Genomic DNA, 576,716 nt, shown 5'->3' with positions numbered 1-576,716 from the left:
TCTGGTCTTTTGACCAGGCCCGCCATCCTGGTGAATGTATCGTTGGTTTCATCCATGTGTACGTCTTCGAGGGTCCCAGGACCACACTATCTATGAGTCTCAGAGTCAGCCCCTGGGCTCTCACAGTTCCCTGTCTGACTTCATGATTCCTTTCAACCCAGACTCTCTTTTGGGCCCCAATTTAGAAGGAATTTGAGTACTCTGTGAAATGCCCTCTGGAGCGCTGCCTGGCTCACACGTGCATGGTCTAAGCTCCATGTTTCCTTTGCTGCCCACACGTGTCCATGGCAATGAGGGTGTCCTACCTCTGAGAGCTTACATCACCTGGCGGCCTTACTACTTTCTCTCTGCTTTTCTTTCTGCCCACCGATCCATTCTGTCCTGGTCCATTCTTCTCACTTCTTTTGGGGAAAAAGCTCATTAGGTATCGGAGGCCAACTATGGGGATGCGTGTTAATAACCTCCACTGGCCTCTGAACATTGATCTCCAGTTTCCGAGCGCACTCCGATTTCTCTCCCCGGAATTAGATGCTCAGCGATTTGCCAGGGGACCTCCGACCAGACAGGATCTGATTTGAACTATCTATGGGGTTCTCATCAAGCTGTTAGAGCTGACTAACAACCCCATTGCTCATGTGCCACTCCACTCTTGGCGAAGGCTGGGGTTCTTGCCAACCAATCAAACCAATATCTCCATTGTCGAAGAATAATGTCTTTTTGCTTAGATCCTTGAGGGGGAAAAATAGCTCATGTGCCGTTCTCCTTCATAAGGTCCTCTGTGCGGTAAGTGGCGGGAATTAAATTATACAACCACTTCATCTATCTGTTCCAAAGCCTGTCATTCTTGGGGCTGCCTCTCCCATCGTGTCCCTTTCACAGAGGGCTTGATACTTTGAGATGTGGGGAAGGGAGCATTATGAGGCCGGGTAATATAATTCGAAATACCATCAAGGCCATAAAATGAGAAGTAAGTGATAAATAATTTATATTTATCAGAAAGACTGAATCTTATTACAAGTTCAGCAATATGATATCCTCCCGTACAGCACAGACAGGGAAGGGGAGACAGAGCAGAATTTCAATACTTTGCTAGGATTGGATTGAATTCCTGCTTAAAGCCTGTGAACCTGGTATGAACCTGAGATTTCCGCCTCCCCCTTTTGGTCACCAGACCCTGGAAAGGAAGAGAGTTTGTCTTATCAAGGGGGAAAAAGCGAGGCGTAGCAAAAGATTTTTAACCAGGTGTATTCATTAGTCCCTGCACTGGGAAAAGTTAGGATTCTCTTTTTTTTTGAGTAGCACGGCTCAACTGGGTCAGCCTCAGATGGGCTTGGGGAAGTAGAACTGCAGCTTCCAGAAGGAATGGGAGAGGCTGAACCCTGGCAGAGGCCCTCACCAGACAGCTACATAATAATTACATGTAGACAAAGGGAGAAATGTACGTGAAAATACAGACCTGCTTAGAGCAGCCTGGGAAGAAAAATCGAAATGCCAAACCTCTCGTTTCCCATGCCTATGTGTGTGTGTGTGTGTGTGTGTGTGTGTGTGTGTGTGTGTGTGTGTGTCTTCATCCTTCCAGGCTAGATCCGGAGCTGCGACCCCATAACAACTTTCATGCGGCTGTTACTGGGCTGAAAGGGTCCAAACCTGCTTTCATGGCTCAGCCAGTGTAACCAGAGGAAAGATAACTGTCTCGCTGCCGTGTAGACCGTCCACTCTCCCTGGCATGGGGCAGTTGTCTGTGTAAGCACACGTGGGACGGACAAGAGACACACACCCCTTTATTTTTTGAGTAGAGGAGAGGCTCCTTAATGGGGCTCAGTAAGCTCTATTAATTGCTGGTAAATACCAGATAACCTGTTCCACTCAAAATATCCAGCCTCCTTTTTTCACTTTTATTCTTGGGACCTCCAAAGTGGTGCACAGAAGGAAGGCCTCGGCCTCTGCCAGTGACTCCTGGCCAGCGGTTCAATGCAAAGGCAGAGGACACAGTGCTGGTTGGCCCTGGGGTGCCTGGGATCGCCAGCGCCACCCCGGCGGTGCCCAGAGCCTCCACGCCATGCCCAGGGGACCATGTGGAGCTGGAGATCGGGCCCGGGCCGGTTACGCTTGAGCGCACCTTAAGCCCGCTACAATCTCCCACCCACCCACTGACCTCTTTCCTTCCCACCCGAGGAGCAGAGGTCTGGCTTTGTCTTGGCGCCCACCCCCACCCCCACCCCAGCACCCGCTGGATTTTCGGCTTGACTGACAATAGGCTCCAGAGTTGATTTTCAGGATCCCAGAGTATTTATCGCCCAAATGAACACAAAACCCAGAATGTACTCCCCCCCGCCGCCCCCATCACTCCCCTGCCCTTGATCGGAGAACACACTTGGGAGATGACCAAGAAGGGCAGAGGGAGCGCTGGCTGCCCATGAGAAGGGCGCTGGCTGGCTCTTTCTCTCCTGCCATCAGACCTTGGGGTCCTGCGCAGAGGAGAAAAGCAAGCCCCACTTTCGCACCGCATCCCCTCACCCTTGCCCGTCTCCCCTCCCCACCTGCCTACCCCCCTCTCTGCCTAAGTGTCCCACTCCAGCCACTCCAGCAAGCCCCACGCCACTAAATCCACAAACACCCTTACCTGCCGCCCACACCACACGCTCTAGTGCCCCGAGTCTCTGTCTGCAAGACTCAGAGTGCCGAAATGGCCTTTCTCCTCCCAACGTTCTGTCTCCACAACACTAACTCCTGTTCAAGAGACAGCCTAGGAATCGCTCAGCCTTGGTTCCTCTGTACCCAGTTCTGTCAGAGGAACTCCTGACTTCTGTTGGCCCGGGGACCATAAGTGGGGTAACTTCAGACAAAAGGACTATTATCTTCCGCCCCTGGAGGTCATGCATTGGCTAAAATCATGAGTCAGCAGGCCTGTCTTCCTCCCGAGCCCGTGGAGAACTGGCTTCTTCACCCACTCCCTCTCTCGGAGGCTGTTGGAACTTCTAACTTCCAGCTGAAGGCCTCCATCCCCTCCTCCTCCTCTTCTCCAGCTCTGTTTTCTCACCAACATTGGGCCCACAGCTCTCGGGCCACCTGCTTTGGTAGATAAAGTTTTATTGGGATACTACTGTGCCCATTTGTGGACAAATTGGCTGGGGCAGCCACTGTGTGGCAGTGGTAGCACTGCAGAGGGCTGAACTTACACCAGCGCCTGCGATTCTGTCCTGGCTCCCTTTGCTCCATCTGATTTGCAGACTGATGTTCTTTTACAGTCATGAAATTAGAAAGCTGGGCAATCGACTTTTTTTGCTATCTTAATGAAAATGAGATAAGAGAGGCCATAGAGATAATACAGCAGGCAAGGCACTTGCTTGGCATGCAGCCAAACGGGGTTCCATCCCTGGCACCCCAGCTGATCCCCTGAGCACCACCATATGTGGCCCCAAACCAAAAACAAACAAAACACTGAAATAAGACAGTAGGGTGGCCAACTTCTTACAAAATGATCACACTTCAGATTTCCTAGCGCCTTCCTCTTGTCTGTGCTTGAGTAGCGCCCTGGGAAAATGATTTCATCTTTCAAGATGTCTCATTGCTACTTGCTAATTGTCTTTCCTGAATGTGTCCACAGACAACTAGGAGAAATAGCCAGTTATCTATTTGAAAAAAAATTAACTTATTTCTAAGAGGAAATCAAATTATGGTGAGGATAAACCTAGAAAGCATTTCAAAAAAATTTCTCCTGGCAGGGAAATAGCTCAAAGGACGGTAGTGCAGGCATTGCGTGGGGGAGCCCTTGGTTTGATCCCTTGTACCACACAGTTCCTTAAGTCCCTTGAAATTAACCCTTGTCCCTAGCACCAAGTCACAAGTAGCCTTCAGGCACCATTGAGTAAGCCTCCCCCTCCTTCCCACCCCCTGCAAAAAAAAAAATTCCTAAAATAAAATCTTTTAACAAAGCTCTCTTTGCACTTGGAAAAATTAATAAAATAAAAAGAAAAAGTTACTACTTGAGGTGTTTATCTGAAGTTAGAACTTTGAGAATTTTTGGCCCCTAGGGGCAAGAGCAATAGTACAGGGGGTAGGACACTTGCCTTGCACTCTGCAGCTTCCCGGGGGCTTGATCCGAAGCCCTGCCAGGAGCGATTCCTGAGTACAGAGCCAGGAGCAAGTCCTGAGCACTGCCGGGTGCAACCCAACACCAACAGAAAAAAGAATTTGGAGCCTCTGAGAAAACACTGATCAATCATGTCATTTTCTCTTTGCTATATCTCTTCAAACAGTGAATGCCCTTTTGCATTAAAGTTAAAGTACGATGAGCTGGGGAGGTAGTGGAGGGGAAGGCACCGGCCTTGCAGGTGGCTGGCCCTGGCCAGACTGCCGCCACTGCATGTTCCGCTGCATTGAGCCGATCGCCAGCAGGAAGGCACCCTGAGCACAGAGCTTGGCCTAAGCCCTGAGCCCCACCAGGTGTGGCCCAAACCCTCTCTCTCCCCACAAATAAGACTGAATACTAGAAAATTCCACTGTTGAACTATAACTTGTTTTTCTTTTTGAGCCACACTCAGCAATGCTCAGAGGTTACTCCTGGTTCTACACTCAGGAATTACTCCTGGCGATGCTTGGGGGACCATATAGGATGCCGGGGATCGAACCCCAGTTGGCCATGTGCAAAGGCAAATGCTCTATTCGCTGTATTTTCTTTCCAGGCCCTGAACTATTTAATCTGAATTTAATCTGAATTTGGGGGATTGTTGCTATTTGGGTCCATGTCCGACAATGCTCAAGTGTTGCTCCTAGCTCAGCACTCAGGGATGCATCCTTGGTTGCTTGGGGGACAATGTGGGATTGAACCCCGGTTGGCTGCATGCAAGACAAACGCCCTGCCTGCTGTATTATCTGTCCATTTAATCTGATTTAATCTGTACTATCCCCATTTAATCTGATTTCTGATTCTTAGTAATAAAACTTAAGAGCCCTGTCTGGGTCATAATTCCAGATTTGCCACTTCCTATCTTCAATTTCCACAGATACAAAATTATTGTAACACTGTCCTTGCCTAATTCATAGCACCGCTCTTCAGGGAAAAAAAATGAAGTATTTGTTTGTGAACGTGTGCAAACACTATACAAGTGAAAGCCATTATTACTTTCTGATTATTCTTCACATCGTCCCAAATTGTCTGTGGCATTAAAAACGTTACGGCCATAAACATCGAAAACAATGCTCCATCACAAACTATGAAATTCTCCTTGCAAGCTTCATAGTTTAGGTTTTATTTTGCTGTAATAAACGAGCATAATTAACTTTTATTGCACGCATTATTCGTGGGAATGTTTTAGCACGTTAAGTATAGCCATCCATCTCAGCATTACACAAGGCTTACCAAACCGAGAAGAGCTATCTTTAAAAATGGCATGATTTCATTTGGAGATCTGAGTTTGGTTTTTATTGCTGAGATTAATAAAATGTTGCTGTTTAAAGTGAAACTGTTTTCTCTCCAGTACTTCATATTTTTGCTTGGTTAAAGAAACAGCAGTAACATGATTAGATGTCTGTAATTAAATATCTTGGTACAGCAGTATCTTAATAGCATATTTTTAGAACACAGCCATACCCCAAACATTCAATTACATAGATACAATTTTAATATTTAACAGCTTGTTTCTTGACTACCAACCTTCTGGTAAGCTGATGTTGACAATGTATAAAGAACAGCAAGAAGCTTCGTGTCAAATTAAAAGAAGTGGGATATATTAGAGCAGTGCTTTTCATGTTTTGCCATTCTCACATTCCACCGAGTATTTAGATTTTATTTAATGCTTTAACTATCAGTTTCGATTTCTCTCTCTTATTTTTTAGCAACGTAAGTCTTGATTCCCCCTAATCAAAACAAAGGTTTGTTCAATGACCAAAGGAGAAATAAAAGTCACTTCTGTTAGGTCTCATGGGAAAACAAACAGGTGTTGAAGGCAGTCAGCATTAACCAAGCAAAGAAAATCCTAAAGCTAAAATGCCAAACCACTAAAAAGCTATCAGCTGCCTCTCTCGTAAGAACGGGAGGAACAAGGAATCCAGGCTCTAGAGAAATCCTCTGTGTGCCTTTAGGGCTTAATGCCAATAAACAGAATTATCCCTTATTTACTTAGGGTGCACTTTTGTTTCTGAAAAGCACTTAGCACTTACCCCTAAATTTCACTATGCTCCTTAGAGATTTCTTCACTCTAAGACTCCACTACTTCTCCTTTCCTTGCTTATCCCCAGAAGTGACCAGGTGCCAGTCTGAGGTAGAGTAGATTGCTGGGGACCACAGCTGGTACCTGGGTAGACCTTGGGGACTCCTTTCCGGAGATGTGCTCCTAAGAAGAGATGTGAACTTGTGACTTAACAAGCCAGGCAGGCACTCTGAGGTCAAAGCTATTTCTCCAGGCCAAAGGTTAGTTCTTTTTCCTGCAAGAGGAAGCAGTATCTAGTCAGGGGTGCTTCGAAAGTCCTTGGAGGTGGAATCTTGGTCCAGAGTTTCTTGGGTCCCTGGAGAAACTGGCCAGAATGGTTCTGAAAGCAAGCTGGCCACCAAATCCGGATCCATCTTTCTGGCGGCAGTAGATGGACCGAGTCACTGGATCAGAGAGAGCAGAGACAAGTGAATTTAAGCCCCAAAGATTCTATTTAGTGCCACAAAGCAGTCCCTGACAAGGTCTTGTGCACATTTTTGCAAACTACCCAAATTACAGTCTCTTTAGTCAAAAGAGCACAAACACTAGGAACTTTCTGGAAAGGTGAGAATGGTTGGGTCTCTTCTGCAATTAGTGCTCCATAAGCAGATGAAAAACCAGGGGGGTGTTTGGTATAAAAAGCAGGCAAAGGGGGAATCTCTGCCGGAAACTGGGAGAGGGCTTGTTTTAATTCGAGTGAATCTTTGGGGAAACTGGGGGCTGGGGTGGCGGGTTGGAGTGGGTAGGGAGAAAGCCTTCCTGACACGCAGACTGAATCAGCTGCTGCCTGCTCACTTTGCATGCGGAGAACGGGGTGCAATCCCCATCACCCTGGATTCTAAGTAAGCCCCAGATAAGCATTTGCTGAATAGCTGGTCGTCCAGATACACCTGTAGCTACTCCGCCCCACTATCTGATACGGACCCAGGGGAGGGCAGATAGGAATCACACTTCACTTTCAGCAAACTAAGATACAGGGCAGCCCAGTGGCAGGTCACCGGGTGACTGGGCTTTGTACAGACACGCTATGGATGTGTTAGAGGCAGAACGAGCGAGGTGACCAGGGACCCGTCCCCCTCGGACTTTCTGCTCTACGAACTATCTCCATCTGAGATCATAATCAATATTCTTTCACAACGGTCGGCCTATCCATGGCTGAGACACTGCGGCGGGGGGGGGGGATTGAAAATACCTTATTTCTGATTCGTCTTTCAAGAACCTCCAGAGAAGGGGATTTTGATAAAGAAGAACGTCAACAGCCTGCACGCTCTGAAGCTGGAGGAGGACAAACACGGGCCAGCTGCAGTCTGTTACTTCGGAGGGGGACTAAAGCTCTTTTGCAGAAGCAATATTTCTGTGAAATCCACCCCGATCATTTCCACTAGGGTCTGTGGGGCTTAAAAGCCAGGCTGTTTAAAAAGAAAGCAGAGGCAGTGCTGCTCTGAATAACGTGAAGGAGGGCTAGAGATAGCATTCAATGCCTTTTCATCATATTCAACACCAGAGAAACCTTATCTTCTCCCCCAAAGAAGTCTGATGAATAGATGAACTGCTAAGACTCTGAGATATCCAAGATTCCATCTTGGAGTGATTTCATTGTGGTGTTTTGGGAAAAGAAAAAAGACACTCTTCCAGAGTGAGGAGGGAGTATCTCCACTTAAAGATGGGTTCCTGAGGAGGGGTTCATTCTAACTTGTCTTCTGTCCCAGATTTCTGTAGGCTTCTTTCGACATGGTGGGGGTGGGGGTTGTGGTTCAGGTTTTGAGAAGTGCCCAGAAAGCAAAAGGCACTTCTTAAAACAGAAACAATGCTTCCTCCATCACTGAGTGCATTCCAGTGTTTAAATGGATAGTTTCACTAAGACATTGGAGACACAGAACGTGGAGGGGAGAGAGATAGCTAATCACTCTGTACCTTTTACCCCACATGGAATCAGTTATGAAAACTTCCTTCACAACTCAAGCCTAACGGGGTTTTACTTCATTTGAAAAATCATTCAAACCCAAATCATGAGAGGCTATGAGTGGGTCCAGCCAAGAAAAATCCGTGAAATAAGATGGCCCATAGTGGAGCAATATTCCCATTCTGGTACTTCCAAATCTCCTAGGGCTTTTCACTATTGACAGTGGGCTATGTGATTCTTTACAAGGACTCTCTGGTGCTTATTTTATACCTGATTTCTAACTACTATGTGTTATTAGCACCATCCCCTCTCCCAACCTCAACCAAACATGGCATGGCCAAATGTTCTCGCTCAAGGGAAGATAAAATCACCCCCAGTTAAGATGAATTATCCCAAACGTATCTTGCTTTTCACTGATTTCATCAACCAAGACACATGCCATGAGATTCACCTGAGTCTCAGCCTCCTCTTGAAACCTGATGGCCCGTCCTCTCTTAGCTTTCCCTCAGACTTGCCTCTTTTTCCAACAGATCATTCTGTTTCCACTGACACTGGGCTGACCTGCCACCATACTGTTTTCAATCTCACAGAGCACATGGCCCAGAGAGAAAAGGAACGCTTGCAGACAACTCACTCGTTTGCTCCTGGAGTGTCATCCTGCCTCTGCCACTTCAAAGCAGCAGATCATCATGATCATGATCAGCAGCAGCAGCAGCAGCAGCAGCAGCAGCAGCAGCTCCTTGATCGTCTAATTTCTCGAGTGGTCTCACTCAGTAACGTCTCCATTCGTCCTAGCCCTGAGATTTTAGAAACCTCTCTTTACTCGTCCTTCCCAACAATGCCGCATTGGAGGCTCTTTCAGGGTCAGAAGAATGAGACCCGGCATTATTACTGGTTTTGGCATATGAATACTCCATGGGGAGTTTGTGAGGCTCTCCCATGGGGGCAGGAATCTCTCGGTAGCGTTCCAGGTTCTCCCAGAGGGAGAAGTAGTCTATAAGATGTTGTGTGCGGCCTCACGTTTCCAGGAGCTTGGTTTTAAGTTTCTGGATGTTAGCCATTGGTGGGCCAGGGACCGCCAGGGGCAGTCCCTGGGTGTGACCGCCTAGCTACTGGAAAATGGGGAATCTGGGCGGAAGAGGCCCAGTCCCTAACTGAGCAGGCTTGGAGGTCTCAGCCCCGGGTCCCACACACCTGGTTTCCTCTGCCAATACCTTCATGCATGAGGCTCATCCGAATGTGTGGAGAGGGGCCTTGAGCATGGCTGTGGCTAGGGTCCGGAGGTCTTCAGCCGAGGGAGCTCTGCTTGGGGCAGGGAGGGAAGCTGGAGCCCACACCCTCTGAGGGGCCCCGGGGAAGACAGCCAGGCCGGCAGGCAAGAGACTCTCTGCTCAAAGCAGCAGATACTTGAGGAAAATCATTTTCTTGTTTGAGTTGTGGCTTCTTTAATGCAGGATAGTGTAGGTTAAACCCTGACTGGTATCTGTAGATATGTATTTCATGATTGCTTATAAAATTGGAAATAGAGAGAAGCAATTTGAGGGTAATGACCAAATTGAAACCAGTTGAAGCTGAATAGTATCAGGTCACCTAGGCTAGGACTCAAGATCAGCAGTTCTGGGAATGTAGGAGTGACCAGGAAGCCCAGGCAGGAACCCAGGTGAGGAGAGCCAGGCCGTGGGAAGCAATTTATTGACCCCGATGGTCAGTGCCAGCAAATATCAAATTCCTCTGTGCAGAGACAGAAATAAAAATAGCTAGGATTGAGAGAAAGCACTAGGGTGCCTAAAATAGAGCCATGAGTCAGAGGGTAAATTGGTAATCAATTTTTCTTGTTTCACTGAGTTTCACTAGCCAACCATTTTCAGCTCATTGATTTTCTTGCTAATTCTGGAGGGAAGGGGGTTGAGACCTGTTTGTCCAAGAATTCCCCATTTTTTCTAGATGAATTCTGACCTCTTCCGTGTTTCTCTCTGATGGATGTGTCACTTCAGAATCAAAGCTCATTATTAATAAAGTGGGCACATTGCTAGAAAGCCTATTTCTGAGACACATGCTTTTTGAAAGATGCTTGAAATTGTCTTCATCCCCTGTACTGTCATCCAAGTCGAAGGAAAAGAAGGATGAAACACCCAACTTGTTTAAAGAATTAGATTTTAGAGAAACAATATGGAACTGTGTGGCATTGTTAAACCCATTTGGGAAGCAGATTTCTTTATGCCTACAGTAGTTCAGCAGCGATAATTAGAGAGAAATTTAAGATAAATGTACTTACAATCTTCCCTTCAAATCCAATGTTAACATGAAATTTTCTTGTTGTTCCTGTAGGAACTGAGCTGGTAGGGCAATCTACCCTTTCACCCTAACAATAATCAGAGAGAAATTATTGCATAGTATCAAAATAATAAAGCAGCAGCCAACAATTGTATTTTCCTATCCCATGTATTCCTAATAGCTCTACACTAACACTATTAGACCCAGTCTCCGTGAGGAGCAGCAGGAAAATTAAAACAGACAGTCACCTCTTTAAGGCACTTGGTACAATTTAGTCTGACTTAATAGGCTCTTTGTCTGGGAGTCTGAATAGAAGAACAAGCAGTCGCACCCACAATTCCAGATCTTATTTGTGTTAGCAATGTCAGATGCTTTTGATCATGCGCATCACGGGGCCCTTTAATTTGACTTGGACCGACATTTGGGCTCCGACATATTATCTTGTTTCACTACACTTTGCTTCTCTGCTTCCCTTTTAGTTTAAACAAATGCACAACTGGCAATAACTTACTAAATCAGGGGGTCCTTTAAGTCAGTATTCTGGGTGCCTCTTTTCTGGCCTGTCTTTATAGTCACCACGTATGTTCTTCTCCGGATCCATTTTTAGGTGTCATGCATGTTATCTTGGCTATATCTAGTTTTATCACTCTATTTTCCAACTGCTACAAAGGAGATCTTGCTGCTATAAAAAAGACAACTCACTTCCCATCTTAATATTGAGGAAAGCCTATTGATTTAATATCAAACACTACCTTGTTTTAAATGTTTGGAACAATGAATTCCACTTTTATTGCCTGTCTATTCCATTTTTGAAAACAGGGTTGGCAGTTTCTAGTGCATAGCCAGACTGTGAAACTTTCCATAGCAACAAGATATAAGAAAGGGTATGGCTTTCGTTTGCATTTTCCAGGATAAATGGCTGTGTGCTACTTTGATTTTTTTCCTTCTTCAATGCATTCCAGTAACATTCCCGGCAAAGACAAACTCAAAATCTATTGTATATGCCTTCAAACCAATTGAGTACATTATTTCTATTTTTTAACTACATTTTAAATTATGATGAGTGTTTAGGCACTGAATATCAGGGAAGTAAATTCTTTTACTATGGTATTCATGTGAGATACAACATTATTTTCTTTTTTAGAGAAAGGGAAGTTGGATGAGTATTTAGGAAAGCTGACTCTCTCTCTCTCGCTCTCTCTCTCTCTCTCTCTCACACACACACACACACACACACACACACACACACACACACACACACACCCCTATTTAACTTCCAGGATCTGAATTATAGCTGAGATTTAGTGGAGTTAAACAGTCTATTTTTATGCTTATATGTTATATGATGGCCATTCTTTTTTTAAATAAAATTCATTTATTTAATTCATTTTTAAAATTTTATTGATTCACGCGAGATATAGTTACAAGCTTTCATGTCTGAGTTACAATCACACAATGATCAAACACCCATCCCTCCACCAGAGCACATTCCCCATCACCAATATCCCCAGTATATCCCCACCTTTCCCACCCTCCCCTTGCCTTCATGGCAGACAATATTTCCCATATTCTCTCTCTACTTTGGGGCATTATGGTTTGCAATGCAGACACTGAGAGGTTATCATGTTTGGTCCATTATCTACTTTCAGCACACCTCTCCCACCCCGACCAATTCCTCCAACTATTATTTTCCTAGTGATCCCTTCTCTATTCCAGCTGTCCTCTCCCTGCCCGCTTATGAGGCAGGCTTCCAACTATGGAACAATATTCCTGACCCTTCTATCTGCTGTCCTTGGGTTTTGGTCTTGTGTTATGTTATTTTATACTCCACGAATGAGTGAAGTCCTTCTATATCTGTCCCTCTCTTTCTGACTCATTTCACATAACATGATGGCAACTAAAATATTCTTTTTTTAAAATTTTTTATTAGTGAATCACCGTGAGATAAAATTACAGACTTACAAACTTTCATGCTTGCATTTCAGTCATACAATGATCGAGTACCCATCCCTCCACCAGTGCCCATTTTACACCACCAGTGGTCCCAGCATTCCTCCCACCACCCTCACCCTGTCCCCTCCACCCCACCCCTCCTCTGTGGCAGGGAATTCCTTTTGGGTGTTGTGGTTTGCTATCATCATTATCCCATTGATCGTCGATTTTCTCGAGCGGTCTCAGTAACATTTCCATTCGCCCTAGCCCTGAGATTTTAGAAGCCTCTTTTTACTCATCCTTCCCAATGGTGTCACATTGCAGGCTCTTTCAGGGTCAGGGGAATGAGACCCATCATTGTTACTGGTTTTGGCATATGAATATGCCACAGGAAGTTTGCCAGGCTCTCCCATGCAGGCAAGAAACTCTCAGTAGCTTGCCAGGTTCTCAGAGAAGGAGAACTAGGCTATAAGATGTCTAGGCTTCCAGGAGCTTGGTTTTATATCCCGTCAACGACCAACATCCAGAGATGTTGGCCGTTGATGGGATTAAATGGTGCTGGGGGCAGTTTCTGGGTGTGACCGCCTAGGTACTGGAAATGGAGGATCTGAGCGGAAGAGGCCCAGTCCCAATCTGAGCAGGCTTGGAGATTTCAGCCCTGGGTCCCACATACCTGGGTTCCTCTGACGATTCCTTCATGCATGAGGCTCGTCCAAACGTGTGGAGAGGAGCCTTGAGCATGGTTGTGGCTGGGTGCTGGAAGTCTTTGGCTACAGGGCCTCTGCTCGGGTGGAGGAGGGAAACAACCCACCCTCTCCGAGGGGCCCCAGTGAAGACAGACAGGTGCTAGGGCAAAAAACTCTGGGGCAGGGCATTCCCTTTTGCTCTCTCTCCTTTTGGGTGTTGTGGTTTGCTATAGAGGTATTGAGTAGGCATCATGTTCGGTCTATAGTCTATTTTCAGCTCATATCTCCCATCCCTAGCGGGCCCACCTAGCACCTTTTGCTTGGTGGTCCCTTCTATATCTGAGCTTCCTTTTCCTCCAGCATGTGGGGCCAGTTTCCAAGCTGTGGGGTAATCCTCCTGGTGCTTATCTCTATATTCTTGGGTGTTAGTCTCCCACTTTGTTACTTTATATTTCACAAATGAGTGCAATCTTTTTATGTCTGTCCCTCTCTTTCTGACTCATTTCGCTTAACATGATACTTTCCATGTTGATCCACCTATAAGCAAATTTCATGACTTCATCTATTTTAACAGCTGCATAGTATTCTACTGTGTAGATGTACCAATGTTTCTTTAACCAGTCATCTGTTCTTGGGCACTTGGGTTTTTTTCCAAATTCTGGCTATTGTAAACAGTGCTGCAATGAACATATAGGTGCAGATGTCACTTTTACTATACTTTTTTGCATCTCCGGGATATATTTCCAGAAGTGGTATTGCTGGGTCAAATGGGAGCTCAATTTCTAATTTTTTGAGAATGGTCTAAACTGTTTTCCAAAAGGGCTGATCCAGTCGGCATTCCCACTAGCAGTGAAGGAGAGTTCCTATCGCCCCACATCCGAGCTTGATTTATTCCTTTCCTATCTGGATTCCCTAAATGTCTTTTTCTTGCCTAATCACTATTGCAAGTACTTCCAGTACTATACTGAACAGAAGTGGTGAGAGTGGCATCCTTGTCTTGTCCCTGATCTTAGAGGGAAGGCTCTTAGTTTTTCCCCACTGAGGATAATGCTTGCTATAGGCTTGTGGTAGATGACTTTGACTATATTGAGGAAGTTCCCTTCTATACTCATTTTGGTGAGAGTTTTTGTCATGAACAGTGCTGGATCTTGTCAAATGCTTTCTCTGCATCTATTGATATGATCATATGGCTTTTGTCTTTTCTTTTGTTGATATGGTGGATTATGTTGATTGACTTCTGAATGTTGAACCACCCTTGCATCCCTGAGATGATTCCCACTTGGTCGTGGTATATGATCTTTTTGATGAGTTGTTGGATTCTATTCACTAATATTTTGTTGAGAATCTTCACATCCATATTCATCAGAGATTTCAGTCTGTAGGGTTTTTTGTGGTGTCTCTGTTTGCTTTTGATATTAGGGTGATATGTGCCTCATAGAAACTGTTTGGGAGTGTTTCTGTTTCCTCAATTTCCTGGAAAAGCTTGAAAAAAATTGGCAATAGGTCCTCTTTAAGTGTTTGGAAGAATTTGCCAGTGAATCCATCTGGACCTGAACTTTTGTTTCTGGGGAGACTTTTGATTACAGTTTCAATTTCCTTGATAGTAATGGGTCTATTCAGATATTCCAAATCATCTTGGTTCAGCCTTGGGAGGTTATAGGAATCCAGGAATTTATCCATTTCTTCTAGATTCTCTTGTTTTGTGGTGTACAGACTTTCAAAGTAGTCTCTGATGATATTTTAATTTCTTTGGTTTCTGTTGTGATATCCCCCTTTTCATTTGTAATTTGGTTTATTTGAGTTCTCTCTCTCTTTCTTTGTGAGTCTTGCTAGTGGCTTATCAATCTATTTATTTTCTCAAAGAACAAGCTCCTAGATTCATTGACCTTTCCGATTTTTTTTTGGGTTTCCATGTCATTGATTTCTGCTCTAAGTTTTATTATTTCTTTCCTTCTGCCTGGTTTGGGCTCCTTTTGTTGGTGCTTTTCTAAGTCTTGAGCTGTGAGGTCAGGTTATTTGTGGGGCCCTTTCTTCCTTCCTGAGAAATGCTTGCAGAGCTATAAATTTTCCCCTTAACACAGCTTTAGCTGCATACCACAGGTTCTGGTAGCTCGTGTCTTCATTCTCACTTGTTTCCAGGTACCTTTTGATTTCTTCCTGATTTCCTCCCTGACCCACTCATTGTTCAACATTGACTTGTTTAATTTCCAGGTGTATGATTTGGTTCTCTGCATCTGTGCATGATTAACTTCTATCTTCAGTGCATCATGGTCTGAGGAGATAGTTGATACAATTTCTATCTTCCTGATTCTATTGAGGTATGCTTTGTGGCCCAGTGCATGATCTATTTTGGAGAATGTTCCATGTGCACTGGAAAATAATGTGTATTCTTTTTTATGGGGATTTAAAGCCCTATATAGATCTATTAGCCCTCTCCTATTTCTTCCTTCAAGGCCAGTGTTTCCTTGCTGAGTTTTGATCTTGTTGATCTATCCAGAGGTGATAAGTTGGTGTTGAAGTCTCCAACTACTATTGTGTTGCTAGCAATGTCCCTAAGATCTGTTAGAAGTTGTTTTAAGTATTTATCTGGACCCTCATTAGAAGCATATATGTTTAGGACTGTGAGTTCTTCTTGCTGTACATATCCCTTGATTAGTAAAAATTCTCCTTCGCTGTCCCTTCTAATCTTTTTCAACCTGAAATCTGTTTTCCAATACTAGTATGGCCACCCCAGCTTTTTTTGAGAAAGTTGTTTGCTTGAAGGATTGTTTTCCACCCTTTGACTTTGAGTCTGTGTTTGCTCTGATCATTCAGATGTGTTTCTTGTAGGTAGCAGAATTCTGAGTTCAGTTTCTGAATCCATTTTGCCAATCTTTGTCTCTTGATGGGTGCATTTACACCATTGACATGGAGTTTTGTGCCATCTTTCTATAGGGTTTTGTTGTGGTTGTAGGGGTTTTTCTTATCTTACAGGAGCCCCTTTAGTCCTTCTTTAAGTTTGGTTTTGAGTCTATGAAGTTCCTGTGCTGTTGTTTATCCATGAATTATGTATGGTTCCTTCGAATTTGAGTGAGAGTTTAGCCAGATAGAGTATTCTTGATGAGACGTTCATTTCATTGAGCTTACTTACTATATCCCACCATTGTCTTCTAGTTTGGGGGGTGTCCTCTGATAAATCTGCTGTGAATCTGAGGGGTGCTCCTTTGTATGTGATTTCCTTTTTTGACCTTGCTGCTTGCAGTATTGTGCCCTATCTGTGGCATCCATCATTCTGACTATGATATTCCTTGGAGTCTTTTTATTAGGGTCTCTTCTAGCTGCACCCTTTGAGCTCCTAGGATCTAGATGTCTGCATTCTCCAGCTCCGGGAACTTTTCATCAATGATTTCTTTAACTGTGGCTTTTTCATTAGAGTTGTCTCTCTGTCCTTCCGGTACTCCGTTGATTCTAATGTTATTTCTCTTGGAATCATCCCCTAGGTCTCTGATTCGCCCTAGAATTATTTTGAGGTCTTTTCCCATTGTTTGTTGTAGCCTGTGAGCTTTCTGCTGCTCATCTTCAAGCTCACTGATTCTATCTTCAGCTGTAGCCATTCTACTGTTGAGGGCACCCACTGTGTTTTTTATTTTGTCTACCGAGTCTTTTATTTGTGATGTTTCTGAATGTAGCTTTCCTATTTCTGCTCTCATTTCTTCCCATATTTTCTTCTCTGACTGCTTCACTGTTTCTTTAAGTTTGTTGAACATTCTCAGCATTTCTTCTCTGAATTATTTATCAGAGAGATCATATTTGTGGGTAACCCCTGCTGTGGCTTCTGGACTCTTTTTTTCATCCTCTCCTCACGGTGGGAATTCGCGCTGTTCCTTCATGTTGTTGCAGTTGTATAGAGGTGGGACCTTCCAGTTCACTAGCGCTGTTGTCTCTTTGTGAGGTTTCTGGTGTTCGGAGGGTGTGTTGTTTTTACATTGGGCTTGTATAACTTCTTGTGCTCACTGGTATTTTGGTGTAGCTGGAAAGGATTTGTGCTCACCGTTATTTTGGTGCAATTGAAATAGCCTAGTGGCCTATTTGCCTTTTTTGTTTGAAAATGGTAGCCGGAAGTTCTCTACAGAGTCAGGTAATGGGGATTGAGATTGTCTCTCCAGTATACTGGAAGAGAGGGAATTAACTGGCTGCTTAAGCAGCCGCCACCCAGAAACCACATCCCCTGCAGCAGAGGCCACGCCCACTGCTGCAGAGGCCACGCCCCTTTCTGGCCCCTGTATGAGGGGGACTGGTGTACCTGGATAAAGAAACAAGAAGCGGGGGCTGGAGCAATAGCACAGCGGGTAGGGCATTTGCCTTGCATACGGCCGACCCGGGTTCAATTCCCAGCATCCCATATGGTCCCCTGAGCACCGCCAGGGGTAATTTCTGAGTGCAGAGCCAGGAGTGACCCCTGTGTATCGCCGGTGTGACCCAAAAAGCAAAAAAAAAAAAAAAAAGGTTTTGTGATTGGTTTTCAGTCATACAGTGTTCTAATCCTCATCCCTTCACCAGTGTACATTTCCCACCACTAATATTCCCCATATCCCCTGCTGCCACCACCCCCCAACTTGTCTCTCTGGCAAGCACTTTTCTCATTGTCTCTCTGTACTTTGGGCATTATGGTTTACAATACAGATACTGAGAGGCCATCTTGTTTGTTCCTTTACCTGCTTTCAGCACACACCTCCCATACAGAGCAATCACCTCCCATACAGAGCAATCACCTCCCATACAGAGCAATCACCTCCCATACAGAGCAATCCCTTCCGACCATCATTGTCATAACGGTCCCTAGCCACATCAACTGCCCTCTCTTCCACCCCTTGAGGCAGGCTTCCAATTGTAGAACAATTCTCCCGCCTTTATTTCTACTCTCCTTAGGTATTAGTCTCATATTATGCTTTTTCATATCTCACAAATAAGTGCAGTCATTCTGTCTATCACTCTCCTTCTGACTTATTCACTCAGCATGATATCTCCATGTCCATCCATTTATAAGAAAATTCCATAACTTCATTCTTATCCTAGTAGCTGTATAGTATTCCACTGGGTAGATACCATAGTTTCTTTAGCCTGTCATCTGTTCTCAGGCATTCAGATTGTTTCCCATTTCCTCTGCCTACTGTGAATAGTGCTGCAGTAAACACAGAAGTGCAGATAGCATTTCTGCTGTAGGTTTTGCACCCCTGGAATATATTACCAGAAGTGCTATTGCTGGGTCATAGGGAAGCTCAATTTCTCATATCTTTTTGAGGGGTGCCCATATTGTTTTATAAAAAGGCTGTACCATTACAAAACTGGTGGCCATGGTGGCCATTCTTAATGTGTTTAGATTGGACTCCAAGCTCCTGTTTTCCTTATGTCATTAGATTTTTCATCTCTCAAAATCTGAGAAGCCTGACTGTAGGAAGGGAGGTGTCATGCCTTGGGTATTATTCTCAAAACCTCAAGCCCCTTGAGCCACTGGTCTTCTGGAAGAATTCCTCTGGATTCAATGAGGCATTTCAGACTCAGTCTTCATAGAACCTGGTGGCCCTTTGTGGGGAAGTTATTGCAAAGCAGTGCTAGATAGAATTATATTGTGGACTACATAGTCACACTTGAATCAAGGAGATGGGGATGAATTGGACCTAATTTTTAATATTGAGAATCTAAGGAACTGGCATTATTCTAATGTAAAGGCCTAATAATAGCATTTGAGGGTGATGCTTTGGAAATCTGGCACCAGATTTCTGTTTGCAGAGGCACATTCCTCACACAATTCATGTTTATGTATCTCACTTTACCTGCTTTAGTAAAGGTACCTAGTACATATTTGTTGATGTTCTCTTACCTTGTGTTGTTGATGCTGTTTTTGTTTTCACACAAAAAATTACCAAGGTACAAGGCTCTGTTTCATATTTCTTATGAAACCTATTTACTTCAACACAGAAGCCAACACAGATCTGGAAAAAGACACAGAGACACATATACACCAGGGAAAATGTTGCTCTACCCCATGAATGCTCTACACCATTCTTCCTGCACTAACATACGCCTCAAAGACCTGGGCCCTACGAAAACAGGATGAGAACGCTATTCAGGTCTCCCAAAGAGGAATTGAAAGAGCTATGCTTGGAGTATCATGTTTCACTCAAATGAGAGAAGGAATAGGGAGTTCCAACCTCTGTCAACGATCCAGGATCAGGAACGCTGCCTCATTTGCCAAGGCGTCGAAAATGAGATGGGCCGGACATGTAATGCGGTTTGGAGATGACCGCTGGACTAAAGCCATTACTGACTGGATTCCATAGGATGTCAAAAGAACACCTGGCCACCCACCTATGAGATGGTCAGACATCTTCGTCAAGACCCTGAATGGAACGGTTTGATGTTCTTCATGTTCCTGGAGGGAGCAGACACCACTGGGCTACACCAGCAGATGACAGGGATGAATGGAAATGTTACTGGCATCTGCTCAAGCAAATCAATAAGCAACAGGATGACAAGTGATACAAGTGATACCTCATGATACACATGCTCTCCACTCATCCTTTTATCATGATTATTGAAAATGGACAGAATACTTAGAACAAGCATGCAAAGGCGAGAAATTAGGATAAAATTGAGAAAGCCATCTACTTAGAGTAAGAACATGTGTCTGACATAGATTTCAGGTGGAAAAAGGTTAGAAGGGATAGTGAAGGCCATTTTTATTAATTAAGGGATACGTACAGAAGGAGGAAATCACAATACTAAACGTGTATGCACCCAATGAGGGACCAGCTAAATACCTACAACAACTGCTAACAGACCTTAAGAAGGACATTGTGAACAACACAATAGTAGTTGGAGATTTCAACACCGCCCTATCACCTCTGGATAGATCAAGAAGATTAAAACTCACCAAGGAAATAGTGGCTTTGAAGGAAGAAATAGAAGAGAGAGGGCTAATAGATTTATATAGGGCGTTATATCCCCCCAAAAAGGAGTACACATTCTTTTCCACTGCACATGGAACATTTTCCAGAATAGACCATGTGCTGGGCCACACAACATATCTCAACAGAATCAGGAAGGTAGACATTGTATCAGCTATCTTTTCAGACCATGATGCACTGAAAATAGAAGTGAATCATGTACAGATGCAGAAAACCAAATATACACCTGGAAATTAAACAACTCGATATTGAACAATGAGTGGGTCAGGAAGAAATCAAGGAAGAAATCAAAAGGTACTTGGAAACAAATGATAATGAAGACACGAGCTACCAGAACATGTGAAACACAGCTAAAGCCATGTTAAGGGGAAAATTTATAGCTCTGCAAGCATTTCTCAGGAAGGAAGAAAGGGCCCACATAAGTAACTTGACTTCACAGCTTAAGATTTTAGAAAAGGACAAAAAAAGGAGCCCAAACCAGGCAGAAGGAAAAAGATAATAAAACTTAGAGCAGAAATCAACAACATGGAAACCCAGAAAACAATCCGAAAGATCAATGAAACCAAGAGCTGGTTCTTCAAGAAAATAAATAAGATTGATAAACCACTAGCAAAACTCACAAAGAAAGAGAGAGAACCCTTATTAACCGAATCAGAAATGAAAAGGGGGATATCACAACAGAAACCAAAGAAATTCAAAGATCATCAGAGACTACTTTGAAAATCTGTACACTACCAAACAAGAGAATCTAGAAGAAATGGATAAATTCCTGGATTCATATAATCTCCCAAGGCTGAATCAAGAAGACCTGGAATACCTGAACAGTCCTATTAATATCAAGGAAATTGAAATGGTAATCAAAAGTCTTCCCAAAAACAAAAGCCCAGGTCCAGATGGATTCACTAGCGAATTCTTCCAAACATTTAAAGAGGACCTATTGCCAGTTCTCTTCAAGCTTTTCCAGGAAATTAAAGAAACAGAAACCCTCCCAAACAGTTTCTATGAGGCTCATATCTCCCTAATACCAAAAGCAAACAAAGACACCACAAAAAAGAAAACTACAGGCCGTGTTAGTCCCTGATTAACACGGATGCAAATATTCTCAACAAAATATTAGCAAACAGAATTCAACAACTCATCAAAAAGATCATACACCACGATCAAGTGGGATTCAGTCTGGGGATGCAAGGATGGTTTAACATTCAGAAATCAATCAACATAATCCATCATATCAACAAAAGAAAAGACAAGAACCATATGATCATATCAATAGATGCAGAGAAAGCATTTGACAAGATCCAGCACCCATTTATGATGAAATCTCGGGCCAAAATGGGTATAGAAGGGACCTTCCTCAATATAGTCAAAGCCATCTACCACAAGCCTATGGCAAGCTTCATCCTCAATGGGGATAAACTAAGAGACTTCCCTCTAAGAACAGGGGTGAGACAAGGATGCCCATGCTCTCCACTTCTGTTCAACATAGTACTGGGAGTACTTGAGATAGCGGTTAGGCAAGAAAAAGATATTAAGGGCATTCAAGTAGGAAAGGAAAAAATCAAGCTCTCACTATTTGCAGATGATATGATACTATACTTAGAGAACCCTAAAACCTCTACCAAGAAACTTCTAGAAACAATAGACTCATATAGTAAAGTTGCAGGCTATAAAATCAATACCCCAAAGTCCATGGCTTTCCTCTATGCAAATAACGAGAGAGAAGAAAGTGACATGAAAAAAGCAATCCTGTTCACAATGGCGCCTCAGAAAATCAAGTATCTTGGAATCAGCTAACTAAGGAGATAAAGGACTTGTACAAAGAAAAACTACAAAACGTTACTTCAAGAAATTATAGAGGACACAAGGAAATGGAAAGATATCCCTTGCTCATGGATTGGGAGAAATAACATTGTCAAGATGGCAATACTCCCCAAAGCATTGTACACATTCAATGTGATACCTATAAGGATACCCATGACATTCTTCAAAGAAATGGAGCGAACATTTCTGAAATTCATATGGAACAATAAGCCCCCACGAATAGCTAAAGCAACTTTTAGGAAAAAGAATATGGGAGGAATCACCCTCCCCAACCTCAATTTATACTACAAAGTGGTAATAATTAAAACAGCATGGTACTGGAACAAAGGCAGAGCCACAGACCAATGGAACAGGGTTGAATATCCTGACACACACCCTCAAATATATGATCATCTAATCTTTGATAAGGGAGCAAAAAATGTGAATTGGAATAAGGAAAGTCTCTTCAACAAATGGTGCTGGCAAAACTGGACAGCAACATGCAAACAAAATGGGCTTAGATCTCTACTTAATGCCACGTACAAAAGTCAGGTCGAAGTGGATTAAAGATCTCAACATCAGACCAGAATCCATAAGGTACATGGAAAACAAAGTTGGCAAAACCCTCCACAACAGGTATTTTCAAAGATAACACACCACTGGCCAAGCAACTGAAAACAGAGATAAACAAATGGGACTACCTTATACTAAGAAGCTTCTGCACCTCAAGAGAAACAGTGACCAAAATACAAAGACAGTCTACAGAATGGGAAAGGATATTCACCCAATACACATCTGATAAGGGGTTGATATCAAGGATATACAAGGCACTGATTGAACTCTACAAGAAGAAAACTCCCAACCCCATCGAAAAAATGGGAGATGGAAATTAACAGAAATTTTCTCAAAGAAGAAATTTGAATGGTTAAAAGACACACGAGAAAATGCTCTACGTCACTAATCATCAGGGAGATGCAGATTAAAACAACAATGAGATATCATTTCACGCCACAGAGACTGGCCCACATCCAAAAGAACAAAAGCAACCGCTGTTGGTGTTGATGTGGGGAGAAAGGGACTCTCCTTCACTGCTGGTGGGAATGCTGGCTCGTTCAGCCCTTTTGGAAAACAATATGGACGATTCTCAAAAAATTAGAAATTGAGCTCCCATTTGATCCAGCAATACCACTCCTAGGAATATATCCTGGTGAGGCAAAAAGGTTAGTAGAAATGACATCTGCATTTCTATGTTCATTACAGCACTGTTTACAATAGCCAAAATCTGGAAAAAAACCTGAGTGCCCAAAAACAGATGACTGGTTAAAGAAACTTTGGTACATATACACAATGGAATACTATGCAGCTCTTAGAAAAGATGAAGTCATGAAATTTGTATATAAGTGGATCTACATGGAAAGTATCATGTTAAGTGAAATGAGTCAGAAAGAGAGGGACAGACATAGAAAGTTTGCACTCATCTGTGGAATATAAAATAACATAGTGGGAGACTAACACCCAAGAGTTGTAGAGATAAGGACCAGGAGGTCTTCCCCACAGCTTAGAAACTGGCCTCACATGCTGGGGGAAAAGGCAGCTCAGATAGAAAAGGGAACACCAAGTAGAGGATGTCGGGAGGACCCATTTGGGTTGGAAGATGCGAGCTGAAAGTAGTCTATAGACAACATGATGGCCACTCAATACCTCTATTGCAAACTATAACACCCAAAAGGAGAGAGAACAAAGGGAGGGTAGGGTGGGGGGGGATGGGGTGGGGGTGGTTAGAGGGATACTGGGATCATTGGTGGAGGTGAATGGGCACTGGATGGGTAAACAATCACTGTATGAGTAAAATGCAAACACAAAAGTCCCTAAGTTTGTAACTGTACATCACTGTGGTTCTCTAATAAAAAAAATGTCAAAAAAAAGAACATGTATCTGGAACTGTTAGGGGAACCTTAGTGCCCCTCCCTGGTGTCTTCATCTCTTCCCTAGAAGAACTCTCTGCTCTGAATTCTGGGATTCCATTTTTGCTTTTCTTGGTATGAGAGAGCGCATGTTGATAGCTCCCACCAATGTGTAGTTTAGTCTTGAAAGCTTTAAGTTGCTCTAAATAAAACCACTGAGTTACAATCCCAACCAATATTAATTTCCTGAGAGCCATCCAACTTGATGTGGATAGCTATATTTTAGTTATTTTCACTGCTATGTGGTATTGTTGCATTTGGATTTTAAAAACGAGAGAAGGAACATTGACAGTAAAACTAAAACTACATCTTCGTCATTTGTAGTTTAGGAACAATTCTACCTTTGTTTCCAGTTTGATCTTTGACTCAACTTTATGCTTCTCCATAAACACACACATTATCTTATATATTTATACTCAAAGAGAACACAGAGTTGGTTTTTCATTTGTTTTTGCTAAAATATCTCACCTTATGGATGAGATACTTTAAAAAAAAAGACATTGTGATTTATAAAGCTGTTGATAACAGTTTAAGACACTCAATATTCTAACTCCAAACACTCCCACTGGTGTCAGCATCTTAACACCAGTGACCAAGACTGCCTCTCTCTCCCCACCTTACCGCAGAGCAAACTTGGATAAGGTACCTTAATCCAGGTCCATGGTTTTGTATTTGTATGTTTCACTAAGCTGGAGAGTTTTCTTTCTTATAACTTTATTACTTATAACTTTCCCCTGAAAAACATTTTGAATGATAAAAATGATGATTAGATTTGCTTAGTATTTTTAAATACATTTGCCTTGTTATCACCCTTAACTCTGTCATTCAATGGCTCTTTTCACAGAGACAAACACAGAGACCCAGCAGAAATTGTGGGTGTTTTCAGTTTCTTGAAGAGTGCATGTTTTTGTGTTTAGATATTTTTTAGTTTGTTTTTGTTTCTTAATTGAAGCACTGTGAGATACACAGCTACAAAGCTGTTTATGGTCATATTTCACTCATACAATGTTGCAACACCTATCAAAAGCTGTACTTTGTGATATCAAGTTTTTTTCTCAAATCATCTCTTATTAGACATATTTGAAACTTTGAAGCAATCTTTCTTCAAATCACAGGAAGGCTAAGAAAATAGAGACAAATAGAACTTTTATATTCTTTAGCATCAGTCATTAAGAGTCGTGTGTGTGTGTGTGTGTGTGTGTTTTTGTGTGTGTGTGTGTTGGGGCTGGAGAGATAGTACAGAGGGTAGGGTTCTTGTCTTGCATGCACTCATCCTGGGTTCAATCTCGAAATGCACACAATCCCCTGAGCCATGCCATGTATGAACCAGGAGTATAGAACCAGGAGTAATCCCTGAGCACCGCCAGGTATGGCCTCCAATCAAAAGAGTTTAATGTGTGTCTTTGTTTCTGCATCTTGTTTTTTTAAATTTATCTTAATCTGGGTTGGCTTTTCGACAATATTATCTTCCCCCATAAATCCTCAAATAATGTTCAACTGAAGTTCTATGTGATAGTCAAATCTCCCTTTCTCCAGTAAATTATTATAGGATTACGTCCCATGTGGGATTACTTTATAAAGCAGTGGCTACACCTTAGTTCACGCTAGAAATTACACGTCCTGCAGAGGTTTAACTGATAAGCCTTTATGCCTTGATCAATGTTGCTCTTTCCAAGCTTCTTCCCAGGTCACTGACAGAGCATTCAATGACTGATGTCATCTCCCACATAGTCCAGATCCCTCAGGTGATGAAAACCTTCAGGGTAAAGCTTTGCAGTGTACTGCAGACAGAGTGGCTGCAAGGAGAAAAGCGGGTGCCAAGTTAAAAGTGCTCGTGCCCTCGATCAGCCGCGAGCACAAGGTGGGTGGTGATTTTCTTCACAGTCTCATAGCTCCAGTCCAACTCCAAACTGTGCAAAGGAATGGTTCCAAATAAGCCCACACACCCCGGGAAGATTCTGCTCATAAAGCCACCCTGAAGCCCAGGTGCGGACAGTGAGGAGGGGTTCAGATGCGGAGGGAACGTGGGAACACTGGTGGAGGGAATTTGACACTGATGGTGGGATTGGTGTTGAAATATATGTATGTAAAACACAACCATCAATAACGTTGTGAATCATAGTTCTTTAATAATAATCATAAAAGATAAAGGGGGAAAAAAGCACCATCTTTGAGAAGTCTCACGACTTCTCCCACCTCACTGAGGCCTGGTAGGGAAGCAAACTGTCTGTCTCAGCTCCCGGATCAGAGCAAGCAACAGGGTCTGACTTGGTAAACATCAAGAGATCAAGGCAGTGAGCCTCGATATCAGAGTCTCTTCTCAAGGAGAAGGAAACGGGTAATGCTGGGCGAGGAGCAAGATGAAGTCTTTCACACTCCCTCAGCTTCCAGGAGCTGCCGGCAAGGGCAGGGTAGTTCTTTAAAAAAGTAAAATTAAATTGAATCAGGTTGGAGCAATAGCACAGCGGGTAGGGTGTTTGCCTTGCACATGGCCAACCCGGGTTCGATTCCTCTGCCCCTCTCGGAGAGCCCGGAAAGCTACCAAGAGTATCTCGCCCTCACAGCAGAGCTTAGCAAGCTACCCGTGGCATATTCGATGTGCCAAAAACAGTAACAACAAGTCTCACAATGGAGAAGTTACTGGTGCCCCCTCGAGCAAATCGATGAGCAACGGTGTGACAATGACACAGTGATAAATTGAATCACTATGAAATACACAATCAAGAAGCTGCTCATGAACGGGTTTCAGTCATACCATGTTCAAACACCCATCCCTCCACCCGTGTACATTTCCCACCACCAATGTCCCCAGTTTCCCAGTTTCCCTCCTGCCTCTGCCCTCCCCCACCCACAACCTTATAACAGGCAACAGGCACTTCTCTCTCTCTCTCTCTTTCTCTCTCTCTCTGAGAGGCCATCATCATCATGTTTGTTCCTTTACCTACTTTCAGCACACAATTCTTATCCAGAGGGATCATTTCCAACTATCATTGTCATAGTGCTCCCTTCTCTATCCCAACTGCCTTCTCCCGCAGCACTTGAGGCAGGCTTCCAACCATGGACCAATCCTCCCAGTCCTTGTTTCTACTGTCCTTGGGTATTAGTCTCATACTATGTTTTTTTCATATTCCTCAAATGAATGCAATCATTCTGTCTGTCCTCCTTCTGACTCATTTCACTCAGCATAGTACTCTTCATGTCCATCAATATATATCAGCAAATTTCATAACCTCAATTTTTTTCTAACAGCTGTATAGTATTCCACTGGGTATATGTACCATAGTTTCTTTAACCAGTTGTCTGTTCCTGGGCACACGGGTTATTTCAAGATTCTGGGTACTGTTAATAGTACTGCAATGAACACAGAAGTGCAGATAGCACTTCTGCTGTGTATTTTTGCACCTCTGGGGTATATTCTCAGAGGTGGTATTGCTGGGTCATAGGGACGCTCAATTTCTAGTTTTTTGGGGAATGTCCATATTGTTTTCCAAAAAAAGGCTAGACTGGTCAATATTCCCACCAACAATGAATAAGATCCCTCTTTCCCTGCATCTGTGAAGGATGTGGTGGTTCTATGAGTACAGATGGTTTGCTGGGATAAACTTCAAGCCAGAATTTGTTCATCATCTAAGGACAACTGAAGAAGAGAGTGTGCTCTTCATAGAGGGAAAGACAGCTATCCACACCATGTGACTCTAGTAGAATTTAAAGAAAAAAGAGGAAAGGTGAATTCCAAAATGTTCACCCACCACGCCACCAAAATGTGTGGAATTCAGACCATCCACAAATCATTAGCTTTCTCCTCCTTCCCTTGGAGAAGGACTGGAGTGATAGCACAGCGGGTAGGGCATTTGCCTTGCACGTGGCCAACCTGGGTTTGATTCCTCCGTCCCTCTCAGAGAGCCCAGAAAGTTATTGAGAGTATCCCGCCCTCACTGCAGAGCCTGGCAAGCTACCCGTGGCATATTTGACATGCCAAACACAGGAACAAGTCTCACAAAGGAGACGTTACTGGTGCCCACTCAAGCAAATCGATGAACAACGGGATGACAGTGCTACAGTGCTCCCTTTGAGATGCTGTTGTTGTTATGGCGACAGAAGATCACAGAAGAGTTTGGTGGTGGTACTCATACATTCAGCCACAGTGCTCTCTGGGGAGTGAACACTTTTTAGGAGGAGCTTGCCCATGTGCTCAGGGAGGAGCACACTAAATTAATGAGCAAGTTCCAGTTGTGGTTTTCACCAAGGTTGCTTGGATGTTCACATGATGCTTCTCGGGGTCACATAGTTTAGTTGAGGTGTTCACACGGGCCTGGCTGGACGCTGGAGATGGCACTCTGCCTTGGCACCACACGGGAGTGTTTGCGGGCCTGCACTCAGCACATGTTGACGGCACTGGGATTCAACTTGCAACCTCAAGCCTGCAAGGCAGATGCTTTTAGTCATGAAACCACCTCCCAGATCCTCCCAGATCACTACTTTTAGTTTGTTTGGGGGCCATACCTGGGAGTGCGCAGGTATACTCCCAGATCAGTGCTCAGAGGTTGCTCTTGCTTGGAGAAACATGTTTCCAGCAAAGCAAACACTCCAGCCCTGTGGAGTCTCCCACCCCACTATTTTTGATTATGAAAATGTATCTTTAAATCTGTTTTCCACAGAGCATTAATTAATTTGGAACTATAACAAATGGTGATTATTACTGCAAAACTTACCTGGGATTGAAAAAAACCCTAGGTGTTAAGAAACACTAATAATGAGCTATAAATAGGCAGGATTATCCAAACTCAAGTGACCACGGGGCACTCTTTTTCACTTATGTTTCTTATTAGAAGGGTTTTTCTTCCTGCTTCTATCCCAGTCAATCCCTAAGATAATGCAAATATCTTACATGGATGAACATAAGCATGAACCCAAGATCACTTAGGAATACAAAGGCATGGTTTTTGTTCTATTCCATCAAAATAGCTTTCCTCAGAGAAGAGAAATTTGCAGCAACAAGCAATTCACGCTTAGGCGTAAAGCAGCATCAGCTAGGGGTGCTGGGGTGAGTGGGGAGTGTTTCTTCATAGGCAATGTTGGGTGAGCACTAGCCCAGGAGGAGAGACCTCAGAGTGAGGAGACAGTTATTTAGAAAATGTCCGGAGAGCATGAACGAGAATCAGCAAAAAAGACAAATAGGAACAAAAAGGAGAAAGTGGTGGCAGGCATTAAAGCAAGTTTTGTACCTGGAAATCTCTTCCCCAGTCTGCTCTTCCCAGAAACACAAATTTAACTATTTCCTATTTCAGAGTCATCGTTAGCACCCTTCCTGCTTCTGAGTCTGTCTCTGATTCTTTCCGGGGTCAGATATGAGTGTATAAGAGAATGGAAATCTTTCAGAATACAAAGTTAGTGCCCAATTTTTCATCAGCTGCTGCTAGGTGGAACTGAGAATCCCGCTGACCACATCCAAAGTCAGCCCATCTTTGAAAAAAGTGTTCATTTCACGATGGAAAACTTTTTACCCCAAATCGTACTATTTTACATGCTGTGTTTGGAACTGAGGATGATAAGCATTTCAGATTCATCTCTTAGGTAGAAGCAGTCCAGGATATTAATTTCTACACCAAAATAAAATTTTAGTGAAGGCACAGAATTAATATGCAAATGCCACTTGGAGGTTAAAGTGAAATGTCGCTGAGATTTTAAAGGATTCAGTTGAAATCTAAAAGTCTAAAAGTCACTTTTCTGCGTTGGCTATCTGGAGCACTGGGGAAGGTTCGAATGGGGGTGTGATGGAGATTTTTATCTGGGGAGATGGCGTATCACATTGGCTCCATCATTCAAGAGATGCTACATATATTCAGTTGCTTCATACCACATCCTTTTCCAATGGAAGGAAAAATGTCTTCCTATGGCAAGAGGGTTACCCGGACCCCTCCCCAATTCCCACCTAAATTTAGGTTTTTTCTACCTTCCCACTCACATTCAATAAAATATTTTAGTGTGAGGTTTTTCTCCTGCCTGTCAAAAGGCGTGTAGAGATTTGTACCTTATCAACTGCTAATTAGCGTGACAGTTGGCAATGGTGTTTTTTTGTTTTTTCAGCTTCCTGCAGTTCTGGGTGTCTTGGTTTAGGTTAAAAGTGCAGGCTGACATAACTGGTCTCTTTCACACTTCCACTCTGCACGTTGACAGAAATATTTTTGTATGCTGATAAGTCAGGCTGTCCTGTTATCTGAAAGAGAAAAGAAGACAAGCAAAAGAAAGAAAGAAGTTCTAGAAATGGATATTTCCATGGCTTCACCTACCATGAAAGGAAAATCAAGCAACCCAGTTCTGAGTGGGTGCTTAGACTTCATGACTTAAGATACTGAATGTGCCTGGTTTTAAAGAGAACAATGACATTCTTCCATCACAAAAATAAACGGTTCTGAAAGTAGATAAAGAACCAAACGTGATAGCCTCTCAGTATCTCTATTGCAAATCATAGCACTGTAGCACTGTTGTCCCATTTTTCATCAATTTACTCGAACGGGCACCAGTAATGTCTCTATTGTAAGACTTGTTGTTATCGTCTTTTGGCACATCGAATATGCCACAGCTAGCTTGCCAGGCTCTGCTGTGCGGGTGGGATACTCTCTGTAGCTTGCCAGACTCTCCAAGAGGGATGGAGGAATCGAACCCAGGTCAGCCGCATGCAAGGCAAACGCCTTACCCGCTGTGCTATTGCTCCAGTCCATTGCAAACCACAGTGCCCAAAAGTAGAGAGTATTGGGGAAACTGTCTGCCACAGAAGCAGGGGGAGGGCTGCAAAGTGAGGTGTATACTGGGGGGTTTGGTGGTGGAGAATGTGCACTGGTAGAGGGATGAGTGTTCAATCATTGTATGGCTGAAACTCAAACATGAAAAACTGTATCTCATGGTGATTCAATTAAAAAATAATGATAAAATTTTAAAAAGGTTGAGGTAGTCTGCCACTTTAAATAAATCAAAGCTCGTCTCTTCCACCTTTCCCCTTCATTGCCATTCTATGTCCCCTAACTATTACAAAATCATCTTCCAGTACGGGTGCTTCAGGACCTCAGCTCTGAGCAGAACTGCCCGCATTGCTCTGGGCAGGCTGACGTAACTGCTGCCTTTCAGGCTTACTCTCTGCCTCTGCAAGACCAGGGCTTGCACACGTGCATGCACAAGCAACCCAGCTTCTCATGCAATTCACAGGCAAGAACCGACTTCCGGTCAGGCAAAGGAACTTGACCTAATCTGCAGGTAGAGAAATTTTATACCACATTCCCAACAGCGCAGGGTCCTCTAAACAACATTCCTCAGAAACAACTGTTAGAGCTGCGCATATTCACTACCAGCATCTTCACTCTGAAAGACGAGCCCCTGTTTACACTGCAACAGAACCAACAAATGCCCATCAAAGGTATCTGTAACATACCAAAACATACTGTGAAATAAGACAACCATCTTCCAGACCATTCAGGCCAAATTGTTGCTCCCAAACAACAAATAGGCTGTTCAATATAATTTTCTCTATTCTTTGCCTTTGTTTTTGAAGGGTTGGGATGGCAAGACACAGAGGCAACACTTATTTGATTTGCACTGGTCCCTTCTCCATTCTCATTTCACTCTCTTGACAAAGTTCTAGGTTGGCTTGCCGTAAATTATCATTAGTGTGGAAGGAGGATGCCTTGGTTCCTGACTGTGTTGAATAACCCTGATAAGAAGGTTTAGATGGGGGAGCCCAGTGGGACTTGCGGAAGCTCCGTCCATCATGGTGTTCCCTCATTCCATCATGGCGCCCTGAGATTCACAGAGGCCCAGTCATACCTGGAGATGGAGTGTGACATCTTTCCTGGAGGCTCCCAGTGATTTCTTCTGCTGTTTGTTTCCTACTGAGGATGTCACCCAACTCCACTGACTCATCCATGCAAGGCATGAACTTTACCACTGAGTCACAGCCCTGGCCCTTCCACCCACTTCTTATCTTCCCTGAAAATCTTGCTCAACCCACACCACACCTATTTCAAGCAAGTCTTCATGTGTGTTACACATGAAACATGATGTTTTGCTAGGAAGAACATGGGATCTCTGGTTTAAGGAATAGTAAGCTCCTAGAGTTTCTTTTGCCCTCATACAAAATCTGCTCCATAAAAATCAGTCTTTATGGCAAATTTTTATTTTAGTGACTCTATGAAAGCCCTGAACATTCATGCCTGAAAGGGAGAGAATGTTCAGTCTACTGAGTGAAATGAGTTTTTGCAATATGGAAACACTACAGATACCATCCATTTGGGAATTATAATCCCTGTAAAGCTGAGTCCACATCAACTTCATTCACTGGTTATAAAATTTAGCTCGCAACCTATGTGCTTGATGCTGTGTTTGAGGGGCGTTGTGAGTCAACTTCTGCCTTATTTTCTAAGTCTGTGAAAAATAGCATCCCAAGCTAATTTAAAGTTAAACTCACACAAAAGCGTGCAAAGAACAATGGAATTGATTTGCAGTTAACAACTCTGATACATGGCAGGAATATTTTCCGACTTTTTGAAATCTATCAGATGGAAGTAACAGTGGTGGGTGCCTAAAATTAAAGTATCTCTGAGACACACAAGAGAAAAATAAAGATAAAATTGGGGACAGTTTCAGTCCCTGACAGGAAGGGGCACTGAGATCAGAGAAGAACATTTAGGGTGCCAGGGGTATTAGCGATGCAAGGTGGTGAATTCACAGACCATTACTTTATACATTACATATTGGATATTGAATATATTCCTCTGCACCAATTTAAAATACCATGGACCAGCCCGGGGAGATGGTTTGCATTTAGAAGCCCTGGGTTTGATTCCCGGATCCCCATGTTTCCTCAAGCACAGCATTGGGTGCAGTCTCTGAGCACTAATGGGTGTGGCCCCAACAACAAAATAATCAAGTAAAATAAAATGAAACCCCGTGTGCCTGAACTGCAAATAAGACTGACGAGGCTTCCACACATTTATGTAACTGATATGAAAGAAGACCATCCTGCGTTAAAATGGACATGCCAGCATCGTCCCGGCTGACTCCCAGGCAAACATGGAGAAATGAAATGGTTTATTTGAGGGGAAGTCAGGGAAAAGAACGAAAGCGCGTCACATTCCTGTGACATCTGAGCTCACGCGCATGGGGCTGGGGATAATGCGACACTCGCTTTGCTTCTGCAACGTGAAAACCTTTCTCGGGGACGCGGGGTCTTTGAGCTAAAAGCCCTTTTGAGTTTGCTCATTTCTCTGCAGTTGGCAATTTGATCAAATCCCAGCGAATGTCCTTTGCCTCTTTCTAAGAGTAGAGGGTTGGACTCTCGATTGGTTTAAAGACCTTTTCCTGGCTCTGAAAACCTCTGATTCTGTGACAATCAAGCTAAGTGTTCGCTTGTGTAACTTCCCTGGTCTCAAAGCAACCAGGCAGCTGAAGAGAGAATTCTTGGAATCAGGGATGGCTTTGCTCTCTGATTCCTTGCAGCTGACCTCTCCTCTGTGACTCAAATTTGCTTGCTCACCAGCTGACCATCCCCTCTGTCCTTTCCCTCCCCTGCTGGCTCACTCTCTGCCACTGTCTCTCCCTGTCTCTCTGTTTCCATAGGTAGATAAATCCAGAACTTTCAACAAAGTTCTTCTATAACTTCCCTTACTCTGTGCCGCATGCATATTTTCTTCCTGTGTTTAAACAGTTAACGGCTTGACAGCTACTCATCTCTTTGCTGGGTCCCTGGGTTTGGCCACCTGAAGTGCTACTTTGCAAGTCTGTGTTGTGGAATCAGTTAGTCTTAGCAGTTGCACATCATCTTAGTCATTTATTAGCTAGGAGACCTAGGGAGAAAAAACCTTCATGTCTCTCCCTTTGCCTCAGTTTCCATCTGTGTAAAAAGGGATTTATGTGAATAGAAAAGCTGAAAACAAAAGCTGACAGAGGGTTACTTGCCAGGCACTGCAATAGTCAGAGACTTTTCGTTGTTGCTTATTTTAAGTGCTGACAGTATTTTTACCCTGGGCAACATCTTTCCTGCTCGGTGAAACATCAGCTTTGCTCCTTTGCCAAGGGTTCTCTCTGGCCCTTGACTTTTCAGACCCCAGAGGGGTGGGGGAGTTGAACCCCTACTTCTAATCCTCTGTGAATGTACATCCACACCTGATGCTCCTGACGGGGTGACGCCTCAGGATGTGTCCCTCCCCCTTGACTCCTTAGCTCTATGGGCTGGAGAGATAGTACAATGGACAAGGCTCTTGCTTGCATGTGGTTGACCCACATTCAACCCCTGGCACCCCTACAGGCTCCCCTGAGCCCTGCCAGAAGTGATCCCTGAGCACAGAGCCAGGAGTCTGCCCGATCCTATGAGGTGTGGCCCCCAAACAAGCAATAAGAGTATATTATCTCCTTTGTTCTGTGGCTGGCACTTACTTCTCGCCACGTACCTCCTCATCACAGCTCCTGTCTACACCATGTCCCAGAATCATCCTGACGTGTCCATGGAGGCTATTATCTGACCCTCACACAGACCCTGGATGTAACAGCACTTGGGCGGCCACCACAGGGAACACTGTGTCTGCGGTCCAATCTGCAAAGTCATGTGCAAGGGAGGCTGTGAAGTGTGACTTCTTGGTTTCACTTAAGACCCTTGCTAAGTTATTCCAGAGAGCATAAAGGAGCCGGGGGTTGAGGATGCCCAGCAACTACCAGAGAGAGGGATAGCCTTTGATTATGTAGGAGGGTGCCCTGGTCTGTGGAAAATTGGGGTCCCCCAGCAAGGAATTTTATGTCTGGGCCCGAGGCTCCTTCACAAGGCTCAGGTGATTCCTGTCTAGCTCTCCTTGTTCACGAGATGGTACCTGCCTCCACGGGCCACCTGCCTCTCCTCCCTGGAGCAAAGAGTGTGGCTATTTTATCTCAGTAAGGCGCTTTTCTTTGGAGGGGGCACCCCTGGTGGTGCTCAGGGCTTACTCCTGACTCTGTGTTCGGGTATCACTTCTCCTGGCAGGGTTCGGGAGACCATCTGAGGTGTGCCCAGGATGGAATCCGTTTCAGCCGAGTGCAGGCAAGCGCCCTACCCACTGGCTTATCTCCCTGACCCTAACCAAGGCTCTCATACCCACTAGCACTCCTCTTAACAATACTGACTAAGCAAGTGATACAATTTTGCCAACTACTCCTGGGGCCTGTGTTCTCCACACAGTACAAAATATTTTTTTGTTTCTAGATCTGAATAGAAACTTAAACATAGGCATTCCATGGCAAGAGCACACAACTTAAAAAGAGCCTGAAATGGAAACCAAGAAAGGATCCATACCACTTACCAAAAAAACTCCAGGAATTATACATTCAAGCCATCCTTTCGACTGTTTGGCTCAAACACACAGTGTTTTGTTTCTGGGGCCGCTGAGAAAACGACCATGTGGTATTCTTCACAGACACATACGCTTGGACTTCCTGTCCACGAAACGCTTCCACGAAACGCTTCCCCGCTGAGGTGCTGGGGTTTGCCTTCAGACTGCTGGGTCCAGCACTCCTTGTACTACAGATCAGAGGACACTAGTGCTATGACAACATGCTCCACAATATACTCAGCACATCGTTCTCCCAAGGACTTGGGGGCCACTGGGAAAGCCAATTCATAAAGACTGCAGAAAGGAGAGTGGAACCACCTCACCAGGATGAAGACTGAACTAATCCCCATAGCTCAGGGGTTTCAGACCGTCAAGGTACTCACTCACGTTTTCATGCAGTTTGAACGAACAGACTTTGGTCAGTAGCACTTTCTTTTCCCCTTTGGCTCCATTTCTAGATTTCAGAAATCTAGCTTTTTAGGTTTTGGAATTCTAAGATTTTCAGGTTCCAGCACACGAGGGTCTAGATCCTAGAATGCCTAGGTTCTAGAATTCCAGGTTCTGGGCTCTAGGAATTCTGTTTTCTAGACTTGTGGGTTCTAGAATTCTACATTTTTGTTCTAGGAATTCTTTTTGTCCAGACTGTGGAGAGGGAACAGGAGTGGATAATGAGGGAGTTGTGGATGGGCTAGTTTGTAAAGACTTCTGTCACTCCCGTCACATCCCACTGGGTCCCAGTTCTCTGACCACACTGGCTGCAAAGGAGACTATGTCCAGGAGGCCGAGGCAATGGATTTGTTAGAAAACTCGCCTCTCCAGGTTATGGGGATTCTTCTCTAAATGTCAAAAGAGATTCTGTGTGTCTGAATGTGTGTGTGCACACGCTATACACACACTACAGCAATTTAATAAAATTTGTTAAAAAGTAGTAATGATATGATTGGATATTATTCGACTCACCAGCAAATACTCATGAGTCACAGCTATTTTCAGTTCAAATCCATTTTTTATAAGTTTATTTACAGTTGCCTATAGTCAACATATCTTATCACAATTTATTTAAAACAAAAAACTGACCATTTAAACCATTTGAGGAGCAGTTTCCTAGGATTAAGAACTAACCTGGTTGTACAATGATCGCCCCTGCCTATCTCCGCAACTCTTTTATCACTTCCAACTCCAACTCTATACCTATAGCACAATATTTCCCATTGCCTCTCCCTCCAACCCCAGTAATTCCTAATCTACTTTGTCTTTGTGAACTTGATTAACGTGCTTTACATATGTGAAATTATACAGTATTTGTTCATTTGTGTTTAGTTTTTTCTTTCTTACTTAGTCTACTGTCTCCAAGGTTACTAGAACTTCATTCCTTTGTTAGCACTAAGTAATATTCCACTGAATGTTACCACCTTCTGTAAATGTATTTACTTCTCAATGTCTCAATGTCTTCTCAATTTCACCTTTAGGCTGTTATGTATAATGCCACTGTGAACTTGAGTGTATAAAGTTTTGATTGAACTTGAGTATATAAAGTTTTGATTGACCCTTTTCTTTCACTTCCTTTGGACATAAATCTGGGAGAAGAGTTGCTGAATTACTTGGTAAAATTCTGTTTCACTTTTTGAAGATCCATTCCACTGTAAAGCCACTTGTCATGGGTTGGTTGGACACAAGATGTTGCAATGACTCTCGATCAAATTATAGCCCCCATGAAAATATTCCTTGAACTGGGAGATTTGGTGTTTTCACTGAACTCTTGGAAAGTAGAATAGCCTTAATGTCATTGTCCTTTGGCCCTGTGCAAAGTAACATAATTTGTTTAGTGGTGAGCTTCATTCTTTGGGAGGAATAAAATCTAGGAATTTGAAATGAAGATGTATTTTTCAAGTTCTATGCAAGTCTACTTAGAACCCCAGGACCTAACATGCTTTGCCACAGCTAGAAATTAAACCATGAAAGTCTCCCCAGCACAGTCAAATCTGTCTTACAATGAAAAATTTGAATTTAAGAGCAGCGGCATTGTATGAGAGGATAATCAGACTGTGCTTTCTTTCTGCTGCTCATCTGATATCTGGACCATTGCCTAGTTTGACCTCTCCAGATCTTTCTTGGAGATGACTTTGGTGTAAATATTGAAAACAACTAAGTGGAGTGATGAGCACTCATGCACTTTCTAGAAGGTGGAGTGAAGAGTTTGATGTTTGCTTTTGATTTCATTCTCTGCTAACTTTGTTTCTGAGTATAGGGACAATGAAAATTCAAAGACACGATGAAAAAGAAAAGCAGCTGAGGAAATGAGAGTACATTTGTACTAAACCTTTTACCGAGAGCTTGATATGGAACCCTTTGGTTCCTCGGTAATGTGATTTTTAACTTGGCATTTTCATCATAGGGTATGGATAGTCTAGGTTTCAAAAAGTATCCCTTAGTTTAGCTCTAGGAAGAAAGGCTGGAAAATGGAGTTGGGTAAAAGGGCTGATAGCAGATTGTCATTTTGATAAGGCAGAACATTACAAAAGGTGCAGTTTTCATCTTCTTGTCTGCCTCAGGGCTAGTAGATTTGGGGGCCCTCCAGAAGAATATTTATTTTTGCTATTTTAAAATAGAAGAGCATTTGCTGTTCACGAAGAGTTCTGCTTAAATCACTGCTGGTGAGAAGTAGCATCACAAGACAGACTCATACTCTACCTTACAAAGGGTTTTCACTGGATTTGCACCCATGTTCAGATGTACAGGCTCACAGTAGTTTGACAAAGGTCTCCAAATGAAACTTCTACATGTTAATTTGAAGTTTCTTTGAAGTTATTCTTTCAATGGTGAATGCCCTGTAGCTATCCTATTCTTTTAAAATTATTACTATTCTTTTTGTTTGGGGGGACACACATGGTGGTGTTTGGTGCTAATGGGTCACCACAGAGGTAATCTGGGGACCATGTGGTACCTGGGACCAAACCCATGGGTCCCCACTTAGGAAACAAGAGCTCTAATACTTGGAGCCATCTCCCAGGACTCAACACTATCTTTTTAAGGCGTAAAGTCCCAGAAATAAGGACTTGTCTGTGAAATCCATCACAAATCCTGCACAAAGGGTGCAGCACAGGCAGAGAATTTAGTAACTCCCATAAACCAAAGTTATTTTTTAAAACATGAATCTTGTGTATAACTTTAGGTCTGGCAGTATGGCCTAGTAAAATACATGACATTATAAATAATGGACTTTAGGGCTCTCTTTAACAACCATTGTCAGGTATATATTTATATGGCTTCATGGTTACAGGGCAAATTAAAGTGTTAGCCAGCACTGAAGTCGTTCTGCAAGCCGTCCCCATCCTCTGCATTATACAGTCTCAACATGAACCCCAGTCATTCGTAAGAATATTTAACCCTTTCAATATCCGGCTCTCTGGAGTTCTTTTATTTATTTATTTATTTATTTACTTTTCATAAAGTTGTTCACAGTAATTGATTACATTCAATATTTCAACACCAACCCCACCACCATTACACCCTCCCACCACCGTTATTTAGAATTTTACCACCACCACCCAAGCCTGCCCGAAGGCAGATGCTAAATAATTTATTTTTTATTGCTCGTTATGAATAATCTACTAAAAATTATCTAAAAAGTCTTCCTTAAAGTCTCTGGAGTTCTTAACTTCTCCATTTATTTCCACCCTTGGGTACTCTCTTTATCCACTTCCCTGTCCCTGGGATTTAAGCCAGCACCTATTCCTTTAAATGCCTCTGTTTTCAGTATTTTCTTCCTACCTCTCCCTTACTCCTACCTCTCTCCATAACTTCTCATTTACAAACAGAATATGTTCTTTCTTCCTTGTGTTCTAAGTTAGATATGTTAATTGATTTCCTAAGCCTCCTATCAAAGTGTCCTGCTCTTTACTTGGAAACTGTGATGCTGGAACATCAATTAAACTGCCTTCTAGTCTTGCCAAGGCACTAGACTCTCAAAGCCAACTTCCTTCCTCCCCTTCCTTCCTTCCTTCCTTCCTTCCTTCCTTCCTTCCTTCCTTCCTTCTTTCCTCCCTCCCTCCCTTCCTTCCTTCCTCCCTCTCTCTTCCTTCATCATTACTTCCTTCTCTCCTCGCTTTTTTTTCTTTCTTCCTTTCTTTCTTTCTTCCTTCCTTCCTTCCTTCCTTCCTTCCTTCCTTCCTTTCCTTCTTTCTTTCTTTCTTTCTTTCTTTCTTTCTTTCTTTCTTTCTTTCTTTCTTTCTTTCTTCTCTTTCTTTCTTTCTTCTCTCCTTTCTTTCTTCTTTCTTTCTTTCTTTCTTTCTTTCTTTCTTTCTTTCTTTCTTTCTTTCTTTCTTTCTTTCTCTCTTTCTCTCTTTCCTCTATAATTGAAATAGAAGTAGACCCAAAATTAAGCAAGATAATATACAGACCACTTCTTATGAAGCCGGGCTGAGTGGGCCTCAGTAAACATCATTCAATAATAAACCATTATTATCACTATCAATACTCTTCTTCTTCTTAAATATCAACCTTTTATATTTATATTTATTTATACATATTTTATGTATATCTGAGTGCTCAGTAAATCGATGAGCAACGGGATGACAGTGATACAGTGATACAGTGATCTGAGTGCTCATTTTCTTTTGCTTGGGATTCAGGATAAAAATTAATCTAAACTAGTGAATTACTTCACAGCATACTGCTTTGTGGCAGCTGCTTCCAGCATGTTCTGTAGACAGACATATTCATTTATGAAGCTTATTTCAATCCCAGGAGTTTCTCAGGCCAATGGACATGAATCAACGGAAGGACAAACCCAGAAGTCTGGAGGGACCCAAATCCTGTTCAGACCCCGAATTCCCAGTGCACCAGCTCTGATTTCTCCTTGGAGACAGAAGTTTCTTAGACTGGGCAAAGTGCAGCTGCTGCCTTCGGGGTGAGGGGTGGGGAGGGTGGACTCTGGAGCCTGACCTTTTCCACCCGGCCAAACGACTGAGAGATGAGACGCTCCTTAGGCCTGGACATTTGGGGGGTGGGGGGCATCCTTAACAGACTCCAACAGAGAGGAAGGGGGCTCTGAGCCCAGCCACTGAGCAGAATCTGCAGCTGGGGACTTGTTTCCTCCTCCAGGCCTGAGGCCTGGCTGGAGCCAGGGGAGCGAGCCCTTCCCCAAAGTCCGGGCTGACGCCCGCCGTGAATGTTCTAGACCCCGCACTGGGCGTGCCCTGGGCACGAAGTCCGGGCGGAAGCCTAGGGTCAAGCTAGGGCTGGACAGGAAACGCGCGTGTTCCAGGCCCAGGGGGCGGGGCCGGAGCCCTGTGGGCGTGTCCTAGGCTGCAGGACCGGGGCAGGAACCTAACGGGGCAGGGAAGGCAGTGGGCGTGTCCTAGCCCCGGGGGGGCGGGCCCTAAACCCACGGGTGTGTCTTAGCCCCGAAAAGAGCCTTCTAGGCGTGCTATAGGCTCAGAGAGAGCCGGGGAGGAGCCGCTGGGCGTGTCTTTGGCAGATTCCCGGGCCGCGGGATTAAAGGCCAGGGGCTTTGTGCCCGGGCGGGGCGTGGCCGGGGCCGGGTTGGATCCCCTGGGAGCAGTGGGAGGGGAGTGGGGAGCCCTCAGAGACCTAGTGGGTGGCCCTGCAGAGGGGAACTCGTGAGCGGCGCGAAGGAGCGGGGAGCCGGAGCCGGAGTGGGCGCAGGAGCTGTGGGCCCGGTAGGAAGCGTGGGGTCCTGCTCACTCGCGCGAGTCAGATCTTGCAGGGAACCCGTGGGGCCGGGGAGGGGCGGGAGCGGGGTGGGGACGCCGCCCGCGCTCGGGCCTGCAGCCGCTTTCGCCCCAGGGTGGGGGTGCAAAGCTGCAGAGCAGGTGATGCACGAGGCTGGGAGTCGCGGGGTGACTGGAGCCCCCCCTGCGAAGCTACGCGGAACCTCGAGGCCCCTACCTAGGACAAGTCCTGCAAAAGCTGCACGAACCCCGAGGCCCCCACCTTGGACAAGTCCTGCGAAGCTGCAGAAACCCGAGGCCCAGATTTCCGCACAGGCTCCAGGGGAAACTGCCCGGGGTGGTGGTCGGCCCGCAAGGGTGCTGGTGGGGGGTGGGGGGTGGGGGGTGGCGATCCTCTCCTGGAGGCCGGTTCGCTTTTAATAGGTGTCGAAATCCTGCCTCTGAGCCGAGCCCTCGGCAGGCCCTGGGTTTTACCTTCTGGTTTTTTGGTTTTTTTTCTTTTTTGTATTTTGTTCCCCCACGCCCACCCCCAGCACAGAGTGGTTTCCACAGCCGCGATGCCGCGTTGTTTGTGAAATCGCCTCAAGTCATTGACACGCGGAGGGGGGCCCGGGGTCCTGCCTTGTGGGAACCCGGGAGCCCGTTCCTCCATAAATCACCCCTTGCGAAGCAAACTGACAAGCATTAGCTGCCATCCCACGGCCGCGAGCAGTCCCCAAAGAACGGGCGCCAGGAAGCCTGTCCCTTCGCACCTACCTACACGTCACCGGCACTGACAGCGGGCGCGTGCGATTAATGCTGCGCTTCCAGAAATAACCCCCTGCACAAGGAAGTCTCTGCACACGCTCCACGAGGGGGCTTACTGCTGACTGCAAAAGCAGCTAAATCCCCGCCCCCCTCCTCTGCCCCCCTTCAAGGTGCTGGAGATCAGACCGAGGGTCTCCCGTGCAAGGCAAGTTTCTAGAACTGAATCCCTGCCTGGGCCTGGCACTTCGTAACAGCAGAGGGCTAACATAACACGAGGGCTACTCAAAGGCACGTCTTCACTTACGAAGCCCGTATGTGTGGCTTTACTGTTATAAAAGTTACTAGAATACATGCATTGTGGAGTTGGGGGATGAAAGAGCAAAATAGTGCCTTCCCATGGGGTAATGGCTAGCATGATGGACTATGGAAGAACAAAACAGATTTCATTTCCATGCCTTGATCTTAGAATCCTCCAAGGAAGGTCCAGGTCTGTTTGAAGTTGAAAATAAATGAATGAATAAATTCCCAGAGGTGTGACCTGAGCTCTGAGCAGCCTAATTTCACATCACCACAACCCTATAAGGGGTTTGCCTGTTATAGAGGGAAAGTAAAGTATGGAAGGGAAGAAAGTCATGTAGCAGGAAGTGAAGAAAATCTATGTTTTCCTGACTCCAAAACCACTTGTTCTCTGTCCCATCACCGCCCTGACTGGCTTTTGTCTTGCTTTGCACAGCAGTGGGTAGGACCTAAGAGGAGATTTAAAGAACCCTCATTGTGGTTCTGTGTCCAGCTTTGAGCATCCAAGTTAGGTACCATCTATTCATGTATGGAAATAAGAGTCTGTTTTGATTGTCTTATATTTGGTGTCACGTGGTCAGTTGGTTTAGCCACTCAACAAGTATGTATTGTATACCCAGATTTACAAGAGGCAGCAGGATAAACAGGACTTTAGCCTCTTGGACAGATTGTTGGCAGGCTGGAACTAGAAGAGTTTGAGGAAACATAGCACCAGCAAAAAAGTTCATTAAAATTCTCAAAGGTTCATTTGTGGAATATAAAATAACATAATATGAGACTGACACCCCAGGACAGTAAACACAAGGGCCAGAAATATTGCTCCATAGTTGGAAGCCTGCCTCATGAACTGGGGGAGAAGGCATCTGGAATAGAAAAGGGGTCACTAAGTCAGTGATGGTTGGAGGGATTGTTCAGGATGGGAGATGTGTGCTGAAAGTAGATAGAGGACCAAACGTGATGGCCTCTCAGTATCTATATTGCAAACCATAATGCCCCAAAGTAGAGAGAGAGTATGGGGGAAATTGTTTGTCATAGAGGCAGGAGGAAGGCTGGGATGGGGGCGGGGCTATATGGGGATATTGGTGGTGGAAAATGTGCACTGGTGGAGGGATGGGTGTTTGATAATTGTATGACTGAAATCAAACATGAAAGCTTTGTAACTGTATCTCATGGTGATTCAATAAAAAAATATTGTCAAAGGTGGGGGCAGGCTGTGACCCTGGAAAATGGTGAGGGGGAAGTTTGGGGATGAGTTGGGCTTCCGTCTTAGAGGGACTAAGGGATGTGCCTGTCCTGGGACCTGCAAGGCCAAGGAGGTGTGTAAGAACTGGGGGAGAAGGCATCTGGAATAGAAAAGGGGTCACTAAGTCAGTGATGGTTGGAGGGATTGTTCAGGATGGGAGATGTGTGCTGAAAGTAGATATGTTCTAAAAATAGCCAGAAGGTCTTTGCCTGTACATGCAGCTTCAGTGATGGGTTCCAGATGAAGCAGGAGATATGGGAGGGTGGGGACAGGCCTTCCACGGTTCTGCACACCCCCCACGTCTCCCAAGAGATGGAGACTGTCATCTAAAAACAAAGGGAGAAACAGTTGGGTTGCAGACAGGGCAGAGACAGGAAATGCCAACAAAGGCCATGGCTGGTTCAGGCAAGTGAAGAGGACTGAGTAGGAAACTGCCAAATGCCATCAAAGCTTGTAACCCTGTAACAAATACAGCGCTACCAGCCCTCAAATGCTCTGGCACTCACTCCCCATTCTCTTAGTCACATCAGCTCTCCTCCATACAATTATGGTTAATTATTTATTAATCATTAGCAATATATCATAATTAATTATTAGTGAACCCTGGCGACTGGCTATAGATTTTACATGTCATGTCAGTTGTTGTTTATCCTTCTTGCATGAGAAAGAAACCTTTGTTTGCTTAGCTCTGTAAGTAGCGGCCCTGTTTGTTTTGGCAGCATTCCTTCACCCGTCCTGACCAATGCACTCAGGTGAGTTGGAGTACATATGCAGCTCATAATTATTCAGGGTCACTGGCTTCCGGCTTGGCAGATTCCTCAATTGCCAATCAGAAGGTGCTACAGAAGCTTGTATTCTTGCTTGTGTGTTTGTTTGTCGGGGGGAGGGGCGTCTCCAAGTAATGTTCAGTGGTTTACTGAGAGCTGCTCCCAGCAATACTCAGCCAACTGGGTCACCTGGGTCAGTAACCCAGGAACAACACGGTGTCAGAGGTGGAACTCTGGTCTTTGTGTGGACAAGGCACCACCCCTTACCCCAAGCTCTCTCTGCAGCCCTGCACTTGCTGTTCTAACACGCCCCTTGCTGCTGGGGAGGTGGGCTTGCTGCCAGAGTGCTGGGCTCGTCTTCATGATTTTAATCAGAAGTGGTGAAACCACGTTGAGATGTTTGATTATATTCTGTAAGGACAGTTGGTGCTCAAGTCTGAAATACAGGAAGACTCAGAACTAGAGGGATAGAAATAGGGGTTTATGTTTATTTTGGAAACGTTTGGTTGGTTGGTTTGGGGGCCACATCCAGTGATGCTCAGTGATGCTCAGCCAGTTTACTCCTGGCTCTGCACTCAGGGATGACTCCTGGGGGTGCTCAGGGGACCCTATGCAATGTTGGGAATGGAACCCGCCTCACCACATGCAAGGCAAGAGCCCTACCCTACCCTTCTGTCCCATCTCTCTGACCTCATGGGTTTATTGTTAAGAAACCATTCTTCCCAAATGTAATTAGCATTAAATACACTTTGGAATGAATTTTGTCAGTCAAATGCATTTGAAATGGAATTGTTTGCACTCAGCACTTTTAAAAATTAGCATTTTTAAAAGTAGAGTCAAAGAGTATTTTATTTATTTATTTATTTTTTGCTTTTTGGGGTCACACCCGGCGTTGCATAGGAGTTACTCCTGGCAGTGCTTGGGGGACCATATGGGATGCTGGGAATAGAACCCTGGTCAGTCGCATGCAAGGCAAACGCTGTGCTATTGCTCCAGCCCCAAAGAGTATTTTAAATCTGATTCACTGCTATTCTTGTTTCAGCTCTAAGTAGATGACACCGAGGCTTTACTGTCAACATCCTGAGACAGGGTGTTCACTCTGTGACTTTGACTTAAACCTTAGAGAAGCAGGAGTCCGTGCCTTGGGCAGAGCCCGGCTGCGTGCTTAGGGCCGTGGCTATAAATTGTTTCTCCCTAGAGGTTAGCAATCAAAGTCCTCCCTCTCCCTCCCACTCAGACTAGTGATATGATGATGATGGATGGTTTGGCTATGACTGCCCCAAGCACTAGTGTGATGAATTATGTTGTTCAGGGCACGACCAAAGATTCTCCATTGTCAGTCTGTAACACTGAATATTGGCAAGTATTCATATCTAGCTGTCTGCCAATTCTGGTCTCTGCTCTGCATATTGAATTCTCTGTCTTTGCAGGTCATGGTTCTTAGTTCTTAATCATCTTTGTCTTCCCCTGAATTCATCTTAGCTCATCAACCTTTTGTGTGTTTTTTTTTTATTATTATTATTCTCTCCACTGACTGAAAAGGTGGAGTGTTCTCACAGTTGTATTTAGTAAACATTGAGTCTTTCTCTGCGGAAACTGTTAAAATAGTAATTATTGTCCTTTTCACTAAATCCAGAGTAATAACAGCTTATCTTGCAATGGCTTAATTGGGTAATTATTTAGTGTTTGAAAAGCACTATGAAGAGAATATTGGTAAATATTGTACATTTAATGTTCTTTTCTGTAACAGCCCCTTACAACCAGGAAATCCTTATCATTATTGGGGACTAACAAAACGTCTTGCTCTTGCCTTCTGTGTTTGAAGCAATATATTGATTTCTTAATGTTCGCCATCTTTTCATCAACTGTCCAAGTGATGGTGTTCAGACCAGCTCTCATCAACCATATTCCTTACACATCTGAAAAGTTCAGCATGCTGAGTCTTGTGCTCCCCAGGTCTCTCCCGCCAGCTCCCACTCAGGAGCCCCTGCACATCTCACAACTTTGACCGTTGTCGCTTGTGCTACTTGCAACAAGCTCTTATAGGAGGCCCTGGCCAGGAAGTGACATCGCGTCTTACTTCACTTTGAGTTCCGGTCACTGCCTGCCTGTCATCGAACTGTGTTTGAAAGGCTTTGTTTGAACTGCACATGCCTTGCCAGCCCCCTTGTTCAAGTTTTCTACTCACATTCTTGGCCCAGAGCCCCTCAATGTGGTTAAAAGGCCACATCAGTGTTGTGGGCTGGTCCACCCCATGTTTTCTGGCTGGGGCTGGATGACTCAGGCTACAGAAGTGGCCTTACTTCTTTCTTTCTTTCTTTCTTTCTTTCTTTCTTTCTTTCTTTCTTTCTTTCTTTCTTTCTTTCTTTCTTTCTTTCTTTCTTTCTTTCTTTCTTTCTCTCTTTCTTTCTCTCTTTCTTTCTCTCTTTCTTTCTCTCTTTCTTTCTCTCTTTCTTTCTCTCTTTCTTTCTCTCTTTCTTTCTCTCTTTCTTTCTCTCTTTCTTTCTCTCTTTCTTTCTCTCTTTCTTTCTCTCTTTCTTTCTCTCTTTCTTTCTCTCTTTCTTTCTCTCTTTCTTTCTCTCTCTCTTTCTTTCTTTCTTTCTTTCTTTCTTTCTTTCTTTCTTTCTTTCTTTCTTTCTTTCTTTCTTTCTTTCTTTCTTTCTTTCTTTCTTTCTTTCTTTCTTTCTTTCTTACTTCTTAAGTGCCAGAGGTTGGAAGTCTCAAATCAAGGCACAGAGGCTGGACGGGGAGTGCTGTGGGTGAGGTTCTTGCCTTGCAGGTGGGATCCCTGGCACCACAGGCATATGGCCCCCACCATCCTACCAGGAGTGAACCTGAGCACAGAGGCGGAATAAGTCCTGAGCACTGCCGGGCATGACTCCCAAACTAAACTAACCAGATCGGGGGCAGATCTGGTTTCTGAAGAGGCTTGCGGATGGTGGTCTTCTCCCTGTGCGCTCACCTGGTCTTCCTTTGGGTGTGCCGGCCCTGACCTGCTCTGAAAGCCACTGGATATGGTCATGTGATTTTAGAAGCCACATAACAAGCCCCTGATCACAAAATGGGCTACCACACAGCAGAGTTAGAGGAGTCCAGCCAGCCCAGCTCACTGCCCCACAATAAGACTCTGGAGATTGCCAGGGGTTGGGGGAGGGTGTTTCCTTAGACTGTTGAATCTGAGCAACCAAATGATGACAGCAAATCTTTGGTGGGGATCCTTAGTTCTTCATGTCACGTGGACGGGGAGCTTGTGTTTTACAACACTGAAGTCATTTGATTAGACACTCAAGCAAGTTATTAAAAGCATCCTCTATAGTTTATAAAGCTACTGGCCATACCAGGACTTAATCCCTAGAACTTGCTACGCCAACTGTGCCCATTCAAATATTTATGGTAACAAGCTGCAGGTACTTTTACCCAGAATTTCCTCTCGGAATCACAAACTTACTTAGAATAGTCCCATCCACACCTACCCAGTTAGAGCTCAGCAGCCTTTGGGTGCCTTTGGGCGACGCCGTGCCTCCCTGTTATTGGTTTCCTGTTATTTATTTTTAGCAGGGGAGTCACACCCAGCAGTGCTCAGGGCTTACTCCTGTCACTGTGCTCAGATATCAGTCCTGGAGGGCTCAGGGGACCACAAGGGAGAGAAGAATCTCTGTTAGGCGTGACGAGCTCAGAAGGTAGAAAGCCCTCCCATCTGAAGAGATTTCGGGCTGTGCAAACAGAGCGAGCTTGGTGTGACATCTCAATGTGGACATTCCCTGTCCAATCTCATAGGCACACCACTGATCCTTCTGAAAAGCTGAAGAGCAGAATGCTGAATTAAAAAAAAAAAAATCAAACCCCAGAGCATCTTCTCTGCTATATTCCTAGCCAGAAATATTTAGAGGATTATGTGGACAGATGAGAGTATGTCACTAATGTTGAGATAATTGGTTGTGTGGAATAAGCAGCAAAACATTGTTTTCCCCCTTTTAATTGGAATTTCTTGTTGAAGTCAAATGATGGATGTGCAGGGGCATATACACTATGTTTCTCTACGACTGTGAACTTTAGAAAACGTCCTTATGAAAAAGTTGAAATGAAATATGTATTTAATTTAATTGTTTTGTCACTTTCGGACCACACTTGGCTGCACTCAGGCTGACTCCTAGCTTTACCTGGGGGCCAACATGCAGTGCCAGGGGTTGGATCCTGCTGGCTGCATGCAGGGCAAGCACCTTGCAGGCTGGTCTATCTCTCCAGCCCCTAACATGCATTTAATAAAGAAATAAATGGGAATTCGACAGATCAAAGGGCGGAGTACACAGGACCTGGGTTCGATTCCCAGCACCATATGTTACTGTACATCACTGGGAGCAAATCTAGCGCAGGACGGGAAATAGTCCCCTGCACTGCCTGATGTGCGCCCTACAGAGAAAGAGAGAAAGAGAGAAAGAAGAAAGAAAGAAAGAAAGAAAGAAAGAAAGAAAGAAAGAAAGAAAGAAAGAAAGAAAGAAAGAAAGAAAGAAAGAAAGAAAGAAAGAAAGAAAGAAAGAAGGAAAGGCAAAATAGAAAGAAAAAGGAGAAAAGGGAGATTGAAAGAGGGAGAGAGGGAGGGAGGGGAAGGAAGGCTAAGGAGGAGGGGGAGAGAGGGAAAAAGAAAGAAAGAAAGAAAGAAAGAAAGAAAGAAAGAAAGAAAGAAAGAAAGAAAGAAAGAAAGAAAGAAAGAAAGAAAGAAAGGAAGAGAAAAGGTAAAAAGAAGCAAGAGAAAGAAGAAAGAAGAAAGCGAGAGAAAGATGAGAGGAAGGAAGGAAGGAAGGAAGGAAGGAAGGAAGGAAGGAAGGAAGGAAGGAAGGAAGGAAGGAAGGAAGGAAGGAAGGAAGGAAGGAAGGAAGGAAAAAAGAGAAAGAAAGAGAAGGAAAGAAGAAAGAGCAGAAGAAAGAAGAGAGATAACGAGCAAAAGATGGAGCGATAGAAATAAAGTTAAAGAGAAAGAAGAGGGAAGGAAAGGGGAGGGGAGGGGAGAGAAGGAGAGGGGAGGGGAGGGGAGGGGAGTCACATCCCTGGGGGGGTGCAGGGACGTGTCTCTGCAGTGAAGCGCCCGCCTTATGCATGCGAAGCCCTGCCTTTGCTTTCCAGAACGGGGAGTTGGAGGCGGAGCGAACGAGACACGGGCTCTCTGCGACGCTCCTGGGCGCGACCACGTTTGAGACGAGGCAGAAGCGCCGCTGCGGGACGCCCGTGCAGGGCGCGCCCAGCGCCGTCGGGCGGGCCCAGCCCTCGCGCGTGCCCGTGCGCGCGGGCGTCCGCGCCAGCCCTGACCCAGATGACGCCGACGCCGTATCTCCCGCTCCCGGGCATCTGGCGCGTCTGTCACTTCGTGAGTCAGTGCCTTTCCCTCGCTGCAGAGCCTCCCGCTGCTCGGGCTCCGGAAACGCCCCGTGGCGGCCCACCCCGCCAGCACGCGCGCTCGTGCCCCGCGCCCGGCACGGCGTCCGCCCAGCCGCCCCTGCACGCCAGAGCCGCCCTTCCAGACCCACCTGAGGCAGGAAAACGTCTAGGGGGGCACTTTGGGGGCTTTGCACTTTTTCCTTCCCCTCTCTCCAGTGCCCGTGCACACGTTCCCCTAGGTGGAAGGTGAGGAACGGTTCCAGTCCCCCAGAACAGTTCTGCAAAAGGCTAAGGCCTGAAAGGTCTCAGCGCGGCTTTGGGCCTGCCCCACCGTCATTCAGGAAAGCCCATCTTCAAGGGGCTCCTCTTCCTCTCATGCAACTGAGAGGCTCAGAAGTGCAGTCTTTGTGGTGAGCACTGCTGAGCGAGTCCTCAGCCCTCCAGCCACATTTCATCTGGCTCCTGACATGCAAGGAGAAGTGTGTGTATGTGTGTGTGTGTGTGGGGGGGGTGCTCACTTTTTCATTCCTCCCGATCAATGTCTTTCTCTGCTTTTGTTTACTGGTGATAGGACATCGAGAGCTCAAAATACTTTTATTTTTCTCATTGTCATTTTAAAAAATTGATGCGGGTTCTGTAGCTCACAATACTACTAATGTTTCTCATGCACTGTCACTGTCATCCCGTTGCTCATCGATTTGCTCGAGCAGGCACCAGTAACATCTCCATTGTGAAACTTGTTGTTACTGTTTTTGGCATATCGAATATGCCACGGGTAGCTTGCCAGGCTTTGCCGTGTGGGCGAGATACTCTCAGTAGCTTGCCGGGCTCCCTGAGTGGGGCAGAGGAATCGAACCTGGTCAGCCACATGCAAGGCAAACATCCTACCTACTGCGCTATCGCTCACAGCCCTTCTCGTGCACAAGATATGGAAATAACCCAGATGCCCAACTAGGGATGAATGGATTGAGAAGTTGTGGTATATGTACACAGTGGAGTACTACACAGCTCTGATAAAGAACAAAACCATGCCATTGCAGGAGCATGGATAAAACTAGAGGGGGCATGCTTGAGTGAAGTTAGAAAGAAAGGGATAGATACAAAAGATTTTGGTCGAGTGAAGTGAAGACTTTACATAGTTCTTTAATGTCTTGTCTTCTGAGTCTCCCTGGTTAGTTTCATAGAACATAAAAACAGTTTCTAGCAGCAAGGAGAGTTTACAGACCTTTGCTACTGCTTTTTCTGTAGTGAAGTTAGCCTAGAATGGAAAGCTTATTAAGAAGCTGTATTATGTCTGGCCATGTGTCCATCTAGAGTCTTCACACCATATATGTGGATAGATTATTTTTGGAAGAAAAATGTATTTTTAATTTTTTATTAAAAAATTTTAAAAATGGATCTTAAGACATTTTTAAAATGTCTTTAAAATTCACTTATTTATTTTTAGTGGCAGTGCTCACTGGGAATTGTACCCTCCCCCCTGTTGTTGTTTTTGGCAGTGTTCACATACACTTGGTTGTCCTGTGACCAGAAATGGCTTAGAGTGCTTGCAGACAGGCTCAAACAAGCAGGATCATTCTTTATTTATTTGTTTATGTTTGGGGGCTTTTGGGGTCACACCCAGCAATGCACAGGGGTTACTCCTGGCTCTGCACTCAGGAATTACCCCTGGCGGTGCTCAGGGGACCAGATGAGATGCTGGGAATCAAACCTGGGTCAACTGCATGCAAGGCAAACGTCCTACCCGCTGTGCTATTGCTCCAGCCCCAAAGCAGGATCATTCTTGTGGCATGTGGGACACCAGGGATTTGAACTCATGACCGTAAACTTGCAAGACAGGTGTGCTACGCCTCATGCTCTATTCCTCTGAGCCCAGATTTATAGTTTCAAATCAATATCATTTAAAATAAGAATGTTTGCCATTATAAGTCCAGCGAGAAGGTTTGGGAGTTAAAATACAACAATAGTCTTTTTCTGTCTAACTAGAAGTTAAGATTACATGTCTATGGGTTGTGGGATAAAGTTGCCCCATTAGAGAACTTAGTTCTTTAGTAAGACAGAGAAAATAAATATGTTACAAGACATCGCACAGATGTTAGATGCCTTTTAGTCCTCACAGAGTCTAACTAACATTCATCAGAGTGAATAGACTCATCATTAGTCAGTATCCATTTAGTTTATCAAAACTGATTCATTTTAAGCTCAGGGTGTTTGCTATGTCTGTGCACTGCATTTTGCATTGTTTTCTGTTTTGCTTCAGACGAGCTCACTATTGAACTTCAGTCTCATTCTAGGCAAAAGTACCTCTGATAGTACAGACTTTCAAACCTTATTCCTCTTTTCAAAGCACTTACAAACACATAAATTCCTGCCTAAAACAAGTTTTAGTGGCCATGAAGCGATAGCACAGCGGGTAGGGTGTTTGCCTTGCACGCTGGCCGACTCGGGTTCCATTTCTCCGCTCCTTTCAGAGAACCTGGAAAGCTACCGAGAGTATCTCACCCACACTGTAGAGCCTGACAAGCTACCCATGGCGTATTCAATATGTCAAAAACAGTAACAACTGCATAGTATTCCATTGTATAGATGTACCAGAGTTTCTTCAACCAGTCATCTGTTCTAGGGCACTCGTTTGCATATAAGTGGATCAACATGGAAAGTATCATGCTAAGTGAAATGAGTCAGAAAGAGAGAGACAGACATAGAAAGATTGCACTCATCTGTGGAATATAGAATAATAGACTATAAGACGAACGCCCAAGAATAGTAGAAATAAGTACCAGGAGGTTGTCACCATGGCTTGGAGGCTGTTCTCTCATTCTGGGCAACTCAGAGAAGGGAACAGCAAGTAAAATGTGGTTGTTGGTCATGTGGGGGAAAGATGATGTGGGCCAAATATAGACTAGAGACTGAACACAATGGCCACTCAACACCTTTATTGCAAACCACAACACCTAATCAGAGAGAGAGAACAAAAGGGAATACCCTGCCATAGTGGCAGTGTGGGGTGGGGGGAGACGGAACTGGGGAGGGGGGGTGGGATGTTGGGTTTACTGGTGGTGGAGAATGGGCACTGGTGAAGGGATGGGTTATCAAACTTTGTAAGGGAGAAACATGAGCACAAAAATGTATAAATCTGTAACTGTACCCTCACGTTGACTCACTAATTAAAAATAAACTATAAAAAAAAACAGTAACAATAAGTCTCACAATGGAGACGTTACTGGTGCCCGCTCGAGCAAATTGATGAGCAATGGGATGACAGTGACAGTGACATGTGTTACCTATAATAGACTTGAACCATCAGTGGAATATGTAAAATGCAAACAAGTAGATCACCAACATTTAGAGATATCTCACCTTGATCTAAAACAATAGTACCGCAGGTAGGGTGTTTGCCTTGCATGCAGCCAACCAAGGTTCGATCAGTGGCATCCCATAGAGTCCCCTGAGCACTGCCAGGAGTAATTCCTGAGTGTAGACCTAGGAGTGAAAAAATAAACAAACAAACAAAAATCCTGCCACCATTCACTAAAGGAATAAAAATAACTATCATTATTATTATTTCCAGCTGGAAAGCGGGCATAAAACAACCTTCAAAAATTCTGTACCTGTATGGTAGTAGTTAGGAAATAAGGGATTGTATCTGTATAAATGTCTATATCTTTACATGCAGTTGACCTTGCATAGACAATGAATCTTTCCCACCGTTATTGGTGAACCAGCTTTCAGCTGCCTGGACAGTCAGCATCACTCACTGTGATTTGGGATGAGTGCCTCTGTTTGACTCTGAGTCATAAGCAGGCTAAAGAGTGAAGGAAGGATCTGGAACTCTGGGGTCATGCAGTACTTTGTACTTCAGTTGTTTGTTAGTGGCCGCGTGGTTTCCAGTGAACACGGCTGGTTGAGAACGGAGTCAGAAGAGAGGAGAGCGAGCGACTACAGGCTCACGGCATGTTCTGCTCGCTTTCTGTTCCTCCTATTTCCCCGTTCGTTTCATGTCTGAGGGAGGCACGTGCGTGAAAGGCTGGTGTTGTCACTGAGGGCCCTTACCTCCTCTTCATATGAATTCATAGAATCTGTGATGTTGAAGGAATTTAAACATCACTTTTAATTCCCTTATTTCATTTTATTTACTTTGGATTTTTGTTGGGGGGGCCACACAGTTGGTGCACAGGGCTTACTCTTGGCTCTGCGCTCAGGGTTGACACTTGGCAGTGCTCAGGGGACCATATGGGGTGCCAGAGATCAAACTCGGGTAAGCTTCATGCAAGACAAGTGTCATTCTTGTTGCACTATTTCTCCTAACTCTTGATTTCATTAACGAGAGACTGGAGGTCCACAGACTCTCTGAGTGATTTTCCCCAAAGACATAGTTGTTTTTTAAAAAAAATATATTTTTTAAATGAATCACAGTGAGATACAGTTACAGACTTACAAACTTTCATGCTTACATTTCAGTCATACCATGATCGAGTACCCATCCCTCCACCAGTGCCCATTCTCCACCACCAATGTTCCCAGTATCCCTCCCACCTCCCCACCCCACCCCCTGTCCCCCCACCCCCGCCTCTGTGGCGGGTGGATTTCCTTTCACTCTCTCTGTCCTTTAGGGTGTTGTGGTCTACAATGCAGGTATTAAATGGCCATCATGTTCAGTTTATAGTCTACTTTGGGTACACATCTCCCATCCCAAGGGGGTCCTCCAAGAATCCTTTATTGGTGGTCCTTTCTCTATCTGAGCTGCCTTTTCCCTCAGCATGTGAGGCCAGCTTCCAAGCCGTGGAGTAATCCTCCTGGTTCTTATCTCTACTATTTCAAAGACACAGTTTGAACCCAAGTTTTGGCTAATTTTCATGCACTTGGTAAAGCTCTGGTGTTTCTAACTCTTGGAGAAGCCATGATGTCAGTGTTATAAGAGCATCACCCTATCCCATCTGGTGCAGCTTCTATTGCTGAAATATAGTATTGTGTCACTTATTAGTATTGACGTTGCTTATTAGTACTTAAGATCATTAGAATTTACAACATTAGTAAATATATTGCTTTATGGTACATGAGACTTTTTATTTTTATTTTTTTGCTACCAACCATAGCCATAGCCAATAGGATGAATCTATTGAATATTACTGGGAATAAGGTCTCTTTTTTTAAGTGAAACAGATTTTATTTGGAGGTTTTGAAGGGGAAGAGGAAGAGAAAGTGGGAGAGAGTGGAGAGTAATGGCCCAAGAGAGAACCCAGGCTTCTCCAAGGGCGGAGAGAGCCCTACACACCCCAGCATTAGACGGGGAAGCATGAAAGTCCACCTCTCAAGGGGGGAGATGCGGGCGACACATGTGCTCAGCCACCACCTGTGCTCGGCCTCATGGGCACAAGCAGCACACGGCCCGGGCAGCACACGCTGCGCGCCCTTCCTTTGTTCGAGGTGGCCTGTACAGGGTTTCTCTGCAAGGTCAGGGCTATTACTTCCCAGGGAGTTCACTGCCGTTGCCTTGGCAGGGGCCTTCCCTTTCTTCCTGCCTGCCTACAGCAGTAGGGGGCCCGTGACCTGTGGCTTTGGGCAGGATTCCCCGAAGGTTGCTGGGGTGGTGGTGGCGTGTGGGTTCAGGGTCCACCTGAACGGTTCTGTGAATAAAATCCGGTGGGACACCACTCTTTCGGAGAGCCTGACTGGTCTCTGGTGCTCTCTGCAGCCTTAACTATTTACTCCGGGTCATGAAATAAAAAATGACCACTCCCTCCATTTAGAACCTCTAACCTCCATCCTCTTCCCTCTTTGTTCCTTTGGCAAAATTTTTGCACCGTCTTGTGAAGATGTTTCAGGAGAGAATGAATGTCTCCAGGTGTGTCCTTGTAAAGAGGTTTGAACTCTTTAGGCCAAGGGCAGGGGGTGGCAGCGGGGGGACTGTGAAATCATCCCTATCGTATGGATGAGGAGGCTGAGGCTGAGTGGGAGGCTGGCCAAAGGGAGGCAGATGTGGGAATAGAAGCAGAATCAAGGCCGGAGGCTGTCACTCAGCAGATGTCAGTGAGTTACAGGTCCCAGCATACAAGCAGCGAATGCTCAGTCCTGGAATAAGGTCTCTTGACATTTGTACATTGCATTGAAAGAAGACTGGATTTTTTCTTTATAAGTATCAAGGTAGGGGCCAGAGAGAGAGTGTGCAGTGGGCAGGGTTCAGTTACCAGCACTGCATAGGGTCCTCTGGGTACCACCAGGAGTCAGCCCTGAGCACTGCTGGGCCCACTCCCCACCCCCAAGGGTGTGAAGCTGTATCTTACACGGCTAATAACATTTCAGTTCTTCGGGAGACTTAGATTCAAGACTTAGGACTAGGATGCAGACAGCCAAGTTCTTGATTTTTGCTTCTGTATGTTGAACAAGAAAAGCAAATAATAATAAAACTGATCATCAAATGTAATAAAAAGTAAATTAGGTAGGGGAGGAACACAGAATGCACAAAAAAAAAAAAACCCAAAACCAAAATAACACAAGAGCTGAGTTACTGGGAGGATCCCTGGCTGGCAGGGCGAATTTTCTCGGTGGCCAGATAGGAAAGCGAGCAGGAGCTGGCTGACCAGTGCCGTGGACTTTACCTGGGAAATTAAAAATAACTTCTCCGGGAAGGGCAGCAATTCTGTTTATGTAACCCGTTTATATTGCTCCTCCGCTCACTGCTGCAAGTCCTGTGAGCACTTAGCAGATCTTTATCTTCATTGTGTGCTCATTAAGCCAGCGTTATTACTTCTTTTTGGAAACTGAGCCACAGAGTCATTCTGGGATCTCCGCAGCCACACAGCTTGGAGATGGGGAAATGAGCGAAGCCGTCCCCCTAGGAGCCTCCAGTGGCAGCCAGCCAGAGGGCCAGCTCAGCCTTTCCTACTGGGGACACTGCCGGGGACACGCTGCTGTCCATGGTGATGCCTGGCACTAGGCAAACCTGCCGTGTGTTCACAGACCGGACACCGTGCCCACGTGGCAGTCCTCAGCTCTCCAAGGATGCCATGGATACTGTGTGCCACACTCCACGACCTTCTCCCTTAAATACCAGGCAAAGAGTGTACTGTGAATGCTTTGGCCCTCCCCGCAATGGGTGGCAGAGGAGTAGAGACCCAGCAGACGGGGCAGCGGACCCATCTCCGTGGCTCTGTGCCATCTGTCATTGACACAACGCAGAAGTCCTTTTGCACAGTAGACTCAAACCACGACAAGCGGGGCTGGGCAGTGCTCTCCAAGCAGCAGCTTCACTTTCTGGCCTCTGAGAGGATGCAGAGAGAGAAAGTCCTGCTTGAGCTCTGGCGTGATGAGCAACAGCTCCCGTGTGCACTGGACGCGTCCAGAGGCCAATGTGCCTTCCCATTTCTGGTCTGCGTTCACCGTCCTGTGGGCGAGGGCTGGAGCTGTGTGCCCAAAGCTACTGTCGTGGGTAATTTCTTTCTCGCAGAGTGGGTACCTGAAAAGATGCTGCCAGGCTGTTAGGGACCCTCGGTACCAATGCGCATTCCTCTTGCCCCTCCTTTAAGGACCCAGCATCTTCCCTTTAGCTTGCGGGCTGCGCACTCCTGGGGGGAACACATTTCTTTCAAAGTCCTTTATCATGGGAGTGAAAATTTCCTTTACCTACACAGTGGCCCTTGTTTGTTTTACAACTGTGAACCCTTTTAAGACAGGGGCCGGGTTGGCTGCGTCTTTCTCCTGCCGCGGAAAGAGGCTGCCTTCGTTGAAGATTGTTTGTCCTACGCAAGTAAAGAAACAAGCAAGCCCAGACAAAGAACTGGCATCTTGCAAAGGAGCCTCCTTGAGTGAACTGCTGTCGGACTCACCGCCCAGCCCAATGCTCTGACCTTTAAGAAGGGCCTTTATTGTTGAACGTCAATTTTTTTTTTTAAGGCTTGCATGTCACAACAACATGACTCGGCCACAATTAATCTTAGATGGTAATGCAGTGCCAATGAGATGATTTCTCTGGAGAATCTATGCTAATACTATTAAAATGCTCTTACAATGTCAAAATGATTGCAGTGGAAGCAAGTGGGGACTGTGCTGATGTGATTATGATATTATAGTGATGGGCGATTACCATAGGAAACTACTAATTCAACTCTGCAGGGACCTGCATTATGAAGCCATTATAACATGAGATTATAATGACACAATAACTTGGATGCACATCCGTGAAGCGAAAGTGAAAAGCTAATTTGAATGCAAGTAGTATTTCCATTAAATTGTAATTAAAGACTGAAGGCAATGCTTGTTTAAATGGAAGACAAAGATACATAATCATGGAATGAAAATGGGTAGGAAGGAGGCACGGCACGTCCATACTTTCGGGAGAGTTGGGAGCCATCTATAACTCAGCCCTTTGGTATTTTCTAGCTGTGAAAACCCAATACTCCACAGGCAAACCTGGACTCGGTCCCTATTTCTGGCCAGTAACCAAAAATCATCAGGGGCTGCCCAGCTTCCCTTTCTATCACTCCTACCTCTAAATATCTCACGTCTTTTTCCTTCATGTTTGAAGTGAGCCTGTGTTGCCTTCACTCCCTCCAGACAAGAGAGGAGAGAAATTAATTTTTTCCCTTGAGAAGTAAACTTTTGAGAAATAAAAAAAAACAACAAAATGAATCCTTGCTTAAAATCAGACAAAAGAGATGAGCACAATTAAAAAAAAACTCTACAAACTACTTCACCCCTATAAATGATCTATATTAGTGTGTCTGAGTATTTCTCTTGAGACTGTTCTTAATACACTGTCTGAATATCTTTCTTCAAAAATTTTACTATATAAATTCATTATAATTACTCATTCATTTCTCCCATCCCACCCCCTTGTAAGATCTATTTCTTATCCAAGAGAATCCAGTTGATACGTTTGTGCTCTTTGTTTAAAGGTCAGCTTGAGCTGGATGATTTTATTTATCACCCCACAAGTCATATTTCACTATTAAGCTCTAGATTTTGGCAGAGCTTATATTCTGCATAAATTAGTTACTAGATGGTTCTATTGATTCTTTGGATCCTATCAGCAACGCTATGGCTACTTCATTAACATTTCTTTCTGTTTAAGAATGAATGGTGAATTTGAGAAATCAGAGTTTGAATTTGTTCTCAATTTCTAATGCCTCTATGGCTTATGCTAACATAGATTGTGAGTAAATAGGAAAATTTCTGATCTACTGAGCTTGTTAGATATAGTCTCATGTTAGCTTGTTCAGATGTTAGAAAGGACAGGAAAAAGTGAATATACTCTCCTAGTTATGACTCAAAGTGGTTATGACTCCTTAGTTATTAAGTATTTAGTTGGCTCTTGGATGTGCTATATGCTTAAGAGATATTTTTATTGCCACTTCTTGTAACAACCAATTTCAGTAGGTAAGTCTAAATTACTTGGGTCCTGATTTTGATAATTAGGAAAAGGAAAGCACAGTGCAATTAAAACACTCACTTTGAGTCCTTCCATCCACGATGCTCTGGGATTCTGGGGTTGAGTCCCTCCCTGGCCCTGCTTCCCACCCCGCAACTCCCCGGTGTTGTGGCCAGGCCTCGAAGTACTAAGGTGACTGAGCAGTGTCAGGGATTGGACTTCTGGCATCCTGCTTGCAAAGCCTGTGCCTCAGCCTTGAGATCTCTCCTGGGATTTAATGTTCTGGTCCTAGATTTCTTTTTCCTGAGGTAGAGTGACACTTCTTCTGACTAGTTTTCCCATACAGATAAATACCAGGATGAATGGTAATGTGATTCAGATTTAGATATCTCCACAGTCAAGTAAGAGACTACAAGAAAAATAAGTATGTGGGGGGTGGGAGGGGTGATGGGGCTGGAGCGATAGCACAGAGGGTAGGGCGTTTGCCTTGCACTCGGCCAACCTGGGTTCAATTCCCAGCATCCCATATGGTCCCCTGAGCACCGCCAGGAGTAATTCCTGAATGCATGAGCCAGGAGTAACCCCTGTGCATCACTGGGTGTGACCCAAAAAGCAAAGCAAAAAAAAAAAAAAAACCCAAAACAACAACAACAACAACAACAACAAAATGTAGGGGGTGGGGGGTGGGGTTCAAGTCTCAGCTTTCCCACTTTAAAATGGGAATATCAGGAACCCAGTCCCTAAATTCTGAAATCAAGCAGCATTTCACTTGAATTAAAATTTAGATATTTTTCAATACAATATCATGTATTTTAATATTTAATACATATGTATTTGTTTTGTCTGCCTTTAATTCATTCATCTAAAACCAGAATTAGGCCTCACTGAGATGCATTTAATAGTATGATGTGTTTTAGCAGATTTGTAACTTGACTGAAAAAATGTGTTTTTTTAAAAAAAATTTAGGAGATGTATTAAAATGAAAAAGTTTGCAAATAAAATTCTCATTCCCCCAAAGAGATGAAAACCAGGGCCCTCTGGCACCCCTGCAATGTTATTAAAGTATAATTAAAACTATAACGAAAGAAAGAAATTTGTGCTTGCATAATTATATATTGATAATCATACTGAATAATATTTCAAATGTAATGTTCTGTAAATTCTTATAAAGCAGGTGATAGCAACAATTGAGGTACCAAATTAAAATAGCGTGTTAAGGCTGGAGTGCTAGTACAGCAGGGAGGGCGTTTACCTTGCACCTGGCCAACCTGCGTTCTATCCCAGTTGATATGGTCCCCTGAGTCCATCAGGAGTGATGTACAGAGCCAGGCGTAAGCTCTGAGCACTGCTGGGTGTGGCTTAAAAATAAAGCAAAATGAAAAACAATTGAAGTATAAAAAAAATAGTGTTAGTCATGGCCGAGGAGGGAGCTCAATCTTGCCCAGCAGATTTTGGTCCTGAGTTTAATCCCTAACACCAGTGGATATAATCCTGGTGGCCCCTGGGCATTACTGTGTGTGGTCCCTAAGCACAGTCAGAGGGTTAGAGAGAGCTAGTACAGGGTAAGGCGCTTGCCTTGTACATGGCCCACTTGGGTTCAATCCCGACACCACGCAAGGTTCCCTGAACACCACCAGGACTGACCCCTGAGCACAGAGCCAGGAGCAGTCCCTGAGCACCGGCCCAAACTGCCCCTCTCCCCAAAACAGAAATATAATATATAGTGCCTGACAAATCATTCTACATATTTTAGGACCTTTGTTTTTATGGGGGAGGAGGGGGTGCATATATAAGGAGTTACATCCCCTTTACATTTCAATGTATGTTGGTGATGAGGGTTTAGTTCATTAAATTTTTGTTAGTTGGCTGCAGGCAAATATCTTAATTTTGAGAGACTTTTTATCTAGAGACTTTAGAATTTCATTAGAGTACATTTTTCTGCCATTTCAAAGACTGGGAAAGAAAAATTACTGCTCGCTGACACATGAAGTGATTACAGATTTGCCCTTGATCCTACTGTTACTGAATCACATTTCAGGAGCTAAAATAACTTCCTGAAAAAAAGTTTATATTTTTACATATAAAACATTTTCTGTTTAATATTTATATTTTAAATATATATTTAAAGAATATGCATATATAGTATATAAACTATATGTGCATTGTTCATATTTATATATTGTATATAAGTTTCTGTCTTAGGTGCCATTCTCTTAGAACTCAGCTAAAACATGTTTTGTTTTGTCTGTTTTTCTAGGAAAGGGCTCTCTCTAAACCTTTCTTTTTTTAACATATCAAACTTGAGATTCTGCAAAGTCTCAAAAGAAAATTTCTTTTGAGTGGGATTTTTTCATTTTCACAATAATCGAAGCCGTTTCAAGTATGTTCCACATCAGCAGAACCACCAACAGCCACACACCACCCAGGCATCCACAGAGAGAGTCTGTCCATTTCCTTTCTGGATGTCATGAATATGAAATGATTACCCTCCACCACAGCACTTTGCTTCTTCATGGAAAAGCCCCCTCCACCCCCCCCCCCCCACCTTAGAATCTTGTCATTCTTGAGATCTGTGTTTGTCTTTTCTAGGACATCAGGAGGTGGTTCAAGGACAAGAGGGTGACTCACTCTGACGGGGCAGTTGGGCTCCTTGATGCCTGTGTTAGCTGTGGAGTTGGTTCCGAAGGTGCATCCTACAGAGTGTTCACGCATTTGTTCCTCAGAGCCCAGTTTAGAATCCATGTCACTGATCCAAAGGGTAGAACCGAGAGTTCTGTTTACTGCATATCCTAGTCTTTCCTTTTTTCCTCTCTGGTACTGTGTCTTCCAAGTTACCTCTTTCAATCAATATTACCTCCTTATTAATTGAGAGCTAAATACTAGTATTGAGAACTAAGTACTATTATCTCTCATAATACCTCCTGAGCAGTACCCAGCCACCTCTATTTGGCTGAGGAAAATCAGGGGTACCCGAGGCAGGAACTTTTCAGTGAATTAAGACAATCAGGGGTGGGAGAGATTTACCATCTTTTTTTTTTTTTTTTTTTTTTGCTTTTTGGGTCACACCTGGCGATGCACAGGGGTTACTCCTGGCTCTGCACTCAGGAATTACCCCTGGCTGTGCTCAGGGGACCATATGGGATGCTGGGATTTGAACCCGGGTCGGCCACGTGCAAGGCAAACGCCCTACCCGCTCTGCTATCTCTCCAGCCCCAGATTTACCATCTTGATAAATCGGAACTCTCACCCTGTGCTCCGTTGTGTAAAAGGGGTGTTGTAGGCTTCCTTTGTGCGCATTTGCAGTGCTCATAGTAAGTGGTAGTTGGATCTCAGAGGAGGAACTTCAGAGGTCGAGGATTTGATACTATTTTTAAGGCCTCCCTGAGTACAAACAGGACAGAGCTCATCATCCCCGTCTGGCTGATAACCCCACCTGTTGGTCAGCGAAATGGGAAAGTAATAATCATGGGAGATTTCACCTGAATCTAGGGCCTCTGGTCCAGTCTTCTCGTTCAGGTATTTTTCTAGGGCTCACCTCTGTTGAGCCCTTGCCTACTTCCCAGGGACATTAGGAGATTTAATTAAAATGTGCAAGGTGCCTTAAGCTCTTCAGAGGAACACACACAGCATTATGATGGTAGCTGATACTTTTGATACTCCATAATCTCCTGAAGGTAATGAAACCGGCAAGGTGGAAGCTGGCATGCCGGTACAGCGTGAGCTTTGTGAAGACGCATTTCCTGCCGCGTCATCGATATTCATCACAGTGATGATTGTGGGTTTGGGAAACCAGAGCCCGATGACTCTGCAAAGTCTGATGGTTCTAAGTAGTTTGGTTCAGTTCGGCCCCCTGCACCCCAACCATAAATACCAGAGAGGCAAATACATACTCAGGTTCTCTGTGGGGGTATCAAATTTAAAGACCTTCCCGTGTGTTTTCTAACTCTAGTTGCGGAAAGGGTTCAGTGCCCACTGGAAAGCTTTAGGGGCTGGGGGACTGTGGGGGGCAAAGAGCTCCCACCTGGGCTTCCTGGCCCCTGAAACAGAATCCTGCTGAGAACATCAATCCCCAGAGAACAAGGAGGCACTGCTTTTATTTCAGATCCTGGTTTCTGGCTACTTAGCATCCAACACTTTTGAACCCTGTACATTTCAGTTCTACAAGGCCATGCCCAGGGGTTGGTGTTTCTCTGCCCTACAGCCTGTGCATGAGCTGGGACAGATGGCTCAGACACCCTAAAGCATAAGCTCACTGCTCATGCCGACAGAATGCCTCCTTGTAAAAGTGCTCTGAAGGTTCTGCAACCATGCCTAAATGCCCCCTCATTCAGGAAGCCCTCCCAGACTTTCCAGTACTGGGAAATATTGCCCCCTTACCCAAATATCTCCTCACAGTACTTGCTCTGTATCCCTTTTCTAATATTTACTGAACTTCTGCTTTCTTCTTGTCCCAATATACAGAACTTTGTCAATATACAGAACTTCTCATTTGGACCTGTCACTGTTAGGGGCTCTCTGAGCTCTCCAGGACCTGCAGTTTTTGTTTTTTTGTTTTTCATGATTCTTGATTTTTTAAATTATTTTTAAAAATCTATTATAACACTGTGATTTATCAAGTTGTTCATAATACAGTTCTTTGTGGCATTAAATGTTCCAACACCAATCCTGCCTCCTTCCTTCCACCATGTCCCCAGATTCCCACCCACCACCCCAACCTGCCCCCTTGCAGGCGCAAACAAATTTACTTCATGTTGTTTGTAACAGCACAAAGGAAAATGGAATTATCACAACTTGCATCAATACAAATCAATTGGTAATAATTGCCATATCTCATAATGGTGTTATTACTAAAGTCATTGACTGGAGCAATAGCACAGCGGGTAGGGCGTTTGCCTTGCACGCGGCTGACATGGGTTCGGTTCCTCTGTCCCTGTCAGAGAGCCCGGCAAGCTACTGAGAGTATCCTGCCCACACAGCAGAGCCTGGCAAGCTCCCCGTGGCATATTCGATATGCCAAAAACAGTAACAACAAGTCTCACAATGGAGACGTTACTGGTGCCCGCTCAAGCAAATCGATGAACAATGGGACGACAGTGCTACTAAAGTCATTGCAGATCTAGTGAGCTGGTTGGTGCTCTGAGCCTTCCGTTCAGGCTCACTGAGCTCGGTGGGCTTCTATGCAACTTTCCCGTCAGATTTGCTGTGATCCCCCTGGGCTGACAGTACTGTGAAGTTTGGAGGTGTCACACAGCTGCGTATGTGACTGCATGGTCCAGGAGCTATGGAGTTGGAACAATCTGGTGGTGTGGCAGTTGAGGAGGTTCACTTGTGGAGCTGGGCCATTTCCATGGCGGAGGGCCTCAGGTGTTTCGTGGGCTGCTGTGCCTTCCGGCAGAAAGGGGACTGCCTGTTCTCACTCTGAGAAGGTCCCAGAATCGTCAGCCCTGACCCAGCGCCCCTGGGAAGACGCAGTGGCACCATGTTCTCTTCGAGATGAGTTGTGGAGCTGTCATCATGATTCTTTCTGTCCCCAAGTCCCCTCCTCGGGACAGGCAGCTCCTTAGTACACACTGGAATGTGTGCAGATGGAACTTGTGAGTGCCTGGAACCAGTCCCCTCTCTGGCAGTCCTGTGCTCTGAGCAGCCTGGTGCCAGCCCTCTCCTCCAGACAATGAATCACAGCAGCTTCCTTAATATTTCAAGAGGAGGACCAAGTTCTGGTCACAAGCCTATCAAGAGGCCAAGATGCTAATGTTTTCATCAGATTGTTTCTGGCCAAAATGACCTTCCTCCCATCAGTGGGCTTGAATTGCAGGGAGAAGTCAGTGTTCATTGGCGGAACGGGCTGTTTCGGACCGCTGCTTCTTGCCAGTGGCCAATACGGCTCCCGATTGCGTGCGGAAAGGGAATGAAAGTGATTATTGAAACAAAAGCTTTTGATACATGCGACTCTTTTTCATCAGTCCTGGCGGCACGTTGTGTTAAGGAAGTCACCTTTAACCCCTGCTGGCATGATTCTCAGACGCTTTTGTGCATGGCTTTTTATTTTCCGCACCAAATGGGCTATGCCTGGAAATCTCAACCTTGTACAGGACACCAGTTCTCTTCACCTTTTCAACTTTGAATCACTAAAGCAAAGTAGCAAAGCCGAGAGTTTAGGGTGTGGCTTTCAGATATGGTGTGTGCCGATTTCGTGGGAAATACATTTTGGAGATATTCATATCTGTACAATTGGAAGTTTGTATGATTAAAGAAACATGGTTTTGGTTTTTTGCCTTTGTTTTATCTTTTCTTGTTTCAGTTTTGTTCTGTTTTGGGTTCTTTTGGCAGCGGGGAGGCACATCCAACAAGACTCAGGGCTTATGCTGGCTCGGCTCTGCACTCAGGGATCACCCCTGGTGCTTGGGGATCGAGTCCAGCTGGTCACACGCAAGGCACACACCCTACTCTTTGTTCCAGCACTCCAGCCCCTGTTTCTGAATGAAACTGCCTGAAAAAGAAACGAACGTGGAGGAGGTCTATATATTGCTGATTAGCCCATAAGCCACTGGCCAGTTTACTCCTCAAAAAGGCATGTATGATCGTGGGGACTAAGAATTTTCAATTTTCTGGTTTAGAAAGAGTGTCTTCCTCAGTTCAGATAGGAAATGTCCTGGGAGACAAAGTCTCTGGCTGTTCTAGCTGCTTATGAGCCTTGCTCTGATTTAGGAAAGGAAAGGCAGAAGCATATAACATGTTCCCAGGAAGTCTTGTGGAGTAAGAATGTGTTCCCAGCACTGCTGGGTGTTCCTGGGGATGCTCGGGGCCTGTGACGCTCAGGGGGGACCAGTGCTGCTGGGAGTCAAATGCAGGTCGGATTTTGCCCAAACTACCATCCCATCTCCCATGTTTATCTCATTCTTTAAATTGGTTATCCGCTTGTTGGCCAGAAGTCATTCAAGTCTCCTTACAAAGGGATTCCCTCTGCCCCCCTCCCCGGGGGCTGAGAGATGGTACAGCTGTCGGGGTGCACAGATGGAGCAGGTTTGAGTCCTGGCACCATATGGACCTCCGGGAGCAGCCCTGGAGTCCCCCTGGCACAGTGGGGTTCCCACAGCACTGCCTCCTCAGGCCCCTGCAGGGAGCCACCAGCCCAGCTGACCAGGTGTGTGTGAGAGGTGTAAGAGGGTGGGGTCTCTGTACCACTTGGGAACCCCCAATCTAAAGAAAATTCTTTTCAAGGATCTTGTCATAAGACGTGTGGCATAGTGGGCAGGACCGTTGCCTTGCATGTGGCCAACCGGGTTTGATTCCTCCGTCTCTCTCGGAGAGCCCGGCAAGCTACCGAGGGTATCTCGCCCGCACTGCAGAGCCTGGCAAACTACCCGTGGCACATAAATATGCCAAAAACAGTAACAACAAGCTCACAATGGAGACGTTACTGGTGCCCACTCGGGCAAATCGATGAGCAACGGGATGACAGTGACAGTGATACAGTGATATCTTTCTTTCTCAGTTATAAATATATGATCACCCCCACCCCACCCCGCACGCGCCATGATTTCTGACACTTTCCTATGAGGTGACAGCTGCCACCTCACTCTGCGCCCCACCCCTCCCCCAGCTCTGTAAGCGCCTGCTCAACTGGGGGCTGCGGCCTTGGGTGACTGCCCCTGGACCTTTCCCAAATTTTTAGGGGGCACAGGATCAGTTTCTCGAGGATTGCAGATAGAGACAGCTAAGCTGCTTTTCATAAAAGGTGGTGAGACGTTTTGCTGGCGTGGTCTAGCAGAAGGACCACTGGATCACCACACTCTATTCTTGCTGAGTTTTCACAAGCCAGTTTATGTCCTGGGCTGCACTGGTCTTTGCTCTCTCTCAGTGATGCTTTTGAGTGGAGTCCACCATCTGGCCAATTCTGATAACTTCAAGCTGCTGTTCGTGATGGGTAGCTTTCCCCCAGAAGCGAGACACTACATTTCTATGAGTAACGATCAAAACCAAAAAATTTCAAATGGTTATTTGCTGTTTTGTGTGTCGAAAGTGTTGTGATTCCTCCCAGTATGGTCCATACTTGAGCTGTTTGGGTTTTGTGGCACTATTGACCCCAATTGAAATCAAGGCTCCCTTTCCGGCAGCAGGAATTCCCAGCAAATATTTTAGCTATTTGAACTTTTTCGACAACAATTTGAAATGTGCAGTTTCCCATTATGTTGCATCAGCTGGAAACTATTTTTTAAAAAATATATATAGCATGATAGAGGGTTTGTTTGTAGGTGTGAGAGTTTTTACGATGGATGTAATCACTGCTCTCATCATTTCTCACCCCAAGGGCATCATTTAAACTAGTCAGTCACAATCTTGTGTGTGAGAGACAGAATCACTATTCGACCTACTTCAACTCACTGAAATTTGAGATACAGTTCTACCCTACCCAAGATGTGCCCATTCCACTTGCCAATTCCAACAAAAAGAGACCTATTTTTAATATTGTCAAAAGTTTAGAGTTCAGGTAAAATTTTTCCTATTCCTTTAAGAAAGAATTTGGGGCCCTTTCATGTGGCTACTTAAGAAACTAATTACTGTCTTTCTTCTCAGTCCAGGTCAGGTTCTCAGATGCAAAGCAAATGACAGACACTACTTGAATATTGGTTAGTGATAGACCCAGTATGCAAGCACAAACAGACACACACACAGCACATAGTCAAAAGGATACAAATTTGTACACAAATCAATTCAGCACCACAAATAACTCTCTTGAATCTGATTATGAGACAAACCCACTTATGAGCCCCCTGTGAACAAATGATATAGGTAACCACATTTACGTACTAACCATTGGTTAGGAACTAACCATTCCAAAATGACTTTCCTTGCCAGTGTTCCTATTTCCTTGATACTTATTCCCATTCCTGCACAGAATATCAGCATACATCCATTAATTCCTCAGTATCAAAGAATGCAAATAGATTCTCAAAATAAAGCTTAAAAAAAACCTTAGAAAAAGATGCAGTTTCTCATGATGATGATGATGAAGGTGATATTGGAAATGGTGGAATTCCACACAAAGCCAAATCAGAAAGTGTCTGATTTAGACCCAGAGTTGGAGTTGTTCACCCAAGAGAAGAGATTGGCCTCAGTAGGATCAGCCTAAGTGCTTCAAAAGTGAAGTTGCAAGGAAGGTCTTGGTTTTAAAAAAAAAAAAGTGGTTAGGTAGATAGTACCAGGATCAGGTTGTTCTACCTCGGTCTGACCTCTGGCACCACTCGGCCTCCTGAGCATCTCCAGATACGCCCTCGAGGGCCCCAACAGCAGCACAGTGCCCTTTGGCTCCTCCCACCCCCGGGCCCATGGAGTGGCCCAAGGCCCCCCGCAACGACCCACCAGCAAAGATAGAAGCTTCAGAAGCATATTTTCCAAAATTTTTTTTTCACTACTGGGGTATAAAAGTCATGAAGAGGAAGTAGAAGTCATGTAAAGAAAGCTATAACACAAATTTATCCCAAAAAAAGCCACTTTGTTCCCAAACCAATATTCAGCCGATTTGTCATTTTAAAAATTAAAACCTGTTTGTGATCGGGTCTTATTTCAGGTTATCTTTGTTCTTCATTTTCCTATTTGGAATCTTGAGCCCTTTAAGCTTGCCTTCTCCCCCAGCACTAGTCTCTGTTAGGTGAGTCTACTGCTGAGTTACAAAGCAACCAAGAGGCCAGATTTCAAACAATAGTCATTATTTCCCAGAATTCCATGCCTGAGTGGCATTTAGCTGGGTGGGGTATAGAGGGGTCTGCAGGTGTGTGGGGTCTTGCCCTGAGTCGGAATGTTCATGTAACTCTCAGGTCTGGGACCTTAGAGGGACGTCTGCAAGGATGAACTCAAGGGGACATTAGGAGATGGGTGTGTGTGTGTGTGTGTGTGTGTGTGTGGTGGGGGAGTCAGGGTAGCTCTCTCTCTATCCATGTACATCAGGGTCTCTTCCTATAACGGAGCTCAAGCTGCTCCAAGGCACAAAAAGTGGTAGCCACTTCCAAAGATGTGGGTCCCTAGTGACTATCGGCAAAGCAAGTCACAGGCTGGCTGGGCTCATGGTGGTCTGAGCTGGCCGTGGCGTGAAGGTTGGAAAACACAGGTGACCAGGAGCCACTCAGGGGCCACATTCAGCACATTCATGGAAAAAACATCCCTGTTCTCGGGGACCTCCTTTCACTGCAGGTAAGCCGGGGAGTCATCGCCCCCATGGAATAAACTGGGGCATCAATCTGCCTTCAACAACCCAGGCCTCCTAGGAAGGAATCCTGGGCCAAGACGCTTCTCTGTCTTGCTGCTAGTTTGTTTTCCCTTTCATGCTCCAGCAAGGGTTCATCTGCCTACAGCTACTTAGCAAATACTTGGAGGCCCTTCAGAGGCTGGTGTGCGGTCCTCAACTACAACGCTGCATGTGCTGCAGGATTCAGGAGGACCGTCTTCGTGGCTCTTCACTTGAAGTCATAGGTCTGTAGTTCAGGCGGGCAGTATGATCATTCTCGTTCCAAGGAACTTTCTGCAGGGTTGCTCTTTTCCCATAGCAATGTGTATGGCCAAGAAGCATTAGTACCGACATTCAGAATTTTGTTGTTTGTTTTGGGGCCACACCTGGTGGTGCTCAGGGCTTATTCATGGCTCTATGTTCAGGAATCTGGTGGGGTTCAGGGGACTATATGGGGTGCTGGGGATCAAACCCACTTGGTTGTGTCGAGGCCAAGCACCCTCTTCTCTGTACAATCTCTCTGACCCAATGTTCAGGATTCTTTTGCCCTGCCTGAAATTCTTTTTTAATGTCAGAAGGATCTGAAACTAAAACTAATGCAGACTGTCTGTGATGGCGTGCGTATATTCATGTGTACGTAATTTTATGCACATTTTAAATATAGCCTTCACTGATAGTACATTCTCTCATTGTGTGTGAATATATGTAGGCATGCTCTTATTTACATTCTTAAAAAGCTGTTCTTTATATTTTTAATAAAATTGAGGGGCAGGTATTCAGGAGGCAGAGAGGCCCCTCCAGTGATTCCTGGCCAGCCAGACGAACAGCTCCATGCAAGGGCCTGGACATTCAGTACTTCTTGGGCTCTAGAGTGCTGGGAACACTGGGGTAACCCAGATGCTGCTTAGGGGTCACCAGAATTGTATGTCATGGTACTCAGGGCCTCCAAGGCTAGACTTGGCAATACATGAGGAGCATCACATGAGCCAAAGATCCAACTGGGGCTGGGTACATGCCTTGCCTGATCCCTAATACCTGTGCTATCTTTCTGACCCTGACAATTTCATCCCAAGGCCTAGCCTTCACCAAAAATGATAGATAGAAAGCAAATCAGATCTATCTCAAGTGGAGGAATATCACAGAAGCACAGGTGTCACTTAATCAAGCCCTTCATTATACAGGGGGCAAAGAGGCTCAGGGTGGCTAAATCACAGAGCGAGGAGGTGGATAAGCCAGGGATTCTTACCTCCACGCCTCCTTCTCTTCCCACTAAAGCAAGCCACCTCAGAACCACCTCCAAACACTTTGTGAGAGGGATCTATCTTACCCATTTAAAACATTAATATGCGATTGGCCAGCAATTGAAAGTCAGAAGAAACGGAAACTCTTTAATGGCTAAATAGAGGGTGGGACCAGCTGTGCAATGTGCCCAAAATATTGCTGTTTCCAGGCGACCACCAGGTCCTGGGAATCTGAGGATGAGAAAATTCCCTCTATAAAAAGCCGAGAACACACTTCCACAGTGGAGAGACAGTGAGCACTTGACACAGTGAAACAACTCAGAACGGCAGACCTGGCAGTAGCTCAGAACCTGCCGTCCCTCCTGGGCCGCACGTCAGCTGCAAATGCAGACCGTTGGCATGAGACATTCCTGCAGCACTGGGCGTGCGACGGGGCACAAGCTAGATCTTCATTTCCCAAAAGCATTTCTGACAACGTGGGACTGGTCCCCACTCTCAGCTGCAGTGCTGAGGAGCTGTGAGCGACAGCAATGATAGTCGGATCCGAGTAGACGCTGGGTTCTCGATTCCTGCTCCTTCTCTTCACCTGCCCCGTTTCTCCTTCTCTCCCTCTTTTCCTTTTTTAATGGAGAATATGATTTCAGCTGTTGGCAGAATACGCAACCAAGGCCAGGCACCAGTTGCCAGCATGGCAGGAGGAGAGGGCTTGAGGGCTGACCGGCCATGAGGCGGGGAAGCTCAGTGGGCAGAGCAGTTGGTATGATGTTGAACTTCTCTAACCACTGGCTAACCAGACTGAAGTGCTGAGGTGCAGCGTGCTCAGCCAGGAGCCCAGACTGGACCAAGCTGAGGCAAGGCCATTCTCGGAAGACCCATCCGTCCATGTCTGTGTTCTGGGGTCACATCTTGGGCCATTTCTGCACCATCCTTTTCCTATTAACTATGTCAAATTTGGAAATAGGGCTGGGCGATCTCTCCTTCTTCCTTAGGCAAGTGCCAATCAAGCAACCAACCCCGACACAAGAGCTGCCCTTTCCCTGGGACTCCAAGCTCCAGTACGCGTCCAGAGCTCTGCTCAGCCTAGTTTGCATGCAAATCTTGGATGATTGGGCTGTGCACGGGACACAGCTCTGTATACTCAGATGCTTTCCATTTCTCCCTTCCAGACGGGGTGATTGAATTGGGGGGCGGGGAGGGGGGCATGCTTAGGTTTAACCACACATCTCTGGGCCTGGGGACACCTGTCATGAAGCGGGAAGAGGAGATTGTGTGTGGCAGGTGGGCCTCCATCCCTAGATTGTCGAGAAGGCATGCCCCAGGCTCGACCCTGCACCCAAGGGAAGTATGCAGACAAGTTTTAAGAAACATGAGGCTCACCCATGAGTGAGCCTTCTGTACAATAGTATTCCAAATTTTAGAATTCCTGGAGAGCATGGCTGCAAATCATACTCTACACCACTGATGTACCAAGATTTGAAGGGCATGATTTGAGATTTGGAGTGGAAACATTCAAACATGGTAGTGGGAAGGTGCAATGGTGGTAGGATTAGTGATTGAATATTAAATGTAATGAATTATTGTGAACAACATTATCAAAATAAAATTAAAAATAGGGAAAAAAAGAAATAAAAGAAACATGAGGCTGTATTCGGTCACCATAGTGGAAGGCGGTGCTTGCCGAGAGCCCGTGTCACCCGTAATGACACAGAGTGCTGATGGATTTGGCTCAGGTGGCACATTTTGTTTCAGGAGATAAATGATTTGGGGGATGCATTTTAACACCAGCAAGTCCAGCTGTAAACTCCTATCTCCTGTACCTGCTGCTACCATTACCCCATCCCCACGGGTGGCATCTCCGAGCAAGCTGCCACCAGATTTGGTGCCTATCCCAGCAGCGCCCTGCTGTCTCCCTGTGGGCAATCAGCCTCCTGAGCTGCCAGGTTATTCCTCCATCTTTTCTCCTTCATCATTCCTCTCTTCTCCCGTATTAAAATCTCAATTGCCTTCCATTAGAAAGAAAATCAGCAAGGGATTGAATCAGAGAAGGAACATGACTCCAGGTGAAATGGAGCAGGGGATTTATTACAGGGGTTAGAAGTGATGCAGTGGTTAGGGAAGCGAACTGGAATCAGTGGGATCAATTCCTCAAACGTCAACTAGCCAGCTTAGTGCTTTGAAAGCTGTCAATCAACCAGTTCTCAGAGCTCCTCGGCAGAGGGAGGGACGAGATTGGCATATGTCTATCCATTTGAGGGGTGGGTATTGGCATATTCTATCACTAAGAGGGGCAGGAATTGACATATGTCTATCACCTAGAGGGGCAGGAGATTGGCATATGACAATCAGTGAGAGAGGTATGGATTGGCATAAGCCTATCAATGAGAGGGAGAGGAATTGGCAGATGTCTGTCACCTAGAAGGACAGAGATTGGCATATGTCTATCAATGAGATGGGATAGATCAGAAGACTGGCATGTAATCTGTCCTATAGGGATGACACACCTCAGGGACTGGCAAATGTCTATAACCGAGAGGAGGGGATTGGCAGATGCCAACTAGAGAGAAGGGTGGACTGCGTTCAGAGAAATGCCACTCGTTTATATGGGGACTAATGAGAGTTTAGAAGTTTCCATGTTGTGAAATGTGAAATAAGGCTGAAATGGACAAGTTGCCTTGGGAGGATGGAAACATCCTACAGTGGCCAGGGTGAACGGGGGAAACTCAACTGAAATTGCCCCCCACCACCACTCCCATCAGTGAGCCAACTTGATCTCTGCATGACGGTTAATTGATGCCAATATTCTCAAACCCAGCATACTCTCTCCGGCTTCCTGGTCAGGCTAACATACTGAGTCTCATCATTTTCTCCTGTCCTTTTCCCTCTCCCTTTAAAAATCCTATTTGGGGAACCAGAAAGATAAAGTGCTTGTCTTGCATGCACTCAACCTTGATTTGGTCCCCAGGATCCCATGGTCCCTCTGAGCACTGCCTAGAGTGACCCCCACCCCTAAAAAGCCTTGTAATGGAAGAATTTGACATACCTAATTATTTACTTATTTGATTTGGGGGCCACACCTGGCGGTCAGTGCTCAGAGAGCACCTCTGGTGATGCCCAGAGGATATGGGGTGCTGGGGATTGAACCCAGGCTGGCCATGTGCAAGGCAAATGCCTAATCCCTGTACTATCTCTCCAGCCCCACATACTTATTTAATTGAACTAAAATACATATTCTGACTTAAACCAACGGGGCTACAATTTACTCTTTCATCTTTTCTTATCCTTTTAAGTGCAGGCTACATTGCATGTGCTCGTCAGAGCACCAACTAGTTCTGCCTGAGAGGGTCAGCGGAATCTCCCAGAAGAGATGACATTTCTTAAGCAATCTTTTTTCTTTCCCATAAAGATTCACAGCTTGTGAGCTTGAAACTTACCAACAAGTGCCTCTTCAAAGATATCAATTAAATCTACAGTCTGCTCCTATTCTAGTAAAAGGGACAGTGTTTGGTTTTGTTTTCCATCACGTTATCCCAGTGTCTGGCCCCCAGAGAATATTTAGACACACAGTGACAAGGACCTTATCCAGAAAAGAAGGAAGAGCATCCTAGCCTAGGGAAAGTTGAATTTATTATGGAGAGCTGTGATTTGATACAATGGAATAGTTTGAAAATCTTGGCAAGAAATCAGTATGTAAGTAGTATGCTTGTAGGGCATTTGCCTTGCACGCAGCCGACCCGGGGTTCGATTCCTCCCTCCCTCTCAGAGAGCCTGGCAAACTACCAAGAGTATCCCGCCCGTACAGAAGAGCCTGGCAAGCTACCCATGGCATATTTGATATGCCAAAACAGTAACAACAAGTCTCACAATGGAGACGTTACTGGTGCCTGCTCGAGCAAATCAATGAACAACAGGACAACAGTGATTTCATCCACAGTCTTGGAATGAGAGCTCGTTAAAGAGGCAGGTGGCGCATTCACCTTGCATGTGTGAGGCCCTGGCTTCCACCCCCGGCACCATCAGAAACTAAATGGTCAATTCCTAGATGTGATCCATGAAAAATAGGTGACCAGCAGTGACCTGGAGCGTCTCTCTACGGATGCTGGCTTTCCTCAAGGCAGGTATATTTCGGAAGTCTGGCTTGTAAAAGACCATCTGGGCTGGAACCATAGTACAGTGGGGAGGGCATTTGCCTTGCACACCCACGACCTGGGTTCAATCCCTGGCACCCCATATGGTCCTCTGAACACTGCCAGGAGTGATCCCTGAATATAGAGCCAGGAGTGAACCCTGAGCACAGCCGGACATGGTCCAATAACAAAAACAAAATAAAAAAAAAGAAGAAGGCCATCTATCATAAATGTCAGGCGAGTCACAAACCCTAAATTTGGTTCCCTGTCAAACCGCCTCTCACTAGTTTTGCATTGTGGGATAATATCTATAAAATGCCTAATTGTGAGGTCATGGGGAGAGCTTGATACATAAATTGACTATCACTTGGTATTCCCTCCCCAGCAGGCCGAGCTGGACTCCAGCTTGTACTTAGGCCAGGTCTGTACCCAGAGCAAGTCTGCCCTCTCTTCACTGCACTCCAAAGGATTGCTCTAATCAGCTATTGGTTATGAAACAAACAGTAAAAAGCCAGAGAAAATATATCATAGTTTCCCAGACTTGCTCTGCCAAGTTGGACACACGTACCACAAATGCGACTTGCAAGTGACTTTGCTGGTGGTGTGAGTCTCGTTCCTCTGACAGTCTGTGAACTGTCCACTGATGCTCGGGGTGGAGTTCCTCAAAGGGAGGCAGGCGTCGGAATGTCTTGTGGAGCAGCCATTTGAAAGCTTCCCAAGAGCCTTCGTTGCTCAGCTCCAGTTTGCTCCCTCCCCCCCCCCCCCCGGCTGTGTACTGGGTGTTCTGTGTGGGACGCGGCTCCTGGCTGTGTGTTGCTCTTGGCCATGAAGGCGCGTCTCTGCCATCTGTGGTCACACCTTCTTCTTTCCAAGCGACATCCCTTCCTTTAGGAGAGGTACTTTCAGATGCAAGCGCGGGGCTGGGGTTCTTGCTGCCTCTGATGGAAACTTGGGGAATACTTGATTGGTGTTACAAATGCAAGGAAGCAGAGGATACTGCTCTTTTTCAGAGAGAACAGGTTTCAATAAATCATGCCACTTAAAAAAAACAGATCAGAGCAACTTATACTAAAGCTAAGAATTTCATGGGACTGGAGTGGGCACAGCGGGCAGGGCATTCACCCTGCCAGCGGCCCACCCAAAATTGACTCCCAGCATCCCATATGGTCCCCTAAGCCCCACCAGGAATGATTCTCGAGCACAAACCCAGGAATAAACCCTAGAACCTAAACACTAATAAACCCTAAGATTGTGGGGTATGACCCACAATCCCCCGACCCCCACTACCTCCCAAAAAAATAAAAGACTAAGAACTTTGAGGCAGGAGGGAAAGTAATAAAACTATTTTTAGACAACATGTCTGAACTGAGTTTACCAACATTCAAAGTACTAGCATTTTTTAAGTAGCTTAGCAAGTTTATCAAATAAATGATTCATAGAGTAGTGTAATCAGTAATATCATGTACTCACTTCTCTAACCCAGGAGTTGAAATATTGGAATAGCCACTAATAACCAGTAACCTAATCTGGTCTATGTGGTGGTTCTTTTTTAAATCTTTCTCAAGGCCCTGTGGCTGGCAATACTGTTACAGTGGTTTCATGCCTACGTTATTCCAATAGCACACCCGCCACCTGAGTGCCCACTTCCCTCCACAGTGTGTCAAAAGCCCTCCCCTTCAACACCCCCTCCCACCCTGAAAGCTCAGTCTGTGGGCCAGCTCTCTGGTCCTCTTGCCTTCGGTCATTCGTTGCTTCCTTACTACATCTTTTTAAATCCCACCCAGGAGAGAGACACCCTTTGCTTTTGAGCATTTTTTGAAATCTACTTCTGAAAACTAGACCAGTGGTTTTCAACTTTTCCACACCAGAAGACCAGCGGTGGTCCAGCTGTGGACCTTGTGGCTGAAAACAACCCCTCCCCACCCCCCACAACCCAGACCCAAAGTAAGACATTTAAAGTGGGGAAGCTTGTTTGTTATTAGATGAGGTATTCTCCACCCTACCCTATCCAGTTGTCTTGATATGGGAATAATCTGTGAAATCATCCAGGTCAAAGATTTTGTCTTGTCCCTTGTACAGATCCAATTTCTGGATCGTCCCGTAGAAGTTTATCTCCACGGGGAATCAATGATTTGGGACTGACCTCTGTACCTTTCATTCAGCTAAAATATGACAAAAGAAGCATCTGCTATCGGACTGGCTTTGATATATGTTATTGATTAGGAAGGCTTTTTTTCCCCAATGGAATTATTGTTGATTTAGCCAAGAAAGCAGAACTCTGACTAATGAGAGAAAATTAAGTGCGAGAAAAATGTGAGCCAAATATCAAGAAATATATCCAGTAAATGAGAGTGGGATTCACTCAGGCGGAAGAGCCCCCCGGGGGTAGGACTCGGCAGCACTTCACAGCGTGCCTGTCACTTAGCACGGCGGCTGGTGAGCACCAGCAATCTGCAGGGCCCTGCGTGAGCGGTGCTGGTGCAGAGTGAGCCTACCTCTGGCCCCGGCAGCCCTCTCTGGTGTTTGTTTGTTTGTTTTGGTCTGGGCCACACCCTGAGATGCTCAGGGCTACTCCTGCTTCTGCACTCAGGAGTTGTTCCTGGCGGTGCTTGTGGGATAATGAAGGATGCTGAGGCTCGAACCCAGGTCAACTACATGGCAGGCAAATGCCCTACCTGCTGTACTATCACTCCAGGCTGATTCTCTTTCTTAACCCAACAGGCTGTCCAAACCTCACAACTCCTACAGACGGGATTTCCATGTGCATCCCACCATCTCCCCTCTCCTCTCCTGTCCTATCCTTACCATCACTCTTCTGCATTCCTTCCCTTCTCCTCTCCCTCCCTCTCCCTCCCCTCCCCCTCCTCTTCCCTTCCCTTCCCTTCCCTTCCCTCCCCTCTCCTCTCCTGTCCTATCCTTACCATCACTCTCCTGCATACCCTTCCTTCTCCTCTCCCTCCCTCTCCCTCCCCTCCCCCTCCTCTTCCCTTCCCTTCCCTCCCCTCTCCTCTCCTGTCCTATCCTTACTATCACTCTTCTGCATTCCTTCCCTTCTCCTCTCCCTCCCTCTCCCTCCCCTCCCCCTCCTCTTCCCTTCCCTCCCCTCTACTCTCCTGTTTTTGAACTTTACCATCTCTACTTACTGCTGAGCTCTGGCTCTGCAGTCAGGGATCACTCCTGTGGTTCTTCAGGGACCACATGTGGTGCACAAGATTAAACTGGTCCAACTGTGTTCGAGGCAAGTGCCCTACCCATTGTACAACCTCTCCAGCCCCTAAATCTCTTTCTAGCTCTAAATAGACAGTCACAACCTCACAATTCCTATGAGCAGGATACAGGTGTCTATCCAATTTTTTTTTGTTTTGTTGGTTGGGCCACAGCTGGCAGTGTTCTTGACTTACTCCTTACTTTATGCTCTGGAATCACTCCTGGCAGTGCTTAGGGGACCATAGAAGTGCTGGGGGAATCTGTGAACTGGAATCTGTTGTGTGCAAGGTAAGTGCCTTAGCTATTGTACTGTCTCCCTGGCCTTGCCAATTTTCTGATTATAGTTTGTTTGTCAGGTTATCGTTTGCTTTGCTTTTTGTGTCACATCTGGTGACACTCAGGAACTACTCCTGGCCCTTGCTCAGGAATTACTCCGGGAAGTGCTCAGGGAACCATATGGGGTGCCAGGGATTGAACCTGGGTCAGACGCATGCAGGGCAAACACCTACCCGCTGTACCATGCTCCAGCCCCTGACTATAGTTCTTATTTCCTTCCAGGAAGCCCTCATTGTTAGAGTCTCTCCACACGCCCTCACAATGTCTTCCTTAAGCGGCAAAGTTCAAACCGTTCTAGGCCTGGTGGAGCCGAGTCAACTGGGCCGCACGCTGACCCATGAACATCTGACCATGACGTTCGATTTCTGCTACCACCCCCCTCCACCGTGCCAGGAAGCTGTCTCGAAGGAACCCTTCATGCTGAAGAATTTGTTTTGGATTCAGAAAAACCCTTACTCCCATAAAGAGAATCTCCGGCTCAATCAGGAGACAGAGGCCGTCAGGGAAGAACTGTTGCGCTTCAAAGCCAGCGGTGGGGGGACGGTGGTGGAGAACACCACGGCGGGCATCAGCCGGGATGTGCAGACTCTGAAGAGGCTGGCCCAAGAGACGGGGGTCCACATCGTGGCCGGAGCTGGGTTCTATGTGGATGCAACTCACTCTCCACAGACAAGAGCCATGTCCGTGGAACGGGTAAGAACTAGCCCCTGGATCATTCTATGGAGAAATCCACGAGAGCCAGAAGAGCAGATCTGGGACCATCTCCATGTGGCATCTCCACTGGGAAATGTCACTGGCCCCAAGGTGGCTGCACGGGCACAAAAATTCACCAGCTAGCAGAAACATCTGCCGCCGGGATCTGCCTTTTAGATGTCGCCTTTCAGAATGAAAGGACATGGGGCAGGGTGGTCACGGGGCCCTGTCTCTCCATCTCCTCGGGTGTTAGGACCGGATGTGGATACACGAGCCAGTCTCCTGTGGCGTGTGTCTGTACACCCCATTTTGTACCACGAGCTTCAGTTATGCAACCTCGCTTTTTTCCCCTGGATTTTTCTAATAACTAGCAATAAAAATTCACTGTAGGGTGAAACTTGGCAGGCAGAAGCTTGGCACTGCCGTGGATATGGTTCCTTCTTCTTTCACAAAATAGAACGGGTGGAAGGAAAACCAGATGCCAGAAGTCGCCCTTTTAGGGTACAAAAGGAAATAATAAGCTACAGAGCTGTGTGTATATAGTCTATCTACAACATATTTATAAATATATGTGCTTATGTACATAAACATGGACATATTCCTATGACCTTTCAGACTACTCTCTACTTTCATAGCCTGACTGAGAAGCATAGAATGTCTACTCCAGGTTCTGGGGTTTTTTGCTTTTTGTCTTTGTGTTGCACACCAGTGCTCAGGGATCATTCCTCACAGTGCTGGGGGGACCATCTTTGGTGCTGGGGCAAGATCCAGCGTCAGCTGCATGCAAGCCCCTGTCCTCTCTCCAGCTCTGAACCACAGGGTTGGGTTTTTTTTTTTTTGCAAAGAATCAATCTCTAAATATTTTTTTTTGTTTTTTGGGGGGTCACACCTGGCGATGCACAGGGGTTACTCCTGGCTCTTCACTCAGAAATTACCCCTGGCGGTGCTCAGGGGACCATATGGGATGCTGGGATTAGAACCCGGGTCGGCCGCATGCAAGGCAAACATCCTACCCGCTGTGCTACCGCTCCAGCCCCCACAATCTCTAAATATTTTTAAAAATTACTTGCATTATTTTCCAATCAGTTTTCTCTTCTTATACATTTCTGTTAAGACTGGGCTAGTAGCAGGATTGCACATTCTTCCAATCAAACAATAAATATAATGTATGAACCAAAAATATAACATAAGGCCTAAATGTATACTATCAGCACTGAGTGCTTTAAATTGTCTATGCTCTAGAAAGAATAGACTAGACTATAAAATGAAGAATTAAATTGTTATATAATAGAGTTGATACAGATTTAAGGGAAAGCTTTCTATGTCTAGATAATCTTCAGGTCAAATTATAAATTTTCTTTTTCCTCCATATATTCAATAGTTCTTTCTCCTTTAGCTTCCCCAAGCCATGGATTTCTTGTTGCCTAATCACAGGAAGATATTATGAAATCTTTGTCTTCGAAAGACTTGTTGATCTTGGCATGCTTTATCGTTTGTTCGAGCTCCTTATGCATCCTCAACAATTCCTCTCTAAATGCCCTATCAGTGAGGTTATCTGGCTCATTGTTGCTGGTTGTGTCATCCAGGCTAGCATCTTGACTCACTAAGTCTGGTGGGTTTCTGCATTGCTTTTGCCATTGTGATCTTTGCAATGCAATTTGAAGTTGTTTCTTGTGTGTTGTTGTGTGGTTAGGTGCCTGTAGCTAAGATGTCTTTGTAAGTTTATGGTGAGTTATGGGAAGGTGAAAAAATATACAGCGGGTGCAGGGGAGTGGGTGGTGGTTCCTGACTGGGAGGGCAAAGTGACAATCCTGAGTAAAAGGTAGGACCCCTGACACCTGGGCTTCCTCAGCTTCCTGACTGGTTGACCTTGAGATTGGGCCAGCCCAAATGCCTCTCTTTTGATCAATATTAGCTGAGTGAACATTATACATATATATATATATATATGTGTGTGTGTGTGTGTGTGTGTGTGTGTGTTGTGTGTGTGTGCATGTGTGTGTGCATGTGTGCATGCATGTTGTGTGGGTGTGTGTGTGTTTGTCTGGTTTAGGACCACACTCTGTGGTGCTTGGGAACTACTCTCTACTGAGTACTTGGGGGGCACTCCTGGCAGTGTTTGGGGGACCATGCAGCATGAGGGATCACACACAGAGTCCGAACTCCAGCCCTTTAAGCCGTCTCTGGAACATGTTTCAGATGTTGCAAAAAGAATGAATAACTAGGTGGTACCTTGGCCACGAGAGATCCCACACCTATGATATGTTTTCCATCTTACTCTTGCTCAGCTAACCGACGTGCTCATGAAAGAAATTCTCCATGGGGCAGATGGGACCAGCATCAAGTGTGGCATCATTGGAGAAATCGGCTGCTCGTGGCCTCTCACTGAGAGCGAAAAAAGGGTTCTCCAGGCAACTGCGCAAGCCCAGGCCCAGCTCGACTGCCCCGTGATCATCCACCCGGGCAGGAACTCCCGCGCGCCCTTTCAGATCATCCGCGTCTTGCAGGAAGCAGGCGCAGACGTCTCCAAGACTGTCATGTCACACCTCGACAGGTAAGCGGACTGCCTGCCTAGGGGTGCAAGGCACCAGATGTTTAATAAGTGACCAATTAAATATATGACTGGACCCGTGAAAAAATGCTCATTACCTAGAGAGAACCATGGCCTCCTGCAGGAGTACAGACTTAACAATGAATGGTTTACTCGACTTGGGATACTTTTGGCTCTAGGATAGTGTGACCATGATACATGTTTAGTTGCAGCCTCCATTGGAACCTATTCCTGGGCTAGTAATAGATGGTAGGGCACCACCATCGCAGGAGTAACATGTGATCTCGGCGTAAACCACCAATACATTCACTGGCTATTTTTCACGCTAACATACTCAATAAATTATATGATATTCAAGTTGACACTACAGAATAGTCTTTGAATTAGATTATTTTGTTTAACTGAAGGTGTGTGTGTGTGTGTGTGTGTGTGTGAGATGAGTACATTTAATGTAGGCTAAGCTGTGATATCTGGTTAGGTGTGCTAAATACATTTTTAGTTGAACCCAATATATCAATTTATGATGGGTTTATCAGGACACAACCTCATTTTAAGTGGAGCAAGATTTGTATTTATAAGGTTTACAGAAGGCATGAATAAAAGTCAACTTTTCCATCTTTGTGTCCTTACAGTATCAGCTGACACCCTATGTATTTAATGTAATTTGGAAAAAAAAAGTATTTAACCTTTCAGCATCCTTCACAGGAGAGGTCGCTGCATTGCACAGTCTCTGTCTCACGCACGATATTACAGTAGCTGCTGATTTTGCTTGCTCAGGATTTGTCAGCAGTTAGAGTGATAAATTTATCCGCAAATATAAAGGGAAGGGTAAGTCAATGGTTTCTCCCTGAAAAGAAAACCTCAACTATAAAAGTCGGCCTTTGCTATTGACCAGTGGTTAGAAAGTGCTCAGATGTTTGTGTTAGTGCTACCTTGCTTCCTTTGCCATTTGGTGTTGGGGCCACGCCTCATGGCACCCAGGGGTCACTCCTGAGGGGCTCGGGAACCTCCGTGATGTCCAGGCTGGCTGTGTGCAGGCAAGAGTCTCACCCCTGTACGACCTCTCAGGCCTGCAGTAACCTTCCTGATTTCCAGAATTCTGTCTTGCAAACTGCAGATCAACAAGTTCCCTCCCTTCTCCTCCTCTTAGCCCCTGGCAACAACCATCCCATTGCCTATCTAGGTAGTTCTTATTCTTTCTGGGAATTGAAATGAAACTCTTAAATTTTTATTCATTTTACTTTTTATTAATGAATCACCGTGAGGTACAGTTACAAACTTATGAACTTTTGTGTTTGCTTTTCAGTCATACAATGACCGTTTACCCATCCCTCCACCAGTGCCCATTTTCCTCCACCAATGTTCCCAGTATCCCTCCCACCACCACCACCCCATCCCCCACCACCCCACCTCACCTCTGCAGCAGGGCATTCCCTTTTGTTCTCTCTCCTTTTGGGTGGTGTGGTTTGCAGTAGAGGTATTGAGTGGCCATCGTGTTTGGTCTATAGTTTACTTTCAGCACTCATCTCTCAACCCAAATGGGTCCTCCCAAAATCGTTTACTTGGTGTTCCCTTCTCTATCTGAGCTACCTTTTCCCCCAGCATGTGAGGCCAGTTTCCAAGCTGTGGAGCAAACCTCCTGGTCCTTATCTCTACTATTCTTGGGTGTTAGTCTCCCATTCTGTTACTTTATATTCCACAGATGAGTATGACGTTTCTATGTCTGTCTCTCTCTTTCTGACTCATTTCACTTAACATGATACTTTCCATGTTGATCCACTTATATGCATATTTCATGACTTTATCTTTTCTAACAGCTGCATAGTATTCCATTGTGTAGTTGTACCAGAGTTTCTTTAATCAGTCATCTGTTCTTGGCACTCGGGTTTTTTCCAGATTTTGGCTATTGTAAACAGTGCTGCAATGAACATACAAGTGCAGATGTCATTTCTACTATACTTTATTGCCTCTCTGGGATATATTCCCAGCTATCTAGATAGATTTTGGGACTCTAGGAAGCGCCCTCCCCCACCACAAGGCTGGAGCGATAGCACAGCAGGTAGTGTGTGCTTGCATTACACATGGCCAACCCAGGTTCGATTTCTCCGCCTCTCTCAGAGAGCCTGAGACTATCTCACTCACACGGCAGAGCCTGGTAAGCTCCCCATGGTGTATTTGATATGCCAAAAACAGTAACAACAAGTCTCACAATGGAGATGTTACTGGTGCCCACTCGAGCAAATTGAGCAAATTGATGAGCAAGGGGATGACAGTGACAGTGACAGTGACAGGAAGCACCCCAGGGGAACTAGCTACAGCCACTTCCCCCTTCTTTCCCTTTGTTCTTTTTTTTTTTTTAATTTTTATTGAGTCACCATGTGGAAAATTACAAAGCTTTCAGGCATAAGTCTCAGTTTCACAATGCTCAAACAACCATCCCTTCACCAGTGCACACATTCCACTACCAGAAAAACCCCAGTATACTTCCCACCTCCCCAGCACCCCCAGCGCTCCCCTACCCCGCCTGAGTAACTGATAAATTTCACTTTACTTTCTCTTTACTTTGGTTACATTCAATATTTCAACAAAAAAACTCACTATTATTGGTTGGAGTTTCCCCCCTAGAATCAGACCTGAAGAGATATGAGGTTGCACGGCCGTGATAGCGGCCTTGCGGTTTTGGATTTCTGTATTTTACTAAGTCCAGGGAAATTTGTGGCAGAAATTGGATCGTTGCAAGCTTGTACCTCTCATTAGTGGTCCTCTTAAGCCGGCGGTCACCACGCCCTTCACCCCCAGCAAGGAAAAGGCGAGAGAGAAAAACCTTTCCCCTCCTGGGCAGACAAGGGGCCGTGTCTTAGTTCATAGTCTAGAGACATTTCTGCAAGAAGCTGCCAGTACCAAAAGTAGTTTAGCTGGCCTCTGGGGTCACTCTCGTGCAGCTGCGGAGAGGCCGCACAAGTGCGGCACTGGGGTCACATCTCGGCGGGCCTTCTTCCCTCTGTTCTTATCATTGTCACTGGCCTGATGTCGGGGCTGGCACACGTGGTGGGTGGGGACACACACTCTGCTGCGGTGGGCTGGAGATCACACACTGGAGGGTTGGGGGCAGCAAGAGCTGGTCCCCAGTGGCCATCTGGCGCTGGGGCCAGTGCTGAGGGGCAAAGCCCTACCGCTGCACCCTCGCTGGGAAGCTGCTTTCCCACCAAGCCCGCTCCCAGGCCGCACACAGTACTGTGTGCACGCACAGGTGCGCTTTGGGCTCTTTCTTTGCCGTGGCCTGTGTTTCGTGGGGGGAGTGTTCGGGGGCTACTCCTGGCTCGTGCTCAGGGAGCTGGGGAAACTGCAGTGTGGGAACTGAATGGATGTGCCGTGTGCAAGGCCAACGCCTTCACCCCCGTGCCATCTCTCTGGCACCACGTGTGTGTTTAACCCTTTCATTGGCTTGTTTAATTTGGGGGACCACATACAGTTCAGGGGTCCCTTTGGGTGGTGCCTTGGGAGAGCCATGTGAGGCCAGGGATGGAATCCAGGCCTCCTGCATGCAAAGTCTACACAGCAGGCCTCTGAGCTATCTCTCCCCCTCCCTAGACTAAACTTTAGGTGTTAGAATAGCACAGGTCCCCTACATAACCTCAGTGAACATGGGTTGGGGTTCTGGATTGTCAGGGGAGGCTTTTCCTCCAGATCCTCCCCCTCTCGCCACAGCTAAGACATATCACCCGCAGTTTTCCTCTGAGGGCCACGTGTGATCGAGTTCATCTGTGTGTGTCAGAGCCACAAGGCCACGTCCCACCCCTTCTGAGGGACACTCTCTCGCTTGATCCATCACCCTCCTCACGGGCAAACACCAGCTCCCAGGCTCCCCTTTCTCCTGCCTTTCCTCTGCTCTCTTGTCCCAGCCACCTTCCCGCGAGTCTTCATTCCCCTGCCCACGCCACTAAGTAGTAGAAACAGGATGCTCAGGGCTGGGCCGTTAGTGCATCCAGTAGGGCCTTTGCCTTCCACGAGGCCAAACCAGATTTCATCCCCAGCACCCCAGATGGTCCCCTGAGCCCTGCCAGGAGGGATCCCTGAACACAGAGCCAGGAATCATCCTTGGGCACCTTTGGGTGTGGTGCCTTAGCCAAACAAAGCAAAGATAAAATGAAATAAACCTAGGATGTTCTTTTTTACCTGTTTCATAGTGCATGCTTGGGCGGGGAAGGTTTTTCAGGGAACATTCAGTCTGCGATACCCGTTGGATACCATCTCCTGTTGAGAGTTAGAGAAATGTCCGTCTGGCCCCATCTGATGGCACAGGCATGTACATGAGAAATTGTATTAGAGCTTAAAAGCTTTTACCGGGAGTTGCAAAGGAAACATTTGCCTTTAGCACCCTAGTGCCTCCTCGCTTGTAGAGAGCACACATAATCAGTCCTGCCCCAACAGCACCCAAACAACCCAGGTCCCTGCACGCCTATTTGCATATCTGTATGATGCACACACACAGGTGGAAGTTTCCTCAGAATCAGTAAATGGCATGAACAGATTTCCTTCGGCTGCCACGGTCAATGTCTCCCCCTAGAACAGCTCAGGAGGGCTTGGGAAGGTTACACTGCCGTCCTACTCAGAACAGCCTGCGAAATCTGGGAAGCATTTCTAGTGTGGCTGCCTCTTTTGTCCCTACAACAGCTATTCAGGGGTCCGGCGCCTGGACAAGAAATACACAGATGCATGAAATTTGGTGGTGGGGGGGTGAAGTGGGAGGGGTTGAGCAACGGGGGAGGACAGCTTTAGAAAAAGTCATGTATTGGGTGGGGGAGAGTGGACCAAATAAAGGAATGGAAAGAAAACCAATCTTGTGGGCAGCAGACGCTGGTCACTGGGGGTTCTTTGATGTTAAGTGTTCACAGCAAGTAGCTGCCTGGCTTCAGGGCAAGGGGGGGTGTCTGCCTTTCTCAGACCCTCTGAGGTCTGCTGGGCTTGCACAGACAATCTGATCCACACAGAGAGGGCGAGGGCCGCCGCTTCTATAACGAGGACATATCACAAAAGGGCACAGATCGCAGCAAACAAAATGCCCAGGCGACTGAGAAAGGGAAGGGTAGCCTGAAAACTAGGCCTTGGGGGGAGGGAGGGCGAAATCAACCCACCCAGGGACCACTTTATTTTATTTTTTCATGCCAAGTCATCTCAGGCATAATAGAAGGCTCTGGACCCAAGGGGAGAAGGGCCAGAGACAGGGCAGACCCAGGCAGCCTCCTCTCAGGACCCCCTAAACCTGGCCACCTGTCAAAGTAGGTTCTGTGGCCCAGGGTAGCGTTTCTGTCCTTCAAGGACCCCAGATCAGATATGCCGGCATGCCCAAATGCGTGTCCGCCGTAGGCCTTCACGCAGAAACCCCTGAACCTTCAAAAGCCAAGACACTTACACACCCCAGCTAATCTGCTCGGTGCCCACAAACGGGGCACCCTGCCCCAACTCTTCTTTCCGTGCTCACGCAAAGGGAGTGCCTTGTCAAAACTCCTTTCGAAGGGCGGCCACTTCAGGACAGCTCTGAAGCATGCTGTGCTCACCCAGGGGCCCGGCCCAATGGGAAACCATGTGTTCTTACCCATCACAGCTGCAGAAGTGCTGGGAGAACCCCAGGGACAGAGGAGGAGAGTTGCTCCAGGCCTGGTCACCCCCCTGGGGTCAGCTTTTAATGACAACATCACTCCAGTATCCCGTGTCCCTGTCTGGGCCCCCGGATCACAAAGGCTCTCTGTCTGTGACTCTCCCATAACACCTTTACTAGCTGCTAAAATCAACCACCTTTTCAGGGAGCCAGCCAGGAAGTGCCCATGGGCCATTGGGGACACGTTCCCCACCCCACCATGCCCCCTTTGTGGTCATCTCCAAGGAAACTTGCTCACTGAGAACTCTCCAGATGTAGTGATGCCCAGAATATTCTCTCACTGCTCAGGGAAGGGGCCTATCTGTCCACAGGATGTTTGGGAACTCGCAGGACCCCGTGGACAGTCAAGTCCAGTTTGGGGAAGGAAACGGATGGCACTATGTCTCCGTCACTTCTCTACCTGGTTATCATAGTGGAAATTCAATGTCAGAGGAGGGGCACAAGGAAAATGAAGGAGCAGATCTCTTGCTTTGAAAACTGTTCCCGGGGAGGAACTGAGCTCGAAGGAACTGCACTTGAAGTTCATAAAAGAGAAGGAAGAGCAAAAACAAGTGGCTACAATCACGATTTATCCTAATTATTTAGCCAAATTTGCCTGCTTTAAAGAATACAACTTGGAGACAATTTTCATGCTCTTGATTAGATGAATTAAGGAAGTAAAACTGAACCTTTCTTCCCCCTTCCTTCCTTCCTTCCTTCCTTCCTTCCTTCCTTCCTTCCTTCCTTCCTTCCTTCCTTCCTTCCTTCCTTCCTTCCTTTGTTCCTTCCTTCCTTCCATCCTTCCTTCCTTCCTTCCTCTAAGCAAATCTTTATTAAGTCATAAATTACCATATACCAGACCCAAGAATGAAGCAAGCCCCACTCTGCCAATAAAATGATTCTTTAATTATCATCTTGTTGACTGTTTACCTGAAGGCTATCCCCAAGAATCCATTAATAAATAAATAAATAATCAATCTAGTCTGCTTGGAACCATATACTTTTAGTTCCTATGCATACTAGCAAATTAATATGAAATAATTCAAAAAATTCAGGGCAAATAAATAGAGCAAAAACATGTATTTAAATAGGATGGTGGTGCTATTAAAAATGCGTAAGGGGCATGAGGCGTGCCAGCTGCACGGAGGGTGCTGTATTTCCTAACAGTGTACCTGGGGCTGTGTCTGGGTGCTGGAGAGGGTGGTGCAGTGGAAGGTGCATGTGCCATGTGGGCTATGTGGCACTGAGATGATATAGACAGACGAAAGACAACTTATTTCTGACATTGATTTTGATCCAACCACGGAGCGAGAATTATTAATGACATGAGTTCAAGGCCACAAACCAGAATCTGGGAAGCAGATGAGACTTTTTCCAAGGCAGTATTTACTAATAACACCCATTTTTCTATTTCTATTCTTGCATCCACTATTTCTTCTGTCATCGTGATGGCAGATGAAAGGAAAACAGAAGACAAATGAGATGCTTTCAAACGTGTCACCGGGGCCCCAACCCACAGCAGACAGCACACGCTCACGTGAAACGGGGCTCCGACTGTTTCTCAGGCTGGAATTGCGTGAAGGTCTGGACAATGCTTTGCTGCTGGTGAACGTCCCTGGACGTCTGCTGGGAACTAAGGGGAGAGATAAAGGGAGCTCGGGCTAAGCTGCTTAGTTTCTCCTTTGGACACTAGCATTTACTCTCTGTGTGACCTCCAGCAAGTCTCAGTAGCCTTTTACTCACAGTTCAGAGGGGTCGAGAAAAACTTTTAACTCTTTAAGCAAATGTATGCAAATCCCTCTATTCGTATTGCATCTTCCTTTCAATGTAGGACCCCTTTGAGAAGAAAAGGAAAATCCAGAGACACCTGTTAGACAAACAGATATAGCAAATCTGCTGTTAAACTTAGTACAAATAAAATTCCATTCAGTTCTGCTGGTAATTACTACGAGTTGAGCTTGCCAAGTTGCAGCTATGAGCGAGACTTCCAAGTTGCAGTATCTTGAGCAGAGATATGTGGGCAGGAGGATTCTGTGTCAGGGTAAATGAAGGCACAGGCCACACCGTATTCTATCCAGTCCTTTATGTACCCAAACCTCCCACTAGGAATTTTTTTTTCTTCTAAAGCAATTTTTCACATCTCTGACACCATTCCCATGAAATGTGACATTTTAACAAATGGGATTGCCACGTCGGTGAGATTTATCTTCACTTTCCTCAATACCATCATTCCTTGCACTGCTATCTCCTTACTTGAAAAACCTTAGTGCTATGTGGCAGCTGGAAAGTTCAGATGGTAAAAAGCTCTTTCTAGGGTGTATAAACTGTGAAATGTATTTAAAAATAAAGTTTTAATTACATTTTGTGATTTGAAGCCAACGACTGGGTTTAGTCTGACTTAAACACGGGTTTTTCCTCTCTTGCAACCATCTGTTCCTTTGGCTGAAGCCAACACTTAAGTCGTAATATTGAAAGTGTGATGTCACTCCTACCTATGACGTCATGAAACATCTCCACAGTATGTGCCCAAGCAGAGGACAGAGTGACAGGGAGGAGGAGGCTGGTTCAGATATCGGGGAACTGATCCAAGTAAAGGGAAATGAAGTAAAGAAATAAAACATGTCATAAATTCATGGCAACATAAATTAGTTTATTATTGCTATTTGTTCCTCAGTATTGTCTCATTGTAAAAACATTGTTCTATAAAAGTAAGGCCTTTATGAAAAATAATAATCCTACAATAAAAGACACGTGAATCTTTAAGATACAGATATGAGAATGAACTAGTCTGTTCATGGGAATATGCCCTTCTAATTGATGGTTTTGAGTTATGTAAAACCCAAGTTCCTATTAAACACTTAACTGAGGAAACAGTATGCTTTTTAAAATCACAGATATTGTTTAGGTCATGCATTAAAAAGCTTACATAATTCTGTTTAGTTTTTAATGTTTTTCATTAAAATATAAATTAAAATTTATGAATGGACCCATTTTCAAATGTATAGTTAAGGATTTGTCATTAGCAGGATAAGAAGATGTAAGAATAGTGGTTTCAAATTCTAATGTTGAGTTTACTGGATGATAGCAATTATATATTAAATTTAAATTATAAATATCTCAAAGGCATATATTTTAATGTTTATAAATATTTAAAATGCCATTTACAACCTACAGAATGATCTAGATTATTTTGCCAGGAATAGGTTCTAGGTGAGTTGAGTAATTAGTTAATGTAGCTACTAACAAACTAGTCAGTAAAGAACCCTCACACCATTCTCTGTACACATATCTACTGGTCTTAAATTGAGGAATTATTTATTGAAGACAGAGACAGGAGTTTCTTTAGAATGACTTTTCTTTCCTTGGAGGGGGGTGGTGCACCAGGCAGTGCTCAGGGGCTACCCCGGCTCTGTTCTCTGAAGTAACCCTGGCAGTGCTCGGGATTCGAACCATGGTGGGCTGCATGCAAGGCGCGTGCCTGAACCTCTGTACTATCTCTCTGATCCCTCTTGGAATTACTTACATGATTAATATTTTGGTTGAGTTTTGATAAGTTGTGATTAAATTTTAACTTTTGGTGGGGGGACACAGAGGGGGCGCCCACTGCATGGTAGTCAGAGAATACCCCTGGCTCTGTGCTCAGGTTCAATCCCGGCAGTGCTCAGGAAACATGGAATCCTGCACGCAGTATCTCCTACACTCAAAATTGGTTTTGGTAAATTGGTTGTACATGGGGACAGAGAGAGCATAAAGGAGGCCAGGCAAGCGCTTGACTGTGTGGCGACGTCAGTATGAGCCTCGTTCACGTCTCTGGTACTGCATACAACCCCCGTGGCACTACCAGGGCACAAATAATGGGCGAAATAATGATAGGCTATCTTTGCGCTATAGTACAGAGGAAGAGATTCATAGATCTTCCCAGTGATCAGGAACTCATGGGTCCCTGCTCCTAATGGCCTGATGGCCGCCCCCCTCCCTGCCCCCATCCTGGTCTGTGAATTCCCAAGTCCAGAAGTGAAGCTTCATGGGGGCATTTTGATGGAGAGAGAACGAGCTCAGGGCCTGACACGTGCATGCACGAGATCAAACGCATTGAGGGCCAAACTCATGACCTTGATCAAGTGAGGCTCTTAAGCGGGCACAGGCTTCTCCCTCATGCCCTTAAGCTTGGATAAATATCAGTCAGGAACAACAAACCTTTTCTTTGCCATCAAAAGATATTCTAGAATTGTCCATCCCTCACGCAACACCTCAACCCAACCAAATGCACCTCAATAATCTTCCAGAATAATCTTCATTATGCTATCACAGTGTTCTGCATTTATTTGGTACCCAAAAAAGCTCTCAAAACAATTAATTGTAATGAGTGGTGTAAATGTCTATCTCGTTGCCCATTCTTTAAGCTCAACATAGTTAGCTCCAATCCATATCTGTATTCCCAGCACAGAGACGAGCCGGAAGCAGGTGATAGCACAAGATAGGAGCTATTTGCCGAATTAATTCATGAAGGCGTGCTTGAATGGATGAAATAAAATAACATCTCTAAAAGTTCTCTGAAACCCTCAAGTCCCAGATGAGCATTAAGTATTGTTATCATCTTGATCACAACCACAAACCACATTCTTTCCTCTGCTTCCAAGCTCCCCCCAGCCCTCCGCCCAGCTAGCCCATAGACCCTTGCCTGAATTATCTCTTCACACAGACTTCTTTGCTGCTACTCTGAGTGCATTTTGACATTAAACCAAACCCCTCAGCACCTGGATAAGATCTGGAGGTTTGAAAAGGAGAATCACCTGTCTTGTGTTTTTGTCCCGGCGTTAAAGCACTGGCACCATGCTATGAAATGGAGATCGCCAAATCCCTTGCAATTCCCCTTTCTTAGCGGATGGCTGGGTGTCTGCCATCAGTGCAAACCTGCCCTTTCTATAAAGAAAACTAGCTTGCTGGTTGAGGTTCAGACATGGATATGCAGGCAAGCGAAGGCCTGATAGGCGGTGAATGACAACTACTTGGGACAATGAGTCTCCTCCCCCTCATGGAAAATCCCAGGATATCTCACAAAGGAATCACTTGCCCCACCACGCAGACAGGGCTTTCTCTGGAGTCAACTGCATCTGTTCTCCATCTCATCACACTCTCTGCTCTCTGTGTAGGGCAAGAGGTGGCAACTATTTATCTCAGGCTGAGTGGAAATTAGAATAAGAAGGACAATGATTATTCGCAGAGGCAGAATATGGAATGAGCAAGAATGGCAGAGGCTGACCCCTCCCAGCCCCAGAGAAGGGTTTTGAGATCATTGATGACTTGGTGGGGTGGGAAGGGGCAGCAGAGGACGGGGGACAGGACCTCTGCTCCCCTCTTCCCGGAAAGACATCAAGCTGTGGGCATGTTCCCAAGGTGTCCACACTGACACTTGGGGGTCAGTTCTTTGTCCAAGTGAAAAAGAGGCCACTTGCATCAAGGCAGCTTCAGGAGCACCTGACAGTCCCTGGACATCGTCCAGCTGAATGTCAGTTGCATGTGTCGAAGTCACCTTGGGAGCCGGGCCGGGCAGGGTGTTTGTGAGGCCTCAGTGAGGCGGTGGATTTTTCCATGGGCTGGTGCCACTGGGCAGGAGTGATGCCGCAGGGCCAAGCAGATGCCTTCCGCCCAGAAGGGCAGCACTGAAGAGCCTGGGAGCAAAGACAAATGACCTGGACTGGACTGTCCACAGGGCCGGACGAGGACGCGAGTGCTGCCCTCCTCTGCTCTGCTCCTTCTCCATAAAACAAGGAGGGGGGGTCACACTTGTTTGGCAAAGGTCAAGTGAACTGGGGGCTGTTTTCAATCCCTGATCATTTGTGTCACGGTTTTTCTTTTTCTGTGTCACTCACTTCCCCCATCCTACATCTAATTCCAGCTAGATTCCAATTCTAATTCCAATTAACATCTAATTCCCCAATTCTGCTTTTTTGTTTCAGAACTTTCCTTTGAAAGGTATACACGGTTACTGATACTACCCCACCCCCAAGATTTTAAGTAAAATCTCTTTATTCTCTTTTGGGGGACAGAAGGGAGGTTTGGGTCACACCCAATGGTGCTCAAGGCTTACTCCTGGCTCAGTGCTCAAAGATGACTCCTGGTGGAGCTCAGAGGACCTCTAGGAAAACTGGGGTCAGCTTTCTATAAAGAAGAAAGGCAAGCACCTAGCCTCCATACTATCTCCTTGGCTCATTTTTTCTTATTTGAAGAGAGAAGACATCCATCAGGGTTACTCCAAGGAATGTGGAAATGGGGTGGAAGAGAGGAGCCACGTGGTGCCAGAGATCAAGCCCAAGACCTCCACATGCAGCCGTGTGTCCACCAACTGGGCTCCGTCCCCTTCTAGGAATTCATATCACCATTGCCTTCACACTGATGTCTAGTTAACCAGAGTATCAGATCAACAAATGTTTTTAAAATAACTAAATAAAAAGAGTGATTATATCCATATATACATTTAGATACATATGTAGATATATTTACATATCAGCAAATGTGTCTTTTAATGACAGAAATTTTGCTTTGTTTTTGGAGGGACCCCACTGGCAGAGTTTGGGGGTTACCTCCAGACTCTTGTGCCTAGTGCTCTTATGGCGATCAGGGGACCATGTCTTGCTAGATATTGCCATTTCTCTCCTTTCCCATTCATATCCACAGTCTCACATCCTAAAATAGCACTTGCTATGATCCTAAAAGTCTTCCTATGATCTCCATTGAAATGAGACATTGTCCAGATAAGTAGTATAAAGACCAAAACAATGAACAGACGAGAACAGGAGTATCTGCAGAAGTATTGCCCCTTTGAAAAACTGCACAATCGGGGCTGGAGCGATAGCACAGCGGGTAGGGTGTTTGCCTTGCACTCGGTCCACCCGGGTTCGATTCCCAGCATCCCATATGGTCCCCTGAGCACCACCAGGACTGATTCCTGAGTGCAGAGCCAGGAGTAACCCCTGTGCATCGCCAGGTGTGACCCAAAAAGCAAAAAAAAAAAAGAAAAAGAAAAAGAAAAAGAAAAACTGCACAATCATAGTCACCGACTTTTGGAATCAAATGTAGAACCACGTCATAATATGTGCAAGAAAAAAAACCCTCTTGCCTTACCTTTACTTCGTGTTTTATCCAATACATATTTCTTACCTGATTCAACACACTGGATGCCAAGTTTTCCTTGGGTTTTTGCACAGCACAATAGTTCCAGGGAGGGTTTTCAAAAGCAGGTGGAACACATTATGAAGATAATTCTGAAAGAGTCACAAAATTATTTTTGAGTAACCACAGTATAATTTAAATGTCTATAGTTCTCAAACACTGGAGAAAGGAAATTCCCTTTTTGTCTGGGCAAATTCTCTGATTCCTGGTAACAAATTAAACATCCTAAGATTACAATATCTTCACATCATGAAAGTTGATGCAAAAGTTTTGTTACTTAAACTATATTCTAGTACCTTGGTTTTAGCCCAGTGAGACCCCTGATAACTTTTGGGCCACAAAACTAGTGGTAAGATGTTTATGTTGTATAAGTCACTAAGTTACAGCATCAGCAGAAAACTAATGCAACAATGATGGTAATAATAGCACCTACCTGAATTGAATTAAGAATGGTTCCCATGTGCTATGTCGTGAACTTAATATTAGACACATCATAACTCTGCAAGGAAGATGTTTTTGCTATCCCCAATTTCCAGAAGGGGACATTAAGTCAATCGAGTTAAAGGGATCTGTTTCAAATTTCCCAGTGTGTGTTTTCAGTGGGATGGGGTATGAGAAGCAGGCTGAGGATTCAAGTTTAGTTCTTCCCAACTCCAGGGCTGCTGAAGAATTCTGGTCAAGTCAGGCTTCTCTGGACGACTTAATTCCTCTTCTATCTGAAGATCAGACAAAGCATTTGTTGATACCGAGCTACTTCATACAGTGCTACTGCTGGTCAGGAAACTGCCAGTATCCTTGCTTCACAGATGAGCCAAGTGACTCGAGAAAAGCTTGTTGCAGGATCGCCATCTGTCATTCCACATTATTTCTATTACACAGGAGCAAAACTCCACCAAACTGGCCAAGCTCGTTTTTCATTTCTTAACTTGGGGTTCGCTGACTGCCAGCAACAAAGATTGATTATGGTTAACTTACAAAGAGAATAGGTGCATTGGAATTTGAATATATTGGAAAGTCCAACTGGCCATGGCTTAATTTAAAAAGAATTAGTGAAGTAAAGCTGACCCTCTGGTCTCTGGTGGGGTGGGGACGGGGTGGGCTGTGGGGCTGGAACGTTGTGGGCATGAAGTTCTATCATTAACAGTATTACACATCACAGTGACTAAAATAAAAGTAGAAAGGAAAAAAGGAAAACTTTTAAGTTGCTTTGTGTAAAATATTTTAATTTTCACAGTATATCTAATGGTTATCTTTTGACAATAGCCTTGTATCTGCCTCTTGTCTCTAGAACCATACTTGATAAGAAGGAACTGCTGGAATTTGCTCAACTTGGTTCTTACCTGGAATATGATCTCTTTGGTACTGAACTCCTTCATTACCAATTCAACCCGGATATTGACATGCCCGATGATAATACAAGAATTAGAAGGTAAATATGATGAAATCTTTCATAGTGTATCCTTTCATTGCCTCTTTGTATTTTCATATCTAGGTGGATATTAGCAAAGACTCAGAAAACAGTCAGAAGGCTAAATCAGAGACTTACAGAGAAAAATACACTGATGCAGTATCAGGGAGAAAATCTCTATATTATTTCAAGGAGAAAATGAGTCATCTGATGTAGGAGAAAGCTTAGCAGAGTCTTAGAAGTTAGGTGCAGATGGGCAGCTGACAGGAAACACAGATAATACTCAACAAAAGAACCAAGGACATTCTCTTCATTTTATCCCAAATAATATAAAGTATTTCTTTTCCAGCTGATCACCCTAGAGTTATAACTACCAGCAGTGAATTTTTAGAATGTTTTATGAAAAGTGTTCAATAGGGAGATAATCACCAATTAGATGCTGGAAGTATAATGTCTGCAGATCAAACATCAGATAAATTCAACATCTTAAAGTTGTCTAAAGTTATTCTCCAACCAAGTGGCCCATTTTGAGAATCACAGATGGAGGCATTGCTGATTTATCCTGATTGCTTGTTTGCTGATGAGAAGACTGAATGGGATTTAGGATTGACAAGGCGGACACAATGGAGATATTGAAGTATTGTTAGCCAATGGGGCCCTTGAGTAAGAATGGGGCATAGACCAAGGATTTGAATTGAGACCAACATAGAGACATAAATGGCTTGTACGTGATAGCAGGAAGTGAACAGGTTCACTCAGAAATGAGAATGGAGAAGTTGTAAGTCTGTAAATAAATAAATAAATAAATAATCCCTCCACATTGAAAAAAAAGAAATGAGAATGGAGGACAAAACCCTGCGAAACTCCAAATTTAAGGGATGAACCCAGAAGCAGTCCCCAAAGGACAGGCTGAGGAAGCAGGAGATGGAGCAGCAGAGACACTCGTGGTTGTGGAACTACTGCAAGATGATGCTCAAAGCAGATTGTCCCACACGCTTGAGAATACGCAACCTGTGCCAAGGAGATAAAGACTGTGGTGCAACCACCAGATTTCATAACCATGAGGTCCTCATTTCACACTCAGAAGGTATCATCTAGCTAGAAAGATGCTTTAGGAATGCAGAGGCAGCGAGGAAGAGGAGACAGGATGCGGAGGCTCTTCTAGAAGCTCAGTAGTCTGGGGAGGAAAGCCAGGGAGAGAGGAGGGTTGATGCTCAAGGACAAGAGATCAGGGAGGAAAGTTTTGCTAAAAAATGGGCCATATGGACATGGAGGAGAGCAAGAGTAGAAACATAGATGGTCGGAGACCCAGGGGCCAGAGCACGAGGTCCAAGCTGGAGAGAAGAAAACCAGGAGAGAAATGGAAATGTACAGAGGAGGAAGGCAGTGGGGCCGAGACAGGAAGCGACTGATGAAGCGGGCAGCAGTGTGGAGCAGAAGAGAGTGTGCGAGGAAGGGGAGTGGGAAACTCAGGGTGGACATCTCAGCGAGGAAGCCCTCTGCATGATCACGAGGCACGGGAGGTGGTTGTGGGGAAAATTGGTGAGTTGGACTAAGCAGGGACTGGAGAGACGAAGTAAGGTCCAAACACTGGACGTCCAGGGAGCAGATATTGAACCAACACACACTGGGGTTGAGGCAAGATCTGTGACCAGTGATCACAGGACGGAGCATTGAAGATCTTCCCATCAACGCCAACCTTCACATCTGCACACATCCTGCACACTCCATGGACAGACACTCTTCCCAGCAGCCTCCTGAGTACAAGACGCTTCAAGTATGATCCTCCCTGGGAACTCCCTGACAAATGCTCAACCAGATCCTCAAAGACAGAGACCCAACACGCCCAACAGAGCAAACTGCCTGACCAGACCCATGGAGGTCACTGGAGTGTCTGTGTTCTTAGCCCACGAACCAGAGGTCAGCATAGATCACTGTTTCTTTTTTGCTGGTTTCTTTGCTGATTTTAATTTGTCCGAGGGCTTGCCCTGGGGTCCTTCCTATTAGCATGGGCCAGACTCAGCCCTGGCGAGAAATGTCTCTGTACTGAATGGCTGACGTGGAAGGGCCTTTTCATCTTCCACAGCTGAGAATTCTGGATGAACATACTCAGGTTTCAGGCTTAATCTTGGGATAGGAAGCTTGCTCCCAGAAGTTGCTCCCTGGTTCTGAGCTACTCTGTGGCAGGAAGGTGTTATCTTTGCACCTACCAGCTTTCCATGGAGCTCCCAGGACTTCTGGAATTAAAAAAATGGGGGATCTATAAACAGGACTCTCTGGAGGTTTCATTCCTTCTTAGCTCTTTTTGGCTATGAATTCACACCCAAGAATTTCATTTCAGCTTTTCCTGTACCCAACTTAACCACTCTGGATATATGGAAATCCGTAGGTGTTATAGTCAATATCTGTGTGCTTGCATTTTTCTTTGTCTATATGCATGTATGTGTACTTGATCTTCCTAAAACTCAAACCATAAACTAGATCGCTCGGGGTAAATACTGAAGGACTTCCTGGGTTATATGTGCCTCAGAATACCCTCACCTCCCGCTACTGGACACTTGATGCCCTCCTTCACCGGTCACTCTGCTGATTCTCAGTTGTCACTGTTATCATTGTTGTTGTTTTGGGGGACACACCCAGCTGTGGTCAGGGCTTTCTCCTGGCTTTGTGCTCAGGGATCCCTCCTGTCAGAGCTCAGGGGACCACATGTGATGCTGGGGATTGGAACCTGGGTTGGCCGTGTGCAAGGCAAGCACCCTACCTGCTGATCTTTGGCTTTGACGCCTGTCTTTGTCTCTTTGCATGCCTCTGTGAACATGCTTACAAAAGCCCGCTTCTGCCTACCTCTGCTTTTCAGCAGCAAAAATTCTGTGTCTAACACCTGTTTTCTATCTTATGCTCCATTTCTCAAATCTTATTATATCGCTGCCTTTTCACACTTTGTAGTCTCTCTCTAATATTTGTTTGCAAAACACAAACTCATTTGTAGTTTCTATAATTACTCTTGAATTTTTTGTCTTCTCATGGGTAGCAGTTCCACCCTTCTGGAAACTTCTCTGGAATATCAGAACCAGGCATGAAAGATGTTCTCTCATTTCGAGAGTCACCGGGTACTTTTTTTCTTGGTGGTCAAGCTAGAGTTATGTTTCTAGAACCAGGAAATGATCTTTCTCAGGACATAATAAGTCTCCAAATCCTTGATTATTGAGATCAAAGATATTCCACTCAAATTTTATTCATTTATTTATTTAGAGGTTTCGGGGCTAGAAGCCAGAGTCTCACACACGCAAAGCCAAATGCTCTACTCCGAGTAATAGCCATGGCCTAAATGTTCCCGTTTTCAAATGAGCACCTTATCCATTGTATTCTCTATCCTACCTCTTAGTTTGGTTGCTGTGGGGTTCAGGGTATGGTATAAGGTCTCATAGAGGAATCTCTTTAGCTATAACAGTGGTGTATCTTTGCAGGAAGATTGTTATTTTCCCAAAGAAATGAGATGAAAAACTTGGGGGGAAAAAACTCATAAAATGTCAGAGAAAAGTGGAGTCTCTTCATTCCTGAGTGGTGCTATTCCTGCTCAGGCTTGGGCCTAGGTGGGTAGGACAAGGCCTTACAGATGCAGCCGGATCTCTCTCTTTTTCATGTATGCCCAGGTAACTCCCTGAGACAGGTTGCTCCCAAAGTAACTTCAGATCAGAACTTTGGGCCATTATATAAGTTTCAATGGCCAGGGTGGTACAAACGGGCATTTCACATAGTCAGAGAATGCACAAATGGTTGGAATGTTGCTTTCTAGACAAAGCCCCCTAGCTTGGAGGCTGGAGCGATAGTCCAGTGGTAGGGCACTTGGCTATTATGTGGCTGATTCAGGCTCAATCCCCGGTATTCCACATGGTCCCATGGCCCCCGCCAGGAGTGATCCCTGAACACAGAACTAGGAGTAAGCCCTGAGCACTGCTAGGAGTAGTCCAAAAACAAAAACACACAAAACCTTCCCAGCTTGACTGTTCTTTTCTAGCGTGTGTGCCTCTCTGTGAACACGAGAGTGAAGCTTTGATTACAATCTGCCTCCAGACACACGTTCTGAGAGGGCAGAGCCTTGAGCTTGAGTGTTTTCTTTTTTGGTTTTGTTTTGTTTTTTATTTTTGTGGCATGCCCCACATTTTGCTTCCTGGAGTAGTAACTAAATATGACTCATGCACCAGAATGCCAAGAAATACTATCGCAACCAAAAGGATACCTTTCACATAGCTAGAAAGGACTTAGGAATACCTCCAGATCCATTTGGAGATTCAGACCAGACACGTCCAGCAGGAACACCAGAGAGAAACCCTGGTCTCGAGTTGCATCTGCTGCTGTCACAGCCTCCTGGACGGCATGACAGACACAGGCCAGGGTGGACACACAGACAGATGGCAGATCCCAGGAACTGGGTCTCCGTCTGGATGGGGGCCTTTTACAAAGCTAAGAAGATTGGATCTTTAGACAACAGTCAGGGACCTTTCTAGTCACTGACTCTACATTTCAAGGAATGGTGCGTTAGTGTTACTTACAGCAATCATGCTGAACTGAGGGTGGGGAGTGGGGGGAACAGAGAGCGAGGGGCGGAGGGAGAGAGAGAGAGAGAGAGAAAGAGAGAGAGAGAAAGAGAGAGAGAGAAAGAATAAACTTTTACAGGTCAACACTTCTCTGTACAATCCTACTATGATGACATTCCCAGAGCATTTAAAGGGACAAATGCTCAAAATACAAAGCTACCTTTGCTGACTTTTAAAATGACAACATAGGACCTGAGAGGTGGGACAGTGAGGAGAGGACACTAGCCTTGCACCCGACCAACCCAGGTTTCATCCCTGACCGGCGTATATAGTTGCCTGAGCTCTGCCAGGAGTGGACCCTGAGTACAGAGCCAGGGGTAGGCCCTGAGCACCACCGGGGGTGGCCCCCAAAGCAAAGAAGAGAATTGTGGCTTATGAAGCATTCACTTTCAACCCAACTGATGTGACCCCTGGAATACTGCCCTGGTAGGAGGCTTCCTTTTGCTTCCCTGTTGTATTTCATTTGGGCTTCTGTGGTGCAGGGGGTGAAGGGAATCCACCAGGGGGGCAGGATGGTTGAATGCCAGGGCTGGAGAAGGAGGTGCTGCTCAGGGCACCCCAAGATTGTTTAGAGCCCACTGGGGGCCAACCTGGGGTCCCGTGGACACAAGGTCTGCACCTGAACCCCTGTGGAATGCTCGTGGCTCCTGTTTTAGTCACAAGAAATCCTGACTTTGTTTGCCAAATCAAAGGACACGGACACAGCTGGAATGAGATCTGAAAAATGGGCCAGTATGTGACACTTTAGAAGGGAGAGTGACACATATCCAGCACAAAGTTATTGGGTGACACGCTAGGGGGGCCATTCATTCAAACTGGAACTTCCTATCAGAAACTCTCTGTCATGTCAGATGCCAGGCACGGCCATAAATATTCAAGGCCAGGAAACTGTGTGCAGACAATAAGGGCCACCTCCCTACTAGGGTGCAGAGGGTACAACAATGTCTTCTAGATCAGTACCATGTACTATTTCTTAAGGGTCTGAATGCCACCACAGAGGGGATCATCTCCATAGCAAGCACAAAAGGTTTATTGTTAAATAAAAGGTTTATTCAAACCACCCTGGAAATCGCCAATCATAAATGTGGAAAAGAAAAATGCCATCTAATGAGCTGACACTTTTCACAGGGTGCGTCTCCTGGTGGATGAAGGCTATGAAGATCGAATTCTGATGGCACATGACATCCATACGAAGCATCGGCTGGTGAAATATGGGGGTCACGGCTATTCTCATATACTCACCAACGTAGTTCCTAAAATGCTGCTACGGGGTATAACAGAACGTGCCATTGATAAGATTCTAATAGAAAACCCTCAGCGATGGCTAACTTTCAAATAGGGTGGCTGTTTATGAATTCCCATCTTGAGCACTGAACTCACTGGGAATGCTCTGTGACTTCCAACCCACTGGGAGCTACTCACCCATGCAAGATGGGATAAAGAAGGAATCAAGTTATTTTTAGGAGGGTTTGAAGAATTTTGCCTTTTCATAAACTGGTGATCTGCACTGGGGCCCTAATTGATTTCTATTGTTTCACCTTAAAATAAATACACATTCCTACTGCAAATCCTGATTTACAGTCTCTATCCCCGAAGTAAAATTGTTTGTTGTTTTATGAATCTCTCAGCTGCTTTACTTGAGAAAATGCAAAGGGCTTCTAGTTAAAGCACTTCTTCTGGAGCACTTTAATGTTTCCTGCAATATTGATGATCCCACTAATTATCCTGCTGTTCTTTAATTAATGCTTAATGAATAATATGGCACGTTAAAACAGCTTTCCCAGCGAGGGATGTTAAATTTCAGCTTTTTTTTTTCTCTAAAGGATACAGTAATACCAATTCGCAAAGGTAAAAATATTATGGCAGGTTAACTCTGTGCCACCCAAGTTCATATGTGCACTTATTATAAATTAGGCTTGTTGCCTTTGGCATTTGGTCATCCAGTTGTGTTGTGAATTTCGTTGTGCTTTGAGAATTTTGCAGAAGAGGACATGAACTAACAGATCATAGAACCACACTGTGAAAATTCAATCAAAAAAAGTCAAAATATATTACATAATATAGTTTAATGACTCATTACATTTTATAATAACAAAGGCCACAATTTAATTAATAAGATATAATGCAAAAAAAGAGAAACGCTTGCCTTATATATATATATATATGTATATATATTTCCTTTATTTCCTTTATCATTTGTTTTTTTTCCTTGGGCCTAAACAAAGAAACTAATGCTTATTTATCGAAAGAAGAGGTCAGCTCTATTAGAAATGACAGCCTGATTCTAGAGTCTATTCTTCAAAACACTAGCCCCAATTTCTTGGTGTGTAAATAAAACCTTTTTAAAAACTATTAGGTGATGTGCACTGCTGTTTAAAAATTAAAGTTTTGATTGAATCCTCACTGTACTATGTGTTACCTAAAAATAAGTAAAATAAACTCCGAATCCTTGCAGTTGATTTGTTTTATATAGATACACAATTGAACAGAAATAAAAATGATCACAAGTCCTTTATGACTTATCTTACATAAGAGAAAGGCCAGAAAGAATTAGTCATTGTTCGTGGTGGATAGACTAAATGTTTTTCATCATGTAAATCATGACAGTTAGTCAGACCCAGGCATTTCGACAAAGCCAACAGCATCTTCAGCTGGGAGCACCATGCCTCACTCTTTTGGAAAGTCGAGGGTTGCTAAATAAAAGAATTTTCTGAGACTCAAAGATGATAGAGCTTTCTGTGTATTAGAACAGAAAGTACCCAAGAGAAAATGAGCCAGGAGAACAAACTAATTCCTTTAAATGAAAAAAATGCAAATGTCCTTCACTAGTAAAACAGGCAGATTTTTAAATCTGTTTTTTGAAATCAACTTGTCAAAGAGACTTCAAAGACAAGGAGAGAGGAACAGATTTGTCATTGTAATAGGGGGAGCATTGTCTGATAGTTAGGATAGATCAACATGCATTTTTAATCTTTTTCTTAGATTAAAGAGATGGCTTTTGGCAGTGGATTTTAACCAAAGAGAAAGGATTTGCACTACTCTCAAAATCTACTTTCCTGTCAGCTTCAATTCACCTGAGAAACAAAGAAAAAGTTGCTAATTGAAATGCGTCAAATTCATAAACCCTGCAAACGGGAGCGACCTTGCATCTGTGGTCCTGATATGAACAGTCGGACACATATTGCAGCTAAAGTATTGATTGGCAGATGGTAATGGAGAAACTACACACCTAACTTATAGACAGAATGGAGAGGGCAGTTTCACCAAGCAAAATGTCCTTTTCTTGACCATTCTAAAGAAGAAATTGCTTGTTATTTTATGACCCTGTCAATATTTTTGTCATCTCAAAGAGATTTCAATTAAAAAAATCAAATTATTTATGTGTGTGCTTGTGGGTGTACCTCCACAGTAATTCTTTGTAAATTAAAATTTTGTGGCTACGAAACCACTGTGCCCAGGGTCTGGAGCCACATACATATATTGGTCACATGTATTCTAGTTCAGCTAACACACATACACATTAACTACTACGTGTCTATTAGGTGATATTCATAGAAAATCTATACCTTTTGTCATATTGGTTATACATGAAATTATTCATTTTGAAATAGCCTCAGGCCAGGACTTGGAGCAACTATTTGAAGGCCTGACTCAGTGTCCGCTTGGTGACACAGGCAGTAGCTCACATTAAACCTTTGTGCACTGGGCTCTGAATAGTCTTTCGTTCCAAAGAAGGCAAAAAGCCTCAGTCTGATTTAACACCAAAGAATAAATTTTTCTTGTCTTTCCAAGGAAATCTCCACGTATTCTACTTGACAAAATGGACACAGAGGGGGAATTTTCTAAATACCATACATAGCTACACATTTGTACACTTAGCCGGTAATCCTATGCTACAATTGCAGTCCCTATCTGGAAAGACTATCTCCAGAAAAGAGAGAAAAGAAAATCCAGAAGAAAAAGAAAAGGTGAAAATGATCATAGGCTTGGGAATTCCCTCAAATCTAGAAAATTCCAGGTTAAGGCTTGAAGTTGAATCATTCCCAGGTCCAGCTCTAAAGTTTACAAGAATACAAGGCAAACAATTTCTTTGGGCACAAGCAGCATTATCTCAATTAGACCTTCTCTTGCGGGTGCAACCATCCTTTCCCACGCTATGAGCGGACTCCAAGGACCAGAATAAGCAGGTAAACTCACAAGAACCGAAGCTGACATATGGGTAAGAGCAGCAAGATCACAGTACACCAAAGTATCATATATATTGAAGAAATAATTCAGTGTCTTAGATTTTTCTATAAAAATTTGTGATCTATATAGGACTTCATTCACATGGACACTAACGATTAAGGAGGATTTGCTTTGGCGGTAGAGGATCACACATCTGCTTATTTTGCTTTTAATAGATTATTTTTACATAATGTGTCTGAGTATACAGATGTGAGTCAGGTAGCATTTGATTTCCCCACATATACAACACAAGTGACGTGGCCCCAGGGTCGGCACCCCCCCGGGGGAATCCTTGATTCACGGAGGTGAGCCACACGAATCCGGAGTCCAAACGCTTCGTTTCTGCACCATCAGTCAGCATAGATAATAAATCCCGAAAACGTGCTGTATTTGTTGTTGTTTCCCCCGTGGGCCTTCCCGCCGTCTAACTTGATGTAAATTTCATCGCCTGGCTCCAGATGAAGAACCACGCTGTTGCTGGCATAATCGTAATTCTGATCAGCATCCTGGGCAATGGCACTGGCTCGAACCTATGCGAAACACACAAGAATTAGGCTGCGTGAAGCATCATTTTTCAAAGGTTCTGTTTTTTTTTTTTATTTTTTTAGGTTCCACCCTTCACACAGCATCATGCACAAACTCACTGCTGTGGCAGAGAATCTATCACTGAGGGCCACCTCGATCTGAGAGCTGTGTGGGGGATGCCTTTGGAACCGTTTAAAAATGTGTTTTGGAGCAGAGCAAAGGATCAAACAGTGCTCCTGGTCACTATCCCCTGGGCTTTTCCACATATATGTTGGAAATTATGTATGCAGCATGATCTATTCTCTTTCTTAAGCACGCTTTTGCTAATTTCTTAAATGTCTATGCCCGATCACTTCTTGAAATGGAAATACGAGTGGGTTTTTTTAATTGTTTTTTTGTTAGTTTTTTATTTTAATTAAGATGAAAAAGCAATGTTCTAACCATCTGTTAAGGATTATAAAACTTCAATCCAAACTTCATTTGGTCCCCATGAATATTAGCGATGAGGTTCACAGCAGGCAAAGACTCAGAAACATGATGCTTCCAACTCTACTGCCTTTGAAGGAAAAAATGGTAGAAAGTCTTGCAACTTGGAGCTTTTTGAAATCTCAGTCAAGCAAAGCCTCTTTTATCAGAAACTGAGCTCTTTTCAGCATCTTTGGCTATGTCTTCCAAGTTACTCGAGTTTGACCTTTCTTTTTAGTTGTTTGATCAATGTATAGCATTGATTTAATTTCAACCTATTTAAAACGTAGGAAGTAAATTTTCATGATTTGAAATCTCTCTAAAATTTCTAGAACATTTTAACAATCTCCTGGAATCTGCTTCTACATTTAGGCAATTCTGATTGTATGATTTGGCTTAAGAATGGAGGTTGGTTAAAACTCTGCTTGTTGAGCCTGGGATCTCATTAGTAAGTTGACAGACATTTATTTGCAAACAGTCAAATTGCCCATCATATCAAGTAATATGGACTTTCTATCCTATCAATTCAAATGAGGCTTCGTATTAATTTAGAGATATTTTGATTGTGCCTTGGAATTTCTTTCAACAGGCAGACCTGTATGTGATTTATTTCAGTAAAACATCTCCTACTTTGTGGCTTGTTTCTATTCCACTGTAATGATACTTCCCCGAATAACACAGCAAGTGATTTAGTGGTTTTGTAAACCTGCACTGTGTAATAATGCATGACTGGGGGTACAATAGGCTGGATCTTATCACTTGGCAAAATGAGGAAAATGAAACATAAGTCAAGAATTTTCATGCATTTCTTTCAAAATTGAAATGGTTGGCTACCAAATTAAATTTTCATGGGATATGTTCTCACATTAATGCTGAAATGTTACAAAAAAAAAAGATCTTTGACACTGCTGAAGTAGTAATCTGAGTGGTATTTAATTTTTTTCTTACTGGGTATCATATAGCAAGAGGAGAAAAAGGGCTTAAAAAGGATCAAGAATTGCTAACTCTGTGCTAAGTGACACTAATATAATGAATGCAGTATGACATGCAATTATACTCAGAAGCACTGACCCAAATGTATACATACAGTAATTTAGCGATGGGGTCTGTTTTGACCATTAAGTAATAATACAATTTAAATTTATAATATTTCATGGACACTAACCATAAGTTTGTAGGAGCTATAAAGGCTTGGATTCATTAATTGCATCTAGTCCTTAATTCCCAAGGGGAAAACAAGTCTACATCAAGAATATCAATATTATAATCTAACGGTTTTTATGTATGGATTTTTAAAGGGTGAGAAAAAAATTAAGATACAAAATAGCAATTAAGTCATAGCTATAATATACTGAGTATCCACCATATCCTTCTGAGCTATTATTAATAACCAGAAACACATTGCATTTGGTGCTCTGGGTATTCAGTGTGCTTTTATACTGTTGTCTGTACGAAGGCATTTGGGTGGTGGGGCTCATTAAAATCACGTGATTTAGGGACACTAATCTTCACCCTACAGATATGAAGCAATTTATATTCTATAGAAAATACCCACAAACCATGTGAATGTTATCATTTCTATTCAATAGGTGTGACCACAGAGGTCTGCAAATGCGTTAAGGTGACCCCATCAAGCACAAGATCACTCTGGTGGGTTCACTTCCTTTGCTGGATTCAGTCGATGTGATTGCTTCCTAATGAAAGTGACCCTCAAAGATCTCAACCCATCCAGTATCCCGAGACATTCCCAGTTCAAGAATGGTCCTTCCCTAGGACTTTGCCTGATATTAACAAATACCCATTCACCTGATCAGACTCAGAAAGATAAACTGGGACTGGAAATTTCAAACTTGAGCATCCAGCCCAGATGGATGCTCTTCTCACAATTCCTCCCCTGAAGCCATCAAACTATTTAGAAGGTAATGCATCCATCCTCAGGCTATTTTCAGGTTCCTAAATGTACACTGATTTCAGCATTTTCTCTCGGAATATGATACCTCCTTTCCTCAGCCTGATATACTTATTTCTATCTAAATTACTCTAATATCTTTTCATAGTATAAGTTAACTATCTAGTTCCTGCTTGATCTTTAATGCAAATTTCACAGGCCCAGAGAAAGAGATCAAATTTGACATCTCATTCACCTCGAATAAATGAACAGCCATCCATAAAGTCATTCTTTTTAATATATTTCATTTCACTGGGGTCATCACAAATACATTCGGAGAGTAAGAATTTGGTATTTAATTATCTCAGAGTTCCAATCCTGAACCAGCATTTTTTTTTTTTTTACTTTTTATTATAGTGACCTGACAGCGATAGCATGCAAAAAGCGATAGTTTCTATTCAGGTTTTCTGCTAACATGATACAAGCAGATGAAAAACAGTTTTTTGTCTCTAAGCTTACTGAGTCCAACTGTTACTTTACAGAGTCACTGCCATGGATGGTCCCCCGACCCACCCCAGCCAAACAATGGTAAGATGAAATTTTTAGGGGGATGATTTCACGGGGAATATGAGAATATCACAATCCTTTGAGTGGTATGCTTATGAGAATATAATAGGTTGGGTAGCTGCAGCTTGATCTTATTAGAGAGGCTTTACCATTAGAGACAATATTTATGGTAACATCTGCTAATTGAATTAATTGCTGCTGATGTCCTACTAATTTCATTTTCATTGTTCTTCGGTGGAATCCTAACAAAAGGTTAAGTGGCGCGTCAGGTTAATTTACTGGCCTCTGACGCTTCTATCTGTGATGCTGCACACAAAGCAGAAATAAAACAGTTCTTGTAGGCTTGCAGTCCAGACAGATGCCCCTAGCTGAGAGTGAACTGCATTTTTGGTTTAATTTTTGTGCTTCTCAACATCCACTTAATGCAAGGACTATTACACTGACATGGGTGTCTGAGTTTCTGGTTGATGAAAACAAGTGAGGTTGGCTTCAAGGAGGGGGGGGGGCTGCTGTTCTAAGAAGTGATCCAGCAAGGGCCGAACTGAAAATCAAGGCTGAAACATTTATTTCACGTTTGTTAAGGAAATAAGACGAGGGAAGATTTCCCCTTTGCCATGCTTGCCCACCAGACCAAACTTGGCCCCAGACAGTTCTACTCTCCAGTTAAAATTCCTTTAACAGGAAAGTGGTAATGAGCATTCTCCAAAACAGCCCATGTTGAACTCAGGCATCTTCTGTTTGCCACTCTTCCTTCATTTCCTTAAATTACTTGTTGCATGCCTTGGGCAGAAGTGGCAGCTAGATAAAACCAATGGAACAAGAAACAGCCTTGCTAGTACACCAGCTGCTCCCCGGCCTTCTCATCCTTTCTCCCCGGCCTTCTCATCCTTCCTCATCCTCAGGAAAGGTTCATGAAGGAGCCCTGGGTACCCCACACAATGGAATGCTTTGGCAAAAAAAAAAAAATGGTCCTAGAATACCCACTGAAAGCTTTTTCTGGAATCTTTGGAAAATACCCGGGCACAGAATCCTGGGTATTGTCACGGACACCCATTTCTCCGTCACGATACCTAGTTTGCTATGTCATAATCATTTCCAGATATTTCAGAGTGGGTGTGATTTTATACATCTGCCCTGACACTTGCATCTAATCTTTATTGTTATGAAAGCCTCTTAAAAACAATCCATTTGACCAGGGTGTTTCACAGACCTAACCTTGGAGTCAGAGGAGAATGGTTTGTAAATAAACAGGCACCTCCTGGCTGAGAGCTGGGGGCCTGTTCCTAGCATCTTCTTGGGATGACACAATGGCTTTATTTGGGAACAGTGAGTCAGGCCCCTTTAAACAGCAATCTCTAAGTAGCCCCACTGCTCGTGAATAATTAGATTTTCTCTTAATATTATTTTTGTGCATAATAACTGTAGTGAGCTACCCCGTCAATGCCTCCTGGTGGCCATTTTCCTTTCTGTTCTCTGTCCTGCTGGTCCCTTAAGCTATTCACTTACCAATTTCCTTAGCAGTGGCTGAGAAGGGGGTGGGTTCTCAGAGCTTTCTCTCTTTTAGAAACTTTGGATATTCATCTTTCACTTGGGAAAGAGTTCAGGAAGAACTTTCTGACCATGACTTAGCCTTTGGAAGAAAAACTGACCAAGTACTGTTTTGTAGAAACGTGGGTTAGAGCTTCCAAAGCTCTGACCTCAACAGACCAGTCACCCGTAGCCCGAGACCCCCTTGGGAAGCTGGGCGGGATGATGGTTGGCCGCCTTTCCCCACGCCACGACCCCCAAATGTGAAGTTCAAGCCCCCAAACCTCCATCTAGCCCGCAGGCAAGGAAACTCGGCAGGAGGTGGGGAAGGGGTGTGTGTGTGGGGATGAGGGGCTCCGATGACACTTTGGGATAGTCACACATATTATTTTCCTCCTCTGGCCAAGAGACAAGAAATCATAAGCTCGGGTTTTGCATTGACCGCGAATTTCTCAAGCAGACGGTCCAGGAGTGGCGGCAGGAAACTGCAGCCCCGGGCAGCTCAGGAGAGCAAGTGTGTGGCTGATCCGAGCGGCTGTTACGGTCAAGGGCAAAGTCTCCCCGGGTGTCAAGGCCAAAGGGCCTCCCCGCGAGCGCCCAGGCTGCTGGCACCGAGGCGCGCGGCCCCAGCGGCTCTGGCCTCCGCCACCTGCCCGGGCGCCCTTGGAGTCCCGCCCGGGTCGTCCAGGTCGTGTGCCCAGGCGCGTGGTTGAGGGCGCCAGCTCTCGCTCTCAACTTTTCCTGTCGCGATCGGCTCCCTCCTTTCCCTTCCCCTGAGCCTGAGTGACACAGTCTCCGGATAGGCTGGCTGGGAGTTTGGAAATGCTCCGGGGTCGCCGGCCCGCGCGCCCGCTGAGCGCCTGGGCGCGCCCGGCTTGGCCCCGCGGCCTCCTTGCCCCTGGGCCCGCCGGCAGGCACGCCCACCCGGGCTCCGCAGCCGCATTCCTAGCCCCTAGCCCGGCAGGCAAAGTGTATCCACGACCCCCCTGACGCTGGGTGAGAAGCGGGGGCCAAGGGGGCTGGTACCCCGCTTCAGGGGCCACACAAACTATCCAGGGGAGACGGAGCTCCCGCCCGCGCTCGAGAGTTGAGCTCACGGTGGGGGGTCCGCCTTCTCCGGGGGGCGGCCAAGGGACCCTCCTGGGCGCACGGGGACCCCCCGCCTCCCGGGGGTGACAGAGCGAGGCGCCGCGCACCATGGCTGCTCCGGAAGGGGGGGCGCCCTTCCCCTCAGCCGGCGCCCACCCCCCCGGTCCCCCCGGGGGTCTCTCCTCCCTCTCGCGCCGCACCTGGCCGCGCCCGCTCCCCGCCCTCCGCGCCGCCCGCGCGCCCGCGCTCACCTGGTTGTTCTTGCACAAATCGGCCCACATGCTCGTGCCGTCGCCGCCGCGCATCAGGACGTGGTAGGTGAAGAAGTAGATGCCCGGGATGGAGCAGGTGAACTTGCCCGTGGTGGGGTCGTAGTGGTTGCCCAGGTTGGTGACCACGTCGTCGAACTTGAGCACCTCGTAGCCTTCGTGCTGCCGCTTGAGGCCGGCGTAGAAGGCGATCTTGGGCACCGTGCTGTAGGTGGCGGCGCTGATGGCCCCGGCGGCGCTCAGGCCGGGCGCCCCGGGCGGGCCCGGCAGGCCTTGGCGGCCCGGCTCGCCCTTGTCGCCCGGGGGGCCCACGGGGCCAGGCGGGCCCGGCTCCCCGGGGGGTCCGCGCGGGCCCGCCTTGCCCGGCCGGCCCGCCTCGCCTTTGGGGCCCTGGATGAAGGTGGGCAGCGACTGCATGAGGCCGCGGTCGGGCGTGGCGGCCGTGCTGGGCGCCTTGGTGCCCCCGTAGGGGTCGCAGACCATGCGGCAGGTGCCCAGCATCTCGTAGTGCGCCGACGTGCCGGCCGAGCTCACCAGCACCGGGATGAGGATGACCAGCAGCAGCACCATCACCACCCCCAGCGCCCCGGCGGCGATCAGGCGCCTCCTGCTGCCCACCAGCCGGCTCAGCGCGGGCCGATCCTCTTGTCTGCTTTTGGACAAAATTTTGAAGGTTGGGCGGGGACCTCTTCAGAGCCGAAAAAAAAGCAAAGCCGCCGACCCCCCGCCCCGCACCCGGGCGAGCCCCGAGTGCCCCTGGGCGCGCGCGCACCGGCCGCTCCTGCCCGGCTCCCGCTCCCGGGGCGGCTGCGGCCAGAGGGAGCTCGGCGGACGCCAAGTGACTTGAGCCCAAGTCCCGAGCCGGGGTGGGGGCAGGGGTGGAGCGGGGGGAGGGTGCGCGGGGCGCCCCCCTCGCCGCGGGCGAGCCCCTTGGCACCTGTGGCTGCCGCCGGCGCCGCCACCCGGAGGGCAGAGCCGCCGCCGCCGCCTCTCGCGCCCGCCGGCGCCGCTCACACTTTTATGCCGCCGCTGCCCGCGATCGACTCGTGCGTTTCTGCCGACTGCGCCAGTTCGCACCAACTTTCCGTCTTCAAGTTGCTTTTTTTTTTTTTTCTGGCCTCCCCTCCCGTCTCCTTCTTCTCAGCTTGCGCCGACCGCCCTTTCCCTGGCTGCCTCTTTTCCTTCTTCTTCTCCTCCTCCTCCTCCTCTTTTCTCCTCTTCCTCTTCTTCTTTTCTTGCTCCTAGGCGCTCCCCGAGACTCTCGGATGCGACGCGCAGCCCGCGAGGCCCCGCGCTGGCCGCTCCCGGGTGCACGGGGCGCGGCGGGGCGCAGCGCGCTGGACCCGGCGGCCGGGCTCCTCGGGGCTGGAGCTAGAGCGAGCGAGCGAGCGAGCTGCCGAGGGAACCTCACGGCCGGGAGCCGAGCGCGAGAGCGACTGGAGGCAGGATTGTGCCCGGGTACCACCTGCCAGGAGGAGAGGAGGCTGACAAACGCGCGCCCGAGCAATTTATAGGCACCAAGGCACAGAGGAAGGGGAGCCGCTTTGGCATCTCACTGCAGCATCTGCTCGCTCCATCCCACTCAGAGGGAGTTTGGCATTACTCTGACAATGTGGGATTTTTTCTCTCTCTCTCGGCCTCTCTCCCTCCACATCGCCCCCCCCCCTGCACATGGATGGCCAGTAGCGCCTCACTACTCACTCCTCGCCCGAACCCCGGCGCTGGGCTTCCCTGGGATGGCGCGTGGGGAGGCGGCCAGGGGAGCAGCTGGACCCGGTGAACTCCCGGGTCACGCCTGAGCCCCTGAGCTGCCAACAAGCCCCAGCTGGAAGGTGGAGGTGAAGGTTGAACTGAGAGGGGCCCGGCTGACGCTCTCTCGGCCTCACGGCCCCCAGGGGGCTTCAGGTGTTTCTCAAAATGCCACTTTCAACAGCCCGGGGCCCTTCAGAATTTCCAGAGGGTAGATGGGATTTTTTTTTTTTTAACCTTACAGGCTTCCTCCCGATCCCGGCAGCCTTTCACAGTGAAGTAAGACATTAGCTGGGGAGAGAAGGTGTGTTGGAAAGCCAAAGGATGTCTCCCAAAGACTGTAAAAGCAGGAGGGGGCGGGCTGGAGAGGGGGGTCTTTATACAAATGCCCAGTGGGTGGATGCCGGCCAGTGTGTCCCGCTTAAGAACTGACAATTCCCGTGACCTTTCAGGAGATGCTTCTATTGGCTCCAGAGTGGCACATTCATAAAGATGCGTGAGAAATAATTACGTGCCAAAAGGCCTCCAAAAGTCTCAGATCAAGCCGGTGGCAGTTAACCGAAGCACAGAGCAACATCTTTTAGGAAGATGCAGAAAGAGTTCTCACAAGTCCATAGCACGTCCTCTGCCTGTCCACGAGGGGAAGAGAAAATAGGCATGAGATGAGACAGAAGGCCCCCCAACCCTCCCATGTGCCCCACTAGCAGCTGGAGAGCAAGAGAAGGACCAACCAGGACGGTAATCATGAACTGAAAATTCTCCAGGGAAGATAGGAGCCAAGTTACCCACCAAGGACTACCTAGGGCCCAGCCAAAGGGCTTTAAATAAACAAGCAGAATTGATTTGTAAATCACACTTTTGCATTCAGGAGCAATGGATGTCAATCAAACATGGGTGACATTTGCTTGTCAATATGGGGATGATGGCTAGGAAGCCGGTGACTTATTACATCAGGGCGAGAATCTGAAATGAGCAGCAGGGACAAATGAGGCTACAGCAAGCAAACAGTAACAGGCCCTGATCTTTTCCTCGGCCCCCTTTTTCTTGTGTCCCTTCTGCTAACCCCCTCCCAGCCCCGACCTCACCCCGTCCAGCCCTTTCTCTCCTCGGTTCCCAAACAAAATAAGGTCATGTAAGCAGGCAGAAGGAAACAAAGATTCATTGATTCTGTGAAGAGAAATGTCAGCAGTTCCTCCCGGTCCTTCCTGCGAGAAGCAGCCTCGGGTAGTGGGGCGCAGCCTGGGCAAGCCCCCACATTGTCCCTCCTCCTGAGTGTCCAGTCCGAGCCCCTCAGCTGGAAAACAGTCCTGCCCACGTCTCCAGATTTTATTTTAGGGGAGTGGTTTTGGAAACATGTGTCTATATCCGGTCGTAATTCTACATCTATTTCTGAACAGTTTTGTTCACGTGGGTTCCGATATTTTTGTATTTTTGAGCCCCAAACACATAGTAAGTTCTTTCTTGGCCAGCAATCCCCATTTTTCCAAACACCCTTCCCAGGTGGTATTTAAAAAGCCTTTTTTGGGAGAACAAAGGGGTCCAGCTCAGCGTGGGCAAGCTGGGGTGGGGAGTGGTGGCTGGGGTGCCGATATTAATATATCATTCTCTGATGCACCAAATGATCCAAACTCATCTTAGATCAAGCCGGTGGCAGTTGTCACGGAGAGCTTGGAGAAGGCGTCTAACCTTAGAGAGGGCCATTGTCAAAGGTAGGATTACATAAACACTTCCTCATGGCAGACCTCAGGCTACACAGGCTTGTCCAGTGGAGAACGCCTGGGGAAAGGTTCGAAAAGACGCCCAGGAGACGGTGAGCTGGAGTGGAATGCAGAAAGCCTGCGTGCGTCTGCAGACACCAAGAGCTGGGGATCCCAGCAGCTCTGCCTTTGAAGGGAGCTTGCTGGTACACGACTGGCTCCACCGCACCCACCCCACCATCCATAACAGTGCTCCTGCACTGTAGCACTGTCGTCCTGTTGTTCACTGATTTGTGTGAGCGGCACCAGTAACGTCTCCATTGTGACACTTGTTGCTGTTTCTGGCATATCGAATATGCCATGGGGAGCTTGCCAGGCTCTGCCGTGAGGGCGGGATACTCTCGGTAGCTTGCCGGGCTCTCCGAGAGGAACAGAGGAACCCGGGTCGGCCACATGCAAGGCAAACGCCCTATCCACTGTGCTATCTCTCTAGCCAAAGTGCTCCTAGTCAGTACAACTTCCCTTTCCCCATTTTCTGTCACCCCGAAGCAGATTTTGACTTTGCAGGTGACCTCTTCAACTTCTGCTGAAATGAGGGGGGCTGCTCAGTATTCAGGATTCACAGTGAAGGCATCACCTCCACTGACCCCCACCTGCCAAATGGGTAGAAACATGCACGCCAGGGACTTTACAGTGAAGCAAATTGAAAGAATCGGTCTGTTCTTAAAGTCGAAAGGCCTGACCTCTGTTTTATCCCTTTTTTCCACGCCCTCTAGAAATGTCCCCCAAGTAGATTGGGAAACCATGTTTGGCTCCTCCTCCCCCCAATGTTGTCAGGGATGTCTGGGGTACGGACAGATATGGCTGGCTGTTGCCACTGCTCAGCTTCTCAAATTCCCAGAAGGTTCTCTGGAAAGTTACTCATGCCTCAGCTCTCATTCTGACAGTTTGAAGAAACCATCTGATATGGTGCATTACTCATCATCTTTAGAGGGATATAATAATAGAAAATGTGTCAATTAAAAAAATATTTGATTTTTCCCAGTCCTCATCAGAGAACTAAGTTTCGCTCAGATGAAGCATTAATTCTGGAAGAAGGCCTGGGGACTGGGTTTTTTGGACAGTGTTTCTGAGCCATGAGGGATTGCCTCATCCCCCCCTTCTGCAACTTGGGTACCCGGCAGGAATGAAAACCGGGCCAGAAACCCATGATTTGAATTGGGGTGGGGCGGGCTGTGCCTTCGGTGACCCCCACAGCATCTCTTTCAGAGAACTGAACAGACACTCAGCAGACTGCTCCCACACAGCCGTACGTGGCCATCCATTAATCTTTATTCAGAACCCACTGATGGCAGAGCCAGTCCTGGACTCTTGCTGCGCGAAAAAAACACCTAGACAAAAGAATGACTTCAGATTCAACACCACTTAAAGCGCAGTCCTTGTAAGGGGGGTGTAGTGGGGGGAACAAATAAACCCCAAGGATTAGTGAGCAAAATAGGCATAATTTTTTTTTAAAACGGGACTGGACCAGATTATTTATCTTTGAATCCTGGGTCTGCAAATTGTGTTTCAGAATGTACTTGGCTTTGACTGAAGACGAGCATGCTTCTAGCCAGGTGGGATCTGCTTGGAGTTAGATGGGGAAGCAGAAGTCCTTTCAGTTCTGGAATCACGTGGGTCTGAATGGGAATCCCAGCTTTCTCATTAGTGGCTGTGAAAGTTACATAATCTCACTGAGGTTTAATGTCCTTTGCTATAAAAAGGGAATAATACCAATCCCGACATAAAAATGTTTTTAGAAGAGATTGAGGGGCCAGAGAGATCGTAAGAGGTGAGGTGCCTTGCTAGAGCCCACCGGGTTCAATTATTAGCACTGCACAAGGCTCCCTGAGCCCTGCCAGGGGTCACTTTGGACTACAGAGCTGAGAATGACCCTTGAGCACCCCCAGATAAGCTCGACACCTCCCCCACCACAGGAAAAGATTGGGTAAATGCATACACTAGCAGCGATACTTGTAATGTTAGCCTGATAAATGTCAGTTCATACCCTATACTGTCGTATACAGCACAGCTGTCCGGCAGTGTATACGCTTAAGGACAGATGGCAGAAAACAAGGCTTCACAAAGGAACCTAAAGCAAAAGCCACACTTAGCACAAGTGGCACCAAATGCACAATAAATATTCTAGACTTAGATAAAACTAGAAAGAACATGGTATTTCTCTGGCCGTGCAGGTGTACTCTCCTATAATATGGGTGCATGGCGGATGACCCCAAACAAGGAGAAACAAGACAAAAAAGGAAAAGGAGGGTCACTTATTCTTTTCCAAAGTAAGAAAACAAACTTTCATATCCAACTCACTTAAATTCACTGGTTGGATCAACTTTTGAGATTGAGGGTCCAGGAGGAGAACACATGTTCTTTTCCTCCAGAAAGTTCTTCAAGTCAACATAATTGTAAACACATCTAAGACTCGTTGAGGCCATTCACAGCCATTTGGGGATGGAGGGGTGATATAATCAAGCAAATGCACCTGAGAGAATTATTTTTTTTTAGCTAACCACAAGCGCAACCAACCACCAGGCGGACAATAAAAACCTACGTCATAACCACGTCAGTAGGGGATTTGCCACACTAAACTCCACAAAAATGGGAGTTGAAAAGCTAGCATGGCGATGGCTAACATCTGGAGGGAGGTGGTGATTCTTACATTACATTAAGACTCTGTTACAATGTAGAGTTTCAAGTTGGTTTCCAAGCCATGCTGCATCAACAGATGGATAAAAATCTCTAACAGGGATATGTCATTCCATATAATCCCCGGTGACATGTTTGGTACCTATGATGCCATGTGGTAGAGCAAGAAGGTAAAGTTACTGGGAATGAGATCTAACATATCAGCAAGTCCTAAGCTATACAAGGAAGGCAGGAAATTCAAGGGACTAATATAACAAAGATAGCTGCCCTTAGTTCCACGGAGCTTTTGAGCAGAAGATCCACGGAGCTTTTGAGCAGAAAAGACTCACCAAGACGGAACTGAAAGACTGTGTGGGTGGATCAACTGGGCAGGTAGGGATAAGATTTGTGGTAGCTTATGTTCATTGTGTTAGAAAATTGAGAGAATTATTCTCAAAGAGAGGCACTGGTGTCACACAGCTGGACTCTGTCAAGGTCAGCTGATAATCTAGAACCACATTCTGTGAGTAATGAGAATGGAAGGTGCATGTGGTCTATGCGAATTCAACCCCAGAACAACTCACCTTCAAACACCAACTGTTTGTGTCCTGTGAATAAGTATTGAGTCCCTCGGGTATTGGTATGCAAATGGACATATCAACTCTCCCCTAATATAGACAGTCTCTTGAGAAAGGTCCGACTATTTATAAAACCATAATCCTAAAATAAATTGTGGAAGTAGTTTAGAGTTGTGATAAGTTGGAAGGGAGGAGGAAAAATTATCCTACTGTGGGTAGTTGCTCAATGTAAGAGATTGTATATTTCTATGCTTCGTATTGAGTCACTGTAGCAATTTATGATTTCATTCATTACTTTCTCATTGGTTCTGGGTAGTGGAAAATTTTAGCGAAGGTTAGTCCTATGTAAGGCGGAGAAATACATCACGGGACCGGGACACATGCTTTGCCAGCTGGGTAGCTCAAGACATAAGGGATAATCCTTCTACTTGTCAATACCCACTAAGGTTCTATGGGTTCACTCTTCCTCTTCTCATACTCATCAGTAGAGAGGAAGATCTCCAAGAAACATGGACCCTGAGATGCCAAACAGCCTGCCGAGTTAGACCTGTTGCTGCCCTGGGGCAGGACCAGAGACTGAGTGGGTCCTTTCATTAGTGCTACCTGCTTTAGTGAAAACTAAAAGGTATCTGGGCTGGAGCAATAGCACAGCGATAGGGCGTTTGCCTTGCACACGGCCGACCCGGGTTTGATTCTTCCGTCCCTCTTGGAGAGCCTGGAAAGCTACCGAGAGTATCTCACCCACACGGCAGAGCCTGGCAAGCTACCCATGGCATATTCAATATGCCAAAAACAGTAATAACAAGTCTCATAATGGAGACGTTACTGGCGCCCGGTTGAGCAAATCGATGAGCAATGGATTGACAGTGATACAGTGAAAAGTTATCTATGAAAGTAGAAGATTCTCATTCAAAGGCTTCCATCATGTATTTATGTTTGGGTACGGGTTCCCCTTTCTGTGTATTTACATGCGAAATAAAGACCATACATACACACATATACACACACAGAGACACACAGATACATAAACATATCTATATGTTTATGTCTTAAGGACCGTGGTTTTTCGTGAGTGAGTAAATGTCTCCATAGCCAGACTGGGAGAACCAGACAGAGATCATCCATGATGGTTTTCTTTGTTGAGAGCCCTGGAACCTGAGTTTGATCCTCCAATAGCTCAGAATATGCTCTGCTATTAGACCTCTAAACAGTCTTTTTTTTTTCTTTTTGGGTCATACCTGGCTATGTACAGGGGTTACTCCTGGCTCTGCACTCAGGAATTACTCCTGGTGGTGCTCAGGGGACCATATGGGATTCTGGGAATCGAAACCGGGTTAGCTGCATGCAAGGCAAACGCCCTCCCCGCTGTGCTATGGCTCCAGCCCCCTCTAAACAGTCTTCTTTGCCTGCACCCCCCAGGCTGTGGTGGTACCTACAGGTCCTTTTTTGAAAATACACTTAATAGCACTTCACAAAAAGTGGGGGAAGGAGGGAGGGGGGCAAGAGAGGGAGGGAAAAGGAAAGAAAGAGAGAGGGAGGGAGAGGAAAAGAGAGAGAGGGAGAGAGAGAGAAAGAGAGGGGGGGGAGAGAGGGAATAGGAATGACCTGAAAGGAGAACTGTGGTTCTAAGAGAAAATCATGTGTTTGGTCCAAACTACATAATTAACTTCTTCAGAAATTCTGAATAAGCTCAAAGGCCCTAATCGAACGTTTTATCTAGTGTTTGACTGCACTCATTAGAATGAATTCTCTCGATAAGGCACTTCTATTATCTTCTCATTAATGCATCTAATTTAATTCAATTTAAAGTATTCAATAGGAGAACTGAACTTGCCACCTATTTCCTCTTCGTGCCTCTCCACCTCCAAAGCAGTCTCTTCCTTGCCTTCCTGCAGCACTTCCTTCGAGCAAGTGACCCAAACCCAAACCATCAACTTCCTCTTGTGTGACGACCAGGGAGTCTGAGTGCTTCCGGAATGCCATGGCGTTCCACAAACTGCCATGAAGTCTTCTGAACTTCTGGTCCAGATTTGTCTAACTGGTCTCTATAAAAGTCTCGCCTCCATCAGTGACAGAGGCCTTGTTACGACACAGTTGGCTGGTGCCTTCTCCTTCTCGCTCCTCTTGACAGTTTGCCTTTTTCCAGGCTCTACTCCAAAGCTTCTTTGCTCCCTGGTCCCTCATGCCCGTCTCCCGCACCCGGTCTCACTGCCCCTGGCTCCTCTGGGCTCCCCAGGCTCGGTGCGTCCCTCCTCTGGGAACAGCCCTGGGTCGTCTCAGGCCCCATCCTCCCTCCTGCTACCCAAGGAGCGCCCCATCTTTTCATCTTTGGCCTCCCAGCCCGGGCCCATCGCCACCCACGGGTCTGCAAAGGGCTAGGCGCAGCTTGTTGAATTGTTGAAAGGCAGAATAAACAGGAAAATTTCAGAAGAACTTCTTACGATTTTAAGAAGTCTGGATGGAGCAAATGAGGCTGGAGTAGCAATGAGATCTCTCCGAAGACGGCGAATGCTCCAAAGTGCCAAGGTGGGGGTGATTAGGTTAAGAACCAGATGTGTAGTTTCCTTACAGACGAACACAGCTCAGAGCTGAGAGCCACCTGTGCGGAGAGCCACAGCTGGACGTGGACCCAGGTCTGGGTGGCAGACTTGGAACATGATTACAAAGCAGAAGGGTGGCTGGCAAGAACCACGAATGTTTAGGGCTGGTTCTAGGAGCTTCAGTTAGTCCCAGAGGGCCCGGGAGGTGACCCAAAGGCGGGAGTGTGCCTGGAGGCCTTGAGTCCTATCCCTGGCACTGAGCAACCCGCCCTAGCACTGACAGGGGGGTCCTGCTGGCCCCTGAGCACTGCTGGAAGTGCCACTGGTGGTCCCTGCCAGGACTGGTCACGGGCAGTGCCACAACGCTGGCCAGGAGAACTGAGTCACCAAACCCATACAGCCAGACTGGGAATTGCTGGGAGTGACCCCCAGGGCCCCTTGAACACTGCTTGGGAGACCCCTTTTGTCAAATAAAAATGTTTTGAATTAAATACTTAGACTTGTTTAGCCACAATGTTTGTGAAATAACTCATGCTGTGTGCCTGGGTGAGAAGCAAAAGTTCTCCAGTGATTATTTAAGGACCATCAGGATTCCTCAGGTTGTTAGCACAAGAGAATGACAAAGGGAAGTCCTTGAACTCGATGGCCAGTGGTTCTCCTGTGGGTCCCTTCCCTTATTTCTTAGCACTTCTGTGAAACCATTCTGTCTGAATCCTGTTTTCTCTCCAAAAATGGAGACAATGCATTTTCTTCTAAAACACAGGATGGTCCGATTAACTTTCACAATGCCACTTACTTACAAAGAGGAATCCAAAGTTCTGACAAGCAAAAAAGAAAGACATAGAAACAGTTCCTTTAAACGCTGGTGTCTTGTTGGTGGGAATGTAAATTGGTGCAACCTCTATGGAAAAAAATGTATGAAGAGTCCTTAAAACATAAATAGACTGCCTTACTAATGCAGGGACAACACTCAAGGCATTTATCCAAAGGATATGAAGACACTAATAATGATATATCGGTGCCCCTATATTCAGAGCAGCATTAGCAATGATCATTAGCAATGATCTAAAGTGTGGTATTAAATGAAATATATAATAGATGGCTGGATAAAGAGGTCAGGATCTATAAACTCAACAGAATACTACTCTGCTGTTAAAGAAAGAAAATGGTGCCGCTTGGGTCCAGCTTGAGGTGATGACGCTGTGAGACAAGCAGAGAAAATTCAGTGCTGGATGGTTTCGTTAATATGCAGAATAAAAATAACAAAAAAAAGGACAACAAAACCTGCTCCTAGACTGTGGAAACTACGGTGGTTTCTGGAAGGAGAGGGAAGTGGATCAGCGAAAGAACCAAGGAGTCTTCGGGTGGTGAGGTAGCGAGGAGCACTGGTGGTGAGCCTAGGAGCCACATGCTGACAGACGTTAAGCTGGACCCTGAAATTTCACAGTGCTGTAAAATAAAGATCAAGAAATTTTAAAGGGAAAATAAAAGATGAAAAGAAAAAACTTTTAAAAAGAGGTTCCTTTAAAATAAAAATACTTCCGGGAGCCGGACAGTCACACCTATGAACTGCCGGTGGCGCCAAAAAGCTCATTAACTGGCCGTGATCCAGAGACATAAATAAATCTTGAAAGAGATCAATAAGCTGCAGAGATGCTTCCAGACCCCACAGTCACCATCCAGTTAAAAACATAACTGCAGCTGTATTTCCCCTTTCAAAATTTTAGAATTCCTAGAGCACACGGCTATGTCAAACTCACACCACTGACACACTGGAGTAGCACACACACTGGCTGGGGTGGAAAGTAGAAGGCAGCCAGTCTCTATCAAGGAAATATTGACACACAAAGCTTAACCTATAACATCTCTGCAGTCTCCTACATGAGAGCTTAATGTCTTGCATAATTGAGATACAACAATCTTCACACACTTCCTGCTAAGGAAACCTTTTCTTATTTTTGTTTTAGCTAACTATTCATAACTCATATATACATGAGTTTGATTAGATGTGAAATGAATCAACTGTATCTCTGGATCTGTTGCTCTTTTTCACGTGTTGGCCCGGCAGCCTCAGGTCCAGGCTCCGTTAGTCCCTGAGTGGTCAGGAGGATGGGTCTGGAGTGAACTCCCCAGTGCCCCAGAGACTCTCTGCCTTTTTTCCCCTTTTTCTTCACTTATGTGTCTTGGGTTTGTGTGTGTGTTTGTGTGCGCGCGCGTTTTATTTTATTTTGCATTTTGGGTCACAGCCCTCAATGTTCAGGGGTTGCCCCTGGCTCTGCACTCAAGAATCACTCCTGGCTGCGCTCTGGGGACCATATGGGATGCCGGGGATCCAACCCAGGTCAACTGGCCACATGCACGGCAAACACTCTACCACCATACTGTTGTTCCGGGGCCTCTTCCTTATGTCTTTCATGCAAGTGGTCTGTGCAATCTCCAATTTTTTTTCTGACAGCCGAGTATTAGAGGCTGTGTAAAATGCACAGAGTTAAGAAACACACTTTATTTCATTTTCTTTCTTTTTTATTTTTAACCATCTTATTCCCTTTCAGTGTGCTAACTTTGGATTTCTCCATCATTTCTCATACATCAAACCAGTATTTTTTGGTTCCTGTCCTTGTTACACATCATATTTGTGATAGATCTGTTATACATGAATATAAATTTATATTATGATAGAAATTTAATAATGTGCTTACAGAAATACAAATTTAAGATAATAAAAATATAAATAAGTAAAAGTATAAACAAGTACAGGTTTATAAATACAAAGTCATATTTATATAAATATAAGTATAATTTATTATAAATTTATATCTAGAAGATAGAAAATTCTTATTACTTTTGTATTATCTTTTATGATGAGAAAACGAGCCTCACACATGAAGGAACCAGCAGAGGAACCTAGGTGTGTGGGACCCGGGGCTGAGATCTCCAAGCCTGTTTGGATCGGCACTGGACCTCTTCCAGTCACACCCAGAAACTCTCCCCCCCCCCCAACCCCGTGTAATCCCATCAACAACGCCATCAACGGCCAACATCCAGAAACTATAAAACCAAGCTCCAGAAGCGACATCTTATAGCCTAGTTATCCCTCTCGAAGAACCTGGCAAGCTACAGAGAGTTTCCTGCCCACAGGAGAGCCTGGCAAGCTCCCTGTGGCGTATTCATGTGCCAAAACCAGTAACAATGCTGGGTCTCATTCCCCTGACCCTGAAGAGCCTCCAGTGCAGCACTGTTGGGAAAGATGAGTAAAGAGAGGCTTCAAAAATCTCAGGGCTAGGACAAATGGAGACGTTATTGAGACCACTCAAGAAAATCGACGATCAACAGGATGATAATGATGATGATGATGAGTTTTTCATAACAGGTAACATAAAATAAATTATTTAGAGCCTGTTATGGGGGCAAGCTTGTGTGGTGATTGGGAACATTGGAAATAATGGTGGAGGGAAGGTGCAATGATGGTGGGACTGGTGTTGGAATATTGAATGTAATAAATATCATGAACAACTTTATAGAAACAAAATTTAAAAAAATAAGAGAACTGTTATGTGATTGAAAGAATGGTAGGAGCAAGGGAGAAGGAAACTGAATGGAGGTATTAGGTCAATGATAGTAACTGTGATTTCAAAAAAGTTCGGGGGGGGGGGGCAGAGCAGTAGGGCGTTTGCCTTGCACTCGGCTGAGCCAGGTTCAATCCCCAGCATCCCATATGGTCCCCTAAGCACCGCCAGAGGTGATTCCTGAGTGCAGAGCCAGGAGAAATCTCTGAACATCACGGGGTGTGACCCAAAAATATATATTAAAAAATCTGTGCTCTTCAGTGCTCTTCAGTAACCAAGGCAGATGGGGACCCCCAGGAGTTACCCTTGTACCATAATGATCATGGACAACAGTCAAAGCAGCTTTGCCAAAGTCGAAGGAACATTCCACAATGGGGATGGAAAGCATGCCAAGCCTCATTCGTCTTTCCAACCTTTGGGCATCTTGAAATTCATCCCAACCAAGCTGACATCCGGACTAGGGTGCTACCTCCCAGAAAACATGCAAGCAGGGGCAAGGGAATGAGCAGGAGAGAGTGGAGAGCAGAGTCCAGGCCAAAAGAGCTGAGGAACCATTTTCTGATGAAAATCCAAAGTTCAGACAAAGCCCTGACTGGAGTGACACGGCTCAGGGAAAACAAATGCAAATAAATTCCACACGTTGGTTTCTTTTTAGTGTGAAATTTGAAAAGCTCAGTCAAATGTGACTAGCTACAGAAAGAAAGAAGTTAAACCATTTGGCAGATTTGTTCCCAAGTCATGCCTACAATATTTTGACCGGTGCATTGCCACAGATGCAAACAAAAGTGTTAGTACTTGTGTTAGTATTTCCAACCCTGAGCAAATAGCAAGTTAACAGCATCCCTCTTAAATCTCCAAATCTGAATACATAAAATGATTGCATCTACCTTTGATAACAATATTCACAAGCCCGAGGAATTAATCTTTAAAAACATTAATAAATATATGCAGTGTCTCTTCAATTTCAGGCCCTGAAAAATCTTACTGCAAATACAAAAACCCCCATCCCCTTACATTTAATGGGATACTTATAATTAAGAGTATTTACTTCAACCTCAGTAATTCCTTAATTTAGCCTCTAGCAAATCATTGAATATTAACTTTGCATCTCTAAAATGCAGACAAGGGTATGTGAGATCCAAGCTTCCCAGGACACCAGAGACAGCCAACAAATTTTCTGAAGATTTTTTTCCAACTCACAGTATAGTGCAAATTTTAATGACTTTCAGCTACATCTACATACAAATATAGAAATATGTATTGTGCAATGCAAATGAATTTGAAATAGGATCTGTGGCTGGTAATGCCCTCCCTCAGTTGGGACCATTAATACCTGGGACCAGAATCCATTCAAAAGGGAACAATCCCAGCAGCAAGAGATAGGAGGCACAAAGCAATAAACAGTACATAACGCAAGGGGTGGGGGGATGTAAATACTCTCTCATGACATCAAAAGGAATGGAGATGGGGAGATAAAAATGTAAGAATAAATGTAGGTGGTTTAAACTAGTGAAGGGGAATCTGAATGAGAGAGAAAAATAACTTGCCGATTTTCTATCTTTGAATGCTCTGTGTACTGGCTTTCTGAGAATAACTCGCTTCAAGTACAGCAGCACATTCGAGTCCAGTGTTAGCATTTTGTCATGATCATGGAAAGATTTTGAAGCCAGGGGGCCGTGTCTGAAAAGCCTGGCTTCCTTGGAAGTGACAATTACACTCCTTATCAGTACACTTAGAAATGAACACTGATTAGGGAGGAGGGGCGGAGGATTTTCCATATAGGTGATTGCCACTTCCTTTGGCCAACCCCAAATATGTTGTTCTTAGCACTCTGGTGGACTTATAGCACAGTGCTTCCTGTTGACCAACAAATTCACATTTTGCTGTTATGCATTCAAAATGCCCCTCTTTCTGCTTTCTGATTGTTTATTTTGGACTAATTCATAATGGAATATTTAACCCCCAATGCAATGTTTTTTATGATTTGTTTCATCACTGGCAGTCTGCAATGATCTCTGAATGAAGTTTTCTAAATTGCGGTGGCCTCTTTATGGGATGACATAGTTTTTTTTTTTTTGGTTTGATTTTGGTTTGGGGTCACACCTGGCAATGCTCAGGGTTACTTCTGGATCTGTGCTCAGGAATCATTCCTGATAGTGCCCAGGGAACCATTACAGGATGCAGGGGATCGAACCCAGCCCAGCCACATGCAAGGCAAACATCCACCCCATTGCACTATTTTGTTCTGGCCCCAGTGACATAGGTTTGTTTTTGTTTTTGTTTTTTGTTTTTTTGCCTTTTGGGTCACACCTGGCGATGCACAGGAGTTACTCCTGGCTCTGCACTCAGGAATCACCCCTGGCAGTGCTCAGGGGACCATATGGGATGCTGGGAATCGAACCCGGGTCGGCCGCGTGCAAGGCAAACGCCCTACCCGCTGTGCTATTGCTCCAGCCCCCCAGTGACATAGTTTTAAAGGTTTTTGAAGTGTTGGTGTCTACAGTGTTCGGGGGTCTACATAAGCTGACTTACATAAAATGTGCTGGACTGACATTGGAAAAGTCCTTTGGAATGATCTAGCCATGAAAGTAGAAAATTCTGGGGTCTTCCTCACTAACCAAATTATGAGATTTTTGCAAGTTGCCATTACAGTTGGTTTGGGTAACTAGAACTGGTTAAGGTAACTGAGATGTCAGGAAGGGAAGGACCTTGGTTGGGGGCTGTTGTGTTCATACGTTTTTCATAGTTAATGAAGTTAAAAAAGAATAAAAATATCTATTAGGTCACTGGGCTGGAATGATAGCACAGCGGTAGGTAGGGCGTTTGCCTTGCACATGGCTGACCCGGGTTTGATTCCTCCACCCCTTTCGGAGAGCCTGGCAAGCTACCAAGAGTATCCCGCCCGCACAGCAGAGCCTGGCAAGCGACCTTGGCAAATACCCGACGTATTCAACATGCCAAAAATAGTAACAAACAAGTCTCACAATGGAGACGTTACTGGTGCCCATTTGAGCAAATCGATGAATAACGGGATGACAGTGACAGTGGCAGCGATTAGGTTGCTAAAGTAGGAGGCCAAGAATCTAGTGAAACCAGCGCCCTTTAGCTCCCCGAGGGTCCAGTTTATTTAGGGGCCATTTGCAGGGGTTCTCAGGGGCTACTCCTGGCTCTGTTTAGGGGTCACTCCCAGCAGTGTAGTGCCAGGGATTGAACTGGGGTCATCTGCATACAAGGCAAGCTCCTTACCCAGGTTCTTTCTCCCCAACCCTAGACGTGCTCTACTCACGTTGGCATCTGCCATAGCAGCAGGCACAAAGCAAGTTCTCACTGATTGTTGCAGTAGGGAAGGAAAAGCAACTTAGTTGCAGGCTGGACACCCCTCAAAGGGGCGGTCAAAGCAGACCGACCACTGATGGGGTAGCAGAAAGCACCTACTCAACCACCAAAGAGGGACCTTTGTCCAGGGGAGGGCCCGGCTCACATTAAGTCACCCCTGTTTCTTGGGGTGACTTGAGCCCTTGAAGTATGGCTGGTGCTACAGAGAAACTGAACTTTCTTTCTACTAAGGTTGAATTTAAATAACCTCGGTGGTTTGCAGGCGGGGACTGGACAGTGTCTAGGATGTGACAGATCAGAATCCTCTCAGCAGGAGGATGGAGCCGAAAGCAAACCTGTCGGTTGTGAGAAAAAAATCTGCAAGAAAGAGCAAGAGAAGGGCCAGAGCTGCTGGGCCAGGCTCAGCACTGGCCTTTGTTTCTGGCTTTGGTTTTGTTTAGGGACCACACCTGGCAATGCTCAGGGCTCACTCCTGGTGGGCGCAGGGGACCACATGGGTCGTGAACCTAGGTGGGGCATGTGCAAAGCAAGTGCCCTTCCTGCTGCTCTCTCTCCCAGCCCCAGCACCGACCTCTGGAGGTTGGCAGGGGTAGGCTGGCCAAGCGACCCTGGCACCGGCTGGCAGTTGTAAACCAGAGACACATGGTACCTCACCTTTCTGGCGTGGAGAAGTCTGAGACGAAAGTGTCCCCAGGGCCCGCTTGCAGGGCGTCTGTTCGTGAAAACATATTCCCTATGTTTTCACATGGTCTTCGTTCTGCATGTCCTGACCTCCTCTGTGGTAGGAAACACATCAGATTATGACCTTTGAGGGATCTCTGCTTCATCCCATTGCTAAAGACCCATCTGCAAATTTAGTCATACTCGAGTCCTGGGGGTGTTGGTTAGGAATTAGCGTGTGAATTTAGAGTGGACAAAAGTCAGCCCTCACCGAAGATGTGGGCAGGCCTGGCCCGAGAGACAAAAGCATGAAAACCATTGCCATTGCCGCCCCCCTCCCTTCCCGCCCTCCCTGCCGGGAGCCCTTCGGCATTCCCCAGCTCAGGGGAGGCTTGTTGCCTCCGTTGCAGCCATGGGTGTCTTGGAGCTGTGGGCATAGCTCGGCACTGGGTTACCATTTCCAGGGAGTTTAATGAGGAGGCCTGCACATAACGAGCTCTGAATGCCGAGAGTGACTCGGTGGATTTTGTCTTTGAAATCATCTCTAATTCTGAACCCCCCACCCCTCCCTTGCTGCCCAAAGCAGGTCCTGGTGACCTCACACCAGACCTTCGGCACGGCTTCCATCATGGAAATACAGACTCCAGATTCTTCTCCCCAAGAGACTGTATTGACGGTCCCTCCCATGTCCCTGGCTTCTTCAAAGGGTGCTCGCCTAGGTGCCTCAAGACGACAGTTCCTCACTTCACATATGGCCTTCCTTTCTGTTGCTCCCTGAACAAACCCCCTCCTCATCCCCGAGATTCCATCTTCTCGGTTCAGCTGAAATGCCTGCGGCATTCTTCCAGGCCCAGGACCTTGGACACATTCCCGAGTCCGAGAAGGAAGCTCTTTGAGACCACCAGCCCCACCCTGGCGATTTACCCTCATGAAATGAAAACTTCGATTCAGAGTTTTGCTCTGCATCACCGGTGTCGTCCTGAATAGTCGCCCTTCAAGAGTGGTGTTGCACTCATGGAACCCCCCACACCGGGCTTTCTCTCGCTCTTGGAATGGGAGCTCATGTCGGCCCCAGATCTCCCACTTGATATGCCAGAGTCCTACCTGCCCGCATTGGGGACTGGTCTCAGAGTAAGAGTTGGCTGAAATGCATCAGTGTGGGCCTGTGCCTTTCCAACCTTGACTCAGACCCACACAGAAGGCTGTCCAGAACATACGGAGAGATGAGCTTCTACACTCAAGGACAGCTGCCTGCATCAGGGCTTGGGGGCCACAGAGGAAACCAAGTCTGTCAACAGCTACATTTCTTATGTCCAGAGCAGTGACGTCTTCTTTTCTCTATGGAAGCCATGTGGTCTGTGCTACACTAGAATGTTGACCTGAACATACTCACACAGGCATTGCAAACACACACACACACACTCACACACACAGGCATTGTGAACACACACACACACTCTCACACACATACACACACACATATACACATACATACATACATATACACACTCACACTCACAGGCATTGTGAACACACACACATACAGACACATACTCACACATATACACACATGTGCACATACACAGAAACTGTGAACACACACATGCACATATACACACATACACACATTCACACACACATACACATATGTGCACACACGTAGGCATTGTGAATACACACACATGCTCACACACAGGCATCGTGAACAGACACTCACACACACACGTACAAACACACACATATACACACATAGTGGACATGTTGTCTCGCTTGCTTGGTTGACTTCTCCCCACTAGAAAGGCAAATTGCCAAGGTGAGAAACTTCCTTGGGGTCAGTGCTAGATCGCCGTGTCTCACTCCTGCCCGGCGTTCAGGGGTGATTAAGGAGACTGGCAGGCCATTCACGCCGTGTGCCCGGCCTCACCCATCTCTGTCCCGCGGAGGGCTCGACCAAGCAAGCAGTCGAGTCCTGATGGTGCGTGGGAACAGCGGTGGCCTTCACTCCGCGCTGGCCTTCACTCGGTAACAGTGCGATTCCCGACTCCGGAGAGCTCTGTGGGTTCAGGCGAGCACAAGGTGGCCGTTCCCACTCCTGACCACCCTCACCTGCACCGCTGGGCAGGCCGCTAGCCACAGCGGCTCCTCAACGAACACATCACCCTGCGACCCGTTTCCCGACAGCGTCCATACACGGTGATTTTTCTTCTCAGCTGGTGTGTCTGGTCTCGGGGTCTGGGGCTGTCCCGAGTGCCCGCCGGGCTGCCCTCCTGGAGCAGCCACTCCGACTGGAAGGAGGGATGACCAAGCCCTGTGCCTGCAGCGCCCTGGGGGAGAGAGGGCAGCCCCAGGACCCCCCTCTGCGGTCACGCCTCACTTCCCTCTCTCTGCTACAGAGGTGAAGGATGAGCGCATGCCCAACACACACACACACACACACACACACACACACACACACACACACACTCATTCCTTGGCCAGAACCCCTTGGAGCCACGCCTGGAACTCAGCCCTGTGCTTTGCCCCTCCCGGGAAGGTAGGTGGAGGTCACCCGCCTCCTCATTTGTTTGTACATGTGCAACCAGTGCACCCCTGATGGACCAGAGAATAAAGCAGGTCCCCAAGAAAGCCCAGGGAGAGTGTGGGCAGAGAGAAGGGGTGGGGCGCTCTGTCTGTCTCTATCATTCATTCCCCTTCTCTGCTGAAATTGGCCAGAATAACTTTCTACTGTTTGCAAAAACAAAGCACACAAGTGCATACACACAAAAAATAAAATAAAGCAAAACTCAAAAGATTACCGCACTCCTGTGAACTTTTTTTTTTTGATACAGGGATCGTTTCCCTTCAGAAAACTAGACACACACAGAAATATGTCCCACCCCCTCCACTCACCACACCGTCATCTGTTCAAGCCCATTTAGCGGGAGGCAGCTGGGGTGTGTGGTGCCCCGGCGAGGGAACCCAGCTGGACAGCAGAGCTCTGTGATTCTTTCCAAATCGAAGGAAGTACAGCTGTGCTCCGGATCTACCCGGAATGCTCCGTGTTTTCCAATCTATCTTTCCCTAAATTGGCTCATAAATTCTCACACTTCTCAGGCTCACCTTTCTCAGCTCGACCAGTGAGAGCAGCTGAGGTGGGTAGCCTAATGGTTCCAAGGCGTTAAAGCTGCAGTGCTGAGCAAATCCCTTTCTGGGAAGAAGGGTCTTTGTTCTTTCATTTCTTCTTCTGTTTTTAATCTTGTGTTTATAGCTACATCATTTCAGAGGAAAAGGGTGGCAGTATGGGGATACCTGTGTAGGAAATAAAAGCCCAGTCACATGGGAAAGAACAAATCATTGGAATCCCCTTCAAGGACTGCCACCCATTTTCATTCGTGTGTTATTGATGAGCAGTGGGAGGGCGGCTGGGGTGGATCGGCCCACATGGCAGCTTGGCTAAGGGAGTCTCGGAGGACCTGGTGGGAAGGGGTCATGGGGACCCGTGAGAACAAGAGCCAGAGGGCAGAAGAGGAAGGGAAAGATAGCGACACAGAAGCAAAACACACCGTGCAGTGGCCAGTCCTGGGAAGAAAGTGAAAGCAGGCCAGGACGTTGCAGGCAGGCTCAGGGCTAGTGGTCAGGGGACCTCAGGGAGGATGTGACAGCCGGGTGGAGACCAGGAGAGCCCGGGAAGGAAACAGGAATCAGGGCAGGGCGATGGCCTGCAAACCAGATGGACAAGCTCTGGAACCAGAAGGTCAGCAGAGCAGGAAGGGAATAAACAGCCATGGAAAGGAGGGAGGCAGGACGGGTGGTCTTCCAAGTGAGCTCACTGACATGCAGTCATTGCTGAGGTGTGTAGAGGAACTGTCCCCTTAAAAAACTAAAACAAACAACAAAAAGTTGGAGCCGGAGCAATAGTACAGCAGGTAGGGTGTTTGCCTTGTACTCAGCCGACCTGGGTTCGATCCCCAGAATCCCATAGAGTGCCCCCAGCACAGCCAGGAGTAACTCCTGAGTGCACAAGCTGTTTTGAGCAGCTTTAGGTTTGCAGGGACACAGAGCTGAAAGTGCTTTTCTCCTCTGCAGTTTCTCCTCTGGCTCACAGCGCTGCAACAGTGGGGTGCAGTGTGTTGCCACAGGGGAACCGGGTGGATACACTGCCACGGAAAGTGAAGAGCAGCCAGTGGACCCCCAGCTCGCAGACACAGGCCAGGCTCAACGGGCACAATGGTCCAGTTACAACTGGAGTCTGGCCTCCTCCTCCTCCCTGCATTTTTTCACTCTTGGTGAAGCAAGGTAGTAGTCATTGAGACTTACTTAGGAAGATGTGAGGGGCACGAGAGAGAAGTGCGCGTTCAAGAGAGAACACCGGCTTCTCCGGAGTGGACGTCAGCAAGACACATGGCGACAAGCCAGCGAGATCCGGGTTCAAAGAGAACACAGGCTGGAAGAGCGAGCTTGCGGAGTCCTGACCCGCACCGTCTCGGGATGCTGAGACGGGCTCTTTAGAGAGGTAGCGAAGGTAGGGGGGGTGCCGAGGGTGGGCCCGAATCCAGCCTTGCTGGGAAGGCTGAGTGAGAGGCCTCCTCCAGACGCGCCCGGCTCACGCCCGCTCTCGTCCTGTGGCCTCCACAACGGCCAGCCCTGCAGGTGCCCCGCTCTGTGGCCCTGGGTCACGGACACCTTCCCAGAGTGGGCAATGCCACCTCTTGGGGGCATCCAAGTGGTCAAGGGGGTGGAGGGCACAGACACAGTACATAGAGCAGGGCGCTTGCCTTGCCTGTAGCTGACCTGGGTTCGATCCCCGGCATCCCCCAGAGTCCCCCAGACACCGCCAGGAGTGACTCCTGAGCATCACCATATGTGCCCCCTCAAAAAAAATGATGATCGAGGTGGGGTGCTAATAGCGTTGGTGCAATGGGGGGGGGGCTTTCTGCTTGTTCCCTTAAAGAAGGTGGACTGGGGGGAGGACTGAGCACTGAGAAGTGGGTTTTTTGGTTTGTTTGTTTCTGAAAAAGGGGCAAGTAGGCTGAAGTATTCTGTCTGCCTCTCTCTGACTATGGCTCACACGGTCGAGAAGACCCGCCTGCCTGGTTCCATTCATGAGGCTTATTTCTGACATTCTCAACCGGAGGACTCTTCCCCCTGCAAGCTTTTTTTTTTTTTTTTTTCCTCCCTACTGACTATTTTTTTTAATTGAATCACCATGAGATAGACCTTTACAAAGCTGCTCATGGTCGGGTTTCAGTCATACAGTGTCCCCTATTCCTCAACTACCACCGCCCCCGCCTGCCTCTATGGCTCTATGGCAGGCACCTCTCTCTCTCCCTCTCTCTCTCTCTCTCTCTCCCCCCCCCCTTTGGGCATCGTGGTTTGCAATACGAATACTAAAAGGTTATTGGTTATCACCTATATCCCTTTCCCTAGTCCCAACACTCAGTTCTTACCCAGCGTGACCATTTCCAGCTATTCTTGTCATCCTGGTCCCTTCCCTACTGACTGTTGATCTTCCACCCAGAAGTGCTCTCTAGGTGACACCAGGCACTGCGCTACCTCAGAACCTGCAATTCCACACAGATGTGCAGAGGAAAGGAGGTGGCCAGTCCCGTGATTCCCTGCCGAGCCCATGCGTGTCCCGCCCACGCTTCACTCCAGAGCCCTCCACAAATCTTGCTACCAATTGTCTTCAGGCCAGAAAGGCGAACTTCGGTTTACAAGGAGCCAATATAAATATAATAGGCACACAGCTGGAACATGTTGGGTGAACAAGTGGTGAGGGTTTTTTTTGTTTCTTTTCCTTTTGTTTTTTTTTGCTTTTTGGATCACACCTGGCGATGCACAGGGGTTACTCCTGGCTCTGCACTCAGGAATTATCCCTGGCGGTGCTCAGGGGACCATATGGGATGCTGGGAATCGAACCCGGGTCAGCTGCGTGCAAGGCAAATGCCCTACCCACTGTGCTATTGCTCCAGCCCCTGTTTTCCTTTTGTTTTGTTTGGGAGATACACCTGGCTATGCCCAGGGTTTACTCCTTGCACTGTGCTCATGGCTTATTCCTGGAGGTGCCCAGGGGACCACATAGGACAAAGGGGATGGAACCCGGGTTGGCCGCATACAAAGCAAAGGCCCTGCTCTCTGTACTACGGCTCGGCCCATTCAATGGTGTTTTTAGGAACTAAAAATAATAACTGGCCCTCTCAACTTCTTTTGCACTCAAGTGAGAATACACCCGGGGCTCCAAGGACTGCAGGAAAATGTGAAGCTTTCCAGCACCAGCAAGCGTTACTGTGTGCCCTCTACCGCCCTGTCACAGGCAGCCACAGTCAAGATCCCGCCAGACCCCGAGCGGCCGCACACCAACGGCCCCTCCGTTCCTGAACGCCCGTGATCCCGGAGGCCCTTTAACTGCTTTCGGCACCCAGCGGCTTCTTGCAGAAATGCCTCTAGACTGTGAACCAAGCTACAGCCCCACGCCTCCCCGGGAGGGGAAAGGTTTTTCTCTCTCGGCCTTTCCTTTCCCCGGCAGCAGCATGGCGACCGCCACCTTATAAGGCCACTAAACAGAGGCACGAGCTTGCAGTGATGCGACTTCTGGCAGAAATTTCTCTGGACTTAATTACTAAAGTACCGGAAATCCAAAACCGCGTGGCCACACGACCTCATATGCTCTTCATTCTCAGCAATGGAAAACAAATTATCATATGATGCCTCTTCGGCAGGTCTGATTGTTGGGGGAAAATTCCAAATAATAATAGTGATTTTTTCTGCTGAAATACTGAATGTAATCAAAGTAAAGAGAAAGTAAAGTGAAAATCATCAGCCACACAGGCCGGGGTGGGGGGATGGGATGGGAGGTATACTTGGGTCCTTGGTGGTGGAACACGTGCACTGGTGAAGGGATGGGGGTTTGACTGAGCCTGAAAGCTTTGTAAGTTTTCACATTGTGATCCAAATAAAAAATTTAAAAATTTTTTAAAAAGACCCTCCTCCCAACAAATGTCCTTGGTTTAGCCAGAAGGACAAGTCTGTTTCCTGATGAACAAACGCCACAAGTGCCAAAGTGCCTCTGCAGGTTCCAAATGTATTTTCTAGCTGTGTCTTAGCAGCCTGTGGTGCTTTCCGGGGCCCACAGGAAGGACAAGAGCCTTAGAATAAGGCAAAGCAGGGGCTAGAGTGATAGTACAGTGGGGAGGGCATTTGCCTTGCACACGCTGATCCAGATTCGATCCCCGGCATCCCATATGGTCCACCAGCACTGCCAGGAGTAATTCCCAAGTGCAAAGCCAGGAGTAAACCCTGAGCATCACCGGGTGTTACCCAAAAAGAAAAAAAAAAAGATAAGGCAAAGCTTGGGGGTGAAAACATTATCAGAGACATTCAGTCACTTGAAACAAAAAAAAAACCATTTAGATAGTACGCCCTGAGTGTATAAATATCTCCCGGAGAGAAGTAAATATCTCACCCGAAAGCGTCTCGGGTATTGGAAAAGAAAGAGGTGCCAAGCCTGAGAAATGGCGATTTGCACCCAATGCGTGAATGGGGAGAAGAGCTGGTGCGTTTCTCACCGTCTCTGCAAATCCCATCCTCCAGGGAAAAGGCTGCCTCTTCCTCTTTTCACTCGGCTGAGCAGCTCTGCAGCCAGATCTGGCTCAGAGGAAGAGGGTGGCTGAGAAATCTGAGTTTTCTAGCCATTGGGCAGCATGGAGCTTGCAAAACCAGATTCTGCCTCTTTCCATTTCTCAAGCCCCCAAACCCCTGTTGAACAAGAAGGCAAAGATGGCCACCACACCTGCCTTTTCTTTCAAAAAATAAAAATAACAGCAGCAAGGAGTTAGGGATGTTTTTCCACTTGATCTTGGATGGCTGAATCTGAACTGCCTGTTTCTCAGGGTTGAAAGAAAAACCAAACCAAACACCTGATCTCGACAATTTCGATATTTTGCCTCTTTCTTGCAAACTCAGCCTGTGTTGTCCCAGCAAGCCACATCAAAACCCAGGGTAAGTGGCATCATCATGAGTCTCTCTCTCTCTCTCTCTCTCTCTCTCTCTCTCTCTCTCTCTCTCTCTCTCTCTCTCTCTCTCTCTCTCTCTCTCTCTTTCTCGTGTGTGTGTGTGTGTGTGTGTGTGTGTGTGTGTGTGTGTGTGTGTGTGTGTGTGTGAAGTGTGTGTTAAGGAGAACAGAGTAGCGGGCCAAAGGAGCGCCCTCTGCTGGTGGATAGCTTTGTCTGCAGAAACAAATGTCTGCCAATTCTTTCCAAGAGGCTGCATTGATTCTTCATGCCTCCTCCTCAGCCGCCCAGTCCTCACCACCTTGTAGGAGGGATGTGTGAATGGCCCTAGACCTCAGAGGACCCAACGTGCCCACACTGGAATGGTCTGTCCCTCTGAGCATGCTCTCAGAGGCTTTCCATGCAAAACCTGGCATGCTGGATGGAATTAAATACTGGTTTGTCACTCTGAAGCGGGCAGATGGCAGACCTACCCTGAAATAGCTCTTCTGGAAGAGTAACACATGGGAAATTGCATTAATTGTAATAATTGCTTTTGATGCCTTGATAAAAACTGGCAGAGACCTTTGAAAATCTTCTAATCATGGAAAATTAGCACAGCGCCTCTTAGAGGGACAGGGCCAGTGACCTGGGGTTAGAACTCAGGGGCTGCAGATTAGAAAGAGCTCGAGGAAGCACTGGCCCAGACGAGGGGGGAAACTGAGGCACGGGATCCCTACAAGGTGTCTAGTCTCCTTGGGAGCCATTGGGAGGTGGGGACACCGTTGGCTAATTTAATGGTCATGTACACAGGGATTTAGAGACTCCATTCCAGTCCACTGCCCCGCGCATATAGAAGAGTCATGGGAGCGGGAGAGTGGTGAATGCCAACACTGTTGGTTTGATCTTGGGCCACAGATCCCTGTCTGTGCTCAGGGATCACTACTAGAAGAGGGTGATACGGGTGCCAGGGTTCGAACCCCAGCTGGCCATGCGAGAGGCAAAGACCCGCCCTGCTGTCCTATCGCTCTGTCCCCCAGACAGCTGTCCTCCGGTGCCGCCCCAGATGTCATCTGCTCCTTGCCCGTGGTGCAGGCGAATCCCTGAGACTGAGCAGCTTCACGGCTCCTTTGCCCTCGGTAAAGCCTTGCAGATCTGTTTCCTTGCCTCTCGAAATTCGTCGATCAACCTTCTGCTCTGGGTAAGGAAGGAGTTCGTCTACAATGCTGGGTATTTGCCATGTTCTTCATCTTCCAGGAATATGCCTGCCTTGCTCTTTTCATGGTCTCCTTCAGCAAGTGCAAGAGCCGCGGCAGGCAGGTTCTGGCTCTCAGAGCACTTCCAGCAGAGCACACCTCCGTGGAGGGAGTGACAAGAGTCCCGAGAGCTGGGGCCTTTTGTGCCAGGCACTATTCAAAGCACCTCGGCAAGAGTATTGCTCAGATCATCCTCACGCCACCCCACCCCCTTACACACACACCTTGGGCATTGATTATTATCATCACTATTTTTGCCAAGAAGAACCCCAGTGGTCAGACACTGAAGTAACCTCCTCCAGGTCACTCAGCTCCCAACTGGAAGAACTGTTTAAAATGAGGTGGTCGCCTCCAGTGCCCCCGTTCTTAAGACTATGATTAGGTGGGTGAGTAAACTGGCAGGTAGACCAGCAATTTCAGTTGATGTTTGGGTACGCGCGTGCATGCATGTGCTCGTGTATGTGTGTGTGTGTGTGTGTGTGTGTGTGTGTGTGTTTGGAAGGGGGAGGTTAGTCACGTAATAAAATAGTGTTTTAAGGAAGATCAGCAAAGCTTGTCAGTCAAGAACTAATCATGAGTGTTGAGGCCTGGAGGATCCCATTGTAGCAACCAGAGGAAGCAGGTAGCAATCGTAGACGACCTGTCAACATACGAGTGGACTGTGTTTCAATAAAACTTTATTAGAATAAAAAACTATGACAGACTAAGATTTACCCTGTGAGCCTCCTCTACCAACCTTGTGTGTTGTGTGAAGGGATTACAAGGACCAGCTTGAGTGATGGCTCTGCCTGCAGGCACTCTAGTTAATCCGGTTACAGGCAACAGAGAAGGAGGATGACGGGCATTCCTGGCAGATGGAAACATTTGAGAATCAGGGACCAATGAGAGAAAGCGGAGACTGGGGAGAGCAGTGGTGACACTAGGAATGACAAGAGATGTGTCAAGGCGGCAAGCAAGCTCGGGAGGCCGCCCTTTGCCTCTGTTGGCAACAGTCTCAAAAACCAGCTTCCTTCTGGCTACCGTCATGTTTTCCAGTGTCCATGAACTTTCTTTTTTTTTTTTTTCCTGTGTGAAAAACTTCTCTTCACTGACACAATCTTTATAGTTTTCTCTTACTTTGCATCATGGAAAAATGTCTTCCTTCTTGGCACATCAAGTAGAAGGAAGATCACAGATTTCTACCAGAGATTAGCAGTACCAAACCCACGTGCTCTTCTGCTCTTCGCAATAGCCCAAATCTGGAGACAACCTCAGTGCCCGAGAATAGCAGACTGGTTAAAGACACAATGGTACACTTACACAATGGAGTACTACACAGCTGTTGGGAAAAGTAAAGTCATGAAATTTGCTTATAAATGGACGGGCATGGAGAACATCATGCTGAGTGAGATGAGTCGGAAGGGGAGGGACAGATAAAGCCTGACTGAACTCATTTGTGGGATATAAAAAAATAGTCTGAGACTAATATCCAAGGCCAGGTAAAACAGGGACCAGGAGGACTCGTCAACGGTTGGAAGCTTGCCGCAAGTGTGTGTTGTGGGGGCGGGGGGCAAAGGGCAGTTAGGAGAGAAAAGGGACTGATTTGATAATAATAGTTAGAAATGATGACTCTGAACACCCAAGGACAGTAGACACAAGGGCCAGGAAGATTACTGCATGGTTGGAAGCTGCCTTATGAGCTGGGGGAGAAGGCGGCTGGGATAGAGAGGGGATCACTGAGTCAATGATGGATGGAGAGATTGCTCGGGATAGGAGATGTGTGCTGGAAGCAGGCAAAGGACAGAACACGATGGCCTCTCAGTGTCTGCAATCTGTAGTGCAAACCATAATGCCCATTAGTAGAAAGAGAGAGTAAGAGGGAAATTGTCTGCCATACAGGCAGGGGGAGGGGTGGGGCAGGGGTGGGGGGGATACTGGGGACATTGGTGGTGGAAAATGTACACTGGTGGAGGGATGGGTGTTGAGTCATTGTTTTTTGTTTTTTTTTGGCTTTTTGGGTCACACCCAAGCGATGCACAGGGGCTAATTCCTGGCTCTGCACTCAGGAATAACTCCTGGCGGTGCTCAGGGGACCATGTGGGATGCTGGGAATTGAACCCGGGTCAGCCGTATGCAAGGCAAATGCCCTACCGGCTGTGCTATTGCTCCAGCCCCAGGTGTTCGGTCATTGTATGACTGAAACTCAAACCTGAAATTTTTATAACTGTAGCTCACAGTGATTCAATTTAAAAAGAAAAAAATTTAAAAATTCCATGTAATAGCTTATAAAAAAAAAAAGAAGAAAAGAAATTATCACTCTGAACAAGAACTGAATGTTGAAAGTAGATAAAAGGATATACGTGATAACCTTTCAGTATCTGTATTGCAAACCATATGCCCAGGAGAGAAAAAGAGAGGGAAAGAGGGAGAGACAGAGACAGAGACAGAAAGACAGAGAGTGTGAGAGAGAGAGGGAGAGAAAGAGAGAGAGAAGAAAGTGCCTGTCATAGAGGCAGGTTGGGGAGGGTGGCAGGAGGGAAACTGGGGACATTGGTGATGAGAAATGTACACTGGTGAAGGGATGGATGATGGAACATTATATGACTGAAATCCAATCATGAACAACTTTGTAACAGTATCTCACTGTGATTCGGTTAAAATAAATAAATTTTAAAAATTAAAAAACAAAACAATGTTTAAAGCTTATGGAAACAGGAGCTGCCGACCATGACAGATGACAGATATGAGGTGTCACCAGACCCCGAGACCGACATCTGATGTGTCATGTGGGGACCCCAGGGTGCACGTGGTCGTGTCTGTCACGTGGCTCCTGATGCGGAAGGAGCCGGGCAGCCACAGAGGGATGGCCAGGCCCTCCTGCCGGGGCATGTGAGCAGCCCAGGAAGCCAGTCAGGGTCACCCGGCTCCAGCCCCCTCCCAGAGGGTCCCCTTGTGGCCCAGCACAACCACCCGACCCCGGCGCCCCTTTCTCCGAGCAGCTCCTGGGGACTCTGGGACAGGTGGGGGGCTGCAGGGTGAGGTCAGAGGGCCCTAGTGAAGTCTAGATGGAACAAACCACGGAACCTTCTAGAACAGCCCCCTCAGGCTTTCTATTCCTTTTTTCTTTTTGTTTTGGTGGGCTGGAGCAATATCACAGTGGGTAGGGCATTTGTCTTGTACAAGGCTGACCCAGGTTTGATTCCTCCGCCCCTCTCGGAGAGCCCGGCAAGCTACCCATGGCATATTTGATATGCCAAAAACAGTAACAACAACTCTCACAATGGGGATGTTACTGGTGCCCGCTTGAGCAAATCGATGAGCAACGGGATGACAAGTGAGACAAGTGATGGAAACATACTGCAAATGGTTCATTCTATTTTCTCTTGTTTTTGTTTTGCTTTGCTTTGTTTTAGGGCCCAATCCAGCTGTGTTCAGGACTCATTCCTGACCCTGAGCTCAGGGATCACACCTGGCAGAGCTCAGCGGACCATATGTGGTGCCGGGATTGAACCTTGGGTCAACCGTGTGAAAGGCAAGTAGTGCCCTGTCGCTGTGCCATCTCCCTCTCTGGTCCCTGCATGTTATATTTTTGGGTATAAACTGTATGCCTCGATACCATTTATTTAGCTTCCTAAACAAAAACAAACAAAAGAATTCTTACATCAAAGGGTTCACAGCCTATGAAGCATTATTCTTAAGGCACATTCTTCCAAATTATATCAATTTGAGGAAGGGGGTGATTTTTGAACCGAGGATCTTAAAGCCTGCTCTAATATTAACACACATTCTATATTAATGTAGCTATCAATCATCTCTCAATCTATAAAGTGACAAAGATGCTAAGTAAATCAAATAGCACACCAACTCCCTCTGCTGACATCCCCACTATCCTTTATAATGTCATCGGTCTTCAAACAAATCAAATTTTGTCCTAAGAGGTACTATTCATAATATTTATGCCATTGGGTCTACATTTACTCTGCACACCGGGTAATAGCAAGGTTTTCTAAACTCGAGACTTAAGTGACATTTGAAAAACATCCTAGATGAAAAATACAGTCAATGAATAATTTCCTTAATCAGTATAATCGTCAAGAAATTGATTATCACAGTTAATAATGGGTGCGGGGGAATATTTTTAAAGTCTTGGATGACTGTCAAAATAAATGTGTTACAAATGATCATTTATATTATGAAGAGAGAATTAATAATAAAAAAGCTAGTTTTTCATATCCCTTTGACTCAAATTATTTCCAATTACTGTCACTCATTCTTTTGTGGAATTTCTTGCTGTTACCTTTCCCTGACAAGACTGAGCTCTGGTGCATCCGTGGGGAGCAAGAGTTGTTGTGCAACTGCGGAGAGAGAGCTGGGTAGAGCAAAATTACAGACCTCAGTTGTTCAAGGATGACATTTCCTTGTGGCCTTACTCCTTGTGGGACGTTCCCCGTCTGGCTCATCCTAGAGGTGCTGATTATAACCCTGTCAACCAACACGTGCCTGGAAGGGCCTGTGAGTCCCAAGACACAACGGGTAACCAGGCTGGCAGGGTCCAGGGGCCCCACCGTCCACTTTGTTTTTTACGTTCTGCTGTTAGGGAAACAGAAGGCTAAGATGGAACTGAAAATCTAGAGTTCACCCCCACCAGGTTGCTGCCAGGCAGGGAAAGAAGGTTTTGTATTTGGCATCTACCTTTGGCTGTTCATCTTCTGGGAGGGGGCTGGGGAAAGGGCTTCCCTGTGATCATCTGAGCCATGCCCCAGCCTTCTCCTGAGAGCCCACAGCAGCCTAGACACAGTCGAGAAGGTTTTCATTTATTCCTCAGAAACTCTTTACACCATAGCTTTTTTTGCCATTGTTCTTTCTTCCCCTCATTTTGAAGAAAACTGAGACTCCAAAAAGGCATGCGATTTCCAGATTACACAGCTAATAATTAGAAGAGGGAGGAGTTAAGTGGTGCACGTCTAACTGCAAAGTCCCCAAGACATGCTACTTCTCTTCCTGGGAAGTCTGGACGACTTAAAAAGTCCTCAAGGATGATCAATCATGATATCTGGGAGAGAGATTTTGCACAGAAACTATGCAATCAATTCACAGCAAATCTGAAAGTTGATGATTGCAGATATGCTATCTGCACTTCTATGTTCATTGCAGCACTATTCACAAGAGCCAGGATCTGAAAACAACCTGAGTGCCCAAGAACAGGTGACTGGATAAAGAAATTATGGTACATCTATAGCATGGAATAAATGCTTTGAAGTTATTAGAAAATACAAAGTTATGAAATTTGCTTATAAATGGATAGATATGGAGAGTATCATGCTAAGTGAAATGAGTCAGAAGGAGAGGGACAGACATAGAATAACTGGACTTATTTGTGGAATATGAAAAGGACATGAGACTAATACACAAGGACAGCAGAAACAACTGGGAGTATTGGTCCCCCACCTGCCTCAAGTGCTGGGGGAGAAGGCAGTTGGGAGAGAGAAGGGAGCTATGACCATGATAGTTGGAAATGATCACTTGATAAGAGCTGCATGCTGAAAGTAGGTAAAGGAAAAAACATGATAACTTTTTGGTATCTATCTGAAAACTGTAATGTCCAAATGGAGACAGAGAGAGAGACAAAGAGAGACAGAGAGAGAGAGACAGAGAGAGACAGAGACAGAGACAGAGATAGAGAGAGACAGAGACAGAGAGAGAGAGAGAGAGAAAAAAAAGGCCTGCTATAGAGACAGCTGGGGAGGAAGACAAACGGTAGGAAACTAGGGGCATTAGTGGTGGGAGGTGTACACTGGTGGAGGGACGGGTGTTGGAACCTTATACGACTGAAACCCAACCATGAACAGCTTTGTAACTCTGTATCTCATGGGGATTCAGATATTTTTTATTTAAATTTTTTATTGAATCACCATGTGAAAAGTTGCAAAGATTTCAGGCTTAAGTCTCAGTGACACAATGCTCAATCCCCCATCCCTTCACCAGTGCACATGCTCCACCACCAAGAACCCCAGCATACCTCCCACCCCACCCCACCCCCCGCCTGTGTAGCTGATAATTTTCATTTTACTTTCTCTTTGCTTTGATTACATTCAACATTTCAACATTAAACTCACTATTATTATTTGGAACCTCCCCCCCCAAATCGAACCTGCTGAAAAGGCAGCATTTGACAATCTGTTCTCCCCTGCTGAGAATGAAGAGACATGAGGACATGAGGTTATTGCGGCCACGACTATTGTGGCTGCGTGGTTTTGGATTTCTGTATTTTAGTGGCTAAGTCCAGAGAAATTTCTGCCAAAAATGGCATCATTGCAAGCTCGTACCTCTGTTTAGTGGGCCTTATAAGATGGCAGTCACCACACCGCCCCCCCCAAAAGAAAAAGCCGAGAGAGAAAAACCTTTCCCCTGCTGGGGTGGCATGGGGCCAGGGCTCAGTTCACAGTCTGGAGGCATTTCTGCAAGAAGCTGTGTTGCTGAGAGTAGTTAGATGGCCTCTGGGATCATGGGCATTCAGCAACGGAGGGGCCACACATGTATCGGGGATTCGGATATTTTAAAAAGTTGATGATCATATATGAGCTATAAAGAAGGAGAGTCATGGGGATAACAAATGGTCAAAGGCAACAGAACATGAGAACTGGTCTGAAGAACTGAGCTCACCATGACGGGGGTGTTGGGGGTGACGGGGGAGCCTGAGGCAATGGTGGAGGGAAGCTTTCTTTCTGTGTAGCCCCAGTGGTTGCTGTCGAAAAGGGCAAGTTCATGAAACCCGGGAAGGTGGTGCTGGCCCTGGCCAGACGCTACTCGGGACACAAAGCGGTCATCGTGAAGAACATTGATGACGGCACCTCAGGCCGCCCCTACAGCCATGCCCTGGTGGCTGGGATTGACCGATATCCCCGCAAAGTGACAGCTGACATGGGCAAGAAGAAAATCGCCAAAAGGTCCAAGATCAAGTCTTTCGTGAAAGTTTATAACTATAATCACCTTATGCGCACAAGGTACTCCGTGGACATCCCCTTGGACAAAACCATCCTCAACAAGGATGTCTTCAGAGACCCAGCTCTTAAACACAAAGCTCGGAGAGAGGCCAAGGTCAAGTTCGAGGAGAGATACAAGACCGGCAAGAACAAATGGTTCTTCCAGAAGCTGCAGTTTTAAATGTTGTTTTGATCTTTAAAAAGCAACCACTGTTGGAGAGGATGTGGGGAGAAAGGGACCCATCTACACTGCTGGTGGGAATGCCGACTGGTTCAGCCCTTTTGGAAAACAATATGGACGATTCTCAAAAAATTAGAAATTGAGCTCCCATTTGACCCAGCAATACCACTGCTGGGAATATATCCCAGAGAGGCAAAAAGGTATAGTAGAAATGACATCTGCACTTATATGTTCATCGCAGCACTATTTACAATAGCCAGAATCTGGGAAAAACCCGAGTGCCCTAGAACAGATGACTGGTTGAAGAAACTCTGGTACATCTATACAATGGAATACTATGCAGCTGTTAGAAAAAATGAGGTCATGAACTTTGCATATAAGTGGATCAGCATGGAAGGTATCATGCTAAGTGAAATGAGTCAGAAAGAGAGAGACAGACATAGAAAGATTGCACTCATCTGTGGAATATAGAATAACAGAGTAGGAGACTCACACCCAAGAATAGTAGAAATAAGTACCAGGAGGTTGACTCCATGGCTTGGAAGCTGGCCTCACATTCTGGGGAGAGGGCAGCTCAGATAGAGAAGGGAACACCAAGTAAAATGTGGTTGGAGGCCACTCGGGGGAAGGGTGATGCGTGCTGAATGTAGACTAGAGACTGAACACAATGGCCACTCAACACCTTTATTGCAAACCACAACACCTAATTAGAGAGAGGGAACAAAAGGGAATGCCCTGCCACAGTGGCAGGGTGGGGTGGGGGGAGATGGGATTGGGGGGGTGGGAGGGATGCTGGGTTTATTTGTAGTGGAGAATGGGCACTGGTGAAGGGATGGGTTCTCGAACTTTGTATGAGGGAAACATGAGCACAAAAATGTATAAATCTGTAACTGTACCCTCACGGTGATTCGCTAACTAAAAAATTAATTAAAACAAACAAACAAGTCAAATAAAAAAATAGTGGAGGGAAGCAGACACTCTGGTGGAAGGTGAAGTGTTGGAATGTTCATGTATGAACCCCTCTCATGGTATGGTGCCAGGGACTGGAGAGTACAGTGGGTAAGGCACTTGGGCAGCATGCAGCCAACCCTGTACACCCCAGGGTCTCCCGAGCCCCCAGGAGGGATCAGTGAGTGCAGAGCCAGGATCTGGGCACTTCACTTTGGCCCCCAAACCAAATCAGTGCCTGAAATGCAATTGCAAATTACAAGACTTGATCTGGGACATAGTTTTGACCTCATAAAATATAACAAAGACATTAAGGTAAGAAAGAGTCATGTATGAGTATGGTAAGACACGCACATGTAAACTTTACACATCCACTACTACAGTTCTGCTAATGTTTACTAAGATTGATAAAAATATGTTCACTTTTAGGGGGTCAATTATTTTCAAGGGTGACTGGCAGCACTTAACAAGGGTTGGAAGGTGCATTACTGACCTAGAGTTTTCACTTCTAGGAACTGGCAGTAAAATTGCACACTTGTCAAATATATCTGTAACAAACATTCCTGGCAAAGGTACTTGAGGAGTAAAAATAGAAACAATTCAAGGGGCCATCAGTGGGGATTGGTTAAGAAAGTTTTACTATATTTATTCAAAGGCTTTCTATGTACACTTAAAAGAAAAAGAGGAAGATATACCTAATATAGGAAATTATCTTAAATATATTTGGTGGAGACATGCATAGAATAATAATATATGTATTGCTTTTGCAAAATGTGTATATATGCATAAAATTATGGAATAAAAAATTCTGGAATGGAAAATTCTGGAAGGGTATATGCTCGTTGCTATAATGGTTATCTCTGTGGAAAAGTACTGATGTGATAAGAAGGAAGGGAAACCTTTTGCCATCTGCCATCCAGGTGTGTGTGTGTTTGAATAAGAGCAAAGCATTTAAATTTACATCATTCTTTTTTACAATCTGTTAGGAATCAGAACAAACAGATCAAAATATTAACTATGATTATCTTTAGAATGTGAGACTAAGATTTCTTTTGTGTTATGTATCATGAATACTCTATATCTAATTTTTCCCTTAATGAAGCTGTTAACTTTGTAATAAATCATATAGTTATGTGGAAAAACATCCTTCTCTCTGGATTTAGACTCAATCAACCAGCCCAGGTGATTAGACTCAAAAGAACAGAGGTTTCCTTGACCTCACTTAGCAAAATAACAATACATTCTCAACCTAAAACAGTTAATTTGATCAAACAAATGGATTATTTGTTCTCTGAGCACTGTAGGCATGCTCTTCTATCTTAGAAGTCTTGGGCACTAACTAGTCAAGCAGTACAGGCGTCTTAGATATCTGTTAGGTTCAGAAGGCGAGACTCTCCCGGGAACATGAGAACGAGACATGGTGTTCATCTCAAGATGAAGGTTAAGATCTACCTAAAACAGACAGCATCCAACACATGGTACAGATGGACATGGACTATTAGAGACGGTAAGGAGGGCTGTGAGATAAAAAGAGAGGAGAGGGAACATGGCAATACACAGCAGACTGGCCTCCTTTGACATATGTGACGCACCAGTTCCAGTGGAATCAAATGAAATTCTTTACAGAGCCCGGAGGGACTCCTGTTTCCTCTCGCACTCCTCTTGCTTTATCCTGGTAACAGCGACACCTCTGGAGCCAGGTGTCATGTGCCCTGGGGACAGCTTGTCTGTATCCCTGGCCTCTCAACTCAGGAGCCACCTGGAACACTCTCTGGCCCTGTTGAAACAGTCAGGAACAGCTTCCCAGTTGAGGGCCATGTACTAGATGAGCCAGATTGGGGCTAGGCCCCGGGACAGAGAGCACCATTGAGGCAGATGAGGTGGTAAGACATGCCAATCATTTGGGAGGGATGGAATGGAAATCAGCCAATCTGAGAGCACCCACGGGGGCCGGCAGAGAGCAGAAAAAAATGGGTCTGCCAAATAGGATAATAATGGTTTGGACAAATAGGATAATAATCCGGAAAGACAAATGGAAAGGGGAGTGCGAAAGGAAACGAGGACACTGTGAAATACAGTGGGAAGTACAGATGCTGAAATAGCGTCTGAGGGAAACTGGCTCCTGGGCCGGAGGAGAATGGATTTTATGAGTGACAGGCGGCTGAATTAGGGAAACAAGCTAAGGAAGGGGGGGGGGGGAGACGACAGCATCCTAGGCAGTTATGTAAATAGGACGGGTGGTGGCAGTGGGAAGGGCCAGCAGGGACAAGAGATTCTCTGAACAGAAGGTCCCCACTTAGCATGGCCAAGGGGTTCTTGGACATAGTGGTCTTCAGTGAACAATGTGTAATGAGACAATCCAAGCCCTGGTGAGTGGATATACACAAGAATGAAGCCCCAACGCCCTTTTCTGCTCACAGAATTATGACCAATGTTCTACATAGAGACCCCAATTCATGGAATATGAACCATTCATTTGTTTTCAAAACCATTGATCCCCCTCCCCCTCCGCACCCAGGCAAACCTGCTGGATTCCAGTTTGGGCAGAAGGCATAGGGGACGTGTGTGTGTGTGTGTGTGTATGTGTGTGTGTGTGTGTGTGTGTGTGTGGAGGGGAGGAGACAGTCCAGCAAAATGGGAACCCCATATCTGAGTAGGATGCCTATCTTTGTCAGGACACATTCCACACCCACATTCACCCAAATTGGGACAACGCAAATATCACGGAACCTCATGAGAACAACTCTGGGACGTGGAAGGAACCAGCATCTCCAGAGGAAACTCAGACAGAAGGCCTGACCAGAGACAGATTCTCTCATCAATGTTTCAATAAAATGACACAAAAAGACACGGATTTCAAGGACCTACTTGTTTCACAGAGGACACAGATAGGATCAGGCCTGATAAGAAACATGAGATAGAGGGATGAATGAAAGACATCAATTTATTCTGGGGGGCCACAAGGATGAAGGTATAAGTGCAAGGGGCTGATGAAGCAGGAGAGGAAGCCACTGTTCGTTCTTCTTTCACAATGATCATAAGCATGGTGAATCTGGTCATGCTGAGGCACCCGGGTAGACATGTCCATGCCAACAGGACCAACATGTGGGGACCTACCTCAAGTCAGGTGGTCAACTTTGCCCGGTCTTCTGCGTTTATGATTCTCCAGGAGAGTGAATTCAAACTCACAAACCATCTGGCATTGATGTGAACCATTTCCCAATCCTACTAATTTATCATTTAACTATTGTCTCCCTGAGAGCACAAAGGTGAAGACGGTCTCTCTGAGGAGTTTATTTTATGTTTTCAGAGATCCTCATCGTCCAGAGGGATTTACTGATTGCCAAATTAAACTCGAGCTGTATCAGGTACTGCACTGAGATAACAGCACACCTGTGGTCCCTGGCTCTGAGATTCTTGCTTAAACAAAGAGGTAAAGCATTAAGAGATGGAATCAAAACGTGAGACAGCATTTTATTCATTTACTTATAATTTTATTTGTTTGTTTATAATTTCATATCATAGATGGAATTAAAATGTGAGACAAGGGATCGGAAGATAGTACAGTGGGTAGGGCGTTTTCCTTGCACGCGGCTGAGCCAAGTTCAATCCCTGGCATCCCATATGGTCTGCCAAGCACTGCCAGGACTAATTCCCAAGTGCAGATCCAGGACTAACCCCTGAGCATTGCTGGATGTGACCCAAAAAGCAAAATAAATATATAAATAAATAAAGTGAGACAGACAATGAGGAAGCCTGCACACCACAAGACTGGGAGAGGTGATGAAGGGGAAGAAGGAAATCCATATTCATACAAAATGGTGTCACAGTCAAGGCAATGGGCACATGAGGTGGACTGGGACCCCCTCACCTCCACCCTGCCCTCCTGAATTATGGAACTACTTCATGATCTTCAGCGAATCAGTTCAATTCTTCTCTCCATCTGTTAAATGCCACGGATGTTATCTGTTTGGGGACACATTCGTCTATCTGCTTATTCAACAAACACTCACCCAGTTCTACCACCATCTGCTGATCCCCGGGGGTGGGTGGACTTAAAATGTACAAACGCAAGCCACGTTGCCCTCACCTTCCAAAGAAACTGGCAACACAACAACAACCACCACCACAACAAAACCACATTGCACAGGAGACACTTGTATCTGCCAGGAATGCTCTCAGCTACAGGACTATACAAGCCGGAAATAAAAAGTGGCTTAAATAATAGATGGGATCTCACATCAAAAACGCCCGCGGCCGGGAGCCTGAAAGACAGTAAGGCCCAGCAGGGTGTCTACTCTGCACGTGGCTGACCCAGGTTCAACTCCCGGAGCCTCACACGCTTCCCTGAGTTCCTCCAGAAGTAATCCCTGAGCACAGAGGCAGGAATAAGTCCTGAGCACCACTGGGTATGGCCCGAAACTCAAACAAACAAACAAACAAACAAACAAGCAAACAGTGAGTGGCAAAGGCTCTAGGGCTGACCAAGGCAGTGGCCCAGCATCACCGCGAAGGACCCACACCCTCAAAACATCAACGTGGGCTTCAGGCTTCAAATCTGTCCCCTGTCACTGTAAAAGATGGCGGCCACAGTGCTGACACCAGGCCCCATGACAACGGGTGTGAAACAGTGCCCTGAGAAGCCTCCAGAAAGAATCAGGGCTGCCCCCACTACCACTCGGTGGACATCAGCGTCTTTGCTGATCGATATTAAGTGACACTTTATTGCTATAAGAAATTTCTCCCATAATTTTTTTTTTGGTGGGGGGTGAAAGGGCTTGCCATACTAAGACATCACAAAGTGGGTGGCTTAATCTATTGGTGCTGCTCTGCGGGTGTAGAGAAGGTGAAAACAACTGGCCTGTCACCTGAGTTATCACTGCTGGTCCAGAGACGGCACGTCTGAAGTCTTTAAGCTTGAAATGGATGCATCAGCAGAGCCGGGTATCTGTGAAGGAAGGATCCGTCCGCACCTCTGCCTGTGACGTGCTGATGTGCAGCTTCTGCTGATGCGTCTCTTCAGTGGCATCCTTTCCGAAAGACTCCAGTTATGGCGGGCCGGGGAGCATCTTACTTGTGGATGAATGACTTCATCTTAACAGACTGCAGCTGCCAAGATCCCATCTCCCAACAAGCTGGCACCTGAGGCACCGCAGACGACAGCCTTAACACATGAGTTTACCAGGGCAGATCAAACACCTGATTCACAGCCCTGTTCATCGTGGTGCTTGAAGTCAGGGATCTTCATTGACTCAAGCTTCTCAAAGAACCTTTCTGGAGTTAGAAAATATGGGTAGGAAGAAGGGGCCAGTGCACTAGAATTCTTTTCTGGGCTCCCTTCCTCAGACACTAGCTGGATTCATGCCCCACCAGGAGGAGAGAGCCATTGTCAGCATTTCTGCTTATACTGGACTCGTAAAAAAATTTTTTTTTAAAATCACTATCCTGGGGCTGGAGTGATAGCACAGTGGGGAGGGCGTTTGCCTTGCACATGGCCGACCCAGGTTCAATTTCCAGCATCCCATATGGTCTCCTGAATACCAGCAAAAGTGATTCCTGAGTGCAGAGCCAGGAGTAACCCTTGTGCATCCCCGGGTGTGACCCAAAAAGAAAAATGAAAAACAACACTATCCCATTGTTTTTCAAAAGTGACACTATTTTAGGGATACGTTGGAACTGTACCACACCAAGTGCCAATATCCCTCCAGCTAGCCTCACCGGGCCCTTCGAGTTCACTCGCCAGCCCTAACCTTGGGCACCTCAATTCTGTCAGAGTCTAAGAGTTTGTTTTCTGGGGCGGAGGGGACAGAGTCGCATCCTAGCTTTGCTTCTTTCTATCCCACATATGAATGAGATCACTGACGTTTGTCTTTCTCTTTCTCACTTACTTCCTAGCACAAGCCCTTCCAGTTCCGTCCATGTTGTAGCGAAAAGCAAGATAATACCTTTTCCTAGAGGTTTTAAGTTGTGTATATACGCAACTACTTTATCCACTTCTTTGCGGTTGGGCACTCGAGCAAACAGGTCTTGGCTATTGCAAGTAACGCTGCCGTGAGCATGGAGGGAGTGTTTGCACCTTTGGAACTTCTCTTTGTGTGTCCTTGGGGAAGATGCTGGCGAAGGAATTGCTGAGTCAGATGGTAGATCAGTTGTTAAATTTTTGAGGCATCTGCATACTGTTTTCCTTAGAGACTGAACAAGGTGACATTCCCCCCAATAAGTGATGGGGGGTCCATTTTCCCACATCCCGGCCAGCCCTGGTTGTTTTGGCCTTCTCGATAAGGCCATCCTCAGTGGTGGGAGGGAACGTCTCCTGGTCATTTTGGTTTGCATTTCCATCACCATCAGTATGACTGTTTTTTTTTTTTTCTTCCCCTCTGCCCATTCACCACCTGTCCGTCTTCTTTGGAGAAACCATCTTTCCGGAACTTCTCAAGAGGGTTATTCACTTGCTGGTCGCAGTTTGAGGATGTATTTGTGTATTACACTGTTGTCTGCCCAAGCTGTCTTCCTCTTCCTCTCTAACTTCATCTCAATGCTTTCCTTGCTCCATTTGGTTGGTTTTTTTTTTTTTGGTGTGGGGGTGGGGTAAGCAGGGAGGGAGCAGAGCACCCAGTGCCCAGTGCTCAGAGCTTCCTCCTGGCCCTGCACTCAGGGATCACTCCGGACTTGGGAAACCCTACGTGGTCTTGGGGATGGAACCCAGCTTGGCCACGTGCAAGGCAAGCGCCTTCCTTGCTGTACTATCTCTCCAGTCTCTCTCCTTGCTCTTTTTAAGGAAAAAAAAAATGCCCCTCTATGTTCATTTGCATTTCTTCCCAGCCAGGGGGAGAAAACCCGCAGCTGACAATCTGTGCCTGTGTTTCTGCTTGCTGACATCCTTTTCTGCTGCTGAGACGGGGCCTGGAAGTCGGCCACGGCGGACGCTGCCCACAGCCCGCTCTGGTCTTGGTTCAGTTCACCACACAGGACACTGTGCTTTGCTCTCTCCACCCCCAGCTCGCTGGGAGGCCGGGGCTAGTGTCTGTCGTCTGTAGGAGTGGGCGAGTGCTTGCGGGTGTTTGAACTTTTCACACCCCATGAAAAGTCTGTTCTTCTCCTCCTTCTCACCATGGTCACTCTGTGGGGCCTGGATGGACACCGGATGCAAGAGTACCTGGGGGGGCGGGGCTGCATTTTGGAGACGGAGGTTTGAGCAGACTTCCATGGACATGCTCCCTCCCACCCCTGCCAGTGAGCAGCTTCTGGCGGGGGGCGGGGCTCAGCCCCTGTGCTTCTTCTTCTTTCCCATCTGTGTTTGGGAACCAGATTCTTGCAAACAGGAGCCCCTGGCCCCTCGAGCTCCGTCCTGGCGCCCACGCCGTGGGAGGGCACACTTGTCCCCAGCACTGCCAGGTGAACTGCCCCGGCCGCTGGATGCTTGGGGAATTTTGGCATGTCCCAGACGCCCGACCCCAGCGAGCCTGACACTTCCTCCTGGCCACCGGGGCTTTCTGCGAGCCCGAGGAGATATCGCCTCGCTGCTCTTCCACGACTTCCCATTAATAATTTTTAAAGGCAGAATGAAAAGCAAACTTCTCAGCTCCCAGACAGGGCGCTCCGTGAGTTTCCTGGTGGGAGGTGATAAAGGCTTTCTTTTTTTCTAACGGACTAAAAATGGTTAGCCACAACACCATGGAAATATCTCAGAATATTTTTAAATGAAAAAGAAAGAAAGAAAGAAACCCTCTGTGGCATGGAAATAGTGACATGGAGGAGGTCTGGGGTCGTTGGTCACTTTGGGGGACTCACTGAAGGCTTGCCTGCCTTATGATTTCCGACACCAATTTCCATTCATTAAATTTTTTTTTTTAAATCAAAAAACAAAAAAACAATCCAACCTCCTGGAGTACTGCAGGGAACATTCTAGGGTTTGTTACTTTGGACACAGAGGATTCCAGGCATGGGCAGGAAGGAAAAGCAGCCTTTGAACTCGGGAGTGAGAGAGCGCCTCCTGTAGGCCTGTTTTTGCAACACACCACCACTGCCCCATGGGGGGTAGGGGGGGTGTCAGAACACTGATGACCCAGTGGGCCCAGATCCTAAGCCCCTCTCAGATCAGGAGACTGTGCCAGAACTTTGGCTGAGGCTTTGCTACGGCTTGGACCACACAGATCTGAGCATACGATTCTGGAGGACAGCCTCATTCTGGAAACATCCATCATTTTCAACTTCTCCACCCATAATTCTGGGGAAGCCGGGGCATGTCTCTGTGTATCCCCACAGCTGTGTCAAGTCCCGGAGGGCTTCGGCTGATGGGGCCGGAAGGAGAGAATCCTCTGAACCCCATCTGCAGGCCCCATGTGGAGGGGGGCGACGAAGATGTCCTGAGGATCTGAAGTTGCTTCAGATAATGGCTTGCAAGCCGGCCGCATGTACTGGGGTTGAAAAGGCAGCTGGGATGGAGAAGGGACCACTAAGTAAATGATGCTCGGACGGTGATGATGGGAGATGCATGTTGAAAGTAGGTTATAGACCAAACATGATGGCTGCTTAGTACCTGTATTGCAAACCATAACACCCAAACGGAGAGAGTAAGAGGGAATGTGCCTGCCACAGAGGTGGGGGGAGGGATACTGGGAACATTGGTGATGGAGAATGGGCACTGGTGGAGGGATGGGTGTTTGATCATTGTATGAGTGAGATGTAATCACGAAAGTTTGTAAGTCTGTAACTGTATCTCATGGTGATTAATTTTAAATACATATGTGTAATATATATTTAAAATGAATATATATGCACTAACATACACCTCAGAGACCTGGCCCCATGAAAACAGGACGGGAACGCTGTTTGGCTATCCCAAATCGAAAAAGCTCTTCTTGGAATATCACATTTCACTCAAGTGAGAGAAGGAATCCGGAGTTCCAACCTCCATCCATGATCAAGAATCAGGGACGCTGTCTCATCTGAAAATCAGATGGGCCGGAAACATTAATGAGACTCAGAGATGACCGCTGGACTAGAGCTGTTACCGAACGGATTCCACAGGACATCAAAAGACCATATGGCCGCCCACCTACGAGATGGCCAGACTTCTTCGTCAAAACCCTGAATGAATGGTTTGAGGCTCTTCATGTTCCTGGAGCGAGCAGACACCATAGGGCTACACTAGCACGCAACAGGGGTGAATGGAGACGTTACTGGCACCTGCTTGAGAAAATCGAAGATCAACGCGATCACAAGTGATACAAGAAGTGATACAAGTATATATTATATATACATATAATACAAATCACAGAGAGAAAGAGGGCTACAGCATATGAACAGGCCAGGGCTTTGAGAATGTGCAGGTTTATCTGGATGTCAATGTATTTCCGGTAGTTTTGAAATCCTGCTGCCCAGGGACTGATTTTCCTCAAGGCCTTTCGGTGGAACGTCTTTCTTGATGCTTCTGGATTCTGCTCACTGCAGGCTGTCTGTGGCCACCGGCTCCCTTTTCTGAGGAGAGCTGTTGAGAGTCTGTGGCCGTCTCCTGGAGGAGAGGAGACAGCTAAGGAGGGCCGAGAGAGCAGGGAGGGAAGAGAAGGGAGCAATACGGCGCCCTCGTGCACTTTAACCAGGTTTCAGGGTCAAGATCAATATTCCCCAGCCCTGGCCTGAGGGTTGCCCCTTTCTTTGGTCTTCTGCCTGGGTCCCGGCATGATCCCTTGGTCACATCTCATGCTCTGCCTGCCCCACATTGATGCAATGTTCTCGGATAATCCTGAGGGCCCACTGGCGGGTATAGGACCATCAACTGGGTTAATGTGTAGTTTAACACACTGGGTTAAACTACCCTGGAACAATGAAGCTGAGCAATGAACAGACCATGAGAAGCTTATATATGATGTGAGGACTGCCTGGAGTTAGGTGGAAGGACGTGCAAGGATCCAGGTACAGTGAGATCAGTGAAAATGAGAGTTCCTTGTTCCTTCGGGAGAGATGCCCAATCCTTCCCCCGACTCTCCCAAGACAAAAGCACCCGGAGTCCTGGTTGGATGGGTTTCAACTCCGTGTTCTCTGCTTCTGGCAAATTTCAAAACACAAACGACATTACTAGTTCCATTTCACGAGTCCCTGGAAGCAATTCGATGTGGAGGTTTTCTAGTGAAGCTTGTCCTGGGAATGTTTTCACTCTTTCCTCTTGGGTAATGGATGAAAGGGTGGTTTCCCTCCACCCCAAACAAATCTCTGGCGTTATCCAAATAATTGTCCGGCTGCAGCACGTTCTGGAGAAGGCACTGTGGCCATGTGGCCTTGGAAGTGAGCTGCGGTTTGACCTGGGTGGGCTGGTTCTATTGGTCTGGGGCTGAGGGTTTCACAGGATGTTGAAATAATGGCACTGATGGGTCCTTAGGCTATCCACACTAAATGACCCCACAAACATGTCTGGACATCCTGATTCTTGTGATGATTTGGCCACTAATCGACACAGTTCTTGGATTTCTGAGCTCATTTGACTTCTCTGGTCTAAAGCTTTCTTAGCAGCCAAAGACATGACATTTAGATAATATATTTTGCTTTGGGGCAGTGTCAAGGGTTAAATCGAGGCTCTCACATTTGAAGCCTACTGCTCTACCACTGAGCTGCATCACCAACTGCTCTCCAAAACTCTCGCCTGAGTGAATTCACCCAAGGTTTTCTCTGATACCCTGCTCCACACAGGAAAATTTCTTAAAAGGAAGGGAGTATAGTTAATATAGCAATAGGTGATATTTTATTTCCTAGAGCTTTGATTAGACAAAATTGGCTAGGGAGGAAACTCATATCTATCTACTCTTGTCTTCATATTTAACGGCCTAAGTTGCTAACTATATGCAAGGAAGCATTCCTTGGGAAAATGTGAAAAATGTGAATGTGGTAAGAATTCCTTTATTGCGCATACATATGATCTATGCCTTATAAAGTTGGCGATCTTTGTTCTCTTGCAGTCAGAAATCATACAGAAAAATACCACTGAGATGCTAGAAGGAATGTGTTAGTGCCTTGACGAGTGAGATGGCAAAAAAAAAAAAAGATGTAATAGAAATATCATTAGTTGGTCAACGTGGTAGCTGGTCTTAATTCTGATGGTGTTTTATGGCTGACTGGATGACAGAGCAACAGGAAACTTAATTTCTGATAATTGCTCTTGATGGTGAAATGAAGTTTTCTATCTTTTTTTTTTTTTTAAGTCAGAGGCCAAAGGCTGGAGATATCATTGGGCTGAACGTACGCTTTGTATGCGAAAGTGCTGGGCTCAAGTCCCAGTCGAAAGCAGCATCTGAGCATCACCAGGTGTGGCACAACAGTCAAAACCAAAAACTACAATCAGATTAGCATGTTGACATGGATGTGTCTACCACCAGTTCTCACACTGAAATACAGTTTAACGCAAACCACAGCTTTTACTCATGTGTGAACTGGGACCTTCTTGGTTTGAGATATCCCATAGGAACTTTTCCCCAGAATATTCACGCCACTGCAGTAGACTATGGGGAGCTGCCACTTTGTTAGCTGTGGCAGTAAAAGAAACATGGGTAGCATGAACCCACATGCATGCAGCCAAGCAGCCTGACGAAGCTCATCCACCTTGATGCTACTTTGCAAGGAAATCAATAGACCTATGGTCTTCTCCGAAGTGGTCTGCGGAAATCTGCATCCAATTTGTGAATTTTCCCTTGAAACCCCTTCAGTGGCTTCCTTCTGGGCTTGCAATGGAAGCCACACTCCATCAACGGTCTGAGAAAGTCCCATATTTGCTCATGTGTGGTTCTAGTGCTGGGACAGTAGCAGCAGATTCAGGTCCTTGAGGAATGCCGGCTGATGCGGTCTCAACATCGACCTCCCTCTTAGTATCTGGTTAGCTTTCTATTTCCGGTCAACACACACACACACACACACACACACACACACACACACACACACACACACACCAACACCATTTTCTGGTATTTTTGGTCATGAGCCAATATGAACTTTTCTTCCATATCTTTCCTCCTTCTTAAGTAAATTCTTCTCTTCCAGAATATTAAGTTTAAAAAGAGATCATTATTGGTGAGGATATTAATTCACATTAGACTACAAGATCATGTATGGCGGGGTGGGTATCTGCTTGGTTTCAATCTTCGTACTTCCTAATTAGAATGCATGTAATGAATTTTTAAAAACTATCTTAAAGAAACCACTGCCATGCCAAAGCTAGTTTTATTTTCTTACTCTAAATACTTAATTCATGTTAATAGATTTTTTTCCCAAAGAAGTTGAGTGAAAATTCAGCTGCAAGTTCTCTCCCAAGAACTGTAACCTCTGCCATTACCTTTATATCCTTCTAGAGATAATCAGCAAAAATGACATTTTTCCCACTTATACCCAATACATGCTCTTTCATAAATGAATGAACAAATCACTCCTATTACTACAAACCTATTGTGAAAGTTTTTTCAGGGGGCAACCAGATATGAACTATTCTTATAGTGCATAAAACCACAAAGTAAACCTTCCACAGGTAACAAAGAAAAAAAGACTCATTTTAGCCTGCTCAGAAAGAAACCTTTCATATTGATTCTTTTTGTCTTTGTTTATAGCTCCAGATCAGAAAATAAGTGTGAATCCAGCATGTCAGCCACTATGTATAAAGAAATGAGGCTCCTTAATGAGGTAACCCCAAAAGTTTTCTTTCCTTCAAGAGATAATTCCATTTTTAGCCTTTTTTCCTGTAGCAGGAGAGGCTACCTGGCAAGACAGAATTCATTCGGGTTTTTAATTGGGGGACTGGATGAACAGAAGGAAAAACCCTCCCTGGCAGGGACTTGGGTGGGGGGCGGGGGTGGAGGATGGGAGGGGACTCACAGTCCCTGTTGTCTGCTGGATCTTTTTCTCATTTTCTTCACATTTTTTTAAAATCTACTTTTGGGCCACGACCTGGGTTCGATTCCTCTGTCCCTCTTGGAGAGCCCAGCAAGCTACCGAGAGTATCTCACCCGCATGGAGAGCCTGGCAAGCTCCCCGTGGTGTATTCGATGTCAAAAACAGTAACAACAAGTCTCACAATGGACATGCTACTGTTGCCCGCTCCAGCAAATCGATGAGCAACGGGATGACAGTGACAGTGACAGTTTTGGGGCCACAGCTGGCTATGCTCAGCAGACCACACATGGTGATGCTGGGGATCGAACCTAGGTCAGCCACTCACAAGGCAAACACCCTGCCCACTGTCCTATCTCTCTGGCTCTCTGCTGGACCTTATGATGGTGGCCACCTCCAGTTCTAGTCCCTTGCAATAAAACAAACCTCACAGCAGCCCTGGTTTCCCGGACCCCTCCGTTCTGATGGGTGGCGCCATCGTCACTGGCAACAGTTTGTAAAGCTCTTGGCCTCTCCTAAAGGCAGGCGTGTGGCTCTTTCTGCCCGGGCTGCAGTAGGTAACAGAGCCACAAACTTGGTGGCTCCAAGTAAGAGCATTTTATCCCCATAGTTCTGGAGACGAGAAGTTCAAGGTCAAGGAGTTGGTTGGGGCTGTTTCCTCGGAGACCTCGGGAAGGACCTTTCTCACGCAGCCGCTTCTGACGCCGGGCTGCTGACTGCTGACACTCTGTGGCCCTAAGATGCGTCACCCCAGCAGTCTTCACGGCACGTGCCTCCTTCCTGTGGGTGTCAGCGTTACCACAAAGACCCTCGCCAGGGGACTCAGTCACCTAAGCCAGGACGGACTCTTTCACTTGCCAGACCCAATCTGGCATGCTGGGGTCTAACTCCTGGCTCTGTGCTCAGGGGCCCCTATGGAGTGCTGGGGATCAAACCTGGGTCTTCCCTGAGCAAGGCGAGTGTCCTGCTCTTGCTAGTATCCTCTGCCTGATCCCGTTCTTGCCCCATTTTATTTTATTTATTTCTTATGGGCCACACTCAGCAGTGCTCAGAAGGTGCTCCAAACCCCTGGCTCTGTACTCAGGGATCACTGCTGGTGGGCTGGAAGAACCACACAGGATGCCAAGGATTGAAACCGGGTCAGCCACTTGCCAGACAAGCACCCTACCTGCTGTACTGTCGCCATCTGGCCTCATTTCAAACAACTCATTACTCTGCAGAGAATCTATTTCCAGATAAGGCCACATTCTGAAGCTGCAGGCGGACATTCGTCTTTAGGGTGGCGGGGGCACCCTTCAATGCTTCTGCCTGCCAAGGAAGACACCCTGGACCCCAGAAAAACCAACAGCGTAGCCACTGACGTCATGGCCACGATCACGGATGGAGCCTCAGCCTGCGGCTTCCCCGGCAAATGAGAGCCCCGGGCTCGGCCTCTGGGGCTTCACCGGGCCCCGCAGGGAGAGCACTTTCCGGACTCCATGTTTCCAGGTCAGTGTGATCCTTCTTTCTTCTCAGCCACGGCTGACGCTAACAGAGCAGACAACCCCACTCCCCAACACACACACACACACACACACACACACACACACACACACACACACACACACACACACACCTGTGTTAGATGAAGACCCCGTGTGTAGGCAGGGCTACCCCCATGAGAACAAGGGGTTTGCAGCTGTGCTGTGACTCAAGAAGAAATTCTTGGGAAATCGGCTCCACAGTGACAAACAATGCGTCCCCCGCACGACGCAGGGAGACTGTCCCGTCCCCCCTCCCCCCAGCCCCCGGCGTGGCAGGGCTATTTTGGGCGGTTCTCCGGGGGAGTTATGAATGGATCCGGCTTCTCCCCAGCCTGTCGCTCCGAGCCTGTGGAAGCGGGTCCCTCCTGGGGCAGGGACAGGCTGGTTGCTGACAACACCTGCTCACAGGAAAACGCCAGTTGCAGGACGCGCTGGGCAGAGGCGGCACAGCTGCACCTTCGGAGACAGCGGGCCCTGATGGGCACCCAGGGGTCTTTCGGGGCGAGCATGCAGGACTCTTCACCTCAGAGCTGGGGGCAGACTCAGCGGTGCACACAATGGCCGGCTGGGTTCTTCCGTTCTTTAGAGACGAGCCACTTTCCTGATCTGAGGTCCCCGTCCCCGTAACACTGCATTTAAAACATGGTTTTGGGGCCACAGCCAGCAGTGCTCAGGTTTTACCCGTGACCCTGCATTCAGGGCTCACTCCCGGGGTGCGGGGGGCTGGGGATCAAAGCTGGGTCCGTCATGTGCCAGGCAAGCTCTGTTTCTGCCCTGAGCTCTGTCCTCTACCCTGCAGTTGTACCAGAAACTAGCGACATGGTGGCGTGGCTCTCGCGGTGCCCGGGCCTGCTCTCCCCTCCTGCTTCTTCATCCCTCGGGAAGCCCTCGGCATCCCTTAGACAAGCCACCTGGTCTTCCCGCTTATGAGATGGGTCTGATTAGGTGACACCAAGACGGGGTGGCCAGAGATGGCTCAGTGGACTGGAGGGCACGTTCCGCTCTCCGCACCCCGCGGCCTGGCACCCGTGGACCCGAGCACCGACAGGAGCGCTTCCCTCAACACGGGCAGGGTAGGACTTAAAACGGGGGGAATCTGAGTGAATGTGTCAAGTGCCTGATACCAAACTACCTCAGACAGATGCTTCAAAACAAGAGAGGGGGGAGGGGGCTGAGGAGAGAAAGAGAGGGAGGGAGGGAGGGAGGCAGGGAGGGAGGGAGGGAGACAGACAGAGAGAGACAGAAAGGGGAGGGAGACGGAGGGAGAGGGAGAAGGAGAGGGAGAGAGGGTGAGACAGGAAGAGGGAGGGAGGGAGAGAGAGAGAGAGAGAGAGAGAGAGAGAGAGAGAGAGAGAGCACTGAATGCATTCCATGTAGCTTTGCATGCAAGAGCCCCAGGTTCAATCCCCAGCACCACACAGTCCCGCAGAGCCAGCAGTAGCCCCTGAGTAGTGCTGGGCATGGACCCCCAAACCAGAAAAGTAAATGGAAATAAAATAGCAGAGGCCAAAGTGATGGGACAATAGTTAGGGCCTTGCACACGGCTGGCCTGGTTCCAATCCCTGGCATCTCTAGGATCCCTCGAACTCTGCCAGGAGTGATCCGGAACCCAGACCCAAGAGTAATCCCTGAGCACTGCTGGGTGTGGCACCCCAAAACACAACAACAAGATAATCCTAGTGACAGGAGGGTAGGAGTCGCCAGTGGCAGTGGCATGCCTTCGTCCACCGACAGCACCTGGTAACGAGTGTGCTGTCGGGACACAGCGGGTTCTGGGGAACACGCCTGACTTCCTTCTTGGCCTCCCACTGAGCCACAAAAACAGAGGCCCCATGGGGCAGATCAGGCCGGGCCCAGGGGGCTTAAGCACAAACCTCACCCACTCGCAGTGGCGTGGGGCGGGGTGGCGTGGGAAGGAGGAAAGGGTTTTCTAGCGGGATCGCTGGTGACATACCGCATTTCCCCAGGAGAGGCCAGGGTGCAGCTGCTCTCAGGAAGGAGAGCAAGGGCGTGAGCAAGAGATCACAGGGGTCCCAGCGTGCTGGGGGTCTGCGTGAGCCCGGGAAGGAACCCAGCCTCTAGGGACTCGGGCAAGGCTCCCCCACCTGCCTCCCCCAGCACCGACAAGAGAAACTTCCGTGCTTTCACTTAAACGTTTCAGGGGAACAGAAGCAGAAATTCAAGAGAGCTGGTGCGGGGAGGAGAGCTGACGCTTTGTGGGGACTCTAAGGCGGTGAGTGACCGGGAATGGCCGTGGGGGGTTGAGGAAACGGCCCTTAAAAGGCCAAACAACCATTCACAGTTGGACCCCCTGCTCCTCAGGGCTGGAGCCGGTTCCCTGAAGTTACATTTTCTCTAAGCCCTGATCAGGGAGTGAGAATAGAAGAAAAATATATGCAAGAGACACCAAAGGCCCTCAATAAATGTGAGCATCAGTAACTGATCAAGGAGAAAAGGAAGCAAGGGGGAGGTGACGGATGCAGTCACAAAACGTGGACAAGCGGTAGGAATAGAAATGGACTTAATTTGAACATAAACACAGGAGTTCCTAAGATGCCTGATGGGAAGATGAATCACACACACACACACACACACACACACACACACACACAGACTTAATTTGAGAGTGAACACAGGAGTTCCTAAGACACCTGATGGGAAGATGAATCACACACACACACACACACACACACAGACTTAATTTGAGAGTGAACACAGGAGTTCCTAAGATGCCTGATGGGAAGATGAATCACACACACACACACACACACACACACACACAGACTTAATTTGAGAGTGAACACAGGAGTTCCTAAGACACCTGATGGGAAGATGAATCTCACACACACACACACACACACACACACACACACACACACACTTAATTTGAGAGTGAACACAGGAGTTCCTAAGGCACCTGATGGGAAGATGAATGACACACACACACACACACACACACACGTGCATGTGTGATATTTCTATGTAATATGGATACGAGAGGTATGAACTTAGGATGGAATTATAGGTGGAGCTACACACAAGTGATTTATGACTGATTAGCGACCACGAAGAGTCAGGGGCAAGACCCGGAACATTAGCAACCAGCCCTGAGGTCTCTAAACGTCACTTTCCAGAAAAGCATATTTTGCTGAAGATCGGTGAAACTGCGTCCCATGGAGAAGAACCCTTGGGATTTTGCATCTCTTCCTCCGGACTCTTAACAGGGTCTTTCCAGTTCAAGCTGCGACAGAAGAAATCAATGGCTATTTGAGGAAGGTTTAAATAAGGAGGCACCAACTAGGTTATCACCAGGGAAGTCAAGAACTCAGGTACCAGTTGGTTTAAAGCCCTTCCAGAGTGGGATGAGTCTGATCTGCTCTGAAGAGAAAATCAAACAGGACTGTTTCCAGATAACGTGCTGTTGGTACTACGGGATCAACTTTTGAAGCAGAAGGCCCTTAAAGGAATGTCTAAATGGATATTTGCTATATTGGTAGCACGGCTTCAGCTCTTGAGGCAGAAAACCCTAAAGGTGAGTCTAAAATGTTGCCCTCCAAGACGGCTTGACTGGTGTCCAGCTGGAAAATGTGCATATGTCCCTGAATTAACACTCGATGAAAATGATCACTCAGTTAAATATTCACAGGCTTCCAGCTGGCCACCAGGCACTGAAACCCAGGACTATGTTCAGCAGTTCTTCATAACAGACAATACGAAATGTACTATTTCGGTTGTGTTTTGGGATAGGGCTTGGGGCTTGGGATGGAAACATGGTGGGAATTTGACGGTGAGAAGGTGTAAAGGGGATGGGATTGGTGTTTGAATATTGAAGGTAATCAAACATTGTGAACTAACTTATAAAATTAAAAAAATTTTAAAAAGTAATGTGGAATTCATGCCCAATTCAATCAGCTTAGTCAATGGCTGAATAAATAGCAGTGCTCCTACATTAAAAACAACAACAACAACAACCAAGGTTAGGGCAGCTGATGGAATCATTGGAGGAATAATGGAAGTGCCAACCCCACAATGTTGGATTTAATGGTCCGGACAGAGGGTGCAGTGCAGGGTGGGGGCTCCTGGCTACACCTGGCAATCTGGGGCTGGCATGAAACGGTAGGCAGGACGCAAGTTCACGATCTTGCACATGTCAGGCATGTACTCTCCCTCTAGCATCCTGGCCCAGTAAGAGTCCACCTCTGGCTTTGGGCAGGGATGGGAGTGATGGGGGTGATGTTCCACGCTGCTAGCCAGCTCCACTGCGCTGAGCATGCGGCATGAACAGGCCTGGTGATGTTCTACTAAGACTTACGCAGGTCAGGGCTGGGGTGTTGTGTGGGCTTGTGGGTGCTGATCCTGAGTCTGGGGAACCCAGATTTAGGGGGTGACGGAAGCTACATCCTAAGGTTGGGCGAGTGCTAGGCATTCTTTATTCTTGGGGTATTCGTGGAGCCTACGTTTGGGGAGACACATTAGAGACAAGTCACACTGCAAGCTTCAAACAGAGCATGGGGTGAAGCCTGATGGAGAAAAAGACTTAATGGAGATTTGAAGTTGCGAATTTTCATTTGGGACAATATTCTAGGAAACCCAAAGGACCAAAAGTCTGAAAGCCCCCAAACTGGAAAAGCCCAGAAGCTGGGGAGGCCAGAACAAAGCGAGGAGAGAAGCAGCAGGAGGGAAAGAGGATCCATCGAGTGTGACCTGGAGATCATAGCATTGGGGGGGGGGGGGGGGTTGCTGAGCAGAAGAATCATCTCGTGTTGGTTACACCGGGGAGTGCAGATGAGACGCGGACCCAGGGGAAAGCAGGGAGGAGGAAATGATCGAGGTGAGAAGGGCAGGTGAGGAGTGGCTGCAAGGGGAAGGTGGGAAACCATCAGTGCTGGTTCTATGTCTAGTTTGCTGGACTTTCTGAAGGGCATGGCAAGACTATCACTGGCTTGTAGCTTTGGTCAGAGAATGCGGAAGCTCAACTTCACGGTCAGCACCAAGTGAATCCGAAGTACGAAGTGTGTGTCACTGAAGACAAGTGAAAATGATTTGAATCAACTTCTATTTCGTGTTTCCAGTCACCGAGACCAAGACACCCACGAGACACTCCTATTGCTTCTGGGCTTGTAGTATTTTCTGCCTCTGTTCCAACTACTCAGGGTGAAGAGGCACCAAGTACATTCTGGGAAGCTTCTAGTTCGCTGAGTGGATCCAATGGGACCATTGGGGGAGGAGGGGTTGCATGTCCCGCCCCCTACAAGAATGTTCCCCAACATAGTTCCACAGGGTCGCTGTGGACAAATTTTGAGAGAGTGAAGCTGTGGGGCCAGAGAGATATTAGGGGTTAAAGGTGCACAGCCTGTATGCAGGTGACCACAGCTCAATCGGGGTACCACATGGTCCTCTGAGCAAAAGTGTAGGTAGCCCTGGAGACATTGTCCTCCACACACAACACACACACACACACACACACACACACATACACACACAAGTAGCTCTGCAGTGATGTGTCTTTGCACACCACAGTTCTATCAGAGACTCAAGCTGCGGGGCAAGTGGATACATACGAGCACTATTGCTATAAAACAATCTGCCCACGACCTTCCCTGCCCAGCCCTGACCAGGAAGCCTGGGCCCTTAGTCCAGCCACCTTTGAGTGGAGACGAGGGTGCGTGGAGCTTCCTGTGCACGGAGCAAAGCCAGCGGCACCACTTGGCAAGGAAACTGGGTGTGCGTGTCTAGAGCGAAGACCAGGGTGGGCGGAGCTGGCTCCCCCACTCCGCCTCGGGAGAGAATTCTGTGGAAGAAGGTGACCGCAGGGTCCTGTGGCGGAGCAGAGGCTTAGCGCGTGGGCCCTGGGCTCCAGCCTGGCACCAAAGCCCCCTGGCAGTACCAGGTACATGTGGTGACCCTGAGCACTGCGGGGTCCAGGCACCGAACTGCCAAGCCCTCACGCTGGGTTAGACATTGGGGTGGGGGGACTGTCTCTAGCCCATGCTCCCAGCACCTGAGTGTGGGACCCATAAATAAGAAATGAACAGTCTTGAAATGATCAACTAAGAGGGTACACATGGCAGTGACCGTATGTGAAGTTCACAGTAGTATGATGGGAAACACCTTACCAATGACACAAAAGAACAGGAAGAGGTCAAGGCAAATTTTGCACTGAAAAAGACATCAAAATAATATAAAACAGACAACAATAACACGCAAGAAGCAACAGATCTGTAAGAGAGAGTGGGGCTGGGAGACAGTACAGCAGGCAGGGCACCTGCTTAGCGGACGCCCATCCTGGGTTTGATCCCCGGCAGCAGAGGGTCCCCCAAGCATTTCTGGACACAGTCCAGGAAGGTCCCTGAGCACTGCAGGGCTGAGCGCCAGCATGCTCAGGTCCTTGAACCCATGACCCAGCTAGCTAACAATCTCTGTCCACTGACTGACAGCTGCCTGAGCCAACAGGGAACCATCGCCGCAAAAGAGGCAGAAAATTCTAACAAAACACCCAGTGGTGAGTTACTGGTTATTTCTTTAAGCAAATGTAAATTCTCCAATTAAAAAGCACACAACAATCTCTGTCCATTGACTGAGCACTTCCTGAGCCAACAGGGAGCCATCCCCGCAAAAGAGGTAGGAAATCTAACCAAACAGCAGTACTGAGTTATTGGTTATTTCTTTTAAGCAAATATAAATTCTCCAATCACAAATATTCATGCACCTAATACAAGTGGTAAAATAAAGCAATAGAATAGAGCTAAAAGGTAAAACAAAATTCAACATGCTACTAGTTGGAGATTGTAATCCCAAAGACGACATACAAATGGCCAACAGATACATGAAAAAGTATGCAACACCATGACTCTTTAGGGAAATGCAAAATAAGGCCACAATGTTCGATCACCTCTGATCTCATGGAATGATCCATAAGGGCAAGACAGAATCAACTTGGGCCACGATCTGGAGAAAGGGCAGCCTGGTCTTCTGTCGGTGAGAATGCGAATGCATCCTACATGGAAAACAGAGCAATGCCTCCAGCATTTAAAAGCAGAATAATCACATATGACTCAGCAATTCCACTTGTGGTGATATAGCCACATAAAACAAAAGCATGACATCGAAGAGAGATTTGCATCCCCCAGTTCATGGCAAAATTACTTACAGCAGCTGAGGTCCGGAAACTAGGTGTGCTTCAACACAGATCATGCATACAGAAGTTGTTTCTACACACACACACACACACACACACACACACACACACACACACACACACACACACACACACACTTCTCTACAAAACATCGTTATTTGGCCATAAAAAAACAAGGTCCCTGCCATTACAAAATACACGGATGACTCTTGAGGACATCATGCTATGTGAAATATCTCAGAAAAGGACAAATACGAATCGAACTGAACTATTCGAAGGATCTCACAGGAAGGCCAAACTAAACACCAAACAAACTGGGTAGACAATTAAGTATTAGTTAATACTTAATATGCTACAGTTAACACTGACTTTAGCTAATACTGCTCTATAATATGTTTGAAATTTGGTGAGCATCCACCCTTAAGGCTTTTATTATTAGCAAAGACTTTAATTTTGGTATCAATGAGATTCTGGATGTAAGTGTTATGTGGTCATCACTTCATAGGTAAGGCATGAGTATGCTGAACATTTTAAACTGACAGACTGATTTGTGTTAATTTTATCTTGATACACCTGGGAGAAAGCTCCTTTCGAATGCAGATTATTCTGTTAATCGGATATCAAGGAACACAAATGAGTATGTGGAAAGCTGTGAAGACATCACATTAGCGACAAAAGGAAAAAGAACCCTTATCCTGATACTTTGTTTTGAATTAAAAATATCTTCAGGATTGCATCATGCATCAACAATTTTATTTTTTAAAAAAGCATTTCATATTTTCTGATTACAAAAGTATAGCATGTTCATTAGAGAAAAATTTAAGTACAAAGTGGAAAAAAATTTTAAAAAATGTTCATGCACCATACAGAGATGATTCATCAGTCATACAATTCTCCCATTTCATTTCTCTCTGCATGTGTATCACAGGGTCACTGTTACACAACCAGGAACAATTTCCATTCTAAAATGGAGCCTTGTGTTTTTGCTTGTAGGTGAAATGATCATCCTCCTCTGCCTCTGGATAAAGCGCAACTCTCTCTCTTGGTTTCTGGACCACCCCTGGCTGTGCTCCGGGCTCTCTCCTGACTGCCCCCAGGGATCAGCTCCCGGCCAAGTCTGGAGGGCCCACGGGGCTGAACTTGGCTGCATGCAAGACAAGTGCCCCCTCACCGCATGATCTCTCTAACTCCCTGCTCAGCACTTTTTAATGTCTGAGAAATGTCCCCTTTGACGATGGAAACGCAACTCGCCCTTCTTCAACTGCCGGGCGCTTGGCCTCTCCCATTTCCACTGAGCACACAATGCCATGCAGATTTGCAAGCGTGACTTCGTGAACACCTCTGAGCATTTCCTCAAGGAAAGATCCCAGAAATGCTGGGTCAGAGGGGGCTGGAGCGATAGCACAGCGGGTAGGGCATTTGCCTTGCATGCGGCCGACCTGGGTTCGATTCCCAGTATCCCATATGGTCCCCGGAGCACTGCCAGGAGTAATTCCTGAGTGCAGAGCCAGGAGTAACTCCTGTGAAACGCCGGGTATGACCCCCAAAAAAGAAAAATGCAGGATCAGAGTGCTCAAATTTTAGGTTGTGGTACATAGAAACAAATGGTTATCACCTTTCTGAGGGGCTGGAATTTCATCTTTCCAACAGCAGTGTGTAAAAAAGAGCTCGTAGAATTCCTTGAAAACTAAATACCACTTTCTAAAGTATTGGCACATGTCTCATCGTTAGGTATTTCAATTTTCAATTTTATTGGGTCTACAATGACTTGCGAGTGTGGACTTTCCCCCACGTTTCCTGGGGAACTTGTGGGACCATACTTCTACTTTTCAAGGAGATATACTTTATACTGTGACAACACTGGCTTGTAATGCCATAATTTTCTGATGTTTAATTTCTCACCTGGAAACTGTGCACATCATGGACCCACCACCAAAGGCCACTGTTCCCTGTTCTATCCCCTCTTGTGACCAGCTTCCACTGGTCAGAATGGGAGATTTTATTTCTTTATATTTCATATGAATAAAATCATGTATTTATCTTTCTCATTTTCTTCACTTAAATCCTCTTAAGACCCATTCCATTTTTTTCCTTATGGTTTTGTGGCATTTCTTTATGCATATATACATCCCCCTTCCCTTTATTTTAATCCAACCCTCATCTTCTGTATCCAGCCACCTGCTGATGGGCACTTAGGTTCTTTCCGAATTTGGTGACTGTGATTAGGACTGCAGAGAACACAGAAGTGCATACATGTTTTCAAATTCCCGCTTTCCTAGTCTCTGGAGAGTTACATCTGGAACTGCAGCCTCACATATGACAGGTTCTAGCTTTAATTCTGCTACCACAGTAGTTACACCAACATGGTGTCCTTCCGAGACTGCGAAGTTCCTTTCCTCCTAACTCTCACTACCAACACTTCCTACTGCCTAACTTTTAGAGACCAGCCATTCAAATCCACCCGAGGAACAGTCTCACGTGGTTTTGAGTTGCATTTCCCTAATAATAAAAGGTTTAAAAAAATAAGACTCCTAAAAGTATATTGTGATATTCTACCGAATGTCCTTGTTGGTAGTTTGATTTTAGATGGACGTATGTCCAATACACGAAAGACATTGTTTCTCTGGAAGTCTCATAAGCTAAAGAGATTTTTTAAATGAGTATTTCTTCGTTTTTCCTTTATTGAAGCACTGTGATTTATAATACTGTCAATAATGGTTGTACATGTAAAATTTTTTGAAAATCCAGGCAGAGGGGCCAGAGAGATGGTGCAGTGGTTAGGGCACTTGCCTTACATGCGCCTTTGGCTTCCTGAGCCCTGCCAGGAGTGATCCCTGAGCACTGAGCCAGGTGGAAGCCCTGAGCATGGCTAGGTGTGGCCCCCAGACAAAAACCAACAAAGCTGCCGTGTGTGTGTGTGTGTGTGTGTGTGTGTGTGTGTTCCCAACAATAAGAGAACAAACAAAAATCCAGGCAGAGACAAGGACTGCGGGTGGTGGCCTATGGGAATTTCTCTTCCCACTGGACCCATTTTTCCTGGGGTGTCCCTTAGTCCTGGGCGTAGGCTGTAAAATGGACCGGAGAGGATGCGTGGGCAGCCCCAGCCTGTGGCATGTCCAGCCATTTCCCGTCAGCCTTCCCTTTGAGCACGAAATTTCTGCCTGGAGCTGGATTCACATTCATCTGCGCCCGGCACTCCGGACGGGGCTAGCAGGCTGCCTACTGGGAGGGAGGGAGGGGGCTGTTGACACGGCTCCATGGGCACCATCTATGGCCCTGAGAACACACACACACACAGTGCGTTATTTGCTGCAGCGGCAAGAAACGTGCTGGTGTTTCCCCCCTCTCAGTGGGGCTCTCCTGCCACCGGCAGAGTCACTGTCTCCTCAGCGATTCTGCAACTGCTGCTTTCCAAAGTCCTTTGGCAGAAACTCGGAGAGCTTTGTTTTTCTGTTCCTTCCTAATTTAGAAACAGTCTCCAAAGGTGGGGGCGGGGAGCCCCTCCCTGGCATATCGACGTGAGAACTCATTAAATTTTGCCTTTCTTCCACGGAAAGTTCATTTGCACTCGAGAACACTGGACAAGATCGCACCGGGGGTGAACAGAAGGGACACACAGATTGTTCTTTATTCCCCAGGCAACACGGCGCACACACTGCATCTCAGTACAATCGTGTGTAAGTTACAGGAACATACTATCTCGGTGGTGCAGGGAATTTTTAAAGGCACGTAATAGGTGATGTGAATAACAGAAGGGTGAAAAGTGTCAGTGGGGACGTTTACGTGGTTACTCCACTGTAATTAGCCTTTCGATAACAAGCAACTTCGTGAACCTCTACAAAGCGCTGAGGTAATTACCTACCATGGAATTCGCAGCTGATTTAGAAAGAAATGGAAATGGTTGGAAGGACTTATACAAATCTCCCACCTCAAAAAAGAACTGGAAAGGCAAGGTGGAAAAGACTAGAAAGAACAAGTGGAAAGAAAACAGGCGGAGAGAGGTCAGAGGTTGCGGAGGGAGGAGAGAGCCACGCGCGGCCGCTGGACCCTCATTTGTTCCTGGCTGCCAGGGGCTTCCGGCTGATCTTTTTGGATTTGTCGTTATTTTTCTTCGGCGGCTCTGGGTTTGCCTGCATGTGTCGGCCGTAGAGGCTGCAAAGAGAGAGGAGGACACGGTGAGAGGCGCCTTCGCACACGAGCCTTCGTGGACCCAGCGGGAGCCCTTGGGGAAGCTGCAGGGGGAACCCCCGAGGCTGCTTCTGCCTTCTCCAGCTCCTACCCTGTCTGCAAGAGCGAATATGCCCATTCACACACGCATGAGTGCATGCATGCACACGTGTGTGCACACATATGCGCACATACACACAAGCACACATGCACATGCACACATACAAGCACACACACGCATATATACACACATGCACACAGGCATACGTGCACACACAGGCACACGTGCCACAGCGCCATCCTGAAGGTGACCCGCCCAGCAGGATGGGGCGTCTGATGCCCACAGGGCGTGGCCAGCTGCTCTGGCCGAGGCCCACTAGACGGCGAGGGGGAGGCATCCCTGACGAGACGCGGGTGGCCGGGGAGCCAGCGTGAGCCTCGGGGCTGGGCAATGTGACAGAGAGGGATGGGGTCCCGGGGCGCACGGCTGCTCCCGCGTGATGGATGGGCTGGGGCGGGTGCCCCCCCCCCCCCCCGTCCTAATAGGGCCGCTGATTAAATGTTGACAAAGTGCCCGCCGACCGCAGTGGGGGCACGTGGGCGGGACCAGGCCGGTCTGTGGGGGAGGGGCCTGCACCGAGCGGGGGCGTCGTTAGTGGATAACTGATGAGCACGTCGGAGGAACCGAATTGAAAGACACCCCAAAGGAAAGACAGCGGCCCCACAGCTCCCCCAGAAGCCCCGGGCGCAGGCGCGCCTGCCACACGGGAACCCGGGACCCCGACCAAGGGCTGACGGCCACCGGCCCCGCGACCCCGGCCAGCGCCCGGCTGCGGAGGGCACCCGGCCTGGCGTGAGCGGAACTGGGCTCGGCCTCTCCGGGGCCTCCCGGGTGGCGGGGCGACACCGGCGGCCGCGACCCAGGACACGGGCTGCAGGACGAGCCCGAAGGACGGAGCCCCGGACACTAGCCAGGCGGGGTCTGTCCAAGGGGTCGGGGTCACGACGGGCATCCCGCGGGTCCCCAAGGCCGCTTCCACCCACGGGGCTGACGGGGAGGGGTCTATTCCTGGGGCCACGCCCCTCCCTGGACCCCCAGGACCGTCCAAAGGGGACAAGTGAAAGCTGCAGAATGGGGCCCAGGGCACAAGCCTTGGGCGCCTGGTCGGATGGGGGGCAGAAAGGACACGAGGTTGAGGGGCCCCCGGAGAGACACTGGCCCGGAGGGCCCCGGGACACTGAGGAAGGAGAGACCCTGCACTCAGGCCGACCCCCAGACCGGCAGAGCCCCACACTCAGAGAGGCCCCGCCCTACCCCGCCCACTGCGCCCTGGGGCGCCGCGGGACTGGGCGAGGGAAGCTCGGCTCTGCCGGCCCACGGCACCGCAGACCCCCGGCCCGAGAGGGGGCGAGGCAGGGCCCCCCGGAAGGCGGTCCTGGGGGCCCGCTCTGTGCCCCTGGCCTCGCGGGGTCCCTCACAGGGCCAGACGCCACTGTCCCCGGGCCTGCCGGGGATGGGCGGACCCCGCCCCGCCCAAGAAACGGGAGCCACAGCAGTGTCATCCCTCCGCAGCCCCCACCAACGGTCCCCCGCCTTCCTGCAGGGCGGGACAAGGCACAGCCCCGCCCCCACGGTCACTGCCTCCTTCCAGCCGCAGGTGTCACAGGTCTCTGTTTCCCCCAAGGGTGAATGGGGATTCCACATCCTTCCTACCCACCTCCAGGGCTGCGGGTCCCCAAACTCTCTGGCAACCCCGCTGTGGCCTCAGCCCCCCCCCCCCCAGGTACGAGGACTCGGGGAGGAACCAAAGGGAGAGGACAGAGGGCAGAGAGGACAGACAGGACGTGCTGGTGTGGGGGAGGGGGAGGTGAGGTGGCCAGGCCGTGACCAGCGGGTATGCAGGGCCGGTGCTGGCTGGGCCCTGTGGTCAGCCCTTAAAGCCATGTCGGAAGTGCGGGGTGCAAAGGCTCTGTCTGGGACGCGGCAGACGCCGCTCCCGTTTAGGAAACCATTCGAATGTTCCCTGACTTTGTTCACGCCGCCCGCTGGGCTTCCTGGGGCCACCTCCCGCACTACAGAGGGCCAGACAGAGGCGGGGGTGTCTGGCCCGGGCCCTGCCCCTCCTCCCTGCCCAGTGAGGCCACCGAGAGGCAGGGAAGGTGACTGCTGGACTTCTTCAGGGGGCGGGGAGGCGGGGAGAGCGCGGGGCTCTATCCTCAGTGAACCCCCAAGCACCTCTGGAAGGTTTTTCATCTTTGAAGCAGGCGACTAAGGCTGGGCTACATGCAGCACCCCACTGGCTGGGGGGGGGGTCGCCCACGGACCTGGGATGGGGACTGGACTCCCCTAGGGGCATTCCTCCTCCCCCTCCCCCTCCTCCCCTCCCCCTCCTCCCTCCTCATTCTCCTCATCCTCCTCCTCCTCCGCCTGCTCCTCCCCCTCCCCTCCTCTCTCCTCCTCCTCTTCCTCCTCATCGTCATCCTCCTCTCCCCCTCTCCCCCTCTCCCCCTCTGGTGTGGGCAGCACCGAGATCCTGCACGGGGGTGCAGCTGGGCACCCGGAGACCAACACAACCCCTGGCACGGAGTTGCGGCCGCACTCCAGACCCCGTCTACCATCTGATTAGAACATCAAAGGCCCTGAGCCCATCGGAGGGTGAGGTGATGGGCAGAGTAACTGTCCCTGCTCGTGTCCACTTCTGTCCAATCCCTGCCACCAGAGGTGATGCCCTCCTGTGTCACAAAAGCGATCAGGACCGGGGGCAGGAGTTGGAAGGGTGACCCAGGACTGTCCCTGTGCCCACAAGGGTCAGAGGCACAGGGAGAGACAGAGACAGAGACAGAAACAGAGACAGAGACAGAGAGACAGACTGACAGACAGACTGACAGAGACAGAGACAGACAGAGACAGAGACAGAGAAAGAGAGAGAGGGAGAGCGAGAGCGAGAGCGAGAGCGAGAGAGAGAGAGAGCGAGAGAGAGAGAGAGCGCTGGAGACGTGCTGCTGGTGGCGGCAGGCCGGGCCCAGGCAGCCGAGCACTGCAGGGGAGCTGCTGGCAGCTGGCCCGGCCAGGGAACACAGCGTCCCCCGGAGCCTCCAGAGGGAGCTGGCCCTGCCGCTGGCCAGTCACAGCGCCCCCAGCAGCAGCCAGAGGGACCTGATCCAGCCTGGGCCTCTCCTGGGCCGCGGGGCCGCCTGCAGAGAGAAGACCAGGTGTCCGAGAGGCGGCTCGGGAAAGGGTGCGGGGGGGACTTCAGAGGGACACTGTGGGTCCCCACGGAACAAAGCTGCGGAGACACCCGCTGCCACCAACAGCTGGGGGTGGGCCCAGGTCAGGGCTCCTGGCCTGGGAGGGGACCGAGGTCACCCCGGAACCGAGTCTGACGGAAGCCATCACCCCCGTACAGTCTTCTCCTGGGAAGGAGGAGGCAGCCACACGTGAAGCAACGCTGAGCGGGTCAGCCCTGGGGCGGTGGCGCCTCCATGGTGCTCGGCGCCCAGGCGGCTTCCCGGTCCCCGTCCCCGCACTCTCCCTCTCTCACCTGACCCGCGCCACACCCCTGGGCCTGGTTCCCGGGCTCCTCTCCTCCCCCACATCCCTCCCTTCCTCCTACACGGAACCACGGGGGTGGTCTCTCCTGGGTCCTCCCGAGGAACCGATGGCCCGTGGCCCAGGGGTCCTGTCTGCAGACAGGGCGTGGCACGGGGCGGCCGCGCCACGTAGTGTGACTTGTCCAGCATCACCTCTGTCACTCAGCGCTGGGACGGGAGGTTGGGCGGGGCTGGGGTGTGGGGGGATCGAGGGTCGTGGGGGGGAAGCCTGTTGGCGCTTTGTCACTCTCAGCGCTGGGGGGGGGCTGGGCGGGGCTGGGGGGGAGGGCGGGGGGTCGTCCCGGGTGGGGGCAGCCTGTTGGCGCTGGCTGAGAGCCGAGAGTGAAGCTCTCTCTCCCCAGCAGCTCCTGACCCCAAGGGAAGAACGGGACCCCCGCCGCTGGCCCCTGGCCAGTGCTCTGACAGACAGGTCTGGGCAAACAGAAGTGCTCTAGGACTAAGTACATACATTCATAGACATATACAAGTCTATCTCCATATATATTTTTTTCATCTTTTTTATAAAGCACTAAATTTTGTATCTGAAGCCGGGAGGAGGCCCCCTTGCTCCCCCACATTCCACCCAGACCCTGGTGTTCTGTGGAGCTGAGAGGCTGCCGCCTACAATGCTGCAATAATATAAAACTTATTATATTACATATAGAATATTTTATTTATATGATTTTTATAAAATGCATCCGATTTTATATTTATATTAAAATTCTGGGCTGGAGTGATAGCACAGCAGGTAGGGTGTTTGGCTTGCAAGCTGCCGGCCTGGGTTCGATTCCTCCGCCCCTCTCAGAGAGCCCGGCAAGCTACCGAGAGTATTTCGCCCGCACGGCAGAGCCTGGCAAGCTCCCGTGGCATATTGGATATGCCAAAAACAGTAACAACAAGCCTCACAATGGAGACGTTACTGGTGCCCGCTCGAGCAAATCGATGAGCAATGGGATGACAGTGCTGCAGTGACACAGTGATTAAAATTCTATTCAAGCCCCGTTGGGCTGGGCTCAGGGGCTGTTTGTTCATCGTGGTGCTGGCAGGGATGGGGGACGGTGGCCACCATGTCGGGCTAACGCCAGGGTCAAACGCCGGCCGGCCTTCTGCCAAGCCTGTGCCAGTCCTCGGCGTCCACTTCCTGCCTTTCCCAGACTTTTCAGCAGTTTCTCCTCCCGTCCACGCCCGATTTCTGCCTTCACAAGCCACGCTGGGGTATTTTGGGATTTCTGCACGTGGTCCTTGATGAGAATGCGAGTCTTGCTCGGGGCTCTGTCTCTGCTTTGATAATGGCCCCCTGATCTGAACGCCAGAGGGTCGGGTTTGTTTAGGGTTTTTGCTTTTTGGGTCATGCTTAGTGAAGCTCAGGGATACTCCTGGCAGTGCTCAGGGGACCCTACGGGATGCCAGGGATCGAACCTGGGTCAGCCATGTGCAAGACGAACACCTTTCCTGCTGTCCTATCATTCCGACCCCCATGGAGTTGGGATTTTATCCCTTCATTGCTCCCTGCCGGAAGTGAAGGTTTAGCAAGAGGAGGCCCGGGTCAAACCCACACAAGAACTCCCGGGCCCGAACTCCATGCATGACCATTGTGGGATCTCGTTCGGTCCTGAGATGCTAAGCATTTTCCTGCGGGGGGACGGGACCCTCCCCCTGTGGCCACACAGCCCAGATGCCCAAGCAGCACATTGCATGCTGGGTAAGTGCGGTGGGTCCGGGCACGGGAGAGGTACAATGTGCTGTTCCCGGCCGTTTACTCATGTCATGTCTCCCTCCTGTTGTTTGGGGCGTTTCCACTGAAAGTCCTTCCATGGGCCGAGGAACGCGCCCGTCTGAGAATCCAAGTCTGTGGTCAGTGACAGAAACGGAGAGCCGTTCACTCTGATCCGTAATCTTATGGTGGGAAGCTAAATTTAAACTCCCTGCAAATAGGTCTGTGAACAGAGTGTGAAAACCAAGATTATTAATAAGCGTTTGCCTATCTTTATTTATCCTCACTGGCAGCCAGGAGCAAGGGCTGGTGACAGACCCTTAGCTCAGATATTGCTGTGCCCTCAAGAAATTAAAATAATAATTAAAAAACAGTGAATAGTTTCCCCATTCCCTTGGGAAATTCTCCTTCATTCACTAGGCAAATGAGTTTTTGAGGTTCACCCTCTGGTCGCTGGTTCCCTGCAAGTCACGAAAGGGGTGTGTGTCTGTCGTCTTCTTCTCCATCAAAGCCCTCTCCGTGCCCCTTCCCGACTAGACAGCGTACACGCAGAAACCACGCATCCAGCTGAACAGCCCGCAGAAACACGTAGCTGGTACACGGCAGGTATTCAACTATGTGGGAATATACCATAAAGTCCGTCCAAGGTCGATTAAAAAAAAAAAAGTCCACAGAAAACCATCTACCCCAGGTTTGCTGCCCACCCTGGCGGAGGGGGGAGGGAGGATCCAGCACAGCCAAACTAACTATCTCCTGCACAAAAGATGCTCATTAAACTTCATCATCCTGTCTACTCTAATGAGCCTTTTACTTAATAAAAATTCCCCGAGCAGTTGCGAGGAGATTAGGCAAGGGCTCTGGGTATGTATCAGAGGTCTGAGCTGTCACCAGCCAGAAGGCAGCCCTGGGAGCTGGTTCCCTGGAGAAGAACCAATCCAGAGTCCGCAGGAAACACACGCAGGGAAAAAAAAATCGATAACCGCAACTTGCTGCCTTGCCTAAGTGTTTAAGAAAATGGGCAATCCTTTTCAATTACACCACAAAGTGCTAAATGAGGAGGTTTCCAGAATAAATGAAAAGGCAGAAGGAAGCCAGGGGAAGAGGCCCAGTATGCTTCCGAAGCCAGCGGCTGGAAATAAACTTCATCTGGGACATAACTGGAACAAAATTATTTTGCCACGAAAAAACATTATTCTGTGACATGATAAAACATTATTCTGTGACCTCATACTTGGCATTGGTAGAGTCTCATTCCCTCTCTCTCCCTCTCCCCTCCCCTCTCTCTCCCTCTCCCCTCCCCTCTCTCTCCCTCTCCCCTCCCCTCTCTCTCCCTCTCCCCTCCCCTCTCTCTCCCCTCCTCTCCTCTCTGTCTCTGTCTCTCTCTCATAGAGCTTTGGCGACTGAGCCACACCAGGGGTATGTAACTATGGCTCTGTGGTCAGGAGGGACCCCCGGTGGTGCTCGGGGGACCATTATGTGGTGCTAGGAGGACCCCGTGATTCTGCCTGCAGCATACCCCCCCCCCCCACACACACCCTGACATCATCTTCTGCAGCCTCCCGAGAGCCCAGACTTCAGCCTCCTCCGGAGACTCTCCTTCACGGTGGCCCCGAGTTTCTATGAAATCCCTCTTGGGTGCAAGGAACTCTTGCTGAATCTCCTTGCACCTGGGAGGGGGTGAGAGCTAGCGGAGGGCGGCAGCTTTCTGAAAGCGACCTGGGCGGAAGTGAGCACCCTAAAAATGATGGACTCTATTTTTCCCCTCTTTGGATAAGTTAAAAAGGAAAAAGCAGAATCATTTCTGATGACCGGGAGATAAAAGCTTTTCTGGTTGCGTGTGGCTTCCTCCCCACGGGCTCGGACCCTCATGACTCCGATTTATTAAGCAAACGGGGGTCCCCCAGGGCCACTCTAGGGGAGCACTGACTCACTGCGCTTCCGCAGGTGGTGTCCGTGGCCTGCTCCTGGCAGCCACCCTTCCAGCCACGCCTGCCCGCTGGGGACCGAGGTGCCACGTGGAGGATTCTCGTTTCTTTCTTGCTTGTGGTTTGTGTGACGTTAAAATGGATCTACTACTGTTCCCCAAACGGGGTCAAATACCATCCCCCTGGAGGGGGCCAGAACTATAGGTGGGGGGGTGGAGTAGTAGGCTTGGGTGGGACGGGGTGGCGCTTCCTGTTTGTCCATGTAAGGTGGGCACATTTCAGGGGTGGGGGCGGTCGAGAGGGTAGTTTGTGAAGCTCGGTGCTGAGGGCGCGGGGGGCAGCGACTCCCGGAGGAGCACTCAGGGAGGACTGTCATCCCTCCCCTGCCCCCGCCCCCCGCCTGCAGCCGTCGCTGTCTGATGCCCCAACAGGCCTTGGACTCGGAGCAAACACTGTGGCCGTGGGCGGGCAGAGAAGAGCTCGCGCTTGTCACAACAACCTTTGCATCCAAGAATCTCAAGTGCTTCGTCGAGGAATCGCACCCACAAAACACTCCTGGAAGGTGTGAGCGTGTTCTAAATACAGAGGGTGGCGCTGGGGGGCAGAAGGCGCCAGGTGGCCGTGCGGGCGGGCCCTGGTGTCTGGGGAAGGTCCCCGGGCTGCTCTGCACCCGGGTGATGGTCTCCCCCACGCCGTCCCTGGGGAGGAGGGGGCTCCGTGGAGGGTCCCTGGGGTGAGGGTGCTGTCCACACTGAGCCCACGACACGCATCTCAAATGCCGTGGCGCTGTCATCTTGGAAAAACACTCCAACCCCCGACCTTACCTCTCCAGAACCATCAGACCTGCCCCTCAGAGGGCAGATGGGACAGAGAAGGGACCACTAGGACAATGGTAGTCGGAAAGGGTCACTCTGGACAACTGCGTGCTCAAAGGAGGTGAAGAACAAACATGAGAACCTCTCAGTACCTGTACTGCAAACCATAATGTCCAAAGAGCAGGGGGATGGGGGGGGGAGGGAAGGGGGAGGGAGGGAGGGAGGGGGAGGGGGAGAGAGAGAGACTGCCATAGAGATGGGGGTGGGGTGGGACAAAAACTAGGGACACTGGTGGTGGGAAATGTACACTGGTGGAGGGACAGGCGTTGGAACATTGTATGACTGAAACCCAATCATGAACAGCTTTGTAATTGTGTAAATCTCATGGTGATTCAATTAAAAAAATAATACAAACCAGAAACAAGACATACAAATTAACATCATTTTATCAAATCAGTTGCTTATAATTTTAAAATGGTTATGGGGTTTACAATACAAAGTTGACTCATCCATCATTAGTAAGATGCATGACCAAAGTACCAAACGGATGCCAGTCCTAAAACACACACACACACACATACACACACACACACACACACACACACACACACCAAAAAACCCTGCCCCTCTCATTCAGCAGACTCACTGCACAGCCACTTCACAGAAGCTGTTTTCCTGTTCTCATAACTAGACATCTTTTAGTACTTCCTGTGTGGAGAGGCATATTCCAGACTTTCACCCACCCTACACTGTGTCAACTACAATGTGAATGCACACCCAATCCCGACTTTTCTAGAAGCTCCACTGAAAACAGTCAAAAGAAACGTTAAAATGATGTCGTCAAATAAGAAACCGATGAACTCCCTTGAGATGACGTCATTCACTCCACCTGAGACATTCAAGGGAGGGTCAGTGAACTGGACTTACAAGCTGGAGAATAAAGGCCCATCATCCTGAGGGTGCTCACGCCAGCCCAGCTCAATTTGAACACACAATTAGTGTGAAAATGACTAAGGACCTATCTTAGCACTCAATTAACAAAAAATGACTGAAGACATTGATCAGATTCATTCTGGGTTATTTTTTCGTCTCCGTGTCTGTGATCTGGTGAGTATTTCACTCTGGCCCGACCTTCACTGGACACACTATGACCGAGAGCTAAGTGCCCCTGGGTGGTAGGGGGTGAACACTGCAGCCCGCACGGGCGCACACGTGGGCTTGAGGGCAGAGCTGTGTGGGTGACAGCCATTCTGAAAGCCAACAGACCCCTTCGGACCCACTTTAAGTGCCCTAGAAGGATGGGAAAATACAGCCACATCCATATCTACGTGTTATGGATGTATTTAGTTCAATCTGTTTATCTAGCTGTCCACATATTTTTATTTTTATTTATTTTTTGGTTTTGGGGTCACACCTGGTGATACACAGGGGTTACTCCTGGCTCTGAACCCAGGAATTACCCCTGGTGGTGCTCAGGGGACCATATGGGATGCTGGAAATCGAACCCAGGTCGGCCATGTGCAAGGCAAATGCCCTCCCCGCTGTGCTATCGCTCCAGCCCCTGTCCACATATTTTTAAACAGTCCCACTTTTCTAAAGAACCTCAAAACACTTCTGGTAGTTTGAGCCTAGAAAGGTCTTCAGGACCAGATCAAGAAGTCCTAAAGCTTCTGAACACTAAAATAAAGCTACTGCCTGCCCCCTCCCCGCTCCCCAAAGGAAAGATTGAAAAAAAAAACCAACCGAACAATCTTATGAAACAACAGCTCAGAACGTGCAGCCAGGAGCCCGGAGAACTTCTGATTCACCTCAAACCCCTGACCTTGATTTCAAGATACACAGCAAAGGAGCAGCAAACAGCCAAAGGCAACAGAGCTGGAGAAATGGTCCACGGAACTGAGCTTACAAGTGTGTATGCGCATGTGTGAGTGTGTGTGCGCGAGCGCACGTCGGGGCTGGGGAAACTGAATGGGAGGGGTCTTGGGGCCTTGTTGGAGGGGGGTGGGTATCTGGTGATGAGCGTGGTACTGGATGATAGATACAGGAAATGATCATTAACAGTTTTGTAAATCGTAGTACCTTAATGGAGATTTTCTCTTCTTTTTTTTTTTCTTTTCTTATTCTAGACCCACACTAGACAGAACTCAGGGATTACTCCTGACTCTGAACTCAGGGATCCCTCCTGGCAGGGCTTGGGGACCACAGAGGGTGCCAAGAATTGAACCCCGATTGGCCGCATGCAAAGCCCTACCCACTGTACTAGCTCTCCAGCTGCTCCCCCCCCCCCCGCCCCATTAAAGATTTTCTGCATTGGCACTGGACACTGACTCCTGCCCTGGCCACCACACACCTCTGGGGTGATGCAGGGAGGGGCTGCAAGTTACACAACAAAATGAGTCGTTCCACTGGAGTATGCGCTTAGAGTCCAGAGGGGCCCCCAGGCTGGCTTTCAAACACCTCCCCTTCCTACCTACCCCCCAAATACAAAGCTCATGGTGGAGGGGGGCAGAAATCTCTCTGAAATGGAGCACAAGGCCAGGCAGGACCCAGGCCACTGGGCGGGCATTGAGATGGACAAACGGACGGGTGGACGCGCCACATAGCCTGGTCTCCTCCGACCTCCTCCTTCCGCCTGTAACACAGAGTGATAATCCCCCCGAGCTGTCCAGAGTCTCCCTAACACCCGGTGCAGGTGTCTCTGGAGACAGACTCAACCCAGTCTGCGGTGTCCTCTGGCAAGCGGAACTGACCCGAACAGCGCATGCCTCGGGGAGGGTGGTGTGGGGGGGTAGAGTCGTGCCAATACAGTGCTCAGCGGGATCCCAAGGGGCACCAAGGCGAGGCCAGCCCGTGCCAGAGCAGCACATCGGCAGCCACTTTCTGCACACGGCGGTCCCGGAGAACCACACAGAGCAGCGCGCAGAGTGCCCAGGGCGAGCCTGAGAGTTTGTGGGAGCAGAGGCCGCGGGTCTTTGGAGCTGTCCGAGGTCCTAGACGGGCAGCTCCTTACGCTAATGGGAACCCAGGCCAGGGAGACCCAGAACAGGGCCCCCACCACTGAGTTGCTCCTCAGTCAATCCAGACAAAACCGCAGGGCGTAAGAGGCAACGCTTGGCGGTGAAAGTGCCATTCGTCGAGACGGGCAATGACCGGAAGCTAAGCCCTGGGTCACTCTCGGTTATTTTTCATTATACTCCGGCAGATTTCAGGAGCACTGGGGGGAATTCACCCCACTCCGTGTGCGAGCCCGCTCTCCGCCACCCGGATCAGATTCTGCTCAGACGCACCGGGGCCATTTGCAAGCCCACGGATTCTTCAGGAAATGCATCAGAGCCCTGGTACCATGGTCCCCTTCGCCGACGCCAGTTGGGAACCTGCCGTCCCCCAGGTTATCTGTCTCTTGATTTGCTATTTTTCCCCCCATTCTATTTATCTTCCACTCAATTCACAGTATGGTCTCAGGGCCGCAAACTGGGGAGAGCATTAACAACCTATTTTGGAGTATTTTTCCTCCAGCAAATGACTCTTTGTTCAACGCGACACCAGGAATAATGCGTCCAGAAACCATCGCCCGCCTCCCCTCCGGCTTTCCCTCGCGAACACCACTCTGCTTCCATGACAATCATCCCCCTCTGGCTGCTGGAGAAAGGCCCTCACTCCAAAAGGCACGCCAGCCAGGAGACGCTGCTGCCACTGGCTGGTTTTTTAAAAACATTTTTAGAGCTCAACATGAAACATTCATTTTGCATATTGTATGCAAAACGGAGAAAGGCATTTTCATATGTCCCTGTGCTCTGTGCTGCTGGAACTGCATATGGGCAGCCTGTGAATCCATGGGGAGGATTCAGTGCCACGCCTCAGAGGTCACGTATGAAGGCTCAGGACCCACAAGGGACCTGAGGCTGAGACACCCGCCACCTCCCCACTTGACCTGGGCATGTGGCTTTGGTCCTCTCTGCCCCAACCCTGCCCTGTCACACACACACACACACACACACACACACACACACACACACACTCGCTTCCTACCCATCCAAACCATGCATTATTCCTTTCATCATTCTTCATTTGCCCATTTGCTTCCGTGCCAGCCACTGTGCCAGCAAGTGATGAAAAAACATTAAGGGGAAAGGAATGGCACTTTCTGGTGCTAGGCACCCAGAGATTCCGAGTTTACCACCCTGGGCATCCCCGTGCAGGCAGACCTGGCTGAAAAAAAATGAAAAAGCTCCCTTTTTTCCCTGGGAAATCCAGTTCAGGGCAGAGAAACGTATCTGGCCAGGCAGTGCTAAGCCCTGTCATGCTCTCTGCTTGCCGTGTGCTTTCTCTGGGAGCACATTAGAGAAAGAAAACTTTCTCCCGCCATCAACAACTCTTTAAAAACAATCACTATCTCCCACCTTCCATGCCCCCGGCCCCAAAGTGTAGATTCTGACCCTCGTGTGGAGACCCCTGCATGGTGGGAAGCTTGCTGTGTGCACGCACAGAGAAAACCAATCTGTTCCTGGGGAAATTTTGAGGTGATTCCAAGTGGGAAAAAAGAATTCCCAGTCTGGGTGAGGAAGGCATCCCTGCGTCTCACGAGAACCAGGACCTGGGCAGAATAGCAGGCTTTCCTGGGCTTGAGGGATGGGATGAAAAAGAACTTGGGCAGGAACTCTTTGTAACTGATTTGGAGATTTCATTTTTTTTTTTTTTTTTTGCGAAGAGAAACACAACTCTAGTATTGCAACCCATTTAGAAATTCGGGAAAGGGGCTAAAGAGAAAGCAGTCTAAAATTTGGTGACTTCTACTTATACTGGGATAAACTTCTTGCAAACCCTCATCCTGTTATTCTAGGGATTAGGGCCACAGCCAGGTGGCAGGCAAGAGACACAGACTGGGTACAAAACCCCACGGCAATATGGTCATGGGACCCTGGGGTAGAGAGATGCTCTGCATGCCAGGTTCAATTCGGGGCCCCGTGTGTGGCTGCGGGTGACCTGGGTCTGGGGTCCCTGGCATTGTGTGAACTGAGTGAATCCTGGGCACACAGAGCCATCAACAGCCCCTGAGCACCACCAGGTGTGGGTCCCCATCCTTGCCCCAAGTAAGCACCTGGACCAAGGGTTGATTCCAGATGACCATCACAGTGGCTGAGACACGGGCATGTCGCTGACGGCGTGAGCTTCTAGGCCAGACGCCGCCTCCGAAGTCAGGACCTCACGGGGGGGCGGGGGGGGGGTTCCTGTCCTTGTCTGTAAGTAACCATCCACTATGGGGTGGAGGCGCGCTGGTCAGACCTCTCAGTTGTACACCCGCCTCACCCCTGTCTCTGCCTGGTGGGGCTGGGGGCTCCTCACACCCCTGGCTGCCGCCCCAATTCAGACCAGCCACTTGGCAGGTCCCCACCGAGAGCTGGGAAGGCCAGGCCCACACTGCGGTCCCACACGAGCTCCTGTAACTGTCCCGCCAGCCGGAATGCAGAGGCGGCAGTGAGGGCGGCTGCAGAACGTGGGCGGGCACGTTCCAGGCAGAAGTGGTGGCCACCACCTTCCCGGGGCCTGGCTGTGTCAGGAGGTGGACAGGGCGCCCTCGGGGTGCAGAGACCCTGCCCTCCCCTTCCGGCCCCTGGGGGCTCAGCATCCACCACACCAACATCCTCAACTGGCGGCGGCCAGGGCCTGTCTGTCCCACACCAGGGGCTCTGGGGAGGGTCCAGGTGCCAGGGTGGGGCTCCAGGTGCTCCTAGGAGGGTCCCTGTGTCCCTGGGGAGGGTTCAATAACGCCTGTGGAGGGTCTTTATCTTCTGGGGAGGTGGCAGGTGGATGCCCTAAGCCAGCAGAGATTCTGAGAGAGAAACTCGGGACCCCTTGGAGATCGAGGCTTGGTACCTGTCCCCAGAGCCGTGTCTGCAGGCGTGGACGGGCACAGACCCTCTCCTGCAGCCAAACACTGATCCCTGTTTGCTTCCTGGGATGCTGCGGCCGGCACCAGGGGGCTCCACACCACAGACCTCCCCAGGGACAGAGACCCGCCCCAGGGACACAGAGACACGCCCCTGGGACACAGAGACCCGGCCCAGGGACATAGAGACCCTCCCTGGGACACAGAGACCCGCCCCAGGGATACAGAGACCCGCCCCAGGGACAGAGACCCGGCCCAGGGACACAGAGACCCCCCCCTCCGTCCCTGGGACACAGAGACTGCCCCAAGGACACAGAGACCCGCCCAGGGACATAGAGACCCTCCCTGGGACACACAGACCGGCCCCAGGGACACACAGACCCACCCCAGGGACACAGAGACCCGCCCCAGGGACAGAGACCTGCCCCAGGGACACAGAGACCCTCCCTGGGACACAGAGACCCGCCCCAGGGACACAGAGACCCACCCCAGGGACACAGAGACCCGCCCCAGGGACACAGAGACCCGCCCCTGGGACAGAGAGACCCGCCCCAGGGACACAGAGACCCGCCCAGGGACAGTATTTTCTGTCTGGCAGTGAGGCTAAGCGGCCACTCCACTGTGCAGTGTGCCGCGCTGGGCAGGGCCCTTTTGCTTCCAGAGCATGAGGAAGTGGCCACCATCTGGTGACCCACCTCCCTGGCCTCCTAGCCTGCTGAGAGGTTGGGAGTAGGCGGGGGGGGGGGGGACCCCTACTCCGCCTGCCAGGGGCGCGGGAACTGCCCCTCTTCCCCAGTGGCCTCCTGTAGAGATGCAAACAGCTGACCCAGCCCGGCCTGTCCCTCGGCCAGGAGCCGGCACTTCCTACGGAACACCGTCGTGAGAAGCCCTATTCCTTTCCACCTCCCTCCAGTGACAGGTGAGCTCTGGGAAGGGAAGAAAAAATGACACGTGGAGCAGGTGATGCCATCAAAGAAATGCCTGGGGACTGTCATGGCATGAGCGGAACGTGGCTTAGTCACAGGCTCGGAAGGCCGTGGGGAGGGGGGTCTCGACACAGCTGGTGCCAGACCAGCGAGCACGGAGCCTGGGGACTGTCCAGGAGCCACAGCTGCAGGACCTGGGGTGCAGGGAGCCCTCAGCGCCCACTGGCACCGCCTGGTCCTCCAGCACTGGAAGTGTGGACACCCGCCCCTTCCCAGTAAGGGCCTAAGGGGTGGCTGACCCTCCGGGAGTCTTCCCTCTCACCCCCAGCACCCCAGGACGCTCTGTGGCTCACACACAAGGAAGCGCCACGTTGAGGGCCCCACCTTCGCCCAGAGGTCACCGTCGCGGTGAAGGGCATCCGCCCACCGGAGGGAGGCTCGTGACGGATGGCAGGACGCCCGGCAGGGAGAGTTTTCCCTATAGCGCTGACACTCACAGAGGGACTTCATTACCCTGTCCATTACGACCCACTTAACACGCATATTCACTGACAGCGATCTGTCGATTGATGGAACGTCTCAATATTGAAGCCCACTTGACATTCATTAGCCGTGTGGAGAACAGCAGCTCAGAAGGCAGGACGGAGACTTCCGGGCGTGCTTCACCTTCCAGGAGGGTGAGCGCGGGGAGGCAGCCACCATCTTCCTGCAGCTCAGAAAACACATGCACACACATGCAAACACGCACACATACGCACACACAAACACACAGGTATGCACACATGCACACACATGTATGCACACACGCAAACACACACGTATGCACACATGCAAACATGTGCACACATGCACACACAAACACACACACATACACACACACTGCGTGATGAAATGCTGCCCCCCATACCCCAGCACAGCCCGTTCGCAGGAAGTAGATTTATGTTTCGTACACTATGCTCACTTTGCCCCTCAAGAATATTAACGCGTCGAGTTGCTGCACAGATTCTTTCTCCACAACGATCGACTCCGGGTCACTCGTGAGAAGAGACTGACTCTGACACGAGCGTCTGCAGGGAAGACACGGCCAGCAGACGGGGAGGGGCAGCCTCCCATCGCCCCCGTGCCACTCTCAGGCCCTGTTCCCCTCCAGAGCCATGTTCCTAGAAATGGGAGGGGGCACAGAGTGTCCTGGGGGGCAGAGTGTCAGTGCTCTGCGGGGGGGGGCTTGGCCAGAGCCCCCAGAGAGGCGTGGGCGAGGCCAAGCTCTCAACCTTCTCTCTGAGCCGTGAGCACCGGTGGCTGAGACCTGGGGTGGCTGCTGTCTCCTGGAGGAGGGCGGGCCGGGGCCAGTGGGCAGGTGGAGGGTGAGGGGGGCAGGGCGGGTCGCTGCTAAGGCATCCATGGGCCGTGGGGCTCTTTCCATCCCTGCCACGTGTGGCTGCACTCAGGTGTGGCCCCAGATCCTGAGCCTCACTTGGCGGGGGGGGGGGGGGTCGGGAGAGGGGACTGGCTGGACACGTGGCCCCTCCCCCGCCCCCCAGTCCAGAGGCCGGTGAGGCTGAGGTCACGGGGTGGCCAGATACCGAGACCCCCACGCCATCGGGGGCCTCTGGGTGCCGCTGAGAGGCCCCACCCGCGCTTGACGGGCGAGGTCTGTAGGACGGCGGGAGCTCGACCCTCTGAGAACTGGCCCCAAGACGGGGGCCCCAGCCCTCTGCGCCCGGGCTCGGCCCCGAGCCCTTACAGAACCGACTCGCCAGCGAGAGCGAGCCCGGCCCAACCCGGGCGAGTCTCAGCGGGCCCCGAGGCGCCCGAGGGTCCCGAGCAGAGCTGAGGGGCCTCCGGAACCCCGGCTCGTGCCGGATGGCGAGCGTGGCACCTGGCGGCGGACCCAGGGCACCAGGTCGCGTGCAGCCTGCACCTGTGCTCTGCAGGCGTGTGCAAGGGGGGGACCGAGCGCCGAAGCCCCCGGCCTCGGGGAAAGCCCAGGGGGTGGGAGCAGGAGTTCACTGTCTCTTTTTGGTTCCTGGGCTGCTCGGGCTTCTTCCCGCCTCTGCGCTCAGGAACCACCCCTGGCGGGGCCCGAACCCAGCTGCGTGCGAGGCCAGTGCCCGTCCCCCTGCTGTGCCAGGGCTCCGACCCAGGCAGGGGTCCGGCCCCGGGGGTGCCCGGCAGCGTCAGGGGAGCTCGTCGCCGATGAGCGAGGGCAGGAGTGAGGGGACAGGCCGGTGTGCGCACGGCAGGAGCTGGCCGGCCGCGCCCCGCGCACCCCCTGACCACCCGGGCAGTGCGGGCCAGTGCCCGGCTCCCCGGGGGGCAGCGAGGGGGCACTGAGACCCGGGCGGGCAGCCCAGTGCAGAGGACGGCGGCAAAAACACCGGGACAGGTAGCGGGGTTTGAAACGAGAGCGAAGAGGCCAGGTCCCCGCAAGCCCCTGGGCCTCGGCTGGGTGCGCAGGCGGGACGCGGGGAAAACCCGCGAAATGTTTAGCCCAAAGGGGGAACGGGACAAGCACCCGGGCTCTGCAAGGCCCCCTGAGGCAGGGCTGCGTGCTCGACCCCGGGACCCCAGGACTGCTTGCTCGACCCCGGGACACCGGGGCTGCGTGCCCGTCCCTGCCTCGGCGCGGGGTTTCGGCTTCGGAGCTGAGCCTGCCGCAGCCGCATGCACAGGCGAGCCTACCGGGCCGTTCAGCTTCCGCCAGACGCGTCTAATCCGATGATTAATGACGGCGGTGCAGCATTACGCCAGATTTATTTCTGAGGTTTGAGCTGTTTTATTACCAGCCGCCTAATTTCACCAGGTTTTGGGTCTTTTATTATCAGTCGCCTGAATTTAACCACGAATTTTACTTCGGGCAGGGGGTGGGGTGGGGCGTATTTAAAAATACACCCTGTCGGGCCTCCCCCCCAGCCTGATAGCTGCCTTCTGCTTACTTTTTCATTAGAGTATTCTAGAATGCAGGCTGGAGAGGCTGGATTATTTTGCAAGGCCCGATTGTTCTAGAAGGCAGGCTGGGGCGGCCGCCCGCAGCTGCACCCAAGGCTGCCCACTCGGGCTTGCTCACCGCCCGCAGGAGCATCCCAGGCTCCCCGCTCTTACCTGCTCTTGCGTCTCTGCAGCTCTCCCTGCCCACTCTCCATCCCTGCCCGCCCGACCCGGCCACGCGTGCCGGACTTGTCCCTTCCAAGGACTAAGGCTCTGCCGGCTTCTGTCCCCATTTGCCGCATTTGTCCCCACCGAGGAGACCCAGGGACCATGTCCGTCCCCTTTCACACGCTGTGGCTCCCCAGAGCACCTCCTGCCGTCCTGCCCCCCCCCCCCATGCACGCCCGCGGGGAGAACAGAGGCATAGGGGAAGGTGAAGGGGCACAACCAAGACCCCCGCGCCCACCCTGTGATTCTCCCTCTGCTGCCACAATCCCCTCCTTATTTTTCTTTTTGGGTCACACCCAGCGATGCACAGGGGGAATTCCTCCTGGCTCATGCACTCAGGAATCACTCCTGGCCGTGCTCGGGGGACCATATGGGATGCTGGGAATCGAACCCAGGTTGGCTGCGTGCAAGGCAGACACTCTACCCGCTGTGCTACCGCTCCAGCCCAGGCTGTAACCCGTTTAACTGAACAACGATCCTTCCCAGGAGCGCTGACATGGGGGAAACCTTCTGGAAGGGCTTCCCCAACCCATTCCATCTCAGACCATCAGAAAAGAGCCCTTCTTACGTGGCTCCTAATTTAACCGGGGACGGTTTGGGGGCTTCACCTTAAACACCCCAAAATCCAGGCCCCTCCTTGTCAGAGGGAACATTCCACACGCCAGCCCTTCCAGCCTTTCCCTTCCCGCCAGCCGCCCGTGACCTGACGGTGGGACCCCCACGGTTGCTTCCCGGAGAATACAAAATAAAACAGTCCCTTTTGTAGTTTATGGGACCCTTCATTTCACCGCAGAGAACAAACCTCGGCCGAGCCGGCCCCAGGCCTCCGAGGTTCCCGTCGTAATTAGCATCCAGCTGTCTGCCAGCAGCAAACCGGTGCTGCTAATTAATTCGGCCCTCGCTCCCTCCCTCGCTCGGGAGAGAACTGTCATGCGTGACCATCAGCTGCCGCGTCGTGGGGAGGGGCGGGCGGCTCTCGGAGGGCAGGGTTTGAATGGGCGCTGTGGTCAGTCACTCTGAGCCCGGGGTGCCTGTGTGAGACCCCCCCCAACATCCTCTGGGGCCAGAACCACGCATGGATGCCCCCCCACCGACCCCCCAAGCCCCTGAGACAGTGCTGGGCGCTGGGCAGCTGCTAGAAGGCCCCGGAACTCCACCTGTGCACTGCTGGGTGACCACTGGCTTCTCTGACAAGCGCAAAGGATCCCTCGGAAAGAGAAATGACCTGAGGGGTGTGGGGGGCACAGCCCTACTCCAGACACCCCCCCATCTAGGCCGAACCTTGGTACCTCTCAGGATACATATTTCCTCTTTCCCTCCTCCCCCACCATCGTAACACAACAAGCGCCCAGCACAGGCTGGGTGGACAGACAGACAGACAGACAGACGGATGCCAGCCAGCAGTGTCAGGTCCTGGCACGGCCAGTCTGAGCCCCAGGACAGGCGGTTGTGGGGGGCCTGAACTGTCACTCAGGGGACCGCGCCCCGCGGGGCCTCCCGTAGCCACCCGGGCGCACTGGAGCTCGTCTAATTAGTGGCCGCGTGACTGGCGGCTCCTGAGGCCTCTCAGCAGGGGCCGGCTCGCGAGGGCGACAGGCGATGGACAAGGGCTTCACGCTTCCCGATCAAAACCCACCGGCGCCGCCTCGGCCGGAAGCAGTGAAAATCCCCCAGAGTCTCTCGAAACGGCTTCCCGCCGGCGCCCCCCACCCACTGCGCCCCTGCTCCCGTGCGCGCAGATTCCCCGAGCAAAGCCTTGTAGAACTCCGGATTCGGCCTTGCCGGCCTCCTGAGACCCCCTCCCCCACCGTCTGGCCGCCCACACCACCTCCGGTCACTGCCCAGACCGGGACGGTCTCTGACGGTCTCTGAGAAAACCCCGGGTGGGGGGCGGCTTGAGAAATAACGCCCTGTTGAGGATGCGGGGGTGCTGGCGGGCACGGCATGAGCCAACGGGCACTGCCAGCTCCTTCTCCGCGGGCTGCTGGTCTCCCGGGAGGCCCCCCAGAGCAGGACCCCAGGCTAGGGGACAGAAGCTCCGACACAGCTCTGGAGCCATCAGCAGCGGGCGGGTCCCGCAGGAGCCAGGCCCCGAGCCCGCCCAGGAAGGCTTTTCCCCCTAGAGCAACGGCCGCTGGGCCCAGAGGGTCGCCAGGCGCACCCCCACCCCTTCGATGGTACCAGCACCCTCTCCCTGCCCCACGGCGGAGACCCCAGTGTCCCCCAACATGCTCCAGGGTCCCTGGCGCTTGGCGGAGAACCGCCTCTTTGGGGCCTGACCAGTATGTGGCCTGTGGCCGGGGGAGACGGGGGTGGCGGGAGGCGGGAGCCCTGGTCACTCGGGACAGGAGGGTGGGGAAGCCACGATTTCCCGAGCTGCTCCAGATGCCAAGAACACAAAGTGGGGGCTTCAGCCGTCCCCCACACCTGGGGAGGGGGTCTGTGTCCAGACGGGGCAGGGAAAGCACGTGGCCAAGGCGGGTGTTACGCGGGCCCGGGGACAGTGGCCGTGCAGACCCGGCACATGCGCCCAGGTCCTCCTGAGGCTGTGGACGAGGCTGTGCCACGACAGGGCTGTCGTCTCGTCCCCCGGGGCAGAAGCTCCTGTCCGCAGGCCCCAGGCACCCACTGAACCCTCCTCCCTGCCGCCCACCTGGCTCTGAAGGCACCACAAGGCCTGGGCCACTGACTGAAGAGCCGGACATCGATTCTTCACTCCCCTTCCGTTCCCTGGGGCCCGTTTCCCTGAAGGTCAGCATTTGCCCCGGAACCTCTGCAGAACAGGGGCTGCAGCAGACGGGCAGCTCCCAGTCCAGGGACGGGCCCCCCGTCTCTCATCTGTGACCACGGCCGGCTGGACCTGGTCCCTGAGTCCACACCCCTTTTGTGCCTGGAGGCCCCCTGGAATGGCGCCCCCCGTCCACCGCGCACAGGCCCTCTCAGAAAGAGGCATGAACTGCAGCAGTGGGTAGCACTGCAGCACTGTCCCTGCTGTTCATCGATTTGCTCGAGCGGGCACCAGTAACGTCTCCATTGTGAGACTTGTTGTTACTGCTTTTGGCACATCGAATACATCACAGGGAGCTTGCCAGGCTCTGCCACGCGGGCAGGATACTCTCGGTAGCTTGCCGGGCTCTCCGAGAGGGACGGAGGAATCAAACCCAGGTCATCCACGTGCAAGGCAAATGCACTACCCACTGTGCTATCGCCCCAGTCCTGTGCTATGGACTGGAGCGATGGCAGCAGTGGGTAACAGAAAATGTCAACTTTGCAGGGGTGGGGGCAGGGAACCGAGTTCCTCTCCTCCCTGCAAGAGCATCCTCGGTGCACCAGATCAGCATGGCCAGGTTAGTTCCCTGCGCCCACGGCTGGCCCGCGGAGCCTCAGCGACAGAACCCACAGGAAGAGGCAACATGCCCGCCCCGTGGAGCCCAAGCGGCCTTTATGACTGGTCCAGTGGCCTTCGTGAGGCGTGGCCGGGCGGGTTCAAGGTCCTGGAAGTTCTGGAAAGCAGCGTCTCCGATGCCTCCCGGGGCCTGAGGTGACTGTGGCTGAAACCCGCCCTGGTCGGGTGTGGAGAACGGGGGGAAGGGGCTTCCCAGGGCTGCGCTGGCACGGGCGCCTAGCAGAGAGCCACTCCGGGCGTCACCCACAGGACAGCGAGCTCTGACATGGGCGACTGTGCTTCCAGCAGGGGCCGCTTTCTGCAATCTCCAGAGACCCCCAGGGCTCTCCCTGAGGCGATTCCCACCCCACCCACCCAGCAGAGAGCACAAGCCCGGGAGAGCAAGGCCGCAGAGAACCGAGTCCAACAGAACAACAGGGAGGAATTTTCCCCCTTTTTCCTCTGCTGTCATCTCCAAAACGGAGGGGAAAAAAGTTAACAATAATCGAGGACGTTTTCTGGGCTCCTGACAACTTGAAAGCCACAGGGCTGTAAACATTGATTCTTCTACCTTGACACAGAGTTGCATGGTGAACAGAGCAGAGCGAGCGGCTACTGCGAAGGCCGTTCTGAAAATCTCTACTTGTATATTTTAGACGGAAAGACACCGGGGATAAGATAGACTCTGACAAAGGGTTCTGGGGTGAGCCAAGACTGGGAAATGCTGCTCCCTGGAGACCCCGGGAGGACGCCAAAGGTCAGCAGACAGCCCCCCAGACTCCTCAGGCGGAGGGAGCCTGGCAGCCCCCACCCCTCCCCCACCTTTCTTTTCATCTGATGTTGATTATTTGGATATTAATATCCATCGTCGGAAGAGTCTCTGGTGTCACTTCATGGCCTCCAAAGACTTTCCGGAAGCCCCAGGGAGTTCATGGTTGAAAATAAAACCTTCACAGAAATGACAAGTAGAAACCGGTCCCCGAGTCTGCTGTCACGGCCTCAATCGCAAGTGTGACTTTCCAGCTCTGGCACAAGGCAGGGACCTGGATTAGGCGTGTGTGTGTGTGTGTGTGTGTGTGTGTGTGTGTGTGTGTGTGTGTGTGTGTGTTGGTGGGGGGGCTGGTGTTCTCAGAGGGGTGAAGGGGGGCTTTGAGAGGGGAAGAGATGACTCTTCTGGAAATGCTCGGCCAGCCCAGAGACTTCACAAAATCCCAGTGTGTGTGTGGGGGGGAGGGGTTTCTGTGTCTTTAACACCACCACAGCTCAGTGCTGTCTCTGGGACGGCTTTGGACCAACACCACAGCCTGGCAACTTCAGGGATTGTGTGTGTGTGTGTGTGTGTGTGTGTGTGTGTGGTATGCATTGTGTGTTGTGTGTGTCTCGGAGTGGGGGGGGGTGATAAGATCCTCCCGGCTGGGCTGACCCCCAGTCCCTTCCCACCTGCCGGGTACCCCGCGCTTCCTAAATACACGTGACTGGACTGTGTCTCCTCTTTCCTTCTACTTTCCAGATGACTCTTCGAAACAGGCCTGCGCCCGCATCATGCCGTGGGCCGGGATCTTGCTACTGGGGGTGCCCTTTAAGGCCCTGGGACGGCGGGCGGTCACAGTGGGGGGCACGGGGAGCCTGAAGGACTTGGCTCTCCTTGAGAGGTGGTGCTCGGTGGCGTGAATTATCTCTCGGGGTCCGCAAAGAGAACTTCGAAACTCATTATGGATGAATGATGAAGTTATAAACCAGCGCTGCTAATAAAACTGGCTACAACAAGAAGTGTGATTACCACGGCACGTGATGGTGACCTATTAAACAATAATGTATTAATCCATAAAGCTGGGATGCAGCTTATCCCGTGACCATAATTAAAATAAGCGGCATCACTAATTGCCTTGCCAAGCCTTAAATTTCCCGGAATTTATTGGCACACGACGGCCAAACAGCAGCTCCTGTAATTATAAGTCTTCTGGTACCGGTAACTAAGAAAACACTTATCATGAAAAACTGAATTTCGCCCCCTTCCCGCTACCTGCGCTAATACAATCCTATTGATTCCTAACAGATTTGTAGCTGACAAATATTTGGGCGAACTTGCCATGGGTTTAAAGGTAGAAAAACCCTGTGTGCGCCAGTGGAGGCGAATAACAATGCTTCACATATTTCTGCCAACATATTAACTAATCCAGCGAAAAAGATCCTTGATATGTCATTTGCTGACGGATGAGCGCGGAGCGCCCGGACCGGAGCCCGGAATTTTATTGCTGAAGACAGTTTCATCTGCTGCCAAATCACCAGGGAAACACTTTGTCAAACAACTTCATCCCGCACGGAGGCCTGGGGACAGTTTCAGCAACCTCAGAATTTGTTCCGGTTCTGTCCCCCCCACCCCAGCCCGATCACCTCTCCCTGTCTGGGCCTGGAGATATTTACGGCGACACTGCAATATCGAGATTCGTGGAGACGCTTGGGGGACGCACCCCGAGCCCCGGAGCCAGCTGCAGTCTCGCGGGGTGGGTGGAGACACGGCCCCCGGGCTGGCACTTTGCGGAGAGAGGAGCCCTCGCAGTTCAGGAAGGAACCCTGTGCCCTCGTGCCACACGGACTGGCACTGGCCTGGCACTGGGCAGCCCGGGAGTTACAGAACTTTCCAGACACTGTGGTGGGGGAGAGGGGGGAGAGAGAGAGAGAGAGAGAGAGAGAGAGAGAGAGAGAGAGAGAGAGAGAGAGACAGAGACAGAGAGAGACAGAGACAGAGAGAGAGAGACAGAGACAGAGACAGAGAGGGAGAGAGAGAAAGAGGGAGAGGGAGAGAGAGAATTGGAAGAGAGAGAGCGTGAAGGGGGACAGTGAGTGGGGGGGGACAGAGAGAGCAAGTGGGAGGGGGCTGGGGAGAGCAAAGCCAAGAGCAGGCAGGGCCAGCACCCGGCTGGGTCCTGGAGACCCTGAGTCGCATTTTCCATTTCAGCCCCTGGTGGGAATACAAGCCCTGTGAACAACCTTTGGCACTTGGCCTTCCTGCCCCTCAGCCGTTGAGCCCCATATTCTCCACCCCGTGCACTGTCTCAAGCTCTTTGTCTCGACCACAGTCCAAGCTGGTCCCCGGGGGGCTTGTCCAGTGGCCCCTGGCTCTGCCCTGATTTGATGAGATGGCCCCCAGAAGCCAGTGTTGTCACCCAGACTCTTGTCTATGTGCCACTTTCCTTTGCTCCCAGACAAGAATCCTCAGTATGGAATGCTGGCCGGGGGCGGGGGGGGGGGGGAGAGTGGTTGGGGCGGGGGGTGGCCCTGCCTGGCACTGCGGCCTGACCCAGAGCAGACAGACCCTCCTCCTGCTGCCCCAGGACCTTTGTACATGAGACAGACGGTGCTGGGAGAGCAGGCTTCCAGACTGCCCCAAGTTGGGAGTACGGGAGACCCCTCATCCTTTCCCTCTTCTGCTTTAAGCCACCAGGCTTCTCCAAGCTGTCACAAGAGCTCTTCCTCCAGGGCTGTTTCTGAGATGCATTCTAGGGGGGCGGGGGGGGGGCAGGGCGGAGTTGGGGAGGGGCATGGGCTGCCCCGATTGTCCCCTTCCCCCGCCTGAGGGAACAGGTCCTCCCACTCACGATGACTAGGGCGGGCCAGAAGCTCTCTGCTTGCCCAATACTTCCTGCCATCATGACTGACCAAAACGGAACTCCCCATGGCATCCTTAGGACGGCCTTCCGGAACCTTCCTGCCACCCCAGGGAGCACTTTAAAGTCAGTCAATATATCCCGGAGAGGCAAAAAGGTATAGTAGAAATGACATCTGCATTTCTATGTTCATTGCAGCACTGTTTACAATAGCCACAATCTGGAAAAACCACAGTGCCCCAAAACAGATGACTGGTCAAAGAAACTCTGGTACATCTACACAATGGAATACTATGTAGCTGTCAGAAAACATGAAGTCATTAAATTTGCATATAAGTGGATCAACATGGAAAGTATCATGTTGAGTGAAATGAGTCAGAAAGAAAGAAACAGACATAGAAAGATTGTACTCATGTGGAATATAAAGTAGCTGAGAGGTACAAGCTTGCAATGATGCAATTTCTGGCAGATATTTCTCTGGACTTAGTTACTAAAATACAGAAATCCAAAACCATACGGCCGCTCAACCTCATATCTCTTCATTCTCAGCAATGGAAAACAAATTATCAAATGCTTCCTTTTCAGCAGGTCCGACTTTAGGGGGAAGAAACTCCAAACAATAATAGTGAGTTTTTTGTTGAAATATTGAATGTAATCAAAGTAAACTGAAAGTAAAGTGAAATTTATCAGTTACTCAGGTGGGGTGGGGGGCTGGGGAGGTGGGAGGATAGGGGGGAGGTGTGCTGTGATTCTTGGTGGTGGAATATGTGCACTGGTGAAGGGATGGGTGTTCGAGCATTGTATAACTGAGACTTAAACCTGAAAGCGTTGTAACTTTTCACATGGTGATTCAATAAAAGAATTAAAAAAAAAAAAGAATGGATGCAACTTGAGACAGACTACTGACAAAAGCTCATAGAAATTCTATAAACATTTTATTAATTGAACTGTAGTTTATTACTTGCATATTGAAGTATTTGAATACATGTACCTAATAGGACTATTCAAGATATCAATGTATGCATTCTTCAGTCATTTGGTTTATAAAGTAAATTTATTTTCCCTATTTTCACGTGACCATGTCTATTTACTATTTACTTCACTATGTTTATTTTTCCTGTATTAGCTAAGCAATTACAGTCACTAGTTGAATATTTTGTTGCTAAAGTGACATATCTTTATGTAGCTATCCTCTCATCTGTTTCCAAACTTGTAAAATGAGTTCATTTAGTGTTTTACTGTCACCATTGCTTTGACCCTACAACAGGTTGAGAGTTTACTCTACCAGCTTCCTTTGTTATCTCTGTGCCTAATCTCACCATGCTTTGTTATTTCTTTAAATGTCTATAACCATTATTATGTACATTGGAGAAGAATATACATGAAAAATTTTCTGAGGACTCTTTATGCCTAAAAAAAATGATGGTTTATGTATAAAAGTGAGTTAATTTGCAAGAACACACAAGTGGAGAAAACAGTATATTAACTGCTATCCAGTAGAACAATGCCCTGTGGAAATAATGAAGGAAGTTCAAGGGGCAAATGGTATGGATTAAATATTTATTACTAATTAAAAAAAATAAAGGCAGTCACTCACATGCAAATATGCACACATGCACACACAGCACAGTGCCCTCTGGGAACGCTGACAGTCTCCTTCTCCTAGGAGAAGGGAAGGAGACGTCACCTTTCACCTGAAATATGGGGGAGTGTGGAAGGAGCTTATGTTAGAAGTGACCCTGGAAAACTTCCAGAGGTTTCCAGATAGACATCGACTGACTTTGCCTTAAACCCCCCGAGGTCCCCAAAGGGTGTGACCATGGCGCTTTCTCAAACAGCAGGGCTAGGGGTGCAGTCGAAAGCAATGGGGAGGGAGAGCAGCAGCACTCGGGGCCTCAAGGGACGGGGGGTGAAACCGGCCCCTCTCCCTGCCCCGACCAGGCCCCGAATTGCCGCCCACGAACAGCCATGATCCCAGAGGCACATGGACCAATCTCGGAACCCAGCAGCTTTGGGCAGAAACCCCTCCAGACTTACTACTAAAATATCAGAAATCCAAACTCATATGCTCTTCATAACCAGGAAGAGAAAACAAACTATCTAATGATGCCTTTTCGGCAGGTCGAATTGTTGGGGAAAATTCCAAATAATAATGGTGGGTCTTTTATCGAAATATTGAGTGTGATCAAAGTGGAAAGAGAATAAAGTGGAAATCATCTGCCACACAGGCAGGGGAGGGGATGGGATGGGGGGTGTACTGGGGTTCTTGGTGGTGGAAAATGTGCACTGGTGAAGGGATGGGTGTTTGATCATTGTATGACTGAGACTTAAAGACTTAAAGTCTACTGGAAGCTTTGTAACTGTTCTCATGGGGAAGGAAGGAAGGAAGGAAGGGAGGGAGGGAGGGAGGGAGGGAGGGAGAGAGGGAGGGTGGAAGGAAGGAAGGAAGGAAGGAAGGAAGGAAGGAAGGAAGGAAGGAAGGAAGGAAGGAAGGAAGGAAGGAAGGAAGGAGGGAAGGAAGGAAGGAAGCGAGGGAGGGAGGGAGGGAGGGAGCCCCAGGATGCTGCCACCCCCAAAAGCCCCCACACGTGGTCTCCCCAGCCCTGCGCACAGAGTAAGGAGCTGGAATCAGCCCTGGGCACCAGCAGCGGGGACTCAAGCCGGCCCCCCGCAGAGAACTGACGCGAGAGTGGCAGCGCGGGCTTCCCGCAGGTGGTGGAGATAGCCCACTCTGGTGGCCGGGGGCACCTCACTGCCAGCGGCCTCCCGACTTCGGGCTGGTTCCATTTCCTTCCAGGACCAGGGTGCTCTTCGCTTTCTCTCCCAGGAGGGGACAGAAGAGCGTGAAGGTGTGAAGGCAGGTGGGCAGGAGGCGGAGGGAGCAGAAACAGCAGGATCCGGAGAGCTGGCCAGGCGTTACCCAGAAACGCTGCCTACCACAGCCAAACGCTGCTTAGGGACCGGCCAGAGAGATGGGACAGCGGGCAGGGCGCTTGCTTTGCACGTGGCCAACCTGGGCTTGAACTCTGCCACCCCGTCAGGGTTGGAGGGGCCAGAGCAATAGTTCGGCATAGTTTAGTGGAAAGGGTGTTTGCCTTGCATGCAGCAGACCCAGGTTCACTCTCCGGTGCCTACACCTTAATTCCACGCCCCTCCACCCCCCTTTCCGCCACCACAAAAATCACCTTAAAGATGAACTGCTTCAACAACAGCTGCTGGCCTTGGAATCTGGTGAGCAGCCAACAGTCGAACTAGGTTCCGGAACTTTCTCCAGCAAGTGAGCTCTCCCTGTCGGCTGGCCACGAGCAGAGTGAGGAGGAACCTGCTTTTGTCTTCAATGTTCTGCCCATTAGTGACAGCTGGGGTGACATGTTTGCATGTGGTAAGAACATGCAGAAACCTCCTTTGTGGCTTCGGGGGAATGTCAGGGTTGTGTAAAATTAGAACAGGATCCTGAAACCCACCCCAGAAGAGCCCTGTCTATTCACCTCGATGTTCCGAAAAAGGAACAGATTAGTAAAAGCACGACTTGCGCTGACTTCCAAACACTCCTGCCACCGCACAGGGTCTCTGTGAATCCTCTGCCTCGAATCAGTAAGTATTGGCTCGCTGCCTGTCTCCAGCCCTGCTCTTCTCCAGCATCTGAAAAGTGAGCTCCAGGGGTCTATTTAACGCAGAGTAAAGCTGAGGGCAGATTTCCTGATAGGCTGTCCGAACAAAAATCTACCCATGTTTTAAAATTCAAACATTACTTCTAAGAGCTGATAGGTTTTTTTTAATTGATCAGTGTATGTGTTTATGGCTAAATTTACTCAGGAGCAATGATTATTTTTGTAATGAAGGGAACGATAACACGGGCGGCCCCTGAGAGCCTGGCATGCAGGAAGGTGAGGAATGCAGACAGAAGTGTTCTCTGCAAGGGCTGGAATGCAGAAGGAAGGCCTTCCGCCCAGCCACGGCATCCAAAAGCTTTGTCTGGAGATCAAACACAAGACAAAGAGGTCAAGAAAGTAAGAGCTGACGGGACCCGCCTCTGGAGAGAGAAACGCACAGTTGTCCTTAAAGTTGCTGCCCGCCCAGACCTCACAGTGGCCTTCGGGTGAGCGCCTGAGGAGGTCACATGACTTCCAGGAGATGAGTAACGCTCACCCATTAGAGAACTCTTTAACTGAGTCAGCCAGGCACTTCTATGAATCAAAGTTTCACTTGTGATAATGAATGGACTGGACCCCTTGGAATGCATTTCAATATGAATTATATATATATATCATATATTATATATCATATATCACATATATAATATATCTTATAGTGAAATTATCCTTGGGGTAAGTGCCAGGTACGTTCTCGGTACGTCCTTGCATCTTTGGGGAATGAAGCGACAACTTCGCCTCATCACTCACTCTCACCCCAACAACGGTGACGAGCAACGGGTGAGGCCACGGGCACGATCCTGACCTTGTCACGGTGATGGAGTCTGGAACCCCAGCAAAGTTACCTGGTGGGTCTGTGCCTCAGTTTCCAAATTGATCCCAGCCGGCCCCTGTATACACTGGCAGGAGGAAATACAAGCACAGCTGTCCCCGACCCCCACCCCCAGTTTCCCTGCCCCACTAAATAGAACTGTCGGATTATTTCCCACAAGGGGCCGCCCCCCACCCGGGCGAGGTGACTTACAAATTACAGAGGAAGAGCTGGCTTCTCTCTCGTGAGTCATCAGCGTGAGAGGCTGAGGCAGCTGGATTTAAACACTGCCCTTTCCCTGGGGGCGCTGGGCCCAGCCTGGTGGGCACCCTCGTGCCAGGCCCTGAGTGCCCTGCCTTGAGCCAGATCATCACTCTGGGCCCAGGACTGAGTTCATGAGCCCCCACACCCACAAGCACGGAGGGGGATGAAAGAGAAGCTCAAGGATGTACTCGGGGTGACCCAGCTGAAAGCAGAGTGTCAGGCTAGGAGCAGGGAAGGGGGGTGGTGAGTAAGGGGGGGACAGCCTGGTCTTGAGGATATTTGCACCTCCAAATGCCCCAGGAACATGCACAGTGGGGCCTCCAGCAAGGAGAAATGGGGTATTTCTGAAGAGCTACAGCCCCACGGCGGGAGAAGGGGCAGCGGAGGAAAACTCTGCTTGCCACGAATAAGGGTGCAGGGGAGGCAAACTCTCTCTCGGTGTTTGTTTGCTTGCTCATGTTCTGGATTTCTTGGTTCTACAGCTGCATCTGCACAGCTTAGGGACGCGCTCCTGGTTTGGTGCTGGGTTCTGGGTGCTGGGTAGGGGGATCCCTGGGCCCTTGCACGCCACACTCGGGCCCCAGCTCCCTGAGCTCTCACCCAGGCCCCCAGGAAAGGCATGTGTACACAGGAACATGAATGCTGATGGCTTGGATTAGATTTAAAAGACACCAGCACAAATAAATCGAGTCCTAATGATTTCCTGGTGGTTCCTGTGGTCGCCTATTTTTGTCCATCAAAGACCCCTGGATCCTGAAACAATTTCATCCACAGGGACACTGTGCGACCACATTCGACAGCTGGCTTCACAGCATGCGTCACGCCACTCAGCGGTAGGTAAAGGCAGGGATGCAATTGTCAAGTGCAAATCTATTTTCTCTTCAAAAAACGAAGATGCTCAAATCCCATACCCAGTGGGCAAAGTCCTTCCACACAGCCCTCCCAAGGACCAAGCCAGGGCTGCTCAGCCGGTCCCAGGAACCCGGACCAGGACTGTGTGGGCCGCTGAGCCACGAGGAGGACTCAGCGGACGTGTGGAGGTGGGACTCTTCCCGGCACACCCCGGAGAAGCCAACCTCCTCCCAAGCCATCAGACGCCCTTGGAGAGAGCTGTGAAGGGCATATGCCGGTGCCTGCAAGCCCCCGAGTCCAAACCCTGGGCCTCTCGACCCCCCGACGGTGCGCCCTGGCTGCCCCATGCGTTGTGGGACAGAGCCCCATATCATCAGCCTGCACCATTAGGTGTGGGCCCTCCTGTTTGTTTTAACCAAAAAAAGGTATTGGGAAAGAGAAGGAGTTACAGTGATAGTGCGGCTGGAGGCGCTTTCCCTGCACACAGCTGACCAGGCTCGATCCCGGCCGCCCTCAGGCCTGCCTTGGAGTGATCCCCGAGCACAAAGCCAGGAGTGAGCCCTGAGTCCTGTTTGGTCTGTCCCCAAACTCCCCATAAAACAAAAGCAAAGTGAAAGACACAATTTCCCAAGGGGACACAGTGATTCACTTTCCAAAAGGAAAATGTTGTTTGCTGTGTTCTCACACAGGCCAGGTCCTGGGGAGGGTACTTGGTCCTCCCTGAATCCAAGATTACAGATCATATGTTTATCTGAAGAAAATGAAGAAATCAAGGTTTGAGAATGATCGCCACTTGCACTGAGAGGGATTCTCCCGAGCACTTGAGAGCAAGAGCAGAGAAGGGACCATCCCAAAGGTCCCCGCTCGGCTCCGCACAAGCCCGCGCATCTCACTGAGCCCAGGAACTGTCCCGGAGGGAGGGAGGGAGGGAGGAGCAGCAACAGCGGGGAAGGATGCAGTGGAAGGGCGGCCCAAACACGGCGGTGTCGGGACTGCGGGCTGACCGTGGCCACTGCCTGCTCTTTCCTAAGTGAGCGCGGAGCTGGGCCCTGCACACCAGCAGTCCTGCTCGGGCCGGGGGCCGGAAGGTGGCGGCTCAGAGAAGTCCATGCACAGCTCCAGGCAAGCCGACCCCCAGCACAAACCCTCTGCTCTCTGGTTCCCACTCCGCCCTCCACCCTCCCTCCACCGCGGCTCCCCGAAGACTGGATTTTATATGCCAGGGTGGACACGCGTGATTCAGGACACGCATCATGCATCTTCCTTCCGTGGCAGCACCCAGAGCTCTGTCCAGCGGCAGAGGTGAGCGGCGAGGGAAGGTGGATTCAGCAGGCGCCGGGGGCGGGGGCGGCGTGTTTCATCAGGGTTGATGCGGAGGGCACCGATGGGCAAGCGCCAGGAAGACCCAGTGACAAGGCTCACCCAGCAGTGGGTCCAGCAGCCTCACAGCAGCGGAGACTGAACAGGGCCACCAGCCGTCACTGCCCGCCCAGCTCCTACCTCCTGGCCGCAGGCAGGAGAGCACAAAGGCAGGAATCGGCTGCGTGATGTGGTGGAACTGGCATTCTCAGAGCCTGCTGGCGGGAACTCGTGCTGGTGCCCGAGCTTTGCTGGCATGGCCCTGTGACCCAGAACCCAGTTCCTGTCACCACTGAGGGAGGCCTGAAAGTTCACACCAGCAGCAGCAACAAGGGAGAGGCAGTCTAAACCCTGTCAAGTGATGAATGGGTTAGCAAACACGATGGCATGACCGTGCGGCAGGATAGTATCTGAAAGAAGCGAAGCATGAATCCACGAAAGAGGCTTGAAGGCACCAGCGGTCAGCCCCACAGGCCACGTAGCCGATGCCCCCAATTCTACACAGCGTCCACCGTAGGCCAGTGTCTAAACTGGGAACGTCAGATTCATGGTTGCCAGGGGCTGGCCAAAGGCTGAGAATGATGTAAAGAAGAATGAGGGTTTTCTTTTTATTTGGGGGGAAGGGGGACTTGCATACAGCCGACCTGGGTTCGATTCCTCCGCCCCTCTCGGAGAGCCCGGCAAGCTACCGAGACTATCTCGCCTGCACGGCAGAGCCTGGCAAGCTACCCATGGCGTATTCAACATGCAGAAAACAGTAAAAGTCTCAAAATGGAGACGTGACTGGTGCCCGCTTGAGCAAATCTATGAGCATCCGGATGACAGTGACAGTGACAGTGGGAGGGGGCAATGCAAATGCTGCAAGGTGGGTCCACGAGGTCACAGATAAAGTGGTTCACATTGTGTGCTCTTGTGCCTGAATTTCAGTGCCCAGTTACAGAGAGACCAGGTCCACACACGATAATGCGAACGCAAAGGAACTTCATTGCTAGCTCGAGTTAGGGTCCAAGTCTCAACCAACACAGTGGAGTCCTGACAAGGACCGACTCCAAATCACAAGCACCTTAGATAGGCTTCAAAGTTTCAAGGTTAAGCACGATGGCAACAGCGGTCAGGCAACAGTTAAGCAAGAGTTCCCGGGAACAGTGACAGCGCACGGTTGCATAAGCGACTCACTCCTTAAGGTTAACAGAAGACAATTGCTGGGGCATTTTGATTGATTGCGCCCACTGGCTGGACCCAGGAACTTTCCCGGTGGGGTCAGGCTGGCTAGTTTCACAATTTTGGTTTCAGGAACTGAACCTGGGCTCACCTGATTTTTCTCATTTCTGCCACCTGTCGTGGCGTCGGTTTCGCCCTTGTGCTCTAAAGGGGTGTACTGGATGCATGGAGGGTCCCTGGACGACGGTGCCTCACAAAAGTGGGGAGACACAAGGCAACCCCGCTCTCTGGAGAAGAGGTGGGGTCTGGGCGTGTCACTGCACAGCACAGGATGCCTCTCTCCCTGCTCTGGACCCTCCAAGACTGTCACCCAGGAGCATGGGGGGCTGCTTCATGACCACGAGGACCGTCCACATGAGCGCCACAGCTATAACGCACCTCAGGAACTTTCTTACTCGGGACCCAGCCGCTCCCGGCTCCACGGCCCCGGCCCAGAGCATCAGTGAAGCTGCCACAGTCCCCCGCCCTGGTGTCCAGGAGATGAGAGCTCCGTCTCTGGCTCGCTCACGGAGCAGGAAGGAGGCACCAGGAGAGAAGGGAGCTCTCCAGATGGCTGGGGCAGACAAATAACATTTTTTTTTTTTTGGCCATGGAAAAGGAAACGCAACGGTTTTAGTCTTACGCTTAAAAAAGTTACGGCTCACACGGAGAATCTGATGTACCTGGAATCTCGACAGAGGGTGAGTCAGAGCCCGAGTCTCCGAGATTCACACTTGGCTGCCGGGGAGGAAGATGCTGTTTTAATTACCAGCTCTGCTCAGTCTAACAACTAAAAGCAGGTAACAGCCGGGAGAGGAAAATGTTAAATCATTTGAAGGCGTCGCAAATCACCAAGGCATTAGTTAGGGCGGGTGCCTTTTAGATTTCACTGATTTCCAAAGGAAGACTTCTTCCTTTTTCTTCCTTCTACTTTCCCTGTGAGAGTCCGCTCTGCAACACTCAGGCGTCCAAAAGAAATCCATTTAAATACTTCTTAAAAAATAAAAAAAAATCACACGAGAACTCCATGAACTTGCTTAATTCAAAGACGTAAGCAGTCCCATTGCTGGATGTCTATCTTTAATTTATTTTTGAGCCATCAATGCAGCTTAACATGATTTTCCCTCAAATTCATAAAAAAAATTCCCCCTCAAATGTATTCATAAAGAAGATAAACACCCTAACCAAAGCAGATTAGAAGTGGCTCTTGTGAACTAGTAGGACACAATCCTCGGGATGTGTGAAAATTAGAATTAAATCACTTTCCTTCTCTGAGATAGTTATCTCATTTCTTCTATATCCAAACAACTTATTCATTCAAATCAATTAGCCATTTTTTTAAAAAGGAAAAACTCATTGAAAGGGAGTATCTTATCAGCATTTAAAAAGAAATACTGATCTGGAAAGAATCAAAGCCACAGCTGTGAAACTCCTAAGAGGTACCTAAAACCAAGAAACAAAAACAGGCAAAAACAAGCAAAGCTTTTAACTTTCCATGAGAGAGAAGGGGAGAAAGAAAAGGGAGAGAGAGACCTTGTTCTCATTACCACTACCTGTGAGAGGAGAAATACCATTCACTGTCCTCTTAAATTCCCCAGGGCAAGTGACCGTCAGGGGGTGGGGGGGGGTGGGAATGGGCAGACACAACCCTCAGAAAATTCTCTGCAGAAAAACAAAGTCAACCATTCATAGCTTTCCTGTTAGATACACGTTCCACGTTTACTGGAAATCACTCTACAATCCACTACTCCCCCCTATTCCCCCCACGCCCTTTTTTTGGGGTCACACCAGGCAGTACTTAGGACTCTGCGTGTGTGTGTGTGTGTGTGTGTGTGTGTGTGTGTGTAAGTTTGTTTGCACATGCGTGGGGGGCTGGGGGGTGCTCGGCATGGATATGGGGTATCAGGGATCAAACCTGAGTCAGCCTGAAACAAGATTTCCTGAAACATGAAAGGCCTCCTTGGCCCACCTTGTCCCTTTGCCCCCTTCCTGCTGAAGAGAGAAAGTGACTTCTCCCCTTCCTGGACAATACTGGACAACTTCCTAGTACTGGGCAGGCTCTAGGCTTCCAAAACCAAACACGATACCAGTAAAGAGACGCTTTTCAGACGCCCCTCCCTGCCACCCCTCCCCAGCCGAGGAGGCGGTCCTCACCCTGACTCCAGCACTTGCCACAAGCTTGGTAGTATGACCAGGATACAATTTCACCCTCAATCTGGATAGTAATGAGCTTGCTCTTTCCCTCGGGCCCAATCCATAATAACGGGATACGCTAAGATGTAATGCACTTAAATCACGCGGGCCCCTGCACCCTGACAAATAGGAAGCGGGGGAGCACGGCTTTGGCTGGGAGCAGTTATATGCAGGCACCTCTGGACAGGGAATCCGTGGACCCCGGTCGTCCCACTAATGACAGGGATGTTGAGCCCAGGGTGAACCAACTCTCATCCACACTCCCCGACCAGCCACCACCTATGGCCCAGCCCTGGAGTGTCAGCAACGGAAGCTGGCCTGGTCACTCAACAGGACGCACAGAGGCATTTCCAAACTTCTCCCTCCACCGTGAAACGGTGTCTTTCAGAAAACTTTCCTGGGCCAACAAGAAGGAAATGCCTCTCTGGCCAGGCACTGAGATGAGCCAACGGAGAGGTAGCGCCAACCAGGAGTCCCAAACAAAGCTTTGGATGTTTGCATCTCAAATGGGAAAGGAGCGCCCTATTCATTATATATATTTCATTCAGGCTTTTAATATTTATAACTGAAACCCTGTAATTTATGAACAAAAAAAATGCGGACTCTGGAATTTATTGAGATTTGATTTACTTGGATCCTCTTTATTAAATAAATTAATTTTTTATTGACACATATCCAAGCTGGTCTGCCGCACATGAATTTTTACTACGCAGTAGTTTAAAAATTTAAATGTTATGTGCATGGAAGTTTTCACTACTGTAATATTTTATGTATTTATAAGACTTATGTTTCTAGCGATGTCAAACAAGGCTAGCTACTGGATTGAGTTAAAGGTCTGATCATTAGCTTGCTCTCATCTTTTTAGGGGATGTGTTTAATGATGAAACTTACTTGGTTACTTTGCCCACTTTTTAACCTAAATTTACACCAGGAAGAACCCATTCAAATTTACATTGTTTGAAGAAAGAAAGTGCCAAAATTATCCTTCGAGACATTTTTTTTTACCTTCCTTTAGCATACACAGATAAATTCTCAGTGTCACTGCTGCTGAGTTTCCCTGCTATTTTTATTTTCCACTGACAGAATATTCAAAGCTGACAAATGTTGTCGAACAGACATAGTTATTAAAAGCTTCAATTTACAGCAAATAGTGACAGTTTGCTTTTGCTGCTCGTAAAGCAAAAATCGAAGAGGTGAACATACACAGGAAAGGTAGAAAAAAATTCTTTAGATACTTGGAAAAAACAGTTCTAACTAAGGAATGTTCATCTGGAATATCACTCTGAAGGTATTAATTTTGCTACTGATTCAAGGAATACAAGTAAAATGACAGCTCATGGCTTCCAATAGTACTTTTAAAATGTCACTTTTGAAGACAAAAAAAGAAAAAGAAAAAACTCGTCACTTTTGTATCTAAGCACATCCCAGGGTAGGGGTGGAGGATTGGAATCACAAGGAATTGACTTCAAAATCCAAGGTGGAAAGGTCTGACCCAATCAAGAATGTGTGTGTGTGTGTGTGTGTGTGTGTGTGTGTGTGTTTGCAAGAGGGGGGCTGGAATAGAGCAAATGAGCAAAATTTATTTCTGCTGCAAAAAACACATGGTACGCCACCGAGCTCAATTTCCTTAAAGTGACGATTACCTAGATGGAGATTTTTTACTCCTTTTTACTACACAAGGGCAGGGGAGGCAGGAGAAGGCATGCGAGTATCAGAAGGCCTGTATAAATTCAACAGAGTCAGGGGCGAGGCAACGGAATGGTTCAGAGGCAACACTAACATTCTGGTCTCCTCAGTGGGCCCCTCAGTCCCCTCTCTGGACACGACTCAGGATTCCAACACTTCAGGGCAAGAGCAAACAGCAGTGGGGGGAGGGGAGAGAGAGAGACAGAGACAGAGAGAGACAGAGAGAGATTTAGGACTAATGGGCAAGGATATTCAAAGACAAAAAGCAACTTCTTCTCATTCAAAAAGTCAACAAGAAATTGAAAACCCAGAGAAGTCTGTGCTGAAGCTACACAAGGTGCCGTGACTGGCTGGACCCAAGGCAGGGACCCGGGACAGTGACCGGGCCCGAACAGCGTACACTGACAGGAGCTGCTGTCTACTTCCTCGAGGGGCCGGGCCATGTTGTGTGCCTTGGACTAACTTGCTGCTTACAGGGCTCTATTTCTATGTTTGCCCAGACTCAGGAGCCAGACAGTTCCAGTCTGCGTGTTCCATGTATGTAGATTACACAGCAACGCAAAGAGAACTCAAAAATGCAGGCGGAAGGCACTGGAAGACGTGCTCAGATTCACGCACTCGGTACACAATTAGAGAGTCTTTGGTTAATAACGCCTTAAGAGCTTTCTTCAAGAACGGAAAAACATCAGCGAGTGCTAAAGAAATCTAGCGGGGGGAAAAATACAAAATAAAAGGAAAAAGCGGAGTAGAGAGACAAACTGAGCTGTGAGTCACTACTGGAACAAAATATCCTTCTAAAGACTTAAGGTACACATGGGACAAGGGAAAGCGGAAGGGACTGGCCTCGTATTTGCATAACTGCATATGCTGCCTACTTTGAGCAAACAGGGCTATTAACAATGTCCCCGTTTTATAGTTGATGCAGTATACCAAGCGGGCCAGGGATGCGTGGAAGAAGACGCAATTAGGAAAGCCACAAATAGATATCGAAGACTCCCACACAGACGCAGCTCACTGAACAATGCTGCACGCATAGTGTGTGTGTGTGTGTGTGTGTGTGTGTGTGTGTGTGTGTGTAAAACAAAAATACCCACCGCTGCTTGTTTGTTCCAAGGCGCGGTGATGAGGCTCCAGCGCCTCGGCCCCCGCATAGGAGGGGCAAGAATCAATATGCTCAGAACCCAACTCATTGAATGAAGACAATTAAGCACCGCTTTTTTTCTTAAATATTCATTCATTCATTCTCTGGGTTAAAAACTGCCATGAGTTATACTTGGGTATGCAAATCCCCATCAGCTAAATACAGCTTGAAGGCTCCTGGGCTAGAGGCGTGGAGTATAATTGGACTGTTTCGCTCTGACTTCCATTACGATTTGACTGGAGACAGTTGTCCCTGCTTTTGGAAGAGCAGGAAGGAGAGCACGTCAGACATGACTGCACTTCCTGGGATCTGACGACTAGGATGTGGCGGGGGGCGCGGGGGGAGAATCTTCTAGAATCTTCTAGTGGCTGTGTTCTCACTTAGCGTACTCACAGAAAAATTGCTCTGGCAGTGCCAGGGATGGGACCCAGGAGCTCACACTTGGGTTCCGAGACCTGCACTCTGATCTGACCCCCAGTGCAAGCCAAGAAGGAGTCTGTGATCAAGATGCCTTTCTTCCCACAGCCCTCGGATCAGGGACTCCGACTGCGCAGGCTCGGACGGCCAGCGTGGCATCTGCATCCACCATGGCTCCCTGTGGCTCTCCTAGATCAAGCATGTCCTCCGGGAGTGCCCCAGTCCCTCTCCCCGACCCCCTACGAGGTCTCCTTGGCCTGGAGTTCCTCACGGTCCTGGAAGGCAAGCCTGCATAGCTCTGCCATCCTCACCGAGAAGCATGCACTGTGTTCACGCGATGCCAGGCACTGCCCGTCTCTGAGTCTACATCTGCATCAGGGCGCCACTGCGGGCGAGAGTCTCTGGGCTGAAACATGACCACCTTGCACTTCTCCCCCCTCTCAAATGAAAACTGGACCTTTTCATTGCACAAGAGAAAGGGACGAAAAGTAGGAGGATGCGAGGGAAAGGAGACCGGGGCGGGGGGGGGCAAGACTTGCATTGGCCCCGGCACAAAAACATTTTACAATCTAGGTCAAAATATTGCTAATCTGACTACCAAGAATAAAGGAAGCAAGAGAGCAAAGTGGGGGTACCTCAGAGTCCTGGCTTGGGCCGTCAGGTGCTCTGGTTCAGAGGACAGGCCTGGCCCGAGAGAGGATGCTACCCAGGGGCAGCTTCTTACGCAGTTTCAAGCCTCGATTTGCCGATTTGGAAACAAGGAACGATTATATTTTCTATTGATCTCACCTGTCCTAGAACCCCAGAAGTCAATATGAAAATGGGGAAAGGGGCTCAGTGAAGAATGTGGCTGCATGTTTAATAGGCACCTAACCACAGAACATGCATCATTTTATGTACAGACATAATTACTTATATGTACATACAAAATATACATTACTTATGCATAAATAATGCACAGATCATCAACAACTCTAACAACTCTAACTCTAACCCGGAACTGTCGTGATGATACCAAAAGTATGAGGTCTCTTTTCCCCTTTAATGATAATTTTTTAATTACAGGAGAGACAGTACAGCATGTAGGGCGCTGGCCTGGCACATGGCTGACCCAGGTCCAGTCCCTGGCATTCCACAGGGCTCCCCTGAGCATCGCCAGGTGTGCCTCACCCACCCACACAATTTTTTAAATTATAAAGTTTTGTTAGAACATTGACATGTTAAAGAAATAGTCATTAAAATCATGGCAGATAAAAACAAAACTTAACCAGAGGGAGTCACAAGAAGCGAAGTAGCACTGAGAGTGAAAAACTAAGCCCACGGACAGTATCAGCCGCAGAAAATCGAGTCACCATTTAAGTTTATCCGTTAGTTTCTGCTCTATGTGTCCGCACGTCTTCTCACCTGCTTTCTGAGTTCACAGAACGTCACGTGGATCCTCCAAGGCAACCAGGGGGCGACCCCACCACTTTAAAGCGTGCAGGGCCCACACCCCACTTCTGCATCCTTATCTAATCAGGTCCCCATCACGGGTCATTCTCTCTTTCCAATCACTGCACGTCGGAAGGAGACCAAGTTTCTGTTTGTGCATCTGTGATCAGGATCCCCACTCGATGCAAAAATAAAGTGAGCACCAGCCCAAGAATTCCACAGCCTGCAGTGGGGAGGGCGTATGCTATAGAAGCAATGTATGGGGCTGGAGCAATAGCAGAGCGGGTAGGGCGTTTGTCTTGCACGCGGCTGACCTGGGTTCGAGTCCCAGCATCCCATATGGCCCCCCTAGCACCACCAGAAGTACTTCCTGAGTGCAGAGCCAGGAGTAACCCCTGTTCATGGCTGGGTGTGAGCCAAAAAGGAAACAAAAAAGCAAGCAATGCAGTGACAGGCAATTTGGGGGATGCCTCCAATTCCTTTCCTGGACCAGCCGGGGGCACACCAGCATCTGACTGAACAGGCGAAACCGGCACCACTTGCTAATCTCACTGAGTCAGCTGCCACAGTACGCTACAGACGTGGTGAGAAAAGCAGCTTTCCCCAAAGTCAGAAAGTTCACTCTGGGCATTTCTTTGGCGGGCACCAGGGACCGAAATCAGAGCCACACAGGGGCCAGGCTGGGGCTCCATCGCTGAGCTATACCCCAGGTCCTTTACCTGTCACCTGACTCCTACAGGATTTCTTTGAAATACGTCAAACCTTTGTTAATTCTGCGCCACATCTGGCTGTGCTCAGGGGACCTGGAGGGGGGCTGGAGATGGGGCCCACGTCGGCCGTGTGCCGGACCAGTGCCCTACCCGCTGTGCTATCTCTCCAGCCTCAAGCATCTTCTCAATTTTTTTCTGAATGTCCTCATTTCTTCTATTAGTTAATCAGTAGAAGAGCAGAAAATGAGAGAGACAGATATTTGAAAAACTGTGGATGATTTTTTTCTTTCAAGACCAAATAAAACGAACCCAACTGATAAATACTGCTTTCAGGAAGAAAAACAAAACAGAACACCCTTCGCTTGAAATCCTAGAAATATGCAAATACGACACAGCTTCATACACCAAATGAAACAAAACTGGCTCCTTATTCCGCAGAGATTCTCTGTCAGTGCAACAAACTACAAACAAACTATGAGTGCCAAGTGCCCACTCTTGGCTGGGGGGAAACACAAGACCCCACAGTGACCAGGCAGCCGCTTGGAGATAATGAGGCCCCGCCCCAGGCAGAAATGTATGGACACCAAGCTTGCCACCACCCTTGGGGTCACACATGACTCCGACTGGGAACCCCCCGCACCCGTGCTAACTCTTACGCCCCCTTCAGCTGGTCAGGCCCATTAATGACACACTTGATTCTCTGGTCCAGTGAGAACATGAAACTTCTCTCTCACCACTGCTGGCGAGGAAGCTCGCCACGTAAGGGTGCAGGCTTTGCATTGTCCGGGATCTGAGTTCAAATCTCGGATACACTGGACACTGCTGAGCACCCCTGGCCGCCGTGGAGCACCCCAGAAGCACAGCTGGGGTGGCCGCAGTGGTATCTGGCACCGCAGACCCCGAGGAGCCCAGCAGCACCCACTGGCCCGCGCGTTAAAATACCTGACCTAGGGACTGGCCCTGGGACGCCCCCTGCAGCCCCTGGATTGTCTGAAAGGTCCCCAACTGCCCACCTCCATGGTGGGGCTTTGTTTATTTTTTTTTCAAGGCAAGACCCTCCCTGCTATTCTATGGCTTCAGCCTAGGTCTCTATCATTATTATTGTTAGTATTGTTATTATTTTGGGCTTTTGGGTCATACCCGACAATACTCAGGGTCCTATTTCTGCACTCAGAATGACTCCTGGCATTGCTCGGAGAGGACCCTATGGGATGCCAAGGATCAAACCCAGGTTGGCGCATGCAAGGCAAAAGCCCTCTTTTTAAAATAAACACTTTTCAAATAAACAGGCCGTTGGCTAAGAAGTGGCTGCACACTCTGGCCTCACTAGGCTCTAAAAGCGGTTGTGAAACTAAGATGTGAAAGAACAAGACAACCTTCCCAGCGCAGCTATTCGGGGTGAGGTGTTTCGTATTGCTGGCGCCTTCGCCACTGTTTAAGAGCAGGATGAGACCTTTCCGGGCTCGGCAAATCAGACTTCTGGGACCTTTCCGGGCTCGGCAAATCAGACTTCTGGGTCAATCGAGAGCTCCGCGCGCCTCTGGCTGGGCGGCGCCAGGAGCTTTCACAGCCCCCGCCTGCTACTCACTCCCCCTTCGGGGGCTCTCCGACGCCTCCCCTCGCTCTCCGAGAGGCTGACTTCATCCAGTCCCGGACCCGACAATCCTTCAGGAGACGGTCAGGCGTCGCAGCCTGATTTCCCTCATCTCGGCCGTGGGGGTTTTGCTGTAACTCTGCCCGCGCCTTCATCCTAATCACCGTTGTCTCATACGCTTTCACACCTGTGTGTCAATTTGCCAACCTCAGTAACAATGGAAATAAAAAGCAGGAGATATTATAGAGTGAGAGTTGAATTTTATTTGATTATTTTGTTTGGGGGCCGTGAACTACAGTGCTCCAGGCTTACCCCTGGCTCTGTACTCAGGGATTGCTCCTGGTAGGCTCAGGGGGACCACATGGGGTGCCGGGGATCGAACCCAGGTCGGCTGTGTGCAAGGCAAGCACCTTATGAGCTGTATTGTTACTCTGGCCCCTTAAACTTTCTTTAGATTTACTTAACCTTGGGGCTTGAGATGAAAACAAACAAGCAAAGTTAGTGTTATTGGTATCTTGTGGGTCCTTTCTGCAGGTTTGCTGGTATTTCTGTTCCTTGAAAATATAAATCAAGCCTACCCTAATGTTCGAGACTTGACCACGGGGTATTCTGATTTAAAACATAACTGAGAGCCTTATTAAGAAAACAAAACAACATTTTTGCTAAATTACGTTTCTCTTCACATATGTCTGTAAAGAAATTTAGACTCCATTTGTCTGCTTAAGTCTTTGAAGGGAACGAGATTAAAGCCTATTTTTGGTGATGCCGTGCTTAAAAAAATTATAAAAACTTAGAATATGGGAAACAAGAAATCAAATGAGAGCGCTCTGGAAAGCCTCTGTGTGTTTCTATCCACGAAGACCTGGGCTTTAAGGGTCCAACGTTCTCTGATAGTGCAAATGCTAACTCACGATAACTTATTTTATTTTATTTTATTTTATTTTTTTTTGGTTTTTGGGTCACACCTGGCGATGCACAGGGGTTACTCCTGGCTCTGTACTCAGGAATTACTCCTGGCGGTGCTCAGGGGACCATATGGGATGCTGGGATTTGAACCCGGGTCGGCCGCGTGCAAGGCAAACGCCCTACCCGCTATGCTATCACTCCAGCCCCACGATAACTTATTTTAACGAGAGAATATGTGGAAGCAAATTTCCCCTGCCATTTTTCAGATCAAGAGGCAAAATCATCAAAGAAAGTGAGAAAAAAAAAAAGAGGACTGGTGAAGTGAAGGACAAGAGTCAATGTCACCATCACCAGGGTGGGGCGAAGCGACATCTGTGGTAACTTGGGGACACCTCAAAACTGTCCTTCCCTTGGGGCTGGAGCGATAGCACAGCGGGTAGGGCATTTGCCTAGCACGTGGCCGACCCGGATTCGATTCCCAGCATCCCAGATGGTGCCCTGAGCACCGCCAGGGGTAATTCCTGAGCACAGAGCCAGGAGTGACCTTTGTGCATCTCCAGGTGTGACCCAAAAAGCAAAGAAAACAAAAAAACAACCTGTCCAAATATTATATTGGATTATATTGGATCAATGAAATATTATATTGGATCAAGGAAAAGGGAACTCAACAGTTCAAGTAGCCTGGAAGAGGAGAGAGAGAGAGCATCAATTCAACAGCCCCGAGGCCACCGGGGAGGTGCCGTGGAGGGGAGCAGTGGCCCTCTTGTCACTGATCCAGGAAGACGTGACTGGAAGACAGCTGACACCCCACAGGGGCATCTGCAAGAGATGGTACACACTGGCTGCGGTGTTGACGTAGGGATAGATGAGCATTTTCGTATGACCCTCAGGAGCGTAAGGAAGGATTCCCAGGAGAGGGACGATTCCCCCAGGACACTGAGCCAAAAGGACAAGGAGGAAGCTGTCATATCTTAGTAATTTCACATCTTAGTAGCTTTTGAGCTACCCAGTCCTCTATGCAAGGCCAGGAGACTTAGCTTTTGGGGGCTGCACTTTCCCCCCAGGCAGGGAGAGGGCGCTAGACTAGATGAACATTCCATGATGTGCACTTATGATTAAGAACACATATAGCAACTCATGTTCACCAGACGTCTGCTCTGCGTCTCACCCGCTTCTACACACTCTCTCTACAGTGGCTTACAGAGGCCTTGTCCAACAGCACCATAAGGCAGACACCATTCAGTTTTACAAGAGAGATCATCAATACTCAAAAAGCTAAATAAGGGGGTCGAGAGTGATAGGACAGTGGGCAGGGTGTTTGCCTTGCACGTAGCTGACCCGGGTTCGGTCCCTAGCATCCTATATGATCCCCCAAGCACCCTCAGGAGTGAATCCTAATTGCAGTCAGGAGTAACCCCTAAGCACTGCCACGTGTCACCCCAAAAAAGCAAAACGCAAACCAACAAAAAAAGTTAAGGGGCTGGAGTGATAGCACAGTGGGTAGGGCGTTTGCCTTGCACGCAGCCGACCCGGGTTCGATTCCCAGCAACCCATATGGTCCCCTGAGCACGGCCAGAGGTGGTTCCTGAGTGCAGAGCCAGGTGTGACCCAAAATGAAAAAAAAAGTTAAATAAAATCATTAGTATATGGAGCAATTATAATACAAACTGAAGGCGTTTCCTGACTCCAGAATCCAGTATCTCCACTGCGCTGCTGAGGGGACCGACAGTAGCAAGACATTAAACACTTAATCAGTAACTCCCAAAGCAAACACAGCTCCCTATAACCTAAAATCCAGTCTCCGAAGTCCTTAGTTAAGGGATGAACTACTATTCCAAGGAATTCACATCTCACTCAAATTTTTAGGTAACAAGAATATTTTGACACCTAAATATTAATAATAATATAACATCTTTTCACATTGAATATATTTTTCTTTTTGTTTAAAGCTGAAACCTTGGAGGAAAAACATACTCTGTTGCTTTTCTATAGAAAGAGATGGTTTCCTCTAAACCTACATAAAAATTCAAAGTGGGAATGATAAAATATGTATTTAGGAGATGCTGATACCGAAAATATTCCATGGATCATTCTGAAATTTAGACAAATTTCTACTATGGTGCCAGGATAAAATGGACAAGATAATATATTGGACCAAGGAAAAGGGAACTCAACAGTTCAAGTAGGCAGCTATGCATTTATGAATATTTTTAATAAATATGCAAAGCTGGTATTCTGTCACATAAAACAGCTAGTCAATTGTGAACCTGAAATATATTTTTTAGACGATAATGTGCCTGTCCTTGGCATTAAATAATTAATCGCTGCATTCGGGAATACTATTTTTGATTCTAAGATGTCTGCACTTTGTCTTGGGTCTTTGTAACATTAATTTTGATCTCATCCCCATTTTATCTGTGACTCTTTTTTTTTTTTGGATAAATTTTATAGCTCCATGTTTATCCTATGGCTAGATCTTGCACACTAGGACACACTGCTGGTCACTATTGGGGTAGCACAGAGATGGCTGTGAGGGCATGTTCTGAAACAGCAAATCCTATCTGCACCACACAAAACAGAGACTAGGACAGGCCAGAATGTGTGTGGAAGGAAACCCAGCCGAAAGACCCAGAAAAGCAGAAAGCAGTGAGGACTTAGCTCCTGTGGAAACTGCAGGGGAGCATGCCAACCAACACCAATGACATGGTGATTTGAAACGCTCGCTTTAGCCTTCACTAATGTCCGTGTCTAGGGCCTTGGTTCATAAACTCATTCACTAACTCCCACGAGACCATGAAGACTCAATGCACCAAGGAGCCAACAGCATAAAGGAGCAAATATATTCTTATATTGACAATCATGTTCAAAATAAGCCCCAGGGACTGAAGAGAGAGCGTGCAGGGGCTAAGGCATTTACCTTGAATGTGGTTAACCAAAGTTTAATCCCTAGCACCATCTACGGTCCCATGAGTCCTGCCAGGAGTAATCCTGAGTACAGAACCGGGTGTAAACCCCGAGTACAGTTCATTGTGAACTAAGCCATCTCCCCACTCTGAAAAAAAAAAAGTTCAAATTCTTGCATGTATGAGTCATAGGTTTGATCCCTGACATTACAAAATAAGAAGAAAAAGTTCCAAACACAGTATAACTTCAAGGCTCATTTCCCCATCCCTGCAGGAGCACCCGAGTTCAGATCCTGCCTCGTGGATTACATCTGAGTTACATCTGAGACTCTTCCTCACACTTCGAGCCCTCCCACATTAGCAAACACTCAAGTGCTGTGAAGTTCAAGTACAATTTCTCATTTCATTCTTCACAGTGATATAATTTTAGTGTTATCTACCTCTATCGCAAAGATAAGGTGCATGCTAAACAAATATTACATGGAAGCCATAGGTGCTCTAGGACACATGTGAAAAAATGCAGATAATGAGCCAGTTACAACTGAGGCACTTCGGATCTAGGCAAAAAAACAGTGCATCGAAAAAGCTCTATGATCTGAACCCCCAGGAAAGCTACAATTCAGTATGGAGGGGAAAAAAGATGTACCATACAATTGCACAAATAAATAAAACATTGCAAGAGCAATTATGACAAAGGGTAGTGCAAGGTATCCTGAGAATATATCTTTAGTGGGAAGGCAGAGTGCATCTAAACTTCAATTTGTGGGGGGCTACCAGGATTTGGCTTTAGTATCTATTAATGAGGAACCCTGGGCAAGTGACTCAACGCCCATGGATGTCAGTTTCTTCTCTCACACCATGAGGATAAGCAGCAGCGAGCCATCCTGCGCTCTGTAGTCTGAGAGCAAGTACTCTGTGACCGGAAGGGGTTGGATTTCCCTGTGACAGTGATATGACCTTTCCCATGGACTGGGTGGGGGGAGAGGGAGTAAGGGAGCCATCAGGGTTGACTCCTCAGGGATTGGGATCAATGACTTAAACCTGCAGGCAGAAGAGACGGAAATAATGAGAGCGGGGGATGGCTGTCGGGTACAAAGAAGTGCTTTGGACAGAAGGATCCTGCCTTGGAACGATTCCGAGAGCACAATATGGTACCAAATAGCTCGGCCCTCTGAGCTCTTTGAACCACTCTGCAACTGAGAATTCCACCAACTAAAAAAAAGGAGGGAACACACACACACACACACACACACACACACACACACACACACACACACACACACACCTCCATCCTGATTCCATCAACTCTCCATTCTAGAAACTTTGAACACGGGAAGGATCACACAATCACGATCACGAAATCCCACTGATCGTTGAATTGCTCGAGCGGTCTCAGTAACGTCTCCATTCGTCCTAGCCCTGAGACTTTAGACGCCTCTCTCTACTCAGCCTTCCCAATGATGCTGCGTTACAGGCTCTTTCAGGGTCAGGGGAATGTGATCCAACTTGTTAATGGCTTTGGCATATGGATACAACATGGGAAGCTTTCGAGGCTCTCCCATGTGGGGGACAGGAAACTCTCAGTAGGGGAAGGACGCGTGTGAAATAAGACTTTCACAGGACACGATTGTGAAACCTTCCCTGGTTGCCAAGTGCAGGCAAAGATCCTTAAATATAAACATGAAGACACCCCCACTTTATCTACTCTCTGCTCCCCCTGTCCTGATCTGCCTCAGTAGAAACTCCCTAGCACCTGCATGTAACAAAACCACGACCTCTCATTGACATTTCCCTCCCGCGACAATATCCTTACGCCAGTTCTGGAGTGTCACTCGTGCTTGTGATGACAGGAAGTTCTGCCCCGTGTGATCCCATAGGCCACTGTGATCCAATTTGACTAGAGACATGCCAAACTCTGGAGATAATATTGTCCAGTTACAGCCAAAGAAATGCCCACTGGCTAAGAGGCAGACGGCTTCTCCTCTCACACCGTGTGCTGGCCGCTTTCTAGCCTCACTACTTCAGTGGATGGCCTAGGAGAAGAATTCGGGTATTTCTGCTGTGGGTGCTGAATCCACACAAAATGTGAACTATGTACCAGCAGTACTATGAGAGCTCATTTCCTGTAGCCAAATATTACACCAGGGTCACTCACGGTGTAGCCAACAAAACAAAGAACCCCTAATATGTACCAGAAAGACCAACCAACACAGAGAATTTAAGTAGTAGTCAGACTGATGTGCCCGACCTCTGCTCACATCCTGGCCCTGCGCTTTCTAGAAAGACCCAGGGAAATACTCTTTCAGTTTCGCCCAGAAATGAACATCTTCCACACACACCTGCCCTCCTTCCCAAGCTAAGCACTGCACCGCCTTCTAACTGCTTATTCGTTTTTCCTTTTTCTCCGTGAACTTTGACTTTGGAAAGATCTGATCTATATCAGAAAGCAAATGTCTTCATCTCTATTCGTCAGAGGGAAGGGTTCATGTTTAAGAGATGCTGCTTTTCACAAGGGTTGCCATTTCCGAATCTCCCCCTTCTTCATTTTGTTTATAGACCCACCGTCTGCACAAGGAAAAGGTGCTGGGATTGAATTAGCCAGGGGGCTTTAGCTCAGGGAGTGACTGGGGGAGGTTCTTTAGAGACCATAGCCTGGTGCCCCATTTTAAATGGTAAAACTAAGACCTAGACAGAGACAAAGCAATTTCAACTCATGACTTTGTAACGTAGGTCAATTAAGCACACTGCTCTCCAAAACTGACCACAGGAGTCATTTGCCACTCTGCGAATGTATGTGCGTGTGTGTGTGTGTGTGTGTGTGTGTGTGTGTGTGTGTGTGTGTGTGTGAAGTGTGATGTCAAGGATGGAACCTAAAACATGTAAGAGTTGGTCTCAGACATGCAAGTCATATGCTCTAACACTCAGTCACAATTGATGGCCTCGATATATTTTTGATGGTTAGGAGGTTTGGTTTGGTCCTTCAAAGGAGATGATGTGCATCTCATCCCATGGCCCCAGGCTTGCTTGGACACACTAAGGACTTTGTCTGTGTAAGACACAAGACTCAGTGTGCAAGCTGACAGATCCTCAGACCCGCTAGAAATACACAGATGGGAACGGACATCCACAAAAGCCATATTTTCAAAGTAAAAAGGTCCAGCACAGAATCCGTGGCTGCAGTCTCTTGGCTGAACGGCAATGAGTCGGGCTGGTAACCGCAGTCTTGTTGGGGGCAGGGCGGGGGGTGGGGGTGCTGATTTGAACAGGTGTGATTTGCCCCAAGGAAGTCACACTCCGCCTCTTGCCTGCATAGGCCTCCTACCTTCTAGGCCCATAAAATCTCTTCCCCACAGGGTGTGAGACCAAACTCATCTTTTAAGCCCCAACTTCCCGCCCTGCCCTCTTCCTTTCAGAGTCCCACTGGCCAGCACCATGGACAGTTCTGCAGGGCTCTGGGCTGGATCCAAGGCAACAGAAAGAAAACTTCAGTGGCTGCTGGGTATTTTGTGTGTGGGGGGGGGGCACCCCAAACTGTGGTAAAGATCTTGAAACGGACCAATTCTTTTTCCTCGTCAAATAAGATGTTAATAACTTTACAAATACTACCCCCCAAATTCTTTTTTTTCAATGTAATATATTTTCATATTACTGGGAAACGTTTATGCCTGCACAAAGGATCTAAGTCCCCACGCATCGTCTACCAGTTTTAAATATTGCTCCATAGGAATTTCACTTCAGAAATAAAAATGGTCAATTCATCGTTGGGCACACAGTCCATCTTAAATAACTTGGGGTCTAATAATAACAGAACTTCACGCGTAGAGAGCAAATTTATACAATGGAAAAGAGAACAAAAATGGAAGAAGACAGTAACTACGGAGCTATCCTACCATCCAGTCACTATACTCCTAGGTGTAGTGAGAAACGATGATGCATGTCCAGATTCCTGCACTCACAGGAATTTCACCTGTCATGGCCCCAAACTGCCAACGACCCAGGTGCCCACCACTGGGTGAACTGGGAAAGGCCCCACAATGGAGAACTGCTCAGGAAAGAAAGATGCTGCGGGGCCAGAGAGACAGATCAACGGGTCAGCTGCTTCTCTGACATGCAGCCGACCCCAGTTGATTCCCAGTCCGCAGAGCCTGGCGAGCCTGGGGTGGGGGTTCGAGACGGACCAGTTCCTCCAACAGAGGACGGTCAAGGCGAACGCAATGGCGTGAGCAAAGGGGACCCAGCACCATGAACCCGACCACCTCGGGGTATCCCTCCTGCTCTGCCCTGTCCCTCTGCTGGGCTTGTAGAGCCCGTGACTCGACCTGTGAGGCATAATTGGGAACCTAGCCGTCTGCAGGCTTCAGCATTCAGGGAAAATAAACTTTTGCCCCCACGGACTCCTTGGGGAAGAGCTCCCTGTTGGAGCCAATCAATGAAGTAAGACCCGGGTCTGCATCTACAAAAGAAGCAAATGGCTTATGAAGAAGGAGAGGTTGGAGTTATAGTACAGCGGTAGGGCGTTTGCCTTGCATGCGGATGACCCGGGTTTGATCCCCAGCATCCCATATAGTCCCTCGAGCACTGCCAGGAGTAATTCCTAAGTGCAGAGCCCGAAGTAAACCCCTGAGCATTGCTAAGCGTGACCCAAAAATAAATAAATAAACAAACAAATAAATAAATAAAAAGAAGGAGTGAGAGTAAGCATGGGAGGGACTGGACTGGGCCCGGAGTTTCGATCGCTGGTACGCGATGAGCAATGAAGGGGCAGAGCTCCTCCAATGCCTCCCGGGACACATGCTCTACAGTCTGAAACATGCCTCTGGTGACTGAGGCGAGACGGCAAAGCTGAACACACGCATCACACTCAGGCTGCAGCGTGGCGTGTGGCCCAGAGCAGCCGTGGGCAGGAAGACAGGTCTGGCCCGTGCTGCCCCAAACATGCCTGCGTCCCATGTGAAGTCAGCATCCGGGAGACGCAGGAGGCCGGGCTTGCAGGCACTCAAGAGTGGCAGGGACAGGACCTGGGGCACCTGTGTGTGCCCCGGCAGAGGTAGGGGGCGAGGTGGGTCCCCACGGCAGAGCGGACGAGTGACCCTCCATGGAAGCCTCAACAGGCATCAGACATAACCACCCACTCTCGCCCCCGCGTGTGCCAAGCCCCTTCCTCTGTAAGGACGAGATGCTGGAGTCAGAGTGACAGGACAGCAGTTACGGCGTTGGCTTGGCCATGCGGCTGGTCCGGGTTCGGTCCCTGGCACCCGATATGGTCCCAGAGCCCGGGCAAGAGTGATCTCTGATACTGGGGATGGCGCTGAGGTTGGGGAAACTATACCCAGGGAATCTGACTGCGGCTGATTGTAAAACTGGGTGCTATGAATAACTTTGTAAATAAAAGTACTTCAATATAAATAAAAGCATCATAATAAAAAAAGACAAGCTGGCTGTGAAAGCATGGCTCAGCCACGGGGCTGAGCTGCGGTCTTGCCACTGAGCAGTTGGGACTCCACGTCTCACCTGCCCGGCCAGGAGTCAGGAGACCCAGAGGAAGGAGGCAGCAGGCAAGATCCCCAGGAGGTTAAACAACTTTGGGGGCTGGACTGAGAGTAAGGAGCAATGGACACTCGCTCCCCTTCTCATAACGGAGGGTCCCAGCCACAAGCTCATCCACCTGGCTGGGAAGCCGAGGGGGACAGAGGAGCACTGGGAGTGGAGTACCTGCCAATGTTCAGAACTGAGATGGGCTTGTGGGACCCACTCAGGCTGTTCCAGGACGGGCGGCTGCCTCGCCCGCCGGGCGTCCTGTGTCACGCCACACCCCAGCATGGGACAAAGGTCTCCTCTGGCTACTTCAGCAGCCTGACGCCTTGACTATTTCTGGTCACCCCATCTTGGTCATGAGGGGGGAGAGAGGACCGTGGGGAGGCAGCTGGCCTGGCACCCTGCTGACAGAGGTTGGGTGCCAGGCACCACAAATGGTGCCCCTGAGCATGCAAGGAGTGATTCCTGAGCACTGCTGTCATGGCCCAACCAGCTCCCAAGCACGTGTATATGTAAGTATGTACATATGTGTGTATGTTTCTACATACATATATATATATATACATATTAGAAGCCACCTTTAGAAAATAAACAACAGCAATAAAAAGTGCCAAGATTTGAAGGATTCTGAAACAAAAACTCATGCTGGTGAAATTTATGTTCCTTAGGAATGATCTCGAATTAGTCCCCAAATGCATTTTGCGAGTTGCAAGACACATTCTATTTCAAGCCTTCCACTCACGCAGCTCCCGGCGAGAATGCACAGGAACAGATTAAAAATGCTTATCATCTCCCACGAATGGTCGAAAACACACACGTCCTGGTAACGACAGCCAAAAAAAAAAAAAAAGGAAACGAGAGAGAAGAATTAAAACAAAACAAAATCTAGGTCTCGCCTACAGAAACCTAGTCTCTGCCTCCGGTCACAAAGGCCAGAGAAGCTTTCCCTTTCCCTTCCCGAAAACCCGAGGTAGAAAAATACTGCAGGGGAGGAGGAAAGGCTGGCACGGAGGCTCCGCGTTCTCAGACGCTCCCGATCGGTCTCTCGGCGCGTGTCTGCAAACGGCCACTTTCTCCTGCTCCACGCAGGACTGCCCGGAAAGCAGGTGGCTCTCGGGCCTCCGAGAAGGCCCGCCCGGCGCGCCCAGCACTGCCAGAAGCATCGAGAGACTGCACAGTGCTCCCGTCACAAACGGAACAGCTGAGGAAGAATCTTCTCTCAGGCCGGAGGGAGGCTCGGAGGGAGGCGGCTGAGAGCTTGTCTGACAAGGTTTCGGTTCCCTACCTCCCAGCACGTGTGCACACACACAGATACACACAAGTCAGACGGACAGACACACAGAGATACACACACACACACACTCCCATGCACATACTTAAACACACATGCACAGACACACAGACAGACACTCTGACACCTAAACATAGACACACTCCCATACACACTCACACAGACACTCCCATACACACACTCACAGACACTCCCATACATACACACACGCGTGCACACACACACTCCCATGCACATACTTAAACACACATGTACACAGACACACAGACACTCTGACACACACTCCCATACACGTACACCTAAACATAGACACACTCCCATACACACCCACACATACACTCACAGACACTCCCATACATACACACACGCGTGCACACACACACTCCCATGCACATACTTAAACACACATGTACACAGACACACAGACACTCTGACACACACTCCCATACACGTACACCTAAACATAGACACACTCCCATACACACCCACACATACACTCACAGACACTCCCATACATACACACAAGCGTGTACACACACACTCCAATATACACACACACTCATGCATATACACACAGAGATGCACTCCCATATATACACACACACACAGACACACAGTCACGCTCCCATACACACATGTGCACACACGCATACACGCAGACACGTACTCACACACACACAGAGGAGAGAAAGCAAGAAGACGCTTTCTCAGCTCTCATTCCTATGGTCTTTCCAAGAGTGAGTCACGGGGTCAGAGGCAACGCCACCTTTCAAGGTCTGGAGTTTACTTGGCTAAAGACGGGTCGGGAGGAAGGGGTGACATGGTGTCGCTCAATGGGGGCCAAAATAAAGAAATAGGAAAGAGGACCCCAAGGCACTCAAAACTAGCTCCATGCCTTGGGATTCCTGCCCTCTTGACTCCAAGGGGCACCCGCAGGCATCGTGGGTACAAAGCCGTCAGCACCAAGGGGTCCCTCCCAGCCTGCGGTGCTCTGCTCCTCTGGGCTGGCGCCCACACCAGTGATCTGCATCTCCCTCGTAAACAGCCGCAACACGGACAGGCGTAACCACACATGGATACACAAAGAGAAGGTGCACAAAATGCCCCAGACCAGCCAATGCCCTGAGCACAGCCTCCCTCTAAGACCAGAGATTATTTAGCTGTGAAGGGATTGTGTCAGCTATCTGTGTGCTAATGAAAAATAAATAACCTATCTAAAGATGGGGGCGGGGCGGGGGAGCAACCTTCCTGGCAAAGGGGCAAAGGTGTCAGTTTTTACTTGTTATCACATACCGAGAAGATCTTTTCATGGGTTCAAGTTTTGTTTCTCCCAAGGCAAGCAACATCACCTGGTCTTCCTGGACATGGAGTGATTTCCCCAGGTCAGAGGGTCCCCCCCATGCTACAGGTCATTTATAACAGCACAAGGCGGGCACACCACGTGCCAATTCCACAGTGAATCATGGAAACCCCCCACGGGAAGAGATGCCTCTATGACACCCGTGGAAATATCTCCCTCGTGCACCAGCAAGCTAGCCCTCGGGGCCCCCCAGTTAGACTCATGGAAAACAAAGAGAAGACGTCTTCCCGCTAAGAAGGCAGCGGCCGCCCTGCTGATGGTTTGCATGAAATTAGGCCCAAGTTCTCTGAGACGGGCTGTAAATACGACACAAAAGCGGCCCACGCCCCCGATCCTGCACAAGCCACTTTCTCTCTCCTATTAAAGGTGCTTGTTGTTTCTTTGATTTATCCGATAATAAATTTTTGATGACTGCTAAGTCTCATAAAATGGCTCTGATGCTGACGACACTGATTAATACGTCCAAAGAATCGAAAGTGTCAGGAATTCATGTGTACGAATAAGTTACTGCCACACATATATTAGGGATTCCATAAAATATAGAATATAAAGGTTGATCTGGTAATTTTATCTCATGTCCATTTCCCTGTAACAATTTATATGCAGGTTCCTCATCATCTCCCGTTGCCTTAAAAAAAAAAAAAAAGAATCAATAAAGTAAATCCAGACGGAGGCAAAAATGCAAGAATTAAACTAAATTTTCTTTTTTTTTTTAAAAATGGCAAATTTATAGATAATAAAACAGACTTCCCCGACAAATGAAGGGCTCAGAATCAGGACTCGCTGCTGGGATAACTTTCAAGGCTGATCTACGGAGTCGCTTGCTCTGGAGATGGGGATGGATGGGCAGGGGAGGGCAAGAAGGTCATTTGTCACGGAGAGAACATTTGTCACAGAAGTCACTACCAGAAGCTTCTTTTTCCGAGAACGGACCTTCTTTCCCCTTCTTTGTCCTCAGGCCATCACAGCTGAGGGGGTCACGGCACCCTGACCCCCTGTTGGTCGACATAAATGGGCGCATTTCACCCCTGATGCTTATCCCCCATGCGGGGCGAGCAAAACTGCCTTCTGGACAGGAGAAGACACATGGAGTGTCCATCGCCTCCCACCGACCTTCCGGACACACAAGGGCAGAAACACGAGCCGGCAAGCTGACAGCGCCAGCCGAGCTTATGGAAACCCCGCTCGGGGCAGGGGACCCAACTCTCCATCTCACAGGGCAAAATTCCACCTGCTGTCCCTGGAGAAGAGCCTGCACTCGAGTGAGGTCCACCCAGAGGAGCTGGGCTGGCCCTAGGCTGTAGCGTCCCCCAAAGTTGGGTGCAGCTTGGGGGGCATGATCACAGTCTCCTTTCTAGAAGGCTCAGAGGTGATTTCACCTGGTGTCATTCATTTCTAGGACCTCTCCAGCGTCGAACCCGCTTCTCTTTCAACAGAGACCAGTCGTGAGAGATCAGAAATACAAACGCTGACCCCCTCCACCATGAGAAAGGGCCTCAATGTGCCCCTAAAGAGAACAAGGGGTGAACTGGCATTTTTTCGGGGGAGAGGGGGAAGGAAACATACAGCTCTGAAAGCCAAAACTTGGGCACGTCCAGACCTTCAGCAGCCTTTGAAGACATTCATTAATGAAGAGACAGACCCGCTCGGCTGGGACGGCTGGGACAGGAGAGTGAGGCGAGGCTGCTGGAAGGAACTGGTAAGGAGCTGATGTTTGGGGACCATCTGAAAAATAAGGCGACGGCTTGTTCATCACTCCACTCCCACCAAGGCCTCAGAACGTGAGCCAATGTGGGCACAGGGAGTTTGAGAAATTATCCAGAGAAATTCAAGTCCAAATGAGGGACTGCGTTCCTGAGCCCAGCAGGTGACGTTAGCGAGGACGGGGATCACTAAACGTGTGAGAGACGATGAGAGAAGCAGCCCTGGAGATGGTGATCCAGGTACTTACAGAGGGGCCCTGGGTGGTCCCGTCGCCCCGCAGTCACCCACACCTTGATGCGGGCTTCTTAGCACCAGCGACAGCCATATCTCTGCTGGCGGTTTAGATTGTCACAATTGGAAGGAACAAGTTCAGCAGGAGAAAAAAAAAAACAAGGCGTGCTCCCTGCAGCTGCCCAAGGTCAGCCATGATTTACTTAATCAATGACAAACGCTACCTAACCAGGTCCAGGAAGAGAGGTACGTGTACTTGGTAGGTGACGGAACTCACCGTGTATGTTCTAGGTAAGGCTGGTTAAAAATAAACTATTGTAGTGGAGAACAGGGTCTTCCTGAAGACAACTGTGTTTGGCTTCTTTGGGTCACACTTGGTGGTGCTCAGAGCTTAGTCCTGGCTCTGCACTCAGCAATCACCCCTGGCAGGCTCCAGGACCCTATGGGGTGTGGGGGATGGAACCCCTGGTCAGGCATGTGCAAGGCAAGTGCCTTAACCACTGTACTATTTCTCCAGTCCCTAAATTTTTTCTGATGTCATGTCTTAAAAACACATATGCACACATAACAAAAAAAAATCTGGTAGGTTATTACCTTAGTACCTGAATAAATAGAAGGATCTACTAGTACCTGTTAATACAATTCATTTCTAAGCTTTTTATCTGACAAAAATTGATTAAACCCCTTTTCATAATATTAAGCACACAAAACCAGAACACATGCAGGTACAAAGGAGCCCCTATGCGCCCCCAAATTACAAACCAGCCAACAAAACCCAAACCACGCCATCCAGCCACGTTCACCAGCAAGAGAGGACAGGGCTCGATAAAAAGCCAGCAGGTAATAAAGAAGATACTACTGTGCAGAGAATAGAAATCGCAGATGGTTTTTGTTTGATTATAAAAGCGCCACTTATTAATTTATCTCTCAAATAAAAACAGCAAATGCCAGCCATAACTCACCGTGGCTGGCGAGGGAGCCTCGAGACAGTCATCAGGCCTGAGGATGTCTGGGAGTTCAGAACGGCTCATCTCACTGCGGAGGCCCATACGCTCGGCAAGCCAATCGCATCTCACTGCGGAGCTCCATAGGCCGGGCGGGCCAATCGCATCTCACTGCGGAGCTCCACAGGCTGGACGGGCCAATCGCATCTCACTGCGGAGGCCCATACGCTCGGCAAGCCAATCGCATCTCACTGCGGAGCTCCATAGCCAGGGCGGGCCAATCGCATCTCACTGCGGAGCTCCATAGACAGGGCGGGCCAATCGCATCTCACTGAGGAGCTCCATAGGCCGGGCGGGCCAATCGCATCTCACTGCGGAGCTCCATAGACAGGGCGGGCCAATCGCATCTCACTGCGGAGCTCCATAGGCCGGGCGGGCCAATCGCATCTCACTGTGGAGCTCCATAGACAGGGCGGGCCAATCGCATCTCACTGCGGAGCTCCATAGGCCGGGCGGGCCAATCGCATCTCACTGCGGAGCTCCATAGGCCGGGCGGGCCAATCGCATCTCACTGCGGAGCTCCATAGCCAGGGCGGGCCAATCGCATCTCACTGCGGAGCTCCATAGGCTGGGCCAATCGCATCTCACTGCGGAGCTCCACAGGCAGCCGCTCAGTCCAGCGGCATCCAGTGGAGATCACGTATACATGCAACTGAAGGGAGCCTGCCTTGAGGGAGAAGTGGACACATTCCTGTTGGAGAGTGTAGTTTTGCGGCCCTGCCTGTGTCCTTCCCTCCTGCTAGGTGCTCCTTATTTATCTTCTCCCTGCCTTCAAGTGATACCGGAAGGTATCAGACTCCACCCAAGGCAGAAGAGGAAAGCTGGGGGAAGTGCAAGGGAAGAGGCAGAAAGACAGAAGCACCCTTGGTCCCCACTAGCTTTCTGTTGAAGCCCTTTGCACAGCAAGGGGCAGGATAAACATCATCTCTCTGCCTTGGATGGAGCAGAGGTGGGGGGTTTCCTCCCCTTCAGCCCCTCTAAATTCACTCGCAACCCTTGAACCAGAAGGGCCTCAGTGAGGCGCTGACTCAGCTGCAGATAGGCAAGGCCCCTGCTTGCTGCGAACCTGCACCACCACCCACAACATGCCCACCCCCTTGGGTCCCCAGAGGGCTGGAGGGTCCAAGAGTGGACAGGAGGGAAACTTTAGTGTGTCTGCATTTGCTATCCCAGGCACATCACAGCGAAGAACATTCCCAAATATTCTTGGTATTTTTCCGAGACGCCTTCAAAATTACCAGCATCACCTGAAGCTGATCTTTAAACGTGGGCAGTGGAGCTCACTAGTTTTTTGACCCACATGAAACCGGGGAAAAGAGATTCCCAGAATCTGAGCTTACTGGGGGGCAGGAAGGACAGTACAATGGGTAGGACATTTGCCTTGCACGAAGCACCCGGGTTTAATCCCGTGTCCCTGAGCACTGCCAGGAATAATTCCTGAGTACAGAGCTAAGAGGAAACTCTGAGCATTGCTGGATGTGACCCAAAAAGCCAAAAAAAAAAAATTACTGGAAATAGCAAGTGAAAAGATCTTCCACTCACAAGCTGAACTTTTATTTTGCACACCTTATTTTGCACACCTGATGGCCTCTGGGTTTACTCCTGGCTCTGAACTCAGGGGTCACTCAGGAGTGCCAGGGATCAAACATAAGTCAGGTGCGTGCAGGGCAAATGCCCGACCCGCCCTACGATGGCAACGGCCCTCCAAGACTGAACTATCTTACAAGAGTTACAAAAATTAATTTTCAAAAACGCAGCGATGTGCGGGGATGGCCGTTTAATATGTATGGCAACAACTGTAAAAATGCACCAAGAAACAGATACCAATTAGTGGTATAATTATATTTCAGTAATAGTACAAGCTGAAAATCACAGAAGCAGCATCCCTTTGAATGCAGATTACTTTCAGCAATACGACAAAAACAAACTGGAGAGAAAACGGTTTCGTTTCCTTCCTCAGAACTGGCCCTCCCGGTGCTGTAAGTGGGGAGAAATTAACGTAGCAGGGCCACGAACATCACTCATGAGCCAACAGAGCGGCAGAGAGCGACTGAATCCAAGACCCACCGAGGGGAGCTGGAGTGATGGTACAGCGGGGAGGGCGTTTGCCTTGCACGTGGCCAACTCGGGTTCGATTCCCAGCATCCCATAGGGTCCCCCAAACACCACCAGGAGTAATCCCTGAGTGCAGAGCCAGGAGTAATCCCTGCGCATCACCGGGTGTGACCCAAAAAGAAAACAAGAAAGACCCAATGAGGGACCAAAAGTTGACATTGTGTCCAGACCAACACTGTATGGAATAAATGTCCTTGGACCCTTTCTCCTAGTACTATCCGCAAGAACAGGCACAATAAACTTTCTGCCAGGTCAAAGGAACCAGTGTGAAGCTACCTCAGCAAGACTAGTCCCTGAGCACACCGGCCTGCAGGAGGCCTGAGCTGCTGTGCCTTTGCACTGTATTTTGTAGGAGGGAGGAAAAGTCCAACTGCCAACTTAGCAAAGGAACTAGATGTCCTCGGGGAGTGTCCCAGCAAGGAAACAGAAATCACCAGGACCCCAATGCACAGTCAACTCTGAAAACATACAAACAATCTATGTCAAAGGTTTTTTGTTCTTAGGGGAAAGGGGGCAGGAGGCTGGAGGGGAAATCACATCTTCATTTTCTTTTTGGGTCACACCCCGCCTTGCACAGGGGTTACTCCTGGCTCATCCACTCAGGAATTACTCCTGGCGGTACTCGGGGGACCCTATGGGATGCTGGGAATCAAACCTGGGTGGGCTGCGTGCGAGGCAAACGCCCTCCCCGCTGTGCTGTCGCTCCAGCCCCCAGGTCTTCATTTTCATGTCAACTCTGGGAAAAGCATTTTGCACTCATGTTCCTTTACCGACGCCGTTAATGATGCTGGCCTCCGTGCTGGCCGCCTCTGACCGCCACCCTGTAGAATGCAGAGAACTGCCAATCCAACCAGCCCTCCGTGATGCTTCTCTGTCGGCAAGCTCTCTGCCTTGATTCACCTGACTGAGCACGGTCAGAGGGCGCAGTGAGCTTCGTGAAGATGGGGCGCTTCCTGCAAAGGGCTTTCCTGAGTGTGCCCGCGCCGCCGCCAGCACCCAGGCTGCTGGGTGTGGAATGTGGCCTGCGAGGGCACACTGCGCGGACCCACGCCGCACGGCCTCCAGCGGCTGCAGTGACGGGTGGGGCTGAAGGACCGCCCGCTCGTGTCCCCGTGTCTTACCAGCCCGCCTTAGTGCATCACTGCACCCCCACTCTCCGGGGCGACAACAGGAGACAGGACGCAGGGAGGCAGCGCTCTGGACGGGCCAGGGCTCTTCACGGCTCCTGCGCCTCTCGCCACCGGCCCGTGCAGCCGGCAGCGCCGCTGGCCACCCGCGCGGGTCGTTCCTGTCCGGCCCGGCTCTGCCCTCCGGGCCCGTCCTCGCGAGGCTCCGGGGAGGGGACCAGGGCCCTTAGATGGGAGCTGAGGGCCGCCGGGCCGGGCTGGCGGGAAGGGGCACAGGAAGCGTCCGGGGTCGCCGCTGGACGTGGGCGGCGCTGTCCGCCTCGCGCGTCCAGCTCCCGGGACCCCGCGTTTCTCCCGAGGGCCCTGGACGCGCGGCTGCGCACGGCTGGTGTGTCCACGCGGCCTGCGGGGTGGGGGCGCCCGGCACGGGATCCTGTCACGGAGCTGCCCCGGCCGCCTCCCCGGGGCGGGGGACTGGGCGCCACCTGCCTCCCCGAGACCCCCGCTTGCCGGCCACCTGAGGGGCCCGAGAAGAGACGCACGGGACAGCGGGCGGAGGGGAAAAGTCTGTGAACCGGGCCACCACAGGAGGTGGGAGGCTCCAGTGTGTGTGTGTTCATACGTGTTTGTGTGTTCATGTTTGTGTATTTGTGTTTGTGTGAATGTATTTGTCTGTATATGTGCTTGTATGTGTGTGTTTGTGTATGTTCGTGTTTGTATTTGTGTGTATGTGTGTGTTTATTTGTATGTATGTGTGTATTTGTGTGTATATGTGTTTGTGTTTATTTGTATTTGTGTGTATATGTATTTGTGTTTATTTGTATTTGTGTGTATATGTATTTGTGAGTATGTGCATTTGTGTATATTTGAGTGTGTGTTTGTATGTATGTGTGTATCTGTGTGTATGTGTGTTTGTGTGTGTGTTTATGTGTGTTTGTGTTAGTGTGTGTTTGTGTCTTTATGTGTGTGTATTTCTGTGTTTGTGTATGTTTGTATGTGTCTGTGTATACATGTGTGTGTCTGTGTGCGTATGTCTGTGTGTTTGTAGAGGTGTGTGTGTCTGTGTGTTTGTGCATGTGCATGTGTATATCTGTGTGTGTTTGTGTGTTTGTGGGGGTGTACGTGTGTGTATGTGTGTGTGTACAGTGGGGCACCCTCCACCGCCCAGCCCAGCCCAGGACAGGGAACACAGGTGGGAGCTCTTACTGCACTGACAGGCCAGCGGGTGACCCGGCTGGGAGGGGCCCGTGGCAGGGCGTGTGCTAAGCGTGCCGAGGGACGTGGGGGGCAAGGTGAGTGCGGGGAGGCCGGGGCGGCGGCAGCCCGGCCCCTGCTCCCACACTGCCCCCGGGGCGCACAGGCCTGCTGCCCCCACCCCGCACCTTCATCAAGTTCAATCACCTCCGAGAATTTTAATTCTTCCTCCACGCCAGCCTCGCTGCGTGCTCTCGGCCGCCCCTGCCCGCCCGGAGTCCATTAGAGTCTGGAAACGGGATCATCCATCTTCGCCGCCTGTCGCCGCTCCAGCTCCTCGGGGCTGACGGGCTGTGCTCGGGACGCCAAGGTCGCTCAAAGTCGCCGCAGGCTGGAGTCCCGACTGCTCTCCATGCCGGGTGAGTTAATCAGTGTGTGCGGGGGAGGGGGAGCAGGAGGGGATCGGGGGTCGGGAGGGGGTGCCCTGATTTTCTAATGGTTCCGTTTTGCTCTGGGGCAACACCCAGCAGTGCTCGGGGCTGACTCCTGGCTCTGTGCTCAGGGACCACTCCTGGTGGGCGAGGCTCGGGGTACCATGCAGGGTTGGAACCCGGGCCAAGCCATGGCAACGCTGCCCCTCTCTGGTATTTTAAGTGGGAAAACAGAACCGTCCTGCTCTCATGGCCGGTCGTCTCAAGCTCTGAGTGTCCAAACAGGATTGCTTGGGGCTGCTTAAAGAAACATTTTTCAGACTGGGCTGAGCTCGAGTCACGCGGGACACCACTAACAAGCGTCTAGCTGCTCAAAGAAGGACCCCAGGCAACAGCCAAGATCCGGAAACAACCCAGGGGCCTGAGAACAGAGGCGTGGGAACCTGCTCTCCAAACACTGTGGAATACTACTCAGCTGTGAAAAGAGAGATCTTACAGACGGCAGCGACCCAGATGGGACTGGAGGGCTCAGAGAAACAAACACTCATCGGTCTCACTCCGTGTGGAGGATACAGGAGCAGAGAAAGGGACTGGCCGACTCCGAGTGGGAAGAAAGAAGATTACGGGGTCAGGAGAGGCAGAACTGAGGAGGCTTAGAGGAGGGGCTCGGGCCGAGACCAAGGACCTGGTCTCACTGGAGGGAGGGCTGGTGCGGCAACGCCATGGACCCAAACAGGGGCACTTCTGTACAAATACTTAACAACAAAGCCCCTCAACAAAACTGAAGGGCAGAGTCTGACGTAGTGAGTTACTCGGTGGCCCCCGGACAGGCTGGGAAAGTTAAGGAGGAAGGAAGCCGAGAATAGCAGAGGGAGGGGGCAGGACAGCTGAAATACAAGAGGCGCCCCCACACTCGCCCCCCAGGAGGGAGGAGACCCCTCCCCCCAGGAGCACGGACCTCCCAGCAGACACCAAAGGGTAACAGGAAAAAGGGGACAAGGGGCCTTCCAGGCTTACTTAACATTTTGGTTTTTAGTGTTCGTTTGGGAGCCAGGCCCAGCACTGTTCAGGGGGTCCCACGTGGTGGGGTGCCAGAGATCCCCCCACCAAGGCATTTCGGCTCCGGCTCTTCCCTGATGTTTGAAATGCCCGTTCCCCTGTCTAAAAGGGAAACTGAGTCTGAGGAAGCCCCACAGGAGGAAGTCCGGCCCTGGGCCAGGCACTCAGACAACCCCAATGCAGGCGGGAGAGAGAAGGAGCCCCGTGGTGGGGGAGGGCGGAGTGGCACGTGCCCACGGCACCCCCAAGACTCACAGCCCCACGCCCTGGCACAGCCAGCGTCCCCGGAGGGCTCAAATCCCGAGAGTCATTTTCACGGGGACGGAGGGATTTCCCCAACCCACACACTCCGGATCCGGGGACAGGAAACGGTCACGGGACACGTATACACAAACGATAAATTCACGCAGGGTAAACTGGAGAACTTGGGAGCCAGAAGAACGACGGGCTCTGCGCCCGGGTCCACGGCAGGAGGGGCTGGTCTCACCCTGCTCTGCCGTGAGGACACGAGTGTTCCCCAGACACGCCCCGCCCCCACCCGTGCTGCAGGAACCGCCCCCCCACGCACGGCGATCAGGAATCCTCGCTGGAACCGAGGAACCAAATGAACAATAATCTGCTAACTTGCAATTAGGTTTTCACACATTTCCCTAATTTACTAGACTGATTTCCAGAGCTGAGTAATATTCGTGTCTGAAACGCCGCCCATCTATCAAGCCCGCGCGCGTCCCCGGCCTCGGAACAATAACACACATCCCACACGCGCCGCGCTCGCCTCGAAGGGTGCGTTCTGAGATGTGCTGCAAATGCCACGGCGCCATCGTCAGAAGAAAGCCCCGCCGTGCTCCCGAGCGGCTTTCGATCAGCCAGGCGGAGCTATCGTTGGCGCAATTTCGGTCAACTTGGCTTTAACATCATCTGCTCTTCACGGCTCATCTTCCCCAGGATTCTGGGAAACAGTCTGCAGACGGGGGCACGAGGCCTGGGCTGGGGGGCTGAGGTGTGTGGGGGGCAGAGTTCTCAGGACCCCCGTGACGGGGACATTCATTCCCAACGGCCGCCAGTGACCCTCGGCCCAGCACAGGCTGTGTGGGGACTGTTAACCAGAAAACTCCTAACTGACCCTTCCTGACCCTACGGCCATTCTAACGGGGCGGGGGTTACCCAACCTCCCCATGTTGGCTCTGGACACAAAAGTAGACTACACCTGCTTCTGGATTTTTCTTTTTCCAAGTCGTGACCCCCACCTCTGTATTTGCTTCAAACTAGGGGTGACTGGTTTCTTTTATTTTTTTTAATTTTATTGAATCACCGTGAGACAGTTACAAGCTTTCATGTCTGGGTTGCAATCACACAATGATCAAACACCCATCCCCCCACCAGTGCACATTCCCCACCACCAGTATCCCCAGTGGACCCCCCCTTTCCCACCCTCCTCCTGCCTCCATTGCTGACAATATTCCCCATACTCTCTACTTTTGGGCATCATGGCGTGCGACACAGACACTGAGAGGCCATCATGTTTGATTCCTCCAGCCATCGCTTCCTCAGTGACCCCTTCTCTATTCCATCCGCCTGGGTTTCTGCAGTAAGGCTCACAGAGCACTGCGGTAAATGATGGTTTCAATGGGGGCGGGGGTCTATGAGGGCAGGTGGTGGCCTCTCACCAAGGCGCGAGGGATGCTTCCCCTCTGTTTCTCACGGAGAGATTATCACTTTCCCCAGATGGAGGGACGCTTCCCCAGGACTCCCTCCCGGTTTTGTAGCCAACTGCCAGATGCTAACCGCGTCCCTCACACTCTCGTCCCCGGCATTCAGGGGAGAGAGAAGAACGTGGCCATCTCAGGGTGCCCGCTGGACGCCGTGGGCACCGTAAACAGTTGACCAAATTTTAAGCCCTTGAAAACACTCTAAACAAACTGGGCATGAATTCCTCTTAAAACATCAAAAATAATCTTTAGATCAGAGAGGCGATGACGACATGCAGCCAGCGAAGAGACGTTTCGAGGCGCGATGAGTAAACCGCCCACGCCCCGTGGCAGCTGGGGAGACACGGCCCGTCACACGTGCTGCAAGCAACCACCTTCTAGTTCGGGAGCTCAGGGCCCACTTACTATTTGTACGTCTCAGACCGGATGTACTCGAACACGTGGGACACGCCCAGCTGGAACTGGTCGGCAATGGGGGTGACCCAGGGGTTGTTCTCGGCTTTGAAGACTTGCTTCTGGCCAGTCAGATCCAAGTTTCCTGAAACAGTGACGCAGACAAGAAAGGGTGAAAGTCATTTTCTCCTCCCCAGCACGAGGCAGGTCTAAGCAGTCCTGCTGGTGACGGAGCTGGCCATGGGACTGTAAGGCCCCTGATCTGGTGCTTAATGTTTTCTTTTTAACCTCACGGCATCACTGGTGCAAACAATGCTAGTGATGAGACATGTCTAGCCAAGAGATTAGAGCCAGTGAAGGAAGGAGGAAAAAGGAAGGAAGGGAGGAAAGAAGGAAGGAAGGAAGGAAGGAAGGAAGGAAGGAAGGAAGGAAGGAAGGAAGGAAGGAAGGAAGGAAGGAAGGAAGGAGGGAGGGAGGGAGGGAGGGAGGAAGGGAGGGAGGGAAGGAAGGAGGAAAGGAAGGAAAGAAGGAAGGAAGGAAGCAGGGAGGGAGGAAGGAAGGGAGGGAGGGAGGGAAGGAAGGAGGGAAGGGAGGAAGGGAGGAAGGGAGGAAGGAAGGAAGGAAGGAAGGAAGGGAGAGGGAGGGAGGAAGGGAGGAAGGAAGGTAGGAAGGAAGGAAGGAATGGAGGAAGGAAGGGAGGAGTGATGGAGAAAAGAAGGAAGGATGATGGAGGAAGGAAAGTAGGAAGGAGGGAGGGAGGAAGGAAAAGAGGGAGGGAAGAAGGAGAGGAGGAAAGGGAAGGGAAGGAGGAAGAGAGGAAGGAGGGAGGGAGGAAGGAAAAGAGGGAGGGAAGAAGGAGAGGAGGAAAGGGAAGGGAAGGAGGAAGAGAGGAAGGAGGGAGGGAGGAAGGAAAAGAGGGAGGGAGGAAGGGGAGGAAGAAAGGGGACGGAAGGAGGGAGGGAGGAAGGAAGGAAGGAAGGAAGGAAGGAAGGAAGGAAGGAAGGAAGGAAGGAAGGAAGGAAGGAAGGAAGGGAGGGAGGAAGGAAGGAAGGAGGGAAGGAGGGAGGGAAGGAGGGAGGAAGGAAGACAGGTTTGCAAATATTGTGACAGGCTTTGTTTTTTCTAGGTGTTCTGCAGAGATTAAAAGGATGAGATTGAAAGCAGCGATAAAACCAGAAGCTCCTGAAATTCCATCTTGACAATGTTCACCAGAGCCGGCCCAGCCTGATCTAGAAGAGATCTGATCCACCCCATTTTGTTCATCAGCCAAAGCAGAACAGGAGAGAGGAAGATAAGAATATCGTGCAAGGGAAAATATTATTCCTCAGGTCCCAAGCACATCGCTCCGCCGGCACTAAACACATCTCATTAACATGGTAACGATGGAGACGCTCATCAAGCGCTTATCAGCTGATACGCTTTAGTTTCCTTTAAGAAAGCACTTGTCCCTGCGATTCGCCAGCCAGCACTGAGGCCAGTTACTAAGAGCACTTTGCAGGTAAAAGAGAGTGGGAGCAGGAGGAGGGGCGGGTGTGGGGGTGCAGATCAGAGAAGGGCGTTCAGAACCTGGGGCTTCGAAGCAAAGCCTTGGCCTCCCCGTGGGGCCGGGGTGGCTCTGTGGGCCCAGAGCACAGGCCCGAAACCCAACATCACCTAAGCACGACCAAGCTCCACCTCTGAGCACTGTAAGGGAGCCTCCTACCCCCAACCAAACCCCACCATGACTCCGAGGCTGGTGTCCTTCCCGCATCACCTGCAGTCTGGTGATGCCCTCTTGTCCTGGGCAGCCTTGGCGGAGCAAGGAGGAGACCAAGGAAGCGGTGGGACAAGCCGACAAGAGCAGCCCTGTGGGGCCTCTCACCCGCCCCCACCTTCCCAGTGTGGCTTTTTATTATTTTGCTTCCTGTAACCCCAGCGATGCTCAGGGGTTACTCCTGGCTCTGCGCTCAGGAATCACTCCTGGCAGGGGACCATATGGGATGCTGGGGATCCAACCTGGGTCGGCCGCGTGCCAGGCAAATGCCCTACCCGCTGTGCTATCGCTCCAGCCCCAGGTGTGGCATATTTATTTTTTATTTGCCTGGATTGCTTTTTAGAGGGGGGTGCTGATTGAGCCCACACACCGACAGGACTCGGGGTTCATCCTGGCTGTGCTCAGGGGACCATCTGCAGCGTCAAAGAATGAGCCAGCTGCCTGGAGCCTCAAGCCCAGGCACTCCACAGTCCATAGGGTCCCTGGCTGTAGAACGCTGCCCTGAGGTGGAATCCGAAAAACAGGCCCAACAAAGGAAGCCAGACGCACCCGCCAGGCCGGCCTCTGGGGAGGGAGGCGGAGTCCCCTGTTGCACCCGTCCCCAATCCCTTCATCCCAGCCTCGCGCACGCTTCACAGAGCCCAGCCAACCCGGGGGGCCCAACCGAAGAGAACCATCCACTTCTACTCTAGCGTGTGTGCGTGTGCATGTGCGTGTGTGTGTGTGTGTGTGTATGTGTGCATGTGTGTGTATACCAATCCACAGCGTGATGGGCTTTCGGGCACGTACTGACTTATTCACGGGTGCGTCTGCTCGGCTGGGCTCACTCCTGGCTTGTGCTCATAGGTTGCTCCTGGGCGTGGCACCCAGGGGAAGCGGCCGGGTGTTCTGTGCGAACACTTGCGCTGGCCGGCTGCAGGCCAGGCTCTGAGGCAGGGAGGGGCCCCCAGGGGCGAGACGGAATCCCCAGGATCTTGCCCCGGCGCACCCATCGCTCCCCGCAGCTGGGCTGGACGGGGCAGGCGGATTTGCTTTTGCCCCTCCCGCACCCGGCCCTGCTGCGGGCACCCTCCCCGCACACAGTGGGCACGCAGCGATTTCCACAGGGGCTTCTGCGCTGTCCCGGGGACAGTGGGCGCCGTGCCGTGCACTGGAGCGCCCCGCCCCCTCCCGCCCTCAGGCCGCGACCCCCCTGTCTGCTGCCGCACGCTTCAGCGCGTCTAGTTAGGGGCCGCATCCCGCTCCTTTATTAGAAGCGGCCGGCGCGCCGGGGGGCGCGCTAACAAGGGCCCTGCGGCAGGATTAAGCACTGTGACAAAGAGGGTCTAATAAGCGCGGACGGACGCGGGCCGCCTCCCGCCCCCCGCGCGCAGCTGCGCGCGCCCCGCTCCCTGCGCTCCGCTCCGCGGCGGGCGGCCCGGCCCGGGGGGAGGCCGGGGGAGGCCGGGGGGCGGCCGGGGGGCGGCCGGGCGGCGCGGTGACTAGCGGTGACCCCGGCCGCGCTGAAGGCCATCTATCACTCAGGGCCCATCTCCGCCGCTGCAAATTGGATTTGCCAGGTTACGGCCTGCGCGGGGGCCGGGATGCCGCGCGGTGGGGCTGGGGGCGCGCGGCCGGGATTTTTGGCAACACTGAATCATGCGGAACCAGCCCGCTCCTCGCGGGTCCTAAACGTGACGGAAGGCGAGCGGCGGACGCGGCCCCATCAATAAGCCCACGGGCCGCCGCCTGCGGAAATGGAAATGGGCCGCTGTCCTCTGCGCGCTGATGCGAAAGCGTCCCCAGCCCCGCCAACCCGCCGGCACGCGGCCCGATCCGTCACGCGTGACGCCTGCGAGGGGTGGGGGGACCGGGGTCTGCAGCGATTTTCCACGACATCATTTGAACACGCCGCACCCTCATGTTAACGTGCCACTGAGCGCGCTGCATTCGATTTGATTTTACGTTGGGGGGCAGCGTGGGGGGGAGGTTCTAGGGACCCCACATGTGCCAAGAGCACTTGCTCTGCCCCTGAGCCCCACCGCGAGCACAGGGCACTGTGGAAGCAAGGTTCGCTCCCCGCAATAATCAACGGCCAGAGTGACAGGCCTGGCCCCCCCACCCATACTGGCAGAGTCCCACCCCAGGAACTGATTCATTCTCGAGGGTCTCCAGGGCACAGCGTGACAGCTGACAGACCACTTGGCGCCTCGGGGAATCCACGGGCAGAAACTCGTCGGAAGCAGCCCCGGGGCCAAACAGAAGCGACTTTTCTGGGCGGCTCCACAAAGGCGCATCCACAGAGGAAATCCCTGTGTAGGTGGACACGGGCCACCCATAGGAACCGTGGGTGGCCATAGCTAACAGCTCCAGACATACCTCTATAGACCCAGAAAGAAAACAAAAAAAGAGGTCTACTAAGTTTGTTCTGATTTTCAGGGAGGGGGGAGGCAACAGGAAAAAAAAAAAAATCCCAGACTCAACTCGGAGGAAATGCTGATGAAGAAAGGAAACCGAGAGGACATACATGGAAGAATTAACATGTTTCCTCAAAAAGGGGAAACTAAGGCAAGGCGGGGATGGATGCTCAGTACAAAGGTCAGAGGACCAATGATTTCCTCTATCGAAAAGTCCAGGTTCTTATAAGAGCAGGTTTTTTTTTCCTTTTAATGCATTGCAAGAAAGTTGTCTGAAACCAAGGCCCAAATGCCCGTGATGCACTAATTGGAACAAAGAAACGCAGCGGCCGGAGACGGAGGCCTCAGCCGTCACTCACGCTGCCGGGCCGGGCTTGGAGGAGCCTGCTAAGGGCCTTTGTCTTATTCCTCATCAGTGCCGTCAGGGTGAGCCGCCTCGTGACAGCCTTCAGATGGATTCCGCGGGGAATTCGAGGCCATGCCGTCATTCTGACAGCTGTCTGCGTAGACCTCTGGCAGCAGGTTTTAAAAGGGGCCTTTTATGCACTTACCATACGCTGCCTCAGTACCCGCGCTCCTCCCAGCAGCCCGGGAAACGAGCCACTGGGGTTAGAGATTGAAGGAAGAAAACACCAAACACCCTATCGACGGGCTCCAATCATGGCGGGCAACTAACTTATGACGCTGGTGAAAACGGGTCCAGGAGCCCCTTTACCGAGGAAGAAAAATTGCATCTTGGGTCAGTTCTCTCTGAAGGGCCTCGAAGGGCGGGAGGGAGTCGTGGGAAAGGCCCCTGGTCTCCCTAAACCAGAACCGCTCCTCAGCCAGAGCCAAGCACGGGGGTTCTGCTTTGCACACACCGACCCGGGGCCGTTCCCAGGCACCGCAGACGGACAGGGATAGATAGGACCCCTGTAAGCGAAGCCAGGGCAAGCCCAGAGCACTGCCGGGCGTGGCCCCAGAGTGAAAAATAAAAAGAAGCGACAGCTCTGTCGCAAGCTGCTTTTCAGGATGCAAAGCACCAATGTGGAACCTTGCCGGCAAGCGGCCCTGCGGGACACAGCAGCCCACCTCCCCGGGGGCCCTCACAAGGGGGTGGTGTCAGGGAGTGTGTAGTCCACACTGGGGCAGCCAGACTCCAGAAGGATACTCCCACACCGGCCTGCTCCCAATTCTGACTGCATTTCGTCCGAACCCCACTGAACAGCAAAAGAAAGAAAGAAGGAAAGAAAGAAAGAAAGAAAGAAAGAAAGAAAGAAAGAAAGAAAGAAAGAAAGAAAGGAAGGAAGGAAGGAAGGAAGGAAAGAAAGAAAGAAAGAAAGAAAGAAAGAAAGAAAGAAAGAAAGAAAGGAAGGAAGGAAGGAAGGAAGGAAGGAGGAAGGAAGGAAAGAAAGAAAGGAAGGAAGGAAGGAAGGAAGGAAAGAAAGAAAGAAAGAAAGAAAGAAAGAAAGAAAGAAAGAAAGAAAGAAAGAAAGAAAGAAAGGAAGGAAGGAAGGAAGGAAGGAAGGAAGAAGGAAGGAAAGAAAGGAAGGAAGGAAGGAAGGAAGAAAGAAAGAAAGAAAGAAAGAAAGAAAGAAAGAAAGAAAGAAAGAAAGAAAGAAAGAAAGAAGGAAGGAAGGAAGGAAGGAAAGAAAGAAAGAAAGAAAGAAAGAAAGAAAGAAAGAAAGAAAGAAAGAAAGAAAGAAAGAAAGAAAGAAAGGAAGGAAGGAAGGAAGGAAGGAAGAAGGAAAGAAAGAAAGAAAGGAAGGAAGGAAGGAAGAAAGAAAGAAAGAAAGAAAGAAAGAAAGAAAGAAAGAAAGAAAGAAAGAAAGAAAGAAAGAAAGAAAGAAAGAAGGAAAGAGCGAGCGAGCCTGTTTCCGAGCCCTGCCTGCCTTTTGCTGGGACCCCACGGCCAAGCTCTCAATTACCGAAGGCCAGTGCCTGTGCAATGGGCTTCGACATGCCACGGGCTGGGAACTGGCACAGACGCTCCGCTGCCCCCTGCCCTCAGTGACCTAGAGGAATGCGGTCTGGGGACTGACTGGGTGTCGTCCAGGGGGGGTCCATCACCGCACATGTCCTCACCAAGAAACCACCTTCCTACTCTGAGGCCACGAGAAGTCGGCCTGGGCCCACAGGTGGACCCTGGGGTGCCATGCCTTCTTCCACCTGGATGCTTGTTTCCATGGAAACTTCTACAGTAGTGCAGGAAACAGTCGGGACTCGTGTTCCACACGATGACAAACACTGGGTCTCCCCAATTTCCCATAGTTTTAAATGGGGGCTGGAGGCCAGAGAGATAATATGGGGGAGTGGGGGGGGGGGTAGTTTAAGGAGCTCATCTTGCATGTGGGCAACTCCTGTTTGAGCCTGGCACTGTAGACGGTCCCTGAGCATCACCAGGCGTGACCCCTGAGCACTGCCAGGAATGGCACCCAAACAAAAATAAATGTGGGTGAGAAGCAAAGGGAATCGAGTTTCCTGACTCCCATTTCCTGTTCTCCCCTCCCCCAAACACACACACACACACACACACACACACACACACACACACACACAGTGGCATCACGTGAAGATGCCTGCTAGCTGCCACCTGTACATCCAAGCCTCCTCTTCCACTTTCCAGTCCTGAGATCAGCAACAGCATTTGGAGCCAAACGTAGCCACACGAGCAACCACAACCTTCTGAGAACAAGGACCAGAGACCAAGAGACCGAGAGCTGGCACCCGGCTGGGCCCAGAAGTAAAGGGAAGATGGGCGGGTGGCAGGGATCAAAGGGTGCAGCGTACACCCGTCCAACGTCCAAGTTACGGCCAAAGAGGAAGCGGGGCTCGCGTGACTCCAGAAGAGGAATGACCCACCAGCAGACGGGCCGACAGGACCTTCCCAGAAGCCACCTTCCCAACAGCGCACCAGGCCCCACACTAAGACCCGGGCGCTGGAGCTTCCGTGATGCAGGAATGATCCACAGCCAGGTCCTCACTCATCGGGAAGCGTGAAACAGAATCAACTTTATTATTTTATTTAGATATAAGTACCTTTGAATCCAATTTTATTAAAGGTTAAGTCAGGGCTCAACATACCGCACAGACCCTAAAGTGAAGTTCTATGTAAAAACGGCTCGTTTCAGCTGTGCCGCTCACGGGAGGGCTTATATTTTTATTACTCTGGTGCAGTGCGTGCCACGCTCCACGGGGGGAGGGGCGGGGGTGGCCAGAGTGCGGGTCCTGTGGCCTATAAAATATGCACCAAGATAACGAACCACAGGAGGGAAAAAACTGCAACAGTGAACTCAGAGTCAAGTCACTTTTGAGAAACGCTTAAGGCCTCTGAGGTCAGGCGTTAACCATCTACTTAATGCCTTTTGAGGAGACTCCACTTTTACAAATTGCTGCGGAGTTAAGACAGCATGGAAAGAAAGCCACCAAGATGGAAGGTCGGGTGCCACGCGTGCGCACACACACACACACACATACGTACACACACGCACACACACGCGCACACACGCGCACACACGCACACACACGCAACACGCATGCACGCACACTCACACACACACACACACACACACACACACACACACACACACACTCGGGCTTGAGGACCCGAGATATGAGGAGACCCCAGCAGAGAGCAGTGGGTACGGAGCTGACTGTGGCTTTTTTAGAAAGAAAACCATCTTTTCCTTTCAGCGTGGGGCAAACACACGTATCCGTCCCGGACTCAAAGAAACAGGGGGCCGGGCAGGAGGGGGACGGCTGGGTGCCTGTTACCTGGGACTTGCCAAACCCAAACCCATCACAGCCTTTCTTACTTCTGCACCTGCCCCCGAAGCCCTCTCCTCTGGATTCTGACAAGGTGTAAATGTCACTCAGTGTCACCTCTCCCAGGAAGTCTGCCCCAGTGTCCCCACAGCAAGCCTCTGTAATTTCCATCTGTCTCCACTGACTGGTTTCACAGTAACCTGGATTTCCTAACTTCCTACTCGGCTGCTTCTTCCCCACCCCACCTGGCATCGCCAACTGGTGGCAAGTTCCACTGACAGACCACAGGGTCCCCCTCTCACTGATGGTCGTGCAACATTCCTTGGCTTGGCCCAGCCAGAGAGGCCCCCGCTGCTCCCATTCCACTCCCGGACAGGGTGTGGGTCCCGTCCTCACGCGTCCCCCCTGGGCACGCACAGGTTGGGGATGGAGCCTCAGGTGGGACAGGAGGAGCCCGAGCACATGAGTTCTGGCCGGAAGCGTTTTTAAAGCACATCCTTACTTCTCCCCCTGCGTGTGCCCATGGCCACTACCGGCCAGTACTGGGCTACAGAGCTGCGAGTGGGCGGGCTGGAAGCTCACTGTCCGGATGGGCCAAGGCAGAGAGTGACCGTGGCAGCGGGTGTACAGGCAGAGCCTGGGCTGACCACTGGTTTCCGTCTCTCCGGGTGCGACTCTGCACCGCAGCTGGACTGAGCAGAAGGGCCAAGGAGCCTGAGGTTCTGAGTGGGCCCCTGACAGAACCAGGCAACCCGGGCACTGTGGTTCCCCGCCATGCCCGCGCCGGGTGACCCAGTGTGCCGGCTGAGTCTCTTCCCTGCAGCCCCCGGTCCGGAGAGCTAATCCCGCAGTGATGATGACGCCCCACTCAGCAGAAACCCACGGTGAAGACACGAAACACAACTTATCCCAGAAAATGCTCCGGGGGTGAGGCAGATCAAATAAAAGTGCACATATTAAAAAAAGAAACTAAGCGCCAAACATTGTAAAGAATCACTGCATCCCCAGGGCGAGTCGCTGACGTGGACAGATGCTGTGGGACACAGTGACCGTCCAAGGCTTCCCCTACAGAACAGTGAAGCCCAATGAGCAGGTCACAGCAAACTCAGTTCAGTGGAAACTCCTCTTGACCTCTCGACTTGCTGGCCACAGCTCCAGACTGGAGTTTCCAGGAGTGATGAGCTACTCCACGGGGCATTGGTCCCTGACGCCAAGACCGCCACTCCCGTGCGTGTGTCCGTGTGTCTGAGGCGCATGCCTGCGTGCACACAGAGGGCCAATTCCAGGTATCATGCTGGCCTGAGGAGTTATTTCCTTTTTTTTTTTTTCGTTTGGGGGCCACACTCAACAATACCTGAGCTTACTTCTGGCTCTGCACTCAGGAATCACTCCTGGCAGGGCTCAGGGGAACAAGTGGGATGCTGTGGATCGGACCCAGGTCAGCTGCATGCAAGGCAAATGCACTCCCTGCTGTATAGTCACTCCTGCCTGCAGAGTGATTCCTATGTCAGCTCCAACTCTCATTCACAAAGTCATGGGACCATTCTCAGACGAATGCATGCACTGTCTGAGTCATAAAGGGAAGGAGAGACGCTGCCCTCTAGGGCCCACTGGGTATGGACACGCACATTTGTGCATGCACATACACACATGCACACACATGCACGCACATGTAAACACACACACATGCATACACATATGCATACACACACTTGCACACTCTTAACATACATATTCATGCACACAAACACACATGCACACATGCACACACACGTGCGCGCACACATGCACACAGGATCTGATCACCCAGACGAGGCCTCCCTGAGTCAGAAAGCGTGGCATGACCTGGGCCACAGGTGCTGAGTGCCGTGTCACGACCCTCGAGGCCACACATCCCTCCAGTGGTGTGGGCAGAGCACAGGTGGCTGGGGCCACAAGGCTGCCTTCTGGTCTCTTTACTCCTAGGACAGTTGGTTCTAAAATCCCCAGGCTCTCACGGAATCGGGAATGGGTGACCTTCCCCGCCCCCTGTGCTTCCGGGAGCCTGGCAGCCACGCCCACGTACCGCCTCTGGCGCCATGTAAGCTCATTACCAGTCACGACCCAGAGACTCACAAATCAACGTAGGAAGAGAGCCTGGAGCTCAGAGATGCCTCCAGACCCGAGGCCTCCCTGAAACCGCCCTCCAGTTAGACTCAACTCCAGCTGCATCACCCTATTGAGAATTTTAGTTTCCTGGAGTGAGCGCTCATGCTCTGCCTCACTCACTGATACACCAGAGTGTCAAGCAGAAGGAACACACAGCTCACCCTGTCACAGCAAGGTAGTAAAATCTCTCATTACAAGGGCTTAATGGCGCTAGGCTGAGATACAACAATCTTCACACACTTTCCTTTAAGAAAACTTTTTGGGATCGTTTTTCAGCAGATTATTCATAATAAACAATATAAAATAAATTATTTAGGGCTTGTTTTATGGGGAAGGGCTTGGCTGGTGGTTGGGAAAATTTGAAATATTGATAGTGGGATTGGTGTTGGAATGTTGACTGTAATAAATTACTGTGAACAACTTAAAGAAAAAAAAATAGTCAGTGCTTCCTTGCCCGGGCCTCGACAGAATTACCCCGGGACGCTGCTGTAGCGTTAAGTCTCTGACAGGCGCCCCTGTTAAGGGGGTCGGGCTCGGTCTTTGGGGGGCTGTCGGGTCGGCTCCAAACGATGCTGTGCAGAGCACGGAACGTCTCACGAAGGGACCCATGAAGCATGGGCACTGACGTGCCTGTGGCGGCTTTCAGCTGCTTTGGGTGATGAATGAGAATATTAAGCTCATAATGGAAGGCTGCGTACAATAATTCTCCATTCCCTGGTATTAAAAACCTATAAAGGAGCATAAAGCCGGCCTCCCGCTGTAATCTGCCCCCTCTGGTTAAAGCACTCTTCTGAGATCACCGGGGCTCGGAGAAGGATGGGACGGCTCAGAAAGAGTGACAGGTGTCGGGGAGGAAGCAGGGCCGAGGTACGGGGCCGCAGGCAGCTGACGGCGGGGTGGGGGCTCAGCGCAGGGGAGTGAGGCGGGGGCGCCCCGGGAGGTGGAAAGCCAGTACACGGAACGTGCATCTCATCCAGATTCCCAGACTGACCCTGTGCTCTCAGCTTTGCTTTTCTTCCTAGACCCCCCGGAAGCAGGGTGGCATGCAAGCATCTTTCTGTGCCCCTGCTCCCACGAAACCTACCAGGAGGAGGTGGAGAATGAGTCCTTAAGGGGAACCAATCAAGACACAAAACCACTTCCTATCAGAAACAACAAGGACAGTCACCCGCCGTCACCCACCGCGTCTGGGCACAGTGAGTCGACAGACAGAGGCCCTCAGAAGTCGAACAGGCCCTTTAGCAGTGGGGGACTGGGGGGTTCTCTTTACGCAACAGGGGCAGCTGATGCACGGTTCTCACGGAGGGATATTCCACGGCATCGGAAGCTGATAAGACCGAAAAGAAAATAAACTTCAAAAAAATCAAAGAGTGATCTTTCAGAAAGTAGTATCGTACTCTTCCCGGACTCAAGAAGCAAAACTTCGGTAACTTCCTCATTGGATTTTCCTTTCTTATACTCACACTAGTGAGCATTTATTATTTTCAAATACTAAGTTGTTGTTGTTGTTGTTTTTTAACATCTCAATGGGCAGAGTTGTGTTTTATTGTTAGGCTCACCTTAACAAAGAATCTTAATGGCGACTTCCAGGTCAGAATAGAGGGGATTTCTTTAAGCCTTCTGAATATCTTAGTTCTTAGAAAAAACAAATTTTGTAATAGCAAATGACATTTAACACCTAACAAATATCAAATAACATTTCCCAAATTTATTTGTTTTTTTTTTCTTACGGGGGGCATGCCTGTCTGTGCTGGGGGCCCCCTCGGAGCTCTGCACCCAGGGGTCATTCCTGGCGGTGCTCAGGGGTCTATCTGGAATACCAGGGATTAATCCTGGTTGGCTATGTGCAAGGCTGGCACCCCACCCACTGTACTATTGCTCCAGCCCCTATTTCTCTCCAAATGGAACCCGAGAGAATGCCCACCATCCTATCTGTCTATATCAACCAAACAGGAAGAAAACAATCTGAATAAAAAAATTGTGTGCCTGAAATGCAAACCCGGCATCTTGGACCTGTCCTCAAGGTTCCGGGAAGATCCTCAACGCCAAGGCGGGACTCCCCCCCCCCATTCGGAAAGGACCCGATCACAATGGGGAACCCGCTGCCTCTGTATCACCCGCCCTTCCCACTGGGCCTGGCACGCTCAGCCCCAGACGCTTCCCCTAGCCAACAGCTCAGCCGGGTGACGGAGGGAGAGATCAAAGTGACCCCCCACGAGAGCGCAGGTGTGGTCAGCAGCCCTGCTCACGCTCCGTGAAGGTGGAGCTCTCAGCCCGCTCACCTGCGGGCAGCGAGGAGTGGGCCAGCCCATCTGGCCGCAGCTGAGGCATGAGTGCATAGAGCAGTGGCCAGACGGTCAGCACCTCTGCCTGACCGGCCAGCCAAGCGCCTGCCCCTCTGAGAACCCGGGGGCTTCCTGCCACGTCTCCATTCACCCAGAGGCGCCGGGCTCGGGGCACGTCCTGTCTGCCCGGCCAACGGGAAGCGTCGAGAGGGGGCTGCTCACGAGCCCCCACGAGCCCAGATGCACAGTCCCAGCTCCGGGCTGGGGACACGCGCTCACAGAGCTCCTCGGGGCTTTCACGCCGGATTCCATCCCGTGCACCAGCCCCGGAATTTCCAGCGGTGAGATGAGTAAACAGTGACAGGGAAGTGATAAAAGAAGCGGCAGAAAACGGGGCTTCGAGAACCACTCGCCGGCCGGCGCCGTGCTAATGACTTCTACTTTTAGCTGACAAGTCGTGCTATTTCCACACCCCAGTTCCACTGCAGACAGCTTTCGGGAGCAGGTACCAAGGCAACCACACTCATGCCAGGCTGTGGGAAGCTGGGGGAGGGGGCACGCTGCAAGCCTGGAGGAGGAGGAGAGCCCCCCACCCCCGATACTGCTAACGATCCAACATACCGCCACCGACTGCAAATAAAAAAAAAATCGTCTGAAACAACATGAAAAGCTGGAATTAATTCAACCTCCATCTGGCAGCTCTGGGAGAGAGCGAACTTGGGGCTCCCTGCTCGAGAAAGGGGTGGGGGGAACCCAAACAGCACAGCAGAGAGGACGCCAAGCCCGAGCTCCCGGGCTCTACAGAGATTGTGTGTGTGTGTGTGTGTGTGTGTGCGTGTGTGTGTGTGTGTGTGTGCCTGTGTGTGTGTGTGTGCCTGTGTGTGTGTGTGTGTGTGTGTGTGTGTGTGTGTGTGTGTGTGTGTGTGGTAGGAGGGGGGAGTTGGCATTTGGGTGGCATTTCTGGACCTGCCGCCTCTGGCGGATTACTCAGGTGGGGACATTACGTGAGCCGTCCCGGAAACGCCTCCCACCACAGGCTCGGAGCACGTCATGCCCGACTCCTACTTCAGAGCGGCGCCGTGGCCAAGGCTGCTCGTCACGATCTCCACGGACGGCAGGCAGGAGACAGGGAGGCGACACCAGCTCCCTACAGAGCGTGGCCATCCGTGGCCCCCCGGCCCCTGCCTCCAGCCCAGACCCAATTCGGGGGGGCTCAGGGGACACGGGGTAGGCACCCGGGAGCAGAGGAAAGAGGGTGATGGAGGAGGGAGCGTCACTTAGGAGCTCCTGGCTGGCACACCCCAGGGGGCCGGTGACTCATGTGCTGGCGCCTCCTGCCTGGTATATTTAAGTCCCAAACCCGAAGGCTGGACTTTGCGGCTGTCCTGTGGCCCCATGAGGGTCCCCCGGCAGGAGGCTGGGGGTGGGCTGACATCGGGAGGGCCGGGGTCAGGAGTCCCGTGAGAGAGACAAGGTGATGTCCAGAGTGGGGGTGGGGGGAGTGAAGCACCTGTGATGGACAGTCACGGACCCGCAGAGACCCCCCAGAGCTGCCTGCGCTAACCTGGGGATTAGCTCAGAGTCCTCTGACCCCTGCCATAGGCGCTGACGTACCCCTCCGTCCTGCTGATGTGCAAGTAGCCGCAGGAAGGGAATCCACCGACCAAAGCCACCCGGGTACCTCATCCTGCCTTCTCGGGGCGCACAGGGCGTTCCCAGAGAACTCATCCGACTCCAGCCAAAGGCTGGAGAGATCAGCGATGTCACCGAAACCAAGGCTAGCTCCCTAGCAGGCCCACGGGAGGGGCATTGTCCTTAACCCCCGCCCCCCCCCCCCCCAGCCCTCCAACCTCCCCTCAGCCCCTGCTGGGAGCGAAGGACATGTCATTAGAGAACTAAGGGCTTCTTCCACCACTCTTGTCTCCCTGAAGCGGAAGGTGGCTTGAGCATGTTCACACTTACGGAAAGCAGCTGCCAAAGGAAAAGGGCACTTACACAAGCTTTTGTCTTTTGTCTGACTTCTTTTTTTTTTTTTTTTTTGGCTTTTGGGTCACGCCTGGCGATGCTCAGGGGTTAACTGCTGGCTCTGCACTCAGGAATCACTCCTGGTGGTGCTTGGGGGAATCTAGGCTGGAGATGGAGCCTGGGTCAGCTGCATGCAAGGCAAACGCCCTCCCCGCTGTACCATCACTCCACTCCCCTGATGTCTTAATTTCTGAGGGCGGCGGCCCAGAAGCGAACAATGCGCAGTGGAAGGTGGGAGGCGTGTCCGTGGCTGACACAGCCCCGGGAAGCCACTCGGGCAATCCCAGAGCAACATTTGGGAAGTCTGACCCACCGACCCCTCAGCGTGACTGGCACGACCATCCCCAGGAGGACTGGCTAACGGAGAGGCCGGAAGGAAGCGGCGCCGAGAGAGTGGGCCCATTCTGCCTCTCGCCCGGCCTTGTGCCTTCTCCGGTCCAACTCGCCCTGCACCAGCGGCTCCCGTGGCTGGCCCGCCCTCCCCGCCGACTCCGCCACGAGGTGAGGAGGAAGCACTCGGTGGGGCCGGGCGGAGACGCTCGAGCCCAGGTCCAACGTGACGGGTTAAAAATCAACAGGGGAACTCCCTCCTAGAGAATGTGACTTCTAGTGGTTCCTCAGAGCGCCCAGGACCTCAGACCCTCAGAGGAAGCGGGGGGAGGGAACTGGCACACCCACTGGGGGGTCCCGAGCCTGACCCACGGCAGCCGGGGGGCGCCTAGCAAGCGGCAGGACCGAGGGGGTTGGGCAGAAGGTCCCCGGGGACGGGGACACTGGCCTAGGGTCGCACCGTCTCGGTCAGAAACCCTGGGCAGACCCGCACTTCCACCTTTTCCTCCTTTCATCATTGCCGGCCGCACCCCTGTACCCCAGTCCCGGGCAGAAGCCCCCCGCTCCCCGCCTGGGGGACGTGGTGGCGTCCTGAGCACAGAGCCCACGGGGAGTGACACCGTGTCACCATGGGAAGCCCCGGCACTGAGGTGTTGGTCCCGGGACCGAATCCCCCGCGGCCGGTCCCGACACCCCAGCCCTGGAGCTTCACGTGTTCCTGAGTGTCCCAGAGTCAGCCTCACGGGACCGGAGGCCCCGAGCCCCTGCCTCCTGGCTCAGGTCCCTCCGGGTTCTTGCCCCGCTCCAGAGAGAACTGCGCACTGCCCAGGACTGCGAAGGCATCAGACAACAGGACCTGGCGAAGGAACACATCCCCAGCCTCTGCACAGCGGTGAGCACTGGCTGAGAGTGCGGCGTCCGGCTGATACCACTTCTGCCTTTTGTTTCAGCGCCCTCATCTGTGAAATGGGCACAGCGACCACTCCCCCTTCTTACCGACACATGACCCGGGACTAAACGCCTTTCCTAAGAGAAAGGAGCGCTCTCCATGTCGATCCACTTACATGCAAGTTTCATAATTTCATCTGTTCTAATAGCTGCAAGCCATAACACCCAAAAGGAGAGAGAGAGAGTGAGGGGGACTGTGCCTGCCACAGAGGCAGGGGTGGGGGTGGCGGGAGGGAAACCGGGAACACTGGTGGTGGAGGATGGGCACTGGTGGAGGGATCACTTGATCAGTGTACCACTGAAATATAATCACGAAACTTTGTAAACCTGTAACTGTATCTCACAGTGATTCATTAAAACAAAATTTAAAAGAAAAGGGGGCACTGAAATATGGCAGCCATGAGCAGGGCCACTATCCACGCAGCTTCATCCTTACTCCTTTCCAGAATCTGACGGCTAAAGTGCTGAAATATTACGTTATTTTTAAAAATTCTTAAACGCATGGGGGCTGGAGAGACAGTGCCACAAATACGGCGCCCGTGTCCCCTGGGGTGGACCCACGGCAGCACCGACGCCCCCCGAGCACCAGCGTGGGTGAGCCCTGCTCCTCCCCCGCCCCAAGAAACATCTCATTAGCAGACAGAATCCAGTGCTCTCCACAGTGGTGCGGAAGCAGCATGGAGGGGCCCGCCCGGCGGGAGCTGGCGTGTGGACACAGAGCAGGACCGGGTCAGGCTCAGAAACTGCCTGGGGACCGACAGACCTGACGGTTCTGCTGGGGAAGCGCAGCGAGGGTCTGCCCAGGTGGGGGCTCGCGAGACTCAGGCTGCCGACCAGCCGGCCACAGTGTAGCGGGACGACCTACGGCAGCCTCAGAAGCCACGTCACGCTGCATGTCACCGACACCTCCAGAAGGCAAATCAAACACGGAGCACGGACGCTCCACGAAGGGCGCGGTCTGGAGCCCGGGGAGCCCGCCACGCTGCCGGCGCCTCGCCATGACCAAGGGCGACTCGAGCCACTGACCGCTCCAGCCCGGACGCGGCCGGCTGACAGGCCGTGAGTGAATCAGGCCTTGCCAGGGCGGGAGGCAAAAACTGCTTTATGGCACCCTTGGACCTTGGACGCGTTCTAAGCTCCGAGTCTGCTGAGAGTCCGGCAGAGAAAAACCCAACGGTTCTATTTCTCGGGCCCAGTGAAGAAATTCCCAGAGCGCCAGTTAAAAAGAAAAGAAAAGTGAGCCAGAGTTCTGGAAGATCAACTGAACAAGCTGGAGCACCCGCACTGCCGTGCTGGGAGCGCCCCCAGCGTGGGGAGCCGCCGAGCCCCCCCGCCCAGCCCGCCAGCCCGCTGGACAGCAACTGCTCCCACTCGCGCCAGCCAGCCCGAGTGAGCAAACAATGAACCCTTAACTCCGACCATTGATCTTGCTAATTGTATCTGCCACTGAATTCGCTTCTCGCCCTCACAGTCAGCCCGCCTTCCCCGACACTATTCCAAGCGTTAAACGGTCAGAACCCAAAGTGACAGGTTTAGTGCTTCCCCGGCCACTTATATAGCCGGCGGCCAGGCGGCCGTTTGCTGAGAACTATGATTTATTTGTCTCACACTGGAGCATGGAACCTTTGAGATGCGGGTGGGGGTGTGGGGGGTGGGGAGCCAACAGCTCTTCAAAGTTTATACACGACCATCTAGCACTATATTCTATGAACTCAATTTGAAAGAGATGGAATAAGCGATGGATTTATTTTCTCTATCAGGGGCTGGAGCGATAGCACAGCGGGTAGGGCGTATGCCTTGCACGTGGCCGACCTGGGTTCAATTCCTCCGTCCCTCTGGGAGAGCCTGGCAAGCTACCGAGAGTATCCCGCCCGCATGGCAGAGCCTGGCAAGCTCCCCATGGCGTATTCGAAATGCCAAAAACAGTAACAAGTCTCACAATGGAGATGTTACAGGTGCCCGCTCCAGCAGACCGATGAACAACGGGGACGACAGTGACAGTGACAGTGATCAGGAGCTTTGCCTTCCAGCACGATCCATCTGGGCATCCTGGTCCCGGGCATCTTCTGTCACGTGCCTGAACGCAGGGGGCAACCGGGAGCGGTGCTGAGCCAGACATGGGTGCCAAGGGAACGAGAGTGAGTGGAAGACGATGTGGCTGGGGTGAAAGTTCTCCACTGAAGGGAGCAGGGATGGATTTCAGGGCATCTCAAAATTCTCTGAACAACACATTCAGCTTCTTAAGAGGACACCACAGCATGTGCGGAGAGGGCAGAGGGCAGCGCCAAGGCTTTGCTTACCTTCACAGAGGGGTCAGTGACTGGCGACGATTAGCAGTGACGGTTAGAGGGAACTTGGTCTACTGTCGTGAAATCAAAGGGACCAGGGTGTCAGGAGCAGGTGGAACAAAGGATCGACGTTTAGGAACATTCAGCATGGGGAAATTCAATGCTACACCCAGAATTACGAACAAGGAGCTGAAGGAGAGAGCTGGGGTGATGAGACAGAGTGACCGCCTCAAGAGAAACGCAGGCCGGTGGCCTAACCCCCACCTCTCAGACTGTGGCTGGAACTGGAGGTCGGATCTTTGCAGACAGGATTTGATGGAAGCAAGAATTTTGGGGGAGGCCCTCACTAGGGCCGCCCAGGAACTGTGTAAGAGGAGAAAAGCTGGACAGTTCAAGGAGTCAGATGGGTGACAGAGGGATGGCCATGACAGCACAGGGGAAAAGACTGCCCACGCGCCAAGCAGAACATCCTAGAACATTCCTTCCGTTACAGTCCTCAGGAGAAGCTGACCGACACCAGGAACGGGAATTCCTGCCTTCTACAACTCTGAGAAGCGCATTTCTGCTTATAGGGCACTTGTACACCGGCAGACTCGGACATTTATAATAGAGTTGGTCCACGCTCAAGCAACAGACCAGGAGAGCATTTTTAAAGTGTTCAAGTACAGAGATAAATCCAGGGGGAATAAATGTCATAAAATCCTGAGAGCTAAAGGGGAAGATGGTCTTCAACAAAAGGGATACGACGATGAGGACTCCTCCCCCCAGGCCCTGTCTGTCTGCAGGGATTCCCCCCCCCCCACACCGGCCAGTGAGTGCAAAGCTGGGGACATCAGCCTACACTTGAAAACCAAAACTAAACCCCAACTTCTGTGTCGGGCCGAGAAGAAGGAACCAGATGGAATGGGCGACGTGGCTGCTGCCGTTCAGGGGGGACCCGCCCGTGGTACCCGAGAGCCAACACCCAGGACTCCGGGCAAAGCCCACTGCCCTTCTGACACCATTTTCAGAAGGTCCCTCAGGAAGTGGCGGATGAGGCAAATGACGCTTCCGAGTGGACAGAAGAGCGATTCGAGATGGAGTCTAGGGGCCAGCACCGCGGGCGGGAAGGAACAGAGACACAGACAAGGGACAGAGTCAGGACACGAACGAGCCCTGTCTTGGGACGTTTGACGGAGGGAACGAAACTTTCCCTGGCAAAACTTTATACATAGCCTAATCCCACCTCAAATGAAGTTGAAGCAAAACATTTTAGAAAAAAAGGCTGTGACCAAAAAGAACTATACTTTTCTATTCTGTAATGAAAAGGAACTCTTTGTGTGGGGGAGGGGGTCACACCCAGTGATGCTCAGGGCTGACTCCTGGCTCTGCACTCAGGAACTACTCCTGGCAGTGCTCAGAGGACCGTAAGGGATGCTGGGGATCAAACCCAGGTTGGCCGTGTGCAAGGCAAACGCCCTGCCCGCTGTGCTGTCACTCCAGCCCTGAAAGGGAATTCTTCAAAGGGCCACAAGTCCCGATGTCACCAGAGGAGAGGCCAGGCGTGGCACGTGGCTGAGCATGAGCTTTCTCTCTCCCCGATCTTACTGAAACATCAAGTCACAAAGAGGTAAGAATGCTCTTGAAGGATGCGCCGTATCAGCTCACTTCACCTGACCTGCAGAACATTCTAGGGCCTGTATTTTCTAAGGATGGCAGAAAACTGATCCACAAAGAAACTCTGTGAGTCTCAAGTCGTAGATTATGGCATGGTGATGTAACTAAACGGGCAATCGTAACAGAAAGTTTACAGAGATCCTCGACTACCTGGAACCCCCCCAAGTAACACTCGAAAGGAGAAGTCACAATGAAAACTTAAAAATATTTCTGACTGAATCCTAGCACTGCACAGTAGCCCTGTCATTCACCGATCTGCTCGAGCAGGCACCAGTAACTGCTACTGGGAATCATAGTGAATAAACAAAAGATGTTAATTTTGGCCTTAACAATGCTTATAGAGAGATTTCTTTCTCCAAACCTTGTATTGGGGGCCGGGGGAGGGAAGCTAAGCCATCCCTAAAGAAGATATGAAAACCAGGACAAAGAAAAAAAAATTTTATTTTTAAAAATCAGGGCAAGTTATTCTAAAACTGAACAGAAAAAAAAAAGAAACAAAGAAATAAAGAATATGATTTTAAAAAATGGAGTAAAAGGGAAGTCAATAAAATAATACTGGGTTTCTGATAAGAGCAATAAAATTTATAGTCTGCAGGGGCTGGAGTGGGGCACAGCGGGGAGGGCGTTTGCCTTGCACGCGGCTGACCTGGGTTCGAGTCCCAGCATCCCCTATGGTCCCCTGAGCACCAGCAGGAGTAATTCTTGAGTGCAGAGTCAGGAGTAACCCCTGTGCATCGCCGGGCATGACCCAAAAGGAAAAAAATATATAGTCTGATTAGGGAAGTGTCAGGGATATGGTTCAGTGGCAGCACAGCTGTCTTGTAGTTGTAAGGCCCACTGGTTAGACCCCTGGCATGAAAGAAAAGAGGAGGACAGGAAAGAGAGAGGAGAGAAGGAACGAAGGAAGAGAAACCAAGGGTAAAGAAATACAAATTACTAGTACCACAAATGAAAAATGGAGACATCATTACAAATGCTAATGCCAACTTGAAAGAAATGCACAAAATTCTCTGAGGCATGCAAATTGCCAATGAACAGGAGAAGAAATAGAAATTCTGAAAGGCTTATATTGATGAAAAAACCAAATCCATAATTCAAAAATTTTCCACAAAAAGACTTAAGACCCAGATGGCTAAAGAACTCTTTTGAACATTTAAAGAATATTATCAGTTTTACACATCTTGGGGGACCAGAATATTTTTGATACAAAAACCACACAAGAAGATGAAGATGTTAAGAACCAGGCAAAAAATAATTCGTGAAGTGAACAAAGTTGAAAACTATTAAAGGGCAGAAAATCAAATCCATAAACCAACAGGAATGTTAAAATACATCTTCTCAACAGACATAGAAAAACACTTTAACAAAATACACACGCATTCATGTTAATCACTCTACAAATAAGAAATAGAAGAAAACTCCAAAATCTAACAAGAGTCATTGGTAAAACAATCATATGGGGTAAACACTTAATGGGGAAAGTAGGACATGATTTCCCCCCCAAATCAGGAATAGGATAAAGATATCTGCGCTCACAAACTACATTTGATACTCGACATTGTACCAAAGGCAACTGAGCAAGAAAACAAAACAGAAGGTATCCAGATTGGAAATCAAAAAGTAAAAGCGACAGTACAGCGGGTAGGGCATTTGCCTTGCATTCGGCCGACCTAGGTTCAATCCCCGGCATCCCATATGGTCCCTAGAGCACCACCAGGAGTAATTCCTGAGTGCAGAGCCAGGAGTAACCCCTGAGCATCGCCGGGTGTGACCCAAAAAAGAAAAAAAAAAAAAAGAAGAAGTAAAACTAACTCTGCAGATGACAAGATCTTGTCAGAAAATATTCTGAGGAATCTACTTAAAAGTAATTAGAACAAAAAATTATTTTGGCAGAGCTGCAAGACCAATACAAGAACCAACTGTATTTCTTACCCTGGTAGTGAACAACCTGAAATTTGAAGTTCGCCTTTCACTCGGCCAACCCGAGTTCGATTCCTCCACCCCTCTTAGGGAGCCCAGCAAGCTACCGAGAGTATCGAGCCCGCGAGGCAGAGCCTGGCAAATCCAATCCTACAATTGGATTTGGCATATCCAATTAGTATTGGATATGCCAAAAACAGTAACAATAAGTCTCTCAATGAGAGACGTTACTGGTGCCTGATCGAACAAATCGATAAGCAACGGGATGACAGTGATTCTGTGTACATCAAAAATAGCAAAACACTTAGAAATAAATCTGGCATAAGAAGGACAAATTTATACTCTGGAATCAACAAAAAAATGAAAGAAATTTTGTCAGATTTAAGTGAATGGAAAGACATCTTCACTGTATGGATATGTGTTATTATCATTAAGATACCAATACTTCCTCAAATCTATAGATCCACTACAATCTCTATCCGAATACCAGTAGGCTTAGTTGTAGAAATTTACAACATGATACTAAAATTTACATGGAAACTCGAGGAACTTAAAATAGCCAAAACAATCCCCAAAAAAGAATAACAAAATTGGAACCAACAGTGTCCTAATTTCAAAATTTACTACAAAGTAACAGAACTAAAGATAGTGTGGCACTTATATAAGGACAGATATATAAATAGGTGGAAGAGACTAGAGGACCCAGAAATAAGATAAAACATCTGTACTTTCCTAAGGTGCAGATGTTGAGTGGCGCCGGAGCACTTGACGGGGAAGAGTCTCTCCAACAGACATGGCTGAGACAGCGCAGGAGAGACAGCCACTCACAGGAGAGAGAAGCACTCTCGCCCAGACGCTCCCAACTCACAGACACACGCCTCGGCTGCCGCCCCGTAAATCTCTCTTAAATGAATAACCAGACAGCAACCCCAACTGTACCTGGGGCACCAGCACACCCTAACCGATACCAGCACTTATGAGGGAAATATTTCCCCAGACTTACAGCTTGTTCCTACTTAATAATGAACACTCCTTTCTCCCGAAAGCCAAGAGAAACATCATCCTTCTCATCACTTCTTTCCATTTTCCATATTTAGTAGTGGTCTTAGTATAACAGGATAACAAAAACAACACACACAAATAACTGAAAGAAAATACAGAAACATAGCTGTCATTCTAAAAAGTCATGGTTGCATATACAGGAAATCATAGAGAATATGGATCCTGAGCAAAAACCAAAGAAATTATAAGGGCCAGGGATACGGCCCAATGGGTGGCGCACATAGCTTGCATGTGCAAGGTACTGGGTTTGATCCATGATACTGCATGGCTCAAACAGCATCATAGGTATGACTCTGATGAAAAAGTTGAAATTAAAAATTTTAAAAACCATCAGAACCAAGGTCATTTTCCCCAAAACCATTGCATTTCTATATACTACCAACAGCTAAAAATGATATTTTAAAATACTTCCCAGTAACATTTAAAACATAAATACCTAGGGATATATTTAACAAAATATAAATGAATACCATACAGTTACAAGAAAAAAATATTTAAACCTTACAAATGGGAGAAATACATTATCTTCAGAGAATAGAGGGCTCTATCTATTTTAGGATGCCAATTCTCTCTAAACTGATGTTATTTCAAATTCCAATTAAGAATCCCAGTAGGATTATCCTAAAACTTACATGCATGTTCAAAGGATACAGAATAGCCAAAAAATTTTTTTGCAGAAGATCCTGTGATTTACAGAGTACTTACAAAGCTAGTCAACAAGATGAGGCGGCAGGCGGGCCCCGAGCCCTGGGACAGTGTAATGCACTGGCCATGCATGCGGGGGCCCCCAGCACCCCAGAGGGCCTCCCGAACCCCACCAGGAGTGATCCCCAGGAGGCAGGAGCAAGTCCTGAGCACTGCTGGGTGTGACCCCAAATCCAAAATCAAAAAAGATAAGGCAGCACTGCTATGAAGATAGATGAACAGAATCGAGAGAGAGAGAAAAAGAGGAGAGAGAGAGAAGAGAGAAGAGGAGAGAGAGAGGAGAGAGAGAAGAGAGGAGAGAGAGAGGAGAGAAGAGGAGAGAGAGGGGAGGGAAGGATAGAGGGAGGGAGAGAGCGAGCAAGGGAGAGAGCATGCAGAAATACACTCACACTTAATTGTCTGCGGTTAAGATTGAAGAAATTGAACAGGCACATCCCCCCTACACTCAGTGCCACTGGGGGAGGGGGTGGGGGGAGGAGATAGACACAGAGACACAGAGACACACAGAGACACCCAGGCAGAGACAGCGGCCGTCCAGTGCTTGAGTAAGCGGTTGGAAACACGAACGCTTCCCATGAGAAGCTGCAGGCGTTCCTTCGCTCACAAGCCTGCTGGTATTCCGGCGGCCACCGGCTCACCGTCGGGACAAACTCCCGTTGGCACCGACTAGCTGAGGCAAACCTCGTCCTAGCTCCCGCGTAGAGATGCTGCTGATGGGGTCAGGTGAAGGCCGGGAGGAGACGGAGGGCCCCGACCTCAGGTGACAAGAGGAACTACTCTGGGGAGGTCCAGAGCAGCCGAGAGGGAGGCAGCACCTGCGGGTGAGCCGGCCCCGCGCTCGGGGCACACCAGTGAAATTCGGGCTCTGCCACCCCCAGTGCCAACGCTGGGCCCCCGCAAGGAAACTCACTCGGGCCTGCCACATCGTCTGGGGGCTGGCCCCGCAGAACACGGCTTATTTCTTGACACGGGAACAGAAACAGGAGAGCTCCACGCGTGAGGTTCCATGCACTGCAGGGGCGGCGGGCGGGCTCCGGGGACGGCCCGTCCTCCACAGATCTGCCTCTGGAGTGAAAACTTCAACCTGGGCCCCCCGCACCGGCGCTCCCTCCCGGGGCAGGGGTACGTGGGGGTCTATTAAATCGGAGGCCAGCCTGGGACCCCCAGGGGCGCTGACACCCGTGGAGGCCAGTGCTCCGTCCCCCGGGCTCACGTGGGACCCGCTGAAATTTACAACATGGCGCAGGAGCATTTCACAGGCCGCGTGTCCCCGCCCTCCCCGTGACACTCCGGCAGTGACCCACCAGGCAGAGATAGCCCACCTCACTGGGGAAAAGCCCCACGAGGGCCACTGACGGCACTGCAGTCGCCAGAGTGAAAAGGAGAGAAAATGCTGCTGGTTGTTCTTCCTTTTTCTCTTGTTAAATACCACGCAGGAGACGGGGGCGGGGGGGTCACACGTGATGATCAACTAAAACCTTGGGAATCAAGGAACACGATTCCCTCTTTGGGGGAGAGTCTGACCAAAGAGAGACATCGCCAGGATTGAAAGCAAAAGCCCCCCCAGAATAATCGAGCTCAAAGCGGTGGGGTCAAGACTTCCTACTCCTGCCCGGTATTTTATCATCACCATCACCATCATCATCATCATCATCATCATCATCATCATCATTATTTACGTCTGTGAGGCATTACACGGTCAGTGCCGGTCCAACCCTGGAATGTTTCAGTGGCCCGTACTGAGATGTTTGTGGACTGACTACTGCGAGGAAGGCTTCCTGGCGAGTTCAGAGGACGGCACCTCTGAGCCGGGCCACGTGACCCACAGCCCTGGCGCCCCCCGCGGAGTCGCTGCCTGGAACTTCCACACCGCGGCCGACCCGCCTGTGCGACATGGACCGCGAGCCGGTGTTGTGTGTCACAGGAAGGAGCCGTCTGGGAGTCGGCCCTGCACACGCCCTTCCATCTGTCCAGCAAGCGAGGAAAAGAAACTTCCAGATCGTCCGCCAGCAGCTGACTGCGGCCACCCTGGGCAGGAGGCCCACCCGCGGCCGAGCCCCGCGGCCACACCAGTGCCACTCAGCGACTGGGCCTCAGCACGGACACCCCCTCCCCGGGGCTCACTCCTGGTCTCACTCTGGCCCAGAAAGGGCTTCCCTCAGCAGTGGCCCCGTCCCCGGCCACCCCGGCGTCCGTGCAGCAGGGAGACCTGAGCTCTGGGGCCATCGACCTCTCAGAGTCTTCGGGACGGGGGAAGGCCTGGGCCGCGGGGACCCGTGATGAGGAAATCTGGGCGCGCGCAGGGCGCAGCTCTGCCCAGGCCCCCGGCCCTCTCTGCCCCGGCCCTGCCTCTCGGACTCCTTGCTTACCCCCGGCCTCCGCGCCCACTCTCCCTGCAGGCGGCCCAGAGCTGGGCCCAGTCCGGGCTGCAGAGGCAGAGAGAGTCACACTTAGGTGAGGGACAGCCGGAGACACGGCAGAGTCTGCAGCACGGGCCCAGCACGGAAGGAGCGGGCGGCACCCAACACGGAACAGGAGCGAGGGCGCGGGAAGCGCCCTGGCACGCGGCCTCAGAAGGACGCGCCTGGCGTTTCCACAAGTGAAACTCTTTGGTCAGCAATCGGAGCCTGTCAGGGACCCACCGGAAGGCTGCGGGCTACATCCTGGGAATCCCGAGGCAGCCCGTGAGCCACAGGAGACGACTGCCGTGTCACACATCTGCAGAGCGAGAACTTCTCTACGGCGGGAAGACAGCGCCAAGGGCTGGAAACCGCGCCGGGCACGGCCCTGGCCTCCAGGGGGTCGTCCCGTGGCTGAGCTGCTAACCTGTGGGACTTGCCTCTGAACTTGGGTAGGAGGTACAGATCTGAGAAGAATTACACACATGTGCACACATGTACATGCACACACATGCACGCGAGCGCACACGCATGTGCACATGCATGTATACACGTGTGTATGCGCACAAATGCGCACACACATACTCATGCACATGCACAAACATATGCACATATACACACATATGCGCGCACACGTGCACACAGCCCTGCACTGGAACTGGAGCGAGGAATCCTTTTGCTCTCCATTCGTCTCCCCTTCACCATCTAGAACGTCATTCTGTCCTCAGTCCTACTCCCGGCCATGAAGCAGGGGCTTGGAACAAAGTCACTAAGGGCGTTTGCGTGACTAGGGCAGGCTGAGAGTAAGAGCTGAGACAATGTGGGCGTGACTGCGTGAACGGGGAGTGACAGAAGCCACCGAGGCATTCAGGAGATTCTGCAGCTACAGGAGTTCACACACCACCAAACGCTCCCCTGCTCAGAAACCCGACACGCCGTGAGGAAACTCACCCAGCAACGCCACCGCAGAAGCCGCGTCACAGAGCCACGCGCGGGGCACCGCCACGCCCGACCGCACGGGGCTGTGCCTAAACCCCTAGAGCTGACAGAGCGGGCACCCGCCTGGGCTCCTCTCGGGCCCCACACACTCGCTCACCAGCCAGGTGTCGAGTCCATAAGCTCTGACTTTGCCCTTAGAGGAAATTTCAGAGACCTCCAGAGCCGTGACCTTGCTTATTCGGATGCGCCAAAACCACGTACGCGGGACGAGACTATTATCCACACTTGGACACGCAGCCGGCCGGCCCTGCACGGCCAGACAGGAGGAGCGTCATGCTGCGCTCGTGACCTGGACCCCCCTACCCTGCCCCCCACCCGCCTATCCCCGGCCCTACAGACGGTCACAGGCAGAGAGCAGAGGACAGGCCCAGGACGGGGCGCCTCCCGGGGCCGGAAGCTGGGCTGTAGTACCGGGCGTGGACTGAAAAAGGGGCAAGAGGCAGCCGCTTGCGTTCAGTGAAGCATCATCCCCGTGCCACGGCCCGGCCGCCGTGCCCTCTCCTCCCCCAGCACGTGTGGGGCTGCTGCTACTTACACGTGGGGGCCACATCGAGGTAAAACACAAAGCAACCCTCTCCCTGCCCCAGAGAAGGGCCAGGTGGTGAGGACAGGCCCTGAGGCTTCAAGTGTGGGCTCTGTGGCCCGCTCGCCATGTCCCTCTGGGCACCTGGCCAGCCCTCGTCGTGCCTCAGGCTTCCTGCCCCGGACGTCAGGCCGTGATGCAAAGCGGCCGGCATGCTAAGGGCTGATGTGAAATCACTGTCCGGCGTGGCGGGCTTGAAAGCAAGCTCACAGCTCGAGGATAAAGCACCCGCCTGCCCCGTCTTGACTGTAGCTTTGCGAGGGAAACTCCCAGAGGTCTATGGTTTCCTCGGGCTGAGCCTGGCCTGCAATGCGGACAATCCGCCCGGGGCAGAGGCTGGGGGCACGAGCTCCAGCCCACTCACACAAGTCCCTTTGAAGACATTCTCCTTTCTGCTTCCCGAGGAGAAGGAATTTGTTGGTGGCAAAAGTTAACCGACGCCCAGCAGGGCTGGCTGCGTGCAGCACTCAAGCTGGGTAAAGGACAGGAATAAGCTGTAAAACTCCGGGAACACCGGCGGGCGTGGAGGTGAAGGCTATCGGAGGCACGTCCGACAAATCACTGGCTGGCACCACTGATTAAGCAAAGGCACAATGCACGTGCCTCCTGCGTCCACAACGTCCACGACAAATAAGAACCACGGGATTCTCTCTCCTGGCTTCACTGGTCACGCACCAAGCCCCCTGCGAGCAGCAGAGTTTGACCAACCCAGGCGAGTCGGCGCGTCACATCAGGAGACTCGGCCCCGGGGCCCCATCTGGGAGCAAGCCCCTGGGTTCTGCACGCGCCCGGGGGGTGGAAACGCAACTATGTGAGACCAGCGTCATACGGGGCCTTGCCCACGCTGGCGGTGGGATTGGTGTCGGAACACTGTGTGTCTGAGACTCTTATAAGTGACTTCGTGGTGTCTAGAAAGGAAGGAAGGAAAAGACGGGGCGCGACAAGAACACTGTTCTGTGACTTCGTCACCTGATTTGTGGACTCGATGCAGGGAAGGGGCCGGGTTGTTTCCCTCCGCAGGGGCTGGCGGAGATGGGAAGGGGAGCAGGGCAGACCAGGACACCCGTCGCATGAAATCACGTGGACACGTTCCCGTCAGATGCACACTCCCAGCAGAGCTTGGGGTGCACGGGAATGTGTCTGACCTGGCTCCCCAGGGCGGCTCCCGGCCCGTCAGTCGCTTCCACAGAGAGAGCTCGGGGGTCACCGGCCACCGTCGGTGCCGTTCCACGATCATTAGCACAGGTGCCCTCGGTGCCTGCCGCAGCCTGGCAAAGCGATGGGTCTGGGCACAGCAGGGAACGGTCTCAACTCCCGCCCCAGCCGCCCCCCACCGCCCTCAAGGCGCCTGGGTCCGAACTGGTAAGAACCAGCCTCCTCAGAACCCCCCCACGCACCTGAGGCCTCTGCAGCGAGAGCGAATCATTACAGTTTGGGCACAGGGTGAGGTGAGTGGACTGGACTGGAGGAACGGCAGGGTGCCGAGGGTGTGGTGAGGCAGGAAGCAGGCAGGTGCCGTGCAGAAGGATGGCATGGCCTGGGGCCCAGAGCCACCGGGCCGGAGGGCTTCCTTAGGGGCCACGCAGTGGCAGCGCTGCGATACACCCAGGGTTTCAGGCGGGAACACAGCTGACACTTCCCCTAGGAGACAAGTTCAGAGAGAAGCGGACCCGTGGCCAAAAAGGGAATTCCAGTTGCTGTGATAATTTCTGTTCATACTGCAGCACTGTCATCCCGTCGCTCATCGATTTGCTCAAGCGGGCACCAGTAACATCTCCATTGTGAGACTTGTTGTTACTGTGTTTGTTATATCGAATACGCCACGGGTAGCTTGCCCGGCTCTGCTGTGCGGGCGGGATACTCTCGGTAGCTTGCCAGGCTCTCCGAGAGGGACAGAGGAATCGAACCCGGGTCGGCCATGTGCAAGGCAAACGCCCTATCCGCTGTGCTATCATACTCCTGTTTCTCTTCAGATTGTATAAATCTGTACATACTAGGTCAAAGATTTTCAAGGATAAACTAAAGTAAAAATGTTTTAAAAATTAAGGGATTCTACGTGTTTTGAAGAAGGAGGAGGAGGAGGAGGAGGAAGAAGAGAAGAAATCATCAGCAAGTTAAAGGAGGATTCACAGACATGATCATCGGGGCTACTCTCTGGCAGGACGGTCAAGCCCTGGGCAGGGGTGGCAGAGACCGCTAGAGACGACCAGCTCTGGGGACCAGAGGTGGGGTGCTCCCCAAAAGGATGAGGAGTGCTCTGCGGAGTGCTCCCTGAGAGGATGGGGTGCTCCCCGAGGATGAGGAATGCTCCGAGGGGTGCACCCGAGGGGTGAGACGCACCCTAGAGGACAGGGGTGTCTCCCCAGAGGGCGGGTGCTGCGAGGGGTGCCCCGAGAGGCCCTTACCCAGCTCCGGGGGCAGCACGGTCAGGCGGTTGCCCTGGAAGTGCAGCTCCTTGAGCTGCGTCAGCTCCCCGATCTCCTTCGGCAGCGAGATGAGGTCGTTATCCCTGACGCTGAGCTGAGGGCGAGAAAGGGGGCACGTCAGGGGCGTCCAGACGACGAGGAGCCCCGGCCTGACCGCACCCCGACCTCGGTGGAGGCTCGCACCCTCCTCCCCCTGCCCCCTGCGCTGCTGACTGCAGAGTTGGCAGCGGGGGTGGGCGGGGGCTGGGGGGCATGGAGGAGCACTGCAGCGGGAGGACAGCGCTCGCTCCCGTGCCGCTGGCCCGGGCTGCGGCCTCGCGTGGCCTTGATTGGCCGCCCGCGCGGGCGCCAGGAGAGAATTGATTTTCCAGGAATTTAGATAAATTACTTACTATCTGCAGCTTCGTGAGCTTCCCGATATCTGGCGGCAGGATTTCAAAGTCGTTGTCACTGAGATAGAGTGCGCGGAGGGTGGCTGCAAATTAAACAGCCGTCCGTAAGCGGGGGGGCCTGGAACCGGCCGCGCGCCCGCGGGTCGATGCCGGGAGTCAGCTTTGATGAATCGCCTGGGCCCAGTGAAGCCCGTGACACCCTGGGGGGGGCGTTGGGGGACCGACACGAAAGCCAGCCAGAAGCAGGTCACGACACTCAGGTTTACTGGGTGGCGCAGGCTGAGGGGCCCGGGAGAGCGTCCGAGCCGCCAGGGCTGACCCGGTCGGGGACCGTGGCACATGCGGGGGCCTGGGGTCTCCAGGGGCTTCCACGAAGCGGGCTGCTTTCCCGCAGACTTCCGCCTCCCTCCCTGCGGCAGCCATCCTGGAAGGGGTCAGCAGGGGGCACCGTCCTGCATCAGAGCATGGGTACGGGCAGTTCTCCGTCCCCATCAACAGGCTGCGGACACCCACCCCGCGCCCCCCCCCCCGCCTCTTTCCTACGGACAAAAACAAACTCAAGTGGTGATGCGGGCTGAAAGGGACAAGACCCGGGGTCCCCAGAGCTACAGTACTGTGGGGGAGCATCTGCCCGCACGCAGCCGGCCCAGGTTTGAACCCCGGCTCCCCGTCTGGTCCCCTGCATCCCGTCAGGAGCGTGCGCAGAGCCAGGAGTTAAGGCCCGAGAACTGCTGGGTGTGGCCCCCAGACAAACAAAAGGTAATAATAATGGGGGGAGTGACAGGCTCAGAACTCAGGCAGACCCAGTGTCCAGAAACGGGCGCTGCCCGGGCCCGTGACCCCAGCACTGAGGGGGAACCCTCACCAACAGGGGGCGCCGGGCTGGCAGTCTGCAGGAATTTACCTGCTGAGGGTCTGGCGCGAGACACAGTGGTATGGTCGGGGCATCAGGACAAACCATTCCCTCTGCTTCTGTGGTTTGGGCTCACACCTGGCGACGTGCAGGGGTTACTCTCAGTGGGGGGAGCCCAGGTCGGCTGCGTGCAAGGCGACTGCCCTCCCCGCTGTACCATCACCGCAGCCCCCCTGCAAACCCTTGGTCCCGGGGCCCAGGAGACCAGCTCAGAGCTGGCTTCACGGGCGCGGGCAGCAGGGGCCGGCTGACATCCTGGAGACAAGCTCAGCAAACCCAGAATCGGGACGAAGCCGAGCACCCCGGTCCGAGAAGCAACACCAGGCCGTGTGGGGCCACCACTGTGCCCCAAATCAGGAGCACGGAGCACGTTTCCTGAGCACACACGGGGAGCACGGAGAGAGAGAGGCTGACGAATCCCCAGCGTCTGCGCGCGTACACACAGAGGAGGCTGCAACGGACGACAGCCCGTGTTTAAAGGACGCCAAGCACGCGGGCTGCTGGGGCGAGGGGGAGGAAGAAGGAACTCTCCTCCTCTACCTGGTACCTCACTGGAGGTTTCTGTTTCTTCGGGTATTTTTTGGGGGAGGGGGGCGCGCTGCTTCTCAAGCTGTGCTTCAAAGACCGTGGGGCCATTCCTCGGGCTACTCAGCCAACTGACCGGTGGTTCAGTGAATGCCAGGGTCCGAGGATGCGGTGCTGCTCGGCCAGTGGTGCTGGTGACCACCGGGGTCACCGCAAGCCGTGTGTGGGCAGGGCAAACCGCTGGGACCAGGCACGGCCTTGCATGCTCGTGACCCCACGCTGGGGGGTGCGGGGGGTATAAGGGCTCTCAGCAGTGCTCAGGACACCCGTGCGGCCACGCCTGAGCAACTGATTCCATACAGGGGCCTGAGGCCAGGCTGCCCCGCCGGGGGGCCAGCAGGACGGGGCAACCCTGGGGGCTGTGGGGGTCCTCTGAGCTGCGCCCTGCGGTGCCGCGTGCAGGGCCGGCACGCCATCCCCTGCCTCCCTCTGATCCCTGGTGGCGGGCAGCTTTGCAGCTCGAGAAACACAAAGCAGTAAGCGCGACGCGGAGGAGAAACGGCCAGTCACGTGGTTGTTTCCGTGTCTGAGCACCGGCTTGTGAAATCCAGTCGCACGTCCGGCTCAGCGTGGGGCTCAAACGCCGAGGCCGTCACCTCCGTGCAGAGCTGACGTGGCGCCCGAGCCCACGGACCCCCAAGGGCGGCAGGGCAGGGCCACGCTGGAGCCCGCGCCAGGGAAGAACACCCCGTCCGTCCGTCCGTCCGTCCGTCCGCCAGCTCCCTCGGCAAGCACCCCCTCCCGGAGGGAGCCGCCCTTACTCAGGTAGAAGAAGTTCCCGGGGAGCGAGCTCTCGTTCAGGTTGTTGTACGTCAGGTCGAGCACCTCCAGCGCGGGCAGCGAGCCGAAGCCACGGGGCAGCGTGTTCAGCCGGTTCATGCTGGGGGGGAGAGTGGAGACGTCAGCCCCGCCCCCGCCCAGACCCACAGCCACAGGGGAGGGGCCACGTGGCCATCACTTCTGCCAACAGCAGCACTGGGAGTGGAGGGGGGGCCTCGGGGTCGGGGGGGGGGGGCGTCCTGTCACCGCCTGAGCAGGTGGGCGGCCACGGGGCAGGCAGGGACCCTCACTCACTCAGCCGGCCTGATGCCTTGGGGCTGCAGGGAAACAGCAAATAGCCCCCATGGCCCGGGGGCCGCTCCGAGCTGTTGCGGTCTGGGGGCACACGGGCGTCCCGCTGCCGGCAGCTGCGTCTCCGGGCACGGCTTTGGGGGGGAGCACTGCAATGCCCGAAACTGAGCCAAAGGTCACTGGGCAGGTCACATCATTCGGAGGCCGCACAATGCCCGCAACCCGGAATGTGGCCCCTCACGGGAGGGAGAAGAGTCTGCAAAGCCCGGAGTCACTTCCCCAGGGGTCACTCAGCAGGGGGTGGGCTCCCAAGCACGCTCCTCTGGGAGCGGAAAATATATGCTACCGGGGCCGGAGCGATAGCACAGCGGGTAGGGCGTTTGCCTTGCACGCGGCCGACCCGAGTTCGATCCCCGGCATCCCATATGGTCCCCCAAGCACCGCCAGGAGTAGTTCCTGAGTGCAGAGCCAGGAGTAACCCCTGAGCATCGCTGGGTGTGACCCAAAAAGCAAAAAAATATATATATATATGCTACCACCGACCATAAAAATAAGAGACGCCCCCCACCCCCACACTCTCACACACACACGCACTCACATTCACCTGCACACACATGCACACACTCACACATTCACACACACACACACACACGCACTCACATTCACCTGCACACACACAAACACGCACACACACTCACGCACACTGGCACACACGCACACACTCACACACATTCACACAGACTCACACTCATACAGATACATGCACTCAGTCACACACGCACACACTGACACAAACACACACATACACACTCACACAAACACATTCACACACTGACACACATGCACTCACACACTCATGCACACACACACTCAAACACACATGCACACAAACACACACACTCATACATATATCACACAGTCACACACACTGACACAACACACATATAGTCACACACATTCACACACTGGCACACACACATACACGCACACGCACTCACATTCACCTGCACACACACGCACACACTCAAACACGCACACACACGCACACACACATTCACACAGACTCACACTCATACACAGATACATGCACTCAGTCACACACGCGCACACACTGGCACACACACATACACGCACACGCGCACACGCTCACCCGAGGTTGAGGTGCTTGAGCTTCTGGAGGCTGCTGATCTGCGTGGGCAGCTCCTCGATCTGGTTGTTGAAGCAGTTGAGCACCTCGAGGTTCTTGAGCTCCGCGACGTTGGGGGGCACGGCTGGGGGCACAGGGGCGCGTGAGGGCGGACGCCCGTCGGGCCAACACACCCGCGCTTCTCTGCCCAGGAGCACGGGGGCGTCCAGCAGGGCCGGGCCAGGGCCATGTCGGACCCCTCGGGACCCCGCCCCTGCCCCAGGGCCCTTGGCACGGCCGGCACGGTGGGCGGCAGGGGCAGGGCTGGACCCCGCGGCCGGCGGGGAGGGAGGTGGAGGACTCGGTGCAGGGCACAGACTGGACAATGGTCACCCGGGCCGGCCGCGTGTGCTGTGCCCCCGAGTCTCCCGCAGCCCAGCCTCTGCCCTCCCGGGAAGGTGCCTCCCGCCCCTCAGGCCCCTGTCCAGAGCGACCTCGGCTCAACCAGAAGGGAAGAAACGGCCACGCCAACGCGCCCCTGGCACCGAGGCACGGGCAGGGGGACCCCGCGTGCACCGAGAGGCCCCGGCACCGAGGCACGGGCAGGGGGACCCCGCGTGCACCGAGAGGCCCCGGCACCGAGGCACGGGCAGGGGGACCCCGCGTGCACCCTGAGAGGCCCCGGCACCGAGGCACGGGCAGGGGGACCCCGCGTGCACCCTGAGAGGCCCCGGCCTCCCCGCGCACAGACCTGCCGCCTCGAAACTAAAAGTCAAAGGCTCCTTTGCTTAAAAAAAAAAAAAATCTGGTTTCTGAGCTACACCCAGATTGCAGGGGTGACTCCTGGCCCAGTGCTCAGGGTGGCTCCAGGCGGTATCTGGGGCACCACGCGGGGGGTGGGGTTCACACCTGGGTCTCCCAAAGACAAAAATCAAGAGCTCAGCCCAGGAGCTAAGGCCCAAGCTTCTGGGCCTCGGTAGCCCTGGGAGCGGGTTTCGGCACTTCAGCACCGTCCCCCTCCCCACCCGCGCCCCGGCCCTGCCACCATCTGCCAGGCGCTGGTCCGGCTCCGGGAACCAAGGCCAGAGACGGGCTCAGGGTCCGCAGCGCTGGCTGTGGTCAGGACACTGTCCTGGCAGGCCCTCGGGGGCACCCCTCAGGCTGAGCCGAGAGGCAGAGGGGACGCAGAGCCCCCCACATGCCAGAAGGGGGTGGCCGGCCCAGCGGCCACTCGGGGCTTCTCCCGTTGGGGGGCGGGTCCGCTGGAGTCTGGCCTTGGCCTCAGGCGCTGGACAGGGTCAGGCCTTCCTAGGGGCTGTCGGGAGGGACGGGGCAGGGCGGAGGGCGGCTCAGGGCCGGGTGGGCCTGCAGCAGGCAGGGCGCTGCCTCGCACACGGCCCTCCCAGGGTCCCCCCAGCCCCTGCCAGGAGTGATCCCTGAGCACTGAGCCAGGAGTCAGCCCTGCACACCGTCAGGTGTGGCCCAACCCCTGGAACCACCCTCCCGCCTAAAGTAACGAGGCTCAGTCGGGACCCCGAGGCCTGGGAGAGGGGGCGCCCGGACGGCGCAGAGTAGGGGCGAGAGGAAAGGGGTAAGTTGTGACAGAGCCCTTGAGGAAGCTGGGGACTCCCCCCAGAAAGCGCCCAACGCGAAGGCCCGAGGTCGGGGGCAAATGCCCCCTACGGCCCTGCATGCAGGAACGCGGTCGGGGCGAAGGCCCCGGGTTTGCTTCAGGGCCTCAGCCATGACTCAGGCTGTGCCAGGGGTCTGCGGAGAGTCACTCACCTGTCCTCTCCCTGCACATACTGAGACGGCCACGCCTGCCCATAGCCACTGACAGCCCTCCTCCCTCCCCTCCTCCCTCCCCTCCTCTCTCCTCTCTCCTCTCTCCCTCCCTCTCTCCCCTCCTCTCTCCTCTCTCCCTCCCTCTCTCCCCTCCTCTCTCCTCTCTCCCCCTCTCCCCTCCCTCCCTCTCTCCTCTCTCCTCTCTCCCCTCCTCTCTCCTCTCTCCCCTCCTCTCTCTCTCCCCTCCTCTCTCCTCTCTCCCTCTCTCTCCCCTCCTCTCTCCTCTCTCCTCTCTCCCCTCCTCTCTCCTCTCTCCCTCCCTCTCTCCCCTCCTCTCTCCTCTCTCCTCTCCCTCCTCTCTCCCCTTCTCTCTCCTCTCTCCCCTCCTCTCTCTCCCCCTCCCTCCCTCTCTCCCCTCCTCTCTCCTCTCTCCCTCTCTCTCCCCTCCTCTCTCCTCTCTCCCCTCCTCTCTCCTCTCCTCTCTCCCCCTGCCTCCCTCTCTCCCCTCCTCTCTCCTCTCCTCTGTTTCTCTCCCCTCCTCTCCTCTCTCCCATCCCTCCCTCTCTCCCCTCCTCTCTCCCCTCCTGTCTCTCTCCCCCTCCCTCCCCCTCTCCCCTCCTCTCTCCTCTCTCCCCTCCTCTCTCTCTCCCCTCCTCTCTCCTCTCTCCCCTCCTCTCCTCTCTCCCATCCCTCCCTCTCTCCCCTCCTCTCTCCCCTCCTGTCTCTCTCCCCCTCCCTCCCCCTCTCCCTTCCTCTCTCCTCTCTCCCCTCCTGTCTCTCTCCCCTCCTCTCTCCTCTCTCCCCTCCTCTGTCTCTCTCCCCCTCCCTCCCCCTCTCCCCTCCTCTCTCCTCTCTCCCCTCCTCTCTGTCTCTCTCCCCTCCTCTCTCCTCTCTCCCCCTCCCTCCCCCTCTCACCTCCTCTCTCCTCTTCTGTCTCTCTCCCCTCCTCTCTCTCTCCCCTCCTCTGTCTCTCTCCTCCTCCCTCCCTCTCTCCCCTCCTCTTCTCCTCTCTCTCCCCCTCCCTCCCTCCCGCCTTCTCCCTCTCTCTCTCACTCACTCTCTCCCCCTCCCTCCCTTCTTCTCTCTCTCTCTCTCTCTCTCTCTCTCTCTCTCTCTCTCCCCCCTCCTCTCTCTTTCTCTCTCTCTCTCTCACCCCCCTCCCTCCCTCCCTTCTTTCATCGGATTAGTCTGAAGAGCAATAAAGAAAGTTTGGGCAGCCCTGGGAAAATGATGAGCCCCACTTAAGCACAAAGCAAGAATAATGCCGGCAGGACCGCAGCCGCGGCAAAGTGACTCTGCCAATGCAATTAAAGGCCGGTCTGAAGGTATGGCCCCCTTTGACAGGATGAGAGATTATTTCACTCTCCTTGCTAAATCAGTCCAATTTAAAAGCACAAATTATGCTAAATGTGATTTAGGGCTTCGTTTGTGGACACAAACAATAACCCGCATTCAATTTGCCCACCCTTGGGTGTGCATGCGAAATCCGTGCCGAAGGCGCGTCCCCGTCCCCGCAGGAGAGGGGGTGGGGGAGGGCCCGCAGAGCTAACGGTCTCCCAGCCAACGGTCTCCCAGCCGGGGGATCATCGGAAGGCCTGTCTGGACGGGGTCTCGGCCCCTCTCCGGGTGGCCGACACGCAGAGAAGGCAGGAGACCCGTCCCGCCGCCCCACGCCCGCCCCACGCCCGCCCCACGCCTGGGCCCCCGCGGTGAATTACGAGGGAGGCGCCTTCGTGTGGTCAGCAGAGTCCAGGGAGCCAGACAGGTCGGGTCTTGGCAAACAAGCCCATGCCACGGTCATCGCTACAACACGCCAGGTTGCTACGGCCTGGGAGGGGAAACTGAGTCCCAAATGCACTCGGCGGGAACAGCTCCGGCAACCCCGAAAGGCAGCCGCCTGCGCCTCCCGGCACGTTGGCAGGTGGGCTGGCGGCCACTGCGCGCTCATCTCCCGCCCCGTCCGTGGCCCCCGCAGCTGCACGGGTCACGCGGGGCCACGGGTCTGGTCTGGTCCTCCAGGGGCAGCGAGGCCGCCCGGCCCACCTGCACTTGCTGTGTGTCCACTAGCTCCCGGCAGCCCTCCCCTCACGGGGCTGACAAGCGAGCACTGCTGAGGGGCGCCCCCCGAACGCTCCCCGGGCTGCCCTGCTCGGACTCTAAGAGCCGGTCGGGGGGAACCGGAAAAACAAATCAATGACATGGATTTAAATAATGCAGCACGCAGGCACCCAATTAGGGAGCCCGGCCAAGCAGAGCCGCTGGTGACAGCAGGGGGGGCTGGGGGGCTGCGGCCGCCCGGGCGGGCCAGCCCCTCCCCCCTCTGCTGAGGCCCCCAGGGGACGCGCTGCAGAACCAGGAGAAAGGTTCGGCCTCTGCACCTCCAGTCTGGGCTGGCAGGGGTGAGGTGCTCCTCCGAGAGCTGTCCCTCCGGACCCCCCACCCCCCCGGGTGCCCCCAAGCACCAGGGCTGACCTTGGCGTACCCCCACCCATACTCTGCAGGGGGGCAGCGGCCACTCGGACACGGTGGGCCGGGAGGAAGGGTCCCGGGTGTGACTGTGACCAAGGGCACAGCCAGACGCCCCCGCTGGGGTGCAGGGGGCCCAGGGCAGCAGGGGGCGTGAGGACACTGCTCCGGGGCTGGGCCTCCCCGCCCCGCCGGCGCCCCACTCGCCCACGGCAACCTCAGCGCCTGGAGCTCGCCCCACAGCAAGCCCCAAGGCCCGGGGGCCACCCCGCACTGCCTGGAAGAATCCAGACCAGCCCTGCTGACCGAGGCAGGAGGGCCTGCACAGTCCACGGTCGGCCACTGCAGCCGAGGGGCTCGGGGGGCCGCACCTGCCGGGCACAGGTGCTGGCAAGGCCAGGCCATGACCCCGCGCTCTGAAGCCCAGACTCACCCGGTGGGGAGGGCGTCAGTCTGGGGGGCGGGCGCAAAGGGGCACACAGGGGAAACCCCCGCCCCCTCTGGCTGGCTGGAGAAGTGGTGAGGACACAGGGCACCCCAGAGAGTCAGGATTCAAACGGGGGAGGGGAAGGGCCCTCAGAGGGACAGAGGGGGAGGGAGCAGGGGAAGGAGGCAAACTCACAGCACGTCTGCGACACTGGCCTGGGGCGCTTGCTCCTCAGGGCCAAGGGGACACCTCAGCAGGGGGGGAGACCAGCCCAACCTGCCCGTGCCCCAGGAGGCGTGTGGCGTCGGGGATCACACCCCGGGCCTCGCAGGGAACGGCAAGTGGCAAGTGCACCACCCCCGGAATATCCCGCAGGCCCCCATCCTTCGCCGGAGTGACAAGGGCTGGAAACGCCAACTCTTCACGAGAGCGGGTGTCTAGACGCATCCCAGAAACGCCAATTTCTCCCGGCAAATTGGGAGTCACAGCCCGCAAGCCATCTTAATGGCTCTGCCTTCTTGCATACAAATAATCACACGCTTCAGAATTTTATATGCAAAAAAAACCCAGGTTATTTGTACTTAGAGTGATTAATGGCCTTTGTTTCCTGGCCAGAAACACGAAGGTGGATAATGAAGTGATTATCTCTCGCCATAAGGACTCGAGTCCAAACGTACACTAACGACCCAGGCTCTGAGCATTTTGTGGGTGCCCCCCCAGCAGCCGCTGAGACAGCGGACTACGGCAGGGAGAGGGTTACTGAGCAACAGGAAGTCTATGGAACAGTGACCCGAATCCTCACAGGGAAGGAGTGCGTAGAGCTGAGCGTGGGGGCCGCGGCGTGAGTCTCGGTGAGGGTCCCGTCAGGGCTTCCTGGACGCGGGGTCCCTGGGCACTGCCGGGATCGAGCCGCAGAAGCGCTCGGCCCGCAGTCATTGCACAGAGAGCCCCCGGTGACCCCCACGTAACACACACACAGAAACTATTCCTCGTCCAGCCTCGACGGGAAACATCAACAAACACAAGTCTGGGGGGGGTGGGGGGGGATCGAGCAATAGGGCAGATCTGGGTGGCACAGAGTCACCCTGAAATGTGCTTCCCAGGGCTTCGGGAGAAAGACCACGTGACAGCGGCCTGCAAGGCCGACAAGCCGGGTCTCTGGTGCAGGGAATCCTGCAGGACCCGCACAGGGGAACGGGGGCTGGCTTGGCCGGAGGGCTGCGGGAGGGCTGCGGGAGGGACCCTGGGGATCGTTTTTTTATGTTTGTGCAGGGCTGCAGGGGGAGGGGGCAGAGGCAGGGCACGGGCCTGGGGAGGCAGCAAATGGGGAGTGGGAGGAACTGAGGGTGGCTCCTGCCGGGAAGGGGCGCAGGAGAGTGGGGGGGGTCTGGGCGCCCCACTGAAGCTGGGCAAAGCACCCCCAGGCCCGCCTTCCACCACACCCGGAGACAAGACGGCAAACTCAGCTTTACAGACGCTGAGATTCAGACCAGGTGGGGCGGAGGAGTCTTCGGAGAAAGTCCCCCAGAAGATTCCACACTGCGTGAAAACCTTCCCTTTAAAGCCTGCAGAAACGTAAAAGCAAATGAACAACCATCTCCTTTAAGAAACAGCACAGAGGGGCCCGGGGCAGTTTGTGATGCTTTTCAAGTTCCACCTGCCTCTTCCTTTTGTTTTCTGGCTTTTGCTTTTGGGGTCACATCTGGCTCTGCACTCAGGAGCCACTCCTGGCGGTGCTGCGTTCCACACGGGAAGCGGGGGATCGAACCCGGGCTGGCCGCGTGCAAGGCAAACGCCCTCCCCGCTGTGCTGTCACTCTGGAGACGTGCAGAGACAGGTCTGAGGGCGGATCTCTGGACAGAGATTCCCGCCAAGCCCCCGGTCTGGGAAGGAGGCGCAGCTGCCCTGGGGGGAGCAGGGAAGCTTCTCTCTCCCTCCGCGGGGCCTTCACTCGGGGAAGGCGCGGTGCCCGGCCGGCGGGGGCTCTCGCTGGAGTCAAGAACGTGGGCGTCACGGCCGAGCCCCCCGACCTCCAAACAGGAACTTCTGACTCTGGGACCCTTTGCTTCGGAATGTTGGTGCTGGCAGCCTCGCCGGGAACATCAGAGCACAGACCCTGTGGCTTCCACGCGGCCACGACCGCCCCCCCACCGGCACTGCAAGCGGGGGTGCAGCCACGACCGCCCCCACGGGCACTGGAATCGGGGGTGCAGCCACGACAGGCCCCCCTGGCACTGCAAGCGGGGGTGCAGCCACGACCGCCCCCCCCCCCCCCCCGGCACTGCAAGCGGGGGTGCGCAGTGACACTGGTGCTTGTGCAGTGTACGAGGAAGGCCGTGGGAGAGAAGCGCTCTGGAGAACAGCCCAGGGGAGGGAGGACGCGCCCAGCACCGGGCGGGACTCGAGAGGATACACAGCACGTCTGCCGATGGTGTCAGCAGGGAAATACGCCCAAGAGGGCCCCTTGCTGTGTAGACACTGAGCGTTTTTCCCCTGGGGAGTGCGACCGGCTGTCACCCTGCTGCCAGGCCAGCGGCTTAGGGACGCGCAGAGCTGCTTCCGTTCATCCCCAGACGTGGGGGCAGGGGCCTGGCCTGGCCTGGCCTGCAGGAGGCCCTGGGTTCAAGCCCCAGCACTGCCGACAGAATCAAATAAAGGCAGGGCCCACCGCGCTGCCCTTCTGGGTGATGTAGGCAGGAGAGGGAAGGCCCCAGAGAAGCCCCGGCAGAAACAAAAGGCCAGGAGAGGAATCTCAAGGCCCATCACCACTCCCAGCGCCCCTGGCAACCTCCTTAGCAACGGACTTGGACCTAGATAGAAGCCCCAGGTGGGGGCAGGTGGGAGAAACCCATAAAGGTCACCTTGAGCAGAGGAAGGGCCTACACAGACTGAGCCCTTGTGCTGCTTGCGCCCACGTGGCCGAGCACATGCGGTGCCCCAGCGCGTGTCGCTGGCATCTCCCCTCTTGAGATGGGGACTTTCCCGCTTTCCTGCCTCATGCTGCGTGTGTAGGGTCTCTCTCTCTGCCCCTGGAGAAGCCCGGGCTCTCTCTCGAGCACGACACTCTCCACTCTCTCACTCTCTCCCTCCTTCCCTTCAAAACCGCCAAATTAAAACTATGTTATTTCACTGCTCGTCTACCCCTCGGGCTGGAGAGACGGCACGGCGGTAGGGCGTTAGTCTGGCACGCGGCTGACCCGGGTTTGGTTCTTTCGTCCCTCTCGGAGAGCCCGGCAAGCTACCGAGAGTATCCCGCCCGCACGGCAGAGCCTGGCAAGCTCCCCGTGGCGTATTCGATATGCCAAACACAGTAACAAGTCTCACAATGGAGACGTTACTGGTGCCCACTCGAGCAAATCGATGGGCAACAGGATTTCCTGTTGTCCTGCTGTCGTCCAGTCTATTCCTCCAATTCCTTTCTGCGAGGAGAGACCCAGTAACCCTGGGTCCCCGGTGGCAGAGACGGGAGAATGTCACTGTCTTTCTCTCCTCTTCTCAGAAGTCACCCGTGGGGCCCCCCGACACCATGAGGTCCCCCCAAATGACCTGGGTGAGACGGTGCAGGGTGACAGAGGAAACAGCTGAGAAGGCCCATTAGGTCGGGCAGGTCCGAGAATCCCTTTCCAAGGCCCGCTCCTCCCACGGACAGATCAGCAAGGTCGGGTCCCCCTGGCCCCACACGCTCCCGTCCACAGGCTGGGCCTGTCCCCAGACCCCCACCCACGAAACTGTCCCCTTCCAACAGCGCCCGGGGGAGCGCAGGGCTCAACAAGCATCCGAGACTCCGCGCCCAGAGCAGTTCTCCAAGAAAAGGGATGCGAGGGTTTAGATTTTTATTTTTCCTAAAGGGGATGAGGTGGGAGGGGGGTGCACAGTTGCTGTTGTTTGGGGGCCACACCTCGGTGGTGCTCAGGGCTCGTTCCTGGAGGGGCCCGCGGGATCATGTCTGGGGCTGAGGACTCAAACCCAGGCCGGCCGTGCCATGTGCAAGGCAAGTGTCTAACTTGACTCTTGTCCTCTCTGCCCCTCTGGATCCGGTCCAGATGGTTGCTGGCTCCTGGGGCTCCCGCTGTGGGCTCGGAGGTCCCCCAGGACCCAGCCCGCCACACCGGCCTCTCCTGTGGGGCTCCCATATGCCCGTGCCGGGGCCCGGGTCAGCCCACTCTGCCCAGGATAATGCACGTGGAGGAAAACCAACAACAAACTCCCATCCTCGGGCCTTTTTTTCCCTTTTTTTTCTGGCAACCTAACCCCAGCACCGCCTAATGGATACTGCTTAATTAATAGCTGTCAAACTCCAGAGTACACTGTATATTTTTGCCAATCTAATCTTTCCAACGACGGCCCCGGTAACGAACTGATAAATGGGCACTAATTAAAAAAAATAAGCTATTGATCACAGCCTCGTATTATAAACACTTTGCTGCTCCGTTAAAATGCAAACAGCAAGTTGTTTTGATATTGTCACAAGATAAATGCACGACACAGAGACCATTTATTTTGCAGATTCCCCCCCTACCCCACCCCTGCTCGGAGTTTAATTTCATCCAAGCCTTGGGAGAACTTCTGCATCCGGCATGACAAATAATCTAAGCGAGGGGGAGCGCTCAGAGGTCACCTGGAGGGATGGGGAGGGCCCCCTGCTCACTCACCCCCACAACCCACGACACCCCCCAGGAAAGGGCTCCGGCCCATGATGATGTTGACACCTGCTTAATTTCATTCCTTATTGGGGCTGGAGCGATAGCACAGCGGGGAGGGCATTTGCCTTGCACGTGGCTGACCGGGGTTTGATTCCCAGCATCCCATATGGGCCCCCAAGCACCGCCAGGAGTAATTCCTGAGTGCAGAGCCAGAAGTAACCGCTGTGCATCGCCGGGTGTGACCCAAAAATCAGTGTGTCACTGTCACTGTCATCCCGTTGCTCACTGATTTGCTCGAGCAGGCACCAGTAACGTCTCCATTGTGAGACTTGTTACTGTTTTTGGCATATCGAATACGCCACAGGGAGCTTGCCAGGCTCTGCCGTGCAGGCGGGATACTCTCGGTAGCTTGCCGGGCTCTCCGAGAGGGACGGAGGAATCGAACCCAGTCAGCCGCGTGCAAGTCAAACACCCTACCCGCTGTGCCATGGCTCCAGCCCAACCCCCCCAATTTTTTTTTTAATTTTAATTTCTTATCACTGGACCTGTGCCCTTGGAGAACAGAATCATTACATACTTATTTTGGGGGGCCTGCTGCTGAGCTCATTAAAATCCCCGGTCTGAGCGCTCCACTACCCATCCCCCCCGAAGCTAAGGGTCCGAGGGGCTGCTGAGGCTTCCGGCGTCTCCGAGCGCCATCCGTGAGGGGCTGCTGAGGGCGCGGAGGCCGCACCGAGTCCTTCTCACCCAGCAGGACCCCAAATCTCTACACGAGCTCTGGCTGGGAGGCCAGCGGCTGGGGAGGGAAAAGCAATAAACCGGAGTTTCCTGACGCTCGGTCATCTCGGCACCTCTGGCCACGGCGCGGCACGCGGCGGGCAGAGCAGCAAGGGCCGTCGGAGACCCTGGGCCAAGACCGCGCAGAGTCCAGAAGTAAACAATGATGTTCAGAGAGTCACCCCCTAGTGGGGGGTGCAGGGAGCGGGACCCCCGCCCCCGCCACGTTGGTGAGGAGTGAAAGTGATGGACGGTTTGTATCACCCAGACGCCCGGGCCGGCCTCGAAGGCTGTCGGGCCCCGTCACCCAAGACCCTCTGGCCACATTTAAGGAGCCGGCCCGACTGCATGTGGGTTTCGTTGTATGAGATTGCCTTAAAAAAATAATGATTAGGGCTGGAGCGATAGCACAGCGGGGAGGGAGTTTGCCTTGCTCTCGGCCAACCCGGGTTCGATTCCCAGCATCCCACAGGGTACCCTGAGCACTGCCAGGAGTGATTCCTGAGTGCAGAGCCAGGAGTAACCCCTGAGCATCGCCGGGTGTGACCCAAAAAGCAAAATAAATAAATAAAATAAAATAAAAATTTAAAAATTTAAGAAAAAAACAGTAATTAAATGAGCTTCAATGATAGCATCAAATGTGCTTGCCTGGCACACAGCTGACTCGGGTGCAGATCTTGGCACCCTAGATGGTGTCCTGAACCCCTCCCAGGAGTGACCCTGGGGTCCAGAGCCAGAAGGAAGCCCCGAGCACTGCAGGTGCAGCCCAGAGTGGTGCCGGGCGTCCTTCTCCTGGACTCTGAGAGCGATCCGTCTAGTCACGTACAATCGACGCTCTTCCCCCTTCTAACGACTTTTAGAAGCACCAGGACAAAGAGGCACCAGCTGCCGTGCTCCTGAGTCCCACATGATTGTTTTTCATTAAAACCTGGTGATACAGTAGGTATTGTAAGCTTCATTCCACCGGGAAGGGGGGTAGAAATCTCATATACACCCAATCCAAAATGCTACCAAAGGCAACAAATTTCTTCCAATTTAGATGTTGGAAGAAAAAAAGTTTCAAAAGAGTAGCTCTAACCCTCCCCAGGCTGATGCGTGAGAGGAATGAACCCTTCAATTTGGGGGAAGCAGGAGAGGAAATTAACATAACTCTGCAGGGAAAGTGTTACCTTAATTACTGTAAAGCTGCATCACGTAAATGGCATCTGTGACATTCCCTGCTGGACAGAGCTGAAGGCTTGCAAATATATATATATATATATATATATATATATACACACACACATACATATATTCCCCCTCTGACAACAGAAATTTGATTTTTCATCTTTAAGGCGCAATTTTGGGGTGGGTGGGGAGGAGGGCGGGATGGAGGAGTAGATTAAAAAACGTGTCAACAGTGACCTCTAGTGGACAAGCCTGAAAACGGCGGCCTCAAGGCCAAATTCTGTTCTGACCAGCCAAAGCTCTGGACACTGGACACCGGGAGGAGGTGAGGAGCAGAGGGTGGGCAGAGGCCCTGGGCACGCGGCCCAGTGGGGAGCCTGCCCTCAGCCAACCCCCCGCAAGGGAAAGGGCAGCGGGCAGGACGGCGGGCCTCCTCCTCTGGGGCACAGGACGCCTGAGCTCTCTGCTCGCCTGCTCAGCACGACTCTTGCCAGCAGGAACCCAGCACTCAGACAGTGCTCACTGAGTCCATCAACCCAACACTCCGATATTTATCAACCAAGTACCTATCCATCTAGTACTCAGGCAGTGCTCACAGGGTCCCTGTGACTCCCGCCTCAGACAGTGCTCACCGAGTACCTGTCAACCCAGCACTCAGACAGTGCTCACCAAGTACCTGTCAATCCAGCACTCAGACAGTGCTCACCAAGGACCTGCCAATCCAGCACTCAGACAGTGCTCACTGAGTCTGTCAATCCAGCACTTCGATAATACTTGTCAACCAAGTACCTATCAATCTAGAACTCAGGCAGTGCTCACGGGTGCCTGTGGACCCAGTACTCAGGCAGCGCTCACTGAGTACCGGTCAATCCAGCACTTAAGCCGTGCTTACCGAGTCTGTGATTCCAGCCTCACAGTGCTCAGCCCGTCTCTCCGAGCCCCTGTCTCGCACTCAGGCCTTCGGAGGGCTGCCGAAGACCAAGCTCCCGACCACAGCCACGTGTGGGGACTGGAACCAACACCTCCCGTGGTGCCCCCTCCCGGACACAGGGGCAGCAGCCTGTCCCCCGCCTCCCGCCCCACCCGCAGGAGTGGCCCGGACGACGGCCGCGCGAGCCACCGGCCCGAGGGGAGGAAGCCCAGACTGCGCGGCGTGTGGGCCGCTGCTCCGAGCGGGGGCTGAAAGGTGGCCAGGGGGCAGCGTGACCTCCAGGACCAGCCCTCCCGGGCCCCGCCAGCAGGTGCCTGCGTGGCCACGGGGGTCCCGTGGGTGGAGTCGGGGCAGGGGGGGAGGCAGAACTCACCTTTATTGGAAAACAGTCCCCGCGCGATGCCACGAAGACCCTCCGTCAGGTCCCCCCAGGGAGTGTCCCTCCCCGCCTCACACGCAGGCACCGGGGGCCAAACCCGGGCTCTCCCTGGCCCCGCCCTCCTGGGCTGCGTGGACAGTCCGTGTCAGAACACTGGGCCCAGAGGTGGGGGGTCGGGGCGCGGACTCCCCAGGAGAGCACAGGCCCGAGGCGCCCTCGGTGAGTCCCGGGCACGGCCAGGTGTGGCCCCAGGAAATGCCCCGTCCAGGCTCCACGCTGGATCCTCAGAGAACCGGCAAACTCGGACATGCACAAAGGCATTGGAGAGTGCACGGGGCCGGGGGGCCTGGGGGGCCGGGGGGCTGCAGTGGAGCACTGTCAGCCCGAGCCCGTCAGCCGCCCGGGAGAGTGAGAGGCACTGATTAGGCGAGAGCCGACAGGAGGGCGTGCTCGCCACGCACGCTCGATGCATATTTATATTCCCGTCAAACGGACATATTTACTCCAGCACTCGGGGGATCAGCGCCCGCACTTCAATGCCAGGAGACGTGAGAGATGCTAATTTGACCTTAGGGAGCAGATCGGGCGTCACTTGGGTGCTGTTCTCAGCGGCCCGAAACGGAGTTTACCAGGACGAGTGAGGCGAGTTACTGATTAGGTCACGGGTGTCTTGGAAATGAAGGCCTGGGGGGCGGGGAGCTGGAGCCCTGCAAGGGCAGGGAGGGGTGGGTGGCGCCCTGACCTCGCAGGCCCCCCAGCCCCTGCCCTGCCTGGACACGAGCAGCCACCGACCCCCATCTGAGTGTGGGGGCACTGCCGCACTGCCGTCCCGTTGCTCATGGATTTGCCCAAGCGGCACCAGTAACGTCTCCATGGTGAGACTTGTTACTGCTTTTGGCATATCGGATACGCCGGGGAGCTTGCCGGGCTCTGCGCGGGCGGGATCCTCTCGGGAGCTTGCCGGGCTCTCCGAGAGAGACGGAGGAACTGAACCCGGGTCGGCCGTGTGCAAGGCAAACGCCCTCCCCGCTGTGCTGTCGCCCCAGCCCGAGTGTGGGGCACAGCGGGGAACGCAGGGGCAGCTGGCGTGCAGGGGGGCTGCGTGCACCCGCCCGGCGGGCCCCGGTCTCCAAGCTGCAGGGAGGATCTCCGGGTCTCGGCTCTGCGGCTCTGAGGCAGCAGCTGCGGGGCCGGGGCCACGGGACAGAGGGACGGCGCTTGCCTCGCGCGCTGCAGACCCGGGTTCAGCCCCCGGCACCCCACATGATCCCTGGGCAGCGCCAGGCGAGGGCCACTGCCAGGGCGGGACACGATACAGGGTGTCCTGGCCCGGCGGGAGCACTGGCTTCCGGCAGGGGCGAGTCCCACTCCCCTCCCCTCTGCCCACGGGAGCCCCAAGTCCCCCGCACAGAGCTGCCGGCAGGAGCCTCGGCTGGGTGCTGGGGAGCCCGGGCGCCGAGGGCACCCTGGGGGTTGCAAACCCGGTGCTGGTGCCCAGGAGGCCCGGCGGGCCCTGGACGGGGCGGGGGCGGTGCTGATTTTCAGACTACCCTGGGAAAGCACCGGAAACAGCTGCTTCCTCAGGCCAGCCCGAGCCTGGCGCCAGGGCCCGCGGGGACGTTCCCGGAAACGGGGGCGGCAAAAACTGGAAAACCTGTTGGCCCCAAGAGCACTGGGGACAGTGAAAGGGCCCGACTGACCCCTTGGGGCAGGGAAGCCCAGAGGATGGTGAGCTCTGCGTGTGTGTGTGTGTGTCTGTGTGTGCGTGTGTGTCTGTGTGTGTGTGCGTGTGTGTGTGCGTGTGTGTCTGTGTGTGTGCGTGTGTGTGTGTCTGTGTGTGTGTCTGTGTGTGTGCGTGTGTGTGTGTCTGTGTGTGTGTGTGTCTGTGTCTGTGTGTCTGTGTGTGTCTGTGTCTGTGTGTGTGTGTCTGTGTGTGTGTCTGTGTGTGTCTGTCTCTGTCTCTGTGTGTGTGTGTCTGTGTGTGTGTGGAGGGGGGATCTGCCCCCTCTGGGCCCGCTACTGCAGGAACGGGGGCCCCTTCATGCCCGGGTTTGCTCCCAGGCCAGGGGAGGCCAAGCTCAGGGCGGGGCTGAGGTTTCTCTGCCTCAGGAGGGAGCAAGCGCTGGGTGGGGAGCAGCAACCCTCAGGCCCGCGGCAGGGCTGGGGCTCGCTGACCCGCCCGCAGGGACACAGCCACCCCCGGCGCAACCCACCCGGAGCAGCAGGCGGGGCCAAGGCCAGTCTTCCTCCCTGCCCCCCCCTCCCCGAGGGTCTTCCTCCCCCCAGGGCGGGTCTCCGGCCTCCGAACACTGCAGGCCGGGACAGGAAATCCAGGCGGCTCGAGGGGTCCAGGCGACAGAAGCTCCGTGTGCCAGGGGGACTGCGGGCACCTGGGCCAGCTCGGGGGTGCCGGGGGGTGGCCTGGCTGGCTGAACCGCTTGCCCCGACTTCCCCAAAACTGGGCTGTGGTGGGGCTGGGGGTGAGAGGCCCGCCCCAGCCCTGGTCCCAGCCCAGGCACACGCCAGCCCCCACACTCCCAGCTGTGGGCCTGGAGACCCCCCCACTCCCGCCCCAGCACCCGGGGGCTCTGCTGGCCCCTGCACGGTGGCGCCCGGAAAGCGTCAGACCTCAGGCCCTCACACCCAAGCGCCATCGAGACTGGGCAATGGGCCCCCTGAGCACTTGAGCACTGCCTGGGGGCACCCACGCCCAGCCCCCACCCTAATCGCCAAGGAAAAGAGCCCGCAGTGAGCATGCGGCTCGGGGCTGAAGGAGCCGATGCAGCGGGAGCGTGTGGGGGCGGGCGCGTGTGTGACGGGACCGTGCGTGGACGGGAGCGTGTGTGACGGGCACGTGTGGGAACGGGCGCGGGGAACAACCAAACCGACTGCAGTTTCCCGCCCTGCAGACACCCCCCCTGTGGAAATCAGCATCTCGAGGGTCCCCCTCGGCCACCCTGTGTCATTCACGTCTCGAGAAGAAACGGAGTCGCCGGGGGTGTCCCGGCCCGGCCCGGGAGGGCAGAGACTCACTTGTCAGCTTGTTGTGGCTGAGGACCAGCTGCGTGATGTGCGCCAGGGAGACTGGAGGAGAGAAAGAGGAGAGAGCGGTCAGTGCGCCGTCCCTGCCCATGGACCGGACGCGCCCACGAGCAGCAAAAATGCTCAGTTATTCCCCAGGGGCAGGCGGGGCTCTCCCGAGCGGGACCCCACCTCCCGGGACAGGGCGGCAGGTACTGCACCAAGGCCAGAGTCACCCCAGGAGCTCTCGGACCCCCCACCAGAGCCAACACCCCCCCAAGGCTCGACGCTCATCCCGGGACACAGACACTGGCATGGAGGACGGCGTGAGCAAGGCGAGACCCGCCTGCAAAGGACACGGGTCCACGCGTCCCTTCCCGCCGTCCCCTTCCAGCTGAGAGACGCGCCTGCCATCCCCGCCGGCTCTGAGGCTCGCCAGCGGGGCTGTATTCACTCACGGGGGCTCTAGACGGACAGAAGGACCAGTGGGCTGACGGATCCTGCAAGATTCTGACCGCAGCGGACTGTCCCCTAAACCTGGGCGCCCCGGTGTCGAGCCCCAAGCAGCTACGAATGACTCTCAGGGACAGTCCTGAGGGCCCCTCCCCGAGTCAGGAAGAGCACCAGCGGGGCTGCCGAGACCCTGAGCCCAGCTTGGGACCACTCGCCAGGACGCAGCGCGGGCCGGGCCCCCAGCTGTGCCAGAGAACCACACACACACGCTCCAAAGCCAGAACACAGGGAAGCAGAGGTGGGCCGGCGGTACCGGCCCGTCCCAGCCCGTCCAGGGAAGGACCCGGTTCTGAACCCACGTGCTGTGGGTCTTGCTAAGGCCCAGCAGATGTGGTCAGTGGCCAACAGGTGGTGTCCCATCCTGTATGCATTCCTACTTGATTGCAGAGGGGACCGATGGATGGGTGGCACGGGTGGGGCCCCCTCCCCCTGCCCCCTGCTCAGGACCCCACCTGGGCCCCTGAGGCTGCATCCCCGCCCCCTGGCGTCAGCTGGCCCTTCTGTTTCCCAAGTGCTCCTTCCGCCACATTGCTTCTGCACCGTGGGACTTTCTGCGGCCAGAGAGAGAGAGAGAGAGAGAGAGAGAGAGATTTCCATCTAAGGTGGAGACGCCAAATGCAAGGTGCCCTCAGGGTCAGGCCAGGCCGCCCAGAAGCCCCCGGGAAGGCTCTCGGCCAAGCCACTTTCAGTACGAGCATCCTTTGAGGCCATGTGTGGGTGTGTTAGGATGCAGCAGGGAACACTCAACTCTTTCCCCACAGGTAACTGCTTCTCCACCGTGCCCGTTTCGGCCTAGGAATGGTCCCATGGAAGGCAGCTCTGCGTCCGGAGAGCAGAGGGGTACGGGACCCTGTCTGCCACCACGCTCCAAATTCACCTTAATCTAACAGAGCGATGATCCCGACCCTCACTGGGATAAGCAGCAATGGCAGAGACTTTGTCTACTCGAATCACCCAGGGAGCAAAACATCTAACCTTTTATAAGTGGTTTGTGTTATTCTACTTCTACAGGGAAGCCCAGGCCTGAAACAGCAGCAACGGCTGTGGGGACATGGGGCGGATGCTGGGGCAGATGCTGGGGAAAAGAGCCATGTTGGGGGGGGGGGATTTCTTCCAAGGCTAATAATGATGACGAAGGGTTGGAAGACTTTAAAAACTACAGAACATCTCAGAAATTTAAATGGGTGGGTTATATAGGATTTTTGTGTCCAAAGAATAAGGCATGCCTCTCTCCCTAAAATACAGTCACATGGGGATATGGTGCCACCAGCAGGTCAGCCTGTACCTGTGGGGCGAGTGCATCAGCAGCCTGACGGTGCCTTCAGGCTTCCAGATACCCCAAAATTGCTGCTGTGCCTTTGGCCAGACCCCAACAACTTGGGGCCAAGTTTACCAAGAAATTAAACGGCCAAAAGTTAGGTAAGTGGGAGACACACCCACAAACCACCTCTGGCTCAGCTATACAAGCTTATTTATTGGCCTTATTTCAGAGACCTGTAAATCTCAAAAGAGATCAAAAGACACAGTTAGGGCTTGTAGCGCAGAGGTAGACAGGAACCCGTGACTGAGAGCCCCAGGCCCGCCTGGATCGGGACCGGGCTTCCTCCCCCCAGCTCCCCAGTTTTCCAGTAGCTCGGCAGTCACACCCACAAACTGCCCCTGGCACACATAATCTCATCAATGGCCAAGACCCAGGGGCTATAAACTAAAGCTCCTGAAAGAAAGCACCAGGCTGTCTGCACAGATGCGCCTGGCGGGGGGTGGGGGGGTAAGAGCCCTCCCTGCCCCAAGGGACCAGCTCCAGCAGCCAAAAACCTCCACAACCCAACCGCCACCATGCTCAAGGTCACTCCCCATGCACTTGGGCTGAGCTTCATACATGAGTGAAGTCCTAGGGAACCCAGTTAATGCAGAAGTTTGTGACCTTGGACTCTGGGCTCAACAGGACCAGGAGCAGAGATCCTCTGCCCGCTTTCCCCAGTCTCCAGCGACCCAGGGGTCACGCCCATAAGCCACCTCCTGCTGGCGCCAGATAACCTCATCACTGGCCACCATCCGGATCACACGGCTGCTTCTCCCGAAAGGGAGCATACCATGAGGCCCCGTAACCATGCCACCGGGCTCCGCGCCAGGCTGTTTCACACGGGGCGCCCTGGAGGGGGCGGGTGAGAGCCTCCCCGCCCCAAGGGACCCAGCCCTGGCAGCCGACCTCCACTACCCAACCGCCGCCACGCTCCAGCCCGCTTTCCACATGCTCGGGCAGAGCCTCACATGCGTGAACATATTCCTGGACCGCGCAGCTACGCGACACATCATCATAGAGGGAAATAAATATAGGCGCCTCTCGGAGAGCCCGGCAAGCTACCGAGAGTATCCCGCTGCACGGCAGAGCCTGGCAAGCTCCCCATGGCATATTCGATATGCCAAAAACAGTAACAATAACAGGTCTCATTCCCCTGACCCTGAAGAAGCTCCAATCATTGGGAAAGACAAGTAAGGAGAGGCTGCTAAAATCTCAGGGCTGGGACGAATGGAGACGTTACTAGCGCCCACTCGAGTAAATCGATGAACAACGGGATGACAGAGATGACAGTGATACAGTGATATACACCAAAGCTCACATCACCCAAACTTTAACCACATGTTAGCAAACTCCTACAGAATGTTTTAATGGCTCCTGCCAAAACAGAACAATCTTCACACTGTTTCCTGTATGAACACGTTTCTGTAAGCATGTTCAGCAGTTCTTCACAACAGACAATACAAAATATATTATTTCAGTTGTGTTTTGGGACAGGGATTGGGGTTTGGGATGGAAACATCCCGAATTTGGTGGTGGGAAGGTGTAATGGTGGTGGGATTGGTGTTTGAATACTGAATGGAATCAAACATTGCGAACTAACTTATAAAATTAAAAAATTTTTAAAAAAGTAATGTGGAGTTCATGCCCAATTCAATCAGCTTAATCAATGGCTAAATAAATAGCAGCACTCCTACATTATGATATATATATATGATCACAGTTAAAAAAATAATAATTAATGAACTGCCTTCCTACCCAATCCCATGAAAGATCTGCTGGCGGTGAACGGCGCATGTCACGTGACAGCCAAGCCCAAAGAGGAGGGGTGACCAGAACAGGAGGTTCTGGGTCACCTCCCAGTGGGAATCCCAGAGAGCTGTGGAAGGAACTGCAGTGCTCAGACATCCCTATCCAGGGTGCCGACCGCATGGTCCAGTGTGGCTACCTGAGCCTGGCCATCACGTCTGTCTCCCCCCAGGGAGTCTGGGAAGGATTCCTCCTCTCGAGAAGTTGCACGTGGCACTTCCTGGGGTGGGCAATTAGCTTGAAGTTTGTGGCAGGCTGATGCCAAGCCGCAAGGCAGGCCTGGAGGGGGTACCCCGTAGTTCCCACGACTGTGCACCAGCTGGAGGTCTGCGGGGGCCGGGGGAGGGTGCTTTCTCTCCAGGAGGACAAGAGAAGCAGAAGCCAGTGTGCAAGGCCCTCCTCGCACAGAAGCTGACCAGGCTGAGGGCCATGGAAAGCAAGGCTGACTACAGAGGAAAGCAACCATGCAATAGATGCATATACACAATACACACATTCTATATATTATATACCATGTGATAACATGTAACATAATATCATACGTAGCTATATTAGCACTGTAGCACTGCTGTCCCATTGTTCACCGATTTGCCCAACCGGGCACCAGTAACGTCTCCATTGTGAGACTTGTTACTGTTTTTGGCATATGAATATGCCACGGGTAGCTTGCCAGGCTCCGCCGTGCAGGCAGGACACTCTCGGTAGCTTGCCGGGCTCTCCGAGAGGGACGGAGGAATCGAACCCGGTCAGCTGCGTGCAGGGCGCTGTGCTATGGCTCCAGTCCGATAACTATATTATACGTGACATATCCATATATTCCTTTCCAGAAACATATCCCAGCCTGCAGACTTGGAGCTGGCTTCTGTCCCAGTGAGAGATACGCGGGAAGGGGCCCTTTCTCCTCCTTCCGCTGAGCCCTAGAACCCAGCACCAAGCAGAAGAGAGTGTGACAGTCTCTTGCTGCTGTTGAATAGAAAAGGGAAACTCGGCTGCTGCTTCTCCTGACCCCGCCCTGGAAGGCTCGTCTCTTCCAGGGCTACTGGGGGTGAGAGGAGACAGGGCAGAAAGAGGCCACAAGAGCCCCGTGAGGGGGACACTTGGACAACAAAGGCCCCGGGCCTGCAGGGGGGCTGGTTCCCCAGGCCTGGCCTGCAGGGGGGCTGGTTCTCCAGGCCCGGCTCTGGCCTGCAGGGGGGCTGGTTCCCTGGCCCCGGCCCTGGCCTGCAGGGGGGCTGGTTCCCCGGGCCTGGCCTGCAGGGGGGCTGGTACTCCGGGCCTGGCCCTGGCCTGCAGGGGGGCTGGTTCTCCAGGCCCGGCTCTGGCCTGCAGGGGGGCTGGTTCTCCGGCTGAGGCCCAGCAGGGGCTGCGGCGGCCCCTCCCGGCCACCCCCCTTCCCCGGGCCACTGTGCGTCCGGCTGGAGGGCCACGGCGTGCAAAAGCCCCGGGAGAACAGACAGATTTGCTCGAGCATGAAAGCGGGTCAGACCACGGGGAGGAGCGGAGGCCAGCGGCGTCCCCCGCCGGCCCGCCCGGCTCCTGGTCACGCACGGCGAGACGGTCCAGCCACAGGCAAGACGCACCCGGAGTGTCCAGCGGCCTCCCAGCGCCACCACCAAGCTGTCACCGGTTCCTAAGGCAACAGGCACAGGAGTCTGGACACCTGTCAAGCCGGTCATGTCCTAAGGCGGAGGCTGAAACCCTGTCAGTTATAGGAGCCTCGGTGAGGGGGACGCCACCTCCAGGAAGGCCTCAGGGGGGTGCCCCGGGACGGAAGTGCTGGAGTTAAGGCTGGGGGAAAAGAGGGGCGCAGTGAGGAGGTCTGAGGCGCTTTTGTCCTCCAGCCAAAGGTGGAATCTGCAGAAACCGCCCCTGAAGAGGCGGTGGCTGGAGTCAAATTTCACGGGACCAACGGTCCAGGTCTCAGGACGGGGGGGGGGGGGGGGGGGGGGTGGGGGGGTGGGGGGGGGCTGGCCAGACCCCTGGTGGGACGCAGCAGCGTGACCCCAACTCTCCTTGATGCGGGGCGCCCTGTGTGACGGGCCCTCCCGGGATCAAAACACCCACCCACGGCGGTGAGAATCTTAAGCTCTCGAGTTGGTGAAGGGGTGGGGGGGGCTGGGTTACAGGGAGGGAGGGAGGCGGCAAGGCAGAGGGGCTGGGGGACTGGCACAGCGCGGGTCTGCAGAGATACTCCAGGCTGCGTGCCCGCCCCGCGCCCAGCTAAACAGGGGCTCAACTCTGCCCCCTGCTGGCCAGTCCTGGATCTCCACGCGCTGTGCTCAAGCCCCATATGTATGTTTGGGCTTTAAAAGAGAAAAGTGAATTCCAAAAACAGCCCCAGGAACGGGCCGCTCCCCGCACCGAAAGGCCTTCGGGAAAGGCGGGGAACTGTCGCCTCGCGTCTGCTCCGGCTCCTCTGCCCAGACCTGCTGCTCCTGAACCGCTTCCCGGACCCTCGGGGATGGCCTACAGGAGCTGGTGTTCAAACAGGCTCTGGCCACTGGGGGTCTCGACAGGAGTGGGGGCAGCTCGTCCCAGGGTCCCAGTTTCTCCGGGAGAAGTGTGGCTGGGGGGTTGAGCGTTTTCTGGGCCTCGAGTGCGTGAATCTGCCACGGGGTCATTTAAAGGGTCTGGGGGGGGGGTGCCGGGGCGACGGCACAGCGGGGAGGGCGCAGCAGGGAGGGCGCTGGCCTTGCACACGGCCAAGCGAGCGAGTTCCACCCCCAGCTTCCCACAGGGCCCCCGAGCACCGCCAGGAGTGATCCCTGAGTGCAGAGCCAGGAGGTGCCCAGAGCATCACCAGGTGTGACCCCCAAGACAAACCTGACAGCCGGCAGGGAGGTGGTCCCGGCAGTAACTGCCCGGCTGGGGGGAGGGGCGGGGGGGAGTCGAGAGAGAGAAAGGACAGAAAAAGGCGGGGGCGCGTCTGAGCAGTAGCCTGTCTCCAAGCACGGCAGATGCCCGGAACTCACAGGAAATCAAGTGAATCGAGACGCCAGTTCAAGGCCCCGGGGCCCCAGAAGGGCCACATGCCAGCAGCGCTCCTGACGCCACAGCCGGGCGCGGGGCTCAGGGGGTTGGGGGCCACCTTACCCGTCACGGCCAGGCCCACTGGCCTCCAGAGCAGCCCCTCGCCTGCAGCACTGCACTGGCCCGGGACCCCCCGCCCGGGACCCCTCGCCCCTGGGAGAATGGGAGGGAGCCGCTCCGGCCCACCAGGACCCCTCCCGGGGCGCCTGGCCGACACTCCCCACTTTCGCCCCTGCGGCGCCCGCACTGCGCGTGGCAGCTGGGACCTCCCGCCTTCCACCCTCCCGGCCCGGTTACCTGTAAGAACAAAGAACCAGAAACTTTGATTTTTCCTTTTTTCTTTCCTTCTATTTTTTTAATTGAGTCACCGAGAGACAGACCCTTACAAAGCTGTTCATGGTTGGGTTTCAGTCACAGTGTTCCAACACCCGTCCCTCCACCAGTGCACAGTCCCAGCACCCGTGTCCCCAGGGTCCCTCCCGTCACCCCCCACTCCCACCCCAGCCTTCCTCTATGGCAGGAACTTCTGTCTCCCTCTGCCTCTCTCTCTGCCTCTGCCTCTCTCTCTGTCTCTCTCTCCCTCCCTCCCTCCCTCCTCTCTCCCTCTGTCTCTCTGTGTCTCTGTCTCTGTCTGTCTGTCTGTCTCTCTCTCTCTCTCTGTCTCTCTCTCTCTCCCTCCCTCCCTCCCCTCTCCCTCTGTCTCTCTGTGTCTCTGTCTGTCTGTCTGTCTGTCTGTCTGTCTGTCTGTCTCTCTCTCTCTCTCTCCCTCCCACCCCCCGCCCCTGCATTTGGGCATTGTGGCTTGCAATACAAACACTGAAGGTTTATATCCCTTCACGTACCTTCAACCCTCGGATCCCGTCCAGCGTGCTCATCCCCAGCTACTTCTGTCACACGGTCCCTTCTCCACCTCACCGACCCTCCGTCCCACACACTACGGAAGATTCCAACCACTGGCCAGTCCTCCTCGCGCTGTTCTCCCTGGCCGAGGGCGCTACTCTCCTACTCTCTTTTTTACATCCTCACACGAGGACTCCGCCTGGCTCAGGGCTTGGCAGCTGCTCCAGGCAGTGCCAGGGATGGAGCTAGGGGCACCACGGGACAGCCTGACCTGGTCCTTTGAGCCTCCTCCCAGTCCCGGGAATTCTAACACTCCGGGGAGCACCCCACAAGGAGCATTTCAGGGAGGGAGAACCCTCCAGTAAGGAAGAAGCTTGTGCAGGTGCCCCGCGCCAGGAGGCAGGAGCTGGGGCCTCGGTAGACAGCAGCCGGCCTGCGAGGGGCAGCCTGCACCGCGGGGAAGGTTCCAGAGCTGCCCAGCCTCGGGGCCACACCGGAAGCAGCTGGGCCAGGAAGCGAGTGGCTATCTCTGCGGCCCCAGGAACAGGCCCGCGGAACAGAGATAGCGCGGCCGCTCAGGCTCATACATATGACACGGCGTCCGCGTGGGCGGGGCCCCTGGGTGCCCTGCTGAGACGGCCCTGCTCCAGGCCCCCAAAACAGCGGCAGACCCGGCACACCCCACCCCACCCCCACCGGCCGCCCTGTGCAGCGGGCACCCGCGGGCAGTTCCGGGCTCTGCCCACTGGGACAGAGACCACCGCGGCCACCCCAGGAACTGTCACCCCCAGAGCCCAAGGTCAGGTGGGAAGGCAGGGCGCTTCCTAGGGACGTGCACAGCCCCCCAGAGGAGGCAGCCCGCCTGCGACCCCCAGGAAAGCCGAGTCTCCCCCTCAGTCGGGGCCCAGACACTGCTCCCATGGCGGGTTACTGCGGGGTGGAAGAGGAGCCCAGGCAGTGTTGAGGGGACCCACGCAAGGGCCACTTCCTGGCGATGCTCAGGGAGCGGGGCAGATGGCTCAATGGTCAGAGCGTCAGGCCACACCCTGCAATGATGGGGGTGCCCGGAGGGTACAAAGAGCAGCCTGGGGTGCCAGGGATTGAGCAGCGGCCCTGCGTCAGACAGCGGCTCCCGCACTCCCCGCTCCATCCACCCTCTCTCCCCGCCTCCCCGTCACTCACCCTCCACCCCCACCCCTCCCCTCCACCCCATCACTCACCCTCCACCCCCACCTCTCCCCTCCACGCCCCGTGCACCTCAGTGTGTGAGGCCCCAGGCTTGATCCCCAGTACCACACACACACACACACACACACACACACACACACACACACACACACACACACACACACACACACACACACACACACACACACACACCCAGGCATAGTCCCAGGGTCCCCAGCACTGGGAGCCTGCACCAAGCCTTACCACCACATGCCCCAGCACTGACCCATCAGCCCACACAACCAGGGCGAGCCTCGCCGGGGCGGCCCTTGCCCCCACCCGCACAGGCACCAGGAAGCCAACAAGAAAGTCAATAAAAATTGGGACATTTTATCTGGGGTCTTGGCTGCTTTCACAAATGACGCCTGGCACGCGAGGAGAGAGAGAGAGAACGAGAGAGTGAGCATGTTGGGGAGGGGAGGGGGTCTGATGGACGGGACAGTTCTCCCCAGGCCCCACGAGCCTGCAGGCTGGGGTTAAGGGAGTGAGCCTGGAGTGAGCAAACAGGGACTAAACTTCCGACAGCAGAACCCTAGGCAAGCGGGAAAGTCGCAGGCCCCTCACAGCAACACGGAGAAGCCTGGAGCAAGGGTGGGAATCGAACCCCCACAGGCAGTGAGGGAGACCCGCCCCCTAGGACCTGGGCCATGGCACGTGCCAGGTGCCAAGGGCGGGGTGAGGGGAGAAGGCAGCTGGCACCCCAAGACGCTTTCCAACTACTGTGGGAAGCCCCCACCGCCCACCTCGAGCCGGGCAAGCACAGCCGCCCCTGTCACCCGCGGGTGCCCGTCTGCTCCCGTCTGCTCCGGCCTCCCCGGCCCCTGGCCCAGGCCAGCGCGAGGAAACCGCGTGCCAACTCCGGAGCGCGGCGTGCAGTCTGCAAAGCGTCCCACGGCCCCACTCCAGCCCCCGACAGTGCCCGGCTCGGGGGCTCTTTGTCACCCTCCTCCCGCCCCTCCCGCGGGACAGGCCTGGCCAACACACTTACACAGGCCGGGGACGTCCAGCATGTTGGAGATGCCGCGGTCACTCATGTCCACTTCCGGCTGGTTCTTCTCCCGGCTCTCCTCCACCAACTTTTTCAGAGACTTGGACATGATGACCTGTGGCCAACGAGCCCGGCAGAGCACGTGGGCGACGGTGCGGAGGAGCAGGGGGCTGCACCCCTCCCCACCCCCACCCCTGCACCTCCCCGGGATGGCACCGCTTGGGACTGTCCCGGCAGTGGGCAGCAGCGGGCAGCGGGGGAGGATCGAGGGCCCGGAGAGGGGCGGCACTCTCGTGCCAGGCCACCAGACGCTCACCTGGGAGGGCAGCGCCCGGACAACAGGCTGCAGCTGGAAGCACTCGGGCGACAGTGCCCGTCCCGGGACTCGCACCCCGCCCGGGAACACGCCCTGAGCCGGCGCTCGGCGCAGGCGCACTCGGGACCGCGCGCAGCATCCCGCCCCGCCCGCGCCCGGCCCTTCCCAAATTAGGAGAAGCCTTGACTGGACGCGGCTCCGGGGCTCCGGGCGGAGTTCCGCCCCCAACAGAATGTGTGCCCCGAGGCCGGCCAATCACAGCCTCCAGATGCCTTTTAGACTCCGCCCACCTTCCACGGTTGGTCCGGCCCCCCCGTTCGAGATTCTGATTGGACTGCAGGTGGCTCGTGTGCAGTAGCTCCAACGCAGGCTCAGTTTGCAGGTGGAGGCTCGGAGTAGTATGGGCGGAAGCGGGGCGAAGGGATGCCACTCTGTTTTGTTTTGCTTTTCAATCAGCACTTGCTACCCGCAGTCCCTCTCCCCGCTGTTCTATGAACGCCTCGAAATCAGCAACTTCGTCGTAGATCCCCGACGCCCACCCGGAATCCTGGAACCCTGCCTGGGTCATTTTTATGTAGACCCAGATAAAGACATATACATTGATATGCCCACACTTCTCTTCTCTTATACAACGCCCCCCCAAATGATTATTACACCTTATATTTTAGTATGTTATTAGATGACATTTCCTTAACGCGATTTTTTTATATTTACACACTTCTAAATGTTTCTCTTTTTCTTCTTGTGGCCCTTGTACCACATCTATGAGATCTTGCTATTTTACATTTTGTCCATTGTGTGGAATTCAGGGAGTTCTTAAACACTTCAGAACCTGCTAAGTGCCTGTGGCCAACGAGAAACTAAGAAACAACTTAGTTTCTATCTCTCCAACCGAGAGAGTAAGAGGACTTGTGTGGGTTTTGCTGGAGTGGCTCTGAAGGAACCCTCTTAAAAGGTGTGGTTTTGATTTGTTTTAAAACCTATTTTGTTTTTCAAGTAGCTGCAAGTTTTAAAGTGTCCATTTTACCTATACCTTAAGTTATCTAGCATACAATTCTGGGTTCAAACTTAGCTCTTCGAGGCATAATTTCACTGACTTGTGTTTCTCATGCTGACACGCTGAAATGTGGTGGTGTCAAACTTTTGGAAGAACTACTGTTTTCTCTTGGAATGCATTTGTGATATTTTTATTATTCCTCATATTCTGAAAATTGGCCATATCTCTCTGGCTAAGCCTGTTTATATTTTATTTCATGTGGTCCTTTTTTTAAGTGAAGACTCATTTCTTTCTTCTCTGAAATTGTTTTATTTTTGTGCTTTGTTTTTCTGCAATTTTCTCGGATTTGTCCTTTTTCTGGATAACCTTTTCAGTAGCCTCCTGACCCAATTTTCTACAGTGATCTTTTGGGGTTTTTTGTTTTGTTTTTGTTTTACTTTTTATGTATTTCATTGAAGAAATTCTCACACAAATGCCCTACCTGCTGTGCTATTGCTCTAGCGTCGATTAATTTCAATTTTATCTTCCAGACTTTCTATTCCATTTTTTAAAGTGATGTTAGCTATAGATATGGAGAGATGGCTCCAAGGGCCAAGTGAATGCTTTGAATGCAGGAGGCCTGAGGTTTGTATCCCCCGGACTGCAGGAATGAACTAGCCAGCACAGAACCCACTGGGTGGTCCCAGTGTGGTCCTAAAACAAACCAAAGAAAGTATTTCAGCTATTACAAAAATTAAATTTCAGCCCCTTTCTTGTTTCAAAGCTCCCTGCTTTTGCTTCACAAATGCAGGTTCTCTACTTATCTGTGCAGATAAGCACTGATTTCATTTCTCTTCATACGCCATCAAGGGGTCTCAAGTCCCTTTTCTTTTTCTTCTTTTTGGCTTTTGGGGATCACACCCAGCAATGAACAATGCTTAGGGGTTACTCCTAGCTCTGCACTTATAAAATATTCCTGCTGGTGCTCAGGGGACCATATGGGATGCAGGGGATCAGATCCGAGTCAGCCGCGTGCAAGACAGACACTCTCCCTGCTGTACTTTTGTTCCTGCAACTAAAGTCCCTTTTCTGTGTGTCTCTCTACTTAAATCCCTGCATGCTGCTATCATACTTCCTGTCTGGTGATAAGGGAGCCTGAAGGTTTGCACTGAGGTTCCAACAAAGCGATGTGTTTTCTGCCCTTTTGGGGACTTGATGCGGGCATTCTTGTCTTGTGAAGACAGGAATGCCTGAAAGGCCGGCGTGGCCACGGAAGAGACACAGCTGTCCCAGCCAGCAACCTGAGGACCAGGTGAGGGCCGCTGTGCCTGGGCATGCTGGACTTAACCATCCAAAGGAAGAGGCACTTGAGCAGGAGTGACAGTACGGCAGGGAGGACGTTTGCTTTGCTGGTGGCCAACCCAGGTTCAATCCCTGATCCTCAGGCACCCCACATGGCCCCCTAAGCCCACCAGGACTGATCCCAGAGCACAAAAACAGGAGGAAGCCCTGAGCACTGCTTGGGTGTGGTCCCAAACCAAGACAACGAGGAGGAAAATATTTTTTAATAAAAAGAGGAAGATGCATTAGCACTATTCTTCCTTAGGTCTGGTGGCTAGGAGGCAGGCAGGAAGCAGGATCAGAGGTGGGGAACCCCCTTGGCTCCCTCGATTCCTGAACTCCCAGGCTCTCTGGGGGGAGGGGGAATCAATCAATCTGTATCAATACAGATAGAGAGACTGGTGGGCACCGGAACCCGAGGGGCCTCCCAACCGTGCTGGGGCGTGCCGTGCAGTGTCCCTCCGTCAAACATTTTCCCTTGGTTGTCCGGCCCCTGGCATGGCTGGAGGGAAGTGATCATGCCTCCTGGGTCCACTTCTTCGCTGGGGAGGGGTCCCAGCTCCTGTTCTCACCTGGAAGGGGGCGGCTTACTACGTGACCTTGAGCCTTTCCCAGTTCAGCCTCTGCTCAGCTGTGGAGAGCAGAAATTTCCTTTACTTTCACAAGCATTTTCCCCCCATCCTTTTAATTTATTTTTTATTGAATCACCATGAGGTAGTTACAAAGCTTTCATGACTGAGCTTGAGTCATACAATGATCGAACACCCATCCCTCCACCAGTGCACCTCTCCCACCGCCAATATCCTCAGGATCCCTCCCGCCACCCCCACCCACCCCACCCCTGCCTCTTTCCTTCTTACTCTCTCTCTACTTTGGGGCATTATGGTTTGCAATCCAGATACTGAGAGGCCATCACGCTTGGTCCTTTATCTGCTTTCAGCGCACGTCTCCCATTCCGAGCATCCCTCCAACCATCACTGACTCAGCGATCCCTTCTGTATCCCAGCTGCCTTCACCCCAGCACTTGCGGCAGGCTTCCAACCCATTTCATGGACATTTATTCCTTCAGACCAGGCCAAAGAGCACTTTCTGTTTTCTCCCAAAGAAGACCTCCCACTCTGCCACTCCCACCCCATCCCCGTCCCACTGCAGTGTGTTGGGATTCCACGTGTGGTCTGAAAGCAACAGTCAGTGGCGCTCAGTATTGCCCGGTGGTGCCAATGCACGCCAATTGCTGGCCGGCGCTGGCCAAGTCCCTCACCGCAAACCCTCGTCGGTGGCGACGCAGCTGGGACGCGGGGCCTGGGTGCCTGTGTCAGTGAGTGGAGAAGGAGCTGGACAGGAGGTGGGAGTTCAGCTCCCTGGGGGGGGGGGGGCGCATTCACCTTTGCCCTGGGTGCATCGTTCTTGTCTCGTGTGGCAGCTAGTCAGTGGCACTTCTGAGTGGGTCACATGGAGAGCAGAGTTGGATGAAATGGGGGGTCCCTGGGAAGGGGGAGCCCCCTTTCTTCCCCGTGGACTATCACAGAGGCTCCACAGACACATAGGCATGCCTCCTTTTTCTTTAAAGACTTTTTAAAATTAAATCACTGTAAGATAGACCCTAGGCCTGGAGTGATAGCACAGCAGGTAGGGTGCTTGCCTTGCACGCGGCCGACCCGGGTTCGATTCCTCCGCTGTCAAGCTACGAAGAGTATCTAGCCGACAGGGCAGAGCCTGGCAAGCTACCTGTGGTGTATCCAATATGCCAAAAACAGTAACAAGTCTCACAATGGAGATGTTACTGGTGCCTGCTCGAATAAATTAATGTGACAGTGAAGATGGACCCTTACAAAGCTGTTTCAGTCACACAAGTCCTCCACCAGTGCACATTTCCCTGCGCCAGTGTCCCCAGGTTCCCTCCCGACAACCCCCCGCCGCCCCAGCCTGCCTCTATGGCAGGCGCTTTTCTTCTCTCTGTGTGTCTCTCTCTGCCTCCCCCTACCCCATTTTGGGCATTGTGGTTTGCAGTACAGACACTGAAACTTTGTCAGGCACATCCCTTGACCTACCTTTATCACTGAGTTCTTGCCCAGCGCGATCACTCCCAGCGACTATTGTCATACTGGTCCCGTCTCTATCTTACCTACCCTCCGCCCCACACACACTTGTCGCTGATTCCAACAGGTGACTCATCCTCCTAGCCCCTGTTATCCCTGGTCTTGGATATTAGTCTTCTCTATACTTTGAAATATACCACAAATAAATGTATTCTGTATCTGCCCTTCTCCTTCTGACTCATTTCACTCAGCAAGATCCTCTCCATGTCCATCCATGTATAGGCAAATTCCATCACTTCATTTTTCCTAACGTGCTTCCTTTAGGGATGCCTTTCCCTAATGCCTCCTGGCCACCTGGCCTTGAGCATCTTCCTGTTGCTCTGTTGCTGCCTTTCAAGTTTCCAGTGTTCGATCCACAGCGCGGTACCTTAGCGTACCACGTTCTACACCAGACCATCCCTTCTTGCTGGCGGCTGTGTAGGGGATTTATTTGCTTCCTAGATAAAATCCCTACAGTAGTACAGATGTTGTCCAACTTTCTCCACACCTAGGACCTCTGTGATTCGGTTTCAGATAAAAGAGTGAGTTTTTTAAGGGACCTCTGGTCCCCAGCAGATTTCATCTCTGGAGTTTTGGGCCATTATTCCAGCTCCTCAGCCCCCGGGGGTTCCGAGGGGCTATTCTTCACCTTCACGGATCTTTCCCTCAGAGGGTCATCCATAAAGCGGATCGCCCTGTCAAGGGGGGTGAGCGAGAGGCAGCAGGGATGGTTCAGGTGAAAATTATTTATTCATGGCTCTGTGTTTCGAGGAGGAGGCAGCTTTCTGACATTTGTGCAGTCGAGTAAGATGAAGGAAGAGTCCCTGCACACTTTATCATTCATTCGGTTGGATCTTAATGAGACTCTGCGTATTTCACAGCAACTCTCTCGCTTGGTGAGAGGCAGCAGAAAACCTTCTACAGGGCTGGCTCGCCGACTGCCACCCTCACACACTGCGTGGTTGAGCTAAATCAGTGATGGAAGATAGGGAAACTGAGGCACAGAACAATTCAAATGGCCTTAACTAACTAGAAGAGCTAATATTCAAATACTGGCAGCAGAGTCCTGGAGTGTCGCTCTGACGGGTTCATTTGATCTGTCAAACCATGACCATTCAACATGTAACTCTGTGTGCCTTACGAAAGACTCAGTTTTAATGGCCTCAGAACAAGTACAGCGGGGGAAGGGGGGCATTTGTCTTGCATGTGCTGGCTTAAGTTCAATCCCCAGCATCCCATAGGGTCCCCCAAGCCTGCCAGGAGCGATACCTGAGCACATAGCAGGGACGGGGCCCTGAGCACTGCCGGGTGTGCCCTAACCCCCAAATATAAGAAAGAACACAGTTCTGCCGGCTATATCCAATCGCGTTTATTACCCTTTGCTGGACCTTGACGATGAAGAGTCACTGTGAGGTTTAAAATGTAAGATGCCCTTTTATATTTACACATAATCATTGCAGAACCATCCGCCGTGATCATTTACAATCTGGGAGGGATTTGGGGACGCGGGAAATCAAAGCATAAGAAACCACCAAGCAAGAGAGTTGCTGTGAAATACACCGTCTCTGGATCCATCACAGAACTCCGGCCTCCCTTCCAGACTGTCAGCTCTACACCCTCTGCGAGAAACAAAAGGTTCTCCTATTCCAGGACACAGGCTATCTCGGGTCTCGGCGGAGAGGGCTGAGGTCTGCCCCGACGTCCGGCAGGATGAGCGCGGAGGGCGCCCACCTGGCAATGGGGGCTCAGCTGTTCCAGGTGAGTCGGAGGGCAGAGGGGCGCAGTGCGGACTCGGCGTGGAAGCAGATGAAGACCCGGTTTGAGGAGGCCGCAAACGGTGCTATGTCAGTGTCCTGCGGGAAAACCAGAGGTCACCGCACCAGCTGTTGGCAAGTCGGCCCCTGTGTCCAGAGAGCCCAGCCTCGTGGGTCAGCCTTGCGCTGGCCCCAGGACAAGTCTCAATGGCTCTGGAGGGGTTACAGGGAACCCGCGGGTGATTCCAGAAGCTACTAGGCTGGGATGGCGGATATGCTACAAAGGAATGGTGCTGGGGCGTGAGGGGTGCGGTGAATATGGGACCCTTGGGGTCAAGGACGTCTTTTAGGGTCTGATGGGAGCTACACATGTCCGGTGCACCAGAGGCACTCTTGAAGATGAACTGCATGGGTAGGAATCCTACTTCAACAAAACTACCCATAGCCTTTCTGTAATCCCCAGGGAAAGAAAGCGCCTACTTGCAGTTGTAGCCGAAGCGACCAGGAGAGTCACGTCTGCGGCTTGCCCCAGGACACTAGCATTTCCTTGTGGGGGTGGGGGAGGTGGCAGTGGTGGTGCTATTTTCATGTCCTGTCTGGAGAACTGTGTGTGCGGTGGGGGAATAGTCTATTTCCTCTGATTTCCTCGTCATCCACTTGACAAATGCTTATGGAGGGCCGGCCAGGCAGCAGCTATTTTACAACCGGAATCTGAAAACCCAGCCAGGGACCCGAACCATGCCCCCAACACTCCTGCTCCCCACCCCACCCCCACCTTGTGCAGTTTCTGCTCAAATAGGGGATGCGGCCAAGTCTGGGCCAAGCCCCGAGGCAAGCAGGCAGCAGGTGGACCTGGTCCAAGCAGGCCAGGCCTGTGCAAACACCTCTTCCCCCAAATGGATGGACGGGCGGCAGGTCCAGCTGCCTCTACTCCACATCTGAATTCTAACTCGTTTAAGGAAGATCAATTCCATCGGAACTTTACAAAAACAAGCTACTCTCTCCCCCGTATGACTCCTTTTTTGTGATTTATCCCAAAAAAATCACTGGGATGAAATATGTCTCCCAAGAATTCGCACTGTCTCCCCAAGGGAAATAGGGCGTTTGGTGCCAATTTTCTAATTGCTTCTTCATGCAGAAATCATCAAGAGCCTCCAACCCTGGGCGCTTCATTGCAGTCCCACAAGACACTTTGAAAAGCAAATAATAATAATAATAATAATAATAATAATAATAATAATAATAATAATAATAATAATAATAATAATAATAATAAAGACGCCCCTCGCCCATCCCGCCATCACCCCACCGAAGTTCTCCCTGGAGTGGAATTAGAATTGGATTCTAAACCTAGACCGTTACTGTTGCCAAGGCTACACTGGCGCGTTGGTCGCAATTCCGCGCGATCTACACTAGGTGGCGCCCGGCCCCCAGCAGCGGGGAGCGTGGGCGCACCTGCCAAGGTGCCCTGAAAGATGCCTTTACCCCGCAGCACCTGGGCCGGGCGAGACTCACCGAGCCGCAGTACGGCCCCGAGGACGGAGAACGCGCGTCCGGCCCGTCGTGGAGGACCAGGTAGTTGCGAGCACAGTCTCCGGGGTCATCGATGCTCACGAAGTCGAAGCTGACGGTGACCGGCCGGCCCGAGGGGGCCACCACGGTCCACTCGCAGTGGGTGTGATTGGGGTACGAGCCCGGGTATCCGGGGCTGGCCACCGAGCCGCTGTCCCCGTACAGAGTCCCGCCGCAGCCTGCAGGGGACAGAGGGCAGGGTCTGGGTTGCCCACGAGGCTAGCAGGGCCCGTCAGCACCCAAAGCACGGGTGGAAGCCCCTGGCCTGCTCCCTGGGCACCCCCTCCCGGCCTCTCACACCCGCACCACGAGGCGCGGAGGGCGGGGGTGGGGGGTGGCTCGGCTCCAAACCCAAAAGCAAACCAGAACCCGCCGGCACGGGCCTCGGGCACCTAGAAAATCACGTCCTGCCTGCTGCAGGCGGCCACTGCCAGCTCGCTGGCATCTCTGGGCCAGTCCTCCCCCCGTCCTACGTGGCATGAGCTCAGCTATTGGGGGTGTTGCTCGAAGGGGTCCCGCCCCCCAGGCATGTCCAGGGCACCCAGCGACTTCCCCTCAGTTACGTGGTCACCGGCCAGGGGAAGAGGAGAGGGGGCCAGGCTCCACTGGTGTGAAGCCAGGGCCGGGCGGGGAGGGCCCCTCCCCCAGCAGGGATGCAGAGACAAGAGGGACCAGGCCTGTGGCTTCCTGGAGATTATTCAGTTCTCAGAGAACCCCCAAGTCTTAAAGGAAAGAAAGGATAGAAAATAAAGGGAGAGGAAAGGAACAAGGGCAAAAGGGAGGGGAGAGCAGGGGAGAGGAGAGAAGGTGAGGACAGGGAAGGGGAGGGGAGAGAAGGGGAGAACAGGGGAGGGGGGAGAAAGGGAAGACAGGGGAGGGGAGGGGAGGGGAGAGGGGGAGGACAGGGGAGGGGAGGGGAGAGAAGGGGAAGATGGGAGGAGAGAGAAGGGAAGGACAGCGGAGGGGAGTGAAGGGGAGGACAGGGGAGGGGAGTGAAGGGGGAAATGAGGGAGCAGAGGGGAGAGAAGGGGAGGACAGGGGAGGGGAGAGAAGGGGAGGACAGGGGAGGGGAGGGGAGAGAAGGGGAGGACAGGGGAGTGGAGAGAAGGGGAGACGAGGGAGGAGAGGGGAGAGAAGGGGAGGGCAAGGGAGGGCAGGGGAGAGAAGGGGAGGACAGGGGAGGGAAGAGAAGGAAAGGGGAAGGGAGGGGAGGGGAGAGAAGGGGAGGGCAAAGGAGGGCAGGGGAGAGAAGGGGAGGGCAAGGGAGGGCAGGGGAGAGAAGGGGAGGGCAAGGGAGGGCAGGGGAGAGAAGGGGAGGACAGGGGAGGGGAGGGGAGAGAGGGGGAGGACGGGGAGGGGAGAGAAGAGGAGAGGAAGGTAGAGGAGGGGAGGGGAGAGGAAGGCGGGAGGGGGAGGAGACAGGAAGGTAGAGGAGAGGAGAGGAGGGAAGGGGAAGGTGAGGAGGGGAGGGGAGTGGAAGATAGGGGAGGAGAGGCGAGGGGAGGGGAGCAGAAGGTGGAGGAGGGAAGGGAAGGGGAGGGGAGGGGAGCAAACCAAGGCTGGGTGGCCCAGGTGAACGCAGCACGGACGCGTGCTCTGCTCTGGTTTGGTCCCTGACACTGCATCATCCCTGAAGCCCCTCCAGAGTGTCTCTGGGGGTCCCTGGCCCCACAGGGCGCTCAGGGCACCACCTCCTGCAGCCCTGCCCTGCAAGACCCAGCGCCCTTGACGGAATGATTCCTTGGGCAGTGCTCGGGAGGCCCGACAGGCCAGGACCCGAATCTGCCGGGGCCGCAGGACTATTTTATCTCGCCCCGGGTGCGGTCCTGCCCGGGCGCCTCCTCGGACCCAGGGCGGAGGGAAACTGCACAGGGGGTCTCACGGCCGCCCGCAGCGGGGCTGAGGAAGGGGCGGCCCCTCTCCGTGGCCGTCTCCCCGCGGCCCCCCTGCCTTACCGGAGGGCGAGGAGGTCCAGGTGATCTCGTACCCGCGCCCCGAGAGCGCGCCGTCGCTCCGGAACCGCAGGGACAGCTCGTGGTCTTGGGAGAAGACGGGGTTTGGCAAGAGGGTCCCGCAGAAGGTGCCCAGGACCGGGGCGCTGCTGTCCCGCCCACTCCGCACCTTCGAGAAGGGAGCCGCGGCTCGGTGGGGTTCCGGCTGCCGCCCCCTCCTCCGCTGTCTTGGGTTTTGCTTTAGTTTTTGAAGATTTTTTTATTGAGTCACTGTGGGACAGACCCTTACAAAGCTGCTCATGGTTGGGATCCAGTCACAGTGTTCCAACACCCGCCCCTCCGCCAGTGCACAGTCCCAGCACCCGTGTCCCCAGCGTCCCTCCCGTCACCCTCCACACCACCCCCTGCCTGCCTCTATGGCAGGAACTTTTCTTCTCTCTCTGTCTCTCTGTCTCTGTCTCTGTCTCTGTCTCTGTCTCTCTCTGTCTCTGTCTCTGTCTCTCTCTGTCTCTGTCTCTCTCTCTCTCCCCCCCCCTTTGGGGCACTGTGGTTTGCAATACCGATACTGAAAGGTTATCCGGAACATCCCTTCCCTACTTTTACCCCTCGACTCTTGTCCAGCGTGATCATTCCCGGCGACTATTGTCATATTGGTCTCTTCCTACCCTCCGCCCACGCACACGTGTGGTTGATTCCGACCACTGACCAGTCATCCTAAGCCCTGTTTTCCCTGGCCATGGATATTCTTCTTCTACCATATATATTCTAATAGACCACAAATGAACGCGGTCATTCTGTATCTGTCTCTTTCCTCTGGGCACTTTCTCGCCCGTGTGCTTGGGGGCCCAGGGCCCCCCACCCCCGCCAACGGAAGCTGCCCTCCGAAGGCCGAGGGGGAAGGGAGCCCTGGGCCAGGGGCGCGTGCCCGAGTGAGGGACATCCTCCAGCTCCGGCGACCAGGGAAGTGACGCTGGTGATTTCGGAGCAGTTGGTTTTGTGTCTCTGCCCACACAAGCGCCTTGCCAGGGGCCGCCCTCAGTTCTTCCTGTTAGACTCACAAATAAGCTCCTTCAGAAGCTACCCTGGGTCCCACTGTGCTGGAGTCCCAGCTGGACCACAGCTCTCTCCTGTCTGCCTGCCTGTCCATCCATCTGTCCTGCAGACACGGAGCCCCCGGGAGGCCTGGCATATGCTCCCCGTTGGCCTCCCCATGCTACAAGCCCCGGGCTAAGTGTTTAGGGGCGAGGGATCAGTGGGGAGCCAGCTGGGCTGTGAGCAGTTCCCGAGCAGGGGGCGGGGGGCAGGGGCCTCAGCGGGACGTTACCTCCAGGAAGTCGTGTTGGCATTCCCTGGAGTCCTCGAGGCCAAACTCGTGAAAGAAGAGGGAGATGCTGTGGCCGGGCGGGGCCGAGAGAAGGACGGAGCACTGCAGGCCGGGGCCGTAGTTCCCAGGCCAGCCCGGACTCCGCAGCTGGCCAAACGCCGCCCGGTACTCGCGGTTGCAGTCTTAGAGGGAAACAAGAGCAGAGGTTGGAGCCTGAGGCTCAGCGCCCTGGGGCTCGCCCAGCCTGCCGGGGTAATTCAGGGAGGTGAGCGGACGCGGGCAAGCGGAAGGAGGGGAAGCTGGCGCCTTCATTCGCCCGAGGGACCCGAGCCCCTGGAGGCGAGGTGAGGGGACCCGAGCCCTGGGGGCTCTCGAGGGACACTGCGGCCGTGGGCGAGCCACAGGGCGGGCCCTGCCCTCAGCGGCAGCTGTCTAGCTCCCTGTCTGCCCACAGAGACGAGCGGTGGGTCGACCTCTGTTTAAGCAGAAACGTCATATTCAGAAGACAGAGTTTTGCACAAAGATTTCTCCTCGGTGAATCCTTTATTCTCGCTGGGGCCAGAGAAAGAATCGAGTGAGGGGCACTGGCCTGGCACACGCTGACTTGGGTTCAGTCCCCAGCACCCTGACTACTGCTGGGTGTGGCCCCAGCCACGGAAAATAGAAGGATCATTGATTCTGTTAAAACTGACAAATTAGGGCCTGGAGCGGTAGTACAGCGAGGAGGGCATTTGCCTTGCACGTGCCTGACCCGGGTCCGATTCCCAGCATCCCATATGGTTCCCCGAGCACCGCCAGGAGTGATTCCTGAGTGCAGAGCCAGGAGTCTCCCCTGTGCATGGCTGGGTGTGATCCCAAAAGAAAAAAACTAAAATTAAGTTAAAAGACTGACAAATTATTATTGTTCTTTTCCATTGGCAAAAATATTGAAATACCCTGAGGGGTTCCTTAATTTCTGTCTAGGGGTGGGGGAGCATTACTCTGCTCAGGCTGTTTGGATATTCAGAACCTCATCCCTGGGCCCGACATCTCAGCCAGATGGGCCACAGGAAGCTGACCAAAACACCCACGTATCCCATCGTGCACCTGGGCCGGACCCCAGAGTCTTAGGGTTCTAAGTCTGTGGCCGGACATTCCCCATCCTGTTTTTAATCTAAGGCAACCGAGTTTTCATTAAGTGTGAAAGGAGGGGCTGGAAGGATAGCATAGCAGGTAGGGCGTTTGCCTTGCACACAGCCAACCCGGGTTCGATTCCCAGCATCTCATATGGTCCCCCAGCACCGCCAGGAATAACTCCTGAGTGCATGAACCAGGAGAAACCACTGTGCATCACCGGTGTGACCCAAAAACCAAAAAAAAAAAAAAAGTGTGAAAGGAGCATTCTGGGGAGTGTTCTCTGGAAAGAGACTGAGTCCGGGTGATAACCCATCCAGGCCTTCTTCCTCTTTACAGGAGAGATTTTCCAGGACACAATTCCTCTGTGTGCAGGCGAATAATAAAGGATCCACATTTAGATGAGCTTCCCGAACACGACCATTTAGTGACTGGACATTCTCACCATGTTCCTTTGCCTTCACCCCCCGTGGACGCGGGCTGAGCCCGGGTCCAGGGGAGCTGTTAGGACCCCCTGGGGGGCGGCCCGTGACCCCGTGTGGAGGGGTGGGGCTCACTGCCCGGCGCTCACCTGCAATCTGGTAGGAGAAAGACACCCTGGCACTCGTGTTGAAGACCGGGGACCTGAAAGTGACCACGGCCGTGCGGAGAGACGAGTAGAAGCGGGGCGCGGCCGAGGCGTTGCCGCTGCAGAGCTGAATTCCCGGGTGTCCGTGGCCCTGCAGTGAGACAGATCGCAGTGACCACGTCTCCTAGGACACGGGAAGGACGTTCAGAGACACCAAGGGGCCTGTCCACGTACCCAGAAGTCAGCGTAGGACGCGACCGCGGAGGCGTCAGCAGGGTCGTGACCAGACCCGCTGCTCAAGGGATCAGACGGTTCCTCGACTGTGTAGCACGAACCTGAGGGTCTGTCTGCACAAAGCTCACTGCACCCAGGACCTACTTAGCACCCAGTACTTCTCTGACCTCTGCCACAGACTCACCGCGTGGGCGCCCACTTCACCACGGCACACCCTTAGGAGTGTGGCCAGTGGCCCACCAGCTCCCTGCTGGCAGCGAACAGGGGTCTGGACACGCCACTTAGACCCAACGGGACGGGGCAGCTGTGTCCCGAGTGGCAGAACCACGATGCCAGCATCCCCGGTTTTTCCTGGGGACCCATTCTCTGCAGAAGGTGCCTGCCAGAGACTTTGTGTGTGACCTTCCTCCTTTCGGCCGCCCGCCTGCACCCTGGGAGGGGGAGGAGGACAATGCCCCAGTCTTCAGGGGTTCCCTGAGCACCACGTTTTCAAGGTCAGCTACCCAACACCTTATCCCATAGGCAATTCACACCCATCTCTCATTTTTTTTAAACCCAAACTCTCTCATGCACTCAAAACTACAGTACCGCTGAGTCTGGCACCGAACGCCCCCTTTGCCAACCCTCCTGTGCTCTGCATGGACCCCATTCACCCTCTACCCAGATGCCAACTGCAGAAGTGCCTCGCCCAGCTGGTCGCTGGAATGTCGATGTCAGAGGACCATAAAACTCCAGGTAAATGGGCGCTCAGTGGCCATCAGGCTCGGGATGGGGTCCCGAGGTGCAGACTTTGATCAAGACACCCCAACATTCCCTTGCTCCATGTAATCTTGAGAACTCCCCAACTCTAAGATGCAGTTCCCCAACTCTAAAATGCAGTTCCCCAACTCTAAGATGCAGTTCCAGCCCCTTCGCGCCTGGGAAGTTTCGTGTATCCCCAACCAAGCCCTGAGCAGGAAGCGGCTTTGAGAAGTTATCTTGCGAGGCCTCGCAGCTCCGGGCGCTGTGCCAACGCTGGTGAGCACTGGCCGCCTCTGCCTACCGTTCCCCTTACCGAAGGCGAGTCCTGAATGACCAAGGAATTCCGGTCGCAGGCTGGCGAAGGCAGCTGCAAAGCCTCCACAGTTATCTGGACCTGCTGGTGGGGAGGGGCTTCGATGACCCACGTGCAGACGGAAAACGGGACATCGGGGTTCGGAGAATCCGGGGAGGAGATGCTGTGCGGGGTCCACGTTGCGTTATATGTCCCCCCACAAGGCCCTGGGGTGAGGAGAAGAGAAACAAAGTTGCCAACATGGAAATCGGGCATCGTCCCAGATGACGCGATTCATCCTGCCCTCAGACCCCAGGACTGGAGACGCTTCTCCAGAGCGGGCAAGGGGCTGGGGGCCTATCCTGACTGTTGCTTATTTTGTTTGGAGGGAGGTTTGGGCCACCCCTGTGATGCTCAGGGGTCGCTCTGCACGCAGGGATCACTCCTGGCAGTGGTTGGGGGGACTGTATGGGATGCCGAGGATCGAACCCACGTGGGCCACGTGCAAGGCAAACACCCTAACCATTGTACTCTCTCTCCGGCCCCACGGTTTCTCTCTCTCTCTCTTTTTTTTTTTTTTTTTTTGCTTTTTGGGTCACACCCAGCAATGCTCAGGGGTTACTCCTGGCTTTGCACTCAGGAATTACTCCTGGCGGTGCTTGGGGGACCATATGGGATGCCGGGGATCGAACCCAGGACGGCCGCATGCAAGGCAAACGCCCTACCCGCTGTGCTATCGCTCCGGCCCCACCCACGGTTTCTCTTGTTGACTAAGAATGGCAGCGAGTCGGGACTGTCAGTTACACGCAGCACCACGCATGGGAACCAAGGGTGTGTTCCGACGGCAGGCGTGGCACCGTGGCCAGTGCCAACATACACATGTGTCATCAGAGGCATGAAGAACGGCCCCAGGTACTCACTGTCCAGGAAGGTGTAGGTGGCGTTGAATCCTTCCCTCTCCAAGGTCGCGTCGCTGACAAACTGCACCGTGAGGAAGTTTCCGGAAGAGAGGAAAGGCGCGGGCACAGAGGATCCGCAGAAGGTGCCTGCCACGGCGGCCGCTTCGCTCGCCCCATCGAACACCTGCGGGGAGAGACAGACAGACAGACAGCCCCTCACGCCGCTGCCCCATACGGACACGGAGGCCAGCAGGTCCTGGCCGAGACTCGATCTCGCGGCCCAGAGCCAATGGCCGGGTGACCCTGGACTTGGAAGGTGCCGAGTGCTGTAAGCACCGTCCACCAGCCCCCGCCGGCCCCCTCCTCCCGCGGCACCCGCTGCGCCCCAGCCCTGCTCAGGCCCGTGACCTCTCTCTGGGGTCGCAGGACACTGCCCTGCAGGGAGCCCCTGCCGCCTTCCGGGCCAGGCAGAGAGGGGCCAAGGCCCCTTCAGCATTCCCCGGGCGCCCCCAGGGCCCTCACCCCGACTCCACCTGGGTTGCGGGGGCACTCCAACCCCCTCCTGCCGCGTGGCACTGAGGCTGCTGCTGGTGGGTGGGAACGAGATTCAGCCCCCCCCACCCGCATCCCTAGAGGTGTGGACGCCGGCACCAGCCACCAGGGTTGAGTGTAAGTGAAGCCCCCTCCCCTCCCCCTCCCGTTCTCCTCCCTGCTGTCTCCCACACCTCACCCTGCCTGTGCAGCTTCCCTGAGGGCCCAGCCCCAGAGGGTGGCCAAGCTCCACGCAAGCAGGGGCCCCGTTTACCAGCCCTGAGATACCCCCTGATCCCGACACAGAGGCGGGAGGAGCTGCGAGTCCCCCGCCCCCCACCCCGCTGTCTTCGTGCCACCAAACGGCTCAGGGTGGAATCATCACCCTCCCGCCCAATCCAATGTCTGCTTCCCCCATCGACCCCCGGGGCCGGGGTCCCACCCACCGGCTCCCTCCTGCTCTGCCTCCACACAGCCCCTGTCTCCGGAGCCCCCACCCCCCGGCTGTCCCCGACCTGGTGCCCCTCTCCTGCTCCCCCCCCCAGGACCCCTGCCCCCTCCAGCCCCCCTGCAGGGGCCTGCTCTCCCCTCAGCCCCAGGACCCCTGCCCCGGGGCTGGGCTCATAGGCCAGGCCCTCACCCAGCCTGACTTTTCTCCTCTCCCAACAAGAGAGAGAACCTGAGTCTCCAGGGCGGGAAGACTTTGATGATTCATGGAGGCGGGAGGGTCTCGTGCCCATCTCCAAATTTCCACTGACCGGGATCTGCCCCAGGCCCTTTGGTGAGAGGGTGCCAGGACTTCCCTGCAACTAGAAACGCCCCCTGAGCAGAACCTGCCTTTCCTTGCGTGGGAAAGCTGCGTGGCCACTAGATGGCGCCATCTCCCCGACTTGCATGGCCTTCAGGCCCTGCGTGCCCCCCACGCTGTGCCGTGTATGGCAATGCCCCCCACCCCCCTTTCCCCCCAGGTAAACATGTGAAATGTTCCGAGACTCCCTGCAGCCCTGGGGTGGCATTCCTTCTCTGGACCAGGCTTTGTTCTGCGATGTGTGTGCCCGTCCCCGGGACCCCCAGAGAAGGCACCAGCCCCCTCACCCCCACCCGGCACAGGAATGAGGGCGTTGGTCTTACACCCGGGAGGCTGGGAGACAGGGCTGGGGCTGAGACGGCTCCTGCCGCACCCTCCCACCCCAGTGGTGCTTGGGAGACCCAGGAAAGAGACGCGTAAATGCATTTATTTCACAAGCAAACGCAGGGCAGGCACTGTTTGGGGTGCGAGGGGACGATTCCCGTGCAGGACGGGCCCTTCCCCGCCGAGTCCTACACTTCTGCCCCGTGCAGGGGGCTGGGGCCCGCAGCCCCTGGGATAGGATGGGGCCTGCGACTCCTCTGCCGGGGGGTTTACTGACGGCCCCTCCTGCCCCCGAGACGCGTGCTCCTGTGACCCTCCCGCCAGCCCAGCGCCCCCGCCATGCAGGAGGGCCCCAGGGCCCCACACTGTCCGCCACCCGCTTCCCGAGTTGGTGTTTAACGCCCACATCTGGCTCACATGCTGCACACCACCAGCCTGGCCTCGTTACGGGACGGCTGTCAGGCCCCGTCCACGGCAGCTGCCCGAAAGACACTTCACTGGTGGATGGTGCCATCCCAAGAACGCCCCAGGCCAAATCTCTCACCGCCAAATAGGAGCCGCTCTGAGCAAAGCGTCACTCGTGTACATGTTCACCACAAGAGGGACTTCAGCTGGGTTTTCTAAAGAGCGATCCTTGCCTGTTTGCCTGCCTGCCTGCCTGCCTTCCTTCCTTCCTTCCTTCCTTCCTTCCTTCCTTCCTTCCTTCCTTCCTTCCTTCCTTCCTCTTTCTCTCTTCTCTTTCTTTCTTTCTCTCTTCTCTTTCTTTCTTTCTTTCTTTCTTTCTTTCTTTCTTTCTTTCTTTCTTTCTTTCTTTCTTTCTTTCTCTCTCTCTCTCTCTCTCTCTCTCTCTCTTTCTTTCTTTCTTTCTTTCTTTCTTTCTTTCTTTCTTTCTTTCTTTCTTTTTCTTTCTTTCTAATACAAGTCGGCATCATGCAAGGCAAGCGCTTTCCTTGCTTTATCATCGAAAGGAATCAAATATCCCATTTACATAGAATCTCTGTAAGGAAAAACATATCTGGGTCACCTTCAAGAATGTTCTTTGCTTGGCCAGTTTCAAACTGGAAAAGTTGCTGATTGAGGGAAATTACTTTCCCAAGAAGGAAGACAAGAAAAGATCTTAACAAAATGTCTTCTTTTTTTTTTAGGATTTAAAAAATTTTTAAGTTAAAAAATAAAGTCTTGTTTTGGGCACTGCTGTTGCTCTCCGTAAAGACTTAGAGACACTCAGAACATCAGGAGTCATCTGAATGACGTCACCGGGTGACTCTTCAGAACGACACAGGGGAACAGATTCAGCCTGTCGTCGGAGAACCACACCGCGAGCCCTCTCTGTGAACCTGTGTCTGTAATGAGGATGTGAGTGAATTCATTGAATAGTTTTAAAGGAAGGCAATCCGCACCCCTCGTGCCCATCTCGACACATTTTGCAACCACAAGTCCTGTCGGGCTAAGTTAGGATCTGAGCCGTCACAGCTCGCTTCATCCTTACCCTGGAGACGCTCTTACAAGGGGCCGGAGAGACAGTACAATGGGTAGAGCCCTTGTCTTGCATGCAGCTACCTTGGGTTTGATTCCCAACACCAGATATGTGGTCCCATGAGCACTACCTGGAGTGACCCCGGAGAGCAGAGCCAGGAGCTGAGCCCTGAGCACTGCCTGAGTGAGCCCCGAGTGCAGAGCCAGGAGCTGAGCCCTGAGCACTGCCAGGTGTGGCCCAAACCACGCCCCCTGCCCCCTCCTGAACAAAAACAAAACCGAGGAGTCTCCCACGGGGCATGAGGACTGCTTTCTGCGCTGCTCAGACTGTAATCGGAACAAGAGCGCAGGGAGGCGAGATGCTGAGTGACAGGCTGGGTCCAGCCGACACTCATTATTTGTCTCCTTTTGGGTGGCCGAGGTCAGGCTCATGCTGGGTGGTGCTCAGGAGCTGCTCAGGGGCAACTCCCAGCTCTGTGCTCAGAGGCCCTCGGGGTGCTGGGCACCAAGCCGGATGTGTCCCAGACCAGTCCTGGCCCGGGCTGTCTGCGGCTGGTTCTGCACGGCTGCTCTCCCACGGCTCCTCCCTCCCCTCCCCTCCCCTCCCCATCAGCCTCCCAGCCTCTTACTGAAATGCTGTCACCCCATCCCAGGAGCCTTTTCTTCACCTTAACCTCCCTCAGCCTCGCATTTACAATTTAATGGCATCGACCACCCAGCAGGGTGACTGGATCGTCCTCCCCTCCAGAAGCCACACCCCCCCCAGCTGACTTCTTGGGCTGTTTCTTGGCCCATCACCCTTTGTCCTCGCCACAGGGCTTCCCTGCGCCAGGGCGGGGTCACAGCAGGCAGCCTGGCTTCCCGGTCAGAAACACCTGCCCGCTCCCTGCACTGTCTCATTCCTCATCTCCCGGGGACCCTGCGAGCCCCCAGAGGGATCCCACCTGTCCCACCCTGTCCCCAAGCCAGGGTCTCCTCCTAGAGCACCCACACACAAAACTATTATTATTATTATTATTATTGTTTATTGGCTTTTTGGGTCACACCCGGCGATTCTCAGGGGCTCCTCCTGGCTCTGCGCTCAGGAATTACTCCTGATGGTTCTCAGGGGACCATATGGGATGCTGGGGTTTGAACCCGGGTCGGCCGCATGCAAGGCAAACGCCCTACCCACTGTGCTATCGCTCCAGCCCTACACCAAAATAACTAATTGTTTTGGTTTGTTTCAGGGCCCACCCAGCGTGCCCCGGGGTCCCTCCTGACTCAGTGCTCAGGACTCACTCCTAGCAGGAGCTTGGAAATCCATATGAGATGCCGGGAAACCTAACCTGGGTTGGCTGCGTGGGAGGCAAGTGCCCTCTATGCTGTACTATTGCTCCAGCCCGTGAGTAACTTTTAAAAAATAATTGATTTAGTCACCATGGATGATGAAGGTTTTCTTGATTGGGTTTCAGGCAACAGTGTTTCGGCCCCCATCCCTCCACCAGTGCCCCAGTGCCCTCCCACCCACCCACCTGCCTCCGTGAGGCTTTTTCTTTCTTTTTTGTAATTTTGTCACTGTCACTGTCATTGTCATCCCATTGCTCATTGATTTGCTCGAGCGGGCACCAGTAACATCTCCATTGTGAGACTTGTTACTGTTTTTGGCATATCAAATACGCCCGGGGAGCTTGCCAGGGTCTGCCGTGCGGGCCAGATACTCTCAGTAGCTTGCTGGGTTCTCCAAGAGGGGCAGAGGAATCGAACCTAGGTCGGCTCCGTGTAAGGCAAACGCCTTACCCACTAGGCTATCACTCCAGCCCTTTGTAATTTTAAATTATATTTTATTTGTATAAAGTTATTTATAATAATTTACTACATTCAATATTCCAACACCAATCCCACCACCATTATACCTTCCCACCACTATTATTTTGAATATTCCCATCACCCCCAAAGCCTGCCCCCAAAGCAGGATCTAAATAATTTCTTTTGTATTGCTTGTTAGGAATAATCCACTAAAAATGATCCCCAAAAGTTTTCTTAGAGGAAAGTGTGTGAAGATTGTTGTATCTCACCCTGGATCCATTAAACCCCTGTACAAGAGATTACTAAAATGTTCCTACAGATTGAGCCTAAATGCTAATATATACGCATATATATATGTGTGTGTATACACACACAGACACACACACACACACACACGGGTTGGATGAGTGGGTAGGGCATTTGCCTTGCATGTGGCCAACCCGGGTTCTATTCCTCTGTCCCTCTTGGAGAGCCCAGCAAGCTACGGAGAATATCCCACCTGCACAGCAGAGTCTGGCAAGCTACCCGTGGCATATCTGATATGCCAAAAACAGTAACAAGTCTCACAATGGAGACATTACTAGTGCCCACTCAAGCAAATCGATGAACAATGGGATGACAGTGGTAGTGATATATAAACATATATATGTGCATATATATATTTGCTCGAGATCTGTTGCCTTCTTGGTACATCAGATAGGCACTTTCTTATACCTTTGAGCACTGCAGATATCAGTGCTGTCACTCACAGGTATCATGCAAGACCCTTCAGCTCCTTTCAGCACCCCCCTTTCTCCTTGGACGAGTTCTCTTCCCTGTCCCCGCCCAATCCACATTATTAACCAATTGGAGACTCGGAGCATTGGTCAAGTGATCCACGGCATCAGGGAAGAGAACAGGTGATTAAAGAAGGGAAGAATCCTCATACTCACCATCCTCAGGACGCCTCACATGGCGCGAACCGTGCTAGGACGAGGAAGAGAAGAGCTCAGGAGGAGAGTGGCCCTACCTTGACGAAGTCATAAGCGCATCTCTGGAACAAGGAGGCTGCCTCCAGAGCAAACATGTGGAAGGTGAGATGGATGAGCTTGTTCACGGGCGCCCTCAGGAACCACACACAGTTCAGATTCTTGCCGTAGCGCCCGCTGGCGTCGGAGCTCGGAGAGGCCAAGGTCTGATTTGCAGCTGTCAGGGAACCACCACATCCTTGTCGGGGCCCTGGGGAAACGCACACACACACACATCACAGTTCAGAGCGCAAAGAAAGGATCTGAGCATTACGTGGGGACGAGGCGGGGGGGCTCGTGGTCAGGTACGTGCCTCGGCCCGTGTCCAGCCCAAGTTGGATTCTCAGCACCACACAGTCCCGTGAGCATCCCTGGGGGAGGAGCTGGAGGTACCCTGCATGGCTGGGGTGGTCCAGGAACCCCAGCATCGCTGAGCCCTGGCACAGAACTAGCCCAGCTGGCTGAGAATCACTGGGAGGGCCCCGAGGCACCCAGAACACTGGCCGTGCTCTGTCTCCCGGGCCACATCACTCCTGTTCTCAGAGATGAGCCGTATCAGTTCTCTGAGCCCGGAGGTTGTACAAAGGCGGTGCTGCCACCAGCATGAGCTGTTTCATTCCTATTCCTCCTCCTCCTCCTCCTCCTCCTCCTCCTCCCAACCCACCTCCCAACTCATCCATATTTGCCCAGAAAAGCACAGCCAGTTTTGGTGGCACAAGTACTTTCTAGTTATTAACTTATTTTATAGATTCAAGCTTTTATTCTTATTATTTCATTATAGTGCAGCAGTTAGGGCGTTTGCTTTGCACGCAGCTGACCTAGGTTCGATTCCTCCGCCCCTCTCGGGGGGCCCGGCAAGATACCAAGAGTATCCTGCCCACATGGCAGAGCCTGGCAAGCTCCCTGTGGCATATTCGATATGCCAAAAACAGTACCAACAAGTCTCACAATGGAGACGTTACTGGTGCCCGCTCGAGCAAACAGATGAGCAATGGGATGACAGTGACAGTGATCATCATTTATTTTATTAAATTGCTTTATTTATGAAAGCATTTTATAGCTTCAGAAAACTCCAGTTGTGTGCAAAATCAGGTGATTTGCATAACAAGACTGGTGGGCACTGTGCTGGGTGTTTCCTCCCTCCTCAGCTTCTCTGAACACTGTCAGGGTGAAATGGAATTTGTGCAAGAATTTCCCCAACGCTGGGACAACTGGCTACCAACACATCTGTCAAATCATCTGATGGAGAGGGCTCTGGAGACATGGTAGACTCCAGCTTAGATAATATATCATGTATATATCACACCTTAGATCATATATATATTTTTCTTTTCCAATAAAAGGGATGGAGGGTTGTAAAAAAATAAATGTTATTGGAGGCATAAAAATGTACTTTGAATATTCTTCACTTGAGAATGAAAACACCAAAAGAGCGCTAAAAAGCACTTTCGAGACAAATACATGACCTACTATTAAAAATCATGGGACCAAAATCCTCCGAATCCAGGGCCGTTCCATGCCCTGCACAGCCTAAGCTGATGCTCCCGCAAAGATGGAACAATTGGAATACCGACGAGAGAGAGAGAGGGACTCAGCCTCAGAGGAACGAGGATTCAAAAGGCGGGCGCAGCAACATGCAGAAATCCCGCAGGCTGCATGGAAACGCATCCTTACTGGCTCCAAAGTCCATTTCCCTACTGGCTGCATCATTTCTCTTGCTTGACTACTTCTGCTGCTGTTGCTGTTATTGTTGCTGGAGTTTGGGCCCCACCTAGCAGTGCTTGGGCTTAGTCCTGGACCTGCACCCAGGAATCACTCCTGATGGTGCTCAGAGAACCAAACACAGTGCCCGGGATCGAACTGGGGTCAGTTGATTGCAAGGCAAGAGCCGTAGACCCTTGATGAGCCGACGCAGTTATCAGAGAAACGTCTGTTCCTTCTGAGGGGCTGCATGCAGCACTGAGGTGGGGCAGTCACCTCTGGTGGCAGGAAGTCTCATGGCACTGGTAGAACCCAGGCAATTTCTTAAGTGGCAGGTGCCATAAAAGGGCAAAAGAAGTCTGGGGGAGGGTTGCCCACCGGGAGGGTTGCACGAGGCTCTGCGGGTCTGTAGAATGTTCAAGGAAAGAAAGGACTCTTGATTTGGGTTTTCAAGACCACACCTACGAGGGTGCTCATTTAGAAACCACGTTGGCCCCAGCGATTCCAGGCTGGAAGCCCCGAGGACCACCCCACACAGCTGTGTGAGAGAACAGAACAGCTGGACGGGGAAGCACACGATGAGAAGGGGACTGGGGGCCAGGCCTCACTATTCCAGCGAGGGCCTCAAATGCCCGATTATAGCACTTGACCTTGGCACGGAATGCGGTGGATAGCGGGGCTCCAGCGGGAAGAGGTCTGCTCAGAGGAGTGGGCGTGCACTCGCGAGCACAGCCTGCGGGAGCACTGGAGGGGAGGCCAGGGGTCTGGCTGGAGGCAGCGAGAGGCGAGGACGAGCTGGAGGTCTGCACTCGAGACTGATGCTGTGGCCTTCGCCCACAGACACACCGCAAAGTCCAATTTCAGACAGAACCAGCAGCACCGGCCCCAGGAACAGCCGGGCCTGCCCACGTGGCCGCCTTGGCCAGCGCGATACTCTGAGTGTGACCCTGAGCTTGGCCCGGGAGCCTCTGCGCCCGAGTGTGATCCCTGCTCGACAGCCATGCGCCGTGAGCACTGGTGCCAGAGTGTGACCCTCAAGTGCTCACACAAAGGCGGAAGAGCATGTGACTGTGAGTCCGAGTGTGGGTGCCCGTGACCCTGGCAAGCACTGCAGCCAGTGTGCAGCCCCCAGTCAGCACCACCTTGGACACACACACCCGGCAAGCACCACACACAGGCGTGGGGTGACCCCCAACATCATAACCATGGAAACAGGGCAAGGGGCGGGGCAGGGGGCGGGGCAGGGGGCAGGGAGTGAAGGGGACCCCAATGAAGCATTTATCAGTGCAGGTTTGGTCCTGCCAACCAGCGTGGGCTGCAGGCACAGTGCCCCCACCTTAGCCCACAGTGGCGCTGTACACACCCACTGCACAGCACCACCACAGCAGCCAGGCACCACCCCACCCCAGGGGCCCAGAGCCGAGCCTGAAAACCACTGGCAGGATTTGGTCTCATGGAGTAGGGAGGCAGGCGGGATGATTCTCCAGCCCTTTTGGCCGAGGACAGGGGCTGGGCATCCATTTCTCTGACCGCTGGGCATCAGGGCTGGCTGCGTGACTGGGCATGCCAGGTGGACTGGACACCACCCTCTGGGCTGCTACCAGAATCGCCAGCTTTTTGTTTACATATTTATTTCATTTTTTTGAAAAAGATAAATGATAGGGGCTGGAGCGATAGCACAGCAGGTAGGGTGTCTGCCGTGCATGCGGCTGACCCGGGTTCGATTCCCAACATCCCGTATGGCTCTCCGAGCACTTCCAGGAGTGATTCCTGAGTGCAGAGCCAGGAGTAGCCCCTGAGCATCGCCGGGTGTGACCCCAAAAAGCAAATAAGTAAATGAATGATACACTTCTCCTCCTTTCTGCCACCTCCTTGCCTCTGGCTGAGTGGGTCTGGGCCGTGGAGCCAGGCACAGGGTAGGAAGCTTTCACGGCCTGATGTCTGGTCTTTACTCTCGAGCCCTCAGGAGCTCATGCCCTGGAAAACCCTTCAGGAAGGAGCAAGTGGTTCCTACAAACCAGATTGGTCCCCCGCCCTGCCTCCCTCCCCGCCCCTCGAGCCCCCAGATGACGCTTCGGTCTTGGGGTCGCAGAACACAGGCGCACATGAGTGTCAGGCCCAGAAGCTAAGCGAGCACTCTGGGTGCGAGCAGCTGGTTTCCGGGCGGTCTGCACGGCGGGATGCGCCCACCACTCTTGGAAGACCTCATCTGAGGGTCAAGCGGGAACCGAGCTCAAGGGAAGATGCAGGCGGCAAGATTCCAGATGAGGTGCTGCGAGGAGTAACTCCTGTGTGAGAGGGGCAGGAAGTGCTGGTTGAGGCACGATGGCTCTAGTGCTCGGCGCCTCTTGGCTCCCACCCCTCTTCTGGCCAAGGGAAACGCATGGCTTAGGGGACAGACGACGAGTAGTACGTTCCCCTCTCTGTCACCACAGCAGGACGTCTCGGGAGACCTCTGACACCACAGCCGCCTCGGACGTGAGGGGGGCGACTGGCTTACGAGTGGGCTTCTTTTCCCGCAACTACGGGACTGAGACCATAACCTTGATGCAGTCTACCCTCCCCAATCCATCACCGTCTTCGCGGCCCTCCGTCCCGCCAGCCGACACCTCATCCATCAACACCTGCTCATCACTCAGGTCCCGTCAGAGCCCTCCCTTTGCTGAGAACAAATGCCACTCCAACCTTCTTCCCAAGCGAAACACTCCTGCCGAAGAGCTCTTTGGTTAGGATTTTGTGGGGTTTTTGTTTTTTCCATAGAAGGAAAATGCTGGGCTAAAGAGATTGGAAACATGAAACCCTCCCCAGAGCAGTCAAGATTCTCTTAATTAAAACCCAGTAACCGAATCTTAAAGTTTCCCGCTCTGATTATTAAAGTTCAGAGTGAGGGCCAGGACCAATCTGATAAGAAAGAGCTCCGCTATCGGAGGGAAAACATCTTGGAGACTTACGCAGAATCAGACCCACTTCCAGTGACTTAGCTGGAGAAGCAGCGTTCCTGTGGCTGCCGTTGATTGAGGTCTTCTGGATAAGATCGCCACCTCTCTAGACAACCATTACTTGACAGATGGTGGGGGAGCGGCCAGAATGACGATAAAGATCAGCATTTTCCCGTATCCCCCAGCGAGCCAGGCTGGGGCACGAGCTGTAGCTGGGAGACGGTGAAATACCGGAATAGAACCTCATGGGGACCGGGTGCGGGGGACTTGAATGCTCCCTGGCTCCAAGGATGCCGGCTGAGCTCCATGACCCCCTCTCTGGATAAGTCTCAGAGTGATTTTCCAGGCTGGCACAGACAAGTGCCTGAAGGCAAGGAACTTATTTGAAAAATCATATGAGGTATCAGATGAACCACTTTTGTCTTTTTCTCTAAAAGTAAATTGGATTTATTTACTCCCTCCCTCAAGCCTGTGTATATTTCTAGCTATTATGTTTCTATTATTTAAAAAAATAACTTAAGAATTTTTAAAGATAGCTTGTATCTTTTTTGTTTTTGCTTTGATTTTACCAATTTGATTTACTTTAGATTGTAATTTTGGACCTGGTTTAATTTCATTATGAAGCATATGTAGACAGGTAATATTTGGAAAACATACAACATGCTATTAAGCATGGTTATTTATTAAGAGAAAGGTAATTTCAGTGAATCTAAACTACCTGTAGTCACCAGAAAGAGCAATGGATTCTGTAATGAATTAGCAGAAGGATAATTTTATAATCTTTTCATTCATTTTGTTTTATTTGGTTATTTCTTGAAAATACCTGATGTATGTATGCACCATTAATCCCAAGACATTTTGTGAGAACCATTCTACCAGTTTTGAAATTTTAAAATGATTTACTTAGCAAAATGATAAAATTATAGCAATTGAGGCAGGCAAGAGATTTAATAAGATTTGACACATTCATGATAGAAAGTTTTAGCTAAGTTCGAACAGAAGGGAATTTTCTCAACTTGATAAAGGGCATTAAAATGATTCTTAATGGTCAAAGATAATGCTTTCCTTCTAAGATTAGGAAAATATTAAAGATATTTTTTCACCTCTAATATGAATTGGGCTAGAACAATACCACAGCAGGTAGGGCCGACCTGGGTTTAATTCCTCCGTCCCCCTCAGAGAGCCTGCCAAGCTACCGAGAGTATCCTGCCCGAGTGGCAGAGCCTGGCAAGCTCCCCGTGGTGTATCCGATATGCCAAAAACAGTAACAACAAGTCTCACAATGGAGACATTACTGGTGCCCACTCAAGCAAACCGATGAACAACGGGATCACAGTGCAGACAATGCTAATATGAATAAGATATTATTATAAGTTGTGGTAAATAATAATGGGAAAATTAATGTGTGTAGATATGCATATATATAAAGATCACTATTTTAAGATGCATAAAATTCTAAGAATTATACATTATAAAACCCACAGAACTTATAAAAAAGTTCAGTGAGAACTTAGGGTATTAAGGACAATAACAAAAAAATTCTATTTTTACATTCTATCAATGAAATACAATTTAAAAAGACACTTTCTCTAAAGTGAATGAAATAAGTAAACAATGAGATCTATATAGGAAGAATAGCACTGTAGCACTGTCGTCCTGTTGTTCATCGATTTGCTCAAGGCGGGCACCAGTAAGGTCTCCATTGTGAGACTTGTTGTTACTGTTTTTGGCATATTGAATACGTCATGGTTAGCTTGCCAGGCTCTGCTGTGCAGGTGGGATACTCTCAGTAGCTTGCCGGGTTCTCTGAGAGGGATGGAGGAATAGATCCTGGGTCAGCCGCATGCAAGGCAAACGTCCTACCTGCTGTGCTATTACTCCAGTCTGAGCTAAAAAAAAAGGTAGTCTAACATATTTTAATTCATTTAGACATTCATTATAATTAGTTCTTCAATCAATCCATGTGATTTTATTTTCCAAAATAGTTCCCATCCAGGAAGTCTTCACATTTTGGTTTATACAGAAGTTTAAGAAGAATATGCAAATATTTATGAAATTACTAAAGAAGTCAAAGACCTAAAGAAATGATGAGCCATAAATGTTCATGGATTAGTATATTCAGCATAGTCAGATGTCATTATTCTCAAAGTGATTCATAGGTTTAATGCAATTCCCATAAAAATCCCAGAAGATTTTTCTGCCCATATAAAAAAGCTTACTTGAAAATTTATACGGAAAGGCAATATGAAAGATAGTTTTGAAGAGTCAAAACTAACTTGGCTAGGACAAATAAAGTGGTAAGATTCAGCCTAATTAGAAGTAGGCAGCAGTCAACAAGCCAGTGCTAAAGTGGGGGAAGGTCAGAGACACAGATCAGTGAAATCGAATAGAGAATACAATAGGCCCAACTGATTTTCTTTCAAAGATGCAAAAGCAACTCGATGGCAAGAGGACAACTTTTCAACAAATGTTCGAAATTGGATACCCAGCAGCAAAGCCAATAAAAACGCTAACTTCAGTCCACACTTCAGCTTCACATTTAAACAACCATTTGTTTAAATGATCTATTTACGTCCATTGCTAATGGTAATTGCATTAGCTGTGAGCATGTGATCAAATTAAAAGCCTAAGGACACCCACTGCCCCGTATACTCTTTCCAGAAGAGAAAACTGGAGAGAAATGGAAAGATACGCAGTAAAATATGAACTGCAAGCAAGCGCAGGAATCTACGCCTAAGAAGGTAGAAAACAAGTAACAGAAAACATGAATCCATCCACCAGGAAGACAGAACCATTTGGCATGCATATGTGCCACCTTCCATTTCCTAAGACTAAGGCAATATACCTACTTACTTCACCGTATCACTGTATCACTGTCATCCCGTTGTTCATTGATTTGCTCCAGTGGGCGCCAGTAACATCTCCATTTGTCCCTGTCGTGTGCTAGTGTAGCCCAATGGCGTACTGGGGGCTCTTTCAGGATCAGGGCAATGAGGACCCTCATTGTTACTGTTTTGGGCATATCGAGTATGCCACGGTAGCTTGCCAGGCTCTGCCGTGCACCTACTTACTTACATTTTTAAAAATGCTCTTTTTTTCTAAAAAAAAATACAGCAACTAACCCAGATCTTTCTGCTGAAATTTGAATTCTCGTATCTGATATTTGCTGAACATTGACTGGCGTCTACAAGACACAAAATTCTTCATGTCAAAGTAAAAAAAAAATCATTGTTTTTTCCTATAAAATCGACTTGTCTCCTGGTAATTTTACCATTATAGGTAATCAGGTAATTAATCCTAATATTCTTAATCAGGGGCTGGAGTGATAACACAGCGAGTAGGGCGTTTGCCTTGCACGAGGCCGACCCAGGTTCGATTCCTCTGCCCTCTCAGAGAGCCCAGCAAGCTACCGAGAGGATCCCGCCCGCACGGCAGAGCCTGGCAAGCTACCCGTAGCATATTCAATATGCCAAAAACAGTAACAACAAGCCTCACAATGGAGACGTTACTGGTGCCCGCTCAAGCAAATCGATGAACAATGGGATGACAGTGATACAGTGACCCAGTGATCCTTAATCAGGATATTAGGATCATCAATGTTGCCTCATTCCTGACTCTCCTGCTTCAAGACTCCTGTGCCCCACGGCCCCTGCAGCCTCCTTCTCTGGCCGGGTTCGACTCTCAGCCCTCCTGGCAGTGCTTACATTGTCATTGCCCCAAAGTGCCTGCACGAACTATTACAGCCTAGTTTTCTCGTGCCTACTTCACAGCCTCACCCTCTTGGTGCGTGAGCCGGCGTTCTCCCCAAACCTAATCCGAGTTCTCCAGCTCCCTTTGCATGTAACGTCGAACCCTCCGTTGCTGCCTTCTCATTTTCCATCTCTCCCGTCACACTGCTCTCCGTCTCTACCTTATTCCCCCACGTCACCGTACAGTCCAAAGCCTTACAAAGACTGCCGCTTAGGGTGCCGCCTGAATGAACAGGCCTATCACTTGGGCCTTTGCTCCACCGGCTCTTCCCCCGCCCCCCCCAGCAGGGACCGGCTTCTCTTCCTCTCCCATTCCTACTATTTTTCTGTTGTATTGTAGTGCATGCTGAGATGAGGGAATTCTCTCATCCGCAGCTTCTTCAGTTATGGGTCATGATCCCATAGGGGGTCACGGAACTGATGTGGGGAAAGGGGTTGGGCCACAAAAAAGGTTTGTTTTAAACTAATCTTGTGATTTATTGTCAGCAAATGTCTGATTTCTGTATACCTGCCTTAGAGATTTGGATTGTGGAAAAACTTTCTCGGGAAAGGGGGTTGAGAGAGGAAAACTTTGAAGAAGCCCCATTCAAATCAGTACAACCTACAGGGGAGCCACTATTAGATGCCCAATACAGAAAGGAGAAATTAAGGCAGAGGAATTGTTCAAAGTGGTGCCATGTAACTGGATTTGAAACCAGCAAGTCGGGCCTGAGACATCAGCTCTTAGTCATTACGTGACATTTTAGCTGACATTCTCCAACGCACTTCCGAGCAATTCTGTGTCCTGTTACCTGACACTGAAGTACCCTCTGTTCCTTCTTTTCTGTCTACATTGTCCTTTGAACGTATTCATGTCAGAAGCATTTATCACGCCAAATTTACAGTTATTTGCTAATGCTTCTACTCGAGTGAGCTTCGAAGCGCAGAGCTCGGTTCATCTTTGTATTCCCAAAGAAAAGTTCATTGCTGGCATAGTAAGTAGCTGGTAAATATTGCTGAATAAACAATCAAGGAATGAATAGAAAATGTTGGTTGCTCTTTCTGGATGCTTCTTTGCTTTCTGTCTAGTTTATTAGAAAAATTCTTGGGCTTCAACTTGTTTCTGGATTGATAAGGTTAATATATAAGTATAAACATATTATAAATATACTTTATAATTTTGGTTTCTATGTGGTGATCAGTTTTTGAAGATCATTGAGTAGACTTGTATGGCCTATTTGATTATAAGGAAAAAAGGAGAACAACAGTAAAAAAAATTCCCAAAGGATTAAAACACTGCCTAACATATTTCAGTAGAAAAATACTTCTATCACTAAAAATTTGCGGTGATATATTTTGTTAGCTTGTTACTTAGGGAAATTTTGAAAAAAATCTATGTACTAGATTTTAGTAGTGTGATTAAATTTAATTATTTGTAGCATTCAAGATACATTAACGTAGCACCCACAGAAAGTGTTACTTTAATTCACTCAACATTGACAATTATAAAGTCATGCTAACAAAAATGTGCAAACATTCTGCCTATACAGAAGCGGGCTTTCAAAGAGTATGCTTTTCAGCATTCTCAGTGGACCGCAGGAGAACAGATGGAAAATCCATCAAGTAGACTAAGCATCTGAGATCCTTCTAATACAAATTTAAACAAGGACACGAAATTGTTTTGTTGTTCATGTGCTATATGAGGTTGCATAGTGCACTAATGATATTTCAACATTTATGGCTCTAGTTGAAAGTATCACGTTGTGAAGCTGGGAAGGATTTTTCAATTCTTCTCAACACTAGTTAGGTTACCCTGGCAAGGCACTTAATTTCTTTATGGCTTGTTTTCCCACTTGCAAACTAAACTACACGATAAGAACACCAATCAAATTTATCTCATAAAAAAAACAAGAGAGCAAGTGCTCCATTTTTTATTTTAGAATTTTATTAAATTGGAGGCTCTTAATTTGTGGTTGAGCTATATTGTCATATAGAGATTTATTCCCCTTAAATTCCCATAGCTAGGTTGTTTCTTTGTCAAAATCAGAACAACGAAGGGCATTATGGAATATTTATGAATATAGATATTATTTATAGTCTAAATATTAGACATACACATATTTTATGCATAATAAATGTCATACAATGTATGTTTCTATAACATACAACAAATTACTGACTAAATTATGATACAAATATTAACATTCCAATATAGCATAAATATGTAATCATGCTATGTTATTTATAGGCAGTATATTTTATTACAATGTGTATATTCCCCAGGGCCCCTTGGAGGGGATGGGCTCCAGCTTCCCTCCCCACCCCAAGCAGAGCTCCCGGTGGCCAAAGACCACCGGAACCTAGCTACAGTCATGCTCAAGGCCCCTCTCCACACGTTCAGACAGGCCTCACGCATGAAGGTACCAGCAGAGGAACCCAGGTGTGTGTAATCCCATCCATGGCCAACATCCAGAGACTTAAAAACAAACTCCCAGAAGCGTGCCGCCGGTTAGCGGTCGCGTGATTTCCTGTAGCCTACTTCTCCCTCTGGGAGAGACTGGCAAGCCTCTGAGAGTTTCCTGCCCCCATGGGACAGCCTTGCAAGCTTCCCATGGTGTATTCATATGCTAAATCCAGTAACAAGCTGGATCCCATTCCCCTGACCCTGAAAGAGCCTCCAGTGCGACATCCTTGGGAGGGCTGAGTCCAGAGAGACTTCTAAGATCTCAGGGAAAGGACGAATGGAGAGGTCACTGAGCCCGCTCGAGAAATCGATGATTAACGGGATTTTGTGATCGTGATTGTGTATTTCCATTCTATATGGAAAGGAGGCTGTGATGATGCTTACGGACAACACGTATATGGAAAACGATATCACCAAATGCTCCATCTGGGGTGAGGTACAGGTGAGACAGATGCCAGAGGAAGGAACGGTGTCAAATGAGAAGAAGGAAGGGAAGACAGCAGCTTCGCGGCCCCCTGAGAGGAAGAGAAGGAAAGCGCCTTTCTGAAGTCTCAGCCTCTCATCTCTCAGGCCTGGGGTTTCCCAACCGCTGGCAGAGGGGCAAAGGGCTGGCGGGGAGAATTCGGACTTCGGCGCAGTGCCCTGACCCCAGGCTGGGTCCTGCATCTCTGGGCCCTCCGGCAGCAGCGGGGGCCGAGCTCTCTAGTGCTCCCAGCAGCAGCGAGGGTGCTGAGCTCACGGGCCAGAGTCAGCACCTCCCAGAGCGGGTCGCAGATGGAGGGTCATTCCCACCCAGCCCGGGGATGCCATCTTGCCTGTCACTCGGGCTTGAGCAGGACAGAAATCTGCCACCATGCGCTGACCGTTTCTTCACGAATCTGAGCTAAGAGAGACGGCGGCTCCACGACCTAGCCACCTTCCATTTCCCATCGTTTTTGTTTGTTTGGGGGCACACCTGGCAATGCTCAGGGCTTACTCCTGGATCTCTCCTGGCAGTGCCCAGGGGAGGCAAGGGATTGAACCCGGGCCGGTGGCATGCAAGGCGGCAAGTGCCCTCCCCGCTGTCCTATCCGCCCAGCCCCTCACTTCCCATCGTTTTACAACCGAATGATTTGTGACGTTGGCTGCCGATGAGACTGTCCGTGCTTCTGCCCCGGAGACGGACTCTTCCGCCCAAGCTTCTCCGTGTCAGAATGGAGAGGATTACGGGACTCCAACCAACAACCTCACCGCCGCCCAGCTTTGGGGAGGGCTGAGCTCAGGGGTTAGCTGCTCTTCAGCTCTGGCAAACATCAGCATCTCTCAGGATTATCTGCAACTTCCCACTCACTCACTTTTATCCCTGGTCTCCACAGGACCTTTGACTCTCCTTCTTCCCAGTGACGGTGTCCACTTCAGGGCCAGGGAGGGTGACCAGGTCACTGAGGGAGCGACACGGACCCCGAGGCTGAAATCTATTTCAACAAAACCCTTTCTGTTTCCTTCTGCTGTTCTGGAGTTTGGCTCCCAGCTTCCCGGCCTTCCCGAGAGTTTTAGTGAGCTGAGCCCATATAGGTTTCTTGATCATATGCCCGTGTTCTCAGTTCAGCAAAAGCGAAAAAGGAAAACCAAATCCAGCCACGCTTTTTGGTAAAACCCACAAAGAATCCACTGCAGATAACCTAGTCGCTGTCACTGTCTCCCCGGTGGCCAATTACCAGTGACAGTTACGAGGCTTCAGAAGGGCGGAAACCTGCTTAGTCTAGTTTCCTGCAAATGGATTTACAATTTCAGCTCGTCCCATTCTCGGCTTCATCAGAGGAGCAAATGACATTAGAGCACAGACAAACCGTATTGCTTTCCAGTAATGCCCCCATTATTGCAAAACTGAGGGTTATTTGAGCCGGGATTTATACAATTATTCAGGTTATAATTTAACTATCTTGTTGCGCTTGTGCTTTTAAAAAGTAATGTGGTTTGGCAGCTACCATACACCACAGACAGCACAGCCCTGGAGGAGCGGGGCCAGTTAAACACGCGTTACTGGTTAGTTACAGATCTTCAAGATGCTCTGAAAGGCCAAAATTGATGATCAACACCGAAACTTAATAAAAATACAAAAACCCATGTCTGAACAAAACTCCTTTCTACTTATTTTTCTCTGTGTATTGTAACCCTAGAGTCCTTAGGGGCTATACCTTGTGGTGTTCAGGGGTTACCCACAATCATCCTCCTCCCCTTCCCCCTCCCCCTCCCCCTCCTCCTTCCCCTCCCCTCCCCCACTCCTCCTTGATTCACTGGCTGGCCTGTGTCTCCCCTCTGTGTGACTGAGGCATTTTCTGAGATGCTTGAGGCCACACCCTGACAGCGGCCAAGTCCAGAGAACACGTACACAGACCCAAAGGCTGAGGATCACCCTATCCCTCGCTCTTGGATGTTGGAAGGGATCTGGTTTCCCACTCAGCTCTGGCTCACGTCAGCATCTCTCAGGATTATCTGTAACTTCCCAGTCACTCACTTTTATCCCTGGTCTCCACAGGACCTTCGACTTTCCTTCTTCCCAGTGACGTGTCCACTTCAGGGCCAGGAGAGGCCGAGGAGAACCACAGAAACCCTGACTGAGTCTTGAAACTGAGGTGGGCCTAGCCGGGACACGCCCTGCGTGTGGGCACCATCGTCCCACGGCCACCACTGGTGGGTGACAAGGCTCCTGCGAGGCCCCACTGGGACTCGGCCTTTGATTTCAGACTCAAGTCGCAGAAGGAGATGTGGGCTCCGCTGTTTCCTGTGACTGCACCTGGCCGAGTGGAGGGCCGTGTTGATAGAACAGACTCCTCCCCTGCAGCCCCAGTCCCTTCCTAGGGCCCCGCTGACGGGTGATGGGGCCTCTAGGACCCCAGACTTCAGTGTCACTGCCTAACGCATCGTTGTCTACTTCCCTTGATCTGTAGAGCCTTTTTACAGACACTATCGATCTAGATCTAGGCTAGATCCCCATCCACACATTTTTACTTGAGGCCACACCCTGCAGTGCTCAAGGGGCTGCATCTTGTGGTGTTGAGGGGTGACCCCAACACTATGCTCGGGGGGTGCCTGTGCAGTGATCAAACCCAGCTGCCCCACATGCATTCCGCCTGACCCCATCATACGTTTTAATTTAAAATATATACTAATCTTTTAAATGTATTCTTGTCCCCGCCACATTTCTAGCAGACAGAAGTCGTGATATTCAGGACTCTTCCCACTGGATAAAAACAGAGCTCAGAGACATTGCAGCCGGGTTTGGGGGAGATCTCAGGGCTCTGAGCACAGGCTCTGGATGGGGGCTGCCCCATTTCTGTCCCCACGCCGGCCCCTGGAGCATGGCTGGGTGGGACCCAAAAACCAAGAGGAAAAACAGAAAAAAGCAAACTCAGAATGCCATGGGCCCTCCCAGTGTCTCTGTGTCAAGGACATCAGCAAGGCCTGGTGTCCCCTCCACCTGGCCTCAGCGCCTCCTGCCTGGGCTCGTGCCCGCCTTGGCTCGTGCCCGCCTCGGCTCATGCCCACCTCGGCTCATGCCCGCCTCGGCTTGTGCCCACCTTGTCTCGTGCCCGCCTTGGCTCATGCCCGCCTCGGCTCGTGCCCACCTCGTCTCGTGCCCACTTCAGCTCATGCCCACCTCGGCTCGTGCCCGCCTCGGCTCGTGCCCACCTGGGCTCGGGTTGCCTATCTCTACAGCAGAGCTCTGCCCATCCGACCCAGTACCAGCCCTTGGCTGTACCTGGGGGAGGAGGTCTGGGGGGGTGGGGGCTTGGAGCAGCAGCCTGGGGCTCAGCCCACCTCCAGTGTCCTCAGACACGGATGGCCTCTTGCCCCCGAGACGCCGTCCTCTCTGTGTGACAGTCTCGGCCCAGGGCATGCCCGTCTGAAGAAGACGCTTTGCCCTGCACAACTCCCGGATCCAGAAGTCTGCAAACACCCACCCTGCCAGGCACATTCAGTGTCCGGTCTTTTGCGGACAAGCCGTGACGTGAACAAGCCAATGAGGTGCCTGCATGAGGCTGGGAGGCTGGAGCCTGGTGCCGCCCTGCACGGCAACATGACCCCAGTGGGGGCGCACTGTTGTGGGAGTCCCTGGTGCCACAGTAGGCCGTGCCATCTGGGCACACCAGGCCCAAGTGGATGATCCCTCGCCACTGGAACAACAAGAGGGAGGGATGTGCGGAGGGAGGAAGGAAGGCAAGTGTTGGGTCCTAGGCGCCTGCTCGAACCCTCTCCCTCGAGGCCAGGGGTCCAGGAGGAGCAAACCATGAGCAGTCAGCCTGAGTGCCTCTGGCATGGGACCCAGGAGGGAGGAAGAAGGGGGCTCAGATGGCGTAGAAACACATCTGCAGCCCCGAAAAGCTTCTCAAACAGCCCAGGTAAGCCCAAGTGTGGGGACGTTATAAAGGAGAGACAGAAACTCAATTAGAAATTGCCAGGAAAAAGAAGGGCAGCGAGAAGTCTCATTTCTGTTCTTTTTTTTTCTTTTTGGGTCACACCCGGCAATACTCAGGGGTTACTCCTGGCTTTGCACTCAGGAATTACTCCTGGAGGTGCTCAGGGATCAAACCCGGGTCAGCCACATGCAAGGCAAATGCCCTACCCGCTGTGCTATCTATCGCTCCAGCCCCAAGAGTCTGAATTCTGTACCATGGCACATGCCCACTGCAGCCAAATCCACGGGAGCCCCAGCCTTTGAAATCTGACGGGTCACAGACACCGCGGCACCCTCCTAACCCTGAGTCCCAACGATCCACAAACTCCTCTGTGTGGTCTGGGAAGCTCCGGGACACTGAACTCCAGCAGGAGAAGCCTTGGGTTTCCAGTTGAGAAAGCAAACCGTCAATGATTGCTTCAAACATTTCCAAACGGCCAGAGGCATGCACAGAGATGACAGCACCGTCCAAGGCATTAATCACGGCAGGCAGCAGCGCCGGCCGGTAATGACAGTCTGGAGCTCTGCCCTGCGGTGAGCACGGGAAACCAGAAATGGACTGGAAGCGTCCGACACTCAGCTCGGACAGTGCCTCTGACAAGGCCCCATCTTCCCTTGAGCGCAGTCAGATTTCAGCGGGGCCCCGGGGCCGCTCTGGAGGTTAGAGACAAGGCAGCTTCATGAGGCTCGGGAGCACCCTGCAGCAGGGGCCCTCCAGGCTCTCACGGCCTCCCTCCCAAGCCCGGCCCAGGTGGCAGTAGGTTAGCAAAGCGCACAAAAACTCTGGGAAGCACCGGGCAGGAGCAGGAGCAGAGAGCTGCCGCCGCTGGAGGCTCAGTCGGAGCCACGGGCAAGAGTCCACGAACTCCCTTATGCACAAAAATCTCCAAGGGAAAATCAGTTTTGCTGCCGAGGTAGCCTTCTGTGTTTGCGTACTCTCGTCTGCCCGGGAGACGCACTCTCAGGTCCTGTTGATAGCTGGGAGCAGAGGAGGTGGCAAAGTGACTTTCCAGTACCATTTGCTTGATATCTGCGGCTTATTGGGAAGCTTCAAAACTGTGAATGTTCTAGTTGCTTCCCTCAAGAAATGCATGAAAAAAAAAAAATGATGCTCCGGACCTTAGAAGCTCTGTTTTGTATTCGTGAGATACAGGTTAGCCGCAGCATGAGGGAAGGAGAAAGGGAGGCGGGAACGAGAGGCAGAACTCTCCTGGCAGAAAACAGCCTTTCTGGGTCTCCGAGGCTCCCCGGGTAGCGAGCTGTCTGGCGGGCTTTCTCAGGACATTAATCACATCTGTATTCAACGGAAGAGGCAAAGCACTTTCTGCGGCCGAATGAATCGGATCTCGGTACCACTGAGGCTGAGTACAGATAAACTGGGAGCTGATGGACGGCCTTATTCGAACGGCAGTTCTGGCACTTCTGTGGATAATGATTGCTCAGGTGCCATGCGGGGACCAAAGACGGTGAACTGGGAGTGAGGCAGGAAAGCTAATAGCAAGGCAAAAACGGAAACGGCACCCCAGTCCAAACTGCCTGTCAGACTCCCACCCCCTCCACACGCCCCTTTCCAGTGAGGGGGCTCACAGGCCCTGCCGCCCCAAATACACACAGCCACGTCTACTTCCCCCGACCTTCGGCATCTGAGGCATCCTGATGAGCCCAGTGAAGCCGAGACGCCCCCCTGGCCCTGCAGCCAGAGGCTAAGGACGGTCCATGCTCATGCCTCAGGGGTAGCATGGAGACGGCGGTGCTTCCTTCTGCTCTGCTCCCCACGGGACAGGCTGGAGCCTGGCACAGTCCCCCGCATGATTCCTGGCGAGTCCCCGCTCTTAGGCCCAAAGCACCCGCCTCCACCTTCCACGTAGATGTGTTTAGAAGTCATCTGGCTTTGCAGCCTTAAAAAAAAAAAAAATCCTAAATTTGATTTAAGGATGAAGTCAACATAAGCTGTGTGGCCTTTCTTTTTCTCTTTCTTTTCTTTTTTTTTTTTTTTTTTTGGCTTTTCAGGTCACACCCAGCAATGCACAGGAGTTACTCCTGGCTCATGTACTCAGGAATTACTCCTGGCGGTGCTCAGGGGACCCTATGGGATGCTGAGAATCGAACCCAGGTTGGCCACATGCAAGACAAACTGCTGTGCTATGGCTCCAGTCCCTGTGAGGCTTTTCTTAATCTGGCCCTGTTCTTGGCTTCCATCCATCCCCTACGTCATGAGCTGAGGCTCAGGTAGTATCTGAGATGTGTCTATCCAGCCTGCACACTTTCGTATTACGGCTTTTATTGGTTGTAGTGGCCTCAGGGCCACTAGGGCTGCTCACAGCAATGGAGGAGCTTACGATGCCAGGGATCAAGCCCAGGGCACCGTACCTACAAGGACAGTGTCCACCACTTTGGGGCACATCCCTGACCTGAGTGACTTGTCTTATTTGTTTTTGTTTTGGGGGCCACGTCTGGCCTCCACAGCTCTGCACTCAGGGATCATTCCTCTCGGCTCAGGAGACCCTGGGGGTGCCACGGACCGGGTCGGTCATGAGCAAGACCAGTGTCCTGCCTGCTGTGCTATCTCCCCAGGCCCTGAGTGACAGTTTCAAAAATCAGAATGTGTCATACATAATATCTGAAACCCAAACTGCCGGTGACAAATCCCTCTAGACGGAAGGTCAGTGCGGTGAGAGGGAAGGAGGACACGGAGCAAGAGATGGACAAGCCACTAAAGTGGACCACCAGGCCCCAGGTCCTTACCCAGCGTCTCCCGGAAGACGAGCTTCCAGCCCCTCGCTGTCTGGGACGAGCCTGTGTGGAACTCGAGGAGCGTCGTGCTGCCGCTGGCCCTCACGTTGGGTGGGAGGGAGGAGTCGCAGAACCTGCCCAGCAGGGGGTCGCTCGTGTTCGGACCATCGTAAATCGCCAGGTAGTCTTGGGAGCAGGAAGTGGAGGGCACCACGTCAAAATCACTGAACCTGTGAAATTAATGCCCATGGATGGCTTATGCGGTTTTTATGATACTGTGATTTTGATTTTACTCTTTAAAATATATATAATTTTTTTGGGGGATAACTGTAGTAGGGAAATTTTCCAACTGATATGCAAAGCTGACTAAGTTTTACTTGATAGGAAATATTAAAAATTAATCAATTTGATAAAAAAACGTTTTGTCAAGATTTTTAGAGTGGCTCTAAGATGTTAACGTGTTGTATGAATGAGAACTGTAATGATGAGTGATTTATAATCTTGGATGTCTGGGAGTTCAAGGTCATCCTGAGCCCATTTACGATTAAGTTTTGACACATTGGACTGATCTTTATTATTTCAGCAATACAGTGGATTTTTTTAAGTTTTACTAAAAATATGACATTTACCCTGTCCCCTTCTTGTTCGGTGAGGCAAAGATGTACCATTTTCCTAATCTATCCCCCTAGAAAAGTGTCTCAACCATCAAATTTCTAAAAACTATTCCACTTTGCTATACACCAAAACTTTCAGAGTTTTCCTATTACAAGCTACATATCACCAAACCACAAGAGCTAGGAGTATGTTCTTTCTCAGAGCTGCATAGTATTCCACTGTGTGTATACACCACAACTTCTTGATCTGTTCATTTGTAGTTGGGTTTGTGGCAACATGAATGGAACTATGGGATATCATGTTAGATGGAGTCAGTCAGCAGGAAAGAGACAGATACAGAATGATCGCTCTAGTATGTGAGACTTAAAGATACACAGTGAGTTAGCAACAAAGATCTGAAGGCAATGTGATGGAGAACTGATACACACAATTGAGCTGGATGAGGTGAGAGGGAAGAAGGCTGGGGACCCTTTCTCCTGCAGGGAGGGAGATGGGTACATGGGTGATGGTGTGGTGTTGGAATTATACTCATGAGAAATTATTATTAATCGTATTATAAATCAAACTAAATCAAATCAGAGAATGAGAGTATATGATTTACACCCAACCCTCCACCACCATTCTGAGATCCTTTCTTCCCATTCCCCTCCTTTGTTCCACAGACAATTGTTCTGTCTGTACCACCTTGGGGCCTCTTTCTGTTGAGGACTGTCTTAGCCTTCACTTTTTGTCTTTATATTCCACATGTGAGCAGCCAGTGATTCTCCTTCTGACTCACTCCATGTAGCAGGAGTCCCTCCAGCTCCATCCAGATTGGAGGGAACTGCATGAATCCCATCTTTGCCTCATTCCCTTGAGTCTCTATACCACGATTCCTTTAGCTCCTCATCTCCGGATCCTCCAGGGAGACCGAGTGCCCTCTGCGGGGTGGGGAAAGCTTTCCTGTGAACAGAGCCGCAGCATTTTCTGCAGAGGGGACAGGGACCTTACGTACTTGAGCTGTACCACTCTGTCGTCCCTCACGGCGATGGTGTACCGACAGTGCACGTTGTTGGGATAGTCTGAGTATGAATAGGCAGGGCTCGTGATGACCCCAACAGAAAAGTTGAACCGTCCCCCACAGGCTGCAGAGGAGACAGGGAACATGAGAGCACCGTTATCACATGTGGTGTAGGCAGTAATTCCAAAGTTTTCATTACTGTCATACCTATTCCCCTAAGAGAGGTGAACAATTTTAATTTTTCTTCAACACTTTTTTTTGGTTTTGCTTTCTTATTTAAACACTGTGAGATAGACCTTTACAAAGCTGTTCGTGATCAGGTTTCAGTCATACAGTGTTCCAACACCCATCCCTCCCCCAGTGCACATTTCCCAGCACCAGGGTCCCCAGGTTCCCTCCCATCACCCCCCCCAACCCCTGCCTGCCTCTATGGAAGGCACTTTTGTTTTCTGACTCTGTCTCTGTCTCTCTCTGGGTCTCTCTCTCTCTCCTTTTGGACATTGTGGTTTGCAATACAGATACTGAAAGGTTATCAGGAATATCCCCTTACCTACTTTTAACACTCAGCTCTTGTCCAGCGTGATCCTTCCCAGCTATTATTGTCATATTGGTCTCTTCTCTATCTTACTTACCCTCAGCCCCACACACACTTGTGGTTTATTTCAACCACTGAGCTGTTCTCCTAGCCCGTTTTCCTCGGCCGTGGATATTAGTCTTCTACTGTATATTTTTACATACCACAAATGAATATAGTCATTCTATATCTCAACACTTATGTTTAAGGCAACATACTTCATTATGCTCGGAAGTAATGAGATTTTCCCGCCTGCAGGGAGTGACGTGGTGGGGGGCAGAAACAGGCGGAGTGAGAAGTGGGAAGGATATTTCGAGATCCAGTTTGGAGTGGAAGATGTCAGAGTCAGATTCATGCTTAGAGTGGAAATGATGAAAAGGGGAATTTCCTGTGTTGGGGCATAAGTTTCCTTTCCCTATCTGTAGTCCTCTGGCCAGCAGAGGGATGGCAGTGATAACAGCCACCAGAAACTCCCTGCACAATCCTAGGAGTCCAGAGGGACAGAAATATGGACACTGGCATCAACGGCAACATCTGCTGCCAAGGAATATTACAAGGCCAAGTTCAAGGAATCATTCTGGGGACTGGGCGTGTTGAATGCAGATGTCTCCTGGGCTCAAACACTCAGCTCCCGCCTATTTCTGGCCAATTGTGAAACTGGTGAAACTACAGCTTTCCATCGGCACCTTACAAGCATGAAAAAGCTGGACCCACGACCTCCACCCCAACACCCCTTCTCCAGAAATCAACCACCCACAGTCCTTAGTTACTCCCACGTTAGCTAATAAAATGCTAGCAGGAAATAACACTGAAACTTCATTATAGGAAAAAGCCACATGACTCTATTTGCTTGACCCTACACATCAGGAGGTCCCAATGCCCTGGCTGATGAGAAAAATATCCTACTCCCTCATTGCATTAAGACAGGCTTATATTTATTTGTTTTCTGGTTTGAAAACTCATAGTGTGTTCATATGTCTTGCTGATGTTTCCGTAGTTTATATCCACGAATCTATTCCACTTACATCTCTTTGTGGGTATCATTTATGCTTATCAAAATTATTGGGTATTTATGTGGCACCCTGATTGCAAGCTATTAGTTATTTGCCATGAGTATCATGTGCTTAGACCTCTGGGCATAGCAGTAATTAATTAAATCAAATTTGTGGGAGCTGTTATTCTATTTCATTCTGTACATCATTATGTTATCTCTGAAAAACTTACTGATGCCTAAATAATTCTCAAATTCATAGACTGTCAGGATTTGATTTATAGCATCAGAAATCTGAATACTGATGACACTATAATGAGACTCTCGGAATGGACAGGTAAAGCTTTGCACACGGATGTTAGGAAAATGATGGATTAAAGAGCAGAAGAATACAAAGCAGGGATGTAATTCCCCAAGATCCCAGTTTCACGGAAAGAATATAAGCAGTTGGGCAGGAGATGCAGGATTGTGTTAAGGTGCCTGCCTTTTGTGGGGTCAACCCTGGTCTGATCCCCGAGCACATGATTCCCTGAGCATTGTCAGACTTTCCCTGCCAGGGTGGCCCTTGAGCGTCCCATGGCTGCACAGTCTGAGCAGTTGAGAACTGGGAGGACTCCTGAGCACTGCATAAGAGGTCCTCCCTAAACAAAAATCAATGGGAAATAAAGAACATAGTAAAACTCTCTCTAAAACAGGTGGCAGGACAAAAGGCTCTTCACTCGGTTCCATCTTCCTCTGCAACAGATCTCCCAAACCAGGCACCTATTTTACAATCCTGGGCCAGGACTCATCTGGCAGCTCTGGCCATGGAGGGCAGAGTCCTCTTTCATGAGCCAGTGGACACATCTGTCTTCTCGAGAAACAATCATCGGTTTGAAATAAAACCATGTAACTCTGCCTTGGCCACTGGTTTGGACAAATAAATATCAGATCAAACTAGGATGCTACAAAATGCATTTACTCGGGGCTGGAGAGATGGCACAGTGGGTAGGGCGTCTGCCTTGCATGCGCCTGACCTGGGTTGATTCACAGCATCCCATAAGGTCTCCTGAGCACTGCCAAGGCTAATTCTTGAGTGCAGAGCCAGGAGTAACCCCTGTGAATTGCCGGGTCTAACCCCAAAAACAAAAAAAAGAAGATGTATTTACTCCTGCCCGGAAGGTGGGCTGACAGGCAAAGGGCTGACCACACAGGGAGCTGCGCTCACGGGGCTTCGCAGACCATCTGCCAAGGAGCATCAAGAGATCTGGGGGGAGGGGACGGCCCGCACCTTTGCCTGCTGGTCTTGCCTGCAGGCGGGGCCTTTCACCATTAGCGCGGCCGCCAGGAATAACAGCACATTCCGGCACGGTCCTGAGGCCTTTTCCTTAGGACCATGTTTTCCGCTTACTGTTAAATAAACAAACCCTTCCCTGTTCCCTGCCAGAGGATCATAAATCTATCCTCCTGGGGCTTGCAGACACTTATAGAATATTGCTTTTTGTGTTAGCAAAACGACTCTGGAAAATAAAAGAGGTTTCTGGCTGGTCCAGTGCCCTGACCGCCCCCCACCCCCCCCCCCCCCCGCACCCACCAAAGCGCAGCTTCTGTAGAGTGAAACGAGCTCTGCGCAGGGATGCTCGCTTTATCTGGAAGGCTCAAACTGAAGCACCATCCTCTCCTTGGGCATTCGTGAGTACTTCGAGCCCAAATTCCCTATAAAAGCCCTCTTCTGTTTTGTTTGTTTGCTTGTTTTAAGGAAACAAAAAATGTCGGTGCATGTTTGGACCATGCTTGAGGCTGATCATCTCCCTTCCCCCATTAGAGTCCCGAAGTCTTCAAGTTGAGGGCTGAGAATCGTAATTCAAATTCCTTGGGGCAACTACTCGGGAAACACAGGACTGTGCAAGCTCCTCCGTACTGGCTACTCACAGGTTATCCTGTAGGAAACCTTGAATCCGAAGTCCGTGGTGCGCCCGTTGGAGTAGAAGTTCAGCAGCACGGGGCCAGACAGGGAGATGGGGGCCGGGGACTCGTCACCGCACAGTGTTACAAACGGCGGAACGGCGAGGCTGAGGCCCCTGACGATGTGCACCCCATCATGGACGCAGGTCCCCGTCACGGCAGAGCGAGCTGCGGGAAAAGCATCAGTGAGTCACGTGTCACCCAGAGCAACTCAACCAAAGCGACCCGTGTGGTCAGGACCAAATGATGGGTTGTGGCAGATGGTACAGGAGTGAGGGTGCGAGCCTTGCATGTGCCCAAACTGGGTTGGATCCCCAGAACCACATGGTCCTGCTGAGCTGGCCCAGAAAATCCCAGGCCCCGGGCGCTGAAATCCCAGCCCGGTTGGTTACAGAGGCGGCTCCCAGGACCCCTGGGCACCCCTTGGGAGGACCCACACCTCAAAACAAAATTGAAATGGGGTTGGAGCAACTTAGGTGAATCTCTCTTTTCCTTGGCTTCCCGAGGAAACGATGCTTATCCTCATCACACGCTGAGGAAACCAGTAGGAGAAAAACTGATGGAATTTCACAATGGATAAATCCCACTTGGAAATAATCCATAAGGCTCTTCCTTGATAAAACGGCTCCCTTAAGTCAGCGGTCAGGAGCCGAGGGCTATTTGGTCACCAGAATATCCATCAGGGCCAGGGATGTGGTGCTGTGTGGGCGCAGCAGGGCTGGGGCCCACCAGGAATGCACTTTGTGGTGCCCAGGGGCCCCGAGGACCACACCCAGTGGCGCTCGGGGTCCTGTGCAGGGGGTTGGACTCAGCTCTCTGTGTGTGCAAGGCGTGTGCACTTGACCAAGGGCTCAGTCCTAGGCCGTCTTTCTGGATGCTGCTACTTTATTCTTACGTGTCGTTATCTCTGCGCATCTCTACTGGGAATACACGAGGATACCGGTTGCTCTCCTTGCCTGCCCACATTTGATATCATCGGCCTGCTCAATTTAGCCATTCTGGAATGCATGCATGGTACTGTATCACATCATATTACTGATAACTAGTCATGTGAAATATTTTTTTCAGGTTCTCTTTTACAAAAGCATCCACTTTGATTTCATAGATAGCAAGCAACTTGAATGTCTGTCTAGTGCCCCCTCAGCAAATTATACCTACTTACAAATCTCTCATGAAAACTAATGGAATTATAATACTTTATATGAGTGTGTACTCTATCCCAGGGGACAGTGAAATCATATTGCCTCCCATCGAGTAATAACATTCTTATCAATTATGATATACATTTACCAAAGAATTTCAAGTCTCTGGCCATAGACCTTGGTGTATGGGTGAGAACCAAAGCCTAACCAGACATACTTGTTTGAAATCAGGGGTAGATATTTTGCTGATAAAAGCATAACAGAAAACTCCCTGGGGGAAAAGTAAGGTCCCAATAATTTTTGTTTGTTCTTGAATTTGGGCTTTAAAAAAAATTATTTCTTTATTATTATTGAATCACTGTGAGATAGACCCTTACAAAGCTGTTCACAATTAGGTTTCAGTCATACAGTGTTTTCATCCCTCCACCAGTTCCATTTCCCACCACTAATGTCCCCAGTTTCCCTCCCATCACCCCCCCATTTCACCTCTAGCCTGCCTCTATGGCAGGCACTTCTCTCCTCTCTCTCTCTCTCTCTCTCTCTCTCTCTCTCTCTCTCTCTCTCTCTCTCTCTCTCTCTCTCTCCTTTTGGGCACTGTGGTTTGCAATACAAATACCCCCTGTCCCCCAGACTCTAAAATAAAGGCAGGATTTGGAACAGACAAACACAATGGCTCTTCCAGGACACCGGGAGGGGCCTGTGTGCGGGACTGAGAGCCACCTTGTCTCTTCTGGACGTGCATTGGGACACACTGTCCCCACTGGAAGAGCCGCGTCCCCGAGACAGCCCAGGAGCACCAAGGGGAAAGAGGAAAGTAAGAGTCAGTGAAGATGGCATCAAGGTGCTTGATTGGGCAGAGATGCGGGGCACCCAGCCATGCCATCTTCCAGACAGAGCGTCATAATATTATCCTTTCATGTTTAAGTCAGGTTGAGTTGAGCTTCCCGTTAATCATGCCATTAAAATTTCCTAGTAGTCGAGTCAGAACTTGCCCCCACCCTGGGCACTGTTGATTGATTTCTCCAACAGAGACCATCAGGCCCGTTTTAAGCCAATCACAGGTGTTTCAAATGCAGAAAAAGCCCAGAGCAGGAAACTAGTATGCTTGAACTGAGAAACAGCAGTGGCTGGACCAGACAGGCAGTACAGCAGGTAGGGTGTTCGCCTGATGCACTGATAACCCTGGTTTGATCCCCAGCACTCCCTAAGGTCCCCCAAGCACTGCCAGAAGTGACCCCTGAGTGCAGAGCCAGGAGTCAATCCGGTATAACTCCAGATGTGATACCAAAACAAAACAAACAGCACACATGGAGGAAAATGAAGTTGTGTTGCAGAAATCAGCAAAAAGAGAGCAGCAAAGAGAGGACTTCCAAGGTTTCTTGGGCCTGCTTTGCTTTTGAAAACTTCATGTGATGAGAGGAGATGTTGAAAATGCTGCCCCAGCTAACCTGAAGATAATTCACCAGTGTTGTTCCTTGTTTGTCGCTCCTTTAGGGGCTACACCTGGGAGGGACCAGTGCTTTATGAAAAAAGACATTTATTAAATTAACCCTAAGTAATCCTTTCATTTTGAAAACCCCGGATGAGACAAACTCTTCTAAATTGGCACAAATATACAAATTATAGATATGAAGGACTTAACTTTAATTACTAGATCATGTAATTAGAAGCAACATGAAACTATAAAAAAATGGAGCAAAAAAGTGAAATAGGCTAATCTTGGATTCAAGATTTGAATGCTATAAAGTTATGGAAGATTTGTTTTCCAGACATCAAGTGCTCCACTGAATTTAAAACTTTTCTAAGAGGTAAGTTTGGGTATAAATTATTACATAGCAGTTGTAAAAATGATATTGTTGTATAGATATTAAGGAGCTTACCCTGCATGCAGCCAACCCCAAATTATCCCCAGCACTGCAATGTGGTTCTCTGAGCACCAACAGGGAGTCACTCTTGAGCACAGAACCAAGAGTATCCCTGAGCACTTCCAGATGTGGCTCCTAAAGCCTAAATAAATAGGCAGGAATATCTTTATCCAGAAGTAACATATAAGGAGCGAGAACAACAGTACCATGGGGAGGACATTTGCCTTGCACATGGCATACCCCGGTTCGATCCCTGGCATCCAATATAGTCCCCTGAGCACCACCAGGAGTAATTTCTGAGTGCAGATATTGCCGGCGTGACTCAGAAAGCAAAAAAACAAACATATAAAAATTGCAAAGCCAAAATCATAGATTACAAGAAGTATTGCTGGTGCTAGATTGAAATTTTGGCTCCATATTGGCCAAGTAGCCTACTATGCAGATGTTCTTTTAGAGGGTTAGTTTTTAAGTTATTAATCTAATAGTAGACTATAAGAGAGGTGCTTCTATTTTAAAATCCTGGCAACACTATGACATACAAAGTGTGTCATATGTTTTATTACATTTCAAAAATTAATTAAAGGAAGCAGTTCAATTATAGAAAGTTTATTCATGGAATAGCAGAGGTATATCTATACTGACACATAATCAAAACTCATTATTTATAAAAGGTCTTTAGTTACCAATTAGGGAGTTGGGCAGCAGACAGGCAGAGAAAGTTGAGAAGGTTTCTTTTTTTTTTTTTAAGTTGGCAAAAGAATATCAAATGACTAAACAAATCTTTCAATGCAATGGGCTCACTGTCACAGCTGAGTCAACAAACTACAAAAGTTATGATACTAGCACACTGCTACGTGAATTTAAACAAATCCTTCCTAGGAGTTGTTTAAGTAGCATGCCCTTGCAAATTTTATGCAAAAGTAACTAGACATCACATATCAGAGTGTGGCAAGGTCACCTAACACCAGAGAGCGTGGTGTGGACCAGCGTGACCAAGGTAAGCTCCGCCTAAGGAAATAGTGCGAGTAGTACTGGGTGGGGTGCTTGCCCTGCACACTGAAGACCTGAATTTGGTCCCTAGAACCACATCTGGTCTCCCGAGCAGTACCAGGAGTGATCCCAGAGTACAGAGGGAAGAACAGGCCCTGAACATTGCTGGGCGTGGCCCCCAAAGAAACAAAAACAAAAGTCAAAGGAATATACAACAAAACACGATATAAATGTCACTGATCATCAAGAAACTCGTACATATGAGTCCTTTTCTCACACATTGTTCTTCTCAAGCTCTGCACGGTCCATCAGGGCAGTATATCAAAGACATCAACACGAGTCTTCCCTGAAAGGACACTAATGAATAAGAGTGAATGCCTCTCTACCACCATAGGGGGGATCAAATGACCGTATAATCAGAGTGCATGCCGAGCTCTCAAGGAAATAGAGCCGAGAGAGAAATTTAGTCAACTTTTGGCCAAAGTTCTTTAAGGGGCAAGATGGACATCAAAGTTGAATCTATGACCAAGAAATGACATTCAGTCATACACATGAGAACTCATCGCAAGGAGAAATACCCTAAAGCCTAAAGGTGCTCTTTCCTGGACCAGACTAGACACCGAGGGAATGAGGGATTAAATCCGTCTAAATTCTGTCTCCTTTAGTAAATGAATCTCAGAGATGTCCAACCATCCTTCATAGTTTGTCGTTATGACCACTTCATTCTTCTGAAAAGCTTTAAAGTGTGTTTGAACTGGGTAAGACTCTAGGCAACATAGAGAAACAGAACTTCGATCATGGTCTTCTGTGCCTTTATGACAGAGCAGTGTTCAATTCCAGATTCTACTACAATTCCAAGAACTTGGAAAGAATCAAAGGAAAGCAACAAGGGGTAATTCAGCAGTGCCAGGACTTCCTGTGTAGAATTGAGACTCTGTGCAATTTTTCTTCAGTCATAGAGCTGCCGAAGCAAACCGGAGGTGTGAAAAATATTCCTTCCCTTGGGATGTTTTGATGTTTAGGACTGGAGGGATAGCACAGCGGGTAGGGTGTTTGCTTTGCATGTGGCCAGCCCAGATTCAATTCCTCCGTCCCTCTCATAGAGCTCGCCAAGCTACCAAGAGTATCCCATCTGCATGGCAGAACCTGGCAAGCTCCCCGTGGTGTATTTGACATGCCAAAAACAGTAACAACAAGTCTCACAATGGAGATGTTACTGGTGCTCACTCGATGGTGCAAATCTGCAAATCGATGAACAACTGGACAACAGTGTTACAGATAAGATAAAGTCCAGCAAAACAGAAAAGATTTTAGGAGAAGCATGGATTTCGAGGGGTCTGTGCCCTGTCACCCATTTGATCTTGTTCAGAGCAGCTTAGAACTTGGAACCCTAAAAGGAGGAAGCACTCAGCAGGTGGGGAGCGGCACGGGCTGAGCCACATGAAAGCTAGTCTTAGAACACAGGCAAGCAAGAAATCTCAGAAACCAAACTCTCTTCCTGTGCTCATTTTAAATAATACATCACTAAGGAACTACTTCAAAAGAACATTGCCCAAGGTTTCCCAAAATAATAAATTGCAAAATATGCCTGCATTCTTACTTCTCTTGTACCAACTAAGCAAGCAAAGAAGAAATGGAAAATAGTTGCATAAAAGCAATACCACATTCATCAAACGTTAATTAAATGGGGGTGGGGTGGGGATGGGAATGAAAACAGTGGACTTAATTATGGGGCTTTCGGGAATGAAAAATGAAGTGGCCGAAGAAAGAGCTAAAACAAAATTTTCTTTCTCCTTTTAGCTTTCTGTCAGGTATAGCTTGATAACTTTACATCAGGATTTGGAAATGAATCAAAGGGAATTTGGGTAAATATTAGGAGGGCTTTCCACATGGCAGCTCTGGAAAGCTAATTCTCTTTGAGGCCATACTTCGAGAACAATGAGCAAAGCACATACCTTTCCTGTGCATTCTACTTCTGTGCTAAATGCTACTTTTCTATTCCATTCTTTTAAATTTCCCAGAAATCTGGAAACATCTTTTTGCTATAAAAATGATAAGGATATAAAAATATATATTTTTTAAGACTATCCTGTATATGAGGAAATAAGATATATATTTGTTCATCAGAACCAATCCCCAAATAAGTGCAAGCACAAATATTTTTTTAAAATTTCATATTTTGTTAGCTTTTGTGTTTCTATATCTATAACCAAAAGAAACATGTAGAGTTTATTCATTCTGTTTTGTTACAAATTCTGAGGACATTATTTAGAATACCAAACACCATTTCAGTCTTGAGAATACCTTAAGAAAATAAAAGCTATCTTGTAAATACTAAAATGGAAATTTCTTCCATGTGATTTTAATTAATTTGCTAGAATTACTAACAACCCTATGGAAAAGATGGAAAATCCGCAGTTCACAGAATGACTAGATGGAAAATGTAATAATGAGTTAGTTAGAAAATCTTAGTCCAGCAAACAATGATCGTGTTTTTAATTTCCACGGGAAGGAGGCCATGGGTCCTTTGTACCCTTCTTATATAAAAGTCACCATGTGCAATTGAATAATCAATATATTGACCCACAGGGGGAAACATTCCCTAACAAAAGTGGCCACTATTTAGTAGACCTGCATTTTTTTTTTAAATTCTTTTATTAATTCACCATGTGGAAAGTTACAAAGCGTTCAGGTTAAAGTCTCAGTTATACAATGCTCAAACACCCATCCCATCACCAGTGCACATATTCCACCACCAAGAATCACGATATAGCTCCCCCCTTCCCCCCACCTCCCCAGCCCCCCACCCCGCATGTGTAACTGGTAAATTTCACTTTACTTTCACTTTACTTTGATTACATTCAATATTTAAACAAAAAAAATTCACTATTATTGATTTGGAGTTTCTCCCCCCTAAATTCGATCTGCTGAAAAGAAAGCATTTGGTAATTTGTTTTCCATTGCTGAGAATGAAGAGATATGAGGTCAGGAGGCCGCACTAGCAGCAGCATAGTTTTGGATTTCTGTATTTTATTATTTTAGTAACTAAGTCTAGAGAAATGTCTGCCGGTAGACCTGCATTTTGGACAACTGTATTTCCCTGAAATATTTTATAGCCTGACACAGTCCATCTTTTCTTGCCAAATCTACCTTTTGCGCTAACCACCCAGCCAGAGTAGCTCATTCGTTAGATCTCCCACCTCTGCCAGCTCAAGTGATTCTGCTAATGTGTCAGCTTCGGAAACGCTAAAGCCTTCGAACAGAGTCTCTAGGGAACAAGTTACGGGCAGCAAGGAAGACCAATACTCCTGCCATAAAAAGTGATTTTCCTGACAGCGATTCTCAGTGTTATTATAAAGTGCAGCCCTTGAGTCTCTCGAGCTCATTTTGAAGGGGTGGGAGGTGATTTTGTGGAGGTTAAGGGAATCTCTAAGGAATCGCCACGGACGGTGTGCAGCGAACTGAGTGTTGCTAGGCTGAATGATGAGAATCCAATTATAAAAAGAAATTTGATTAATGTTGCCCTTTTCAAGAAATCACGAAAATTCAACAGAATTACTCAGCAGTTTGAAAATCTGAGTACTTGTAACACTGGAAATGTCACAAGACATTATCATAAGGATGCCACTTTTGTTAAAAAGTCAAGTCTTCACTGGGGGAAGGAGAAGCAACTGTTCTCACGGAAGCAGAGAGCACTTCACCAGGGAGAATCGAGATCTGTTTCCAGACCACCCGGATGAGGGCACGCTGGAGTCTGCCTCTCCATGGCTCCAGTCCCAGCGCCAGGCGTACTCGGAGGAGTTCCGGGTCACAGAGTGTGTTCCTGCACTGTTTCCTTACCTTCACCCGACTTTTATTGAGAATCAAAGTGATTCTCGGAGGGAGAGAAGCAAAGGGCTCTGTACAGTCCCGTGAGCGGATGGCAGCCACCCGGGCATGGAGCCCCACCCCAGAACCCTGCGTCTCTCCTGCCACACCCCTTTCAGACATTCCACAGTGCTCCTCCCCTTGGTGCCGCCTCAGCTCAACTCCAGGAGCTACTACTGGGGCCAGTGTAGGTTTCCCTGCTGCTTGTGTGCACACATGTGTGTATGTGTGTGTGCTCATGTGTGTGCACACATGTATATGCATGTGCATGCATGTGTGTAAGTGTGCATGCTTGTGTACACACGTATGTGCATGTGAGTGTGCATTGCTTGTGTGTACACATGTGTGCATGTGCATGCATGCATATGCATGTGCATGTATGTGCATGTGCACATGCATATGTGTGTGCACCTCACTGAGCTCTCAGTGCTTGGTAAGTCTTTATATATTTACCAGCATCTCCTACATGATATTGGTATATAACATACTTGTGTTTATGTAATTTTAGAACAAATGTGGATCTTGGAGATAGAACAGGGATTAAAGTGGTTGCCTTGCACATGGCTGATTCCAGGATTTGATCCCTGGCTTCATATATAGTCCCCCGAGAACTGCCAGCAGTGAGCCCTGAGCACAGTACCCAGAGTAAGCCCCGAGCAACTGGTGTGACTCAAATCTCCTTCTCCACAAAGCAGAAATTAAAGGACAAAGGAAAAGCATAAACATACATGCACAGGTGCAATCTTAATCACACATGTTCCTCTGTTGATTAAACTTTTCCCACATGCCAGTTATAAAAAGAATAGGAAAGGTAAAAGGGGAAAGAACTCCTATAAAGCGAGGGTACAGTGGGATAACTCAAATATGCTATTTTGAGCAGAAAATTGGATCACCTTAGATAAAGTGTGGAAGCTCCCCCTAATGCTTCCCATGTCATGAACATCTTTTCATATTATAGGGATTTTGTGCTAGCAGATGCTGAAAAGATTGTATTTTGCTTCAGATTCCATTTTTACAGTGAAAACATCAATTTATCCTTGGCATTTGCTAGCAAAGACATGTGTCAGAAGCTACAATTTGCAGTGATACAGGGAAAGGGGGTCGCAGATAAAAGATAGAGAGGCTTTGTACGACTTATCGGTGCACAGAATTTACATGTCATTTTAAAAAATATAACTTAACTTTCCCAGTTGCTGAAGGCCGGCAGAACATTTGTTTATGTGCAACCTTTCACTGTCAAGAGAGAGAACTCAAACAGGGAAGTGGAGATTAGGTAGAAGTAGCCTGACAAATGTACGGATTAATTTTCATTTGCAGATGAAAAGCTAATTGCTTTGCAAAGAAATGGTGAACAGAATGGAATGGCTGGACTGCCCCTCGGCTCAAGGGTGCTTTCCCTGTGGTGCCAGCCTCCATCAAATGCTGAATTGTGACTATAGCAGAACTCTCCCTGCAAGTCGGGAATGAACTTCAGGGGAGGCTTGGTTCCAGAGATTTCACAGTCCCTACATAACTAATGAGGGAAAGGAGAAAGGAGATTAAAGGATAACATTTAAGAGAGGTACAGAATAATCATTACCAAGTCTATAAATTAATTCACCCATTCAGCATTTATTGAGCACTTTGTCTCCCCAAATATAGTTCTCTTGCTATATTTCTGAAGTATGTAGCATGTGAACACAAATGGATACATTAAAAGCCTTTATTAATATGATACACTTTGCATAGACTTACTTTCCTATGCAAATCTATAGGATGTCTGTTTAAGTAAAGTTCTTGCATAAAGTTCTATCTCTCCTGGGTGGAATATAGAGCGGTACATATGTTCTTAAAATATTGGATGGAACATTTGACAAAAGGCAAATATTCATGATACATAAAGGACTCATAATATTCAACAAGAAGAAAGCAAACCACCCCATCAATATAAGGGAAGAATTTCTGAAGAGAGTGTGCTCCAAAGAAGACATGCGGATGTCCTACAGGCACCACAGACAAAACCGTTTATCAACACTGACTATCAGAAATGTAATAATATGCTAATGATACATCATCTCACAACAATGAGAATGGCCTATATAAAAGTAGCAGAAAAGACAAATTATGATGGGGTGTAGCTAATAGAAATGCTTATTCACTGCTAGGGTATATAAATTGGCTAAGCTTCAATCGAAAACTGTATTTTTTTCCAAAGAGTCAACATTAGAACTACAATGTCACCCCTAGTATCTATCTAAAAAAAAGAATCCCAAACAGCAATTCAATAAGACACATGATCATCTATGTTCATAGCTATGCTTAGAGAGTCAGGACCTAGAAAGAACCCAAGTGCATAATGACATGTACGTAGATAAAGAAACCGTGGTAGATAGACAGCATGGAATTTCACTACAACATGGATAGTTATTGGGGGTCCTGTTAAATAAACTGTCAGAAGGAGAAAGACAAAAATCCCACGATCTCATGTGGGGTATAAAGAACCCACGTAAGGAATGGACATGTTTATGGGCCACAGATTTGAGATCACTGGTGGCATGAGATGCTGTGATAATGGAGTTATGTTATATGGCACCCCGCATGCCTAGAATATATACATATTGATAATTCTATAATTCAATGTCACCCCAGAAAATATATGCATGCATTGGATGGCATGTACTGGGTGGCACCTCAATCAAATTTCAATCAAATGTAATCAAATGTATGCTAGCATTTTTACATCCTCCAAGTGGCGGTGCCTACTGCCCGCTCCACTTACCGCACGTGCAGTTTTCAAATAATCAGTTGTAATCTATATAGAATAAACTTACCGAACTAGGAGATAGTACGACGGTCAGGAAACAGGCCTAGTATCTGTCCCAACCCGAGTTCAATCTCCAGCACCACGTGATCTCACGGAGCCTGAGCACTGCTGGGGTGGCCGGTGAGCTCCAGCTTTCAGGAGAAACAGCACCGCATCCTCTGGTCCTTGCAGTGAACTGCACACCCCTCCCCCAATTTGGCTGAAAATTGCTCAGGGACGCTGGGGCCTCCTGATACATCCTGGGAGGCCCCAAACCAAAAGAATAAGGGGCTTGAGAGAGAGGACAGCAGGTGTAGAGCGCTTGCCTTGCATGTGGTCGACCCAGACTCGATGCCCAGTGCTCTATATGACCCCCCATGCACTGTCAGGAGTGATCCCTGAGCACAGAGTCGGGAGTAAGGCCGCACCCCTCCATCGGAAAGAAGACAGCTTACCTTCCAACTGGAACGACTCGAAAGTCAACAGGACCATGGACTGAAGGCCGGCCTCAATGGCGTAGGTGCAGTTCATGTTGTTGTCATACTGCTTTGGGTAGTTCGGAGAAACGATGTAACCGGATGGCTCAGTGAAGTTCCTCCCGCATCCTAAATTGGAAGAAAAAGGTAATAGTCAAATATTTGTTTTCCACAATGACCAATCCCAAGGTCTCACACCCTGCAGGGCGAGGCTCTGTCACTGACTCACCCCCACCCCCACCCCCACCCCTTCGCAGTGGGGCATCACAGAGCCCCAGATGCTCTCGCTAGAGGCAGTTGGTGTGCCACTGACGGGCACCCTGGCATCTTTAGGCAACAGCTCCTGAGCATCTCTCAGTTCCTGCTCCACGGAGCCCTGGGCCTTGGCAGAGGTTGCCCTTGTCCTTCTGGCTTTGTATGTCCCAGTCTCGCCCACACCGGGGAATCCCGCAGTCTGCCCGCGGCAGCCCTGCCCCATATGGATGTGAGCGTTTGCTGTCTCAGCGCTACTCACGGCTCACAAACGACGCAGAGAAGCCCTGGGCCGGCGCCTCCTGGGACTGGAAGACGGCGGTGAAGGCATTTCTTGGGGTGATGACGGTGCCCGGAGCTGTGTCCCCACAGCCCGTGGCTAACAGGGCTCCGCCGGCCTCCTGGGTTCCGGCCCACACCTAGCAGAGACAGAAACACCACTCAACACCCTGCTTTTTCCGTGTCAGTGCTCTGATGTGCCTAGGCAGGGAATGGACCGTCCTCAGGTACAGAGAACATGACAGTAAGTCAAATGCATGCAGACCTGACATGTTTTTATGTGAGATCTTTTTCCAAGCAGATTTTTTTAAATAGCATATCGAATTTTGACTCTTCCAAGGAGCTGGGCTCCATTCTGGGGCAGTCATCACCATCCTGTTTGCTTTTTAGCTTCTTACCCGGGGCATCCCGCTGGCTCCCAGAAAAGACAGAGCGACAACACCTGCTTCAGTGGGGCGCTCGCGGCAGGTATTTACTAAAGTCTTCAATAGATTGGTGGAGCCTCGGGAAAGTGGACGCGAGTTCCAAGTATACATGCAACTAACCTATAGTGAACTAAGCCCCAGAAACCTCTCTGACGCTGCTGAATTTCCAGGCTTACATGGAAGAAAGGGTCAGTCACTGCCTGTCACCCACTAAAGAGGGTCCAAGCTGACCCACGCAGCAGATTTGGCCACGGTGAAAGGTGTCATGGAGGAATCCATTCAAATAATAGTTGCTGAGGAATATATCGTCAATACCAGGAACCCACTCAGGCCAGCGCATGCAGCCTGGGAGAAGGCAGTGGGTGGTGCCTTCATCAGAGGGTGGTGAGTGAGGCGAGAAAGTCTGCTGGCCCGGAAGGGGTGTGGCTAAGTCAAAGGACAGACCCTGCTGGCCAGGAGGCTGGGCAGGAGGCGGTTAGCATGGCAACAGATTACAGAGCGACCAGCAAGGACAACGTGTTCCTCAAGGGGATGACCTGCTAAAAATTGGGGATCATGGGCCTGAAAATTCTGAGGACTCATCGGAAAAGTTCAGACTTGGTTTGGGGGAAAGTGCCATGTGGAGAATAGCCTGGCGGGAAATCAGCCCCGGCAGAGAGAGCTTTGAAGGGTTGGGGTGGGGAGCGGGAGGGAGGCAGGGGAAGAAGATCTTGTATCTGAGATGTTGAGTCCCTCAAGGAAGGGGCTGATATTTGGGAATGAATACAGATTATGGGGTAAAGACCATTAGACATGTTTTTTTTTTTCTTTTCTTTTTGGGTCACACCTGGCGATGCTCAGGGGTTACTCCTGGCTCTGCACTCAGGAATTACCCCTGGCAGTGTTCAGGGGACCATATGGGATGCTGGGATTAGAACCTGGGTCGGCCGCGTGCAAGGCAAACGTCCTACCCGCTGTGCTATCTCTCCAGCCCAAGACCATTAGACATGTTTAACCAGGAAATGCCCCTCTGACTCAGTGGATCTCAACTGGAACTTGGTTCTCCACCTCTCCATGCCATTGGCTCTGTGCGGACGCATTTGGTGAGTAGGGTTGGGCTGTCAGGGATCCAGACACTGTTAAACACCCCATCAAAGAGAGACAGAATCTCCCTTCCCCCGCTCCACAATTACCAACTCAACAAGGCTCTAATAAGGTAATTGGGTTTGAATTTGTCTTACCAGACTTTAACATTTCTTCCCAGCAAATTATACAAAATTACCCATTCTGAACCCATTAATTTCAGAAATATTCCTCAAGCAAAGCCATAAAATATGAAGCCTTTAAAAACATTTCCACTTGCAAATCAGTCCATTGAAAGAGGTGAAATAAGTCAGTGTAAAATTTCCCAGCTCTTTCACAGGCATGTCCTATCAACCGGCTTTCAAACACGGGGGATTCCAATGTTAGTCTTCTTCCTGAAGTCGAAATTCTGCCATTTATTAGATATGGGAGCTAACCTCAGGAGCTACTGAAAAAAGCAGCACAGCTATGATGGCTAATATCTAAAGTAAATCAGGAAGAAAGTATATATTCCCATCTTCCTTTCCCATCATATAATATTTTCAATCCACGAGTTTCCTATCCATAATTTGTAAAATTACAAACATGACTTACTGAGAAATTTTTGTCTATATTTACTATTTTTACAAACATTACCAAAGTGATTAAGGGGTAAAATTTTTCAAAGAATATATAGTTATTTTTCATAGGGGCCACACTTGCTGATAGAAGGACCACCAGTACAGGATAACTTTGGTTTGTCCTTTCTGCCTTGCCACAGGGAGCTAAGGTTTATTGGGTTACTCCCATCACAGTGCTCCCATTCCTCTGTGTTTATTTGTAACCTCTTTCTTTGTGCTCTGCTTCTGCAAGCAGTCAATCACCTTTATCTTCTAATCAGACTCTGTTAGCTTGTAAATATTGCTTTTCTCTTCCCTTAAGTCTTTTGCATAGTTAATTCAGAGCAATGTCCTTTTTGTACAGACAGAGAAGACAGTTAATGCTATGCTTTTGTAAGTTGGGACTTAATTGACTCCTAATGATATTCACTCCTGGGCATCTGTTCTCTCAACTTAAGCCTCAGTTGCCCTTACTTCCTAGATCCCCAAAAGCAGGGTCCCAACGAGGGACTGAATCAACCCAGGGCAAGCTGTGAGCTACCCTGGCATTGAAATGGGCCAGGCCAAAGTGCCATAATACTTAACTATAAGTTAAGAGCCTGGTCATGGACAAATTCTGTCATGATCCAAAAAGCAATAGCTGGATTAGGGCCCCGCTAGAGTTAGGAAAGATTAATCTGGCTTGAGCACTGTAGTCTGAGATCTATAGCAAGATGTCTCCAGGACAGCCACCCTACAAGCTTAATGTATCTCTTACTAGGTTCATTCAGAATAACCAATATTAAGAAGTAGAATTAAGATGTTAATTAAGTTATTGAACTAAGGAGAGGAGAAACACCTCGAAGTGGTATTTTGCCCTTGAGGGGCAGAGGGCTTTCATATGTTGATTGTGCTACCTGATGGGTGTGGTGGCTACCCCCAATTCGGGGAGTTGGTGAGAAACTAGAGAGACCCAAGCAGCAAGCGAGAGTGCAGAGAGACTAGGATGGGGGACAGGAGGAGCCGGGAACGAGGGGCCGTGTGAGACTGGAATGGGGAGCTTATGAGACTGGAAGAGGCCCGTGGGGAGAATGGAGTAAACGGCAACTGATCACCAACCAGCCTGGCCCTCGTTTCCTCCTTCGTCCGCCCAGGGCATTGGCCACCCCAGTGGGGAAGCAGGGCGAGAGCACTGAACGGAGGTGGCAAGAGAGAGCTGCCAGGGTTCCCCAGTCGCTTGGTGACTTCACACACCAGGGCGAGACCCCCTGCTGCTCAAGGGGGCATGCAATATTGGGAATCAAACTCAGGGCCTTGCACATGCTAAACTTATGCTCCACCACTTGAACAATTTCTCTGGCTTCGAGATCATCAGGTTCTCTAATAAAGAATTTCAATAATGCTCAAAAGCTTATACTTTTTCTGAGCAATCAATTATGGATGAAATGTCTCTTGGCCCCAGAATATAGCTGTTGGAATGGTAACAATGGTGAAGAGCATTAAATATTTATAGCCCCACTGCTCAGCCAAAAAGTCATTTCATGGACAGTGAGACCCAGGACTCATTGACATTATATTGGGTCTATAAAATGTTATGAAATGGTCATCAGGTCAAAAGCTTTGACTTAGCTTTTATATAAGTCAGCCTGGCTGCACATGATATTTTAGTATTCAATTAACTTAACAAAGTAAATGTCTGCTGAAATAACTGTGGATACACAGGCAATTGTAACTTATTATATAGAGAAAGCCCTCAGACATACTGCCAAGGACCTCCCGACACTGGAGTATGAGGTCCTAACCCAGGGTGGGTGCTGATACTATCTACCAATCATTACATTCCATGGCTTTACCTGTGTTCCCATGTCTGTGTTTATGAATGTGCTATATGCCACCAGTGTATCATCATGGAACAGTCCAACATTAGAAGAACCAAGAGTGAGCCTTTAATAATTATACACAATTCACTCTCTCCTCCACTTCCTCCTCCTCCTCCTCCTCCTCCTTCCTCTCTCTCTCTCTCTCTCCCCTCTCTCTCTCTCTCTCTCTCCCCCCTCCCTGCCTCTGCATCCACCATTCCCACATGTTTCTAACCATTGTATAACTGTATCACTATCATCCCGTTGCTCATCGATTTGCTCGAGTGGGCACCAGTAACATCTCCATTGTGAGACTTGTTACTGTTTTTGGCATATCGAATATGCCACGGGGAGCTTGCCAGGCTCTTCTAACCATTAGCTGAGTTAATTTCTATGAAAGCTGTGAAGTTTAAGGTCGCTCAGAGGAACTGGTCCCTTTGTTAGTTCCACCCATCTCAGTATCTCTTGTCACAAACTAAAAAGTATCTCTTGTCCAGGAGCCTTAGAGTTTGGAGGGAAAGAATGCTACCCCAATCCACTAAGTTTGGTTAGGGCCCCCAGTTGATCCTATTTCCCAGTGACACTGATCTTGCCTGGTGTCAGAGGGACCCCATTTAAGTGACATTAAACATGACATGGTTACATGCTTCTGGTTTGGCAGTCGAAGAACTCGCAAGTCTTTACATAAGTCTATACATTTGAGGGGGATGTAGCCCATAAGAGAAAGAGTTTGTGCGTTCTTCAAAATAGGTGCTTCAAGGGTGTGGATATCGCTGAAAGGTGTGAATGCATGTGTGTGCCCCTGGCACCTACACCCCAACTGCAGGGTTCTTGGGGCACTGCTGGGGCAACTCCTAATTAAGAAGGAGCTTGGAGGAGCCCTCAAGCACCCCAGCCTCCCCAAGTTCTTAAAAACCAATCTGGAAAAGTATATATTCAATAGGCACATCTTACATAAGTGTAGAATTTTTTTAAATTCAAATAATAAGCATGGACCAATTAGGTCTAAAACAATTTGAGAGTTGATGTAAAATAATAAAAACATCCTCAGTAAAACCACTTCTACTCATTAGGTGGTTTTATGTTCCAAGTACCAAGCACTATTTCCATTTTTATATCATATTACCCCTGCTGCTTAAAACACTCATTTTAAAGTTTATGGTTGGGTAATTTAAAGCCTCACTGTTTAATTAATTCACAGAGGAACATGCTGGTGGTAAAGGCAAGAGCTACGAGAGGTGTCCAGGTGAACGTGACCCTGTGGCCAAGGTTCTCACACTAAAGGAGCAGCTGCTCAGAGAGTCGAGATCCAAGATGCAGGGGCTGGGGCCACAGCACAGCAGGGAGGGGTTTGCCTTGCACACAACCAACTCAGGTTCGATTCCCGACAGGCCATACGGACCCCGAGCATCACCAGGAGTAACTCCTGAGTGCAGGGCCAGGGAGTAACCTATCTGGGAGTGGCCCCCAAGCAAAACAAAATAACAACAAAAAGATGCAGGCTGGGAGGCAGGGCAAACCAAGGGTCACGTGCTTGCTCTGGGGCCCATATCCATCTGCAGTGCTGCACCCCCTTCCCCAATACTGAGACGGGACTAGCCTCCGGAACCTCACTGTGGTCCAGCATGAAATAAACAAAACACCCCCCCACACACACACACACAATACAAAAGAGCCCATACGATAGTCATCATCCTGTTCTAGTGCCATGACCCTACAGAAATCCAGACGACCATTACCCAGGATGGTCATTTTCTGGACTCTCTCAAGCCCTTTTCAGCCATGGGGAAGGTGGACACTGGCCACGTCTCTATTGTTATTTTTTCCTTTTTGGGTCACACCCGGCGATGCACAGGGGTTACTCCTGGTTCTGCACTCAGGAATTACCCCTGGCGGTGCTCAGGGGACCATATGGGATGCTGGGAATCGAACCTGGGTCGGCCACGTGCAAGGCAAACGCCCTACCTGTTGTGCTATCGCTCCAGCCCCTGGCCACGTCTCTAAATCTCTGACCTTCCATCATTTCTCTAGCTCAAAAACACATCAGCGCCAGTGTCCTTCCCCAGAGGGTCGGCAGACGTAGGCCTCTCAATTCAGACCACTCTTTTGCCTGTCATGTGCATTTCATTCATTTTGTCCTTGAAAATCTCTGAGAAACAAAAAAAGGGGAGGGGGGAACGAGGAGGAGATGCAGGCTGGCGTCTCTCTTTAATTGCCACAGAGAGGAAGCAGCTTTGAGCTCATGAAAATTTCACAGGCCCAGCCTGCACTGCCCTAATGAAAGACCCGCCTGCCTGCGTATCAGCAAGTGAACAGCCCCAGAGGGACGGGATGGTTCTCGCATCTCCCCAGGGAAACCCCAGCAACTCAATTGTCCTTTCCTGCCTGCCAAAGGCAAGGCGTCTCTTCCACGCTGAAATGTTTCAGCGGCGTGAAGCCCGAGGGCACTGGGACCGAGCACACGGGCACACTGACCTTCACAAAGCTGCTGGGACACTGGCCATCCCTGCTGGGGATCAGGAAGTTGCTGTGGAAACGGATTTCCAGGTGTTGGCTTTCGTGCGTGATGACAGTCCAGGAGCACCTGCTGTTCTCGGGGAAGTTCTGGGGCCAGTGGGGGGACCGGATGGTCCCATTGTCCGAATGAAGGATTCCTCCGCAGCCTGGAAACATGGTCGGGGGTAAGGCACCAATCTGCTGGGACCCGTGTGGGGAAGACACAGTCCCACAGGGGAACTCTCAGGCTCTGCCTCCAAGCAGGCCCCAGAGGCCTTCAGGGCAGAAACATCTCCCCTAAAAGTCCGGCACCCCATGCTTAGGCTTTCAAAAAACACACCTGGAACCACTAACCCTTGGCGGTGCTCAGGGGACCCTATGGGATGCTGGGAATCAAACCCAGGTTGCCTCGTGCAAGGCAAACGCCCTACCCGCTGTGGTATTATTCCAGCCCCTAAATTCATTTATAATTGTCCTCTAACAGAACTAGCGGAAACCATTTCCAGCACAGGAAAACCCAGCCATTAAGCAACCTGGCTCTTTCATGTTTAAGTATTAATTCCCAAAAATAAATTCTGTGGGTTTTTAAAAGGAAAAAAATAATAGAATTACTTTTCTATCATTGACGTCTGTGCTTAAGAGATCAGGGAAGAAAAAAAGTATAAAGTTAAAAACAAAAAAGGAAGGTAAGTTAAGGAATGTTCTCTGTCGCCTTTGCTCTGAAGCCCCTGGGAAAGCAGTGACTTTTGGGGCTGAGGCGAGAGGACAGAGGTCAAAGTGCATGCCTCACGTGTTGTGAGCACCTTCCAATTTGATTCCTTCCACCACAGGGTCCCACAATGTGTGTGTGTGTGTGTTTGTGTGTGTGTGTGTGTGTGTGTGTGTGTGAGAGAGAGAGAGTGAGAGAGCACAAATGCATATAAAGAAATCTTAACACTATAAAAAAAACCAGTGTGAGAGTAATATGCAAGGACAGTAGAAACAGGGGCGGGAGGACTGGGCCATGTTTGGAAGCTTAACACATTTGAGGGGGCAGTTAGGATACAGAAGGGACTAATAATAGTTGGAAATGATCACTCTGGGCAAGAATTGAGTGCTGAAACTAGATAAAGGGATATACATAGGGATATACAAGATTACCTTTCAGTACCTGTATTGCAAACAATAATGCCCAAAAGGGTTGTGGGTGGTGGTGGTGGGGGGAATTGGATAACGATTGTTGAAACTATTGATTGAAAAAGATAGAACATCAGAGAATATTTACCTAAAGTCTGTGTGCTCCATGTTGCATAAAATCCACCACTTTCCGTGGAATGGTCTGAATTAAAAATCACCACTAGCTGGTTGGAACCAGACTGGACTGCCCTGGGGTTCGAGTCGCCACAGTACTGTCCCACGATGGGCGAGCCAGGAGAGCCACCGTTCCTGACGGTCACCGAGTCCCAGGAGCAGGTTATATGGGGCTCGATATCGAAGTCAGTGAAGTTGAGCTGGAGGAGAGAGGGAGGGAGGGGTGAGGCGCTGCAAGGTGAGGCGGTCCAGCCACAAGGAGAGACGACCCCGGGAACGTCAATTTTGTATTTGTTAATTTAATTTTGCATTTGTCTCTTATGTATTTCTCTCCATCCTCTCTTTGTCCCTATTGACATTTCTCTTGGAAACTGTGAGAGGAAAACTTTCTTTTATTTATTTCTTTACTATTTCTTATTTATTGGGGCACTGTGATCTACAAGGCCTACCTCCAACGTCAGGGTTGTTCTGTACAGTCACTGGTTCCCTCCCTCTCTCCACCCTGCCCCCACCAGGCCCCAACAAACTCTTATTTTTCCTGAGGTTTTTGAAGTCCACAGTCGCCTCAACTCTGTGTCACTGAAAGAGGAACTTTCTCTGGGAACTGGAGTCCTCCACCTGAGACTGGGAGGGCAACTCATTCCAAGAAGACAAAAGAACACATCTCCTGGTGGGATGGCATAAGAAGGGGAAGGAGAGTCTTCTTTTTGTTGTTTTGGGGTCACACCCAGCTGTGCTCAGGGCTGACTTGTGGATCTGCATTCAGGGATCACTCTTGGTGATGCCTGAGGGATCATATGGGATGCCGGGAATCGAACCTGGACTGGCCGAATGTAAGGTAAGTGCCCTACCCATATTGCCATCTCCCCAGCCCCAAGGGGGGGAGGAATATATTTTTGATATAATATTTTCTGTGCCTGAAGAAGAGATCTCATTCGTCCTTAACTGCACATTTATAGATGCCAACATATGTACTCTAAGGACAGAATTTTAGGAAGAGAATGTTTCACTTATAGGATCAGTGCTTATTCTTAACGCTTGCTTTCTCAAAGAACTTTACCACAAAACCTCTATGACTGCTATTCCGTAGCCTCAGAGGTATTTTACACATTCATCTGAACTCACAGTAATAGTATGTCCTGGAGGGGCTTCTAACAGCCAAGAGCAGTGGGTCAAACTGTCGTAAGGGGCTGGATAGTTGGGACTTGTGATCACTCCACTCTCCCCTATCTGGATTCCACCACAGTCTGAAATGAGATGAGTAAAATTTGAAATTAACACAGAAGGAAATAAACCCGCCAAAACAAAGAAATATTCATGTTTATCATCTGTATGATTGCAACTTATATTATCCTTCTTTAACAATTAAAATGGGCATGTGTTTCCATATTAAAGACTGAGCAATTTAGAAGTAAAAAGTAAAAAGGGTAAATACATGAAATTGAGTAAAAGCTAAGTTCAGCTCTCCGGGGATTGGAAATGGTGTTGGATAAGGGGATGCACGGGGTTCTGCTTTGAGAAGACAGGTTCAAGCTCAGTACAAAAGGGGAAAAGAAGGCAATCTGGACTATAAATGAAGAGGAATTAGATGTGAGTGCAACTGAAATTAAAAAACAGAATGAGAAAAAGAGAACCCTGCCCTTCTTGAAAAAAGGGATTCCAGACTAGGCCAGTGGAAACAAACATCAACTTGAGGACTATAATCAGAACCATAACACAGTTCTAGGCTGTTCACTAATAAGCACATGTGTCTGGACTCAGCAATCATACATTAGCATAGCAAGCTGAGAAACAGATTCATTTCCAAAGCATAGCATGGTCTGCTGTTCAATGCAAATACTGCTTCCTGAAGCCTGACACTTTTCTTCCATTTAATCAAGATAAACCAGCTGGGGAGATGAGTGAATGAGCCAGATAATCTCATTCTTCCAACCAACCATTTGGTTAGAATGCTAAGAAATATTAGAAAAACTATAACCAAGACCTATTTTAATTCATAGTCAAAGCGAAAGGGAAGAAAGAAATTTCTGAAAGTCTATAAACAATAGGTATACTCCTTGGCCAAGGTTGATCTCAGGCTGATAGTGTGTTGTTCTGTGAGGCTCGGTTTAGGGCCTGAGGGTTTGATGACCCGGAAGAAGAGCCCTGTGACCTTAGACTCTAGGACAGAAGAGCTGGAAGTGAGACTTGTCAGTGACATTGGAACCAAACTGTGCTGCCATGTTGGTATAAAAAGAACTAGAAAAACAGTCCGACTGGCTGGTGACCATACGGGGTGCCAGGGATTGAACCCGGGCGGGCCATGTGCAAGGCAATGCCAGATCTGCTGTACTTCACCCTACCCTCAGGCTGAATTTTCAACTACCAACTAGATGTCACACAGGGAAACCTAACACTAAAAGTCATCTAGGAATGTAGTGTGTTTAAAACCAAATCACGACCCAATAGGTTTTATCCTAGAGATGAGAGAATTGCTTAAAATGAGAAAGATCCCTAATTTATCATATTAACATGCTCAAGAAGAAAACTAGCATCTATCATATAAATGGAAAGCCAATTGGTGAAAAATATACCCATTTACAACAAAAAATAATACCCAAAATACAAAAACAGAAAGACAAGTTATTTCATGGAAACTTTCGTTGGTTTTTGGGCCACACACAGAGCTTAGTCCTCACTCTGAACTCAGGAATCACTCTTGGCAGTACTCAGGGATATGTATACCAGGGATTGAACTCTGGTCAGCCATATGCAAGGCAAATGCCCTACCCACAAAAGAATATATTGTCTTTAATCTGATGAAAGGTGTTTATTGAAAACTTAGGAATAAACAAAATACACAAAATACACAATGAAGGGTCACAGACATTCACATAAGAAATAAGCTGTTGGGCCTGAGCATAGTACAGTGGGGAGGGTGCTTGCCTTGCATGTGGTCTACCTGGATTCAATCCTCAATACTGCATATGATACCCTGAACCTTGCCAGGAGTGATCCTTGAGCACTGCTGGGTGCAGCCCCCAAACAAAACCAAACCCAAACAAAACAATCCAAAAGACAAAGATGCTATAGCCTTCCCATTCGATGTTTGAAGATTGTCTTCATTAGTGAAATAAAGAAAAATAGATTTAAAAATACCATTAACAGAAAATATACTTGTTTACATAGAAAAGCTAAGGTAATTAGAAGATGAACGACTAAAACAAATAAAAGCATAGCAAGTTCTGTAGGCTAAAGATCAATGTATAATACATCCTAGATGTCCTCAACCACCAATTAGAAAATGTAATTTAGAGTGTCTCTTTGACCTTAGCAACAAGACAAATACCTACCTAGGAAAAAACCTTTTAAAAGAAGTGAGATCTTTGTGGGAAATATTACTTTATTGATAGAGTTTGAACATATGATCCATCAGCCCTTACCTGTGAATAAGTACCCCGCATGGAATCCGATATGCTCCACTTGCTCGTTGGTGACAAAGCGTATCCAGACCTGTGGGTAGGGGGTCACCAGCGGGACTGCTGGCTTTGATGGCCCACAAAATTTCCACATCAGAGGCCCATCGGCATTTCCTGGACAAAATAATAGGCCCAGGTAAAATGACTCACCATAGCCATGCTGCCGGACCTGGGGCCAGGCTGTTTCGCCCACCCTGCCTCAAGGCACCCAGCCTCGGCAGCCGAAAACATCCAGAACTCAACCTCCGCCATGCTCATGGCCCTCTGCACACGCTTGGGCCGAGCCTCACCCATGAGTGAATCTATTCCTGGTATCGCATACTTCACACCACTCATACTTCAAGAGTAGCACAGTACATTTGATGAGACTTAAAGCAGAAGGCAACCAAACTTAGAGGGAAATATATCTTTACAGATATATATATGCATATATATATATATAAAATGAACACTAGGCTCAATCCTTAACAACATATTAGTGAATATTAGTGATCTCTTATAGAAGGGCGTAATGCCCCCCCTGGGTGAAACACAACAATCTTTTCACACTGTCCTCTAAGGAAAGTTTTTGGGAGCATTTTCAGTGGTTTATTCAGGATGGAGACACCCAAAATGTGGTGGGAAGGTGTTCGAATATTAAATGTAACCAAATATTGTGAACTACTTTACACAAATAAAATTAAATTAAAAGAATAAATGATAGGCCCAGTTATTCTGCAAAAATACAGTTAACAAATTCAATAGAAATGGGGAATTTCAAGCTGTTTACTAAGATACACTGAAACTCTGATTTAGGAGTGGCTGCTTCACGAAGTCTCCTCAATTGCTCTCGACCCAAACCTTTACTTTATAAAACTTGGGGCTCTTTCTTGATGACACTTGGTATTTCCATAGTTATTTTGGCATATTTCAACAAAGACACAAACAAGTTTTAAAATGTTTGGATGCACTCTTCCATTTGAATTTGAAGCACCTAACAGGTGATTGAAGAGTTGTCGTTTGTATTGTGAAAGGCAGTGCAGTGTCGTGGTTTGTGGTTTGTGGACCGGACTTGAAAGGAACAAGATAGAAGCCTCTTTTTCTCTCCTTAATGTCTCATTTTACTTTTTAAAAAAATTAGTTTTACTTAGAAATATGCATGCCATTCAAATCGCTCATTTGTTTCTTTTTGTTTGTTTCATTTATTTATTTTCAAAGTTGTTCATGATGATTGGTTACAGACATTCAATATTCCAACACAAGTCTCACCACCATTGCACCTTCCTACCATTGTTATTTCAAATTTTTCCAGCCACCCATTAAGTCCGGGTTGGAGCGATAGTACAGCAGATTTGCCTTGCATGAGACCAACCCAGGTTTGATTCCTCCACCTCTCTTGGAGAGCCCGGGAAGCTACCGAGAGAGTATCTCGCCTGCACAGCAGAGCCTGGCAAGCTACCCATGGCGTATTGGATATGCCAAAAACAGTAACAAGTCTCACAATGGAGACGTTACTGGTGTCTGTTCGAGCAAATCGATGAACAATGGAATGACAGTGCTACAGTGCACTCTTTCATAGGGTAATAAATACCAATAGTCACAAAATATATCAACATAAAGTGAACAGTTTAATGATTAACATTTAAAAGGTTTTTTCATTGTTTGTAATCATCAACCAAATGGACAGGATAGTCTTGTCATCAGGTCAAAAAGGATCAGATTTGGGGTGGTTTTGCTTTTTTTTTTTTTTTTTTAATGGAAGGGACACATCTGGTGAGACTCTGCCCAGCAGTACAGGCTAACCCAGCACTCAACCTGGCGGTACTCAGCACAAAAGTGCTGATGCTCCACGGACATGTGGGGGATTGATGGGCGTTGTGCATTGTTGGGAATGAACTCAGAGCATCACACATGCTAGGCTTGTGCTCTACCACTTGAATCACATCCCAGCCCTTCACCTGAGTATTTTTCTGAAGGTTACTTTTCCCAGTCATTTGGGTCAGCTTCAAGAGCGCCGACTGAATGCATAGCGTCTGCCTTCTATTTATTGATAACTGATCTCATGAGTCAAGTCAGTATAGTTCTTTAACTTTTAAATGAGGGAGTATGAGTCAGAAGGAGAGGAACAGACATAGAATGGCTGCATTCATCTGTAGGACATAAAATAACAGTGCTTGAGACAGTACTTGAGAAGTTTCTCTTCAAGAACAGTAGAAACAAGGGCAGGAGGCTTGGTCCATGGTTGGAAGCCTGGTTGGTCCATGGTTGGAAGCCTGCCTCAAGGGCTGGGGGAGAAGGCATTTGCGATACAGAAGGGACCACTCTGACAATGATGGTCGGAGGGATCCCTCTAGATGGAAGCTGTGTGCTGAAAGTGGGTAAAGGACCAAACATGATGGCCTTTCAGTACTGTATTGCAAACTATAATGTCCCAAAGTATAGAAAGAGTAAGAAGGAAAGTGCCTGCCATAGAATGAGAGACTAACACCCAAGAATAGTAGAGATAAATACCAGGAGGATTACTCCACAGCTTAGAAGCTGGCCTCGCCTGCTGGGAGAAAAGGCAGAAAAGGCAGCTCAGATAGAGAAGGAATCAATAAGTAAAGGGTGCTAGGAGGGCCCGTTCGGGATGGGAGATGCAGGCTGAAAGTAGAATATAGACCGAACATGATGGCCACTCAATACCTCTAATTGCAAACTACAAGACCCAAAAGGAGGGAGAGAGAGAGAGAGAGAGAGAGAGAGAGAGAGAGAGAGAGAGAGAGAGAGAGAGAGAGAGGAGAGAGAGAGAGAGAGGAGAGAGAGAGAGAGAGGAGAGAGAGAGAGAGAAAGAGAGAGACAGTAAAGGGGAATGCCCTGCCACAGAGTCAGGGCGTGGTGGAAGGGCCGGGGTGGGGGTGGTGGGACTGATGATGGGACCATTGGTGGTGGAAAATGGGCACTGGTGGAGGGATGGGTACTCGATCATTGTACGACTGAAATGCAAGCACAAAAGTTTGTAAGTCTGTAACTGTACTTCATGGTGATTCACTAATAAAAGCTTTAATTAAAAAGTAATAATAAATTAAAAAAAAGAAAGTGCCTGCCATAGAGGCAGGCGGGGGTGGGGTGGGGGTGGCAGGAAGGATACTGTGGACATTGGTGGTGGACATGTGGAGGGATGGGTGTCCGAACATTGTGTGACTGAAACCTAATCATGAAAGCTTTGCAACTGTGTACCTCACGGTGATTCAATTTTTAAAAAATTTAATAATAAAAAAAAGGAAATAGATTCCACTTAACTGATTACAATCTTACCTACAAGGGTTGTGCTTGTCCTCTAAAACAGTGGCTTTGAACCAAGTGGAGGAAGTGAATCACACAGAGAACATTCTCCAACTACAACTGGCGCCCTCTGCCTGAGTCTGCTGGGCTCCAAGGCCCCAGCAGCCCAGGCCCCTCGCCTACTAAGCCTGCTTATCTGTGAGCAGACTTTCCTTCTTGAAAGTTCTGTCCTCCAGCTTCTCCAAGTTTGCATTCAGTTTCCATGGCTACCCCGGAACACGGTCTACTGATTCTGTTCCTTCCTGCTGCTGTCAGCCTGCTTTGGTTCATATTTTGTGAAGACACAGGACTTGCACCTCAGACACCAGGGATGATAGCAAGAATATTCTCTACTCCTACTGTTCTGCTTTTAGACCAGAAAAAGGGTGTCACTACGATGGTGGAAGAAACTGGCTCAATAGTTGATGCCTTTACTATATGAAATAGCTAAAATAGATTCATCTTCCATGAGAAGCTGTTTATCATCATCATCATCATCATCATTAGGCTTTTGGGGTCACACCCAGCAATACTCAGGGGTTACTCCTGGTTTAGCACTTAGGAATTACTCCTGGTGGTGCTCAGGGGAACATATGAGATGCTGGATATAACCTTACCCGCTATACTATCACTGTTTCTGCTGACCCCAAAGACAAAGGGATGGCTTTAAGATAATCCTTCAAGTAGCTCCCACCTGCTACTTCCTCAAGTTCATGTTAAATCCTTGTCTAGACTTCTCAGACCTAAGGAGATTTCCACAGCCTCTTTGTGAATCCTGAAGATTCAGGAAACCACCAAGATATCCTAATTGTGGTATGTTCCAGCATCAGTAAGAGGAATCAGGAGTCAACAGATGGTACTTCAAGAGACCAACTGAACTCATGCAGGGGGCAGGGACAAACTGGAATTCCTTCACAGCTAAGACCACACCCTCTGCTTCACCTGGGCAAATTGGAGGAGGGCAGGTTGAGTTTCCCTCCCCACCCCAGCAGAACCCCAGCAACAGAAAACCCCAGAACCCAACTGCCGCCATGCTCATAGCCACTCTCCACAGACTCGGACGAGCCTCACCTATGAGGGAACCTGCAGAGAAACCCAGATATGTGGGACCCGTGACTGAGAACTCCAAGTTTGCTCAAATCAGGACTGGGCTTCCTCCCCCCATCTCCTTCATTTATCAGTAGTTTGGCAGTCACACCCACAAACTGCCCCTGCGACCATATAATCTTATCAACAAGATCCAGACTCTGAAATAAAGCTCCCGGAAGATAGCAACATAGGCCACACCCATGAGTGTATCTGCTCTATAATCATATTCTGTATCACTGTCACTGTATCACTGTCATCCTGTTGCTCATCAATTTGTTCGAGTGGGCACCAGTAACATGTCCATTGTGAGACTTGTTGTTACTGTTTTTGGCATATCGAATACACCCCGGGTAGCTTGCCAGGTTCTGCCATGTGGGCGAGATACTCTCAGTAGCTTGCTGGGCTCTCTGGGAGGGGCGGAGGAATTGAACCCAGGTCGACTGTGTGCAAGGCAAACGCCCTACCACTGTGCTATTGCTCCAACCCAATCATATTCTAAATTTCAGAATTCCCGGAGTGCAGCCTCTCATACTCTACCCCACTGACGTACCAAGAGCAGCACACATTTGTTTGGGTTTAACATACATGTTTGTAATCTCTTATAGAAGGGCTTCATGGCTCCAGGGTGAAATCCAACCATCTTCACACACTTCTCTTATGGTGGTGAGAAGGTGCACCGGTGGTGGGATTGGTGTTTGAATATTAACTGTGATGAATTCTTGTGAACAACTTTATAAAAATAAAATAAAATTTTACAAAAAGGACTCACTCCCTCTGGGAAACAGCATCTGTCTGCAAAGAGCGATTCATCTCACTCATGGTTCACAGGGTATGTTACCCTCAGCTCTGCTCACACAGAATTATGGCTCTGTGTGAGTAAGTTTCCTTAGGATCCTCAATGAATAGCACAGACATTTAGCATCCTTCACTGCTGGTGGACTCTGCATACATGGACTAAGGTAGGTAAATGTGAGAGCATTTCTTGATTGAACTCACCCACTCGAAATTCGAGGAAATCAAAGTGACAATCTTGATGGCTCTCCAGGTAAAACGTCTCAAAGTAGATGTAAATGGATGAGTTTCCCGGATTGGGGTTGCTGAGTGTCCACTCACAGTTTAAGTTTCTGGAATAATTACTCACTCCATTGTAGCCAGGAGAGGTAAAATTTCCTCCCAGGGAATTTGTAAGAGTCCCGCCACACACTGAGAAAACAAAAGGCCACAGACAAATTAGTAAGATCTGTGCCATTGCCCAAAACACAAGCAGTGCAGGAATAGTGATCAGAAAACCAGCAGGAATGTTTGTGTCCCATTGATCTATTGAGATGACAGCAAGGCGATGGGTGGAGGGCCGCCCTAGGAATGCAAGCTGTGGAGGAACTTTCCATTTATTTTTTAAAGAAAAGTTGTGCAAAAGCACATAAAATTTCTGGATTTCCCTGTAGAAAAAATTAGGCAGTGAGATTTGAGCAGACATTAATATCTTCTAATGTTGGCATATTTTCATTAATATCTAATTTAGAGAATACCTAAATATAATGGGGATCTTCTTCATCTTCTTTTATTTGGGCAGGCACACCCAGCTGTGCTCAGAGCTTTTTTCCCCACTGGCTCTGGGCTAAGGAATCACACTTGATACAGCTTAGGGGGCCTTACGGGGTACTGGAGATGGAAGCTGGCTTGGCCGATGTGAGGTAAGTGCCCTCCTGCCCTACTACCTCTGCAGCCTGTGACGGGAGCTTGGTCAGCAGTTTTCCACGTGCTTCAAGAATTTAATTGGCTCAAACAGGAAACATAACATTGGGATGTTTGTGCATTTGCCCTAATAAAGGAATGGATGTGCCTTCTGTGAAGGAGACAACAGAGGGATCTGGTGATTGTCGCAGTGCCAGGGGTTACAGGGTGGTTTCTCATGCAGGAGTCAGATTCTGCGACCTGACCAACTTTGCATCTTCATGCCTGTGTGTTGGACCCAGGCCCAGAAGACTGAGACTCTCCAGATTGCCTGAGCGCCACTGGGGAGGTTCACCTCAAAAGAGAGTTTTTTCAAGAACCCAACATACCTTGCAGTTATTCTCTAAGCTTAAGGTTATAAGAGTAGAATAATATAATTATAACAAACTAATGCTTAATCTTATAATTATTCAGTTATAAGGAGGTGTAAGATTCTGTGACCCTTGAAGAGGCTGAAGACAAAGCCATGAAAATGGGGGGATTTCTGGCTCACGGATGCAGATGGAGGAAGGCATCTGCACAGGTTTGGGAAGGGGGGAATGTGAACAGCTGAATGTGAAAACTGAACAGCTGAATCCAGCTGTTTGATCCAGGTCAGCGGGAGTGGCGACCAAGAGGAAGTTGTGAGGCTGAGGCAGGATGGCCTCTAGCTTCTGACTCAGTGCTCTTTCCCAGCCCCGAGCGTGGGTTGTCTGTCTGCTTCTCCACGGGGCCGCAGAGGGCATCTGCTCCGGCCAGGCACGTTGACGCCTCATCCCACCTTACCCGCATCTTCGCTGGACGTGTAGGAGGCGAGGAAGCCTCCATAGGGTCTGGACCCGTCCGTGAAAAACACGACTCTCATGGTGTTTCCTGAAGCCCTGATCTCGCCACTTGCGTTCACGCTGCTGCACAGTTCTGCCAGCCGTGGGGAGTTTCTCTGAAGGCCATTGAACACCTGTGGGCAAGAGAGTTAAACCTTGAAACCAGAAGTTCCCAAACTTAGGCGACCTCCTGCCTCCTATTCCGAAAGCAACAAAACAAAAGCCACTCAGCCACTCATTGAAGCTGACAAACGGAAAACATCCGCGCCCCCATCTCACCCCACGGCTGCTGCTGCCCCCCACCTCAGCTCCCCCGGGAGCCTAGGATGGGAAACTGATGAGTGACAGGGCGGCTTCTGGGAGATGCTCTTCTTGGGGCAGACATGCTTCTTTCCACGGAGACCCTCAACCCAACTTAACACACTGAGCTGAGGTCACAGGGTCACCCCGGGCATATTTTGTGGCCTCGGGGTCATTCCACTCGAACCAGAGTCCTGCCCTCCTGCCAGGTGGTGACAAATGAAACGCTGCCGCCGAGAGCCACTGGAAGTGCACTCTAAATGTAAAGTAGGCATGCCCCCGCCATTACCTCCTGGGTCACGGAGGCCGAGGATCGGCCGGGCCGTGGTTCTGAACAACACTTCCGGACCTCTGAGAGTGCTAATCAAGGCTTGGAACTCAGTCCAGAGAGTTGAAGTATCACCTAAGTTATTTTGAAATGCTTTTACAAGAAATTTTTAAAAATCTATCTTTGTATATCCCTTTACCTACGTTCAACACTCAGTTCTTGTCCAGAGTGATCATTTCCAGCTATTATTCTCCCACTGGCCCCTTCTCTATTCTGTCTGCCCTTTGCCCACATGCACTTGTGGCAGCTTCCACCCATTGACCAGTGCTCCTGGCCTTGGTTATTAGGTTCATGATAACCTTTCATATGTGTATTGCAAACCATAATGCCCCAAAGGAGAGAGAGGGGGGCGGGGAGAGAGAGAGACAGACAGAGACAGAGAGATATTGAGAGAGATAAGAGACAGAGACAGAGAAGAAAAGTGTCTGCCACAGAGGTGGGGGTGGGGTGGGGAGGGAAACTGAGGTCACTGGTGATGGGAAATGTGCACTGGTGAAGGGATGGGTGTTGGAACATTATATGACTTAAACCAAGTCATGAACAACCTAGTAACTGTGTATCTCACTGTGATTCAATTAAAAAATAAATAAATAAAAATGTAAAAATCTCTCTTGCGTCAATCTGGTGGTGCTTTTCTAATGACTTACAGATCCAATACAGGGCTTTTGAGGAAGGCCCCTGGATGGAAGCTCATCAGATTTAGTTCCCACCTCGAAGTCACACAGATAGAAAGCTTGTCCAGTTGGAGTACTCCTCCAATTCTCTAGCATTGCCAACCACAAATCAGTCAATTTAAAAAGTCATTCATAAATAAATCTCAAAAGTGATCAACAAGCTGCACAGATGCCTTCAACCCCCACACCAGGCTGAGTCTCATATCTGGGGCACCCTGGCGGTAGGCAGGTGAGCCCATGAGCCCCGGCAGCTGAAAACCCACACTCCAATTGGCCGCCATGCTCACAGCCGATCTCCACAGGCTCGGGACAAGCCTCATCCGTGAATGAATCTGTTGAAAAACTCAGGCATGCAGGTTTCGTGACCGAAATCTCCAGGGTCTCACAAGGTTGGGAATAGGCGACCTCCCCCCACCCCCCTGTTCTTCCAGGAGCCTGGCAGTCACGCCATGAACTGCCTCAGGTACCATATAAGCTTATTAACCCGCCATGATCCAGAGACTCACAAATAAATCTCAGAAGAGATCAGCAAGCTGCAGAGATGCTTCTCCAACCAAAAATTTTAACTTCAGCTGAGTCACCCCAAATTCCTAGAGTGTGCAGACAAATTCCAAACTCTACACCACTGATATACCAGAAGCAGCACACCACATTGGATGGGATGTAAAGTAGAAGGCAACCAATCTTGACTGAGAAAATAGTAACACATAAAGCTTTTTTTTTTTTTTTTAAGCCATTAGGGCAAAGACAGGCTTGAGTTTTAGAATGGAAACTCACATGAGAAGTGAAGCAGGGGTCACTTGTGGAGGGGCCTCCAGACAGAGTCAAAGGGTTCAGGGGGAGTGGACTGTGAGGGTCATAGGCTATGCAGTGGTCAGAAAGGAGACCAGGAGGGCTGAGGAAAAGAGGTTTTCCTCGTTCTGAGGAAAAGAGGAAGGGGTTGAGATAAGACACAACAGGAGGCGGGAAGAGGAGATTGAGTAAGGACTAGCAACCATTCCAAGGATCTGTGACCTTCCTCTCAGTTAGAGGAGAGACTCTTCAGCTATTGGAGGCATGTGTTGATTTAGCTTAAACCCACAACACTGGCTGCAATGTTGAGAATGCAGGAAAATGGGGAGGTAGGAAGACCAGTTGGAAGGTATTAGAAGAATTCTGAGTGGTGATGGTGGCGATAGTGGATTTGATGAGAAGTAATTAGCTTCTAGATATTCTATATTCCGGGTAAGATGCAGCCTGTGAGATTTCTTTTGGATATAATAGAGGGTGTAAGGGAAAAGACTCCAAGACAGACACTGGAATTTTTGACCTGAGCAACCAGAGAATTGAAATGATTAGTTATTGAGATTAAAAGAAAAGAAAGTAAGGGTCAGATGGGTGGGGAAATATACTATTAATCTTCAGTCAACCAGGATAGCACATACTCAGGTTGGCATTCCACGTTTCACTGATGGAAATCATTCGTTTTCTTAAGGGAAGCTAAGAAAACTGAGGGAATATTTCAAAGCACTGGAGCTCGACAGCCTTCAGTACCTCTGGCAGAGACCAGAGTTAAGTCAGACAGCTCATCTGCTTAAATCTTTTGGTGACTTTTTTTTCTGAGTCTGTTCCATTCAACTACAAGTTGCTCATAAGCTTTGCTCTGTTCTCCCAATTTTGCTATTTCTATGATGACTTGCTCTTAAAATGTATCCTGCGTAGGACCCTCATGTTGGAGTCACTGTCACTGTCACTGTCATCCCGTTGCTCATTGATTTGTTCGAGCGGGCACCAGTAACGTCTCTCATTGTGAGGTTTATTGTTACTGTTTTTGGCATATCCAATACGCACGGGTAGCTTGCCAGGCTCTGCCGAGGGCGCGATACGCTCGGTAGCTTGCCGGGCTCTCCGAGAAGGGCGGAGGAATCAACACGGGTCTGCCTTGTGAAAGGCGAATGCCCTACTGCTGTGGAGTCACGGGTGATAATTTTTGACAATAGCTCTGACAATTATTTCAGCAGGCAGTTATGATTTTGTTCTAGCCACAATATTTGGCACTTTCCTCAGAGGTGATTGCATGTGTGGGACTATCTGTGACTCAGTTTTCTACCTATGATTTATGACCGATAAACTCCTCAAAGTTTGAAGGAACATTTGCTGCTCCAATTTTGTAATATGTGACCCCCTCACTCCCCGACTACACAAGACACTTACCGTCACACGCTCATTGTCACAGGAAGGATGAGCTCCCAGCCTCAGGTTGTCAAAAGTGAGGGTGATCTGCCTCCCTTCCTGCCCGGCGATTCTCCACTCGCAGGTGCGGGAGTGAGGATTCGGGTTTGGATAGTTGGGAGAGGAAAACGTTCCAAGAGGGCCCCGCAGGTCCCCACCACACGCTAAAAGGGGAGAATCAAAAACAAAAGCAGAAAGCTTCCAATCCAATCCAGATCATTTCTGTTTTTTGAAAACAGGACTTTTGGTTATCTCCCTCGACTAGATCATTGCTCTTGTTTGCCACCGTATGCATGCGAGGACTTACAGAGGCCATTTGCCATCGGTGATCACTTCCTGTCTTTAATCTTTAATATTTAATCTTAGCTCCCTGGGATATTAGTTCACTGGCAGAATTTTATCCTCATGGCCCAAGAAATATGAGACTCATAAATGCAAGTAATCGTGTCAGAAAAATGTGAATGTCAAAGAATGATTTCATTTTTTTCTTCAGCCAAGATCGTTATCCCAACCTGAGCGGGTTAGGGAATTTGGAACCCAATTCTGTGTAGCTCTTGGCCTAACAGGCTGGCTTCCCTGAGAGGCCTATTGAGGTACAACTCTGAATTCCTTATTTCTTGCACTGTTCTGGTTCCTGTTCTTTATGATGGTGATTATTTCACGTATTAGTGTGACTGGAAAATGTGGACTCAAGTGTGGGTCCAGGAAGATGAGTGAAATGTCCCCCCATTGTTGTAACACCAGTGTCTCACCTGGTGTCTGTCCTCTGTAAGTGCTCAGGAGTAGGACTATGTGGGAGTTTCTATAGGTGTTGTGTATACTTGAATGAATCAATGAGTTTACCTTCCAGGCTAGATGCAAACCGCAGCCTGAATCCAGGGGCGGTCCGAGAGTCATCTGTGACAAACCGAACCAGGGCCACGTTGCCAGCCGTGTCAATGCTCTCAGGAATGACGTTTCCACAGAATTTACCCAGCGAATTTCCTGTAAGAGTCAGTCATTACGTGTTTGGGCGTGGGTGGCTGATTTCACTTAACCTCTGCTTGAGGTATGCAGCGTGTGTGAAGAGATCAGACAAAGACAAGACTCTGGTACGAAGAAACAGGAACCTCTGTCAAGCGCAGCAGAACAAACATGACCAAAAATGCAGGAAAGTTAGAACAGAAACTGTAAGCACTGAGCACAAGGACGCCTCTCCATGGCGTGGAGGGTTTGCGTATCTGGTAAAAGGAACGGTACCGGGCAAGAGAGGACTAGGGTTTCCCACGTTCTTCTCGGGATGTGTTGCCCTCCCCTCTCTGACCCGACAGGAAGGCGCTCTCACGGCCGTCTGAGCCCCGGAGCGTCTTCACAGGAAGAGCTATCTCCCCAGTGCATGTGCGTATCTCTCCTCATGTGACCGTGGGGAGAAGTGAAAGAATGACATCTAGGACTTCGGATGGCCCATGTTTGTGGGGTGCAAGGCTGGCACGTCCAGAATGACTGGATGCGCATATTTCTGCAAATAACAGGCATCGTTTCACCTTTCTTGGAAGGACTCTTCAGAAGCTGCTGCCCCGAGAATACACATTTCACTAACCTGAGGTACTGCCTTCCCAGATCTCCACAAAGTCTTTCTCACAGTCAGAGGACTCCTGGACGTTAAAATCTTCAAAGTGGATGGTGAGATAGTGTCCCGGGGGACCTTGGAGGTGCCATTCACAGAATAAATGGTCCGTGTATGGCAGCGTTGGATATCCAATGCTCTCAATCACACCACTCTGCCCCGTCACGGTTCCCCCGCATGGTGCTGAAAATAATAATAATAATATATATTTTTTTACTTTTCAATATACCAACACACTTGAAAACTTCTAAGTGCCAAGTGAATATCAAATGAAGTTTTAAATATTCAAAAGTGTCTAATTAGTACATCCCTTATTATTTATATCTACTATAAGTCTGTAGAGAAATTATACTCCAGTTCAATCTAAAGATAAGGCTAGAGAGATACTATAAGGTGCTTGCCTCACACACAGTAGACCCATGATCCCCCAAACTCCGCCGGGAGTGACTCCCGAGCACAGAACCAGGAATAAACCTTGAGCACCACTGGGTATGACCCCAAAACAATAACAAAAATGAAATGGAATATTAAAAGACTATTGAAGGGCACATTTTATAACATTTCATTAAACCTTCAGGATGCATTGCAAGAGCATGTAGGTGGCAAGTAGGTCTTATTTCAAGAACCCACCAACAGATTGACAAGACCTGCCGGGTGCCCTGTACAGGTGATCTGAAGACTGAGCTCTTCCTGGCTAAAATGGCTACAGTGATCGGTGAATGGCACGTCCCATTCCCAGTTTAATTATCAAAGGAACTTACTGGAGTAACTGGCATCTAAGGACCTTGAAAACTATAATTCGATTTTTTTTTATCAGCTGGATGCAAAAGATTGAATTATATGTACTTTGCTTCAAGCTACATAATGACCCACATAGGTTAAATATAGCTACAAGTTGGGTTTCTGGTTTGGGGCTGTATTGAATGTTTAGCTAATGTTGAGACCTACGAGATACTAATTTCTATGTAATTGTCATCTGATTATGGTAAATCTTCAATGCGAGAGCTTCCTGCTCATTGCTAAAGCAGGAAATCAAAACACTGAGGAGAGGAACTTCCTTTTTATCCAGTGATTGACTTTGCACAGAAGAACGGGGGTAGGGGGCGGGGTGAGTTCCATTATCTATTAATAGTAATGAATCAAAAGTGATTATTCTAAATTGAAATTTTACTATTTAAATTTTACTATTTCAAGTGTTATTTCTATTTTATAAGAGGAACAAACGACGACTTGATTGAACTGAATGTGGTTGTCAGTGGGAAAAACAAAAAAGCATTCCAGTTTATTATGGACAGGCTTTAAAGTGGAAGTTAAAGTATAAAAAATTAAAACTGATGAATGACTGTGATTTTTAAACATGCATATTTCTTACTCATCCCTATGATTTAAATAAATTATTAAGGGAGGCAGGCATGAAGATATCTTTTAAAATGGTGTTTTGTGGATAAAGAAGTTATGATATATATTATAAACAATGGAGTAATATGTAGCTAAGAGAAAAAAATGAAATCTTCCAATTCACTGAAGTGTGGATGGAGGCAAGTGATGTGTGACCCCCAAAGTGCTTCCTGGTGGCTTCTCTGTGGGATCCCAGCTCTCGGGGGGGGGGGGGGGGCAGGAGGCAGTGCCCTGCTGGGCTGGGCTCGGGCACTCGCTGCAGGCAGAGGGCAGCTCTTGTCACTCATCAGTCTTAGTTATGAGGCCCCCAGTCCATGCCAGGGGCTTGGGTGGGTTGTTTTTGTTCACTGAAGTATCTCTCACGGCAGAGCCTGGCAAGCTCCCCGTGGGGTATCCAATATGCCAAAAACAGTAACAGGAAGTCTCACAATGGAGACGTTACTGGTGCCCGCTCAGCAAATCAATGAACAACAGGATGACAGTGCGACAGTGCAGACAGTGGATGGAAGTGGAGGTCACATATGTCAGAGGGAGCAGCACCTCGCTTCTCTGTGGCATGGAGAGAAATAGGACAAGAGAAGGGACAGTAGGGAAGGGTGCCAACGCTTGGCCTTAGATTACAAAAGCAAGATTAGCAAAACAGGGGTAGAGGTGGGAGGGCGAGGATGAGGTGGGGGACAGGAGATGAAGTCAGGTCCTGGGTGAAGGGTTCGACACTGGTGGAGATCAGGTGGGAACTGTGTGCAGCAGCAGCATAGGCAGGATGAAGGGGAGTAGCTCTGCTCACTGTGGCTTCATCTATGAAACGGAAACAGAGTGTGTTAGACTTTAGTACTGCACGCACTGATCAATACTCTCCTCACAGAAGACAGAAAGGCTGATGCCTGGGCTGGGGGACATCGCTCAAAGGGCAGCTGTGTGTGCTGGAGGCACGGGTCCCTTGGTCAAAGTGCGAGGGTGGCCCTGGGCGAGCTACAACACAACACAACACAACACAATACAACACAACACAACACAGCAGCCGTTACCTATGGAATACTTGGCTTTGAACCCCACGTGTGGGCGGCTGTTGTCAGACCGGAACCTCACGTACAGCACCTCTCCAGAGGACAGCTGGCCACTGGGGAGAGTGTCCCCACAGAGTCTGGAAAGCAGGGGTGCGTCCGACACAGCTCCGTCTCTCAGCTCGAGGTAGCTGGATGTACAGCTGAAGGGGGGAGGGGATTTCTGGTTAGCAGGGTCATTCCGTTTCATCTACGCAGGTATATTCAGATATCAAAGACTTCGCTGATTTCCTGCAATATTGTTTGATCATCAGTTTTCAGCAAGAACACCAGAGCAGCTTCAGGGCTGTTGAGGGATGTGGCATATCCTCCCCCCCTCCTGCCCTCCCCCCTCCCCCTTCCCCCCCCCTCCCCGCCAATCCTCATCCACACTTTAGCTACTGGCTCCAAGAGACAGGTTTGCTATGTACCGCCCTGAGGAATATTTCCTGCTTTCTACATTCTCTCTTAGTTTGACAGAAAGAGGTGTCATTCTCAAGTTTATCGCTGGAAATTACAACAAGCCAGGTATTTTGTTTTACCTGATGAGATGACACATTTCACCTGACTAAGAGGAGTTCGCTCTTGACAGGCCTGTGTCTTGAGCTCTCGGAGAGCTTCAGGCAGAATTTTCCGCGTGCATCAAACATGGCACATATTAACTCAATATTTCTTGAAAAAGAATCAATCTGCCAATTAGCATTGAGTGAGTGGGAATATTTATGCAGCAGCCCGGGAAAAGTAAGCAACAGCTCTCGAATATACCACTCAAGGACTGTACATCTATGTACGGTTTTGGTATACAACGAGAAAAATAGATTGGTCGGTCCAGGTCTCAATCCCTTAACACATGAAGACAGACCCTCTGCTTAGTAGCCCTTAAGGAATTCTTCTAAATGAGATACTGGAGAAGGGTCCTGTCCTTGCTTGGTGACCTCAAGTGTCACATAACACATTTCTATTTGTTGAACAGATATCATTTCTGACATTGAGTGTGAAGCCGGGCAAATAAATCATCGTCGACCCGTGACACTATTTTTCCGGCTGGAGGAAGAACAGGTAACATAAATCTCAAACGCCCCGGGAGGCCGCACCTTGGGTCACACAGGACAATATCTATGTACATAATCTGCTTGCAGATGGAAGAGTGGCTGGTGACAATGATTTAAGGGACCAGACAGCCAACATTTCCCTTTTTCCAGCCCTGCGCATTTTAGGCAGCACCGTCAGAGAAAACAAGAAAGAAATCATTCCGAGAGATGACAGCGAGGGCGTACTGACTCCGGGTAGGACACAGATTTCAGCGGAGGTGACCTACTTGGGTGTGACTTCAATACCGAATTGATCTTCAAACTGCAGCTTGATGAGCTTCCCAGGAGGAGCGGCGATGAGCCAGATGCAATCAGCGTGCTGGGGATAATTGTTGGGGTGGTTGGGGGAGGTCACGTAGCCCGAAGATTGCACGTCGTGGATGTAGAGATTGCCTCCACAGGCTGGCGGGAGGGAGGGAGGGAGGGTTAAAGCAATCTCCGGTCTGGAGAGAGGGGTGCTGCCAACCACCGCAATCACTTTTGTCCAAAGCAAGGTTGCCTGCATTTCCAATACCCATTGTCTTTAACCTGAAGCTTTCTGCATTTTCTCCTCCAGCAAATAAAGTCTGAATTTGCTAGTGGAAACTGTTAACAAGCTTGTGTGTGTGTTTTGAAGCAGCCAAATCATATCTACTCACTGGCAACTTAACTTTTTCTATCTCTAAAAAAAAATTTGTTTTAATTGAATCACAGTGAGATACACAGTTACAAGGTTGTTCGTGATTGGGTTTTAGTTATATAATGTTTTCTTCACCAGTGTACATTTCCCACCTCCACAATTCCCCATTTCCCTCCCACCTCCCTCTGTGACAGGCATTTCTCTCTCTCTCTCTCTCTCTCTCTCTCTCTCTCTCTCTCTTTCTCTCTCTTGCACTCTTGCAAGGGGCTAGCTGGAGAGCATCTGGAACCCTAACAGGGCACCCACCACCTTGGTAAGTGGGCCAAGGTGCTCCCACGGTAGCTGCCTGCCCACAGCATCATTGAGTGGAATGATGCAGAGTTGTGATCTTGATGCTTAAAAAAGTCTAAGAGATATATACTTGTACAGCTCTGTGGGCATTCACTTATCATATTTCCCCAGGATTTGGCTGTTTCTGAATAACCAGCATGAAGGGCAAAAGAGCCTATGCTTTTTTTGCAAGAAGACAAATAAGCTACTTATATTTAATTAAAAGACCAAAAGTGTTACATAAAATTACCTCTAGTGGGCTGGGGAACAGTGGTTGGGACACAGTGCCTGGCCTACACCTGGCCTGGGTGCTATCCCTGGCACCACATGGTACCCCATGCATTGCCAAGTGCATCCCTGGGCACTTCTGAGCACTTCCTGGGGCCCCCGGGTGTGCCCAGCACCTCAAAGCCAGTGTGCCAGAGCATTCTCAGACACTGCAATGAAGGATCGTGTGGCTGACGGAGAGTCACTGGGGGGGAGGGGCAGAGCCTCCTGAGCATGCCCTGGGAGGTCCCAAAGGGTTTTAGAAATAAACAGAATAAATTTCAAAATGCTGCGATTAATGAGCACCCCCCTCCCCACCATCCTTCAGCCCCATGTGGTCACAGCCTGCATTCCGCCATGATCGCAGCCATCTGGAGCTGACCCTCCTCGTTCCGCCCTGAGCTCTCCCCAGGGCCACTCTCCCCAGTCCCATGCAGCCGCCTGAGCTCCCCTGTGGGGAGAAAGCAGAAGGAGCCGGAGGAGAAGCCCCCCAGCGTGCCGCCCCTCATCCCACCCTCACCACAGTCCTCCGCAGCCTTCCTTCTTCCTCTTCTCTGTCACCTTCCTTTTGCCCATGGATCATCCCATGTGTCCAAACCCGTCACCAACCCTCAGTTGAGTCCTTCCTCCCCTTCTCCTCATTCTCCCTCACTTGTCCACCGTCCCTCAGGCACGCTTGTCCAGAACCCCGTCACCTCGCCTTTGTAACTTGAACATGTCTCTTCTGGGGCTGCGACACTGAGCGTGGTTGGCCACATTCTGTTTCTTCTCCACCTGGTCCCTTCCCTTCTGGGACACTCAGCTCTCCACCTTTGTCTTTCAGCTCAACACCCTTCCCTCGGTCTTTCCTTATTTTAGGATGTTTTTTCCTGGGTTTCTGGAGGCAACTCCACACCCCAAGGAATTCCTCCAGAAAATTCCTAACTTACTGTCTTGATTTAGAGTCATCCAGAGAAGCTACTCCTAAAAAAGTCGCTCTGCAGTCACTTCCAGAGTTGTTCAGGGGAGTGTGTGGTGTTAAATAATTTAACCTGACCCTCAGAGCCATCTTCATAGCCCTCTTGTCTTCCTGATCTAAATAATTTTTTGATCAATGTTATTCATCTGTGGATGGGAGCAATAGCACAGTAGGTAGGGCATTTGTCTTGCATGTGGCCGACCCTGGTTTGATTCCTCCGTCCCTCTTGGAGAACCCGGCAAGCTATTGAGATTATCCCACCCATACAGCAGAGCCTGGCAAGTTCCCTGTGGTGTATTCGATATGCTAAAAACAGTAACAAGTCTCACAATGGAGACGTTACTGGTGCCCACTCGAGCAAATCAATGAACGACGGGACGACAGTACTACAGTGCTACAGTTATTCATCCGTATATATGAAATAATAATTCTATGACTATAATTAAAAACTATAACTAGAGCCCACCGCCGAGATGTGATCCCGGGGGCCGCACGCATGTGCGGCCTCTCCGCAGCTGCACAAGCGTGAATCCAGACCCAGCAAAACCTCTTTCGGCGTGGGCAACTCCTCGCAGAATGTCTCCAGCCTGAGAACTAAGCCTCGGCCCCGTGCCCGCCCAGGAGGGGAAAGGTATTTCTCTCTCTCGCCTCTTTCTCTCCGGGGATGAAGGGCGCAGTGGCCGCCATATTAAGACGACCACAGATTGGGTTTTCAAGCCTGCGATTATCTAATATCTGGAAGAAATCTCCCTGGACTTCTTGTTAAAGTACAGAAATTCAAAACCTTATTTGTCTTCACAGTAGGTCTGAATCTAGTGGGGTACTCCTAACAACAATAGTGAGGTTTGTGTTGAAATATTGAATGTAACCAAAGTAAACAGAATGTAAAATGAAACTTATCAGTTACAAGGTAGGGGGTGGGGGGGCGGGATGGGAGGTGTACTGTGTGGGTTTTTTTTTTTTTTTGGTGGTGGTATATGGGCATTGGTGAAGGGATGGTTGTTTCAGCATTGTGTAACTGAGACCTAAGCCCGAAAGCATTGTAATCTTCCACACGGTGATTTAATAAAATAAAATTTAAAAAAAAAACTATAACTAGATTGTGTCCACATCCCTCTTTTAGCCCCCAGCCCTGATCCATTAGCCTACTAAACATGACCAATGAGCACAGTTCAGAGTTGGAACCAATCTGCCCAAAACTGATGTGGTGTTGGGTCATTTCTGATTTATTCACCATCCATAATTCTGTACGCGTGGAATAGCACCATTTCCCCTAGCCATCTCCATTGCTTTATTTTTCTCCTTCATTTTATTTATTTACTTTTTTGGAGTGATTCCTGGTATTGAACCCAGGGCCTCACACTGGGAGGCCACATCCCCAGACCTATCCATCATTTATTCCTAATTACATTCTAACATGAAGCTCTGGATTCCATTAATTTGTAGCTGAGCCCTAGACCCAATACAAAGTCTGTCACAAACCAAGTTCTCGATGAGAGCTTGTGGGATCCCTTATGAGCCCATCCTGCCACAGTCCCGGGGTACATCTAAGGCTCTTCCGCTCCCACATCCAGCTGACCTCCACATTGACTCAGTTTCCTACATCTAACCCCTCTCCGTATATCCTTGCTCCTACATACACTTGCCATTGCCTGTGTTGGGACCTAATCACTTTTCCTGAGTGATCTCATGGACCTTTAGTTTTTCCCCTTCCCATGTATTTTCAGGCTACAGATGTTTCTACACATGCAGATGTTTCTAATCTGATCCTTCCACCCCGTCTACACGTTGGGTGAGAATCTCTGGCTGGCTCCGTCTCCTTTTAATCCCCTCCACTCCTTCGTGTGCCCCCACATCTGATGCACTAGAACTCACACCCACTTTTTCTGGCCTGTAGACTTTTCTCCTGTACTTGTGGCTTCTTTCACATCCTTGGCCATGCCTTTATCACCCCAAACTATTGAGCCTTTATTTGATGTCCCCCCTGCTCTTTACTGGTTTATCAACTTCCTTTGAGGGCTTCTTGGACCCTTTGGGCTAGGCTGGGGGGGGGTCTCCTTTAGATGTTCAGAATAGCTGGAACACATTCCTTAGACAGAGACATTCAACAAGTTCTCATGGTGCCATGCATGGCCTGTCTGTCTCCCACTCTGACCTCTGGACAGAGCTGGGTGGCTTGTATGTATGACACACTTTGGAAATTCCTGATTCATTTACTCAGCAGTTAATCAACAGGGTGAGAGGAAAAAAAGGCATCGGAAACAGGGATAGAACTTGCAATCATCATATCGAATAAGTGTCTTGGGAGAGAGAGGATATCGAATTAAGTGAATTTGCTGCAAAAGGAGCCTACCTTAAAGCTGAGAAATGGGAGAGGCAGGGCAGCAGGCGTGGAGGAAAGAGACTGAGCAGCGGTGGGGGAAACGGTTTGGTTGGAGAACAAAGAGAAGCTGCAGTGCCTCTGTAGTTTGCAGTTGCTCAGCAATAACTTTTGAAGTCCAATTCCCTGAAGTCTAATGTCAGAAGTGGAAATATGGAGGTGGGGGGGTTAAAGTCACCACTACTTGTCTGTGAGCAGGGGGGTCGGCAAAGGAATAGAGGAGGCAGAGGGTTAGCAAACAGCCCCTCAGAGCATCTGAACTACCGCTCCATGCTGGCTTTGAAAACGTAAGAGACTGAGTCCATCGCAGGGACAGATGGGGACGCAGAGCCCCCCGGGCTAGTCTCAACTCTGTGCACCAGATCCAAGCACGATTACTCTATAAAGTCAGTCCCGGGCGAAATCTGACCCGCTGAGGTCTCAGTAGCAAACTCAGTGTGAGGAGGGGAAGATGAGAAACTGCAATCGATATAACAAAACCGAAGAACTGTTTTTAAAAGGCTCCTTCCAGGGGTGGGAGCAATAGTACCGCAGGGAGGGTGCTTGCCTCGCACCCTGGCAGCATCTCATACATTGGCCCAAGCACCGCCAGGAGAGATTCCTGAGTGCAGAGCCAGGAGTAAGCCCAGAACATTGCTGGGTGTGGTCCTAAAACCAAAAGTATATCTTAAAATAAAAAAAAAAAATTGAAGGCTCTCCCCAGTTGTCAGAGCTGGCGGCACAGCCGCTGCGGTCATGGAATTTACTTGTAGCAGATGTGTCAGCTTGCAGAGGCCTATTTCTTCTTCTTCCCCCAAATAAAGAAATTATGCTGACTTTTAAAATTTTTATATACTGAAGCACATTTGATAAAACATATGGTTTCACTTAGATTAATATAGTTTGAAATATAGTTAGAAATCTGAGATTGAAGTCAGTGGATTATCCTGAAATCCATATTACTTCATGTGGAAAGGCAAGCAAAATCAGTCTCACACATATAATCAAACATTATATAAAATAAACATCACAAAATTTACCCTTTACATAGTAGGATAAATATAATTGTAATGTAGTGAATTAACTAAAATCACTACTCTAAGATACAATTCAATGGATAATAATTGGACCAAAGATTATGTCTTTACTTGAAGTATAGCAAATGATTCCAAAATGATATAATTGTTCATCTTATCATGTTTATATATATATATGGGAACTTATAATTAAACATTTTATAATGGAGAGAAAAGGAATTTCAGACAAATGGAAAGATAAGGAATTTCAGAGGAATATATTATGAGGAAATTCACCTTTTTTCACTCTTTATATGTGGTCTGAAAAAAAACTAAACCTCATTCTTATTATCTGTAGAAAAGGAATTAAAATATATTATTTATATATTTATATCTCTATATAGATATTCCTTGAGAAAGCCAATGCAATGGAAGTTAAAGGAATCAAGTTTAGAGAAAAGGTTTGGGAAGAGATTATCTTCTTATTAACATTACTGTCCTTAACTCTGAAAAGAAGCCAGATTTTTTTTTTTTTCATCAGCTGAAACAAGAAAGAAGGTGTCATTACAGAAAAAGAGCAAACATTATTTGGGGGAAAATACTTACCTAAACTCTGTGCCTCATATTTGATCTTAAATCCTTGACCTCCATTAGCATGATCAGAAATGAACTGAATAAACATCTGATTGTCAGAGGTGAACAAACTAGATGAAGGGTGATTGCCACAGAAACGGCCGTTTCCCCCCGGGGGTCCCAACGGTGGAGAGGAGATATCAGGCCCATTTCTTAGCTGCAAAGACAAATGAAAACGTGCTTATATTTCTCCCACAGAGAATGACGGAGGGCAAAATTCGTATTGGTGGTGCATGTCCCAGGAGAGAAAAACCATGATTTTGATTTCCGGTTGGAGGGCACAGAGAAAGCAAGACTTACCTCCACGTAATCGCCCTGGCTGCAAGCAGAGTCTGCATTTGGAATCTGGAAGGGCTGATCAAAGTGCACCGCGATGGTCAAACCGCTTTGAACCAGGACGTGCCACGAACAGTTGAGGCTGGGGCTGTAGGTCTCTGGATACTTGGGAGAGGTAATGATCCCTCTGTCTGCGTGTAGATACCCACCACAACCTTCCCGGGAAGAAACAAGGAGGGTTATTTCAAGGACGTTTCCAACTAGAGTTTTATGCTTTCCTACCTCTCTAGAGGATTTTTGAAGTGTAGGCCATAGGAATGGGATTCGAAAGGGACTGCCACCCAAGTCTGAGATTTCAAAGAAATTATTAGCCAACATCAAACTCTTACTATTGGGGAGTTCTTTGTTCTCTTATTATTATGCTAAGTAAGCAACAGAGACAAATTGCTTACAGGGAGTTTATGTGAGACATAGGGAAGGCAATGCATAAACCCACATGTCATAGCTGCAGGGTGAGACCAAGGACGATGGCCAGAGGGAAGGAGAATGGTGCCACACTGTTTGGGAGGTTAGAGAAGGGCCAGTAGTCAGGGTAATAGAGCAGAAGGAAACGAGGGAGCGAGCCTCCGGCCTGCAGAGATGAGCATGCGCATCCGGAAATCAGTATACTGATGTTCAGAGGTACTGCGTGGAGGTGGCGCTCAGCAACTGTACTGCAGACCATAATGCTCAAAAGGAGATAGAGCACGAGAGACAGGCTGGGTGGAGAGGGGCGGCAGGACATACGGGGGATATTGGTGGTGGTAAATGTACACTGGTGGAGGGATGGGTGTTGGAACATTGCATGAATGAAACCCAATCACAAAAGCTTTGTAACTGTGTATCCCACAGTGACTCAATTTAAAAATAATAATAATAAAGGTACTGCATGGAAGGCAGAAAGGGTGCGACAGAACGAGAGGTCAATCAGGTCCAAGGCATACAACAAAAGGAGCAGTTTTCAGTTGAATAAGAAGAGGAAGACATTGAAGGGTTCTCAACAACATGATCTGATGCAAAATATAAAGAGAATCATCATATTCGATTCCTAGACTGTCGAGGGACAGGAGGCAGGAAAAAGCAGAATCACAGTGTCCATGAAAGGTTTATTACTGAGTCCTTGGGGAGATGACAGATGCCTGGTCCAGGATGGCAGCAATGGGAAAGGTGAGAAGGAATCAGAATCTAATCATAGTGTAAAGGCAGACCATTGTGATTTGTGAACAATAAGGTGTGAAAACACAAGACTTTAGCTCAGAAAGACACTGAGATTTCCGGGCTGAATAAGGAGACATTAATAAGAAGAATATTTCCCATGGACTAAACCTGAGAAGAAAATGGAACAAACTGCTTGGGGGTATCTGGAAAATGGTGGCAGTCACTAAGCATACACAGTGTGAGATGTCACACACACACATATTTGGAGAGTGAAAGGTTTTTGACTTGAGAAAAGGGAGTGAGTAGAACAGGAAAAAAATATTGTCAGTTGGGTTAAAAGAGTTCACACAACTAGTTACATCACAGAGGTAGATATGGATTTGTCTCTTCTGAAAGTCTGCTCTCTTACACCCAACACCAGGCAATGAGCCACCCTGAAGTGTGAGAAGGAAGGTTAATCTTTGATTCTTCCCCATTCTACAAAGGCATACCTAATGGAGGAGGAAATATTAGCGTTGACATTGAAATTCAGAGTTGAGGTCATTAAGTTCATTATTACATTCACTAGCCAAGAACTGGAAAGTCTTTTGACAAGTTACCTACTATGGATTACTCCTTCCAGTCTCTCTGGAACTTAGGGTTATTGTTGAGTTCCACCTTTCATTAAGTTTTAGAAAAGAGATCTTTTCTATCATACTACACGGGACATCCTTCCTAAGAGTGCTCATGTTCTCTGAATCATCAGATTCATATTTCAAGAGCAACAAACTCTTTCTGCTAATGTTGAAGTGAATTATTTCAACCTGGAGATTTATAGTGATATCTTCTCTATGACTTTCCCTGGTTATTTCTTAGATTGAAGATAACTGACGTACAGTTCCATGGTTGTGTGATGGATGTACACTGTCTTCTAGTTATACATCTAGCTTTTGGAGAGAGTGAAAAATGTTTCCTAGGTCTTACTCGAGTGCACACTATGAATATGGCTCACCCGGAAAACTGAACCAAGAAGACTCTTGTATAACCAAATTTTGTGGGGGTGGGGAGTGGGGGGATGTTCAGGACTCAGAACCTGACAGAAGGATATACAGATGTTGGGTAGAGATGCTGGTGACTGAAGTCTAATCTGTGTCCTGGCACAGAAAAATGAGCAGAGTAGATTAGTAAGAGAGAACGAGATCGGTTGAGAACGGGAAAAATGATTTGAACACATTACTCTTGTGAACAGATGCGTTAAAGCCAGCTCTGGAGACACTCATGTCCGACACGAAGCGGATCAGCATGTACTCCCCAGTAGACCGGATGGGGCCGGGGAGATCTCTGCCACAGACAACTGCCAGCTGGGGGGCCAAGTAACTGTCTCCTGTGAACAAAGATCACACATCAGGGAGAGAATGCAGTGACTCAAGACTCTCCATCACCGGCATCTGCAGTGCACCCAAAGCAACTCACAGTTTTCTTAGAACATCAAAAGGGGTTTCTCAAGCCCCAGGACCCTCTAGGCTCACAACATACAAGTTCAAGTTTCCAGTCAGGTCCTCAGACTTTCCCTTTATGCTTTTTAATGAAGACATCCTTGCCAGCTCTCAGTGCTCCTGACACTCGGGCGGCCAGAGCACAAGCAGCAGGAATCATGAAGCACAAGGGCAGTTACCTGTGTCCGAAACGAATCTGAATTCAAAACTACTCTGGTCGCTGCAGGTTGGGTTTATTTATTTATTTACTTAATGTCTTTTAATTGAATCCCTGTGAGTTGCAATGCTTTTATGATTGAGTTTCTGTCATACAATGATCGAACACCCATGCCTCCACCAGTGCACATTTCCCAGCACCAATGCTCCCAGCATCCCTCCCGCCACCCCAACCCCCACCCCGCACCCAGCCTGCCTCTGTGGCAGGCACTTTCCCTCTTACTCTCTCTCTACTTTGGGGCATTGTGGTTTGCAATACAGATACGGAGAGGCCATCACGTTTGGTCCTTGGTCCACTTTCAGCACACATCTCCCATCCGAGCGATCCCTCCAACCACCATTGACTTAGTGGTCCCTTCTCTATCCCAACTGCCCTCTCCCCCAGCACTTGAGGCCGGCTTCCAACCTTAGTGCAGGTCGAGTTTTAAGGGTGTGTGTGTGGTGGGGTAAGATGTTGGTTCTTCATCCTCATACCCCAGAGCAATATTCTAAGATCATTTGTCAGAGTTTAACTTTCCTGCATGTGACCCTTTTTCAGTTCCAGAGGTTTCTTTGTTAAATTTCATCTGTTTGTTGGTATTGTCTATTTGTTCTGCTGGTAGAAGAACACACTTTCGTCCACGGTTTAAGAATGAGATCAATTTCAGCATGTATGTCCCTCAGAGAGAGGCAGTGAGAACGCGCCTACCTCTCCATCTGGCTCCTTGTGTTTCTCTTGGATATAATTTTACATCAAAGTCAGTGTCCCAGCCAAAGCCAGAATGGACCAAAGGGTAACTAATTAGGATTTCCTGACTGGGAAAAAAATTGTTGTCACTGTCATCCCATTGCTCACTGATTTGCTCGGGTGGGCACCATTAGTTCTCCATTGTGAGACTTGTTGTTATTGTTTTTGGCATATTGAATATGCCACGGTAGCTTGCCAGGCTCTGCCGTGCGGGCGAGATACTCTCGGTAGTTTGCCGAGCTCTCCGTAAGGGGTGAAGGAATCGAACCCAGGTCGGGCCGGGTGCAAGTCAAACGTCCTACTGCTATTTTTTTTTACTATAAAACAAAATTAATGAATTTCAAGCTCATTAGAAAAGAGACAGTATAACAGGAGAAAACCTCCCCTTTAATATAATCACAAAATTAATTGTTTCACATTGACCACTGCTATTCTTCTTATTTGTATTCTTGCTCTTTTTTCGTTTAGGGGCCATACTTGCGAGTGCTAAATGCTTACTCCTGGCTCTGTGCTCAGGGATCACTCCTGGCAGATTGGGCGCGGCGGTCTATATTGGTTGTTGGGGATAGAACTGAATCAGTCACATGCACGCTAAGTGCCTTACCCACTGGCCTATCTCTCTGCCTCTGAACGCGTTAACATTTTAAGCCATACATTTTAACCTTGAAATGAGGGAAGATTGTCAAGGCCTGCGTTGATAGCTGAGTATAGCCAGAAAAAAAGAAAAGTGAGGGTTTCTCAGCTCACCGTGCTGTGTGGCTGACTTGAGCCCTTGCTCAGTGCTCCCTCTCAATGAAGCCCCTCCACCTGGTTTCTCTATGTGTAATCGTGGGTGGGAGGCATGTAAGGGACAAAGGACACAAGACTTTCACACCAGTGACCTGTGGGCCAAACGCAAACACAAAGTTCTCTGGCCCGCACACTGCTCAGAAGCAATTTCCAGCAATTTTTAAACTGCAACAATTGGGCGCTCCAAGCAAATTTTATTTCTCACTCTTTGTGACACTGGGAAGAGCCCCAAGTTCCTGTAGCTGGCTCTTAAGCCCCATTTTCCAGGTAAGAGCTTGGCGGGTGATGTTATCTGCGGCCTTGGCAGAATTTGAAATTGCAATTATCTTTGTCATGTTGCAGCCTCAAACACATCAGGGACCATCCCTGGTGTGTACGTGCCAGGACCGGGTCAGGCTGGTGAAGCTCTCATGTAGAAGGAGAGGGCAGATATCTCAGCAATCTCATAACCCTTCAGCGCAGCGAGTTTTTTCCAAAATGAAAATCAACATTGCAGTCTCATTCTCAAAGTATCTGCATTTTAAATACAGACAAGGTTGGGCTGTGCATTGTGCAAGGTCCTGCTTTACTCTTCTAATCCCTAACTGGCCGTGCCTGGAGGACCTTGGCCATCAGAGATCGGTGAGACGATGCAGAGAGCTGCCAGCCTGGGAGGTACCGAGTTTCATCGCTTCTCAGATCCCTCCCTCACCTGCCTGGCTCCACCCTCTCTCCTCTGTGTGCAGGAAAAGGAGCAAATACTAGTCCAAATTCCACCCAGAGGTTCAAGAGGAAAGGAGGATGGAAACGTGCTGCCGTTAATAAGTTCTTTTTCACGTTTGAACCCCAACACCATAGGTATCAAATATTCATATTTATCTCCCTGTTCTTCCAAAAAGAAAGGTAACAGAACCTGCGATGCAGAATATTATTCTTCGCTGAAGCCGAAGAGAGTGTCTCCTTTTAGAAGTGTGTAATGCTCCCCATAGTACAGCAAGTGGATTATTTTGTTATAGGAAGTGTGAAACTTCCCGTACATTCTTCAGAAATTCGATGTTGATCACTGAATGGCTCGAGCAGTCTCAGTAACCTCTACATTTGTCCTATCCCTGAGATCTTAGAAGCCTCTCTCTTCATGGCCTTCCCAATGATGCCACATTGGAGGCTCTTTCAGGGTCAGGGGAATGAGATTCAGCTGGTTACTGGTTTTGGCATATAGATACACCATGGGAAGCTTGCAAGGCTGTCCCATGTGAACAGGAAGCTCTCAGTAGAAACCTCTGAGTTTCTCCCAGAGGGAAAAGTAGGTTATAAGATATTGGGAGCTTCTGGGAGCTTGCTTTGAAGTCTCTGGATGTTGGCCGTTGATGGGATTACGCACACCTGGGCTCCTCTGCCGGTACCTTCAGGCATGAGGCCTGTCCGAGTGTGTAGAGTGGGGCCTTGAGCATGGCTGTGGCTAGGTTCCAGTGGTTTTCAGCTGCCGGGAGCTCTGCTTGGGGCAGGGAGGGAAGCTGGAGCCCATCCCCTCCGAGGGGCCCCGAGGAAGACAGCCAGGCGTGCGGGCAAGAGACTCTCATACATTCTTCAGAAATTATAGCCAATTCTGATAACTTGATACCTTCAATGACTTCCATGAACTTCCTTGCAAAACAGCAATCAACAGGTACCAGTTTAGAATTTGGGGGTGGGGTGGGGTTTGGACCACACCAGCAGTGCTCAGGGGTTACTCCTGACTCAGCAGTCAGGGATCATCCTTGGCGGGCTTAAGGGGCCATATGGAATGCTGGAGATCGAACCTGGGTCCGTCACATGCAACGCAAGCACCCTACTCACTGCACTATCTCTTTGGCCCTTCCACAGATACTTCTTTAATCACCTGCAAGCCAAGTTGTGTCTGGGTTGAGGCATTGTCTATTTTCTTACCATCGAATATCACAAGCTTATCATAGTCGCAGGTTTTGTGAGACTCAATGTCCAGAGAAAGGAGATTGAGTTCAACAGTAGAATCTGGGGCCTGGATAAGCCAGGAGCAGTCAATATTATTGTTGTATCTTTCTGGCCAGCCTGGGGAGAAAAGAAAGATGGGCGCCTCTCCTGTCTGCAGGAACCCACCACAAGCACCTGTAGGATAAAAAGAAACATCTTTGAAACCCCTCTGATGGAAAAGAACACTTTGCGTAGAACAGTTCAGCCCCTAAGGAAAACAGTAGGGCAATTATCTGCCTTATTGATTACATTCAGCCTAGTAAGTACTACATAAACATTTTCTAACAAGCTACTTCAAGCCATTGTTTTCCTTTTACTACACATTTTAGAATTATTTTCTCAGTGATTGTTCTGGGAATTACAATTACATCTTTATCAAAAAACTGTAATAATTTATATCAATATTAATTTATTAACATCAATATATTAAAATGAACCTAATTTGAACTGGACAAAACTTTGTTCTATAGAATACATTTCCACCATATCCTATGATGTTTTATTATTGCCATAAAATTACATGTTTAAATTTTATGCATTTAAACATACTTAAACATATTTAAATTGTATGTGTTTGTGTATTTAAATTTTAACATATTTACATTTATGAAATTGCATATGTAAATACTAATAAATAAATCCATCAACATAGTATCAAAGCTGTTGCCTTATGCAAATGTTTTTAAAGTGGCAGAACAGCCTGTTATAAACAAGATGTACTTTATAAACAAAAATACATTTAAGCTGGCTTTATATTTACTTATGTTATCTTTACCAAGTAGCAGGTGGCAAAAAGATGTGAGGGCCTCTTATTTCAGCCCAGAGGGGGCCTCTTTTTAATATATTTTTCAAGGAAGGTATGTTAGCAATGAATTCTCTTAGTTTCATTAATCTAGGAATGTTTTCATTTCTTCATTTGAAGGTGTACTTGCTGGTTATTGAATTCTTAATTACAAGCCCTTTTTTACTTCAGCATTTTGAATCTATCATCACATACTTATCTTCAAGGTGACTGATGGGAAGTGAGATGTCAATCTCATTAAGGATTCTATTTGCAGAGCAGGTCCCTTTGACTCGGTTATTTCCAATAAAAATCCCCTTTCCTTCCATTTTCTACCTGTCCCACCTGTCTGCCTGTCGCTACATCATTTAATTACAATAGTGTTACTTAATAGAAACATGGACCTTTGAAATATTAGCATCTAACTATCTATCTTGCCAGGCTCTCCTGTGTGGGCAACAAACTCTTGGTGGCTTGTCAGGTTCTCCAAGAGGGAGAACTAGGCTATTAGATGTTGCATGGCCGCACTGAGCTGGGAACTTGGTTTCATAGTTTCTGGATGTTGGCTGTGGATGGGCAGTTTCTGGGTGTGACTGCCTACCCACTGGAAAATGGGGAATCTGGGTGGAAGAGGCCCAGTCCCGATCTGAGCAGTTTTGGAGATCTTGGCCCTGGGTCCCGCACACCTGGGTTTCTCTGCCGGTTCCTTCATGCGTGAGGCTCATCTGAACGTGGCATATTCATATCCCAAATACAGTAACAGATATACACATACCTCTCGGAGAGCCTGGCAAGCTACCAAGAGTATTCCACCCGCACGGGCAGAGCCTGGCAAGCTACCGGTGCCGTTTTCAATATGCAAAAACAGTAATGATAGGTCTCATTCCCCTGACCCTGAAAGAGCCTCCAATTGTTGGGAAAGATGCGTAAGGAGAGGCTGCTCAAGCCTCGGGACTGAGAGGAATAGTCCTGAGTTCCTGGTGCTCGCTCGAGTAAATCAATGAACAACAGGATGACAGTGATACAGTGATGCAGTGAACTATCTATCTATCAATGTTAAGGACCTCTCATTTGTAGGGGTCCCTTCAAAGGAATTTCCTTTAGTGGCAAACGCACCTGGAGCAATTGTAGGCAACATCCCATCAGAGACATTCATGGCAAACCATTCCAGGAGAAATCCTTTTCCTGATACTGAAGAGTCAGAAGAGAACTGAAACGTCAAGGAATTCCTCGTGGAGTGAAAAGATCCTATCTGCGACCCACAGTATGTTTCAAGAATGCGGGAGTTAATGCTCGCCCCATCGTAAATCTGCATACAGAAAAAAAGTAATAGACCACCGAATTTAGGCAACGTTCCCATTTCTCTTCATAGAAAGGTAACTAAAAGGATGCCTCGTGTCATTACAGCTTTAGCATAATGGAAAGAACCAATAAATACAAAAAAAAAATAAAGCTCTATCAGCTTAATATGGACAGTGCCAGTAAATATGAAATATGATTGCAAATACATATTGAAAATATATTCATGTATTTGTTACAGGTTTATAGCCATAGACCAATTCTTCGTGTGCAATAGCTCAACATGTTACATGGGGGGTGGACATGCAGGGACCTCAAATGTTATACAAGGTGCTTAATAACTCTGCGTTGGGGCCTTGAAGGGAGGAATCGGACAAAGCAGGGAGGGGGGAGATAACAAGAAAGGGAGAAAGTCTTACTGGTAGAAAACGGATGGGGGTCCTAGGCCACTCCTATATCTCAGCAGAAGTAAAGTAGCAGAATTAACAACGACCGAAGAACTACAGCGTTAGGATTTGGAATGTACCTCAAGCAATCAAAAATATGCTTTGCATGTGCCAGAACCTGATTTTTAACCCTAAAAGGGTTCCAAGCACTAGAGGTAGCCCCAGTTGTCCTCAAGTGCAGCTAGCTGTGTCTGCAAAACTAGTAACAATATCCATATATTAATATACATTAACATAATTTATGTGGGCCAGAGAGAGAGATAAGGCACTTGCCTTGCTTGTGGCTCACCCTTATTCAAATCCACCAGCACCACATATGGATATATGGTCACCTGAGAGCAGTCAGGGTCACTGAGCAAAGGGCCAGGAAGGTCCCCCGAGTTCCAGTGGGTATGGCCCAACCCCTCCACTAAAATCACATCTTTTAATGGTTCAACACATTGAAAACATTCAAATCTGTTCATTGGCTTAAAGTATTAAATTGCCTATTTAGAAAATTAGAATCATTTCTCCCTCCTATACCCAGGACCTGCACGGACTATCCAACTACATTTCTAATCCTTTCCACTATTTCCTCCTAAATAATTTGGATCCTATTCACTGTAAAATTCACTATAAATTTTTTTCTATTAAAGATACTACAGAAGCTTAGCTTTCAAGTTATGTAATAGTAATTTCCATACATTCCAAATACTTATGAGGTCTATAAGGTTCCCAAGATGAGTGGAACAGAATCTGCCTTAAAGAATCTGAAAGAAGAAATAAAATTCAAGGATGAAGAGAGTAGAACGTTGGTTCCCAGAGGTTGGGCAGGGAGGGGGTTAGTGGGAAGGAAATGAGGAAATATTGATCAACAGTTACAAAGTTCAGCAATAAAAGAAGAATACTTGTGGAGATTTCATGTACAGCAGTGGAATTAAGTTAGCAATACTGTGCTGAATACTTGAACTTAGCTAAGAAGTTAGATCTTAGGTACTCACCCAAACCAAGCACAAAAAGAAAAACATCCAAAATGATCAGCATGTGAGTCTATAAACCTAACAATTCTCTTGATTGTGATTAGTGTCCACATATCAAAATACCAAGTTGCACATCTTAAATATATATTATATTTATTTGTCAGTTATATTTCATTGAAGCTGGAAAACTGACATTGGCATAGTGTTTATGAATCTGGTAAAGTAGCAATATCTTGACAGCAAGAGCACCATAAATTTTATTTAAAAACTATCCCTCACATTTTCGATACTAACTTAAGAATAAAGAGAATAATTGGATAGCTGATAAAGACATCATTAAGTATACAGAATTAGGATATGTAGGCTAAAACAAAACCTAACAAATAAGTTACGATTATGCTAGAAAAAAATCTAGAAAGAAAAAAATTATAGATATCCAGGTAATCTAGAAGAGGCATGATTTAGAGCAGACAATCCTGTGTGCTCTGCAAATGTTTGAACAGACTTCAGCTAGAACTTACTTTTGTCAATAGACATTCATCAACTGCACTTGGAAACTCACCCTTAACATGTCATAATGGCAGTTATGTGTCTTTTCAATGTCCATCTCTAAGATTCTACCATGAATGACTTGAGAAGCGTTCACATTCACTGTCCATCGGTAGTTGGAGTTGTGGGGGTAATGGCCAGGCCAAAAGGGAGAAGCGATTTTCCCATGAGTTCCCACAATATTATCATTGCCAAATACTGGAAGGGAAACAGAGTGGTAAATCAGATCTATTAACAACAGCCCTTTAATCAAATGGAAAAAGAAACAAAAGGCAGAGGGTGTTAAAAAGAATGAACTTTTAATTGATTGTGACTGCTCTCCTCAACACTGAAAGAAATACTGCTTCCCTTTTGGTTCCTGTGCTACCTACTAAGTCATGGAGAAGGGTGATTTGTGACTGGAATTCTGCCTCCTTGGAAGACATACTGTGAAAAGAGGCATTCGCTTCCGTGTGAAAAGGGGTGCCCAGACTTCAGGAAACCAGTGTAGAACAAGCTGCTGTCCCCATTCTTTAATTTGGGGTTACTAGGTTCCCTATGTGACTGTGTTTTATAAAAGAATGGAACCTCTTTTTCGAATTCTTTCACTTTGGCTCACACTGGTGGTGTTCAGTGGTGACTCTCGCTCTGCTCCGAGGGATCACTCCGAGGGGTGCTCTGGGGCCGTATGCTGGGGACTGAACCAGGGTCAGCCACAGGCAAAGAAGGCCAGCGCCTTCCTGGAACTGTCTCTCCAGCCCTGTTTCAAAAATTCTATCAGAGAAACCGACACAGTATAACCACCAATAGAAAAGGTAATTACAGAAAAGTTGAGTTAGAAAATAAAAACACTATAAACATTTTGATCCATTCAAGAATACCCTACTATAAAATCTAAGTCAACCTCAGATGTCTTAACTTGAAAAATATAAAGCTTATACATTTGTGGAATATAAAACAACATAATATGAGACTGACACCCAGGACAGTAGAGACAATGGCCAGGAATATTGCTCCATGGTTGGAAGCCTGCCTCGTGAGCTGGGGGAGAAGGCAGCTGGAATATTGAACACTGATCACTAAGTCAATGATGGTCAGAGAGATCGTTCAGGATAGGAGATGTGTGTTGAAAGTAGATAAAGGGACCAAACGTGATAGCCTCTTAGTATCTGTATTGCAAACCATAATGCCCAAAAGTAGAGAGAGAGTATGGGGGATTGTCTGCCATAGAGGCAGGGGAGAGGTGGGGCTGGGGATGGTGGATACTGGGGACATTGGTGGTGGAAAAAGTGCACTGGTGGAGGGATGGGTGTTTGATCATTGTATGACTGAAACTCAAACATGAAAGCTTTGTAACTGTATCTCAGAGTGATTCAACAAATAAAAAATATAGAACTTATGGTATCAAATAAAAAATACACAGGATATAAATATAGCAAAACCTAGGCCAATTCATTGAAGATTCTTGAACACATCATGAAAACAAGTACAACTGAACCTTAGGTAGAAAGGGAAGCTGAGAAAGAACCTCAGGCCCACTGAGAACGCTTTCCTGGTTCTCAGAGAGACACTGAGATACAGGTACGGCTTAACCAACCATGCCATGGGGCTATATCCTTAAGTGGATAATGCCTCATCAAAAATGTACTTAACACACCAAACCTATAGAATATCAGAGCCAAGCCTCAAAAGAATCACATTAGCCTCCAGTTGGGCAAAATCCTGAGCTGAACTATCCAAAGCTTGTCTTATAACCAGGAGCTGCATATTTCACTGAACTTACAGAATACGGTGCTGAAAGCGAAGCGCGGGCCTGACTGGATTGAAAACGCAGCTATCCCAAACACGCTGGTCCTTCAGTCCAGCAGCCAGTACGGCCTGCTCCCTGGGGCCCGTGGCCACTGTGGAGGTGTGCCCGCCCATCCCCAGGCTGGTGAAGGCTCAAAATTCCAACTCCAGAGTCGGCTTCACTCTCAGCCCACCATCAAGCTGCGAAACTCTCCATCCCCAGTCAGGGCCTGCGTGACATTTCCTTCTGGAATTTTCTTGAGCACAACCAGTGCGCGAGGGTAACTGCTGGTGCAGAGGGCACATTCGTGTGCTGCTGGACAGCCACTCGGCTCTCGGGCTCCCGGGCCAAGTCCTGGAGCAGAACCAACTCACCTTTAGTGAAGGCGGCCTGGAAGCCCGCGCCCGTGCCGGAGCCGTCGGAGAGGAAGCGCACCCACAGGCCGTGCTGGACAGTGGGCGCGTAGCTGCGGGGAAGGACGCTCCCGCAGTGCCGCCCCAGCAGGGGCCCGGAGGCACCTCCTGCCCGGATCTCCACAGAGTCTTTGACACAGTCCTGAGAATCCTCCAGCTGGAAAGTTCTGTTTTGGAAAAAAGGAACAATTCAAGAGGATGAAATGGAATGAATGAATTTGGGGATAGAGCAGAAATTCTGGCACTTAAATCTGCTCTGTATCAACTACTTATTTTTTAGGACTCATGGTTCTTGAAACTAACTTAAAAAAACTCTTTAGCTCATTTGCCGTTTTCTTAGATGATTATTCTTAGTGACACATAGATGTGGTATGATCCCAAATCCTCAAGAATACATAAAATGAAATTAAAAGATTTAATGGGCACACAAACAAATTAAGAACAGGTAAATAAAAATGATCAAAGATATAAGTGGACAAAAAAACTAAATTAGTTACAAATTGTATAAATACACAAAATACTGTCACTTAGCACTGTCATCCCATTGCTCATCGATGTGCTCGAGCAGGCACCAGTAACGTCTCCATTGTGAGACTAGTTGTTACTGTTTCTGTCATATCGAATACGCCACCAGTAGTTTGCCAGGCTCTGCTGTGCGGGTGAGATACTCTCGGCAGCTTGCTGGGCTCTCTTAGAAGGAGCAGAGGAATCAAACCTGGTGTTTGATTGCTACCCGCTATAAAAATAATACATATAACTACAAATGCACACTCATCCACATTTTAGGTTTTTGATTTTTTGTTTGCTTTGGGCGTGCTAGAGTCTGAACCCTGGTTTCATGAATTCCCGTACATCCACATTTTATACACATAAACAATTAGATATTATTTATTATTAAAATAATGAGATTTTGATATAAAACATAATACAAATGAACCTTAAAAATTTTATGGTAAATGAAATAATCCAGGTACAAAAGATCATGTACCAGATGATTATTTATTTGTTTTGGAGTCACACTGGGTGGTGCTCAGGGATTATTCTTGTTCTGCTCAGGGAGCACTCATGGTGGAGTGTAAGGAACGAGGACGAAATAGTGCTGGGGATTGAACCTGGGTCAGCTGCGTGCGAGGCGAGCACCCAGTTGCTGTTTCTCCAGCCCCTGATTATTATTTTTATTATATGAGAATTAAAATAGGAAAATTCATAGAGCTAAAGTAGGAGAGAGGCTACACAGGGCTGTAGGCAAGAGGAACGGGGAGTTACAGTATAGGACAGTTAGAGTCTCAGGGGAGTTATGGTGGAGTTATGATGTAAGGCAGTTATGGTAAAAGATTCTGTTTAGTATGATGGAAAAGTACTGGAAATGATTGGCAGCAATGACTATACCAAATAGTGCGTGCATCTAAGAAAATGATGGCTGGAGAGATCAGTCAGGATGGGAGATGCGTGCCGAAAGCAGATAACAGAACAAAAACATGATGACCTCTCAGTGTCTGTGTTGCAAGCCATAATGCCCAAAAGTAGAGAGAGAGTATGGGGAATATTGTCTGCTGTGAGGCAGGCGGAGTGTGGGAAACGGGGGGGGGGGTATATCTGGGATATCGGTGGTGGGGAATGTGCAATGGTGGAGGGATGGGTGTTTGATCACTGTGAGATTGTAACCCAAACATGAAAGCCTGTAACTATCTCACGGTGATTCAATAAAGCTTAAAAAAATATTTTATAAGTGTAATAAAAAAGGACAAAAAATAGTGCGTTCATTTAAAAGGTGAGTTGCTCATTTTCATGTCATGTACATATTTAGCAAATTTTTTAAATGAGGGATTTCAAGTGATAAAATAGGATGACTGCAGACGTACTTGAGAACATCCCCTTACAAAATCATACAGTGGCAAAATAATAGACACTATCATGACTGGGAGTGTAGGGAAACATATCTCCGTGTTTTGCGATATTGAATCTAATGTAATGGTGAAACTGCTTACTACTCTGAGAAGCAGAATAACTCCAGAAGAGACGCCAGTCTAGACTGGGAAGCCACTGGCAAGAGGACAGTAACAGCTGACGACAGTGACGCCCAGACAGTTGGGAGAAACAGCTAATAGAAAAAGAGAGGGGTGTGGTCACAGATGCCAATGGACTCTGAAAGGAAGAGGAAATAATAAACCCCAGACTTCTGGGAAGCATAATTGAATGCTGTGTCTCGGACGTCAAGTAGAAACAAAGGACTTAAAGTTTGAAATCAGCCCAAGGATTCAGTACAAGGTACCTGTAGCAGGTTTGGTCTTTACCAATAAACAAATGAGCAACTTCTGCATGTGAGGTTTTAATGCATCTATGATAGAATTTCTTGTCCAACATTAAGGGATTAAGTAAATATTTCTTGATGATTTTACAAGGTGCTGCCTTACAATTGTAATAAGAGAATAACAGTCTTCTATCACACCCCAAAATTAAAATGCTCAAATTCTCTCATTTATTTATGTGTGCATGAACATGTTTAAGAATGCATAATATACAAACACGAAAGTTTGTAAGTCTGTAACTGTACCTCAAGGTGATTCACTACTAATCACTGTATCACTGTCATCCCTTTGCTTATCGATTTGTTTGAGCAGGTACCAGTAACATCTCCATGTGAGACTTGTTGTTACTGTTTTTGGCATATTGAATATGCCACAGGGAGCTTGCCAGGCTCTGCTGTGTGGGCTAGATACTCTCAGTAGCTTGCCGGGCTGTCCAAGAGGGGTGGAGGAATCGAGCCCAGGTCAGCCATGTGCAAGGCAACCGCCCTAGCAAGTCAGGATGGCTGAGTGGTCACTACTAAAAAATTTTTTTAAAAAAGAATGTGTAATATAGTTGACCGCAAATCAAGTATAAAAAGATTACAGCTATTAACTTCTGACCACTAAGGAATGAAATTCAAACACAGTAACCAAGAGATAACAAAAATTCCCCCAAATGTGGAAACATAAAACAACTCCCTAACTAATCCTATGATAAACAAGAAGCCATACTGGAAATTTTAATATACTGAGAACTGAAAGAAGGATGAAAACATTATGTATTAAAAAGTATGGGATGTAGCAAAAGTAATATTTTGGGGAAAATACTAGCCTCATATTCTTACAGTAGAAAAGAACAAAACTACTTGGAAAAATTAGCTAAGTATCTAATCTCAGAAGTTAGAAAAAAAAGGGGGAAATGCAAAGGAAGTAGAAGAAATAAGATAACATCTGAGAAAGAGAGAGAAAGAGAGAAAAGAAAGACGCCTGCCCTTGAGCAGGCAGGGAGAGGGTGAGGCGGTGGGAGGGAAAGTGGGGACACCAGTGCGGGGAATGTGCACTGGTAGAGGGGTGGGTGTTGGAACACTGTATGCCTGAAACCTAATCATGAACAGCTTTGCAAAGATCTATCCCACAATGTTTCAATAATCTTAAGAAAAGAAAGAAGATATCATTTAAAACTGATAAAACACGGGGCCGGAGCGATAGCACAGCGGGTAGGGCGTTTGCCTTGCACACGGCCAACCCGGGTTCGATCCCCGGCATCCCATATGGTCCCCCAAGCACCGCCAGGAGTAATTCCTGAGTGCAAAGCCAGGAGTAACCCCTGAGCATCACTGGGTGTGACCCAAAAAGCAAAAAAAAAAAAAAAACTGATAAAACAGAAATATGCAAAAGATTACAAAATAAACTTTTCTTTCACAAGATTAATATTGCTATAAAATATAGCACTGTAGCACTGTCGTCCCGTTGTTCATCGATTTGCTAGAGCGGGCACCAGGGCACCAGTAACAACTCCATTGTGAGACTTGTTGCTGTTTTTGGCATATCCAATACGCCACGGGTAGCTTGCCAGGCTCTGTCATGTGGGCAGGATACTCTCAGTAGCTTGCCAGGCTCTAGTACAGCAGGTAGGGTGTTGCCTTGCATGTGGCTGACCCAGGTTTGACTCCTCCTTCCCTCTCGGAGAGCCCAGCAAGCTACTGAGAGTATCTCACCCACACAGCAGAGCCTGGCAAGCTACCCGTGGCATATTTGATATGCCAAAAACAGTAACAACAAGTCTCACAATGGAGACATTACTGGTGCCCACTCTAGCAAATCGATGAGCAACGGGATGACAGTGGTACAGTGATAGAATATGGAATGCTAATAAATAAGCAATATTACCAATCATGAAAGGATAAAATTACACACAGTCAACTGTAAAATCATAATAAAATGTGTTAATAATAGCATGCCAATAATTTTGAAGTCTCAGATAATTTTCTATAAAAACACTGTAACATGACTAGTTAAATAAAACAAAAGCCAAAAAGAGCCATTTAGTCAATAAAAATAAGTACTAAAAATTCCCCTCTCACCTGCACGGCAGAGCCTAGCAAGCTACCCATGGCGTATTGGATATGTCAAAAACAGTAACAAGTCTCACATGGAGATGTTACTGGTGCCCGCTTAAGCAAATCGATGAGCAATGAGATGACAGTGAAAAATTCTCCACAGACAAAATGAGACAAAAATCATAGTCATCATTATTTTATAGAAAAACCCTACCAAACTAATCATACACAAACTAACAAAGAACAGAAGAGACTCTTACTTTACATCAGTATCAGGTCAAACAAAACCAGTAGGGGACAACAAATACAAAGTTTAGACTGAAAATTCTCTATGAAATATTTCCAAAATAAATCCATAAATTTGTAAAATCTGTGAAATTTCATCAAGCTGGACTCTATTTGAGAATAGAAAATCTATTAGAACAACTCACCATACATATGAAAAGGTTAGAAGAGAAAAATCGATGCAAAAATGAATTGAAGGAAGATCAAAGACAATTGCAGAAAAGCTTTCGCCAAAAAAAAAAAAGTCTATTCATCTTAAAAACTATTACGAAGTTAGGAATAGGAAAAAACTGTCTTCATTGACTGAGAAAGGCCTCCAAATTGCCTACACCAAAGGTATCAGACTCTTTCATTTCCCATGTTACAGAAGTTTTCCAGAAAAAAAGACAAGAAATGGGAGTGGGAGAGAGGGAGGGGATGGTTTTAAGACTTGAAGAATACATCGCTGTAAGTCAGCACTGAAGAGGTCACTCCTTCACGAACTCGCAGAGAGCACTCAATACCAAACCCTCCTCCAGACGGACACTGAAGCAGGGAAACAGAGCAAGCCTGTCTGGAGAGCAGAATGGCTGTCGAGTAAGACAGCAGACAGAAATCAATGGATTTTCTGGTATCAGCACACCACAATTAGAAACTCACTTGGGTCCACATTCAGTAATCCAACTGCTGGGGTTACTATACGGACTACAGCGGGGAAAGAAGACAGAGAAGCAAATGCACGGCACTTCTTCCTCAGGGAGCAGATATTCCAGAAAGAGAGGCAAAAAATAAACACAGATGCAGGAAACAAAATTGGGAGGTAGTGGTCATTTTCTACAAAGAAGAAATAATGATGGAGGTATTGTTCAGGGTAAAGTGGCCACGTTAAGATTTAGGATCTTGAAATTGGCGGGGAGGGGCGGGTAGGAAGGGGGCGCTTTTGTTGCATATTATTTATTTATTTGAAGCTAATTTTTTAAAGAAAAAAACCAATTTGATGATTTTTTTAAAGGTAGAGGAAGTCCCTACAAAATATTATTTCTTTGGAAGTTTATTGGAGGGACCCTTGTTTTCCCCCCAAGAAGAAATAGGGCATAATCGAAGAAAAAAGAAAGAATAACCGTCTCTTTAGTTTTCTAGAGGACTGATTGTGTTGGGAAGAAAAAGAAAATGGAAATATCTTGAAGATAGACACCTGACTTCTCTCTCATGCGTACTCCAAATTGCAACTGTGGACTGCAGGATTTCACAGGGGGCAAGGGTAATGGGGGGTCCGGGAGGCATAAGGCAGAGTTTCCAGCTCTGCCCTCAGTGGCCCCAACACCCCTGCTCCCAGCCTCGCTGTCCACCAGCCCCGGGAGCCTTCACTCAGCTCCACAGGGCGTCTGCGGCTGTCGGCCCAGGACGGCCCATCTACATCTACCTTCTGTCAGTTCCCACAGCAAGTCAGAAGAAATAAGGAAATAGCTACAGTGGCTGCGCACCCAGACATCTGTCTCTACCCCAGAGGTCTTCCTTCACAATCTGAGTCCTATGCTTTGGTGGTGGAGGTCACACCCAGGGATTCTCAGGAGTTCTTCCTGACTCTGCTCTCAGGAATCACTCCTGCTGGCGCTTGAGGACCATATGGGATGCCAGGAATCGAACCTGGGTCGGCAGTGTGCAAGGCAAGCACCCTCCCTGCTGTACTATCGCTCTGGCCCCAATCTGATTCTTTCTTTTGGGATACGGAGGCACACCTAGAGGTGCTCAGGAGTCACTCTTAGGTCTGTGCTCAAGGACCACTCCTGGCAGTGCCTAGGGGGATCATGTGTGGTGCCCGGGAGTGAGCCATTGTCTCAGCCATAGCAGCACGCGAGGCAAGTGAGTGCTCTGTCCTCCATACAATCTCTCTGGCCTTGAAAATTTGATTTTTTTTATAAGAGAAAACATGTATCTACGATGGTATCTGTCAAGGAATCACTGTGAGTGCATCCTTGTTTTTTGTTTGTTTGTTTGTTTGCTTTCTTGGTCATACCCGGCGATGCACAGGTGTTAACTCCTGGCTCTGCACTCAGGAGTAACTCCTGGAGGTGCTCGGGGGACCATGTGGGATGCTACGAATCGAACCCATGTGGGCCGTGTGCAAGGCACACGCCCTACCCGCCGTACTATCGCTCCAGCCCCATGAATGCATCATCGGGTTGGCTGCCATGCTTAGTACTTAAAGTCAAGCTCCTATCCCTAACCTATGATAGGCCAGGTGAGTTGGCTGACATTGTTCTCCTCTGCTTCTCAGAAAGCAGGAAGGGAAGGAAGGGAGATGAATTTCCTCAGCAGGTGATCACCATGGAATCCTCCCCAAACCCCAAAGTTACAGAAAGCTCTGTTTCTTTGAAAATGAGAATTGGCGTCCCCATCCCACTACACCAGGATGTGACATCAGCAGGGCCCCGCCCAGGCCAGCAGGTCACTGGCCTTGCATGTGGCTGACCTAGGTTCAATCCCTGGCGCTACATATGGTCCCCAAGCAGCCCCAGGAGTGAGCCCTGAGCAGAGCAGGGGGGAGCCTGAGCGCTGCTTGGTCTGGCCCCAAATGAAAACAGGAAGATTGGCTCAATCTTTCACTAAATGCAGGTCTTTTTGGATAGAGTACCAGATGGATATAATCCAGTGCTAAGCAGTCAAAAAAGATATCTGATTAAAAATAATGCAGGAAAGGTGTCTAAAGAATCATATTAAACTTTTAAGAACGCTTCATTGCTCTTGGACATCTTTGTTTTAGGCCAGCCCATTTTCTAAGTAAATTGACCCTTTATCCAAACACTTCAGCTAAGATCTCTCAGGAAAATGATGATGTGGAACAAAAATAGCACAGTCCCTGTTTCTCATTATCTCGTTTTGATTCTTGAACCAAGATCAGTCACTTTCTAAAAGCACTGTGCAAGCATAAAATACCCTTTCTGTTAATTCCTTTAAATATCTGTTTTTCTAAAAAAAAAGTAAAGAAAAGGAGACTCTCCTTTCCATTTTTATCCTTGTTTTTGGTTACAGATTCAACCATAATTTCCCTAGTTTTCTTCCATCCTCAATTTCACCACAGAGTTCATGATCCAAATCCCGCATTTTAGAACTTGACATCTTCCATATGTTTCTCATATGCCTCTCTCACGGACGCTGGGGGATGTTTCTAGACACCCATCTGGATATAGTTTAGGCCTGGCAGAAATAACTCAAAGGCCTTGCTATTAAGCCTTTCTCATCATAATCTTCATACAGAATCTTACATTCTACAAGTCTTACTCTAAGGATAAAAATTACTCAACAATTAAATATACAACACAATTAAGTGTGCAACACATCATGGGCTAAGAAAGGAAGACACAGAGCTAAGATTTGTCTACCTAGGATTTCCTTTCCATGAAACAGTAAAATGGATCCACTCGCTTTCCTGCTGTGGCTTTTGTTTGGGAGGCCACCTCTGGGCGTGCTCAGGGATTACTTACGTCGTTACCTGGGATCAAACCAGTGTCAGACGCGTAAAAGGAAAGCACCTCACCTCCTGTTCTATCTCTCTGGTCCTGGAACTTGCTTTGTTATATTTCGTTGTCATCTCTTCGAAGTAGAACCCTGTGCCTCCCATTTGCTGTTAATTGTGAACTGCCACTTCGGACCCATTAGAAATGGCAGCGGGAGAGAACTGCACAAGTCTTGATAATCTGGTAGGATCAGCCTGGTGTCAAGGGGGTGAAGTTGAACATCCTGAATCCTAATTAAGGTGCACCCTATGTTTGTGAGGATTAGCCCTGATAGAGGAAATGAATCTGTATTTTGGACAAACAGCTTCTTGGACATTGATTTTCTTTTTTTTTTCTTTTTAAGAATCTATCAAGAAACAAAATTACTGTTTGTTTACAAATACGCTAGTGCCTGACCCAAGTGGCTATCAATCAGTGAGTCCCTGATCAATGGTAGGAATGTGGTAGAGACTAAGAGGGAAAAACATGAAAGAAAGAAGTCCTTTTCCTTGTTAACATGAGGTCTGCAAAGCTGTGTGAAGGGTTTGAATTTTACCTTCAGGGCCAAAATCATATTTAATTTACCCTCACAGGAGGAGGGTCTCCAAAGAGAGGGACATGTGCCCACTTCCTGCCTAGTATTCAGTAGGACCTAGTACACAGTAGGGCCCAGTATGTAGAGGGCTCAGTACACAGTAGGGCCCAATACACAGTAGGGCCCAGTACACAGTAGAGTTTAGTACGCAGTAGGACCTAGTACACAATCGGGCCCAGTACACAGTAGGGCCTAGTATGCTATAGAACCTAGTATGCAGTAGAGCACAGTACACAGTAGGGCCCGGTACATAACAGAGGCAGAAGGACAAATTCTTACTCGTCTGTGGTATCCAGAGCAACACACAGAGGGTGTGGACAGTATCAAACAATAATAAGCCCCTGGGCTCCAGACCTGGAGTGCCAGGTTGGGGTGGAGATGGAGGGATGACAAGGTGGATTAGAAGTAAAGTGAAAGTAAAGTGAAATTTATCAGTTACACAGGCGGGGTGGGGGGCTGGGGAGGTGAGGGGGCTGGGGGGAGGTTTGCTGTGATTCTTGGTGGTGGAATATGTGCACTGGTGAAGGGATGGGTGTTCAAGCATTGTATAACTGAGACTTAAACCTGAAAGCTTTGTAACTTTCTACATGGTGATTCAATAAAAAAATAATAAGTAAATAAAAGAAGTAATGGGGTGGGGGTGCGGGCACAGGTGGAGGGTCTAGAGCACGTGGACAGTAGGTTCAGTGCACGCTAGAACTGTGGTTGCCCGTCCATGAGTGGCAGGGTGCGGGGAGAAAGATGGCACCAGAGGTGACCCAGTAACAGGTCCTGGACACTTCAGCAGTGAGACGTACAGTGGCTTTGTAAACGTCAACATTACTACCACACTCTTACCTAAACCACAATAACAGAAAAACCAGCAAACAGTGGGCGACTAACAGAATAAATGTATACCAGGAGAAAAGTGAGACCTGGAAGAGGAGAGAGTCCAGAGGGTACGTCCTGGGTCCAGATCCCATACCCAGTGGTCCCCCAAGCACTGTCCAAAGGCTCTCAAGAGACACACCTGGAATGGCCTCCGGGCACCACAGGGTGTGACCAACCCTCTCCCCCGGTGCAGGACACAGATTCCTTCCCAACGGAACTACACAAGGGCAGGCACCAGGTTCATTCCGGAGAGGTAGTGGGGTGCGGTACTCAGAGGGCACTTGCCGTCCCACGCAACGCCACCTGTGCCCCGGGAATGACTCGAGAAGCTTGGCCACGACCCCAGCAGGCCTGCTGTCACCCTGTGATCTGTCTTCAATGCACAGGACAGGTGGAGAAGGAGTGGGGCTTTCTAGAACAAACAGGCCAACTTCCTCTGAACAATCCTCTCTCTCGACGATGAGTCTTTTTTCTTCAAAACTAAAAGGAACTGGACCGGGGAGATGGTTCAAAGGGACGGAGCACACACTTGAATGAGGAAGCCCCAGGATCAATCCCCAGGACAGCCTGGATCCTAGAGTGACCCCCGAGCATGAGCTGAGAAGGAAACTATGGCCCACAATTTGTAGTAGGATATGATCACACAGAGCTACTTTACAGGACAATTTAAGTACCCAAGCAATATTTGCCATGTCCCCACTTCCTGTGGATCTGTCACAGGTCCTGATTGATTAAAAAGCCTGTGTCACTCACCCTAAACTTTACATCCTGTCTCTCTGGCCACCGCTTTTTTAATCTAGGACCACTCAGAGCATGCTAATGCTACTGTCAATTCACAGAATCCAAAAGAAAAAAAGCCTTACAGTTCCATGAGGAAAACAAGATTTCATGCATTAACCAAACAAGTACTCCCAAACACCCAAAGCCTTGCTCCAAGGAGCAGACGAGGGTTAGGGGATGATCTATCAGTAAAGAAGCCTCAGCAGAGATGGGGATTTTCGTAGGAAAGAATATTAGTGATGCTCAGGAAGCATTTCAGTGCACCTGATGTTTTAAAGTCAAATCATTTTTCTGGAAAGAAATTTACTTAGATTAGGGGCAGTGGGGGTAGAGGGGTGGGGAGTGAGGATGAAACTTTAAAAGAGAACATGGGCTTCTCCAGAGAGGGAAAACCCAGGGCCAAACATCTCCGCTTGAGATGCGGCCAGTCTCCAGGGTGGAGAATGTGCCACATTCCAAGTTAAAACAAGAAAGAGAATCATGGTACTGTGAAGGCGAGCATTCCGCCCGGTACTGCGCCCCGCGCCTTGGCATGTGCTGCTGGTATGCCAGGCGTGGCTCTCGGACCATTCTTGTGGTCATCTGAATGCTATTTCAGCCCGGCGCTGTGACTCAAACAGGAAATTTGCAGAGACTCCCTCCATTTCCCATCGTCTTCTCCACCAGTTGCTTGGACACATGTGCTGTAAGCTGTCGTCCTATTCGTAACAGCACTTCCTTCCTGCAGATTCATTGCGCTTAAACAATGCACCATAAAAAAAGAAGAAAAAAAGGAAGATTTACAGAAAAGACAGCTGGAGCCGGTTGCCCGGGGAGCTGACAATGTTCCAGACACATTCCACATGGGCGGGATAAACTTCTGGGTAGCCAGGGCTGCTGAAGGTGCCTTCGGCCATGTGTAAGCTTCCGCCACAGGCTGCAAGAAGGGAAAGAGGGTGAGTGCTGAGCGACGGTCAAATGCAGCCCCCAGAAGGTGCTCTGTGTGTCCAAGGATGCTGACATCCACTTCACATTGGAAAAGACCCGCACTGGGGCCGGAGTGATAATACAGCAGGCAGGGGGCTTGCCTGGCATGCAATTGACCGGGATTTGATTCCTGGCACCCCATGTGGTCTAACTTGAACCACCAGGAGTACTTTCTGAGTGCAGAACCTGGAGTCATTTCTGCATGCAGAGCCAGGAGTAAGCCCTGAGAACCGTTGGGTGTGACCCCAGATCCATAAATAAATGAAAAAGACCCACATCATATACAATAAGGAAAAGATTCGGGGCCCCTTTGCTCATATCCTTTCCTTTCTGTGGACTATAACAAAACATTGTTTTCCTAGGACAGCCCCTTGGTCCCTGAAAGGATTTTCAGTCCTGGCCCAGAACACCCGGCAATGTTTCAGCTTTGCTTGCTTAGGAGAAGAGTGAAACACCCCAACCCGAATTAGGAGTCAATCAAGAGCTCTGAATGACCAATCACAACGGGGAAGCTGACAGCTGCCTGAGACCATTTTCCTGGCTCACCTTTCCCTCCTTCCTACCTCAGCGGACCTGGCCAGGAGCAGGGTCAGGGGGGCTGAAGGACAAGACAGTCCAGCCCATTCGTGAGTGCTGCCACAGATACTGGCTGTCCAGCTGCCACCCAAAGTGTGAATGAATCAGGTGACAGGGCACGACTAGGCAAGAGGCCTTGCACGTCCCAGTCGATCCTCTCCACGTCCTGCATCAGCCACAAGAGCCAAGAGGCCCTGACACACATCTATGAGAAGCTGCTGCTGCCGGTGGTGGGGGAGGCACCAAGCTGGTGTCAGGAGACAGTCCCCAAGCCCAGAGGCAGAAGAGTTCCAAAGACCAAGCCACAGCTTTCTAGCACCCCCCATGTCCTCGTGGCGCCATCTGCTGAGGTTTCTTACCGGACGATGACGGCCTGAACGTGGCATGGAAACCCTCCGAGGTGGCACTATCATCAGAGATGAACCTCAGTGTCAGGGCAGTGCTGAAGGACGTGATGGGATGGGGCATGGACGTGCCACAGAAGCGACCTAAGTCAAGGATGAGGATGGGGGAAGTGAGCGATGGCACCATTGGTCACGGTTCCTCGCAAGCATGTACCGCTCAGAATCCCACAGGGCCAAGCCAACCAAGGAGATCTCTATTTGGAGAACCGCTTAAATCAGAGTCCGTGTTTGACACTGTGCCTGGGAGTGCATAAAAAACAAACGCAGGCCAAATATCATTTGTAAGCAGGATAAAGAGCGTCAGGGGAGACGGGAACTCGAGAGATGAATGGACCTCACACCTAACAGATCTCCGGCCCGGGAGACCTTGCGCCAACAGAACCGTGACCTGGGAAAGCCAGCAATGAGAGCAGAGAAAAGTGTGGGTGACGGAGCCAGAACACTCGGGCTTCGCTCCTGACTCAGTTTCCCCATTTGAGAAATGAGGATATCAAAGCAAACAAACCCACATCGTCAAGGCATGAGGATTTGTATAAAGAGCTTAGGCCAGCACTCAGCGTGAGCCCAGCCCCATCAGTATGCATTGACACAACACATAAAATAATGTGTTGAGAGCCGTATGATAATATTATACTCGTGAAGTGCTGACTGAAAGCAAGCGGGCGTGTGCACAGAGCAGAGTGTATTCACTGGCTGCCCGCTGCTGTCTCAGGTACCGCCTGATCCTGGGAACAGAGCCAAGCGCAGGGCAAGTCCTTTCTCGGACGGAGACTTCTTCAGACGCTTGAGGACAGAGTTCCCACTTGATCAACCCACCAGCGAAATATAAATGAACTCAGAGGGTTGCATCGGGGAGCATTTCAGGAAACGGGAACCAGTAATCTTTTCTTTTATTGGGATGTCAAACAAAATTCCAGTGTCTCTTCCTCTTCCCTTCCTGCACTTTTTCCCTTTCTTCCTGCCTTTCTTTAAAGTGTTCAAATGCTGAATGATATAATGAGAATTTTCTCAAAAAATGCTCCCCAGTGCTGAGATGGATTGCAGTTACTTCTGTGTAAAGCAACTACAGGCATAAAGTATGTCCTTGGGACTGGAATTAGACAGTGCACAGGATGCTTGCCTTGCACACAGCAAGCCCGGTGTCAATACCTGGCACTGCACAGCCCTAAGATCTAAACACTTCTGGGTATGGTTCTAAAACAAAACAGAAGGAAGGAAGGAAGGAAGGAAGGAAGGAAGGAAGGAAGGAAGGAAGGAAGGAAGGAAGGAAGGAAGGAAGGAAGGAAGGAAGGAGGGAGGGAGGGAGGGAGGGAGGGAGGGAGGGAGGGAGGGAGGGAGGGAGGGAGGGAGGGAGGGAAGGAGGGAGGGAGGGAAAGAGAGAGGAAGGGAGGAAGGAAGGAAGGAAGGAAGGAGGGAGGGAGGGAGGGAGGGAGGGAGGGAGGGAGGGAGGGAGGGAGGGAGGGAGGGAAAGAGAGAGGAAGGAAGGAAGGAAGGAAGGAAGGAAGGAAGGAAGGAAGGAAGGAAGGAAGGAAGGAAGGAAGGAAGGAAGGAAGGAAGGAAGGAAGGAAGGAGGGAGGGAGAGAGGGAGGGAGGGAGGGAGGGAAGGAGGGAGGGAGGGAAAGAGAGAGGAAGGAAGGAAGGAAGGAAGGAAGGAAGGAAGGAAGGAAGGAAGGAAGGAAGGAAGGAAGGAAGGAAGGGAGGGAGGGAGGGAGGGAGGAAGGAAGGAAGGAAGGAAGGAAGGAAGGAAGGAAGGAAGGAAGGAAGGAAGGAAGGAAGGAAGGAAATAGGAAGGAAGGAAGGAAGGAAGGAAGGAAGGAAGGAAGGAAGGAAGGAGGGAGGGAGAGAGGGGAGGGAGGGAGAGAGGGAGGAAGGAAGGAAGGAAGGAAGGAAGGAAGGAAGGAAGGAAGGAAGGAAGGAAGGAAGGAAGGAAGGAAGGAAGGAAGGAGGGAGAGAGGGGAGGGAGGGAGGGAGGGAGGGAGGGAGGAAGGAGGGAAGGAAGGAAGAAAGGAAGGAAGGAAGGAAGGAAGGAAGGAAGGAAGGAAGGAAGGAAGGAAGGAAGGAAGGAAGGAAGGAAGGAGGGAGGGAGGGAGGGAGGGAGGGAGGGAGGAAGGAAGGAAGGAAGGAGGGAGGAGTAAACTCTGGGTTTTAGATTTGGGGGCAAGCTGGCTGCAGTATCTGTCCCCCACTGGTGGCCAGCACTGACTGGGCTGGTCTGGCTACTAGGGGGCGTGTCCCTCCTCTCACGGCTCACGTGCACCCCTCCCGATGTGTGTTCAGTCCACAGAGGCCACCTTCTCTGAAATAAAAAGAAAAATGTCCCTGACTGGGAACGTGGGGCACTTCTGGCACCTCCCCTTCGACCCTGCACTCCCCCCCCAACAGCCCTGGCCTGGCGTCTGTGGCTCTTGGCACTGGGGCCGGCACGGCAGCCCCACACGACAGCCCCTGCCCCAGAGAGCATGAGTGAAGCACAGCCAAGGCCGCGGGTGTCGGGGTGGCGGCAAAGCGTACCTCGGAGGGGCGCGTCCTCGTGAGCTCCATCCAAGACCTCCACGAAGTCCCCTGCACACCCCGCGCTGCTGTTGCCGGCCAGTGCAAAGTGAGTGAAGGACAGGGTGATGTGGTTGGCTGGAAGACACAAGGCGAGGGCCGCAGGAGGTCAGCACGGCAGGAGCAGCCCCGGCCATTTCATCGCGTCTCCAGGGCCTGAGCGGGCCAACAGCTGCTGGGCTGCGGGGGTTTCCTCTGGAGAGGGACAGGATGGGGGAGACGGCAATGCTGGTTGGTCTGCGGGTTCGGGGCTCAGCCCGGGCACTGTGGAGTCTTGCTGGAATAAACAGCCTCCGACATCTGAGTATCACCTGTCTCTCTCGGCGATGATTGCTAAGCCACTCTCTCCCCCCGGCGCACAGACCTGCCCCTCTGTTCTACTGCACGCCCAAACTGGGGCTCGAGAGGTTCTGGCTCACTTATGAAGGAAGCTCTGAATCCCTTGCAAACACTCGCTCCTAAGTGCCCAGGCATGTTTCCCCACTGTGGCTCTTCCCGGCTACCTGATCTGGAGAACGGGAACTTTCCCTGCTGCGGTCCTTGAACAAGTGGAAACTTTCACCTAACTGCTTGTGAACGACCAGGGAGGACCCTCAGAGCAGAACTGCCCCCTCTGGGCAGAGCTTCCTGCGTCTGGCTGGCTGGCACCTTCGGCTGACGCTCCCACTCCCGTCCGGGAGGATGGAGGATAACGTGGCCCTCGCCGTGGCCTGGGGTCCCTCTGTGAAGTCTTGACAGCCCCAGGAAAACTATTAGAGAGCACTGAAACCAAACAGCTTTCTCTTTCAGATCCACTAATGGGGTCTCATTAGCCTAAGTGACTTGTCTATTTTCTCGCAGGTCATGAATTATAGAACAGAGCCAAGAACTTAATGTCTTTCCCACATTATGTCTGAAATCATATTTTTCCCCCTGAAAACCTTCAGGAATGACAGGGCTGCTAATGATCCCACAATTTCCACCATGCTTCACACACACACACACACACACACACACACACACACACACACACACACACCCTCCCCCCATCACGGCAGCAAATTTGCCTGAGCACTGGGGTCTCCTCATTTTCTCTCTAAAATCTGGACAGCGACCCTTGCAGGCTGCTGCCATGTCAGAGATAAGATTTTGGGGTTGATGAGAGACAGGATTCTAGGATTCTAAAGGAAAACCCTGTGAGCACGTAAGTATTTCTCCCAGGTCTGTGCTGGAACATTTGACATGTGCACTGCAGAAAAAAGACGGGTTTATAATTAGCTTTCACTTTGATTGAAGATCAATAGGCTCGTGGCATTGCATTTCCGAGCTACATGCTCATGATTCCCCAGCCTCCGCTTCTTACTATTCACGTGTGCATGCGGCCACTGCCCGGAGCACCCACGGCACTCCCGGCATACGTGTCAAAAGCAAGTTATTTAGTATTTTTTTGTTCACCCCCAACCTCAGAAGCTTATTGATGCCATGAAGTTATGGGGTTTTGTGTTTGTTTTTAATTTGATATTCTTTGATCCATAAAAATAAAATTAAAAATAAAGAATGAACAGGAAAGAACCAGAAAGATGACTCAAAAAAGACTAGAGCATGGATTCTGCATGCAGGCGGCCTGAGTTTGAATTCCTTGGTTGGTTTCCTGGAAAATGCCAGAAGTAACCCCCTGGGCACCTTACTAGGAGCTGCCTCAGAGCACTGCCAGAGCTGGCTGCCCCATCCGTCAAACAACCAATGGCAAAAGTGACTTCCTCATCAGAACCGGAAATGTATGTTCTCAAGCGTATCGGGAACGGGACTCCCACAGACCGGAGAGGAAGGCCATCCATTGTTGGTGCTGAGGAGACCAGAGCACGAGTCAGAGACTGACATCCCCCCGACACCCTCCATCCTGGATACCTGTTTTTGTTACTTACAAGGAGGCTGGGCTTGAAGGATCCAGCTGCAGTTCTGGTTGGTTGGGTAGATGCCAGGGAAGAGGGGAGAGGCAATCGTGTCCTCAGAGCTGGCCAGGATGAAGCCACCACAGGCTGAGGAACGCAAACAGACAGGGAAGGTCAGAGACTCTTGATTTCTACTGATGCTACAGAACAATTATTGGGTGTGAGGAAGTGTGAGCCACTTGATCTTATTTCTGAAAGCCACACCAAGGAAGTCGTTTGCCAAGAGAGCTGCATAGATGACACGGGACTCTGAAAATGGATTGCACATTTATCACAGTACTCTTCAATTACAGGAAGCAGAGTGCCACAGAACAGCAGAGCTCATGGATGTGAGCTGCCTGTGTTCTTCCAGCAGAATCTCGGCAATTACTCATGCCCTGGGCCCTGTTACAAGTGACAGGCATTGGGACCATTCTTGTAAGAACAACTTTTTAATGAAAATAAATGCTTGTTCCAAAAGTCTTTGGAAAAGACTTCCAAAGGATGACTATGTATCAATACTGAAGTTCTAAGTTCTATGAGAGCCCAAAGGGTGAGTATCTGTGGCCACCAGAGGGGGAGGGGGTCTGGAGGAGATGGGGAGTGATGACCAGACCCCGGAGAGGGCATTATCAGAGCAGGGCTTCAGGGAGTTAACTCTGGAGGACCACGGGGAAGAGTGGCTGAGATTGAGGAGGCTGTCAGAAGAGTCCAGATAAGACATAGTAGGAAAATAATTAAAGCAGAACATAGCTGATTCCTTAAAAGAACAAACATGTTTCAAGATTGTTCTTCCCTTGAAACCATGGCAAACGGTTGAGTTATGCCATCTGTCTGGATCCCACGTTTACTGTGTCTTTCAGAGACCTGGACTCAGAAATGACCCCTGGGCTGAGTTCTCTCCTGCTGGATAAGAGCAAGTTCACATAAGCAGAGAGAATGACTGGCCAGACTGACCTCATCTGAAACGACAGCTCCATCTCAATAAATACCAGACACACACTGAAGCCGACCACCAACCCTCCCAGTGCTGGGTCCCAACTCCAACAGGTAGAATAAAGAGTAAATCTCAGAATGAACCAGTGAAAGGTCAAGGCTGGGAAGGCCTAGTGAGACGCACTGAGAAGCGGTGACTGAAGAGCGAAAAACCATGGGCACAACCCCAGTCCCAAATGGAAAAGAGCAGAATTCAGCAACGAGAGGCTGGCTGGGACACACCAGTCTTGTGATGCGGAGTGGAGTGTCTGCTTCCAGTCCCAGCCTAGATAAAATAATTAGAATAAAACTTTGTTTTATACTGTCCCTTGTTTTAAAGGAACTTTAAACTACCAAGTAACCTGAAAACTTGGTCAAGGGAACTACTGAAAGGAAACCAGAAGAGACTCAAAAGAAGTCAGATGAAGGTGACATTACATGTATCCGCTGGTGGAAAGGTCATACTTCATTCTTTCTATTCAAGTTGTCACATGGTAAACAGCTGGGGCCCATATCTGAGGTCCAGACTCATCCCTTGACGACTCTAGAAGGACCCCAAGAAACAGCAAGCCCTGCCTTGGGGATAGCCCCCCGACCCCGAGTACTTGCCTTGCCTGAAGTGAGCACGGAAGCCCCGGCTCTCTCCGGAAGGGCCAGACTGAAATCTCACAAAGAGGCTGTCTCCAGTGGAGAAGATAGGGTTGGTCACTGGCTGTCTTCCACACACACCGACAAGACGGGTGGTTGCAGAGCTCAAACCGTCATAGGCCTACAGAGAAAGACAAGGGGGAGATGGCGGCTCAGCCCCTCCAGGTTCACATCTGTGAGGCCGTGTCTCTTCACTCAGGGGACCAAGGAGCACGTGACTCATTTGACATTCCTGGAACTTTTTTCCACGAATAGATGGACAGGAAAGTCTGATTCTCCAGTTATCTGGAGAGAGGGAGTCGAGGGGGGTCAGTAGCTGTGTCTATGTCAGAATGGCCCTTAGATCTCTGGTTGTTTTACCAACATCACTTTATCCAAAGTCCTTCTTACCGTCCTGATACCAGTGCAAGCACATGGGGCTGTACCACCACCCATGCTCGACCCATTTGGCACAAGAAAGTATTGATGAAAACAATAGGTGAAAAAGAGTGATGGCCAGCCATTCACTTCCAGACACTCCACGTATGCTGGAACTTTGTGCTCTTTGTAGGTATAGCTCATTGATTAATAATATGCAATCCAAGGAAGTATTCTTGAAATACATACAGCATTATAAGGTAAGTCTTTAAAACATACATACAAATTATACACACGGTGCAGAAGTTAGATACACACTCATGTAGACACAGATATAAGGCACTGTGTCTTTGCCATGCCCAGTATCTGTATGACCCTCCATACATACCACTGGAACATAACTTACATGACCCAAACTCACTCAAATTTTCATGTACTTAAAATAACCACCTTGACTGCTGAAAGTGAAACTTGCTCATTTTCTTGGCACTTTGTCTTGTATGATTATTTTCCCCGTGCTCTTCTGTGTAGATCAGGGGAAAATGAGTTCCTTTTCTTTGGGGAATAAAAATAGCAACCATTCATCAAATGCTTATTATGTGCCAGGAACTGGATTCAGTCCTTCACATATTTTATCCCATTTTCTCCTCCCAAGATCTTTCTGTTTTTTATTGTGTGTGTGGTTTTTTTTTCTTTTTTTTGATCCCTCTGTTTTTAAGATGAGAACAATTGATGACAGAGGACCTAAGACATCAGGCCAAGTCACTTGTTTCTTGAGAAGCCATAGTCATGCTGAAGCAGCAAATGAGATTCTAGAGCTCAAATGAAAACTTCCTTTGTCCAGTGCAAACGATCAATGGAGCTTGATCAATGCATCAAGCAGTCAACCACTAGCATGGGAGTAAAATGGGGAGCTAAACGGTGGCTGGTTCATTCTAAATTGTCGTTTATGTGTTATCGGAAGGTGTAGGGGGAAAACTAGAAAGTTTATCAATTTAATAGAAGAAAGCGTCACACAAATTACTTAAAGCACCTAGTGCTGATGCTGATTGTAACCTGTGTTCTGTTGAGTGCGTACGTCTGATTGGGAAGCTATTCACAGTTTAATTTATACTTCACACGGATCACATATCAACAGGATTTTTAATCCTTTCATTTGGCTTGGATGGTTCCCTGAGCCTGCAGGGAGTGATCTCTGAGTGCAGAGTCAGGAATCAGCCCTGAGCACTGCTGGGTGTGACTCAAAATCCAAAACAACAATAACAACAACAATAAAAACAGTGTTCAAACTAAGGATTTATACTATATTAGAAACTAAATGTTGACACAGAAAACTATAGCTTAGTGTTTCATCCATCTTTAAATGTGGCGCCAAAGTCAGTTTTATAATTCTATTTACTTGATATATACATTTAAAATGTAATCATCAAATGAAAAGTAAAAGAAAAAGAGTCTACTCTAGGCAGTGATTAGCAGAGCAGAAATTTAATCTTCTCTCTCCAAATTCTCTATGTCAGGACATTGCTTCTCTTCTAACTCTGTGTGATTGGTACTAAATTATGTGTATCTAATTGTCACTTTCTGAAAATATAAGACTGTAGTTGATCAAAAAGGCAATAGACTTTTTAAACATTTGGAATAGTAATTCTTCTATTTGAAAGCGTACTTGAAACTTGTAATATCAAATCAATCTAAGTTTTAATTTAAAAAAGTTATGCGAAGCACTTCAAGCAAGAAAATGTGAGAAACCTGGGAAAATTATGAAAATTATCAACAGACATTTTCTCTTTCTTCTATTCATTCCCAAGACAGAGCTAACAAATTGTATTTCTATTGACTATACATACAGCATTCATATCTCTTAGAGATATGAGAATTCTGAAGTCTACCTGAAAATTGATTTTCTGATCTATTACTAAGTGGTGAAAGTCAGAGAAACATATAAAAACAAATACAATTCTACATCTCATTTCTCGATGACACTAGCAAAATCAAATTTTGAAACTGAATCTAAAAAGAACAAAATAACTGCACTTTTTTCTGACAAGAGAAGTTCTGTAAACAGAGACAAATCTGGGAGCACAAGACTCTAATTACACAGAGGAGACTGTTCCCTGGTCTCCTCGCAAATGACCTAGGGTTCCTTAAAATTCCAAGACACTGACACACACTCAAAACTCCTAACCTTGACCCAGGGTGTGGACCAAACAGTCAAGCTCATGCCTAGCATGTACAAGGTCCTGAGTTTGAGTTCCACCACCTGACCCTGCTCCCTAGGCCTGGAAATTGATGTTCTGATCTATGTCAGATCCGAAGTTCCCAAGCAGGCCTCTGAGACAGAGAACTCAGGTTGAGGGACTCCCAGGACTAAGAAAATGCTAGAATCCCTCTAGTCTGGACAACAGAAAGATGGAGTGGGCCCAGGAACGGGGGATTGGCTGTGCACTGCAGGCAGGGTTTCAGTCCTGCTGGTCCAGAAAGCAAGCCAGAGCCTTCTTGATCTTGTTTATTTTTCAAGAACGGATCTGGGGTGTGTCATATGGAGTGAAGTGAGTCCGAGGGAGAGGAACAGACTCAGGGTGATCTCTCGTACGTGGGGTACGAAGAACCCTCGTAGGGGGAGAAGCAAATGCCCAAGGGCCATAGAAACGAAGAGCAGGATAACTGGTCTTGAGTGGGAAGCTTGGCGCTGGGTGAAGTCGGGGGGCGGCGGGGGGATGCTGGGGGTGGGAAAGGTGCGGCCACAGAGGCAGGCCACCGGGGCGGGTGTTGGTGGAGGGACGCAGACGCTGGTGAAGCAGGTGCTGTTGGAACACGCCTGGAACTCTGTCACAAAGATCTTTGCCACTTTGTGACCCATAGTAATTCAATAAAAGAAAAATTTTTAAGTAAAAGAATTCAGGCTCTGCCGTATGGGCAAGATACTCTCGGTAGCTTGCCAGGCTCTCCGAGAGGGGCAGAGGAATCGAGCCCGGGGTGGCCACGTGCAAGGCAAACACCCTACTCGCTGTGCTATCGCTCCAGTCCTCGATATGCCAAAAACAGTAACAACAAGTCTCACAACGTAGACGCTACTGGTGCCCACTCGAGAAATCAATGAGTAATGGGATGACAGTGACAGTGCTACAGTGAATAGAATACAGATGCTTTGTAACTGTAGCTCACAGTGATTCAATAAAAATAAATAAACAAAATAAAGCAATGGAGAACACTTGAATCCAAGCCATATCCCTAGACTCCAGGATCCTTCCAGGGCCATGCTTGCCTTTTGTGAGCACCCTGAGGGAGTCCCGAGTCATGCAAGAATAGGACTGCACACAGCCAGTTTCTTTACCAACAACGTGACTCTCTTCCAGTGTCACTGAGTACAGAATCTACCACGTCCTCTGGACGGCAGGATCTATCCTAAGTACTCATCAATTTTTGTTGATTTAGTTCTAGTGAACTGGATGAGCAAAATGTGTGTGTCCTTTCTGTTTGATGGGAAACTCAAGGAGAGGGAGTAGAGAAACCAGAGAATTTGGAACACAGGGTACAGTGGGGCACCGTGGAGACAGCCCCCACCCCACCCCGTGCCCTCAACGCCCTTCCAGCTAGACGTTAGAGAGGATATAAAGTACAGGCTTGAGTCTCTCATGCTGTGACATTTGAGAAGATTTGGGTTGATTATTTTTCAAAGGTCATTGGAATCCGAAGTGACATAAAGTGACCTGGGAGAGGAACTCGTTTAGGGAAGAGCCGCAAATCTGTTTCTGCTCTGTGTGGACCCTCTGTTCACGGCTGGTCTGGCTGTTTGAGGACGAAAGGAGCCCAGCAAAGGCGTTTTCCATTTATATACCTCTACTGACGACGCAAATAAGTATGATTTCATCATCTACACTATTTAAAGCAAAATTATTTTTGGTGAGATTAAAAAATGATCTCTCAGAGCCGAACATGCTGATGGGTTCTCCGAGGATGACTACAATGGGGGGAGGATGAGATTTTCTCTGACTCTAGACAAGTCTCTTTCCTCCCTTTAGTGTCCCGTCAAACAGAAAGGACCCACACATTTTGCTCATCCAGTTCACTAGAACTAAATCAACAAAAATCAATGAGCACCTAGGCTAGATCCTGCTGTCCAGAGGATTTACTAGATTCTCTACTAAGTGAGAAATGAAGAAAACTGGAGGTGAAGCCGAAAAAGAAGTCCCAGGATGGAGATTTCTCTAACACTCTGGATGAGTCAGCAGGTTGGAGAGGAGACAGAGTCTGTGGAGATTGGGGACAGCAGGATGGTGGGTGGTACGTGACCTCTGACCCGGACCCAGTGAGTCATGCTCTGGAGCTAGTCCACCCCCCGGAGTTTGGCATGGCCCCAAACCTTGCTCCTAAAACAGAAAGTACAGCCAAACGCCAAACGGTGGCCTATCTCGCCCGTGACCAGAGAACAAGGGATGCACTTTTTCATTTCTCTCTCTTTCTCTCATCTTAAAGACGGGAAGAGATCCTTCCTCCCCCTTGCCTTCAATATATTAGAAACTTTTATAGACATTATATACTATCACCATGAAGGTAAGTTATTCCTGATCCTTTATAGAAATTCTCATCAAACATTTCTTTGAGGAATTTGGCAGCATAGAGAAAATGTAAAAGCTACCCCTTGCATTTCTAGATGTTTGCCCTCGAGAAATTCTTGCATGGCCGCATACAGAAATCTTATTAGAATGTTCATTCGAAAAGGGTTGCAGTAGCAAAATACTGAGAGCAATGTGCATTAATCGAGGAATGGGTAAATGACTCGTGGTAGGTTCATAAAATGGAATGTTTATGGGGGCTAAAAGAATGTCTTAGATCTGAATGCAGTACAATGCAGAGAATGTTAAGTGTTAAAAGCAGACTGAGTTCTAAAAAGCGAAAGTTAAAGATTTCTTGTGTGATATTTATTATAGAAACCTTTAAAACATGAAAACATGATATAGTATACGTGAGTGTACACAGAATAGAAAAACATAAAAAAAAAAAAAGGCATGGCATTTCAAAGCTCAAATTCTCAGAAGGTTTCTCTTGACCCAAGGGTGGAAATCTGATCAGCAAAGGCCACATTTGGAACGTGATTGTCTCTTTAGCAAGCCATTTCTTTGTAGGGAGGGAGGAACCTTATGGGAAAGCAGTATTATTCAGTAAGTCTGGATAGTAGGATGGCTGACTAATTATAAATATCTTATAGGCAGTATATTTTATATTTTCTGCATGCTTTTCTACAGAAATAAAATATTGCAAGACGGAGTTTTCTATTTAAAATGACCTATATCAGGAGTGGGGAATGTCTGCCCCCCGGATCATATGAAACCCTGTGGTCTACTCATGCTGCAGAGCTTGGGCATGTTGCACGGCTTCTTTGTGGCAGCACTGGTGTGGTCCACAAGTGATGTCATATAGACCCAATGGTCCTTGGCACAAAAAAGGCTCCCTACTCCTCCCCTAGAGAAAGGAAATAGAAAATGCCTACTGAAGCTTACAAAGAGAGTTGCTCTTCATTGCATTATTTTAATAAAAAAGAAGTACTATAAACGGTCAATGATAAACCAATGTTTAACTGAATTCCACTTAGCCCATAGAATTTCTTATATAAATTAAGTATTTTTGAATGAAATGCTATTAAATAAAGCGATGTTTTTTAAAAAAGGCAGAATGCAAAAGGAAGTGCAGTATTGAACGAATACTATGTCCATGTGTAGTGTATTGTGAGCTTGCAGGTAGATGCTTAAGGAGAAGTAAAAGGTAAATTGTGACTATGGTAGTAAGTATTACATTAACTTCTTAGTTCTTTTCTGCATTTCTTAAATGTGTGGTGCATCTCTAATTTTACATGACACATATACGTATAATATAGTGTTTTTACAGTGACATATGGGTGATCACATAGGGAGGGCAGAGAAACAGGCTGTTGGTATAACAATATTGCAGATATTAATAAATTAATAAACAGCCATTTATGCCAATTAATCTGGCATTTTGCTGCTGGACAGAAATGCATCCAGTAAAATGCATACAGCTTCTGCTTTAAGATCTCCAAGACATTTGTGAGCAGTTCCAATTTTGCAACTGTACTTCAGACCTTTTGCCCGGCTCCAGGCTCAAGCATCCAACTGCATCCTGTCACGATGGCTTCTATGTCCCATTCCCCTGGTCCCAAACTGAAGTTCTTTCCCCTTCCCTTCGTTCCTCCTTCATCTCCCTTTCCCATCTCAAGAAAAGTTATGAGACTCAACCACTCAGCCATCTCAAATTTCTCCCTCTCACCCCAGACCCAGCTGGTCCTTACGACTCATCCTTCCTCACTTGGATCCCTTTGTCACCCACCCAAGGATCCACCTCGTGGGGGTCCTGATGTGGGACCTCATCTGCCCCGAGTCTAGCATTCCGATGGCCTGACTTCTCCCGATTCCACCCAGAATCCAAACCACGAGGGTGTGAGTCTGTCTTCTGTCACAGCACACCCCCCGACACCCAAGGCCGGCGAGCTGGGGTCCCCGGGCATTCCTAACGCCCTGCTCTAAAATAAGCACGGCCGCAGCACGGGGCTACTCTTGAGATCCGAGAACAAGGGCCTCATCCAAGCGCAGAGCGAGCAGAAGAGGCCACAGCCCCCGACTCCTCCCTGACTGAACAACTCATGACCGGCCTCCTGAAATAGTCGCCACGCACGGCCCGAAGCACGGGACGGGGAAAGCGAGCATTAGCTTCCCCAGTCATGCTTGCATGCTCATTTCTAGAACATGGAATAGAGTCCCTCCGAGACCTGGGCGGTCTATTCCCACGCATGCCTCCTCTCCTCCTTATACGAAGTCTCATCGAGCTCAGGGAGAAGAGAAACAGCTCAGTGTAGGGGTTCACGTGATCATATACCAGAGACAGAAGAACCGCCTTCGGCTGAAAAGCACATGACTCTATTACAATCTCCAGAGCCCGGCAGCATCGCACCTTCCCTTCTGAACTGAGCGGTACAGGCACATAATAAGCATCTATAAAGATGGGGGGCAGGGGGGAGGTGCAAGATTACTTTTTTCCCTTCCTGAATTCTCTTGTAAATTCAAGATATCAAAACAAAACACGTAGTAAGTGAAATTTACTGAGGTGGCTATATTATTGAAGAATCTGTAAAAAAAATTATAAAATAAATTTGTTTCTAAATTTATTTGAAGGGCAGGGAGATGGCTCAAAGTGCTCAAGCACACACCACCCTCCCCCCACCCCACCCCAGGTTTACTCCCAAGCAGGGCCTGTTCCCCCGAGCACTGTGACAGGTACAACTTCCAAACATTGGTGAGGGTGGGGCCCCCCAACTCTCTAATGCCAAAACCAACCAAAATATTCCAAGAGACGGAGATCCTTGGTGAACAAAGAGTGACATTTAGAAATAAGCTGAGAGGGACATTTAAAAATATATATATTTTAAAAAAGAAAAATCTGAGGGTTATGAATTTAGTACTGTGTACCTAAGGTTCACAATTTGTTTCTTGGCTTTTTGGGTGACACCCGGCAATGCTCAGGGGTTATTCCTGGCTTTGCACTCAGGAATTATTCCTGGAGGTGCTCAGGGAACCATATGGGATGCTGGGAATCAAACCCGGGTTGGCCGTGTGCAAGGCAAGCACCCTACCCGATGTGCTATCGCTCCAAACCCCATCTGGTTCACGATTTTTAAAAAAGATATCTTAATCTCTTTAAGATCTGATTAGAAGTAAAAGAAGTAGTGGTCGTGGTAATAAGAAATCAGGAGAAACAATTTACACTGATCTGTGCCACACACTCTACTAAATAAATGACTTTTGAGCCACATTTACAAGTTTTCATCCTTCTTACAATCCCATTTTGCAGTTGGCCAAACAGAGGTAGGACATCTAAGTAGCCATTACCAAATCCCATCTGAGAGAACAAGCCACACTTCACTCGTGGAGAAGAGACCACGGAGAGAAGCGGAGTGACATGGCCCCGAGTCCCCAGAAGGGAACCCAGGGAGCTCGGGAAACAGAACGGCAGTCCCCGCTCCCTTCTCCGGACCTGCAATAACGCAGCCTCGGCGGCATTTAGAGCGTCTCTCTGGGAGCCTCCCGTGGGTGTAGATGGTTGGCACCTGTCCGACATTCCGACCCACATGCCTGGGATTTCTAGCACGGCCAAATCAGCAGGCAGTGTGACAAAGGGCTCCGTGTCCAGGCCTGAGCCACAAAGCTCAGCTTTAGAGCCGTTCCCTCCACTTGCTTCTATTCTGGGCATCAGTGTAAACTCCTGCCAGGGCCTTTGCCGCGCTAACCCCTTCCCCACTGTCTGGTCTCCCGCGGTCTCTGCTCCCACCTTGCCCCCCGTCGGAGCTGGCTCTCCACCAACTTCTTCCTCTTTATTTTTAACTCCCGCTGGGGAAACATATGCTCTCCCGCAATATGGCCTGCCGGGAAGCTTACTGTGGGGGAGGAAAGGTGGGAAAGGAGCCTCTACAGAGGGCAGAGCTGGGAGGGCATCTCTGACCCCAGAGGACTGTCTCCAGGGAGAGTGTGGAGAGCGTGTCAACCCTGCCCAGCTGGGAAGTCAAACACGGTAGATGCTGCTAGAATTCCCGTTCTGGAAGTTGGGCTGTTCCAGGACAGACTAAGCGTCTAGCGACAGGAAGGGGGATCCCTGAGGAAAGCACCCAGACTGCGGCAGCCATAAAGGCAAGTGAGGAAGGAAATGAACACATGAGTCATGAGAGCAGGTTTTCTGGGGCTGGGGAGGGAGGAAGCATCAGCTGCCTCCGCCAGAGATCTCTGCCAGCTCCTCTCCTCGAAACGAAACACCGTCATCATCAGCCCGTTCCTCAGGTCAGAACTCTGCCCTTTCTGGTCCGCTGTTCAACCCTGGAGCTCGCGACAGGCGGCTCTGAACTGCAGATCCGTTGGGGTGACTCAAAGATGTCTGGAATTGTTGCTAAGAAAAGAAATCCAAGAACCCCCTTTCATTTCCACAGAAACAAGCACTTGTGGAGCTTGTGAGCTGAAGGGTAAACAGCAGCAAACACAACACAGATGGAAATCTGCGACCCGGATTCCCTCGTGCTCTGCTTACGAGAAGCGAAATATTGACGTGGCTGCTGGTGGTTTGCTTGGCACGGGAGTGCAACATGGTCACGCAGGTCACGGGAGGCAAACTCTCAAGGTAGTCCTCTGGTGGGAACTAGAGCCCAAACTTTTTCGTCGTGACAAAGCGAAGATGGGAGAGGCCGATGTCAGAGATGTGTTTGCAAAGCCAACACATATTTAAAGAGTTGTTTCCATTTTGCCCTGGAAGCGCTGGGTTCTTTCGGCCTCTCTGGTCTGTTTTGGAAATGCTCAATGTTTTCAAAGGAAACACATCACGGGAAGTGTCTTTAAAAAATAACACAGAACCTTGATGCTGAGCTTGGAGTGTGCCCCAGTCCTGCCGGGCCCATTGTCCTTGCAGCCCAGATAGGAAGGCCTGGGAGCGGAGGGGGGGGCGGCTTCCTCGCTCAGATTAGACTCTGCTTGCTTTCTCCTCCCTCCATGCAGGAAGCCTCAGAAAGAAAACAGTTACTCATCACTTGCCCTTTTATTGTCCTGGGTCTGTGAGCCCTGGTGTGTTTATTCTCCCGATGAGAGGCAGGCTCCGGCTGGGGGCTGCTGGCTTTTATCTGCTTTGTGCTGATTCTCACAAGGCAGAGACATTCCATTGTGCTGAGCGAAGAGGAAGCTGGAATCAGAGGTCAGAGTCCCAGGGCTGCCTGGTGCTGAAGCATGACTTCACCCTCTCCCCCCAAGCCCCCAGCACACACACACACACACACACACACACACACACACACACACACACACACTGAGCTACAACCCGCCTTTCTTGAGGATCAATAAAGCTGATAGAGTCACGTGATTTTGAGGATCAGGAGAGAAACTCTTTAATGAAGCAATTAAACTGTCACTTGGAGGTCACTGGAATACTCAGGCTTCGTGGAGGGAAACATAATGGGAACATTTGCACCCTGACCACGCGCACAGCTAAGGGGGTCCCAACCCCGCTTTAGCAACAAGCACCCACAATGTGTCACTGCAGAGCGGCAGGTTAATTACCCCAGCCACTGGGAAGCCAAGGGGCAGGAAGTGCAAATCTATTACCGAATTAGTTCAAACCTGGGTATAAACTGAGCTTTCCGTCTCGCACCCGTTGGTACCAGGTCCATTTCAACAAAATTTTTTTTAAAAAAATAAGTAAACCACAAACTAATCTTCCTGGCCTTTGTTCCTACTGCTCTTGGGTATTAGTCTCAAATTATGTTTTTCTATATTCCACAAATGAGTGCAATCTTTCTATGTCTGTCCTTCTTGGAAATGATCACTGTGGATAAGAACTGCGTGCTGAAAGTAGATAAAGGAACAAGCATGATAACCTCTCAGTGACTGTATTGCAAACCATAATGTCCAAAAGGAGAGAGAGAGGAGAGAGAGAGAGAGAGAGGAGAGGAGAGAGAGAGGAGAGGAGAAGGAGAGAGGAGAGAGAGAGAGAGGAGAGGATAGAGAGAGAGGAGAGAGAGGGGAGAAGAGAGGAGAGAGAGGAGGAGGGAGAGAGGGGGGGGAGAGAGAGAGGAGAGAAGCGGGGGGGAGAGAGTGTGCCTGCCATAGAGGCAGGCTGGGGAGATGTGCTGGCGGGAGGGAAACTGGGCCATTGGTGGTGGAAGTGTGCACTGGTGGAGGGACGGGTGTTGGATCATTGCATGCCTAAAACCCAATCATGAACAACTTTGTAACTGTGTATCTCACGATGACACAATAATAAACACTTTTTTAAAGTGAACTAATTCCTCCTGTTTCCCCCTTTTCTCATTAGAGCACTGCGGAATCCTAGACAGAGTCCTCTCCCAGGAGAGCCACGTTCTCTCGCCCTGAGTGCAGTGAGGTTGGTGGTGTAGCAGCTGGGAGGTGGGGGCGGGGTGGGTGGGGGTGGGGGTGCCGGGCACAGCACGGGCTCCCATGTCCCGTGGTGTGCAGGTTCGCCCTCAGCCCTGACCCGACCCGGCACAGAGACGAGGGAAAGGATTCACACTTTTCTTCAGCCCGACGTGTGTGTGTGTGTGTGTGTGTGTGTGTGTGTGTGTGTGACGCTTTGTGTCAGGCAGGTGTGTGTCTTGGGACCCAGAGGCCCCTGGGGACTGTGGGGGGAGGGGAGCTGAGTATTCCTGCTCAGCCTTGAGAATTCTGCGTGTTCTTACTGGCTACTTTTCTGCCTTTAGCTTCCGAGCGTCACAGCCCGAGAGAAGAGCTTTCTCCCGTCTCCCAGGCCAGTGAGGTCAGCTCCGGAGGGCCGTGACACGGTGTGCCTGGCCTGCAGAGCCGAGGGGGTCCCTGGCTGAGGGCTGGACGCCTGCTTCCTCATGGGAGGCCGAGAAAGACCCTCACATGTGCCATGACAGGCCACACTTCAGCAAAACAAGCAGCAGCCTAAGTTTCTGTTTCCCCCCAGATAATTCCCTGCGACTGTCCTTGGCCGAGGCTGGAAATCCCCTAGCGGCCTCCCGCCAGTCCTGTGATAAGTATCTCTGGGCACGGCAGGTGGGCATGACCAACTGGCTCACAGACTTGTGACTGCTTCGTTGCAATTCTTGAGAAAACTGCCAACGTTGCCTATGTGACCATCTGCCACATAATGTTCCCTGGAACTTAGGGCAGGTGCTTGTCAAGACCCCACTGCCTGGGACGAGGCTTGGACCCTAGCTCGAGTGAGCAACAAAGTTTCCTTTGCTTTTGCAGTCTTTCATGTGGAGCTGGTCTCCCTGCGACCTGGAAACCCAGAACCGGCCGTAACACATACCTCCCACCTCGCTCTCTTCCCGCCCACCACAGCCGCTCAGGCCTGCATTGCCCAGGTGTCGGGGTTCCGAGAGAGAGGAAGGGGGTAGCAGGCCCAGAAACACTGTCTTGGAAACAAGTAACCCAAGTTGTATTTTCTCTGCCTGTTCCCCAGATGTCCTGGCCTGGTAAACCGTAACTGTATCTTTCCCCCAAATACTCTTAATCTGGGGTGTGTGGGTGTTTGGGGGCTCCCAAGTGCTCAGGGAATCCAGTCACCCCTGGCGATGCTCAGCCGGCAGGTCCGATGTGAGCATCTGAGGATGTGGCCAGTTGGGACCCTGCAGTGTCCAGCAGCTGCCGACACATGCAACAGCACTGGAGGGTCTCTGGGGGGACGCTCAGGGGTGGCGGGAGGGCCGTGGGGGCTAGGGTCCTGAGCGCCGGGGGATACCCTGAAACACTCGCCCTTGCTTCAGGTTCACTCGCGTTTCAGTGTGGTTGGGCCGTAGCCCTGCTGTGGCCCCTCTTCCTCAGTCGCTTCATCCCACCCTCTCGAAGCCCCTCTCTCGGGTCCTGATAGCTGCTGCGTGGTGACTATTAACCCAAATGCCCACTGAGACGCCTATTTCCACTCCAGTTCTCGGTCCTGCTGGCTGGGCCCGCGAGGCCCGACTTCCCTCCGTAGAACCGACGCACTGGGCGCTGTTCAAAGGCACACAAACGCAGCCTCCTCGGCAGCTGGCGGTTCCTCTGCTTGTCACATGACTGACGCCGAGTGACAGGCCGTATGGCCTTATGCCACAGACGCAGTTCAGAGGCACTGTCTCACCCCCCCGCGTCCATGGGCTGTAAGGACGCGGTTCTGGGCCCCCACTGCCTGCCTCCAGGAACCCCAGAACAGCCAACTAGAACTCAGTGCCAAGCTTTCTGGGTTTCCTGGGTGCTGCCGCCTGGTCCTGTGCATCTGCAGACCTGTGCCAGCTCCAAGCGGCAGCCCCATGAGGCCCATGTTGGCCCGGATGAAGCCCAGCGGCCCCTCACGGTCCTTAGTCCCCACGGCAAGGTGATCTCTAAGCTGGAGCCACCAAGATGGTTTGGCTGGGATAGGATTTATGTGAAGTTTGAGACAGAAAAGAGCTACAGGGACCGTGCACTCTAACTTCTCGCCCCCGAGAATCCGTAGACTCAATATGGCTTGTCCAGGGGCCTGACGCCCTGGCTTCGTTGGCGCCCCCATCGCCTCTTACTCCGCTGCCTTTCGCTTCCCCAGCACCGTGTCCCCTCAACGTGCTTAAGCTTCCCCGTTGGTAAAAATGATCCTAATCAACTTCCATTGATCTCGCCTCACCCACAGGCGCCTCAGCCATGAGACCGTGCCCCCAGGCATTGGCAATTCGGAGAAGGACCAAGACATGCCAGCCTGCCCCGGAGGTGGCGCTTCACTCAACATCTTCCTCCCTTCTCTCACGGTCTCTCCAGCTCACGAAGGACCGTCCCTGCTCCTCTGTCCTCTGGTCCCCATCTGCCCCTTCAGTGATTCTGTTTCCTGAGGAGCTTCTCTGATCCTGTTCTCTCGTCAAAAGACTCCTATACAGGGGCTGGGGCAATAGTACAGTGGGTAGGGCATTGGCCTTGCATGCAGCAGGCCCAGGTTCGATTCCCAGCATCCCATATGGTCCCCCCGAGCACCACCAGGAGTAATTCCTGAGTGCATGAGCCAGGAGTAACCCCTGTGCATCGCCGGGTGTGACCTACAAAGCAAAACAAAAACAAAAACGAAAAAGACTCCTACACAACTAACCAACCAACCACAAGGTACCCCAATGCCCAGAGCAACCGCCCAAGATTTGCCCAAAGCTTTGCACCCGCCCTCGGACCCTCTTTCTTTCACGTTGCCAACCCAGTCCTCACACCACTGCCTGCCGTTAGTGGAAAAGAGTTTAAGCATCTTATGCTGCTGCTTTATGGAAAGCTTTCATTCACCCCCACATCCTCGAGAGCCTCATCCTGTGTCACGACCCCGAGGGGAGTCTCGGAACTGAGTGTGGGGTTTGCCACAAATGTCACACCCATAAATGGCTTCTGAGTGTCCCACGGCCAAAACTGAATCCGTAATCGACAGCTAATGAATCTGAGATGTTTCAGGCACCTCCCGCCCGTGGAGCATTTCCCAGCTGGAAGGGGGTCAGGAGGGTGAGGGAAGTCTGGCAGCCTGATTCCAAGGTCAACGTCAGCTCCTTCAGGCACTGGGCAGTCTGTCCAATGTGGGTCCCCGGATTTGCCCCCACACAGCCACACTCTGAGCACAGTGCTCCCTTCTAGCTGTTCCCTCCTCCCCTCAGCCACCTCACCCCGCCTCACCCCCACATTTCTAGGGTGAAGTTCTCCTGCATACACCTGTGCTAGCAGGAACTCTTTCCTGGATTCCAGTCCCCAGGAGTCTCATTTGCTACCATCCCTCTCGAAGACTTGTGCCTTTGGAGCACACATGCTGAGTCCTGTGGCCTGAGAAAACCTCACAAACAGGCTCTTCCTGAACCCAAGACTCAGTGGTCCAGAAGCACAGATGGAAGCGCCTGACCTGGACTCACAACGCCCCGCTCACGCGCCGCTGGCCTCGTTAGGACCGTGGCTAGCACCCGTCCGGAACTTCCTCGGAACACACAGGCCGCATGCCTGACCACAAGTGGATCCCGAAGTCTGGCACTTCCCCACCCGAGTTCACCGGAAAGGAAACCAAAGCGGAGAGAAGGACGTTTTCCAGACCACACACCTCGAAAATGACCCCATCTGGGCTCAGCCATGCTCCACCCACTGCAGAGCTGAGTGGGGGGGGGCGGGGCGGGGGCCTCCCAAGTAGTGCCGGGGACGCCCAGGGCCCCCAGCAGCAATTCTCAGACCAGCCGGCTAGAGGTGTGTTGCCCAGGCCTGAGGCTGTGGTGTCACGTCAGGGATAACAGGCTGCCCCACGCTCCTGGGAGGGGCCCTCTAGTTACGCTTGGGGCCCATGTCGTGCCACGGTCATGCCTGGATGGGCACATTCGAGGCAAGCGCCTGCCCACTGTGCTGCCTTCCAGTCCCCGGGTTTGGGGTGGGCAGGAGAGTTCCCAAGGCCCAGGGTCTCTCATGGGCTGGGCTGAAAAGTGGTTCCGAGTTCACCCGCAATGAGGTGTTGTTTGGGTGCAGGGTGTTAGCAGGACCCAGGGTACAACTGAGTGCTGGGGCGAGCCGGTGCTGGGACTAGAACTCAGACCCTGTAGCACATCCTGCTGGCCACCGAGCTGCCTCCCCAGCCTGGAGCTGGCTCAAAATTTAAAGGCCAGCATTCAGCCCTGTCTTCCTACTGGGGTCCTGCACGGCTCTGTGACTTTGCGCATGCACCCCGAGGCTTGCTGCCCAGAGCAGTGAGCGGTGTGTGTGGACGTTTCTGGTCTCTTAGGTTGGTGCAGTTCCACTCCGTGGCTTGGCACAATGCCACGGAAAGACCACCCAAGGCTGCACTTCTCAGAAAGACCCAGAGTGAAGCCCAACCCTGATCGCTCCCTGCCCACGCCCCCACTGACGGGCACATCTCTGTGTGTTCCCCAGGTGTGTATTTGTAGAGAAATATGTCTTTTCTATTCATCCTGCCGGGCTGTTTAGCTTTCTCAGGACTCATATTTTTGTAACTTTATGCTGTTTCACCCATTTGGGGGAAACTTATGTCACTATCTCTTTCTCTTCGGATTTTGCTTCTTTCCCACTGATCTCTCACTTTTACTTGGGGGCTTTCAATGACACAGTTATGCCCTTTGCATATTTCCTTTCCCTCCTTCTGCTTCTCTGCGCTATTGCTCCACACAGACTCTCTTGTGTGGAGAGTCTCCACACAAAACCCCGCATTTTCCTGACGACTATCCCCAACAGTACACAAAAATCAACAAAAAACAACATAAAAAATATTCCACTACATCTTAACGTCCACTACATATCTAGTTCCCTTTTTATTTGTTTTTTGTCTACTTGTTTTCATTTTTGCACCATTACTCACTCTAGTTTTCAGGGCTTGCTGAAGGTGTGACTTTTATCCCTATAACCTTAGAAGTCATCATGGCTTTGTCTGGGATATCCCGATGTTCACTTCCATTCTCTGGGTCTCCTGCAGTCAGTCCTAAGATCCCTGACCATGTGTGTTACACTGTCTCCTGGTGCACCTTATTACTCTTCACAGTATTTCACCTGAGAAACAACTGACGGAAATCAGGTCTAGGGTGATTTTTTTCTCCCTTGAAGAAGATTTTTGATGATCAACTCTCCAGTGCCTAGATGTTTTAGAAGCAATCGAATGTTCCTGGCCTGGAACATATCATGGCCTGGGCTGGGGAGAGAAAACACCTAGGGACTCAGTGTTAGACACACAGAGCTTCTGGAAGCCTGGTATTCTCATGAATTTGGAAAGGAGATGGTACGTCAGAATATTCATCTTATTCAGCTCCCTGACCTCAAACTTTGCTTCTCTTTGCCCACAAGAATCCCAGAACTGCAAACCCAGTGTCCGCAAAGGGTCTCGGGCAGAACAGTCTGAACACAATCCCGCTCCTCGCTCCCAAACGAACTTCAGAATGTCATGCTACCTTGTGAGCTGTTTGGCACATTTGAGCGTAGAATTCTTATCCAAGAATTTTTAATTAGACAACTATCAAAAAGGTGGGCAGGATCCCATTTGGGAAAGATGCTCTCACCTTAAAAGTCTGCACCGTGCTTTGCCAATTTAGACTGGAGTCATTTCGAATATTATTACAGTCATAAATCAACTGATGGTCTAAGCAGATGAATGATTTAATCTTGTAAAATGATACTTTAAACTGTGCCATTAGAGTGGACACTTTGAGATACATGGAACAACTTTTGAGTTGTCTTGAGTTAAATCTGAAAACAAGCCAACTGGAGTCTGTGAAAGAAGCTCTCGGGAAACAAAAATAGAAAGGTCTGTTGGCCGCAAGGATCTGGTTTATATTGGAATGAAATGTCTCTAAATAAAAATGAAAGATGGAAGGCCTTTTATGAAAACATAAAAAAAATTAAAAGTCAAGAAACTTTAAAATACAGCCTCAATCCCCCTTACATTAAGCATAAAGCATTAATTTTTAATAGGATGTCTTAAAGTTGTTTAGGAACAATAGAATTTTTTGTGTTCTAACTAATAGCTTTATCTGTTCTTTTCCAGCCCAATCTTCCAGTCAATTCTGTACTGACCCCAATTTGTTGAAGCAGCAGATCAAGATATACTGATTTCCAAAAAGTCTTGGGAAATATCCAGAGGTTTAATAACAATTAAATTTAAACTAGCTCTTGTAAATCCATTATACTACACTTTCTTAATCTCTCTTTGCAGCCAGTTCTGCTCAAAGCTATATAAAAGGACTTCTGTGAAATTTGTGCTTCATTACTTATAAGAAAATATACAATAGAAACAACTGAACATAATCCTTTCTCCAGATTTGAACTCAGATGCAATCTACCAAGCCACTGCAGCTATTTTTTGACCCTGAGGCAACAAATTCAAAATGAAAATCCAGTCCATTAAGAACCGTAGAGAAAAAGCTAAGCTTATCATGTAACCAAACCCTAAAATTACCTACCTCCCAATTTGATTTTGGGTTAAAAGGTCTTTAATTTTTAATTTATTCCTTATTATATGACAGCAGAAACACCCATAACCAATATGATTACAAACTATGTGCACACAGTGATGTTGAGATGAAGACCAGACTTGATATAAATGCCACTTACCATAATACAAGAGTCCTGAGGTTCAAGGTCGAGGTCAGTGATATTTAAGAGAATACGATGTTTTCTTTCTACTTGAATGACCCAAGAACAGTCCGTATTACTCCGGTATGGTCTGGGGTAATTTGGAGAGTGAATCTCTCCCCTGGGAGCTCGGAAAATCCCACCACAACCTGTAGGTAAGAAAACCAATATAATTATGAGATGAATCCATAATATATGACCTTCACTCTAGACTCTGGTACAGAAAATAACATGATACTTTGACCACTAGTTTTGTGTGAATATGCTAAATACATTCTGAGAGATAGAGAATCGGCCATTCATTCGCACACCCAACAAAATGAAGAATGACTAAGAAAACACTTAAAAAACTACTCTGAGAACATCTTTTAAATGCTGAAAATTAAGTGCCAACGCAATCATGTTTTCACAAATCCATCAGACATCTCTCCCTTCTACTCAGAGAACACCACATACTGTAAAAATAAGTCATACCCATCTCAGAATTTTGACATGGCATACCTTTACAAATAACACCTGCCTTTAAAAATGTAATAGGGGCAAAGCAATAGTACAGTGGGCTGGGTATTTACTTTGTACCCAGCTGATCCGGGTTCTATCCCAGACATCCCATATGGTCCCAAGCACCACCAGAAGTGATTTCTAAGTGCAGAACCAGGAGTAACCCCTGAACATTGACAGATGTGCCCCCAAAGGTCTAAATAAATAAATATTTAATATTCTGGATGTTAATAGTTATTCATTTTTAATCATATGACATTTCCAAGGAGGTCTAGGTTCCGGAGGTCTTCAGCCTCTGGAACCCAGACACAACCATGCTCAAGACCCCTCTCCACATGCTCCGACAAGCCTCATGCATGAAGGATCCGGCAGAGGAACCAAGGTGTGCGGGACCCGGGGCTGAGATCTCCAAACTTGATTGGATCGGGACTGGGCTTCCTCCACCCAGAGCCCCCGTTTTCCAGTAGCTAGGCAGTCACACCCACAAACTGCCCTGGCGCCATGTAATCCCATCAACAGCCAAGATCCAGAGACTAAAAGACAAAGCTCCTAGAAGCACACGGCCGTGACTATCTAGTTCTCCCTCTCGGCAAGCTACTGAGTGTATCCTGCCCACACGGCAGAGCCTCACAAGCTCCCTGTGGCGTATTCGATATGCCAAAAACAGTAACAATGATGGACCTAATTCCCCTGAACCTGAAAGAGCCTCCAATGTGGCACCATTGGGAAGGACAAGTAAAGAGAGGCTGCTAAAATGTCAAGGCTAGGAGGAATGGAGATGTTACTGGCACCCGCTCGAGCAAATCAATGAACAACTGGATGACAGTGATACAGTGACATTTCCAATACCTATCTGCATCTAGCCCTGTAATCTGTCATTTCAGGAACTGCAATGTAGCTCATTAGGAGAGCAGTTGCCTTGTCTGTGTGAGACCCCAGGGATGATCCCCAAATTGAATATATATATGTAAGACCAGGGATGTGATTCAAGGGCAAAGTGCATGATTTCCATTCATGAGACATGGGAGCTAGCACTAGTACAAAAAAGTATAACATATACTTATATATAAGATATATACATATATACGTATAACATATATAACATATAAACATATATCCCATTATTCCTTGGATTTACGATGATATGACCCAATAATGAAAAGACGTGATATTCTTTTCTGAAAAATTCAGGTACAGCTTAGGGTTATGTAAAAACTACCTTCATATCACTAAAATAACTTTAACTCTATTCCTTTATTTCCTTACATTGATTCTTTCTCTCTCCTCAGACCTGAGAGAGTGCCACCAAGGGGCCCAGGGGCAAGTCTCCATGGCACATTCCAGCTCTGTGACCTCATCACTGACAGCCCTAAGCTCTGTGACCTCATAAGTAACCTCCCGTAGGTCACTACCGTCCCTCATCTTCACTGGGGCTGACGAGGGTGTGGGATAGACTGCTCTCACCAAGGGTCGTGAGAACAAAGAGATCACTCTTGCCCACCGCTTAGGAAGGAACCTGGCACTTAGGAAGCCTCTGCACGTGAAGCCCCTTCCCAGCCGCTGTGGAGGCGACAGCTGCCGAATGACCTTAGGAATCACTCCAAAAAGATGACTCAGGGGAGGGGTGGATGGAGGCGCAGATACTGGGGACATGGGGCAGATACTGGGGACACGGGTGGTGGAGAATGTGCACTGGTGGAAGGAGGGGTGTTTGATCGTTGTACGACTGAAACTCAAACATGGAAGCGTTGTAAGTGTGTCCACGGTGATTCTTTAAACAATAATGATTCCTTAAACACTCGGCGTCAGGAAACCGCTCAAGGAGACACGCTCTTCCACAGACGTCACCTGGAATTCCTGAGTTGGACAGTGACAGCTGTAACGTTTGCTCGAGCACCAACTCACTCAGCGCTTTGCTGACGCCCATCCGAGGCTCGCGGCCCGGGCGCCCTCTCAGCCAGCCCCTGCCCTCCCCGAGGGCCTGCAGGCCTTCCGTGCTCCCACAAGCGTGGGGACGCCGAGGTGGGGTGGGGAACTGCCAAACTGCTCGGGACACTCCTGCAACCGCAGCTTCGCAAGCCACAAAGCGCCCGGGAGGAGCTGCCCAAGTTCCCGCCCCTGCCCACAGCTCTCACGGCAGGAAACCCAGCGTCGCTTCCACTCACCGCCAGGGACCGCTTGCCACGAGGCATTGAAGCCTCTCCCGTGGATGCTGCTGTCCGTCCTGAATCGGATGGTTAGCTCATTTCCCGTGCTGGACACCTGCATGGGCGACTCTGGCGGCCTCCGGGTGCACAGCTGGGCTATCCTGGGAGCACGGAGATCAGGGCCACCGTAGACCTGCCAGGGGCAGGAAAGAGACCCCCTTTGAGCTACCTGGAGGGAATGCCAAGACCCCCCACCCCGTGTCCCCAGCCCTGGGAGCCTTGGGGCAGTGCAGATGGAAGAAATCTCAGCCGTCCCGGGTGGGGGGAAGTGGAAACAGATGGGATATTTGGAGGCGCTCCCTTGCCCTAGAGCACTGGGGCTCAGGCCCCACGAAGTCCTTGTTCGTCCCTATATTCAGAGAGGGGAATCGACTCCAGAGCTACGGGGTGATTCCAAAACAGTCCCCATCTCTCTCTCTCCCTTTCTCTCCCTCTCACTCCCTCCCTCTCCCTCTCTCTCCCTCTCTTCTTTCTCTCTCCCTCTCCCTCCCTTCTTCTCTCTCCCTCTTTCTTTAACTCTCTCTCTTCTTCTCTCTCCCTCCCCCTCTCTCTCCTCTCTCTCCCTCTCCCTCTCCCTCTCTCCCCTCTCCTCTCTCTCTCCTCTCTCTCTCTCCCTGTCCCTCTCCCTCTCCTCTCTCTCTCATCTTCAGGCTTTTAGGGGATTTTTCTATTTCTCGATTCGCTTTCCTGGGCAGAGGTACTGCAGACAATAGCTTCAAGTCTGAACCCTTTCCTTTTCAGCTCAGCAGCAGAGTATTGGGGACATCTATTTTGTTTGTGAAATTGAGTTCATTGTCACTATTTATTTCCCAGTGATATTTTTTAGGATCTTCCACTTTGTATAGGAATATGTTATAAAAAAAAATAGGCATTTGATGCCATGTCCATGATTGGGAGGAAGCAGAAATACCTGCTGCCAATAAGCATGGGAGATGGGGGGGACCCCAGACACCTTCTCTGCGCCCTTGCAGAAACCTGGCCAAGAAACAGACTGACACCCGAGGAGCTACGAGGGAGGGCCCCCTCCCCGTTAATTTACACATGTGAACTTGACCTGGCTATCTCCAAAACGGCTCGAGCTTCATGTGTAGTTTCCTAAGGAGCTTCTAATACACCAGTCACATTACTTCTGGGGACAATGATTTTCATTCAACATTTACAAGGGCTGGAGTGATAGTACAGCCAGCAGGGCACTTGCCTTGCATGCAGCCTCCTCGGTTTGATTCCCAGCACCCCATATGGCCCTCTGGGCCCCACCAGGAGTGACCCCAGAGCGCAGAGCCAGGAGTCAGCCCTGAGCACTGCCGGGCGAGGTCCCCAAACCAATAATGACAACAACATATACAATGATCACTCACATGTAGAGTCGGGGATGAATGCAACTTGCTGTTCTTGTCACACCTATCACTGATGACCCACCCAGTCACCTGGACCCGGCCCAGGATGGGCCGCTCAGAAGTCCTGCCTCTAACTTTCCTGCTCCAGCACTTCCTAGGGTGACCGTCAGCAGCAGGACACGGGTCATGGCTCTGTCCAGGGATTGTACAGCTCCACCTCCCCCATCTGACTGGGACCCCGCACGACCCTTCTCTACCCCACAGCCTACATCTCTCCTCGCTCCTGGTAGGAAGGTCTGGGGGGGTCTCAGTTACCCCCAGGCCCTGCTTATGGGGAGACACACAAACATATGGGCGGGTGGCAGAGTTCCGGAGGGAGGGGGAGAAAAGGAGTCGGGGGGAGCTGCACTAAACCCCTGCATCGGGCCACGTCACGCTGGACAAGAAATCCCTCTTGGGGCGACAGTTTCCAGGACTAAATGTGAGTGCTCCCCTGGGCGCACAGAAAGCTCAGGGTCGGAGCCAGGAGAGGCAGAGTTCAGTCTGAGGCAGGATGGGCCCCTCCCACGGTGCCACCCCCCCTCTGTGCAGTGCTAGGAGCTTGGGGGGGCTGTCAGCCCGCCCTCAGGGCAGCTGCTGTGTGTGGCTGGTCTGTGGGGATCACTAGGATCCCCTCGGGGACAGGCAGTGAGAGCAAGAGGCCCTGAATCAATAATGAAGGCTTTGTCCGATTAATTCCCCAGCCCCAGGGAAAGGCCCAGAAGAATGAGCGGCTATTCCCGAGAGGGGCTGGAAGGACTGGGCCGTTGGTGGGGACCCTCTGAGGCGGGGCTCTTGGAACCGCTCCCGTGGGTGGCCCTGGGCTCTGACTCACAGAGAACAGCGCGCTGCTTCTGGGCAGGGTCCCCGCCTGCTCCCTCGCCCTGGGCCCCTGACCCCCGAAAGCCCAGTAAACAGCTCGGCTCTGCAGAGAGGTGCCAGCCCCGGGCTGAGTCGCAAACAAAGCAAACTGGCACTTCAGCAAAACTGTGTTTTCCCCGGTTGGTGGGTCCCCTGGAGATCTCGGGCATGACTCAGCGGGGCCTGGTCCCGCTGGACACTGGGCGGTCACTCAGGCCAGCCGAGACCCCAGGGAGCCGGTGCCAGTTCTGATTGTGTCGCCAGGCAGGGGACGCCCCCCCCCACGGGTCCCCCGAGCCAGGCCGGGCTCCTTTCTTCCTTTCCCAGCAGCCGGGGAAGAGTCGGGGTGTTTCCATGACCAGAAATAAAGAACAAACTTCTGGCATCCACGGAGGAGTCCCACAGCCAGCACAGGACTCTGAGAGGGGGAGAACGATGGAAGGAATTTCAGGGTGCGGACCCGTCCGGCCCCGGCCTGTGACTAAGCTCAGGGCTGCGGGGAGGAGAAGAGCAGGTCTTATGATCAGAGATGGGAAAAAAACGCATTTTTTAGCAATTGCTCAGGATACAAAAGATTTCAAAGCCTCCTTTTTTTTTTTTTTTTTTTTTATCTGTTTGGAACATTTCTTTCTGCTCTGTGGGCTCCGTTTACCATCCCGATGAGGCATTCCCGGGCCATGAGTAACCCACGACGGTCCTGTGCCGGTGGCCACTTTTCTGGGTGTGCAGCTTTGAGGGAAACAGCATGGGCGCCTGCACAAAGCTGGTGGAACTAAGTTGAGCCTGTTACAGGTGACATAGGGCCCGGCCTCACAGTGCTCAACGGGGAGAGAAGGGGGAAAGAAGAGCCTGAGAACACACACACACACACACACACACACACACACACACACACACACAGACCAGTGCAACAAACTATGTTCTTCACCGAGACAGAGTGTGGCAGTGAGTCTTCCCATCAGCCCGGAAGCGTGGCAGGTCCGGCCAGAAGTCAGAGAGGCCTCGTGTATTTCAGCCCCAAGAGATGAAAGTTCTCCCCAGTATTTTAGGGCCTCGAAGTACTCCTTCGGAGACTTGGGGTCACATCAGCGGTGCTCAGGGCTGCCGCCTGGCTCTGCGTTCAAGGGTCACTCCTGGTGGTGCTCAGGGACCGCCTGCAGTGCCTGAGGCGGATCTGGGGTCAGCTGCAGACCCCAGCCGGACAGAACGCGGTAACTCGCCTTGTGCTGATAGAAACGGGCCCCCCGAGGCCGAGGCCTGTGCTCACAGTTCTCGCTGCGCCCTGGTTTGTTTGCACGCCCACCCCACCGGGCAGCTCGCAAAGAACAGCCCAAGTTCCCGCTTCCTCACGTAACGGGGGCAGCATTGCCCAAAGCACAATGGCCCCGCTGACCCTGTGCCAAGCGAGCGGCCATCAGGCGTGGGGGGCTGGGAGCCTGAAGGGTGGGGCGCATGGACCACCCCGGAGTGTGAAGAGTGCCGCGCTGCTGAGAAATACCCATGCTGGCCGGAGAAGCCGCAGCCACATGCCTTATGCGAGTGTCAGTCAGCCTGAAACACCTCCCGTGCCCCCTCCGAGACAGAGCCAAGACTGTAGGGAGGCCGCGAGAAAAGCTGTGTGTGTTCATTTGGAAACGACCCTTAGCAGTGCTCGGGGATTACTCTAGCTCGGTGCTCAGCGCCTCTCCTGGCAGTGCCTAGGGAACCACACGGTGCCGGGGAGGGAACCCGGACTCCCTACACTCCTGCATGCAAAGCTTGTGCTCAGCCCACTGAGATTTCTCCCCGGCCCCTGGGGTAAGGGCTGGAACCCAAGGGCCCCCCCGCTGTGTGTGATGGCTCCAAAGTTTCCTTCCCCAGAGGAGTGAGCTGCCAAGGGCAGCTCCTGGAGCCTCCAAGCCACTCCACGAGGAAAGTGAAGCCCCTCACCCCACCCAAGCACCCAAGGACCCACTTATTTCCTGAGACCAGAAGTGTGGGTGTCAAGCACCCCGAGGGGACGCTACCTCCATGTGATCCTGAGAGCAGCAATTCGGACCCAGATCCCCCGCAGCAGGGGGTCCCAGCCGGAGAGACCCGCCATGGCCCACAGGGTTCCCTCATGCTGCTCCCATCCCTGCTCTCCCCAGGCGCTTTTGGGGGTGCCCCAAGCCATGGCTTCTAACCCACGTGTCCGGCAGCTCCATTCCCGTAGGGCTGAAACACAGCCCAAAGCGACAGAGCTGGTGGGAAATGATCTGGGGGGTGTGCAGAGCGACTTCTAGTTCTTCATCCCCGACTCGGGCCAGCGGAGGAAGCGTCTGAACTCCTACCTCCAGGGCGTCGAAGCGGCAGCTGGAGTGGTACTCCACGTCGAAGTCGTGGATGGTGAGCTGCACGCTGCTCCCCGGCTCCGTGCGGAGGCGCCAGAGGCACTCCTTGCTGGGGGGGTACGTGGCTGGGTACCCCGGGCTGCTGAAGGAGCCCCGGGGTCCCGACAACTCGCCACCACAACCTGCGGAAACATGGAGGGTCTGGTCAATGCCACACAGGCCTCGGCCACCGGGGAAACTCCAGAACAACGCTGGCCAAAGGAGGGTGGCAACGCAGTGACCCGCGGCAGAGAGAACTCGCACCACTACAACAGAAGCGTAACTCAGCACGTATGCGGTGAGGGAACCACTGCGACCAGGGATGAAGCTACTTTAACAACGTTTACAACATCGCTTTGCTGCGACAGCTCCCGGTCCCCGTTCTTTCTAAAGCAAAACTCTCTTAATAGTTTCTTTTAATTTTATTCCTATTTTTAACTTTCTTCATTCTATGGAGGGAAAGAGTATACAGCGTAAGCAGTAGTCTGGGCCGAGTAAAGGAAGAGAATGTGCCCACCTGCAGCTTCCACTACTGGAAGCATCGCTCCTCAGTCCCTTCCACACCTGCATGTACGATTCTAAGCGTTCAGGTTTCTTTAAGAGCATGTATGGGTGATGACAAACCACCACGAGTGATGCCTCTTGTAAACCAAGCTCCTTGGCTAATGAATGTTTCCACACGGGCTCGTCCACTGGACTAACTGCCCCACCCGGGTAGGCAGGGAATAATGTGAGGGATCGTGCAGGGTGGGGCCTCCCCTTTGCTGAGAAGCTCAGACTCTTTAAAAACAAAAGCCCAGAGCAGTCTATTAAGACGAGAAAAGAGTTAGCAGTAGGGATCCTGACCCAAGGAAATTGCATCTGAGAACCCGTGAAACAAACAAATAAAAGGATAGAGATAAGTTCAGCTGTGGGAAAAGATTCCCGTGTGTTGTGTTGTACAGAGATTCACATGCTTGCCTTCGACAGCGCGGTAGGGTTAGAGCTAGCCGAGCACAGAGCAGGGAGGGCGCCTGCCTTGCACACCGCTGCCCCAATCCCTGCAGGGTGTACGCCCTCTCCGTAAGCCCCACCAGGAGTGGTCCCTGAGCACCTCTGGGTGCACCCTCCCCCCTGCAAAAAAGAGAAGATAGCAAAGCACTGAAAAGAGTCACCTGATGCTCTGATAACATTGCTCGCTGGCTTAGCTATGCCCTTCAGGTAGTTCCTAATTTAAAACTCAGACAGTGGTATCCATTACCCCCTACATGTCTCCAATGAGTGAGTGAATCAAGGGCAATGAAGGTCAAGTACCAGCCCAGCTGTTTACCTGGCTTGTGGGGAAAAGGCTAGGGCACCCCCCACCCATAAAGCTAGACACTTAGCTGGAGAAACACAGACGGATTCCGGAATGAAGAGGGAAAGACCCTCCTGGAAGTCAGAATGTCTGAAGGAGGTTGAAATTGAAAGACTAGAAAAACTCAGAGAAAAATACTCAGAGACATAAAATCATCTTCTTTTCCAAAAGCAAGGTTGTATGTAGGTGTGTGACTAAACAGAGGAAATGTTGGTAGCTTGCCTCAGAGAGCTGGGGCGACTTCTTTAATGGATTTTTTTTAAATCTGAGTTGTAGTGCCATGATTTACAATATGGATCAAAACTTGGTTCCCAGGGTAGTATTGACTGATTCGTAAGTTCTCTTCTTACTCTGGTCCAATGTTTTCATGTTTGAAAAACAAAGCCCCTCCCGATGACAGGAATAGATGTGCATTTGCACACGAATAAATGCAACGAGGGCTGGGACTAAGAAAGCAAGATGGAAAACCTGAGATCTGTCTGTGAGCCCCTCTCTGCAGATTCCTCCTCTACAAGTCACTGTCACTGTCCTCCCATTGCTCATCAATTTGCTCAAGCGGGCACCAGTAATGTCTCCATTGTGAGACCTGTTGTTACTGTTTTTGGCATATCGAATACGCCACGGGTAGCTTGCCAGGCTCTGCCGTGCAGGCGGGATACTCTCGGTAGCTTGCCGGGCTCTCCGAGAGGGACAGGGGAATTGAACCCGGGTCGGCTGCGTGCAAGGCAAATGCCCTACCTGCTGTGCTATCGCTCCAGCCCATTTTCAAATTTTAAGTAAATAAACTGGTTTTTATAAACATGTTATTCACTCACTATAGTACAGTGTAAACATAACATTTTTCCTGGACAGCTGTAAGGATCAAGCTCTGCCTCAGAGACGCACAAGCTGCACCTGCGAGACATATTCACAATCTCTACACTTGATTTTTATATGCACGGGGAAACCCAAGAATTACTGTAACTCGTTTTACTGCAGTATTTATGTTAGTGAGGCGGTCTGAAACAACCCACGGTGTTGCTTAGCTCTGCCAGCAGACTGGTACACATCTGAAGCAAAATACAACATTGGGGTGAGAAAACACTGCAGATGAGTTTAAACATATGCTTAAAACAGGACATAACCACACCCCCTTTTTATGGAAGAAGAGGTGAGAACCAACCAAACGTTGTGTCTGGGGCATGCTGGAGTGCAGTGACTGGTGTTCCCATCGTATGTTTCTCAGCATGCGTGTGAATAACTTCTTTGAGGGAGGGGGAGGGTGGTCAGTTGTAGCGGATGGCCTCCTTAGCAGTGCTGAAGACAGAGGCCACTCCCAGAGGCGCCTGGCCTGGCACTGCAGGGGTGGCAGTGCTGGGAACATCAGAGTGACATCCAGCATGCTGGGGGGCTGGGGGGGGAGCTCACAACGCCAGGAACCAAACCTGGCGACTTAACATACCAGGCACGTGGTCCAGCTCTGAGCTACCTCTTTGGCCCCATAAATTATTTTCATATTTAAAAAAAGATTATTTTAGGACCAAAGCTCAAGTAATGCGAACACAAGCTTAGCATCCACTGCAGGGCAGAGCACCAAAGCCTCAGGCCCACCTCACCAAACCAAACGCACGAGCAGTGCTCCCCAGCCCTCAGGCATAACTGAAAATAGCCCCTGTTGTCAGAAAGAAACAGAAAGTGCAAAATCGGGGCTGGGAAGCCAGAGAGAAAGGTTGGGGGAGAGAGAGAGATTTAGGGAGAGAAGGAGAAAAAGGGAGAGAAGGAGAAAAAGGAAGAGAAGGAGGAAAAGGGAGAGGAGGAGAGAGAGAGAGAGGGATAAGGAGAGGCAGAAAGAAAGGAAGAGGCAGAGAGAGGGAGAGGGAGATGGAGAGAGGAAAAGAGAGGAAGAGGAGCAGAGATAGGAAGAGGGAGAGGTAGAGAGGAAGAGAGAGAGGAGAGGGAGATGGAGAGAGGGATAGAGAGAGGCAAAGAGAGGAGACAGAGAGGGAGAGGGACACAGAGAGAGAGAGGGAGAGAGAGAGGGAGAGAGGAAGAGAGATGGAGAGGGAGAGGGGTAGAGAGAGGGAGAGAGAGGTAGAGGGAGATGGAGAGAGAGGGAGGGAGAGTGTGAGAGAGAGGGAGAGAAAATATGAGAGAGAGGGAGAGGGAATGTGAGGGAGAGGGAGAGGGAGGGAGAGGGAGAGAGAGGGAGGGAGAGGGAGGGAGAAAGGGAGAGAGAGGAAGAGGGATAGAGAGAGGGAGAGATAGAGGGAGAGGGACAGAGAGAGGGAGAGGGAGAGTGTGAGAGAGGAAGAGAGGGAGAGGGAGAGGGGTAGAGAGAAAGGGAGAGGTAGAGAGAGAGGGAGATGGAGAGAGAGGGAGGGAGAGAGGGAGAGAGAGGGAGAGGCACAGATAGAGGGAGAGGGAAGGAGAGGGGGAGAGAGGGAGATAGATGGAGAGGGAGAGGGGTAGAGAGAAAAGGAGAGGCAGAGAGAGGTAGAGAGAGAGGGGGAGAGAGAGTGTGAGAGAGGGAGAGGGATAGGGAGAGGGTACAGAGAGAGAGAGAGGGCAAAGTGGAGAGAAGGGAGAAAAAGGGAGAGAGAGGGAGACACAGAAGTCAGGCTGACCCCAGAATTCTCCAGCACCCATCTGCTCCCTGGAGCACAGTCAGGAGGAAGCCCAGAGCACCACTAGGTGCTAAACTAAACAAACTAAACAACCCCCCGAAAAAATGCCAGGGCCAGGCATGCAGCTGTGCACGCTCCGTGAGTCCCACCCGCATCACTCCAAAAGATGGACTGAAAAGAAACGCTCAGCAGAATCTCCATTTAATTCAAAAGAGCAGAAGAACCTTAGAAGCTTGACTGGCAAAGTAACTGTGATTCAGACTCAGTGTGTCCGTCTCTGAGAGGGGGATGGTTTCCAGCTTCTGCTGGAAAACCTTGACCTTGCAGGCCTGAATTTTATTTTTTCCAGTTCTCATCTAGGCACGGTGATTGACTACCCTGTTAATAATAGTTAATCAGAGCTTCAGGCGCTCCACGTCCAGCGCACACCCGCCATCAGAATGTCGCATCCCTCCACCGACATCTCAGGACCTCCTCCCGGAGCCCTCCACACCCCCTTAAAGACTCAGACCTGCTGGCTGATTCCCGGGGTCTGTTACACTGACCAATTATTAGCTCCTCATTCTGCTTCTTTATTTATTTTTTAATTTTTTATTAGTTAATCACCGTGAGGTAGAGTTACAGACTTGCAAACTTTCGTGCTTGCATTTCAGTCATACAATGGTCGAGTACCCATCCTTCCACCAGTACCCATTTTCCACCACCAGTGGTCCCAGCATCCCTCCCACCACCAACCCCCCACCCCCACCCCACCCCACCTCTGCGGCAGGGCATTCCCTTTTGCTTTCTATCTCCTTTGGGGTGTTGTGGTTTGCAGTAGAGGTATTAAGTGGCCATCATATTCGGTCTATAGTCTACTTTTTTTTTTTTCTTTTTGGGTCACACCTGGCGATGCACAGGGGTTACTCCTGGCTCTGCACTCAGGAATGACTCCTAGCGGTGCTCAGGGGACCATATGGGATGCTGGGAATCGAACCCGGGTCGGCCGCGTGAAAGGCAAACGCCCTACCCGCTGTGCTATTGCTCCAGCCCCCTATAGTCTACTTTTATCCTGCATCTCCCATCCTGAACGGGCCCTCCTAGCACCCTTTACTTGATGAGCTGCCTTTTTTTATCTGAGCTGCCATTTTTATCTGAGCTGCCTTTTATCTGAGCTGCCTTTTCCCCCAGCATGCAAGGCTGGCTTCTAAGCTGTGGAGTAATCCTCCTGGTACTTATCTCTACTGTTCTTGGTGTTAGTCTCCCATTCTGTTACTTTATATTCCATAAAGGAGTCAAATCTTTCTATGTCTACCCCTCTCTTTCTGACTCATTTCACTTAACATGATACTTTCCATGTTGATCCACCTATATGCAAATTTCATGACTTCATCTTTACCAACAGCTGCATAGTATTCCATTGTGTAGATGTACCAAAGTTTCTTTAACCAAACCAGTCATCTGTTCTCAGGCACTCTGGTTTTTTCCAGATTCTGGCTATTGTAAACAGTGCTGCAATGAACATATAAGTGCAGATGTAATTTCTACTATAAATTTTCCCCTTAACATGGCTTTAGCTGCGTTCCATAGGTTTTGGTAACTCGTGTCTTCATTCTCATTTGTTTCCAGGTATCTTTTGATTTCTTCCTTGATTTCCTTCCTGACCCACTCGTTCAACATTGAATTGCTTAATTTCCAGGTGTTTGATTTGAGTCTCCGTGTCTGTGCGCAATAACTTCTATCTTCAGTGCATTGTGGTCTGAAAAGATAGTTGATACAATTTCAATTTTTCTGATTCTATTGAGATATGTCTTGTGACCCAGCACGTGGTCTATTTTTGAAAAACGCACTGGAAAAAAATGTGTATTCTTTGTTTTGGGGATGCAGAGCCCCATAAAGATATATTAGCCCTCTCTCTTCTATCTCTTCCTTCAAAGCCACTGTTTCCTTGCTGAGTTTTAATCGTGTTGATCTATCTAGAGGTGATAGGGCAGTGTTGAAATCTCCAACTATTATTATGTTGCTAGAAATGTCCTTGATAAAATCTGTTAGCAATTGTTTTAAGCTGTTAGCTGGTCCCTCGCTCACTCTGCTTCTTTTGACCCCGGATGAGAGAGATCACACTGGACCTGTCCTCTCTTTGCAGACTTTAAGTCTGGTGCATGGGCCAGCATCCTTTTTTTTATGGTTCCCCAATTCCCCCTTTAATTTCTGGCCAAAGCCTCGTGACAAGCTGTTTAAAATTAGCCGTGCTGACATTGTTTATAGCCGATGGTGAGTGTTAGCAAAACACGGGGACTGCAAACGATGAGGAAATACTTGTCCTGCCCTCACCACATGTGGAAACTCTTCCTGAAGCCCCAGTTGGCAGAGGTCACACACACCTCAGGACCACCACTCGACTCCGGGCCTTCTGACACAGTGAACCGTACAAAGACGCTCCCGGAAGACTTTGAGGCAGCTGTCCAGGCTGCTTTAAGATGCAGCCCCTTTTCCCAAAACCCCTGGCAGGCAAGGATGCTGCCCCTTTTGAGCACATTTCTTTCAGCCCACAGTCTCCGCTCCTCTCATTCATGATTCCAAATAAATCATCTAATTAGAACAGTCTTTTGAAGAGAGCAATTTTAGGGCCAACCTAATATAAAAGAAACAAAAAATGGAGGCTTAGCGCTTTCCTGTCTCCTTTTTCTTCAGTATTAGTTGACCAACCTAATATAATTTTTTTAATGGTAGCTGATTCCACCAAAAAATCTTTATGACATTTTTCCATTGTTTTTTTCCAATTGTTTTAGGTTTCCTCGTAAATTCCTTCGCAAATAACAGGATACTGATCCCCATGAACCAGCCCCCATGAGCTGGCAACTGAATATTGGATTCCTGGCATTTGGGGATGCTTTGAGAAGTGATAGTGTTTATTTGACTTAACCACTTACATACATCTTTGGACTTTTTCCTCGGATTACAAAAAAACTCAAAATATTTCATTTAGGGGCCTGGAGAGATAGCAAGCATATAGGGCACTTGCTTTGCACACGGCAGACTGGATTTCGATCCCTGGCATCCCACATGGGCCCCAGGCACTGCCAGGAGTGCTCTGAGTGCAGAGCCAGGAGCAACCCTCTGAGCATCATCAAGTGGGCCCTCTTCTCCCCGAAATAGATTTCATTTCAAAAAGCAAAATGTTATTTTTAGGTCTGTCATTTTCTCTTTTCATCAATAACCCTTCCATGCATTTTTTTTTGTAGTGAATCACAATGAGATACAGTTACAGACTTACAAACTTTTGCGATTACATTTCAGTGATACAATGATCGAGTACCCATCCCTCCACCAGTGCCCATCGAGCATCCCTCAGCCATCCTCCACCACCAATGTTCCCAGCATCCCTCCCGCTACCCTCACCCCTTCCCACCCCCTGCCTCTGTGGCACATTCACTCTTACACTCTCTCTCCTTTTGGGTTTTATGGTTTGCAAGTCAAATATTAAGTAGCCATTATATTTGGTCCATCGTCTACTTTCCATGCATCTTTTAAAAAGAAATTCTGCTCTTACTCAGAGTGACACTCAAATGAGCAAACTATTACGCTGTCCAGAGGAATGAAAGACACTGGTGGAGACCCAACACTCTCAGAAGCTTTCTTTTTCTCCTTTGGGTTCTTATTAGGTCTGAAGTTCAACATATCGAAAGGTAGCACTGTCGTCCATTGTTCATCGATTTGCTCGATCGGGCACCAGTAACATCTCCATTGTGAGACTTGTTGTTAACTGTTTTTGGCATATAGAACATACCAGGGCTAGGCCGCGCGCCGGGGTGGACGCGCGCGCAGGGCGGGGCGTGAGCAGGGGTCGCGCGTTGGGCCGAGGCCGAGCAGTGGGACCCGGCTGGGTCCCTTCCGTGGGAGTGCAGGTGGAGACCCTCTCCCCCGGAGCCGGACGCACCTTCCCAAAGCGCGGGCAGGCCTGCGTGGTGCACTACACCGGGATGCTTGAAGGTGGAAAGAAGTTCGATTCCTCCCGGGACAGAAACAAGCCCGTTACGTGTATGCGAGGCGAGCAGGGAGTGATTGGAGGCTGGGGAGAAGGGGTCGCCCAGAGGAGCGTGGGCCAGAGAGCCAGACTGACCATCTCTCCAGGCTACGCCTATGGTGCCGCTGGACACCCGGGCATCGTCCCACCCAGCGCCACTCCCGTCTTCGACGTGGAACTTCTAAAGCTGGAATGACAGGACCGGCCCCCCGCGCTCCCCCTTCCTGGACGCGCCGTGGCGGGATCGGGCGCTCCCGGCGCCAGCGGGGTCCACGCGGAGCTCCCTGACGTTCCGCTCCACTCTGCACAAACCCCTCCCGACTGGGTGTGCTCACACCTGGCTTTGCTCCCCCCTCCTCGTGTGTGTGTTGACCGACTCTGTGCCAGAAGCCTCAAGTTACTCAGTTTATTTTGTTTCACTTTGGGGTGATGACTCGGTTTCAGACGTTTGGAATAGGCTTCCAATTAAGTATTTGTCGAGTATTAACAGCACAAGTCATGGGTTAACTTTAGAATAGGAATTGGGGGAGGGAGAGCGAGAGAGCTGCAAGAATTGTTATTTTATTTTCTTTTTTTCTTGGATGAAATTTTTATTATATATTAAACATTCTTGCTGCTGCGCTGTGAAGCCATAGCAGATTCGAGGCGCTCTTGAGGGCCCCAATACTCTCCACGGCGAGAGAAGTCCTCGGGTTGGATGGACAGCCCTCCCTAAAACTGAAGGGGGAGGGGGCTCCGGCCTCCCTGCCCGCCGCCCTCCCCTGAGTCCTTTGCCTTCGGAAGCAGATTGTTCTCACCGCCACGGACACCGCAGGTACCCACCCGGGCCGGGCGGCACCCGAAGCCTTCTGTGGCCTGGCCCCTCCCCACCCCACCCCAGTCCTGTGGTTTTTCTAGTGGATATTCAGGATTTTTGTAATCTAGCTTTCCAAACTTCACTTCCTAAATTTTAAGAACTTCAACCAGACGTTTTAAGTTGAAGGTGCTGTTCGTAGACGCTCACCACCGTGAAAGCCCTGACCTCACGCCACACCCGTGATCTCTTAGGATTCAGGCTGCTCTCGCAGCGTCGGCATCTCCGTCCCCTATGCTCGCCCCCCCCCCCCCCCCGCCCCTCTCACCCCTTTGCTGTCCTGTGTGGTGATTTGGTGAGAGGTTATCGCTGCCTCCCCCCCCTCCCCTCTGCACTACGTATGAGTTTTCAGTTTTATTATTGCAATAAAAGTGCTTTATGCTGGCAAAAAAAAAAAAAAGAATATACCACGGGTAGCTTGCCAGGCTCTGCCATGCAGGCAGGATACTCTTGATAGCTTGCCGGGCTCCCCGAGAGGGGCAGAGGAATCGATCCTGGGTCGGCTGCATGCAAGGCAAATACCCTACCCACTGTGCTATCGAAAAGTAATGAATTTACTTAAAACTTCAGTCGTGGAGTCAGAGAAATAACGCAGGGTAAAGACACACGTCCAGCATAGGCCTAACCTCAATTCAATCCCTGGCGCCCCACAGTCCTGTGAACAAAGCCAGGTGGACCCTGGAGGTTCCCAAACCCTGCCAGGGCCACCTGGGCCCCAGCCCTGCAGCATCTGAGCTAACGGCATCCTCAGCGCCGTGCACTGAACAGCTGTCCAGGCAATGCCAAAGAATCACCAGCAGTGGCCCTGGGTCCCCTGAGCACCCTCCCCAATAAGAGTTTAAAAAATTCACATCAGTCTCCTCCAGCTCCTGAATGACCATGGTCCCAGAGGCACACAAACCAATCTCGGAACCCAGCGTCTTTTGGCAGAGATCCTTCCAGACTTATTACTAAAATATCAGAAGTCCAAAATCATATGTTCTTCATATTCAGCAATAGAAAACAAATTATCTAATGATGCTTTTTTGGCAGGTCTGATTGTTGGGGAAAATTCCAAATAATAATGGTGGGTCTCTTGTCAAAATATTGAATATAATCAAAGTAGAGAGAAAATTATCTGCTACACAGGCGGGGGTGGATGGGAGGGGGGTGTACTGGGGTTCTTGGCGGTGGAAAACGTGCACTGGTGAAGGGATGGGTGTTTGATCACTGTATGACCGAGACTTAAACTTGAAATCTTTGTAACTGTTCTCACGGTGATTCAATAAATAAATAAATAAATAAATAAATAAAAACATAAATCTAAAAAAAATTAACCCTTAAAAAATTCACATCGGGGCCGGAGCGATAGCACAGCGGGTAGGGCGTTTGCCTTGCACACGGCTGACCTAGGTTCAATCCCCCGCATCCCATATGGTCCCCCAAGCACTGCCAGGAGTAATTCCTGAGTGCAAAGCCAGGAGTAACCCCTGAGCATCGCTGAGTGTGACCCAAAAAGCAAAAAAAAAAAAAAATCACATCAAATAAAAAAGAGCATATTGAGTTTGTGCTAATTTACAGTGTACTCTTGAGGTAATTCTGACCACTACTATTGAAACTTTTGTTTATTTTTGGGTTTCACCTGGCAGTGCCTGACTCTGTGCTCAGGAATTTGGGGACCATATGGGGTTCCAGGGATAGAACAGGGGCTGGTCACTGAAGGAAAGAGACTCACCCCATGTCTGATCACTACGGCTCCAATTAGAGTAGACTGAATCACTCCATCTTTAGCCTTCTAAATTTTGAAAGGTAAAAACACCTTTCCAGTTCTAATCATTCAGGATTCACAGAGCACGTGCCACAGTACAAACAGAGTCACAAGTACTGTCTTCTGAAAAAAAAATTATTTATAGCCAGAAAAAGTGCTATTGTCACAGTCTCCCCTGCAAGGCATTTAATTTTTCTTTAATTTTACTTCAGTTTACAAAGAATAATTTAGAATATGTTTTTGCTTGACAGAAACTATTGGTGAGGTCTATTTTATCTTTCTCAAGTGAATAGGCAGTTAATTTAAATAAAAATAAGTGAGACGTCATGTTGAGTTACTGAAAGAATTTCAGTTTTTGTCAGTTCCTGTACAATGATGCTAGCATAATTCTTTCCCCGAAACTACTTTACAGCCTGCAGATAAGAGATTTTAATCTAGCTGTGCTTCAATCTCTTGGGAAACATTACTTTTCCCTGGATTTTAAAGTTTCTTTAACATACATACTTCGTTTCAGGCAAAAGAAAATGTGTATATACATATATATATACACATATATTATGAATTTTGAAACTAAGAAAATGAACAATAACATGTACTTGCTCTTAATGACTTCACAAAATTATTAAAACTTTTATTACCCAAGAAAAGTAAGTACTTATGATTTTGATTGATGTATAATTTCAAACTCCAGGTAGGCTAAAAGTGAAACAAATAACATGCATTTGAAATTGCATAATTAGGGATGGAAATGAAAAATTATGAATTCAAAGTAGAACTGAAGCTTTTATATTTTATATACCTGCAAATAAGAATAGAATTCACTTGTAGTGGTAGTGGTGAAAGAATGTATAATGTGAGTCTTCTAAATTATACTTGTGCATGATTTTCACTTAACTTGCTGTAGATTGGGGTCTTACAAAATAGGAAATGTAACCGAGAACGAGTTACACTGCCATAAAGAAATGCCAAGACAATCCAGAAATCCCATGTATATAATTCTAAAGGAGAGAAAATGTGTTCCAAGGCTAGCATAATCAAAGCAAAATCATGTTATTCTGCTTTTTGTCTTCATATAGAATAACAATGCTGTTCACTTTAATGTACCACTTTCTCTAATAGAAAAGGTTTATTTTTGCTTCATTACCAATAAAGAATGTGGAATTTCAAAACATACTTATTTGGCAAGCTGCTTTCCCTGTGAAGTTACCAACAGTGCTGGCCTCAAATATTAAAAGCTTTCTGCTGAAATGTATTCTAATTTTACTTTCCTACTGAATTCAACTTTATCTGGGGCCAGGTACGGAAACAAGTGTCTTGTCCACTGCGGTCTCTCCCTCCGTGTGGAATTTAGCACTTGACCATCTCTTGATAAAATATAGTTTCTCCTGAATGAGTCACAGAAGAAAATCTACGCCTAAATCCAACTGCCCGTTTTGAGATGGAAACCGTAAGGCTTCTGGAACATCTCAGACATCTACACTCATTTAGAGCTGCAAAGGTGGAAACAGATGAAGCAGACTGATATTAAACATCGTGTCATTGTTGGTCATGTCTTTGTTTTTACACGGGAGCCAGGGGTCACAGAAAAAGGCAGGAAAGAGATGGGGTGGGGGGCGAGTGGAGAGAGGGCGGGAGGTGAGAAAAGATAAATAGTCACCAACTCATTTCATCAAGCAACTAGGAAAGAGGTTACAGTTACATCCTCACCTGCCCCCCCCCTTTCCTCACCCTGATTATGTTACATCCCCTATCAGGATGAATATATATTAGCTGTAACAGAAATAGAAACATTTTACATTACTTCCTATTCTCAGAACAATTTTCTAGTATTTTCTATTCATAACTGGACTTACTTCAAAACTCTAAAATAGATGGCAAAGATTTAGGCTGGTAGTTTCTGTGATCAATACGACACGGGGGAAAAAATAACAAACATAATTAACAACAGGGGAAGAAATAACAAAAATAATTACTGGGGTGAGGACAAGGGAGCGATGGACACTGAATTTGGAGAGATGTAAACTGAACGACTTTGTAGCCTTTGTTGCTGAGAAATTTTCAGAGTTGTGCAATTCCCATGCTGAGTCACAAACTTGAAGAGCCATTATAACATACCATATAACATCAGACAAAAGACATAAATCAAAATACTCTTTGGCCCCGGCGGGGTTGCTCCTGGGTAACGAGCTGAAGCTGTCTGATGCTCAGCGTCTTCATCTATGACGTACAGATTAACTTCAAGTTGGCCTTAGGAGGTGTAGGATAACACTGGCTTGTCCTTTTTGCCTTGCCGCAGGGAGCTTAGGTTTATTGGGTTACTCCCATCACAGTGTTCCCACTCCTCTGTGATTATTTGTAACTTCTTTCTTTGTGCTCTGTTGACATGTAAATATTGTTTTTCTCTTCTCTGTAAGTCCTTTGCATAGTTAACTCAGAGCAATGTCCATTTTGTATGAGCACAAGAAGACAATTAATGCTATGCCTTTGTGACCTGGGAGTTAACTCTGAATGATATTTACCTCCTGGACATCTGTTCTCTCAACCCATACCTCAGTTGCCCTTACTTTCTAGCACCCCCTTAAGGTCCCAATGAGGGACTGGATGGACCCAGGGCAAGCGGTGAGCTATGAGCTACCCTGGCATCGAAATGGGCCTGACCAAAGTGCTATAATGCTTAACTATAAGTTAAGAGCTTGGTCATGGACAAATTCTGTCATGATCCAAAAAGAAATAACTAGATTCAGACCCTGCTAGAGTTAGCAAAGATTAATCTAGCCTGAGCACTGTAATCTGAGTCTGTTGCAAGATGTTCCCAAGAGAGCCATCCTACAAGCCTCAATGTATCTCTTACTGTGTCCATACAAAAATAATATTAAGAAGTAGAATTTAGATGTTAATTAAGATGTTAATTAAGTTATTGGACTAAGGAGAAGAGGAACACCCCTAGGAGGTGTTTCCGGCCTTGAGCCTGATGGGTGGTCAAGAGGGGCTTTCTTGTGTTGATTTTGCTACAGGACTAGGTGTAACAGCATGGGCCCAGAATGCTGGGAGTTGGAGAGAGACAGGGGTAGAGAGATGAGACCGTTGGAGGAAAGCGTGGGGCAGCCAGATGGAACATGGAGAGATGAGCGGGAGGCAGGAGGAGACGGGCACGAGGGGCCGCGTGAGACTAGAGGGGGGGCTCAGAGAGACGGGAACAGTGAGTGGGGAGAATGGGGTAAACAGCAACTGACCACCGGCTTGGCCCTCGTTTCCTCCTCATCTGCCCCATGGCCTGGGCTGCCCTGGGTGGGGGAGCGGCCTGGGACCACCCAACCCGGGTGGCGAAGGGGAGAGCCGTCAGGGCCTCCCCGGCTGCCCCGGAGATTAAATAAGGAGGTACATTCCTGAGTACATTCATCTGCCCTTGGGAGGCTGGACTAAGTGCCTTATGTAGACACATCACTCATCCTTGCAGTTCACCGTGGTCTCGCAGGAATCGATCCCGACATGCGGTAAAGGTGGAGAAAGTTAGAGAAAGACTGGGCCAGCTGAAGAGCACTTCTGGAGAGCCGGCGGGGTGAGCACTCACTTGGCCATGAAGCTGTCAGAACCCTCTTTGCAGGGAACGGCACAGCTTTTCATGAGTGTGCTCTTTGGCTTGAGATGCCGAACCATTGCTGAGAGGCGAGGAAGCTCACATCACCCCCCGCCCCAGCACTTGAGGTGTCCCCAGAGGCCCCCAGCATGGTAGGGTCAAACTAGGACCCTCAGGTCCACCAAAGGGCCAAATGGCTGAGAATTTCCAGAAGTGACCTCAGGGGTCTTTGAGCACCAGTGCACCTAAAAGAAAGATCACACCAGGCCCATTTTAGAGATGTGCAAAGTGAGGCTCAAAGGGGACATGGGCTGGCAGCTCAGGAAATGGGTTCCGCTTCAGGGCCAACTGTGGGCCCCTTCCATCGGGTGTTCCGAGGCCAGCTGTCCGTCCTTTCTTCCGTGAGCCCCTGACCTCACCCCCCCCCCCAATTTCTCTCTCCTCTATGCCCCATGGGGCACTGAAAGGGTAGTGTTGAAACTGCTCTGGCCTTTTACTGAGCAAGTCACCATAGCAACCTGGGAAAATAAATAAAGCAAAGATTTGTTTTCACCGAATTTGAGAGAAAACTGGCAACTCCTGATACATAAACATGGTCAGCCCTTGGCGCACGTGAAATAAAATAATGTCCTAAAGACTCAGGCGCTTTCCGGCTGCGAGGAGCTAATCTTTACGAGACTGGGGTACGGCGAGCAATCAACGGCTGGGTTGTAGCTTCCCAGCTGAGAGGAAGCGCGGGCTTTATCGGCAGGAAGCACGCGGATAACGCCAGCTCCTGGCCAGGAGAGGCCGTGGCTGCGGGGAAATCTGCTCACTTGGGAAGACAATTCAACTATTATTTTTCCTCACAAAAGGGTGTTGATGACACTTGTCCATGGCGAGTCCACCACAAGCTCGCAATGTCAGAATTCCCAAGCAGAAGGGGCGTCGGGAGCTGCTCCCACGAGCGCAGACCAAGCAATGAAACAAGGTGCCAGGCTTGGACCAAGCAATGAAACAAGGAGCCTCAGTGTCCCCCAGGGTTGCTGGGGCGCTGCCACCTGCTGACACTTAGCCTGCTCCTGAAACTGCAGATACGCCCCCACCCTGGGAGACTGGACGGAAAGGAATAGAGAACGGACCCAAACAGGGACCCTTCACATCTCCTCTCATTTTCAGGGGAAGTCCTGAGAAATCAGGGGTCTGAGCTCAAAAGCAGCCGCCAGCTGGAAGGACAGTGGCGGAAACAAATCCAGCTGCAGGGGAGGCCCAGGAGCCGGAGGGCCACGGTACATTTAAAGTGCTGCTGACCAGGAAGCCAAACCTTGCCCCCACTCTTCCTCCGGTTAGCCCGACCTACAAAAGGCAGCCCTTGGAGGCGTGAGGCAACCGTGGCCCAAGGTTGTCCCCAGACCTCGGGACCTGTGAAATGGGCTAGGGCGTCGGCGAGCATGCTGCAGTCACTCTGGTTTAATCGCGTAGCTCCCCAAGGCTCACAGGAGGCTGGAGTCAGGGATGGAGTTGGACGGGAACCTTGTCCTGCCTGCTGGGGCACCTTGGGAACAACAGCAATTGATTTATCCCGAGTCTGCAGAGAGGCTGCAGAGGGACTGGAGCGATAGCACAGCGGGTAGGGCGTTTGCCTTGCATGCAGCCTACCTGGGTTCGATTCCTCCGCCCTTCTCGGAGAGCCCAGCAAGCTACCGAGAGTATCCCGCCTGCACAGCAGAGCCTGACAAGCTCCCCGTGGCGTATTGGATATGCCAAAAACAGTAACAACAAGTCTCACAATGGAGACATTACTGGGGCCCGCTCAAGCAAGTCGATGGATGACGGGATGACAGTGCAACAGTGCAGTGCTGCAGAGGGAAGGCCACGATCTGAAGGCTCACGCGGCAGGCTGAGCTCTTTCCTGGCCTCTTGCTGTATGTCCGTGTGGCAGAAAGGGTCCTCCTTGGTAAGAGTCTAAATCGCTTCCCAGGCCATCTCCTTCCTACCTCCTACCTTCCACCTCCTAATACCATCGCCTTTGAGTTTATGGCTTATCACAAGAAATTTTAAGGCAACACAAAGGCTCAAATCCAGCAATGTCTATTTTTTGAGGCAACGACAGACGCATGGAAGACTAGGAATCACACTCAGAGGGTACCAGCAACCCGTGACAGAGGACAATGGGTTGCCAGCATGGAGGAATTGGAATTTGGAAAGTCTCATCTTCCATCAGACCTCACTCAAGTCCGAGCTTCACGGCTGAGCCTTTGATGACCGAGTTCAACACAGCACTGCAGAGGAAGGAGATTCCTCTGTTTGCCAAGGGAGGGACTGGAAAGGAACTCTGGCAATAATACCCTAACATGAAGCTAATGACTTGGAAAACAGATCAAACAAGCCCCAAAAGCAACATTTTCCATAGTTATAAAATGACTTTAAGATTAGCATATAAGGGGGGCTGGAGTGATAGCACAGCGGGTAGGGCGTTTGCCTTGCACGCGGCCGACCCGGGTTCGATTCCCAGCATCCCATATGGTCCCCTGAGCACCGCCAGGGGTAATTCCTGAGTGCAGAGCCAGGAGTGACCCTTGTGCATCGCCAGGTGTGACCCAAAAAGCAAAAAAAAAAAAAAAAAAAAGATTAGCATATAAGATGTCATATGAATATTCAAAATGACAATATCATAGCCAGCTGACTCTCTGAGACACATTAAATCTCAACATAAAAGTGTGTGGGGTTAGTACACCATTCAAGAAAAATGAACCTAAAGGGCTTTTCATCTGATGTGAATTTTATTTTTCTGTATAAAAAAATAACTTTCATTTTGACCAGGTATGTTTAGCTAGTCTGTCATCTTTTCAATTGCAATCTAGATTGTTTTCCTTTTCATTAACTCATTTCAACCAAATTTAGAAATGATTCCCCAGTAGAAATTCTTTTGTTTACAGATCAGGAGAAATCAGTCAACTGATCATTCTATTTCTCTTCTCCCTGGGACTTTTCAAATTATTTAAAGATTTTATTTTAAATCATTGAGGATTTCTCTGAATGAAATATATAAAAACAGTACAAAAACATCTTCCAAGGACAAAGAATAAAAACTAGGACAATGGGACCAATATCCCTTGAAATGCATGGTCATTCTTAAGACAGCAAACAGTAACTTAATAAAATTCCCCACAAAAGCAAAGACCCTGAGAATGTGTGTGTGTGTGTGTGTGTGTGTGTGTGTGCACGTGCACGCGTGCATGCACACACCATTTCCAAGGGCAGTACTCACATGTCTACTAAAAAGTATGCTTTCTAATCCTGGTTTCTTTTCATTGGCATCTTTGGAGCATAGAGCCCTTGCACGCCCCCGCCCCATGACACCACACACACACACACACACACACACACACACACACACACACACACACAGAGTCTTCTCTCCCCGAAGCTTCAGCCTTTTCTCCCAGCCATCTAGCCCACAGCGCCTGAGGTGAGCAATACTGTAGTGTCCTCTGTCCCTTCGATTGCTCCCGATTGCTCAGTAATCATAACACTGCTACCTTGAGCACAGCAAACGCTGTAGAACCAGCTGAGGTCGGGAGCTTGGGCAGGGGACCGTCTCTGGACGGGCTTCCGACTTCCCCAACTCCTCCATGCCAATCCCCGTGCCGATCCAGGCACGCCACTCAGTCCAGTGGCCCTCTCACTCTCTCCACAATGGCTCTGCTGAGCCAGTTTGCACAGAGAAACTGCGGCTGCTGCAGATTTGACAGTCAGTACCGTATCCCGCACAGATGGTCCAGCCACTGTTCTAGATCAGTACCGTATTCCGCACAGATGGTCCAGCCACCGTTCTAGAGCAAGCCCCGAAGAAGAGTGCTTGATACATGGCAAAAAAGCTGGCCGTGTGGCCGCGCAGGCTGCTGCGGTAACCCTCCACTAGCCCTTTGCCAAGGGACACACCTCCTCCATTCTGGCTACTTGTACCCGGAGAAAGGATGGACCATGTGGGTGAGTGGAGAGCACTTGGACACAGCAGCACATACGTGGGAGCGAGACCCATGTTCCTTCATACACTATTCCTGTCCCTAGTGGGAGCCTGACAAACTTGAACCTGCGTTGCATTGCAAGAGCATTGAAATTGTGGAGAAAAAGGATTTGCTTTTAGGCGGGATGCAGCTCTTGAAAATACTCAGGAGTGCTGGGCCACAACGGGTCCTGGGAATTTCCCCATCACTTCCCACACGAGTGAGTCTGAGGATGCTACTTCACATCTTGGGCGGTGCTCAGGGCTTACTCCTGGATTGGCACTCAGGGATCACTCCTGGTGGTATGGGGGACAATGTGGTATGCCAGGGGGACCTTATAGGGTGCTAGGGATAGAACCCGGGTAAGCCACATGCAAGGCAAATGCCCTACCCACTCTAGCATGGCTCCAGACCCCATACCTTCACTTCTTTGACACGCCTTTCTCAGTTTCCTTTCTTCCTAATATGGGGTGCAGATGCTGATTCAGAAAATTTGTAGGTGGGGACAGGAAATCCTGATTTGAGAGGAGCTGTGCCCACGTGGCTGGCACATGGTGTCATCTGTTTAACATGACACCATCACCACTCGTGATACTGAACGAGGTGTCCAAGTTCAACCCATACGCTCAACATCATGTAATCATATGATCAATCACTCTCTAGAGGCAACGTGCTTGGTTTTCACTCTAGTTCATGGATTAACCTAAGTGTAAATTGTATGCAGAGGGTAAAATTAATAAGTGCCTTCTCTGAGGGACCTTCAGTGATGACCAGAAGGAGAGAGGAAGTCCAGAGTGAAGTAGATTCACGCCCTTCCTCATGCCAAGAACATAAAATCTTGTCACATCCTCCAGAACCGCATTGCCCTTGCCCGGGGAGTCCATCTCTGCTGAAGTCAGTGCCAAGGCGGGCGTCCCCCTCCCTGAGTCCACAGAGGCATATCCATAACGCAAGCCGTGGGGCCAGCAGCACTGGAGCCGGCCCTGGTACAACTTCAGGAAATGCTCAAAAGGAGAAATCTCTTCATATTCCCCACTGAACAGTGTATTTGTTCTAGATGGGTACAAGCATTTGGGGTTGCTACAAAATCTGAAACTGGGAAGGGAAAAAAAGTGTGGTTTTGTTTTTCCTGTTGGACAAAAAAAAAAGCCCAGAATCCCCTGGAAAGTCTGCGTAATATCCACTGGGGCTGCTTGTTGCTAGGAAACTGGAACACAAATAGAAGCTTCAAGAAAACCCTTCCTTTGGCCCAAATCACAAGGACAATTACAAATTGTGCAATACAGGACTTGGGAAGGTCGTGCTTGTTGGAGGGTTTCCCCCCTCCTTTCTATACCCCTTTCAAGGAGCAGCGGTGGAAAGGGAACGCAAACTCTTTCAAACAGTAGCAACAGGGGAATTGGGAGGCGAGATGCCTCCGTGGCTCTTTCTGGCGCTGGGTCAGAGCCAGGCCGACACGCAGGTCAACTGTGTGTATGTGTATTTTCTGTGGTTGTCAGGGCAGCAAACCATGTCAGGATTTAGCTTTTCCACACATTCTGCAACGTCTGCCTCTGCTTCGAGCTGCCTCCAATGGCCATCCCATGATTAAGCCAGAAAAGTCTTGAATTAATGGCAAAAAAGAGCTGCAGAGGTTTCTTCATTCTTTCTCCAATTTTACAAAGATGCGTTAGCTGACAAAGAGGTTCTTAGAAAATCAGAATCAGACACCAAACTTCTTTGTGAGTGGGGTCACAGGGGGAAGTGGGGAGGCTTAAAGCAGACCCAGTATCCTCATGCAGAAACCTGTGCTTTGGGTCTGCACTAAGCTCAATCCCTGGGCTTCGAATTTTTCTAAGAGCATCACAGAGGTAACAGTTTCGAATAGTCTAGAACTGCTAGGACAAGCATAAACGGAGTAGAGAATGCATAAGTGGGAACGGAAATCTAATGAGCACTTAGGGAAACAGGTTTTCATTTAAGCAAAGAAAATGTTTTTTGTTGTTTTAAGCTTCTCTTTTGCTCTTTCCTGAGAAGACTCAAACCGTTCCCAGGGTCCATGGCATTTGGGCCCGTGTGCCTTGACCAACTTGCGAAGCCAACGTGCGGTATCTCTTGATGGTGCAGGAGGTCATACCCGTTGAAGTGACACCACAGAAGCCGTGTGTCTGGGCTGGAGGGGGGCCAGGCTGTGTCACTCACATCCCCGCCTCGCGAGTCGCCCCTGGGACCCTCCTCTTCTACCACCACTCAGGAAAGCCCGTTCGCTGGGAGCCTCCTAACGCGAGTCTGCTGGAAGACGCTGCCCCGCGCGCAAGCAAAGATGCAGGTGACACCAAGTCACAGGGCCCGACGGGCTGTCTCCGACCACCGCGGTGTGGCTCGGCGACTCTCAACTGTCCCTTACTACCCTTCCCAGGGGTCTCTCTAGCGTTTTTCTCCAAGCGCCCCAGGATGAAACTTCCCAACTCCAGTGTAGCACAGAACTCTCCAAGGAAAACCATCTTTCCTCTTCACCCTCCCAGGAAGCCCTGCTTGCTCTCGGGAGTGACTCAGACAACACGTGACTTCGCTGAAATCCTGGCCCGTTGCACAATCCTGGCTCCCTCCCAGGCCTTCCCCGTCCCTCTCGGCGCTGTCTCCCCGACTCTGTCTCACTGAACTGCAGGGACTCCGTGTTCAGGACTTCATTTCAAAGCTTCCCGGGGGGCATCTCTCTGTGGCTCTCCCCGGGCCCCAGAACCTGCTGGCTACGCGGCCATGGGTCTCGTGGGTCTGTCTCCCCTGTGGAGACCAGGATGCTCTCTCTTCCTGTCTCTTGCACCCCAACCTCACCCCAAGCCCAGAACTCCCAGCTCTGCCCTTTCGGAGTGTAGGGGTGGGGTCATGGGGGCCCGCTGTCCCAGCCTGACTTCTGTGTCACTCCCAGGGCTGGAACAATAGCACAGCGGGGAGGGCGTTTGCCTTGCACAGAACCGACCCAGGTTCGATTCCCAGCATCCCACATGGTCCCCTGAGCACCACCAGGCCAGAAATAATTCCTGAGTGCAGAGCCAGGAGTAATCCCTGTACATCGCCGGGTGTGACCCAAAAAGTAAAAAAAAAAAAAAAAAAAAAGACTCCTGGATGCTCACCCCGAAAAGGTCCTGTGGGAACAGCAGAGAGCAGCAGTCACCCCAACCAAGCCCTTGGCGGAAACCCAACCAGCACCCGGATTTCGGACTCCCGGCTGGCCGGCAGTAAGGGATCCAGGCCTGTGGTTTACGTCTCCCCCCCCCCCCCCCCAGGGCTTTGCAAAGGCAGGACATGGACGAGAAACTTCCGTTCCATACGCAGAAACCAGATGTGATGGTGGCTGTGGCGGAACGAATGAACGGCCCAGACACGTGCTCTCCGCAGACGCCTCCCTGGGCGCGTGGCACGCAGGAGTGTGGGTGAGTCCCAGCACCACCAGGGGCAACCCCCAATCTCAGCTCCTGCTCAGAGTCGCCTCTGAGCGCTGCGGGTGTGCCCGGAGCCAAACACATGGGGGAAAACAGCAACAGTTTCCACAGTACCCAAACTATGCTTAAAAATAACAAACAGACCCCCAGCGCCGCTGGGTGTGGCCCCAGTGATCCCAGGCGACCCTCATCTTTGGACCCCGGCATTGGCTTGTGAGTGCTGCTGGTCACGGATGCTTGGGGTTATCCGGCCCAGCAGTGCTCAGGGGCCTATTTGTTATTTTCATAGAAAAGTTTTGTTTTAATTTGAAAATTAAACAGTTGTGGGATGCAAACATGTAAATACAGTTGTTAATTTCTGAAGCAAAAGTTTTTGCTCTAAAACTCTTTTTTTTTGTATTATTTTCTTTTTTTTTATTTTTAATTAGTGGATCACCGTGAGGGTACAGTTACAGATTTATACATTTTTGTGCTCATGTTTCCCCCATACAAAGTTCGAGAACCCATCCCTTCACCAGTGCCCATTCTCCACCACCAGTAAACCCAGCGTCCCTCCCACCCTCCCCAGTCCCGTCTCCCCCCACCCCAAACTGCCACTATGGCAAGGTATTCCCTTTCGTTCTCTCTCTCTGATTACGTGTTGTGGTTTGCAATAAAGGTGTTGAGCGGCCATTTCAGGGGCCTATTTTTTATTTTCATCGCTGTTTGGATAATAGGAACTTACTGCTATTTTTTTTCAGGAATCTGGCTTTGGGGCTACACCCAGGGCGCTCAGGATGAGCACTGTTTGGGAGGTCCCCGGAATAAGTCCATCTAAGTAAATAAATGTGTTTCCAGGGAGTGCAATCACCAAACCATGCCGCGCTTGTGCAAACCGTTCTCTGGTGAGGCGGTGCCCAGAGGTCCCCCCAGAGGTCTGTCCTGGCCCTCAGGGTGGAGACCCAGCTCTCACAGGAGGCCGATGGAGACCGGAAACACTGAAGGTGAAAACTTCACCCCGAGAGAGCCCCCCTGAAGCCATAAAGGCAGGCAAATGACTCCCCACCCCCTGGCCATTGCAACTCAAAGCCACCAGCGAACTCTCCCGGAGACCCCCAGTCACTCCACGGCCAAAGGGCTCCCGGAGGGAAAGGGGCGGCGAGGGAAGTTCTCAGGGAGACGCGCCGGGGCCCGCGGGGATTCCTCGCCAGGGCTGGGAGTAATTGAGTCTGCAAAGAGCCTTTGTCTGCGGGCCCAGCCCTCAGGTGCCTGGGAAGGCGCTGGCTCACATTCAAAGTGGGCGGGCCAGGCAGCAGCCGGCGGGGGGGCTGCAACCGTTGGTCCCAAGCAGATGCCTGAGACCCTCCCACAGCCGGCGAACAGCCCCCACTGCAGAGGCTGATGTCATCGGCCCTCCCTGCACCCCACCCCCCAGCCACACTTTGCTTTGTGAAACTCTGGGTGACATCACCTCCGATCAGAGGGCGGGCTCGCAGCCCTCCCCCGCTAGGGAGTGGGGGGAGGGGGACTCACTCCCTTGGCTAATGTCTCTCCGCCCCTCGCCCCTCACAAAGATCCTTGACCTTGTTGGCAGGCTGGCTCCGTTGCCAAGTTGAAAGAGGGTCTCGGGGCCGAGCAGAGGAGGTGAGCGCGTGTGAGCGGTGCGGGGGAGGGCCCCCACCACACCGCCTGCAGAGAGTTCTCTGTTCCCGCCGGCCGCCCCCACGGAGCCCCCCTGGCTGCATCGGCCCTGGACAATGCCATAGCCTGGGAACTCTTCACTGGGGCCGGGCAGCGGGGACTCTCCCGGAAGGCCACACAAAGGCAGGCAGAGGCCCAATGCGACTGTAAAATGGGCCCAGCAAGAAAGCCCGAGGGTGGGTCCATTTTCCCCCAGCAAAGAGACTTAGACCGCTGGTCTGCACGGAACCTGCCAGTCACCCGGCCACGCTGTTCACTGGCTGAGGGAATGGTGTGGGAAGCGCTGTTACCCAGCAGCCACGCCAGGGATGACGCCGCTTGGTAGCGTGTGCCCCAGGCAGGGGCTAGACTCCCTCCCTCCCTCCCTCCTTCCTTCCTTCCTTCCTTCCTTCCTTCCTTCCTTCCTTCCTTCCTTCCTTCCTTCCTTCCTCCCTCCCTCCCTCCCTCCCTCCCTCCCTCCCTCCCTCCCTCCCTCCCTTTCTGTTTATTGCAAGATGGGGTTGAGTGGGGACCGTGGCTGCCATGGAGGACGGAGCAGAGAGAGGAACCTAAGGAAGGGCCAGGCTGTCTAAACGGCACCTGCCAGGGCCAAGCTAGAAGGCGAGCGGCAGGGCCCGTATCCACCCATGACTGCCCTGGGCCTTTGAACTCGCTCCGGACTCCGAGCTGGGTGGAGAAAAAGTCCAGATCCACGAGTGTGTCGCACCCAAGTGCAAGTTCCGGAACGTGCTGTCCCCCAGCCGGGCAACTTCACCTGGTTTCGGATTCGCGTATCTCATCGTGCCATTTTGTATTTTATCAGATTTTTTTTCTCAGCCCCACAGTATACTGGTGGGTGTCAGTCCTTCCAGAGCCTCCCTGAGCCTCAGTTCCCAGAAGTGAGGCGGCTGCACTTGGACGAGGGGTGGGAGGAGCAGCCTGAGAGCTGCGGCCCCTGACCGACCTCGCCCGGTGCTCCGAGCACTGCTTAGCTCTCCAGTACCCCCCCACGCTGTGTCCTGGGGTTCCGGCCTCAGCCCCTTGGGAACTGGGGGGGTCCCACTCCCCCCAGTCAAGGGTCTGTCTTTGACTGGGAATCCTTCCCTTGCCCTGCGGCCAGCCCAGGTAGCTGCCACATTCTCACACTCTCACGGGCCTCTGCCCAGCCAAGCCCCCTCCCTCTGCTCCCTGGCACCCCCACGCTCTGATTTCTCATCAGCAGCCACATCCTGTCCCTACTGCGCCTGACAGAGACTCCCCCACCCCCCCTCCGCGCCCCCCACCTCCATTTTCTGCACTGAGCTCTGGGAGAGCAGGCAGGGAGGCTGCCACCCCGCCCTCCGCCCTCCCACACCCCACCCCAGTACTGGGGCGCAAACAGGCTCCCGTGTGTGCATCCCTGGGATGAATGTTGGGGCCGAGCTTACACCCAGTGAATGTGGAGCAAGGAGCCTCTCTGGAGGAAGATGTCCCCGAGTCTCCCGCGCCTCTGCTGGGCGCCCTCAGTTTCTCCTCGGTCACAGCCCCGAAGCTGGTGCAGAGGATAAACGGGGAGCGCTCGTGGCCTTGCCACACGGTCATTTTTACGCGGGGCCGAGCATTAACGACCCGCTTCCAGAAGGCTCCTCCCGGCTGCGATCTATATACAGCGGCAGCACCGAGCTAAAATAGGTAAGTAAGACCCAGCTCTGGCCTTAGTGGGCGTCACTCTGCGGCTGGTTCTGAGCTGAGCAAGCCTCAGCCGGTGGGAGAGTCCAGAAAGAGTCACGAGGGAAACAGGAGACACGGAGGGCGCCTCCGGCTCTCCCGAACGAAGACAGAGTCCAAACAGAACTGCCAGATGGCAAAATCACTGCTCCTAACGCTCTCCACGCTGGCTGCTTCTCTTAGGGTCACTCAGGGCCTGAATTAAAATTAGCATCAGCCACTGTCCCCTCACTGTCCCACGGATCCCATCCTGGATCCCCCGCCTGGTACTCGGGAAACGTCTCATGGTTCTGTATCCCAAACACAGACGTGACAAAACTGAAAACATGAGATCTAAGCTGCAACCACTGAATCTTTGTAATGTGCCTGTGAAGATGACAGGTGGGGTTGGGGGTGGGGGGTGGGATGGGGAGGGAATGTAGGAGCACTGTTTCATTATTTTTATTTTTAATTTTTTGCTTTTTTGGGTCACACCCGGCGATGTACAGGGGTTACTCCTGGCTCTGCACTCAGGAGTTATCCCTGGCAGTGCTCAGGGGACCCTATGGGATGCTGGGAATCAAACCTGGGTCGGCTACGTGCAAGGCAAATGCCCTACCTGCTGTGCTATTGCTCCAGCTCCTGCTTCATTATTTGTATGTAGGAAAGCCATGACTTCTGGGTATTGATTTTGTAACCACTCTACTATACTAATCTATTGTTTCTAAAACCTTTTTGTGGAGTCTTTAGGATTCTCTTAGTATAGTATCACGTCATCTACAAACTGAGAACTTGACTTCTTCCTTTCCTATCTAGATGCCTTTGGCGTCTTTTTTTTTTTTTTTTTTTTTTTGCCTAATTGCTATGGCAATAACCTCCACTACTACATTAAATAGAAGTGAAGAGAGTGGGCAATTTGTGCCTGATCTTAGAAGGAAGGCTTTTAAGAATGCAGGAACACTGGTGGAGGGAAGTTGGCACAGGTCACAGGCCGTGGGATTGGTGTTGAAATATTATATGCCTAAAACTCAACTATCGACAAGCTTGTAAATCAGTTATTTAATTTAAAAAATTTAAACTATAGAAAAAAGAGAGAGAAAGGTTCACTTTCCACCCATTGGTGTATGCGAAGAGCTTTCTCCCCCCGGGTCGTCGGGGGTGAGGCCCCTTTCTTCACGATTCTCAGCTCTTATCCCACGGACACTGAAGCAGTCAGTGAGCCTGGGAGCACCTAGAAGGACTCGCTCACCACTCAGGCTGCTGTCTGCCGGCTCGCCTGCCCCTCGACCATCCTATCACTGCAACCTTAGCACCACCCTAATCCTGGGCCTCACAGTGGCCTGCAGAGCAGGGCATCGGCACCACCAGGAACCTCTAAAGAAGCAGGTTCCTTGGGGCTGGAGCAATAGCACAGCAGGTAGGGCATTTGCCTTGCACGCGGCCGACCCAGGTTCTATTCCCAGCATCCCTTATGGTCCCCTGAGCACCACTAAGGGTAATTTCTGAGTGCAGAGCCAGGAGTAACCCTTGTGCATCGCCGGGTGTGACCCAAAAATAAATAAATAAATAAATAAATAAATAAATAAAATAAAGCAGCAGATTCCAGGAGCCTCCCAGTGCCATCAGACTCCTCAGTTTAATGAGAGGCCCCGTGACCCATATGCTCATAACAGTCTGAGAAGCTGCGGCACGTCTTTGAGGGCCTTTGAAGGCCCAGGTCTTGCCTGCGGGTCTCTGTCCCTTCATCTTCTCAGACTGTCCCATCTCCTGGGAACCCAGCACTCCCAAATCACAGAAACAGGAGACAGACGGTAGCAGAGACGGATCCAGCCAACAGCCTTGTTTAATGGATGGGTTCGGGGCTGGAGAGACAGTGGGGGTGTCACGGCTGGGCTTGCATGCAGCCAACCCAGGTTCCGTCTCTGACATCACATTTGGTGTCCCGAAGCCCACCAGGAGTGATCCCTGAGCACAGAATCAGGAGTAAGTCCTGAGAACTGATGGGTTCTCAGGACTTAGTAAGTCTGAGTAAGTTCTGAGTAAGTCCTCAGAACCCATGGCCCCCCCAAAAATAAATAATAATAGATGGATTCATTGGCATTCTAAGGCAAAATCTAAGAAGAGGGTGGTGTGGAATTTCTGCAGCCTTAATTACCCTGCTCACGTGTGCTGGGAATTCAGACTCTGCACTCCAGGCTGAAGGTAGCTCTGCAGAGTAACATGATATTTTAAAATAGACTACCCCTCCCACTGCCCCCGGTGCTGCTATTTGAATGAAATGGACCCAGCCCCCCCCCCAGATCGCCACAGCTCTGACTTGGGGAGGTGACAGGGCCATCCGCTGTGTGCAGCACAGAGACCCTTAGAATGGGTCACGGGACAGTAATGCTATCCTGGAGACAGCCATGACCCCCAGGCACGGGCTCCCGGGTGTCACCCTGGGCTCTGACAGGGGGGCCACAGCACAGACAGAACATGTGGCATGCCTCCCAGGATCGTGTGGAATTGGACTGAAGCATCCCAGTGAGCCCGTGGCTGGGCGGCAGGGCAGGGCTCCCGCTCTGGGCCCCGGTTCTCAGCTCACTCCACCGGGATCCCAGCTCAGATGCAGACCAGGCCTGTCTTGAGAGGCCCAGGAGGGTCCGAGAGTTTGCACTCCTAACAAGCTCCAGGGTGTGACGATGAGGCTTTGGGGCAGCCCGACAGTGGGGGCTGGCCCTGGCTCACCCGAGGTCACTCGGGGAGCCCCGGCCCTCTTGCAAGAGCTCAGAGGCTCATGGCTCCTGCTTCCTTAGCCCCCGGTTTCTGCCGGGCTCAGAGGGTGCTCACGGCTCCTGCTTCCTTAGCCCCCGGTCTCTGCCGGGCTCAGAGGCGGTGCTGGTCCGACCGCCAAGACAGCGGACGCCAACAGTTCTCTGCTCCGACTCGCCTCTGCCAGTCCCTCCCGTGGACGCAATCCTTCTCTCCTGGTCCTCCTCTGAGGGTGAGCGCCGAGCATCACTCTGCTCCGTTCCGCCTGAGAGGCCCGGGCTGCTGTGCCGAGCGAGGGCTGCTGCACCCAGCCAAGGCTTCGTCCCCAGAAACGCACCGTCCTTGTGCCCCCTCCTTTGTCGCCCGCCTCCCATCAGCCTACGGGCTTGAGTCCCTACCCAAACCCTGGCCACTGATTTCACTTCCTCTCTCAGCCTTGACAAGACTCGATTCCTCAAGTTTAACCAAAGTCTGAGTGAACTTTTCCTTTTTGTGGTTTGGGGGCCACACCCCGTGGCGCTCGGGGCTACTCCCTGCTCCGAGCTCAGGGGCCACTCCTGGCAGTGTCAGGGGCCCCTGGAGTGTTGAGGATGGAACCCAGGCCTCCTGCAGGCCCAGCAAGCGCTCCAGCTCACGGCGCTACACTTTCCCCAGACAGCCCACCCCCTTCCATTGTCACGGCCTGGTTGTAGTTCCCAGCGGAGAGTCAGAGAGGCGAGAACTCCTGGCCAAGTCCACGAGGCCCGAACCCAGCGGGGCTGGCTCGCGGCTCCTTACCTTCCACAAACCACTGCATCTGGAATCCTTTCTCCTTACCCACCCCGTCCGTGTGGAACAGCACTTGCAGCACGGAGCCCGTGGTATTCCCAGGAGGTGGCAAGTCTGTCCCACAGTAGCGACCTATCCTCCGAACGCCATCGTGGAGCTGAAACCAAGCAGACACGTGATAGAAAACAGTTTAACACACAGAGCTTGCCACAAAGGGAGAAACAACACATGTGTTATTGAATGCCATTCCTCGGGTCCGATGCTATAGCCTGGTGTGCTGAGGCGACTTAACAAGAATTCCCAGAAGTGAATATATCCCGAGGATGCAAAAGAGCACAGTAGAAATGACATCTGTACTTATATGTTCATTGCAGCACTGTTCACAATAGCCAAAATCTGGGAACAACCCGAGGGCCCTAGAACAGATGACTGGTTAAAGAAACTTTGGTACATCTACAGAATGGAATACTATGCAGCTGTTAGGAGAGATGAAGTCATGAAATTTGCTTATAAGTTAATGGTCACGGAGAGTATCATGCTAAGTGAAATAAGTCATAAAGAGAGGGACAGATATAGAGGGACTGCACTCATTTGTGGAGTGTAGGGTAGCATCACATGAGGCTCACACCCAAGGACAGTAGATACAAGGACCAGGAGATTGTCCCATTTGTCCCATAGCTGGAAGCCTGCTTCATGAGCAGAGGGGAGAAGGCAGATGGAATAGAGAAGGGATCACTAAGAAAATGATGGCTGGAGGAACCAGTTGGGATGGGAGATGTGTGCCGAAAGTAGATAATGGACCAAACATGATCATCTCTCAGTGTCTGTGTTGCAAGCTATAATGCCCAGAAGCAGAGAGAGGGTATGGGGAATATTGTCTGCCATGGAGCAGGGGGAGGGTGGGAAAGGGGGGGTATACTGAGGATATTGGTGGTGGGGAATGTGCACTGGTGGAGGGAGGGGCGCTTGATCATTGTGTGATTGTAACCCAAACATGAAAGCTTGTAACTGTCTCACAGTGATTCAATAAAATGTTTTAAAAATGTCCCAAAGGCCAGAGCACTGGTGCAGTGGGTAGGGATGGTACAGTGGGGAGTGACAGAAAAGTTAAGGACGGTGCACTTGACTTGCACTCACTTGACCTGGGTTCATCCCCAGCTCCTCACATGGTCCCATGAACCCTGTCAGGAGTGACCCTAGGTACAGAGCCAGGAGTAAGTCCTGAGCACTGGCCCCTAAACAAAACAAACAAACAGAAAGAGGAAGAATTCCCAATTGATCATTATAGTGAAAGAACTTGGCCACAGACCTGACCCCAAGCCTAAGACATTTGTGGGACCAAATATGAATCGTCATAGTAGGGCTGGATGCGGGCCTCGGCCCGGACCCTCTAAGGCCAAGGCCAGGCACAGGGTAAGGGAAAGGGGGAGCGGAAAGGGATGACTAGTCTGGTCAAAAAGAATTCCAGTCTCTCACTCCAAGATGGGATTCTTAAACAAATGCTAACCGTGTGAGCAAACAGCAGAAAACTACGGAAAAGGAAAGACAAAACCCAGAACCAAGGCCAATGCTGGTCACTTCCGGAAGCTGTCCTACCTTCTCCATGACGGCAAATGAGCGAGGCGTGTGCAGGTGCATACGTGCAGACTCAGGCTAAGTACCTGAATGTGCTGAATGTGTCAGAACATTCCCCCTGCCCTGCCCTTAGTTTGGCTGTGATGACTGGGTGGGGTCACCCACTTGATTGTAGGGGTCCCACACTTAGCTGTGATGCCATGGGGCAATGTGGGGGGCATGCCTTTTTACTAATGGTGCTGGCACACACACTTGGTGGCGGTGGGGGGCTGGAGGTCATACTTGGCATTGTGGGCTGGGGTCAAAGGTCAAACTCATGGCCTGACAACTACAAGGAGGAGAGTCTTCCACTGAGCAATCCCCAGACATCTGTGCAAGCATTTTTAATGATGCTGCCAGATACAGCACTTACTTTACCATCCTGTTATTCACTTAAGAGATCTCCAGTGCCTTTAATTAGAAATATAAATAAAAATAAATATAAAATAAAAAAATAACCCAACCCTCGCCTCGAAATCCCAAAATGTCCTATGTCCTTCTCAGTAGATTTCAGATAATGTTCTACCCTATTAAAATACAATATATAAAAACTATTTTATATTTTACATTTATTTGCAGAAAAGATTTCTTTAAGCAAAATGAAGTGTATCATCTTTGATGCTTTTGATAAAGATCATTAACTCTCTTAGAAAGTTTTTACCAATTTACAACCACACCTCGCCCCCCTCACACAGGTCCCCAGTAGCTTATAGAACTGGCTTACAGGGCATTTTACTTCAGCAACTATGGCTGTTACTATTTTCAAGATCAGTGTTGATAAGTGGAAACTGCATTTTTGCTGCTGTTGTCTTAACCTGTGTTGCTCTGAGGTTGAAAGAACACTTCTATATTTATGGGGCTATTTCCATACTTATTTATGGCTACTTATTGGGCAAAATATGGCTATCTATTCCATTTGTGGAAAAAAATATTTTTTATAGCTTTCCCCACTGAGGTATTTCTTATATCCGCATGTGCTCATTTTCCCCTTCAGCTGACCATTTTAACAGATACAAAGAGACAATAGGAAAAAAAAAGAACAACTAAAACTCAAATGCCTGCCCCCTCCCTCCCATCAGAGAGAGAATGACACGGTCCAGAAAGCTTGGCTTCCTTCCCCCTCAGGTCCTTGCCTTGTGCTCCAGGGCCCCTGCGGGGGACACTTTTTTCCCAAGAGAAAATAAAAGCCCGTGTCTGCTGGCGTGCACACGGGTTTCCCTGGGTGATGATGAGAGCGCCTTGGCCAAGAGCAGGTGTGGGTGGGTGTCTGCGGGAGAGCGAGGCTTGAACCACGGTTCCCACCCTCACCTGATCACTTTTCATCCGCTGAAATGGCCTGAGGTAGGTTATCATCTGCAATCTACTGAGAAGGGCATTTTGGAGTTTTCTCCTTTTGTCTTTTGTTTTTGGCTTTTGGGGTCACGCCTGGCATTTCCCAGGGGTTCCTCCAGGCTCTGCACTCAGAAATCACTCCTGGCGGTGCTCAGGGGGATCCTATGGGATGGCAGGGGTCGAACCCGAGTCGGCTGCGTGCAAGGCAAATGCCCTACCTGCTGTACCATCGCAACAGCCCTGGCACACAACAGTTGAGCAAGCCCACCTTGGGGCCGTCCCATATCCCGTCTGGAGTTGGCCTCTCGGACCCTCTCCCTTTCCCTCTCTGCCACCTGTGTGGGCCTGCTAGGCCCGGGGCACGTGATGCTCTCCCCTGCCGAGAGGAGTTTCTCAGCATCCACGCCCCTCCTACAGCCTCTCGCTGCCCAGTGCTGGGCTTTGCAAGGGGCAGCTTCCTCTCCTTCGGTGAGTAAAGCCTCTGCCCAGCAGGCGGAGATCTCAAGGAACTGAATCAGCGCTGCTCGGTGAGCCCCTCTTGATGCACTAGTTCCATCTCACAGCCCTGCCCCCGAACAGGCCCCACCCAGCCAGCGAAGGGCCTGTGTGCAGAGAGGGGGCTCCAGAAAGGGCACCAGGACCGAGGCCAAAACAAGCTGCAGATTTTGAGATCTTGGCAGGTCTCCTGGAGTTCCCAAACCCTGAGATCAGGGGGTGCTGGGTAGGGGGCTGATTGGCAGAAATTTGCAAGGAAGCGCCCAACTTCCTAATGACTTGGCTTTGAGGATTTGGCTTCGGTATTTTCAGCAAATGAATCATGAGGGTTTTTTTTTTTTTTTTTTGGTTATTGTTTTTTCAGGCTGGTTCCTTCAGCTTCCTTTTCGGCTCGCTCTCGTGAGCATCCGGATCATGAAGTTTCCCCTGTTCTGGACACGTGTGAGAGAAGCCGAGATGCAGGAGTGATTGTGTTAGAAACACAACACCTAAAAAGGGGTGCGGCAAGCAAAGCCTTCCCCTGGGCAGGTGGGGCACGGCCAGGCCTTCATCTGTCCCTAACCGCCTCCCTGTAGGCCCTTGATCTCTGTCTCCTAGGTTTTAAATCCAGGCCTGTGAATTCCACTTCCACACTAATTGATACCAAACTGCACAGAGCGTTCCCAAGCCGAGGCCTAACCAGCAGGAGAACGCCCACTTGTTTTCCACTCGGAAGGCTCATTCTTCACGTTGCAGTTCAGTGATCAGATCTGAATGGTTTCATCTGCAGCGATCAAAGCACAGGTAGGAAGAACGTCTCTATGCCCAGAACCGGGCCGAACTGGCTGGGTCTTATGAAACCTCAAGCAGTGGCACGCACGCACGCAGAGGGACTGCGACTTGGCACAAGTTCCTGCTTTCAGCCAGGACAAGAAACCTGACATTTCCCTTGCCTCGGAGGGGATCTTTCTTCCCCTTCCTTCCGCTGGGATTACCTCATCAACGAGGGGCCCTGGGAGAAGCCCAGTGGTTCTTAAACAGCGCCTGTGCGTGGGAGGAGGGCAGAGGGTGGATTTGGGGGCCGCTGATGAATGACAATTAGTTGCATTTTGCCTTTGAGGGGGAGAGAACGATGCATTGAAATACACATCAAACAGACACGGGTGAAAATGCTTAGACATAATGTCGAAGAAAGTAATGAATTAATTAGTGTAGAACAATCTATCTATCCCCCCAAAATCCTGGACCCCCCAATTTGATGTCCCTCTGAAGTTCACACTGAATTAAATCATGTTTTCTCATTTATGTTTGCCCAGATGCTAACGTCACCTCTACCATTCATACCCGCGCAAATTGAACCCCACAGAAAGAACAGTCATTTTTCAAAGTACACAAATACCGGTTGCCGTGGAAACCAGTTGGTTTCTACTGCTTCTGATGCTGTTTTCAGAGCAGAAGGGTAACCACAGGACATTCCAGCTGTGAGTCACTTGTGAAGTGCTGGCAGGCACACTGGCCTGGCCCTCCTAAGGCTGCTCCAAATCATTCCAGAAACGACAGATTTCCTGAGTACGGCCAGCCTCGGGGGCAGGAATTAAGCCTACCCAAAGGAAGCTGGTAGAAATTTAGAAGAAAAGACTGAGATTCTGACTTTGAGTACGGAGTTCTGCCTCCTCAGTCAGGAAAGGCTCCTACAAATCTATTTCTACCACGCGTGACGCTCGTTATTTTCAGATAAGCCACTCGATGTGCCATCCTGCACGGCTTGGAGGTGTGGAGACACAGACCCGCTCGTGCAGAATGGCTCTGGTTATTCCCTCTACGAGAACATTCTGGAGGGGTTTTGTGACTAATGTCCTCCCCACCCCTAATCCCGCCTTGAAATAGCTCGACCACACTCAGAGAGGAAGGAAATCCCTCACTGAGCCACACTGACCAATTTCGGCCGCCTTCCTTCACACAGGCCCATGCAGCCATCAACCCACTGGTACTTTGGTTGCAAAAAGAAACAATCTACGCTTTCCCTCAGAATACTGCGGGCTGTCACGCACGAGGTAGAAGGTAGAGAGCCAAAGACACTGCCCTGGCCAAGTTCACCTGATCTTTTCTAAGAGTTTTATAGGTACTGAACCCAGTCTCAGGGAAGATACCTCAATTCACCCCCTTGGCAGGAATCCCTTTGAAGAACTGCAAGAATACGACTATGCTTTTCAAATGCTTCCTCCTGCCTCAGTTGTTTTAACATTTTGGAAACGTGAGATGCCATGCAATGAGCAGGAATTATTATTGTTCCTAGATATGAACGTGGTCTAATGGCAGACTGACTTTTTTCAAACCCATTGTAGGGTCAGGATGATAACTCAAACTGCCTGTTTCATTCTTTGTAGAGTACAACAATACCAGGGATGGAAAGATGAAGGCCCCATTTCTGAGCGTTCAGGCCTGTGCCTTCCCAGGGAGGCATTTTAAAGTCGGTGCCACTAATAGACGATTCCATTTCCACACAAAGCAGGAAAGTCATTTTACTGCAGGAACAACATACGGGGGTTGCTTCGGCATAACCTAGTTCACAGTCTGGTCCAGCTCTGAAATTTGCCTCGAAGATAATCTGGCCAAAATCGCTTAATCTCTCTAAGCCAATTTCCTTGATAACTTTGGCACCGGAATGGTACTTATCTCACAAATGAGAAAAGTCCCAGAACAGACTGAGCTACAACGTATGGCACGAACAACATGCTCAAACAATTATTAGTTCCTAGGTCTTGGTCTGCCCCAAGACCCAGGAAGAGCTGGCTGGTCCACGCTAACAGGGAGTGGCAGGAAGTATGAGATCTGCAGCTAAAATTAAACCATGGCTCAGGGCTCGGGCTCTGGGTGAACACAAGAAACCCACCAAAAGCCGCTTCTGAGTGAATCTGTGTCACCCACAGTGACGGGACTGTCTCCCCCACAACCACAGCGACTCTCCTCCCTGTGCTGGGTGGTGACTGGGCACTGACATTTTTATTCCTGCTCTCTCCACATCACTCTCTTGAGCAGCTGCAAGGGCCAATTTGCCTCCCTGGTAAATCCTTGTCTAACCCAACTTGTGTGCAAACACTCCACTGCGAAGAGGTTCATCTTTGCATCGCGTAGAGGGGTGTAAATTGGAGAAGAGTCTAAATGTTTCCCAAGAAGAATGATAGTTTAGGAGGGAGATGCCGTGTGCTGGAAAGGATGTGGCAGAAACAATAATGCAAGAAACATTCACAAGCTACTGTCAGATTAGAGAGAGCATCACTCCAAGACAGTCTGCACAGAATGACCTCTTTCTAATAGCAAAATTATACCGAAGCGTTGCGTAACAGGTTTAGTACTGGTAACTTTTAGGTTCATTTTACTTTATTTAGTTTTTTCTCTAGACATCTAAATTTCTTGTATTGGGTGTGCATTCCTATATGACAAGATACATTTGTGTTTAATGTGTTATATTTGAGGACAATTGACATGGTTACAGAGATTTGCATTAGTAATAATTTACCATCTCAGAATTCTAGATCCTTTTGTGTTCTCATATGTATATAAACTGTATAGTCAATGTATATTCATATATACAATTAGTCTACTAAAAACATTAGTCTAATTCCCTAGTTTCCTAATGGATCTCAAGATTATATATGAGAACTAGTCTATTAAAATGTTATCAGAGAAGGTAATCTCTTCTAACATTAATTTAAAACCATATTTTCTGTCCCTAATGCTTCCTCTTTGATCATAACTAGGTTTTAATTATTAATTAGACTAATTCTCTTTTGAAAAAGAATTCCTTCAGATGTCCAGGGACCAAAGGCTTCTTATAAACAGAGGCGTGATGCTGTGGAATGGGCTGAGAGCGCCTGGTTCTCTCCCCAGTGGCTGGGAAGTGCTCTGAAAGCTAAGCAAGCTCTCCTGCGTACACAGGAACATTTAATTCCGCCAGCCACAACCTTCCTCCTGCCAACTCTACCACTGCCATGAAACTTTTTTGTTCTAATTACCCTGCTTCCCGGGGCTGGAGCGATAGCACAGCGGGTAGGGCATTTGCCTTGCACGCGGCTGACCCAGGTTCAATTCCAGCATCCCATATGGGCCCCTGAGCACCGCCAGGGGTAATTCCTGAGTGCAGAGCCAGGAGTGACCCCAAAAAGCAAAATAATAATAATAATAATAATAATAATAATAACCCCGCTTCCTAAAATCTCACCATGTGCTCCAGAGGCCTCAGAAGCGGGGTGAAATCTGGGACCTGTAGATGATGCAAAGCACCTGCCTCACACAGGGGCCTCCCTGAGGCTCCCCGGGGGGGGGGGGGGAAGCAGGTCTCTGAGCACTGCGATCTGGGCCCCCAGGTGCTGCTCAGAGCACAGGCTCCAGAGCACAGCTGGTCTGCCTGTGAACCCCACAATCAGAGCTGCACCATCCCAGCAAGTGCGTGCATGTGTGTCCCCCTCCCCCCGCAGACACCCAAACCAAAGGGTGTGTGAGCACCGCAATTAAAGGAGCATGACCCCCCCCCATCACAACAATGGCAAAAGGGAGGGCAGGGGAGGGCGACGCTGAAATGCTAAACGTCCAATAATATATTACGGGGTTAAACAATCATAAGCAGAAACAAGGAAACACCAAATAGAAATCTGGTGCACAGAGTGTGAAACCAAAGAAGCTTGTGCTGGAAGGGTCTAGAACCCTGCCCCTCAGACCCTTCCCAATGCAGGCAGGCAAGAGGAATATCTGCTCAAGAATCAGTCAACAGAAATCCATTGCTGAAATGAGCAATCTTTCCCATGTGGACAAGAAGCAAACAGCATATTCACCAAAGTCCACGAAAAGATTTCTGATTTTCAAGTCCTCCACTCTTGCCTCCTGCCTCCGTGGACCTTCAGGGTCCCCTTTACATGGCCACAGCTGCCATCAGAGGAACAGCAGACATGGACAGTGCCAAGGAAAGAAGCTTGGGCCAACCCAGTTCCATACTTTAGAAAAGCAGTGTGGGGAGGGTGTGGGGTTACTAGCAGAAGAGCAGATTGAAATTTATCATGGGGTCTGATTACGATTCATCCTGAGTCTGTCCCCCAGGTTTGAGAAAGGAAGAGAAGAAACGCTTTCGAGTCTGAGAGCAGAGGTCTCTTAGAGCTGGGTTTGTTTGCCTCATTAACTACAGCACATTTATCTGATCCCAGGAAAATTCTTCATTGAAAGGGATGGTCAGAAAAGATTGGCACTTCTTTAGAGAGGAGGAATTTTAATCATATGATGATCATTTGCTATCATTTTCTGAAAAATCACTTGTACTCCAGTAATACTGGAATCTAAATTTCTTATAAAACGCTTCCTCTGACACTAATTAATACTACAGATATTTGGCTTGACTAACCAATGAATCCATTTAGCGCTCAAATTCCTTTATGCCCAGATCATAAAAGGCGACACTCATGGTGTGGGTGGGCTATGCAGACAGAATTTGAATCATCTGGCATCAAGTTGGCACTTTCCCTGTGTGCTTTAGCATAGCAGCGACCCTCAAAACTGAAGGGGCTTATCTCTGAATTCTAAGCAAAATAACTGGCATCCTTAGAAGTCAACTTCCTCTGAAAGACAGTTCCAGGAAATATGAGTCATTGGCCCAGGAAGTGCGGGGGGCAGTGCCATGAGAATGAACGTCAGCTCGGCCACGCTGTGAAGAGTGAGCCTCCTCTGCCTCTGTCTTTCTCGGGCTGAGCAGCGAGAGCGTGACTGCCACTCATCTCTGAGGGAGGACACTGTAGGGAAACAGGCTAGGTGAAGGGAGCCCCCGGCCGAACACAAGGTTAACCTATGCTCGCTCACCACTGCTGGGCCATTGCTTTGAAAATCTGAGCCTTTCAGTCATTGTGAAATGTTTGGTTGGGGAGGAAGCTGGAAGGGTGGGGCACATACTCTCCATGCATGAGGCCCTGGGTTCCAGTACCCGGCGTGGGCCTAGAGGTCCCCCCAACCTAGCAGAGCTGGGGAGGCCTTCTTTTTTTTAATACATTCTTTTGCAACTAGGGCAATAGCACAGCAGGTAGGGTGTTTGCCTTGCATGCAGCCGACCCTGGTTCGATTCCTCCGTCCCTCTCGGAGAGCCAGGCAAGCTACTGAGAGATCCGCCCACATGGCAGAGCCTGGCAAGCTCCCTGTGGCGTATTCAATACGCCAAAAACAGTAACAAATCTCACAATGGAGACGTTACTGGTGCCCGCTCGAGCAACTCGATGAACAATGGGACGACAGTGCTACAGTGCTACATTCTTTTGCAAAATGTTGTAGAGAGCAAAAAAAGTTAATCGATAAATTACATTTATGTTAGCATCAAACTAGAATGTAGTAATTAGTACTTCTCTGGGCTGAGTATCATTTTAAGCTCTTCAGACATATAACTTAAGTCGAATGTTCTGCCCCCTCAATAACACAGGTAGTACTGCTTTCTGCCTTCTCCATTTCCTGTTCTATAAATGGATGCATGTAGAAATTTGGTGATTCAGCAATTTGAAATGTACCGACTTATCCAGGAAGAATTTTTCTGTTTCCTTCTTTGGTAATTATTTTTTTTAAAGAAAAAAATAATAAAACCAAAAATCCCAAACAACTAGAAGTTGTTCACATCCAGACTATGACTGGGAGTTTCCCTAGTGTAGTGGTTGTCACACTTGCCTCACAGTTAGGCTATGACCGGCGCTTTGTTCTCTGTATCGGCAAGAAACGACGATGCTGGTGGCCCCAGCTCGATGGAAGTGACTTTCTTTTCACTGCATTTTCTAAAATACAGCTCGACGGGAGTGGGCTCAAACGTCTTCTTTACCAGTGATCACTCACCCTCGTGAAATGAGTCCAAATGCATCAACGAAGAGAGGGGCAGGCTGCAAGCCCAGCGAGAGGCGTCCAACCTGAAGCAGCTGTGTGAATGTCTGGGTATCACAGAAATGAGTCCCTACTGCACCTCGGCCCACACAGCGGAGTGTGCCCGGCCCGCGCTTTCTCCGTCTGCATCCAGCCGAGGGCCACATTTTCCTCGACTTGGTGTCCACAGCAAGTGCTGCTGATGTTTAGGCACGACCCAGACTGTGCTAGCTCTTCACTGTCTATAAGCTCGTTGACACTAAACTGCCCCCCTCTCCCAGATGGGCCCTCAAGGTGCCTCCAGCTACGTCACAGACTCCATCTCACATGGCCAGGAAGTGGTGGGACCTGGCTTTGAACTTGGACTCGGGGCTCCTCATCCCTCGAGCGCCATGTTTGAATGAACAGGGACAGAGACCCCTCAGCCAGATGGCACTTTCGAGGGGCCGTGGAGGCACCGGGCCGCCATCTGCCTGTGAATGGGCACTCGGGGGCTGTCCTTTGCCCGTCGCTGGCTTCCTCTGCCCCCGGTAGCCAGCACACAGAAGAGACAGCTTGGACCATTCTCATTCCGGCGAGTCCCCGGAGAACAAGAGTCAAGTGTGGGATTGTTTCCAACTGCGGATGATGTTCAGATGACAACATTTGGACTCGGAGATTATTGTTCTTGGGACCTGAGCAGAGTCTGTTGGGCCGCCAAGTGACCAGCAGAGCTGTCTGCCACAAACAGCATCTTTCAACGCCTGGCTAGTGGAGAGACGCCGCGTGTTTCAGAGAACAGAGGAAATCGGAGTCCTTCCCAGAGCCAAATGCATGGGGGCAGGGGACGAACGTGGACGACAAAGAGCGAACACGGCGCCGTGGGAGCAGCGGAACAGGCTGGGGGCGGGGCGGGAAGCAGCCCCTCATCAGGGGTGCATGGGGCAGTGCCAGCAGCATTTCTGGGGGACCAGGCTGTGAGGACGAGGAGGAGCTGGGGGAAGCTGTGTAGAGAAAGGCCAAACGGCAGCCTCCTTCCCTCCAAGAGGGTGCGGTCGCGCTAACGACCACTTCTGGACCATGTCTGATATTTTGGTCCAGGGCGTGGATTATCTTAACGCCTCTTCTCGGCACCGTCTGTAAACAAGGGCCCAGGCCCGGGGGACCTTCCCTGTCCCCAGTGCAAGTGCCTGGTGTGTGGGTCAGCACCCAATCCATGTGAGCATCACTTGCTGGCAAAGACTCAAGCTCTTTTAGGCCGTTTAATGGCGTAACTGGAGCTTAAAGCAGCAGCACCTCCATATGAAGACATTGTAATCACCGAGATAAGAAAAAGGATTTTCCATGTAAACAGTAGGGGAAAATGAACATGTCCCCCCACAACTTGCCTAAATTTAGATTTATCTAATTGAACCGTTGTCATTTTGTGCACGCTCTGTTAAAACCCAGGCTTTAACTGTTGTGCTGCTGTCGTGCTTTTGTGGGGCGGCACTGAGCAGAGGGGCCAGTGGTGCTGGGGACGGCGCCCAGGGCTGCAGAATACAGCACACGTGCTCCCGGCCTTGGTCCCAGCTCCATGGACCCCCAAGGTCTTCACTCTGGGTTCTGCTTCATAGAAATTCTAGAGTGGAAATTTAAAGTGACTGAGAAGGGAGAAGACGTGACTCCACATCCCGCAACCCGGGAGCCTTTTTCTCGGGGCTCTCTCAGACCCAGTGCTCCAGGATGCGGCCCCAGGAAGGACAGGCCCTGGCACCTGGCCCTCCGGACGCGGAGAACCCTCACCCAGCCCCGCTGACACAGGCCGCCTCGCACACACTGACGGGCCCTTCCAGCTGCTCCAGCCCCTGGCTCTCCCAGAGCCCCTGTTTGAAACGCTCGGCTGAGGCCAGGAAGAACAGGGGCCAGGAAGACTTGTCAATGGTTGGAAGCTTGCCACAAGTGGGGGGAGCAAAGGGCAGTTAGGATAGAGAGGGACTGGTATGATGATAATAGTTAGAAATGACCACTCTGAACAGGAACTGAGTGTGGAAAGTGGGTGAAGGGATAGACGTGATATCCTTTCAGTTTCTGTGTTGCAAACTGTAATGCCCAAAGCAGAGAGAGAGAGAGAGAGAAAGAGAGAAAGGGAGAGAGAGGGAGGGAGGGAGAGAGAGGGAGGGAGGGAGAGAGAGAGAGAGAGAGAGAGAGAGAGAGAGAGAGAGAGAGAGAGAGAGAGAGAGAGAGAGAGAGGAAAAGTGACTAACAAGAGGTGAGGGGAAGGGAGTAGGCGGGTACCTGGGGCCATTGCTGGTGGGAAATGTACACGGGTGAAGGAAGGAATGGGTGTTAGAACATTATAGAACTGAAACCCAATCATGAACAACCTTTTGACTATATCTCACTGTGATTCAATTAAAACATTTTTAAATAAAATAAAATGCCCAGTTATCAAACTGGAGAGATAGTACAGGGGCTCAGACGCTTGCCTGGCATGCTTTCTACCCAAGCTCAATCCCCAACACTGCTTACCATCATCTAGACACCCCCAGATGTGACCGTGAACACAGATCCAGGAATAAGGCCTGAGCACTCCAGGTGTTACCCCCTCCCACAGCCCCCAAATAAATACAGTCATTAAATGCCTGGTTATTTTTTTTCTTTTTTTTTCTATTGAATAACCATGAGATATAGTTACAAGCTTCTGTGTTTGTTACAATCACACAATGATCAAACACCCATCTCTCCACCAATGCACATTCCCTACCACCAATCTCCCCAGCATGCCCCCCATGTACCCCTTCCCCTACCTCCATGGCAGACAATTTCCCCCATACTCTGTCTAGTTTTGGGCATTATGGTTTGCAATACAGATACTGAGAGGACATCATGTTTGGTCCTTTATCTACTTTCAGCTCACATCTCCCATCCTATTCCGGCTGCCTTCGCCCAACCCCCTTATGAGTACGCCCAGTTATTTCCGTACAGATGGAAGCCAGTGGAAGTCAGGCTACATCCTAGTGCTTCCAGCCACAGAATGTGCTGACAACAGTCCAATCTGGCAAACTAGATGCCGTCAGGAAGAGGAAGTGGCAAGAGATGAGATGGATCTTACAGAAGGGGGAGGGATGTGTGTTGGGCAGACATCACTTACAAGCAGAACTTGGACTCGCCTAAGTGGGCAGGGGGAGGCAGAGGAGGGACGAAAGAACACAGTGGAGGCGGGAATGGCAGAGGTGCCTGATCAGGAAAGGGAGAAGAAGACCCAGACCCAGAATATGAGCATGAAAGTACCCCTGATATTCCTCACACCGAGAGACCAATACTAACACTGTCACCAGGCAAAGCTCAGTGTTCCCCTACCGCCATGGGAAAATGAGACCTCTCACCTGCACGGGCAGCCCTCCTCCAGGGCAGATGCTGTGGTTTCGACTTGGCTTTAAGAACACAGCAGTTCTCAAGGCCGGCTCCTGGCTCTGTGCTCAGGGATCACTCCTGGCAGGGCTCAGAACACCATATTGGATGCCAACGATCAAACACCCGTGATGCTGTGTGAGAGGCAAACACCCTACCCATACACTGCCCCTCTGCTCTATGCCAGAAGGGCCCCATTAAAATGTTCGAAGCTCTCTCGAGGGGATCATGGTAGAGGTGGGCTATTAAGTGGCCTCTAGTTCCAGGCTAAGAGAGGGCTGGAAGCTTCAATGCTGGAAGATTCTAGAAGCTTCGATCCCTCCCACTGCATAATCCCTAAGAATCTCTGAGAGCAATGCCCAGCACTGCTAGGTATGCCCCCTACACACACACACACACACACACACACACACACACACACACACACACACACACACTGGATCAAGTGATTCAGTGTGAATTCCTAGATTTGATCCTCAACACAATCTGGCCTCCTGAGCAACCCTGATCATAAACCTGGTGAACTCTGGCCACACCCAGGCCCCAGAAGAAACCCGCCAAAGCAGCTCCTAAAAAGTTAAAATGTGAGAGCAAGTTGTGGAATACAGAAAGAATTCTTCATTTCCCACAGCACATGGGCAGTCGCTGTGCCCCTTTCGGCATCTGCTCCTTCCTCCCATTGAGGGTTTGATTTCCACATCTGAATCACTTTGTTTTGCCCAGAGGGCAACATAATAAAGGATGGATTTGTTTCTCAGTGGGATCTTGACCAACCCGCACCTCTCGGCAAAGCTGGGCACACTGTATGACCAACCCTCGCCACATCCTTTCAGGATTTCCAGTTTTATTCACTCTGAGTTCTTGCTACAGTGCTTGTCACTCAATGGGGACTTGGCTAAGTTATTTGAAAAACAAAACATCTTTTTGTTGGAAATTGTTAAAATCATGGAAGCGAGGTGTGTGTGTGCGTGTGTGTGCGTGTGTGTGCGTGTGTGTGTGCGTGTGTGTGTGCGTGTGTGTGTGCGTGTGTGTGTGCGTGTGTGTGTGTGTGTGTGTGTGTGCGCGCGCGCTCGAGTGTCTGGTTTTTCTCTCCTTAAACGATTGCCATGTGCTTTGAATTTCCATGAGAGATCAGCCTTTGTCGTTACTGCTCTGGTCCCACCCTTGGCTTACAGAGATGGAAAAGATCTCCTCCCTCTGGCAACCGTCTTTCTCTGGACGGCCTTGAAGAACTTCTGGATCCCACTCTGCATTTTATTTTTCCTGCTTTCACTATCTATGTTGCGCCAGAATGATGGCACGTCCCTGACATTATCTCAGAAGGGCCTCTGAGGAGCGGTCCTGTCGCTGCTGGAACAAGTGCTTTCTGTCTGACAGTTTCCAAATCCACATTGATCCGACAAGAATTCCAGCACCATTCCCTCAAGTCAGAGGTGGGGTCTGGGCTTTGAAAGGCTTCATTTCCTTTCCTCCCTGCTCTTCCCCAAAGCCTCCCCTCGGGCCCAGTTCAAAAGCTTCCTCCTCTCCGCAGTTTCCTACTTTGGGCTGAATCAGATCACTGCAGTGGCGCCTTGCAGATTGTGGCCCACGAAAGACTGGGGCTGCGACTTTTGGCGTGGGCTCCGTGTACCAGAACTGCGGTCACTGTGGGGCTGCTTTGCAGTTCGGTTCTCTCTCAGCAATTAAAAGCCATCCATATCTGTCCCTCTCTGTGACTCCTCTCACTTAGCAGGATACTCTCCATGTCTATCCACTTTTATGCAAATTTCATGATTTCATCTTTCCTAGTAGCTGTATAGTATTCCACTGTGGAGATGTAACAAAGTTTCTTTAACCAGTCACCTGTTCTCGGGCCCTTGGGTTTTTTCCAGATTCTGGCTTTTGTAAATAGTGCTACAATAATCATACAAGTACAGATGTCATTTCTACTGTATTTTTTTGTACCTCCAGGAATCATTTCCAGAAGTGGAGGTATGGGTACTCAATCACTGTATGACTAAAACATAATCATGAAAGTTTGTAAGTCTGTAACTGTATCTCCTGGTGTAGCACTGTAGCACTGTCATCCTATTGTCCATTGATTTGCTCAAGCAGGCACCAGTAACATCTTCATTGTGAGACTTGTTGTTACTGCTTTTGGCATATAGAATAAGCCATGGGTAGCTTGCCAGGCTCTGCTGTGCGGGCGGGATACTCTCAGTAGCTTGCTGGGCTCTCCGAGAGGAACAGAGAAATCGAATCCGGGTTGGCCACGTACAAGACAAACGCCCTACCTGCTGTGCTATCACTCCAGTATCTCATGGTGATTCATTAAGAAATAAAAATTAAAAAAGCTGCCCATAGGTGCGTGGCCCTTACAGAAGGCCAGCGACTGTCACTTAACAGGCGAGAAGTTCCAACTCTCTCATCAGGTCACAAAGCTACCGAGGGACATCTTATTCCCCAAAGCTTCCACTCCAGGAGGGCATGAGTGTGTCATTTTACCAGCTACATAATCATAACTGGTAAAAACTGGACGTAGCCCATGGCCGTGTTTGGGAAGTACTCAGGGGGCTTCAAAAGCTGCTTTTCTCTATTTTCTAAAGAAGGGACTAGGCCTTCCCATGTGAAGAAAGGCAGGCAGCTCCAGTGACCGGGATGGAGGGGCGGCCATGGTTTAGGAGAGTGGACACTGCTGGAAAGCTCCTGTTGGTAAGTTTGCTTGTTTTCTACCATGTCATATTTTCTTTGAATTCTAGTTTTCTCCTGGGTAGCTGTGGTGGCTACTATTTCTATAATACCATGCATTTCTAAATAAAAAGTGAGTTTTTGACCCCCCAAAATGACGCTTCATAAACACCTCCCTAGCCTCCCTGCACTCATTCAGAGTCTGTACAAGAGGTATTCTTTACTTTGATTTGAAAAATTAAATGTACCGTTGGATAAAGACATGGTAATCTCAAGCAACCTCAATCAAACTATCAGGTAATAGTACCACAGTTAGGGGCATACGCCTGGCATGCACTTGGCCTAGATTTGATTCCTGGCACCACATGGTGGCCCAGTGTTGGAACATAGCTCTAAACATTTTAGGTTTAACATTGGTTTGTTCTTTCTGCCTTGCCACAGGGAGCTTAGGTTTATCGGGTTACACTTCCTGAGTCACTCCCATTTCTTTTCTTATCTGTAACCTCTTTTCTGTGCTCTCTTCCCCAGCCGGTCTATCACCTTCCCCCCTTATCAGACTCTGTTAACTTGTAAGATCAGGCCCTTCTAAGAACACTTGACTTGTATTCATGAGTGAAATATTACCTTTCTCCTCTCCTTACATCTTTTGCTTAGTTTACTTTAAAGCAATGTCCTTTTTGTATAGACACAGGAAGACAGTTAATATTATGCTTTTGCAACTTGGAAGTTAACTGACTCTAAATAATATTCACTCCTGGGCATCTGCTTTCTAGACTTAAGCCTCAGTTGCCCTTAGTTCCTAGTACCCCAAAAGCAGGGTCCCAATGAGGGACGGAATGGACCCAAGGCAAGCTGTGAGCTACCCTGGCATGGAAATGGGCCAGGCCAAAGCGCCACAATACTCAACTATAAGTTAAGTGAATGGCCATGGACAAATTCTGTCATGATTCAAAAAGTAACGATGAGATTAGAACCCTGCTAGGGTTAGGAAAGACTAGTCTGGCCTGAGCACTGTAGTCTGAGATCTATAGCGAGATGGCCCCAGGAGGGCAATCCTATAAGCTTAATGTATCTCTATACTCTGTCCATACAAAATGACTAATATTATGAATGTATGTTTGCTGGACAAGGAGAAGAGAAACACACCCATGGGTAGAATTTCACTCTTGGGAGGGTCGTCTTACTGAATGAGAATTTGTCCTAGAAGAAGCTTCCCCTGAGGGAAGGACTTTACTTATGTTGATTGTATGACCACACCTACATATAATTAGTACCCCAGCCCCTCATGATTTGGGATTTAGCTAAGACTGTAAGATCGAGGAGGAGAGACAGGAGCAGAAGGACAATCAGAGGAGAATAGGGAGGAGACTGGAAAAAACTGCAATTGAGACCAACCAGCCTGGCCCTTGTTTCCTCCTCCATCCACCGTTTGTCATCCCCCATGAGACCACCAAACACGGGCAGCGAGAGAGAAAGACTGCGTGGCTTTTCAAAATTTATTTTTTGATTACACATCAAGCATTGCTGGGCACAGCCCTGGAGGTCCCTTTGCTCTACCGGCTTGGCCCTGAAGGACCCCTGATTAGCGCCATTGGTATAGCCCTGGATGGCCCGTCATCAGTCCCACCAGGCGCACCCTGAAGCCCCAACCCCCCAGATGTCTGGGTACCCCAGCATGACAGGACCTGAGTGCTGTTATAGACTCGGGTTCCTGCCCTGAACCCCTGGCCTGGTGGACAAGAACCACAAGACGAGCTTCTGAACTTCCTAAACTCCACCCGAGAGCCCCCCATCCACCACCAGCAAAAAATAACCTTAAACCAACTGAATTCGAACATTGACCCTCAGGATAATGCTGACGCAAACTCCATCCCTAGCCCTGAGCATCATCCTGACCCTAAACCTCACCTTAGCCCTAACCTTAGTCCTAACAAAATCTAACCAAAACCCTCGCTCGAATTCTAATCCGAAACCAACAGCTAACCTTAATTACAGTGGAAACCAAACCCGATCCCAACCAACCGACCCCAAACAGAGGCTGTGCTCCTGCACTGTTTAAATGACACAAGGTCATCCCTTTCAGAAGTTACAAGGACTCTCACCACACGGTTGCCTGTGTCTACAGTTCAGTGGGGAAAGCATGTTTCATAGGAGGATGACACAGGGCAAGCCATGAGGTCTGTACCGTTCAAACAGCCAGGCCAGGGAACTTCAGAGATGGGCGTGGCAGGGAGTCGAGGTCGGATTTGGTTGAAAAAGGCTTTTTACCTTGACTAGCCTACATCATTCTGGAAGTGCAGTGGCTTACTAGGTTGAGAATACCTACCTCCAAGTAGTCCACTGAACAGTTGATGTGTTTTTCCAATTCAAATGCTAAAAACGTGTAATTCACAGTGTTGCCTGCTGTGGCGTGAATGGTCCAGCTGCAGCGCCCAGAGGGATAGGGATTTGGGTAATTGATACTCTCCAGGATGCCGTAGGTTCGATTCACAATCACCACGTCCTCACATGCTGGGAAAGATCAGACACAATTATTGCTAAGCACATGCAACAGATCCTGTGTCCAAAGACGCATGTGAGATCTTCCCTAAAGAGCCCATGGGCTTAGAAGGGCGCAGGCTCAGCGTGTTTGCTCTGAACCAACCCCGTCTTCCCCCCATCCCCCTCCCACCCGTGGCTAGCCTGCAGTCTGTTTTCCTCTTGGCACCCCTTGGCGGGGGGTCACACTCACTCTGCTGGTAGTGAGCCAGGAAGCCGCCCCCTTGCTGGCCCTCATCCGTCCTCAGTTTTAAATACATGCTGTCTCCGCTTGACCGGATGGGAGCGGGCCTCTCGGTCCCGCAGAGCTTGGCGAGCTGGTGAGAGTTGATGCTCGGGCCGTCGTACACCTTCAATAAAGCAGCGCAAAGCTCCGTTACTTTGGCCGTCAACACGGGCTAAAGCCGCACTTCTCAACCCAGGCCACGTGACCCCTGATGAGCACCCTGCAGATTCCGAGGGCCACAAGTGAGAAAGACATAAATTGGGGGGAGGGAGGGCGTGTAAGGGACAGGGCTAGGAGCCAACTGGAAGGACAAAGGGTTGGGCAGGGGGAACAGAAGGGAAAAATAGGGTCATGGCCAGTAAAAGGCAGAGAAATACTGACCGAAAGGCCTCTACCTCTGAAGAAGTAGGGGAAATATATAGTCTATAACAAAGGAGTAGTTCTGCATTTATGATCTTTAAAATGATATTCAATGCCTGCAAACATAGCTCATGAACTTGCGCCATCTGGGTCCGAATATACGTTATGGAAAGAGTGAAAATTCAGGGCCAAATCTGCAGATTGAATATGAAAGACAAATGCCTATTTCTGAGGCCATGGCTGACATGGGTGGCCTTCCTGGTTTTCGGATTTCACAGTTCATAATTTGTGATACACTGATAAGCCTTATTTAGATTTTTTTTTTAAATACATAGCGAACTGCTGGTACTACAAAACGCCTAGTTGGAAGGAATCAGTGATATTCTCTAATTCACTAAAGCGGTACTCTAAATAGTTATTGTTTAAGGCACAGAGGGGTATTGTGTAGCCAAGAGTTAGGATAAATTTTATAACCCCTTTCCAGAAATTGTGACTATTGATTTTACATTATTATAGACTTATTGAACCAAGAGACTTTGTGCAACAGGCTATGGTTTGAAGGTCATTTTCATCCAATTTGCTTCTGATGGTATTTCTATTTATTTCTGTTTGGGGGCCACACCCATTGCACTCAGGGCTCCCTCCTGACTCTGCGCTCAGGAATCGCTCCTGGAGGGGCTCAGAAAACCACACAAGATGACAGGGGTTGAACGTAGGTCGCCGCATACAAGGCAAGCACCCTATGCACTTGACTATCGCTCTGGCCCCTCGTTTTAATTTTTTTTTTTAACGTGGGTCCTTCCCCTTTGGCGAATGTCCGGAAGAGAAAGGCCTGCACTCTGTGTCAGGGAGAGGGGAGCAGCAGCGGGTACAGCGGGCCTCGGGCACGCACAGCCAGGTAATCCAAGGAGCAGTTGGGATGTTCCTCCAGGTGGAAGGCCTCAAACTCCAGCAGGAAGGGGCTGCCCCGGCTGGCCTGCAGCCGCCAGTAGCACTCGGAGCCATGGTAGTAAGGCAGCGGGTAGTTGGGGGAAGTGAAGGTGCCCGTGTGGGTGGTGAGGTTCCCCCCACAACCTACAGGAGACAGAGAAGGGGCAGCGGATCATTACGCTGTACGCGAGCCACAAGGCACAGCCGCATCGTCCGGAGCAGCGCACCTGAATTCTTGCTCCCCTCACGCCTGTCCTTGCTCCCCTCACGCCTGTCCTTGCCCCCCTCACACCTGTCCTTGCCCCACTCACGCCTGTCCTTGCCCCCCTCACGCCTGTCCTTGCCCCCCTCACGCCTGTCCTTGCTCCCCTTAGCTCTCAGGAAACGAGAACATTCCTTCCTCCTGCCACTGCCCTTTCTGAAAGTGTGGCTGGGAAGTCGGGACCCCGAGTGAGGTTGGAGTGTATGACAGTGGCGGGCAGGCTGTGTGGGGGACCCTTGGCACTTTACCTGTGAGAGAGCTGTCCCAGGAGGCCCAGAACCCGAAGTCGTTTACCAGGGAGTCGCTCCTGAATTCTAGCCAGAGCTTGTTACTGTGAGACAGGATGCTGGGGGGTCGCTCAGAGCCACAGAACTTCCCCAGGGAAGGTGAGTTTTCGTAGCCCCCATCTCTGTGACAAAGGAGACAGTTCGTAAATGACGGATAACGTTGCCATACAAACATTTCACGCCCTTGGATCTTTGGGGTTGGCAACAGAACGTCTTTTGTCAGCTTCTCGCAAAAATCCTCAAAACACAGGTTTAAGGCTTTGATGTTTTTGGTTTTGTTTGCTGTGTGCGTGTGAGTGTGTGTGCATGTGTGTGCGTGTGTGTGTGCGTGAGTGTGTGCGTGAGTGTGTGTGTGTGTGTGTGTGTGTGTGTCTGGCCTGGAGTTACTGCTGGTTTACAGGCTCAGGGGTCACACGAGGAGGGGCTCAGAGGACCACGTGGTCCTGGGGATGGAACCAGGAGCCTTAACATGCAAAGCAAGTGCTCCAGCCCTTTGAGTCATCTTTTCAGCTCTCAAATTTTCAAATTTTTTTTACTTTATTAGATAGCATTTTAATAATTTAATCAGGAAAGACAGTACAACGGGCAGGGCACTAGACTTCCACAAAGCCGACTCGGATTCAAACCTCAGCAACCCATATGGTCCCTAAGCCCCTCCAGGAGCAAGCCCTGAGCACAAAGTCAGGAGCAGTCACTGAGTATAGTCTGGTGTGGCTCCAAAACCAAAACTAAGCAGTAACTTAATAAATTTAATCAATGGAGCTATCCTTTATAAACAGTGTGCCATTTTGAAAGTATTCTTTTGTTTTGTTGTTGTTTTGTTTTCTTTGGGGACAATGCCTGGGGTTACACCTGCCTCTGCACTCAGGAATCACACCTGGAGGTGCTCAGGGGACCAGAGGGGATGCTGAAGATCGAACCTACAAGGAAACTGCATTACCTGCTGTATTATCTCTTCAGCCCCAAATATTTAATTTTCTTTTTCAAAACATCTGGCAAATGTGTCAGAAAACACAGAATGAAACTGTTATTATTAATAATTTCAGCATTGTTACCAAGAAACAATCAATATTTTCCTTCTAATTTAAAAAATGTCCTAATTCAAACATGATGACCTCTCAGTGTCTGTGTTGCAAACCATAATGCCCAAAAGTAGAGAGAGAGTATGGGGAATATTGTCTGCCATGGAGGCAGGGGGAGGGTGGTAAAGGGGGGTATACCCGGATATTGGTGGTGGGGAATGTGCACTGGTGGAGGGATGGGCGTTTGATCATTGTGAGATTGTAACCCAACATGAAAGCTTGTAACTATCTCACAGTGATTCAATAAAATAATAATTTAAAAAAAACAGAAAAAATGTCCAAATTTAGGGCCAGGAATGTAGCCCAGTAGATGTAGCCCGGGAGGTAGACAGAGCACTCACCCTCAAATGCATGAGGCTCTCGGCTTAATCCATAGCACCCGCACCAAACAAACAAAACAGAAGGGGGTATGTTCAAAATTTAATAGATCATGTTTGAAATACTTAGCAAATATTTTTAAATAATCTTCCTCCAAGAATTTCTGGGATCTTAAATCCAATTTATAATCCACAGATTTCTCAAGCCTATAAAAAATGATTTGCTTAATTATCATTAAAGTTCAATAATGGCTGCAAATTAAGAAAACTGCTAACATGACATGGTATTTTGATTTGTGATTTTAATAACTTATTTCACATCATAGAATAACATTTACTGTAAAATAAATAAAATTACAGCCTTTCAAAGTGCCAAGTACAAATGTTGACACGGCACACCAAAGGGATTAGCCTATTTTAACTGAGTACAAGATTTGGAATATGTAGGTTAACTTCTTTTTACTGAAAATATAACTTTTTAAATATAGCATCCCAATGGGTATGTGGAATTAATTTTCCCTTAATTCTCTTTCAAAAAATTCAAAGAAAATTACCTTTCACTAAAATGAGAGTGATATCTACGCCAAATATATTATCTGAACAAAAAAAGTACCTGGATATCCTACCATCATTTTCCAGATATAATTAGATAGTCAGTAAATAAGCTAACATTTAAATGAATTATATGTATATATATATATATATATATGTTTGTGTTTGTGTGTAAACTACTCGACAATATCAAGCATCTATTTTCCAAATATTCAGACATCTGCCTAGATAAAGTCTAGAGCTTATTTTCAGATGTTCCCAATAAGTTATTTTTGAAAGCCCACCACGTTTTATGCAATTCTCTTCTTTGCATCTGCTATGTCAGGCTCTGAATGACAAAGAGGAAGCTTCACAGACAGCCTTCCCAGAGCAGATCCTAAATGAAAGTCATTTAAAGGAGGGTGAGCTCGAAAACGTGCTTACCTGATTTCCACAAAATCTCCTATACACTCTCCACCAATGGCCTCCTCTAAGGAGAAATTTTTGAAGTGCAGAGCTATCTGCTGGTTGGTCTCTACTGTGATCCTATAAATGCATTTCCAGTTGTGGGGGTATTTTAAAGGGAAGTTTGGAGATTTGATCTCTCCAGTTTTATTTGTATAGTTTTCCAAGCACACTGTGGAAGGAAAGAGATCAATTGAGAGAGATAGAAAACATTATGGTATACTTCTAAGGCATTCACCAATGCTCACTTCATTCATTGGTTCCAGTGGGCTTGATTTCAGTAAGTCTTGCTGGAATGTCCAAAGTTTCCGTTCATTTTAAAAAAAGTTTTTGAAATTTCAGAAACAAAACAATTACTAGTAGCAACTCTACATTATAATAGTCAAAAGATATATCTTTTTTTTAGTTCTTAGATGTGTATAATCCATGCGAATTACATAAACATTATAAATTTGGCTCGAGTATAGAACTTATTGACGAGAACAAGATGTATTTTTTTGTCAGATATTTCAGATCTTTTCTCCTTTTCACAACCTGCCTTTGAATATGGTTTCATGGATCCAGAGAGATGGAACAGAGGCAGGGCGCTCACCTTGCCCATGGCTGACGGGGTTTGAGCCCCGGCACCTCCAGGAGTGATCCCGGAGCACAGAGCCAGCTTTGAGCACTGCCAGCACAAAGTTGGCACACCCCAAACAAACAAAAAATGGTTTTCACTAAAGCAGGCATTGTTGAGAAATGAGACAACTCGGCTGGTGTGAAGAATAAAAGGGACATGAATGGGACGGTGAATCTGTGTGATTGTGACTGATGGATCCTGTTTGAACTCAAGATCCAGCTCAAATATTGACAAGTCATGCAAATTTGGGCAAGTTGCTTCACTTCTGAGCTCCAGTTCTAAAGCAGAGATTGAAGCTATCTTTGCTTAGAGATGTAAGGGTCACAGTCAATGCAATTACAGGGTTTGGCATGTGGTACATTCTCACTAATTGGTAACATCATTATTTAAATAATTCACTTATTATATCTTGAAGTAGAATAAAATAATAAGAAAAAATCTGGGTTTAAACTGTGAGCAAAAGTTTGATCAGTCACATAAAATATTTATAGTACCTGGATAATTTCACATCCTAATAAATAATGACTGTTGTACTTTAAGAATTTTAACTTTTTCCATTCGATTCTTCAACTTTCTGTTTATGGATAAGCCTGCCCATTCTCCTATGTGCTTCAAATCTGTGACATTTCCCAAATAAAATAGTTTCAATGAATTTTAATGTATCTTCAATTATATGTAGTAATAACACAAATCTAGAGCCTAGGAATAGATAACGCTCCATCTACAAGCTTTGGGTAGGGAATAGACTATTATACTTTATTGCTAGTGATTTCCCAATTGCTACTATACACAAAAAGGGGAATCATTGGTACTGAAAGTACAAAGATGCACAGAATATATCACACAGGCTCTACTCCCTGTGTACAGATACTGGAATATCAGGCATGCATCAAAAAGATTTGATGCATCCTACTCTGAACAGTAAACAATTAAGGCCTTTTTTTAATTAAAGGAACCTACCATGATAGCTAGCTTCAACAATGAATTTCATATGGATTTCTATAATTTTCTACAATCCAGCAAGATATTCTTCAAGGGGTGAAAGGAGAGAAAGAAGGAAGGGAGGGAGAGAGAAGAGAGGAAGGAAGGAAGGAAGGAAGGAAGGAAGGAAGGAAGGAAGGAAGGAAGGAAGGAAGGAAGGAAGGAAGGAAGGAAGGAAGGAAGGAAGGAAGGAAGGAAGGGAGGGAGGGAGAGAGGGGAGAAGATAAAGAGATGAAGTAGAGGTTTTATATTAAATATATGAACCCTATAATGAATATTACTAACATAAAAATTCATGGATCAAATGGAAATGAAATGAAAATGGCAAGCCAGCACCTCTATGCTGAATACTGTCAGACTTATTGGCTATGCTACTACATGACACCTAGGCCAGTCTATCTGGAGCAAATCACCGGTAATGCTCATACCCCGTGCCCATACAGAGCTCTGTTCATTGCTTTCTCGCTCTGCTCCCAGAGTGGGGAGGCGATTGCAGGACCCCATGGGAATGCAACTTGCAATCAGCCTGAAGATAAGGATAAGCAGAACACATTATGGCGCAGCAAAATCTAACTACTGATAATTTTAAGACAACTGATGAGTAATTTCCCTGTGCCTTGCCCATATGTAAAAGATGCTCCTGATGCCATTAATTGCTATTTATTAATTCCTACTGAAATTATGATTTCCACATCACACTTCTGTGACTGGTACATATCTAAGCACAGGCCCTGGTATATTCCAGCGATCTTCAACTCTGTTCACTCTGTTCACTTTGTCTGAAAATGCCGTCCTCGACAGCCTCCCAACCTTGTCCAGCTGAGCCTTTAAATTCTTCCCTATTCACACACCAGGTCTTCCATGAAGTACTACCATGAAACCTTTCCCAATCAAGCTAAATTGATTTATTGGTACTCAATAAAGCTTTATGCAAGTAGCAATTTGTACTCAAACATATTTTACTGCCATTTCACTTATGTGAGTATATTTCCTTTAGAAGGCTGTGAAAGATAAATAGGGACTAGTTCATGAATAACTATAACTACCATCGTACCTGGTCAAGATTACTTCTAACAAATATTTGTTAATATTTAACTACTCTGCTGGACAGAGGGGGATGGTGGAAGAAATAGAGACATACTGGCCCAAAGATACAAACTTCAGTTACTTAAGACAAATTCTGGGCTCTCATGCACAGCATGGAGATCATAGTTAATAATATTGCATCCTATACTTGAGCACTGCTAATAGAGTAGATTTTAAATACTGTCACAAGGAGAAACAAATGGCTGCTATTAACAGAACAGAGGAAATAGCCAATGTTATGATGGTAATAACTTCGCAATATATAAATGCATCAGACCAACACACGTGTACACCTTAAACTTAAATAATGGTCATCTAATTATAACTCAGTAAAATTGGGGAATGTACATAATGAACTGAAAACAGGAGGTGGGGTGGGAAGGACAAGCATATGCTCTCTGTCCACTCTCTTTCCCATTCCATTCTTCCTCTATCATGCTCTCACCTCATCTTTCCCTGCCCTTTCTGTGCTCTCTCCTGAGTTGGCCAAAATCCTTGGCTGATTCTAAAATGTCTGTGGGAACAGACAGTTTATGAACCGAGGGCAGCCAAACCAATTTTGAAAGTCTGAAGGATCTCTTCTTCCTGATTTTGACAACCAATGGAATGAGCTAATGTTAAGTCATTATACTGTCACAGGGCTACTGCTGTCACAGGGCCAGGACCATAGGATAGGTTGAGCCGGGAGCAGGCCCAAGCACACGTGGGCAGTGATCTCCCCCCACAACGCACAGACCAGCCCGTGTTCAAAGGAGACTTGGGGCCAGAGAGACGGTTCAGGCGGTTCCCTGAACACTGCTTGGGGGATCCCAGAGCACAGAGCCAGGAGTCAACCCTGAGCACTCCTGGGTGTGACCCAAACCTCCACACCCAGCAACAAGAAAAAAGCTGTAGATGATTTTTATCTTATGGAATGATGATGTGCAAACCTGGTAGGCTCGAACCTTAACTGTTCTGTGCAAGCACAGGTGAAGGGTTTTTGAGGAGCTCCAGTGAGAAGCTCGGCTCTCTAGCCAATAAAAGATCAAATGAGAACTGAGAAATTAAAAACTGTTTTTGAAATATTCCTGCTGTCAATATGAAATAACAGGATATTTAGTAATAAAATGTATAGTTCTGTAAAAATCAAGTAACGGTTTGTAAGAGTGGAATAGTGGTCCTCTGGCTCTACTTCAGGAAAGGCCAGTAACTCCCCCTCTCCAACAGTTAAACCTACAGTGCTTGTGTTTTCTTCCTTTGAGAGTATAAATGGCACGTCCAGGGCAATATTATTACTGAGAAATTTTAATGCTAGAATTTAATTTCCTCTTATGCATTGCAATAAGGTACAAATGATTAAAGTAAAATATATTCTCATAAAAGAATATTTAAACATAATTTTTATTACAATAACATTAAAACATTTTGCTTAAATCCTATTGCCCAAGGAAAACTCACATCCAGGGCATTCTGTCTGCCCTTTCTTCCAGCCTAAAATATTTACAAGGAGATGAAGAAGAAAAATGCTTTTCTTCCATCCATTCCATTCCACTGAACTTGCAATGGAAAAGCACCCCTTTGAAGATCAAAGACTACATGTCTTTTGTACTTATAAAAAGAACATGTGAGAAAGAAAATGAATGCTTATAAGTGGATGGTCATGGAGAGGATCATGCTAAGTGAAATGAGTCAGAAAGAGAGGAACAGACATAGAAGGACTGCACTCATTTGAGGAATATAAAATAACACAATATGAGACTGACATCCAAGGACAGTAGACACAAGGGCCAGGAATATCGCTCCACAGTTGGAAGCCTGCCTCATGAGCTGGGGGAGAAGGCAGCTGGCATAGAGAAGGGATCACTAAGACAATGAAGGTTGGAGGGATCGTTCAGGATGAGAGATGCGTGTTGAAAGTAGATGAAGAACCAAATGTGATAGCCTCTGATATCTGTATTGCAAACCATAATGTCCCATAAGTGAGAGAAAGAGGGAAACTGTCTGCCATAGAGGCGGGAGAGGGCTGGGATGGAGGGGGGGAAATACTGGGGGTATTGGTGGTAGAAAATGTGCACTGGTGGAGGGACGGGTGTTTGATCATTGTACGACTGAAATGCAAACATGAAAGCCTTGTAACTATCTCATGGTGATTCAATTAAACAAAAAGAAGGAAAGAAAATGAAAAGGAATAGATACCCTCTATAGGCCAGCACAAAAATCACTAACACAATAGATCTGTGTCCACTGAGCATCTTGAGATGGTTCTCTGCAGGGTGGCATACAGCTCATTAGCTCAGGGGTACGCAGGAGCACAGACCCCCCTCCGGCCACACTGCATGGACAGCTGTCCCACAGCACATGAGTGGCCAATCCAGGAGAGTATGAGGCGCGAGTGGAGGGCACCAGATCCTCCTGGGGACACCACCAAGGTGGAGAAGCTGCCCCCTGCCCACCACTGCCCAGCGCAGCTTCATGGGCTGACCCCATCCCAGGAGGCTCGATGGTGGGTGATGCTTTCTGAAATCACCCGGAGACTCTGGGGTCTGCACATGTCCATAGGACCCCAGACTCTCTAGGAAGTGATGAGCAGCCGAGCCAGACACCCTCAGCTACTCCCAGTGCTGTATATGATTTAACATTCTGGAAAGAGAAAAGCGGCAGGTTCCTTTTCTCCTTCAGGGCAGAAGCCTCCCCAGCTCAAACCTCCCATTTCACTGCGATGTGCTGCCGAGGCTTTCTTCCCTCCCCCCGCCCCCCGCCAATGGGTGACCTAGCCACAGAAGCGAGAAGAGAACTGACTCACTACAGCTGTCATCATCACTGCCATCCCGCTGCTCATCGATTTGCTCGAGCGGGCACCAGCAATGTCTCCAAGTGAGACTTGTTGTTACCGTTTTTGGCATATCGGACACGCCACAGGTAACTTGCCAGGCTCTGCTGTGCAGGCGGGACACTCTTGGTAGCTCGTCAGGATCTCTGAGAGGGATGGAGGAATTGAACCCGGGTCAGCCGCGTGCAAGGCAAACACCCTACCCATTGTGCTATCGTTCCAGCCCACTCATTACAGCGACTGTTGTAAAATTGGATTTGAATGTTGGTGACTTTATTTTTCTGGGGTGTCACATCCAGAGGTGCTCGGGGACAGGCCCCAGCACAGCAATCGGGACACCCCCAGTGCTGGGGGAGGGGAAGCCAGCCAGGATCCCACATGCAAAGCACACACCCTGGGTCACTCCTCAGAGCAGGGATTGCGTCCAGCCTGGCAAAGTCACGAGGCTTCCCAGCTGTGAGCTAATTTCTACTTGTGATATCTCCTTCCTCCGTCCCCACTGTGTAAAGTCCCCCCGCTCGGTCCACTGGCAACTCCCACATGCTAGAGATGCTGGTGAGCAATCTGAGCTCCTGGGGGCTCCGTTCTGGAAACCCCTGGATTCAAACATGGTGAAGATAAAACCCCGAAGCCTTTCGTTTCCAAATGCTGAGCTCTTTACTAATCCCCAGATTCTCTCTGCAGTAATTGTCTCTTTTTTGGGAGGCGGGTGGGTCACACCTGGCAATGTTCAGGTTACTCCTGGCTCTGCACTCGGGAATTACTCCTAGCAGTGCTCAGGGACCATATGAAATGCCAAGGATTGAACCCGGGTCCACTGCGTACAAGGCAAGCACCCTACCTGCTGGACTATTGCTCCAGCCCCATATTTGTCCATTTAAAATGAAGATGGGTCGGAAATCAGTAATACCATTAAGCATTTTGTTTAGCATTTTCATTAGAATGTCTCAGAAATAAGTTCCATGAAAGATAATAGTCCGGAGCTGGGATGTGCTAGGACACTTCTAGCTCCATAAATTAAAAAATATATTGACCAGCCAAAAAGGAAAAGGCAGCTGGGATAGAGAAGTGACCACTAAGTGAATGATGCTTAGGGGCTTGCTGGGGTGGGAGATGCTGAGAGTAGACTATGACCGAACATGATGGCTACTCAGTATCTATATCGCAAACCATAGCACCCAAAATGAGAGAGAGAGTAAGAGGGAATGTGCCTGCCACAGAGGGGGAAGGGGGTGGTGTGTGGATGGGGTGGGGTGGCGGGAGGGATGCTGGGCACATTGGTGGTGGAGAATGGGCACGGGTGGAGGGATGGGCACTCGATCATTGTATGACTGAAATGTAAGCACGAAAGTTTTCTAAGTCTGTAACTGTATCTCACATTGATTCACTAAAAAAAATTTCAAAAAAATTTAAAAGTACATGTCTAAAAGTTAAATGGATTTATCTATTAAAATACTTTTCCGGGTGGTGGGGTGGAGGCGCGCGATATCTGAATATCTCATAGCAGGAAAATGAATTCAAGATGATAAAAAGAACCGAGGACGCTGCAGAGACGATTAGCACAGCTCGCGCCTTGCAGGAAGAGCCCGTGAGGGACTTTGATCCCGGCACACCCGACCAGCACAGTGCCAGCCCATCGGCACAGCTGTCTGCGCTCGCTGGCATCTCCGAGAGTGTTGATGTGCCATGCAGCACCCCTGGTGTCCCCGTGCCAGGACTGAAGGCACAGCACCCCTTGGCTCAAAACTCGAACATGCGGAACCTGGTCCCTAGTCAGTGACTAGGATATGCTCATGGTTCTCTCCAGAATCACCTTTGCTTCTTGATTTGTTTGTGTGTGTGTGTGTGGGGGGGGGGGGTACTGGGGTTTCTGTTTTCTCAGGCACATCTGGACAGGCAGAAACAGCAGTGGGGGTGGGGGAGGGAGGCGAAGGGAGGGAGGGTGCGGGGAGAGGTCCAAGCTGTTAAGTTTCCTGCTAAGCACCAATCTTGGGGCTGACATCATGACCCCCACGGTGACCAATTACAGATGAAAAGGTGACATTAGCCCTAATTGGCTCTGGCAGAGAGACTGAGGCACAGCACCTCTGTGACACAGACTCACCCGGAGTCATAAGGTAGGACAGGGGGCAAGGATCCAGCGGCGGTGGGTGCTGTTCCCTGAGACGGCTTTGGGGCCTGAGGGGGGGGGGGGCGAGCAGAATATGTGGAGAATAACAATGTAAACAACTGTCCAAGCCACCCGTCCATTTCCAAGTGGCCGGCTCTCTGGGACCCAGGCTGTCTGAAGGGGAGCCCCCCGGCTGTCACCAAGCCAGCCCTGCACTGGTCTTCTGGGGCCAGTGCCCCCTAGCCGTCCTGAGGAGACCCCTGTAACGCACAAGCAGCCCTCAGGGCTTTTTCTGAGGGGTGCTGAGGCTCCGGGGTGACCAGTTAGAGATGCCAGAAGGTCCCGCATGCAGCCCTGTGGTCCCTACCTAGAACACGCATGCAGCCCCGTGGTCCCTACCTAGAACACGCATGCAGCCCTGTGGTCCCTACCTAGAACACGCATGCAGCCCTGTGGTCCCTACCTAGAACACGGGACTGCGCTGGGCAGACCAGGGCTCCAGCCAGCGGGACATGGCGCGGGCCGGGCAGGGCTAGGGGAGAAGGCACTCCCTGCCCTCTTCTGTGACTTCAGCCCTGTCCCGCCTTGGAGGGCCTGGAAGGTTTGGGGCTGGCCACTCATCCCCCCTTCTCTCCCCTCTCTCGTCCTTGTTTGTATTTCCTTTCTTTATCAGCTTCCTCTTCTCCACAGCTCACATCTTTCCTTCTTCTCAGCCTCTTCTACCTGATCGTATCTCGCTGAAAACTCTCTTCCTTCTCAATTTTTTCTCCTTTCGACCCCTGAGCCATCACCCCAGTCCTAGAAACGATTTCTTCATGAAAACTGAACTCAAACACTGTTCCCACCAGGGTTTCTCCGCCCCCCCCCCACCCCACTGAATGGCTCTTGGTTCCTTCCTGCGCCGGAACTGGCCGCAGCTGGCAGACTAGGGACAGGCCGTTTGGCCCGTTGCCGTGATGTCTCATTTTGCATCTCTCTACCAAGATTGCCATGATGTTCTCGGGAGGCCCCTCCTGCCTTGTATGTTATCTAAGATACAGCTTGTTTATTCATGCAGCAAATTAAACTTGGGTTCATCGTTGATTAGAGCCCAAAAACATCTCAAAGATCATCCAGTGCAATCCCTTAATTTTACAGATGAGAAAACAGTGGCCCAGAGAGTTCAGGCGACTTCCTGCAAACCCTCATCTACTATTCAAGGTGGTTTGGACTAAGTCTATGAAGCAGATCAAACCACAGAGGGATGAAAAATTGTGTGCATGCTACAATTTCTCGGAAGCCAATTCCGGTCATTGGATGCCAAACACCTGAACTAAGACCAGCGAAGAGGTCTGCTGCCAAATATGACCTACTGAAGTTGCAGATTCAATTTTCTGAGTGTGTGAGGTGGATAATGAAAAGTCTCCTCAATAGGGGCTGACAGGACAAGAAGGTGCATGATTCTTGCACGCTCAGGATTGCAGAGATGCCAGGAGCCTGGCGACGGGGACACAGAAACTTGAACCACTGCAGGTGATGGCAAAGCACCTGCAAGAAGCTTCGTGGGTAGCTGATCTGAATAGAAATCTTTCAGAAACTGGGGGTTAGAATTCTGAGAGTGATTTTTTCCAAGGCTTATGGATTGGTGTGAGGGAGTAGGGCTACTGAAGATGGAGATTCCTTCCCAGATAAAGGAGTAAGGGAAGGAGACGGTCCTGGCATAAGAAATGTGTCTGGACCTTTCCGAACAATTCTGCAGTTTGTATCATGGGCTGGAGCAATAGCACAGCGGGCAAGACATTTCCCTTGCACGTGGCCGACCCGGGTTCAATTCTCCGCCCTTCTCAGAGAGCCTGGCAAGCTACCAAGAGTATCCCAACAGCACGGCAAAGCCTGGCAAGCTACCTGTGGCGTATTCTATATGCCAAAAAACAGTAACAAGTCTCACAATAGAGACATTACTGGTGCCCGCTCGAACAAATCAATGAGCAACAAGATGACAGTGATGACAGTGATGATGACAGTCTCATGGGACAATTCAAGGCTAGGAAAACTTGGGGTGCTTATACACCTGAAGTTCTTTTCCAAACCAACATGGAATAGTATTTTAGCCCACTAAGTAGCTTTTTTAAAATTTCAAATTTACCAAAAACAGTAACAAGTCTCACAATGGAGACGTTACTAGTGCCACTCAAGCAAATCGATGAACAACGGGATGACAGTGATACAGTGCTGTTGTGCAAAATATAAACCCACTCTCTGAAATGGTGCACATTTCAGATGGGAATTGTGAGTCTAATGCAACAAGATCCCTGTGCAGTACCCCACCCCACCCCATCAGCTTTGGGTCTGGGGGACAGAGTGGTAACTGTAGTTTACTTGTTACCTCAAAGATCATGCTTGGTTCTCTGTTACATTTGCAAAGGACAAAGTCATAATGAGTGGGAAAGGTCATAAGAAAAATATAATATGAAATTCCATTTCATGTGAATGGAATATGAAATTTCCATTCCAAAGAAATTCTGTTCTCTTAAATCAAATGTAAGGATGCATATTTTGCCAAGAAATTGTCCATTTCCTGCCATAGAATTCCATGTGATAGCATTTTTAAAATAATTTGTCACTTCTCTAATTTCTTAAAGTATTTCATCTCCTATTTTTGTACATTTTTATTTGTGAGATACGCCTGGCAATGTTCAGAGGTTACTCCAGGCTCCGTGTTTAGCTCTGGGTTTGGGGATCATATGGGACGCTGAGGGTTGAACCCAGGTGGGCCGTGTGCAATGCAAGCATCCTACCCACAATATAATCACTCTGGCTTGTAGAATTTGTAACTTAGGGGAAATCTGTAAGGACCACGCAGGTCCCAAATCCCTTTGGTCCAAATTCATTCCATGCCTTTGTGTTCATCACTGCCCCTTTCTCTCCTTGACAAATTCACCACATGAACAACATAGTGTGTTTACCCCTAAAAACTCCAGTGTATTCTTTTCTAAGAACAAAACTTTTTCTTACACAATTACAGTTCAAAGATCAAAACCAAAAATGCTAACATTGACACACTATTCTCTAATCATTTTACCCAGGAAAACACTGAAAATCACCACACTGCATTCCCAGTAGAGCTTTCATCGCATGCCCACGACCGGGGACGAAGTATTCTCAAAGTGCTCTTTGGTAATGAGAAAATGAGACCAGGGAGCCAGAGAAAGCCATCCCCTTACCTGAAGACGAGTTCATTGTTCTGTATTCTACTGAAAAGCCTTCATCAGCGATGTCAGAGTCAGTCACAAATATCAGCTCTAGAGAGTTGCTGTTGCTTACAAGAGAGGGTGGGGATGATTGTCCACAGTATCTATTCAAAACCAAGAAAAACATACTTTTAAACACATGAAATAATGTGCCGACTATTAGGGATGCAAGGATAATTACAATGATGATGATCAATACCCCGATTAATTTAACAAAAACAAATATTTCAGGCACAAAACATTTACATAATTACCAACAATCCTCCTATGCGTGGTTACCTTCTAGTATGATTTCATGGGTTCACCTAACTATGGTTCTCATATAAAAGGAGATGAGTAAAATTAGAAAGTACAATTGTAAGATGTAAATAAACATAATATGAGACTAATACCGAAGGATAATTAGAAACAAGGGCCAGGAGGATTAATCCACAGTTAGAAGCATGCTTCAAGTTCTTGGGGAAAAGGCATTGGAATAGAGAAGGGACCACTAGGACAAAGATAGTTGGAAATGACTGCTCTGGATGAGAACTGCGTGCTGAGAGCAGGTACAGGAACAAACATGATAACCCTTCAGTTTATCCATTTATAACCCTTGTACTGCAAGCCACAATGCCCAAAGAGAGAGAGAGATTTTGGGGGGGGCGGGGAGAGAAGAAAAGTACCTGCCATAGAGGTAGGCTGGGTGGGGGAGGGACAGGAGCGAAACTGGAGACATTGGTGGTGGGTGGGCAATGTACACTGGTGAAGGGATGAGTGTTGAACATTGTATGACTAAAGCCCAATCACGAACAACTTTGTAACTGTGCATCTCACAATGACTCAATGAAAAAAAAAACATTTTAAAAAATTAGAACATACAAGCTCTACTAAGTAACCATATAGGGTGTTAATAACTCATTAGCAGAAGCATAATGAACTTATACAACAATGGGAAACCAAACACTGTAACACTCACACAGCATAAACTCAAGAATCAAAGGGACTGGCATATCAATAATAAAATAAAATAAATATCGGTAAAATAACATTTCCAGGTCTGCCAGATTTGTGCAGTCATTGTAGTTTATGTCATTCAGCCAAAAACAAAATGTTTTGCAGTGATTTGGAGAAAGAAAGAAAAAAAAATTTTTTTTTGGCTTTTTGGGTCACACCCGGTAATGCACAGTTACTCCTGGCTCTGCACTCGGGAATTATTCCTGTCGTTTCTCAGGGGACCACATGGGATGCTGGGAATCGAACCCAGGTTGGCCGTATGCAAGGCAAAAGCCCTACCCGCTGTGCTGTCGCTCCAGCCCCAGAAAAATATTTTAAAAATCAAAGCATTAAGACAAAAAAAAAGATTAAAAAGTTAGAAAAGATAAGCTTAAGAAAGTAATGGATAAAGGAATAGTGTTTAAAATATGGATGAGGAAGAAGAAAAATAGTAAAAAGAAGAAATTAAAAAAAATAATTTTCATTCCAACAAAATATAATAGATTTTTATAAGTTTAACCTTGATTTGAGACAACTGAAACTGAAAAAAATATAAACAATGGCACTCACGACACTGGATACTGAGCAAGGCAAAGACAAGGACTCTTCAGATACAGGAAATAAACACGTTTAAAGCAAAATAGAAATGAACAAATTGTTCCCAAGTAATTTAATTGTACCCAAAACAAAGTTTGAGAATATTTTTAGTCCAGTGTCTAAAAACATAAAATTTTAAGTGTCTGGCATTCCACAAAGGATTAGCATATATAAAAAGGAGGAAAATATATTAATGAGGGAAAAAAGAAAATAAATGAATGAGGGAAAAAAGAAACTTATTAATCAAACTAGAGCAAGAAATGATGCTGGTGGTTGACGATTTTAGACAGACAAGGAAATTAAAACAGATATAACTGTATTCCCCAGACTAAAGAAGTTAGTGGAGAAATTTAATGAATAATGACATGTCAGGTATAAGAGAAGACTTCAGATATAAAAGAAGACCGAAAGAAATTTCTGGAAACAAAAGCTACAATAAAACCACACAGAGGTAGAATTAGTAGAATAAATATTATAGAGGAAAAGATTCAAGAATTTGTATAGAGGGGCTGGAGCAATAGCACAGCGGGTATTGCCTTGCACGTGGCTGACCCAGGTTTAATTCCAGCATCCTGTATGGTCCCCTAAGCACCATCAAGAGTATTTCCTGAGCACAGAGCCAGGAGTAACCCCTATGTATAGCCAGGTGTGACCCAAAAAGCAAAAAAAATAAAAAGAATTTGTATAGAGAGCAATAGCCATTTTCAAAATGAAACACGCAGAGAACAAAGACTTAAAGCCAAACAAACAGAATATGAGTCATGGAATGACTTCAAATGGCCTAAAAGGTGTGTGCTTTCTCTCTGAAAAGGAGAAACAAAAATAGTATTTCAAGAATACCCAAAACTATTTCACATTTGATAGAACTATAAACTCTAAGCTCCAAAAAGCAGAACTGTTGCAACAATGTTGCTGTTTTACTTGACAGTCTGAGGCATTTCATTTGCAGAAGAAATATACATTTTTTGGGAGGATAACATAACTGTCTCCGGAGGCTTTTGTGCTGTGGCCTGCCAGAGAACAGCCTGTTCAATCCCCTTTTATTAAGTAGGCTGATGTACTAACCAATGATATTCAGCCACATAGGCAGAATATGCAAATTAATTTAGTCAACGGAAACAGTATCAAAGTCAGTTACACACCGGGGAAGTATAGTCAGTTAAAGTAACAGTAACAGAAAACAACGTTTACATCCAGGCCTATCTAGGCCTGAGATTATGGAATGTTGTATACCAACATTTCCCCCTTTTTTGTTTAAAATGACCAGTAATATAAATACAAACATTTTCACAAATCTTTCCAGTAATACCTCAAGAAAATCTTAAGAAAATCTAACCTTATTTTACAAAAATTGTTTTTCATTTTACAATACAGAGTTTACACACATTAAGCAATATTTCAGTTCCAGTCCTGGTTCAGAGACATTTGTCAATGAAGACCAATTAGTCTCTAAACAAAAACAACACTTTCATGCCATTTCTGGATGAACTTCACAGTCCAGGTAACTCCTCAATCAGTAACTGCCAAAGCACTCCCATTATCAGATTCTTCTCTCATGGACAAAGAAGAATCACCAGCACCCATAAGTAAAATTAGAAACTTCCTCCTTCTCAAACTTCATAGATGTCCCAATAAAATATGCTTGGAATATCATCCAGTCTTATATAATAAACCTGTTATCTCTTAGAACTTATGTTTTGAACTAAACCAATACCTTTTGAACCTATTTTTATATACAATTATGTCAATTCTCTTTTAACAGCTCATTTAATAGTTCTTATACTTTAGATATTTTAAATCACGAACCTTTTATATCAATCTTTAACAGTTTTCACCTTGGCTTCATGCTCTAATTTTACAACTCTTAATAAGCTCAAAAAACACTGAAACTTTAAAAAATTTTTGGAGTAGGATTGCCACTTCTGATTTCAATCTGACTTCAATATTTAAACACTTAACACAGACAGACATACAGAAAGACAACAAGATCACATGCATGTGCATTCATATATGCCTGATCGATCGATCTGACCCTCCAAGAACCAGGGAAGAAAAACTGATGGACAGAGAAACGAAGGGCAGTCCCCAGGGTAAAAATTTCCCTGTCGGCCAATTAGGATTATCCCCCGTTTTTCAGTCCAACTAGCCTGTCTCCTGCTTTTAGAATTGGATCCAAAAAGAAAAGAAGCGTCTGTTTTTACAAAGCCGGCAAAAATCCATGAAAAAGGAATCTATACTGCAGTTTTTTCATTTGCTATCCATTATTCACTGAGAAGCTTTAGTCTTTTTGTAGGACACCAAAAGTGGTTTCTGTTTTCTGAAATAAAAGCAAAACCTCGTCCCCACCTTTCCACCTGGCCTGGCATCCAACTCCCAGAGACTGGGTCCCTGTAAAGGACCTTATGTCTCCTATTAATTTTACCTAAATCATTTTTAATTCTATTAGAAATTATTTCTTCTGAACTATCCTGAATTTCCCAATGTTTTACTAGACTTGTTACGTAAAAAAAACTCCATTCCACAATATTAGTTCCTTGTACCAAAATCCCAGTAGGAGAATGTGAAGTATGCAACACTATCAGATTTAAACTTTCTAAAGAGTCAATTTTATCCAGCTGAGCTTTTGTTATCATGGTAGGGGATGAAGAACTCTTTAACTTAATTTTAGATTTTATTGAAGATTTCCATATTGTTGAAGGGGCCCCGGGTCGAGCCCCGACTCCAGTGTCCCGATGGCTCATTATTTTTTCTAATTTTTTCTCTTTTGTAATGGCATTCATTGTCCCAATGCTTCCCCTTCCTACATTTTCTACAGACGCCTGGTTCTTTTCTCATCCTAGAGCTAATACTTGTACAATTTCGTCTGAGATGTCCCAAAGCTCCACAACTGTAACATTTTATCTGGTTTACTCTTTTAAAAGCAGTGGCTATTATTTGCGCCTGATGGGTTGGTGTTCCCACGTCCCTACATACTTTAATAAAATCATCCAGAGGGTTTTTTCCTATTAGCTTAGCAGTTTGAATTGCCTTTTGGCAGTCTGCTGTAGCATTTTCCACCGATAAAGTTAGCATAAGCATTTCACGAAGGCCTTCATCAGGTATAGCCTTTTCAAGAGAGTCTTGGAGTCTGGCAAAAAATTTGTGTAAAGTTCATTTGCTTCCTGAAAGATTTTTGTGAATGACATAGTACGTTTTGCAGAGGTCTCAAGATAACGCCAAGCCTTTAGACAGGTCTTATTGAGAGCTTCTAAAATGTTTGCCTCTAAACGGATTTGTTCTTCCACTAAAGCCCACTGCTAGTGCCTAAAATCTGGTTCACAGTGTTAGCAACTTGTTTTGGTGTTTTAATTCTAGCAAATTTCTCAGTCTCTTCTCTTCACCAGGATTTAAATTGTACATATTGAGAATTTTCTAACACTGCCTTTGCAAGAGTTTGCCAATCAAGCGGAATTACAGTATTAGCTTCTGCAAAATTTTCTAGAAGGGATAGCACATAGTTAGAAGTAACACCATAGGTGGTCACAGCTTGCTTAAGCGAGGAAAGAAATTTAAAAGGAACAGGCTCATATTCCCCTGCCTGTCTTTCTTTGCACATCAGGATTACAAACAACTGGAAAAGCCATAAACTGAGCAGGCTGTTGACTCAATTTTGCTGAATATAAAGGAGCTTCAGATTTTTACATCAGAGAATGCAACTCAGGAGTAAGCTTAAAATGGCAACACAGAGATTCCTCTTCCCTATTCTTACATAATTGAAGGGAAGGAACTGCCAAAGGGTCAGGATCAGTGATACCCTGTACAGCAGGCATTATTCTTCTTTTAGAAGGGTGGTGCATCTCAAGGTACTTCATTTGTCTAATTAATTTATCTAATTTTTAAATTTATCTAATTTATCAATTTTTTATTATTTTATCTAATTTTTTAATCATCAATTTGATATGATTCACCAGACCAGACAGATGCTGTTGGCCTAACACAAAATTTTGGCAATATCAAAGACTCTTCCCCACTTTTCTCCTCTAACACAGGAGTTTCCCTGTAAATGGCCTTAGAATTTGATGAATTAGTGGAGAGAGCCGTATGAGAAGATGAGAGAGAAGGCTCCTCATACTCAAAGTCAAACTGTGAAAAATTCAGGGAAGCAGCAATACAATTGTATGCCCTCCATTCCTTTGCTGGGATCAAATCTTCATTTTTCTGTGCATAACACAGTTCTCTCCCTATTTTTATCCATAAATCTAGATGGAATTGTTCTATATTTTTTGGCTTAAACCAATGATAATACTTTTGTATCCTCTCAAGGAGGCATCTTATTATCTGTTCCTTTAAAGGCAGACCAGATGCTTTTGTTAGAGAGTTCAAAGTGTCAACATAGGCATCCTGCTGAGAAGTTACAGAATTGTCTATTGCCCCTTTTTCTTTTTCTTCCTTTATTTATTCTTTATTTATTTTTTCCCTTTCTCCTTTTCTTCTTTTCCCTTTCTTTCTTTCTTCCTGCCTTTCTTTCTCTTTTTCTTCTTCCTTCCTTATCTATATTTCTTTTCTCCCTTTCTTTCTCCCTTTCTTCTTCTTCCCTCTTTTTCTTCTTTCTTTCTTTCTTTCTTTCTTTCTTTCTTTCTTTCTTTCTTTCTTTCTTTCTTTCTTTCTTTCTTTCTTTCTTTCCTTCTCTTTCTTCTCTTTCTTTCTTTCTTTCTTTCTTTCTCTCTCTCTCTCTTTCTCTCTTTCTTTCTTTCTTTCTCTCTCTCTTCCTTCCTTCCTTCCTTCCTTCCTTCCTTCCTTCCTTCCTTCCTTCCTTCCTTCCTTCCTTCCTTCCTTTCTTTCTTTCTCTCTTCCTTTCTCTCTTTCTTTCTTTCTTTCTTTCTTTCTTTCTTTCTTTCTTTCTTTCTTTCTTTCTTTCTTTCTTTCTTTCTTTCTTTCTTTCTTTCTTTCTTTCTTTCTTTCTTTCTTCCCTTTCTTTATCTCTCCCCTTTTTCTACTTCTTCCATGTGGAGCCTTTATCTTCGAGACCCGCATTGGGCGCCATATGTTGCAACAATGTTGCAGTTTTACTTAACAGTCCGAGGCATTTCACTGGCAAAAGAAATACACATTTGGGGGAGGATCACATTTCTGGAGGCTTTTGTGCTGTGGCCTGCCAGAAAGCAGCCTGCTCAACCCCCTTTTTTCAATAGGTTGATGTACTAACCAATGATATTCAGCCACATAGGCAGAATATGCAAATTAACTTAGTCAACAGAAACAGTATCAAAGTCAGTTACACACCGGGAAGTATAGTCAGTTAAAGTAACCGTAACAGAAAACTACGTTCATATCCAGGCCTAGCTAGGCCTGAGATTATGGGATGTTGTATATCAACACAGAACAAAAAATAATTATGCTGAGAAAAGCCCAAGAGACCAAAAAATATACATACAGTAGGATGCCAGTTTTATACAACTCCAAAATATCACATTATTCTAAAATTATGGGAAGCTAGTCAGTGGTTGTCTGGAGAGAGAGAAGGAGAGACAGAAATAACAAAGTTTAATGGGCTGAAAGAAGGTTCTGGGTTTAATGACTATGTGCGTTGTGTGACTTTTGGAGACACCTTCCAAGTTCATGTGTATTATAAAACATAATGACTAATGGCCCAGGCAACCAAGCAAAGTTTTAGAAATGAGTGTTGAGAGGCATGTTGCTCTCCCCTGATTTTCGTGACCATCACGATAGATTTTAACTTTCTTTGCTGAAGGAAACAGGAGTTTGGGGAAAAAACAAAGCTGGTTTTTAAAATAATAATGAAAATAATAACCATCTCACCTTCCAAGAGATGTCTTAGAACCAGTGTCATACACTTCCAGATAGTCATCTGTGCAATTATAATGAAACTGCATGTCAAACGTCACAAATGTCAAATGAATCAGGTAGCCAGGCGGGGCTAGTATATGCCACGAACAGTTGACCCCGTGAGGGTAGAAATTTGGGTAGCCCGGGCTATGAATTTCTCCTGTAGGCTCTGTAAGGACTTTTCCACACACTGTTAAAACAAATAAGTTTTAGTATCAGAATAAACCACCTGAATTTTTTTTTAGTTAAAGTTACTTGTTTTATTTGGAACTAGCACTTGATCTTCACTTGCCAGGAAATGTGCAGTTAACAAGTGATGCCCATGATAAATATGACAAAATTTCTGACTTACATTTTTAATTACTTATTATATTATGTATGTTATTACCAAACCATGAATATTCTTAGAAAATATATCTAAATGAAAAAGTTTCAAACATTCGAAGAGTTTTGGTACTACTTAATCTTATAATGGTCATGGTAAAATTAAATGGATAATTTCTGTCCACGATCATTTTATTTTTACATAATTTGGGTTGAAACATTATACATCTATACAATTATTATTTATTTTATCAAATACTGATATTATACATCATTATATATATATGATATTATACATCATTCCCATACTTCAGCTATTCCCCAAATTTTGAAATTTTCTTTAGGCATGTTTAGTTAGTAATGCATATATCTGTTATTTTTTTATTGTGGTAGAAATACATAGCAGAAATCCTTTTTTTAAAATTATAAAATATACTTTGTATAAGTTATTCTTCATTTTTAATTATGAGCATAGGGCATATAGGCAGGCACTATGTTATACTATCTATAGAATGTGTTTCTACATATTATCAAAACTTCATACCCATTGAACAAGATAACATTTCTTCCTCTAGCCTCTGACAACCAATATACTACTCTGCATTGATGATTGGTACAGTTGAGACACCTCATATATGCGAGCCAAGGAAGCATTTATTTATAAACCACCTGTATTTTTAAATAAAATAAACGGACCGTAATTTCTTTGAAAACATTACATTCCTAGTGTGCATTTCATTGAAGAACATCTAGTTTGGGGGAGGATGTAGTTCAGCGGCAGATCACCTGCAGTATATGTGTGAGGCTGCAAGGTTGAGCCTAGCTACTGCTCCAGAATGGATCCCTGAACCTCCAAGTGCTATCCCAGGCTGAATGTGGGGTCCTCCCTTTCACAGTAATGTGACAAAGCAATGCAGACTTCAATATCATATTGAGCGCAACAAAGAACAGCTGAAAGAAGGGAAGGGGATAGAAAGATAACTAAGGGCCTGGAGGGATAACATAGCAAGTAAGGTACTTGCCTTGCACATGGCCTACACAATCCCTGGCACCCCTTATGCCTACCCCCAAGTTCGCCAGGAGATTCCTGAGTATAGAGCCAAAAGCCAGCTCTGAGCATCACCTGGTGTGGCCAAAAAGATAACAACAAAAGATAACCAAAATTTTTATCTTACCCATAGATATCAATAAAGGCCTATGAATAAGACTCTATAAATAGTGATATACAGGTACTGATGAGGATTAATTTTTCTTTCTCCTTGAGTGTACCTTAACATTTTTCAGTGCAGGTGAATTCTTTATAATCACTTTTTTCCCCCAAAGTTTATTTAGAAGGAAAGAAGAAGGAAGGAAAAAAAGTCTATTTCTTACCCAAGTCTGTGGTACTGAATGTGGCCATGAAACCGTGGTTTTCAGTAGAAGAACTTTTCACAAATATTATATAAAGAAAATTATATGTGGATGTTATGAATGAAGATATTTCTGTGCCGCAATACTTTTTGTTTTCAGGAGAACCCAGATCGGAACTGCTACCAATCTAAGTTAAAAAGACATGAGAATTAATTTTCGCGAAAGAGCTCTTCTGGAAAGATGCTTCCAGAAATCAATATTCCTGAAAGGTTGTTTTGCATGTAGAAAATTGGTTTCAGAACACACTTTGAGAGCATGGAAAAAAATCTCACACCCATTAGCAATTACCTCTAGCCTTTCACATCCCCTCCCCCAGTAGCCACTAATCAACATATTTTTCTGTCTCCATATCGCCTATTCTGTACAGTCCAAGAAAATAGAATCATATGATGTGGCAGCTTTTATGACCACTTATTTCCCTTAGTGTGTGGTCTCTGGGCAGCTAGGGAGCCCCCACGAGACTCTCTCTCTCTCTCTCTCTCTCTCTCTCTCTCTCTCTCTCTCTCTCTCTCTCTCTGTCTTTCTCTCTGTGTCTCTCTCTTTGTCTCTCTCTCTGTCTTTCTCTCTGTCTCTCCTGTCTCTCTTTCTCTGTCTTTGTCTCTGCCTCTCTCTCTCTCTTTCTCTCTGTCTCTGTCTGTCTCTCTCTCATTGCCTGCGTTCTGTGGACTCGGGCTGCTCTCCCTCCCTCCAGGACAACCGATGCCATGAGTGAACGAACTAGGAAACAAGGGCCAAAGCTGGTTGATGATCAGTTGCTGTTTATTCCATTGTCCCCACGCGCCTGTTCCAACCTCACTAAGCTCCTCATTCTAGTCTCACGCTGTCCCTCATTCCCATCTCCTCCTGTCTCTCCCGCTCATCTCTCCACGCTCCATCTTGCAGCCTCTTCTCTCTAGGCTCTCCAGACGCCTGCTCCTGCACCCTTCCCCTACATTTTCCTCCCTCTGCCCCCCTTGCTAGTCTCTTTGCACTCCATCTTGCTGCCCTGGTCTCTCTCTCGACTCTCAACTCTCCAGCCTTGGGGATAGACACCACACCCAGTCTGGTAGCACATTCAACATATCAAATGCCCTTCCTGATCACCAATCAGGCTCAAGCAATCAAACCCTGCTTTTGGGGTGCTAGGAAGTAAGGGCAACCGAGGCTTAAGTTGAGAGAACAGATGTCCAGAAGGAAAATGTCATTCAGAGTCCATTAACTCTCAAGTTACAAAAGCATAGCATTAACTGGCTTCTTGTGTGCATGAAAAATGGACATTGCTCTGAATTAACTATGCAAAGGACTTAAGGAGAAGATAAAAACAATATTTACAAATTAACAGAGCACAAAGAAAGAGGTTACAAATAAACACAGAGGAATGGGACCACTGTGATGGGAGTAACCCAATAAACCTAAGCTCCCTGCGGCAAGGCAGAGAGGACAAACCAATGTTATCCTACACCTAAGCATAATTGTTTTCAAAGTTTTTCCATGAGCTTTATCATACATCATTATTTCATTCCTGTGTAATGTTATAGGATATTCCATTGGATGGATATCCTGTGCCACATTGTATTAAGATGTTCATCAGTTGATGGACACTTAGGATGTTTCTATAAGGGGACTGCTACTATACTTATGGAAGTTAGTTATATTCATGCACTAACTTTCGGGAGGACATGCATTCTGTTTCATTCTCCTTAGACTTATGCTGAGAAATGGTTTACTGGACCAAATCACAACCATTCTTTGTAGAACTTTTTTAGAAACTTCCAGATTCCAAAGTGGCTGTACTGGTTCACATGCTCATCAGTGGTGTATAAGCTTCCTAATTTCTAACTTTTTTATGCCAATATTTGTATTATCTGACTTATTGATTATAGATATTCAAGTAAATGTGGAATTGTATTTCATGGTCATTATGATTTGCCCAGAGTGAGTATCTTTCTATGTGCTTATAACCTCTTTGAAAAATTATATATTCATATCCTTAATTATGTAATTTGTTTTTAATTCTGAAAAGTTCCAATTTTTTATTTTCATATTTTCTTCTTTCTTTCTTAGGTTCTTGATTTTTTTTAATGGGCTGGAATTTTTGAGTGATCTAGAAGTTTTCTAATAACTCTAACCTTTCCAACATTTCCTGGTTTTAGCTCTCATACCTAGAATGGTTTGTTCATTTTATTAAGTTCATTCATTTTAAGTTCATTTTTTGTGAGTATGGCATAAGGAAAGGGCTGAAAAAGCACTGTTTGTTGAGAAACTATTTTTTCCTACTAAAATTTCTTACTAGATGTACCAAAGAAATATTTGGCCTTAAAGCTATGGGTTTTTGAATTACTGAAGTTCAATTCTGTTCCAGCACATATTTTTATCCTTAATAACCCACCGTCTTAATGGCTGCAATTTCGTTCTAAATTTTAAAATACAAAATCCTCCAGCTTGTTCTTTGTAAAGAATGTTTTGATTATACTACTTCTTTTGGATTTCTTTATGAATATTAACAACCAGCTTGTGGGTTTCTATGAAAGTGTTTGCTGGGAATTTGACAGGGATTAAGTTTGTACTTTAGATAAGCTCTAGGATTATTGCCATTTAACAACATTAAGTCACATAATCCATGCACGTGAGACATCTTTCTCCTATACAGGTCCTTAATTTTCTTTACAATTTTGTAATTTGCAGAGTAAAACACATATTTAGAGAGAGGTATTCTTTAATGCTTTTTATAGTATTACAAATGCATTTGCTTCCTTGGTTTCACCTTCAAGTTGTTCACTGCAAGTGTAGAGAAAAAAAATTATTTTTATGTTCATATGATTAGGGAAGTCACTTTCTATTCCTAGTTTGAAAGGGTTTTAGCCAAGGAATAAGTGTGAATTTTGTTAAATGATTCATATGCATCTATTAAGATAATTATGTGGGTTTACGTTAATTGATCTGTGAATGTATATCAGCTTTGAGTTTGTGGGATGAAAACCCACTTGTTCAGGGTGCATCTCCTCATCATATCCCACTAAATCAGTGACTGTGTATTAGTCTGGGGCTGGAGCCATAGCACAGCGGGTAGGGCGTTTGCCTTGCACACGGCAGACCTGGGTTTGATTCCTCTGCCCCTCTCAGAAAGCCCAGCAAGCTACCCGTGGCATATCCGATATGCCAAAAACAGTAACAACAAGTCTCACATGGAGACATTACTGGTGCCCACTCGAGCAAATCGATGAGCATGGGATGACAGTGCTACAGTAATACAGTATTAGGCTGAAGATTTCTGCATCTATGTTCACAAGGGATAGAAGATTTTAATTCTGTGCAAACTAGTTTTGTTTCACGTAACACATTTGCTATACCCAAACCAAATACATATATTCAGAGATATGATCTCTTACCTCCATATAATCTGTATCACAGTGGGAAGATGTCCCGATTTTAAAGTCAGTGATGTTAAGAAGAACGACTTGGCCCTGGGGCTGGCGGATGCTCCACCTACAGGTCTTCTCCCCGGGATACACAGCAGGGTAAAAGGGAGAGCGAATAATGCCTTCTCCTGTCAACTCACCCCCGCACGCTGTGATACAAAACAACAACAGTGTCTGACCAGAAATAAAGAACTTGTCCTCAACTTTATTGCAAAGTCTCATTTTTTGACAAGGATGAAATGAAATGGGGGAGGGTTACTTTCCCTGACACTGAGAATATTTAAAAAATTAGATTATTGCCCCCGCGTCCCGTGCCTGCCCGCGGCAGCGGGACAGCTCGGAGCACCCCCTCCCCGCCGGGCAGGTCCCAGTCATTCGCCCACCGCGCCTGATCCCGCCCTCCCGTGTCCGACAGGTACATTGGCTCTTCCCCTTGGAGACCCTGTGCCACCTGGAAAAGCGCCCCCTGCGTCCCGTGCCCGCCCGCGGCAGCGGGACAGCTCGGAGCACCCCCTCCCCGCCGGGCAGGTCCCAGTCATTCGCCCACTGCGCCTGATCCCGCCCTCCCGTGTCCGAAAAGGTTAGGGGCGTGTCCTGTCATTTGGGGGCGTGGCCTTAAAAGTGGGCGTGGCCTGTTTCCAGAGCGGCGGCCGCTAACTTGGCCGCAGATATTTTTCTTACCATTCCACGCATTGTCCTTTGGCTACAATTGATTGAACCCATTTCTCCGAAAAACTCCCTCATCATCTTAGTTACTATATGTTGATACTCAACTAACCTAGCCTATCCTAACTTCACAAAAACTGTCAATGAACACATCAACTTGCACGGAAAAGTACTTTGTCAAAAGAGCATAACCAAAAATCTTTAGTCGAGGTTCCTCCCAAGTTAACGAGAGCTCCAGATAGTAAAGCCCATAACAACATGAAGAAACTGAGAAAATCCCCACCACTAGGAGAGAGCCAAGAAAATATCTCACTAACCTCAGCAGCGACCTCCCAGAAATACACCCTCCTCTCAGATAGAGAATTCAGAGAGGAAATTGTGAGGATGATTCATGAACTCAACACAACTATGGAACGAACATCCAATAAATTAAGGGAGGATATGGATGCCGCGTTGGAACGCTCCACCAAGATAATCCAGGAAGAAATGAGAGCAGAAATTTCAAAGCTACGAACAGAAGTCACACAACTAAAAGAATCAGTAGATGAAATGAAAATCTCCGTAGGAGCCCTCAATAGTAGAATGACTACAGCCGAAGACAGAATCAGTGAACTTGAAGATGAGCTGCACAAAGCATATAGACAACAGCAAATAATGGCAAAAGACCTCAAAATGGCTCTAGAGCGAGTTAGAGTCCTAGGGGACGACCTCAGGAGAAACAACATAAGAATCATCGGAGTGCCGGAACCACACGGAACCAATCCCAATGAAAAAAACACCATTAAAGACATCATTGCTAAAAAATTCCCAGAGCTAGAGAATGTGGACATCCAGATACAAGGAGTCCGAAGGGTGCCAGCTAAAAGGGACCCAAATAGAAAATCCCCAAGGCATATCATAGTCAGAATGATGGATGCCGTGGATAGAGACACAATACTGCAAGCAGCAAGATCAAAGAAGGAGATCATATACAAAGGCGCACCCCTTAGATTCACAGCAGACCTATCAGAAGAAACCCTCCAAGCCTGAAGACAATGGTGGGATATAGTGAAAAAACTTCATGAAATGAATGCCTCACCAAGAATACTCTACCCGGCTAAACTCTCAGTTAAACTTGAAGGAACCATACATTATTTCATGGACAAGCAACAGCTCAGGAACTTCATAGACTCAAGACCAAATTTAAAAGAAGGACTCAAAGGGCTACTATAAGACAAGGAAAAAGACCTATAAGAACAGCAAACCCTACAGAAAAATGGCACAAAATCCAATGACAATAATCTCTCTTAATGTTAACGGGCTAAATGCACCAATCAAGAGGCACAGAGTGGCAAAATGGATTCGGAAACTAAACCCAACCTTCTGCTGCCTACAAGAAACACATCTGAATAGCCGGAACAAACACAGACTAAAAATCAAAGGATGGAAAACAATCCTGCAAGCAAACAGCCCCCTCAAAAAAAAAGCAGGGGTGGCCATACTAGTATCCGATAGCATTGATTTCAGGCTGAAAAAGATCAGAAGGGACAGCAAAGGTCATTTTATATTCATCAAGGGATATGTGCAACAGGAAGAAATCACACTCCTAAATGTATACGCACCTAATGAACGACCAGCGAAATACTTAAAAGAACTCCTAACAGAATTTAAGGAGGACATAACTAGCACCACGATAGTAGTTGGAGATTTCAACACTGCCTTATCACCTCTGGATAGATCGACAAGAACAACACTCAGCAAGGAAACGAAGGCCCTGAAGGAAGAAATGGAGGAGACAGGGCTAATAGACCTATACAGGGCTATATACCCCCAAAAGAAAGAATACACATTCTTTTCCAGTGCACACGGAACATTTTCCAAAATAGACCATGTTCTGGGCCACAAGTTATACCTTAATAGAATTGGAAAGATAGAAATTGTATCAACTATCTTTTCAGACCATGATGCACTGAAGATGGAAGTTAATCATGCACAGACTCGGAGAACCAAATCAAACACTTGGAAATTAAACAACTCACTATTGAACAATGAGTGGGTCACGGAGGAAATCAAGAAAGAAATTAAGAGATACCTCGAAACAAATGAGAATGAAGACACAAGCTACCAGAACCTATGGGACGCAGCTAAAGCTGTGTTAAGGGGAAAATTTATAGCTCTGCAAGCCTTCCTCAGAAAGGAAGAAAGGGCCTATATAGATAGTTTGACTTCGCAGCTCAAGATCTTAGAAGAGGACCAGCAAAAGGAACCCAAACCAGATCGAAGGAAAGAAATAATAAAACTTAGAGCAGAAATTAACGATATGGAAACCCGAAAAACAATCCATAAGATCAATGAAACAAAGAGCTGGTTCTTCGAGAAAATAAATAAGATTGATAAACCGCTAGCAAGACTCACAAAGAAAGAAAGAGAGAAAACCCTAATAAACCGAATCAGAAATGAAAAGGGGGACATCACAACAGAAACCAAGGAGATTCAAAGGATCATCAGAGACTACTTTGAAAGTCTGTATGCCACAAAACAAGAGAACCTAAAAGAAATGGATGAATTCCTTGACTCCTACAACCTCCCAAGACTGAGCCAAGAAGACGTGAAATACCTGAATAGGCCCATAAATATCAAGGAAATCGAAACGGTAATCAAAAGTCTCCCCAAAAACAAAAGCCCAGGTCCAGACGGATTCACTGGAGAATTCTTCCAAACATTCAAAGAAGACTTGTTGCCAGTTCTCCTTAAGCTTTTCCAGGAAATCGAAAAGACAGGAACCCTTCCGAACAGTTTCTATGAGGCACATATCTCCCTAATACCAAAAGCAAACAAAGACACCACTAACAAAGAAAACTATAGACCAATATCCTTGATGAATACCGATGCGAAGATTCTCAACAAAATACTAGCAAATAGAATCCAACAACTCATCAAAAAGATCATACACCATGACCAAGTGGGATTCATCCCAGGGATGCAAGGTTGGTTTAACATTCGGAAATCAATCAACATAATCCATCACATCAACAAAAGTAAAGATAAAAACCATATGATCATATCCATAGATGCAGAAAAAGCATTTGACAAGATCCAACACCCATTCATGATAAAAACTCTCACCAAAATGGGTTTTGGAGGAACTTTTCTCAAGATAGTCAAAGCCATCTACCATGAACCTATGGCGAGCATTATCATCAATGGAGAAAAACTAAGGGCTTTTCCTCTGAGATCGGGGACAAGACAAGGATGTCCACTCTCACCACTTCTCTTTAATATAGTACTGGAAGTATTAGCAATAGCCATCAGGCAAGAAAAAGATATTAAGGGGATTCAGATTGGAAAGGAAGAAATCAAGCTCTCACTATTCGCAGACGATATGATACTATACCTAGAGAAACCTAAAAGCTCTAGTAAGAAACTCTTAGAAACAATTGACCTATACAGTAAAGTCGCAGGCTATAAAATCAATACCCAAAAATCCATGGCCTTCCTATATGCAAACAATGAGACAGAGGAAAGGGACATGAAAAAAGCAATCCCATTCACAATTGTGCCCCAGAAAATCAAATACCTTGGAATCAGCTTAACTAAAGAAGTAAAGGACCTCTACAAAGAAAACTATAAAACGCTACTTCATGAAATAAAAGAGGACATGAGGAAATGGAAAAATATCCCCTGCTCATGGATAGGGAGAATAAACATTGTCAAAATGGCAATACTCCCCAAAGCATTATACAGATTTAACGCGATCCCTATGGGGATACCCATGGCATTCTTCAAAGAAGCGGAACAAGCAATCCTGAAATTTATATGGAACAATAAACGCCCATGGATAGCTAAAACAATTCTTGGGAAAAAGATGATGGGAGGCATCACCCTTCCCAACCTTAAACTCTACTACAAAGCGGTAACAATTAAAACAGCATGGTACTGGAACAAAAGCAGAACTGCAGACCAATGGAACAGGGTGGAATATCCCCACACACAACCTCAAATGTATGATCATCTAATCTTTGATAAAGGTGCAAGAGATGTGAAGTGGAGCAAGGAAAGTCTCTTTAACAAATGGTGCTGGCACAACTGGACAACCACATGCAAAAAAATGGGCTTAGAACTCGATCTGTCACCATGCACAAAAGTCAGATCAAAATGGATTAAAGACCTCAACATCAGACCACAAACCATAAGGTACATTGAAGACAAGGTAGGCAAAACCCTCCAGGATATTGAAGATAAAGGTATCTTCAAAGATGACACGGAACTAAACAATCTAGTAAAAACAGAGATCAACAAATGGGACTACATTAAACTAAAAAGCTTCTGCACCGCAAGAGATACAGCGACCAGAATACAAAGACTATCTACAGAATGGGAAAGGATATTTACACAATACCCATCAGATAAGGGGTTGATATCAAGGGTATATAAAGCACTGGTTGAACTCTACAAGAAGAAAACATCCAACCCCATCAAAAAATGGGGCGAAGAAATGAACAGAAACTTTACCAAGGAAGAGATACGAATGGCCAAAAGACACATGAAAAAGTGCTCTACATCACTAATCGTCAGAGAGATGCAGATCAAAACAACCATGAGATACCACCTCACACCACAGAGACTAGCACACATCCAAAAGAACAAAAGCAACCGCTGTTGGAGAGGATGTGGGGAGAAAGGGACCCTTCTACACTGCTGGTGGGAATGCCGGCTAGTTCAGCCCTTTTGGAAAACAGTATGGACGACTCTCAAAAAACTTGAGGTTGAGCTCCCATTTGACCCAGCAATACCACTGCTGGGAATATATCCCAGAAAAGTCAAAAAGTATAGTCGAAGTGACATATGCACTTATATGTTCACCGCAGCACTGTTTACAATAGCCAGAATCTGGAAAAAACCCGAGTGCCCTAGAACAGATGACTGGTTGAAGAAACTCTGGTACATATATACAATGGAATACTATGCAGCTGTTAGAAAAAATGAGGTCATGACGTTTGCATATAAGTGGATCTACATGGAAAGTATCATGCTAAGTGAAATGAGTCAGAAAGAGAGAGACAGACATAGAAAGATTGCACTCATCTGTGGAATATAGAATAATAGACTATAAGACGAACACCCAAGAATAGTAGAAATAAGTACCAGGAGGTTGTCACCATGGCTTGGAGGCTGTTCTCTCATTCTGGGCAACTCAGAGAAGGGAACAGCAAGTAAAATGTGGTTGTTGGTCATGTGGGGGAAAGATGATGCGGGCCAAATATAGACTAGAGACTGAACGCAATGGCCACTCAACACCTTTATTGCAAACCACAACACCTAACCAGAGAGAGAGAACAAAAGGGAATTCCCTGCCATAGTGGCAGGGTGGGGTGGGGGGAGACGGGACTGGGAAGGGGGGGTGGGATGTTGGGTTTACTGGTGGTGGAGAATGGGCACTGGTGAAGGGATGGGTTATCAAACTCTGTAAGGGAGAAACATGAGCACAAAAATGTATAAATCTGTAACTGTACCCTCACGTTGACTCACTAATTAAAAATAAACTATAAAAAAAAAAAATTAACATTGATTGGATAGGTGATATATCTCAAACACGGTCCCTAAGAACTTTACTTAGTAATCTCATTTTTACAAACCCCACAGGGTTTATCATCATCTTGCTTTCATAGAGAAAGTGAATCATGGATTATTAAGCAAACTTTGTTAATTGATTTGGTGGTGCTCAGGGTTTACTCATGGGTTTGTCCTCAGAGATCACTCCTGGCAGTGCTTAGCAGACTGTATATGGTGCTGGGATCAAACCAAAGTTGGCCAGAACATGCCAATAGCCTTATCCCATGTAATATCTCTCCAGTCCTGGACAAACTTTCTAAAGGCACAAAACCAGTACAAGAAAGAGTAAAAAAATAAAAATTTAAATTATTACAACTTACTGCTTTATTGGACTAGAGCAATAGCATAGTGGGTAGGGTTCAATTCCTCCGTCCCTCTCGGAGAGCCTGGCAATCTACGGAGAGTATTCCGCCTACACAGCAGAGCCTGGCAAGCTACCCGTAGGATATTCTATATGTCAAAAACAGTAACAAGTCTCACAATGGAGATGTGACTGGTGCCCACTTGAGCAAATCGATAAATAATGGGACGACAGTGCTATAGTGCTACTACTTTATTAAATTACTCAGTATGCTGTACGTGCTAGCTTGTTGACCTATTTGTGTATACATTGTTTTGTTTGTAAATTATTCAGCTTAAATAAACACCAAAACAAAATGTCTCTCTGAGCAGAGAAAAAAAAAAATTAGATTATTATAGAAACTCAAAATGCTATAAACGTTTTTTTAAAAAAAACAAAGATCTAAATTTGCTTACCAACTTGATAGGCAGCTTGGAAGCTAGCTTTGACCACAGAAGCGTCAACTCGAAGTCTGACCCAGACGCTATTGGTAATGGATTTAATGTGAGAAAGGGTGTCGTTGCCGTAGACTTTCCCAAGTAAGGTTTGATCATCTCGAACCTACACAAGAACAATAAAATAAATCTGTAATCCAATCAAAGAAAATTACTTGGACAAAGTTGCCCTCATTTTGAAATGAGAAAATTTCAGATTCAAGAGGGGCAATAATGTAACTTGGGGCACCTATATTGAGCCACATATACATGTGACATTGTCTTCCAAAGTAGTCCTCAGGTCACTTTTTATCACACTGCAGTAACACTAAATATTTATAGTATCTTAAGCCACCAATGTCCCAAAGTACTGTAATCAATGTCACAGACTAAACTACTTTTATTATTGAAAGATTGAAAAGAAGAGATTGAAAAGAAGAGAAAATAAAGTGAGAAATAATCTAAGAAACAAAATTTTAAAAGGAAAGTAGCACTAAAGCATAGAATAATGTAAAAGTAAAATCACAACCTAATAAATAAGTTACAAAAGACAGAAGAATTGCTAACTCTATTTAAGAAATATAATGCAAATTAAGGGACAAGATATAAAAGATAGGTCTCTGGTAATTTTACTGAAGAAAAAAAAAGATAAGAGCATAAATACACAAAATTTAAAATGAAGTAGATAATAGAAATATAAAAATCCTAAGACATTTTTTAATATGCTACATCTATGTATAACTCTATGTTAATAGAACTGAACATTTTCCTTACAACTCCTGCTATATCAATCATTTAAGGAAACAATCACTCAAATGTGAATTTATTCACTCATCGAACATCACCAAGACATCTGTACCAAAGTCCTGAGTTGGTGCTAATGCAATAAAGACAAGGCAATGCTAACACAAACCTTCTGACCGTTGAGGTGGTCTGGCACTAACGCCACGAGACAATGTCTAGCTCCATCCCCAGATCTGAAATGTCCAACATGCTGAGAATATTCCTGATAACACAACGATCTGCTTCCAGGATATTCTATATGGCCCACTGTCATTTGATTCTGCGTCTTAACACCTAGAATTGGCCCAGCCTGGCTTTTCCCTGGGATGGGCTTAAAAATATTTTCTATACATCTCACTCCCTTCTCATGATTGATTCAGAGCTTGTCCTAAACAGCTCAGTGCCCTTCCAGACTTGGCTACACATCTTTAGGGCCCCACCTCTCAGGACGCCTCATCTAGAAAAAGCAGAAACTTCCCTCCAAAATAGCCCAGAGACACACAATCAACCCCCTCGGGCCGTGCTAAGGAGATGGTGCTCTCTCTGAAGGCTCCACTGTGTCAGTCTGGCCTATGAAATTACTGTTCATAAACTTTGCCCTCACCTAAACCATCTTGCTCTTCTAGAAAATTCTTTTACCATCCCATTGCTCAGACCCAGCAGATGTGGTTCAAGCTCATTAAGCCATGGAGCACATTTGCTTTGGTTTTGATGGGGGGCGTCTCCAGCTCTGTGCTGGAGGGTCAGTCCTGGCAGTGTGGGGAGAGCACGCAGGCCCACAGAGCCTGGGCTCCAGCAAACGCCTGGCTCCAGCCCTCTGAGTGCGCCCCCTGGCCCCCATCGCTTTAGAAGCCTGAGTGTGTTCTGTCTGGACGCCCTAGGATGTTGCAACCCAGTGATTCACGACAGATGCCACAGTTGGGCATATAGGACATTGGTGATGACATTGGTTTTACTTCACTGTTACTTCCTTGGTGGTGGGGCACTAATGGCGTTAGGTGGCAGGAACAGACAGTTAATCAAAGCCTGAAACCAAGAAACAGTCGCATATGAGGCCAGAGTGACAGCCCAGCAGGGCGGGGGCAGGTTCAATCTTTGGCATATGATGCCTTGAGCTCTCCAGCAGTGATCCCCGAGCACAGAGCCAGAGATAAGCCTTAAGTAAGCAACCAAACCCAGTGGCTCTAAACAAAAAGCAAAACAAATAAATGAACAATCACCCAGAAGAATGTTCCTTCTTCCTGGATGATGGTCACAGACCGGGAAGGTCCATTATTTAGTGTGAACTCAAGCTCAAATTCAACATAAAATATTTCTGCATGATTTTAATGCACAAGAATTTTCTGGGGTGGGGGCTGGAGCGATAGCACAGTGGGTAGGGTGTTTGCCTTGCACACGGCCAACCCAGCGATTCCCAGCATCCCATATGGTCCCCTGAGCACCGACAGGAGTGACTCCTGAGCGCAGAGCCAGGAGTAACCCCTGAGCATCGCTGGGTGTGAGTCAAAAAGAAAAAAAAAATTTCTGGGGCCTGTAAGTAGAATATAAAATCAAAGGTTTTCTTTGATTTTTTTCCCCTTCCTGGAAATGTACATAGACTTAGCAACAATTTCAGAAAATTCATCACTAACTTCCCTGAGCTGTGGCCAGTCTACTTGTCCTTTGACCTCAAAGCTATTCAGGGAACAAACAACAGAGTATTTCATTTTTTAATCTGCATATGCAGCTTGCCTGAACTTTTAACACATTGAAATACATTGTTTTGTTCATTTCACTTCTATTTCTCCTAAAACTTCCACCCACTATTTTATGTTTTGTCACATGCTGAGGACATTCAGATTATATAATCCAGAAACTGCATTTCAGAAGAGTAAAAGAGTAAGATCAAGGGTTCTAAAGAGTCTAGAACTATTGGTTTCCCCCCCAAACTCTGAATCCATCCAGGGGATTATTGAATTTTACAGTGAAGGTCATCTTTAAACAGAGACAGGGAGAGTAATCCCGGCAAGAAGAAAGGCTAGCAGAGGAAAATTTTAAGTCATTAGTCAAAGCTGGTAAGAATCTGACAGGGAGGAGACTCCTCTACAAAACTGAAGGAAGGACACATTTCTTGAAAATCACAATACAGTAGTAGTTTGCAGTTTGCAAACCTGTTCATAGTGTTAAGCCTTTAATGCTACTTCTAATGTGCTAATAAAATTAGCTAATACCAGTTAGTATGCAAGCAAAGAAACAAAAGGAATCATATCAAAGTGTCCTCGGAAAGTGAAAATAGCCCACTGGTCTCAAAAGAGATGGTTCCATAAATTATGATCGCATCAATCAGAGAATAGCATCTGATAGAATTTTTCAGAGACATTCGAAATTCATACGCTGCTCCACTGATTGGCACTATTCTTTTGATGGGAGGAAAAAAACCTAATTTTGCATGCTATCATAGCTGTGGGACGCAGAATCTCCTGCCCCATGCGCCAGGCTTTCTTCACCAGGGCCCCTCAGAGGGAGGAGGTTTGAGTCTCCCTCCCTGCCCCAAGCAAAGCCCCAGCAGCCAAAAACCTCCAGAACCCAGCCATAGCCATGCTCAAGGCCACTCTCCACACATCGGACAAGCCTCCCACATGAAAGAACCAGCAGAGGAACCCAGGCATGTGGGACCCGGGGCTGAGATCTCCAAGCCTGCTTGGATCGGGACTGGGTCTCCGCCACCCAGACCCCCCCATTTTCCAGTAACTTGGCAGTCACACCCAGGAACTGCCGGCCATGTAATCCCATCAATGGCCAAGATCCAGAGACTATATAAAACAAAGCTCCCAGAAGTGCACAGTTGTGAAGTGACCTCTTATAATCTAGCCCACTGATGTGCCTAGATTATAAACATGTGTTTGGTTTTAACATACTTGCTTGTATTCTCTGATATACTTTCTCTGTCCCTCTCCGAGAGCCTGGCAAGCTACCGAGAGTACCCCCCCCACACACATGGAAGAGCTTCGCAAGCTCCCTGTGGCGTATTCGATATGCCAGACAGTAACAATAACAGGTCTCATTCCCTTGACTCTGAAAGAGCCTTCTATCGCTGGGAAAGATGAGTAAGGAGAGGCTGCTAAAATCTCAGGGCTGGAATGAATGGAGACATTACCAGTGCCCGCTCAAGCAAATTGATGAACAATGGGGTGACAGTGATACAGTGATCGTAGCTGTGCTAATTTCTCTCCAACTAAACAGATCTCTGAGAGGAGAGAATATCTGTAGCATGTGTGTCTGACATGGAATTCTGCAAATAGGAATTGAGCGAGCACATGTTGATTGGTTAGTGTTAAGGGGCCCTTGGCAGCTCAGTTTGGGTTGCAAATGCAGAAAACCTACAGTTCTTGGAAGTAAGAAAGCAAGAAAGCAAAAGCAAGAGAGATCTTCCTGCTCTCTGATCCCCAGGGTCCTGTTTTGCGTTTGCTGAGATTATAGTCTCACTTTTCTCGTTCGCCCATTAGAAGATGACAAGAAGGAAGAAAAACAGCCCGCTAGCGTCAGGGGCAGTCTTGAGAGGGCCGTTCCCCGGGGCCTCACTAATGAAATTCAAGGACTTTAGCAAGGAGAAAGGCAGCCGCAGCCCAAATGTTTTAAGAGAGGAACTTGCAGGGCTTGAGGGCCCTAAACCTAGAAGGTACAATTGATTTTGGCTGCGTTTCCCCGCCTTCTCTCTCTGGAAACGAAACCTCATTAATTCTGAAAGTCTATATTCTTCCCGGATCCCAGACAGGGCTAACTGCAACTTCTCTGAAAGACATTCCAAAGCGGTCTCATCCCACACTCTCCAGGGACCCCAGAGACTGTTGTGGGACACCCTGCATTTGATATTCTGGGACTTGGGGATTTAGGCTCCATCTGTCCTCCACTCTAGCGCCCAGCCTCTCTCCCTTGTGACCGTGGACTGGCATGGATCACAGCTTCCCCAGGTCTTCATGCCCCCTGATTAAGAGAAGAAAGTGGGTGTTTGCCTTGCATGCGGCCGACCCGGGTTCTATTCCCAGCATCCTATGTAGTCCCCGAACACCTCCAGGAGTCATTCCTGAGTGCAAAGCCAGAAGTAAACCCTGTGCATCGCTGGGTGTGACCCAAAAAGCAGAGAGAGAGAGAGAGAGAGAGAGAGAGAGAGAGAGAGAGAGAGAGAGAGAGAGAGAATAAAGTATCTGTATTCACATTCTTGGGGCTCAAGCGGCCCCCTTGCAAGGTGAGTGCTCGTCTGGCCCATCAGTGCTGAGCCTGCTCCCAGTGGCTTTGCCGGCCAGAATATGAGCAAATTTGTGGTACTGATTTCCAAGCAGATGCTCTGGCTGTCACTGCATCATCCTTTAGGTTTCCCTCACGCCCAACTAAGAGCCTCGGCTCCCAGAGAGAAAAGCCACAGGAAGAGATGAACAGAGCTACCGGTGCCCTCAACCAACCAGTGATGAAAACGTCTGCAGGACCTGGGCGCCGGGCGAGTGGGCTGAATGCAGGCTGCACAGGCTGGGAGCCACAGCGCAACCCCTGGCACCACAGAGTCCCCAGATACCACCAGGAGCAGACAGGGCAGGAGCCCTGAACATCAACCACTGTGCCTCCCTGCCCTCCATCAGAAAAGATATACAAGTCTCAGAATTTCCTGAGTGTGTGTGTGTGTGTGTGTGTGTGTGTGTGTGTGAGTGTGTGTGCTTTATTTGGGGGCTCTTGGTTTGTTCAGCCACACTCAGCAGTGCTCAGAGCTACTCCCTGCTCAGTGCTCTGCGATCATTCTAATGGTCCTCAGAAGGTCCATAGGGCACCAGGGGCCACATCTGGGATCTTGGCATGCAAATCAAATGCTCCAGCCCATTAAGATAGCTCTCTGGTTCTTTGTCATCATTTTTAAAAATTTGTTACTATTATTAGTCAGTAGTAGCTACTGCAGTAGAATCTGGTGAAAAATAACTTGTGTCTAATCCAGTTGGTGCTAACGAAGAGTTTTTCTTAAGAAGTCAGGTGACACCACATTCTGGGCATGAATAGAGAAGCCACGTGAAATCCATTCTGTGTAAGTGGATCGTATGGTCAAAGAAACGACACAGACCGTTTCGGAACGGTGGTGTTCCACACATCAAGCCCGGGCTCCCCGTGAGCCGCCTTAGTCACTCAGCACAGAATGATTGTTCGAACCCAGAAACCTCAAACAGAAGCTCTGAGCACAAGCCTCCCACGTCTGGGCTAGCCAAAGTGGTCTCGGAGCTTCCCTCGCCTTGCTGAAATAGCTCCTGAAGAGAAAACCACTCATCAAAGTGGGTTTAGAAAACAAAGTTTTAGAAACCCAAGAGTTCTACCAAAGGACGGGTGCCTGTGGGGGACAAACACTAAGCCCACTTCAACGGGAGTCAGGTGAGACTCGGCCCCTCGCTCAGCGCCAGTCAGCCGTAACGTCAGTTAAACATCTGGAAGGGCTCAAGTTTCAAAACATGTCTTCACTGGTTTAGATCTACCGTGTGTCCAAATTTGGTTTAACATAACAGCTTCAAAACTCCAGTTCCGTATTGCCTTGCGTCCAAAGCAAATCCAACGTGCTGGCTTGGCCCAAAATAGGGCTGAAGGCGGCACCCGTCCTACAGCGACAGTGGCTCCCGGGGGGTGGCTGCAGGCTGAAACGCCCCTTGGCTACACAACGACACAATCCTGAGAAGGAGCTTGAATTGACTGGGTGAGCCGCATGGACACAGGCCCGGCTGGAAACGAGAGGATAAGAGCAAAGGGGCAAGGAGGAGAAGCTGCGCTTTGAGATGTCGCCGTTAGACCGGCAAGCATTTCTCTGTCTGGTGATCAGTGTTCACACCAACACTTGTGTCAGGAGAGGGAATTTTGCCTTTGCCCAGCTTTTCAATCTGCTGCTCTCAAATCAGGAAGGCTGTCTGGTCGCATGTAGATATGCTCCTCCAAAACCCTAAACCCCAGTGGGTGTGCTGCTCCCCTCCTGCCTCTCCCCCTCCATCATCATCATCATCATCATCATCATCATCATCAACATCATCATCAACATCATCATCATCATCATCATCATCATCATCATCATCATCATCATCATCAGAGCCCTCACCATGTCCCTTTCTGGCACCCGCTCACAAGTTCCTGACCTCAAGATCTAGCTTCCGGGCCTGGAGTGATAGCACAGCGGGTAGGGCGTTTGCCTAGCATGTGGCAGACCTGGGTTCGATTCCCAGCATCCCATATGGTCCCTTGAGCACCGCCAAGGGTAATTCCTTAGTGCAGAGCCAGGAGTAACCCCTGTGTATCGCCGGGTGTGACCCAAAAAGAAAAAAAAATCTAGCTTCCACCTAACTTGTTTTTTTTCATCTTCTTTGAAATTCTAGCCACATATCTATTCTCTTCTTTAAGTTCGTCAAGATTTTGCTGGTTTATCTGTTTTATTTCTCAGTTCCATCTCTCCCCAGAGTCATCCCTGCATCCGTCTGCATTCCTGCTCCCTCTCCTCGAACAGGCCATGCTTTGCAGAGACCCCAGCCACTCGTCCCTGAAGTCCAAGAGCCAGTGATTTTTTTCCTTAATTTCTGTTTCACTCCTTCCTGATACTTTTCCCAACTTGACATTACAGAGTTGTGTACCTACTTCGCTAATATCAGTTTTACACACTCAATCCCTGGCACGTGCTGGCACCCAAGCTGTGTGACAAATATATAGATATTAGGGCCAAGCAACCCAGGCTCCATCCTCAGCCCCCAGACCGACCCCCAAGCCTGCCAAGCGTGATCCCTGAGTACAGAGGCAAGAGTAAGCCCTGAGCACAGCTGGGTGTGGCAAAAACAACAATTTAGATAACGGACAAATGAAATAAGAACTTTTCATCCTTCTGAGGAAAATAATAGCTCCGGCCCAGGATGGCTGAGAAATGAAGGCTTACATATGTTAAATACCTTGCCTCTGGGAATGGATTTGCTCCAGGCAAAGGGTTTTAATTTGTACTGGGAAGTACTGCTGGTTCCTCTTTCTGGCTGGCTGGTTGGCAAAGGAATCACCCCTGGCGGTGCTCAGAGGACCATATGGGATGCTGGGAATCAAACCCGGGTCGGCCGCATGCAAGACAAACGCCCTCCCCGCTGTACTATTGCTCCAGCCCCTGGTTGGCAAGATTCTTGAGCGATGCTGATTTTAGCCTCCTTTTGCTCCCCATTCTCCCTCTCACCATTGTCTGTGGGGTGGTGACCTCTATGTGACTCCGAGGAAAGAAGGACATATGCTATTGGTCCCTTCCAACTCCAGCCCCTGGGGGGGTCTGCCATCCCAGTTTTCTCTCGGGGATCCACTAAGGTAACCTTTAGAGCTCCTTCACCAGAGGGGACACCTATGGGACCACTTCACTGCAAGCAGCAGGATGAGGGGCGAAGCGTGTAGATGAGAAGAGAGCCAAGAAAGGGGTCCAGTGCTGCTGCTCCCTGCCCCAACCAAACCACGCTGTATGTGAGAATACAGACTATGGACTCTCCTCATCTCTCCCCCGCACTCTCTTATTAACTGCAATTTCTAGAAAGATACTTCTCTGAACTGAAATTAATTTCAAAAGTCTTTCACTGCAAGTAATCCTTCAGCCTGTTTTGGTATGTTGCTTACCGCAGCGACATTCTGACACCCATGGTCAGAGGTTTTACTGGCTTTAAAAGGGGGAGGCTTGGGGGCTGGAATGATAGCACAGCGGGTAGGGCGTTTGCCTTGCACGCGTCCGACCTGGGTTCAAATCCCAGCATCCCATATGGTCCCCTGTGCACCGCTGGGAGTAATTCCTGAGTGCAGAGCCAGGAGTAAGCCCTGTGCATGGCCGGGGTGACCCAAAAATTAAAACAAAACAAAACAAAACAAAAAGACAGGGGCGGGGGGAAGCTCGCACTGTGGATCCTGGCCATGAGATTCACTCTGTCTGCGATTACAAGTGAACATTTCAAAGAAAGGATCAGTCATGTCTACCAGGTAGCACTGGGAAGGAATGCACAGACACGTTCTGCTTTATTGACTTACCGGGTTTGGTTTACAGGTCTGAAACAAAACTCACCTGCTATGCAGTGAAGCCTTTAGCACAGATCCACTCCCTAGATTGCAGATACCAAATTTGCTCCTTCCTATCTTAGTACTTAGTACTACGCCACCCATTGCTCTTGCTTTGGCAGAACTACTACTCCCCAGGAGCTCCTATTTCCCCAGAAGTCTCCCTACTTAGCAACTTCCCTTATCAGTCTCTCTTCTAACATTCCCCTTTGCACCCCGCAAAGTCTCAGGTGACAGGAGAAGGACAGATTTGGGATTTAGCAGAAGATGTGGTGGGGTGAACAAATTGCACTCATTTCCCGTGATAGGTTATATCTAGCCTCGGCCTTAGCATCGTTTAGACTTCTGAATTCACTACTCACTTTGTTACTTGCATTTCCTGGGATGGGAAATTAAACTTTCATCACTACCTCATGTATCCTTCATTCAGAATTCGGAGGGCTGAAATCACTCATGAAATGTTAATGAAAAGTGCTGCTTCTTATTCTGGAAATAGCTGCTGTCACACTCATTATGCTGTTCTAGATCACTGACAAGCCTCAGATGAAACAGATGAATGAAAAGTTGACCTGTTCCTCCTGCACTCCTTCTTCCATTGCATACATCATCGTGTCACCCGTGAACAATGCACATTTTTGGAAGCAGAAAATTTATTGAGAGGGATCATCTAAGAATGAATACATTCGTGTGAGTTTAGAAGGAAAGAAAAAGAAAAACACATTCAATGGGTCTGGGCGATATGATCTTTGCATTAAATTTTATTCTTAAACAAATGTTTATGAAGTTCTCTTACTGATCAAAAAAACCATTCAGAACCAAACTCGAAGTGAAAGCGATATACTAGACCGTAACACCCGACTCTTCGTTTACAAGAACACCCAGGTGTTCTTGTAAAGACTATGGAGCCATAAGAAGTTCTGCTCACTCTCAAAAGAAGTACACCTATTCACATGCCAAACACAACTCCTATTATTACCGTCTCTCTAGAGGGAGGGCGATTCTCTAGGACGCCATTTTGGTTCTTCATTCTTTACAAAATTTGGGGTGGTCTCCCTCTCAAGGGGCAGGCACCACTGCACCTCAATGACCAACATTTTTTCCATCCCTTTGTTTGAAGAACAGCTTTGAAAATGCAACCACCATTCTGAGAAGTAAAACACTCAGTCATGATCATATCACCTGCATTTGGGTCCATCTACTTGTTCCCCTGCTCAGTCTGAAGGACGCGAAGAGAAGTGAATGTACTTTTCTCCGATTTTATTTTTCAAACTTCTCAAGAGATGGAGAAGATTCAATGGCAAAAACTTTTCTATAAGCCAATGATTGTATTAGGTTTCCATTAGGTACCTCCGATAACTGCTCTGACATGGCTGAAGTTTGACCTTAGTGGCCTCAATTTCCTCATATGTTCAATTAAGAAGTTAGAGGCAATGACCGCTGAGGCTTTCGCCAGTGCTTGAATTCTACAAATCAATCAGCTGAGTTTCCTTAGAATGGCCAAGGCTATAAGGGGGAAATCTGTTCAATTATTCAAATCACTATTTGTGACCTGCCCTTCTGGTAATGGAGTTCTTTCATTTGTTTCTCTCACCAGCCCTTCTCAGAAACTTAGTCAAGACCTTGTGCGTGCACGTGTGTGTGTGTGTGTGTGTGTGTGTGTGTGTGTGTGCGCGCGCGGGTGTGTGTGTCTGCATGTTACAATGTGGGTGCCAAGGAAAAACGCCATCCTGTCATTGACCAGATTGAGTTCAAGCAGGAGGTGGGATTTTGACTGAGGCTCTGCCATATTTTAAGTTCTCCCAGATTTTTTGATCTTAAGTTCTTTGATAAACCCTCACAAAGGTTGGCGGGAGCAAGGTAGGAAATAACGCATCAAGAATCATCTAGGGTTGCCCTGACATCAAATGGGACTAAAATAAGAACTTAGAGGAATTCATTCCGGTTCCATTCTGGCTAGAAAACATTCTGCCATTCTGCTGTACAAAGTCAAATCTTTCACCACCGGTTTTGTGATCTTCTTTCTGATAACTTTGCAGAACAATTCCGTGGAAGCCACATGACTCTGATGACTCCACCACAGTGTACATTTTGGATTCGATTTTCTGTTGGGGCCATACCCAGCAGTTACTCAGGACCTACTCCCTGCTCTGAGCTCAGGAATCACTCCTGGCCAGACTCCAGGGACCAGGTGAGGTGTTGGGGACTGCACCAGGTAGGCTTCGAGCAAGGCAAGTGCCATGCCCCCCTGACTATCTCACCGGCCCCAATACAGCGCACTGGAAAGCCAGACCTGTGGCCAGTGGAAGCAATATTATAAAACCACAAGACTGGACACACATTTCCCTCAAACACAGAATTGCAGTTTGGCCTGTCTGACAAAAGCATCATCCTGGCTCCTTCCGTGTTCTGTTCCTAAAACCAGGGAGTGGGAGTTTGGTGTTGGACAATTCACTGATACTTCTCCCTAGAGAAGCACTGCCTTGAAGTCACTGCCTTTGATTGTGTTTCTCTGCATAACATAGAACTGCTCAATTCAATTCCCAACTCTGCTGCTCCCAAAATTTGGTTTCCTAATATCGAAATAGGAGTAACAATGACTTTTATTTGAATAATAAAAATAAATATTTAATGAATTATTTCACGTAAAACACATACCATGCACCACAGTCAATAAGAAGATAGCAACTATTATCTACTTAGAGTATTTTAAAGTCTAAAAGTCAACTGATATTTAGTCTGAGCTATTACTACAATTCACAAAAGAAAACAAACTGAAAAGGTGCTAGAAATTAAATTCCTATTTAAATCAATTATCTAAAATAGTTTTTCAAAACTGTGATACAGTTTATGAGAGACTTTATGATTTGATATATATTTTCCTCTAACCATCTGAGATTTTAGAAAAACAAAACCTTTGGATTAAAAAAAGATTGTACTGTAGCTCAGTTTGTAGTTCAATCTTCTGCTAAATTTCTATAACTCCATATTGCAGTAAAGGAGAGAAGAGGGTCAGAGGTTGGATATGTTTTTACTGGAAAAAAATACCTCTAACTTATATGCACAAACAAAGTTATAAATGCCTCTGAGTTCTCATAAAATGCTTGTATCCAACAAAAATGAGGTTTGCGGCTTAACCAATTATTAAGCAAAAGAAATGCCAGGCTGGGCAAACCAAATCAGCCCTTTTGTTTCAGATATTCTCCTTATTACACTCATTCATGTATGTAAATCAAAGTTAATTTTCAGAAAGCAAACAGGCAGGGCTAAAGACCAGGCGTGGAGGGGAGGACCCCAAACCCTAAACTTTCCAGCAAGAGCTATTCAGTGCTTAAATTTAACCCTCTTTGTTCTTTCTCCTGAGAAAGTCCTCTGACTTCTCCAGGTTAGTTCCCGCAATGTAGAATTATTCCGGAGGGGCTGAAGGATAACTGAAGTGCTAAGGCGCAGGGCATGCTGGGAATGACCCCAGTCATGGGGCACTGTCGGGTGTGGCCCCGAACACAGCAAACGATCCTGGGAAATCTCTGAAACCCGTCTCTCTCAGAGCCTATTCCTGCGCGTCTCTGCTCTCACCTGAGTTACTAGGGTTGAGTTTATAGCTTTAATTTAGCACGACGGGGAGTTTCTAGTCTGAGGTCTCAAGTTTGTCCTTCCCCGGTCTCTCATTTCCCCATCACCCTCTCTCTCTCCTGCTGGGTATTAACCCTAAGTGTTTCAGGCTTCATCAGTGAATTGCCCCTTTCCCTTCCCCCAGAGAAACTTGCAGTGCTCTTGCGAGCACCCCTAGTCCCCCAAATGTATTTCTAACCTTTCCTCTATGTTAGTCACCAGATTCCACAAGTTAGGCTTAGCTACGCATAAGTCAAAACTTCTGGTGATTCTGGACTTTGTATTTGTAATGAATTACTTGCCTTTCTATTTCCCCTCTAACCTTTTCATTATTTACTATAGATCAATGTTCTTTGCTTAAACACAGAAAGACCATTAATGCTGTGCTCCTAATACTTGGGAGTTGATTGACTCTCAAATATAACTACTCCTGGGCATCTGTCATAATTACTTGACTCAGGCTTCAGTTGCCATAGCTTCTAACACCACCATAGTAGGAGGGTACCACTATGGGCATTGTATAGACCAGGGATAAATGGCAAAGCTACCCCGCCATCGAAATGGAACAGCCAGGAAGCATAAAAGCATAGTCTTGTTGCAAGCATTATGACTTAAGAGACAGAGCCCCCATGGAGAAGGAAAAGCTAAACCAGCCTGAGAAACTAGTCTGGGATTTACGGTAAAAAGCATTGCTTGCCTTGAAGCTCAGAGAACTAAGTTTTGGTACCTATATCTCTGACTAGGTTTATAAAAAAAAAAAACTGCAAGCACTAATAAGAAATAAACTTAATTGTTTAATATGTACAACTAAGGGGAAAGAGAAAAGCAACGTCTATGTCTCTGTGGAATAGTGTCTCCTCGAGTTAATTCCCCTAAGAGAATTGCCTTGGTGGAAACGCTTTACCTCTGTAAATGACCCATCACACCTATGTGCAGTCCTCTCCCTGGAGCCCGTCAGATGTTCTCTAAGTGTGCTAGCAGCTCCGCATTAAACGGGCCATCTTGACCATCTGTCTGTGAGTCCCTGTCTCCTGGTTCCTCTGCGGGGGAAGCCTGCGGAGGCAGTTCTTGGCCACTGAACATGCCGCACACCCACTCATGAACTCACACCATACTTGATGATCCCCTTCGTGCCCTCCAAAGCAACAGTTCTTAAATCCTGCAGTCACAGCCACGGCAGGGAGTGTGGTATAAGCACAGATTTGAGCCCTTGTTCAGTGGGTCTGCCACGAGGGACGGAATAACATCCCTAACCTTTGGGCCTCGTGAGCTGACACGGCTGCTGCGGGCCCAGCAGCAATTAAAGACTTGCCTCCAGAGATGCCAAAGCCCCAGTGAAACCCGCCTGAGGTGAGTGAGTCCCGCAGTTACCTCGAGGTGACACTGAGACCCGCCAGGCTGGCTCTCCAGCGCCACGTGGGTGAAGTTGAGCTGTATCTGCTCTCCCGGAGGCTGCGTGATAATATAAATGCATTGTCTGTTGTCAGTGAATGGCCCCGGCAGCTCCAGAGAGAGGAGACCCTCTGGGTCACTGTAATTTCCTCCACAAGGTAAATCACCTAGGGGGAGCAGGGGAAAAAAAGAAAAGGTCACATGGATTGCCGTGCCTCAGACACTCCAAGGATTTAAACGCAAAGTTTTAAAACTTTACAAACAGGCAGCCAGAGCAATAGTATAGCTGGTAGCAGGTAGGGCACTTGCCTTGCACAAAGCTGACTCAAGTTCATTCCCTGGTACCCCATGTGGTCCCCTGGACCTGCCAGAGTGAGTGACCCCTGAGTGCAGAGCCACGAGTAAGCTCTGAGCACCACTGAGTGTGGCCGAGAAATAGCAACAACAACAAATTACTAAAACACACACACACACACACACACACACTATATCCACCTTCTCTACCCTGAGAGAGGCAGGCCTTTGCCTCTCTAATTTTGCGGGCCATCCACATAATACCTAAAGATAAAGATACAGAAATATGTGAGCTGACATCCAGCCTAACTTCTACAAATCACTTTTTAAGTGTATTTATGCTATGCACATTCCAAAAAGATTAGAGGCAGTGGATAAAATACCAGTAGCAAGTGAAATATGTAGCTAGAAAGAGGAATTCGGTTAGATGAATCATGAATACAGAATAGTTTTCGTGACACGGAGGGGGTAGCTGCTAGGCACACAAGACGGATTAGGGCTGCACACATCACAGATCAACCGCAGATCCAGCCAGAGTCAAAGGAGAGAGAGAGAGAGAGAGAGAGAGAGAGAGAGAGAGAGAGAGAGAGAAATGGCTAGTTCTCTGATACAAAGCCCCCAAAGGAGAGTTTTTCCCTGTGAATTCACATCTGGGTGATGTATGTAATGAACAAAATTCTCTACAACCCTAAAATAAAAGTCATAAAGCATTTCATTCTTCTTGTTGGTTTTCAAGTACCAGTGCAAATTAAAGGCAGAACAGTGATAAAACTCTGACCTATCTATGAGAGACTCTAGTTCTCTCCTGAACATCTCATATGGCAAAGCACAGAAGAACCAGCAGGGAACTACTGACTGGATTATTGATTTTATATTTTTATAGTATTGATTATTTTAAGTAATATGCGTATATATACATACAATATGGAGTAGATCCTTTAATTTAGGGGTTGGGGAACATTGGAGCATTAACAACAGAAAAGAGGGAAGAGAATGAAAAAGTCCAGTACATTGCTATGACAAAATATTTATGAGGACAAATGACTGCCCTAACAAAGTCAATCGTTTGCAGTCACACATTAAGCCATCCAACAGTGTGACACGAGATACTCTCCTCCGCATTCACAGGAAGCCCCGATACCAGGCGACTTACTCGGTGACGTTAAGTAGGTGATGTGGAAGCCGAGGTCGTTGATCTGCTTGTCGGAATGGAAATGGACTCTGGCGAAGGGACCGGTCGTGCGGAGCGGTGGCGGGGAGAGGCTGCTGCAGAATGTCCCAAGGACAGGGTCCTGCTTCAGAGGACCATCTCGGATCTACCCCAAAGGAACAGACGGTTAAGATCCAGGAGAGAGTCCAGCAGGTAAAGCTCAAGCTTGCCTTGCTGGTGGCCGACCCGGTTTGAATGCCCAGCACCACCTGTGAACCCCTACAAGCACCCCGAGGGGTCACCTCTGAGCACAGAGACAGGAAGAGACCCTGCACCTGTACGACACTGGGCTGGGTGTGGCCTCCCAAGGAAATGAAGCAAAATAGAAGTGGCCAGGTGTTGACAAGTCAAGTCATCCTTCAGGCTAACTACGGAAAAGCTGCCCTTTCGGACAGTGGCGCTGGAGGGCTTCCTGTTGCACGTCTGGAGGTGCCCAGTGTGGGGGATAGGAAAGGCCTCCCCCCCTCATCCTGGACGTCTTATCTCCAGCCTCAATGTCAATTCCAGGTTCATGCACACCTTGACCTTTCTTTTTTCTCATGTTGTCTCCAGTCTCACTTTTGTCTTTCCTAGAGTCTATTCCCAGATCATTTGTTTTGAAATGGTGACTCCCTAGTGATGAAGAAGACAATGGAGAGAGAGAGAGAGAGAGAGAGAGAGAGAGAGAGAGAGAGAGAGAGAGAGAGAGAGAGAGTAGGTAGAATAGAAGACAGAGAGTTCCAATAAAGGTGATTGGGTCACAGCTGGCCCCTGGCTGTCAGGAGGATGTGAGGTGGAGAAGGTGTGAATTCAGAGTGGGAGGGACTGAAGACAGTTGAGGGTGGGTGAGGTGGCTTTGGGACTGGAACTTTGTGGGAGCCTCAGGCCCGATTCCCAACATGCCACAGACCCGCCAGCCCCAATAGGCCTGCTTCCCTCGTTTTTTTCTTCTTTTAAAATGAGTTTTTATTATTAAGAAATCCTCAGTGAATCTAAAAGGCACTAAAAGAGGGAAAGGGGAAGCAAAGAGTGTATAGCACACTTAAATGACCTATTTGTACACTAGTAGGTTGAGCAGTAATTGAGTACCACAATACTGATAGCAGGACCTTAGACCTCAGATCTTTTTAATTCATTGGTTTTTAATCTGTTGAATCATCACGCCACCCTTGTCTAACTGTGTTGTAACTGCAAATTCCCTGGTATAGAACTCTAAGGCATCAATGGACCAAATAATGTTCTAATATAGCCAATGCTGGCTGCTCAAATTACTTTTTCCCATGGCAAAAACTTACACATTGGAGCATTACTTTATTCCTAAATGTCACTGGTTTCTTCAACTAGCATAATTAGTTGAAAATCTAGATGTATTTTAATATTTTTTAAATGATGGATGTTTTCTACTATCTATGTATATAAATTAATATATAGGAATATAAAAGCTTCTCATTTCAATTTGGTGGAATTTATTGAAAATTAACTTCAAACAAGTTCACCTTAATGTTAATATCCAAAAGATTCTCTTTGGGCAGAGAGACAGCCGAAAGGGCTGAACGCATGCTATGCTGCTGGGAACCAGGCGTGATCTCTGACACCAAATGATCCAGAAGCACTGCTGGGAGCAATCCCCATGTACAGGGCCAGGAGTAGCTCCTGAGCACTGCTGGGGATGGCCAGAAATCTAAAGAAATAAAGGTTATCTTGCTGAAGTTTCCTAGGGAGAAGCAGACATTCCCAGAGGTTTCCAATCCATTATAACTGCTAAATTACTAATGACTTTACCTTTGAAGATGCCCATTTGACAGGCATGCCCTTCCCCACTTATGAATAATTCCATCAAATTCTGCTCTCTAATGGACTTTGAAAAGCATATTGTTTCCTAGCACCCCTGCAAGGCTACCAAGATTTATGGTGCTAGGACAGGAACAACATAAGAACTCAGCGGAGAGCAACATTTTTATAGGCTTATAGCATTTGAGTACCAAAGGATTTCATCCCTCCTTATTTTATGAAAATTATTTTATCAATGGTAAGTCAGAGGAACACAGGTAAATCTTCTCAGTATATATCCATGCATGTGAGTAAGATTCCCCTTTCACGAAGACCTTCCACCATAACTGATAGTAAGGTATTTTCTTCCTGAAACATTCTGGTCAAGTCCTAAAACACTGAGTTTACCACGGGAAACTAAAATTTGAATCTATGTTGGAGGATTTATTTCATTAATTCTGCTATTTGTTTTAAGGGGTGGGGATTCCTGGAAACAGCAGGGAAAGATGAAATAGTCTGTTTTCCAGAAGCCAGCAGCTGACAGAATTGGAAATAGGGAGTTAGCAAGATGGTGAGGTTGGCTGTCTCCAAGCAACACCTCCAACGTCTGCTCATACACTGCAGTCATAATGGGCATCCCCGAACCACAGTCTCCTGAGTTCTCATCCTGTCGAGGCAAATTCTATCTACAGGCAATTGCTCACCTCAAGATAATCTTTGCTGCAATCATCATGGTGTTCCAGGCTCAAAGTTCCAAAAGTAAATGTTATCAGAAGGTCAGGCGAAGTTACCACTTTCCAAACGCAATCTCTTCCTGATGGATAGCTTCCAGGATAGCCCGGAGAGACGATAGAACCATAGGTACCGGTCAGCACACCTCCGCACTCTAAAACGAGAAGGAAATAAAGATAACTTTACATTTGTATACAAGATATGGCTCGTGTAGGATCGTCATAGTTCTTGCCACGAGGAGCCATTCGTTGAAATGCTGAGCAGCCTCTCAATCAAACAGGGGTTTTGAGCTTTCCAGTTTGATAGTTATAAATCCAGAAGTGGCGACGGATAAACGAATGGATCGTCCATGCGTGGAGCTCTGTGACGATGTGATTATACAGAGACAGGATTGAAAACACAGAGCCATGAGGATGACTAATGAGATGATAGATTCATTCTTTTTGCTTTGAAGAAGATGAATTCCACGTATTAACTCTAAAATTTCAGAAACCCAAGGCCAGTGAGGTAGTTCAAGTACTAAATCACAGGCCAGGCAGCACGTCAGGCTGGGTGTGGGTCAGACACCGAGCCCGCAGGGCCCCCTTGCTGGATGACCATCGCTGGGCTCTGAGGTGGCCTCTACAGAAAATCACTCCGAAACCTTATCAATGCATGCCATCTTAGAAAAACAGTACCCCTTAAGAGAGCACAGAATAGCAAGTATTTAGGAGAAAAAACAGAGATGCAGAATAATTGGGGATTAAATCTATAAACCAGTGCGAAGATAAAATGAAAAGGGGATTAAATTTATATTAAATTGATGGAATGGCAGGGTCAATATCCTTAAGAAGTGATTTCCACTGAGTTGATTACTGAGTCAGAGCAATGCCAACAATATCCCTGTGGGCTGTTGAGAAAAATTATTCAATGGATTCCAAAATGAACATGCAAATGTAGAGGATCTGGCATACGATTTTAAAAACTGAGAATTTACACTACCAGATTTCAAGCTTCAATTGTTAAGTTAATGTGGCAGAAGGATCAAGATAGACCAATAAAAAGATGAGCTACTTCAGAAACAGATTTATTGATGAATGAATTAAAGGCTTCTTATACTGCTCTCTCCACTTTCCGTTTTGCCCCATTCTGGGGCCACTCCAGGTGGTACTTGGGGGCTACTCCTGGGCTGTGATGGGGGCACAGTCTCACTTCTGCCAAGCCTTTTCTGCACGTGCTTGGTCTGATGAGCTCTCTCTCTGCAACTCTCCGCATCTTTATGTGTTTCAAATTTCCATAGTAGAAATGTGACTGAAGCAGAGCACTATAAACAAAGCTGCAACAACGATCAAGCCAATTACCCAATGAGTTTCCCAGTTGGGTGAAGGAAGAGGAAGAGCACTAAGTGAGGGAGTGGGCAGGGCCTCACCCACACGGCGCCATTCACCGCAGAACATCTACAAACATTGGGGCTGGAGCGATAGCACAGCGGGTAGAGCGTTTGCCTTGCACGCGGCCAACCCGGGTTCAAATCCCAGCATCCCATATGGTCCCCTGAGCACCGCCAGGAGTAACTCCTGAGTGCAGAGCCAGAGTAACCCCTGTGCATCGCCAGGTGTGTCCCAAAAAGCAAAAGCCAAAAAAAAAAATCTACAAACACTGTTGGGAAATTTCATTAGGAGCCCATTCATTTAGTTCAAGTTATTATTATTATTATTATTATTATTACTACTACTACTACTACTACTAGTAGTAGTAGTAGTAGTAGTATCTCTGCATGCTGAATCAAACTCACATTCATCGTGGATTTATCTGACTTACAATAATTAGGGGTCGAGGGGAATAAAGACGTGAATTAGAGGCGATGTAGGATGGCACTTTAGGAGTAGGGGGGTGTAATAACTTTTGCACATCAATATCAGAAACATTAAGACAATTGTAACCATATTATCTGAACTATAATGAAAATAAATCAATCTTTTAAAAAATTATTTGAATGCTTAAAGACCTCTAGAATGGGAGGGGCAGGAAAGTTGGGGTCCAGGCAGGTGGCATCAAGGATGGGCGTGCATGCTTGCATCCTTGAGCCACAGCAGCCTCAGGCACTTCTGGGAGTGGCCCCAAGCACTTCTGCACCTGACCCCCAAATAATAGCTGGGGATGTGGCTCAGAGTGCCTGGGTGAAGCTTCCCACGCTACAAAATAAAAATCATAATTTTAGTTATTGAAAGGCACCATAGAGGACAGAAGCGCCCAGCAGCCAGTGTCCAGTGGGCTCGAAAAATTCCCACGGTGGCCAAGAAGACTTGGTGCCCCCAGACGTGGCTCTGTCATTCTCCATCTGACACGGACCTGGTTGCTGGGTCTCCCACCGGGCCGTGAAGCCTCTCCCGCTGCTCAGATGCTCTGAGTAGAAGTGGAAGAAGAGCGCGTTGTCGCTGCTGAGGACGGGCTGGGGCCGCTGGGTGCCGCAGAACCTCCCGAGCTGGAAGGCGGCCGAGGAGTCACCGTCGTAGACCTGAAGAAACTCGCTCGGACAGTTGGTCGCAGGTTCCAGCTGGAAAAAGCTGAAAGTGACACGCAGCACCTGCAAGATAAAGGTCACCGTGGACGTTTTCCACTTGCAGGCTCGTCCTCCAGAATCAGGCGGCACTGGTGCAGGGCCCCTTTCCAGAGTGCTGGCCTGCAGTGCAGCACAGTTGGAGGTACTGGCTGCTCAGAGGACACCTGTTAGACAACGCTTCGTCCTAACTTCAGCTAATATCAAAGTATATTACAATCTTCAAATTAACACAGGGGATTTTTTTAAACAGCTACCCTGGGTGTATGAGTAAGATCCAGAGAACGCACTTATTTTGTGCAGAGAATTTGAAGAGTGTGAAAACACTGAATTATTTTCAGCACAAGAAACAGAACAGACATATGCACCAAAGCCCAGAGTTTCCTCCTGCCTCAATTTCTTTGGTGTTGGGGGTGGGGAGGTGGCGTAAGGGGGACATTGTACAACCCACCCTCTCAACAAATTGTGAAGTACCTAATATTTCATTCTGAGCACTACATGGTGAGCATATCTCTAAAACTCACTCATCTAGCATAAATGAAACTTTGTACCCATTGAATCAATGGATTAATGAAATAGATCTACTTAAATTTCTTGGAATTTTAAAGTTCATTAAACAAAGACACTGCAAAGGCACAGCTGGTAGCACTGTAGTACTATCGCACTATCACCCCACTATTCATCGATTTGCTCGAGCAGGCACCAGTAACATCTCCATTGTGAGACTTATTGTTACTGTTTTGGGCATATTGAATACACCATGGCGAGCTTGCCAGGCTCTGCTGTGCGAGCAGGATACTCTCGGTAGCTTGTGCTCTCCAAGAGGGATGGAGGAATCGAATCCAGGTTGGTCACGTGCAAGGCAAACGCCCTACCCGCTGTGCTATTGCTCCAGTCCACTGTTTTAAATCAGTAAAATCCATTGGGCATTTGAATAGTCTCCCTGGAATTAAGTTTAAAGACTATTGTCATTCACAAGACTATTATGAATTCACATTCACAAACCTCAATTTCCTGTAGCAAGTAGCAGATACACTTATTCTCAGCCCTAGGTCCCACCGGGTTGATTCTCTTACGATCTCTTAAGGTCCCAGTGGGACATTGAGGCCCAACTCATATACCTCTGGGAAGGCGTGAGATAGTCTACAAAATTTAGTGGCTGGATACTATTAAAAAATGAGGAATTCCAAGAGGATTAAAGGTAATTTTAAGAGTGGTGAGCATGAGGGGGTTGGAGTGATAGCACAGTGGGTAGGGCGTTTGCCTTGCACGCGGCCGACCCAGGTTCAAATCCCAGCATCCCATATGGTCCCCTGAGTACCGCCAGGGGTGATTCCTGAGTGCATGAGCCAGGATTGACCCCTGTGCATTGCTGGGTGTGACCCAAAAAGCAAAAAAAAAAAAAAGAGTGGTGAGCATGAGGGGTCAGAGTCATATGATACAGCAGGTTTCCTTGCACGCGGTTGACCCAGGTTCAATCCCTGGCATTCTATATGGTTCCTTGAGCATTGCCAGGAATAATTCCCAAATGCAGAGACAGGGGTAACCCCTGGGCATAGCCAGATGTGTCCCAAAAAGCCAAAAAATAAATAGTGTTAAGCATGAAAGCAGGAGAGAGTAAATGCAAAATATCTCTGAGATAAAGTATTAGAAAGTACAGATGCAAAGGTTGCAATAGTAAAGATTTAAAAGTAAAATATAAAAGATTCTGTACTTACAACCACATTTTAAACAGCCCAACACTAGGGCTGGAGGGATAGTTCAGCAGATAGAACACTTGCCTTGCACAGGGCTGGACCAGTTCTGATTCCTGGCACCCCACATGACCCCAAGCCCCATCAGAAGGACCCCTGAGTGCCAAGCCAGGAGTATGAACAGGAGTGGCATCCCCAAAAAACTGTGGCCCAACAACCAAATGGAGGTTATGGAATTTAATTTCCACTATGACAGAGTCACAATAACATTCTGCTAAAGAAAACTAAATTATCCAGGATCATTTTGAAATATTATGTTAGGAGATACTTAAGCTCTGTAACCTAGAATTGTATCATTTTTCCCTTGCAGAAATTTCAATGAAAATTAAATAAATGTAGATGAACCAAATTCTCATTGCAATATGCAGTATATCATATAGATGTTGATGGAGATAAGAGCATATAAAAACACAATAATCGAGTCAAACAACATGGATTTTCTTACAAATTGAAAAGAATGGTATGAAAACTTTTTCACAAAATAGTTTTTCTTGAAAGAAAAAAATATTTACAATGCCAGGAAAGAGAACTCATGAAAACTCAATGAAAGGAAGGAAATTCACATAACATACCCAGTGGGAAATTGATTTTGTAGCTTGTCATACAGTGGCACATTATCAGGCCAGGAAAAGTCCTTCTTTCACAAAGGGAAAAAAAATTCTGACCTTGTACAATGACCTCTGTGACATTCGCTTGCTGGGAAATATTAGTAGAATTTCAAGAGAAAACCTTATCTATTCAGGGCATGCAACTTTATTTTAATGAGCCTGGGAGGTGGCTGGGAAGTAAATATTTGGGGAGGTCTAAGTGATTAATGTTGTTGGGGGGGAGCACTGAGAAACTCAAGTTCGGATCTGAACCTGGAGAATGTTCACTGCGGCATGCAGGGAGTCGGATGGCTGAAAATGAGTCAACATGGGTCAGATACAAATTGTCTGCCACTTGCCACCACACCTTCTCCAGATGGAGCCCCGGCGACACTGAGCAGCAACTAACAGGGCTCTGGGATGCAGGACTGGGACAGCTCCGAACCGCACAGCCGCTAACTCGGCCACATGACCTTTTCTAAAAACTGAAAACATACAATCTTTTAATGGAAAACTAATTATCAAATGCTTCCTTGGTAGTAGGGCTGTCTTTCTTGGGTGGAAACTCCAACAACAATAGTGAGTTTTGTGTTGAAATATGGAACATAATCATAGTAAAGAGAAAATGAAGTGAAATTCATACAGTTGGGGGTAGGGGGTGGGGGCGGGGGGTATACTGGAGTTTTTGGTGGTGGAATATGGGCACTGGTGAATGGATGGGTGTTTGAGTATATTATAACTGAGACATAAACCTGAGAACTTTGTAACTTTCCACATGGTGATTCAATAAAAAATAATTTTAAAAAATTGCCACTGGACAGTTCTCCAGCTGCACGCGGTTCCATTTCCTCAAATGGACAATCAGAATAATAATTCTTATATTTCATGGTCAGGAGAGTTCAAATACAATGTACGTGAAGCAATTAGCAAAACACTGGCACATGGGAAGACACAGAAAGGATACCACATGTGGTAAGAAAACTATTTAGGTAGGGGACCCATTTTTCATAATAATGCAGCATCAGTGACCATCTTGAGACAGTATGGTCTCAGTGAAAACATGACTTTAAAAATCAGGGCTGGTCTCAGTATCTCTATTGCAAACCATAATGCCCAAAATGGGGAGGGGAGAGAGAGAGAGAGATAGAGAGAGAGAGAGAGAGGTGTCTGCCATAGAGGCAGACTGGGTTGGGGTGGCGGAAGGGAAACTGGGGACATTGGTGGTGGGAAATGTACACTGGTGGAGGGATGGGTGTTGGATCATTGTATAACCAAAAACTGATCATAAACAACTTTGTAACTGTGTATCTCATAGTGATTCAATGCAAAAAAAAAGAAGAAGAAGAAAAAAGAAAAAAAACAGGGCCAGACAGAGAACAGCAGGTAAAGTGTTTGATTTACATGGGACCAAGCCAGCTTTGATCCCCAGCACCACATATGGTTTCCTGAGCACCAGTGACCCCTGAGCATAAAGCCAGGAGTAAGCCCTGAACATCACCAGGTACGGTCCAACAAAAATATATAGTATGTTTTAATTAAAAATAAATTAATTAATGGCAAGCAACAAGTATCACCAATGTTGGACAAAGCAAGGGCATTAGCACAGGATTCAGGATTTCAATTCCAATTAAAGAGTATTTTTTTTTTTTTTTTTGCTTTTTGGGTCACACCCGGTGATGCACAAGGGTTACTCCTGGCTCGGGCACTCAGGAATTACTCCTGGCGGTGCTTGGGGGACTGAGAATCAACCCCAGGTCAGCTGCATGCAAGGCAAACACCCTACCCACTGTGCTATCACTTCAGCCCCCAATTAAAGAGTATTTCTAAAAACTTACCTGAGACCTCTTAGATTTTATTCTGTGACCTACGAATTTAGGATCCTATTTCTCATTTCATGGAGTCAGTGCAAAGTTACAGAAGAGTATGCAACCTATATAGCAAAGATACTTGCTCCCCAAAGCCAGTGACACTAAGGGCTCACAGCCTTTGGACAACTGAATTATCTTGAGATGCCCTTTATGTCACAGATAAACATATCACTACATCCACTCGATGCACATTTGTGCAGGAGCACCCTTTATTTACCTTCCCCTCCTCGATTCTGATAACCCAGAAGCAGTTGACATCGTGAACGTAACCGACTTCAGGACTCTTGTAGCTGAAGCTTCCATCGACGGCTGACAGGGACCCTCCGCAAACTGCAAAGAAAGAAGAGATGGACTCTGCCTTCCAGAGACTGCGGCACACGGAGGAGATGCCGCCATTCCACCTGGGGGCTCAAACACTTAGTCTGAGTAAGTCCTGGGGAGGACCGAAGCCCAGGGGCTGATTCATCTCCTTCCATAGCTCTCCTGCAAGTCCCACCTCTCATCCCAGCTCCTGGCTCCTTCTTCCCCACCAAGCGCTCCCCTACCTCTTTGTGTCTTCCTGACTCTCTCTACCTCTGTCCCACCCACCTCATACATTCAGGTCTTCACTGCCCTTCTCTTAGTCTTTCTCTCCTCAAATGGATACTTGTCAGAGAACACAGAGAGGCAATATTTTGTGCTTCCTTACTGTTGCATCTCACAAGGTCTGTGATTGTTCTAAACACGTAAACACAGTCTGGACAGAGGGACTGATGCAGAATCAGGAGTGACAGTCAGGGGTGGAGGAATCGGAAGAGACTTAATGGAGAAAGCTGCCTGGAAGAATGTTTAGGGACAGACCCCTTTTGATGGAAAGCAAAGAAAAAACTGGGGGAGGTTTGGAGACATATCTCAAATAAGTAAGAGCAGAAAGTCAGGAAAGATGTCCAACAGAATGAGAGAATTTCTAGGGACGTAGTAAAAATTAAGGTCCAATGGACAGGGTGGAGGGTGAGACCTGGTTATAGAAGATAATTAAAAAATGTTCCAAAGTTTATTGAATGGGCAATGAGGAGTCACTGTATATTCCAGAGCAGGAGAGTGACCTAATTATAGCTAATATTCGATGGAAATTAAATGGTGGCTATAAAAAAAGCTCTTAGTTGAAAAAATGCAAAGGGCAATACTGCAGCATATTTTATTTTACAGATAGACATAATGAAAATGGAAAATACTAATTTAATTCTCTCTTTGAGGAAAGATTCTTTGGGTTTAAGCTGAGATCTATAAATATTTGCCTTCTGAATTCTATTTACCCCTGTCATTTCTGCAAGGAAAGATAGAGCTCGAAGCATCTGAGTGATTGCAGAAGAAAGTTAGTTCAATCAAAGAATTTGTAGTGAGGCCCATTAAGTAATGACACATCCCAGACTGGTGTGAGAAATGCTGACTGTACCTTGCTGGGGTATCTGACAGAAAGTTCCAGTCCAGAAGGGCGTGCATTCACAACTGAAACCGTTAATACCATCAACACAAGTACCCCCATTCAAACAGGGGTTGCTTGCACATTCGTTGATGTTTTCTGTGCAGTTCACACCAGCCCAGCCTGGTTCACAGTTACAGAGATAACCAGACACCGTTTCCTAAGAAAAGAAAAAAATTAATTCCGTAAAACAAATGATAGGTAAACTTGAATCAGCCCAATTAATCACACAGTGCTGTGACTCTGCGTCGTAGCTGTGGGTCCTTAAGCATCGTCCAGTAGCTGGACGTATATTCATTTAAAAGTTGTTACCAAACATAAAATGTTAGATTTCCTTTTGGGATCAAACTGTAGACTTTGGGGACCAGGGAGTTGCAGACAGTTTCTTATCTTGAATCATTACTTAAAATTCATGAATAGCAGGAAACACCTTTCTTAGAAGTGGAACTGAAAGCATCCTCAAGTATTCTGTCTCCCCGGGAAGAACAAAGAACTCACGGTGCAATGTCCATTTAAACAGGGACGACTTAGGCAGAGGTCACTGAGTTTCTGGCATCCTTTTGGCCCATAACCATGTCCAGTATATCCTGGGAGACAGGTGCAGAGAGGCAAGGAACCTGTTCAGAAATGAAAACGGAAGTGTAAATACAAGCGTGCCTGGGTCACACCCGGCCACTGAAGTCAGGTTGTGCTGTCGAGGATGTGAGGTATGTAATTACCCAAGTAAAGTCTGCACTTCCTGGGAGCAGACAAGACAAGCTAAGAGGAAGAAATAGTCACTGTCATCCCCTTGCTCATCGATTTTTCGAGCGGGCACCAGTAACGTCTCTCATTGTGAGACTTATTGTTACTGTTTTTGGCATATCCAATATGCCACGGGAAGCTTGCCAGGCTCTGCCGTGTGGGCAAGATACTCTTGGTAGCTTGCTGGGCTCTCCAAGAGGGGCGGAGGAATCGAACACGGGTCAGCCGCGTGAAAGGCGAATGCCCTACCGCTGTGCTATCACTCCAGCCCAGAAGAAATAGAAGAATCTTAATTTTTCTTTTTTTTTTTTGAATCTTAAGAGCAGAAAAGGCACTCAGGATTTCCAAAGTCTTCCTCAAGGGTCAACAAGGGCTCCATGGGGCCTTATGTTGTGGCCCCACATTGTGACCAAAATGAGGGACACCGAGGGGAAGAGTCCTTTCTCATCATGGAAGGGCTGACAGTTGAAAAGGCCTTCTGACTAGACCGCTGCAAGCACTCTATACATATTCAATGTTTTAATCCTCTTAATAACAATTAATCCTCTTTATCCTCCAAGTAGGGGAAAATTATAATCTCCACTTAGAGAATTTCTTTTTTAAAGCACAGAGAGATAATAAAATTACTTGACACCTTGGGCTGGAAAGACAGTAGGGCTGGGTAGGGAGCTCACCTTACACACACCAACCCAGCACCGAATATGGTCCTCAAGGGCCTCTCAGGAGTGACTCCTGAGTCCAAAGCCAGGAGCAATCCCTAAACACTGCCACGTGGGGTCCAAAAACTAAACAAACCAAACAGCCAAATCAAAAAAAAAAATTAAAGTAGGGGCTGGAGCGATAGCACAGCGGGTAGGGCGTTTGCCTTGCACACAGCTGACCTGGGTTTGATTCCCAGCATCCCATATGGTCCCCTGAGCACCGCCAGGAGTAATTCCTGAGTACAGAGCCAGCAGTAATCCCTGTGCATCACCAGGTGTGACCCAAAAGGCAAAAGCAAAAAAAAAAAAAACACTAAAGTAAAATAAAAATGACACATAGCTAGAATACAGTGAAGCGAAGGGGAAACCAAAACATCAAGAATCTTTTCCTACAATCCACAATCCTAATCACTTCAATGTCCTACATCACTTACTAACCATTTAAAATAGCCGCAAGTAAATATGTGCATAATATACGTACTGAAATATATATACCTTATAACATGCATATGACATAAACTAAAATATACACACATAGTGGGCTGGAGTGATGTTGGGCTTTTGCCTTTCATGCGGCTGACCTGTGTTCGATCCTTCGCCCCTCTCGGAGAGCCCAGCAAGCTACTGAGAGTATGGAGCCCGAACGGCAGAGCCTGGCAAGCTACCTGTGAGTATTAGATATGCCAAAAACAGTAACAATAAGTCTCTCAATGAGAGACGTTACTGGTGCCTGCTCGAACAAATCAATGAGCAACGGGATGACAGTGACATTATTTTATATTCATGCACATGTAACAGGCTAGTACAAATAAAAATTGCATTTCAAAAATGCAAAAAAAAGTACAAGTAAAAAATGGCATGACAAGTGATATATATTATTCAGTAAATGAAATTACATAAGCAAAATGAAAACAATTGGACCTTCTTTGTGGAGAAATGTTTCAAGTCAGATATATATTTGATGGTATAGGCAAAACAAAATTGAGAAGATCAAAGATATTAATGTAAGATAAAATGAAACCATGTAAGTATAAAAACAAACTACTTGAAAAGTTTTGGAACTTAGAGGAAAGACTTGCCCGGGTATAACTTGGAGGGAGGTAATCTAAAAGAAAAGGCTTATCTTCTTTATTACATAAAAATCTTAAACTTCTAAATTGAAAAAGATCACCACAAAAAAATTTTAAATACCAAGAAAATTACAATGAGACCTAAAGATGACTAATAAGCTAATATCCTTCATACATAATGGAACTTTCAAACAAAAGTGTAGATGAACAAAGAACATAAGTCAATAGGAAAAAAACAGCCAGTAAAAATGTGAAAAGTATGCATGCTTAGTAGTCAAAAATACAGTATTAAGCAATTTTTCCTATAAAGTTGACCAAGGGGAAAAGTAATAATAATACCCATTATTGTAAAGGGTGTAGTAAGTTCAAACACTATTGGAGAGTATATACATTTCCAAAGAAATTTTAACTATGTATATATTTGTGTGTATACGTGCATATGTACACATATTTTTATTGTAAGACTCTCTTATAATCTTTGCACACATGGTTGGTTGTTGCCCTGTATCCAATTTCCCCTTTCTTAGTGGTGAACTGATTTCAGCCGGGAGCATGAGTGCCTACACGACTCTGTCTGATTTCTCAGTTTCCCCGTAGCCAGAGTTTAGCCACAAGGCTCAGCGGTGGCCAGAGACACAGAAACAAATGGAAGAGGCCTTCAAGGGAGGTAAAAGATCCTTCTTCCTCTTTTCTCCTTCCTAATCCCTGGCATACATTCATGAATTTGGTTAGCTGGCTAACGACTTTGGGGAATAATTCCTGAAAGAAAAGATCATTAAAGAACTCAGTGTAGTAGAATAAATATATGTGGAGTTTTATAACAGAGGTTCATTTTTAATTTGAAGACCAAACTAAGAGTTCTTGTGGCAGAGGGTTTGGCATCAAAAATGCCGACTTCAATGACCTGAAAGACCCCAAACCAGGGCCAGAGAGATAGTGAGTGGGTGGGGGGCTTGCTTTGCACTTAGCCATCCCAGATTCAGTCCCTGGCACCACATATGCGTCCTTGAGCCCAGAGCCAGGAAGTAAGCCCCGGGCACTGTTGGGTAGGACCAAAACCCCAAAACAAGCAAATCGAACACCCAAGCCAGGGGGCTAAGTCCTACCTAGCACTGAAGAGCAGGACGCTTGCTGGTGGCAGCCGCCGTTGTTCACTGTACAGAGATCCACGAGCGTGCACACCCGCCCATCGCCCTGGAACCCTAAATGGAGCAAGAGCCACAAGGCGTCAGGAGAGCACACAAAGCATAAGTCCAGTGTCCCGACAATCCAACACCCTAACGCAGAACAGCCCGGCACCTCCACTGTAGGCGCAGAAGACGCACAGAGGACATGTCAGAGGCACAGCAAAGAGAAGGGACACCAGGAACTAGGTCTCCGCTGTTCATAGCAAGTTTCAGGGCTGGCTCTGAAGCAGAACCAAAAGAAACAGAACCAAACAGCTGAAATTGCTAGCTGACTGAAAAACTGTTGACACTAAGGAAGCTAACGATTTTCTTTTTTAGCTCCAGCGACTTGGATGAACACTCTAGGAACTGGATCATTATAATTCAAGGTTTTGTTCATAAAACATAGAGAAGGGTTTTAGTTGATCCTCAATGTTCCCTGAATTTACTGGGTAGTAATGCAATTTGGATTCCAGAATGGCAGTAATGATTTTTTTGATTGATCAGTTGCCGTTTATTCCATTCTCTCCATGCGCCTGTTCCAGTCTCTCTGAGCTCCCCATTTCTCCTCTCTCCTCTTTCTCCCCCAGCACTCTTTCTCCCTAGCTCCTCATTCCTCCATCCCAGCTCTCTGGATTCTGCCAGTAATGATTTTTTTCCAGAAGAAAACAATAATATGTTTCATAGGCCCACAACTACTCCTGCTAGGGAGTGAGAATTATATGTAAAACATAGGTGTAGAATATAAATAAATTATTTATGCTAGCAATAAAGCTACAGGTTTACCATCTATAGGTGGGAAAAAGCAATCCTGTACTTTCTCAGCACACCACTATTTGTTTTATTGTAAGTTTTATTGTTTTCCATTGCCATTCAAAGTAACTTTTTTTCTTATGACATTATAACATCGCTAGACTCATAAAGCCTTAATAGTGCACATAGGACTAAAAGTTACTTAAGTGCACACCTTCCTGCACTATTACGTGCTGAAACTTGGAAATTATATTTAAGAAATGATACAAAATCCTGTTTTAAAATATTTAGTTAGTTGGTACTGGTAGGAAGAATCTGGCTACGGCACCTGGCGGGCAAGGCCCACAGTGGTGAGATCCGTCTGTGTTCACACACTCGACAAGTGGGGCCACAGAACAGCCGCCGTTATCCACTGCACATTCGTTGATGTCTTCGCAGTTGTATCCATTTCCTTGCCAGCCTAGGAGGAAAAAAAACAACGTTTGAAAGTCTTACACAACCAATTAACCAACACAAAATGCAAGTAGTGCAAAATCATGTTTTAATCTACTCAACACAGGAATTATGGATTAAAATGAATACATAATCCATATAAATAAGAGATAAGACAGGGGCAGTTTATCTTATCATTGCCTGGCACAGAGCTGACTTGGATTGATCCCAAGCACCCCACGTGATCCTCTAAGCTCTGTCAGGAGTGATCCCTTGGCACAGAACCAAGAGAAAGCCCTGAGCACAGAGCCAGGAGTAAGCCCTGAGCACCTCTGAGTGTGACAAAAAAAATAAAATAAAATAAAATTTTAAAAGTGCTATGTACTCTACCTGTCAGAATGGGAAAAAAAAAATTCAAATTCTTAAATTGAATTCTTGAAAAGAGGTAAGCCAGTGGAGTACTCTTGAAAGCCATTAGACCAGAAGACAAATCAGCAGAGACTTCTTGGAAAGAGCCCAGCAGTATTCACTTAAAACATTCAAAGACATACTTTTTGATTAACAATTTCTCTTCTTGAACCTGTCTTACAGTGATAGAACTGTCAATATATAAGTATGTAAATAAGATGTTGGCAGTCTAGTATGAGAATAAAATCTCAATAACTAGTGGGGCATAGTTGGATATATCATGATTCAGCTATACAACAGCACATAGTTTGGTAAAATACATACATATTGTTGGAATTTTGAAAGATTGGAGGTAAGGGAGGAGAATATAATTTTACTGTAGACATTTTAGTCAATTGTTACAATGAGTTTGCATTACTTATAATTCAAATATTAAAACTATAATAATAATGTTTACTATAAATATATAGGTTTGGGGGCTACACCATCAGTGCCAAGGTGCTCTTCCAGAGGTGCTCAGGGGACTAGTAAATGCAGTATCAGGAATCAAACTCAGGGTCTCGAACACTCAATGACCTCCCTGGCTCTATAAAACATTAAGTATCTAAGTAGCCCTCCATAGTAATAATCTGCCGAGAAAAGTATCACATTTGTGCATGAAGAAATGAGGGCAGAGTAAAAAGTTGGCAGGAGATATGCTCAAACGTTAATGGTGGTAGTGTTGTGAATAAGATGGCCGGGATGAGGTTCTGTTCTTCATTTTACTTTTTACAAATTTTCATTGATTTATTTTTTATAAGCAACATATGTTGCTCTGACATTCAGGAGAAATAAGATGATCAACAGTCAAATAAAAAGCTCTTGTTAATTTTCTCTCTCCAATAAAAAACAAATGTGGTATACGTACTACACTGTCCATTCTAGAACCTGAACAATTACTTTTTCTGATTTCTCCTTTTTTATTGACTGCCGTTGGGAAACTCCCTTCCTACTGTCACTGGCAATTAACTATTGGTGATTTTCACTTGCCCGGAAGAACTCAGAAAAATTCTTTCTTCAACTTCTTTCTAGTTTTATAAAAACCTAAGCCTATCCCAAGCAGACGCCCGTGAGCCCGTGGCCGTTGCATGAGGCCCAGGGTGGGGCTGCAGGGGACCTTGGACAAGCCAGTGCTCTCTTGACGCCTCCAGAACTTAGATTTTCGTCTTGTGTTTCTTTTGTTTGGGGGCTGCACCTGGCGGAGCTCAGGGCTTACTCTGGCTCTGTGCTGGTGGGCTTTGGGGCGCTGGGATGGAATCCAGGTCGTCCAGGTGTAAAGCGAGCACCCTCCCTGCTGGCTACGGCCCTGGGCCGGCAGCACTATCTGTTGAAGTAGAGGAACAGTGGCCCCTGCCGTTTCTCGTCGGGGGCCTAAGAGAGAGAATTCAGAAATGGCCTATGGGGGCCCCTGTTCACTGGTCACTCGATGACACTCCCGCTAGTGCAAAAGATGCTGTGGACACTGAGAGGCCAGTCAGTCGAGTCCACTGGCAGATTTCTCCAATTCTGGCCACTCTGGGAGGAAGGCCAAGGACCCAGGCTTGGCTGCAAGTCTGGTGGGGGTGATCACCCCGGCCATGGTGTGCTGACAAGCTCCAGGGCACAGTCTGGGGGGCTGTAGCACAGCCAGGGCCCGTTCCCCGCGCTGAGCTGTGGCAGCAGGAAGCGGGTGTGGGCGGGAGCTGGACTGGAAAGGCCTCCTGCTGGGGGGGATCCACCCCAGCCGAGGCCTGGCCGCGCAGAGGGGACCCCGTACCTGGGGGGCAGGCCCCACAGTAGAAGGAGCCGGGGGTGTTGACACACGGCACGAGGGCCGAGCAGGGCGAGGCGGGCAGGTGGCACTCATCCACGTCCTCCGTGCAGGCCGGGCTGCCGGGCGGGGCCGGCGCTGTCCACCCCGCGTCGCAGACGCAGCTGTAGTTGGGCTGATGGGAGGGCAAGGGCGTGGACAGACCATCAGGAACACAGCAAGAAAACGCTTAAGGGGAAATCTCCCGAAGCCCCCAACTGTTCGCCCGTGGTGTTCATTTCCATCCGGCCAGTGGAGGGGCTCCACTCCCCCCACCCCCGCCCCCAGGATCCAACACGGACCACAGCATTGGGGGAAAAAAGAAAAAGGAAAAAGAGAGAGAAAATTCTTAGAGAGTGAAGGAAACCGATCATTTCCCTCCCCCACCCCGCCCCCCAAGGACGCTGGGGAGAGAGTAACAGCAATCACAGACTGTCATGTAGGTCGATATAATTAAAGGGAGTCGACTCTGCCCGCTGTGTTTACCGAGGGGAAAACACCCACGTAGGCACAGACCTCGGAAAATCAATTCGGTTTGTTTCTTCTTTTCTGGAAGATTTGCCTTCCCTTTACAGCCCCGCCCCCCAGCCAGGCCGGAAGGGAACCGTTTCCCATCGCCTGGGCTGGCAAACAGAGCTGGAAGCCAGACCTGGCCTCCTGCAGGACCAAGAGAGGGGGCAAGGTCACCAGAGACCAGCCTCGAGGGCTTGCTTGGAAAAGTTTAATTCTTGGGGACTTCTGTGCTCCCAGAAAAAAACATCTAGACTCCAAAAAAGTTATCACTGTTAAAACACAAGGTGCAGAGAAGGCAGGTCTCTCTCATATTCATAGCACTGTAGCACTGTCGTCCCATTGTTCATCAATTTGCTCAAGCGGGCACCAGTAACGTCTCCATTGTGAGACTCGTTGTTACTGTTTTTGGCATATTGAATGTGCCACAGGTAGCTTGCCAGGCTCTGCCATGTGGGCGTGATTCTCTCGGTAGCTTGCCGGGCTCTCCGAGAGGGATGGAGGAATCGAATGTGGGTCAGCTGCATGCAAGGCAAATGCTCTACCCTCTGTGCTATCGCTCTAGTCCGCTATTCATAGGCATAATAAGAATGGAGCTTATGTGATGAAACCATAAGCTCTGGAGTCACTTCTGCTTGTCCCTGGGCCACTCTTTCCTTTCTGGCCTGGATCTTGGGGAAGGGCTGGCAGAGTCCCCTTCGACAGCCCGAGCTCACACACCGACCAGGAGGAGGAACTCATTGCTAAGACCACCCTCTCCAGAATCATTTGGGGGGCTAGGAGGTAGTGCTGCTAGGGAACATGCCAAGTGGACCCACCACCCATTTTATCCCCAGCACCACAGGTTCCCCTGAGGTCCCCCCAATGCAATGCTGAGCACCCACTGGCATGACCCAGGCACCCCCAGAGTGGGGATTGGACCCTCCGGCCCTAGCATGGAACCACTAACACAGTGGGCTGAGAATTGCAACCGCCGAGATTAGTTCCCCCCCAGAGCAACTAAGCATCCCCAACCAAAGAGAGTTACTTCCGGCAAGGACCCACCACTCCAGCCTGCTGGCGGACCAGGTCCTCACAGATGCCGTGGACGCAGAGCTCCTTGGAACCCCTTTCACAGTCGTCAAATCTGGATGCACACTGGGGACCGTAAGTCTCATGTGAGCACAGGCAACTGTTGGTGACAGAGGAGCACAGGTTGGGGGGGAAGGGCTGCAGGGAAACGGTTTCTTTGCATCAGTTAAAAACAACCCATTCCCCTCACCTGAACCATAACACAGAAAGAAAGGCGTTTTCCTTGCATGTGGCCAACCAAGGTTTGATCCCCAGCACCCCCTGTGGTCCCCCAAGCACCGCCAGGAATAATTCCTGAGTGCAGAGCCAGGAGTAATGCCTGAGCATGACCGGTGTCACCCAAAAAGCAAACAAACAAACAAAAAACCCCATTCCACCTGGGAGGTCAGGGAGTACACACGAGAGTCAGCACAGCTGATCTGGCCCCTGGAATCTGTAAAGATAAACCCTCTGCTGGAGATAACGCCTCTGCTCCACGGGGTGGGCCGGGTAACTGCTATCTCCCCCAGGACAGACTAAGAGGGACACCACTTCCGACCGGGTCATGACCAGCACTAAAAATTCTTCTGGTATCAAGTTATCAAGCCATGCTGTCTATAAAGCAAGAAGGACAGGGCTCAGTGGGCATGGCGTGGGGAGTCCACACCTCGTCCATCGAGCCGTTTGAACCCAGCAACTCACACAGGCTGACTGAGCTGATAAACCCCCCCAGTGAGCCCCGTTCCCGAGGGTTGTATGACCCTAGAAGAAAGGTGAGCTCCACACCTCAGAGCCCACGGAGGTTGTCACCCTGTTCCAAAGGGCAGTTCTCAAGGGTTTCTCCAGCAATGACACTCTCAGCTGCACCGCAAAGCCTCTACTTAGCTGAGGGTATTAGTTCAACCAGAGTAAAAGCAGGCAACGAACTACTGTCATTCAAAACATGGATGGGTTGGCTTTGTGTCCACGTGGCGGCTCCAAGGAAAGAGGGAAGGAAGGAGAATGGCAGGAACTATGGGGGAGGGGGGAAATCAGGGGTCCGACTCACTCAGGACTGTCTCAGCACCTCTGATGGAGGGAGAGCCTGGCCCCGTCGCATCATCAGCCAGACGAGAGTGTCGTGGACCCGCAGAGGGGGTACAAGGCTATGAGGTCAGAGATGAGGAACAGAGGTCCCCGCATGCCGTGTCCTGGACCTACTTTCTGAGTATGCTGATGAATGCATCACCCCCAAGCTAAAGAAGCCCCTTCACAAAGACACATATCACAGCACCAGGCAATCCACTTCACTCAAATCAGCAAAGGCTTGAGAGTGTGGCTTGAGTTTTGCTGCTTGAAAAGAGCAAGAGCCACACGCTGGACACAGAACAGGGCGGATTCCGAGAGGATCACCCATCCCTCTGCCCCCTCCAAACAACGGCTGGGTCCTGAAGAAGAGATGGATGGATGTGGCACCAACGGACTTTGGGCATCATTCAGGTACTCACCTATGGAATTGCCCACCCTCACCAACAGTAAAAGATGCAGGAGGCCCAGGCTCAGCCACAGGAAATTTGAATTTCAGATAAAGAAATACTTCTTTGGTATAAGGATGCCCCATTAAATGTCATTAAACAGTCAAGTAAAAACCGTTCCATTATAAATATGTTGCCCAGCACTGCCAGATTGTCTCTCTCATTAAGACCAAGGCATCGATTCATAGCAACAGATAATTCAACGTAAGGAAAGTACCGTTCTTCCCTGCCTGTTTTATGTCTGTTTCCCAAGTTCTCTCTGCCAGTCTCTGCATCCGATAAGCCCTACCCCATTCCCTTTTCCCCTCCCATCCTTACACAGGACAGTCTCCCACAGTTGTTTCACTGTATACTCGAAGATAAGAAAACCTGAAAGCATTTCAGGTACATATTTGTGCAATTTGTGCAGTGGATCCAAGCACTTTCTGTTGCTGATAATTAATTTATCACCTTGACCCACCAGAAAAACATTTAAATCTTTAAACCATGATGACTTAGCTTCCTGACGCTTTTCTCTAAAGGAGAGATCTGAGTCCCCAAGGGTAAGATCCTAGGGTAAGATGGCTGGGTTTCACACCTGGTCACCCTCCACAGAACCAAACTTTCCCTAACTCTGTTTCCTGTGAAATGACCGTGCTGACCCTTGAACACTGCTTTCACCTTGAGGCCTAAAGGAATTCTCGGCAGTAAGTGCTCAGGAAATGGTGGTTATCGCATCACTGGGAGCTTAACTTAGAAAAAAAATCACTTAAGATTTCAGAAGAGATTCTGGTCCATGGGATCATCTGAAAAACCCTCTTTATTTTTCTCTTTCCCTGCTCCCCGGGAATGATCCAAATCCTATTCTTCTCTGTCAATGGCTATGAAATAGCTCTCTTCCTTCCACTGAGATTTAGATTGTGTGAGAACAAGAGAGAGGGAGGCAGGAAGAAGCCAAGGGCAGGCTCAGTTTCCCGGTTAGAATCCTCAAAGGCACAGATTAGACATTCCACTCTACGGATGAGGCTACCACAGAATCAGTTATGGGTAGGGGTGAATGAAGATGAATGTCCGTAGTCAGCATGTTCTGGAAGGAAGGGTTTAGATCTGACATGCTTCAGGGGTCTTTTAATTATTATTATTAACAATATTTTTATTGAATCACCTTGAGATAGAGTTACAAAGCTTTCATGATTGAGTTTCAGTTATACAGTGATCGAACACCCATCCCTCCACCAGTGCACATTTTCCACCACCAATGTTCCCAGTATCCACCCCCCAATACCATCCCTCCCCCAGCATCTATGGCAGACAATTTCCCCCATACTCTCTCTCTCTCTACTTTGGGGCATTATGGTTTGCAATACAGATACCGAGAAGTTATTGTGTTTGGTCCTTTATCTACTTTCAGCTCACATTTTCCACCCCAAATGATTCTTCCAACCATCATTGACTTAGTGATCCCTTCTCTATCCTGGCTGCCTTCTCCCCCAGCTCATGAGACAGGCTTCCAACAAGGGAAAAATATTCCTGGCCTTTGTGGCCACTGTCCTTGGGTGTCAGTCTCATATTATTTATATTCCACAAATGAATTCAGTCATTCTATGTCTGTCTTCAGGTGTCTTTTAAGTACAAAATGTTTGCTAGGCAACTATATTCTCAAGGTACCTTGATGTGCCCTAAAAATAGAGATGATTCACCATGATGCCTTGAGTTTTAAAACAAAAGTCACCGGTGTTATCTTTTCAATAGAATGATTCCTCTCCCTGACTGGCTTTTAGCTGCTGACTCAGCAGACAGCCCCGTGAGGATGAAAGCTCTCCTTGAGCTGGGCTGCATGCAGCAGAACCAAACCTCTCGGCCTTCAGAAACACAGCCAGAGCCTCTGGCAGTGGAGAGGAGGTTGAAAATATACTTTGGTCGTAATAGTTTAACTTGTGTTAGGGTCCATGGTTCAATATTGATATAAGCTGCCTAACTGATAGAGGTAATGAGTTTAATCGCTAACTACCGCCAGAGTCCAAAACACAGTCGCCTCCTCCGTGGCACTCTACCATTTTAGTGCACCAACGATAAGAGGAGAGACGGGCATGGGGCTCTGTAGGGAAGCACATGGCCTGCTTGGAGATCTGGCTGGATGCCAGCAGGAAGGGAGAGGGAGAGGAATGGACAAGAGGAGGGAGGGAAGAGGAGGGAGGGGGGAAAGAAATCAGTGTATTCTTGGAGGAAAAGCAAACATGATCAATTTGCTTTTTCCCCTCGAAAGTCTTCTAGATCTAAATCCAAAGCTGTGACATACTCCTGGCCAGTGCAAGTTTGGATCTCAAGGGCTGTCCTTATACCCAAAGGAAGACTACATAGAAGAGTTTATTCTTCGAGACAAAGGGAATGGTAACCAAATAAGAAGTGGCCAAAGTGTGAGTGTGTGTGTGTGTGTGTGTGTGTGTGTGAGAGAGAGAGAGAGAGAGAGAGAGAGAGACAGAGAGAGACAGAGAGACAGAGAGACAGAGGCAGAGGCAGAGACAGTGACAGAGACAGAGAGAGACAGAGAGAGACAGCACAGCAGAGCAGATGCTGGCCTTGCCCCTAGCTGAGCTCTAACTAGGAGCAGTTAGGTATGGTTGGGTGTGACCATCCCTCTAAAACAAACACCAAAAACAAGAAGTGGCCAAATATTATCTGTCAGCGGCCTGAAGAACTGGGAAAAGACTCTACCACAATAATCCATGTATTTTGCTCGCTCTGCTGACATGCATCTAAAAAAAGTCTTAACCAGAAATTTCCCGAAGAAATGAGGCTTCCAATTAATTAGTCTTTGTACAGTGAGTTGTCTCTCAGGGGGGGTTGTAATTGGGAATTGTTCATCCCTTCACAGACAGTTTCTTGTCTCCCCACAGGGAAATGGGCTCCAAGATGTCAAGACTGAAAAGGCCCCGCCCCCACCCCGCCCTATTTCTGCGTTAGCTTTATGCATTCATTATGGTTATTTAACAACGATTTGAGTTTCCTTCTACTAGGTGCCTGCTGGTTCCCCCGAGGCTGCTGAGTGCCAGGCCTGTCCTCACAGAGCACAGGGGAGGGCAGGGTCCAAGCGTCCTCTGCCTCTCACCACAGGCCTCCCCAGGCAACCAGTCCATCCTCTGCTCACACCTAGTTTTCTATTTTCTTTTAATCCTTTAAAAATAAACCTCAGGCATACGCCTGAATTGAGTCTTTAGCTCATAGGTGACCAACCGGAATCGCCTAATCCAGAGGGAGGAACCAGGTCAACTCGCTCTGGTCCCTCCCCGGCACACGGGCAGAGGCCGGGAGTCAGGGCTTCCAGAGCCCGCACACTTAGCCCTGAAACTTCCCATAAAGGGAGCCTCAAGGGACAATTCTGTGTTGCTCGAATATAGTTGAATCTGGAATCCAGGCACGGCTCAACAAATTAAGTGGCAGGACTCGACAAATTCATATTCTGTGAATATTCTTGCTGTTTTGAATCTGTGATAATTAGGACAGGCTAAACATTCACTGTAATAAGACCGCGCGTGTGTTCCCAGACATAGTTCTTGACCTACCTAGGTCTGCTCTTGGAAATACTGGTGATAAATTTTAAACAACAACAACAAAAGCAAAAATAAAACCCCAATTCATACTCGATTCATCTTTCTCACTCATAGCTCTCTCTCTCTCTCTCTCTCTCTCTCCCTCTCTCTCTCTCTCTCTCTACCCCATCTCAGTTTCTAACTCTTCTTCCTTTATTTGTATCTCGACATAGAATAACACAGAACTCTAGAGCTCTAATTCCTGACATGCAGCCAATAACTGCTCACTCTCCTTTTCCGTTTCTCAGGAAAATGCAGTAAGCTGGGCTCCCAGCTTCCTCATCACTGCCCATTTCTCAGTCCATTTCTCACTTGCTCTGTGGATTTTATTCCACCCGCACATCTTTGTTACTCTGTGGGCTTGCAAGACCCTAGGAGACAACGATGATGTAGGAAGCCTGGAGTGAGAGCCAACCTCCGGTACATTCCTCGAGACCAGAAAAGCATGGTGGCAATCAGTGCCAGGAGCCGGGCCTTTGTGATTGATCTCTCCAAGGAACAAGTCTCATTGATAAATGCTTATTAATAGAAATCAGGAGATAATGCTTTCAAGGGAATGGAAGATTAGCCCTGCTTTCTGGATCTAACCCAAGCTTGAATGTTTATCAGAGCAGCGATAAAGAAGTTCATTTAAACGAGAAATAAAATCCTGCAAGTAAAAGATTCTTTAACAACCTCAGAGTTAATACAAGTCCGAGGCGGTCAATTATGATTTTGCACAATGAGTATGCTTATGGACATACCTACCTGTGTCTTGAACAAATGAAGCTTATTACTTGAAATGAGAAAAAAATTAAGATGAGATCAAAAGAACAAATGGATCATTAAAATGAAAAAGAGAAGACTACTATTTGAGAAAAGTAGTTAATGGACTAACAGCAAGGGAAAAGCAAAATTATATCACTTTTCAGAAAAAGCAAATTTTTTTCTGGAAAGACAGTCAGATCTTGTTAACAGGGAAATGAAAATAGGTCACAAAGGCGTGAGCAAAGAGAAGAAATACTCCTCCTTTGTTTCACGGAGACTATATCCCAGAGGCGAAAGAGTGGTTCCTGCAATCCCAGAACCCACCCAAAGGTAAGTAAGTCCCTTTGAATCATCACAGGACACAAGAGACCAATCAAACATAAGAAAAGATATTATCTCAGGCTATCTTCTAAAGGAAGTACAACCATAGAAATGACACCTGTATCTGTATGTTCATTGCAGTACTGTTCACAATAGCCCGAATCTGGAAACAACATAAGTGACCAAGAACAGACTTAAAGAAACTTTGTTACATGTACACAACCGAAGACTATGCAGCTATTAGGAAATATGAAGTCATGAAATTTGCTTATAAGTGGATGGTCATGGAAAATATCGTGTTAAGTGAAATGAGTCAGAAAGAGGGACAGACATAGAAGGACTACACTCATTTGTGGAATATAAAATAACATAATATGAGACTAATACCCAAGGACAGTAGACACAAGGGCCAGGAATATTGCTCCATAGTTGAAAGCTGGCTTTTGAGCTGGGGGAGAAGGCAGCTGGAATTGAGAAGGGATCACTAAGTCAATGATGGTTGGAGAGATAGTTCCGGATGGAAGATATGTGCTGAAAGTAGATAAGGGACCAAACGCAATAACTTCTCCATGTCTGTATTGCAAACCATAATGCCCAAAAGTAGAGAGAGAGTATGGGGAAAACTGTCTGCCATAGAGGCAGGGAGAGGGGTGGGACGGGTGGGGGTAGGGATACTGGAGACGTTGGTGGTGGAAAATGTGCACTGGTGGAGGAATGGGTGTTCGGTCATTGGATGACTGAATGCAAACATGAAAGCTTTGTAAGTGTTGCTCACATGATTCAATCGAAAAAAGGGGAAGTGTAACAGAATGTACAAAATGTGACTCTGATGCTGATCTGCCATCCATTTTGGGACAGATTGTTTTAAAAGGGCCGTGAGCGAGGCAGCATGGCTGTGTGGCCCATCTTCAGAGTGTTCTGGAAATGTGCAAGCTTGGAGCTACCTGCCCAGCTCGGCAGAGTAGGGGAGGAATCCTGGAAACGGGGGCAGCGGGCAAGTGTGGTAAATGGAAGGGAAGGCAAGAGCCCCAAGTTGATCTGGGAGTTCTGGTTCAGGCGATGCATACCAAGGACACGGGGACCTCACTGCCACCTTGGTCGGCGTTACCTTCAGCCCTGCACTGGCACTTGGCTGAAGAGAGCACGGATTCACAGGGTGAGTGCAGAGGGGCTAGTTGGAAACTCTCCCTCTCACTCTGTGAGCCCGAGTGCTCGCATGCCCCCTGGCCCCGAGCTCCGAGCCGCGCCAGGCCTGCCCGGCCACCCCTGCTCTTGCTGCAGCCCCCGGGCCTCTTCTGGCTCCCTCGGGGCGTGGAAGCTGGGCGTGGGGTGGCAGTTGAGGACTCGCAAGGTTTTCAGGCCTGGTGAACAGCCCTGTGTGTTTGACACGGGAGCCAGACATTTCCCCAACGGGGTGATCAGCTTTGCTGCTAACACGTTCTCCTTGGATGCTCTTAAATATGTTCAGGATTTTTAGGGAAAAAAATTTAATTGAGTCACCATGAGATACACAGTTACAGAGTTGCTTGTGATTGGGTGTCAGTCATACAGTGTTCCAACACTCATCCCTTCACCCCTGCACATTTCCCACCACCCATGTCTCCAGTTTCCCTGCTGCCCACCCTGTAAGTCCTCAAGGCGGGCCTCTAGGGCAGACACTTCTCTCTCTCTCTCTCTCTCTCTCTCTCTCTCTCTCTCTCTCTCTCTCTCTCTCTCTCTCTCTCTGTGTGTGTGTGTATGTTGTGTGTGTGTGTTTTGCAATACTGTTACTGAAAGGGTATCATGCATATCACTTTACCTCTTTTTCAGCACTCAGTTTTTGTCCACAGTATCAAAATAAAGTCATGAAATTTGTTTATACACAGACGGACACAAAGAGCATGATGCTGAGTGAAGTAAGTCAGAGAGGGACAGACACAGAATGATCGAGTTCCTTTGCGGGATAGAAAACAACAACATAGCACGTGCACAGTACCCACAGACAGTGGAGAGGAGGTCGGGAGGCCTGGTCCGTGGTGAGGAGCTGGCCACAAAGTGGGTGTGGGAGGGCAGTGAGGACAGAGAAGGGACCAGGATGCAGGATGTTTGCGGTGCTTCCCCAACACACCTGGGGATTTAGCCCAACACAGGGTCAGGTTACCTGTAACTCCCTGCGGTGTTCACACACGTGGCTCCGTTCTGGCAGCCCAGGGGGCTTCCTGAGTAGATCTCACATTCGTTAACATCCGTGGCACAGAGAGGACCCTGTGTCCGTGAAAGGAACAAAATCAGGTGACATGTGGGACCCACGCTCCATCTGGGGCCCACAGTCCCTGGGCCTGTGCTCTCCTCACCCGACACCATCAGATGTGCGTGGAATCCCATCCCTCCCCTAAGCCCCAGGGACCCTGCAGAGGGGGCTTCCGCCTGCGAGCTCTTCACCCCCCTACAGTCACAGAGGCATCCTGGGAGTCCTCATTTCAGGAGAGAGCGAGCCCTGGGAAGACTTCCGCCAGATTCACCGGGTACTTCCAGCGCTCCCCCCTTGCCGCGGTGTGGACAGAAATCCCTGCCCTGCATGCTGTGAGCCACCGAGTCCCTTTTTATGGGGGGGGGGGTGTGGTGGAGGGGGATGAATAATCCAGAAGGTTATGCAGACACATGCGTCCAAGGCGGGTGATTCGCCCTGAGCTGAGAGTCCACAGAGTCCGGGGCTGTAACTGGGCTGGCAGGGTGCCAGGCAAGCAGCCGGCTGGGCACCGTCCCAGCCTGGCGAGCGACTCACCTGCCACTGCGGGGGACAGATGCAGTAGAAGGCGTCGTGCAGGCTGAGGCAGGTTCCACCGTGCTGGCAGGGGTTGCTGCCACACACCTTCCTGGCCACTGTCTGAAAGGGGCGGGACAGGCTGTGAGACGGCGACGCTGGTGGGCGGCGTCTTCCTCCACGCCGGAACCGAGCCACGTGCTGTGTGAGCGGAAAGCCGACCCGGCCCGGAGGACGCTGCGCGGCCCCCTGCCAGCGCGCCCACCTCGGACCGCGGATGGAGCAACGTGCGAGAGAAGGGGACGGGGCAATAGCACAGCGGGGAGGGCGTTTGCCTTGCACTCGGCCGACCCAGGTTCGATTCCCAGCATCCCATATGGTCCCTGAGCACTGCGAGGAGTAATTCCTGAGTGCAGAGCCAGGAGTAACCCCTGAGCATCGCCGGGTGTGACCCAAAAATGAAAAAAAAAGTGGGAGGGAAGACTCCCGCTGTGTGCTCCAGGAAGGCATCGCTCGGCAGAGACACCCACAGTGGTGGACGGGAGCCGAGGCTCCGGGGTGGGAACCAGAAGGACCGTTTCCTGGAACTAAGGAAGCAGCTGGGATATTGTAGTTCTGCTGTGGGTTCCTCCAGGGAAGCCTGGGAAATGGGACGTTTGTGCCTGAGGCCTCCTGAGAAGGAGAGAGGCTCAGAGGAAGCGTCTGCCCAGGTGCTCCGTGCCCCGTGCTCAGCCCGGGGTCCCCAACACACCAGCCTCTGTCTACACCAGCTGGGGACTCTCGCCCCGCGTCAGCTACCAGATTCCATCTGCTGCTGCCTTTGGGGGCGGAGGAAACTTGAAGATGACAGGTGATGATAAGGAAAAGTGTTCTAGAATTTCACTTCCCTTCAGCCTGATTCTGTCTGAAAAACTGAAATAGGGGCAGATGATTCAGTCCCTCTAGCTTTCATTTTCAGTGACCGGGAAGAAAAACAGTCTGTCCTGCTGCTCGAGGGAGGACAGGGTGGCCAGTGGCCCGGGGCCTCATCAGAAGGCCCCTTCTCTGCAGCTGTGCCAAGGGGAGATGTCCGGCTCCATCTCCCTCCACGGCCCTCCCAGCCGCACGCTGGTACCGCGGGCAGCCCTGGGCAGCAGGGGACTCTGCTAGGAGAATCGGCCGCCGTCTGTGGTCTTTTCTGGCATAGGAAAGCAAGACGGTCTGGGCATTTCAAACGCAAAGGTCTACGGCAGGTCCCGCAGGACATGAAATCAGCAAGCTCAGCAGGCAGGAGACACTGGGCATTGGGGCGTGGATGGCAGCACGCGGAGAACACGAGCCCAGCCAAGACATGAAGCCACCTGCACTCAAAACGCATTAGGGACAATCCCAGGGTGTGGGCGGGTGGGGGAACCTTTGCCTTTCGAGAGGAAGAATACTCATCTCTGGAAGAATAAGAAAACACTCCAGGGGCTGGAGCGACAGGAGAGTGGGTAAGGTGCTTGGCTGGCACGCAGCTGACCTGGGTTCAATCCCTGGTGCCCTGTGTGGTCCCTTGAGTCCCACCACGAGTGATCCCTGAGCACAGAGACAGGAGTAAGCCCTGATTATAGCTTGGTGTGGGGAGGGAAGGGAGGAAGGAAGGAAGGAAGGAAGGAAGGAAGGAAGGAAGGAAGGAAGGAAGGAAGGAAGGAAGGAAGGAAGGAAGGAAGGAAGGAAGGAAGGGAGGGAGGGAGGGAGGGAGGGAGGGAGGGAGGAGGGAATGGAGGTAGGAAGGGAGGAAAGAAGGGAGGGAGGAAGGAAGGAAGGAAGGAAGGAAGGAAGGAAGGAAGGAAGGAAGGAAGGAAGGAAGGAAGGGAGGGAGGAAGGAAGGAAGGAAGGAAGGAAGGAAGGAAGGAAGGAAGGAAGGAAGGAAGGGAGGGAGGGAGGGAGGGAGGGAGGGAGGAGGGAATGGAGGTAGGAAGGGAGGAAAGAAGGGAGGGAGGAAGGAAGGAAGGAAGGAAGGAAGGAAGGAAGGAAGGAAGGAAGGAAGGGAGGAAGGAAGGAAGGAAGGGAGGAAGGAAGGGAGGAGGAAAGAAGGGAGGGAGGAAGGAAGGAAGGAAGGAAGGAAGGAAGGAAGGAAGGAAGGAAGGAAGGAAGGAAGGAAGGAAGGAAGGAAGGAAGGAAGGAAGGAACGGAGGGAGGGAGGAAGGAAGGGAGGAAGGAAGGAAGGAAGGAAGGAAGGAAGGAAGGAAGGAAGGAAGGAAGGAAGGAAGGAAGGAAGGGAGGGAGGGAGGGAGGGAGGAGGGAATGGAGGTAGGAAGGGAGGAAAGAAGGGAGGGAGGAAGGAAGGAAGGAAGGAAGGAAGGAAGGAAGGAAGGAAGGAAGGAAGGGAGGAAGGAAGGAAGGGAGGAAGGAAGGGAGGAGGAAAGAAGGGAGGGAGGAAGGAAGGAAGGAAGGAAGGAAGGAAGGAAGGAAGGAAGGAAGGAAGGAAGGAAGGAAGGAAGGAAGGAACGGAGGGAGGGAGGAAGGAAGGAAGGAAGGAAGGAAGGAAGGAAGGAAGGAAGGAAGGAAGGAAGGAAGGGAAGGAAGGAAGGAAGGAAGGAAGGAAGGAAGGAAGGAAGGAAGGAAGGAAGGAAGGAAGGGAGGGAGGGAGGGAGGGAGGAGGGAATGGAGGTAGGAAGGGAGGAAAGAAGGGAGGGAGGGAGGAAGGAAGGAAGGAAGGAAGGAAGGAAGGAAGGAAGGAAGGAAGGAAGGAAGGAAGGAGGAAAGAAGGGAGGGAGGAAGGAAGGAAGGAAGGAAGGAAGGAAGGAAGGAAGGAAGGAAGGAAGGAAGGAAGGAAGGAAGGAAGGAAGGAAGGAACGGAGGGAGGGAGGAAGGAAGGAAGGGAGGAAGGAAGGAAGGAAGGAAGGAAGGAAGGAAGGAAGGAAGGAAGGAAGGAAGGGAGGGAGGGAGGGAGGGAGGAGGGAATGGAGGTAGGAAGGGAGGAAAGAAGGGAGGGAGGAAGGAAGGAAGGAAGGAAGGAAGGAAGGAAGGAAGGAAGGAAGGGAGGAAGGAAGGAAGGAAGGGAGGAAGGAAGGGAGGAGGAAAGAAGGGAGGGAGGGAGGAAGGAAGGAAGGAAGGAAGGAAGGAAGGAAGGAAGGAAGGAAGGAAGGAAGGAAGGAAGGAAGGAAGGAAGGAAGGAAGGAACGGAGGGAGGGAGGAAGGAAGGAAGGAAGGAAGGAAGGAAGGAAGGAAGGAAGGAAGGAAGGAAGGAAGGAACGGAGGGAGGGAGGAAGGAAGGAAGGAAGGAAGGAAGGAAGGAAGGAAGGAAGGAAGGAAGGAAGGAAGGAAGGAAGGAAGGAAGGAAGGGAAGGAAGGAAGGAAGGAAGGAAGGGAGGGAGGGAGGGAGGGAGGGAGGAGGGAATGGAGGTAGGAAGGGAGGAAAGAAGGGAGGGAGGAAGGAAGGAAGGAAGGAAGGAAGGAAGGAAGGAAGGAAGGAAGGAAGGAAGGAAGGAAGGAAGGAAGGAAGGAAGGAAGGAAGGAAGGGAGGGAGGGAGGGAGGAAGGAAGGGAGGAAGGGAAGGAAAGAGGAAGGAAGGAGGGAGGGAAGGAGGGAAGGAAAAAGGAAGGGAGGAGGAGATGCCCCAGCACACTCCGGCCACATCTTTCTGAGCAGCCCCAGGCAGTGTGAGCAGCCCGGCAAGTTGCACAACTGTGAGCACTGAACAGCATGGCAAGCAGCAGCACTAAAAGGATGGGAGTAAAGGAAGAGGGAAAGGGATGGGGAGGAGGGAGAGAAGGGGCGGGAAGAGGGAGGGAGGAGGGCAAGCCAGGCACCTACAGAGTCTGAAGCTTTTAGTTTAACGACTGCCCAGATGGAGTCACCAGCACAGGGGTTTGAAGGGACGTCGGAGGCCAAGGGCTGCGCCCGAGCTCTGAGTCTAGAGGGGACAACAGTGGCTGACCACGGCTCCCCAGGAGTCTCTTTTTACTTTACTCCCGTTTGTCTGGGGGCCACACCCAGTGGTGCTTACTCTTGGTGGGCTCAGGGAACCGGGTGGGGTGCCGAGAATCGAACCCGGGTCCGATGCATGCAAGGCAAGCACCTTGCTTACTGGACTGTCGCTCCACCCCGGCACACAGTGTCTGGAAACTCAGTCCTCGAGGCCCACAGCAGCCGGCTGCCAGACAGCCACTGGCCAGCGCAGAGGGGACAGCACGTCTCTCTGACCGCAGTGTCACTAACCTCTGACGCTCACGGTCCTCGCCAGGGTCCTGGGAAACTGCCGGGGGAGCACTAAGGGCAGGGAAAGGAACAGCAGAGCCACCTGGACCCGGCCGTGCCCTGGGTGGAACTTGCCCGGGTCACTGGCTTACCTGCTCCAAGCGCTCCACCGTCCTCTCGAGCTCAGCCAGCTGCAGGGGAGGAGAGGCCTCAGTTAGCCGGCCCCGGCCCGTCCACACCTTGTCCTTCCTTCCATGTGGACTCACTTTCTCCCTTTGCCCTTGCTCCCTGCCCTTTCCTCCCTCCCCGCCCCATCCCGTCTTCTCTCCTCCGCTGCTTTCTCTTCCACCCGAAGACTGGGTGGAGGGAAAGGCAATCAATCAGTGGTGCTCGGGCCCATTCCCAGCTCTGTGCTCACAAGACCCCCTGGTGCATACCAGACACTGCAGGGCAAGCACCTCACCTCCCGCATGACCTCTCCAGCCCTCCTAGATTTTTTTAATCTAGGAGGGAGAATCTAGCTTCCCCCTCTCTTCAGGGAAGAGGAAAACCCAGAGAAATGGGGAATTCAGAAGAACTTGCTGCTCTGAGCCAGGAGTTCTCACCAAGGACCCTGGGTGAGAATTCCCTGTACCGGCAACAAGAAGGTGACCGTGAGGACGTCCTCTGAGGAAGGAGCCTGGGGGGCTGCGTCTGAACCAGCCGCAGTGGCGTGGGGCCATCGCCACAGTACTGGGTTCCTAAGGACACGGAGCCCCGTGCAAAACCCCAGTGTCCTGGGAACAGCTGCTTACGAAGGGGAGTCGGGCGGACTTACGGGGTCTACCAATGTGGGGATCGCACTTACCTTGGAATTCAGCAGGTGGATGTGGTTAGAAACATTTAGCGGCAGGCCACCGGCACCCCGTTTTAGATCTGTAATATCATCTTTGTTTCTCTGGATCTGATTTGTTTAAAGGAAGGGAAGGCCGAGAAGAGGGAGGACGAAGAAAGCACTCATCAGAAACGCCCCTCTGCTCTGCAGGGGTGGAACCTCAAACGTCGAGCCGTGTTCTGTTCGTCTACACTGGGACGTGGCCGGTCATTACCCAAAGCAGACAAGGACACGTGCAAGCCACAGGAGTCTAAGTCGGGGCACGGCTCCCCCAGGTCCTGTCGGGCCGCTCCCCAAGGGGTCCCCCGCTGGCATATCCTACCGCAACAGTTGGGGTGCCTGTTAGACGCGTGGCGTCAGAGCAGGGGGGGTTCGAACTGGGTTTGGATGAGATACTGAACAGCTGTGGGGGTCCCTTCGAGGTGGGGCCTCAGGCCCGGATAAGATCATGAGCGTCAGGGCCCGAGGCCGGCAATGAGCCCGCGTGGACAGGCTGCAGTGTGGGCACGCCCTGAGGCGTCTCAGTAAGCAGGAGAATAATGGGCACATTCTACTCTGTGTCCAAAACAAACTAGTCCCGACTGGACCTTTCTCAGGTCCCCCAAGTTCCTTACCTGCCTTGGGGGAACATTCAGCACTCCCCACTTGTATCTGCTTTCACCGGGTGTCCCACCCAGCACCCCCGGGCACCGCCAGCTGGCCTCCTTCCCACCACCCCTCACTCCCCCAGGGCATTATTCTCCGCCGGGTTCTGTTTCCCGTCCGATCTCTTTCCCCAGGGCCCGAGGCTTAACCTCCAGATTCAGAGACCCGTTCAATTAGCCGGTTCTGAACAGCTCTACAAATCATTTCCATGTATTTCCCCAAACATTACCTGATGTAAGCATTCGCCAAGGTCTTCGTTATTCAATTTAATTTTCCCCAGGGATCCAGTTCTAAATTCAATGTTTTGAGCAGGCCCCGTAAGGAACACTAAATTCCCCCTCTCTGCTGACATGCGCGGCCTGTGTGATTCAAACCAGAGAAGGCTTCGGTCATTCGCATTCCTAATGTTTCCATCTAAAGAACAAAATGTCCCAGTGACTAGCTCCAGACAGCATTTGCCTTCGCTCAGGGATCCACCTAACCAACCCCCCCCTCCCCGCCCCGTCCAGCTGCTGTTTCTGCTACGGCCAAACTTCCTGGTGTGATCTCCTAGTAATTATACATTGGTTTCTTGGCAAAATAGTAAGTGAATCATTTGTGTAAAGAGAAGGTATTTCCATGCATCATTCCAGATGTAGGGCCTTTGCCTTGCACGCGGCCGACCCGGGTTCGATTCCTCCGCCCCTCTCAGAGAGCCCGGCAAACTACTGAGAGTATGGAGCTCGCACTCCAGAGCCTGGCAAGCTACCCGTGGCGTATTCGATATGCCAAAAACAGTAACAACAAGTCTCACAATGGAGACGTTACTGGTGCCCGCTCAAGCAAATCGATGAGTAACGGGATGACAGTGACAGACAATGACAGTTGTTAACATCACAGCCAAGGAAAATGACACATTTGTTTATCTTTTCGTTCTTGGTGGTGGTTGTTTGGTTCTGTTTGGGGGCCACCCCCAACTGCACTCAAGCTTTCCTCCTGGCTCTGTGCTCAGAGATTGCTCCTAGCAGGATTCAGGGGACCCTGGGGGGTACCAGGGATCGAGCCTGTGTCAAGTGTGTACAGGCAAGTGCCTGACCCGCGGCAGTCTCTCTCCTGACCGTGAATCTCTCTCTCGGGGCACTACCCAGGTCCTTCCGCAGACATAAACCGGACATCTACTTACTGCTGACGGTCAGCGTTTCGTTCCTGCCTCTGCAGTTCCCGGTCTCCGCCATCCAACTCCCCAAATGTCAGTGCGAAGAGAAGATACCAAAGCCAGGGTGGGGACATGCTCCTCGACTGTCCGGCCGGCCCGCGGGGTATGAGAAGGCGACGCACCAAGTGTGGGAGCCAGAGCTGGCAGACTTTGACCTTGGCATACCCTGCAAGATTCCCTCCTTTCTTCTCTGCCCTAGAAGGGGCTGGCTTTTATTGTTTTTTTCCTCCCGAGGGATGTAAATGATCTCAGATCTTGGTACTCTTCAACTCGTGAGAGGTCAAAATCTACCTTGAAGAGATGCACAACTTAATAATCATTATCTATTTGACCTTTGAGATGTTAATAAATTGCTTTGGAAATACCAACTAAAATAACCTTTGCTTAAGAAGTAGCCGCCTTTCCTTCAACCAAGGGCGCAGCGACGTCTGGATTTTCTGATACGAGAAGAGAACTATTGGACAGCTCCTTCGTAACACCGCGGAAAACGAGCTCTGAAGGACTCAGTGCCTAACCCAGGAGCTGGAGCCCGAGAGCTGTGGCAGGAGCTGGAAGTTCTTCTGTTCTCGTGTCCTCGGATTTGGCAATGGCTTCTTGGCTGTAACAACAGAAACAACAAAAGAAAATAAATAGATTAAGGAAAAGGGGTTTGGGTCAGGAAGGCGCTTGCCTGGCACCTCGTCGACCAGTTAGACCCTCAGCAGTGCTAGCAGCTGCTCCCTGAGCACTGTCAGGAGTCGCCCCTGAACAACACCAGGACTGGCTGCATAACACCCCCCCAAAAAATAAAAGAAACTCTTTAGCCTGTCAAAGAAGAGGGTGGAAAGGTAGTCATAGAAAAAAGCATTTGCACAGTGAGAAGTATTTGCAAATCATATATATGGGGCCCGACCTTATTACAGCCAGTAGGGCAGTGGGGACTGGCTCTGCGCACCCGGGTTCGATCCCCAGCATGGTCCCGCAAATACCACCAGGAGTAATTCCTGAGTGCAGAGCAGGAGTGAGTCCTGAGCATCCTGGGGGTGGCCCCCAAACAAACAACACCAGAAACATACATGTAAGAATACACTATGTAGGGATTAGAGAGATAGTCCAGTGGGTAGGGCACTAGCCTTGCAGCAAGTGACCTAGCTTCCATCCCCAGCACCCCATGTGGGACCCTCTTCCACCAGGAGTGTCCCCTGAACAGGAGTAAATCCTGAGCACAGTGGGGTATGACCCCAATATCAATCACTGTATCACTGTCATCTTATTGTTCATCGATTTGCTCAAGTGGGCACCAGTAACGTCTCCATTGTGAGATTTGTTGTTGCTGTTTTTGGCATATCGAATATGCTACGGGTAGCTTGCCAAGTTCTGCCGTGCAGGTGAGATACTCCCGGTAGCTTACTGGGCTCTCTGACTCTCTGAGAGGGGCGGAGGAATCGAACCCGGGTTGGCCGCGTGTAAAGCAAACACCCTACCCGCTGTGCTATTGCTCCAGCCCTGCATATGTATATATATACATATATATGTATATATAAGCTATATATATACATAACTCAAAACAAGCCAATTAAGAAATAGGCAGAGGGAATAGATATTTTCCAAACAAAAATATATGAAAGCGTGATGAGCAGGTCAGAAGTACATGTAAAGGCACATCCCTAGTCACCAGGGAGATACTAATCGAAACCACAGTCAAATATCAGTTCACAGGAATTAGAATTGTAGCTATATAAAAGAGTAAATAAGTTTGGAGAGAATGTGGAGAAATTAGAACCCAGTGCACTGTTGCTGACAGAGAGACGGTTCAAAGGGCTGAGCACATGCTTTGCACACAGAAGGCCCAGTTCAATCCCAGAAGCTCCACGGCCCCCTGGGTACCACCAGAAATAACCCCTGACACAAAGCCAGGAAAGGCAAGCAAGATTTTTTTAAATTGTTTTTAATTAAACAAAACATTGGGGCTGGTGAGGTAACTCAAGCTGCTAAATGCACACGCTCTGTGTGCCGAATGCAGGTTTGCTCACTGGTACCACACCTCACCCTGAGCATTGCGGGAGTGACCACAGAGCCAGGAGCAGCCCCACCCCCACATTGTCAGGTGTGACTCAAAAACCATAACTGGGGCCGGAGTCAATGTCTGGAGGGTAGGGAGCTCTCTTGCATGTGACCGACCCAGGCTTAATCCCAGTACCCCATATGGTCCCCAGACCCCCACTGCGAGTGAGCCCTGAGCATGGAGCCAGGAGTGAGCCCTGAGCACAGCCGGGTTTGGCCCCCAAACTCAAACACCGCCAGTCCCCTCCCAAGAAACCAAGAATGGGACTGGAACCACTTGCTGTAAAACTACCTGAAAGAAATAAAAGGCTGCTGCTGTATGAAGACTCAGTGGCCTCAGCTGTTTCGAAATACAGACTTAAAACCCTTTTTTAAGAGATATTACCTATATAAAATTACCTCCTTAAATAATCCTGAGAAATTGGATACCATGGAGAATGTAATATCTTTACACTGTTTCATTCCACCACTGCAACAAAACAAACAAAAATAAGTTGTTTCCTTGCGGCTCCCTTGAGCTGAGACTGAGGTCAGCTGCTGCTTTCTCAAACGTTGATGCTTTAATAAGAAATCCCCCTGCAGCCAGCGCTGCCTCCGGTGCAGGACACTCCTCTTGCAAAGGGTGGCCCCGCCCATCCCTGGCACTGCATCTGGTTCCTTGAATGCCACAGTGAGTGATCCTCGAGGGCTGCCACGGTGGCTCCGATCCCCTCCAGCCCCGCGGACACGGGCCTCAAATCTGTAAAAGGTATTTCGAGTTGAACACATTTCTTTAAAGGCACATTAGTTCCCTTCCAACCATCATGGTCACAGTGGACCCTTCTCTCTCCCAACTGCCCTCTCCCCCAGCCCCTGAGGCAGGCTTCCAACCACGGATGGTTCTTCCTGGCCCTTGTTTCTACTGTCCCTGGGTGTTAGTCTTATACTATGTTTCTTTTGGACTGGAGCAATAGCACAGCGGGTAGGGCATTTGTCTTGCATGCAGCCAACCCAGGTTCGATTCCTCCGCCCCTCTCGGAGAGCCCAGCAAGCTACCAAGAGTATCCCGCCCACACGGCAGAGCCTGGCAAGCTGCCCGTGGCGTATGCCAGAAACAGTAACAACAAGTCTCACAATGGAGACGTTACTGGAGCCCGCTCGAGCAAATCAATGAGCAACGGGATGACACTGACAATGATGTTTCTTTTAATGCCCAAACAGACAGAAAATGAGGAGAGACAGAGTGTGTGTGTGTGTGTGTGAGAGAGAGAGAGAGAGAGAGAGAAAGAGCGAGAAGTGCCTGTGCTGCCATAGAGGCAGGCTGAGGGGGCAGGGTGGCAGGAGGGATACAGGGGATACTGGTGGTGGGAAATGTACACTGGTTGATATAGGTGTTGGAACATTGTACGACTGACACCCGACCACAAAAACTTTGTAACTATCTCACGATGATTTAATAAAAATAATAAAATAAAATTTAAATAAATCAATAAAACAAGTTACAACAGCTGAGCGTCTACTTTTTCTGCGGCAGGCCTGGGTTCAATACCCAATATCACTTGGTCCCCTGAGCACCACCAGGAACTACCCCTAAGCACAGAGCTGGGGGGCAGCTCCCAATCACCACCTGGTATGACCCCCTCAAAACCAAAATAAATAAATAAAGTTCCATTAGTCTAAGCTGTATCTAAAAGTTTAAATGTTAGAGGCAGGATGCGAGGGATACTTGATGGTATGAAATATCTTAGACTTGAGGCAAAAATGGGCTGAGTTAGAATCTAGTCAGTGATGGTTGGAGGAATCATTTGGGATGGGAGACGAGACGTGTGCTGGAAATAGATAGAGGACCATATGTGATAGCTTCTCAGTATCTATATTGCAAACCGTAATGCCTAAAAGGAGAGAGAGAGAGTATGGGGGAAATTGTCTGCCATAGAGGCAGGGGGAGGGTTGCAAAAGGGGGGGGGTGTACTGGGGACATTGGTGCTGGAGAATGTGCACTGGTGGAGGGATGGGTATTCGATCATTGTATGACTGAAACTTGAACATGAGAGTTTTGTAACTGTATGTCACAGAGATTCAATAATTTTTTTAAAATTAAGACATAAAAAAGAACCTTCCAGCAGGAAAATAATTTAAAAAAATTAAGACATTTTAAAAAAATCTTCCAGCTGTGAATATCTTTTTGTAGAATTAAATCTTCCTTTAGGTTACTGAACTCAGCAAATCTTCCCAGGCTGACCTTAGGAGAACTTGCTCTTTGACAAGATTTTCCTGTTTTATTAATGTATTGTAATTATTATTGTTACCATTGAACAAAGTCCAGATCGTTTCTCTGCTTCCAGTCTAAGCAGACAATTCCTAATGGCTCCTCCTG

At 49.1% G+C, this 576,716-nt stretch overlaps 6 protein-coding genes and 1 non-coding gene across 8 annotated transcripts; 4 read left to right on the top strand and 3 right to left on the bottom strand.

Annotated features, from left to right (window-relative positions):
- Window positions 1-40,619: 40,619 nt before the first annotated feature.
- On the top strand, window positions 40,620-101,637 carry PTER (phosphotriesterase related). 2 transcript variants are annotated; one of them, XM_055146970.1, is made up of 6 exons: window positions 40,692-40,726; window positions 48,914-49,154; window positions 77,888-78,358; window positions 80,647-80,912; window positions 95,009-95,149; window positions 100,855-101,637. In XM_055146970.1, the coding sequence occupies exons 2-6, from the start codon at window positions 49,101-49,103 to the stop codon at window positions 101,063-101,065; spliced, it is 1,143 nt and encodes a 380-aa protein (XP_055002945.1). In that variant the 5' UTR covers window positions 40,692-40,726; window positions 48,914-49,100; the 3' UTR covers window positions 101,066-101,637. The 2 variants fall into 2 exon arrangements, with proteins under 2 accessions (XP_004605395.2, XP_055002945.1); XM_004605338.2 differs by lacking the exon at window positions 48,914-49,154 and having other exon boundaries at window positions 40,620-40,726.
- A 138-nt stretch (window positions 101,638-101,775) lies between these two features.
- On the bottom strand, window positions 101,776-111,890 carry C1QL3 (complement C1q like 3). The gene is made up of 2 exons (XM_004605340.2): window positions 110,266-111,890; window positions 101,776-104,483 (listed from the first exon to the last, which is right to left on the bottom strand). The coding sequence occupies exons 1-2, from the start codon at window positions 110,851-110,853 to the stop codon at window positions 104,304-104,306; spliced, it is 768 nt and encodes a 255-aa protein (XP_004605397.1). The 5' UTR covers window positions 110,854-111,890; the 3' UTR covers window positions 101,776-104,303.
- A 31,140-nt stretch (window positions 111,891-143,030) lies between these two features.
- On the top strand, window positions 143,031-143,468 carry LOC101539575 (60S ribosomal protein L27-like). Its single transcript, XM_055147299.1, has one exon. It carries the CDS (start codon window positions 143,053-143,055, stop codon window positions 143,449-143,451), a length of 399 nt encoding a protein of 132 aa, XP_055003274.1. The 5' UTR covers window positions 143,031-143,052; the 3' UTR covers window positions 143,452-143,468.
- Window positions 143,469-166,663: 23,195 nt separating this feature from the next.
- On the bottom strand, window positions 166,664-294,900 carry RSU1 (Ras suppressor protein 1). Its single transcript, XM_004605342.2, has 9 exons — window positions 294,748-294,900; window positions 294,432-294,546; window positions 284,737-284,787; window positions 269,153-269,273; window positions 267,693-267,811; window positions 265,434-265,516; window positions 265,021-265,135; window positions 235,387-235,519; window positions 166,664-170,079 (listed from the first exon to the last, which is right to left on the bottom strand). Exons 2-9 carry the CDS (start codon window positions 294,538-294,540, stop codon window positions 169,977-169,979), a joined length of 834 nt encoding a protein of 277 aa, XP_004605399.1. The 5' UTR covers window positions 294,541-294,546; window positions 294,748-294,900; the 3' UTR covers window positions 166,664-169,976.
- A 5,910-nt stretch (window positions 294,901-300,810) lies between these two features.
- On the bottom strand, window positions 300,811-572,391 carry CUBN (cubilin). The gene is made up of 67 exons (XM_004605343.2): window positions 572,285-572,391; window positions 571,352-571,481; window positions 570,451-570,546; window positions 569,756-569,794; window positions 565,461-565,562; window positions 564,837-564,940; window positions 556,540-556,666; window positions 554,953-555,121; window positions 552,646-552,777; window positions 551,505-551,600; window positions 548,382-548,500; window positions 547,857-548,043; window positions 546,639-546,751; window positions 542,005-542,239; window positions 539,646-539,827; window positions 537,136-537,298; window positions 535,668-535,855; window positions 521,835-521,979; window positions 514,791-514,969; window positions 511,384-511,549; window positions 509,662-509,878; window positions 502,264-502,394; window positions 491,435-491,627; window positions 489,022-489,182; window positions 488,474-488,655; window positions 487,189-487,345; window positions 486,784-486,968; window positions 468,132-468,279; window positions 439,687-439,868; window positions 435,096-435,270; window positions 432,409-432,578; window positions 414,422-414,581; window positions 412,832-412,945; window positions 410,889-411,005; window positions 408,333-408,461; window positions 407,215-407,347; window positions 396,039-396,244; window positions 393,910-394,094; window positions 391,760-391,952; window positions 389,800-389,997; window positions 385,904-386,050; window positions 383,515-383,705; window positions 383,188-383,371; window positions 377,260-377,434; window positions 375,927-376,105; window positions 373,474-373,683; window positions 372,738-372,878; window positions 371,877-372,058; window positions 368,344-368,515; window positions 366,841-367,047; window positions 361,438-361,587; window positions 359,141-359,262; window positions 357,990-358,215; window positions 356,705-356,892; window positions 350,289-350,445; window positions 349,754-349,903; window positions 338,620-338,820; window positions 335,138-335,267; window positions 333,541-333,758; window positions 315,528-315,736; window positions 309,613-309,775; window positions 308,714-308,919; window positions 307,429-307,576; window positions 305,745-305,926; window positions 304,424-304,589; window positions 302,412-302,647; window positions 300,811-300,995 (listed from the first exon to the last, which is right to left on the bottom strand). Exons 1-67 carry the CDS (start codon window positions 572,389-572,391, stop codon window positions 300,888-300,890), a joined length of 10,863 nt encoding a protein of 3,620 aa, XP_004605400.2. The 3' UTR covers window positions 300,811-300,887.
- LOC105942821 (peptidyl-prolyl cis-trans isomerase FKBP1A-like) lies at window positions 439,879-447,866 on the top strand. The gene is made up of 3 exons (XM_055147069.1): window positions 439,879-440,023; window positions 447,309-447,332; window positions 447,427-447,866. Exons 1-3 carry the CDS (start codon window positions 439,879-439,881, stop codon window positions 447,864-447,866), a joined length of 609 nt encoding a protein of 202 aa, XP_055003044.1.
- LOC129399006 (small nucleolar RNA SNORA72) lies at window positions 561,499-561,634 on the top strand. The gene has a single exon (XR_008626856.1). It is a non-coding gene; the product is annotated as a small nucleolar RNA SNORA72 (small nucleolar RNA).
- Window positions 572,392-576,716: the final 4,325 nt, after the last annotated feature.

The sequence above is a fragment of the Sorex araneus genome, chromosome 9 (genome assembly GCF_027595985.1).
Source record: "Sorex araneus isolate mSorAra2 chromosome 9, mSorAra2.pri, whole genome shotgun sequence".
Lineage (NCBI taxonomy): Eukaryota > Metazoa > Chordata > Mammalia > Eulipotyphla > Soricidae > Sorex > Sorex araneus.
This window is presented reverse-complemented; position numbering and strand designations above follow the sequence as displayed.

Bases quoted from the DNA above. Each gene is read 5' to 3' on its own strand.
- PTER (XM_055146970.1), top strand. From the start codon at position 49,101: ATGACGCCGACGCCGTATCTCCCGCTCCCGGGCATCTGGCGCGTCTGT. The intron at 49,155-77,887 runs GTGAGTCAGTGC...ATTTCCTTCCAG, and splicing joins TCTGGCGCGTCTGTCACTTC to GAAGCCCTCATTGTTAGAGT. The intron at 78,359-80,646 runs GTAAGAACTAGC...ACTCTTGCTCAG, and splicing joins GAGCCATGTCCGTGGAACGG to CTAACCGACGTGCTCATGAA.
- C1QL3 (XM_004605340.2), bottom strand. From the start codon at position 110,853: ATGGTGCTGCTGCTGGTCATCCTCATCCCGGTGCTGGTGAGCTCGGCC. The intron at 104,484-110,265 runs GTGAGCGCGGGC...TGTTTCGCATAG, and splicing joins ATTTGTGCAAGAACAACCAG to GTTCGAGCCAGTGCCATTGC.
- LOC101539575 (XM_055147299.1), top strand. From the start codon at position 143,053: ATGAAACCCGGGAAGGTGGTGCTGGCCCTGGCCAGACGCTACTCGGGA.
- RSU1 (XM_004605342.2), bottom strand. From the start codon at position 294,540: ATGTCCAAGTCTCTGAAAAAGTTGGTGGAGGAGAGCCGGGAGAAGAAC. The intron at 235,520-265,020 runs GTAAGGGCCTCT...TCACTGTTTCAG, and splicing joins CGTGCTGCCCCCGGAGCTGG to GAAACTTGGATCTGACTGGC. The intron at 170,080-235,386 runs GTAAGTGGGCCC...CTCTCTTTGCAG, and splicing joins CGGTCTGAGACGTACAAATA to CCTCTACGGCCGACACATGC.
- LOC105942821 (XM_055147069.1), top strand. From the start codon at position 439,879: ATGGAGGGTCTGGTCAATGCCACACAGGCCTCGGCCACCGGGGAAACT. The intron at 440,024-447,308 runs GTGAGGGAACCA...GGTTCTTATTAG, and splicing joins CGTAACTCAGCACGTATGCG to GTCTGAAGTTCAACATATCG. The intron at 447,333-447,426 runs GTAGCACTGTCG...TTTGGCATATAG, and splicing joins GAAGTTCAACATATCGAAAG to AACATACCAGGGCTAGGCCG.
- CUBN (XM_004605343.2), bottom strand. From the start codon at position 572,391: ATGTCCCCACCCTGGCTTTGGTATCTTCTCTTCGCACTGACATTTGGG. The intron at 372,879-373,473 runs GTTAGTGAAATG...TGACTCTTACAG, and splicing joins CTGGGAAGGCAGTACCTCAG to GAAATTCGCTGGGTAAATTC. The intron at 315,737-333,540 runs GTAAGGACCTGG...GCGTTTCCCCAG, and splicing joins CGTCTTCCGGGAGACGCTGG to GGCCCCGACAAGGATGTGGT.